Source organism: Pan paniscus, chromosome 8 (assembly GCF_029289425.2).
Source record: "Pan paniscus chromosome 8, NHGRI_mPanPan1-v2.0_pri, whole genome shotgun sequence".
Taxonomy (NCBI): Eukaryota; Metazoa; Chordata; class Mammalia; order Primates; family Hominidae; genus Pan; species Pan paniscus.
The window spans coordinates 38,913,196-39,489,911 of record NC_073257.2 but is presented as its reverse complement, the minus strand read 5'-3'; the positions used below and the strand labels follow the sequence as shown (position 1 = coordinate 39,489,911).

Below are 576,716 nucleotides of genomic sequence, written 5' to 3'. Positions count from 1 at the left end.
ACCTAACAACTCTTTACCATTGTTTCCAGGTTGTGAATATAAGAAGAGATATGTTTGTAATTTAGGGACTTGCCTATATCACCAAAAGATGGTAACTTTGGCATTTGAAGTGTTCAACTACAGGTTTAGTATCCTTTATTCAAAATGCTTGGGACCAGAAATGTTTCAGATTTTTTTTTGAATTTTGGAATGTTTGCATTATATACTTACTGGTTGAGCCTCCCTAATCTGAAAATCTGAAATCCAGAATAGTCTAATGAGCATTTTTTTTTAGTGTCATGTTGATGCTCAAGAAGTTTTGGGTTTTGGATTTCCAGATTAGGGATACTGAACCTGTATAGGAATTACAGGCTAGCTTTTCACTGAGCTCCCTGGATCCTTTTTTCTTTTCCTGCATCCTTGCCTGTCTTTTTTCTATTGTTAGTCTGTGTTGCAATTGTGCTAAGAAATTTTGAAGAAGCATTTGTAGAGATTAACAAAAAATATGTGGAAATATTCTGGGTAGATGTGATTTCTATACAAACCAGGTTTGGGGAAAAACAGTCAAAGTGATTCAGGAGATGAGGATAGACTGGAATGGTTAGAATTCTTAGAATTGCACTTTGAAGTGTGAGTAAAACAGTGACTAGCAAAGTTAGAGATGTAGGTTGGAAATGTAAATGTATTTAACAGAAGGTTAGATAATTTTATGGAAGATCCTCAGTTAATTGTTAAATTGACCCATACCATGTCATTACATGTTTATTCATGCTGTTGTGTCAAGGTGATACAGGGCTGGGTAGAGCAGGATCTGACCTAGCATATCAGTTCTTTTTTTTTCTTTTCTTTCCTTTTTTTTTTTTCTTCTTTCACACCAAGTCTGTGAACCCAGCATATCAGTTCTTATGAAAGTCCATATCACATATATCAGTTCTTGCTAATACTCTCAAGGTGAATACTTGAGAGTATTTTTTTTAGGACTATATAATATTTGCAAATTTGTATTAAAACTAATGTCTTCTCTTTTTTCTTTTGTAGCTTTAATACTAATAACAGCTTTATATGTAGTACTTCTGACTAGTCCTGGTCTGTTTAGAACCTCAATTTTAGCATGCTTCTGTCTTTTGGAGAGTTTTCTTAGAAAATTATTGAAATAATCCGTTAGGATACTTTCAAATTTTTCTTGTGTGCTTCTGCTTTCTCCAGTTGATTCTGATAGCTCAGGAATGCTAATAGTCCTTGTGGAAAGGAGATATTTAGGCAATTGGGGATCTGCTGTGTGACCATTTACACTAACCTTATTTATATTCAGTGAAATTATGTCCTAAGAATTAAGACAGTTAACAGTCAAAAATATGTTAGCCAGAAAGGAAGAGTGTTCATATTGGGACAAGAGGTTGGATCAAACTCTAGGATATTGTGCAGATATAAATCTATAAAACCCATGAAAATAGTGTTGGCATGAAAAGTAGGGTAAAGGCTGGGCGTGGTGGCTCACACCTGTAATCCCAGCACTTTGGGAGGATGAGGCGGGCGGATCATGAGGTCAGAAGATCGAGACCATCCCGGCTAACATGGTGAAGCCCCGTCTCTACTAAAAATACAAAAACAAAGTTAGCTGGGTGTGGTGGCGGGCATCTGTAGTCCCAGCTACCCGGGAGGCTGAGGTGGCTGAATGGCGTGAACCCGGAGGCGGAGCTTGCAGTGAGCTGAGACTGTGCCACTGAACTCCAGCCTGGCAGCCTGGGTGACAGAGCGAGACTCCGTCTCAAAAAAAAAAAAAAAAAGAGTAAGGTAAAATTGATAGTTAATGCTAATTTTGAAGCATTTACAAAGTTTTGATTGGGAGGTTGTATATTTTTCCTAATATCATCTTGTGTTGATTGTAATATTTATTGAAATTATGGTTTGATTGTAGAAGAAATAATAGTCAAACCCCAGAACTACAAACTTTGTAGATCTTAATATTTACTAGGACATCATGTTAGAAAAAAGGGATTTTTTTTTAAAAAAAAGGGCATCGTTGAGAAATAAGACAATAGGAAAGTAGCAGTTATTGGATTTTTTTTTTTTTTTTTGAGACGGAGTCTCGCTCTGTCGCCCAGGCCGGAGTGCAGTGGTGTGATCTCGGCTCACTGCAAGCTCCGCCTCCCGGGTTCACGCCATCGATTTTGTTTTTAAAGGAAATAGTTGACTTGGTCATTTTAACAGTAAATATCCATCCCTTAGAATGGAGACTTGAGATTTGACTACTGTGTGTCAATCCAAATAAGTACTTTTAACTTTGGATCTACTAATTTTCTCCATTTACAAAATAAAACTTTCTCAGACATAGTTGGTAGTGAACCCGTGTTTATGAAGAAAATCTGTTAATGAGGGACCACACCCAGCTAATTTTTTGTAATTTTTGTAGAGATGGGATTTCGCCGTGTTGCCCGGGTTTGTCCTGAACTCCTGGACTCAAGTGATCCTCCTGCCTTGGCCTCCCGAAGTGTTGGGATTACAGGCGTGAGCCACCATGCCCGACCAGCAAAAACACATTTTTGAAAAACTTCAATTTACCTTTAATTCACTCATTTCCTGAATGCTTTATCATTAATTTTTATTAATAATTTCTACATTCTTTGACAAAATTGTATTTGGTACATTTTATTTTTCCTTCTATGGAAAGGCAAGTGTGGCACTTTTTCAGAACCCATGGGAAATTAATGCCCTCCACTTAAACATCAGAAATGTATATATTATATCATATAGAAAAAGATGTTTCCTACTACGTCAAATATTAGCAACTTAAGAGTTGTAACAACAGATGCTTATTTTATTTTATTTTTTTCAGACAGAGTTTTGCTCTTGTTGCCCAGGCTGGAGTATAATGGCACAATCTCTGCTCACCTCAACTTCTGCCTCCTGGGTTCAATCAATTCTCCTGCCTCGGCATCCCGAGTAGCTGGGATTACAGGGATGCGCCACCACGCCTGGCTAATTTTGTATTTTTAGTAGAGACAGGGTTTCTCCATGTTGGTCAGGCTGGTCTCGAACTCCCAACCTCAGGTGATCCACCCACCTCGGCCTCCCAAAATGTTGGGATTACAGGCGTGAGCCACTGTGCTCGGCCCAGATTCTTATTTTAATAAGGCAATATAGAGAAAAGAGTACATGGGTGCCATTTTATTTTTAATTTTTATGAGGGTTGGGGTCTCCTATGTTCCCCAGCTGTCCTCGTAATTCTGGGGTCAAGCGATCCTCCCATCTCAGCCTCCTGAGTAGCTGGGTCTACAGACTTTCCCCCCTAAGCCCCTCCCACCATGCTCAGCTCATGGGTGTCATTTTAAAATTTATTATTACTCAAAAGTGCGCCCTCAACATAGTTAGGCAATCCCACTAGATAACCTCGCCAGTTTGTTCTTCCACTTACCACAAACTATTTTAATTTTTTTCTCCCTTTTTGAAATCTGACCCTTTCCTTTCTTGTCTTTTGGTTCATAGAGAAAATAGACTTCATCATATAAGACCTATAATTTCTTACCACTGCATCTCCAAACCTGCTATCCTCGCTCACCCTATTCTACTCCTTTTTATAATGGAAGAGAGACATTCTTCCTCCTAGCTAAAGTCCTAACTGTGGGTCACATCCTGTCCTGCCTTTTTGTAAACCTTATGCTCCTGATAAGTTTATACCTCCTCTCTTTACTGAATTTGTGCTTTCACAATTGAAACATTTCAGATCTCTGTCGTACTTGAAAACTCTTTTGACTTCATATACTCATCTAGTAACTGACCTATCTCTCCTTTATGGATTAACTAGTTTTATTACACTATTGTCAGCTAGCTGCAGTGGCTCAAGTCTGTAATCCCAGTTACTTGGGAGGTTGAGGTGGGAGGATTGCTTGAGCCCAGGAGTTTGAGATCAGCTTGGGTAACAAAGCAAGACCCTGTCTCAAAAAAAAAAAAAAAAAAAAAAAAAAAAAAAAATTAGCTTAGTCTGTAGTCCCAGCTACTTGGCAGACTGAGGTGGGAGGATCACTTGAGCCCAGGAGTTTGAGGCTGCAGTGAGCTCTGGTTGCGCCACTGCACTCCAGCCTGGGCAACAGTGAAACCCTGTCTTTTAAAATAAAAACAAAAAACCAAGCATCTTCCTCCATCTCCCACTTTTCATTCACTCTTTAACCTGTTCTATTTCCACTGCTCTCTGAATGCTAATAACCTCCATGTTGCAAAATTCTTTCCCATTTTAGTTCTCATCGTGCTTTTTTTCTCTGCATCATTTTGCATGGTTGGTTTTTCCTACTTTTTTTGAGAAGTTAATCCTTTGGCTTCTCTGATAGACCTTTCTTTCATGCTTTTCCTATTACTCTCTGGCCCATTATTCTCTGTTACTATTAAGTATTAAAGTGGCTTCATTTGGGCTCTTTTCTACACATCTCACCTCAAGCTGTTTTATTTATTCCCATCTAAATCTCTAGATTAGATTTTTCTTCTGTTGAGGTTTAGATTCATATATCTAATAACCTACTTGACCCCTCTGCTTGTTTGAATCACAGGTGCCTCAGACATAAGATGCTAGCAACTGAACTCAACACCTTCCTCTAAACCTATTACTACCAACCACCCACTCACTGAAAACCTGGGCATCATTCTTTTCTTTTCTTTTTTTTTTTTTTGAGACGGAGTCTCACTCTGTTGCCCAGGCTGGAGTGCAATAGCGCGGTCTTGGCTCACTGCAACCTCTGCCTCCCAGGTTCAGGCAATTCTCCTGCCTTAGCCTCTTGAGTAGTTGGGACTACAGGCATGTGCCACCACACCTGGCTAATTTTTGTATTTTTAGTAAGGACAGGGTTTCACCGTGTTGGCCAGGCTGGTCTTGAACTGCTGACCTCGTGATCTGCCTGCCTTGGCCTCCCAAAGTGCTGGGATTACAGGCGTGAGCCACCACACCTGGCCGAGAACGTTTTTTAGGCGGGTTCTATCTGTTAGCATTTACTGTACTAAAACTAAAACTGAGCAGTTTAAAACATTCATTTAAAGGGATATCTAATGTGTTTATTATTAACATAAATAATGTTTTATGAAAAATGTAACCTTAGTTTTCCAAAACAAAAATGTTTAGGGCAAGAGTAACATTATTTTACATTATTGCATCTCAGTGAAAAATAAATGGCAACAAAATTCTTATATCTGCTTCTGCAGTTAATCTGTTCATTTTGTTTTGGTTGAAGTATATGAAGGAAATCTGTCCTCACGCAGTTGTGTAGTGGAAAAAGGGGGACTGTTGTAATAGGCTGTGCACATAATTGTGGATGATTTTCTTTGATACTACAACCAAACTTGGTAGATGGTAGTTTCTTAAAGGTTAGTTACAGTGTGGACTCTGAAACTATATCAATAAATATTTTATACTCCATTACTTTAAAATACATTGCATAGGCCATTTGGAAAATATTTTTCACTGAGTTATGCAGACCTTCTGAATGTTGACACATTTCATTATACAATGTGAAAAAATTGCAATCACTAATATTAACACAGATCTCACTAGAAGAATTTTCAAGTATTGCAAAGCTTGCAAGTTCACATTGATGGATTCAAGTTTTCCAAGATCCCAGTTTTTGCTTGAAAGCTCGAATTTTATTATTGGCAACAAATATTACCAGTTATTTTCCTTGAAGTATTAGGCTTACTTTATTCATTTTTAGGAAAATGTCTGCCAAATGCTCAAGTCTAAATAATCTTAGTTTACCTATCAGTTGTTTTTGAAGTAATAATGGTGTTCCATGAACAATTGGCTTATTCAGCTTGCAAATAAACTGCACAAGTGCTTTTTCCTAACAGGAGCCATCATACTTAGTACAGTACTTCCATTTTGTCATATACAATATTAAAAGACATTTTCTCAAGGGTCAAGATTTAATAGAATTAATAAATTTTCCTGCTTCATCAAGAACATTTTAAAGTGAAACCGGCTTTTTTAAACCTTTTTCTTTTTTTTCCTGTGGATGGTTGGCAGTAAAGAACACAATGAGTACTAGTATCGTCGGTGACATTGCCTTGATTACCTCTAAGAGGCTATTGTAATTTTATTTACCTTTGTTTTTGTACCTTCAATTCAAATGTCAACTCAGGAAAGAAAGCAAATAACATTAGTAGTATTATAAAAATAATTTTGACCTCGTGGACCCCCTGTAAAGGTCTTAGGAATCCTCAGGGGTCTGCAGAACACACTAGACAACATTTGGGATAGATGATTGGTTCAGTAGACTTAATACCTTCCTTTTGTGCTAATGGGAGTCTGAATTTTAAATATCATTGTATACTACTATGTATATTGAGCATCCCTGACTAATGTAGTTGCCATTAAAATAAAAAATGTAAAGTTTCTTATGGAGAAAGTCTTGGCCGGGCGTGGTGGCTCATGCTTGTAATCCCAGCACTTTGGGAGGCCAAGGTGAGTGGGTCACCTGAGGTCAGGAGTTCGAGACCAGCCTGGCCAACATGGTGAAATCCCATCTCTACTAAAAATACAAAAATTAGCTGGGCGTGGTGGCACATACCTGTAATCCCAGCTACTTGGGAGACTGAGGCAGGAGAATCACTGGAACCTGGGAGGCAGAGGTTGCAGTGAGCTGAGATGGTACCATTGCACTCCAGCCTGGGTGATAGAGCGAGACTCCGTCTCAAAAAAAAAAAAAAAAAGCCTCTTCTTATATTGCATACTGTGCTAATTATTTTGGTTCTTAATATTTGGGTCTTACTGCTCTGTACAATTCATCTTTCACTAGTACTGATTTTGAAACTGATTTGCTGCTAAAAGTTTCATAAATCTGTTATCTTCAAATTTCATGCCAAAAATTTAGTAATTTGTTGATATGAATTTATTTGATTCATAGGCGGTTGTTAAAATTAAATGATTTTTAGGAAGTAGTGAGAAATAATAATTTTAATTTTAAAATGATACAACAATCATTCATTTCTAATTTGAGTATGTTCCAAATTAGATGTGAAGAAATCTCTTGTTATTATCCATGGCATGTATCATTTTGGTACTAATATATTTACATCTTCTTCTTCTTCTTCTTTTTTTTTTTTTTTTTTTTGAGACAGGGTCTTGCTCTGTTGCCCAGGTTCTGGAGTGCAGTGGCACGATTACTGTTCACTACAGCCTTGAAATCCTGGGCTCAGGTCATCCTCCCACCTCAGCCTCCCAAATAGCTGGAATTACAGGTGTGCCACCGTGCCCAGCTAATTTTTTGGGTATTTTTTTATAGAGACAGGGTTTTGGCATGTGGTCCAGTCTGGTCTTGAACTCCTGAGCTCAAGCAATCCTCCTGACTCGGCCTCCCAACGTAGCAATCCTCCTGACTTGGCCTCCCAACATGTGAGCCTCCCAGGTGTGAGCCACCAGGTCTGGCCCAACATCTTAAAAAATAAGAATAACCCAACTGAAGTGGGAGAAAAGGACAAAAAACAGAGGGTACACTTTTTGTTTTAGTTGTTTCTCTGGCATTTTCCCCCTTTTATTATATACATTTTATGTTTTCCATGAAAAAAGGCTTTGCATTTATCTTTTCCTCTGTTAAATAATATCTCTTTTAAAAGGTTTGAGAAGCCTATTTTTTTTCAGTTCCATCTTCCCTTAAAATTAATAATAATCAAATTTTGCTTGTTTTTTTTAAAGACAGGGTCTCTCTCTGTTGCTCAGGCTGTAGTACAGTGGTGCGATCTCAGCTCACTGCAGCCTCAACCTCCTGGGCTCAAGCAATCCTCCCACCTCACCTCCCAAGTAGCTGGGACTACAGGTGTGCACCACCACGCTTGGCTAATTTTTGTTATTTTTTTGTTAAGGACAGGGTTTCACCATGTTTTCCAGGCTGGTCTTGAACTCCTGGGGTCAAGGGATCTGCCTACCTTGACCTCCCAAAGAGTTAAGATTACCGGCGTGAGCCACCATGCCTGGTCCTCAGAGTTTGCTTTGAATAGTGGGAAGACAAACTGGTGATAACTCTTATTCTTTTAGAATAATCAGATAATACCATAAAGATCCCAAAGAAAACTGGCAAAATTGTATAGGCTCCCAAGTTGGAACCACAGGAGTTCCAAAAGGAATGCACAGTAAAATGAAATATATTTATAATTATATGTATTGTGCTTCTTAGTATGACAGAGTATATTAGCTTGTCACATACTCAGTTATTCTGCGACTTTTTACACGTATTATGTGTCAGACTGTTTTGTCAATCAGATACAGTTTCTACCCTCAAGTGATTTATAGTTGGCCTCCTCCATTAATCAAATAACTCAAACTATAATAAATTACATCTAGGGAAGGTACATGTGACATGAAAGTATACATCAGGTGCTGCCACCTAGCTTGGTGTGTCATAGAAGTAATGTTGGAGTTGAGATCTGAAGGGTGAATATATGTTAACCGAGAACATTTGGGGGAAGGGAAAACAGTGTCTCTGTGGAGGGGAGAGCAGCATGTGTACAGGCTCAAAGGTGAGAGTGAAGGCAGAGTGATTTTGAACAAGTTACACACTTGTGTACTTCAGAGTAAACAGAGTCATCTGTGAAGAGGTAGGTAGGTACCAGATAAGGATTTTGATCTTTTTTTTTGTCTGAGGCTGATGAGAAGGCATTGAAAGTTTTAAGCAAGGCTGGGCGCAGTGGCTCCTGCCTGTAATCCCAGCACTTTGGGAGGCCAAGGTGGGCCCATCGCTTGAGGTCAGGAATTTGAGACCAGTCTGGCCAACATGGTGAAACCCCGTCTCTACTAAAAATACAAACATTAGCCAGACATGGTGGTGCTTGCCTGTAGTCCCAGCCACTCAGGAGGCTGAGGCAGGAGAATCACTTGAACCTGGGAGGCGGAGGTTGCAGCAAGCTGAGAGCGCGCCACTGCACTCCAGCCTGGGCAACAGAGCGAGACTCTGCCTCAAGAAAAAAAAAAAAAGAAAAGAGAAAGAAAGTTTTCAGCAATGGGATGATATAATTTTTACTTTTTATGAAGGTTACTCTTGTTTAGAGTGGAGAACAGATTGGAAGGAGGATTGACTACAGATTGGAAGGAGTTCAGAACAGATTGGAGGGTGGCTAGTCTAGAGGTGATGGTAGCAATTGGTGATGGTTTTTCTAAAATCTTTTTTTTTTTTTTTTGAGACAGAGTCTCGCTCTGTCGCCCAGACTGGAGTGCAGTGGTGTGATCTCAGCTCACTGCAACCTCTACCTCCCAGGTTCAAGCAAGTCTCTCTGCCTCAGCTTCAGTAGCTGGGATTACAGGTGCCCACCACCGTGCCTGGCTACTTTTTGTATTTTTTTGTAGAGACAGGGTTTCACTATGTTGGCCAGGCTGGTATTGTACTCCTGACCTCAGGTGCTCTGCCTGCCTCGGCCTCCCAAAGTGCTGGGATTACAGGCATGAGCCACTGTGCTTGTCCATTTTTTCTAAAATCTTCAGTGCCTGAACTCATCATGGTAGACTGTGACTCTTTATTATTTTTCTTTTCTAAAAAGAGGAGTATTTGAGGCTATTGGGATTTGTTGAACTGAAATAGAGAAAGATTCATTCAACAAATAGTTAATTGCCTACTCTATGGAAGACTGTCTGCTAGGTATTATGATGTGGTGGTATGATGTCTATATTATTATTATTATTTTTGAGACAGAGTTTCGCTCTTGTTGTCCAGGATGGAGTACGGTGGCACGATCTTGGTTCACTGCAACCTCCACCTCCCGGGTTCAAGTGATTTTCCTGTCTCAGCCTCCCAAGTAGCTGGGATTACAGGCACATGCTACCATACCCAGCTAGTATTTGTAGCTTTAGTAGAGATGGGGTTTCATCATATTGGTCAGGCTGGTCTCGAACTCCTGACCTCAGGTGATCCGCCCGCCTCAGCCTCCCAAAGTGCTGTGATTATAGGTGTGAGCCATCATGCCCTGCTTTGTGTCTATATTATTTATAAGCTATGTAGAAATCACTGAAAAGCCTTAAATCTAAGAAAAAGAAAATTGGTCTATAGTATGTATAGTTAAATGAGGAAATGTTCTGTATGGAAGAAAAATAATTGTTATTTTTGAAAGGGTTTTGATTTTAGTTTGGGCAGTCAGAAGTTTGCTTATGGAAAGAGAATATGTCAAGCAGCTTTTTTTTTTTTTTTTTAAAGCATTTAGGTAATATGTTCCTATAAAAGGGTCAATACAGTTGTATTAAAAGTCAAACCTAAAATGTCTCTTCTTCTTCTCCCCATACTGCTATTATCCTCTCCCCTCAAACTGTATGCTTGTTTTCTGCCTTTCCAGTTTTTGTACAAAGGATGTGCTTGGGAAGATTCATCTTACATTGGTACGGGATGGATTGGAGAAGGGAGAGACTGGATGGACAGTGACCAGTTAGAGGACTGTCACATTTGTCTCGCTGTAAAGAGTATTTCATGAATTGAGATAGCTGTAGTAAGATTGAAAAGGAAGATAAGAATCAGCAAGCCTTGGTGAAGGAGATATGGGTGGCTGCAGGAAAAGGAGAACCCAAAGAAGGCTTATTTAACCGGTATCTATTTTCCCCTAGCATAAAGCTAATGCGCCTACAGAAGGTAATTTGCAGTCACAGAAGTGAATCTATAGACCCCCTCTTTTTCAGCTGTTAGTACACAGTTGGTTTCTGACACTTTCCAGCTTTTACTCCTCCACAATTGAATTGATTGGCAGAGCAGTGGGTTGGAGAATAGGAATAAAGCTTGACTGCTAGCTGGCTGCGTGGGCAGAACAGGGAAGGGAAGGGGGAAGAGGAGAGGAAAGGGATTCCAGTTTCTCTGGCTATATACTGTTGTGGCATGAGGTGCATGTCTTTTGATGTTAATTTTGATGTTCTGTCATAACCTTCTGCATTACAGATTGTTGGTATTTTTATATGTGTAGTCTTTATAAATTTCAAATACATATGATGTGGGTTGAAAATGATCTCTTTTTGAAAGGAACTTTTAGAGAGAATTCTAAGGAACAGTAGTGTTTGGGGGTTCTCAGGCAAAGTTTCTCCTAAAGAATGAGTTTAGCCGAGTCATTAATTTAAAGAGTTGAGGGGAAGGGGGATTGGGAGGCAAGGGATATATATAGGTAGTAGGAACAGAAAGATAGCAAGGCATGTTTGGGAGAGCTGTGAGTAGTGTCAAGTGCCAGGGAAGGTGGAGGAGATGAAGTCTTAGTCAAAAACATGCTTGAACTGCTGTCACTAAACTGTAGAAGATCAGATCAGTGTTTCCCAGATTTGAAAATAGAAACTGTGTTTTAAATTTAACACTGGTAAGATGAAATTGTGCTTTTGCTATGTCCTGACATATTCTGTTCATTTGTCTAGACACGTTTGGCATAATCAACAGAAACCACTGGATGAGTGGTTAAATATAAGATAAATGAGTTATAGGTCTGAATCAATCACTTTTGTATGAGCTAATTGTCATAACTTGGGGACTGCTTGTATGAGTGGCTTTATTGTTAGTGTTTATTAATGTCTTGTGGTATATAGAACTATTTTTTTTTTAACTCAATTGGGTATTTCTTCCACCCATCCTACCTCTCCTACCTTGCCCCACTACCACAAAGAAGAAGAAGAAAGGCAGCATGGTACTATCTCTATGAAAATCCTGCCACTCTCATTTTTGCTTTTTGGGTGAGGAGGTACGGTGCTGCAAGGTGGGAAGAATGTGTGATATATTAATATTTACATCACTGAGGAGAATTGCAATACATTCCTTTTATAGTCACATGGAAGTTTTAGGAAAAGCTTTGCTTCTACATATATATATATATATATATATATATTTTTTTTTTTTTTTGAGATGGAGTCTTGCTATGTCATAAAGGCTGGAGTGTGGTGGCATGATCTCAGCTCACTACAACCTCCGCCTCCAAGGTTCAAGTGATTCTCCTGCCTCAGCCTCCCAAGTATCTGGGACTACAGGTGCATGCCACCACACCCCAGCTAATTTTGTATTTTTTAGTGGAGACAGGGTTTCACTGTGTTGGCCAGGCTGGTCTTGAACTCCTGACCTCAGGTGATCTGCCCACCTCATCCTTCCAGAGTGCTGGGATTACAGGTGTAAGCCACCATGCTGGACCCCACCAAGATATTTTGACCTATGGATACTATAAATCATATAATCTTTTTTCCTTTATGTGGATTCATGCAAAAGCCAGAGCCAAACTTGTGGCTCTAATTTATTATTTATTTATTTACTTTTTAAGATGGAGTCTTGCTCTGTCGCCCAGGCTGGAGCGCAGTGGCTGGATCTTGGTTCACTGCAGCCTCCTCCTCCCGGGTTCAAGCAGTTCTCCTGCCTCAGCTTCCCGAGTAGCTGGGACTATAGGTGCACACCACCATGCCCGGCTAATTTTTATATTTTTAGTAGAGGTGAGGTTTCACCATGTTGGCCAGGATGGTTTGATCTCCTGACCTTGTGATCCACCCTCCTCGGCCTCCTAAAGTGCTGGGATTACAGGCGTGAGCCACCGCGCCTAGCCTCTTGTGGCTCTAATTTATTATGTAGTACTCTGTGGTCTGTATATTAACGTCTTGCCTTTATCTTTTATATTATATGGTAAAACCCTGATTTTTGTAGTTTGAATTTTCTTGTTTAATTGTACACATTTTTGTACTGGTATATCAATAGCTAATGGCCTCTCCCCAGACCAATGAAATTGGCATCTTTTTAGGGGGAGAGGGTTAGATTGGGTCTCAGGCTCTGGAATTTTTTAAAAAGCTCACCAGATAGTGCTGGTGTCCAGCTAGAATTTTTTTTTTGGATTCCACACTAAAAGCTTAGGCCATAAAAGCAAAAATAAATAAATGGAATGACGTCAAACTGAAAAGCTTCTTCAAAACAAAGGAAACAATCAACAAAATGTAACAACCTATGGTCTGGGAAAACATATTTGCAAACCATTTATCTGATAAGGGATTAATATCTAAAATTCATGAAGAACTCATATAATTCAATAATAGAAAAATAATCTGATTAGAAAATGGGCAAAAGACTTGAACAGATGTTTTTTCAAAGAAGACATAAGGATGGCTGACAGGTATATGAAAAGGTACTCAACAGCATTAGCCATGCGGAAATGCAGATCAAAACCACTGTGGGCGTCACCTCACACCCCTTAGGGTGGCTGTCATAAAAAGTGAAGTGATAACAAATGTTGGCGAGGGTGTGGAGAAAATGGACCCCTTGTACACTGTTGGTGGGAGTGTGGATTGGTACAGCCATGATGGAAAATAGTATGGAGGTTGCTAAAGAAATGAAAAATAGAAGTACTGTATGACCCAGCAATTCCTTATCTGGGCATATACCTAAAGGAAGTGAAATCATCTTATAAAGATATCTGCACTCCCATGTTCATTGCAGTGTTATTTACATTAGCCAAGCTGTGGAAACAACCCGAATGTCCACTGATAGATGAATGGATAAAGAACATGTGATATGCATATATAATGGAATATTATTCAGCCTTAAAATGCAGATACTGCCATTTGCCACAACATGGATAACCTGGAGGCAGTATGCTGAGTGAAATAAGCCAGACACAGGAAGAAAAATATTGCATGATCTCATATGTGGAATCTTTAAAAAAATTTAAAAAAAGAGTCAAATATACAGAGTGAATAAAAGAGTGGGTTACCAGGAGCAAGTGGGTGGGGAATGGGAAATGTAGGTGAGGGGTAAGAAAATAGCAAGTATGTAGGATGAAAGAGCCTAGAGATCTAATGTGTAACATGTAGCTAATAAGAGGACTGTAGCTAATAAAATTGTACTATATTTGGAATTCCTGCTAAATGAATAGATTTTTAGCTGTTCTTGCCACAAAAACAAACCAAAAAAAAAAAAAAGGTAACTATGTGGGTTGATATATATGTTAATTTGCTTCACTGCAGTAACCATTTTGCTTTCTATATGAATCCTATAACATCATGTTGTATGCTTTAAATATATACAATAAAATTTATTTAAAAAATGAAATAAAATATATGGTTGATATAAAAAGAATAAAAGCTCACCAGATAGTGCTGATGTCCACCTAGAGTTGAGAATCACTTTTCTAGAGCAAGAGTGGGCAGGTGTTTCCTGTAAAGGGCCAGATAGTAAATATTTTAGGCTTTGCATGCCATATGGTCTGACACAATTACTCAACTCTGCTATTGTAGTAAGAAAACCATAGATGATATGTAAGGAATGGATGTGGCTATGTTTTAGTAAAATGTTATTTGCAAAAATGGGGAGAAGTATTTGGCCTGAGCAGGGACATAGTTTCTTGATCTTTGTTATACAGCCTGAATTTTAATTACTATGCTAGAATCTAATGGTAGTGGTTGATGATGGACCAAAGCTGTATTGGTGTGGCCCATATACTGAGGTGAATGCCTTTTTAAAAATGCTTTTGTATCCTGTTAATTGGTGTTTAGATTTCTAAGTGATTAAATTACCTATTTGCCTGGGATCTGATGTGATAATTTATTAATAAATTATTATTTTTTGTCTCTTGTTTCTGTGTGAACAGAATATCCCTTTGTTCACATCTCAGATTTTTTGGAATAGCAGTAGTATAGAAAATTCAATTGATTACAGTAGAGATTAATTGATACTTACATTTTTGTAATTTTTATACTCTTCCAGAATAGATTAAGAAATTAGGATACACGTAATTTGTCAGGTAGTGTCATACTGGTCCTGATTTTTGATTTGGAAAATGTGATTAATGAATAGCTAAGACTATTCCGTGAAACTGTGTTGTAAACTGGTTTAAGTGAGTGTCTTAGTCTGTTTGTGTTGCTACAAAGGAATACTTCAGGCTGGGTAATTTATTTGACTCGTGGTTCTGCAGACCGTATAAGAAGCATGGTGCCAACATCTGCTTCTGATGAGTGCTTCAAGTTGCCTCTACTTGTAGCTGAAGGGAAGGGAGCTGACATTTGCAGAGATCACTTGGCAAGAAGCAAGGTGGGGAGGTGCTAGACCCTTTTTAACAACCAGCCCTTTGGAAGTAGTAGAGCAAGAATTTACCTGAGGACCCCAAGCCATTCATGAGGGATCCTCCCCCATAACCCAGACACCTCCCATTAGGATCCACCTCCAGCATTGGGGATCATATTTCAACATGAGGTTTGAGGGGACAAACATCTAAACTACAGCAGTGAGGAAATACAATCGATGGAAGGACAAGGTACTTTTGCTAGTATTCATAGAATCTTGAATTTGTTTTTTTTGTTTTTGTTTTTTTTGATACAGGATCTCTCTATGTCACCCCGGCTGGAGTGCAGTGGTGTGATCATAGCTCATTGTGGTCCCAGAGTCCTGGGTTCCAGCAGTTCTCTTGCCTTAGCCTTCCAAGTTGTTGGGACTACAGGCACGTGCTACCATTTTTGCCATCTTTACCATCTTTAAAGTGCAAACTTTAAAGATTTATTTATTTTTATTTTTTCTGTAGAGACATGGTTTTGCTGTGTTGCTGTGTCTGCTCTCAAACTCCTGGCCTCAGGTAATCCTCCTACCTTGACCTCCCAAAGCATTGGGATTACAGGTGTGAGCCACCAAGCCTGGCATGGTTTTTTTTTTTTTTTTTAAACAGAAGTACTTCTTTTTCTCAAGTCAGTTAAGGGTGGTGCTGATTGTGACAGTGTTAACTACCACCCTACCTAGTAGTTTGTTAAAAGATGCATTATCCTGCTTAAGTAATTTCCTAGTAAAGTTACCTTTTTTTCCCCTTATTTTTGTTTTTGAGACAGGGTCCTGCTCTGTCGCCCAGGCTGGAGTGCAGTGGCATGATCTCGGCTCACTGCAGCCTCAACCTCCTGGGCTCAAGCAGTCCTCCCACCTCAGCCTCCCCAGTAGCTAGGACTATAGGCTCATGCCACCATGCCTGGCTAATTTTTATATTTTTGTAGAGATGGGGTTTTGCCATGTTCTCCAGGCTAGTCTCGAACTCCTTAGCTCAAGCAATCCACTTTCCTCAGCTTCCCAAAGTGCTGGGATTACAGGTGTCAGCCACCATACCTGGCTAGTTAAATTTATTTGGGCATGAATTAAAGATGTGGTTTTGTCACTTCAGTGAAGGATAACCTAGAAACGTGTTAAATGTTTAATTTTTGTTTCTTCCATTTATAGAACCCTATGTGTAGAACATCAATTGTTTCATAGATCAAAAACATGCTCAGTTATCCTGAGAACATTTACTTTCTCAGTCTCCGCTCTTTACCCTCCCAGTGAATTAAAATTCATGCGGTATGCAGAGTAGTTAATGATGACTTGGAGTGGTTCATCATAGAGGCCACATTAGAATTATACTTTGTTCATTTTTAGAATTATAAATGGAGGCAGTGTGGCATAGTGGCAGACCGTGGTCTTTGGGAGACGTAGTGGTTCTATTCTTCCTAGCAGTGTTATCTTGGGCAAGTTATTTAACCACTACAAATTTCTTTTTCCTCATTGTTTGCTAGGCTAAGTGGGATATTTCACTTAAAGATGTCTTTCTTGTTTACGTGTCACAGAATACATATTGCAACAGAATCCTTGTCTCCTTTTTTGTGGCTTCTGATTTCCACAATCTAGTTTATAAAACTGCAGCTGAAGTGATGATTCTAAAGCCTGAAACTAGTCATATTTTTTCTTCCTAAAAATTCTTTAGTGTTTCCCCACTAGCCTTACAATGAAATCCACATTCCCTAAAATGCTCTCAAGGGCCTATAGTATTTCTGGAGCCTTGTGGTATATTCCCCCATTGGGTCTACTGTCGTAGGCTTACTCACCTTTAAACAGATACTGTTCATTTCATTCTGCTTGGAACCCTGTCCTCTGCTCCTTCCTCTTCCCTTTCCCTAAACTGATTCTGATGTTTAGAACATTAGGTAAAATGAAGTTCCCATACCTCAGGTGCATGTGAAAGATTAAGAGTTGGCCGGGTGCGGTGGCTCATGCCTGTAATCCCAGCACTTCGGGAGGCCGAGGTGGGTGGATCACGAGGTCAGGAGTTCCAGACGAGCCTGGCCAAGATGGTGAAACCCTGTCTCTACTAAAAATACAAAAATTAGCTGGGTGTGGTGGCGGTCACCTGTAATCCTAGCTACTCAGGAGGCTGAGGCAGGAGAATCGCTTGAACGCAGGAGATGGAGGTTGCAGTGAGCTGAGATTGTGCTACTGTACTCTAGCCTGGGTGACAGAGCAAGACTCTGTCTCAAAAAAAAAAAAAGTAATAAGATTAAGAGTTGTGTAAAGATCAGTATCGGTGAGCTTTCATTAGTGCCTTCATCTGTGAAACCAAGATACCTGCTTAGGTTACTATGTGAAAATGCTTTGAAAACTAAGCTGGGTGTGGTGGCTCATGCCTCTAATCCCAGCACTTTGGGAGGCCAAGGCAGGTGGATCACTTGAGGCCTGGAATTTGAGACCAGCCTGGGCAACATGAGGAAACCCTGTCTCTACTAAAGATACAAAAATTAGCTGGGTGTGGTGGCACACACCTGTAATCCCAGCTACTGAAGAGGCCGAGGCATGTGAATCGCTTGAAACTGGGAGGCAGAATTGCAGTAAGCTGAGATGGATTGCACCACTGCACTCTAGCCTGGGCAGCAGAGTGAGACTCTGTTTCAAAAACAAAAACACCAGAAAAAGAAAATTAAATACTAATTATATGTAACTGTTAACAGTATTGCCGTCAAGTATTTGTAAGAAGATATCATTTCCTAATGTTTGAAGTTAAAGATTATTCTAATTGTGAATAGAATTGTGTCCCCCTGCCATCCTTATGTTGAAGCCTCAAACCCGTCTCCCCCACCATGTGACTGTATTGGAGCTAGGGCCTTTAAGGAGGTGAATATGGTTAAATGAGGTCATAAGGCTGGAGCCCTGATCCCATAGAGCTAGGGTACTTATAAAAGAGGAAATGACAACAGAGATTGGTCTCTCTCTGCCATGTGAGGACACAGCGAGAAGGTAGCTGTCTGCAAGCCGGGAAGAAATCCCTTGCTAGAACCAGAACCTACTGGAACCTTGATTGTGGACTTCCTGGCCTTCAGAACTGTGAGAAAATACATTTCTCTTGTTGAAGCCATGCAGTCTGTGGTATTTTGTTAATGGCAGCCCAAGCCGACTGTATATTTAATACAGTTTAAAATATAATTGCCTTGTGGGAAAGGCAAACTAGAGTGATTTCTCAGGTAACATTTTAATGAGTAACATAACCAGCTATAAATTACTGGACTAGTTTAGAAAACAGCCTCAGTAATTTGAGAATTACTTTAGTAGATCTTTTGTCTGTGTAACTAGGGGGTATTATTATAAATTGTTACTTTCTGGTTCAGCCAAGACCCTTTTTATGAAAGTACTTTCTCCTCCCATATAAAAGTTAAATCATTTAGGATGTATTTGGCTATAAGTAATACAACTCAGTTAACTTAAACAGTAAGGAGCATTTATTATTTCATGTAACAAATTCCAAGGTAGGAATTTAGGGTTAGAGTTAGGGTTAATTCTTCAGCTCAGTATCATCAAGGATTCGCATTCTTTACATTTTCACCCTCAGTTTTGGTGGGGTGGTAGGGAGGTACTATTAGCCTTATTCTTAGTTTCCTGGTATCTGCAAGATGGTTGCAACAGAAATGTTACGTGGCTATTGTGGATCATTTGGAAAATGTCACAAGAGGGAAAGGATGAAAACATAAATCACTCATAATCCAACTATTTACATGCCTATCTTCTCATTGTCTGGCATATTAGTTTGTACAGGTACTAATTATATCAGACAAAATTAGGTCACACTGTTTACACAAATACATGTTGTCGGTTTCCACTAAGATACTATCAAGAGGCCAGGCGCAGTGGCTCACGTCTGTAATCCCAGCACTTTGGGAGGCTGAGGCAGGTGGATTGCCTGAGGTCAGGAGTTCGAGACCAGGCTGGCTAACATGGTGAAACCCTGTCTCTACTAAAAATACAAAAAATAGCCAGTTGTGGTGGCGCACGCCTGTAGTCCCAGCTACTCGGGAGGCTGAGGCAGGAGAATCGCTTGAACCTGGGAGGTGGAGGTTGCAGTGAGCTGAGATTGCGCCACTACACTGCAGCCTGGGTGACAGAGCAAGACTGTGTCTCAAAAAAACAAAAAACAAACAACAAAAAAAGATACTATCAAGAGAATTATCCATGTCATTAAAATTCTCAGTAAAAATAGGCTGGGCACAGTGGCTCATGCTTGTAATCCTAGCAGTTTAGGAGGCTGAGGCAGGAGGATTCTTTGAGTTCAGGAGTTCGAGACCAGCCTGGGCAACGTGGTGAGACCCCAACTTTACAAAAAATGCAAAAAAAGTTAGCGAGGCATGGTGGCATGCGCCTGTAGTGCCAGCTACTTGGGAGGATCCCTTGAGCCCAGGATTTCAAGGCTGCAGTGAGCCATAATCGAGCCACTGCACTCTAGCCTGGACCCAGTCTCCAAAAAAAAAAAAAAATTATTAGTAAAAATATTTTTTTCCCTTCAAGTAATGGTTGTTGAAAAAGTTGGATACAGAAAAATAGAATATTAAAAATTACCCATATCTCACAACTCAGAAATAACCACTCATGTATCAATATATTTCCTTTTAGAACATTTGTGTGTGTGTGTATTTAAAATTAGGTAAGAATAATTTTTTTTTTTCTTTTGGAGACAGGGTCTAACTCTTTCACCGAGGCTGAAATGCAGTGGTGTGATCATGGCTCACTGCAGCCTCAACCTTCTGGGCTTAAGTGATCCTTCCAACTTAGCCTCCCAAGTAGCTGGGACCACAGGTGTGCACCACCACACCCTGCTAATTTTTAAATTTTTTGTAGAGACGAGGTCTTGCTGTGCTGCTCAGGCTGGTCTTGAACTCCTGAACTCAAGTGATCCTCCCACTTGGGCCTCACAAATTGCTGGAATTACAGGTGTGTGCCATTGTGCCTGACTAATTTTAGTTTTTTGAGGAATCTTCATATTGTTCTTCATAATGACTGTACTAATTTACATTTCAACCAACAGGGTATGGGTATTCCCCTTTCTCCATGTCCTCTCTAGCATCTTTTATTGCCTGTCTTTTTGATATAAGCCATTTTAACTGGGGGTGAGATGATATTGCATTGTGGTTTTTTTTTTTTTTTTTTTTGAGGTAGAATCTTGCTCAGTTGCCCACATTGGAGTGCAGTGGCACTGCAGCCTCTGCCTCTTGGTTCAGGTGATTGTCGTGCCACAGCCTCTTGAGTAGCTGGGATTACAGGTGAGTGCCACCACACCTGACTAATTTTTGTATTTTTAGTAGAGATGGGATTTCACCATGTTGGCCAGGCTGTTCTCGAAGTCCTGACCTCAAGTGATTTGCCCGCCTCGGCCTCCCAAAGTGCTGGGATTACAGGCATGAGCTACTGTGCCCGGCTTAATTTTTGTATTTTTAGTAGAGACAGGGTTTCACTATGTTACCTAGGCTGGTCTCGAACTCCTGACCTCAGGTGATCCGCCTGCCTTGGCCTCCCAAAGTGCTGGGATTACAGGCGTGAGCCACCGTGCCTGGTCTGTTGCATTGTGGTTTTGATTTGTGTTTCTCTGATTAATGATGTTGAATATTTTTTCACATACCTGTTTGCCATTCGTATGTCTTCTTTTGTGTGTGTGTGTGTGTGTGTGTGTGTGTGTGTGTGTGTGTGTGTGTGTTGTATGTCTTGAGAAGTATCTGTCCAGATCTTTTGCCATTTTCCTTTTGGATTATTTGTTTTTTTGCCATTGCATTGTATGAGCTCCTTATATATTCTGGTTATTGGTCCTGTGTCAGATGGATAGTTTGCAAATATTTTCTCCCATCTATGGGTTGTCGTTTTACTTTGTTGATTGTTTCCTTTCTTGTGCAGAAGCTTTTTAGCTTTATGTAATTCCATTTGACTTTGCTTTGTTGCCTGTGCTTTTTGAGGTTGTCATTTTTATTGACTAGATGATATTCCAGTATATTAATTTTTTTTCTTTTTTGTATTTTTGAGATGGAATCTCGCTCTGTCGCCCAGGCTGGAGTGCAGTGGCGTGGTCTCAGCTCACTGCAACCTCCACCTTCCGGGTTCAAGCGATTCTCCTGCCTCACCCTCCTGAGTAGCTGGGATTACAGGCGTGTACCACCACGCCCGGCTAATTTTTGTTTTTTTAGCAGAGCCGGGGTTTCACCATGTTGGCCAGGCTGGTCTCAAAACTCCTGACCTCAGGTGATCCACCCACTTTGGCCTTCCAAAGTGCTGGATTACAGGCATGAGCCACTGTGCCCGGCCCCAGTATATTAATTTTTTAATAATTTGTCATTGGCTATTTAGATCTCTTCTAGTTTTTTTGGTGTTGTAAATAAAGGTGGCATGAACATCCTTGAACATACAGATTTTTTGCATTTGGCCATTTATGTCTTTTGGGTGAATTTCTTGTAATGAAGTGTGTGTGTGTGTGTGTGTGTGTGTGTGTATAAATATTGTGATATACATTATCTGATTGTATTTTTTTAGTAGTACATGAGAGTATTTGCCCAAGCTATATTGTTGATCATCATGGCTCTTGCTATATAATTCCTTTTAAGAAGAATTAAAATTATATGAGAAGATAACGTGTTAACATGGAAGGAGTTAATGGAAGGAAGCAAATGTTTTGGACTAATAGAGCTATTTTCTATTAGTAATACTTAAGTATATAACAGATTATGTGTTGAAATGTAGTTCTTTCTAGAGCTGGGGTTTTTCAGGTTTTGCATTAAGACTGTTTTTGAAATGTAAGCCTTGTAGTATGGTGTAGGTTGGTAAAAGAGTTAGTTTGGGGAAAGCGTCATTGTCTTAGGCTATAGCTGTGGTAAAACTTAAAATTTCAGAGGCTAATTATCTAGTTATTGGGAATACCCTGGGGATACAGATTGAATCGAAAAGGCTTAAAAATATTCTACATTATAGTTGAACTTGGAATTCTGTATACTGAGTAAGTATGCTAGCAGTTGATTGTTCTGTGTAGCTCTCCCGTTAAAGAAGAGAGTATGCCCCAACTGGCATTCCTGTCAGTCACAACTGTGTGACACCACAGGCAGCAGAGGCTTCCCTAGATGTTGCTGGGAATGAATGGGCTTCCAGACCTCTTAGTAGTTGCTTAAGTGGGAGGTGGTAGGGAGGGGCTGTGTTAAAGCTTATAATGAAAGGTCTCAACCTGAATTGTCATGCAAAAAATTTATTTTTTTTGCTGGATACTTGCCATAACCTGGTAGGATTTCTTTTTAGTTTTCACTTTTATTGGAATAGGCGTTCTGCTGGAGAAAATTAGATCCTTTTAGTGGTAGCTAGGCATTGCATATATGTATGCCCTAGTCCCCATGACTCTGTACTTAATAGATTATTTGTCAGTAATGAACCAGCATTTGGCCCATGTGCTCTTTTTTCCCTGATCCTCTCATCTCTCTCCACAGAGTGATTATGGATTCTTCCTGGAAGGTTTCTCAGGTCTCTAACCAACCAGCCCGTTTGTTGGCCTTCAGCAAAGTAGATGTTAGTTTTTGTGTACTTCATAGTGTATAAAATTATTCCTGCAACAGGTATTAAAACCTGAGATTTAAAATCCTTTCCATTGGTGTTAACATACATTATTTATTTATTTATTTTATTTTATTTTATTTTTTGAGATGGAGTCTCACTTTGTCACCCAGGCTGGAGTGCAGTGATGTGATCTCGGTTCACTGCAAGCTCCGCCTCCTGGGTTCACGCCATTCTTCTGCCTCAGCCTCCCAGGTAGTTGGGACTACAGGCGCCTGCCACCATTCCCAGCTAATTTTTTTGTATTTTTTAATAGAGACAGGGTTTCACTGTGTTAGCCAGGATGGTCTTGATCTCCTGACCTCGTGATCCACCCGCCTTGGCCTCCCAAAGTGCTGGGATTACAGGAGTGAGCCACTGCGCCCGGCCAACATACTTTATTTTTTAAAAGGCCGTTAAATTGAGAAGTGTTTCTTATATACTGTATTTCATGAATTCTAGTAACTGCCCCTCCCCTACTTAGTATCTCTGAAATTGGGAAACATTTTACAAGTAATCATGTCCTTAAAAAGTCATCAGCCAGTCAGCGGTCATGGCATATTTGTCATTGTTTGTGCTTATGTGAATTTGGTTGTTTTTCCTTGTGGCTTAACTGGATTATTGCACCCTTAACCTTTTGAACAACAAACCATTTAAGGACCATTTGAGGATAGGATAGAAGCCAAGTTTTTGTTGTAAAACATTTTTTTGACATCTTCTGGTAAAATCAATAAATTAGCTTCATCAGCGTTTGCAGAATTGGTGTTGGCAGCTTGGAAGAAAATGATGGGAAGAAAACTCTGGAAATAGCTGTGCAACGTTATTTTAGATGTTCCATTATTTGTAAGGGGAAGTTCACAGCATCAGCTATTAATATATAGTATTCTTGACACAATGTTCAATCTGAATCTAATCATGAGGAAACAATCAGATGAATCCAGGTTGTAGGATTTTTTTTACAAGATACCTGGATTTAAAAAATAATTTCTATGTTTTGAAAGGAGAAAAGGGTCAGGATTGGGAGTGTGTTCTGTATTTAAGGATATGAAATAGAAATATGACTGTTAACAGCTATGAACAATCTTTGATTAGATCTTAGATCATATGGAATAAAATAAAACATACGTAAAGAGGTTTTTTTTTCCTTTGAGACAGAGTCTCGCTTTGTTGCCCAGGCTGGAGTGCAGTGGCACTATCTCGGCTCACTGCAAGCTCCGCCTCCTGGGTCCAAGTGATTCTTATGCCTCAGCCTCCCGAGTAGCTGGGATTACAGGTGCCTGCGACCACTCCTGGCTAATTTTTGTATTTCTAGTAGAGATGGGGTTTCACCATGCTAGCCAGGCTGGTCTTGAACTCCTGACCTTAAGCCATCCACCTGCCTGGGCCTCCCAAACTGCTGGGATTACAGATGTGAACCACCATGCCCAGCCACATGTTTTGTTTTTTGTTTTTTTTTTTGGAAGTTGGAGAAATTTGGGTATAGGTTTGGATTAGAGATAAGTTAAAAGCTATAAAAGACAAATATGGTGTGACAGATGTGACATTTCTAGAAGGAATGGGAGGAGAGTTAAAGACATGGAAACAAAATGGTAGAAAACTTTAAAAAATGCACATGGGACCCTTGTTTTGTTATCTAAGTGGGGTTATTAGACTGTTATCAGTCCCAGCAACTCAGGAGGCTGAGGTGGGAGGATCAGTTGAACCTAGGAGATCAAGGCTGCAGTGAACTATGATCGTGCCACTGCATTCCAGCCTTGGGTACAGAGAAAGACACTGTCTTTAAAATTAAAAAAATGGGCAAAATATTTGAACATTTTATCAATGAAGAAATGGATGCTGCACAAGCACTTGAAAACATTATGATTTGATAGCAAAATGGAAATTAAAACCATAATGAGATACCACTATATACCTACTAGAATATTTAAAATTAAAAAGACTGACCATACCAAGTGTTGGCAAGGATGTGGAGCACTAGAATTTTCATAAGTTTCTAGTGAGAATGCCAAATAATGTTGTTTCTGTTTCTTTGTAAAATCGTTTGGTAGTTTTTTGTTTTTTGTTTTTTGTTTTTTTTTAAAGGAGACAGGGTCTTGTTCTGTTGCTCAGGCTTGGAGTGTAGTGGTGCAATCACAGCTCATTGCAGCCTCAACCTCCCTGGCCCAACTGATCCTCCCACCTCAAGCTCCCAAGTAGCTGGGACCACAGGCATAAGCCACCAGGCCTATCTGAGTTTTTATTTTTGTAGAGACAGGGTGTCACTATGTTGCTCAGGCTGGTCTCGAACTCCTGAGCTTAAGCAGTCCTCTCGCCATGACCTCCCAAAATGCTGAGATTACAGTCATGAGCCCCCATGCCCAACTGGTAGTTTCTTACAATGTTAAATATACACTTAACTTACCATGTGACTCAGCAGTTGTATCTTTAGGTATTACCCAAAAGAAATGAAAACATACCTCCACACAAGACCTTCTACTCAAATATTCATAGTAGCCCAGAACTGGAAACAACCCAAATGTCCATCAGCTGATAAATGGAGAAACAAATTATGATACATCCATACAATAGAATACTACTTAGCGGTAAGAAGGATGAATCTTAAGGGCATTCTGCTAAGTGGAAGAAGCCAGATACAGAAGACTGTAGCTTTCAATTCTATTTATATGAAACTCTAGAAAAGGCAAAACTGTTGTGACAGAAAGGAAGTCAGTGGTTTCCAGGGTCCGGAGGATGGGGAGGGAGTTATGAGGGAAATGTTCTTTATCATGGTGGTTATACTACTGTACCCATTTATCAAAGCACATTGAATTGTACACTGAAAATTTTAAAATTTTAATATATGCATTTCGTACTTAATATTAATGCTGACCTCCCTTCCTCATCCAAGAAAAAAATGAGGTGATCCATAGCATCCTACAAAAGTCGCTAGTGACTTTTTGGTTTGTTTTTAACTTTTTAATATTGTTAGGAAGTCTTAAATGTAAACATTTTGTGTGTTTCATTCCATTGCAGTTATGATCCTCATTGATCCTTACATTGAGTCCTTTTGACATGACCCTAGAAAATTCCTCGGTGGCTTTTTTGTTTTGTTGTTTATTTATTAAAATTGACATATAAAAATTGTGTATATTTATGGTGTACAATATTTTTTGAAATGTGCATACATTGTGGAATGTCTAAGTTAAGCTAATTAACATACATTGCCTCACAAAGTTTCTTTTTGTGGTGAGAACCTTAAAATTTACTCTCAGCAATTTTCAAGTATACAATATGTTATTATTAACTATGGTCACCAAATTGTAACCAGGTACCTTTTGATACACAGCCTGTTTTAGGTGCATCACTATACAGATTATAGGTGGTGCTCCATGGCTGCTAGACAGTCTTTATTCTTAGATCTTTTCATTGGACAGAGCTGGGATATTATGATGTGATAAATACATTTTAGGTTTAAACTGGTGCTTTTTTTTTTTTTTTGAGACAGAATCTCGCTCTGTCACCTAGGTTGGAGTGCAGTGGCGCGATCTCGGCTCACTGCAAGCTCCGTCTCCCAGGTTCACGCCATTCTCCTGCCTCAGCCTCCCGAGTAGCTGGGACTACAGGCGCCTGCCACTGCGCCCGGCTAATTTTTTGTATTTTTAGTAGAGATGGGGTTTCACCGTGTTAGCCAGGATGGTCTCGATCTCCTGAGCTCCTGATCCGCCCGCCTTGGCCTCCCAAAGTGCTGGGATTACAGGCGTGCGCCACCGCGCCCGGCTAAACTGGTGCTTTTAGTTTAAATCTAGAACTAAAGGATTCTTTCTTAACCTGGATTTTCTTATGTCAAAATCTATTTTGAACCATGCCCCAAATTTCAGTTCTCAATGACATAATTAATGATTTGCTATATCCCACCCTATGCAAATAACAGTATCGGTAATAATTTCAGTACTAACACCAGCAATAAAGAGACTAAAAACAATTTCAGTTTTTCCTTCCCCTCTTTTAATTACTTTTATTCTAATGGTAAATCCTATTAAGAATGTACAATCGAATTACTGTGCTTTGAAGCCACTTGTAGAGTGGTTTCTCTCTGGTTTAGGTCACTAATTGGATGCACAGTTAGGCTCATTTGATTAATTTACCTTTACTTTGGGGGTAATTCCTTTTTAAATTTAAATTTTATTTTATAATTGTGTGAATTATTTACAGGCATGCTTCTCTTTATTGTGCTTTGCTTTACTGCGCTTTTACAAATTGAAGGTTTCTGGCAACCTTGCATCGAGCAAGTGTTGGTGCCGTTTTTCTAAGGGCATGTGCTTACTTTGCATGTCTCTGTCATATTTTGGTAATTCTTAAAATATTTCAAACCTTTTTATTATTACTGTATCTGTTATGGTGATATTCGATGTTATTACTGTAATCGTTTTGGGGCACCACAAACTGCACTCATGTGAGATGGTGAACTTAGTAATTGTTGTATGTTCTGACTGTACCACCAACTGACCATTCCTTCTGTCTCTCCCTCTCTTTGGGCCTCCCTATTGCCTGAGATGCAACAATATTGAAATTGGGCCAATTCATAACCCTATGTTGGCCTCTAAGTGTTCAAGTGAAAGAATTGCGTGTTTCTCATTTAAAATAAAAAACTACTAATGGGAGCTTAGCAAGGAAGGCAAGTCAAAAGCTGAGATAGGCCAAATGTTAAGCCTCTTGCTGCAAACATTAGCTAAGTTGTGAATGCAAAGGAAAAGTTCTTGAAGGACATTAAAAGGGCTAGTCCACTGAACACATGAGTCATAAGAAAGAGAAAAGCTGGCCGGGTGCGGTGGCTCACGCCTGTAATCCCAGCACTTTGGGAGGCTGAGGTGGGTGGAATCACAAGGGACAGGAATTCAAGACCAGCCTGGCCAGCATGGCAAAACCCTGTCTCTACTAAAAATACAAAAAACACCTGGGCATGGTGGCTTATGCCTGTAGTCCCAGCTACTTGGGAAGCTGAGGCAGGAGAATTGCTTGAACCCAGCAGGCAGAGTTTGCAGTGAGCCGAGATCACTCCATTGCACTCCAGCCTGAGTGACAGAGCAAGACTCCATCTCAAAAAAAAAACAAAAAACAAAAAACAGAAAGTGAAAAGCCTTATTGCTGATAGGGAGAAAGTTTTAGTGGTCTGGATAGAAGGTCAAACCAGGCTGGGCGTGGTGGCTCACACCTGTAATTCCCCTGCATTTTGGAAGGCGGAGGTGGATGGATCACAAGGTCAGGAGATCGAGACCATCCTGGCTAACATGGTGAAACCCTATCTCTACTAAAAATACAAATAATTATCCAGGTGTGGTGGCAGGCACCTATAGTGCCAGCTGCTTGGGAGGCTGAGGCAGGAGAATGGCATGAACCTGGGAGAAGGAGCTTGTGGTGAGGCAAGATCACGCCACTGCACTCCAGCCTGGGCAACAGAGTGAGACTCTGTCTCAAGAGAAAAAAAAAAAAGAAGGTCAAACCAGGCCGGGCACGGTGGCTCACGCCTGTAATCCTTGCACTTTGGGAGGCCGAGGCTGGTGGATCATGAGGTCAGGAGATCAAGACCAGCCTGGACAACATGATGAAATCCTGTCTCTACTAAAAATACAAAAAATTAGGCAGGCATGGTGGCTCGTGCCTGTAGTCCCAGCTACTTGGGAGGCTGAGGCAGGAGAATCTCTTGAACCTGGGAAGTGGAAGTTGCAGTGAGCCAAGATTGTGCCACTGCACTCCAGCCTGAGCAACAGAGCGAGACTCCGTCTCAAAAAAGAAAAAAAAAAAAAATCAAACTAGCCACAATATTCCCTTAAGCCAAAGCCTAATTCAGAACAAGGCCCTAACTGTTCAGTTCTGTGAAGGCTGAGAGGGGTGAGGTGAGAAAGCTATAGAAGAAAAGTTGGAAGCCAGCGGGTTCATGAGGTTTAAGGAAAGCAGCCATCTCTATAACGTGAAAGTGCAAGGTAAAGCAGCAAGTGCTGATGTAGAAGCTGCAGCAAGTTACCCAGAAGATCTAGCTGAGATTATCGAAGGTTGCTACACTTAATATCAGATTTTCCATGTAGACGAAACAGTCTTCTATTGGGAGAAGATGCCGTCTAGGGCATTTACAGGGAGAGAGGAGAAGCCCATGCCTGGCCTTCAAAGGCTAGGCTGACTCTCTTGTTAGGGGCTAATGCAGCTGGTGACTTTAAGTTGAATCCAGTGCTCATTTGCCATGCTGAAAATCCTAAGGCCCTTTAGAATTATGCTGAATCTGCTCTGCTTGTGCTCTTTAACCAGAACAACCAAGCCTGGATGACAGCATATCTGTTTACAGCATGGTTTATGGAATCTTTTAAGCCAACTATTGAGACCTGCTCGGATAAAAAGATTCCATTCAAAATATTACTGCTCATTGACAGTGCACCTAGTCATCTAAGATGGTGATGTATAAGGAGATTAATGTTGTTTTCATGCCTGCTAACACATACTTATTTTGCAGCCCCATAGAGTAATTTTGACTTTCCAATCTTACTATTTAAGAAATACATTTTGTAAGGCTATAGCTGCCTTAGATAGTGATTCCTCTGATGAACTTGGGAAAAGTAAATTGAAAACTTTCTGGAAAGGATTCACCATTCTGGATGCCATTAGGAACATTAGTAATTCATGGGAGGAGGTCAGATTATCAACATTAACAGGATTTTGGAAGAAGTTGATTCCAGCCCTCATGGATGATGCTGAGGGGTTCAAGACTTCAGTGGAGGAAGTAACTGCAGATATGGTGGGAACAGCAAGAGAACTAACGAGAATTAGAATTGGAGCCTGAAGAAGTGGCTGCAATCTCACAAGAAAACTTGAATGGATGAGTTGTTCCTTGTAGGTGAACAAAGGAAATAGTTTCTTGAGATAGAATCTACTCCTGCTGAAGACGCTGTGAACCTTGTTGAAATGACAACAAAGGATTTGGAATATTACATAAATTTAGTTGATAAAGCATCGGTAGTGCTTGAAAGGATTGACTCATTAAAATTTTATTTTATTTACTTATTTATTTTTGAGACAGAGTTTTGCTCTTGTTGCCCAGGTTGGAGTACGGTGGCACGATCTCAGCTCACTGCCACCTCTGGCTCCTGGGCTCAAGTGATTCTCCTGCCTCAGCCTCCCAAGTAGCTGGGATTACAGGCACATACCACCATGCCAAGCTATTTTTTGTATTTTTAGTAGAGACAGGGTTTCACCATGTTGACCAGGCTGATCTCGAACTCCTGACCTCAGGTAATCCTCCCGCCTCAGCCTCCCAAAGTGCTGGGATTACAGGCGTGAGCCATGGCACCCGGCCAAAAAAAATTTTTTTTTCAGAGACAGGGTCTCACTGTGTTGCCCAGGCTGTCCTCAAACTCTTGGGCTTAAGCAATTCTCCTGCCTCAGTCTCCCAACTGGCCAGGATTGCAGGTACAAGCCGCCACCACACCCAGGCTTGATTTCAGTTTTGAAAGAAGTTCTACTGAGGGTAAAATGCTATCAAACATCGCATGCCATAGAGAAATCTTGTTAAAACAAAAGTCAATAGATGCAGCAAATTTCATTGTTGTCTTATTTTAAGAAATTGCCCCAGCTACCCCAACCTTCAAAAATCCCACCCTGATCAGTCAGCAGCCATCAATATGGAGGCAAAGCCCTCCACCAGCACACAAATATTAGGACTCTCTGAAGGCTCTGAAGATGGTTAGCATTCTGTTTTAAGCAATAAAGTATTTTTAATTAAGGCATGTACCTAGTTTTTTTAGACATAGTACTATCGCACATTTAATAGACTACAGCATAATATAAACATAACTTTTATATATACACTGTCTCTAGCCAAAACCGCAGTATCTTTGCAGTGTGCCTGTATGTAGTTCCAAAGAGAAATCTGTGAAACAAGATATGCTTAAGGGATTCTATCTACTACCCATGTTTTCTCTATCCTATTTATTACCTCTCCTCCTGTATGTGATTTTTTTTTTAATGCCAAGGTTTGTTTTTCCTTTAAAAAAACATGCATTTTCATATTTCCCTCTCTTAAGAAGTAGCATATTATACACATTTTTTCCCACATTTTTTTTTCACCTTAGCAATATTCTGGAGATCATGGAGTCATGGTAACAGAGATATTCCTTGAATTCCTTGTCCTTATTATGGCAGTATAATACTCTATTGTGTGGAGATATTATAGCTTATTCAAACAGTCTCCTATTGATAGTTATATGGGTTGTTTCCAGTCTTCTGCTATTATAGATAGTGCTGCAGTGAATAACTGTGTACATATGGTTTTGTATTTTTGCCAGTGATTTTTTGAGATACATTCCTAAAAGTGAGCTTACTGGGTCAGAAAGTAAATCTATGTGTAATATTGCTGGATATCACTTACCAGTGCATCAGAGTTTTTTCTCACAGCTTTGCTGAGTGTCTTATCAGACTTTTGTATATTTGTCATTTGGGTGAGTGAGAAATAGTATCTCATATTGGTTTGCACTTGCATTTCTTTCCTATAATGAGTGAGGTTGAACATCTTTTCAGTGGTTAAGAGTGGTTCCATTGCTTTTTTGGTGAGCTTTCTGTTAGATCTCTGTTCCATTTTTTTTTCTGTGTAGAACTGGAAGGGACGTGAGACCATTTTGTTTAGTCTCTGAGTTCATGACACTGATACCTGGAGAAATAAATGATTTTCCTGAAGTTGTAGGTAGCTAGGATAGACTTTTTTTTTTCATTTTTAGATTATATGTTAGTGATATTTACTCTTTGTGGTGTAAGTTGTTGATTCCCCTTCTTACCCACCTACAGTTTGTCACCTTTTAACCTTGCTCCTCTTTGAGGAGTTCTTGCCTTCTGAGTTATCTATAGGAGTTTGGGAAGAAGGGGTGAGTAAGGAATTGGAGCACATAAGATTCACAGTAGTTTTTGTGGGGCATGATAGGCTTGAATCATCATAGATAACAAGGAAGTTGGATTTCCGATGGTGGTTAGTGGACACAGGAATATAAGGCAGATTGGATTTAGTCCATTTCATTGTAAGTGGATTGGGAGCTTGAGGCTGACAGTAAAGTCCTTATGATGTAATGCAGTGAATTGGTGATGGAAAGGGTCTAGGCAAGGAGAACCAGTTGGTGCAGTGTGTCTCTGATACTGTGACTACAGTTAGTGGCCCCTTTAGTGGATGAGCTACTCAGGAGAGAGTGGTTCCCAGCTGGCACATAGGGATTTCTGCCATGGCTTAATTCAGTAGTATCCTGAGACTATCATATTGGTACAGTGAGTTTTTTTTTATTGAATTTCTCTAGTAAAATAATATAACTTTGCCTTTCTGTAGAATATATATTTAATGAATGTTAATCTAAATAAGTATTTGTTGTTTTTGTTCTTATTTCAGGCTACAGACAAGAGAAAAGCTTTAGAGGAGACCAAAGCCTATACAACCCAATCTCTAGCTAGTGTTGCTTATCAAATAAATGCATTGGCCAACAATGTACTCCAGTTGCTGGATATCCAAGCCTCTCAGCTTAGGAGAATGGAGTCTTCCATCAATCATATCTCACAGGTAACAGCTTATAAAATGCTTTAAATTCAATTTAAAAAAAACTACAGCATATGCCAAAGAAGTAAATAGCCTGCATGTATGGATTTCTGACTCATCTTACTGGTGATAATCATTAACACTGTTTTAGTTTGGTAAACCTGCTGTTTTTCTTTTAGTCCTTTTTTTATCATGATAAGGTAAACATAACATAAAATTGACCATTTTAACCATTTTTAAGTGTATAATTCAGTAGCATTAAGTACATTCACATTGTACAACTGTCACCACTGTCCTACTGTTAAGAGCTTTTCTGACGTAAAGTTATTTGTACATAAAGAACAGAATTTTTATAAGTTTTGACACACATGTATACCCATGTGACCATCAACACATTCAAGATAATGAACCATCCCCTTTCCCCCTGCCAAATTTCTTCATTCTCCTACGTAATCCCTCCCTCTTGTCCCTTGTCCTTAGGGTTTCTGTCCCTAGAGATTAGTTTACATTTTCTAAATTTTTATATAAATGGAATCATATAGTATTTACTATTTTTTTTTTGGTCTGGCATGTTTTACTATGCATAATTATTTTGAGATTCATTCATGTTTTTGCATGTAAAAGTAGTTCACTCTTTTATTGCTGAGTAGTTTCTATTGTTACACATTTTGTTTATGTGTTCACATGTTGATGGAAATCTGGGTTGTTTTTAGGTTTTGGCTATTACAAATCCTATGAAAACATTTGTATGCAAATCTTTGTGTGGTCATATGCTTTTATTTCTTTTGGGTAAGTACCTCTGTGCAGAATGGAGAGGTCATGTGGTAGGTGTCTGTTTCACTTTAGAAGAACCTACCAAATTGTTTTTCAAAGTGGTTATACCACTTAGTCTTAGTTTGCTGAGTGTTCTTATCAGGAATGGGTGGTGAATTTTATCAAACGCTTCTTTGCATTTGTTGAAATGATCATATATATGTGTGTGTATGTATATATATATATGTCTATTAATATGGTGAATTACATTGGTTTGTGTGTGTATTAGGAATTTTTGTTTCTGTACTCAAGTACTGTTGGGCTGTGGTTTTCTTGTAATGCCTTTGTCTGGTTTTGGTGTCAGTGTAATGCTGGTTTTATTGACTGTAATGGGCAGTATTCCATCTGGACCTGGAGTGTTCCTGGTGAAAAGGATTTTAACTACATATTTAATTTCCTTTGTGGATACAAGCCTATTCTGTTTATTTGTTTTTCCTTGAGTGAGCTTTTTATCTTTCTAGGAATTTAGCTATTTCACCTAAATTGACAGATTTATTTGCATAAAACATTTATAATAATCCTCCTGCTTTGTTTTTTTTTTTTGAGACAAGAGTCTTGCTCTGTTGCCCAGGCTGGAGTGCAATGGCGTGATCTTGGCTCTCTGCATCCTTCGCCTCCTGGGTTCAAGCAATTCTCCTGCCTCAGCCTCCCAAGTAGCTAGAATTACAGGCGCTCGCCACTATGCCTGGCTAATTTTTTGTATTTTTAGTAGAGACGGGGTTTTGCCATGTTGGCCAGGCTGGTCTTGAATTCCTGATCTCAAGTGATCCACCCACCTTGGCCTCCCAAAGTGTTGGGATTACAGGCTTGAGCGACAGCACCCTGCCTAATCTCTTATTTTAAAAATATCTGTAGAATCTATAATAATTTCACATTGCTCATTCTTCATATTGGTAATTGGTGTCATCTTTCTTTTTTAAACTAATCATTATGGCTAGCTTACCAACTTTATCGATATTAAAAACATCTTTGGCCTTATTAATTTTCTATTTTTTTGTTTTCTGTTGCATTGATTTCCATTCTGATCTTTATTATTTCTTTTTCTTTTCCTTACCTTGGGATTGATTTGCTCTTATTTTATACTTTTTTTTTTTTTTTTTTTTTTAGATGGAGTCTTGCTCTGATGCCCAGGCTGGTGTGCAGTGGCATGATCTCGGCTCACTGCAACCTCCATCTTTCAGGTTCAAGCCTTTCTTGTGCCTTACCTTTCTGAGTAGCTGGGATTACAGGTGCACCTCACCACGCCCAGTGAACTTTTTTGTATTTTTAGTAGAGGCAGGGTTTCACCATGTTGGCCAGGCTGGTCTCAAACTCCTGGGCTCAAGTGATCTGCCTGCCTTGGCCTCCCAAAGTGCTAGGATCGCAGGTGTGAGCCACCACACCCAGCCTTATTTTATACTTTATTAAGGTGAAAGCCAAGGTCATTTAATTTACTTGAGACCCTTAATCTTTTCTAACATAGGTGTTTAGGTCTGTAAATGTCCCTCTAAATAGTGTATTATTGGGAGGCCGAGGTGGGTGGATCATGAGGTCAGGAGTTCAAGACCAGCCTGACCAAGATGGTGAAACCCTGTCTCTACTAAAAATACAAAAATTAGCCGGGCGTGGTGGTGGGCACCTGTAATCCCAGCTACTCACTCAGGAGGCTGAGGCAAATTACTTCAACCTGGGAGGCGGAGGTTGCAGTGAGCCGAGATCGCGCCACTGTACTCCAGCCTGGGTGACAGAGCAAGACTCTGTCTCAAAAAAAAAAAAAAAAAAAAAGTGCATTAGCTGTATCTCATACATTTAGATATGTTATGCTTTCATTTTCATTTAGCCGAAGATAATTTCTAAGTTTGCTTTTTTATTTCTTTCTGACCCAGGGGTTATTGGAAATGTGTTGCTTAGTTTGCAAGTATTTTCGGGTTTTGCAAGGATATTTCTGTTGTTGATTTCTAATTTAATTTCTTACTGGTCAGAAAAATACACCTCATTTGATTTTTTTTTTCATTAAGTAGCTTTCCCCCGCAGCTTTATTGAGTTATAATTGACACAAAAATCATATATATTTAAGATGTACAATGTGATGTTTTGATATACATATACATTGTGAAATGATTACCACTATCAAGCTGACTAGCATATCTATCACCTCACACAGCTACTTTTTTTGTGTGTGGCGAGAGCATTTAAGATTTCCTCTTTTAGCAAATTTCAAGTCAACAACCCTATATTATTAACTATAGTCATCATGCTGTACATTAGATCTCCAGAACTTATTCATCCTGCATAGCTGAAACTTTGTACCCTTTGAGCAACAGCTCCCCATTTCCCTTACCCCCTAGTCTCTGACAACTACCATTCTACTCTCTGCTTCAGTGAGCTTTGATTTTTTTAGATTCCACATCTGAAAAAGGGAGATCATTCAGTGTTTGTCTGTCTGCGCCTAGCTTATTTCACTTACTGTAAGGTCCTACAGGTTCATCTGTTGTGTCATGTTGCAAATAACAGAATTTTCTTTTTTAAGGCTGAATAATAGGAATTGTAGTCTGTTTAAATAAATGTATATGTATATCCCCCCCCCCCATATTTTCCTATTCATCCATTGATAGACACCTAGATTGATGCTGTGTCTTGGCTATTCTGAATAATACTTTATATGCTGTGAGTCCTTTCATATTTATTAAGAATTGTTATATATCCCAGAATATGCTCTGTCTTGGTAAATGTTTTGTGTGCATTTGAGAAGAATGTGTATTTTTCTCTGGTCAGGTGGAATGTCTGTAAATCTCATTAAGTCAAGTTGGTTGATAATATTCAATTCTTCTGTATCTTTACTGATTCTATCTAATTGTTTTATCAATTATTAAGGAAGGTAAATTGAAATCTCCAACTATAATTCTGAATGTCTATTTTTCTTTGCATTTTAGTCTTTTTTCTGTTACGTATTTTGAAGTGATACTATATTAGGTACACAAATGCTTTGGCTTGTTAGGTCCACTTGATGAATGGACCCTTTATCTTTGTAAAGCCTCTTTTTATCTTGGGTAGTATTCTTCAGAAATCTGCTTTGTCTGATATGAATATAACCATTCCAGCTTTCCTTTTATCCTCTTTTTCTGCCTCCTTGTGTGTTAATGGAGTGAATTTTTTTTGGGGGGGGGGTGCTGATTTGGTGTAACACTTTGTTCTGCTTCTCTCTTTTATTATTTCATTCATGTTTGCCTTAGGGCTTCTGGTAAACATCTTTAAACTTTTTAATATCACTTGAAGGTAGACTATGCTATTACTTCAGGAGTATGTTTAAGACTTTGTAATAGTTGATTCCACTTCTCTCCTGTCTTAGGGCTGTTGGTGTCATGCACTTTCTTTTTTCTTTTATTGAGACGGAGTCTCGCTCTGTCACCCAGGCTGGAGTACAGTGGTGCGATCTCGGCTCACTGCAACCTCTGCCTCCCACGTGCAAGCAATTCTCTGTCTCAGCCTCCCGAGTGAGTAGCTGGGATTATGGGTGCCCGCCACCATGCCCGGCTAATTTTTGTATTTTTAGTAGAGACAGGGTTTCACCATCTTGGCCAGGTTGGTCTTGAACCCCTGACCTCGTGATCCACCCACCTCGGTCTCCCAGAGTACTGGGATTACAGATTACAGGTATAAGTCGCCACGCCTGGCTTGTGTCACGCATTTTCTTTTTGTGTATGTTTTAAACCCCACAATGCTTTGCTCTTTTTTTTTTTTTTTTGTGACGGGGTCTCGCTTTGTTGTCCAGGCCGGAGTGCAGTGGCGTGATCTTGCCTCACTGCAACCTTTGCCCCTGCCTTCCCCCACCCCGCCTTCCCAGTTTCAAGTGATTCTTATGTCTCAGCCTACTGAGTAGCTAGGATTACAGGTGCATGCCAGCTAATTTTTGTATTTTTAGTAGAGACGGGGTTTCACCATGTTGGCCAGGTTGGTTTCAAACTCCTGACCTCAAGTGATCTGCCTGCCTTGGCCTCCTAAAGTGCTGGGATTACAGACATGAGCCACTGTGCCTAGCCATTATTTTTGTTTTGAAAAGCAACTAGCTTTGAATGAGATTTAATATGAGGAAAGTAATTCCTTTATATTTACCCATAGTTATTATTTCTGATCAGAAAATATACATTATATGATTTGAGTCCTTTCAAATTTGTTAGGAATTTTTTTTTTTTTTTTTTTGAGATGGAGTCTTGCTCTGTCTCCCAAGCTGGAGTGCAGTGGCGCCATCTTGGCTCACTGCAACCTCTGCCTCCTGGGTTCAAGCCATTCTCCTGCCTCAGCCTCCCGGGTAGCTGGGACTTCGGGCATGCACCACCATGCTCAGCTATTTTTTTTGTAGTTTTAGTAGAGATGGGATTTCACCATGCTGGCCAGGCTGGTCTCAAACTCCTGACCTCAAGTGATCTGTCTGCCTCGGCCTCCCAAAGTGCTGGGATTACAGACATGAGCCACCGTGCCCGGCCAGGAATTGTTTTATAGCCCAGAGTTTTGGTGGTTTTTATTCCCTTGGAATACTTTAGCATGAAGTGTTGCTCTATTCTGCTGGTGGTGAGTTCTTTCAGCTTTTGTATATCTAAAAGAGATTTTTGCTTTTTATCCCTGTTTATTATTGTGGCAGAATATGCATAAGATAAAATTGATCATTCAACCATTTTTAAGTGTACAGTGGCATTAAGTACCTTGACATTGTTTTGTGATTATCACCACCATTCATCTCCAAAACTTCTTTCCTTTTTCCAAACTGAAACAATGTACCTGTTAAGCACTAACTCTCCATCCGCAAGTGATCCTCCCACCTCAGCTTTTTGAGTAGCTGGGACTACGGACATGTGCCATTGTGCCCAGCTTATTTTCATGTTTGGTGGTATCCTGTTGCCTTTTTAGATTTTAGGACAAAATTGATATAGATTGGAACTTTGCTAAAATAATTTTTTTTGTAGAACAGAATCTAGTGTAGAGTGATTCATGCTGGTTCTTGAGGACTTGCACAATGTCTGGCAAATGACTGGTTTGCAGTGTTTACTGAATTAAAATAAATCTCTTGGCCGGACATGGTGGCCTGTAATCCCAGCACTTTGGGAGGCTGAGGTGAGTGGATCATTTGAGGTCAGGAGTTTGAGACCAGCCTGGCCAACATGGTGAAACCCCCATCTCTACTAAAAATACAAAAATTAGGCGGGTGTGCTAGCAGGCACCTGTAATCCCACCTACTCAGGAGGCTAAGGCAGGAGAATCGCCTCAACTCGGGAGGCAGAAGTTGCAGTGAGCTGAGATCCCGCCAGTGTACCTCAGCCTGGGCGACAGAGTAAGACTCCGTCACACACACACACACACACACACAAAGTCTTTGCAAAATTACTTAGGAAAAATATAATAGAACCTAGTTTTTAGTTGATTCTTATACATGGATTATAACCAGAGGATCACTGTACATTTTATGTATAGGCAGTGATTATTTTGCATGGTTATTGGAGATTATAAAAAATGGTGATGCATGCTCAAGGTATACAAAACAATCTTACTAGTCAATGGGTAAAATTATGGTTGTTCTGTGATCTGTAAAATTTTTTGTCAAAACATTAAAATCTCTCTTTTTGTTATAAATGAATAGAGAAATGAAAAAAAAGTTATGCTAATGTTTAGTATACCATAATGTAAAACATTCGAGGTATTGAGAATTAAAGGGTTTTATTTCTTAAGAAAGTAGTTTGAATAGTGCTTGCTACCTTCTCACTGTGTAAGTTGTTATGAAGCACACATTTTGTTCTGTGCCTTGGCAAATTGTCATTCTCCTTTCTCTGGGTGGATCAGCTCCTCTCAACATTTTATCCTTTGGATTTTAAATGTTGTGAAATATCTTCTAGAGTTTCTTTAACATAAAGTTTTTATGGGTATCATTTTATCTGTAGTATCTTCTTCCCTTTCTTCTCAGCCACTTTGTTCATTTATGTTAATACATTTGCCTTCATGATATTCTTCTGGCTGCATATCTATAGTCTCCTGAATGGCAGCAATGTTAGCATTCCTGTATGCATTATTTCTGTTTTAATCCCATTTACATTCAATTCGAATTTCACCTCTATCTAGCATTATCACTTTTCATGTATTTGCTGCAGTTTCATCTTTGTTGGCCAGTTCTTTCTTTGATACCCAGTTTTGTAAAATGTCACAATGGCTTATCATTTAGGGGACAAGGAAGCAGCACAACTGTGTACTTTGTAGTCTGTGGATAAACTTAATATCAGATGTACAGAGACCATTCACCAATAAACTTTGAAACAAAGACACGATTGGTAACCAGTAATGATGCTCATCTGTTACTTATGTGGACTTCAGACCTAGCAGCGAAGTTTCTACTTTGTGTGATTATTTATAGTTCTTGTGGTAACTGAAATTTATTTATTTTTATGTTTTTATGAGACAGAATCCTGTTCTGTTGCTCAGGCTGGAGTGCAGTGGCACAGTCATAGTTCACTGCAGCTTTGAACTCCTGGGCTCAAATGATCCTCCCGCCTCAGCCTCCTGAGTAGCTGGGACCACAGGTGCACACCACCATACCCAGCTAATTTTTTTGGGTGGTGAGGTAGAGAATGGGATCTTGCTGTGTTGCCCAGGCTGGTCTTAAATTCCTTGCTTCAAGTGATCTTTCCACCTTGGCCTTCCAAAGTGCTGGCACTACAGGTGTGAACCACTGCACCTGAATGTAACTGAAATTTAAATTGTGTAGTTGGAGGACTGGTGTTAACTAAAATATGGTAACTGAAATTCATGCGTATCAGAACTGTGCAAGACAACTGCCTATATTTTGTTTCTTCAGTAACAAAACATTTTCAAATTATTTTTCTTCTTTATTTAATTATGAATATTCTCTGTGTTCTGCTGAGCTTACTGAATTCAATTCTCATTCTTTGGAAGATGTCTTAATTCATACAGATGTAGTTATTTCAGTAGATTTAAAAATAAAGCTGTTAATACTATCAATTGACTTACTGAATCATAAAAAAATTAAGGTGACTAGGTAAATGAAGCTTTTGTAATTCTGTAAATTACATTGAATTACTTGGAACTCTTAAATGCAGCTGAAATCTAATTGGCTAAATTTACATAAAAACAGGCTTTTGGGGGGGCATTTATTCTTAATTGGGGAATTAAAAAGAATATTTCCTTGCTCTTCCAAATTGCTATTCTTAAAACATTGTTTAAGTAAATGCATTGTAGTGAAAGAAATTTTTTTTAAATCTCTCAGAGCTTTATGAGGGATTTACATCTGTCACACCTTGGCTGTTGAGTGGTGTCTTTTTAGTTAAAATTCTGCTTTATAATCTCTTAATACAGCATAGATTATGTGCCAATTAGGACATAATCTCAAAATTTAGAATTCAGAGCTTGTTTGAGTTTTCAGTTTCAAAAAATTTTTAAACTAAAACAAACAAAAATCATCTCCAATTCTATCAGGACTTGGATAAACTAAACCTTAATTATTTCAGGAAAGAGTCCCTTTCCTTTCAGTGTGGAGCTTTTAACTTTCTGTTTGTGTGTTGACATGTTTTAGATTTATAAAGTTTTCTATTTTAACAATTTTATCCCCCATTTTTCCTGTCTTAGATTAATAGTTACCAAATATTAGTAGCTTTCCTTGGTGAAGTAATTACTGATAAGTCCTTTCTGTAACCAGTATTCACTTCTTATTTTGTAAATTTTTAAAAGATTCTTATAGTGATATTTCTTATGACACAGTAGCCATCTAAAGGTGCCAGTCACTTTTCCTGGAAAATATAGGAAGTATTACTAGGAGAAAGTATGCAACTGTTAAATTCTTTCACATCACCAACTTTTTCACAATTAAAGTATTTGCTTTGTAGAGTGCTTAGCAATGTCCATTATGATTTCTTTTTTCCATTGGCAATTTTGGGCTTCCCTCAAATCATGGAAGTTAGAACTGGAAGGGACATTAGATCATTTGGTTTATTCTCTGATGTTATAGTTCGTGACACTGATGCCCAAAAAAATAAATGATTTGCCTGAAGTCGTAGGTAGCTAGTATAACATTAGAAATCAAAAGATGGGCATCTTGCTCATAGATGATCCACTGATTTTCTCTTCTGTACTACAATGCCTCCAATTTGTAATCAGAGTCTTCAAAATTTAGGAATTGGATGAATTGCCCCATCCAGTCTATTTCTACAGTGGGCTCACAAAACCTTATATAACAAACCTTCAAAGTAACTGCACCTTTAAGGGACTGTTTAGTTTTATATAGGCAAAAACCTAGTTACTGTGGGCACTGGGGAGGTAGGGTGGGTACCTAGAATGGAAACACTAACTGAGTCAGTGCTCTGGTTTCTCAAATGTTTTGTTAGGATCCTTTTACATCTTAAATTATTGAGGATCTACGTGGGCTTTGGATTCATTGGGTAGATCTTCCACTATTTATCATATCAGATATTCAAACAAATTTAAAAAGTATTTAACTCATTTAACAATAAAAGAAATCCACTGTTAGTACAAATAACATTTTAATGAAAAAAACTGTTATCCAAAACAAATAAATTTATGAGAAGAGTGGCATTGTTTTACATTTCTGAAAATGTCTTTAAAATGTTTGGTAGACGATCACTGGGTTCTCATGTCTGCTTCTTCATTCACTCCGTTGTGATTTGTTGTTTGGGTTGAAGTATGTGAAGAAATTTTGCTTCACAAAAGTATGTAGTTAGAAAAGACAGGATCTTGGGGACTTCAGGAGTCTTTAGATCAGTCAGAGAACTATTGCTTTATGTGGTTATTACAGTTTAGTTCCTATAGATTATGTATTGCGAATATTATATGCAGGCCATCATGCTCCCATTTTAAAAGAATCACCCAATTTGATAATACATCCCCACCTGTAGTTTCTTTTGGCTCTCCGTCATACATTTTTTGTTTCATCCTTACTGACTACTTGGTGATATTTTTGGTGCCATTATCCCCATTATGAAGGGGCTTCTTCAGATTCCTAATGGACTGTTGGTATTTATCTTAGATTTCCTCAGCCAGTTTCTTAAAGGTGTTTCATGAATTTTTTTTTTTTTTTGGGGGGGGGATGGAATCTTGCTCTGTGGCCCAGGCTGGAGTGCAGTGTCGTGATCTCGATCCATTGCAACCTCCGCCTCCTGGATTCAAGTGATTCTCCTGCCTCAGCCTCCCAAGTAGCTAGGATTACAGGTGTGCACCACCACAACTAGGTCATTTTTGTATTTTTCTTAGAGACGGGGTTTCACCATGTTGACCAGGCTGGTCTTGAACTCCTGACCTCAAGTGATCCACCTGCCTTGGCCTCCCAAAGTGCTGAGATTACAGGCATGAGCCACCACGTCTGGCCATTTCATGAATTTTAACATCAAGCATGGTACTCTTCTTTGGCACTTACTGGCTGAGTTGTGTGTCCCCCCGCCAACAAATTTATATTTTGAAGTCATAACTCCCAGTCCTTCAGAGTGTGACTGTATTTGGAGATGGGGTCTTTGAAGAGGTAATTAAGTTAAAATGAGGTTACAGAGTAGGCCCTAGTCCAATATGACTGGTATTCTTGAAAGAAGAGGGTGAAGACGCAAAGAGAAGATGGCCATCTATAAGTCAAGGAGAAAGGCCCTGAGAAGAATTCAGTCCTGGTAACATGTTGATCTTGGACTTGTAGCTTCCTGAGTCGTGAGAAAGTAAATTTCCTAGCCACTTACCTGTGGTACTTTGTTATGGCAGTCCTAGCAAACTAATATAGCCCTCTTATGTTGTCATTAGCACTATCACTTTTATACTTTTTTCCAGCTATTATGGATATAAACTTTCACCAGAACCTTCAATATTGACAGAAAGATATAATGTAGATTGATAAGTGTCATTTGTCATTCAAAATCAGAAAAGCATGACATGTTCAGTCCTTGCCCAGTGGCTAAGGAGCATTCATTAGCACTCACTTGATATGGCTGATTTACTGTGAGAAAAGTATGTTAATGGTACTAGTCAGTACTCTGGTGGGTTTGTGTGCACATCTAGTATTTCTAAGATGAACCATGCTATGCTGTATTCAGTAATGCCCCCAAAAGATATCCCTAATCCCTGAGAATGTGGATGTTACCTTCTGGCAGAAGGGGCTTTTTGCAAGTATAAATTAAAGATCTTGAGATGGGAAGATTATCCTGGATTATGCAGTGGGCCATAAATGTAATCACAGATGTCCTGATAAGAGGGAGGCAGAGGAGGATTTGACATAGAAGAGCAGAAGGTGGTGTGGAAACAGGAACAGAGATTAGAATGATGTGGCGATAAGTCAAGGAATGCTGGTAGTCACCATAATCTGGAAGAGGCAAGTGAACACCCCCTCCTGAGCCTTCTCAGGGAGCCTGTCCCTGCTCACTCTTGGATTTGATCCTGTAAGATTTTGTTCAGATTTCTGGCCACCAGAACTGTTAAGAGGATAAATTTCTGCTAAAAACTTTATACAAATCTTTGCATAAATTTATACAAATTTATACAAATCTTTGCATAAATTTATACAAATTTATACAGATCTTTGCATAAATTTATACAAATTTATACAGATCTTTGCATAAATTTATACAAATTTATACAGATCTTTGCATAAATTTATACAAATTTATACAGATCTTTGCATAAATTTATACAAATTTATACAGATCTTTGCATAAATTTATACAAATTTATACAGATCTTTGCATAAATTTATACAAATTTATACAGATCTTTGCATAAATTTATACAAATTTATACAGATCTTTGCATAAATTTATACAAATTTATACAGATCTTTGCATAAATTTATACAAATTTATACAGATCTTTGCATAAATTTATACAAATTTATACAGATCTTTGCATAAATTTATACAAATTTATACAGATCTTTGCATAAATTTATACAAATTTATACAGATCTTTGCATAAATTTATACAAATTTATACAGATCTTTGCATAAATTTATACAAATTTATACAGATCTTTGCATAAATTTATACAAATTTATACAAATCTTTGTCAGAGATTGGTTCTTCATGAAATAGATTAAAATTGGAATTTTAAAAGGATGTTATAAAATTGTATAATATTCTTAACATCATAAGGAAAACACGAAAAATTTCTCGTTTCCTGCCAAAGTCCTATTATGAAATAGTATTTTTTATCTTCAGCTTTACTGTTTTAAGACTGATACCTAACCAAAACAGTTGCTAATTTTCCTGTTGTAAATATTGAGGACCAATAGTAAAATGATTTAGAGCAAATTTCCTAACTCCCCTTCTTTGGAAGGAGGACACCTTTTATTATTTCAGATTAATTAAGCATGCTTGCTTTAATTATAGTTATTAACACGGTAAATTTATAGAGGAGCAAGCTATAGTAGAGATACACTAATATAGAATATAGATTCTTCTCTGAATGTAAATACATGCTACAGAACACATACATTCTTATTTGGGGGCTAGAGTGACAAAGCCTTATCTTGGCACTAAACTTTAGCTCAGTATTATCTAAAATAAAATTTTCTTAATTATTACATTGATAAACATTTGTTTCAAAATTATTCTACAGGGATTCTTAATAGCACCTAGCAGAGAGCCTAGTACTACTATGAGCTTACTTATAACCTTACTTATAGTAAGTTACTTCATGTTAATTGCAGAAATTTATGAATTTTAATATATTTTCGATTTCTGAAATTTTTGAAATTAAATAAAAGATACTCTAAAATATACCAGTGATTTCTGATAGCATTAGGTTTTCTTCCTTTGTATTTTCTTTCCTTCTCCTTCCTCTTTTCTCCCTCTTCCCCTTTTTCTTTCTTTCCCTACCCCCTTACTTTTTTCCTTCCTTTAACATTTCCTGCCAAGGAAACACATTTTGGCTAAAATATAATTTGTATCAGTTAATTTTTTTTTTTTTTTTAAAGAACAGGTGTACTAAACTCTCCCAGACTATTAGTTGTTGGTGTGGTAACCAGACCTTCATGCCATCAGACGAGTTAATCTAGTGCAGGGGTCCGTAAACTGTGATCCATGAGCCAAATCTAGTCCTTCCCCCTCCATTTTTATAAATAAAGTTTTATTGGAACATAGCTGTGTTCCTTTGTTTACATATTGTTACGGCTGCTTTTGCTGACACATGGCAAAGTTGAGTCCTTATGACAGAAGCCATATGGCCTGCAAAGTCTTAAAGATGTACTCTCTGATTGTGTCCAGAAAAAGTTTGCCGATCCCTGATGTGTTATAAAAACATTTACTTCAAAAAATTTAAAAAGTGTTCATGGGATTTAACACCGGTTTCTCTATTTACAGTAAGTAACATTTTTTTTTTTTAAGATAATTTTTCTGGAGGTGGATTTGCTGAAATTCCTTAAGGAGCCAGAAATTTTGAAGAGTGGGGCTGGTGCAGATTGCATGATGATACAAGTTGTACATGTTTATGGCTTCATTCCTACCATATCCCCAGCATATAGGGTTAGCTTGCGTAAGATATGATGGAAGAAGTTCTGTTAGGGGTTTGGTATTCTGACACCAGTGGGGTACTGCAGTACTGTTCTGACACTGATCACACAGAGTTAGTGCAGACCACACAAGGGAAGGGCTCAGTTCCAGAAGTCTGCCTTCATTTCAGGTGCTAGTGGCAAGTAGGGTCCCCATTCTACCCATACTTATGGCCAACTAGCTACAAATCTGGGGAGTTTCCCACAACCCCTCTCAGGGTTGATAATTTACTGGAATGATTCAAAGATTTCAGGGAAACACTACCCATATGATTACGATTTTATTTAATGGATACAGATCAGGACCAGCCAAATGAAGAGACACACAGGGCAAGGTCTGGGAGTTTCCAAACATAGAGCTTCCATGCCCTCTTCTTGTGGAATCAGGGCATGCTACCCTCCTTGCTCATCAGCGTGTTCGCCATCCAGGGAGCTCCACCAGGCAAGCTCCACCAGGCTTCAGTGTCTAGAGTTTTATCAGGGCTAGTGCTGTTTTCTCACAGTTTTTGGTTTATGCAGAAAGAAAAGTAACATTAATTAGTGTCCATATGTATTATAAGTTAATGAATTGTTGTCAGGTAAGGCTTATATATTGATTCTAATATTTCCCCCCTTTTTTATGTGAAAATGAAAGTTTATAGTAATATTTTTGATTTATTTTTATTTTTTTTATTTATTTATTTGGACATAGGGTCTCGCTCTGTCACCTAGATTGGTGTGCAATGGTGTGATCATAGCTCACTGTATCATCAAACTCCCTGGCTCAAGGGATCCGCCCACCCAGCCTCCCGAGTAGCTAGGACTGCAGATGCATGCCACCATGCTTGGCTGATTTTTTCATCTTTTTGTAGAGATGGGGTCTCACTATGTTTCCCAGGGTGGTCTCGAACTCTTGGGTTCAAGTGATCCTTCTATCTTGGTGTCCCAAAGTGTAGGGATTACTGTGAGGACTAGTAATTTTTTTTTTTTTTGAGATAAGTCTCACTCTGTCGCCCAGTCTGGAGTGCAGTGGCACGATCTCGGCTCACTGCAACCTCCGCCTCCCGGGTTCAAGTGATTCTCGTGCCTCAGCCTCCCGAGTAGCTAGGATTAAAGGCGCCCACCACCATGCTTGGCTAATTTTTGTATTTTTGGTAGAGGCGAGGTTTCACCATGTTGGCCAGGCTGGTCTCAAACTCCTGACCTCAGGTGATCCGCCTGCCTCGGCCTCCCAAAGTGCTGGGATTGCAGGCGTGAGCCACCGTGCCCGGCCAGTTGTTTTTTTTAAATGTCCTTATTGGCCAATAAATTTGGCAGCAATACTTTGTACTTCTCTTTCTGTGTCTGTCTGTCTCCCCATCCTTTATTACCTTTCCCCCTTCTCCCCTACTCCTTTTCTTTGTCTGTCTGCCTCCCCTCCCTGTCCCCTCCCCCTTTCTTCTGGAATCTTTTAAAAACAATTTATTAATCTGTGAAATCCATAGTTAGAATAACCCAGACTGTTCCATCTCCCAGTTACCTTTTTTGTTGTTGTTGTTGAGACGGGGTCTCATTTTGTAACCCAGGCTGGAGTGCAGTGGCATGATCTCGGCTCACTGCAACCTCTGCCTCCTGCGTTCAAGTGATTCTCCTGCCTCAGCCTCCTGAGTAGCTGAGATTACAGGCACGTGCCACCATGCCCGGCTAATTTTTTGTATTTTTTTTGCAGAAATGGGGTCTCACCATGTTGGCCAGGCTGGTCTTGAACTCCTGACCTCAGGTGATCTACCTGCCTCCGCCTCCCAAAGTGCTGGGACCCAGTTATGTTCTTTTAACACATGCATACACACCAACCCACCATCCCACCCCTGAGTGAACAAAGAATGAAACTTGAACCATCACCCTTATGGGGTCAGAATATTATTTATTTTTAGGATAGAGAATAGGGGCAATGCTATGGATTTAGTTTCTGTTCCAGGAGTAAACCAACCAAACATTCTTCCTGTGGTAATAACAGAATAGTTCCTATCAAATGAGTCTTCTTACAGATAACTTAAACTCTGAACAAAATATAAAAAACAAAGAGTACCTGAAGAACAACTAATAGCAGACAGAAACTACAGAGAAGAGATTGTTATTATACACTTTTAAAAATGAAATAGCCCTGGTTGGTTTGCTATTTTTTTGTGTTTTTTTGAACAGAGTCTCGTGATGCCCAGGCTGGAGTGCAATGGTGCGATCTCAGCTCACTGCAACCTCTGCCTCCTGGGTTCAAGCAATTCTTCTGCCCCAGCCTCCCGAGTAGCTGGGACTACAGGCATGCACCACCACGCCCAGCTAATTTTTGTATTTTTAATAGAGGCGGGGTTTCACCATTTTGGCCAGGCTGGCCTCCAACTCCTGACCTCAAGTGATCCATCCACCTTGGCCTCCCAAAGTGCTGGGATTACAAACGTGAGCCACCATGCCCGGCTGGGTTTGCTATTTTTGTAGCTAGTTTTGCACCATGCTAGACAGCTAAAACTCAGTTAGGAAACTGCATATAGCTTGTGACCCAGAGGGCAGAGTTCATGGTGACCACAACAGCTGGAAAGTGAGTGGAAAGAGAGACCTGAAGGGAAAGAGCCCCAAATTTTGTGTTAAAACTTTGCCTGTATTACAGGCTGAGCTGTGTGTGGAGCAAACTGCATGCAACTCAGCCAAGGATAAAAGAACTGAACAAAGATTTCAGCTGCTGCCCATCTTGGAGGAGAAAGTTTGCAGTTTAAGTCAAGCTAAGTTTAGCATCAACTTTTTTTTTTGAGGCCGGGTCTCACTCTTGTCGCCCAAGCTGGAATGCAGTGGTGTGATTATGGTTCACTGCAGCCTTGTCTTCCTAGGCTCAGGTGAAGCCTCCTCCTCCCACCTCAGCCTCCCAAGTAGCTGGGACTACAGGCATGCACCACCACACCTGGCTAATTTTTCGTATTTTTTGTAGAGATGGGGTTTCACCATGTTGCCCAGACTTGTGTCGAATTCCCGGGCTCAAGCGATCCACCACCTTCTGCCTCCAAAAGTGCTGGGATTACAGGCGTGAGCCACTGTGCCTGGCCTACTGTAAACATTTTTTGTTTGTTTTTTCTTTTCTACTTCTTTATCTTTTTATTTTTTCTGCCCTTGAAAATCAAAACATTTTTTAAAGGACTATAGCAGAATCTAGAGTTTCTGTAAGGTATCATTTACCACATATAAAATGTAATCTAAAATTACCATACTTAGGAAGAACCATGAAAACATGGCCAATATTCAAGAAAAAAAGATAATCAATTGAGATAAAACTTGCAATTACATGCATGTTGGACAAATGATGATTTCTTACGTGTGACAACTTGTGGATTCAGGGACTTAAAACTTTTTATAGTCAAAGGGAATTTTAGGATACTGATTCTAGTCTAATTCATTGTTTTTCTCATGTGTCTAAGGTCTAACTGGCACTTACCAGTTTGTTAGCCTCTTGCACTGATATTACTCATTTTCTTTCCTTCTTGGTGTGCTGCTTCCCCTGTAAGGTGTTAACTTGTTTAGTGTATATGAGTCAAGGACCAGGAGATAGAAACCATTCTAACTATCTTAAATATAAATTTACTCTCCACAAATAAGTTCCAGAACTCAAAAACTGATCTGCTGGGGAAGCTATAACCACTGATGGTGCCACAGGAATTACTGAGTTTAAGAACCTTATGCAAGGGTTTCAGGCCATGGCTTAGAAAGCTGCTGCCATTGTTGCTGCCTCAACTGCCTCTTGACACCCACAAACCTGGTGACTGGGCATTGAACTTGGAGTCCAGCTGTTGTTTCCAGTGCGGTTGCCTGTAAACATCCAAACAGTTGGAGAATGGACACTGGAGCATCAATTTGGAAAAAAACCTTATTTCTTGACTTACTTTGCCAATAGGAAATGTAAAGTGGTAATAAGAGATCTCCACTTCACTTTCAGTTTCCAAATCCCATGAAAGTATTTTATTGATAGATCAGAAATTGTATCCAGAAGCCTGGTGGTGAGAACAACTGGACAATGTTGATTTTAGCTTTTTAGCTTCTGCAGTGCAAGCAGATATTCTTGGGGCAAGGATCAGGAGAGTAGAATGAAGATTGAATGAGCTGGTTTTACAGCATGGCTTGAAGGAATAACAGTTGAATTGGGTCTTAAAGGAAGCCTGTTCATTTATCATGTTGATACGGAGTATAGCTGCATTCCAGTCTGAGGTAATGGCATTAGAGAAAGACATGCATGGTTTTTTCAGGGTGATTAGAATGTAGGGTATGATTTCTGCAATGAGGAAAGTACCTGGAGATCAATTCGCAAAAACCTGAAGTTCTAAATTATAGCTTATTTTCCTTTGATTTGGTTTCATTGCTGAGGCTAATTGTGTTGTGCTAGGGGAGTAGCTGGTATCCTTTGGCTTCTTCTCTGCTTCTTGTATCTGCTAGGTGCTGGAATTACACAGCTCCTGAGTCAGAGCAATATGCTTAGCAGAAATAAGCATCAGTCTTCCTGAACCATCAGATGGCAGACTGACGTGATATGCCCTGAATCAAAGGAAAGGCAGTATCTTTTGGAAATTGGAGACTCTGTTCTTTGCTTTTAGGGTAAACAGCTGGCAATCCTGCTTCTGTTCAATATGCTTTTTGGAGAAATGAATCACCTAAGCCTGCATTCTGCCTCAAATAATCTGTATTTGTGGGGTTAAGGAAGCAAATCTTCAGTCCCTCCCTGTTGATCACAAAGTGTGGGTGAAACCATTTCTTTGTTGTGTCCTAAAATATGACAACGGAGTGTTCTCATTAACCTTAGAATAAAAACTACCTTTTTTTTTTTTTTTAAATAAAAAGTGACTTTGGAACTGTCCTTGAGCTGAGTATAAACAGCTAGTTTGGGAGTCTCCTTCCAAATTTCATGTTCTTTTGGTTGTCTGTAAGCCGTTCACTCACCAGGCTACTGCTCAGACCTCTGAAGTCTGAGTCTTCACAGTAGCCTAATCTTGCTTTAAAGTCTGGAAATGGATTTTTACTTCCTATAGTTCAGATACCATAGCATGGCCTAAAAGTCTCATTGATGTGGTCTCTTCAACTCTCGTATTTCTGCCATGCCCAGCTTCTTGAAGTGTTGCAGACACAGCTGGAAATTTGTGCATCTTTGTTTTTCCAATTATGTGTTTGTCTTACCTGGAATTCAGTTTGTCCTGTTTCTGTTCTGCCTAATAGGAACACCGTCTGAGGTCTTCACTAATCAGCTCAGGATAGAGTTACTGGCCCTCTCTTTGTTTTATACCTTCTAACTTATTCCTTCTTTCACATTGATTTTTGGGTATATGTTTGTGTTCCTTACCTTACTCTTTAAAGATAAGGACCATGTTTTATTCATCTCTGTATCTTTATTACATAGTAACTGGCACTTACATAGTTTGATAAGGATATGGAAAGAATAAGACAGTGTGGTGTATTTTGGAGTCATAAAGACCTGTGTTTGAAGCCATGTTCTGTCACTGTGTGATTTTTCCTACCTACCTTTTTGAGTTTAGTTATCTCATATGCAGAATTTGGACAATAGTGCTAACCTTGGAGATTAAATAAGGAATTGCTTATAAAGCATTTACCTTTACATAGTGTTGGCATTATTAGTCATCATATCTGTCATCCCTTTTTTCTCTTATATTCAATCTCTCTTATGTTCCCACTTCGAATAAACATTTAACATGTGTATGTCTTCCCATCTTAAGTTTTCCTAACCATGCCTTTTGATATATTGCCTTTCTCTGTTGTCAGTTTACAACCAAGTTCTTGAATCTGCTGTTTCCTGGCAGCTTCTTCCTTCAAACATATGTATGCCTCAATCCGTTGTGATTTTTTTTTTTTTTTTTTTTAAATAGAGCCTTGCTCTGTCACCCAGGCTGGAGTGCAGTGGTGCGATCTATGCTCACTGCAACCTCTGTCTCCCGGGTTCAAGAGATTCTTGTGCCTCAGCCTCCCAAGTAGCTGGGACTACAGACATGCACCACGATGACTGGCTAATTTTTGTAGTTTTAGTAAAGACAGGGTTTTGCCATGTTGGCTAAGCTGGTCTCAAAGTCCTGACCCCAGGTGATCTGCTTGCCTCAGCCTCCCAAAGTGCTGGGATTATAGGTATGAGCCACCGTGCCCGGCCGCGATGGTGTGTATTTTCTAGAAACAAATACATTTTACTGCATCACCGTATTACGCTCATCAAAGTCGGGTGATTACCACTGATACATTGCTACCATCTAATCAACAAATTCCATTCAGGTATGCCAGTTGTTCCAGTAGTTTCATAGGAAAGGATCCAGTTCAGAAACATTAAATGTCATGTCTCCTTCATCTTCCTCAGTCTGGCACAGTTCCTCAGTCTTCTCTTGACCTCATCTGACCTTGATCCTTTGTTTTTTTGAGACGGAGTTTTGCTCTTGTTGCCCAGGCTGGAGTGCAATGGCACAATCTCGGCTCACCGCAGCCTCTGCCTCCTGGGTTCAAGTGATTCTCCCGCTTCAGCCTCCCCAGTAGCTGGGATTGCAGGCGTGTGCCACCATGTCTGGCTAATTTTGTATTTTTAGTAGAGATGGGGTTTCTCCATGTTGGTCAGGCTGGTCTCGAACTCCCGACCTCCCAAAGTGCTGGGATGATAGGCGTCAGCCACTGTGCCTGGCCCCTTGATTTTTTCTTTTTGAGGCAAGGTCCTGGTCTGTCACCCAGGCAGCAGTGTAATGGTCCTTTCATGGCTCATTGCATCCTCCACCTCCTGGGCTCAAATGATCCTCCTGCCTTATTTTTTTGTTTTATTTTATAGAGATGAGTTCTCACTATGTTTCCCAGGCTGGTCTCAAACTGGAGGGTTCAACCATCCTCCCGCCTTGGCCTACCAAAGTACTGGAATTATAGGTATGAGCCACCGTGCGCGGCTGACCTTGATACTTTGGAAAATTTATAGCCAGTTTTGTAGAATGTGTCTCCATATGGGTATGTGTAATGCTTCCTTGTGATTAGATTCAGGTGTTTTGTTTTTGTTTTTGAGACAGAGTCTCACTCTTTCCCCCAGGCTGGAGTGCAGTGGCGCGATCTTGGCCCACTGCAACCTCTGCCTCCAGGGTTCAAGCGATTCTCCTGCCTCAGCCTCTTGAGTAGCTGTGACTGTAGGCACACGCCACCATGCCCGGCTAATTTTTTGTATTTTTAGTAGAGACGGGGTTTCACCATGTTGGCCAGGCTGGTCTTGAACTCCTGACCTCAGGTGATACACCTAGGTTGGCCTCCCAAAGTGTTGGGATTACAGGCGTGAGCCACTGCGCCCGGCCCGATTCAGGTGATATATTAAAGATGACTTTTTGAAGGCAGTAGTTTCCTATTTAAAAGCTGCTCCCACTGTCTTAATTTTTTTTTTTTTTACGTTTTTGTGGTTTATATTGTAAAATTTTTTTCCAAGTGTTTTTAGTTTTGTGTCTTTAGAATCTGTGATAATATGGAAATCTAGAGGAAGCCTGTAGAGAACTTGGCATGCCCATCAAGATGTGATGTCCCTAAAAATATTTTGAAAGAGAGCAGCAAAATGTACTGTCAGAGGAATTTTTTTCAATTAATTGGGAATAATTGATTTTGCTATAATTTGTCATTAAGATCATTTCTAATTGAAAAATTCTTTGGGTTTTGAATTGCAAATGGTAGTTGAACTTCTAACGCATAAATAAATATATTTAATTATGGCAGAACTTATTTCTAAAATAGCCTTCTTGGTTAAAACAAATTGTACACATTTCATCTCTCAGTTTTAGCTCTGAAATGATTTGAAAATCCAAACGAAGGCAGTCAGAATCACTGTTCTAAGCCTATTTTTAGATTTTTTCCCCTTCAGTTGGTTTCCTTTCTAGCCACCTGCAGTTTTATGTGCAGTTGCACGTGCTCATTTTTTCTAATTTCCCCCCTCCCCCGAAGCTTGGCAAGCAGCTTCTTTATTGCTTTTGGTTTGTTCTTTTTGAAGAGCACAGTGTAAATTATAAAGCCTTCATTGAGTATTTAAATGTATTTTAAAATATTTTTGAGAAAATGCAGCATAATTATGGAATACAGGACACTCTGCCTCTAAGAATCTTTTCTGATTATAGTTCTTGATATTATATTAATATACTATATATTAATATGCAGAATATATCTTTTTTATTCTTGCAGTTTTTTTCTGTTTTTAAAGATTTGTCTGGATGACAGAGCTTTGGGAGATGGAACTGGAAAAAAGCTAAAAAAATTGCCTCTTCTAAGAAATCATATAACTGGATTCACAAAAATACAGTGATACTTATTTTAATAGGAGTACTATTGAATTTACATTTAATGTAGTTAATGATATATTTGAATTCAAATGAAACAACATCATTTTGTGTTTTCTACTTGTGTCATCTGTTCTGTCTCTTTTTTCTCCTTTCTTACTTTCTTTTGGATTAACTTCCTTCGGAGATTTGTTACATGTGTACATGCTGACTCCTGCTTGTGGTGAATTTTTTTCCTTATGTGTTTCGTAAATTTGTGTTGTAAGCTTATTTTAAGATCTCATGTGTTGAGATCTCTGTGCCACCTAAGGGATATACCATTGATAAGCTAAGCTGAAGGTATATTCCCTGTTCTGCTAAGTGTTCTAGGATGCCATCAGTCCAGGACTATTTATACTTTTTGAACCTGAAAACTTCATGGAAATGTGTATACTTTCTAGAACATTCCCCAACCCCACCTCAGTATGTGCACCTTAGTTTCCTGTAGTTGCTGTAACAAATCACCGCAGATTTAGTGGCTTATAACATATCTTTATTATCTTACAGTTCTGGAGGTCAGAAGTTTGAAATGGGTTTCACTGAGCTAAAATTAATATGTGGATAGGGCTGTGTTCCTTCTAGAAGCACTAGGGGAGCATCTGTTCCCTTGCCTTTTTTCAGCTTCTAGAGGCCACCTGCATTTTTGGCGCATGACCCCTTCATCCATCTTTAAGTCACCAATGGCCAGTTAAGTCTTTTTCGTATGGCATCACTGATCAGTACTGACCCTCTGGCCTACCTCTTTGGCTTGTAAGGACCCTCGTGATTTCATTTGATTCACCCCCCCAATACTGGATAGCACCCCGTCTCAAGATTCTTAATCACATCTGCAAAGTCCCTTTTGCTATATCAGTTCTAACTTCCCACCTTCAGCAAGCCCAAAGGGTATTTTAATTTTGTCCCCATGTGGCATAAAAGTACAAGCTCCTTTGCTAGAGGCCAAAAAGCTGCTACAGAGTAGCTGCAGCCTTGTTCATGTTTTCTGCTCTGAATTTTTGTCCTCTCTTTTTCCTAGTCTCCCTGGATTTTCTTTACTCTCTTTAGTTTTGGACTGTGAATTTTAAAAAGATGCTTTCATAGCATCTTTAAATCAAGCATTTTTAGGTAGTTTCTAGTGGGAGAGATTTCAGGTTATCTAATGTGCCATATTGCTCTAGTTGGCATTGCTTATATTAGTAAGGTAATAATGACTTTAACAAGACATAAAGTCTGTTACTTTGTTTTCCTATTGTCCTTTAATTTAAAATGCTTTTAATGTCAATCAAAACCCCTCAGTGAATCTCATCTTTGAAAAGTCAGTTAATTGTGATTAAAACTCAGTTTCTTCATATGAACATTCCGTTCTACTCTGATATCGACAAGCCATGCTTTTTTTCTTTAATCTGAACAGCATGTCTTGGTTTACAGCTCTGACCCCACTATTCAGCCAGACCAGGTTTTTCCTACCATGCCTTGCCTTCCTTCTTGACTGTCTGCTGAGATTCTCCCTCATTTTTACATTTTCTGTGTTTCTGCTTATCTCATTTGAGCTAAAGGCATATAGATACTCTTCTGTACCAAGCTGTTATCTTTGGACTTCATTTTACAACTCCCTCCCTTCCTCCCTGTGATAATATGTGAATGTGATTAAAAACCAGTCACATACTACCTAAGGGATTATAATGACAAGCGGAATTCAGTGCAATCCCTTCCTATCCCTAGTCGTGCTTTCTAGAGCACTTATAGAGTGCATATTGTATACCAGGCTTTTTACATAAATGAACACCTATGAATTAATTCATTCTTATAACAACCTCATTTTACAGATGAAGAAATTGATACACAAAGAGCTTAGGCAACTTGTTCAGGATAATACATCTATTAAATGACATCATTTGAACCAGGCAGTCTGGTTTTAGAATCTACTTGTTATCACTATGCTATACTGTCCTTAGTTTTAGACTAAAAATTACTTTCCTTTAGACTTAAAAAATAAATTTTACTGTGTATATTTGAGGTTTACAACATGACGTTATGGCAGGGGTCCCCAACCCCTGAGCTACTGGCCTGTACTAGTCCATGGCTTGTCAGGAACCGGGCTGCACAGCAGGAGGTGAGCAGAGGGCCAGCGAACATTACTGCCTCCTGTCAGATTAGCTGTGGCATTAGATTCTCATAGGAGCGCAAACCCTATTGAGAACCTTATGTCCAAGGGACCTAAGTTGCACGCTCCTTATGAGAATCTAATGCCTGATGATCTGAGGTAGAACAGTTTAATCCCAAAACCATTCGCCTGTCTCCCCAGTGCGTGGAAAATTGTCTTCCACAAAACCAGTCCCTAGTGCCAAAAAGGGGACTGCTGTGTTATGGAATACATACAGATAATAAATTAGTTACTATAGTGAAGCAGATAAACACATCTGTCATTTCACATAGTTACTTTTGTTAAGTGATGAGCACCTAAAATCTACTTATTTAATGAAAATCCTTAATACAGTCATGCTTGCTTAATGACAAGGAAATGTTCTGAGAAATGTATTCCTAGGCCATTTTGTTGTGTGAACATCATAGAGTGTACTTACGCAAACCTAGATAGTACAGCCTACTGTATACCTAGGCCCTATGGTACAGCCTATTGCTCCTAGGCTACAAACCTACATGTTACTGTCCTCAGTCCTGTAGGCAATTGGAACACAGTGGTATTTGTGTATCCAAGCATGTCTAAACATAGAAAAGGTACAATAAAAATAGAGTATTATAATCTTATGGAACTATTGTTATTATATGGTGTGATATATATGTGGTCCATTGTTGACCAAAATGTTATGTGACGCATGACTGTACAATACAGTTTTATTAACTGTAGTCCTCGTGTTGTACATGGATCTCTAAACTTATTCTGAATATCTGCTATTTTGTATCTTTTGACCCACAGCTCCCCCTCCTTTCCCCCCAAAATAACCATGGTAACCACTGTTTCATTCTCTATTTCTGTGTATTTGAGCTCTTTTATTTTATTTTTTGAGACTGGGTCTCACTCCGTCACCCAGGCTGGAGTGCAGTGACACAATCATGGCTCATTGCAGCTTAGACCTACCAAGCTTTTGAGCTCTTTTATTTTATTTTTTGAGACTGGGTCTCACTCTGTCACCAGGCTGGAGTTTCTCCGTATTGCCTTGGTTATTTAGGATTTTTGTGGCTCTGTATGGATTTTAGGATTGTTTTTTCTATTTCAGTGGAGGATGCCATTAGAATTTTGATAGGGATTGGGTTAAATCTGTATATTGCTTTGGGTAGTATGGCTGTTTTAACAATATTAATTATTCCTATCTATGAACATGGGATATCTGTCCATTTATTTGTGTCTTCAGTTTCTTTCATCAGTGTATTATAGTTTTCAGTGTACAAATCTTTAACCTTCTCGGTTAAATTTACTCCTAAGTATTTTTTTTTTGGATGCTATCATAAATGGAATTGTTTTCTTAATTTCCTTTTCATCTGGGTTATTGTGTGTAGAAATGTTACTGATTTTTGTATGTTGATTTTGTATTCTTTAACTTTACTGAATTCATTAGTTTTAGCAGTGTTTTTATTTTTTCTGTGGGATCTTTGGGGTTTTCTGTATTTAGGAACATGTCATTTGCAAATAGAGATAATCTTACTACTTCCTTTCTGATTTAAATGCCTGTTTATTTCCTTTGCTTGTGTGATGGCTCTTGCTAGTACTTCTAGTACTGTGTTAAATAAAATTTTTTATTTTAGAAGTCAACATATTTTAAAGGAAATAGTTCATTTCTTCTCACTTCCAATATTGTCATTGAGATGTCTTATGTGTCACTGATTGCAGATCCTTTGTATATTCTTATCTTTTTCTCTCTGGAAACTTTTGGCATATTTAATCTCTACTGTGGTGCTTTGAAATTTCACAGTTATGTAACTTGGTATGGTGTTTTTGTTTTTTTTTTTTTGAGACAGAGTCTCGCTCTGTCGCCCAGGCTGGAGTGCAGTGGTGCGATCTTGGCTCACTGCAATCTCCGCCTCCTTGGTTCAAGCAATTCTTGTACCTCAGCCTCCTGAGTAGCTGGGATTACAGGCGTGCGCCACCATGCCTGGCTAAGTTTTGTATTTTTAGTGGAGGCAGGATTTCGCCATGTTGGCCAGGCTGGTCTCAAACTCCTGGCCTCAAGCAATCCGCCCAACTCGGCCTCCCAAAATGCTAGGATTACAGGCATGAGCCACCACTCCTGGCCCTAAGTAACAACTTCTAATGTCTAAGATTGCTAAGATGAGTTGTATTTATTACTGGCTATAAGCTTTTTCTAGTTTCATATCATCAGGTAAACTCAGTTAAAAACTTGAATAAGAACTGGGAAACAATAATAATAATAAAAAGCTAACATATATTGATTTTTCTACATGCCAGACACTGTTGAAAATCCATTCTATATATTGCTTCATTTAATCCTTACAGTAACTGTGTGAAGTTGATAACTGTTTTTTTGCTTGTTTTTACATCTCGTATGTATGGTAAGGAAACTGAGGGCATAGGATGGTTAAGTAACTTACCCATGTTCACACAGTTAGTAAATGGTACAACCACCTATTAAATCCACACAGTTTGGTTCCTGAACTCAACTCTTAGTCATTAGACTGTACTGCCTGACATATGTAGAGAATTTTATTTTACTTATTTTTTATTTATTGAGACATGGTCTTGTTGTGTCACCCAGTTTGGAATGTAGTGGCATGATCACTGTTTACTGCAGCTTCAACCTCCTTAAGCAATTCTCCTGCCTCCTGTGTAGCTGGAACTACAGGCATGAGCCACCATGTCTGTCTAATGTATTTATTTTTATTATTTTTATTTTTATTTATTTTGGAGACAGGGTTGCTCAGGCTGGAGTACAGTGGCACGATCTTGGCTCAATGCAACCTCTGCATCCTGGGTTCAAGGGATTCTCCTGCCTTAGCCTCTCGAGTAGCTGGGACTACAGGCACACATGTCACGCCCGGCTAATTTTTATATTTTTTGGTAGAGATGGCGTTTCACCACGTTGGCCAGGCTGGTCTTGAACTCCTGACCTCAAGTGATCCACCCACCTTGGCCTTCCAAAGTGGTGGGATTATAGGCGTGAACCACTGCACCCGGCCCTTGCCTGGCTAATTAAAAACAATTTATGTTTTGTAGACACAGGGTCTCACTATGTTGCCCAGGCTGGAGAATTTTAAATATATCATCTTTTTAAGAAGGGAGAGACACTCATGAAATATTAAAACAAATGTTAGTTGTTAGGTAAGAAGTAGTAGGTTGAAGAATTAAGTTCAAATTCATGACCTGGTGCTTAGAAGATCAACTGTGATCTAATGTTCTATTAAAAGCTCATATTTAGCTTAGATTCTAGTTTGGATAAAAAATGATTATCACTAAATTAGGCAAAAAAGTTTCCTTTTTGAGGTGGGTATGTAATTACCACATAGAGTATTTAGTAGTTTGTCTTATATAATTAAGCAGGCGAGGAGGAGACAGAAAAATGTCATGGGAAGTACTAAAAAATTAGACGTGGGCCAGAATGTTAGTGACAGATTCAGTTTTTCCCAGGCCAAAATATTTCAGAATAATTCTGATCCAAGTGGTTTTTGTTTTTCCACCAGAGTCTGATTTTGCAGCTCATCTTTTCTAAATAGATCTATTTTATGGTGTGTATATGGGTCATTCTGAATCAAGTTAACTTCGAAGTTGATTGGGACCTTGTTTCAAGCTTATTGAACAAAGATCTGTAACACAGAATTTTGGGCATAAGGCCATTTCCAGAGTCTGGTCCAAATAAGCAATAACAGACAAAGATTGTCTCTTTCTTGGCTGAAGGCTTCCTCTGTGCAGCTTGTCTCAGGACTCTCTTCTTCTGCCCTTTTTATACCCCTCTCCTTTCTCTATTCAGGGCAAAAATATTTTGATTTTCATTCTGTAGTTATTTTTTAGCAAACATTTATTGTGTTTTTACTTATGTACAAGGTTCTTTGCTTAAAACCTATAATGCCCTTCCTGTAGTAGCAGTGGCAGTTGTGAGGATGATAGTAGGCCTTCTGAGATGATATTGTAGAAAATCCATGGAACGTTAAGTAGTGTTGCTATGTCATACTTCTTTCCTGCCTGGCTTTCTGTCTTTTGATGATTAAGAAGGATTTTTCTGGAAGATCTTTAAAAGAAGCATATGTGTTATTTTTATTTCCTCCAGAGTGACAAGGGAGAGGAAAAAGAACAAAATGAAAACCTATTTCTATACAGCAGTTTAAAATAATCATATCTTAAAAGATAATTTTAAAATCTTATCTGCTTATGGAGTTTGTCATTTTATTTCTACATTTTAGAAAATGTTTTCCTCTCTAAATATAATTGCTTTTAGAATATTTTAATGTTTCCTTTAGAACATTTGTTTACCACACAATTAATTTTATTTATTCAATTCCCAATCTACTTATTTTTATAAAAGCCTTGCTTGACCATTTAAAAAGAAGTTTTCAAATTTGGTCTCCTAATTTCCATAATCTTTTCTTCAACTCTTTTTTTTTTTTTTTTTTTTTTTCAGATTTCCTTAGGTTTTTTTTTTCTTTCTTTTTTTTTTTTTTTATTATACTTTAAGTTTTAGGGTACATGTGCTTCAACTCTTAATTAGAGTAGCGTTCAACTTACTTTTATTCATACTATTTTAGCTTTTCTCTCATCTCGGAGAAGGTGTTGTGTTTTCATGCCTCTTTTCCCTGGCTTATGCTGTCCCCTGTGCTTGGATTTTGACCTTTTTCCCCACTCTCCTTTTTTCTCTTTCACTTGCCAGTTATGGCTGGCAAAAATGAGGTTTCTTTCATGGAGTCTTTTGATGTTGCTTCAGGAATATTAATCATTCTTTTCTGTGTGCTATTTGTATGTAATTAAAGACAAAAATTACACTTATTCAAAAGAATAAATGTAATATATGTTATGCATATATAATAAATCAGACATCTCTGAATCCATCGTTAAAACTAAAAACTAGAAAATGACCAATTCTGCTTCTTTTCTCTGTATACTTCTCACCAACCACAAAAGGGATGTTTATCATTCCCTTGCACTTAACATTTTTTTAAATCGCATGTATGTGTATCACTAAACAATTATTGTTTAATTTTGCTTGTGTTTGGGCTTATAACAATGGATTCATCCTGTATGTAGTCTAGCATGGCTTGCTTTTTTTATTCAGCATTATAATTTCTAAGATTTATCCGTATTACATATACATAGTTCATTCATTAGTAGTTTGTTCATTCTCATTATATAGTGTATAATATTTCAAGTATAAATATGCCATTTATTTGCATTTAAATGTAAAGGATCTGGAATTAGTTTTTTCCTGTGGTTTGAGGTAGGGATCCATTTTCAGTGTTTTTTTCTATATGGCAAAATAGTTGCTCTACTCAAATAAAACATTCTTCTTACTGTGCTATCACTGTAAGATACCAAGTTTCCTTATAAGCATGATTTTTTTCGAATTCTCTCTTCTGTTGTATTGGTCCATTTATTTAACCCTGTAAGAACCCTACTATCTTCTTTACTATGGCTTCATATCTCAATAGGCAAGTTACCCTCCTCCCTTCTAGTTTTTCTTTTAGACCATGTCTTGGCCATTCTTTCCCCTTTGCCCTCCCATATAAATTTAGAACCTTTAAAATCTCTGTTGGCATTTTTATTGGAATGCATTGAAGCTGTAGATCAGTTTGGAAAGACTTGGCATCAAGGTAACATGGGATAGAAGGGGGACAATCGGGTGTATGTGTGGTTGTGAGTAGATGGGGGTGTGTTGTATCTGGCTTTGAAGACCATTTAAGTTTTTTTCCAGGTTTTTCTTTCAAACTCCTATCTCACTGTTTCCTTATTTCTTATTTATAACTTGAAGTAAAATATAATTGGATAGGGGAGAGAGCCTTTAGGGTTTTATTCAGGGTGTTCTAGTAATTTTCACTTTGAATATTTCTGTTGATTATGTTATGTTCCATATTGCCTTTAGTCTCTCTCACAACTCTTGATATGATTTTTGCTTGTCATATTGAGTCTGCCAAAAGAGTTTTCCACTTGTATTATATTCGCTCTGTTTTTTTTTTTTTTTTTTGAGACGGAGTCTTACTCTTACCTGGGCTGTAGTGCAGTGGTGTGATTGTGGCTCACTGCAGCCTTGACCTCTTGGGCTCAGGTGATCCTCCCACCTCAGACTCCTGAGTAGCTGGGACTGCAAGTGTGTGCCACCATGCCCAGCAAATTTTTTTGCATTTTTTGTAGAGATGGGGTTTCACCATGTTGCCTAGGCTAGTCTCGAACTCCTGGACTCAAATGATCCATCCTCCTTGGCCTCCCAAAGGGCTGGGATTATAGGTGTGAGTCACTGAGCACAGCCAGTATTAGCTCTGTATTATGCCTCTTGCATTACCCAAATTCAGAGGCCTTGTTTGCTTTTATTGGACTAACTAGAACTATGTCATTTTTACCAGCCCATTGCAGTACAATTTCATTTTATGTGATAAAAATACAACATAAGTGGTCACTTCTGCAGCACGTACACTAAAATTGGAACAATACAGAGAGGATTAGCATGGCCCCTGTGCAAGGATGACATGCAAATTCATGAAGTGTTCCACATTTTTCTGACAAAGGTCTAATATCCAGCTTCTATAAGGAACTTAAAAGAAAAAAAAACAACCCCATTAAAAAGTGGGCAAAGGACTTGAACAGAGAACAGACACTTCTCAGAAGATATACATGCGCGGCCAACAATCATTTGAAAAAAAATTCAACATCACTGACCATTAAAGAAATGCAAATAAAAACCACAATGAGCTACCATCTCATACCAGTCAGAATGGCTATTATTAAAAATTCAGAAAAATAACAGATGCTGGCGAGGTTGTGGAGAAAAAGGAATGCTTTTACACTGCTGGTGGGAATGTAAATTAGTTCAACCATTGTGGAAGACAGTGTGGTGAATCCTCAAAGACCTAGAGACGGAAATACCGTTTGACCCAGCAATCCCATTACTGGGTGTATACCCAAAGGAATATAAATTATTCTGTTATAAAGACACATGCACATGTATGTTCACTGTAGCACTATTCACAATAGCAAAGACGGAATCAATCTAAATGTCCCATCAGTGATAGACTGGATAAAGAAAATGTGTGGTACGTATACACCATGGAATACTATGCAGCCATCAAAAAAAGAATGAGATCATGTCTTTTGCAGGGACATGGGTGGAGCTGGAGGCCATTATCCTTAGCAAAGTAATGCAGGAACGGAAAACCAAATACTGCATGTTCTCACTTATATGTAGGAGCTAAATGATGAGAACATATGGACACATAGAAGGGAACAGTGCACACTGGGGCCTACTGGAGGGTGAAAGGTGGGAAGAGGGAGAGGACCAGGAAAAACCTAATGGATACTAGGCTTAATACCTGGGGGATGAAATAATCTGTACAACAAACACCCATGACACATGTTTACTTATGCAACAAACTAACACATCTTACATATGTACCCCTGAACTTAAAAGTTAAATAAAAACATAAAATATTAATAAAATACAGAAAATCCCTTTTAAAATGTGAAGATTTCCTTCACATTAAAAATTTTGTGAACCACTGCGTAATTTCAAAACTGAAAAGGGGATTAAACAAGTTCTTTTATTGTCATTTGATGTTTAGCCAGGAAACGGAAACACCATCATTTGTTATACGTCTTGAATTTTGTGAGCTTTGAATTATATAAAACATATGTAATTCAAATGTGTGTATGTATTCATGCTTTAAAAGGTGATTCCCCCTGTACATGTTCATTTTTTTGGTTACTTCCAAATTTGTTCCATGTATATTCTATTTTGATTTTGTCTCTTCTCCTTCAGGTGCTGATGCATCAAGCATGGTCTTCATTTATTGACAACTTGTCTTTGGGTTTTTATCTTTTCTCTAGTTAGTACTTTTGATACCCCTACCTCTAAGATCCACTTTCTTTTTTCTTTTTCCTTTTCCCTGGTGTCCTGGTGCTTGAGGATAGAACTGGCAGACGGGAAGCTGCATGGCTCCAAAGACGTGCCAAGGGGGCCAGAGCTCTTCCCTTTGCCTCTGTACATAACAGGGAGTGGGACTACAAGTTCCTGCCAAGAAAATGAGGATCCACTTTTTTTTTTTTCTCAAATGAATTTTAGCATTTGTTTACGTTGGAATCAGTTGAGTTTTCAAACTGCTGGTATCTTTTTTTTTTTTTTTTGAGACGGAGTCTCGCTCTGTTGCCCAGGCTGGAGTGCAGTGGCGTGATCTTGGCTCACTGCAAGCTCTGCCTCCCAGGTTCATGCCATTCTCCTGCCTTAGCCTCCCGAGTAGCTGGGACTACAGGCGTCCGCCAACCACGCCCAGCTAATTTTTTGTATTTTTAGTAGAGACGGGGTTTCACTGTGTTAGCCAGGATAGTCTCGATCTCCTGACCTCGTGATCCGCCCACCTCGGCCTCCCAAAGTGCTGGGATTACAGGCGTGAGCCACTGCACCCGGCCTCAAACTGCTGGTATCTTAATGTTTATTAGACTGGCTTTGAGGAGTTCTTAAAAATTGTATTGCCAGTGGCAAAACTGGAGATTTGAACCTAAATCACATTCATCATATTTCAAATACATAATGTGATACATTCATGTTTTCATATTAATATTTTAGAAATGCTTTATCTTAATTGCAGAATTGTAGATTGGGTAGTTTGATAAATAAGATTCAGATTTATTATTTTTTAGTACTTTTTGTATCAAGCAATGTTAGAGTTTCTAATATGCTATTCCCATTTTATATAAGCTGTGTTAGTCCGTTTTCACATTGCTGATAAAGACATACCTGAAACTGGGAAGAAAAAGAGGTTCAGTTGGGCTTATAGTTCCACATGGCTGGGGAGGCCTAAGAATCATGCCGGGAGGCAAAATGCCCTTCTTACACGACGGCAGCAAGAGAAAATGAGAAAGATGCAAAAGTGGAAACCCCTGATTAAACCATCAGATCTCGTGAGACTTATTCACTACCACGAGAACAGTATGAGGGAAACCGACCCCGTGATTAAAATTATCTCCCACTGTGTCCCTCCCACAACACGTGAGAATTATGGGAGTACAATTCAAGATGAGATTTGGGTGGGGACACAGAGCCAAACCTTATCATAAGCAAAATGAAATTTTAGTTAATTAAAACTTGCATAAAATGTTATATCCAATAAGCAAAAGAGTTAGTATTCAAACATAATTTTCTAATTTCAAGATTGCATGCTTTTTTTTTTTTTTTTTAAACCAGTGGGTCTAAGGATTGCTATAGGGTACTCTCCTGGGCCATCTAGTTCTTCTCAACTGGGGTTACTCTGATTTTGACTCTCATATACTAAGACTAAAAGCTTATTGTTTTTTAATGTCAGACTGCTGCTTTTGCTATGTAAAGTTGAAGAAAAATGTATGAAAGTAAGGAAATTCAAGTATGAGAAAGAATTAGTCTCGCTGAAAAAGCTAACTCTCGCTTGGTGAACATATGCATGCTGTTGTTATACAAATGTTCCAAACCTGTTCCCTTCTTCCTACCCGCTTTATTTGCTCACCCTGCCATATGGAGGGTTGTGCTTTGCTGGACGTGTTGTGTTTTGGACTTTTATGATTCAGAATTGAGAGAATGGAGAGGGAGTAGACCAGAGTAGAATTTTTCAAGTAATTTGAAATCGTGTCCTGAATAATTCTGCAGTGTGTGAGTGAAGTAGGAAGGGTGAAAAAAGGATGATTTTAAGGAGGAGAGTTGTGGATTCCATGATGTTTGGGAAAAATAGGGAAAGAACAAGACATTTTGAATTAATTTTTCCCTTGAGGACTGGGGACCATGTGGGATGCTCTTTTAATAGGGTTTAAACAGGTGAGATGTACACATTTTTCATTTTGTTTTCTCAAGTTTACTTCTTTTGTAAAGATCTCCATGGTTATACCATAGAGAGCAGACTGGAAAAAGGCCAGACTGGGTACAAGTGGACCAATTAGAAGACTGTTGCAATAGCCAAGGTGAGAGATGATAGTAGATTGAGTAGGATTAAAGTGTTAGAAACAGATTTCTGGTATTTAAAGGTAGATGTGACAGGATTTAGTAAAATTAAACATGAAGTAAATGCTAGATGTCTGACTTACATAAACCAATAGAGAATTGAAGTAGGAGCATTGAAATAGGATTGAGGAGCCTGTGTGTTTGATTTTGAACACGTTCACTTTAAGGTACCATTGAAATATCTGAGAGAATGTCAGTTTTATACACGAACCTATAGCTTAGAGGAGGGTTCTTGAATAGATAAAGAAAAGTTTGTGTGTATATATGGTAATTTAAGCCTGAATGTGGATGAGTTTGCCGAGGGGTCATAAAGAGGAAAATGAACCGGGAGACACTGTCTGTAACGTGACCTTAGAAAGGAGACAGAGAATGAGTGTTCGGGAGAGTTAGAAACAAACCTAGGTAAATACTGGTCCATCTTTTCCAACTCCCATTGAAATCTCAATATTTTCCCTTCTATGGAGTTAGGGATTCCTCAACTTAATTCTGTGCTGAGCAGAACTGAGCTAAAATTTGTACTAGTGCTGGACCTATTAGAAAAGGAAGGAGTTTAAAAGATGTGTAGAGAGGCGGGGCATGGTGGCTCATGCCTGTAATCCCAGCACTTTAGGAGGCCGAGGCGGGCAAATCACTTGAAGTCAGTCAGGAGTTTGAGACCAGCCTGGCCAACATGGTGAAGCCCCGTCTCTACAAAACATACAAAAATAAGCCGGGTGTGGGGGCACATGCCTGTAGTCCCAGCTACTCGGGAGTCATGAGACATGAGAATCGCTTGAACCCGGGAGGCAGAGGGCGCAGTGAGCCGAGATCGCACCACTGAACTCCAGCCTAGGCGACAGAGCAAGACCCTGTCAAAAAAAAAAAAAAGTGTAGAGGGGCATTCTACAAAAATGAGGCTCTTTACGTTTTGTAACATCAATGAATCAATGATTGTATCAGATAATCCTCAGAATTACTTGGGGATGGGGGTGGTCAGAATATGTGAATTGTTTCACTATAAAAACAATTTTTTCAAGAATTGTGAAGAGTCAGATTTTGCCCTCCATGCAAGCTAAAATCTTTCCTAGATGCTGGTAGAAGACAGAAGACTTCTGGACCAGAGACATAGGACTTTATTACTGATGAGAATAACTGGAGGCAGAGTGTTAGCATTTGTGCCAGTTTGCCAAGCCCACTGCTCCACAGAGGAAGGTGAAAGGGGCCAAGTGATGGCATGTGGTGATGCCTCTCCTGTAATGCACTGCACTCTGTTACAGGAGAGGGACCACCAGTTTAGGGAACCCAAACTTTGATAATAGGTAGTAAGCCTTGTAAGCCTACCTGAACTTCACCCTGGAGGGAGATGACTTTTTTTTTTTTTTTTTTCCAGACAGAGTCTGTCTCTGTCGCCCAGGCTAGAGTGCAGTGGCATGATCTTGGTTCACTGCAACCTCCATCTCCTGGGTTCAAGCGATTCTCATGCCTCAGCACCCCCGCAAGTAACTGAGACTACAGGCATGTGCCACCGTGCCCAGCTAATTTTTGTATTTCTAGTAAAGACGGATTTTCACCATGTTGGCCAGGCTGGTCTCTAACTCCTGACCTCAGGTGATCTGCCCTACTCGGCCTCCCAAAGTGCTGGGATTACAGGCATGAGCCACCACACCCAGCTGGAGATGATATCTTTATTGTACTAGACAGCAAACAAACCTGCCTTTTACTCCTGAGGGAGACACTGTTTCTTGATCCCTCAAGACCATTCCTTATATAATACAAACATATGTAGCAAGTTGGTATGGAACAAAATGAGTCAGTCCCTCTACTCACAACAGGTACAGAAACATGAAAGACTCAAGTATAATTGCCTTCCAACAGTATTCACCCTTCATTTCTATACCTTCTTGGCTTCTGGTAAGATTTCTTTCCCATGATTATGCAACTTCATTTGTCACTCTGATTAATCTTACCGACAGAGGCTGAGACCAGATCCATTCAGTTTTTCTTATAACACATTTCATTACAGTTACTATCAACAGGATAGCAGGATGAGGCCAGACTGCAATATTGACTTCAATTATGCTCCCCAGGGTCCAAGACCCAGCCAACAGAACAAATGCAATAAACCTTTAGGGTCTACCTAAGAGAGCCAGGTGGCTTTCTCTTTGTTTCTGTGCTGACTTTACTCTTGGCCCAAGGCATTAATCTAGTTACTGCAGAATATAGAGCACAGATTTGGCCTTGGTCTACAAAGAGGAAGCGTAGGGCTATTCTTCTATCTGTAACAATCCTGGATAGTGATTTTAGACCGTTCTGAATGCCTCTAGGCCCAAGGTGATGTCATTGATTGCTTCAGCTAAAGTCGGGAACAAATTTCAAATAAAGTTTTCTAATTGGATGACTCCCATTATAGTGATTTTTCCCTTGGTGTGCAAGTCATCACATTTTCTGAAGGGAGGCAATGCCCGACTTCCAAACAAGAAATACTCCCAAGGACTGTGTGTGCCTATAAAGAATGTGTTGTTTATATTGTCCTACTTCTCCCCGCTCCCCCCATTCCCCCCCACCTCCCCAGTTATGTGGGACCTACTTTTAAGTCAGACGGCACAGGCTGACAGTTTCTCCAATGTGGCCTCCCTGATGGCTGGTAAGCCTTAGGGTTCCAAGTACAGTATGAATACTTCTCTAGTACTGGTTTGTGGAGAGATGGCCTGAAGGCAGTCAGTCCAATCTGTCCTGTTTATTATCTGTGCCACCAACTCAATGGCATTCATCTGTCCCTTGAAATGACTGTCCCTTGAAAAGATGCCTAAAGTTATGGACAGGTGTTTCATGTGGGAGATTTGGGAGCTTGGACCATCCTCTGCTGCTTCTGAGAGACTGTGCAGTTAAGGAGAATGATGATTGAGTAGTGATCAAAGTTGTGTGGTGGGGTAGGGGCAGACCCAGTAGTCAGTTAAATTTGAGGTTTTGCACATTTGCAGAGAAATGTCCTTTGTGAGGGATGATTCTAAAAGACGGATCACTAATGTCCCTCCTTTTTCCTTACTTTCCAGCATCTAAGGTGTTTTCCCCACAGGTGCCAGACAGGGTTGTTGTACCCCTTTGACTGCCACAAAATCAGTGTGTCCCATTCCACTAGCTAGCTTTCCCTTTTTTCCAGTCATCTCTGACTCAAACCCAGACCTTTTGTCTGGAAGGGCCAGGTGCAAGAGCGACAAAGGGCCTTTTTATTAAACTTACAGAGACCCTTTTATGTCTCCTACTTTTGTCCACATGAGCCACTCTAGGGGAAGCAGTGTACTTAACTAAGTGGTCATTATTATTTAAGACCAAAGAAATCCAGCAAGAAAATCCAGATCGTCAATTCCAGGTGGCTGAACCTGAATTAAGTTTATACCAAAGACCTCCTTTTGGCTGCGTTGCCACCCAGAGAGTAGACCAATCAAGCCAGCCTGGGATTTCCATTAGAGGAAAGAAAGAAGCATCATGCTTAGGAATGGTCAGGGTGGAATCCCAAGTGGCCAGGAGATGTTCTCTTCCTGGAGACAGCCACATTCAGTGACCAAACTGCTGTACTCCTGTGTAGACCAGGAGGAGGTGACAGAGGTATACTCAGAAATCTTTTGAGTTGATTAAAATTTTTTTAAAAATTGTGGCAAAATACATATATGATCACCATCTTAACCATTTTAAGTGTGCAGTTCAGTGGTGTTAAGTATAGTTACAATGTTGAGCAACCAATAATCTCTAGGACTCTTTTTATCTTGTAGAAATTAAACCCTATACCCATTAAACAAGTGTCCTTTGAGCTTTCCTCCCCCAGGCAACCACTATCTCCATTTTCTGTCTTTATGAATTTGACTGCTCTAGTACCTCATATAAATGGAATCATACAATATTTGTCTTTTTGTGACTGGCGTATTTCACTCAATAATGTCCTCAAGGTTCATCCATATTGTAGCATGTGTCAGAAGTTCCTTCATTGTTAAGTCTAAATACTATTCTATTGTATGTATATATCACATTTTGTGCATCCATTGATCTGTTGATGGATTGTTGAGTTACTTTTCATCTTTTGTGAACAAAGCTGCTAGGTGACCCTGCTTTCAATTCTTTTGAGTATATACCTATAATTGGAATTGCTGGTTATGTGCTAATTCTGTTTTTAATTTTGTGAGGAATCACTATACTATGTTTCAGAGTGACTGCAAGTGCACAAGGGCTCCAGTTTCTCCGCATCCTGATTTTTTTGATAGTAACCATCATTATGGATGTGAGGTTGTGTCACATTGTGGTTTTGATTTGCATTGCCCTAATGATAAGTGGTATTGAGTGTCTTTTCATGTGCTTATTGGCCATTTGCCTGTCTTTTTTTTTTTTTTTTTTTTTTGAGACAGAGTCTCACTCTGTCGCCAGGCTGGAGTACAGTGGCATAATCTCAGCTCACTGCAGCCTCTGACTCCCTGGTTCAAGCAATTCTCCTGCCTCAGCCTCCTGAGTAGCTGGGACTACAGGCACACACCACCAAGCCCAGCTAATGTTTGTATTTTTGGTAGAGACGGGGTTTCACCATGTTGGCCAGGATGGTCTCCATCTCCTGACCTTGTGATCTGCCCGCCTCGGCCTCCCAAAGTGTTGGGATTACAGGCGTGAGCCACTGTGCCCAGCCTCTATTTGCCTGTCTTCTTTGGAGAAATGTCTAGTCAAGTCTTTTGCCCATTTTTGAGTCGGGTTTTTGTTGTTGTTGTTGTTGAGGTTTTTTGAGCTGATTTTTGATAAGGCTGTTGCAGCACTAAGCGATATAAGATGCTGTGGATGGTAGACTGTCACCTACCTTGACTAACAGCTCATTGTTGAGTGACTTTTGTGATAAAAAGTGTACTTATTGTCAGATTGCATATGATGTGGAAAGTAAAAATAGGACACAGATTAGTGTCAAGGACCACGGTACTGTGGCTGGAGTCAGCTGATTGAACTGGAATAGCAGTACCAGACCCTGGAAAAGTGTCATCAGCAGTGAGACCCCACTGATAGCCTGAAGAAGGTTGTCTGATGCAACCAATCTGCCAGTAGCATGTGATGTGGTTCCTCTCACCATGAGACAAATGAGTCCTTTTCCAGGACTCATAAGTCTAGGATGAGGTGGCAGCCTCTGCATCAGGAACATAGAGTCTTTTACTTTGTATCCACTCTATGATGATAGATATGTTGCTGTGTCTGGTATGATGATGGATCCAGTAGCAGTGGTAGCAGTCTTAACTGTCCAGCTTGATCAGTGGCTTGATTATAATTGGTCTCATCAGACAATGGACCCTTACTGTAAACATCTATATTAGTGACCCAGATGGTTTGATCAGCAACTACAATTGATCTCCATGGTTTTTGGACAGTCTTAAATATGTCATTCTGTAGTTTTCCAAGTGGCTGACTAAATAGCTAGGCAGTTGGTAATAGCCTGATAGTCAGTAAAAATATAACAAGGTTTTCAAGGGGAATATTGGCCAGATCTGTGAGAATGTCCTTGAGTTTTGCCCGTGGAACAAAGCAACCACACCCATTTTCAGTTCTGTATCATGGGCACTGGAGTTTACAGCCCACTAGGCACCACAGGGTCTCAGCTTAGTTGAATCATCAGTGAAACAGGCCCAGGCATTTAGGGAACCTCTGTGAATCAAGGGCCTCACTGAGCTAGCAGATTTGGTTTAGGTGGCAGAATGTAAGATCAGACTTTCTCAAAGGGAGAAGCTGCTACTTTTTCATGTAAAGCTGAGATGCCCTAGGGGCCAGACTGGCTGCATTCTTGAATATTACCAGTTCCATGTGATGACAGAGGCTTGTTGGGCCTTTCCCACCTTATTAGTCATTGCATTTGAGTTGACTCATTCCCAAATGGGAATCTTTTCAAAAGAGGCATACCTAGTAGCTACGTCAGGGAGGCATTGAATCCAAACCCAAGAGTCACCTGAAGAGGTTGTTCCTCTTGCCAGAGGGTCTAGTCAGGAAAGTCATCTGTGCACAGACTTGTACCCAAACAGGTCATAAGGATTGTGGGGCCCCAAACCTACTAATGCCTTTCTACATGGGCTATTCGCAGTGAGCATAATCTCCCTGGAGCTTATGAGCCCTCACAGTTCAGGCACGTAAAATATCAATACCACTATACACTCAGCAGTGGAAGCCACAAACAGTAGTACATTGAATGGTCCAAAGAGCCCCACCCAAAAGGTCACAGTAGCTTCCCTTCCCTACTTTGAACCCTACCCAGACCTCAGCAGTTGGAAGCTGGTAACTTATTCTTCCACAGGATGGGTATGAAGGTGCCTTGGGCTCCTGTATCCAACAGAGCCATAAAATGTTGAGTCTGTGCTCTCCCCAAAGTTATGTAGCCTACCCAGGTGTGTGTGGTCTTTAGTCTCCTTTGGGAACTTGGAGAACTTGGCCCCACTCCTAATCATCTTTCTTCATAAAGCAGCTGAGGTTGAGGGATGAGGGAGGCTGGGAGGGAGTAGCTTTGCACCAGTGAACAAGAGACATTTACTTTCAGTTTTGAGTGGTGCTATAGCTGTGTGCTGATCAGTCCAATAAACCTGCAGTAATTTTGGTCCTACCAAAACCCTGTATTCTGTGCAAGATCGTTATTGCTTGAGCCCAGGAGTTCGAGACCAGCCTGGGCAACATCGTGAGACCTCGTCTCTACTAAATATTATATTTAAAAAATTAGCCTGGCATGGTGGGATACACCTGTTATCCCAGCTGCTCAGGAGGCTGAGGTCAGAGGATTGCTTGAGTGCAAGAATTTGAAGATTGCAGTGAGCCGTGATTGTTCCACTGCACTCCAGCCTGGGTGACAGAGCGAGACCTTGTCTTACACACACACAAAAGGTCATCATTATGGATGGTATCCATTTCTGTTTGGGAACACCTTGATCGAACAACTATAGCTTTGTTGCTTTCTGATGGGGGAAATGGGTTTTGTACCCTTTGGCTGACGGGCTTGATCTGCACAATGGCATCATTTTTTAGAAGTCTACCTTAATGTAGGCTCTTTACTGCTCCATTGTTAAGATAATGTCAAGATTATATCTCTTAAATTCTTGCTTGATTTCAATACTAGGGCTACTGGAGTTTTCTAAGGCTGCAGGACTGACAGCAAGAATTATCTAGATTCTTTGAGCTAGTTTCTGATTCTTCAGTGAATTACCTTGATCCGCATTTTAAACCCAATCTAGTACAGTAGGAGTCTGTAGACTGGTTGGTGTCCAAGGGAGTTTGTCTCAGGGAAATTTCCCTGAGAGTTTCAAAGGTTTCTTGTAGTGGATGGTTATACCACCAGAAAATGCTGAGGCCCTTTCCAGTTACCTTGAAAGGATTTAATGTTGACAAGGTAGACTGCGGTAGGAGCTGAGCACCTAAGATAGCCAGCAAAATGCCATTCTTCTTTAACAACCATTACATGCCTGAGCAATGTAACTACATGCCCCTCCTCTTCCAAGCAAACTAGCCAAAGTTCTAAAGATTTGTTTGGCTCTGCCTACAATGGTTGCACCTTTTCTTACTTTCAAACTCAGTGTAGATGTATGTCTCTGTAACTGTCGTCCAAAGGAAACAGAACCTTATGTGCCCCTGTCTCCCTCTTCTAGACAAATCTTAGTCTGGAAGATTTCATGAAGCAGACCTGCTGAGGCTGACCCTCAGCTTGATAAGGAAGTCCTCCTATCTGCAGGAGTGTTGACAATAACCAGGGCATCATTCAGGCTGTTGTCTTTGAATCTGCCTACTTCCTGGTACTTATCCTGAAACTTCCTCTTCATTTCAGCCTCATTCACAGGCACTAAAGTGGAGGATCATTCATTGCCTGGTTGACCATACAATTTGGACAACATGTTGGTTAATGATTCTCGTGGACTTTTCTCAATTTCTACTAACTGGTCTTTCCTTCCATTTCTAGAAAGTTTTGTCCCCATCAGCATTCTTTTTCATTGGCAAAACTATAGAAAATTATGACGGTCCTGAGATTTATCCTTGTTAACTAATGAGTTAGCCTACCACAATTTCATGGGTTCTGTTGGAAGACATGAGACTCCTGGGTCAGAGACAAAGGACATCATTACTCATGGCAATAGTAGTAGCCAGAGTGTCGGCATTTGTGCTAGAAAACAGCCCCGGTTTCCATAGGGTACTGCAAAGAGCCAGGTGATGCCTGCATACACAGTTGTGTACATTAGAGAAAAAGTATTCTCAACTTAGGGGACCACATCTTTTATAATGGGCAGAAAACCTTTCTCCTGGAGGTCTACATTAACTTTATTATATTGGACAGTAAGCAAATCTGCCTTTGCTTTCTAAGTAGATGCTATATTTTCTAAGGCTGTTTACTCTATAAACATCCAGAACAAAGGGAGTTAGTGCATCTTCTCACAAGATGTACAGAAATGATAGATACTCATGGAGAGGTGTCTTTATCTATCTTGGTTTGGAATTGGGATAGCATTTTTGATTAGAAGTTCTTTCTCGATTAAAAAGTTCTGATGAAATAAGATAGAATCATAATAGATTTGATTCAAGCGTAACATTGAGCTGTTCTTTTCCATGGGACTACCTTTTTTTTTTTTTTTCTTTTTCCTACTTCAGTTCATATCCTGGCCTCGTCTTACCTAGACTGCCACAATTGCCCCTTAATTGGTTTCACTCTCTGTAGTCTTGTTCTTTCTATCTTCAATACCTCTGCTAGTGGGATCTTCTTAATGCAGAGGTGATCATGTCACTCAATTTAAATTTGTCATCAGTTCCTTATTAAGCCAGATTTTAAGTTGTTGAGCAGTTGTATAATTATTTCTCATGTGCTGGTTACTATCCAGTTTTAAGTTGGCAACTAAATTAAAAATATATTTTTAAAAAGTCTTGTAGACCAGTCCTAGGTAGGCTCTACCAAACAGGTGTCTAGGCTGCTTGCTGACAGTTTATATCTGCTCTTACCATTTTTCTCTCTTAAACCTTTGTCTGCAGGATGTTATTCTCTCTGCCTTTAATATTTTTCATATCTACCTCTTGACTCCTGTTTATCCTTTGTACAGAGTAGGTACAGAGTAGGTACCTACTCTGTAAAGCCATTAAATGAACCCTTTTCAACCTAGTTAGTTGTCTTGTTCTCAGCACCTTTATAGTAATTTTGAATGAACTGTGCATATGTCATTATAGCACTTGCCTCATTGTGTTGTAATTACTTTTTTGGGGGGTGTGTGGGGAGGTTCTGCATCACACTGAATAAATAAAGTGTCAGCTACTCATACCAGGACAACTTTCCCTTTCTACACATACCAAATCTCTCTCTTTTTTTTGAGACAGGGTCTCCCTCTGTTGCCCAGGCTGGAGTGCAGTGGCATAATTACAGCTCACTGCAGCCTCGACCTCCCCGGTTGAAGCAATCCTCTCACTTCATGTCCCCAGTAGCTGGGACCACAGGCACATGCCACCATGCCTGGCTGTTTTGTACTTTTTGTAGAGACAGGGTTTTGCCATGTTGCCCAGGCTGATATTGAACTCCTGAACTCAAGCAATCCACCTGTCTTGGCCTAAAGTGCTGATATTACAGGCATGAGCCACCATGCCCGGCCCACATACCAAATTGTTAGGAAAGAAAACTGCTTTCCAGAGAATTGTTTTAGAATCAAATCCATTACATTAGTTGGTGCTTTAAACCACCACTAAATATTCTCTGCTTTTAGCCTAGTATAATTTAATAGTATTCACTGGAAAATAGACATATGGTGTACAGCCCTGTGGTCTGTCCTAAATATGGTCCAATGTATATGGATAGCAAACATATTATTATGTCAAATAATATTTTCTTGTTTTGTTCAAATTAAAATATAGACTGTGGATATTCATAAGGAGAAAGTGGCTCGAAGAGAGATTGGTATTTTGACAACAAATAAGAATACATCAAGAACTCACAAAATAATAGCACCTGCGAATATGGAGCGCCCTGTAAGGTATATTCGGAAACCTATCGATTACACAGTTCTGGATGATGTGGGCCATGGTGTCAAGGTAAGCATTTTATATTACATTAACAAGCTAATTTGCATATCCAGTAAATATTTTGGATAGGAAATATTGTGATAAAGATGATTTTAATTAATAGATTCTCTTTAGCAGCTAGCATTATAATTTTCATACAATATTTAATATGAATTTTACTAAGGTTGGGGTGCAATTTTATCAGTTGAATAGGCTGTATTAAAAAGATATTAAAATTAGAAATGGTTATTAAGCCATAAATCCTAGACAAATATTACCCATTTGTGTTGTGAATTCTATGTCTTTCTTTCACTACTGAACATTTAAAAATAAAAATCTACATGCTTTTCAAAATTACTTTAGAAAATAATTTATAAATACTTTTATCGTTTCATTTCTAAATATGTATATATATTTGTATACCTGTGTGTGTATCTATAATGCCAGCAACTTATTAAAAAATGAAAATTGTATGTAATTTTGTCTTAATGCCCCCCAATCTCCCCCACAAAAAAACCCCCAACAGATTTTCAGGAGAGATATGATGTGTTGCCTGTGTTCATTTCTAAGCATGGAAAATTAGCTGATCTTGAAGGATACCTGTAGTGTGTCAGCTTTTTGGTATTTATGGGTCATTTTGCAAGCATTTGGAATGACCTAAATTCTTTCGCTGTCTCTGCTCAGGATAAACTATTCCTTTGAAATTTGGTAGTTCCTTTCCAAGAGGACTATTTGATTTGGATTCTGGTCTTCAGAATATTTTATAAGTTTTTAAGGGGTCAGCTAGAATCTTGAAGCTTGTCCTAGCTGATTGATCTGACTGGTGCTGTTGCTAGATCTGTTACATTCTGGATTTTCTGGGGTTCCCGGTCGAGAGAGGAGTATAGCTGACAGCATTGACCTTTATTCTGCCCCACTCTGAGACTATTGGAATCTCCTCTTCACTTTTTATGTCTGGAAATTGTATGTAAAATTGGAACACATTGCAAATGCAGAGGTGACTGCTTGTTTATTTCTTGTGTTTTTATCCAGGGATGTGGCTAGGATTGTATAAGAGCTGAAATTCAGTTTTAATTCAAGGTGCTTTAAACTAGACTGATCTCTGGGGTTGGAGTTTTGAGAATCTGGGGAAAATGTCTTTTGTGTTACTATCCACCTTGGGATTTAAAGAAAAAGGATATATTCATGCATGCATGTATGTATACATACATACCTGTATATGTGCACACACACATACATGCACACACACACACTCGCACTCACTTCTCCCCATTTTGCCTCACCTTGATTATTCTTCCTACCAAAGCAATACATATTTATTAAAAATTTTTTCTGTCATTGTCTTAGTAGTGAATATCCTCCATTACCTTATCCCTCAACGAGTAATTGTGTTTAACATTTCAAAACATAGTACTTAGCTGAGTATAAGATGAATCCAAATTTTACAAGGAAGTTTTGGGTGAGAAAATTTAACTATTTCATCGTATATGTGTAAGTGGGAGGTGTAAACAGCATAATATATGCTGAAAGTATATGAATGTGAATTTTGGAAATCTGCTTTCTAGCCATAATATGGATACATTAGACACAGGGTTGGGGGGTTTGGTTGTTTTTTTAGATTTTTTTATTGTGGTGAGATACACATAACATAAAATGACTAACTCTTTTTAGGTGTATAGTTCTGTGGCATTAAGTACATTCACATTGTTGTGCAGGCTATTTTAAAATATATTTTTGGCAAGGGATGAAGGTGCATGGTCTGTGAGAAGAATATATTTAAGAAGCTGATTATTTGGCATATTTGTCTATAGTTTGTTTCTGTGACTGAAAAATACACACATACATACAATTACTTTTCCCCAGTAGTCTTAATGCTGCTTTATTTTCTTAGTTTTGTGTTCTCTTTAAAGGATCATTGTTGGCTTAAATATTTCCAGAGCATTGTAGAGATGTGTAAAGGTAGAAATTTTGGTAGTAGTTAATGAACACATGCCAGGCCAAAATTATTAGAAGGAAAAGTTTATTTTAAAATTAGTGTTTTGAGTATAGTGAGACATTGCTTACAGCTTTTGAATTATTTTTGTATCTTTTGCCCACTTTTCTATTTAGAAGTTTCTTTTCTTACTGACTTGTAAGAATCCTTTGTTTTCTGTTTGAAGAGAGTAGCCCCTCATATATTGGCAAATATTTACTCATATTGCTGTTTGGCTTTTGACTTTGATGTTTTCTGGTATTTAAGAAATAAACATACAGAATTTTTAAAATTATATCTAAATATATTAATATTTTTCTTATCGCTGCTAGGCTTCATGCTTACGATTGCCATACTCCAAGATTAATATTCCATTGCATTTTCTTATTTTGTGATGTAAATTTTAGTGTTTTGGTATTTGTATTTAAATATACCTGGGTTTTATTTAAATAGTATTTACTGTGTTAATGCATTTTATGCTATGAAATAAACGGTACATGTTAGTTTAATAGGAATTTAAAAATATGCAAAATATCCCAAAGTAAATCTGGTTTGATTTTTGGGAATAATAATAAGATATGTATAAGAGAATCCCAGCATAGACAAACTACCAGAACCTATTCATAAAGGAGAATGAAAAGAAGATGATCTTTGTAAGTGAGCACAAGGTTTGAGAGGAAGCTAGAATAGAGAAGGCTTGAATACTTAGCAAAGAAATTTACATTTATTTTGATGAACACTAGTAATAATTAACAGCCTGGATCATAATTTACAAAGGACTTTTCATATGTAGTTGGCCCTTTGTATCTCTAAGTTTGCATCTGTGGATTTAGCCAACCTTGGATAAAAAAATTCCAGAAAGAAAAAGTAAAAAATACAAGGACAATACAAGAGTAAAAAATAATACAAATAAATACAATATAACTACTATTTACACACCATTTACCTTGTATTAGGTATTATAAGTAATTGAGAGATGATGTAAAGTATACTGGAGGGTAGTGTTAGTTATATGCGTATACTACACCAGTTTATATGAGGGATTTGAGCATCCTTGGATTTTGGTATCCATGGGGGTCCTGGAACCAAGCCTCCTTGATACCAAGGGATGACTGGATTACTGTGTGTTTGTGTGCTTGTTTTTAAGCTTCAAAAGATTATGTGATTTAGGAGTTGTTAGATTTTATTATTGGTCTTAAAAGATAAGCTTAGATATGTTACTTTTTTTGGAGTTTGAGTTTACAGTGATTCATGAATCGGGCAGCTTCAGACCACAGGAGACATGAAGCAGGTAGAAGTTCAAGAAAGCAAGACAAGCAAAATATTTGATTGGTTAGAAGTTAATTGTGGTTTCTGATTAGTAAAGTTCCTAGTTAGAGGTTAGTTGGAGGTTTCTGATTAAGTTTCTTTTAATTGTGTTTTGGTTTGCCTAAGTAGGAACCCAGAATGCTGGAGCCGTCTCAGCCTAATGGCTTTCTGATTAATTTTTTTTAAACAGTGTAGAAACTAAAGCTTTATAATATTCACATAGGAAGATTTTTTTAAAATTTTTATTTTATAAAGCAGAGGAGTGAGTTAAGAATCATTTCAAAGAAAGAATTGGCCTTGGCTGGGTGCAGTGGCTCATGCCTGTAATCTTGGCACTTTGGTAGGCTCAGGTGGGAGGATCACTTGAGGCCAGGAGTTCGAGACCAGCCTGGCCAACATGGTGAAACCCCGTCTCCTAAAAATACAAAATTTAGCCAAGCATGGTGGCACACAGTTTTAATCCCAGCTACTTGGGAGGCTGAGGCAGGAGACTCGCTTGAACCCGGGAGGCAGAGGTTGCAGTGAGCCAAGATTGCGCCACTGCACTCCATCCTGGGCAACAGAGCCAGCAAAAAAAAAAAAAAAAAAAAAAAAAAGAATTAGCGTTAGACATTTAGTGCCTATGACATACAAAACTATGATGTACTTAGAAGATAGGGAGGAATCAAAGGGAATTTCAAACAGATTCCAGGCAAATGGTAAAATTACTCATCCATAAAGGTAAATGTTAAGGAAACAAAGTGAGATTTTTAAAAAAAGAGACAGAGTCTCACTGAAGTGCAATAGCTCAATCACAGCTCACAACTTTCTAGGCTCAAGTGATCCTCCCTCCTCAGCCATCCAAGTAGCTGGGACTACAGGTGTGCGCCACTATGCCTGGCTAATTTTTTTTTTTTTTTTCAAGAGAAGGGGTTTCGCCTTGTTGCCCAGGCTGGTCTCAAACTCTTGGGCTCAAGCAGTCCACCTGCCTTGGCCTCCCAAAGTGTTGGGAGTTACAGGTGTGAGCCACCGTGCCTAGCCTGAAATGAGATCTTAAGGAAATAAAAAAGTTTCATTTTGGATATGTTTTGGGGATATTTAAATAAAAAATTTTATAGATTTCTAACAAAAATATTAGTATTTTGAGGTGTAAGATGTAGAGGTTATTTCCTACTAACACTTGCCAACATTGACACATCTGCATGTCTAATAACACTTAATAGAGGAGGCTGAACTTCATAAGAGGTTAAAGCTTATACCATTGCATAGTAGCACAGAGTTCAAGTAGAATTTTCATTCCCAATCTAATTCTTCTTTTATTCTTTCCATTTGGGACCAGCTTATACTTGAATGCTAATTTTTTTGTTTCTTATCCACTTGAAATGACAAATGAAGGAAGATATGTGGACATATTTAGAATATTTTCTTGGTTATTTTAGGATAGTATTTAGTATTATGTATATACATTATAAGATATACATTGCTATGTAAGTATATACTATACATGTATAGTATATATCATAATACAGATACTGAAGTATACATTAGTATATTTTGTCTTCAAGGATCCTAATAATGTTACTCAAAATTTATTCTCTAGATGTGAAATGTCATGGTTAGGTAGGGTACCAGATGTTGTTTCCAGATAGAAGTAAGCAGTATCATTTTAAACAAATATTGAAGTGTACCAAATTTCTGGCACAGTTTCTATAAATGAGAATGTATCCAAGAGACACCAAATCTCTCCTTTGAATGATTTCCTTTGATACTGCCTTGTGGCCACCTGAAAAATGGTAGTTACTTGTTGAGAATGTCAGATGTTATTTTAAAAAAAAAAGCTTGAAGCCCCCAAATCTGTAAAAAATTAGAGTCTAAAACCTGAAGATATTTTTTTTTAGTGGCATTGTACAAGTAGTGATGCTTTAGGACTACACATTGTTTCATGTTGTGTAGGCTAGTCAGCTTTAATAGAAGTAGCCTTTAGGATCAAAACAACTTTTCTTCAACTTTGAATTTTGACTTAACTGGCTCAGATGAAAACTTAGAACTAAAGCTACTTAGAACTTCCTATTAGTGTTGGCCTGCACAGGATTGGGGTTCAGAAGCTAGGAATGAGAGAGTTTTCCAGACCCTGTTTGTTTATTTCTTAGTTAGAATCTGGCTAAGTTATCACTGTGCATGATGAATTTGTTTTTAAACATCGAGATACTAGGTCCTTTTTTCATTTTTGGAAGCAATCTGTGGTTTTGAATTTTAATGTTTGCAGTTTATCACTTTTTAAACTATACTACCATTGAAGTAATGAATACTCATACTTGGACATTCATTATCCAGTAAAGTGTTAGGTCTCATGCACCAATATGTTAAAATAGCTTCACATCTAATGTGTTATGGTGTTTGTATTTAAATGAGCGTATTTTTTAAATCATCTGTTACTCGGTTGGATTAGTTCCATAGGACAAAATACTGACTTAAAAAATCATTGAGCCTGCGTGAGATTGGAATAATTAAGTGGTGGTTTCCTTATGAATATAATTCTTTTGAAAAATACATGAAACACATGAGTATTTCCCCAGTACATATGGATCTCTTTTTCTTTACAAAGTAGTTGAAACATGGCTGGAAAAAAGCTTATTAACATGAATTGAATAACTGTAAATGTAAACCTGTCCTATCGGATATAACTTACCTAGCATTAATGTCTACTTTTTCCCCCCCTTTTTTTGCCAACGTAAAGTGGCTAAAAGCCAAGGTAAGAGCCATTACTTATCCTTTGATCCACAGTATTTCCTCTGTATTGATAGAGGCTGCAGAGCCACTAAAATTTGAAAACTCTTCTTACGTCTGTCTGCTTTTCCCTGTAGGATTTATGTAGATTATTTAATACTCAAGTTCAGTTCAAATAAGCAGCATTTAGCTTGGCTGTGTTAATATATCAATGATATATTGACATCTATGTTTATATAGGAACATTAATTTTGCTAACATTTATTGCTTTGCTCATTTTTCAATAGTTGCCTTGCTTTCATTGACTTACAATTAGGAGGTTTCCCAGACATCATATGTGACTTTGTTACTGAATTGTTAGGATGAAGATGATTTTTCAGATGGGTATCTGAGCAAATTGACAAGTAAGATCTATAGTTTATGTTCATGCACACATTTCAAAAATTTTAGGAAACCCAGTGTTTGAATGCAGATAAGTTTGATCTCAGTGAACATGTTTAACAATAAAATAAGATATTAAATCCAGTCATCTCACCTGTATTTGGCTACAATGTGATATAAATGGCATAAAATAATAGGAAGACCAAGTGCAAGTGGTTCCTTGACTTTTTAAACTGTAGTACCAAAGTCTTTATTCAAACTGTCTGGGAATCCTTAATTCACATTCTGATATTTAAAAAAAATAATACATGGTGTTAAAACACCAGGAGAACAATTTGATATAAAAATAAAAGCATTTCTTTCTACATTTTAGCATGGAAATAACCAGCCTGCAAGAACTGGCACACTGTCGAGAACAAATCCTCCCACTCAGAAACCGCCAAGTCCTCCCATGTCAGGCCGGGGAACACTGGGGTAAGAATTCAACTACATTTTGCAAAAGAATTCACATGCTAAAGGAAAAGATGTTTCTGTGACTTAAGTAAGTGTATGGGATCCATGCCACACTACCCTCTCTATGTGACGCTACCTTTTACAAATTCATTTTAATTCCTATTTTCCTGAACAGAATCCCAAATGCATCTGCCAGCTTTGTAATATTCTCTATAATCTGTACCAGGAAAGTTTTTATGTATGTATAAATGGCATGATTTATTTTTTTGTCATCTAATTTTTAAAAAATATGAATCTGACTTGTTTGTTTTAAATGGAATGATTAGAGTATTCCAAATGGTGCCTTTGCATGTGTTTACAGTATCTATATTGTAGAACTTTGACTAGTGGTCTACTTTTGTGTAGTATGGCTTAGTCCACAGCTCTTCTGTTTCCCCTATTGGTGTCTGAGACTTAGGGACTCTTTACTTTAGGAAAGTATGCACTTTACTTGTAACTATGCTTCTGCTGGTAATCTTAGGCCTCTTCACACTAGAGTAGCTCCATGGGAAGGCCAGTTGGGCAAGTAGAAAAGATAACAGTGGCTTCTTCCTTCCTAGTTCTCAGTGTACTAAATATAGCGAATACTTGTCAAAGCATTATATTTCTTTAAGGTTGTTTTTCTTAATACTGGAAATATTATATCGGATTTCTTATTTTTTGGCAGAGGGGTTGTTCAACAATCAGTCTTCTTTTAGGAAGGTCTTAGTTTTCATTTTTATTCATTAAACCCTCTGCCCCTGAAAAAAAAAATGAAGTTATTAAACAGAATAGTCGAAATCATTTATTGAGAAAGTAATGATTAGAATGTACATCTCCATTTATTGCCATATTGAGATGGGAATAAATTGCAGCTTCCTATGTAAATAAATTTAGCTTCCTGTTTAAAGAACAGTGGCTTATGGGTGACTGTACTGAGAAAAATGTACATTTTAAAGTTTGCTATTATTGAGCATTTAAAAAATTATAACCATAATTTTTAGAAATAAGGTTAGGACTTTAAATTACCCTTTCCTATGTTTTTCCTAGGAAAAGGTAACAAATTTTAGTTTTCATGTTAAAGTAACAAAATTCATATATCCCAGTGAAGAATATTTTTTAAAATTACAAACTTTGCCATATATATTTTTAAATCCTGGTATACATGGTCACAAAGGGAGACTCACATATTTTTGGGAAAAATGCAATTTTATCTTTTTTATTCATTATTCCTTTCTCCACTATGCTTCTTTAGACGGAATACTCCTTATAAAACCCTGGAACCTGTTAAACCCCCAACAGTTCCTAATGACTATATGACCAGTCCTGCTAGGCTTGGAAGTCAGCATAGTCCAGGCAGGACAGCATCTTTAAATCAGAGACCAAGGACACACAGGTAAGCCTTTAGGTTGAGTATCTCAACATCTCTAAAGTGGGTGTAACTGACTGGCGACAAACTCCTATGGAGGTGCTGAGTAAAGGGTGAGGTGCCACTCTAATGCTAATATAAAATGTAAAAGTTGGGGGAATAATATTATATATGTTCCTGTAAGTTTGTGTTATAACTTCTGTTTTGTTTTGTTTTTTTAACTTTTTAAAACATCTATTTGTACTATTAATGGATTGTTTGTATTTTCTCCTTTTGATAGAGGTACAGACTCTATCAGACTCTACGGGTTAAGACTAAAGAATTTTTTTCTTTTTTTTTTTGTGACGGAGTTTTGCTCTTGTTGCCCAGGCTGGAGTGTAGTGGTGCGATCTCGGCTCACTGCAACCTCTGCCTCCCAGGTTCAAGCGATTCTCCTGCCTCAGCCTCCCAAGTAGCTGGGATTACAGGCCTGAGCCACCACGCCTGGCTAATTTTGAGTTGAGACGGGGTTTCTGCATGTTGGTCAGGCTGGTTTCCAACTCCCGACCTCAGGTGATCCTCCTGCCTCAGCCTCCCAAAGTGCTGGGATTACAGGTGTGAGCCACTGTGCCTGGCCCTAAGAATGTTTTAAAATGCTCTTTTAAAAAAATTCAAGGCAAACCACTCAAATACTTTTGGAGAAAAGATTAAATATCATAGGAATTATACAACGTGATTTAAACTTTCAGAGATTGAAGGAAAGAAGATTAAGCTTAAATCTGAGGGAGATTTTTTTAAGAGAATCAGTATACTAGAACATGTTATTATAATAATAATATTATTATTATCTTTTTGGAGATGGAGTCTAGCTCTGTCACCCAGGCTGGAGTGCAGTGACGCGATCTCGGCTCACTGCCACTTCTACCACCTAGGCTTAAGCAATTCTCCTGCCTCAGCCTCCAGAGTAGCTGGGATTACAGGTGCATGCCACCACGCCTGGCTAATTTTTGTATTTTAGTAGAGATGAGGTTTCACCATGTTGCCCAGGCTGGTCTCTAACTCCTGACCTCAGGTGATCCACCCACCTCGGCCTCCCAAAGTGTTGGGATTACAGGCGTGATCCACCGCTCCCGGCCTTGTATTTATTATTTTTAAATGTCCTAAAAGTCAATTACCCGGTGGGTTTTTAAAAATTTAGTTACAGAGCATAACAAGCATTCAGAAAAGTATCCACTTCAGTAAGTATACAGCTTGATGAATGGACATACACTCATATAACCATCACCCAGATCAGAAAATGGAACATTACCAGCAACCCAGAAGCCCCTCATGCTCCTTCCTGGTTATCACCTCGACCTTCTTCCCCCAAAATATAGCCACTTCAATTTTTGAGTGCTTTATAAAACCAGATAAATTTATTATATAACCAAATTTGTTTTATTCTTCAGTTTTCTCTCTCACTTAATAACGTGGGCAGGGAACCTCTCTTTTGCCTTCACTCTTAGGTTGGTAAATGAGAGATAACTTATCAAAATGATTTATGGGAATTCCACTAAATAGGGTATATCAAGATGCGAGATGCTAGGTAAGCGGTATTTATTACTATTGGTGCTGTTAGTAAACAAATTGTTAAGTTGATATCTGCAGTTACTGTATCAGGTCAAGTTCTTTGAGGAACAAAATTGTTCTCTTTGTTGTTATTGAACTCTTGGATCAAAGTATAGTTTTTCTCTATAGTGGAAGCATAGTTTAATCATATTCAACAAGCAGTTATTAAGTGTTGTTTCATTAGATATTAGGCATTTGTCAATAAGGCATAGTTCTTTTTTCAAGAGCTCATTCTGTTAGAACAGGGATCAGCAAACTTTTTCTATAAAGGGCCAGATTGTCAATATTTTAGGATTCGTGGGCCATATATATGGTTTCTGATGCAATTACTCAGATCTGTCATTGTAGCACAAAAGCAGCCATTGACAATACGTAAATGAATGTGGCTGTGTTCCAGTAAAACTTTATTTATAGCACTGACATTCTAATTTCATATAATTTTAATGTGTTACAAAATATTATTCCTCTTGATTTTTTTAACTATTAAAAAATATAAAAAACATTCTTAACTCACAGGTAGTAAAAATCAGGCAATGGACCAGTTTTAGCCCACAGGCCATAATTTGCCAACCCCTTGTTGGAAAAAAGACAGTAATTGAAGAGGAGCATAATAAGAGCATAAATACTCATATGTCTATGATGCAGTGGTGGCACAAAGCTAAGTATTGATCACCTGGCTTGAGGGAGTTAGGGAGGTCTTCACATCTAAGCTATGTCTGTTTTATAAATGACTTTTTTCTTTTTCTTCCATTAACATATGATAATCTAATTATAGAATGATCATATTGCAGAAGAAAATAAAAATCTTATCCAGGCATTGCAAATCTTTGCCCTTTGAATTTCTGGGCTTATTGAGCAAATTATGTAGATTTTAAAACATAATATGGAGCCTAAGGCTGCATGTGCACAAATATATGTTTTTACACATGTACACACATTACTATAAACAACTGGATGGCACAAGATCTTATACCTTACTAGAAACAACTAGAGGGAGCCAGGTCCTAGAGCTAACAGGACAGTACATCCACAGGAAGTAGAATAGCGAGGAGTTGGTTAGAGTTTATCAGTAGCAACTATTCCAGAATGTCCACACTGAAACTTCACTATTGTCTTTCTTTGTCATTATGCTTATTTTCCAGAAAATTTCCCTATGTTATCACCTTTCTTTGAGATGAGAGGAAGTTTCATATTAATTTTAGACTAGAACGGAGTACCCTTTTAATTTACTTCCACATCATTTGTACTTTCTCTTTTGTTGTATCTATTACATTACCTTTTCATGTCAGTTTTCCCATTATGAACTTCAGATGGTGTGGTTCATGACTGCATTGTTCACTGCTCTTCATAGCAGGTTTTGAATAAACAATTGTTGACTCATACTATAAGATTTTGTTGGTGATAAATATTTCAACAGAGATGGTTTTAAGTACTGTGTTATCATTATATTGGTTCCAGATAGGTTGAGAAGTAGAGGAAACCATTTCAAATATTAGGATTAAGATTTGTGATGAATAACTTAAAAATTTCTTGTTACACACACACCCCCACCCACCTGCACCCACCAACCCTCCCATTGCCTACCACTTTCCCTCCCACTCTCCCTCCCACTCTCCCTCCCTCCCTCCCTCTCTCCTTTCCCTTCCTCCCTCCCTCCTTCCCTTCCCCTCTTCCTCAGGTTCTGCATCCCCAGAGTAAGGCAGTCTCGGGTTGAAAATACAGTATTCATGGGATGCAGAACCTGTAGATAAGGAAAACCAATGTTTCATGTCCACTGGTTCTGTAGGGCCAACTGCAGGACTTGAACATCCATGGGTTTTGGTATCCAAGGGGGCTCTTGAAACCAGTCCTCCAAGGATACTGAGGGATGACTATATGACATAAAAGGAGTATTTAGTGGCCTTGGGTGATTACAGTTTTTTTTTTAAATATGTCTCTAGAATTGGTTTTTCACAGTTTTTTTTTTTCTTTTCAGTGGAAGTAGTGGAGGAAGTGGAAGTCGAGAAAACAGTGGTAGCAGTAGTATTGGCATTCCCATTGCTGTGCCTACACCTTCGCCACCCACTATTGGACCAGGTGTGTTATTTATTAATCTATGTTTAATACATGATAATATTTATGAGCTTTATTGTGGAAGGCTGAAATAAATTAGTCATATTGAGTAAAATTATTAATTACATTTGTGATCGTTGCTAGAATGAAGGCTGATAACAAAGTTAACAGTATTTTTAGATTGCTTTTCACAAAGTCTTTAGGATTTCACCAGCTGTTTCTCCTTATATATACTGCATATTAAGTAGTTTTGTTAAATAACTTTTTGTTGGCCATTTTGCTTTAGAAATATATTCATTCCTCAGTGTCCATGGGGGATTGGTTCCAAGGTCCCCTGCGGATACCAAAATGCATGGATGCTCAAGTCCTTTCTATAAACTGGTGTAGTATTTGCATATAACCTACACACATCCTCTCATATTCTTTAAATCATCTCTAGATTACTTGTAATACCTAATACAATATTAAGTGCTACTTAAATAGTTATACTGTATTGTTTAGGGAATAGTGACAAGAAAAATAAGTCTGCACATGTTCAGGACAGATGTAGCCATCTATTTTTTTCCCTGAAATATTTTTGATCTATGGTTGATTGAATCCAGGGATGAGGAACCCATGGATATGGAGGGCTGACTGTATTTGCCTCGCATACTAGTCAAGAATGACATTTATTATTTCAAGAGCAAACCAGTATTGTACGATACTCCAGCTGGAGAATCAGTGTCTATAAAGGTGAATTATGTTTCTAAGAGTTTTAATGTTGCTTTACAGGCCAGTATCTACTCTGGTGTTTGCTTATTTTGTGACTTTACTACATTTATCTATGATATTCAATATATATTTCAGTAAAATGCAATAAATGTAAAATAAAATTAAGATAGGAAAGTTACTTTTAGAAAGCATGAAAATTTAAGAAATCCTTGGAGAGCATTGAATTAGCCCCTTGATTTTTAGTAAATGAAATGGAGACTTTTTATATTGTTAAAAATGTATATTTTTAAAGTATGATAATGAAAAATGTTAGGAAAGAAATTCTTAGCTTTTCAAGCATATTTTTGAAAAAGGAGAAAAAGCCACTTATAAACATAGGCATATTTGATAGTTAAGGCAGGTATAAACTCGGTAGCCTCTTTACGTACAAAATTCATACTCATTTGAGCATGGGGGTATCTTTTTTCTTTTTCTTCCCGATACATTGTACTTTCTTGCTGTTTCAAAATGTTGAGTTTTCTTTTCTTGTACTCTGACCTGAATTATAAACTATTTTATTAGAAAACATTTCTGTCCCTCCTCCTTCTGGAGCTCCACCAGCACCACCTCTGGCACCACTTCTCCCAGTGAGCACTGTGATAGGTGAGATTGCATAGCCATTGGAGCCATTGAACTCACTTTACATAATTCATAATAAACTCCTCTGTGCTAGTAGAGTGCTGGCTTTTATAGTTATTAGGTTGCAGGTGATAATACAAAGATTAAAGTATTAAATCTAATATCACTAACTTCTGGTGAAAGGCTTCTGCACTTATACAGTAAACAAATATAAAACAACTTTTTCTATAATATGAAATGCTTGGTTTATAACCAACTTAATGTGTTTTTAATTTGTTGTTTGTTTAGATTTTTCTAGTCTAATCCCCCCTGCCCCGCACAAGTGAAACTTAATTTGGAACTCTCTGGTATATACAACAGTCAAAGGATCAGGGTGAAGGTGGGGACAGGAGGAGAAAAATTGAAAGGCAAACAATATGTGTGGGATGGGGTACTCTGAGGCTTTCCTGTGGATCATAGTTTGAAAAACTCTGATATGGCCCAATTTTTATGACATCTCAGGATGCCATGAAATAGTTTTCTCGATAAAATGCATTTAAATTGTTCACAAGTTGGGGATGACTGAACTGAGCATATAAGGAATTTTAAATATATTTTAAATGTCAATGTAAAAACCATTGAGTCTAGAAATACACAATCACAGTAATCTGGGTAGAAATGGATAATGAGGTGTTTCAAATAATGAGAGCTGAGTTTCAGGTTAAGTGAAATAAAGCTGTCTAACAACATCTTTTCCAAACATTTGCACATACCAAGGAAAAGGGAGAAAGGAGGTAGTAAAATGAAGACCCTAAGAATAGAAATTGTTGGTAGAAAATCTGTGAGAAAAAAATAGCCTCAACCCAATTAATAACCAGAAGAATTAAAATTAAAACCACAGTGAGATACTATTTTATATCCAGCAGACAGGTAAAAAGGTAGAAGTTAGCTAGTACCAGTGTTGGTGAGGATGTGTGTTGGTGAGGAAAGCAAATTGCTGGTGGGAGTTTATTAATGTATACACTCACTTCAGAAAGTAATTTATTGTTACCTAGTCAAGTTGAACATGTACCTACCCTAGATTTATCAATTTCATTTCTACATATTTACCCTAGAGCACTAGTTCTCAAAATATGGTTAAGGGACCCCTGAGGATTACCAAGATCCTTTCATGAAGTTTTTGAGGTCAGAGCTCTATTCATTATTTGTCCTTTTCATTCTCATTCTGTTATAACTATACGGTAGAATTTTCTAGAAGCTGAATGAAGTATGATAAAGTCATTGCTTTGACTCCTAATGAAATGTGTACTTGTGTATTCATATGTTTTAAAGATATATCAGTTTCAGTATCTAATATGGTAATTATCTACAGCTGTAACCCATGTCAACAAAAGGCTTTTGGGGTTGTCTAAGAGTGGACCCTAAGACCAAAAAGTGTGAAAACTGCTGTCCTAGAACAGTGGTTTTCAGAGTGTCATCCCCAGACAATCAGTATCTGAGAATTAGTTAGAAATACAGATTCTCAGGTCCCTTCTAGACCTGCTTCAATCGGGAAACTCTTGAGGATGGGAGTTTCTGCTGTTATAATACAGCAGTCTATATTATAACAAGCTGTAAGGCTGGGCACAGTGGCTCACGCCTCTAATCCTAGCACTTTGTGAGGCTGAGGCAGGCGGATTGCTTGATCCAGGAGTTCAAGACCAGCCTGGGCAACATAGCAAGACCTCATCTCTGCAAAAAATACAAAAAATTTAGCCGGGCATGGTGATGCATGCCTGTAGCCCCAGCTACTTGGGAGGCTGAGGTGGGAGGATGGCTTGAGCCTGGGAGGTGGAGGTTGCAGAGAGCTGAGATTGTGCCACTGCGCTCTAGCCTGGGTGACAGAGTGAGACTCCATCTTAAACAAAACACAAGGCCTCAAGAAGAAATACTGATCAATGATGAAGTTTGAGAACCACTGTCCTAGAGATTCAGGAATTATATTTAGGAATGTTCGTAGCAGTAGTATTGATAGCACAAATCTCAAACCAAAATGTCTAATAGTAGTAGAATGGATAAATAAATTATGATATATTTACATACAAATAAAATAGCAAAAATGAATGACATTGATATGCATAGCCACATGGATGAATTTTTGAAAATATTATCAAGGAAAAAGAGCAATTCAACAATATGTACAGATTGATTCCATTACAAAAGTTTATAAATTTGTAAAAACTGTGTGTATTGTTTAAGGTTATATATGTATGTGTGTGTGTGTGTGTGTGTGTGTGTATATATATATATATATATGACAAAAACTATTTACAGAAGAAAGAGAATGTTTAACATACACCTTGTGGGGGTTGGAATCCAGGAGAGGAGCACACAGGAAGCCTCAGTGATCTTGTTAATATTCGATTTCTTGAGCTGTATATTATTTAAAATTTTTTATACACACATGTATGTGTATAATTCACATGTATAACATATAATTATGCATATAAGTCACACACTCTTTGGCATTATTTATTTTATGATAAAATGTTAAATTCTAAAATAGGCTCAGAATTGCTAAATGATTGGCTTTTGTTCTTGAATCACCAATAAAAATAACTCGATTTCTGTACACTTTTTTATACAAGCCAGAGAAATGTAAAATCCTTTTACAGAGATTTCTATTAAAAATGGTTGGCTGGGAGTGGTGACTCACACCTGTAATCCAGCATTTTGGGAGGCCAAGGTGGGAGGATTGCTTGAGCCCAGGACAAGACCACCCTGGGCAACATAGTGAGACTCTGTCTCTACAAAACATAAAAAATTAGATGGGTTTGGTGGCGCTCTCCTATATCCCCAGCTACTCAGGAGGCTCTGGTAGGAGGATTGCTTGAGTCCAGGAGGTTGAGGCTTCAGTGAGCTGTGATCCCACCACTGCACTCCAACCTGGGCGACAGTCAGACTCTTTACCCAAAATAAAAAAATAAATTAAAAAAAAAACAGTTAAAGGCTTACTCTTTTTTTTTTTTTTTTTTTTGAGATGGAGTCTTTCTCCGTCACTCAGGCTGGAATGCAGTGGTGCTGTCTTGGCTCATGCAACCTCCATCTCCCGGGTTCAAGTGATTCTCCTGTCTCAACCTCCCGAGTAGCTGGGATTACAGGCATGTGCCTCCATGCCCAGCTAATTGTTGTATTTTTAGTAGACACAGGTTTTCGCCATGATGGCCAGGCTGGTCTCAAACTCCTGACCTCAGGTGATCCGCCTGCCTCGGCCTCCCAAAGTGCTGGGATTACAGGCATGAGCCACTGCACCTGGCCCTTAAAGGCTTATTTCTTGGCTCTCTGGAAAAACCTAGCTGTCCAAAATTACTTATTCACGAAGGCTTTTGAATAGACAATTATTTTTAAACTGTTTCTATTTAGAAAATGAGCATGTGGATGATTCAAATAATTGGTGACTGCCTATGACTTGGGAGTTCCAAAATGTTAGATCAGCACTTCTCTTAATGAACAACCTCTGCTGTATGGTTTTATCTAATACCTTGTGTGACCTCTAAGAAGGATTAGACAACTGAATGAAGATAAACTAGGACGCTGGCTTTTTACTTACTCTGTCATTGTTTGTTGTTTAGATGGGGCAAGGAAAATAATAATAATCCCAAAGTTAACTTTGGAAAGTATAGTTAACTTTAGAGGCTTTGAACTCTATTAACATTTTAAATATGAAACTTTTGAAATGTTGGGAAAGATGACACTTAATACAATGTTAAGTATTAATATTTTCATCAGTTTCGATATTAACTGATGGAAATATATGAGCATGCTAATTTTTTTTTTTTAAAAAGCAGATTCTTTGGATGTACTATGAAAAAGAAGCCCTCCAGGCATGGAGAAAGAGAATAGATTTGCTAAACAAAACTACCTTAAAATGCCATATTTTATAGAGTCAAAAAATTTTCTGCTTCTGTCAGTTATAAAAATTTAATAGGGAAAATGTATGTTAATCTTAAAACTTTGGAGATCTACAACAAATCTGACATTACATGAAAGTGCTTTGAAACGAGAAATGGCACATTTCTTAAAAATGATTTTACTTAATATGTATTGATACTAATAACTGCTAATTCAATAAAAACTCAAAAATATTAGTAAATAAAAATTTATTGTTTAACTTGGATTTGGCTAGATAGAGACTTATCATTATAAGACTCTATCTAGCCAAATCAAAATTCTGAAAGTTTTGTCAGTGGAAAGGAAGAAATTTGTAACTCAGACATGAATCTACTTATATCTAAAGACTGATGCTTTCTACCTCACACCATCTTTTGGTACTTATTTTATTGGAAAGACAATTTACATATAAAAGCTATGTATTTGAAAATGCACAAAAAATTTATATATCATATTAACAAAGTACCATTTGGGATTATGGTTTTTAAAAGCTTGAGAATATTACTTATTTACTTTTGCAGCTTTCCATGCAGCTGTTTTTTTTCTCTCTGTTTTTGACTTTGGAGATAAAGTTACTGATTTTTATCTTTACTTTTCTCTTTATTTTGTGCCTTGGTCTTGAAAAAGTAATAAATATTTCTTACTGAGGCCCCCTCCTGCTTTGTTCTGCCATCTAAGGTGATTACAATGCTCAAGTCTCTTTGTTGGTTGCCTTTGACTAATGCTTTTCAGCAGCCCCGGGCTCAGCTCCTGGTTCCCAGTATGGCACAATGACCAGGCAGATATCTCGACACAACTCTACTACTTCTTCGACATCTTCTGGTGGATACAGACGAACTCCCTCTGTGACTGCTCAATTTTCTGCTCAGCCTCATGTTAATGGAGGTCCACTTTATTCTCAAAATTCAAGTAAGCTTGTGCTTTACAGGCATACAGCAACAGTGGAGCTCCTTTTGAAGGAAATTATTTGAAACTGTTATTCTTGCCAGTGATAGACAACAATTGAAAACCATGATGTTTCATGTTTATTTTTGTTTTAGGATATTAGTCCTTGAATCATACCATTTTAAGAGTAATTGCTTACCACTTTCTCTTCCAAAATTTAGACTTACCAAGTATACTTAACTAAATTTATCGAGACATGTCTATATTGAGTATACTAAAATTTAACTTTAATATGCGATTTTATTACATAAGTAGAACTAGAGAACAAAAACATTGCAGAAATAAACTGAATTTATTGGCATGTTTGAGACAGCGTAGTAATGGTAAAATTAAAGACACAAACACTGTCAAAGTTTTCCTTTAAATTAATATAATGAAATTGCTGGCTATCACTTTTAAGGTCATTAACGTATTCAGAAATGAGTTCAAAACCGATTAAAACTGTTTGTGATGCCTGCTTAATTACTCTGTCTTTGAATAATTCTAATGGTGGGAATTTCTTTTGATTTCTGTTACCTCAAATTGCACATCTCAACACTAATTGCAGTCAGTGTTTAAAAGCTGGTAAGAAAAGAAAATAGTTTTAGCATATAATGTTAGGAAGTTAGAATAGTGTAGGGTAGTCATTAATATCACTTTCCATATTAAGATGTTCAATGCAAAAAGGAAAAAAAACAAAATTAGAAATGAACCTGTTGTCCACTGTTTGCTTTTAGCTTAAAAAGTTGTGCCCACTGGGCATAGACTGAGACAAGCTTTCCTACATGGCTTTTGTGGCTCTTTCTAGAGCCACATGTTATTTTAGTTTATATAAAAACACTTAATACTCAGTGAATTCTCCATATTTACATAGGAGGTTGCTTTAAGTTCTTTTTATTTATAATGAATGACCTGTATATGTATTTTAAAGCAGAGCTAGGGGAAAGTTTTTTTTTTGTTTTTTTTTTGTTTTTTTTTTTTTGAGACAGAGTTTCACTCTTGTCGCCCAGGCTGGAGTGCAGTGGCGCGATCTCGGTCCACTGCAACCTCACCCTCCCAGGATCAAGCGATTCTCCTGCCTCAGCCACCTGAGTAGCTGGGATTACAGGCGCCTGCCACTACACCTAGCCAATTTTTGTATTTTTAGAAGGGACAGCATTTCACCATGTTGGCCAGGCTGGTCTCGAACTCGTGATCTCAGGTGATCCACCCACCTCAGCCTCCCAAAGTGCTGGGATTACAGGCGTGAGCCACTGCGCCCAGCTGAAAGTTCTCATTAGTTTTTTGTTTAAATTTTAAACATAAATTATGTTATAGCAAAAATTCCTAAGAATTGAAAACCACTTTATCAGAAATATCAAAATTCACAAATAATCCCAAAATTTATATAGCTTTTTTTCCAGACTAAAATATTAAAGCTACTGAGAAGTGTTAAACTTCACTAAATAGGATTTTACCTAACATTTGGTATCAAAAGGTAGCCAGTGTCTGTCTAAATATTCCAGATTATCTAATAATTCACTTCACTTGTTTCATCAACTTTATTTTTTTCATATTCTGAATTTTTAGATCCCATCTTTTTGTTTATTATTTTTCTTTTCCCCACTTAGATATTTAATTTACTCTGCAAATAGGATTTTTGGTGACTTTTTTATATAATACATAGTTTTATAGTTTTATTTTAGCAATGCTTGTGTGGATTATTTTCAAACAGTATACTTTAATTAATGACCACATTCTTTTGAATATTGGAAAGCAAATTTGGCCTCAGATTTTAAATAAATTATTATGTTTTGTCAAATTAATTATCCTTCAATCTGAGTTACTGTTGGTGTTGTAGTAGTAGTAGTAGTAGTAGTAGTACGTGAATGTTTTTAGTGTTTTGATGTGCACATTTTCCCTTCTGTCTAAATGTAGTAATGATTAGTATCTTCACAGCATAGCTTTTCTTTTTCATTACATACTAACCAGCATGGCTAGTTACTAAGAGTTGTTTCTAAACACTTTTTTAGGTTTGTGAGAGTTTTTTGTTTTTTAAGTCAAAACCTCTAACCTTTTATTTAGGAGCCTTCTATAGAGTATTAGAATGAAATAGGATTGCTTTCATAGTGAATTGAATGTTATCTTTAGCTTTACAATGAATATTAATGCACATAATTGCTTTGTTACTTCTTTGAACACTGAACTTCTTTCAAATTTTTATGCTTACCAACAGAATTTGCATGTTGGATTAATTGAAACAACCTTTTGATTAATCCTTGGTAACCAATAAATTGTTTTTCTCTATCAATTTAGTGTTACTACTTGGTGACTACCGATAGACTAAATTTTGCTATCTAGTCCTACTGACTTTTTCTAAGCAATCTTTGCCAATTACTGTCTTGTTAAAGTGAGACAAAGTCACAAACATATGAATGTTTACTTCTAGTGTATGTTATAATTTTTAATACATGAGTATTTGGTATTAATTTCCTGTCAATTATGTCATCTCCACAAATGCATGTGAATGTGTTTCAAGCTATCCAATGAGTTGTTAAAAATTACTTTAATGCAAAGAACTACATATTTTAACTTATTGGAGATCAGGTTTCCTTTTTTAGAACAGTGATAAAAAGGTCACTTTTGAGATATCCCATGAAACTCTGACTGATTAACATGATATATTCCCTTGTAAATTTAGGACTGATATTTTTAAAAATAAAATTGCCAACTTAAAAATATAACAACCTTGTTTTACAAACAAGAGTTTTTCCTGGAGAGCTGTGTGTGAATTTAGATATAAGAACTGTCTTTAAAGGAAACCTGTGATTAATATTTTTATTGATATATGAAATAAATAACTATTATATATTTGTTTTATTTATTTGGGTCCTAATTTACAACATTACCTTAAAGCTAGACAAACCTGTTATAGCTATGGCAAAGACACAATATTCTGGAAACCTATGTAGGTATTTCATTGTTACCTATTTTAGAAGTCTTTCCTTAGAATTTGAAAATTTTATTTTACTAAAGTGAATGTGATGGTAAATTTAAATTCTCCCCAAACAATATAACATTAGGATTGAATTAAGTATATTTGTTCTTTTATAAAATTAATTAATTGGCTAAGCACAACTTGGCCTTTAGGTTTGCTTGTGGGAAATGTACTCGAAGGTTCTGCAGGTTTTTGTTTTGTTTTTTGTTTTGTTTTGTTTCATTTGCAAACTGTTCTTTGCATACTTATGTTTGTGGTCCTTGTAACTGACTTCTGCTTTTTGTTTGTTTCCTTTTCTTTCCTTTATCTGTTTTACTTCCCCCATACTGTGTTGTTGCTACCAGTTTCTATTGCTCCACCCCCTCCCCCTATGCCTCAGTTGACTCCACAGATACCTCTCACAGGCTTCGTGGCCAGGGTGCAGGAAAACAGTAAGTTTGGAAAAACTGAGCTCTGGAAGAGTAGAGGCTGTCTCCTTATAGCATGCATGGCTGACGATGAGTCATCGTTTTCCTTACTTTTATTGAGAAGCTAATCTTATCTTGAAAATAGGTGCAGATATGTTACTGAAACTGAAGAGCACGGTCTTCAGTTTTTTCTCTTTGTGTGCATGGTTACTGACCCATATAAATTTCAAAGCTGCAATTTTCTTATGTCTTTACATGATCCTAAAACAGGAGATCTGATCTTTACATATTCTTAAGGAAAGAATAATCAAACACAAAAATTCAAATTATATGGAAACTTTTAGCTTCTAACAGTTACTAGAATTAGAAGACATTTTTAATTCTAATAAATTTATCAAGAGATAGGTAGATATACTGTAAGATTAAATTTAATATGAAATTGGGGCAGATTTTCCCCCCTTAATTCCAAAATTTTAGGGAAAGCTTTGTAGCCTCAGATTTTTGTACATACATGATATTGAACCTACGTAAAGGTTCATTGTTAGGATAAGATTGAATGACCAAGAATAAGTAAATTACATTCATGCTATCCATTTCAGTGTGAGTGATAAGCAATTTAGCATCCTTTTCACATTTTGGCTACATCCAGGCCCACGAAGATTGTTCCTGAATATGAAAATCAGTTAACTTTTTTAGATCTTCTCTTGAATGAAGTTCAGGGATTTTTTTTTGTGGGGGGTGGGGGGAGAAGTTATTTTGGATATATGGCTTTAATCAGGATAGACTAGTTTATATTACTGCCTGATTACTTTTGAAATTCCAGAAGATGTGTAATCCTAATTGCATGATCACAGTGAATCTTATATAAAGTGAAAAATACCACTATTACTGAATTATAATATGCTAGAAAGGCTGTTGATGGTAATGTGGTCTATTTTTAATTTACTTCATTTGGACCATCACCATGAAAATAAATCTCAGGATGGTTTGAACAAATGAATAACCCACTTGCCCAGCCTATCCTCCAAGAGAATATATTGTGGCAAATTCCATTCTTCAGCTTTTGCTGACCCTGTTGTGTTATTCTCCCCATTCCCTCCCTCCTGCCAGTCAAATATTTGTGTACCCGATGTTACGTGCCAGACTCCGGGAGGAATACCAGCAGTTTAAGACAAAAGCCCCTTCCTTCAGGAAATGTGTGATCCAATTGGCTTGTTATAAAATGTTGTTTTGTAATGTTGAAATTTCTGAGTGTAAGCCATCCTTACTGTTAATATGTGTTTGAAAACCCTAATGTGTGCAAACATTTAAAAAGATATGAATAATCAGCCTGGGCAACATGGCAAGACTGTCTGTACAAAAAAATAAAAAATTAGCCAGGTGTAGTGGCATGTGCCTGTAGTTCCAGCTACTAGTTAGGCTGAGGCTGCAGCATCATTTGAGTCCAGGACGTCAAGGCTGCAGTGAGCCATGATCACACTACTGCACTCCAGCCTAGAAGTGCAAAAATAAATAGAGTGCAAAAATAAATAAATGCATGGATGGATGGATAGATAGATGTGAATCTTATTTTTAAAAATAAATGAGTAAGGGTAAACTGCTGGTCATTAATGCTGCAGAGTTTAAAAACAAGGCCAGTGTAAACTTTTGAACTGCCATATCAGTAAGAATTATTAGGAAATAATTTAAAATAGCCATAATGAACATCAGTTTTATGGGTCCAAAGTGACTGACTAGCTATTTGGTAAATCTTTTCTTTATATAGAAATCCAGTATTAGTGTACATTATTCTAGGCACGTGTGGTCTTTGCTAAAGAGGCTGTTGGTACTATATTAGTTCTTTTTACCAAACATATGAACTTGGGTCAGTCAGTGATTCTCCTTGTGCCACAGATTCCCTAACTTTATTTGGTTTCTGTTTTCTTTGAAAGTGTGTGAGGAAGATTGGTGTTAAAATATGTATCAGTACTTTAAACGTTTTATGAAGTACAAATTTTATGTGTTCTCTTAAATACCCAGTTTCTTATGACACTCAAAGTGGGTGATAATGAATGCATGTAGCAGCCTATTAATAAGTATTTCAGTTTAAGATATGAGCCTCTAAAAAAGTCAGCAGTGTGTTTACATCTCTTTATGATTATGCAGAGAATTAGATTAACCAAGACTTCTGCCATAATTTGAAGATAAGACATGTAGATTTACAGCAGTTGGACATAAAGACAATTTCGTGAAAACATTAAACTAATGTGATAAATCAAGAGTAAATGCAAGGTACCAACATACATAATTTACACATTAAGCCAAATTAAGGATATGAACTATGGCTGTTTGATGTCAGGAGGGGTCTGTACCCATTTTCCTCTCCTCAATAATATTAAAAAGTTTTATAGAGGAAGTTATGGGCAAAGATAAAATGGATCTAGGAATGAGGCAGAAAAATTAATTGTAGACCCGTTTGATAGGTGTTAGAGTGAGCATTACCATATAGGGTTTGTTTTCTAATAGCCCTTTCATCCCTCAAGAGGATAAAATAGAAATCACAGCATTGAAGTGGTTATGGAAATAGGGTCATTATCTGCAAATATTTTAAACCTGGAGCCCTTGGTTGTATATTCAGCACATTATTCCAAGGAGGGTAGACTAAACGTTTAAACCTGTATGACAGATAGATTATGGCTGATTTCTTTGATCACATAAATAGCCCCAGAAATTGGCATTTGATTTAGTATGTTTGTATTATGAACTTCTCCCCTGCAGGAATTATGTAATTCCTGTATCAATTTGTATGAAAACATTTTCATATGTCTTTTGAACTTTTAAAGAAATTTATTGATCAGAAATTTAAGTTAAGCATTAATTGGGTTCCAGCTTTGAATTCTTTAAATTTTAGGAGCATTTTTACCTGATATTATACTAGTTCATTGAACAGAGCTCTAGCCTGACATTTTCCCATTTCCCTGTTTACACCTTTGACTGTGTAAAGCACACACATACATACTGACCACGACCATCTAGAGTTTGAGGTATGAGTCATTTTTATTGTTTTGTTTACTGTAAGTTCCTTTTTGTTTGTTTTTTTAATTACATCTTCAACACTTTATGTTTAAATCTTAATTATTGTTGTATTCTTAGAAAATTGAATCTTTAGGATCTAGGCTTTCCCTCATCCCGTGCTTATGTTTTACTAGCAATAATGCAGAATTTTAGCTTGCTTTCTACATTAAAAAACTAATTATGAATATAAACATTTTTAAAAATACTCAATTAGATCTTCTACTGGTTGGGGATTCTTTTTCCATTTTTTCAACTTATAAAATGTAAATAACAGAGTAGAAAATCTGCACACAGAAGCAGACCTAATACCACCAACTTTACTTTTCTCTTCATCAAAACAAACAATAATCAACAAAGAAACAAAAATCTGTCCACAGGAGACTGAATTTTTAGGGAACCAAAGCTGTTTCAAGCCAAAATCAGGGGCATGAATGAGCAGAGTGAAAAGTGATCAAACCATTAATGTAATGTTACTCATATCATTTACTGCAGTCCAAATGACAAAAGTGACATAGATTTATTTTAGGTTGATTGTTAACATTTGTCCCGATCTGAACCTTGGAATAAGGAAACTACTCCTATAATCCTTATAAAAAGAGACATTGTCTCCTAACACCCTGCATTCATTAATTTGTAGTACTTCCAGATACCCTTATTTTTAGCTCATTTTGTTATTTTTAAATGATTCTTGAGTAGCATAAACTTTAACACACCAAGCTTTTATTTCTAATCATTGCATGTTTTATTATAGTGCATGCTGTACTTAAGTTAGAGCTTTCTTAAATTCTATTAACTTATAAGTTTCCATCTAGACTTATTTTTGATTCAAATCAATCATATGAATCTTTTTAGTTGCTGATAGTCCAACTCCACCGCCACCACCTCCACCAGATGATATTCCCATGTTTGATGACTCTCCACCTCCCCCACCACCACCACCAGTGGATTATGAAGATGAGGAGGCTGCAGTAGTTCAGTATAATGATCCATATGCAGATGGGGATCCTGCTTGGGCCCCCAAGAATTATATTGAGAAAGGTAAGGTACAGTCATTGAGTTGATGTGAAGGAAAATAACCTAATTGTAGAAATTTAGAACTATCAAGAACATCTAATCCAATGTTTCTCAGCCTTTTAAACTGCCTTACCAACCAAGATGATTTACTTAAACCTTACTTCCTAAGTTTTGTATTATTCCCAGTGTACAGGGGGATTCTTTCTTTGTATTTTAAATTAAAATTGCAGTGTTAGATTTGCTTTCAAACTACATATGCGTTCAGCTGAAGATTAACTTGCTGGACGGCATTTTATAGATGAAACAGCTAAGGCACAAAAATGGAGTTATATGTAATTAGTAAAGATTTTAAAAGTTCTGTCAAACTCTATTGATTACCTTTCATATCTAAATATAGACGGTCCCTGATTTATGATGGTTCACTTTAGGATCTTTTCAACTTTATGATGGTACAAAAATGATATGCATTCAGTATGCTTCTCAACTTATGATGGAGCTTTGTCTGGATAAACCTGTTATAAGTAAAAAAATACAAGTTGAAAATGTACTTTCAATTTACAATATTTTCCACTAAACAGTGGGTTTATTGGGACATAACCCCATTGTATGTAAGTGGAGGAGCATCTGTCTTTAAAAATATATTAGTACTATCATGAGAAAAGCCTCAATTAAGGTTTCAATTAGGTGATTTTATAAAACACAAGACAAATTATCAGGATTGTATTTCATGAAATTATGAACTACTCTAAAGTCTAATTTACCTACAGTACCCAATATTCACTATAATTATCTATTAAGAAATATAGGTGGGGAAGAAACAAATCCTGTTTCTAGTTTTTATTTTTTCATCCAGTTCTGTGCTATTTTAAAATCTGTATTTCTTTTTGCAGAAGTAGGAATCAAAAATAAAATCTGTATTTCTATAGAGTTCTGAAAAATGCTTGTGATTTAGTTGAACACTTTTGGTTGCCTTTGAAATATATTTCCTTCTATTGACTTTACTGGGTTAACGGACTTTAAGCTAGTAGCTGTAGCTCTTGAGACCAGCAGCATTCTTTCCTGCCCAAGTTTTGGATATGTGGCAAAAGTAAATTTGTTTTCCTTTTTTTTTTTTTATTTTTTGAGATGGAGTCTTGCTCTGTCTCCCAGGCTGGAGTGCAGTGGTGTAATCTCGGCTCACTGCAACTTCCGCCTCCCGGGTTCAAGCAATTCTCCTGCCTCAGCCTCTTAAGTAGCTGGGATTACAGGTGCCCGCCACCACGCCCAGCTAACTTTTGTATTTTTAGTAGAGACGGGGTTTTGCCATGTTGGCCAGGCTGGTCTTGAACTCCTGACCTCAAGTGATCCGCCCATCTCAGCCTCCCTGTGCTGGGATTACCGGCATGAGCCGAGCGTGGCCTTATATTTTTAAACAGTAAATAATTTACATATTGTTAAGAAAGTCTTGAATATTCTACTTTAGATTCCCATATACCTTCAAATAGAGAGCTGTTGTTACTTACGAGGATGATAAACTTGAGTGACCTTGAATTGTGTTTTTACCCATATTTTCTTACTTGGTAAAGCAAATTAACTATGAAAATGGGACCATATTTATATAAGTTGACAAATTTGGAATGATATATTGGGTAATATATTTGATAGTAGAGGAGGATTAAAAAGTATATTCCCAAGAACTAGGGGTGAGCACACTTTGTTTGGTATAAAGCCAGATAGTAAATATTTTAAACTTTGCTGGCTATACAGTCTCTGTCACAACTACTCAGTCCTGCTATTGTAGCGTAAAAGCAGACATAGACAATACATGAGTAAGTAGATGTGGCCATATTGCAATAAACCTTTATTTACAAAAAATGCATGGTTTGGATTTGTCCATGGGCCATTTTATACATTTTGGATTACTTTCTCTTTCCATAGCAGTTTGCAAAGGAAGTGAATATAGGCTAAGCATCCCTATCTGAAAGTCCCAAATTCAAAATGCTCCAAAATCCAAAATGAGTTCCAACATGATGCCGCAAGTGGAAAATTCCACAGCTGACCTCACGTGATGGGTCACAATCAAAATGCAGGCACGTGACACAGTTTATTCAGTGTTCCCAAGGGAAAAATAAAATTACCTTCAGGCTATCTGTATAAGGTGTATGTGAAACAAAAATGAGTTTTGTGTTTAGACATGGGTCCCATCTCCAAGATGTCTCATTACGCATATGTAAAATTCCAAAATCTGAAAATCCCAAATCCAAAGCAGTTCTGATCCCAGGCATTTCAGGTAAGGGTTACTCAACCTGTATCTTGAACTGAAAAAATTACAGACACCACAGAATTGCAAAGTTCTCTAAATCCAAAGCAGTTCTGATCCCAGGCATTTCAGGTAAGGGTTACTCAACCTGTATCTTGAACTGAAAAAATTACAGACACCACAGAATTGCAAAGTTCTCTAAGTATTAATTAACATCCTTTAAAGTAAGTAAATATTCTTTAAAAAAAAATCTGGGGACAGTCCCTTAAATTAGCATGGGTCCTTGAATGAGTAGGATGTGATTTACCTTCCAGTAACTGTGTTTTTTCAAATTAGATAGCTTGGGTTGTTACCTGGTTTACTGAATGGCTATGCAGCTTTCTTTGCCTGATAATTATTTTGAAAAGCCGGTGCTTTGCATATGATAGGCACTTGGTATTTGAATGAATTGAAACATCTACTAAATTCTAAAATTCAGAGAGCTTTCTTAAAGTGATTGACAGAACCTATTGATCTATTCAGTCTAATCAGATTGTCATTTGGCTCTAAGATTAAGCCAATGATTTAAGTACATGGTTGGCCACTGACCTACTTATATTGATAGATACAAAAATTAAGAAATCTTCATAAAAATAGTTTTGCTGTGCTATATATTTAATTGGCTTTGTCTTAAAATTCAAGTAAATGTTGGATATAGTGCACTCATGTGATACTTCAACTGTTTTTTCCATAGTTGTTGCAATATATGATTATACAAAAGACAAGGATGATGAGCTGTCATTTATGGAGGGTGCAATCATTTATGTTATAAAGAAGAATGATGATGGCTGGTATGAAGGAGTCTGCAATCGAGTGACTGGTCTGTTCCCTGGGAACTATGTTGAATCAATCATGCACTATACTGATTAATTTTTTTTTTCTTTTGAAGTAGATTCTTATTACTCAGTCATACTGTGGGACTATTATGGTTAACAGAACTGTCTTAATATGTTTTAAAATGTGCCCATATTTTCAGAACATGCTGTTTTATTGGTAAATTGAATGTCTACCTGTAAGCATAAATCTTTGAGGCAGTTTATGTATTGCTGAATAGCAATTTATACAAGAAGCTGTCCATAACTGATTATGCTTATGTACTTACTTACACATTTTTAACTTTATGACCAGCCTAAATATTCTGGGGGAAGTGGGGTATAATATTTAACGAATCATGATTCAGATTGTACCATTACATGTTTCAGTGCAGCATGGTTACTAACGCTATGTCAGACTAATATTAAAATCAGAAAATTTAAATGCTGGTGCTGGTCACTTTTTTTGTTAGATTCTCTCATTTAAAAAAATACTGTTTGTTTAAAGCATGCATAAAAATTTATGTATTGAAATATACTTAAAAATTCAAGATGCTTCCCATTTGTGTAATATTTACCTGGAGGACTCGTACTTAGGTGTCTTAACGTGAATTGAGTCTCCAAGGTCTCCATGTGAAACAAAAGAAGCAAAAAGAGAATTATCTGTAATGTTGTAATTTGTACCTAAGTTTTTTAATGAGTGAAATTTGCATTATAGAATTTTTCCATTCATAAATACGTAAGTGAACCAAAGGTTTTTGTCCTTTCCTTCACTGGTTTGCTTTAAAAAAAATAAAAGATAATGATTTATTGCAGAATTATGATTCTATTTTCTCAATATGTTAACTTGGAAAAAAATTTTAGCCTTATCTTAATCTGTCCCAACAGCAATGTGACGGATTTTTGCAGATTCAAAATCTGCAATGGTTATTTACAAGTCAATCTACTGAATTCCTTTTTTAAAGAATCTTTTGAAACTAAGAAAATGTGTCAAATTGTGTGCATTCATTCTGTAGGTAAAATTCTTAAGGATTGCCATGTCAGTCCTTCAGTTTTACAGTGAACTGTTGTACACTGCTTCAATGAAAGGAAGTTAAAAGTACCTTTTACATATTGTAAAAGTGGAGACAGCTGATTTGTGAGTAGGCACTCTTTAATCTATTACCTGGCACTAGCAACATTAGAATTTTAAAATAAAATAATTGGGAAAGAAGGTGGGTCATGTATTAATCAGTGAACAGAGATTTACCTAACCAACAGACTTGGATTGTCTTTTGACATAATCGAAATGCAACACATGCACTTTGTGTGTCTCCTCTTAATTGAAGGGAGGGCTGAGGGATGTTTTCTCTTCTTGTCTTGTGTATAATTCTCTATTGCTTAGGATATTAAAGTAGAGCACTCAAGTGTGGGTTTCTGTGTTATTGAGGATTTGTTTGGAATTCAAATTACAGTTATGTACTGGATGCTACAGACTTATAACAGCATAGTGAATGGTAAGACTAGTGCAAAACAGTTATTTCTGAAAATTAAAGACCATTATTGCTACCAAATCAATGTGACTATTTCATATGCATTTTGCCTTTGTTAATTTTAAACAAAGTATCATTAGTGATCAGCTAGCTACCTTCTACTTTCCATTTTTCAAGTGGATTGTTCTCTTAATTTGTATATAACCTGTTGTCTAAATTTTATGTACAGTCTTTTATAATAAACCATTCTCCTATATGAAATTTTGGATACTGTTAAAATATAACTGATGTGGACTTCAATGCAGACTTCACATTTTTCTGACCTTTACTCCTATGGTAAATCAAGACAAACCATTTGAATTTTAACATTGGTTATTTATTTGTGTAATGGCCTTACATGTGGATATTAACAGTGTAAACAATACCACATATAACCATCAAGATACCTTGATTATAATTTATAGGACTAGAATGACAGATTCAGGTGGTTTATTAATTACATTTAAAAAGTTTTCTGAAAAAACTTTTGCAATAAAAAAAATAAATTGCCCATCAATAAGTTTGATATCTTTTAAAATGATTTTTGGTTATCTGCACATGAAGCAAACAAAGTGTATTCCACAAAATTCTTTAGGCACAGTCTGGTAAGATAGCTGCCAGAAAGAACAGAAAGAGTTGTCATTTATCTCTTGTGAGTACAATTTCTGAAAGCTGAATGAGGGCATCTCTTTCTGGGGATGGTCGAAGTTTACTGATCTCTCTTATTGCTTCATGGCAGTACTGCTGGGCGAGGTAGGTTGTTTGTTGCACACCATCACTCTATAAGATACAGAACAAAACAGAACAGATGCCTGTCACTGACTGAATCAGCGTTTTAACTTCCTGCTATAATAAATGAACACATAGTTTTGAGATCAGATGAGCTGAGGATTACAGTTAACAGTCAAACTACATCTCTAATGTTCTTTTCCCGACTCATAGTGCTAACTTCCTTTAGGCCTTTTTCTCATATTGAAGCAAATTTTTATTCTATTAGCATGCAAAGCAGCTAGCTCATCAATATTACATAGTCATCCATTTTCCCCTAATTTTTACTTATTAGAATTTCTCAAAAGTTCTACGTACAAAGTATCTTTATACAACATTTTTAAATGTAAAAAAAACACAAGTAAAACTTACTTAAAAAAATAAAGAATAAAGACATAACAAAATGAAAGTACAGAGGGTTTATGATGAAAATCAGCTTCCTTTCTTCCAAAGGCACTCACTTTATCCATTAGGTTTTTTCTTTTCTTTTCTTTTCTTTTTTTTTGAGACAGGGTCTCACTCTGTCACCCAAGCTAGAGTGCATGACATGATCTTGGCTCACTGCAACCTTCACCTCCCGGGTTCAAGCGATTGTCCTGCCTCAGCCTCCCAAGTAGCTGGGACTACAGGCGTGTGCCACCATGCCCGGCTAATTTTTGTATTTTTAGTAGAGATGGGGTTTTGTCATGTTGGCCAGGCTGGTCTCGAACTCCTGGCCTCAAGTGATCTGCCTGCCTTGGCCTCCCAAAGTGCTGGGATTACAGGTGTGAGCCACCATGCCCAGCCTAGTTTTTATTTCTTGATTACCAATTTTAGTTATCATCTGTTACCTTTTTGTTAAGATGAGGATTTAGCCCAGCCATATTGTGCTGCCTCATCATTACACTGCTGTCTTTAGTTGTTTTGTTGATTACTTCTGTTAGGTAGCATCAACTTCAGATTTTATCTTGTATGAGCTCCTGTCCTTTCCTTTAACTATACTGTTAGACTATAGATATTTACATTCTATTCTATAACCATGTTTTAAAATATTGGTTCTTTCTAAAAGCCAAATACTAATAAAGTATCATTTCTATGATGTAAAAATATTTATTGCAGAATCAATTCATATACTATAATTCTATTTCCTTCTCCATGGCTCATGATCCCTCTGACATTTATTTATTTTTTAAAAATTTTTTTTTGAGATGGAATCTTGCTCTGTCACCCAGGCTGGAATGCAGTGGCGTGATCTTGGCTCACTGCAACCTCTGCCTCCCAGGCTCAAGGGATTCTCGTGCCTCAGCCTCCTAAGTAGCTAGGATTATAGGCGTGCACTACCACGCCTGGCTAATGTTTGTATTTTTAGTAGAGACGGGGTTTCACCATGTTGGCCAGGCTGGTCTCAAACTCCTGACCTCAAGTGATCCACCCACCTTGGCCTCCCAAAGTGCTGCGATTACAGGTGTGAGCCACTGCACCCGGACCCCTCTGACATTTAGAAATGGAATATTCCTAACATTGTGGTTGAAATACATCTGATTTTCTACACCAGTTGCTCAAAACATGACATATTTTAGTTTGCTGTTCCTTTTTGTACAGAAGCCTGCCTTCTCTCAGTGTTTTCCACACATTTTCCTGAGTACATCTGCAAATAGCCTACCCAGAAAGTGTTCGTGGGGGCTGAGCGCGGTGGCTCATGCCTGTAATCCCAGCACTTTGGGAGGCCGAGGCGGGCGGATCACGACGTCACGATCGAGACCATAATGGCTAACATGGTGAAACCCCGTCTCTACTAAAAATACAAAAATCAGCCGGGCGTGGTGGCGGGCGCCTGTAGTCCCAGCTACTCGGGAGGCTGAGGCAGGAGAATCACTTGAACCCGGGAGGCGGAGGTTGCAGTGAGCCGAGATTGTGCCACTGCACTTGAGCCTGGCAACAGAGCAAGACTCAATCTAAGAAAAATACAATAAAATAAAATAATAAAATAAAAATAAAATAAAATAGTGTTTATGGGAAGTCAACATTTTAGTCCTGATGTGTGGTGACTTTCTTTTGCCTTCGGATTTAATGGATCCTAGGTTTCAAATGTTTCATCCCCATTTGGAAGACCTTCCTCCACTGCCTTCTAGTATCCAGTATCTTTGCTATTCATTGAGCCAGTTTTGACACCGTTTTCTAGCATAAGTGACCACTTTTTTGTTTATTTTCTTCCTGAAATACTTGTTACATGATGGTACTGGTCCTTGTAGCTCTTGTTATTTTTCACTATTTCCCCCTTTCTGTTTTACACTTGGGAGGATTTCCACAATTTCACATTGCAGCCCTTCTTTGGAGTTTGTTCTTCAGTCATTTTCAGTTTCTTAGAACTTGCTCTTACTCATTTAAAAAGTACGATCCTGTACTGTTTTGTGAATGGGGTATCTTTTTGGATCCTCCTATTTATGTTTTTCCTGAGGTTTTTTTTTCCCCCGTTATTTTGGTCCCACTCTTTTGTTCAGCAAGCTTTAGTCAATTCATTTGTAACCCTGAGTTGTCTATTCATATTTAATGAGGGAATAGGCCTAGAAGCTCTGTGGGTGAACAGGGAGCTAGAATTTTGGAGAATTTGTTCAGAGAACATTCCCGTGGATTTTTGTTTTCTCTAAATGCGTTTCTGGCTAGGATTGCTGGAACTTTGCTATTCTCCATAGGTGCTACTATTAACTTCCCTCTTTTCAGTTCCACTTCCCACTCTAGCTTCCAATAATACCATTATTTCTGAAGCCAGAGCCTCTCCCAGGGAATATTGACTTCTTTATCAGCTCCAGCTCCCTCCCATAGTTTTTAATAGTACGTTTAAACCATTCTCCAAAAAAGGCAGTAACCCATAGTGAATAATGAGGCTTAACAGTATAGTCAGTTAAGAGAGAAAATTAACCTTTTAGGGGTTGGGGGTTGCTTTTTAAATTTTTTAAGAATCTGAAAGGTAATTATTTGGAAGTCTTTCAGGTACTACACTAAGTACAGATCTCATGCCACACTTGCTTTGTAACAATTTTTTGCTCACTCCGACTCATCCAGTACATCTGTTGGCTGCAAATGACAGTGAACTTGGAAATGGCTCATTCTCACAGGAGTCAGTCACCAAAACTCAAGTCATGCAGAGAGATCTGGCTTCCACAGAAAAGTTCTGAAGATACGTGGCAATATATTTAAAGCAAGCCACTAGCCCCTGAACGGGGTTAAATGGTTCTCCCTTTAAAAGAAAAACATTTATATAAATGTATAGTTTGCCTGTGTTGGTTTAATTGTTTTCAATGATCATTTCTTTAGTCATACTTTTATAACAGGTAGGACGGACTAGGAAAGCCCAATTATGAGTAGACTATTGCAGCAGTCCAGCAGCAGCCCGGATGGGGTCATGGATGGGGACATGGATGAGGCTGGAGCCGAGGCTGGGTGACTGGGGGCCCAGTGATTCTGTTGATGGACACAGGGAAGGCTGGTTCCACACCTCTGGGTTTCAACACTAACAGTTCACCACAATCACTTAGGTACCTTTTAAAAGATATTAATGTCTGTGCCTTACCTAAGACCAGTTAAAACAAAATATTTCGTAAGTAGTCTAGAAGAGAAATGAAAATAAAAAATCAGAAAAATGAGTGTTCCCTTCTCAGTTTTTGTCACATCAAGAGTTGACCAAACAGTCTTGTATCTATAATTTAATGTTTAGTTAATGTTACATTTTTGGATTAAAGGATTTTGCCACGTTGTTCCTGCTGCTGCCTTTTTTTTAAAAAACAGTCTTACCTGTAATACATACTGTCGAGCTCTGTCTACATCTCCCGGCAAACTGAACCGTCGCATGATCATAGCATTCATTTCTGGGAACTAACAAAAAAAGAGAGAAAATCTGAGAAAATCTATTTATTTCTCTTGGGAGAAACAAGTGTTCTAACACTAGTTTGTAACAATAGGAAATAACAAGAAACAACAAAAATGAAACTAAGTGTCTAGATGATGTGGGAGAGCAGTAAACTGTGGCAACAAAAGCTGAGCTAAGAGACATCCACCGTCTATGCCTAGGCACTGTGGTGGTGTACGGGAGGAGGAGACATTAGTCCTTGTTTATTCTGATGTTTTATCCTAGTCCAACATTGAGTAAGAGAGGCAGGAGGAATAAAGTACATCTTTAAAACAACATGGTTCTGGCCAGGCGTGGTGGCACACGCCTGTAATCCCAGCACTCTGGGAGGCCGAGGTGGGCGGATCACCTGAGGTCAGGAGTTTGAGACTAGCCTGGCCAACATGGTGAAACTCCGTTTCTACTAAAAATACAAAAAATTAGCCGGGCATGATGGTGCACGCCTGTAATCCCAGCTACTCGGGAGGCTGAGGCAAGAGAATTGCTTGAACCTGGGGAGGTGGAGGTTGCAGTGAGCCGAGATTGTGCCATTACACTCTACCTTGGACAACGAGTGAAACTCCGTCTCAAATAAAAAATAAAAAACAACATGGTTGTTAAACTTTAAATCGTACCAGGATCACCTGTACTGCTTGTAGGGCCTCTCCCCCAGTTTCTGATTGAGTAGGGATGGAGCCTTGGCATGCATTTCTAACAGATGCCCAGGTGACACCAGTATCTCTGGTCTCTGCCAACATTTTGAGAGTCACTAGCCTAGGATGAGGATGGGAATTAGGCATTCTACTCTAAGTACTAAATTGATTACCAACTGAAAGCTACTGAGGTTTCTGAGCAGAGGGCATTATGTGCAGAGCTCTGCCTTAAGCAGTGTGTAGAGTGGATCTGAGCAGTGGTGCATGACATTGACTGCATACTGGGATCAGCTGGGGAGTGGTTGTTTTTTTTTTTTTTTTTCCCTCCTGTGATGGAGTCTTGCTCCATCACACAGGCTGGAGTGGTGCAGTGGCACGACCTCGGCTCACCACAACCTCTGCCTCCTGGGTTCAAGCAATTCTCTGCCTCAGCCTCCTGAGTAGCTGGGACTACAGGTGTGCGCCACCACACCCGGCTAATTTTGTACTGTTAGTAGAGACAGGGTTTTGCCATATTGGCCAGGCTGGTCTCAAACTCCTGACCTCAGGTTATCTGTCCACCTCAGCCTCCCCAAGTGCTGGGATTACAGGTGTGAGCCACCGCGCCTGGCCTGGGGAGGTATAAATACAGTTGCCTAGATCCTGTTCCCAGAGACTTTGGTTATACTGGCTTGGGGTTTAGCCTGGGCACCAAGATTTTCAACCCCCTCCCACCCACCCTGGTATTTTTAATGTGCCGCCAAGGTTGAGAACCATGGAATTAAAAGAGTCAGAGGTAGACAGAACAAACAGGTTACTAGAGTAGGTTATAAAAAAGACCTGAATTAAGATGATAGCAAGAAGAGAGAAAAAAATAGGTAAAAAAGGAACTGAAGGTAAAATCGATATTCTACAATACTTAGCAACTATTTAGAAGTGTCACCATTAACAGAATACAAAAGCCAGGACACCAAATCACTTCACTTCCTAGATCCGAGCTCTAGTCTTGGTTTGGCTACCAGCTGCCACAGCCGAGTGACTTCCTTAGCCCCTGGGGTCTTAGGCTTCTCATCTTCATGACTGGAAGCCCTTGAGCTCTAACAGTCTATGGCTCCACGGAAGAGGTAAGATGTGTTTGATTTTGGCCACGTCAGTGCTTACAGCGTTGCCAGTTTTTCCCTGGCAGTGAACCTGAAGGATGAAATAAGTTGTTGTCCTGTAACCATGACCATGGTATTAGTAATCCTAGAAGAAAAAATAGGGCATACATAGAAAAGCCACAGCCAAGTGATCATAGACGAAGAAATAATTTTTTCAGACCAAAATATGTGTCAGAACAAAGCTCTAAACATGTAGAGACTGCTAATGTGTTTACAGAATTTATAGAGCCAGCAACTGGTTAGTTCTTATGAAAACCAGTAATTTCCTTTAGTTACTGGTCTTTTAAGAAGAAAACAAGCTACTAGAAATCAGGAAAGCCCAAATCAACTTCTATGGTAAAAAAGCCAAATCAAGTAGGTTTTAGTTTTGTTATGAGACCTGTTCTGTTGCCCAGGCTGGAGTGCAGTGGTGCAATCATAGCTCACTGCCTCAAACTCCTATAGGTTCAAGTGATCCTCTGCCTCAGCCTCCGGAGTAGCTGGGACTACAGGCACGCACCTGGCTAATTTTTTAATTTTTTTTTTTTTTTGAGATGGAGTCTCGCTCTGTCACCCAGGCTGGAGTGCAGTGGCACGATCTTGGCTGACTGCAACCTCCGCCTCCCGGGTTCAAATGATTCTTCTGCCTCAGCCTCCCGAGTACTTGGGACTACAGGCGCAAGCCACCATGCCCAGCTAATTTTTTGTATTTTTAGTAGAGATGGAGTTTTACCGTAGCCAGGATGGTCTTGATCTCCTCACCTCGTGATCTGCCCACCTCGGCCTCCCAAAGTGGGATTACAGGCGTGAGCCACCGTGCCTGGCCAATTTTTAAATTTTTTATAGAGATGGGGTCTTGCCTTGTTGCCTAGGCTGGTGTCAAACTCCTGGCCTCAAGTGATCCTCTCGCCTGGGCCTCCCAGAGTGCTGGGATTATGGGCGTGAGCCACTACACACAGCCTGTTTTAGTTTTTTAATACCACATACCAATACTGGATATCTAGAAGGTTTTATCGTTAACACTGATGTGATTCTCTCGTAGGCATCTGGTGACATTACCTTGTTTATGATGTATAAGCTTTTTCTACAGTACCAGCAAGTGTGGTAAGATATGCTGATTGGGTGTTTTCGCTGATGCTTTTACTATAAAAAGCATTGAGAAAGCAAAATTTGAAAAAAATATTTGCATTGAGTGACTACATCCTTCCTTCCAAACATGTCATGTGTGCAATTTTAATATGCAAAATATCAAACTCTTCCCCGGGCACTCCCCAGTCCCCTTAATGTGTATGTGGAAAAGAAAAGAGAAACACAGCAGGAAGAACAGTTGCCTGCAGATTTAGTGACAAATAAAAATTCTGTTTGCTCAGGTGCTGTTTTTAAGAGTAGGAAAACCACCTGTGGATAAATCGGGTTGTAACTCTGTGAAACCCATCCATAAACTAAACTGCTAAGGTGATCAGTATATGAGTCCACCCAAACGAAACTGGGTAACACTAAGGCACCAACTAGTCACCACGATAGCATAAGGCCTGTGCAGCTGGTGCAGGGGCTGGTGACGGCATTTGGAAACGTGGCTACAACTGACATTTGGGTCTAGTGACTTATCAAATAAGAGAAGCAGAAGAAAGGAAAGATTTGGTTTTTTTTAAAAAGATATTTGAAAATTAATAAAGTTTCACCAGAGAAAGTAAAACACTTCCATTTTGTTTCTGAAGCTTTCAAAATCCAATTAACGTAAGGTTTTTATTCTTAAAGAGAATATGTACACATACGTACATGGGAGGACGCTGTCATCCCCTGGGACTTCTCCAGAAATCCCCAAAACTCTTTTTAAATCCTCTGAACCAACTGTTATCAGGAACCCCCTTCAGAGAGATGTTAAAAATAAAGGAATTCCAAAAGACAGGGAGTTTCTGTCAAGTGCTGGCTGGAGTAAACTCCAAGACAACCCACCACACCAAGTTAAAAAGGAAAAGGTGGTTTCCCAAGAATGCTTGTCCTGGTCCAGTGTTCACAAATGGAAAAGTTCAAAGACCATCTCATCAGCAAACAAAACTCACCTACCAAAGGGAAAGGATTACAGACGTCTTAGAACTACTCCACCAAGTAGCTATGTTGTTTACAATAGCAAAGACATGACACAGAGATGATTCTTTGAGTATCGTCAGTGCCCAGGTGGGTCAGTTACCTGCTCTGTGGGAAGGCCTGTGTGGTATCATAGCTACCAACTTCTCAGCATTACCAGTGGCGATAACACTATGTATGATGTAATAAAATGAATACTGGTCTTAGACTTGTTCAGTTCCCTGCTGTGCCATTTACCAGATGTTAAATTTTGGCGAGGTTTGGGCATCAGTTTCTTACTTGCAGAATAAACACCATAATATCTACCACAAAGAGGAGTTGTGAGATTAGAGATAATGTATGAAAGAATCCTTTGTAAACTGAAAACACATTTTCATTAAGTGGAGATACTGCATATTCTTACGTTATTTTTGGAACTTATTTTTACCTGAATTAATCTTAGTCCCATACGTCTTTTGACACATTTCTTGCTAAGAATCTCTTGTTTTACAGTGTATTCCACAAAAGAGCCTAACCTTGCTGTTTTATTAGAAGGCAACTTATAAATACATATTTGGCTAACTTCTGGCCCATGTGCCACAAGACAGAAACATCAGTCTACTTTTGAAATGAGTCCTGTCCAGAGTCACTTCCTGCTTGGACTCCATTCTGTGTTCCCTTTTCTGAGGCTGCAATGTGCCTTTTCAACTCACTGCCTTATGGGCAGATGAGAACACTGCTGTCTGGTGAGCATGAGTAGGTGCCTCATGACTGGGATTTCCCAGCAAAGCACACATAAAACCATGGCTTCGGGTACGGTAATCTTTTTTTTTCCTTTTGCTTGCTTTTTTTAACCAGCTTTCTTTTCTTTTTTTTTTTTTTTTTTTTGAGACGGAGTCTCACTCTGTCACCCAGGCTGGAGTGCAGTCTCGGCTCACTGCAACCTCTGCCTCCCAGGTTCAAGGATTCTCCTTCCTTGGCCTCCCGAGTAGCTGGGATTACAGGCATGCACCACCAGGCCCGGCTAATTTTTGTATTTTTAGTAGAGATGGGGTTTCCACCATATTGGTCAGGCTGGTCTTGAACTCCTGACCTTATAATCCAACTGCCTCAGCCTCCCAAAGTGCTGGGATTACAGGCATGAGCCACCGCCTAACCAGCATTTTTCAGTCTCTTGTAGATTACTGACAGATACTATGTAGAGGTCCATTTCCCCTTTCCCCCACTATATATGAAAGCAGAGATAGCCATTACTCCTTTGTGTGTGTAGGGGAAAGTAAGTTAGTTTCTTCTGAAATATATTCAGAGTGAAACACAGTCCGAAGAGGCCAGCCTCCTCTCACCCAGTCACCTTAAGGTTTAAGTAGGACTCAACTGGTAACTTAGTATCCTGGGGTTCATAACAAGTACTTAACAATTTGAAGATTTTTACAAATAGAGCAACCAAAACTTTCTCATAGACTTCTCCAGGGAAAGGCTTTTTCCTTTTATCCTGATAATCTGAGCCTAGGTAAAGGAATCTTTACCAAGCTAGCTGGATTTCAGCACACTCAGTCCATCTTGCTTTTCTTCACTCATGTTTACTAACAAGTATCTGAGAAGTAATGTTCGCAGTTATATAGGTAGTGGTAGCCAGTGCCTCATTTTTCTAATCCCCAGCATAACACCTACACGGCTCAAATGTTCCTCACTCTTGCCTTAATGTACAAAAGGAGGTTTTATAAATTTTTGTCAAAACTGGGCACATGTATTATACTCTTTGATTTTGGGCTGGCAAGTAAGCCTCATTGGGAGAGAGGACCTATTTACAGCATACCTTTCACTTCTTACCTCAGCCTCCAAAGTTTGAGAGGATGGAAGCCTTGTAATAATGAGGGCGGGTGTTCCTACCGAGTGCCCCAACATCTCCATTCATAGCCTTAGCAAGCTGCCAAAGTAGCCTGGCCCAGCCACCCAGAATGTCAGCCTCCCCTGGGAAGAATCACGCTGCCAATGGCTGTGCTAGATAGTGGGTGAAAGATGACCTTTCCTCTCTCCAATCAGAAACCCACCAAAAGCAAGGGCCGTGGTTTCTGTATCACAGTGGAATCACTGAATTTTATGGAGGACATGACTGACCTTTGTAAACGTGAAGACAGAATAGAGGCAAAATCTCTGAAAGACCAAAAGTTACTATAATTTTAGACCAAAGAGCTAATGTTGAATTTCATGGCACGGTGATGAACATCTTACTGCTTTGCAACATAACAAATTAAATAGTACTAAGATGAAAATCTATTAACAAGATGTTCCAACACCAGCTAATGTCTCACTTATTTCAAGTAACATTCAGTACAGCCACAAGCCATGTGGCCAGGGTCTGGAGGAGGCTGTGAGAATGTCTGCTTTGTCAGTCGAGGGAACATCTTTGAAGCTTCCTAAGCCTTTCATTCACATTAAGGGGGACTCAGTCCCTCAATCCGGAGAAAGAAGGAACTATGTGGGTCTACTGCACTCCCCTGACTTCCTGACATTTTGAGGCAATGGCCGAGGTTCTAAAGCCTCTCTCAGAGCAGCAGAGTCTCATTAAACTTCTAGAACCGGAGAATTTCTTATGCTTGGAGGCCCTTGATGCTTCCTATGCCTTTTAAGGGGCTCTGAGGACCACCAAAGTCCAGTCCTATAATCAAGACTTAGAAACCGTTCACTTTGCCAGTGGCCAAAATATATGGAAATAATCACGATGCTACCTCAAATGCCTACGGCACACCACAAGACACAAAGATCTTAAATAGGATCTTAGCTAATCCTCACAACCACCCTGGGAGAAAGGTGATCTTCTCAATTTTACAGATAAGGAAACAGTCTTAGCAAGGTGAAATGACCAGCCCCAACATCTCACTCAGCCAGGATCAAATGCAGACCTGTGATCTCTTATCTGAATGCCTTCCCATCTATTCCTTTATGCAATCTTCCCATCAGCTGTGCCGCGGGACATCAGTTCTGTGGGGCTATGCAGTGATGTGTCAAAGGGAGTTTGCAAAACCTACCTGCTGACAGGCAAACAGGACAGGACCAGTGGCTAACCCGAGCTTCAGATCAGCTGATGTTGGTTTGCCCATCTGGTCAGAACATGAGGTGAAGTCCAATACATCATCTATTAGCTGGCAAAAGGAAAAATGGGATGTAAGGAGCACCGCCATGCCAACACTGCTGCCATCGTTCTTACTATTTTGACGATTACACACTAGGGGAGAATGCTGACTGTATCACTACGCCACCACTCTTACAAATAAAAAGCATACTAACCTGAAAAGCTATTCCTACATTTTTTCCGTACTGATAGGCGATCTCATGCACCACTGGGTCGGGACATCCTAGAACAGAGACCTGAAACAGAAAGAGCATTCTGAGATAAGCTGCTTCCAGGCAGCAACAAAGCAGCTGACCCCTGGCTGAAGGAATTCCTTAAAATAGGAGGCAGCGGGGCTAGATTATACACAGTCAGGAGATGCTGACATCAGAGGGACACCAAGCATGTACAAAACCACATTTCCAATCAAGAATTTCAGTCTCAGATTGTGTTGTTAAATTCTAAGAAAATTCTCCTTCTCCAACCCCTGCTTTCAGACAGGATAAGCAGCCTTTCCCACTGCTTAGGAAAAACTGAGCTACAACTGGACTAGTTCTGCTGGTAACATGCTAAGTAAACCTTCTTGACATGCAAAAGAAACGGACCCCCATCTGTGAAATACTGACTTCTAGCACTCGGCAAGCTAGCCCGATTACTGTTGGCTTTAATCATCTCTATCAATGTATCCCTCATTTCAGGAAGAGACACTAATGTAATCACACACAATTTTCCCATCTGTAGTCCTTTCTTTTCATCATCGTTCGGAATTTCACCTGTTTCTGAATGCAGTTATTTCTTGGTGTGTCCATAAAAATCATCTCAAGCCTCCTGCTTCAGACACAGATATCGCTCTTTTATTATCGGAAGGAACTTCACTGGTCCCACTGTTTCCACATTTCTCTCAAAAGAAGTAACTGTATAAAAACCCTTTTCCTTCCTTTCAATGGGGGAGAAATAAGACTTCTGAAAGTCTTTTTAAAACTCCAAAAAGCTAGCTGGCACCGGCCAGTGAAGTGCATTTCCCAGTGCCCTGCTAAGCATGTTAAGCAGGCCCAGCCACATTTTCAGAAAACAAAGCCTGGGTAAAACCAACAAGGGGGAGGGGAGAGACGGTCTGTGTTCTACTGGAGGGGAAATGTCTCTGTTGACTCTCCATGAGAAAGCCAGCTGGAGCACTGCACAGTTGCCTTTCTGTAAGGCTCGCGGATGCTAGGAAACCCTGTCCCCTGACCTTCGGTTGTGCCTCTGTGGCTCTCCAGTCAGGGAGTGAACTTTGCTCAGGCGTCAGTGTGGTGCAGTGCTGCGGGCTCTGCTGTGAGACTGTGGGGCTGCATTTTGCCCTCTACAAGACCTCGGCATGTTACTGAATCTCTCTTGCTCATCTGTACAATGTAGAAATCACAAGCACTTACCTTGTAGGGTTGCTGTGAGAAACAGACATGATGCTGCATTTAAGCCCTCAGTATACTGCCTGGCACCTGGTTAGAACTCAATGTGCGTTTGCTATTATTATCTCTTTTTAGAAATAGGGTCTCACTCTGTTGCCCAGGCTGGGGTACAGTGGTGCGATCATAGCTCACTGTAACCTTGAACTCCTGGGCTCAAGGGTTCCTTCCGCCTCAGTCTCCTGAGTAGCTGGGACTACAGGCACGCGCAACCACACCCAGCTAATTTTTAATTTTTTCATAGAGATGGAGTCTCACCATGTTGTCTAGGCTGGCCTCAAACTCCTGGGCTCGTGATCCTCCCACCTCCACCTCCCAAAGCGTTGAGATTATCAGGTGTGAGCCACCGCACCTGGCTGTTTGCTATTATTACAAATAATCCTCCTCCGCCTCATCCACTGGAACCAGAAATAGGAGCCTTGGCAGTGTCCACGCACCTCTGCCAACTAAAGCCAGGTTGCCTAACGTCCTCAGCCTGAGAATGCTTTTTGACAACTTAATGAGGTCTGTTGACTATGTAGTGCGTGGCCATAAGTACATGGTAAAATTGCATGCACCATAAAGGGTCAGGTGGCCACTGAGTTGAGTGAACAGTAAGCTCATAACTGCTTTCAACAGCAACCACCTTCCCATGAGCAGGCACCGACCCCTGGGCTGTCAGGGAGGGCTCCTTTTTTCAACTGAAGAGTCTGGGAGACCATATGGGGGACAATTCAGAAACTTTCGAGAGAAGCTAAGATCAGCTTGGCTCAAAGGAGAGCATGGCAAGATTTGGGCAGCCTGGGATGTGCTGGGCTCAGGACAGAATGATACTGGGAATCAAGATATTTCCACGTAGAAATAACTGATAGTGAAGCAGTCTCCTGTAGTGAGATTAATGCTGTTTCCTCAACACAGAGCCACAGAGACTATAAGCTTTCTTCCTGAAAAGTGAAAGATTTTCTAAAAATCTATTTCTTTTTTTGGAGACGGAGTCTCTCTGTCACCCAGGCTAGAGTGCAGCGGCACGATCTGGGCTCACTGTAATCTCCACCTCCCAAGTTCAAGCGATTCTCCTGCCTCAACCTCTGTAAGCCACCACGCCCAGCTAATTTTTGTATTTTTAGTAGAGACGGGGTTTCAGGCTGGTCTCGAACTCCTGACCTCAGGTGATCCGCCTGCCTCAGCCTCCCAAAGTGCTGGGATTACAGGCGTGAGCCATCGTGCCCGGCCTAAAAATCTGTTAGTGAACATTTTAATGGATTAAAATGTGTGGAGCACATATGATGAACACTTTGTATGATTTGAGTTAAACCTCACAATATCCCACAAATATGGATTATGTGGTTGGTGATGATAAAAGCTAACAATTCCTGAGCGTCCACTATGTGCTAGGCACTGTTCTGAGAGTTCTCACATCTTAAGTCACTTATGAGGTTCGAGAAACTGAGACACAGACGGTACCAGGCATTACATGGCTCCAACACGCTGGAACCTGAATTTCATCCAGAGGGTCTGGCTCCAGACACTGTTCTCTTCATCACTTTCCTGTGCTGCTTCTATGCTGGGCAACAAAATAGAACCTCCAAGAGGTCAAGGAATGTGTCCAAGTAAGCATAAAGCTGCAGTCTGTCTGCACTGTCCCCTCTGTGCCCACATATGCTGAACAGAGCTTATTTAGTGGGCAGCTTCTGCCTGACACATGGCGAAGGGACATTACTGCTCAGATTTCAACTATCCCAGATTTCCCTGGGGTAGCATAAAGACCATGCCAGAGAGTCCTGCTTCCCCATCCCAGGTCAGTACTGCCTAGATCTGTAGCAGGAAAACAGAAAACAACTGCCACAAATTGGACGCAACATAGCACAACATACAAGAAGGCAAAGAGGTGCACAGACTTGCGCTCAGCATCAGAGAGATGCCTCACATCTTTCCGGAAATGGGTGGAGCATGAAGAATGATTAAGTCAAAGACAGTGGAGCTCGGCTGACTGTTTTGTTTGAAGCAGATGCTGCAGCCAGGCTTCATGAAGTGCTGGACGTATGCACTTCTTTCTGGGGAAGGTTCACACCTTGCATCACATCCTTACAAGCCGCGTCTCAACGAGACTGGGAAGGGCTGGGCGCAGTGGCTCACGCCTGTAATCCCAGCTACTTGGGAGGCTGAGGCAGGAGAATTGCTTGAACCTGGGAGGCGGAGGTTGCAGTGAGCCGAGATCGTGCCACTGCACTCCAGCCTGGGTGACAGAGTGAGACTCCGATAAATAAACAAATAAATAAATGGCCCTTAAGCATCTGAAAAATGTTCCACCTCACTCAGAAAGGAGAGATGTAAATTAAAACTCCACTGCAATACATTCTCCTCTACTGGACTGGCAAAAACTCAAGCGTGTAATGGCACATTTAGTTAGTAGGGCTGTGGGAAAACAGGTTCTGAAAAGCTGCGGTGGAAACACATACTGGTACAGACCCAACAGAGGGAAATCTGGTGGTGCCTAACAAAACCACACATGCAATTACCCCTAAATTCACCCTGCAGGCACTCCTCTCACAACACAAAAATAGGTTTATGCATGGTCAGCCCTTGTAGTAGTGTTTGTAATTGTAAAACTGGAAACCTAAATGCCCATGTATAGAAGATTGGCTGAATAAACCATGCTATGTCCACATAATGGGATCTGATACAGAGGCTTTTAAAAAATTTTTTAAATTATTTATTTATTAATTTTTTTGAGATGGAGTCTCACTTTGTCGCCCATGCTGGAGTGCAGTGACGTGATCCTGGCTCACTGCAACCTCCACCTCCCGGGTTCAAGCTATTCTTGTGCCTCAGCCTCCCAAGTAGCTGGGATTACAGGCACCCACCACCATACCTGGCTAATTTTTGTACTTTTAGTAGAGACGGGGTTCCACCATGTTGGCCGGGCTGGCCTTGAACTCCAGTCTCAAGTGATCCGCCTGCTTTGGCCTCCCAAAGTGCTGGGATTACAGGTGTGCGCCACCACGCCCAGCTAATTTTTGTATTTTTAGTGGAGAAGGGGTTTCACCATGTTGGCCAGGCTGGTCTCGAACTCCTGACCTCGTGATTCGGCCGCCTCAGCCTCCCAAAGTGCTGGGATTACAAGCCCAGCCCTGATACAGTGGTTTTAAAAATGAGGAAGATCCTACAAACCAATGTGGAATCATTTTCCTAATAAATTGTTAACTGAAGAAATGCAAAAGGAAAGCAGAGTAGTCTAGGGTACTACTTCTTGCTGTGAGAAAAAAGGGAAGATAGCATACTTGGGTCTGCCTGTTTGTGCTAAACGAAACCCAGGAAGGAGGAACCAGAAGTGAACGAGACTGCTTACCTACAAGGGGGTAGGGGAAGAAAACAGGGCAAAAGGGAGAGTTACTGTATTGTATAGTTCTGACTTTTGGAGCTACATTAATGTCTTTTATTTTTTTATTATTATTATTTTTTTAGACAGGGTCTCACTCTGTTGCCAGGCTGGAGTGCAGTGGTGTGATCACAGCTCACTGCAGCCTCAACCTCCCAGGGCTCAGGTGATCCTCCCACCTCAGCCTCCCAGGTAGCTGGGACTACAGGTGTGCACTACCACACCCAGCTAATTTTTGTATTCCTTGTAGACAGAGGTTTCGCCATGTTGCCCAGGCTGGTCTCAAACTCCTGGGCTCAAGCAATACATCTGCCTTGGCCTCCCAAAGTGCTAGGATTACAGGCATGAGACACTGTGCCCAGCCACGTTGTTTCAAACATTCAAAACAACAGTAACAATAACAAAACGCTCAAAACCAAAACACGAAATCAGCAAGAATGAGAGGGAATCCCTAAAGTGGAATAAAAATGAATCCAACTAGGCTGGGCGCGGTGGCTCACGCCTGTAATCCCAGCACTTTGGGAGGCCAAGGCGGGCGGATCACGAGGTCAGATTGAGACCATCCTGGCTAACACCATGAAACCCCATCTCTACTAAAAATACAAAAAATTAGCCGGGTGTGGTAGCGGGCACCTGTAGTCCCAGCTACTCGGGAGGCTGAGGCAGGAGAATGGCGTGAACCCGGGAGGCAGAGCTTGCAGTGAGCTGAGATTGCACCACTGCACTCCGGCCTGGGTGAAGGAGCAAGACTCCATCTCAAAAAAAAAAAAAAAAAAAAAAAATGAACCCAACTATTAACCCATTTATGCTGGAGGTTGCAAATTTGTTTTGTGAAAAATCAGACCTTGGTAATGACCTTGAGCAGTAGGATAGAAATAACTCCACAAGCTTAGCATTCCAATAATGGAACACTAGGCATAAATGGGTTAATATATTCCAAATAATAACACAACCACACTGATATGTAGAGAAAGGTAACTTTTGAACAGTGCTTTGATTCTATTATCCTCAGGCCCAAGACAAAAGGAATGATAAATACTGAATTCTAGCTACTGGGTTTGTTTTTCACAGAGATATGAGTCATGAATTTGTAAACTCCTATGGTATATTCTCGGATTGTGCAAATAAATACACCGCGGAGAAAAGGAGCCAGGTCTCTCACTGTTTGGGAAGGGGGTTACAAATATGGAAAGATGGAATCCTGGAATAAACCACAAATCCTGTGGTGTTAGATGGATTTGGAACTATCTGTTTGATACCTCATGGTTTTGAATAAGTATGGATGGGTACAGAAAGATATACACGTATCTACCTACATTACATATAATACATACATGTATTTCCTAGCTCTGTCCATTGAGTGGGTCTAGAAACGATGACACCCAGTACTCAAATTCTGGTTTCTTAACACCATTTTCCACCAAAAGGAATGTGGGCTCCTTGGAGAACAGTGAATAACAGGGCTGAATATCTCCTGCCAGAAATGGGGTGCTGAAAAAATGATGGAGGACACAGCCAGGTTAAAGGGCCTCCCCTACTGGCCATACGTTGGATAATTGAGTATTAAAATAATGACAGTGTTATAATCTACAGAATAAAATAAGATGGCTGGGCATGGTGACTCACGCCTATAATCCCAGCACTTTGGGAGGCCGAGGTGTGTGATCACTTGAGGCCAGGAGTTTGAGACCAGCCTGGGCAACATGGCAAAACCCCGTCTCTACTAAAAATACAAAAAAGTCGTCCGGGTATGGTGGCAGCCGCATGTAATCCCAGCTACTCAGGAGGCTGAGGTGGGAGGATCACCTGAGCCCGGGAGGTGGAGGTTGCAGTGAGCTGAGATTGCACCACTGCACTCCAGCGTGGGTGACAGAGTGATACCCTGGCTCAAAAAAAAAAAAGAAAAAAAAAGATACAGAATAAAATAAGAATCCAAGAGCCCATACAGTTAAGAGCTTCCTTACAATGGAATACCAACTCTTCAGCTCTTTTGAGAATGAAATAATAATAACAAAAAAAATAGAATACCAACTCTCTTGTAGAAGAGTGATATAGAAGAAATGAAAATAGAAAAACAGCCATTTGACAACCATCAGAATAATATTTACATAATCTGAAAATACTTTGCCCAAAATAGGTTAAAATAGTAATTTTAGATTGAAGAAACCTGGCAGACAGTATCTTTTTTTTTTTTTTTTTTTTTTTTTGAGATGGAGTTTCACTCTTGTTGCCCAGGCTTGAGTGCAATGGTGCAATCTTGGCTCACTGCAACCTCCGCCTCCCGGATTCAAGCAATTCTCCTGTATCATCCTCCAGAGTAGCTGGGATTATAGGCGCCTGCCACTACGCCCGGCTAATTTTTGTATTTTTAGTAGAGACAGGGTTTCACTATGTTGGCCACGCTTGTCAAACTCTTGACCTCAGGTGATCTACCCGCCTCGGCCTCCCAAAGTGCTGAGATTACAGGTGCCCGCCACCATGCCCAGCTAATTTTTTATAATTTTAGTAGAGATGGGGTTTTACCATATTGGCCAGGCTGGTCTTGAACTCTTGACCTCAGGTAATCTGCCCACCTCAGCCTTCCAAAGTGCTGGGATTACAGGCATGAGCCACTGCGCCCGGCCCGACAGTATCCTAATCAAGCGATCCAGGCATGCATCACCAGTAACGGGACAGACAAGACAGCATGCGCCTCCTGGTATGAGGAGCTGAGGACAGCACCGCTCTTGTGGTATTCCTGCCAAATATTCATAACCTGGATCGAATCTTGAGAAGTATCAGAGAAGCTCGACTGAGAGGCTCAACAACATAACTGGCCTGCACTCTTCCAAATACCAAGGTAATGAGAGGCAAAGAAAGACTGTTCTAGATGACAAGAGACTACAGAGTCATGACAGCAAAATGCAACGTGAAATCCTGGACTGGATGCTGGAACAGAAAAATATGTTTTCCCTTTTGTTATAACAGTTCACAACTGGCAAGATCTGAATGAGGCCTATAGATAGATATGAATATTGTAAAAAAAGAGGCCAGGTGTGGCATGTGGTGGTGCGCATCTGTAATCCCAGCTACTCGGGAGGCTGAGGTGGGAGAATCACTTGAACCTGGGAGGTGGAGGTTGCAGTGAGCTGAGATCATGCCACTGCGCTCCAGCCTGGGCAACAGAGCGAGACTCCATCTCAAAAAAATGAATTAAAAAAAAAAAAAAAGAGTGTTCTGCTAATGTGACCCACAATATGCAATTCTGTAGTGGTACTCTGAGGCTTTGAAAATCAAGTAATAGGAAGAGAGCCCATTAATTCCAGGCCACAAGCAGCCCCGGAGAAAACAGAAATTCAGAAGGAAAAAAAAAAAAAAAAAAGAGAGAGAAACAAGGCAGGATTACCATACCCAGCTCTGGGTTCAAGTCCCAACTCAGCTACTGTCTGGCTTAACAACAACTGGACAGGCCCCCTGACCTCTCAGGTCTCATTTCCACCAGATTTCCTGGGAAACAAGCCACTGTCTTTATTAGTAAGCTACAAAATGTATTTTGCAAGTGAGTAAGTATGTAAATAAATAAGTCATCTTTTGATAATAACATGAATTCTGTTTTTTTTTTTTTTGAGAGAGAGTCTCGCTCTGTTGCCCAGGCTGGAATGCAGTGGAGTGATCTTGGCTCACTGCAACCTCCACCTCCCGGGTTCAAGCGGTTCTCCTGCCTCAGCTTCCCAAGTAGCTGGCATTACAGGCGTGCACCACCACGCCCGGCTAATTTTTGTCTTTTTAGTACAGACGGGGTTTTGCCATGTTGGCCAGGCTGGTCTTGAAATCCTGGACTAAAGTGATCCACTCGCCTCGGCCTCCTAAAGTGTTAGGATTACAGGTGTGAGCCACCGTGCCCGGCCTAAAATGGATTCTATTTTAATATCAGTCAATCACAAAACAATCCCCCTAGACAGCCCTCTCTTAGATTTTAATATTATTTTCACTAAAAAAAGGGAGATGAAGAAATGGTATCCTTAGTAGAATGCAGCTTGTAAGTTTCCCTCCAATTCTCAATACATTTTGCAATCCCATTAGTTCTTCTTCTGTAATAATTCTGCTCTTTCAGTTCTCCTCCTCCCCTCTTTTTGGTGTGTCTAATTTGCTTTGCATGCATTTCTTTGGAGCTCGCATGGCTTTGCATTTTAAATACCAAGAGTACGTAAAAATAGCCATTTTGAATCCATAACACCTCTGGAATATTTCCACCCATAGGCACTTAAATATAGAAACTTTTATTCAAATAGCTCACACTATCATTTTGCTTTATTATTCTAAGAGCTGCGGAGTTTAGGAATAAACCACATGAAAAGGAGGTAGTGCTGGGACGATGTCAGCATGCCCCCTAGTGGGCAGCATGAAATATTTCATTTTTAATAAGGGTCCAGCCACGTTAACATGTTCACTGTTCGTTCAGCTGCTAATCTTTGAAGAATGAGGTGCATATCTTTATAAAAGAATTCCTGTGCATTATCTTTGGCTTCTTAAACAGAAAACAGTGACCACAAGGAAACCTCTCTATCATGACTCAGGTCCATTTCTTTGGACCCTTTGTAAGCTTCCATCACTGAGTGAATTTCTGTGCTAGCTCCAATTTGGTGCCGCCCCACCCCGTGCCTGCGGGATGTCTGCGTGGTGCAGAAAGTAAGTCTTGGTGTTTCCAATTCCAATAGTCTCTCTACTACTAATGCTTCTAAGACTTTATTTTTTAAATATTATTTTTAAGTAGAGATGGGGATCTTGCTATGTTGCCTAGGTTGGTCTTGAACTTCTGGTCACAAGCAAACCTTCCGCCTCAGTCTCCCTAAATGCTGGGATTACAGGTGTGAGCCACCTCGCCTGACCATGCTAATGCTTCTAAGTTTGCAGTCTCAAACTTGTGAAATTATCAATGAGCCTCACTTAACACATCCTCTTAAGGATAAATATTAGTAAGTAATATTAAGGCACCCTAATGTGTTAAGAGGATGGATCCTGACCTTCAGGGAGAGTTGGGCCATCAAGGGCATGATAATATATAAAGGATTACTGTAAAAGTGTTAGAGCACCCACTTAAAATAGGCAATTCTCTTATTTAGCATCTCGTGTCTATACTTTCTTCCATCTCACTTTAAAAAAAAAACCCACATAATTTCTTGGAAATAAAAACATAATAGCCCTTTTAATAAAAAGACAAAAGTGGTCGAGACTGTGGCTAGCATGTTCTACATAATTCACATTCCTTAAAGTTTCTATTAGGTCTTTTTAGGAAGAAAAGATTGTCCTCATTCTTTTCTGCCTTGCAATTATACATTTCTTGACACTTTTCAAAACAGAGACACTAACAGCAAGAGACTTTTTCATCTGAGAGGTCTGAGCAAAAGCTCTCTTTACCTGTTAATTATGTTAGGAGTCTATCATGACAGCAATTGACATGCGACCCTTACAGGTCTTCCTTATTTTGTGGCTGTAATTACATGGGAATGTCATTTGTCCAGGTTTTGTCTCTGAGTATCTGTCAGGCTTAGAGATGGGCAGATAAACAATTCTACGGAGAGACTGCTTTTCATTCTTGGACTAACGATGAATACCACACATTTGTCTACGGATTAAAGGTATTACTCATTAAAAAAAAAAATGTATACATGTGTATGCACAGCGGAGGGAGGGAGAAAGCAAGGGGAAAAACAGTTATGGCTTATACTCAATTTGTACTCTGAAGAAATAGGACTTGTTTATATTTCATGTAAAAATATTAGAAGGATCGGCCAGGTGCAATGTATTGGCCAGGTGCAATGGCTCATGCCTGTAATCCCAGTACTTTGCAGGGCCAAGGTGGGTGGATCACTTGAGGGCAGGAGTTTGAGACCAGCCCGGCCAACATGGCAAACCCCCATCCCTACGAAAAATACAAAAATTAGCTGGGTGTGATGGCGCACACCTGTGGTCCCAGCTACTAGGGAAGCTGAGGCAGGAGAATTGCCTGAACCTGGGAGGTGGAGGTTGTAGTGAGCCAAGATCACACCACTGCTTTGTAGCCTGGGCCACACAGCAAAAGACTCTGTCTCAAAAAAACACAAAAAACAAAAAAACAAAAAAAAGTTCATAGAATGCTAGTACAATCTAATAGATATCTTTTCCTGGGTAAATATTATATTAAAGAACAGAGCACTTCATTTCTAAAAGGTGAAGTGTCAGAAAGAGTGTGTGTGATATCAATCATTAGAGAAATTATGATAAATTGTTCAGAATGATACAGTTTGGCAATCAGATTGGGGAAGGTGCGGGAAAGCTTATTTTGATTCAATTCTTGGGAAGAAAAGATGAAAAGTCAATGCCTGCATACCAAAAGAAGATGGCAAAAATGAAAATACAGCAGAAGTCCTCTATTGTTTGGGGATGTCATTCTTTTCCTCATTAACCTCTTGGGATTTTTGGATACTATTTTAAGATTCTTCACCGAAATATTTTCTAGGAAAATTAGCTCCCAAAAAAGAGCTATGAGGCTTTAACTTGAAGAAAGACAGAACGTACATACTGCTTTACAACTGTTGGCTATCAGGCTGGCGGTCTTCTTGAACGTCTTCTCAAGGTAGTGTGCAAATCTTTCATTCTCATTTTCTTTTGACCCGAGCTGAAGAAATTCACCTATAAAGAAGGAAAGGAGTCATTTGAGAGGCGGCTTTATTGCCTGGCTAAACACCAGGGTTGAATAACAAAGAAGAAAAATCAGAATCAACGTACCACGCACCAAATCTTCAATAACTTGGGTTAAAATAGATATAACAGTTGTATTTCCAATTCGTGCCAGAGCTATAGATGCTGCAGAAAGAATTAAATCTCCAGCAAGAACAGCCTAGAAAAAGACAGGGGGAAAACAGAACGTTCAGAAAAATGCATCAGAGCAGTAGAGCCAATGATGAAACTGACTGGAAGGGAGCTTCGTGGAAGTGGGGGCTCATCTTGGATGCAGGGTTTTTTACCTTCTTCTTCCTCAATAGGAGTCCGTAACAATCAGTTACAGATTTGGAACAGTGTTTGAACTGGACTGGCTCTCAGAGATGACCATGTCACTTCCCAGTTCGTAATAATCAGTTACAGATTTGGGACAGTGTTTGAACTGGACTGGCTCTCAGAGATGACCATGTCACTCTTCCCAGTTTCTAATAATCGGTTACAGATTTGGGACAGTACTTGAACTGTATTGGCTCTCAGAGATGACCATGTCCATCTCCCCAGTTGACACCTGAAGAAATCAATGCCTGGAGAGGGAGAGCAGCTTCACTCACCAGCCCCACCAAAATGCAGCTGCCTTCAGTTTCACTACACTGGATGTTCATTCTTCCCTTGTGCCTTTCCACTTACTGTTCCTTCTGCTCAAAAAGTTCTGCCCCCTTCTTCACTGAGTGGACTTATTTGCATAATTGGTTCAGATGCCACCTCTAAGAAGTTCCCCCCGATCCCTCAGTCTGGTCAGATGCCTCCCTTTTGTGTGAGTACAACACCTGTGCATGCTGCGACCATCACACCTTGCGTACCAGTCAGTGATGCTCTAGTCTCTATGCTCCCAGGGCAGTGGGGAGGGTGGGGTGGAGTGGGAGCTCAGACTAGGAATCATCTCAGCTAGTACTGAGCACACCCCAGAGCATGGCACGATACATGTTATTTTCAATAAAAATTAAACCAAAGAATTTTGGCTCCAAGTGAAATGCTTTTTGTACTATGTGACACTGCCCCTCATTCCTAGACAAAAAAAAAAAAAAGTTTTTCCATTGAACACTAAGCAATCAACATATTTCCAGTCTTCTTTAGACTGTGATGGATGTCTACACTGTATTAGCAACTAGTTATAAACTACTGCATAAATAGTTGAATTATATGCTATAACCAAATACACCCTATATATCACATTAATTTGCATATTTAAAGATATATATTACATTCTTTTTTTTTTTTTTGAGAAAGAGTCTTGCTCTGTTGCCCAGGCTTGAGTACAGTGGCATGACCTCGGCTCACTGCAGACTCTGCCTCCCGGATTCAAGCAATCCCCCCACCTCAGCCTCATGAGTAGCTGGGACTACAGGCGTACACCACCACGCCCAGGTATTTTTGTATTTTTACTAGAGATGGGGTTTCACCATGTTGGCCAGGCTGGTCTCGAACTCCTGGCCTCAAGTGATCTCACTGCCTCGGCCTCCCAAAGTGCTAGGATTACAGGCATGAGCCACCATACCCGGCCGTAAGTGTTACATTCTGTAGTAATTAGTCATAAAGGCTAGAGTTCACAGAATTTTCAACATAACTATTTAGGTACTTATTGTCTTAGTTCTTTAGTATCTAAACAGTGATGTTCATTGTGTTTACCAATTAATCACCACTTTATATAATATACATATTATGTAAGACATCCTGATGTAAGTATATGCCTATAAAGTCATTTTACAAATTATGATATATAGTTACCCACTTACATTCCCCGACCCAGCCCCTACATCATTAGCAGCTCAAGGCTCGGGATCCTTTGGCCTTTACTTCCTTCTTCACCTGGCCGGGGAGATCCTAGAGACCAAAAGGTCCAGCATATGACATGGAAGCCACAGGACTGTGACGGCCAGGGGTGGGAGTTAAAGGAAAGAAGTGCTAGGAAGCCCAGGCCAGGCCTAACAAGGGTTCACCGAGAGGGCACTGTGTGTGGGGGGTTTTGTACCGGTAACATAGCAGTTGTGGGTCAGAGGCAGAAACAGGTAGGAACTGGCAAGTAGCCCTGTGCTAAGCAGATGGCTGTCAGAACTGAAAGAGGCAGGTGAAGGCGGCACATGTGTCCTTGGCCTGCCCTCAGAAAGAGGCCCCCAGTGGCAGAGGCAGACAAACAGGGGCTAGCCAAGGCGGAGACCATCATTTGTTCTCTTGATCCTCTTCCCCAGCCCAAGGCTCCACATAAGGCTTTAGGACTGGCTGTGCCTGAAAACAGACACAGCTGACCGCAGGGATGGGTCATAGAGTTACCCACGTCCTCTCCAAATCTAAACGCCATCTGCTTTTTGGCCAACATTCTGATGTACAGAATTTAGTCAACAGGATGTAAAACCTTTTAATCTAAAATTTGAAATAAAAGGCATATAAATGAAATTGCAAGACTCGATTTCAAAACAGTCATTTATGTTCAAATAAAACCAGCATGTGAAGATAACAATAAACATATATATATGTATGTGTGTGTGTGTGTGTATATATACATATATCTCTTCTTTTAATAAGGAGAATTAAATAGGAATGAACCAGGAATACTATAAATCTATGAGAGAAAAGGAGGTGAGGGTGGGGTAGTTGTTTGCACAAACTTTTTTTTTTTTTTTTGAAATGGAGTCTCACTCTGTTGCCCAGGCTGGAGTGCAGTAGTGTGATATTGGCTCACTGCAACCTCCCTCTCCCAGGTTCAAGTGATTCTCCCACCTAAGTCTCCTGAGTAGCTGAGATTACAGGTGTACACTGGTTAATTTTTGTTTTTTCAGTAGTGACAGGGTTTTGCCTTGTTGGCCAGGCTGGTCTCGAACTCCTGACCTCAGGTGATCCACCCACCTCAGCCTCCCAAAGTGCTGGGATTACAGGCATGAGCCACTGCGCCTGGCCTGCACAAACTTTTTGTTTGTAGAGCACGTGTGTGGTGATGGCGATGAATGCCTGTGCATTTTCATTCTCATCTGTTCAACTTTATTCTCATCCTTCAACCCAGGATCTATGCATCCTCAAACCAAGTCCCTGTTTCCCATATTCCCAATGCTAATAATATAGAAATATGCTTTAATATATACATATATGAACCAAACCCAATTACGGAACTTCTATTTCAAAAGATAGAATTTTCATGGCAGAACAGTATCTCTCTGAGGTTTCTTTTTTCTTTTATTAGTTTTATTTGTTTGCTTTGGCATTTATATGCAGCACTCAATTATACAAATGTTTAAAAAATTAAACTGAATCTGGGTAATCTAAGCCCAAAAGTAAAATGTATGATTCCTCATGAAATACATTTTTTGGATACCCATGAAAATCCCTTTCCTTATAACCAAAGGAATTCCATTAGAAATACTAAGTTTATTTTTCCATGGTATTTTTTATTATTTATTTATCAAATATCTGTATTTGGACAAGACATGAATACTTTTTTGAAATTCAGAAGACCACATTACATTTGAGCAAGCATATTTTTAATGAGACAAATCTGAGAAACAAATGCGGTCCGAAAAGCGTGTGATTCAGTAAGAGAGATTTTAAAAAAACCAAAAAACCATACCTTCTTTTCACCCCAGATCTTATTAACTGTGTGTTTTCCTCTTCGAGAACTTGCATCGTCAATAACGTCATCGTGAACCAGACTAGCAGTGTGGATCATTTCTGCAATTAAGGCTATGGTGCGCTGGCTGGCTTGCACATGTCTAATTAACAGAAAGCAATGCTTTTTAACAGACGCCGCCTAGAACCTTCTCAGCAATCAGCTTGTGAAAACTGGACATCGGATCTAGGATAAAGAATGTTATTTCTCTAAGAGAAACGGTATAAAAACTCTGGCTTCACCACACAGCCATTTCTATACATTTACAAATGTATGAGAAACCCTGCCACAACTACATTTTATGAATTCCCCATTGAAGAAGTAGAAATTGTACCATTAGCCAAAAAAACAGTAAACGATCAGAAGTCTGGCTGATCTTATTGGGCTGAAGAATCATCTTTATAACAGTGTTCTTGGTCAGGTGTTTAAGTTTATAAGTTTACAATTAAATTTTGGGGTGGATAGGGAAGATAGGTGAGAAGCATTTTTTAAAAGTATTTTAAAGACTCAACTGTCTCAATGTTCAAGGCTTTTAATACTGTCTTTTTTGTTTTTGAGACAGGGTCTCGCTCTGTCACCCAGGCTGGAGTGCAGTGGTGCAATATTGGCTCACAACCTTCGCCTCCCAGGTTCAAGTGATTCTCCCACTTCAGCCTCCATGAGTAGCTGGGACTACAGGCATACACCACCACACCCAGCTAAATTTTATATTTTTAGTAGAGATGGGGTTTCACCATGTTGGCTAGGCTGGTCTCGAACTCCTGACCTCAAGTGATCCGCCTGCCTTGGCCTCCCAAAGTGTGGATTACAGGCGTAAGCCACCACACCCCGCGTAGTAATGTCTTAAATTAAATGTTTAGTATGACAACCTCAGTAACCAACAGAAGATGTTTGTAAAACTTTCTTCCAACTCACATTTAACCTTCTCATTAGAAATTTAAACTTTTATTTCCCAAGTTTAACACAAACTATAGGATAAGTAGGCTCAAGAAGACAGGACACAGATATAAATTTTACAGTTCAGAGGGAATGTCCCCCATTTCATTTTAATCATTATTACCACCATCATCTATGGGAATTTTTAAAAACTAAATTTCAAGAAAATCAAACTGGGGAAATAACCATTTGGAACCTAAAACATATCCTCATTTAAACACACACTAACCAAATGTTGCACTTATTCCAAATGCTTATTTTCAAATACCATCAGGTTATATCTTAGAGGGGAAAAAAGGGAGAGGGATTCTGAAATATGACTTTTTCTTTAAAAATCAAATCTGAACATCTGCACAAGGTAATGCTCATTCCAATTCCTCAGACCCGGCAGAAAGCAATGAAAAATGAAGTATAACTACATAAAAGGTGCTGGAATTTAACTATCGACACTAAATCAGCATGAGAAAAGCTTTTGATCTTGCTTTACATATAATTTTAAAATATGATGTCACGCTGGCTCCTCTCACCAGCAGCCTTAGAACTAAACCCTAGACCCTTTCAACTGCTCTCAGCCTGGAAATCATGTCTACAGTGCTACTCATTCCTTTTTTTTTTTTTTTTTTTTTTTGAGACGGAATTTCACTCTTATTGCCCAGGCTGGAGTGCAATGGCGTAATCTCGGCTCACTACAACCTCTGCCTCCCGGGTTCAAGCCATTCTCCTGCCTTAGCCTCCCAAGTAGCTTGGATTACATGTGCACACCACCACATCCAGCTAATGTTTGTATTTTTAGTAGAGATGGGGTTTCACCATGTTGACCAGGCTGGTCTTGAATTCCTGACTTCAGGTGATCCACCCACCTTAGCTTCCCAAAGTGCTGGGATTACAGGTGTGAGCCACCATGCCTGGCCTCATTCTTTATTAATATTTCAGTTACAACTTCTTAATATGTTTAGATCACAACAGATTCTTCTAAGGGGGGAGTATTAAAACAAAAGCAGTGGAGGGTAGGGACAAATTAGCATATAAAAACCACTTCTGTAGTCTAGGCACAGTTACAGGTTCCTGCCTGTAATCCCAGCACTCTGGAAGGCTGAGGCGGGCGGATCACTTGAGGTCAGGAGTTCGAGACCAGCCTAGACAACAGGGCGAAACTCCAACTCTACTTAAAATACAAAGATTAGTCGGGCATGGTGGTGTGCATCTGTAATCCCAGCTACTTGAGAGGCTGATGCAGGAGAATCACTTGAGCCGGGAGGTGGAGGTTGCAGTGAGCCGAGATTATGCCACTGCCCTCCAGCCTGGGTGACAGAGACTTCACTTCAAAAAAAACACAAAAAAACCAAAAACCCCAATAAACTTCAGTAAATGAGAAAATAGAGGTTCAGGGTTCAGGTGAGTTTTAAGCCACCTGAATCCCTCAGTGAGATTCAGTTTTTATATTAGAATACTTAAATATTTTTCAGGTAAATTTACTAGGCCCTATCTTCTTTGAGTTGAATGCACAGGAAAAGATATAAACTTTTACAGTTTTTTTAAAATATAAGGCTTTTAGAATATTTTTGCAAGTGAATTTCAGTCTAATAAATTAGACACCTCCTACTAGTTAGCAGTAGATCTTACCTTAAAACAACAGGTAAGGTCTAGCCTTTCTCATGCATTCAGAAGTTGGGCACCACTTCCATTATGATAAATTACATCAGCAGACGGGGCTCCTGCTGAGAAGTTGCAATGAAATTGGCAGCACTCACCAAGATACTAGAGTTGTTTTGGTAATCTGAAGCTATTATTACAACAAAGATTTCTTAAAATATTTTGAAATTTCATAGACTATATATCCATCTAAAAATGTCATTTTGCGCCTGGCGCGGTGGCTCATGCCTGTAATCCCAGCGCTTTGGGACGCCGAGGCGGGAGGATCACCTGAGGTCAGGAGTTCGAGACCAGCCTGGCCAACATGACGAAACCACGTCTCCACTAAAAATACAAAAATTAGCCAGGCATGGTAGTGGGTGCCTGTAATCCCAGCTACTCGGGAGGCTGAGGCAGGAGAATCGCTTGAACCTGGGAGGTGGAGGTTGCAGTGAGCTGAGACTTGCACCACTGCACTCCAGCCTGGGGGGTAGAGCGAGACTCTGTCTCCGAATAAATAAATAAATAGAATAAAAAATGTCATTTTGCATGGCTAAATTGTTGACTGATGAAATTAGGATGAAACTGAAATGTTATTTGGTACTGTAACACAGCTTCTACGTAGAATATACATCGCATTTCAGATGTTCCATAGTTTTACCTGATGTATTTTTTATCCAGTTCAGCTTTAGTGTGTGTCAGCTTACATCTGGGAAATGCTGCCACTGCTTATCCATAACGTGAGGGTGGGACAGATGACCAAAATGCACAGATTACAGAAAGACCTCACACTGTCCTTAAGATGACATCTCCAAAATGCCAAACTGAATCAAGCCTTCAAAAAACTGGGCACCATTTCTATTTCCTACTGTGAAATAGTGGATCACATTTTCCCAGGATCTGGGAGAGGTGACAGGCAAGGTAGCATGGAAAACGAAGCCCTTGGTCTTGAGAGTTGGCTACGTCCTCTGTACTTCACACCTGCAAGAGTATGCTATGATTCAGCATGCCTGTCAGGACTTTTCTTTCCTCCTTCATTAGATTTAAAAAATTATCTTTTTTTTTTTTTGAGATGGAGTCTTGCTCTTTCACCCAGGCTAGAGTGCAGGGGCGCAATCTTGACTCACTGCAACCTTCGCCTCCTTGTTTTAGTGATTCTTCTGCCTGAGCCTCCCAGGTAGCTGAGACTACAGGCATGTGCCACCACGCCCAGATAATTTTTGTATTTTTAGTAGAGATGGGGTTTTGCCATGTTGGCAAGGCTGGTCTCAAACTCATGACCTCACATGATCCACCTGCCTTGGCCTCCCAGAGTGCTGAGATTACGTGAGCCACCGCACCCGGCCAAAAAATTTTTTTTAATAATGAAGAGTTTCAAACATACCTAAAAATAGATAGAATAATATAATGACCCTACCAGTGAATCCTTTACGAGGTTTACATGTGGTTTTACAAAATATATTTTCCCTGTTCATACTAATATAAAATGTGAAGTCTTAAATTGCAAGTAAACCCCCAGTGTGTAGGGAGGGATCTGTATCAAGGGCGCCTCCAATCTAAGGAATGGCAGAGTGCAGGGAGGAAGCCTGTGAGCTCCAACTTCTAGGCCATCCTCCCCAGCCACTGCTCATTCACCTTCTAAACCTAAAGAAACACATAAGGCTCAGAATAAAGTCTCTCTTCAGTGGGAATTTTTTTAACTTGATCCTAACAGTCATAGATTTGTTAGCATTTTAATGTCAAGAGAAAATAATTGGTATCTAAAAGCAGCAACCCCTGAATATTTTCAGATTTAGCTGCGGATATAATGGATGTCTGCAAAGTTGCATCATAAATGATGCAGGGTTCACACTATTGCTTATTTGCTTGCCACTGAAGAAGAAATTACAAGAGCTTCTGAATCTTGGGATATGTGGAGAGAGACCCCTATGATGATACCTGGATCTACAACTTATCCAGGTTGCTCTGTGCAGAGCTTTCTCTATAGGGTCCAGGGTACTATGGACTAACCAGCATTCAGTTCTTTCAAATTGGGGATGGGTAAGGAAAGTGTAGGAGTGCCCAGGCGCGGTGGCTCATGCCTTTAATCTCAGCACTTTGGGAGGGGGAGACAGGCGGATCACTTGAGGTCAGGAGTTTAAGACTAGCCTGGCCAACATGATGAAACCCCATCTCTACTAAAAATACAAACATTAGCTGGGAGTGATGGTGTGTGCCTGTAATCCCAGCTACTTGGGAGGCTGAGGCAGAAGAATCGCTTGAACCTGGGAGGCAGAGGTTGCAATGAGCTGAGATTGTGCCACTGCACTCCAGCCTGGGTGACAGAGCAAGACAAAAAAAAAAAAAAAGTATAGGAGTTGATTCCTTTGCAGACAGAATCAGCCTCATCCTGGCATGGAGGGTGCTGAAGAAGGTGCACACACCACGGTCACAAGCTCTGCAGCCCTCTTGCTCTCACTGAGGTTCTTATGCTTGACCTTGCACTCATGCATGAAATGATGACCATCTGCTCATCAAAATCTCCAGCTTAGTGGGTGTCCCTTACTGTAGAATGTACTTCAAAGATCCGTTTTAACAGTGACTATGGACATATCCACAGAACCATCTCCTAGGTGAAAGACAAAACCATTTCCTTTGGTAGCAACCTTCTTGCCTATCCCATAAACAGCAGCAGCAGTGGCTGGCTCAGTGACACAGAACACACAGAAACCAGGAATGGCTCTACAGTTGTTAGTGGCCTGACCTTTGGAATCACTGGAGCCAGTCAGTGCTAAATGGCTGTTTTGTTACAGTCTTTTCAGGGATAGGCTTTGGTAATTTCCTTAGTTTTTTATAGTGCTATAAAAGTTACCTCCTCTGAATACAGGATTGTTATCACACCTGGACTCTCAACCTGTTATCTACTGTGAAAACTGTGTCTAATAATTTGACCCCCTAAACATCTAGTTCAGCTTTGAAAACTGGACTAATGTAATCCAATGCCATTGGCTATTTGCAAAATTGATATCAACAGATCTCTGTACAGCACAATTTGGGTAGTCTGTTATCCTGATTGCTGGCAATGATATTCACTTCTTAGAACTAAGAGTTTCACACAGGAATGGATGGTGCCAAGATCCAGGTGCCAGTGGTAACAGTGTCTTCAATGAGGCAGCTGAGCAGGCTAGGTAGGTTTGGCTTGTCTGAGAAACATGCAGACACTATAACTGTGCTGCATTCAGTGAGTGAAGCAATTTTATAGAAATCTATCATAAAGCTCTTTTCCTTTTCTTTCTTTTTTTTTTTTTTTTTTTGAGACAGAGTCTCCCCTAGGCTGGAGTGCAGTGGCACAATCTCTGCTCACTGCAGCCTCCACCTCCTGGGTTCAAGCGATTCTCCTGCCCCAGCCTCCTGAGTAGCTGGGATTTATAGGTGTGTGTCACCACGACTGGCTAATTTTGTATTTTTTGTAGAGATGGGGTTTCACCATGTTGGCCAGGCTGGCCTCAAACTCCTGAACTCATGTGATCCACCCACCTTGGCCTCCCAAAGTGCTGGGATTACAGGCGTGAGCCACTGTGCCCAGCCCATAAAGCTCTTTTTTGATCTGGGTTCTTTAATAAAATGAGCTTGGGTTTTGCTGAGCTCTGTTGCAAGTTAGGTTCTGCAGGAGGCAGACTCTGAGATGAAGTTTAAAGGACAAGATGTTTATTCGGGATTATCCCTTGGGATTAATGACACCCGAGGGAGGGGGAGAGGATACAGGACTGGGTAGCAGGAGAAGCTGAGCCGGAATCAACAGCCTGAAACACCCTCTAGGGTGTGCAGGTAGAATGGCCCTTCATCTATCAGTCCCTGGATGTGGGTTGCCTCCCGAAGGGGCACAGCCTAAGGTGAGAGGACTCTTTGTAGCCAAGGCAATCCTTGAAGAGGCTAAGAAATGAAGGCCAACAGGTACCAACCATACCTGGTACAGCAGCTGGGGCAGAGTCGTGCACTGACGGGGGATCTGGGGGCAAGTCTCAGGATCCACCACAACTCTGTGTTCTGGACATGTCAAGTCTGAGTCTTCTGTTGTGTGGATTCCTACTTTCTCTACCCAGACACCATGGTTAGCAAGATTCAGAGAGAAAACAAACACGGGGTCCTGAGCTTTTCAGGGCCCTACTTCCCTTTGAGAATAAACTGTAAGCCATAGAAATCCTTCCCCAGAAAAATCCAAATACGCACAAAATTTTGCATACAATGTCAGGTTGTTTACAGACACCCCACAACTCCCGTGAGCCTCAAGTTAAGAACTCCCCGTAATCCAGCAGGGAACATTTAATGGACAACTGAAAAGCTTAATAAAGGAAAATATAAAAATCAGTAAGTAGTAGTTTCTCCCTCGTGCTCTGTTTCTTAAGATATACCTTCTATCGTTTATTAAAATCCCCTCCAAAGTTTTGTTTTAAAAATCCCCCATTTTTTTTGTTTTGTTTGGTTTTTTTGAGACGGAGTCTCGCTCTGTTGCCAGGATGGAATGCAATGGCGTGATCTCGGCTCACTGCAACCTCTGCCTCCCAGGTTCAAGCGATTCTCTTGTCTCAGCCTCCGGAATAGCTGGGACGACAGGTGCGTGCCACCACGCCCAGCTAATTTTTTGTATTTTTAGTAGAGACAGGGTTTCATCGTGTTAGCCAGGATGGTCTTGATCTCCTGACCTCGTGACCCGCCTGCCTCAGCTTCCCAAAGTGCTGGGATTACAGGTGTGAGCCACTGCACCCGGCAAAAATCCCCAATTTAATACATACCTCAGAAGCAAAAAAAAAAAAACAACACAGTATCTGATAAGCCTCCTAAGAGCCATTAAACTTTGATTGTCAAAGGTTTAAAACAGTATCCCTCCATTATGACATCACCAACAAGCAAGCCTGTCAGGTTCACTGTCAAGTTCACTGATCTGGGGCCACTGAGGCTGGAGGGGATCTCTTGGCACTGAACATGGATGGTGCTGCTCCTGAATCTTTAGCTGCCGTTTCCCCCTACTGTCCTAAGCCTTTCTCAGCAAAAGCAAAATCACAAATGGCCCAGCTCTCCAGAAGCCTCATCCCTTCTTCTTAAGTGGCATGGAAATAATACCTACATATTTAGTCCTTTAAGTGCCCGATCCAGAAGAGTCCGCAGAAAGCAAGTATTGTCAGGAAGTTGGGGCTTAGAGAGCAGAATTGCTAGTGTACTGTACCACCCAAACCCACGCCACAACCGTGACTTGTCCCCATGCCGGATGCTGTCTCTGCACTGTGACTTTCCTAAGCCCTGCTCCAATCACTTATAGGGAGAATAAGGCTGCAGCTCTGACATTCCCTGGAGAGGGCAGTAGTGAACTTACTATTTAAACTAGCAATGGCTTTTGTTATATTCTCCCATGTTTTCTGCAACTAACAATTTATACAGTTTCCATAAGGCAGACTGAAAAAACTTCAAATTGGCTGGGCGCGGTGGCTCACACCTGTAATCCCAGCACTTTAGGAGGCCAAGGCCAGTGAATCACCTGAGGCCAGGTGTTTGAGACCAGCCTGGCCAACATGGCGAAACCCTATCTCTACTAAAAACACAAAATTAGCTGGGCGTGGTAGCGTGCATCTGTAATCCCAGCTACTTGGGAGGCTGAGGCAGGAGAATTGCTTGAACCCAGGAGGTGGAAGTTGCAGTGAGCTGGGATTGTGCCATTGCACTCCAGCCTGGGCGACAGAGCGAGACTCCATCTCAAAAAAAAAAAAAAGAAAAAGAAAAAGAAAAACTTCCAATTATGGGGACAGTGGGTGATAGTACTTAAAGCAGTAAAAAAAAAAATTTCCTTCCCATGTTTATTTCTGAGAGCAATGAACTGTATTACATATTAAGAGAGAAATTAAAAATATAAACACATTCTCTAGACCAGTGATTCTCAACCAGGGGCGATTCTGCGCTGCGTGGGACCATGGGACACTTGGCAGTATCTGGAGGCATTTTTGATTGTTACCAACTCGGGGGCATCTAGTGGCTAGAGCCAGCGATGCTGCTAAACATCCTGTAATGCACATGGCAGCCCCCAGTGACCCCCAACAAAGAACAATGTGGCCCAAAATTTCAACAGTCCCGAGGCTGCGGAACTCTGCTCTGGACTGCAGGAGATGTTATTTCAAGTTTGGCTCAGAGGGAGCGTTTTTGCTGCTCTGCCTTCCGGTAAAGTGAAAGTGGTCCTGACGATGGTTAAAGGTCAATGCCAGAGATTTCACTGCTTGCTACAAATATACTGTGAGCTCTTTGAAAAGCCCAGCTAAAGTGGCAGCCAGACCTGGGCATGGCATGATGTGCTGGACAAGGCAGGGCCAGCAGCAGGGCAGAGAAAGCTGTGGGCAGAGGAGAGGAGCCACTAAGAAGCAATATCTGACACTCATTCTTACAGCGTCATTAAATTCAGTGCTGACAAATCTTAGGCATTCCTTAAACATCTACTGAGAAGGGGAAATATAATACAAATGTTCAACACTAGGGAGATGTATTAGTACATTATGGTCTACTGGAATTTCCATCAATAGATTATATTCTGTAATTGTGAAGACATTTCATTAATTTATTTTAAAAACTTTTTTTTTGAGACTGAGTCCATGCAACAGATAACTCAGACTTGACACGTCCAGAAAACAGAGTTGTGGTGGATTCTGAGACATGCCCCCAGATCCCCCGTCAGTGCACGACTCTGCCCCAGCTGCTGTACCAGGTATGGTTGGTACCTGTTGGCCTTCATTCCTTAGCCTCTTCAAGGATTGCCTTGGCTACAAAGAGTCCTCTCACCTTAGGCTGTGCCCCTTTGGGAGGCAACCCACATCCAGGGACTGATAGATGAAGGGCCATTCTACCTGCACACCCTAGAGGGTGTTTCAGGCTGTTGATTGCAGCTCAGCTTCTCCTGCTACCCAGTCCTGTATCCTCTCCCCGTCCCTTAGGTGTCAGTAATCCCAAGGGATAATCCCGAATAAACATCCTGTCCTTTAAACTTCATCTCAGAGTCTGCCTCCTGGAGAACCTAACTTGCAACAGAGCTCAGTAAAACCCAAGCTCATTTTATTAAAGAACCCAGATCAAAAAAGAGCTTTATGAGCTGGGCACAGTGGCTCACGCCTGTAATCCCAGCACTTTGGGAGGCCAAGGTGGGTGGATCACATGAGTTCAGGAGTTTGAGACCAGCCTGGCCAACATGGTGAAACCCCATCTCTACTAAAAATACAAAAAAAAAAAAAATTAGCCAGGCATGGTGGCTCATACCTTGAGACCACATCCTGGCTAACACGATGAAACCCCGTCTCTACTAAAAATACAAAAAATTAGCAGGGCACAGCGGCAGGCGCCTGTAGTCCCAGCTACTTGGGAGTCTGAGGCAGGAGAATGGTGTGAACCCAGGAGGCAGAGCTTCCAGTGAGCTGAGATCACACCACTGCACTCCAGCCTGGGCAACAGAGCAAGACTCCGTCTCAAAAAAAAAAAAGATGCCAGACTAGATTCCTGAGTGACTTTAGTGACTTAAAGTCAGAATCTAAACATCACAAAGTGAATTTTTAGGTACATGCTACTTTTTTTTTTTTTAAGACAAGAGTCTCGCTCTGTCGCCCAGGCTGGAGTGCAATGGCGTGATCTCAGCTCACTGCAACCTCCGCCTCCCAGATTCAAACAATTCTCCTGCCTCAGTCTCCCAAGTAGCTGGGATTACAGGCACCTGCCACCACGCCCGGCTAATTTTTTTTGTATTTTTAGTAGAGACGGGGTCTCACCATGTTGGCCAGGCTGGTCTCAAACTCCTGATCTCACGATCCACCCGCCTCAGGCTCCCAGAATGCTGGGATTATAGGCATGAGCCACCATGCCCAGCCGGTATATGCTAATTCTTAAATGGGAAATGAAACAGTAAGTAACCTTGGGAAGAAAGACTTCCCAAATATAAAAACAAGAAAGGAATGAAAAAAAGAGCTCACCGGGAGTTGTTATGATGAATATTGCATGCTCGGGCCATTAGCGCCACAATAATTGGTCGAAAGGCTTTCCCTTTCCCATCAAAGTAGTACTCAGACATTTCCTTAAGTTCTGATGTTGATATAAGCAGTTCCTGAAATAAAGTTTCTCTGTGTCACAATGGCATCAAAAAACTGCACAGAAAGCCAACAGGATTTCTTTTTTTTTTTTGAGATGGAGTTTCGCTCTTGTTGCCCAGACTGGAGTGCAATGGCACGATCTCAGCTCATTGCAACCTCTGCCTCCCGGGTTCATGCAATTCTCCTGCCTCAGCCCCCCAAGTAGCTGGGATTACAAGCACCCGCCACAATGCCTGGCTAATTTTTTGTATTTTTAGTAGAGACGGGATTTCACCATGTTGGCCAGGCTGGTCTTAAACTCCTGACATCAGGTGATCCACCTGCCTCAGCCTCCCAAAGTGTTGGGATTACAGGCGTGAGCCACCGCGCCTGGCCAGGATTTCTTCTACAAAACTTTGGTTTAATTTAAGTGTATTCATTTCAATTGAGAAATTCAACACTCCGTGGGCAAGGCTCCCACGCTGCAGGGCCATCCACCTGGCTGTCCTGCAGGCTAGAACATAAACAATGCGTGGATCAGCCCCAAGTGGCCTGAATGCTAGAACAGGTACTGCCACCTGCCCCGCTGACAGAATCAGACACCAGATGACTCCAAGAGACAGCAGGAGGGGGAAGAAAGCACTAGGTGGCTAAGGGACTCTGGGCTCATTGACAGCCGGACAGCGAAAGGAACAGGGGCTGGTTCGCAGCTTGAAAGATGGGGGCGGGAAGAGAAAGATGGGGAAGGTGGAAGCCAGAGGCCATCGGGAGCCTGTGAAGCAGGTCAGGCGGGTGGGGTGTCATGGGTAGGGTGGCAAAGTTGTTTTTTTAAATTTTTTATTTTAATTTTTTTAGAGACAAGGTCTTGCTCTGTCACCCAGGCCTCAGGGCAGTGGCACGATCATAACTCACTGCAGCCTCAAACTCCCAGGGGCAAAGCTGTTTATGAGGGGCAGGAAGATAGTAAGGCCACAGCCAAGGAGAAGAAACAGGGCTCAGTCCATCTGGCTTGGCCTTTATTTGGCAAAAGACATTTTGAGGGTTCATAGAGGTCCATGTAAGCGCATAAAGCCCATATAAGGCATGGGCTGCCGGATTACAAGGAGCCTACAACTGAACTGGGGAGAGAAACATTTTGCAAATATGAAACAATCAATGATGAATACAGTGGTAGCGTGAACAATGCTGTACATTAAATACATTGAAAGTTCAGGGAAGGAAGAGATCAGTGCAGGCTAGAAAAACCGAGTATTTCATGGAGGAGATGGGCTTTGATGTGGGACTAGAAGCCTAAACAGGGTTCTGATTCACAAAGAGGACAAGAGCCTTCCAGCTGACTGGTGTGTGTCGCTTGTATCTGCCACTCCAGGACTAAGTCAGAGTTTATCCCCTGGACGCAGTGGGAGTCAATGAACCTCAGCCCGGCACAAGTGAACACAACAAAGTGGGCCCATCGTTAATTCAGTAAATTACCGACTTAGTGCCAGGCACTGTAACAGACACAGAGGTCACAAAGGTAAGTAAGACAAGCCTTGCCAACTAGGAGCTCAGGGTCTAGATGGGGAGAAGTAAAACGATCATTGCCGTTGACACAACACAGTGTGATGGGTGTGGTGCTGTCACCCAGGTAAGCTGTCACCTCGGAAGCTGAGACAGGGAGGAGAAGAGCACGAATGAAAGGACCAGGGGCATGGAATTGCCTGGCCTGGGACAGTGGGGACTGACAAGAGGCAGACTAGAAGGACATAGAGGGGAAGGAGAGGGACAAGTCTTGGGTTCTTCCCAGGTTCCCCAAGGAACAGGAAAACAGCAGAACAAACAACTCGTGGGGGAAAAGTAGAGTCTCAGCTGAGTTAAGCCTGAGACCATCATGGCCGCCCCATGGCGTTCCCGGTGAGTAGTTAGCTACCTAGGTGTGGGAGATGTGATTCAACCTGGAGTAGTGATATTATTTGAGAGACGTAAGTATGGACACAGGTATATAAGGAAGAGAGAGAGGAGGGGGCCCACGGAACCCCAGGGAATGGCAAAATTAAAGGAAGTGAGCTGGAGGTGATGAACCGAAGAAAAGCCTCAGGATAAGGAGGGGGAACAAAGTGCAGAGTGAAGGGAACCATGTTTCAAGGAGGGGTTACAGTCAATAGTGCCCAATGGTCAGAAAACCAGGAAGTGTCCGTTACAGTAGATAGCTAGTCAGGCATGAGCAGGGCAGGAGAGGGCTCCCCCACCCACAACAGGAAGGCGACCATCACGTGATGGTCAGGCAGTTGTTAACTGTGTCGCTAAAATACTAATTGGTCACAGCTGGTGCCAAGGGACGGCAGTCTCTCAATAGATACAAAAACCTGAAACTGGTGATCAGCTTCCCAATAAGATCTCAGGAGTTGGGTGAGTCGGCTCAACCATGCACACTAAGAGGCAAAATGGCAGAGCTTAATTGGTGTATGTCCTTCTAGGAACACTGGGACTGGTATGGGAAGAATGCCTCACGTGAGCATGCGCAAAACTCCGGTAAACACACTGAGCATGCTCCCCTCCCCAACACTGGCGGGCCACTGCGCATGCAGGCAGCCCACCCCAAGGGAAGAATCCGGGGAGACGGGATGCAAGTCCCTGGAAGTATGCCAACATGTAAAACCCAAATTCCAAGGTCAAACCACACACTTTCTCTCAGGTCACCAGCTTGGCCCTCTTACAAGTGTACTTTACTTCCTTCCCTTCCTACTCTACACTTAATAATAAACTTTCTCTCCTGCTCTAAAACTTGCCTCCGTCTCTCCTTCTCCCTTAGGCCCCTCAGTCGAATTCTTTCTTCTGAGGAGGCAAGAATTGAGGTTGCTGCAGACCTGTACAAATTTGCTGCTGGTAACACATCCATTGGATTTAGCACAGGGAAGCTATCAGTGACCCAAGCAAAACCAGCTTCAGAGGAGAGGCTGGAAAGGGGGCCCCAGTGCAATAGTGGAGGGAACATGAAGGCACTGGAGGAAGGCAGAGGGCAGGGGATACTGTGAGGGAAGGGAGGGAGTGAAGCACTGGGTCAGTGGATGGGCCTTTTAAAAATGCAGGTGAAGAAACTGAACACCCAATGGATATGGAAGACCATGCCAATGAAAGTTTGCAGACAGAGGGAGAGGCCATGTCTGGGGGAGTTCCTAAGAAACTAGGGAGGTTGGCTAAGGGACTGCCCCTAGAGAGGGAAGGGACATGACTTCCACGGGTGGGAGGAGAGCAGGCAATCGCCAGAGAAGGCGCAGGCAAGCTGGCCAATTGCGACAGAGCAGGAGCTGAAGGAGTTCTTCCTCCACAGCCCCTACTGTCTGTGAAACAGGAAGTGGTGTCCTCCCAAAGTGCTAGGATTATAGGTGTGATCCACCGTGCCCAGCCAATTTTTTTCTAAAGACAGAAAAAATGTCTTGATCTCTCACTCAGGCTGGAGTGCAATGGCGGGATCATGGCTCACTGCAGCCTCAAACTCCTGGGCTTAAGCAGTCCTCTTGCTTTGGCCTCCTAAATTGGTGGGATTACAGGCACGAGCCACGGTGCCCAACCACGTGAGGTTGGGAACTACTGAAAGTTTTCAGGAAAAAGAGTTGAATGAAGAAAGCCATATTTGGGGCAGACTGGCAATGGCATTCAGAATTAGATAAGGAAGAGACAGCTGGAGTCACTGGGAGGTGGTGGGTTTTAAGAGGAAAGGTGGGATAACTCATTGGACAAGCATGAGCTACCTGGACCATTTTTTTTCTTCAGGTTCCCAACCCTGCCATAACCTCTTTCTGGACATAAATACATATTGCATTCTTCATATTGCCAGGCACTGGGTCATATGTATTCTTGCTCAAGAAACATTTGAAACTTGACCATACGTGAATCAAGATTGCAAACTGCATTGTACAGATCTGAAAACCTGCACTGTTTTTTTGTAATCCCAGCACTTTGGGAGGCCAAGGCGGGTAGGTCACCTGAGGTCAGGAGTTCAAGACCAGCCTGGCCAACGTAGCAAAACCCCGTCTTCACTAAAAATACAAAAATTACCCAGGCATGATGGCGCACGCCTATAATCTCAGCTACTCAGGAGGCTGAGGCAGGAGAATTGCATGAACCCGAGAGGCAAGGGTTGCAGTGAGCTTAGATTGCACCGTTGCACTCAAGCCTGGGCAACAGAGTGAGACTCCAGCTCAAAAAATAATAATTATTATAAGAATAAAAAATAAAATAAAATTTTAGTAAGTTTTGGTAAGCTAAAACATTACATCACAGCAGAATAAAAAACTCACCTTTCTAATGTCCTCATACAGACCTTTCAAGTCTCTCCAACCGAGTTTGAAAGGATCGGTGTATTTTTCACCACTGTGTGTTTTACTGTCTGGGGTTGTGTGATGAAACCTGGGACATGCAAAAATGCACATGACTTCATTTTCAAGTAAGTTTTATATACATATATATTTAGTAGACTCAGATACGGAAAATTCAGCCCAAATATTTGCTAGAAATTAATCATGAATCTGAAAAGGTCATTATAATTTGGAAAAACATACAGAATTCTATTCTTGCTAAATGACAGATCAATAGATCACTTTTATAAATAGGGCCTTGAGAACCCACAAAATCAAAGAAAAACTAAACTATGTTCATTGTGTTCTGGGTTGAGCTCAAACTTTATTATATTCCTGTTTTTTGAATAGGCAGAGATCTACAATTTAGAATAGAAATTTACAGGCAATATAATTAATAATTTTAGGCCGGGTGCTTATGTCTGCAATCCCAGCACTTTGGGAACCTGAGGGTGGGAGGATCGCTTGAGGCCAGCAGTTCAAGACCAGCCTGGGCAACACAGTGAGCTCCCCATCGCTACAAAAAAAAATTTTTAAACAACAATAAATTTAAAAATGGATAATTTTAGTAGTTGCAGTATGGACTGTAAACTTACCGTGATATACGACATACATTTGGACAGGCAGATGTTAAATGCTTCACAAGATTAATATAGGGTATCTATAAAATAAAAATGTCAAGAAACTTGTAAGAATGTTCCTGAAAAACTGTAACATTGGATGATAAAACCCCCATAATTATAATCTTTATCTTCTAATCACCCATTTACAGGTAGATTGCAAACTTTAGAGGAAGAATAATTTTAAAGTTTCCTTTTGTTATTACAAAATACTTGTCATTGCAGAAAACATAAATAAGAAAAAAGGAGAAAATAAAAACCATCTTCAGTCCACCCCTTCCCCCAAAGAAAGCCATTTCCATATTCATATCTATCTTTCCAGACCTGAAAATTAGTTTTAAAACAATTTCCTTCCATTTAACTAAGATTGGTCAGAGGAAAAAAGATTTCAATAGCAAAGAAGGAATTTATATTTATACAAACACTGTCTATTTTAAGTTCGTGTTCCTCAACATACTTTGGAAATGGGAGAACAGAGTTTGAAAGCACATAAACCAGGGTGTTAAAAGTAGTTATTCTGGAATGAATCGGACTGTGGGGGTGTTTTGTTTTATTCCTTCTTTTGGTAGATATTTTCTGATTCTTCTCTAATGAACATGTATTGCTCTAGCCATATTTTTTTTTTTTTTTTTTTTTTTTTTTTGTGAGACGGAGTCTCGTTCTGTCGTCCAGGCTGGAGTGCAGTGGCGCTATCTCGGCTCACTGCAGGCTCCGCCCCCCGGGGTTCACGCCATTCTCCTGTCTCAGCCTCCTGAGTAGCTGGGACTACAGGTGCCCACCACCTCGCCTGGCTAATTTTTTGTATTTTTAGTAGAGATGGGGTTTCACCGTGTTAGCCAGGATGGTCTCGATCTCCTGACCTCATGATCCGCCCACCTTGGCCTCCCAAAGTGCTGGGATTACAGGCGTGAGCCACCGCGGCCCGGTGCCATATTAAAATGACAATGAAAGTTGACTTTGCCAGACACCAGTCAAAGTAGTTGGCCTGAGTTTCATTCTTTCCCCCACAGCATTACATATTCATTAAACTAGTAAGAACTTTCATGATATCCCAGGCAATTACAGTGCAACAAGAAAACAAAGTGACAATCCTCCTTCATGCTTTATATGACAACCATTATATGACAACCTATGTCTTTCAGTCTACATGGGTAATTAATTCATATGAGTTCAGTATTTTATTATAATACTTATAAATAAGGGCATCTTAATGGAAGAGTAAAACTTCTTCAGTAAGAGACTTAATAATTATTATCAGGTCTCTAGTAATAGTTACTATTATTAGAAATCCTGAGCAAAAGTGATCCTCCTGCCACAGCCTCCCCAAGTGCTGGAATTACAGACGTGAGTCACTACGCTTGACCAAATAACTATGATTAGTTATAATAACTAACTGAACTATTCTAACTGAATAACTTTTTAGTTATTCAGTTAGAGACCCCTAATCTGGGTTGAAGGATTAAAATTGCATAGCTAATTAATACAGGGGACGCTTTTTACCACCAAGTGGCCTAACAATTATTAGTAGCATGGACTTTGGAAGACAGATCTCGGTTCAAATCTCAACATTTGTGTTACCTTGTGATGTCTTTCTGATAATACCTACTCATGGAGAGAGGTGGAGATTAATTTAGAGAGCAGATGTAAAGCTCTTAGCTCAGAGCCTGGTACACAATATACATTTAATACAGTATCTATTCAATCAAGCTACTATTTTCTGCTTTAAAAGTACTTTAGAGCAGTTTTTCAAAGGGAGGTGAGAGGTGCTCAGAAAAGCAGTGAAGAATGAAAAGAGAGGGGCAATAGTCATTTTCTAATTCCGATTTTGTTTCTTACCTTTCCCTCACACACTCTCTGAAAGTCAACCTTGCCTCTCATGAATTTACTTTTATTTTATTTTTCCAGGCTGGAGTGCAGTGGTGCAATCATAGCTCACTGCAGCCTCAATCTCCTGGGCTCAAGCTATCTTCCCACCTCAGCCTACTGAGTAGCTGGGACTACAGGAACATGCCACAATGCGTAGCTGATTTTTAGAAACGAGGTGTATTAGTACGTTTTCACATTGCTATAAAGAAATACCCAAGACTGGGTAATTTATAAAAGAAAGAGGTGTAACTGACTCACAGTTCCAAACGGCTAGGGAGGCCTCAAGAAACTTACAATCATGGCAGAAGGAAAAGGGAAAGCAAGGCACCTTCTTCACTAGGCAGCAGGAAGGAGAATGAACACAGAAGGAACTACCAATCACTTATAAAACCATCAGATCTGATAAGAATTCGCTATAACAAGAACAGCATGGGGGAATCTGCCCCCAGGATCCAATTACCTCCACATAGGCCCTCCTTTGACACATGGGGATTAAAATTTGAGATGAGATTTGGGTAGAGACACAGAACCAACCATATCGTTCTGCCCCTTGCTCCTCCCAAATCTCATATCCTCATTTTTCAAAACCAATCATTCCTTCCGAACAGTCCCCAAAAGTCTTAACTCATTCTAGCATTAACTCAAAAGTCCAAGTCCAAAGTCTTACCTGAGACAAGTCAAGTCCCTTCCGCCTATGAACCTGTAAAATCAAAAACAAGTTAGTTACATCCAAGATACAATGGGGGTACAGGCATTGGTTAAATGTTCCCATTCCAAATGGCCAAAACGAAGGGGCTTACAGGCCTCATGCAAGTCCAAACCCAGCAGGGCAGTCATTACTTAAAGCTCCAAAATGATCTTTGACTCCATGTCTCACATCTAGGTCACACTGATGCAAAGGGTGGGCTCCCAAGAACTTGGGTGGCTCTGCCTCTGTGGCTTTGCAGGGTTCAACCCCCACTGCTATTCTCATGGGCTGGCATTGAGTGCCTGCAGCTTTTCCAGGTGCACGGTGGAAGCTGTTGGTGGATCTACCTACCATTCTGGGGTCTAGAGCACGGTGGTCCTCCTTTCACAGCTCCATTAGGCAGTGCCCCAGCAGGGACTCCGTGTGGGGGCTGCAACCCCACATTTCCTTTCTGCACTGTCCTAACAGAGGTTCTCCATGAGGGTTCTCCCCGCTTCAGCAGACTTCTGCCTGGGCATTGAGGCATTTCCATACATCCTCTGAAATCTAGGCAGAAGTTCCCAAATTGTTGTCTTCTGTGCACCTTGCAGGCTCAGCAGCACATGGAAGCCACCAAGGCTTGGGGCTTATACCCTCTGAAGCAATGGCCCAAGCTGTACCTTGGCCCCTTTTAGCTATGGCTGGGAAGCAGGGCACCAAGTCCCAAGGCTGCTCTTGCACAGAGCAGCAGGGCCCTGGGCCCAGCCCATGAATCCATTTTTCCCTACTAGGCCTCCTGGCCTGTGATGGGAGGGGCTGCAGAGAAGGTCTCTGACATGCTCTGGAGACATTTTCCCCATTCTCTTGGCTATTAACATTCGGCTCCTTGTTACTTATGCAAATGTCTGCAGCCAGCTTGAATTCCTCCCCAGAAAATTCTTTTCTATCACATCTTCAGGATGCAAATTTTCCAAACGTTTATGCTCTGCTTCCCCTTTAAATTTAAGTTCCAATTTCAGATCATCTCTCTCAGGCTCAAAGTTCCACAGATCTCTAGGGTGGGGCAAAATGCCACCAGTCTCTTTGCTAAAGCATAGCAAGAGTGACCTTTGCCCAGTTCCCAGGAAGCTCCTCATCTCCATCTGAGGCCACCTCAGCCTGGACTTCATCATCCATATCACTTTCAGCATTTTGGTCAAAGCCATTCAACAAGACTCTAGGAATTTCCAAACTTTCCTACATCTTCCTTTCTTCTTCTGAGCCCTCCAAACTATTCCAACCTCTGCTTGTTACCCAGTTCCAAAGTAATTTCCACATTCTCAGGTATCTTATATCAATGCCAACTACTTTGGTACCAATTATCTGTATTGGTCCATTCTCACACTGCTATAAAGAAATTACCCATGACTGGGCAATTTATAATTATAGGAAAGAGGTTTAATTGACTCACAGTTCTGAATGGCTGGGGAGGCCTCAGAAACTTAGAATCATGGTGGAAGAAGGAGAAGGAGAAACAAGCACCTTCTTCACAAGGTGGCAGGAGACAGAATGAACACAGGAGGGACTACCAAACACTTATAAAACCAGCAGATCTTGTGAGAACTCCCTATCATGAGAACAGCATGGGGAAATCCACCCCCATGATCCAATTACCTCCACCTGGTCCCTCCCTTGACCCTCCCTGGTCCCCAAATGTAACTGGGGATTACAATTCGAGATAGATGTGGGTGGGCACACAGAGCCAAACCATATCAGGAGGTCTCACTAAGTGGCCCAGGCTGGTCTCGAACTCCTGAGCTAAAGGGATTCTCCTGCCTCGGCCTCCCAAACTGTTGGGATTACAGGCGTGAGCCACCACGCTCAGCTAAAGAGAAAGTGCTGGGTAAGAATCAAATACATGGCCGTGTGCCAATCCTCAAGCGGGGTGGGGGGGAGGGGGGATGGCTTGAGTCCAAGAGTTCAAGACCAACCTGGCCAACACAGAAAGTCCCCGTCTCTAAAAAAATTAATTAAAAAAAAATCAAAGATATACTGAGAAGTGATTTGGCACATTCACATGCACACTGGTTTTTATCGTATTACAATATTTGTTCACACTACTAGTGAAGTCAGAAGAATGTACAACCATTAGGAGGTAGTAGAGCTCTGGTGGAGAGCAAGACGTGGCTTAATTATTGCCGCTCTTTGTCCCTGTGGCTTAGTTATTGTAGTTCTGTGTCCCCAAGGACTATCAGGCCCTAAGAGACTTGAAGTAACCAAAATACACATGCCTGAGGCAGACACCAGAATGCTAACATATTAACGTATAGTGAAAGGCATCACTGACACACACATCAGAAATACATGATCTTGGCATCATGAGTCCACACAATTCCTCCTTGTCATCATGCAGACGAGGAGGCCATAAAGCATATTCTCTCCAGAAAAGCACACTTTCCCTGGCTAAGGTTGCTTGGTGGGCAAGAAACTTTTTTAAAAAGAAGCGTCAGGCCAGGCGTGGTGGCTCACACCTGTAATCCCCGCACTTTGGGAGGCCGAGGAGGGGGCGGATCACTTGAGGTCAGGAGTTCCAGACCAGCCTGGGCAACATGGTGAAACGCCGTCTCTACTAAAAATACAAAAATTAGCTGGGGGTCGTGGTGTACGCCTGTAATCCCAGCTACTTGGGAGTCTGCAGCAGGAGAATCGCTTGAACCTGGGAGGTGGAGGTTGCAGTGAGCCGAGATTCCGCCACTGCACTCCAGCCTGGGCGACAGAGTGAGACTCTGTGTCAAAAAAAAAAAAAAAAGAAGAAGAAGAAGAAGAAGAAGCATGTAGTGGCATAAGAGGGTGGATGCACCCATCTCTTCAAATACTGGCTTCATCTGTGGAACTAGAAATATCTGAAGTCTGGAGAGAACAGTCCTGAAATGGATCACAGCAAAGCCTACCTTCCTCCTCTAAGCCTCTTCTCCCACGTGCCCCTCACCCCCCATTCTGTTCTCTTTACTCTCTAGCGTTGTCTAGTTGCCCAGCTGCCACTTGGTCTCCAAACATCTTTTTTGCTTTAGATTTTTTAGAGATAGGGTCTCACACTGTTGCCCAGGCTGGAGTGCACTGGCACTATCACAATAAACAGCTCACTGTAATCTTGAACTCCTGGGATCGAACGATCCTCCTCCCTCAGGCTCCTGAGTAGGTAGAACTACAGGCATGCACCACCCCACCTGGTGAATTTTTTCTATTTTTTATAGAGACAGAGTCTCGCTATGTTGCCTAGGCTGGTCCCAAACTCCTGGCCTCAACCGATTCTCCCACCTCAGCCTCCCAAAGTGCTGGGATTACAGGTGTGAGCCACTGCACCTGGCTCAAGCCTTGTTTTGGATAATTTGTGATACGCATCTACTTTGGTACAAAGTAGATATTTATAAGTGTTATATATTTCATACTGGGAAATGATGTTTGATGAGAACATGGACACATAAAGTATACCAAATCTGAATTAAAAGAGTACTAAATTCAAATAAACTTAAGTAACAGTGAGTCCATAGATTTTGCACGGTTATGCTGATAGCATGGGCCTACCCCATGGCACACTGAGAATCATTACAAAGTGCAGAAGGGCTCACAGTGTCCATTTACAGGGGCTAAACTGACCAGAAAGGGAGAAAAAGGAGATCGGAACCCAAAGGCAGCAGAGGAGACCCTGAAAGAATGGGCTATCACTGAGATTCTGACTTTAGATGACTCCAGGGTTTCTCTCCTCCTGACGGCCTCGGGCCTTTCTCCTTCCAGTGTCATTCCAGCCCCATCCAGGTGTGCTCTCCTCCCGAAGCCACTGCTGGACAACTAAGGTCCGGTCCACCCTAGCACCAGCCCTGCATTCTCCACAAGACCTTTTCGGACTATTCCGAGGCCGATTCGATCCTCCGTTTCTCGGAGAGAGCTCTGAGCACTTTGGCTCTAAAATTTCAGGCAAGATCTGTCTTCCTCTAACTCCAAAGTAAATAGCTGCAGTCGCTCTCCAGGCTTAACCTTGTCCACACAGCAGCGGTCAATCTGATCGCTCCTGCGCTTCCCCCAGGACACGGATCCCACCTCTTTCTCCACCCCCCAAAACGCTCCCGGGGTCCCCAGGACACCGCTTTCTGCAACCCCGTGTAGGGCGCCCCTACTTCAGTCCAACGCGCAGCTCCGTCCCACCGCGGGCACCCCTCAGCTCCGGAGTCCCACCCCGGAGCTACCCCGTGCGCCCCCGCGTCGCGACGCACGTGCTCCCCGCTCCCATTCATTCCGCTCACTGCTGTCATTGGAGCCGTGACCTCTGAGCCCCGCCGGGCGCGAGCCTCCCAACCTCACCTGCGCGCGGACGTCGGCAGCGGCGCTCGGCCCCGACGGTCCCGCACGGCCGGGGGAGCCGGGCCCGGAGCTCCGCGCCGCCGGCCTCCAGGAGCAGCCGCGTCGCCACCGCCACCAGCGCGAGGCCATGGTCGGAGTCTGAAAGTCGCGGCAGGGCGGCGGCTCCGCCTCTGGCCCGCGATCCTCCTCCCGGGACCCGGAGCCGGAAACCTGGCACAGGAAGCGCTTCGGCCACGCCCGGGAGCGCGGTTCGCTCTTCCTCGCGTGCGGTCCGGCTGCCGGCGCGGACACTTCGGGTGTCTGCCCGTCTGCAGCCAACGGGGACTGCAGCCGCTCCCGGGAGGCGACGGGGCAGGGGCGTGCGGAGACCTGGTCTGGGGACCCCGAGCGTGACCTTCCCCGGGGCGAGCCTCCTATCCCCACCTCTTCCCGGAAGCTGTGCAGGGAGACTGGCCACGCCTGCAGTCATAGCAAAAATGTCCCTGTGGGGACCTTTTATTAGCAAGAAATACTACCGCGCACCACCCTTGCAGCCACGAACTCTTTTGTTCTGCGTGTTTAGGCAGAAACATAACTCAGAGAATGGGGTTCCCGCTCCTCAGCCTAAGCCGGAGGCGACGGTTTCCGCTGCTGCTTCCCTTGGCAGTGACCTGCCACGCCCTGGTCGGCTGCCTTTTGCAATCTGTTCTTGAAGGAAGTTCCAGCCCATCGCATCTTCCTAGAAACAAGTCCGACCACGATCAGGGTTGTTGTGAAATAGTAGCTAAATTAGCCGGGTCTCGTGACTTTTGGACTCTCTCCTCCAAACGCCTTATAGGTATAGTTTGGCAATCTTGCTCACACCTGGGTGTGAACCTGCGTGTACCCAGCCCGGGAGATATTGGAGTCTGTACAGGATTAGTACCGCTTTTGGGTTAGAAAGGCCTTCTTTCCTTAGCTCTAAGGCCAGATCTACCGGTGCTGAGACAGCGTGTTCCGAACAGAAATTAAGTGATATAAACATTCAGCGCATGCACTCAAACACACAGAGCCAGTGAGATAGGGGGTAAGCATTAGAGATACAGAAATGCAATTTAGTCCTCAAAAAATTCACTCTAATGAGGAAATAGACCAGCAAGTAGGTAATTGCAGTTCTCTGATTCATGTATTTTCTTGTTCTTGGGTTAAAGAATGCGGTAGCCTCATAGCTGGGTACATTAATTTCATATTTAATCGTGTGGATTTTTTGTGGAATGAAGACATCATAGACTATATAAAGACATCTATGAAAATAAGCCAGTTTAATGGTGTTTTTTCCATCTTGAAGAATAGTATGTAAAAATATGCAAAGCGCTTTACGAGTAAAGATTGTTGATATGCACCTGTAGCTTATCTTGGTTTAGATTAGGTTTATATATTAAGAAACATTCAAAAGGTAGAATTTGCCAAGTAGAGTGTAGCAATAAGCACTCGGGTTGTACTTGACAATCCTATGACTAAGACATTATCATTTGCTCCTTAAAAAAGATAAGGAAACATATAGAAGAAATACTGTATTGTCAAGTAAGTATCACACTCAAGCTCACATAGCTGGCAAGTATGGCACTACACAATTTTGTCAAACCATTTTCATTTAGAGATTGCTTGGCCACATTAAAACAGAAAACATTGCTCTTAAAAAGATGCTGTAGGCCGGGCACGGTAGCTCACCCCTGTCATCCCAGCATTTTGGGAGGCCGAGGCAGGCGGATCACCTGAGGTCAGGAGTTTGAGACCAGCCTGGCCAACATGGTGAAACCCGTCTCTACTACATATTCAAAAATTAGTTGGGCATGGTGTGTATGTTCTGTAATCCCAGCTACTTGGGAGGCTGAGGCAAGAGAATCACTTGAACCTGGGAGGCAGAGGTTGCAGTGAGCCGAGATGGTGCCACTGCACTTTGGCCTAGGTGACAAAGTGAGACTCCTTCTTTAAAAAAAAGAAAAGAAAAAAAGATGCCGTAGTATTGCAAGGCTAAGTAGAGACAGCAGTTGAAGTTCCTCAAGACTTCCAACATTACTGTATAGCTAAACTCTTGAGAAAAAACAGTAACCTACCAACTGGACATACGGAATTCACAAGTAGTTCTTTTGACCCAACTAGGCCAAGCATGAGTTGAGGAAGTTAAAAACACTATCTGAGTTATGCAGGTAAGTGCTAAAGAACAGACTTCTCTTGTGCAGTCTGAAAACAACTTTAGTCTATTTTGCTGCCCTTAGACAAATGAAAAGAGCCAGTACAGATGGATCAAAATGGCCTATGTGTAACTGAAAGCGATCAAGGTTGTCGTTTTGATGTTGGAGTGTTAGGTACCCTCCAAGACATTTTCTTGCCATATTGATGATACTGTTTAAAACATAATATCTACAATAGGAACAGGTTTTATAGCCAAAGAGATTGTAAATATAGTACCAGGCCAGACACAGTGGGTCATGCCTGTTATCACAGCACTTTGGGAGGCCAAGGTGGCAGGATTGCTTGAGGTCGGGATGTCAAGAACAGCCTAGGCGACATAAGCAAGACCCTGTCTCTACAAAAAATAAAATTAGCCAGGCGTGGTGGTGTGTGACTGTAGCCCTAGCTACTCAGGAGCCTGAGGCGGGGAAATTTGCTTGAGCCCAGAAGTTCGAGAGTTCGAGGCTGCAGTGAGTTGTGATCATGCCACTGCATTCCAGTGTGGATGAAAGAGTGGGACGCTGTCTCCAAATAAATAAATAAATAATCCTACGTATTACTGTGTCTTGATTTACAGTACTGTGTAAAACATCTCATCCTGATTTTACTAAATAAATGATCAATGAATTATCCAAATTATCTTACTCTGGTAAGCACATTTATTGAGAGAAAAGGTTCAAACATTTGCAGTGAAAGATTAGTTTCACTAACCTTTTGTTTGTTGTTAGTTTTTGTGGATTTCATAGTCTTATGCAAAACGGAATTCTAAAGAATTTAAAGTTGCCAGTACTGATTTTCCTGAGATCTTAAGAGAAGGGGTTAGTATGCTTTCGGAATTTTCTCTGGGGTTTTTAGTCTATGACTCATTAGCTTGTTAAAGCATCACATGGGTGAGGGTTTAATATGCCTGAAATAGCCTTTTTTGTTCCATGGCTGGTGATCACATCTATTGACCAGCAGCTGTCTTGCCGGGACGTGCATCAAGCGGTACAAAATGATAACTACTAATGGAATGTGATATGCTGCCCCTGCCCTACCAATGTTAGAGCATCATAAAGGAGATTGTGTTAATTATATAATCTAGTTCATTCCACTCAGAGGCTCTCCCACAAAAGCAGAAAATATACTGTTGGTTCTTCCACTTACAATCATATTGTCCGATTTTCTGGTGTGAATGCTAAAATCTGCCACTTTTTGATTGAGTACACATTTATTCCCCCAGGATGCTACCTTATAATACATCATGGACTTAAGGGAACATACAAAGGGCTAAATGTGGCCATATGGCCCATATTAGCCTGCTTTTATTACTGATTTGAATAAGATAGAAACTTGCTGTTGTAACTGATACTTAGTTCACTTAAGCCTGGATGGAATAAATTGGTGTTACTCCAGACAGTGGAGCAAATTATCCTAATGCTACCTCTCTCCAGTGATTTGAAATGTTATTTTCACTGTATAGGAAATTCTTTTATAGCTTTTGGTTGTTTCTGCACTTTTTATTGAGTTCCATTGATCTTTACATCTATTTTTAGAATAGCAATATTTTTTGTTATTGTATTCTTTTAATTTTTAATATAAGCAAACTTGTTTCTCTTAAAAAATTTATCGTTTATTTTTTCAGATTTGCACACTAAGATTGTCTATTTCTTCAAAAAAATCCTGCTAGGCTATTAATTGGATTCCTATTATGTTTATTAAATAATTTGGTGACACATTTTGACAATAAATCTGTATCCAGAAACAAGTTTTTTTGTCCCTTAGTCTTATAGTTTTATTAATACACCTACTCTCTTCTATTTTTTTTTTGTTTTAATTGCTTTGGATTGGAAAAACAGATGACGATTTTAGGTGTTGTTTATAAAATAAGAGTAAATATGTTCTGAGAATCTAAAGTGTGTTCAAAGCTTTCTTTTCCTCTACAGCTTTTAAAATATGGTAAATGTGTTTCAGTGTATGGACTTTATGAGACATAGTTTGTTTCTGCAGAGGCAATTTCTAAACTTTTAGCTTTGTGGGTGGGCAGCTATCATATGTGGGATCTACAGCAGTTTTGTGCATCTAGTAAGCCATGTATTGCCTGGTCTTAAGGTATTTATGTCTCTTCTCTACCTGTTTCCTTTAGCTAATTGTGTTTCCAAAGGGCAGAATGCATGTGATTGTGTGCCTAATGGATTTTGGTTCCATTGAATTAACTAGTACTATACTTGTAATTCTGTAATGAAGCTCACCTCCATTTAAAAATATATATTTGTTGGCTGGGCGCGGTGGCTCATGCCTGTAATCCCAGCACTTTGGGAGGCCGAGGTGAGCAGATCACCTGAGGTCAGGAGTTTGAGACCAGCCTGACCAACATGATGAAACCCCATCCTTACTAAAAATGCAAAATTAGCCGGGCATGGTGGCACATGCCTGTAATCCCAGCTACGTGGGAGGCTGAGGCAGGAGAATCACTTGAAACTGGGAGGCGGAGTTTGCAATGAGCCGTGATAACACCATTGCACTCCAGCGTGAGCAACAAGAGAGAAACTCCATCTCAAAAAGAATATATATATATATGTATATATATCTGATATGCCTTCCAAGAGTGAAGATCTTTGAAGACAGGGTATGTGTCTTCCTGTTTTAAACCTTTTCCATTTCCTAGGCTCTTGAACAGTTCCATGATATACTGACCTAAATGAATGTTGGCTAGATTGTGTTGAAATTACAAAGTAGCCTTTAAATAACAAAGCATGAAGAAAATAGTGACTTGAGTTTCTTGAAGAACCATAGATTTTCTAAGGGATATTAGTGCTGTATATGCAACAAATGAGAACATTAAGAAGGATGTTTTATTTTATCAGCTATGTTGCCTGTTGATCCTGTTAAAGAAAATTATGTTCATAAAGTGGAAAACTGTATTTTATGTATCTTTTTCTGAACTCCTTTCAAATCAAGAGTACGTCTTGTAGCAGTTTCAAAGGTTAGGCATTAGTTTTTCACAACACAAATACTTAACTTACTAAAATATTTGTTTAAAATAATTTTTTAGAGTTAATATTATTAGTCTAATTATAAATGACTGTGTTTAAAATTCAAATACTTGGAGATGTCATTCTTATAAATCACACTGATACTTACTCAGTTTCAACTTAAAGTTGTCTTACAAGAAAAATATGCTTTTGTGAAAAAGAGGAAAATGAGTTAAATTGTTATCTTACATATCCTTTATCTAATGGTGTCTAATAAATTCTAAATTTTTCTCCCATGACATAAATGAATTTGGGCTAAAAATAGGACTTTTTTTGTAGTTTCTTAAATGAATTTGTCCTAGGAAAAATATTGTTTTACCATGCATCATAAGAAAGCCATAAAAATTTTAGAACCATCTAGTAGAACTAATTTTTCCCAAATAGCATAAACATAGACAGTATGGTACATCTCTTATGAAAAAAAATTAATAATATATTTTCAGAAGAGGTTTATTCTTTGAATTTTCTTCCATTAAGTCTCATTCTTAAAAATTATTAGGCCGGGTGCCCTAGCTCCATCCTGTAATCGTAGCACTTTAGGAGGCCAAAGCGGGAGGATCACTTGAACCCAGGAGGTTAAAGCTGCAGTGAGCCATGATTGTGCCTCTGCACTCCAGCCTGGGTAACTGAGTGAGCTTGTGTCTCAAAAAAAACAAAACAAAAAAACCCCAAAAAAGTGAAAGATGACGTCGGTTTGTAAATTTGTTTTTCCTGCCTCGGGAAGTTCTAGAAAATATTTTGGACCTTGATTTATCTGTTTCAGAAACAGATGATTTTATCCACCTTGTAAGTGGCGAAAAGACAGTGTTTGGATCCATTCCACTGGCTCACCGATATGGGGGCAACCAGGTCAGAGTAGCAACATCATAACTTCCCTTATGCAAATAGAATTATTTGATGGAAATGCTGTCCTACTAAAGAAATTATTTTGCATTAAGTTTTAAATTAGTGCATTGGGAGTTCAACAAGATGTGTCTAAAGGAATATGCCATCAGAAGATGTTTATAGATTAGCTGATGTGATTTCTTGCTGTGCTAAAGCTAGAGTCTAATTCTTTGAATGGAATTGAGAATACTGGGGCAGCATAAATATAAAATTTCTGTGGATTATTGCTAGAGAACTCATTCAGTGCACTTTTGGCATTTTTGGCAAAATTAAGTAGTACAATGTGTCAATATAAAAGGACAAGCCGGGTGCAGTGGCTCACACCTATAATCCCAGCACTTTGGGAGGCCAAGGCAGGCAGATTGCTTGAGCCTAGGAGTTCAAGATCAGCCTGGGCAACATGGTGAAACCCTTCTCTACAAAAATTAGCCAGGCATGGTGACACGTGCCTGTGGTCCCAGCCAATTGGGTGGCTAAAGAGGGAGGATCGCTTGAGACTGGGAGGCAGAGGTTGCAGTGAGCCGAAGTTGTGCCACCACACTGCAGCCAGGGTGACAGAGTGAGACCCTGTCTCAAAAAATAAATTAATATAAAACAGATAAAAAGAAGGACAAATAGATTATAATTATATCAAGATAGCCATAGAACAATGTACAACTACTAGAATGGGAGTAAATCAAGATTCCTTGGGGATGTTATTTGTGCTGCAGAAATCAGGAAGGAATTAAGGAACATTCTGGAAATCAAGCAAGATGTTAAGCAAGAAATTAAGCAACAAATTCAGGGTATGGTATCTGACTAATTAAAAACAGAAACGGGAACATAGGACCAATTGTTGTGACTGTGACTTTCCTGTAAGCTAGATAAGATTAACACTCTCTGGTGGTTTGGGGGCTTTTTGGTAATGATGGTTTGCTCAGGAACAAATTTTAAGACAAATAGTAAAGTATCGTAGGGTTGGTGTAGGATTAAATTAGGAAATATATGTAAAGTGCTTAACGTGTTAACTATTACAATTATTATAGCATCAGGTTCTGGTTTGCTGGGTTAGTTATTTCCTTCCTTCTTCAAAGTCCTGTAGACTAAAAGACAAAGTAGTCAAGCCATTAGGAGGACTTTAAGGGTCACCTTTGACAAACTTGAACATCAATTTATTTTTCTTTTCATCTTTTAAGTTCAGAGGTACATGTGCAGGATGTGCAGTTTTGTTACATAGGTAAACGTGTGCCATGGTGGTTTACTGCACAGATCATCCCATCACCCAGTTATTTATTTATTTATTTATTTAATGTATTTATTTTGAGATGGAGCTTTGCTCTGTCACCCATGCTGGAGTGCAGTGGCACGATCTCGGCTTGCTGCAACCTCTGCCTCCTGGGTTCAAGCGATCCTCCTGCTTTAGCCACCCAATTGGCTGGTACCACAGGCACTTGTCACCATGCCTGGCTAACTTTTGTAGAGACAGGGTTTCGCCATGTTGCCCAGGCTTATCTTGAACTCTCAAGTAGCTGGGATTACAGGCACACGCCACAACGCCAGGCTAATTTTTTTTTTTTTGTATTTTCAGTAGAGACGGGGTTTCACCATGTTGGGCAGGCTGATTTTGAACTCCTGACCTCAAGTGATCTGCCTGCCTTGGCCTCCCAAAGTGCTAGGATAATGGGCATGAGCCACTGAGCCCAGCCCCCATCACCCAGTTATTGAGCTCAGCATCCATTAGCTATTCTTGCTGATGCTCTCCTTCCCCCCAATCCCCCTACAGGTGCCCAGTGTGTGTTGTTCCCCCTGGCATATCCATGTGTTCTCAGTCAGCTGCAACTTATAACTGAGAAGATGCAGTGTTTGGTTTTCTGTTCCTGTGTTAGTTTGCTGAAGGTAATGGCTTCCAACTCCATCCATGTCCCTGCAAAGGACATGATCTTGTTCCTTTTTATGGCTGTCATTCCTTTTTATGGCTGTCATGGGTCAGACCCTTGCCAATGTTCAGTGATTTACCAAGCATACATTTCATACTTGTTACACTTTATGCATAATATGTGTCCTACTCCGTTCGGGCTGCTATAACAAAATGCCTTGGACTGGGTAATTTATAAACAACAGAAGTTTATTGCTCCCAGTTCTGGAGTTCAGGAAGTCCAAGATCAAAGCACCCACAGATGTGGTATCTTTTGAGGGTTCTCTGCTTCATAGATGGCGCCTTCTCACTTCATCCTCACATGGCGGAAGCGAAGGCAGCTCTCTGAGGCCTCTTTTATAAGGACACGAACCCCATTCATGAGGATGGAGCCCTCATGACCTAGTTACCTCCTAAAGACCCTATTTTCTAATACCATCACTTTGGTGACTGGGTTTCAACATAGGAGTTTTAGGGGGATGAATACTCTCAGACCATAGCAGTGTGTTTTTATAAGATTTCCATTTAAAAAATTTCCCCCAAATATTCATGCTTAAAGAAATTATGGGTTATTTATTTTTACAGCATCTCTTTCTCTCTCTCTAATTTCATCTGGATGAAATGATACTATTACATGTGGGCCTATAACTGTGTAGGTCTTTTTGCTTTTGCTGATTGGATATGACTTTCCAGTCACAGACTATTGGTATGACTGGTATAAATAACACTACTAACTTTTGTGGCTGTGACATGTATATTCAGTTTATCTGAATTCCAAGCCACAATCTTAATGGCTTAAATAGTCTCCAGTATTACTTCTATTAGGACAATAGTAGAATTTTCATCTCTAGATCTTCACATATGCAGAGATATTTCCATTGTGCTTTTATCCTAACATTTGCCCAGGAGCCGCTGTGGTACAGTGAGAATAATGCTAGGTAGGAAAAAAGAATATGTGAAACCTAGAGCTGGCCCTGCAGGAACTCACTTTGTGACTTGGGCAAGTCACTTAAACAATCTGCCCCTCATTTTTGCCATCTAAAATGAGGTTAGGCTGGGCACGGTGGCTCATGCCTTTAACCTAGCACTTTGGGAGGCCAAAGTGGGAGGATTTCTTGAGCCCAGGAGTTTGAGACCAGGCTAGGCAACATAGGGAGACCCTGTCTCTACAAAAAAAAAAAAAAAAATTAGAAAAATAATTAGCTAGACGTGGTAGTGCATACCTGTAGTCCCAGCTACTTGGGAGGCTAAGGTGGGAGGATCCCTTGAGCCTGGAGATCAAGGCTGCAGTGAGCTATGATCGTGCCACTGCCCTCCAACCTGGTCGGGAGAGTAAGACTCTGTCTCAAAAAATAAAAAATAAAATAAAATAAAATGAGGTTAGACTAGAACCCCCTGTGTCTTTCAGTGTTAATATTGAGGAATGTGATTCTGTGGCTGTTCATGAAGTAAACATTTAGAATAATAGATTAAGCTTATATGCTTTTTCAAAGTGACTACATTTTATTGCTCAAAAAAAGACACATGAAAATAAATATCCAGATTAGTACTGTGGATGAGTCCTGTCTATATGCATGGTCCAGCCAACCCCAAAACTACTTATTGGCCCTTTTCTGTGCCTGCCATTGGACCACACTTTAAGGGGTCCAGGAGTAATAAGTATTTCTTTAAGTAATTAATTAATTAATGTAGAGATGAGGTCTTGCTATATTGCCCAGGCTGGCCTTGAACTCTGGGCTCAAGCAGTCTTCCCGCCTTGGTCTCCCACAGTGTTGGGATTACAGGTGTGAACCACCATGCCTAGCCTGGGAATAATAAGTATGTCATAGTCCCTGGTCCTAAGAAAATCACAGTCTTTAAAGAAAAAATACTTAAACACATGGAACAAGTAAACTATAAAAAATCAGAGGTCAGTTAAAGAGAGATGGGTCAGGTTATCTTTATGGAGGAAGAGGAAATCGATCTTGAGTAGAAGGTTAGCTAAGATTTCAGTAGGCGGAGGACAGGGAGTGGGTTGTGTGGCAGAGGGGAGAATAGCATCAACAAAGGCCCAGAGGTAGTGAGTGTGGGAGTCTATTGAAGGACAGCAGCCACAGGGCAGGGGCTATCACCCTGGTGTGGAATTCATCTTGACATCTAAACACCTGTAAGTACAGCATTCCTTATGAGAAAGAAACATGAGTTCTATTTACTGATTGTATTTATGTTAAAGACCTATGCAAAATAATTCATTCGCTTATTCAGGATCAAGTACAGGGAAAAGGTCACTATTGATGAGACAAGTGGGAAATCAAGAGTTTGGAGGCCAGCAGCTCTCTCTCAGCCTTTAGCTAGATTAGAGGCTTGCTGGCTGTAAAAGTGTGGTTCTGGACATTCTGATTCATTCTTTAAAGAATAAAGAAATACTCTTGATCCTTTATGGATGAAATTGGTTATTTTTCTGATAAATTCAGAGAATATATTATTTTTTATTAAAATAATTTTTAAGGAAAGATATTTTGCCGTATTCCTATAGCCTAATAGAGTTTTATGCTAAAATAAATTTTTTTTTTTTTGAGATGGAGTCTCACTCTTGTTGCCTAAGTTGGAGTGCAGTGGCGTGATCTCGGCTCACTGCAACCTCAGCCTTCCTGAGTTCAAGTGATTCTCCTGCCACAGCCTCCTGAGTAGCTGGGATTACAGGCGCTCACCACCACACCCAGCTAATTTTTTTTTTTTGTATTTTTGGTAGAGATGGGATTTCACCATTTTGGCCAAGCTGGTCTCAAACTCCTGAACTTGTTATATATCTGCCTTGGCCTCCCAAAGTGCTGCGATTACAGGCATGAGCCACTGCGCCTGGCCAATAAATGTTTCTTTTTTTGTTTTGTTTTATTTATTTATTTATTTATTTATTTATTTGAGATGGAGTGTAGCTCTGTTGCCCAGGCTGGAGTGCAGTGGCGTGATCTTGGCTCACTGCAAGCTCTGCCTCCAAGGTTCACGCCATTCTCCCTCCTCAGTCTCCTGAGTAGCTGGGTCCACAGGCACCCCCCACCACGCCCGGCTAATTTTTTTTTTTTTTTGTATTTTTAGTAGAGACGGGGTTTCACCATGTTAGCCAGGATGGTCTCGATCTCCTGACGTCGTGATCTGCCTGTCTCGGCCTCCCAAAGTGCTGGGATTACAGGCGTGAGCCACCACGCCCAGCCAAATGTTTCTCTTTAAGGTGCAGTAGTGCTGCATGCTGCAGGATCATGGTTCAGAACTTGGTCATTAGAAATTTTGGCTCATTATGGTGAACTAGAGATACTGAGGTTAGAAAATTACATTTTTGTTTGTTTGCTTGTTTTATTTTGTAAGTCTATGATTGATTACCAAGAATTTAAGGAAATTGCATTTTTTAAGCTATGAAAGTGACTATATTTCCCCAGCTTTACGCAGGTATAATTGACAAAAATTGTGTACATTTAAGATGTACAACGTGATGTTTTGACATATGTATACGTTTTGAAATGATTACCACAATGAAGCTAATTAACATATGCATTACCTCATATAGTTACTTTTTTATGGTGAGAATACTTAAGATCTGCTCTCTTAGCAAATTTCAAAGGTACAAGGTGTTATTATCCACTATAGTCTATCCATTTGGTCTTCAGGACTTATTCATCTTATAACTGCAACTTCGTGTCCTTTGAACAACATCTCCCCATATCCCCTAACTCATTGACCCTGATCACCACCATTCCACTCTCTATTTCTATGAGTTGGACTTTTTTAGGTTTCCCGTATAAATGAGATTATGCAGTATTTGTCTTTCTGTGTCTGGCTTATTTCACTTTAACATAATGTCCTTGAGCTTCATCCATGTTGTTGCAAATGGCAAGATTTTCTTCTTTTTTAAGTCTGAATCAGAAATTACATTTTAAAAAATGGCACAAGACAGTTGGAAAGAATGCTTATTTATGTGCTGTGAAGTTAAGTATTTTCTGTTTTCTTATAAATAAAATGCAATATTTCAAATAAATATTTGTAAAATTTCCTATTGTGCTAAGCACCATATAGGTTTTTTAGGAGATTAATAAAAGAAGTATACAACCCAATAGTCCCGTTTCTCAAAAAACTTATAATGTAGGATGCACCCCAGTTACCAATGAGGGTCTCCATACCACTCACACACTAGGGAGGTGGGGGAAGTGACTCAAATTGCTCAATTCTGCAGCTTCTGGAAATCCAAAGCTCTCTTCCCAATTCCTGGGATGCCCCAGGTGTATCCTCTGTCTTGTGTCTCCTCTCTACCTGGACTCCAGCTTTGATATGTGTGATAGTACCTATTTCACACTGGGCGACCCAGATGTGAAACTCAGCCCCATCGAAAGGATGAACACAAACAGCAAACCAAATGTACACAACGTCTTTAAGAACAGAGAGCATCTTGCTGAAGATTTCTGTGGGGAAGATGGAGGAAGGATTTTTTTTCAAAAGAGCAAAAGCAATAAATTCTTCCCCTTGGGTCATGCAGTGTGGCTTCCATCATTTTCCAAGATCTTGGTACCTGCTGGCATCTGTGCTTACAAAATCCCGTCTTCCTCAAGCCGACTTAGCAAGATGTTCCTTCAAACAAAAAGTTTTCTTTAGGAAGAGTTCTGTTTCCATTTGTTGAGTTAATACAGTTTTTAAAAGTTATTGGAAATACTTAAGAAAAAATGCCTTACACAAACTAGGATCATTTAGAATATGGATCCTATATTATAGTTTTCAGCATAGTAAATAGGGATTTGGACCAGGAAGAATATGCAAAAACATGAAGGAAATGTATAAGAGCAAAGAAGTCATCGCACTTGTCACAGCTGCTCTGTCTCCTACCTCGGCAACATTTACTGAACTTCTGGTCATCCTGGCCGGTGGAGAGTTGTCTACTTTCACGAGGCATTATTTCTAACTACCGTTTGCTTTCTGGGTCAGTTCTGCCTGGATTCACACCATGTCACTGAAATTGCTCCATCTAGTGGTCATGTTTCAGTTATAGTTCACGGATCTCTCTAGCATTTAATGCATATCATTAAGCACTTCATCCTTGACATGCCTCCACTGGCTAATATGACATACTCTCATATACAGTGTATGGTGTGTGTATATACATATGAGACATAGATAGATATTAGACAAATGCTAATCTACACTTACTATTTTAACTGGGTTTTAGTAAAATCCAAATCATATCTACAGCTGAAATTTGCTTCCAGATTTCCTCTTATTCAGTGCAGTCCATACTAGTGGTTAGGCAGGTAACTAGAATAGTTGGTTAAAATGGGAATAGAAAATATGATACATGTGCAGTTTATATATTTTATTTATTACATGTTTGCTGTATCCTGGTATAACTTTAAATATTTTAACCTCAGACATTTGCCAATTTTTTGTCACCTCATGTGTGAAGCCTTAAATGACCTACCACAAATAATCATTCTCTGCTCTGTTATCACTGTTCATTTTATATAATTCTGGTATTGCATTTATTATAATGTAACATCATGATTTTTTCATATGTTCTTCTTCCCTAGTAGAGCATGTACTCTTTGAGGTCTGGGTTCTGGGTCTTACCATTCTTTTTCCTAGCACTTGCCCAGGGCTTAGCATATAGTAGGTATAGCAGGTACTCAATGGATGTTTATTGAACTAATCAAATTTGAAACATAATAATGTAGAACCTCATATGATCTTAGAAACATATTTTGATTTTTCATTGGGATTGAAGAAATATTACTTTTTGGCTGTTTTGGTAGTAAAACATTATTCTTCAAGTTTTAACATCTTGAGCCTGATCTAATGAATTCATAGATGTTGAGGGGGTTAGGTACTTGGATATTGGATACTGTGTTCTGAGGGACACTGATGCTACGTCCTTTTTATCTCCAGGGGATTATTAGACTTCATCATACAGGAACATTATCCCTCGATGGATGTCAAAGAACCTAATAGATACGTGGTAAGTATTTATTTATTTGTTTGTTTATTTTTTTATAATCGCAACTTTTATTTTAGATTCAGGGGAAATATGCAGGTTTATTACGTGGGTATATTGCATAACCCTGAGGTTTGGGGTACGACTGATCCCCTCACCAAGGTAGTGAGTAAAGTACCAAATCGTTTTTCAACCTTTCTCCTCCCCAGAGGTCACTAGTGTCTATTAGTGCTATCTTTATGTCCAGGAGTACCTAATGTTTAGCTCACTCTTATAAGTGAGAATATGTAGTATTTGGTTTTCTGTTCCTATATTAATTTGTTTAGGATAATGGCCTACAGCTACATCTATGTTGCTGCAAAGGACATGGTTTCATTCTTTTTTATGGCTGTATAGTATTCCATGATTTATATGTACCACATTTTCTTTATCCAATCCGCAGTTGATAGGCACTAACTTGATTCCATGTCTTTGCTATTGTGAATAGTGCTGTGATGAACATATGAGGGCAGGTGTGTTTTTGATAGAATGATTTGTTTTCTTTTGGATATATACCCAGTAATGGGATTGCCGGGTTGAACAGTAGTTAGGTTTTAAGTTCTTGGAGAAATCTCCAACTTGCTTTCCACATGGTTGACCTAATTTACAATCCCACGTGGTAAGCATTTAAAGAGAAAAGACAATTCTGTTTTTTCTCGTTGGCCTGCCAACACTAGAGATTGAAGCTTAGAATTTAAAACACTAAAGCTAGCAAAGGAAGTGCAGAGCCGTTTGAACATTTTGTTACAGGAAGTTAAGATGCACCACTTCTTAAACAAGGCATAGACATGACAGTTATTTTGTTTAAAAGATGCCTAGAAAAAAAGAGCAGGTGTTCCTACATCCTGACAGTACACGTTATTTTTTGAGCAGCATTTATAACTTGGTCACATACATTCTTTCGTCACACATTAGATATGTCAATATTTCTATTGCAGCAGTTCTAAAGTAAATAAAATACGTAATAGCAAAATGTGTTTTTCTATTCTTATGGAAATTTTTTGATCTTCTTAAAGCTTTTCCATTATTTTAACAGTCACTGAGAAGGGAATTCCATTATTTTTCTTGGTGACACATTCGAAGTTTAGTAACTCACATTGCTGAAACTTAACTCCCTTGTACTGAATTCTGTTGATTTTACGTTGGTTATTTGCCATGGAGAAGCTTGATCATGATACTGTGTCTAAGCCTCTTATGTATTATTTCTGGATGAATAATTTTACTTTTCTCTATTTTTCTTATAACTACTAATTTCCACTCTTTTAGTCATCTTTTGACCCACCTTTGAAGTTTTCCTATATGCTTCTTGTGACTTATCGGAGGATCCTAAAAGAGCATACATTGCTAAAAACCTGAGAAATCTCTAAATTTCATTTTAGGATTTTTTTTCTATCGTGGTATCTGAGACAGCACAACTTATTGTCTTGTGGAAGTCTGTTAGTTTTTGCTTGTGGTAAGTTATCTACTGATATTTCATTCTTCTGACGAGAAAGTAGAATTTGTTGAAGTGGAAGGCTTCCTTTTTTGTGAATTTAAAAAATTCCTATTGATGAGCTTCTTAGCATTTGTAATACAGAAGTTTCCCCCTTATCTGCATTCTCTTTCCACAATTTCACTTCCCCGTGGTCAACCATGGTCTAAAAATATTAAATGCAAAATTCCAGAAATAAGCAATTCATAAGTTTAAAGTGCTCACTATTCTGAGTAGCATGATGAAGTCTTGCTCCGTCTCATCTGGGATGTGAATTCTCTCTCTGTCCAGTTTATCCATGCTGGAGACACTCCCTGGCCATGAGTCACTCCATCCCATGAGTCACTTGTAGCTGAGTAGTTCTATGGACCATTGCAGGACTCAGTGCTTGTGTTCGAGTCACCTTTATTTCACTTAGTAATGGTCCCAAAGTGCAAGAGTAGTGATGCTGGCATGTTTTTATAATTGTTCTATTTTATTATTAGTTATTGTTGTTAATCTGTTACTGTACCTAATTTATAAATTAAACTTTATCATAGGTATGTATGTATAGGAAAAATCATAGTATATAGAGAGTTTGGTACTATCTGTGGTTTCAGGCATTCCCCTGGGGGTGTTGGTACACATCGTCTGCAGATAAGGGGGGGCTACTGCCTACAAGTTGGTTTTTAATGACAGAGAAAGATGTTTTTCATGTTTAAAATGGTTTTGAACAGATCAGGATGATGTTACCTGTAACATTATGCATATGAGTATGTATCTCTTTAAAGCAATTTTTAAATTTTTAATAAATTACTACATGCTTATGGTAAATAATTTACAATATACAGAAGTGAGTAGAGTTTCATTCTCCAAGGTAATCACTGTTAACCATTTTATTATTAATTTTTCTGGACTTTTTTCTATGATGTACAAATGTCTCCAGCAATAAAAAGATGGCTACCCATTCTCCTACTGTCCTAAAAATGACTCGTATTTTTATTTTTTCCACTTTTCACAACCTCCTAAAATTAATCTTATTCCTCCACTAGTCTCAAGTCCATTTTAAGTAATATATATTTTTAAACAACTGCTAGGAATTGAGGAGAAATAAAAGAGGAAGTTCTATTTCTTGGCCTTTTATTACTATAGTATTTGAAACCTGGGGGAAGGGATTATGAAACAAAAGGCTAAATGTAATTTTAAAATATAGTTGGAACATTTTAAGCTATTTGATGTTAACCTGTTAAACTTTCCATTGATAACGTCATTTTGTTTCATCTCTAAAACACATGGCATTTCCATAATCTTTTCTATTCTGGATAATTTAATGAAGGTAAAAAAATATTTTATAAGCATGTTTTGGAATTTTTTTTGTTGTTTTACGTGTTTGTAATACTGATAACTTCAGTTTGTTATCCATTACAATTGACTACGGTCCGTAGTCCCGTAATTACAAGCCTGTAATCCCGGTATGTACAATTTGCATATGTATGCATACATACACACCTTATTTCACTAAAAATATCATCACAAGTTATCTCTGGTAAACTCTTATAGATAAAAAAGTGACGGGGTAGTAGAAAGAATTGGGTTCATTTATAAAATGGTCATTTTTATGTGCCTACCAGATCTTCTGGGTGCCATTAAGTGATACAAAGATGAACTCTTCATGGTTTCTGTCCTCAGAGAATACATATTATAAGGACTGGGCATGTTGGCGAGCACCTGTAATCCCAGCACTTTGGGAGGCCAAGGCAGGAGGACCTCTTTAGATTAGGAGTCCGAGGCTGCGGTGAGTTACAGTGGTGCCATTGCACTCCAGCCTGGGTGACCGAGCGAGACCCTGTCTTTTAAAAAAAAATTCAAATTAAAATCCAATACATACTAGAGAAGATGGCATGAGGTATACCAGGAAACACGTTGTCAGACAGGTGAGATTTTGAGTTCAGCATCTGACCCTTAATAGCTCTGTGCCTTTGGAAAAGTTACCTAACCTCTCACTCCACTAATATATGAAATGGAGGTAACAGAAATCCAGTATTGGCACTGGAGAGATCAGAGGTGTTGCGGAGGACATGCTACTTGAGTTGGAGATTGAAGCCGTATGTGATAGACTGGAAATTCTTAGAGGATAGAAAAAGATTTCTCCGTTAGACAAATGTTCATGTTTTAAAAGCTTTTAGTGTATTCTATTACCTTCAACTTAATGTCAGAAAGATTTTTATATAACACCTACAGATTCATATGGTCAACTATAAGCTTAAAAACAAAGAAAGAAGCTATTTATTATAATTATCCCCACTGTGGCTGGGGACAGTGGCTCACGCCTATAATTGCAGCACTTTTGGAGGCTGAGGCAGGAGGATCCCTTGAGGTCAGGAGTTCAAGACCAGCCTGGGCAACATAGGGAGACCCTTTCTCTACAGTTAATTTAAAACATTAGCTGGGCATGGTGATACATGCCTGTGGTCTCCCAGCTACTTGGGAGGCTGAAGCAGGAGGATCACTAGAGCCTGGGAGGTGGAGGTTACAGTGAGCTGGGATCATGCCACTGCATTCCAGCCTGGGTGACAAAGCAAAACTTTGTCTCAAAATAAATAAATAAATAAATAAATAAATAAAAATAATATTTTCCAACATAAAGTTATAATGTTTTATTTTAAATAGAGATTTGGTACAAAACACATCTGAGAATGAAAGAAGATATAAAATAGGAAATCAGGCCAATATTAGGATGTTTAATTTTAACAAGTTGTTACAAGCTCTAAACCCATTGCTGGACCCTAGGCAAAAAGCAGCTGTGAGTAAATCCTTAATCTACTGATAAAATCTGTGTGAAAACTTATTTGTATAATGATTATTTTTCTTGAAAACTAAGAAACTAACACCTAAAATACTCTCTTATTGTTTAGTGCTGTATATTTTTTCTAGTTCAGTTTGGGCTTTTTTGTCCATGGCTACTGGGGTATAGTTTTTTTCTTGCTTACTGCTTTTTAGAGGCTGTGAAATCTGTTTATTTCCTGTTTAATCCAAGAGTTATTTATCACTGTATTTCTTTTTTTAATCACTGTATTTCTTAATTTCTAAGTAGTTGGGATTATTTTGTCTGTATTTTTATGTAAAGAGTATGTTTGATAAAACTCTACTATTCAAAATGTGTTAAAGTGTCTTTGTGGCCCAACATAAAACATTTTTGGATGTGTTTGGTGATTATATGTAAAAACATGTATTGTGTAGTGAGAAGTTTTAATATATCAAATTGAGTGTACTGATTACATTATTCAAGTCCTTTATGAGCCTCTCAATTTTTCTCTGTTAGATAAGTTAGATTCTTTTTTTTTTTTTTTGTGGGGGGGGACAGAATCTCACTCTGTCGCCCAGGCTGGAGTGCAATGGCGCAATCTTGACTCACTGCAACCTCCGCCTCCCAGGTTGAAGCGATTCTCCTGCCTCAGCCTCCCGAGTAGTTGGGATTACAGGCGCCCACCACCATCCCTGACTAATTCTTTTGTACTTTTGGTAGAGACAAGGTTTCACCATGTTTGCCAGGTGGGTCTCGAACTCCTGACCTCAGGTGATCCACCTGTCTCAGCCTCACAAAATGCTGGGATTACACAGATAATTTAGATTCTTAAGAGATGTGTATTAAAAGCTCCTACTTTAATTATATTTGTATCCAAGTTTTTTTCTAATTGTTTGAAATTTACATATTTTGCTATGTATTATTGGTACATACAGATTTTCTACTTATATTTTCTTCAAAAAATAGCTTTTATCTTAACAATGATTCCATTTATTTTGATATATACTTAAAACTGTTGATTTCAACTCACCTGACATTAATATTGCCATTCATGCTTTCTTTTGGTTGAGTTTACCTTGAATCTCACGTTATCTTTTACCTTTATCTACCTATCTTTATTTGTTTTAAAGTGTTCTTCCTGTAAAAACAATGTATAGTCAGATTTTGATTCAATGTGATAGTTTCTGTCTTAACAGAAGTATGTAGGCTGATCACATTTATTATAACAATTGATATATGTGATTTATTCCTTCTATCTGACATTGTGCTTCATCTTTATTTTACTGTTGGCCTCCCCCAGACTTTCTTATCTTTTTCTGATTTGAAATTCATTCTTCTCCCTGACATCCCACCCCGTGTTGATTTGGAAACTTGACTGAAAAACACTTCTACAATTCCATTCAGTTATCTTCTTTTTTTGTCACTTTTATGGGAAAACCAGTTTTTAGATATTTTTCCTAAGAGTCTATCTGTCCATTGCTTTCCCCTTCATCCCAATAAGATGAGAGCTTTAGAATGTTTTTGTTTTGTATCTAGTTACGTAGCTGCTAGATTTTGCTAAGATAGTTTAAAATTTTGAATTTTAGATTATTTGGTTTTCCCTTGAAGTGTATCTGTTCTAAGTGTCTTTGTATTTGACACTCCCCCATCTCCCACTTGGAGTCATTTCTCTGCTTACTACCATCCTTTTCTCATGGTTCCATCTTCAAGTCTCTGTCTTGATTACTTTCTTAAGTTTTTTGCCCAAACAGGGTAGATAGGTGATATATTCTGATATATTGTCTGAATCTTGGCATAACTGTTAGTACAGTTTTTATTTAACTCCAACAGATGATTGATATTCACTTGCATGTAACATATCATCATGCCTCTTTACCGCCTGAGCCATACTCTCCAGGCTAGCTTTTATCAGTAGTAAGCTGATATTTTAATCTCTGTCTATCTACTGCATGGTCTCTTATTCTGAATTTGGACTGAAGAGAAAAAGGAACATGGTTGCCTTTATTATGCAGCAATAAATAATAAATAGAAAAATTTGCAATGTTTATAATTGCTCAAATTGAAATATCATAGGTATGTATATGAATAAGTGTGAATGATATTCTGAGTACATTAGTATTATATCAAATGTTAAATATTGATTGATTCCACTACTAGACATTGAGCTCCTGGAGGCCAGGGACCGCATTTTAATCATTTCTGTGTCTCTAATGTATTTGCTAGAAGACAAAATATATTTCTCTTCCTACCTTTCCTCTCCCCCAACTCCTCCAATCTAAAATAGAGCCTGTTTTCAGTACAACAGTACAACAAGATTCCGGATGGAAGTCAAGGCATAGAGTTATTTGATTAACCCTGGTAGCAAAAATATTGTTTCAGTACAGATAAAAACTTTACATTCCATCTGTGATTTTCTTAATTTAAAAATATATTGGTACTACAGTCACATAGTTCAAAATCAAAGTGATATAAAATGATATTCATTAAGCCATTTTTCTCCCACCCTTGTCTCCATCACTTTTGTAACTGCTTTTCCCTGCAGAGTTAATTCATTCAACAAATATTTATTGAGTACTTAGGTGCTCAGTGTGTGCCAGACACTGTTCTAAGTGCTAAGGGCACAGTGATGAAGAAAAAAAAAACAGGAAAAATAATTGTTTCCGCATGATGCTTACTTCTGGTAGGAGAGACAAGTTAACAAAACAAATAAGTTACTTCGAGTATTAGGAGATAAGTGCTGCAGAGGGAAAGAAAACAGGTGTGCACCACCGTGCCTGCCTAATTTTTTTTAAAATTTTTTGTAGAGATGAGGTCTTGCTATGCTGCCCAGCCTGGCCTCAAACTCCTGGGATCCAGTGATCCTCCCCGCTTTGCCTCCAAAGTACTGAGATTACAGGCATGAGCCATGTGCCCAGCCAAGATTTTTTTTTTTCTTTTGAGGCAAGGTCTGGCTGTGTTGCCCAGACTGGAGCGTAGCAGCTCACTGCAACCTCCACCTCCTAGGCTCAAGGGATCCTCCCACTTCAGCCTCCTGAGTAGCTAGGACTACTGGTGCCTGTCACCACACTTGGCTTAGTTTTGAATTTTGTTTTGTAGAAACAGGGTTTTGCCACATTACCCAGGCTGGTCTCAAACCCTGGGCTCAAGAGATCCAGCCACCTTGGCCTCCCAACGTGCTGGGATTACAGGCGAGAGCCACCACACTGGGCCAAGATGTTTTTTAATTGGTTAATAAAAAAGAAGGTTTGGTATTGCCTAAAATAACTAAACAAAGTGGTATTTTATACATTGTTTAGTCAAACAGTATTTTCTGTCTTCCTTTCAAACCAATGTGATATTTTAATGTGTTTTTCTCATTATTTGTCTTGTGAAAGAATTCCCTCCTATTTGAAGAAAAGATATAGTTTGAGGAGACAAGTAGTTAATTTTGTCTTTTGTTTTATTCAGTGTTAGTAACATGAATGACTCAGATTCTGAAGGAAGAAAAGGAATGGCAAGTAAGTAATCCTTTTGATGTTCTCAACTTTAAGGATTATCACATAAAAGCAATGGTTTTTGAAAACCAAAAGCGATGACTTATGGTTTTGAGGCTGAGTTGCTTTGTTTTTAACTAGGATTTTCCTTCCTTCCTTCCTTCTTTCCTTCCTTCCCTCCCTCCCTCCCTCCCTCCCTCCCTCCCTCCCTCCTTCCTTCCTTCCTTCCTTCCTTCCTTCCTTCCCTTCCTCCCTCCCTCCTTCCCTTCTTTCTCTCTCTCTCTCTCTTTCTTTCTTGAGACGGAGTCTTGCTCTGTCGCCCAGGCTGGAGTGCAGTGGCGTGATCTTGGCTCACTGCAAGCTCCGCTTCCCGTGTTCACGGCATTCTCCTGCTTCAGCCTCTGGAGTAGCTGTGACTACAGGCACCCGCCACTGCGCCCGGCCTTAACTAGGATTTTCTAGGTGGGTATATTTTAGTTGAGTTAAACTTTCTAATTTTAGCCAATGGCTTTAAGCTTGGAGTATGATCACTCTGCTTTCAGTAAATTTGCATAGTAATGTTAAAATACTATTAACTTAAAAGATGGTGGAGCGAGAAGGAAGGTGGTGTGGCATATGGTGGAAAGAACATGGGTTTTGGAATCTGGCAGAAAATCTCACCTCTGCCAGTTTTTAGCTGTATGATCTGAAAGATATTTAACTCTCTGAATCTTCAAGTGCTTCGCTGTAGTAAAATGGGGATGTTTTGCAAGAATCTTATTTATTTATATATTTTTTTGAGACAGAGTTTCGCTCTTGTCACCCAGCCTGGAGTGCAATGGCGGGATGTTGGCTCACTGCAAACTCTGCCTCCCGGGCTCAATCGATTCTCCTGCCTCAGCTTCCTGAGTAGCTGGAATTACAGGCGCCTGCCACCAAGCCTGTCTAATTTTTGTATTATTATTAGAGATGGGGTTTCACCATGTTGGCTAGGCTGGTCTCAAACTGCTGACCTCAGGTGATCTGCCCGCCTCGGCCTCCCAAATTGCTGGGATTACAGGCATGAGCCACTGCGCCCGGCCTTGCAAGGATCTTATAATGTGAGCAATGTATGTACAAAGCATCTTGTTATAGCCTGGGCCATAATGCTCATACAGTAAATTAGAGCTGTAGAAATCAATCACTGGGCCGTAACACTCATACAGTAAATTAAAGCTGTAAAAATCAATCACTTCTATGTATTGATTTTCTTTTCCTTTTTTTTTGTTTTTTTTTTTGTTTTTTGAGACAGAGTTTCACTGTCTTCCAGGTTGGAGTGCAGTGGTGCAATCACTGCTCACTACAGCCTCGACCTTCCAGGCCCAAGTGATCCTCTCATCTCAGCCTCTTGAGTAGCTGGGACTACAGGCATGTGCCACTTTGCCTGGCTAATTTTTTTGTACTTTTAGTAGAGATGAGGTCTCACTATGTTGCCCAGGCTGGCCTCGAATTCCTAAGCTCAAGCCATTCTTCTACTTCCATCTCCAAAATGTTGGGATTGCGAGTGTGAGCCACTATACCTAGCCTTAATTTTCAGTTTACTGTGTTGACTTCACACTTGGCTTGGAGAAGGGAAAAAACAGGGCTGGGCATGGTGGCTCATGCCTATAATCCCAGCAATTTGGAGCCTGAGGCGGGAGGATTGCTTGAGCACAGGGGTTCAAGACTAGCCTGGGCAACATAGGGGGATGCCTCTCTCTATAAAAAATTTAAAAATTAGTTGGGAGTTGTGTCACATGCCTGTAGTTCCAGCTACTAGGGAGGCTGAGGTGGGAAGATCACTTGGGCCTGGGAAGTCGAGGCTGCAGTGAGCCATGATTGTGCCAGTGCACTCCAGTGTGGGAGACAGAGTGAGACCCTGTCTCCAAACAAAGAAACAAACAAACAAAAACAACAAAAAAGGAAGGTAATTCTTTTTGCAGTTCGGGTTCTAGCAAGATCAAAGAAGTTAAGGCAGAAGGATCTGAGCCTTTGAGTGCTTCTGCCTTAGGACTTGTATAGAGAGCATGTGTGTGTATCGGGGTGGCTGGTTTCTGTCCATGAAAGAAGGATGACACTAACATTCCACATTAGGTTAGGGAATGAAATTGCTTCTTGAACTCGGGACATTATTGTAGACATAAAAGCAAGTTTAGTTCTTACAGTGAAGTGGGTGAGCTCTTTGGCGTTCATTTCCTTGCCAGCCATTTATGCCCGTTTGGGCAATCATACAGAACTTCCAGGCCAGCTCAGAATGTGTGCAGTCCCAGCAGTTGAGAGAAAGAAGTCTAAAATATTTTTAAATGCCATGTGGTGGCAGTCCTTAGTATTTGGATTTACTTGGTTAGGACAGACTGGATGAAACGGCAAAATGAAAGAAATGAAGTGGGTTCATGGCTGCAGCTTTGCTTCTGTGATTTTAGAGAAATAGTAAATGCTAAACTATGTGCTCTCAAAGAAGGGAAGAAATCAATTTCCATGAAGAACAATGGTATAATAAAAGTTTATAATGATAGTTCATTTACTTTTTAAACGTACACTTCCATATATTCTTATATATTTAATTGATCTGTAAATGGAAATATATAAAATATTGATTGCACATGTTTATGTAACAATGTATAGCCAGGATGTGGAGTTAAAGAATTATACAGACAGGAAGAAATAAACATCTAAGCAGGAGACAGCTGAGTAAAGTCTGATCCTCGTTTCCCTCATGGAATCTTTTTATTTCCATGTAGCTCCTTTCTCTGGAGCAACAGCTGTGCGTGGGTCCAGAGTTAGACCAGCTATGCTTGGGTTCTGGTTGACCGAACATTTCCTAGATGACAGTAAGCCTGTCACTTGATGCCCCACTTCTTTCTTTCTCTCTGGTGTGTGATTTTTAACAGCTTTATTGACATATAATTTACATACCATAAAGTTCATTCAAGTATAGAATTTTTTTTTTACTAAACTTAAGAAATTGTGCAATCACAGAAGTCCAATTTTAAAACGTTTTTATCCACTTAACCTGTCCTAACTTTTGTGCCCTCATTAATACTATACAGTGCATATGTGTAATGGGTTGTTGCACAGACTCAATAAGATAGTGGTTGGTTGGCTCGCGCCTGTAATCCCAGCACTTTGGGAGGCCGAGGGGAGTGGATCACCAGGTCAGGAGTTTGAGACAAGCCTGACCAAAGTGGTGAAACCCTGTCTCTACTAAAAATACAAAAATTAGCTGGGCGTGGTGGTGCGCGCCTGTAATCCCAGCTACTCAGGAGGTTGAGGCAGGAGAATCGCTTGAACCCGGGAGGTGGAGGTTGCAGTGAGCTGAGACTGTGCCACTGCACTCCAGCCTGGGCAACAGAGCGAGACTCCATCTCAAAAAAATAAAAAAATAAAAAAAGATAGTGGTTGGCACATAGTAAGTACTCCATAAATACCAGCTATTGTATTTTTATGGAGTGCATTAAATATCCTTGTCATATTGCAAACACTGGGACGGATATGTTTTTTAGAAACCAGAAGATTAAAAGATATATATATATATATTTATATACATACAACATACATATATATAGCATATTTATATTTATTTACATAAAACTATATATATATGCTTTACATAGTTCCAAAACATGTTTTAAAAACTCAGGAGTAGATTGGGGAAGATTTGCTATTAAAAATTTTTAGAAATGCTCTAGTTGCAAGCAATGGGAACATCAAAGATGAGAGTTTTACAGGTCTTAGAAATATTTTTTAAATGCTCAATATTTATTATTCTTACACGTCCAAATAACTCTAAGGAAGATCATAAACCACCAGTAGGCATTGGTCATTTCTTTTTCATGCTACACAGTGCCCATGCCAGAATAGTTAAAACTACGTTTAAGAAATGCATCATGGCCGGGCACGGTGGCTCATGCCTGTAATCCCAGCAGTTTGGGAGGCTGAGGCAGGCGGATCAGCTGAGGTCAGGAGTTTGAGACCAGCCTGGTCAACATGGTGAAACCCCGTCTCTACTAAAAATAAAAAAATTAGCTGGGCTTGGTGGCAGGCGTCTGTAATCCCGGCTACTTGGGAGGCTGAGGCAGGAGAATTGCTTGAACCCGGGAGGTGAAGGTTTCAGTGAGCTGAGATCACGTCATTGCACCCAGCCTGGGCCACAAGAGTGAAACTTCATCTCAAAAAAAAAAAAAAAAAAGAAGAAGAAGTAATGCATTTGATTTACTATGATACTCGGGACAGGCATTGTTGATTTTATATTTCAAGAAGATGATGTTTTGTATGGTGTTTAGCTCTGTAACTATAAAGATTGATAGGGAAGTAGTCATTTCTATCGTTTCCTTTTCTTTTTCTTTTTCTTTTTTTTTTTTTTTTGAGATGGAACCTCGCCGTGTTTCCCAGGTTAGAGTGCAATGGTGGGATCTTGGCTCACTGCAACCTCCACCCGGTGGGTTCAAATGATTCTCCTGCCTCAGCCTCCCAAGTAGCTGGGATTACAGGCACCCATCACCACACCCAGCTATTTTTTGTATTTTTAGTAGAGACGGGGTTTCTCCATGTTGGCCAGGCTGGTCTGGAACCCCCGATCTCGTGATCTGCCCGCCTTGGCCTCCCAAAGTGCTGGGATTACAGGCGTGAGCCACTGTGCCCGGCCTACATTTCTATAGTTTCTTTGGAAAGAATAAGATCATCAGGCTCCTATGAGAAAACAGCTGATGTCCCAAAATGAAATATTTCCATGTATTTAAGTATGTTACCCTAGGTAGCTCTAGCATTGTGTGATTGGGTTCATATTGCAAAGGAGATTTTTTTAAGCCCTGAAATATCTGTATGTGCAATAAAATTAGGTTGGCTGTAATTCTTTTCCCAGCACTAAATTGAGTTATTTAGCAAACACATACCAAGTCCCTATTATGTGTATCTTTGCATAGTCAAATTGTTAAAGCTAAAGCCACAAAGATGAATTTGATTCCCACCATTAAAAAGCCTGTGATCAGGCCAGGTGCAGTGGCTCATGCCTGTAATCCCAGCACTTTGGGAGGTCAAGGCGGGAGGACACCTGAGGTCAGGAGTTGGAGACCAGCCTTACCAACATGGCAAAACCCCGCATCTACTGAAAATACAAAAATTAGCTGAGCATGGTAGCGCGCAACTGTAGTCCCAGCTACTTAGGAGGCTGAGGCAGAAGAATCACTTGAACCCGGAAGGCGGAGGTTGCAGTGAGCCAAGATTACGCCACTGCACTCCAGCCTGGGCAAGAGAGAGAGACTCAGTCTCAAAAAAAAAAAAAAAAAAAAAAGCCTATGATCAACTGGGCAAGGTGGCTCATGCCTGTAATTTCAGCACTTTGGGAGGCCGAGGCAGGTGGGTCACATGAGGCCAGGAGTTTGAGACCAGCCTGGCCAACATGCCGAAATTCCATCTCTACTAAAAATACAAAAAAAATTAGCTGGTCATGGTGGCACACACCTGTAATCCCAGCTACTAGGGAGGCTGAGGCACGAGAATCACTTGAACCCAGGCGGTGGAGGTTGCACTGAGCCGAGGTCATGCCATTGCAATTCAGTCTGACTGAGGGAGTGAGACTCTGTCTTAAAAAAAATTTTTTTTTTAATTAATAAAGCCTATGACCTAGTGCATCAGTGATTAACATATTATGTGGAACTTTGGTTGAACTTTTGTTTGGACATAATCTTCCTTAAACACTGCTTAAAATTTTATTGCCAAAAGACATACAAACAGAAAATTTCGAACTGGATAAAAATGTACAGAATTAGATGATGCCTCAAAGAATCTTATATACAGACCTAGAATGTGCTGATTTCCAAGTAGTTTATATTTTTACAATTTGATTCAAAGTACTTAGACTTACACCTGCAATTCCTAATGTATTTCAACAGTATTTTATTGCCAAGTTTTTATATAGTGTTTGTCAAATTTGCCACAATTTTTAACTGGATGACTCTGTTCTCCTTCTCTGCCTAAGTTGAGTCCATCCACAGTTTCCTTTGCATGTCTGTCACCCATTTGTATGAAGACTCTATATTTTTGTGTGTGTATACATTTTTATTTTAAAGGTGTTTTATATGAATTTTTTTTTTTTTTTTTGAGACAGAGTCATGCACTGTTGCCCAGGCTGGAGTGCAGTGGCGCGATCTTGGCTCACTGCAACCTCTGCCTCCTGGGCTCAAGCAATTCTCCTGTCTCCTCCTGAAGAGCTGGGATTACAGACGCGTGCCACCATGCCCAGCTAATTTTTGTATTTTTAGTAGAGACAGGGTTTCTCCATGTTGGCCAGGCTGTTCTTGAACTCTCGACCTCAGGTTATCCGCCTGCCTCGGCCTCCCAAAGTGCTGGGATTACAGGCATGAGCCACTGCCCCTGGCCTGTATGAATTTTTTTAACTTGAAATATGCAAACATAGAAAGAATTTTAAAAGATCCCTCTTATTCCCATCACCCAAACACAATGACTATTCACTTTTTGATTCACTTTTGAGTAGACTTAAACCTCTATTTTCTGTGTCTATTGATTAGGGGAAAATGTAGTAGGATAATAATTATACTATGGTATACTTTTAGATTCTTCTTCTTTTCTTTTCTTCTTCCTTCCTTCCTTCCTTCCTTCCTTCCTTTCTCTCTCTCTCTCTCTCTTTCTTTCTTTCTTTTTTTTTTTTCAGAGACTCTCCGTTTCCCGGGCTGGAATGCAGTGGCATGATCATGGCTCACTGCAGCCTTGACCTCCTGGTCTCAAGCAATCCTTCGACCTTAGCCTCCCAAGTAGCTGGGACTATAGACAGGCATCACCATGCCCAGCTACTTAAAAAAATTTTTTTTGCAGAGATGGGGTCGCACTATGTTGCCCAGTCTGGTCTTGAACTCCTGGGCTCAAGCAGTCCTCCTGCCTTGGTTTCCCAAAGTGCTGAGATTACAGGCATGAGCCACCAGGCCTGGCCAGATTATTTTTTCACTAAAAATAAGCCAGGTGCTGTGGCTCACTTGAGGTCAGGAGTTTGAGACCAGCCTGGCCAACATGGTGAAACCCCATCTCTGTGAAAAATACAAAAATTAGCCCGGCGTGGTGGTGCACATCTGTAATCCTAGCTACTCAGGAGGCTAAGGGACCAGAATCGCTTGAACCTGGGAGGAGGAGGTTGTAGTCAGCCAAGATTGTGCCACTGCACTCCAGCCTGAGTCACAGAGTGAGACGCCATGTCAAAAAAGAAAAAAAAAAAGCATTTTTTGTTGCTACTTCATTCTTTTTTTTTTTTTTTTTTTTGAGACAGAGTCTCGCTCTGTTGCCCAGGCTGGAGTGCAATGGCGCAATCTCAGCTCACCGCAACCTCCGCCTCTCGGGTTCAAGTGATTCTCCTGCCTCAGCTTCCCGAGTAGCTGGGTTTACAGGGTCCTGCCACCACCCCCGGCTAATTTTTGTATTTTTGTTAGCGACAGGGTTTCACCATGCTGTCCAGGCTGGTCTCGAACTCCCGACCTCAGGAGATCCGCCCGCCTCGGCCTTCCAAAGTGCTGGGATTACAGGCCTGAGCCACCGTGCCCCCAGCCTCTTCATTCTTTATAATGTAACATTTTTAATGGCTGTATAATATTTATTTGAAAGTATACGTTTTACTTATTAAGTATCCAGTTGTTTCTAGTTTTACCTTAATTTAAATAATGCTTTTTAATGTTTACATTTGTTTCCTTAGACTATGTTCCAGGAGAAGTAGAATTACTGCATCACAGGGCACTTCATTTTTAGATTATGTATCATGGCGGCAGACCTTCAATACCAAGGTGAGATGGAATATGCAGTCCATTCAAGTAATGGGAACTTCAGATGAGAGTCACGTAACTGGGGTCCGCAGTCCTCTCAGAATTTCTGTTGTACCATTGAGGACAGCATCTCCCCTCCCTGACCAGTTGATAAATCGTCTTGCGAAAGGCTCATCTCAAATGAAGATGTAGTTCCTGGAATTTTTAAAAATATGTCGTTTTTATAAGATTTTTAATAGGAAAAAATATATGGTTATTGTCAAAAATACAAATTTATAAAGGTTTTTAATTGCACGAGACCTTTCCTGTTTGCTCTCAGGCAGCATCAGCATTAAGCAGTTCTACTGCGTCAGACCTTAATTCTGTGCCTTAAAAGCAGCAACTGTTTTGTTTTGTTTCCTCCTCTCCACTTAGGCTGCAGGGCCCAATTCAGATGAATTAACTACATTGGCTTTATAAAATGCTTACTGAACTGAAAACGATGAAAGAAAAAACAAATTAGTGATGAAAGAAAAGAAAAATAAAACATAACATTCATGAAAATGCTCACAAAAGGTTTTTTCTGCGCCAAAAGTTAATAAATGCTGTACATTGTTTATAAATAATTAAAATGGACTGATAGTGATAACGTGTTCTCTTTTGACCCTTCCAGCAAACTTCTTAAAGGTTTTCAAATACAGTGGTGATTTCATATGGCCTGTGTTGACTTCATTTATAGTTGTTTGTAATTTATTAATTTGCTGTTTCCAGGTGTGCTCTCTCCCACCTCTTGTTTAAGCTGTTAACCCTAGGTATGTGCTGAGGAACTGGATGGCAGAATCTGCAGTGCAGAAAGCAGAAAGGAATGATTTCTCAGAGCTAAGATGGTTGACTTCTCTCAGTTCATTTTTATTAATTAAAAATCTATTATATTTTGAAGACACTTGTTTGCACACATGCTAAATTATACCATTGCCAACACCAGCTTCCTAGATTTCTCCCTGCTTGGTCTCTCTTTGGTTTATCAGTTGAATTATTTTCTCATATTTTCTATTTATGCTTTATAAACATTTTTAAATATTTATTTTAAAACACACACATATACATTATTTAACCCTTCAAGGGTCTGATTCTGCTGTTTATTGTTTGTGTTTTGGAATTGTGGATTTTAGTCTCTGTTTGAAATCTAGTGAAATGGAATTTGAGGGTATATGTCTCCAGAGGGCAGTAGCATTTGCTCCTTTCAGGCATGGATCCATGGTACTACCAACCTGGGTCCACTTTAATCCTGACAGCAATGAAGACGAATAAACTAGAGCTGCATGTATTAGCATCAATGACTCTCAAAATTAAAATAAAAATTTTTAGACATGGGGTCTCACTCTGTCACCCAGAGTGGAGGGCAGTGGCATAATCATAGCTCACTGCAGCCTCCACCTCCCAGGCTCAAGCGATCCTCCCCCATCAGCCTCTCAGAGACTACAGGCGAGCACCATCATACCTGGCTAATGTTTTTATTTATTGCAGAGACAGGGTCTCACTATGTTGCCCAGGTTGGTCTAGAACTCTCAGGCTCAAGGGATCCTCCTGCCTTGGCCTCCCAAAGTGCTGGGATTACAGGCGAAGCTACTGTGCCCAGCCAAATCTCACTTATAATGTTAAGCAAAACAAGCAAATGGCAAAGGAATTCACACAATGTGTTACTACTTGAATATAGTATAAAAATAAGCAGAATCCTATCAATATCATACAATATGGCTTCAACCGTATTGAAAGTATTTTATTGCTGAAGTTGAATGGAGGATACACAGGTGTCCATAATGTTATTCTGTATATGTTTTCTGCCTCAAATATTTCATCATTAGCTGTTTAAAAATGCATTGCATGTTATGTATTTTTTACAACAGGAATGGCTCTGGCTCTCTTGCTGCCACTCTCCTGTCCCATGCCCGGAGGGTATGTTATTGATAGTCATGACCCTCTTTCTGTCTCAAACCGGTCATAGCCTCAGAACCATTCTCATCACAGCATGCCCTGACATCATCAGCCACTGATCAGAGTTGGCATGAGAGAGAAACCATTTTGCTCTTTCTAATTTGGAGCTTGTATTAGCTTTTTATCTCAGTAGTTTAATTAGCCTGACAATTCTAGGTTTTCATTTCAGAAAATATAATATTTTTAAATAGAATCTTTTTATGATATGAAGGAGAAACAAAGAGAAGGGAGATCCCTCAACATTTATCATTAGATAAATTTGTCTCCACAGGGGAAACTACACAGTGTTCAGTAAGCTGTTTTGTTGGCCTGTGTCTCCTTTCTTCCATATCTTTTATTCCCCCCCTTCTTTCCATCCCTTCTTCAAAATTATATATGAGTAATGAGGCAGCGCCCCTGGGGCAGGGTGGGAGGAGGTGTTTTCTTAGGGTCAAGTAAACATTCAGATTCAAATGACTATCACAGGCCACACACCTGGCCCCAGCCAGCTGAGAGAGACAGAGCACAGGAACAAAGCTTCCCAACAGGGCAGCACCAGGTTCTCTGTGTGCAGGGGAACTTGGAGCAGTCCACACCAGCAGTAAGGCACGGCAGCTTCACTCAGGTGCAAGGATCTGAGAGTCCCACTGTGACCGTGCAGGGCAGCCCTGTCTTAGAAGCTTCAGGCTCTGCAGAAAGCAGTGTCTCTTGTAAGAACTCCATAGGCATAATTTCCAGATCCTCACAAGAGACCTGCCTCATGGTAGGAGTCACCATGCTTAGGAAGGCCCAACGCATCCTATCAGGTATTTGCAGTTGTTCCAGTCCAGAAGTTACTTGTCCTTTGTAGGCAATGCTGTATGGTGATAGAGTTGACCTACCACCTTATCAGGATACCAGGGAAACAGAACCAGAAAGGTAACTAAATGTCAACTTCTCACGCAGGAGAAGAACAACATTTTGTCAAACCTTTCTACATGCAATCCTTTACACATGGAACTGGTATTTATCTTCTTTCCTCAAACATTTCTTGAGAATCCATTCAATGCAAGTTGCTGATTAATTAGAGGGGCTCTTAAACTAGTAGGTACGTGAGACCAATAGGTATACAGCCAACTTTAAAAAAAAAGAAGTGTATAGAAAGTACCCAGGGAGAAGTGCTAAGATTGGCTCCAAAGCCCTGTATTTATGATGATGCAATCTTCATATTTAAAATACTAGTGACACAATAATATGTTCTACTTGAACTCCCACCTTTAATTTCTTAGTATAGATAATCACCCACCTTTTCTATGATAGCTAAGCATTTCCCTCGTAATACCCAAGAAATAGCAAAAGCACTGAAAATATACATTTTGATATCAGATTGATTGTGGAAAGAGGTGTGTTCTTCAGTGCCTCAGTTTATTACCATGGGGCCAAATTCCCAGTAAGAAGCAGCATGAGCTGGAATTCATGGCCTTCATTTGGAAAGACTAAATCATTGACATCCTTTTATTTCTGTAAATATTTTAGAAAACTACAATTGCCTAAATGCTGTACAGGGATATTAAGATTAAAATATACATTTTCATTCACTTAGTTTAGTACAAAAAGTTAGAAAGTACTCTTAAGGAACTTTCTGTGGAATAATAGAAACTCCAAGTAACAACTAGAGTTGAGGTTTTCCATAAAGCATAAAATGTATAAACTTTTTTTGTTGTTGATGTTGTTGTTGTTTTCTTTGAGAAGGAGTCTAGCTCCGTCACCCAGGCTGGAGTGCAGTGGCACAATCCCGGCTCACTGAAACCACTGCCTCCCAGGTTCAAGCGTTTCTCCTGCTTCAGCTTCCCGAGTAGCTGGGAGTACAGATGTGTGCCACAACGTCTGGCAAATTTGTGTAATTTTTGTTGAGACAGGGTTTCACCATGTTGGCCAGGCTGGTCTCCAACTCCTGACCTCCAGTGATCTGCCTGCCTCGGCCTCCCAAAGTATAAACATTTTTAAACATTTTAAATTGACCTTGCCATTTAGAAATGGAGAAATTCATCAGGGTCCTGAGTAATTCTAATCTACATTTACCTGCTCGCATTGTTTACTAGGTGCATCTTCTCCAGCAAGTTCTTCAGCATCCTTTCCAGAAGCATTCGGCAGCCGAGAAAGCAGGCTACACCTTACCTACTCCTTCCTGGGCTAAAGATCTCAGACTTAGTTGCTTATCTTAATTTGGGGAAAATAAATTAAGGAGTTCTTCTATCATTGAGCACAACATAATATAATCTATTTAATAAATTCTGATCATCCACATTTTGATGGCAATCCCACATTTGAAAATAATGATTATATATGCAAATATTCTTAGCCAGTTAAATTGGAACTTATTCTTTGAAACATCATGATCATTTTTGTTCTAATCAGTAACTTTAGTGGAACAATAAGGTGTTTTTGATAAACCACATGAGTTATTTTCATTGATTATCTTATGACAGTTGTTATCAAAATGGATTATTACATATTTATCTAGTATTTGCTGTAAACTCAGCAGTTTGGAATACATCAGTAAGTATTTAGTTTTATTATGCTACTAGAGTTTTTTTCCGTATTATAGAATTTTCAAACATTTACTAAGGTAGATAAAATTTTAATAGTTTAATGAACCTGGTTTACCATTTAATCAGCTTATTAGTAATCAATACATGGCCAATTTCACTTCATTTACACCTCCACACACTTCCCTCATATTCCTTGTTATTGCCTTAATTGAGATATAATTTACATGTCCTCAATTATGTTTTGGAAAATGGAGACATTGTTTCCTCTACAAATATTTCTGTATGCCTCTCTAAATGTTAATGACTTAAAACACAAACAGACCCTGACACCATATGTCCTTAGGACAAATTAGCAATAACTTCCTAATGTATAAAATTAAATATCCAGTCAGTTTTCAAGGTTTCCCTATTGTCTTGTAAATTATTATCATCTTCTTTATTTTATAGTTATTTTAATTGGGATCCAAATAAGGACTATACATTAAAATTAGATGAAAATATGTCTTGTTTCCTTTGATATCTTTGAGTATATCACCTACATGTGTCACCTACATCTTTTCTCACTTGCACTCTTTTGGTTTATTTTGTTTTGATTGAAGAAACCAGATTATTTATCCTGTAGTATTTTGACACTCTGCATTTTTCGGATTGCATTTCTTGGTATTTATTAAACCTGTGATATAATTTGAATGTACGCTCCAAATCTCATTGATATGGTTTGGCTCTATGTCCCCACCCAAATCTCATCTTGAATTTCGACCCCCATGTGTGGATGGAGGGACTTGGTGGGAGGTGATTGGATCATGGGGGCCATTCCCCCATGCTGTTCTTGTGATAGAGAGTTCTCACAAGATCTGGTTGTTTGATAAGGGTCTGGCATTTCCCCTTTGCTCTCTGTCTCTCCACCTGCCATGTAAGATGTGCCTTGCTTCTCCTTCACCCTCTGTTATGATTCTAAGTTTCCTGAGGCCTCTCCAGCCATGCATAACTGTGAGTCAATTAAACCTTCCTTTCTAAATTACCCAGTCTCAGGTAGTTTCTTTACAGCAATGTGAAATTGGACTAACGTACTCATGTTGAGATGTAATCCCCAATGTTGGAGGTGGGGCCTGGTGGGAGGTGTTTGGGTCATGGGGACAGATTCATCATAACTTGATGCTGTCCTCCTGATAGAGTGGGTTCTTAGGAGATCTGTTGTTTGAAAGTGTGTGGCACCTCCCCTCACTTGCTCTCTTGCTCCCACCCTCTCCATGTGAGAAGCCTGCTCCTGCTATGCCTTCTGCCATGTCTGGAAGCCTCCTGAGGCCTCCTCAAAAGCTGAGCAGATGCCAGCACCACGTTCCCTGTAAAGCCTGCAGAACTCAGCCAATTAAACCTCTTTTCTTTATGAGTTACCCAGCCTCCCATATTTTTTTATAGGAACAGAAAAACAGCCTAGCACAACACGTTTCTCTGCCCTCTGTATTTCTGTAAATATAGAGCTTCAGTCCGTTTCAGAAAGGATTTATTTGGCAAAAATACTTGAAATACAGAGCAAACATCTGCCTTGGTGAATTGCCACTATTTCTTCTATAACTACATTTATGTTCTATTTGAATTTCACTGTTATCACTTTTTTTTCTGCTGCAGTTTTAGCCCTGTTGATTAATTTCCACTTTTGATTATTCCTTTTTGTAAAATGTCACGTGGGCTTCTCGCTGGGAGACAAGGAGGCAAGACAATGACATGCTTTGCTCTCTGTATGAACTCAGTAACAAATATGCAGTGACTGGCAACAACATACTTTGAAAGAAGTGATGGGTCACTGATCATGATTCATCTGTTATTTAGGCTGTGATTTGTGGACTGAAGAACTAACAAGAAGTTTATACTTTATATAATTACAGGTAAAATACCATGATAACTGAAATTAGAACCATGTTGGGGAACTCATGTCATTTAATTCAATCATGCTTATTGGAACTAGGTAGAGGGGCGATGGCCTGTACCTCTTACCTTCCTGATGTTTTCTTTTTTATCTGCAATAAACATTTACATCGTTCCTTGTATAGACTTTGAAATTGTCTATCAATTCTAGACATGTAGTCTAGAATCACTTTTTATACTACATTTTATAATTGAGCATCACTGGTATATAGTATATAGGACAGTTTTTGGTTTCTATAATTAAAGGTTGACTTTATTAAAGTATTAAGTAGATACACCATCTGAGAATTTAAAAGTCTGTCTTTTTCATTCAAATAGTTGTTCATCCTATATTTTTTGTTGTTGTATGTATTGGCTAGAGACTTCAGGATAATGTCAAATAATATTAATGATAATATTGACTTTAATGGTGTATTAGTCATGTCTCTTATTTTCTGAATTCGATGCTTTGACATCCAGGGCTTTGTTGTCCGTGGAGGGACTGCCCCTCTCAGGATAAGCTAATTCCTGGACGTAAGCAACTTGCCTGCATGTATGTCTTCATATATAAACCAACCAATCCAGAGCTCATATCCCATTCTTTATCCTTTCTTTATCACCCTCTATTCTTCTTTATCTATCTTTATCCTTCTTTATCACTCTCATGTCCCAGGCCACTATCCGCCTGCCCTAATTGCCTCAGGGCCAGGTAGCAGACAACTAGGGACAGCCTCTCCTCCCCAAGATACCATGAAATTATTCAAACTAGCCAATCCTAAGACTGGTTGCCATGCCTTGCTTGTTCCTTCCTGTGGAAAGTACAGTAAAGAGTCTTGCTCGTGCTTTCCCCCGTCCCCTCTACCTCCTGACTGACCTTGATGTTTCCCTGTTTTGCCTCTTGTGGTGTGAGGTGCCTACAGCTCCTAGGGAACCCTGAGTAGCAAAATAAAGTACTTCCCTCATGACACTCATTTCTGTGTTCATGTGTCTTATCATACTGATTAAAACAAATCCTGGGTACCATAAAAATAAATGACATCTCTATTCATGCTTTGTTATTAAATATGCCTTTTGCTGTAGGTTTCTAATAACTTTTATCAATATAGAAACATCTTCCTCAATTGCTAGTTTCTTATGAAGTTTTAAATTTTTTTTCACAAGGAGTGGTGTTGAATTTTATCAAGAGCCTTTTTGATGTTTATTGAAATAGTTGTTTTTTCTCCTATGAATTTTTCTAATAGAAACTATACTGATTGAACAATAGGTTAAAATTAAAGTTTCATCAGACTCTCGAGATATAATAGCTGTGAAAGTCTAAATCACCATATGTAGGTTTTCATAGCAAATATCTGAGAACCTGCTCCACAAGTATTAATTCTCCTCACCTGCTTTAACAATATGAAAGGATGTGGAGTGGAGAACACTGCAGGGAGCTGTCGTCTTGCACTTTCCCCTACCTTACCTTTGATAGTCTTATGTATGGGGAGGAAAATAATGCACACCCTTAACCCTGGGTCTAGAGGAGGACTCTTCAGGAGGCCACCAGGATAACTGACCAAAAAACTCCTGGAGCTAGTAAGCAGTTATAGCAAGGATGCAGTATACAGGATTAGTATAGAAAAATCCATTGCAGTTGCTCTCCTGCACACAAACAATGAGCAATTGGAATTTGAAATTAAAAATACAATGCCATTTATGTAAACATTCCCACCACCAATGAAATAATTAGGTATAAATCTAACAAAATATATAAAAGATCTATGAGGAAAACTACAAAATTTTGATTAAAGAAATCAAAGAAGGACCAAATAAATAGAGAGATATTCCATGTCCATGGATAGGGAGGCCTAGCATTAACAAAATGTCAGTTCTTCCCAACTTGCTGTCTAGATTCAATGCAATCCCCATCAAAATCCCAGAAATATATCACTTGGATATTGACAAATTGATTCCAAAGTTTCTATGGAGAGGCTAAAACAAAAACAAAAACCAAAAAAAAAAAACAAAAACAAAAACAAAAAAAACAAGAACAGACAACACAGTATTAGAAAAGAAGAAAATCAGGGGGGTAACACTACCCAATTTCAAGATTTGCAAGAAGGCTACAGCAATGAAGACAGTGTGGTAGTGGCAAAAGAATAAATGAATAGACCAATGGAACAGAATAGAAAATCCCAAAATAGACCTATACAAATACTTGACAAAGGGGCAAAGGCAATACAATGAGGAAAAGATAGTCTTTTCAACAGATGGCACTGGAACAACTTAATATCCGTAAGCAAAATCAAAAATCTAGACACAGATCTTACATCTTCCCCCAAATTTAGCTGAAAATGGATCATAGACCTAAATGTAACACACAAAATTATAAAATTTCTAGAATATAGGAGAAAAGTTAGATAACCTTGGGCATGGCAATGACTTTTTAAATACAACACCGCCAATGGCATGATCCATGAAAAAAGTAATTGATAAGCTGGACCTCATTCAAATTAAAAACTTCTGTGTAATGCACAGTCAAGAGAATTAGAAGACAAGCCACAGACTGGGGAAAAACATCTGTGAAAGACATATCTGATAAAGTACTGTTATCAAAATATACGAAGAACTCTTAAAGCAACAATAAGAAAAGGAATAACCCAGTTAAAAAATTGACAAAAGATCTGAACACACACCTCACCAAAGAAGATGTACAGATGGCTAATAAGCATATGTAAAAATTGCTCAACATCATATGTCATTAGGAAATAGCAAATTAAAACTGATACCACTACCTACCTATTCAAATGCTTAAATACAAAACACTGACAATACCAATGACAAGGATGGGGAGCAATAAGAATTCTCATTTTTTCTTGGAGGGAAAGCAAAATGAAATAGCCACTTTTTAGAAGACAGGTTGTCAGTTTCTTACACAGCTAAACACACTTTTTCCATATGATCCTGCAATTGCACTCCTATTTACCTAAGTGAGTTGAAAACTGATATTCACAGAAGTGTCTGCACACAAGTTTCCAGCAGCTTTATCCATAATTGCTAAAATTTGGTTGCAACTAAGATGTCCTGCAATAGGGGAATGAATAAATGAACTATGGTCCATCCAGACAATGGAATATTATTCAGTGATAAGAAGAAATGAAGCCAAGATCACGCCACTGCATTCCAACCTGGATGATAAGAGTGAGACCCCATCTCAAAAAAAAAAAAAAAAGTTAAATAAAGAAGAAATGAATTATCAAGCCACGAAAAGATAATGGAGTGCTGTGGTTTGACTATGGATTGGCCCTTCCAAAACTCATGTTTAGGCTTGGTCCCCAAGGTGGCAGTGGTGGGAGGTGCTTTAAGAGTCATTAAGATGGATTAATTTCTTTCAGGTGCTACGGGGTTAGTTCTCATGGGAATGCATTAGTTCCCACGAGATTGGGTTGTTATAAGCAAGGTTGCCTCTCCTGGTTTGTCCCCCTTTTGCATGCAGCCACTTCTCCTTCCGCTTATCTGCCATGATATGATGCAGTCAGTGGGCCTTCCCCAGACACTGGCACCATGCTCTTTGGACTTCCCAGGCTCCAGAAGCATGATCCAAAACATCTCTTTTTAAAATAAACTACCCAAGTATTCTGCTATAGGAACAGAAAATGAGACATGGAGGAACCATAAATGCATATTATTAAGGAAAAGAAATCAATTAGAAATGGCTACATACGGTGATTCTAACTATATATTTTGGAAATGGTGCAATTACAGTGACAGTAAAGAAGACCAGTGGTTTCCAGGGTTTAAACGGGAGGGAGAGATTAATAGGCAGAACACAGGATTTTTAGGACAGTGAAACTAATCTATATGATTCTATAATGGTGGGTACATGTCATTGTACATTTCTGAAAACCCATAGATTGTGCAACATCAAGAGTAAACCTGCAGTAAACTGTGGACTTTGGGTACTAATGATGTGTCAATGTAGGTTCCTCAATTGTTTCAGTACGATTTTGGTAGCATTTTGGTAGTGGAGGAGGCTGTGCATGTATGGGGACAGGGGACAAATGGGAACTCCCAATACTTTTTGCTCAATTTTGCTGTGAATCTAATATTGCTCTAAATCATGAAGTCTATTTCAAAAAACAGAAACCAAAAATGGATGGCTTTAACATAGATTAGATTGTGCTGAAGAAAAGAATTAGTGAATAGGAGTTAATGTCTGATTAATATAACCGGAATTGGTAAAGAAATGGAAAATATACACAATTAAGAGATACGGAGGCTAGTGCTAGAAGATCTAACATATATTTCATTAGAGTTTTAGAAGAAGCGAATAAGGAGAGGCAATGTTTGAAAACAATATAAATTACATTTTTCTGGAATAGTGAAAGACAGATATTCCAGATTCAGAAACCTCAGTAAAATATCAGGCAACTTAAGTAAAAAGAAACCCACAGTTATACCCACTGTGTGCACCAAAGACGAAGAAAAGGTCTTAAAATCATGCAGAGGGGAAACAAAGAGATGACCTAATAGAAATAATAATTTGACAGCTGACTTCTCAACAGCAACAGTGAAAGGGAGAAGACAGTGGGGACAATTTCCTCAAAAAGCTGAGAGTTTTTACTGTCAGTTGAAATTTTACATCCATTGAAACTATCTTTGAAGAATGAGGTAAAATAAAGATACTCTAGGAAAACAAAGATATGACCTAATAGAAATAATAATTTGACAGCTGACTTCTCAACAGCAACAGTGAAAGGGAGAAGACAGTGGGGACAATTTCCTCAAAAAGCTGAGAGTTTTTACTGTCAGTTGAAATTTTACATCCGTTGAAACTATCTTTGAAGAATGAGGTAAAATAAAGATACTCTAGGAAAAAAAAGAAGTCAGCTATAACTCAACTACTAGGCAATTGTGTGTGTGTGTGTGTGTGTGTGTGTGTTTGAAACCAAAGTATTCCAAAGTCCATGTATTTCCTAGGTTAAAGTTGTTTAACTTGGGACTTTATTGAATATGGATATTATCATTATAACTAGCCATTAAAAGAAATAAAGATACTTTAGGAAAAAAAGAAGTCAGCCATAACTCAACTACTAGGCAATAATGTGTGTATGTGTGTGTGTGTGTTTGAAACCAAAGTGTGCCAAACTCCGTGTGTTTCCTAGGTTAAAGTTGTTCAACTTGGGACATTATTGAGTATGGATGTTATCATTATAACTAGCCATTAAAAGAATAGACACAGTATATAACTTTTCAACAAGAAGCTTAAAAAGGGGAGTAAGAGAAAAATCCTAATCACGTGAAGCAGACAAGAAAGGAAGATAAAAACCCCAGAAAAATCCAGGGTAATAGGAAGTGCAAAATAAGATGTTAAAAACAAATACAAATATATAATCACAGTAAGAGTCATAAGAAGAGGCCATTCGTGGTGGCTCAGACCTGTAATTCCAACACTTTGGGAGGCCAGGGCAGAAGGACTGCTTGAGGCCAGGAGTTAGGAACCAGCCTAGATGACATGGTGAGACTCCTATCTCTACAAAAAAGAAGAATTAGCCAGGCAGATGGCATAAGCCTGTAGTACCAGCTACTCGGGAGCCTGAGGCAAGAGGATGGCTTGAGCCCAGAATGTTGAGGCTGCAGTGAGCTATGATCTCACCACTGCACTCCAGCCTGGGTGACAGAATGAGACACCGTCTCTAAAAACAAAAACAAAAACAAAAAGAAAGAAAGAAAGAAAGAAAATTAAAAATGTTAAAAGAATAAAATTGCAGTTAAAAGATAATTCCTGAACTAGATATAAACACAACAAAATCCGCCATATGTCATTAAAAGTGGCAAACATAGAACATAGAGAGTTTGAAAGTGCATGAATAGATTGGTCAGGCAAATACCTGAAAAAAGATGATACAGCTGCATGAGTACAAGATAAAAAGCAGAAAACATTGCATGGTGACAGATGGTTCAATTCACCAGGAAGTCACATACGTAATTTTTGTTTACACTTAATAATTAACCATGTCAGAATATATAAGGCACAATTCACCAGAACAATGAAAAGATATTGACAAATCTGCCCTCAGAAGATTTTAAAACATCCTTCTTAGTAATTGATGGATGCAACAGACCAGGTAACAGGCTGCAGGCAGATTTGTGGAACATGCTTAACAAGCTTGTTCTAAGGAACATGTATAGTACATTGTACCAAAGCACACATAAACCACCGGTAAAAATGGATCAGACATCAAGCCATAAGTCTCAAGCACACTTCAAAGCCTCAATTATCATGGACTTGGGTCATTTCAGTATCATACCAGCCAAGATTCCTATGATCAAACAAAATGTGGCTTAAATGTTCATTCTCCTGAGGACCTACTGTAAAATCTAAGTTCATATTCTATCATGTGACAGGTTAAATCATATTTTCTGTAAACTCTTCCAAACCCTGTGGTTTTTGTTGCAGTTGGCCTATTACATGGGTCTTTGCCCCAATGGCAGCATTATAAAAGAAATTATGGAGTTTTCATAAGCTGTGGTGTAGTATTACTGCCCTATATTATTAATTATACACTGTTCGTAATATATTATTATCCTTGCACTTCCTCTCTAACATCCAATTTCACCCCAGCTTTTGCGCTCCCCTCACCTCCAGTATCTCACTAAAATTTTCATAAAGGAATAAAGTTTGCTGCATTTTCAGGGTCAATCTAAATAACCCCACTCAGGTATAGCTGGTACTTGTAAAGACCTCTCAGCCAGACACCAAAGATTGTGTTCCACTTGAGTGAAAATCACAGGGTTGACGATTGTCATGAGAACCCTCTATTCATGGACTTGCCTGGTTCTATTTGTCAGTGTTTTCTTAACATGAGTGACTCCATTTTGATTCTGACAACTTTCATAGCTCTCTTCGCTGAACCTTTCCTGTATTGTCCCAGAGATCGGCATAATGACCATTATGTAGTCAGGTATCAGAAAAGCTGTGTTTTTCACATGGACACAAAGAGGGGAACAACATACACTGGGGCCTGTTGTGGGGGGTTGAGGGGAGGGAGAGCATCAGGACAAATAGCTAACACATGCTGGGCTTCGTATTTAGGTGATGGGTTGATAGGTTCAGCAAGCCACCATGGCACACGTTTACCTATGTAACAAATCTGCACATTCTGCATATGTATCCTGGAACTTAAAGTAAAACAAAATTTTTAAAATTTTTGTAAAAAGAAAAGCCATATTATTACTGTATCTGACATCAAAAGAACATGATATACTAAAACTGGAGAGTTACTGTTCCTGAGATAAAATTTAATGTAAAGCAAATTTACCTTCTATCCTATTTCAAGCATATGCTCAAAAAAATTAAGAACACATTGCCGGTTTTAATTAGTAAATATTTTGGTTTTAAAACTAAATTTGCTTCATTTTAAATTTCCATTTAGCCTGAAGGGGTGTCCAATCTTTTAGCTTCCCTGGGACATACATATGATGCACTAACACTAGCAATAGCTGATCAGCTAAAAAAAAAAAAAAAAATTGCAAAAAGATCTCATAATTTTTTAAAGAGAGAGTCTTGCCCTGTCGTCCAGGATTGAGTGCAGTAGCAAGATCTCAGCTCAGCACAGCCTCCACCTCCTGGGTTCAAAGGATTCTCCTCCTCAGCCTCTGGAGTTGCTGGGATTACAGGCATGCGTCACCGCACCTGGCTAATTTTTGTATTTTTAGTACAGATAGGGTTTTGCCATATTGGCCAAGCTGGTCTCGAACTCCTGACCTCAAGTGATCTGCCAGCCTTGGCCTCCCAATAGTGCTGGGATTACAAGTGTGAGTCACCGCGCCCTACAAAGAGCTTATAATGTTTTAATATTTGTTGGGCAGCATTCAAAGTTGTCCTGGGCCACGGGAGCCCATGGGTTGAGACAGCATGATCTACAGCTTACTTTTCCCCAAATATTAAAACATACCATTAATTACCTTCCTTAATTTTAAGAAAATAGCCTTTTAGCCCATCAGAAGCCAATTTGAAAGAGAAGAGATATAGGTAAAAAGAGCCTAGGATAAACTGGGCATTAAATGTATCCCTGAGGGAAAACATTCCAGATTGAAATATACATCAGTAAGATTGCTTTTACCTGGCCCTACATTCTTATTTACAGGGTACTTACAGCACTGTAATAATAGAGAATTCAAAAACTATCTGAATAACTATTTTTAAAATTACTGTTATTCAAGCATTAAAAAAGCAAAACCAGGCCGGGCGTGGTGGCTCATGCCTGTAATCCCAGCACTTTGGGAGGCCGAGGCGGGCGGATAACGAGCTCAGGAGATCGAGACCACATCCTGGCTAACACGGTGAAACCCCGTCTCTACTAAAAATAGAAAAAATTAGCCGGGCGCTGTGGCGGGCGCCTGTAGTCCCAGCTACTTGGGAGGCTGAAGCAGAAGAATGGCGTGAACCCAGGAGAAGGAGCTTGCAGTGAGCCGAGATCGCGCCACTGCACTCCAGCTTGGGCAACAGAGCAAGACTCCCTCTCAAAAAAAAAAAAAAAAAAAAAAAAAAAAAAAAAAAAAAAAAAGGCGAAACCAAAACAGCCTGTGTCCAGGGCTCCAAGCAATCAAGCAACAGGAATCTCAGAGAAAGAGATTGTCATGTTTTTCGTTTTCCTCTATTTTCCTGAAAATTCTGAAGGTCGCAGAGGTAGAGCTGAAAATCTAAGGTCACCAAGACTTAAGAAGGCATGGGATGGTGAAAGCTAGTTTTAATTATAGTGTTGACCTCAAGATCGACTGACCCAATAATCCTTATAGAAATGCAGTAGGAAGAACGTTTAACTTTTATTCATTTGCTGCTTGTGAACATTGATGCTTCGTGCCTGTTGGGGGGGGTGGGGCATAGGAGGCCTCTTGGCGACAGCGAGGGGAGGGAGCACGAAGTCCAGGGGGGTCTCCATGAAGTCCGGGGACGGCAGCGGGAGCTCTGGGTACTCCAGGGGCGGCATTGGTGGCTGTGGCGGCAGGAAGTAGTCGGGCGGGGCGGGGAAGACCCCGCTACCTGTGCCCTTGGCCTTGGGGGGTGTGGCGGGGCTGCCACTGGTGTCCCAGGACCTCTGCACCGGAGGGGGTGGGGCAGGCTGGACTTGGGGCCTTGGGGGGCCGGGGGTGCTCCTGGCTCCTGGTGGTTCCCGAGGGCTGGCTTCTTATCCTGCAACCAAGCGACAGCAGCATTTATTATTTTAAAGTTTTTGAAATTTTAATTTATTGTTATTAATTAATGGGGACAGGGTCTCACTCTGTCACCCAGGCTGAGTGCATGGCGCGATCTGGGCTCACCACAACCTCCACCTCCTGAGCCATCCTCCCGCCTCAGTCTCCTGAGTAGCATTCTTTATTCTTGACAAAACAGCCCCAGTGGACAAGACCATGCCATAGATATGTGAGGTCTCTGTCTGCCGCCTGGGGGCCCCCGTCCCTCAGTCACTGAGAATCCTGGTTGTTCATGAGCTCATCTTTGCTCTGGAATAGGGAAATGACTCTAATTGGCCTTTATTATTATTATTATTATTATTACTATTATTATTGAGAGAGAGTTTTGCTCTGTCGCCCAGGCTGGAGTGCAGTGGCACCATCTTGGCTCTCTGCAACCTCCACCTCCTGGGTTTAAGCGATTCTCCTGCCTCAGCCTCCCGAGTAGCTGGGACTACAGGTGCTGGCTACCACGTCCAGCTAAGTTTGTATTTTTAGTGGAGATGGGGTTTCACCATGTTGGTCAGGCTGGTCTTGAGCTCCTGACCTCATGATCTGCCTGCCTCTGCCTCCCAAAGTGCTGGGATTACAGGCATGAGCCACCGCGCCTGGTCTTTTTTTTTTTTTTTTTTTTTGTGACAGGATCTCGCTGTGTCACGCATGCTGGAGTGCAGTGGTGCAAGCTCGACTCACTGCAACCTCTGCCTCTAGGGCTCAGTGATCCTCATGCCTCAGCCTCCCAAGTGGCTGGGATGACAAGCATGTGCCACCATGCCCAGCTAATTTTTGTATTTTTTGGAGAGATGGTTTTTTGCCATGTTGCCCAGGCTGGTCTCCAACTCCTGGGCTCAAGTGATCTGCCCACCTTGGCCTCCCAAAATGCTGGAATTACAGGTGTGAGCCACCTCACCTGGACAGTTTACTTTTTCTCAACTGCATGAAAGTTGGCTGGTTCACCGGGTATAAAATGAGCCCTGTAATCCCTATTATGACCTGTGTCTCAGATCGTGATGAGATCAAATGAGATACATATATGAGTTCTGAAAAGAAAAATCACCAGCGTGCTACTGGTAGAAACCAGAATGCCAAATTTGGCTAAAGTCTATTAGAGGCATAGCCCTTCCTCTGCCAATGCTGGAATACATTATAATAATTTGTATTTAGATAATGAAAGGTCCCCAGGCAGCTGGATTGAATCCCTCTGTTCTAGTGATAATTATCATCCAATTTACATTTCATCAGGGTTCCAGTTTATTTCTTCCTCTGCTTAATAGTTTCTTACCACTGAAGATTAAATCTGCAAATTTTTTTTCTAACAAAGTGCCTTGTGATTTAGTTTCTATTTTATTTAGTTTATTTACTTAGCATGATAAGCTAATTAACTGGTGATGTACTTTTTCCTTTTTAAAAAATTTCTGAACAGGCAGCTTGGGTATTGACGTTCACATATAGTTAAGTGATTTCTATTCTGGGATTCTTTTATTTCTTTCAGCATTTTTAAATGCTTTCCTTCAATTGGCACTACAAAAATAATGAAAATAATAACAGCTGAAGGTACATTGCCTGAGAAGCGCAGGCTTGAGAAGATAATGAGAACATTAAAGAAATACAACTTTTACAGGCCTGCAGTGGTTGTCAAAATTATAAGAAGTTCAATAAATACCAAGATTTAGTTGTTTTCATGACTGACTGATGGACAACATGAAGGGGTGAAAGAAGTGAAAAACTGCTAAAGTGAAGCACCCTGCCTGTCCTAGCTGGGTGATATGCTATTGTCACAGTTATTTAAGGTTGTTTTGAATCACACATGAGAAATAGTCAACAGAATTTATACAGTCAACTGAGAGGTTCTGAACTAGATTAGTAACTAAATCATGATTATTAGCTATGATTTTAAGATAGATTTAAGTGAATCCTCATTGATCTATTCGGTTGAAAAAATGTTATGGAGGATGTCATACCTATTGGCTATTATTTTACAATGTATTTTCTCCTCCATCACCCTGGGGATGTATGCAGGACATTAATGGGGAAAATAGAAAATGCAATCCATTTTTATCTTTTTTTCTTTTTTTATGACAAGGTATTTATCTGTCACATAGGCTGGAGTGCAGTGGTGTGATCACAGCTCACTGCAGCCTTGAAATCCTGGGCTCAAGAAATTCAAACACCTCAGCCACCCAAGTAGCTAGGACCACAGGTGCAAGCCACCATACCTGGCTAATTTTTTTATTTCTAGTAGATATGAGCCCTTGTTCTGTTGCCCAGGCTGGTCTGGAACTCCGGAGCTCAAGCAATTCTCCTGGGGGACGGCTGGATGGAATGTATGTCAGCTGCTTGCTGGTTTTACCTTCCATGTTTCAGCATGTGCCTGGGCCTCTTCGAGAACAGCACTGACAGAATCTGCAGCCTGGGGCATCTGTCCATTGGGCTGGGTGGTGCCATTTATAGGTCCTGAGAGGGAGGAAGTGAGAAAAGATGAGTGAACAAAGAATTTTCAACATTCTAGAAAGTTAACCTGAAAATACAAAGCAGTTTACATCTATAAAGCAAAGAAAGATACTTCCTAGCTACTTCTTACAAAAAAATAAAAATAAAGACAAAGCAAAGAAAACAATTCACAGGCATGACGTGGTACACAAAACCTTATGAAAAAGCTGAGGTTCTGTGACAAAACTTTATATGAGATTCAGCAAAAGATTCCGGAAGGTGAGTACGGTATTTGATAAAGCCCACCGAGGAGGGTCTGGATTAACTGGGATTGTGGAGAGGAATAGTATGTTTTACTTTTGAAAATCTTTTGATAATTGAAGAATAAACATTGAAAGCCAATTTTCTTTCAAAAAAATTCCATTGTTGATTTCCCAAAAATGTATTTATCTAGTTTCATACCGTGCTGAGTACAGGAACAACTTTTGAACATTGTCCTTAACAAAGAATATATTGGGCTGGGCTTGGTGGCTCACGCCTGTAATCCCCACACACTGGGAGGCCGAGGTGGACAGATTACGAGGTCAAGAGTTTGAGACCATCCTGGCCAACATGGTGAAACCCTGTCTCTACTAAAAGTACAGAAATTAGCTGGGCATGGTGGCACATGCCTGTAGTCCCAACTACTCAGGAGGCTGAGGCAGGAATATCGCTTGAACCCGGCAGGTGGAGGTTGCAGTGAGCCAAGATCATGCCGCTGCTCTCCAACCTGGTGACGGGGCGAGACTTAGTCTCAACAACAACAACACAACAAAAAACAGATAAAAAACAACAACAACAAAGAGTACATTGGACACAGAAACAATAGACAGAGATTTGGGCAAAATGTGCGGGTCTCTGAAATAATCTGGAATTAGAGGTGGTTTTTTTTTTTTGTTTGTTTTCCCCGAAAGTCCTGGTATTATGACTTTATTTTCTTGCCTTTTAATTTGTCTTTTTGACACAAAGCTTGACTCATGGAAGGTCTGCAGTTGTTAGAGAATCAGATAGAGGAAGCTCTACGTTGATTTCTCAGCTCCTTAGAAAGGATCCCGCCAAGGATGGCTGCCTCTCCACACCGGGGCTGTTTCTCCTTCAAGTGAATTGCTGCCCAGCCCACACCAGAAGGTCTTCCGCTCCTCTCCCTGTGAATGCAGAGATGCTTTAGCCATGCTCAGCACCACTGTTCTGTTTAATATTCACAAACTGCCTGTTTATTTCTTCAACTAGTTTTCTAGTAGTTTGAGAAACCCATTAATCTACATGACAACTCAAAGAATGACTTCAGGAAATTAGAAAAAAAAAACAACAAAAAAGGGGAAAGTTTGGCTTGGTTCTGGTGGCTGATTCCTGTAATCCCTGCCTGAGGGGAGGCCAAGACAGGCAGATCACTTGAGGTCAGGAGTTCGAGAACAGACTGGCCAATTTGGTGAAAGCCAGTCACTACTAAAAATACAAAAAATTTAGTCGGGCATCGTGACCCACACCTCTAATCCCAGCTACTCGGGAGGCTGAAGCAGGAGGATCACATGAACTCAGGAAGCAAGGGTTGCAGCGAGCTGACATCGCGACGTAGCATTCCAGCCTGGGTGACAGAATAAGACTCAGTCTCAAAAAAAAAGAATGATACTCAGGGGAAAACCGTGGGAAGGGGGAGAAAGATAAGAGACTACAAATTGGATTCCATGTGTACTGCTTGGGTGATGGGTGCAACAAAATCTCACAAATCTCCACTAAAGGAGGTACTCAATAACTAAATACTACCTGTGCCAAAAATTTATGAAAAGAAAAATTAAATTTTTTTAATTGTGAAAATTGAGGGTCATACTTTCAAGTTACAAAGGCACATCTATTATGAGGCTTAATTATTCTAATGTTTAAAGAAATGAAGAGAACAACCAGAGTTTAAATAGAAAAGCTGTCAGATATTTCGTCTACAGCAATGAAACCTGTAGCATGCATTTTGTATTTTGAAACTTAGTTTTCAGCCAGCCTGGGGGAAGAAGAAGAGGAAACAGAACTGAGCATTGGGGTAGGTAGGAGGAAAGTAAGAAACCAGCTGGACACAGCAGGGAAAGAAGAAGGGGTGAGGACTCGAGGCAGAGCCAGTCCTCCTGCTTGGGGCCTGGGCATAGGAAAGCAAACTCCAGGCAGGAGGAAGGAGCCCCAGGCTGTGGATGCCTCTGGGGGAATTTTGGGTCAGCAACGGCCAGAGGAGCTCCTGAACTTAAGCAGTATCTGCCACCTCCCTACCTTTGGGTGTCTTCTGGTGTCCAATGTGCTGCTGTCAGGTCCCTCGCTGGCTCCCAAATTCGACTGGGCAGCCTCCAAAGCAGTGGAGTTGGTGCTACTGCTATCTCCACTTTGTGGATCTCAGAGCTGCAGGATGGCTTCTCCCACCACACCCTTAGCTGGCCCCATTTGTGGTTGGCATTGTGGGACAGCGTGTTCGGGGCAACTCTGCTCCTGTATATTGCGGGCTGCGTCTGCGCTGTCTGCACACTCATAGACGTCAGAGCCACAGGCTGGCTCTGCAGAACCCTTGTGCCGGCCCTGACTGGGGCTGGCTTTGGTGCACATGCGACAGTTCAGTGTGGTCCCCATGGGGCACTCCTGCTCTTCTTGGGCAGCTTGGGCCTTTGGTTGCCCCCAAGTGTGTAGAGCTCAACACCTATCGTCTCTTGCTGGCAAAAGCATTGCTAGCACAAGCAGTCCTGGGCCACGGGGCGGCACTGCGCTAGCAGCATGCACCCCATATCACCCCCATACTCTGAGCTGACTTGTCTGCTAAAAAATCCTGCCAACCTGTCCAGTTTATTTTAGAAAGGCCTGGATGCAACAAGCCTGAGAGCTGTGACTGGGGCAGGAGAGAGCACAGATTCATCCTCCTTCCACCACTGCCCAACAACTGAAGACCAACAACTGAAGACCACCAACTGAGGACCACCACCTGAAGAGAAACAACTGAGGGTACCAACTGAGGGCACTAACCGAAGGCAACCAATGAGGGCACCCACTGAAGGCCACCAAGTGAAGGCCAGTTGCCCTGCCAACCAGACCGCATCCTGGTTCAGAGGAAACAATCAGGTCCAGAATTCCCTGCATGCATCCCTACAGACTTGGAACTTGAGAGCACAGGCACATGGCTCACAAGGCCCCGCCCTTTCAGCGGCCCCGCCCCACCTTTCATTCATTGCTGGCTGCTGGGAACTTTCAGGTTTCTCACTGTGAAGAAGTTCCTAGGGATGATCACCTTACAATGAATGATGCTAAAATTACTGAAACCAAATCTGCTTCACGCAATGTCTGGGATTCATAAAACCCCCTTTCCCCCATAATCTCTGAAATATTAACAAACTAGAAATAAGAGAGATTTCTGCAGGTGCTTTCAGAAAAAAACTTTGCCATGAACGAAGCCTACTCTATAATATCAAGTAATATTTCATATATACACATATATAACAAATCCACATATGTCCCATTTACATTTTTGAAAATAACACACATGTTCAATCAAATTAAGAAGACTAATAAGAAATTTTCTAACATTTAAACACTAAGTACATCAGATTTTTCTAATGATCACTTTGATAGAGCAATTTAGAATCTGTGGTTTCATAACACCAAGACACCAAGAGGATTATGTAAGAGAAAACCACAACATAATACAAAATTTTCAATGTGATCATCATTTCTACTTTCAACTAAAAATTACCCAGTGAATGCATTGTGAACTGCTTTGTGACTCTGGTGATCTATTTATTCTTTCTGATTATTGGTTTAATTGTCTAAGATATATGAGTATCACCAATCTTATGAACTCACTCTAAAAATTAGATGAGAAAAAATAATCCTCCTTCTCCATATACTGAACACTTAAACAATTATAGGTATTGTGTCAAGATTTTTGCACACTCACCTTATAGAAGCCTCATAGAAACACTGTTTTAAGTTACAAACATTTTGCCATGGTTTTTACACACTTACCTTATGGAAGCTTCATAGCAATCACATCTTATATAGATGAGAAAACTGAGGCTCTTCTCAAGTTAAGCAGTATCCGTTGCCACCCTACCTGGGGTGTCTTCTGGTTGCCAATGTACTGCTGTCAGGTCCGTCACTGGATCCCAAATTCTACTGGGCAGGCTCCAAAGCAGTGGAGTCTGGCACTACTGCCACCTCCACCTCGTGGATCGCAGAGCTGCAGGACGGCTTCACCCACCGCACCCTGAGATAGCCCCGCTTGTGGCTGGTATTGGGGGACAGCGTGTTCAGGGCTCCTCTGCTCCTGTATATCACAGCCTGTGCCTTCTCTGTCTGCACACTGGTAGACATCAGAGCCACAGGCTGGCTCTGCAGAACCCTTCTGCCAGCCCTGACTGGGGCTGACTTTGGTGCACTTGTGACAGTTCAGTGTGGTCCCCATGGGGCACCCCTGCTCTTCTCAGGCAGCTTGGACCTTCGCTTGCCCCCAAGTCTGCAGAGCTCAACAACTATTGCCTCTTCCTTGCAAAGGCATGTCTGGCACAGGCAGCCCTGGGCCATGGGGCGGCACTGTGCTACCAACCTGCACCCTACACCCCGCATCACCCCCATATCCTGAGCTGATTTGTCTGCTAAGAAAAACCTGCCAACATCTCTGGTTTATTTTAGGAGGGCCCGGGGGCAACAAGCCTGGGAGCTGTGACTGGGGAAGGAGAGAGCACAAACGGATTCATCCTCCTTCCACCACTGCCCAACAATTGAAGACCACCAACTGAAGAGAAACAACTGAGGGTACCAACTGAGGGCACTAACCGAAGGCAACCAATGTGGGCATCCACTGAAGGCCACCAAGTGAAGGCCAGTTGCCCTGCCAACCAGACCACATCCTGGTTCAGAGGAAACAATCAGGTCCAGAATCCCCTGCATGCATCCCCACAATCCTGGAACTTGAGAGCACAGGCATGTGGCTCACAAGGCCCCGCCCTGCCAGCAGCCCCGCCCCACCTTTCATTCATGCTGGCTGCTAGGACCTTTCAGGTTTCTCACTGTGATGAAGTTCCTAGGGATCATCTCCTTACAATGAATGAAGCTAAAATTACTGAAACCAAATCTGCCTCATGCAGTGTCTGAGATTCATAGAACCGCCATTTCTCCATAATCTCTGAAACATCAACAAACTAGAAATAAGAAAGATTTCTGCAGGTGCTTTCAGAAAAAACATTGCCATGAGCTAAGCCTACTCTCTAATTCAAGTTATATTTCATATGTATACATATATATCCCATTCACATATATTTGATTTACATTTTTGAAAATGACACACATGTTCAATCAAATTAACAAGACTAACAGGAGAAATTTTCTAACATTTACACACTACATCACATTTTTCTAATGATCACTTTGACAAAGCAGCTTAGAATCTATGGTTTCAACAAAGCAAGAGGCTTACGTAACAGAAAACCACCACAAAATACAAGATTTTCAATGTGATCATCATTACTACTGTTAACTAGAAATTACCCAGTAAATGTATTGTGAACTGCTTTGTGACTATGGTGATTTATCTAGTCTTTCTGATCATTGGTTTGATTGTCTAAGAAATAGGAGTATCCCCAATTTTATAAACTTGGTCTAAAAATTTGTGGTCTAAAAAGGAGAGAAAGATAATCCACTTTATCCACATATTGAACACTTACAAAATAGTAGACATTTTGTCCATACTTTTACACACTTACCTTATAGAAGCCTCATAATAACCCTCTCTTTTAAATTACAAGCATTTTGCCATGGTTTTTACACACTTACCTTATGGAAGCCTCATAACAATCACATCTTCTATAGATGAGCAAACTGAGGCTCAGACGAGTTAAAAACACATTCACCATCACATCATAAAGAGTGATGGAAGTGGTATTCAAATCCAGTTTTCTCTAACGCCAAAAATGGTGCAATTTAAGGAGGACAAAATTATACCCAGAACATGGAGAGATGAGAACATGTGGATTCTCTTTTCTACCCCCTTGTGTGTGAATTTCAGTGGCTTGCACTGCCTCAGAACAATCCTAAACTCCCTCCCAGGTTTTCTTGCTGTGGTTCCCTTTTCCTTGGGGATGATGAGGAATCTGCATATTTAGACCACAAGCATCACCTTTTAACAGGTGTGTTGATCACGAGATGAAATTTGCTAGGCCGTATGTTACTAAATGTGAATTGTCCAGCTTCTCTGCAATACATAAAGGGGCTATTCCATGTAAAAATCATAATATCCACTGAATTTGTGCAGAAAGATTTGGAACTATGCTGCAGGAGCATCTTACTGACAGCTGTGCAGCAAGATCAGCCAAAACACACAAAGCAGGAACACCTCCTAAGGCCAGGTGTGGTGGTTCTTGCCTGTCATCCCAACAAAGTGGGAGGCCAACGTGGGTGAATCACTTGAGACCAGGGGTTTGAGACCAGCCTGGGCAACACAGTGAGACCCTGTCTCTATGAGAAATCATTTTTTATTATTAGAATCAAGAAGAGTACCTCTAACCCTCAGCCATTACTTTAGGAGAGAGAGCTCTGCTCTACAACGAAAAATATGAAATTGGGAGTCCCAATGTAGCTACTTAAGTTTAATACAAGAGCTGTCGCATATTTCCTCTACCGTAATGAAATCTGTAGCATACATTTTGTAATCTGAAATCTTAGTTTTGACCAGCCTAAGAAAAGAAGAAGAGGGCCCAGAAGTGGGCATTTGGACAGGGCAAGGGAAAGTAACCGGCTGGATGTAACAGGGAAAGAAGAAGGGGTGGGGAGTCGAGCCAGAGCAAGTCCTCCTGCTTGGGGCCTGGGCCTAGGAAAGTGAACTAGGGCAGGAGGGAGGAGCCCTAGGCTGTGGTGCCTCTGGGAGGGACCATGGGTGAGCAACTGCCAAAGGAGTTCCTAAGGCCAAGCGGTATCTGTAGTCTCCCTACCTTTTGGCGTCTTCTGGTCGTCATGACTGCTGAATCAAACTGGGCAGGCGCCAAAGCAGTGGAGTCTGGCGCTACTCCCACCACCACCTCGTGGATCTCAGAGCTGCAGGACTGCTCCAAACACCACATCCTGAGCTGGCCCCGCTTGGGGTGGCATTAAGGGACAGCTTGTTCCGGGCGCCTCTGCTCCTCTGTGCTGGGGCCTGCGCCTCTGCTGGCCGCTGACTCATAGATGTCAGAGCCTCAGGACGGCTCTGCAGAAGCCCTGTGAGGGCCCTACCTGGGGCTGGCTTTGGTGCACATGGGACAAGTCAGCGTGGTCCCCATGGGGCACCTCTGCTCTTCTCGGCCTGCTTGGTCCTTCCTTGCCCCCACGCCTGCAGAGCTGAGCACCTGCCACCTCTCCTCAGGAAAGGCAACCGAATGCCACCAACTGAAGGCACCCACTGAAGGCACTAACTGAAGGCCGGTTGCCCGGCCAACCAGATCGCGTCCTGCTTAGGAGGAACCAATCAGGCCTTGAGTTCCCTCCACGCACCGCCCTTCCGTTTATGATGTGGGAGTCCAAGCACTGGCTCACAAGGCCCCGCCCCCACAGCGGCCCCACCCCCACAGCGGCCCCGCCCCCACAGCGGCCCCGCCCCCACAGCGGCCCCGCCCCCACAGCAGCCCGCCCCACCTTTCATTTATTAGTAGCTGGTAGCAACTTTCAGATTTCCTCACTGTGAATTATGAATATGAATTATGCGGAAATTACTGTACACTAATGTGCCTCATGCAGTATCTGACATTCAAACATGCCCTTTGCCCCGTCGCGACTGATTTTTTTTTGGAAACTAGAAATAATACAAATTTCGGCAGGTGTTTTCAGAAGAAAACATTGCCATGAGCTGAGATTACTGTATGATGTCAAGTCTTATTTCATATATCAATACATATTCATATTCATAATCCAAAACGCACATATTCAATCAAATTAACAAGACTAACAGTGGACATTTTCTAAAATTTATACACTAAGTGCATCACATTTTTCTAATGAACACTTTGATAGAGCAACTTAGACTCTATGGTTTCCACAAATGAAGAGGCTCATGGAAGAGAAAACCACCACGTAATACAAGATTTTTGATGTGATCATCATTGCTACTTTTAAGTAGCAATTACCCAGTAAATATATTGTGAACTGCTTTGTGAGTATGGTGATTTATTTAAACTTGTTGGTCCTTTGATTGTCTTAAAAATATGAATAATGCCAATTGTATAAACTTGTTCTAAAAATAAAAGGAGAGAAAAATAATCCTCCACCTTCATATATTGTACAATTACAAAATTAAAGGCATTGTGTCCAGATTTTTACACACTTACCTTATTGAAGCCTCATAACAACCTGTCTTTTAAATTACAGGCATTATTCCCAGATTTTCACACACTAAACTAATACAAGCTTCATAAGAATCCCTTCTTTTATAGATGAGCAAACTGAGGCTCAGAGGATTTAAAAACTCATTCACCATCACTTTGTAGTGAGTATTGGAACTGGGATACAAATCCAATTCTCTCTGACCCCAAAGGTGGTGCACCTTCATGAAGACCCAATTATACCCTCCACATGGAGGGATCAAGACATGTGGATTCCCTTGCTCTGCCTTCTTATGGGTGAATTTCAATGGCTTTCACGGCCTCAGAACAATCCTAAACTCCCTCCCTGGTTGCCTGCAGTGGCCATCACTTCTTCTTTTTCATGATTAGGAATCTGCATCTTTGGACCACAAGCATCTATTAACAGTTGTTTTGATCAAGAAACAAAATTTTCTAGGCCTTAGGTTACTAACTGTGAATTATCTAGCTTCTCTGCAGTAAACAAAAGGGCTCTTCCATGTAAAAATATCACAGGATCCACTGAATTTGTGCAGAAAGGTTTGGAACCATACTGCAGGAGTGTCTTACTGACAGCTGTGCAGGAAGATTAGCCCAAGACACACAAAGCTAGAGCACCTCCAAAGGCCAGGTGTGGTGGTTCCTGCTTATCATGCCAGCAAAGTGGGAGGCCAAGATGGGTGGATCAGTTGAGGTCAGGAGTTTGAGACAGACCTGGGCAACACAGTGAGACCCTGTCTGTACAAAAAATCATTTATTATTATTAGAATCAAGAAGATTACCTCTGACCCTCTGACATTGCTTTAGGAGAGAGGGCTCTGGTCTAGAACTCAAGATATGAAATTATGAGTCCCAATGTGGCTACTTAAGTTTAAATACAACAGCTGTCAGACATTTCCTCTACAGTAATGAAATCTATAGCATACATTTTGTATCCTAAAAATGTGGTTTTCAGATAGCCTAGGGGAAGAAGGAGAGTGCCCAGAACTGGGCATTGGGGTAGGTAGGAGGAAAGAAACTGGCTGCACACAGCAGGGAAAAAAGAAGCAGTGGGGAGGTGAGGCAGAGCCAGTCCTCCTGCTTGAGGCCTGGGCTTAGGATAGCAAACTAGGCGCAGGAGGCAGGAGCCCCAGGTTTTGAATGCCTCTGGGGGAACTTTGGGCCAGCAGCAGCCAGAGAAGCTCCTAAACTTAAGTGGTATACGAAGCCTCCCTACCTTTGTGTGTCTTCTGGTGGCCAATGTGTTACAGTCAGGAACCTCGCTGGCTCCCAAATTCGATTGGGCAGGCTCCAAAGCAGTGGGGTCCGGTGCTACTACCACCTCTACTTCGTGGATCTCAGAGCTGCAGGACAGCTTCTCCCTCCGCACTCTTAGCTGGCTCCGCTTGTGGCTGGCATTGGGGGACAGCGTGTTCAGGGTGCCTCTGCTCCTGTATATCGCTGCCTGCACCTTCGCTGTCTGCATACTCGTAGACATCAGAATCTCAGGCTGGCTCTGCAGAACCCTTGTGCCGGCCCTGACTGGGGCTGGCTTTGGGGCACATGTGACAGTTCAGTGTGGTCCCCATGGGGCACCTCTGCTCTTCTCGGGCTGCTTGGGCCTTCGCTTGCCCCCAAGTCTGCAGAGCTCAACACCTATCACCTCTTCCCGGCAAAGGTATGGCTGGCACGGGCAGCCCTGGGCCATGGAGCGGCACTGCACTAGCAGCCCGCACCTTGCATCACCCCTGTACCCTGAGCTGACTTGTCTGCTAAAAAAACTTGCCAACCTGTCTGGTTTATTTTAGAAGGGTCTGGATGCAACAAGCCTGAGAGCTGTGTCTGGGGGAGGAGAGAGCACAAACGGATTCATCCTCCTTCCACCACTGCCCAACAACTGAAGACCACCAACTGAGGACCACCAACTGAAGAGAAACAACTGAGGGTACCAACTGAGGGCACTAACCGAAGGCAACCAATGAGGGCACCCACTGAAGGCCACCAAGTGAAGGCCAGTTGCCGTGCCAACCAGAACACATCCTGGTTCAGAGGAAACAATCAGGTCCAGAATCCCCTGCATGCATCCCCAGAACCCTGGAACTTGAGAGCACAGGCACATGGCTCACAAGGCCCCTCACTGCCAGCGGCCCTGCCCCCCTTGCATTCATTGCTGGCTGCTAGGAACTTTCAGGTTTCTCACTGTGAAGAAGTTCCTAGGGATCATCACCTTACAATGAATGATACTAAAATTACTGAAACCATATCTGCCTCACGCAGTGTCAGGGATTCATAGAATCCCCTTTCCCCCATAATCTCTGAAACATTAACAAACTAGAAATAAGAGAGATTTCTGCAGGTACTTTCACAAAAAAAACATTGCCATGAGCTAAGCCAACCCTATAATGTCAAGTCATATTTCACATATTCATATATATATTCAATGCACATACATTTGATTTACATTTTTGAAAACAACACACATGTTCTATCAAATTAACAAGACTAACAAGAAATTTTCTATAATTTACACACTAAGTATGTCACATTTTTCTAATGATCACTTTGATAGAGCAGCTTAGAATCTATCCTTTCAACAAAGCGAGAGGCTTATGTAAGAGGAAGCCACTACAAAATATGAGATTTTCAGTGTGACAATCATTGCTACTTTTAACTAGAAATTACCCAGTAAATGTATTGTGAACTGCTTTGTGACTATTGTGCTTTATTTAGTCTTTCTAATCCTTGGTTTGATTATCTCAAAAATATGAGATCTCCAATTTTATAAAATTGCCCTAAATATTAAATGAAAGATAAACCTCCTTCTTCACATATTGAACGTTTCAGGTTTCTCACTGTGAAGAAGTTCCTAGGGATCATCAACTTACAATGAATAATGCTACAATTACTGAAACCAAATCTGCCTCATGCAGTGTCTGGGATTCGTAGAACCCTCTTTCCCCCGTAATCTCTGAAACATTAACAAACGAGAAATAAGAGAGATTTCTGCAGGTGCTTTCAGAAAAAACTTTGCCATGAGCTGAGCCTACTCTATAATGTCAAGTCATATTTCACATATTCATATATATATCCAATACACATATATTAGATTTACATTTTTTAAAATAACACACATGCTCAATCAAATTAACAAGGTTAACATAAGTTTTCTAAAATATACGCACTAAGTATATCACGTTTTGCTAATAATCACTTTGATAGAGCAGCTTAGAATCTATGGTTTCAACAAATCAAGAGGCTTTCGTATGAGAAAACCACCACACAATATAAGATTTTCAATGTGATAATCATTGCTACTTTTAACTAGAAATTACCCAGTAAGTGTATGTTGAACTGCTTTGTGACTATTGTGATTTAGTCTTTCTAATCCTTGGTTTGATTATCTCAAAAATATGAGTATTGCCTATTTTATAAACTTGCCCTAAAAATTAAATGAGAGAAAGAGAATCCTCATTCTCCAGATACTGAACACTTACAAAATTGTAGACATTGTATCCAGATTTTTACACACTTGCCTTATAGAAGCCTCATAACAACCCTCGCTTTTAAATTACAAGCATTTTGCCATGGTTTTTACACACTTACCTTATGGAAGCCTCATAACAATCACATCTTTTATAGATTAGCAAACTGAGGCTCAGACAAGTTAAAAACAAATTCACCTTCACTTCATAAAGAGCGATGGAACTGGGATTCAAATCCAGTTTTCTCTGTCGCCAAAAATTGTGCGTGTTAAGGAGAACCAAGTTATACCCAGAACATGGAGGGGTCAAAACTTGTGGATTCTCTTTTCTACGCCCTCATGTGTGAATTTCAATGCCTTGCACTGCCTCAGAGCAATCCTAAACTCCCTCCCAGGTTTTCTTGCTGTGGTTCCCTTTTCCTTGAGGATGATGAGGAATCTGCATATTTAGACCACAAGCATCACCTTTTAACAGGTGTGATCAAGTAATGAAATTTGCTAGGCCATATGTTACTAAGTGTGAATTGTCCAGTTTCTCTGCAATAAATAAAGGGGCTATTCCATGTAAAACATCACCGCATCCACTGAATTTGTGTGGGAAGATTTGGAACTATACGGCAGAAGCATCTTACTGACAGCTGCGCAGGAAGACCAGCCAAAACACACAAAGCAGGAGCAGCTCCCAAGGCCAGCTGTGGTGGTTCTTGCCTGTCATCCCAACAAAATGGGAGGCCAATGTGGGTGAATCACTTGAGGTCAGGGTTTGAGACCTTCCTGGACAACACAGTGATACCCTGTCTTTACAAAACATCATTTCTTTTTATTAGAATGAGGAAGAGTACCTCTAACCCTCAGCCATTACTTTAGGGGAGAGAGCTCTGCTCTAGAACTCAAGATGTGAAATTGGGAGTCCCAGTGTGGCTACTTAAGTTTAAATACAAGAGCTGTCAGACATTTCCTCTACCATAATGAAATCGGTGTCATCCAATTTGTATTTTGAAAACTTAGTTTTTGGCCAGCCTAGGAAAAGAAGAGGGCCCAGAAGTGGGTATTTGGGCAGAGCAATGAAAAGTAACCGGCTGGATGCAACAGGGAAAGAAGGAGTGGGGAGTCGAGTCAGAGCAAGTCCTCCTGCTTGGGGCAGGGGATAGGAAAGCGAACTAGGAGCAGGAGGGAGGAGCCCTAGGCTGTGGATGCCTCTGGGGGTACCTTGGGTGAGCAAGGCCAGAGGAGCTCCTAAGACCAAGAGGTATCTGTCGCCTCCCTACCTTTTGGCGTCTTCGGGTCGCCAATGTGCTGCTAGTCAAGGCTCCTGAATCAGACTGGGCAGGCTCCAAAGCAGTGGAGTCTGGCGCTACTCCCACCGCCACCTCGTGGATCTCAGAAAGGCTCCAAACACCGCACCCTCAGCTGGCCCTGCTTGGGGCTGGCATTGGGGGACAGCGTGTTCCGGGCGCCTCTTCTCCTCTGTGCTAGGGCCTTCGCCTTTGCTGGCTGCCCACTCATAGATGTCAGAGCCGCAGGAAGGCTCCGCAGAAGCCCTGTGCGGGCCCTGCCTGGGGCTGGCTTTGGTGCACATGCGACAGGCCAGCGTGGTCCCCATGGGACACCTCTGTTCTTCTCGGGCAGCTTGGGCCTTCGCTTGCCCCCACGCCTGCAGAGCTGAGCACCTGCCACCTCTCCCCGGGAAAGGCAACCAAATGCCACCAACGGAAGGCACCCACTGAAGGCACTAACTGAAGGCCGGTTGCCCTGCCAGCCAGATCGTGTCCTGCTTAGGAGGAACCAATCAGGCCTTGAGTTCCCTCCACGCGCCGCCCTTCCATTTGTGATGTGGGAGTCCAGGCACTGGCTCACAAGGCCCCGCCCCCACAGCAGCCTGCCCCACCTTTCATTCAGTGATAGCTTCGAGAAACTTTCAGGTTTCCTCACTGTGAATTATGAATATGAACTATATTAAAATTACTGTAACCCAATGTGCTTCATGCACTATCTGGCATCCAAAGGATCCTCTTTCGCCCATGTTGGGGTTTTCGAAACTGGAAAGAAGACTGATTTCTGCAGGTGCTTCAGAAAAAATCTTTGCCATGAGTTAAGTCTACTGTGTGATGTTAACATATATATATTATATATAATATATATCATATATATATACACACATGTATTCAAAAATTATATATTCATTTTATATGTTTTTGAAAATAACACACATATTCAAACTAGCACGTGTAATAGGGAAATTTCCTAAAATTCGTACACTGAGTAAACCATATTTTTCTAATGATTTCGTTGATAGAGCAGCTTTCTAGACGCAGCCCTGTTCACATGTGACTGGTATTTACCTTCTTTCATCAAACATGTCTTTAGAATCGACTCAAGGCAAGATGCAGTAGAGAAATGTAAGAGTCAACTAGAGGAGCCATTTAACTACTAGGTGAGACTGATAGGTATAGAAGCAACTTCAATAAAATGATAGGCATGGAACGTACCTGGGGAGAAGTGCTAAGATGGGCTCCAAAAGCCCCGTATTCATGAAGATGCAATCTTTATATTTAAAATACTAGTGATACAATAAAATGTTCTACTTGATCTCTCACCTTTAATTTCATAGTATTATCATCCACCCTCTCTACTCTAACTAAGCATTTCTTTCGTAAGCCCCAAGAAATAGCAAAACCACGGAAAATAAACATTTCAATCTTTGCTTTATTGTTGAAAGAAGTGTGTCGTTGATGACTTAGTTTATTATCATAGAGCCAGATTCCCAGTGAGGAAGCAGCATGAGCTGGAATTCATGCCCTTCATTTGGAAAGCTTGCAAATCATTGACATTCTTTTTTTCGCTAAATGTTTTAGAAAATTAGAATTCTCTTTATGCTGTAAAGGGATCTTAAAATGACGGGAATATATTCGTACTCTCCATGACAGTGTACATATTCCTTCTCTTAGTTTAGTACAAAAACAGTACTTAAGGAACTTCTGTGGAATAATAGCAATTCTAAGTAACAACTAGAGTTGAGATTTTTCATAAAACAAAATGTATAAACTCTTATTGTTGTTTGCTCTATTTGAGACAATCTAGCTCTGCCGCCCAGGCTGGAGTGTAGTGTGGTGATCTCAGCTCACTGCATCCTCCACATTCAGTTTCAAGCCATTCTTCTGCATCAACCTCCCAGGTAGCTGGGAGTACAGGCAGACGCCACCATGCCCGGCTAATTTTTGTGTTTTTAGTAGAGACAAGGTTTCACAATGTTGGCCAGGCTGGTCTCCAACTCCTGACCTCCAGTGATCTGTCTGCCTCTGCTCCCCAAAGTATAAACATTTTTAAACATTTAAAGTTGACCTTGCCATTTAGAAATGTAGAAATTCATCAGGGTCCTGAGTAATTATAATCTATATTTATCTGCCCACATTTTTTACCAGGTGCATCTTCTCCAGCAAGTTCTTCAGCATCCTTTCCAGAAGCATTTGACAGCCAAGGAAGCAGGCTACGCCTCACCTACTCCTTCCTGGGCTAAAGATCTCAGACTTAGTTGCTTAATTTGGGAAAAATAAATTAAAAATAAATTAAAGAATTCTATCATTATACACAACATAGAATAATCTGTTTAAGAAATTATTTTTGATCATCCACATTTTGATGCCAATCCCACATTTGGTAATAATGATTATATATGCAAATATTTTTAGCCGATTAAATTGGAACATATTCTTTGAAACAACTTCATGATGATTTTTGTTCTAATCAGTAAGTTTAATGGAATAATAAGGTATTTTTGATAAAGCACGTGAGTTATTCTCAATGATTACAAGATCTTATGACATTGTAATCAAAATGGATCATTAGAGCCTGGCTTGGTGGCTCATGCCTGTAATCCCAGCACTTTGGGAGGACGAGGGAGGTGGACCACCTGAGGTCAAGAGTTCAAGACCAGCCTGGCCAACGTGGTGAAATCCCGTCTCTACTAAAAATACAAAAAAAAAATTAGCTCGGTGTGGTGGCGGGCACCTGTAATCCCAGCTACTTAGGAGGCTGAGGCAGGAGAATTGCTTGAACCCCGGAGGCAGAGGTTGCAGTGAGCTATGATCATGCCATTACACTCTAGCCTGGGCAACAGGATTGAAACTCTGTCTAAAAAAAAATGGATTATTAAATATTGATCTAGTATTTACTGTAAACTCAGCACTTTGGGGTATATCAGTGCTGTATTTAGTTTTATTATGCTATATTTAGTTTTATTATGCTCCTAGAGATTTTTTTGTCTCTATCATAGAATTTTCAAACATTTACTAAGGTAGAGAAAATTTTAATAGTTTAATGAACCTAATTTACCATTTAATCAGCTTACTAACAATTAATACATTGCCAATTTTGCTTCATCTACACCTCCACACACTTTCTCCATATTCCTCTTTATTGCCTTGAGGTATAATATACATATCCTCAATTTTTTGGAAATTCAGACATTGTATCATTTCCTCTACAAATATTTCCATATGCATATCTAAATGCTAATGACTTAGAACACAAACAGTCCTTGACATCATATGACCTTGAGGCAAATTAGCAATAACTCTTAATGTATCAAATGAAGTATTCAGTCAGTTTTCAACGTTTTCCTATTGTCTTGTAAATTATTATCATCAGCATTATCTTATAGTTATTTTATTTATTTATTTATTTGTTTATTTTTGTGACAGAGTCTCACTCTGTTGTCCAGGCTGGAGTGCAGTGGCGCAATTTCGGCTTACTGCAATTTCCGCCTTCTGGGTTCAAGTAATTCTCTGCTTCAGCCTCCCAAATAGCTGGGATCACAGGCGCCTGCCACCACGCCTGGCTAATTTTTGTATTTTTAGTAGAGACCGGGTTTCACCATCTTGGCCAGGCTGGTCTTGAACTCCTGACCTCGTGATCCACCTTCCGCAACCTCCCAAAGTGCTGGGATTACAGGTGTGAGCCACCGTGCCCAGCCTCTTATGGTTATTTTAATTGGGATCTGAATAAGGAGTATATATTAAAATTAGATGATAAGACGTCTTAAGCTTCCTTTGATATCTTTGAGTATATCACCTACATGTGTCCCTACATCTTTTTTCACTTGCACTCCATTGAAGAAACCAGATTATTTATCCTGTGGTATTTCAGCATTCTGCATTTTTCTGATTGCATTCTGTGGTATTATTTACTGAACCTGTGATACAGTTTGGACGTCCCCTCCAAATCTCATTGATATGGTTTGGCTCTATGTCCCCACCCAGATCTCATCTTGAATTATGACCCCTATGTGTGGACGGAGGGACTTGTGGGGAGGTGATTGGATCATGGGGGCCGTTCCCCTATGCTGTTCTTGTGATAGTGAGAGAGTTCTCATGACATATGGTAGTTTAATAATTGTCTGGCATTTCCTCTTCGCTCTCTCTCTATCTCCTGCTGCCATGTAAGATGTGCCTTGCTTCTCCTTCACCCTCTGTGATGATTGTAAGTTTCCTGAGGACCCCCAGCCATGCATAACTGTCAGTCAATTAAAACTTCCTTTATAAATTACCCAGTCTCAGGTAGTTTCTTTATAACAGTGTGAAAATGTACTAATATACTCATGTTGAGATACAATCCCCAATGTTGGAGGTGGGGCCTTGCGGGAGGTGTTTGGGTCATGGGGACAGATCCCTCATAACTTGGTGCTGTCCCACTGATGGTGAGTGAGTTCTCAGGAGATCTGTTGTTTCAAAGTGTGTGGCACCTCCCTAGCTTGCTCTCTAGTCCCAGTCTCTCCATGTGAGAAGCCTGCTTCCACTTTGCCTTCTGCCATGAATGGAAACCTCCAGAGGCCTCCCCAAAAGGTGAGCAGATGCCAGCACCATGCTTCCTGTAAAGCCTGCAGACCTGTGAGCCAATTAAACCTTTTTTCTTTATAAATGACCCAGCCTCAGGTATTTCTTTACAACAACAGAAAAACAACCTAACACAGCATGTGTCTGTGCCCCCTGTATTTCTGTAAATATAGAGCTTCAGTCAGATTCAGAATTGATTTATTTGTCAAAAATAATTGAAATACCGAGCAAACATCTGCCTCAGTGAATGGCCACTATTTCTTCTACAACTACATTTATGTTCCATTTGAATTTCACTTTGTGTTATCCCTTTTTTTTCTTTTTTTTTTTTGTTTGCAGTTTTATGTTTGTTGACCACTTCCCTCTTTTGATTGTTCATTTTTGTAAAATGTTACGTGAGCGTCTCACTGGGAGACAAAGAGGCAAGGCAACGACATGCTTTGTTCTCTTTATAAACTCAGTAACAAATATGCAGTGATTGGCAACCTCATAATTTGAAAGAGATGATGGGTCACTGATCATGACTGTATCTGTTATTTATGTTGTGATTTGTGGACTGAAGAGCTCACACAAAGTTTGTACTTTATGTAATTACTCACAGTTAAAATACCATGGCAACTGAATTTGGAACCATGTTGGGGAACTCACGTTATTTAATTAAATCGTAGTTATTGGAACTAGGTGGAGCAGTGATGACCTGCACCTCTTTTTTCCTGATGTTTTCTTTTATACCTGCAATAAACATTTACAGTTTTCCTTATAGACTTTGAAATTGTCTATCAATTCTAAAAATATTTTAGTTCTTGTTGCTCTTCTGAATCACCCTTTATACTACATTTTACAAATGAGCTTCACTGATATATAGTACACAGGACAGTTTTTAGTTTCTATACTTAATAGCTTTTAATGGATTGCTTGACTTGGTTTTTAAATTTTAAGTAGATACATCATCTGAGAATTTAAAAGTCTGTCTTTTCCATTCAGATATTTGTTACCTTGTTGGTTTTGCTGTTGTGTGCATTGGCTAGAGACTCCAGGATAATGTTGAATAATATTAATTATAATACTGACTTTAATGGTGTATTAGTCTTGTCTCTTATTTTCTGAATTTGATGCTTTGAAATCTGGGCCTTGTTGACCCTGGAGGGACTGCCCCTCTGAGGATAGGCTAATTGCTGGATGTAATAAACAACTTGCCTGCATGCATGACTTTCCTATATAATCCAACCAACCCAGAGTTTATACCCCCTTCTTTCTCATCTCTTCCTCACTCTTTATTCTTCTTTATCTCTGTTTATCTCTTTTGCAGTCTTTATTCTTCCTTATCACTCTGACATTTCTGGCCACTGTTCTGCCTCTCTAATTTCCTCAGGGCCAGATAGCAGCCTCTTCTTTCCAGAAGACAATGAAATATTTAAACTAGCCAATGCTAAGCCTGATTGCCCTGACTTGCTTGTTCTGTCCCATGGAACTGCAATAAAGATTCTTTCCCATGTTTTCCCCCATTCACGCTGCCTCCTGACTGACCTTGATGTTTCCCTGTCCTCCCCCTTGTGGTGTGCTGTGCCCACAGCTTCTAAGGAACCGTGAGTAGTAAAATAAACTACTTCCCTCATGACAGTCATTTCTGTGTTTGTGTGTCTTACCGTTACTGATTAAAACAAATTCTGGGTAGTATGAATGTAAGTGACATTTCTGTTTGTGCTTTATTGTTAAATATGTCCTTTGCTGTAGGTTTCAGACACCTTTCATCAGTATAAAAACATCTTCCTCAGATGCTAGCTTCTTATGAAGTTTTAAATTTTGTTAACAAGGAGTGGTGTTGAATTTCATCAAGAGCCTTTTTGATATTTATTGAAATAATTATTTGTTTTTTCTCCTATGAGTTTTTCCAATAAAAAATGATACTGATTGAACAATAGGTTAAAATTAAAGTTTCATCAAAGACCGCCAGAATATAATAGCTCTGAAAGTCCAAATCACCATACGTAGGTTTTCATAGCAAATATCTGAGAACCTGCTCCACAACTGTTAATTTCCCCTATTTACTTTAACAATATGAAAGGATGTAGAGTGGAGAAGACGGCAGGGAACTCTTGCCTTGCACTCTCCCCTATCTTGCCTTTGATAGTCATATGTATTGAGAGGAAAATAATGCAAAGTCTCAACCCTGGGTTTAGAGGAGGAATCCTTAGGGGTCTGCCAGGACAACTGACCAAAAAACTCCTGGAACTAACAAGCAGTTATAGCAAGGATGCAGCATACAGGGTTAATGTAGAAAAGTCAATTGCAATTGCTCTTTTAACACCAGCGATGAGCAATTGGAAGTTGAGTTAAAAATATACCATTATGTTCACATTCCTCCCTGCAAATGGAATACTTAGGTATAAATCTAACAAAATATATAAAAGATCTAGTAGGAAACCTACAAAATTTTGATTAAAGAAATCTAAGAAGAACTAAATAAATAGAGAGATAGTCCACGTTCATAGATATGAAGGCCTAGGATTTGTGAAATGTCAGTTCTCCCCAACTCGCTCTGTAGATTCCATGCAATCCCCATTGAAATCTCAACAATTTATCTCGTGGATGTTGACAAACTGAATCCAAGGTTTATATGGAGAGGCAAAAAAAAAAAAAAAAAAAAAAAAAAAAAAAGGAAACAAGAATAGCCAACACAATACTAGAAAAGAAGAAAATCAGGGGACTAACACTACCCAATTTCAAGATTTACAGGAAATCTACAGCAATCAAGACAGTGTGGTATTGGCAAAGAATAGACAAATAAATCAGTGGAACAGAATAGAAAGCCCCAAAATGGGCTTATACAAACGTTTAACAAAAGGGCAAAGGTAATAATGAAAAGATAGTCGTTTCAACAGATAGTGCTGGCACAAGTGGATATCCATATGGAAAAACAAAAACAAAGAACCTAGACACAGATCTTGCATCATTCAAAAAATTTAACTTAAAATGGATCGGAGAACTAAGTAAACTATAAAACTTCTAGTAGATAATATAGAAGAAAATCTAGATGACCTTGGGTATGGCAGTGACTTTTTAGATACAACACCACCAATGACATCATCCATGAAATAAATAATTGATAAGCTAGACTTCATTCAAATTAAAAACCCTTGTGAAGTGCAAAATCAAGAGAATGAACAGACAAGCCACAGATGGGGAAAAACATTTGCAAAAGCCATATCTGATAAAATACTGTTATCCAAAATACACAAACCATTAAAACTCAACAGTAAGAAAATGAACAGTCCAATTAACAAATTGACAAAAGGTCTGAATGACACCCCACCAAAAAAGATACAGGTGGCTAATAAGCATATGAAAAAATGCTCAACATCATATGTCATTATGGAATAGCAAGTTAAAAATGATGCCACTACATACCTATTAGAATGGCTAAAATTGAAAACACTGGCAATACCAAATGCTGACAAGGATGTGGAACAATAAGAACACTCATTTATTGTTGGAGGGAGAGCAAAATGGAGCAGCCACTTAAGAAGACAGTTTGGCAGTTTCTTGCAAAATTAAACACACTTTTGCCATATGATCCTGCAATTGCACTCCTGTTTGCCTAAGTGAGTTGAAAACTGATATTTACACAAATGTCTGCATACACATTTCTAGCTGCTTTATCCATAACAGCCATTTGATGGCAACCAAGATATTCTGCAATAGGTGAATGAATAAATGAACTGTGGTTCACTCAGACAGTGGAATATTATTCAGTGATAAGAAGAAATGGGCTGGGTACAGTGGCTCATGCCTATAATCTCAGCACTTTGGGAGGCCAGAACAGGTGGATTGCTTGCACCTGGGGTTCAGGATCAGCCTGGGCAACATGATGAAACCCCATCTCTACTAAAAACACATAAATTAGCTTGGCATGGTGGTGCACCTGTAATGCCATCTACTGGAGAGGATGAGGCCAGAGAATCACTTGAATCCAAGAGGTGAAGGTTGTCGTGAGGTGAGATTGTGCCACTGTATTCCAGGCCTGGGCAACAGATCGAGACTCTGTCTCAAAAAAAAAAAAAAAAGAAAAAAAGGAAAGAAACAAACAAGCAAAAAAGAAATGAGCTATCAAGCTGTGAAAAGATAAAGATATGGAGTACTATGCTTTGAATATGGATTGGCCCTTCCAAAATTCATGTTTAGTCTTGATTCCCAATGTGGCTGTGCTGGGAGGTGGTTTAAGAGGTGATTAGATCATTAAAATGGATTAATCTCTTTCAGGGTTAGTTCTCATGGGAATGGATTAGTTACCATGAGAGTGGGCTGTCATAATCAAGGTTGCCTCTCCTGGTTGGTCCCTCTTTTGCATGCACCCACTTCTCATTCTGCTTATCTGCCATGTTATGATGCAGTCAGTGGGCTTTCCCCAGACACTAGCACCATGCTCTTTGGACTTCCCAGCCTCCAGAACCATGATCCAAAATAATTCTCTTTTCTTTATGAATATCCAATCTCATGTATTCTGTTATAGTAATAGAAAATAGACTAAAACATGGAGGAACCATAAATGCATATTACTAAGGAAAATAAATCAATTTGAAATGGCTACATACTGTATGATTGCAACTATATGATATTTTGCAAAAGGTATAATTATGGAGACAATGAAAAAGATCAGTGGTTGCCAGGGTTTAAAGGGGAGGGAGAGATTAACAGACAGAACACAGGATTTTTAGGACAGTGAAACTAGTCTATATGATTCTATAATGGTGGATACATGTCATTGTACATTTCTGAAAACCCACAGATTGTGCAACCTCAAGAGTAAGCCCTAAGTAAACTATGGACTTTGAATGCTAATGATGTGTCAATGTAGGTTCATCAATTGTTACAGTGCTATTTTTGTAGAATTGTGGTAGTGGAGGAGACTGTGCATGTATGAGGCAAGTGGCAAATGAGAACTCCCTGTGCATTTTGCTCAGTTTTGCTGTGAATCTAATACTGGTCTAAAAAATAAAGTCTATTTCAAAAAACAAAAACCAAAAATGGATGGCTTTAACATAGATTAGATTATGCTGAAGAAAGAATTGGTGAATGGGAATTAAGATCTGATGAATATATCCAGAATAGATAAAGAAATAGAAAATACACACAATTTAGAGATAAAGAAGCTAGTGTTAGACGATTTAACACATTTCATTAGAGTTTCAGAAGAAGCAAAAAAGGAGAAGCAATGTTTGAAAACAAAATAAATTACAATTTTCTGGAATAGTGAAAGGCAGATTATTTGTAGATTCAGAAACCTCAATGAATTATCAGACAACTTAATAAAATAAATTCAGAGTTAGACCCACTATATGCACCAAAGACAAAGAAAGGGTCTTAAAATCATGCAGAGGGGAAACAAAGAGATGACCTAATGGAAATAATAATTTGACAGGTGACTTCTCAACAGCAACAGTGAAAGGGAGAAGACAGTGGGGACAATCCCCTCAAAAAACGAAGAGTTTTTACCATCAATTGAAATTTTACATCCACTGAAACCATCTTTGAAGAATGAGGGTGAAATAAAGATATTCTAGGAAAAAAATACTCAGCTATACCTCAAATACTAGACAATATGTGTGTGTGTCTGTGTGTGTGTTTGTGTGTGTGTGTGCAAAATCAAAGTGGTCCAAAGTCCATGTATTTTCTAGTTTAAAGTTGTTTAACTTGAGACTTTGAGTATGGATATTATCATTATAGGTAGCTATTAAAAGAATACATACAGTATATAAGTTTTCAACAAGAAGCCTCAAAAAGAGAATAAGAGGAAAATCCTAATCACATGAAGTAGACAAGAAAGGAAGCAAAAACCTCAGAAGAATCCAGGGTAATAGTAAGTACAAAATAAGATGTTAAAAACAAATTATATAATCACATTCAGAGTAAAAATAATAGGCTGGGCGTTTTGGCTCATGTCTGTAATTCCAGCGCTTTGGGAGGTTAAGACAAAAGAATTGCTTGAGGCCAGGAGTTAGAGACCAGCCTAGGCAACATAGTGAGACCCCCATATCTACTAAAAAAAAAAAAAAAAAATTAGCTGGGCATGGTGGTATGAGCCTGTAGTCCTAGCTACTTGGAAGGCTGAGGCAAGAGGGTGGCTTGAGCCCAGAAGGTTGAGGCTGCAGTGAGCCATGATTGCACCACTGCCCTCCAGCCTGGGTGACAGAATGAGACCCTGTCTCTAAAAATAAAAAGAAAAAAAAAGAAAATTAGAAAATTTAAAAAGAATAAACTTGCAGTTAAAAGATAATAATTACTAACTAGATATAAACACAACAAAATCTGCTTATATGTCATTTACAAGTGGCAAATGTAGAACATAAAGGCATGAAGGGTTTGAAAGTGCATGAATAGATTCGTCAGGCAAATACCTGAAAAAAGACAGTACAGCTGCATGAGTACAAGACAAAAAGCAGAAAACATTGCATGGTGATGGACGGTTCAATTCACCAGGAAGTCACATACGTAATTTTTGTTTACACTTAATAATAAACAGTGTCGGAATATATAAAGCACAATTTGCCAGAACAATGAAAAGATACTGACAAATTTGCCCTCAGAAGATTTTAAAACATTCTTCTTAGTAATTGATGGATGCGACAGACCAGATAACAGGCTGCAGGCAGAAGATTTGTGCAACATGCTTCACAAGCTTGTTCTAAAGAACATGTACATTGTACCCAAGTACACATAAACCATCTGTAAAAATGGATCACACATCAAGCCGTAAGTCTTAAACACACTTCGAAGCCTCAATTATCATGGAATTGGGTCATTTCAGTATCACACCAGCCAAGATTCCCATGATCAAACAAAATACGAGGCTTAAATGTTCATTCTCCTCCTTGAGGACCTACTGTAAAATCTTAGTTCACATTCTATCATGAACTAAAGTTAAATCATGTTTTCTGTAAACTCTACCAAATGCTGCGGTTTGTATTGCAGTTGGCCTATTGCAATGCCCCATTAGAAGCATTATACAAGAAATTACTGAGTTTTTATAAGCTGTGATACAGGATTACTGTCCTATATTATTGCTTATATATTATTATTCATAACATATATTATTATCCACGTACTCCTTCTCTAGTTCCCAATTTCACTCCGGTTTTTCCACCCCCTGCACCACATACAAATATCTCACTAAACTTTTCATAAAGAAACAAATTTTGCTGCATTTTCAGGATCTAAATAATCCTACTCAGGTATACGTAATACTTGTACAGACCTTTCAGCCAGACACCAAAGATTGCATTACACTTGAGTGAAAATCACCGAATATTATCCTCATGAAAACTCTCGTTTCATGGACTTGGCTGGCTCTATTTGTCAGCATTTTCTTAACGTAAGTGACTCCATTTTGATTCTGACAATTTTCACCTCTCTTTGCTGACATCTTTCCTGTATTGTCCCAGAGATCTGCATAATGACCATGATTTAGTTGGGTATCAGAAAAGCAGCATTTTTACCGCATCTAATGTCAAAGGAACATAATAAAATGAGAACTGGGGAGAGTTACTGTTCATGGGATTAAATTGAACGTAAAGCAAATTTACCTTCTATCCTATTTCAAGCATATGCTCCAGAAAAAATTAAGAGCACCCTGCCAGTTTTAATTACTAAATATTTTGGTTTTAAAACTATTCTTTTTTTTTTTTTTCATTTTAAAGGTTCATTTAGACTGCAGGGGTGTCCAATCTTGTGGCTTCCCTGGGCCACACTGGAAGAATTGTCTTGGGCTACATATAAAATGCACTAACATTAGCGATGATAGGTGATGAACAACAACACAAAAAAATGGAGAAAAATCTCATAATGTTTTTGAGACAGTGTCTCGCTCCATCTCCCAGGACAGAGTGCAGTAGCATGATCTCAGCTCACTGCAGTGTCTGCCTCCTGGATTCAAGGGACTCTCCCATCTCAGCCTCTGGAGTTGCTGGGATTACATGCGTGCGCCACCACACCCGGCTAATTTTTGTATTTTTAGTACAGACAAGGTTTTGCCATGTTGGCCAAGCTGACCTCAAACTCCTGACTTCAAGTCATCCATCTGAGTCCACCTCCCAAAAATGCTAGGATTATAGGTGTGAGCCACCACACCCTGCCAAGAGCTATAATATTTTAATTTGTATTGGGCAGCATTCAAAGGGGTCCTGGGCCACCTGCAGCCCATGAGTTGACACAGCATGATTTAGAGCTTACTTTTCTCCAAATATTAAAACATAGCATTAATTATCTTCCTTTATTTAAAAAAATGCATTATGATTTTCCACTCATTTTAAGATTTTGAGTTTTACAGTTTTTAAAAAAAAACCCCACAAAAATACAAAAACAAAAACAGAGCGATGTAAATAAAACTAAGAAAATGTAAAAGGCCTATCAGAAGCCAATTTGAAAGAGAAGAGATATAGGTACCAAGAACCTAGGATAAATTGGGCATTAAACTTATCTCTGAGGGAAAACATTTCAGGTTGAAGAATATATATATGATTGCCTTTTCCTGCCCCTACATTTTTATTTACAGGATACTAACAGCATTGTAATAACAGAGAATTCAAAAACTATCTAAATAACTATTTTTTTCAATTACTGTTATTCAAGCATTATAAAAGCAAAACCAAAACAGCCAGTGTCCAGGACTCCAATCAATCAAGCCACGGAATCTCAGAGAAAGGAAACAGGCTCTGCTTGTCATGTTTTCTCGTTTTCCTCTCTCGATTTTCCTGCAAATTCTAAAGGTTATAGAGATAGATACGAAAATCTATCTGAGGTCACCAAGACTTAAGAAGGCATGGGATGTTGAAAGCTATTTTTAATTATAGTGTTGATCTCAAGATAGATTGACCCAATAATCTTTCTAGAAATACCGTCTTCCGGAAAAACGTTTAACTTTTATTCATTTGATGCTTCTGAACATAATAAAATAAATGAACCTAAAACAGCACTTTAGGCAGCTTGGAAGGGAAGATACATTCCATTTAGGCTAAAATACATGGGAACGATATGTACATTTGGGCAGATATTCTGAACTCTACTGGGTTAATGGTTATGCCTGTACTTGAGCACAACAGTGAGAAGTTTCCCATCACATTTTATCTGAAATGAACAAGATGTCAGGGCAATCTGCTAGCAAAACCTGCGCTCGGGGTCAGCGATGCTTCTCCCTCTGGCACACTCATCACGCCCGTCCCTAGGACACGTTGCCTCTCTTCTTTTGCAAAGCTTTCATGAGGTCTGACATGAAATCTTGCTCCCCGCCTCCTGCCCCGCCGGGGTGCCCTGGGTTCTCTTGCCTCTTGGGGGGCACAGGAGGCCTCTTGGCCACCGCGGGGGGCGGCCTGGCGCAGTCGGGGACGGGGACGGGGGCGGGCGCGGGCGGCGGCGGCGGCGGCGGGGGCAGCTCTGAGCCCGCGGTCCCTGCGTACGACGGCGGGGGCGGAGGCACGAAGTCTGGGGGCGGCTCCATGAAGTCCGGGGGCGGCGGCGGGAGCTCAGGGTCATCGAGGGGCGGCGGCGGTGGCGGCGGCGGCAGGAAGTCGTCGGGTGGGGCGGGCAAGCCCCCGCCGCCTGTGCCCTTGGCCTTGGGGGGCGTGGCGGGACTGCCGCTGGTGTCTGAGGACCTCCGCACCGGAGGGGGCGGGGGCAGGCTGGACTTGGGGGCGTGCGGGGCCCGGGGCACTGCCGGGTCGTGGTGGTTCCCGAGGGCTGGCTTCTTATCCTGCAACCGAGTGACAGTAGCATTCATTTTTTTTTTTAATTTTTGAAATTTTAAATTTATTGTTATTAATTAATGGAGACGGGGTCTCACTCTGTCGCCCAGGCTGAGTGCAGTGGCGCGATCTGGACTTACTGCAGCCTCGACCTCCCGAGCTCAAGCAATCCTCCTGCCTCGACCTCCCGAGTAGCATTCCTTATTCTCAAGACAGCCCCAGTGGACAAAACAGCCCTAGTGGACAGGACCATGCCATAGATATGTGAGTCTCTGTCCGCCCCCTGGGGAGCCTCTGTCCCTCAGTCACTGAGACTCCTGGTTGGTCATGAGCTCATCTTTGTTCTGGAATAAGGCAATTATTCTAAATGGTCTTTAAAATTAAAAATAATCATTTTTCTAATTTTTTAATATTTTGGCTGGGCATGGTGGCTCATGCCTATAATCTCAGCACTTGGGGAGCCCAGGCAGGTGGATCACGTAAGTCCAGGAGTTCAAGACCAACCTGAGCAATATGGTGAAACCTTTTCTCCTTTAAAAATACAAAAATTAGCCTGGCATGGTGGCACACGCCCGTAGTCCCAGCTACTGGGGTGGCTAAGGCATAATAATTGTTTTAACTTGGAAGGTGGAGGATGCAATGAGCTGAGATCATGCCATTGCACTCCAGCCTGGGCAACACAACGAGACTATGTCTCTCTCTCTCTCTATATTTTTAGAGATGGAGTCTCGCTGTGTTGCCCAGGTTAGTCTCAAACTCCTAGCCTCAAGTGATCCTCCTGCCTCAGCCTCCTAAGTAGCTGGAATTACGGCCACCCCACCTGGCCCAAATGGACTTTAACAGTATTTCCTGTTGTCACGGTGGAATAGCAAAAAAAAAAAAAACGAATGTAACTTACTTCATTTTTGTTTAAAGTGGCCTTTACCCATTCCTGCACATAGGATAATTTTAGAGCACTGATATAAATATGCAAACCCAGCAATCATGTAGTTTTAAAAACTAACTCTGGGATTAAAGAAGTAAACAACTAACTATGTTTTGTTAAAGATTTATATGACCATTGTAACCTGACCAAGGACAGAGTAGTTCCCAACCTCTTTGGACCCTTGTTGGCACCCAGATGCCTGCAGTCTCTGGTCATCTTTTGATCTCAACTCTCTCCCCAACTCTCTCCTCTTCCCCATATCCCACACCCATTAAAATCCTCCAGTTAGCCTGAAAAATTTAAGATTGCACTTTAGAACACTAGTCCACCATCTTCATGGTGTTACTGGCTTTCCAAATAAACCACCTTTTCCTCCCATCATCCCTAATCTCTTGAGTCTGGCTTTTAAGTGGTGAGCAGCCAAACCTGGGTTCAGTTACCCTGTGGCACTCGTCTACCAAGTCTCCTATAAATGGAAGATCTGGCTATGTTCAATGAGGTGTTTAGATCGTATTTAGATCATATGAGTATCACTTCCTTGGAACTTGCCTTATCCAGGAGTTGCTGTGTGTCTCTAAAGGGGCTTTCGTGGTGTATCTCTTGTGGGGTTGGCTCAGTCTATAAACCACCCTCAGCTCATTCATTCCTTCAAAATGGAAGCCAAATGACTTCACTCCTTGGTTCTCAAGCCAAGCCACCAGAGTCCTCGTCATATAGGAAGGGATACATTTTTTCTTGGTCTGAGTTGAGCTGGTTGTGAAGCTCGTGTCAGGAGTAAGCATCTGTAAAATTATCTTGCTCCTATTCCACACAACACACAGTAGAAACACACAGCAACTCCTGGGGGTTGAGGACTTCCCAAAACCTTCACACAGTCTCCTGGCTTAAATGTCCTACTTTGATTAGGATGAAGGAGATGGAAGGGGAAGAGTGAATGGAAATAGTTCTCTCTTGGCTACAGGTAAGCTTTGTGCAAACGTAGGCACAAAGGATATGTTGCCTGGCAAAGACCTTTCTGCCTGATTTTGGGGACAATGTCTCCTTGTGTTGGTGAGCTGAGAACACAGGTCCATTTTGCCAGGACTGTGGGCTTCTAGGGAGGAGCCGATTACAAGCTTGGCTCCAGCTGGCCTCACAGCTTCAGGGAAGGCAGTGTGGTGGGCCAGGAATCAGGACAGGACATCTGGTCTCTAATAAGTTTACTTTTTCTTTTCTTTATTTTATTTCTATTTATTTATTTATTTAATTTCTATTTATTTATTTATTTATTTATTTATTTATTTATTTATTTTGAGACAGAGTCTCGTTCTGTCACCAAGGCTGGAGTACAGTGGCAGGATCTCCCCTCACTGCAACCTCCACCTCCCGAGCTCAAGCAATCCTCATGTCTCAGCCTCCGGATTAGCTGGAATTACAAGCATGTGCCAACACCCCCAGCTAATTTTTGTACTTTTTGTAGAGACAGGGTTTCTACATATTGGCCACTCTGGTCTCCAACTCCTGGACTCAGGTGATCCGCCTGCCTCGGCCTCCCAAAGTGTTGGAATTACAGGCGTGAGCCACGACGTCTGGACAGTTTAGCATTTCTCAACTGCATGAAACTTGGCTGGTTCACTGGATATAAAATTAGCCCCATAGTCCTCATTATGACTCGTGTCTCAGGTTGTGATGAGATCAAATGAGATAAATATGTGAGTTCTGAAAAGTAAAATCACCAGCATGTGCTATTGGTAGAAACCAGCACGCCAAATTTGGCCTAAGTCTAATAGATGCATAGCGCTTCCTCTGCCAATACTGGAATAGATAATAATAATTTATATAATGAAACGTCCCCAGGCAGCTGGATTGAATCCCTCTGTTTTAGTGATAATTATCATTTCAATTTACAGTTTATCAGGGTTCCAGTTCATTTCATTCTCTGCTTAGTGGCCTCTTACCATTGAAGATTAAATTTGGAATTTTTTTCTAATAAAGTGCCTTCTGATTTAGTTTCTATTTTATTTAGTTTATTTACTTCACATGATAAGCTCTTTAACTGGTGATGTATTTTTTCTTTTTATTTAAATTTCTGAACAGGCAGCTTGGGAATTGGTGTTCACATGTAGTTAAGTGATTTCTATTCTGAGATTCTTTTATTTCTTTCAGCATTTTTAAATGCTGTCCTTCAATTGGCATTACAGAAATAATGAAAATAATAGTAGCTGAAAGCACATCGCATGAGGAGATTGTCAGGCTTGAGAAGATAATGAGAACATTAAAGAAATACAACTTTTAAAGGTCTGCAGTGGTTGTCAAAATTATAAGAAGTTCGATAAATACCAATATTTAGTTGTTTTCACCACTGGCTGATGGACAAAATGAAGGGGTGAAAGAAGTGAAAAATTGTTGAAGTGAAGCACCCTGCCTGTCCTAGCTGGGTGATATGCTATTGTCACAGTTATTTAAGGTTGTTTTGAATCACACAAGAGAAATATTCAACAGAATATATACAGTCAGCTGAGAAGTTTTGAACTAAATTAGTAACTAAATAATAATTATTAGTTATGATTTTAAGATAGATTTAAAGGAATCTTCACTGATCTATTCGGTTGAAAAAATTTTATGGAGAATTATACCAATTTGGCTATTATTTTACAATGTATTTTCTCCTCCATCACCTGGGGATGTATGTAGGAAGGATATTAATGGGGAAAACAGAAAATACACATTTTTAGTGTAACCCTTTTTTATCTTTTTTCTTTTTTTTAAGACAGGGTCTTTATCTGTCACCCAGGCTGGAGTGCAGTGGTGCAACCAGAGCTCACTGCAGCCTTGAACTCCTGGGCTCAAGGGATCCTCCTGCCTCAGCATCCCAGGTAGTTGGGACTACAGGTGCTCACCACTGTGCCCAGCCCTATTTATAATGTAACTCTTTTAGCAGTCTTCTAATCTGATTTTGGGGGCCAGTTAGCACTTCATATAGGGCTTCAGACTACTAGTTGCCCTATTTTATTCAAAAAAGGCAAGTAAAATCCCATGGGTTTAAAACTTGGATGTGCTACTATCAGAGAGGGCTAAAATCACTTGACTAAACCAAGAAAACCACTTTGGTCAAAGTAAACATAGCTAATTAACTCCAGAGTTTAAAGGAAATGCTTACATTTTTCCTAAGCAGTGTGATGATAGCTGGTTTTAACTTTTGATTCTAGCATATGTAACTTTAAGATTACAAATATCAAGCAATCAACTAAATTAAATTGTAGTAACTTCTCAGTTGTTGGAACTGCATTTTCTATTTATTTATTTATTTATTTATTTATTTATTTATTTATTTTTTAAGACTGGATCTTACTCTGTCGCCCAGGCTGGAATGCAGTGGCGCAATCACAGATCACTGCCGCCTTAACCTCCTGGGCTCAAGCAAGTCAAACACCTCAGCCTCCCCAGTAGCTGGGACTACAGGTGCATGCCACCATGCCTGGCTAATTTTTTTTTTTCTAGTAGAGACAAGCTCTCGCTATATTGCCCAGTCTGGTCTCAAACTGAAGCTCAAATGATCCTCCTGCCTCAGCCTCCCAAAGTTCTGGGATTACAGGTGTGAGCTACTGCACTCAGCTTATTTTCTCTTTTTAAAAGAGCAGTTACTGGAATAATGTGAATGGTTTAGAACATGGCTTATAGGGGTCAGCTGCTTGCTGGTTTTACCTTCGATGTTTCAGCATGTCTCTGGGCCTCTTGGAGAACAGCACTGACAGAATGTGTAGCCTGGGGAATCTGTCCATTGGGCTGGGTGGTGCCTGTTTTAGGTCCTGAGAGGGAAGAAGTGAGAAAAGAAGAGCGAGTAAAGCATTTTCAACATTCTTGAAAGTCGATCTGAAAATACAAAGCAGTTTGCATCTCTAAAGCAAAGAAAGCTACTTGTTGGCTAGTTCTTACAAAAAAACAAAAATAAAAACAAAGCAAAGAGAGCAACTCACAGGCATGGCATGGTACACAAAACCTTAAGAAAAATCTGAGGTTCCGTGACAAAACTTTATGTGAGATTCAGCAAAAAGATCAGGAAGGTGAGTACGGTATTTGATAAAGCCCACCGAGGAGGGTCTGGACTAACTGGGATCCTGGAGAGTAACAATATGTTTTACTTTTAAAAACTTTTCAGTAATTGAAGAATAAACCTTGAAAACATATTTTTAAAAATTCTTCTTGATTTTTTAAAAATGTACTTATCCAGTTTCATACCACACTGAGTACAGGTACAGGAACAACTCTTTAACATCGTCCTCAACAAAAAGTACATTGGACACAGAAACAACAGACAGAAATTCGGGCAAAATGTGGGGGTCCTTGAAATAATCTGGAATTAGATGCGGTTTTTCCCCCCAAAAGTCCTGGTATGCTATTTTATTTTCCTGCCTTTTAATTTGTCCTTTTGACACAGAACTTTGACTCATGTTACCTTAAAATGTGCTGTCCAGGATTGGGTGCAAGACATCAAAACACCAGGGCATAATCTTATTCTTGGTGTGAACAGTTTTCTGGGCACTAATGGAGCCTTGGACTGATACAATGTTTGTACTTTGATAAGAAACATCTACCTACTAGCTCACTGTAAACAGGAGATCAGCACCTTATCCACAGAATATCACGAAAGAAGTGGTCAAAGCTTTGTTAAAAGGCGCTTAAAATAGATACAGGGCTCCAGCCTGGGTGACAGAGCAAGACCTTACCTCCAAAAAAAAAAAAAAAAGCAAAGGAGAAAAAGAAAACAGGCCAGGTGCAATGGTTCACGCCTGTAATCCCAGCACTTTCGGAGGCTGAGGCAGGTGCATCACGAGGTCAGGAGATCAAGACCACCATGGCCAACACGGTGAAACCCTGTCTCTACTAAAAATACAAAAAATTAGCCAGGCATGGTGGCGGGCGCTTGTAGTCCCAGCTACTCAGGAGGCTGAGGCAGGAGAATGGTGTGAACCCAGGAGGCGGAGCTTGCAGTGAGCTGAGATCCCGCCACTGCACTCCAGCCTGGGCAACAGTGCGAGAGAGTCTCAAAAAAAAAAAAAAAAGAAAAGAAAAAGAAAACAGATGTTATATGGGTGTGTGAGGGCTGGGCTGAGTCGGGGAGTTTGAGCCTGATCATCAGGTGAGAAACATATTCTGAATGCTGTCTACAAAGTCCTGTTTGTATAGATGTATTGGATACATTTTGAACTGAAGCACCAAGCTTTGAATATGTGTTGGAATTTCTCCTCCACTTAGTACCTGTAGATGGCTGAGCTGGTGCAGCTGCATTGACTGTCCCCAAGTTTGTCCACCGAGAGGCAAGTCCAGCCTTTGCCACAGCCCGCTGGTAGTTATCATAGAGAGTCTTCCCATACTGGGGAGAGAACACAAAGGAAGAAGGAAAGGAATCCATGTATCCCAAATTCTGCACTCAATTGCAATATACATATACAGAAGAAATAAATACTCCACGGCTACTCTGTTCACCACTTGTCTGAGTTGGTTTTTTGGATATTTCCATTAAAATTTAACAAATACACATTCAATCATTTTCCAGATTAACAGAGTCAGTTAATTTTTTCACCTACATATTAGAGAGAGCTTTGCTCAGTTCTGATTACGTGTGTCTTTATGTAACTCGATCACAGGTTCCATCTTGCGTTTTTTAATTGCACACTAAGCCTGCAATACTCGCTATGAGTAAATATCCGGTTACTGGAGAGGTTCGTGTTTCTATCGCTCCTCCCATTTAGAAAACCCACTGGGCGAATAAACCTGATAATGTCTGTGGCTGAACCCAAGGGTGGGCCAGCTGTTTCACAGTACCAGGAAGGCTGTGCCCGGGTCAGGAAGTTGGCTGGCAAGTTCAAGACAGGGTGAAGTCCGAACGCTCTCTCACCTTGGCTATCCGTATTCCCATGACCCACTGGTTAAGGGTTCTTGCGTCATCACAGCAGAGATACTTGATATACTGGGACTCCTTCTGAATTTGGGGGTGCTAGAAAGAAGCAGTTTCGAGACAATGTATTCACTTGTCATGTATTAGGAGGTCAAAGCACCTGTCAGGAAATTAAAAAAAAATCTCTAACAATATATGTGATTTATGTGGCAAAAATTACTGGTTGTAATGTTAAGATTAGGAAGATAACTTTTAAAAATGACTAAATTTTGAAAGGATTTAAGAAATTTGTTATATGTTGGGAGGCCGAGGCGAGCAGATCACTTGAGGTCAGGAGTTCGAGACCAGCCTGGCCAACGTGGTGAAACCCCGTCTCTACTGAAAATCCAAAAAGAAAAAAGAACAAAAGAAAAAGAAATTAGCTGGGCGTGGTGGCGGGTGCCTGTAGTCCCAGCTACTCGGGAGGCTGAGGGAGGAGAAATGCTTGAACCTGGGAGGTGGAGGTTGCAGTGAGCTGAGACTGTACCACTGCACTCCAGCCTGGGTGACAGACCAAGACTCTGTCTCAAAAAAAAAAAAAAAAGAAAGAAAGAAATTTGTTTTATGATTTATCATAAGCACATCTTTTTAAAAAAAGTTTTTAGAGGCAGAGTTGTCCTGGCTGGAGTGGCACAATCACAGCTCACTGCAAACCTTGAACTCCTGGGCTCAAGAGATCCTCCCTCCTCAGCTTCCTGAGTAGCTAGGACTACAGGTGCACACCACCACGTCCAGCTAATTGAAAAAAACGTTTTTTTTTTTTTTTTGGTAGAATTGGAGTCTCACTATATTACCTAAGCTGGTCTCAAACTCCTGGCCTCAAGCAATCCTCCTGCTTCAGCCAACCAAAGTGCTGGGATTACAGGCATGAGCCACCATCCCTTGTCTGTAAGCACTTCTTACTATATTATCAATAATAATTTTCATTTATGCCTTTTTAACTTTTGGAAGCTTTTCACCTCTATCTTGTCTCTATCCCCATGAGAAATCTGAGCTGCTTTTCCATTTGTCAAATAAGGGAACTTACCTGAGATAATTCTTATGTCATAGAATTAATGCCTATGAGAATTGTGGGTTTATAACTCCCAAAACCTGGTTCTAGGGTTTTTTCTGCTTCCAAAAATTCAGAGTTTTGTGATGACCTTTCCTTCTTAACTGCTATGTGCTGCCCAAGTGTGCCAGTGGCTTCCAGATGGACACCCTGGAGAAGGAATATTTCTGTCTATTACACTTAGTGCAAGTAGCACTAAGCAATGGTTCCGGTTGCTGAACAGGCCTTCCAGGAGCTCACAAAGAGAACAAGGAAATGGGCAGATGTGAAAGAGAAACTCCTTGCATTCCTCTTAGTCCTCATTGCTTTTGTTGTTTCTGGTTTAATTTTTATTATTTTTTAAGACAGGGTCTCACTCTGTTGCCCAGGTTGGAGTGCAGTTGTGCCATCACGGCTCACTGCAGCCTCTAACTCCTGGGCTCACACAATCCTTCCACCTCAGCCTCCTCTGTCGCTGGGACCACAAACATGCATCCATGCTTGGCTTTTTTTTTTTTTTTTTTTTTTTTAAAGAAACACTCTTGCTATGTTTCCCAGTCTGGTGCTGAAACCCCGGGCTCAAGTGATCCTCCCACCTTAGCCTCCCAAAGTGCTGGGATTACATGCGTGAACCACCAAGCCCAGTTAGTTTCTGTTTTATGTGTCTGTCTCTGATAGACTGTGTCTTCCATGAAGGTGGGAACTACATCTGTCTTATTCACTGCTGAAGACCCTCAGTGCTTAGCACATGGCCAGCGCATGGCAGGTATTCCAGTCCAGATGTCAGAATACTTGAAGAATCAAGAAACAAGCACAATATTTCCTGTTCAGTTAGAAATCACCGTCATCAGGCGAGGGGCCGGCAACCAAACATAGGTTTTGAGATATTAATATGGGCCATGTAAATTTTCATGGGTCATTATAAGGTTTATTATAATACATTTTATTATGTAGAAAAATAATTAACAACCACAAGCATCGTGTGTGTGTGTGTGTGTGTGTGTTTGTGTGTGTGTGTGGTGTGGTACCACCTCTTTCTTCTTCCTCCTGTCCTCAGAGGATTCATTAATCCTGCTAGGATAATCCTCATTTGCTGGTGGTGCTGAAAGTGGAATGGAAAGCCAAGAGAGCTGGAAGCATCTATCTGCTCTTCAGTTGGCAGGAAAGGAGAGAAGCTGTCCAATTCCTCTCTTAGGGTATTGCATGGACCTCTCCACTTCTCTTTCGCTTTCCATCTTAAATCACTGACCTCCAAGGAAATGGCTATTCTCAAAGTTGTTCTAAGCAAAGGATCTCGTGTCTTTAAACTTCAGTTGGAATCTGACTGGCAGCGTCTAGTCACTCTGCTAGACTTTCTAATGACTCAGCCAGGAAGAGCGTGTGGGATTGTAATCTTTGTCCAGAAAGGATAACAAGACCTTTATAGACTCCAAGAGCTTGACGAGAGTTTAGTAATTTTTGGTTTCACAAATGAGAAAGCTGAGGCTCAGAGAGGTTACTATATATTCCTCCCTGTGACGCCACTAGAACCTGGGGGTCTCCTGACTAACCACCTAGAATTTCTGTGTTTGTATTAAGCTATTAAACCCAAATCCCAGACTTGGAAGAGACTACGGAAAAATTCAGAAATTATTTTTTTAAAATTCCTCTCTTTGGTCTTTTCAGGCAACTGAGGAAACTCTACTCATATTTTTGTCTTTAAATATGTATTCTCTATGTAGGTCACTCGGCCTCAGAAATTGCATCTCCATTGCTCGAAGAACGGTCAATTCCTATTTGCTTGGGCATAGCAAACAGGAACACAAACATTCTCTCTACCGATGGTGACAACTTCACATCAGGCTCCTGAATGTTGCTGTAGTTTTCCAGTCTAGCCAGCAGATGACAGCAAACACTTTTGAACGGCTGCTGGGCATTTTACTGTTTTGGCGGTTCAATGCTTACTCCCTCATTCTGAATGTTAGATTTTATTTTTGCAAATGTTACTCCAATAATGATCCTCTTTGGAGGCCCTTAAAATTGGAAATATCTATCAACTCAGGTAATATGGCCCAATAGCAAAAGGATTTGTTGTCTTAATTAACCTGAAGGTCATATTGATGAAAAATATATTAAAGCCAGCACTTATTGGCTGGAATGTGACAGCCCACAAATGCCTCCAGCATTCCCTTCAACAATAACATGTGCAAAGCCAAACCAATGCCCTTGTCTTTCAGCACCAGAAACACGGCTCTCTGACCTACAAACAGCATTTGTGTTCTGATTGTCATGTAAGAGAGGCAAGCATTGGTCTCTTCAGCAATTGAATGTTTATAATTGTTCTTAGAAAGCAGCTATTCCACCCACCCCCTACTCAGACATTTAAAAAGCTGACATTGTTACCTTCAAGATAATCTATTATTGTTTTTGGTAGATGTCATGTGAGAGCCAAGTTTCCAGAGCAGACTAAATCTCATCGTGTTTGCAACAAAATGCACAAAGCAACTGCTTATATAGAGTTAGCCATTTAACAAGCACCCTAAACAATTTCTTAAGAATGTTATTCATTGAAATAGAGCAAAATGTAGTCACTCCCTTAAAGAAAATGACTTTTGAACATAAAACAGCCCCCTGATGATGGGGTGATAAACCTTGCTATAGGTCAGGTCTCACCAATTCCTTCCTTACACTATATGTGTGCTATGGATGTATACAGGAGGATTCTATGACCTCTAAGGTCTCTAGCAATCCTCAGATTTTATGGTTCTAAGATGAGCTACCTAATGGGAAAAAGCTCCTTTCTGGCTCCCTTGGTGATGCAGAAATCGTTCAGCCTTGCAGACATCATAGAGCAAGTCACTGGGCTTGTTCTCCACCGTGTCTTGAGACTTTGCCAAGGAGCTTATTGCCTAACCGAGCCTTTTGCTGAATAATCATTTGCAAAGAGGTTTCAGGAAAATGCTGGTGCAGTGTCACTGGCCAGGCTCTTTCGCAATTGATTTGATTGTTCCTGATCATAAAGAGAGAGAAGCTATCTTGGGACATGAGAACAGCACACAGAGGTCAGGGCGATTGTGGACTGTCACTGCTTAAAGGGCTCTTATAGACCCTCTGAGCTTACGAAATAAGAAAACAGGGTGAGAGAGGGTGAGCAATTTATCCAAGGCCAAAGGTAGTGAAAGAACAAAGGTCCTGTTTGTTCAATAAATATCTCTGGGTGCCCAGAAATACGCTAATTCCTAGGTACATTAACAGGAGTAAGAGAGGCAGGGCCCCGTGGCTCACACCTGTAATCCCAGCACTTTGAGAGGCCAAGGCAGGCAGATCACTTGAGGCTAGGAATTTGAGATCAGCCTAGGCAACACAGTGAAACCTTGTCTCTACAAAAAGTACAAAAATTAACCAGGTGTTGTTGCACACACCTGTAGTTCCAGCTACTAGAGAGGCTGAAGTGGGAGGATAGATGGAACCAGGTGTTCGAGGCTGCGGTGAGCCATGATTGTGCCACTGGGCTCCAGACTGGGCTGGAGGAGACCCTATCTCAAACAAACAAACAAAAAAAACAACAACAAAAAGAGGAATAAGAGAGCTCATGTGTTAATTGGGCAATGCTCGCTGGAGGTGTTTTAGGGAGAGATGTATGTAAACACCTGATGTAATCAAATCACATATGTAATGTGATTATGAAATAATATGTTCCATACTAAAAGTTTGAAAATGGGCCAAGAGAGGGTCTTTGGAAGAAGCGACAGAATGCTGTAATATATTTGGAGAACATGGAGAAATTCTGTATGGCTGAGGTCTGGAAACCATGGAATGAAGAAGCAGAAATTAAGCTGGTGTGGAATCTGAGTAAAGACCCTTGAGTCAAACTAGAATCTAGACATGATCCCCTGGGCAGTGGGGGGCACTGGACATTTTAAAACAGCACAGTGACACAGGAAGTCACTGGGGGCTATAAGGAAGATGGATCCGGAGTGAAGAATAAGATCAAACTGAGGGAGGGCTCAATGGGAGATCTTGATGGGAAATAAAAGAACTTGCTCATAGATTAACGAGAAATGGGGACAGGAAGAAAATCAGGCATGCTTTCTCTGTTTCTAGCTTGGTAGAGTAGGTGGATGTTATGGGTTTAATTATCTCCCTCCTCCTAAAAGCTGTGGTACTCACTCCTGGTACCTATGAATGTAACCTTATTTGGAAATAGGGTCATTGCCAGATGTAATAAAGTTAAGATGAAGTCATCCTGATGAAAGTGGGCTCTAAATCCAAAGAGACTGGTGTAAGCCGGGTGTGGTCGCTCACACCTGTAATCATAGCACTTTGGGAGGCCAAGGTGGGTGGATTGCTTGAGCCCAAGAGCTCAAGATCAGCCTGGGCAACATAGCTAAACCCCATCTCTGCAAAAAATACAAAAAATTAGCCAGGTGTGGTGGTGTGCACCTGTAGTCCCAGCTACTTGGGAGGCTGAGGCAGGAGGATCACTTAAGCCCAGGAAGTTGAGGCTGCCATGAGCTGTGATCATACCACCACACTCAGCCTGAGCAACAGAGTGAGACCCTGTCTCAAGAAAACAAAAAACACCAAAACCGACAAAAAACAAGCAAACAAAAACAACCACCAAAATGACACGTTCTTATAAGAAGAGAAGAAACAGACACAGACAAAGACAAAGAAAGAAGATAGTCACATGTTGAGGGAGGCAGAGATTGGCACACGCAGCTGCAAGCCAAGGAATGCCAGCACTGCCGGGAGCTGCCGGAAGCTAGGAGAGGCGTGGAGGCATGGAACAGATTTTGCCTCTGAGCCCTCAGAAGGAACGCAACTCTGATTTTGATTTTGGACTTCTGATTCCAATATCACCTTGATTTGGGACTTCTGGTCTCCTGAACTCTTCAAGAAATAAATTTCTGTGAAGTTATCTAGTTACCAGCAGTTTGTTACGGCAGCTCCAGAAAACGAATAGAGTAGGTGATGGTGCCATTCATCCTTGAGGGACTGTGGAAAGCAGGGGGTGGAGGAAAGGTTGAAATCAGTGTGCATGATAGAGGTACCCCTTGGACATGTGGTTACTGCACGTGTGGAGCTAGGGAAGAAGGTGAGACTGTCCACTACGGATTAGGAATTATTTGTCTCCAACACAGACAACGATTGGAGCTGTGTCTGTGAATATGATCTCAGCGAGAGCACGGGGAGTCTGGTGAGAACTGAATTTAGGACCCTGGAGAGCATTACAGTGTGTAGGGAAGGAGGAGGCACCAGCAGAAGCAGAGTAGGGGTCCAGTTTGAAGACTATAAAATGAGGATGCTGTCATCAATGCAAAAGATGCCACGAGGACTGGAGAAAGCCACTATTCTTTGGAAATCTTAATAATAGCAGTTTCCACAGAGGTTCAGGGAGAAGCCTGCTAGCATGCAAACTCCACAAAGCCAGAGGCCTTTGTTTTGTTTACTGATGTACCCCCAAGTCTGAATAAAGAAAATTCAAAAGATATATGTATATATTCGTAGAGAAAGGGTCTGCCTCTGTTGCCCAGGCTGGAGTGCAGTGGTGCAATCATGGATCCCTGCAACTTCCAATGCCTGGGCTCAAGTGATTCTCCCACCTCGGCCACCTGAGGAGCTGGGACCACAGATGTGCGCCACCATACCCAGCTAATGTTTTTAAATTTTTTGTAGAGATGAGGTTTCACAATGTTGCCCAGGTTGGTCTTGAACTTCTGCTTTCAAACAATCCCCCTGCCTCAGCCTCCCAAAGTGCTGGAATTACAGGTGTAGGCCACTGTGCCTGGCTGAAAGGAATGTTCTTGAATGAATGAATTACACTATGAGAATAAAAGTTGAGGCCGGGCGCGGTGGCTCACACCTGTAATCCCAGCACTTTGGGAGGCTGAGGCAGGTGGATCACGAGGTCAGGGGTTCGAGACCAGCCTGACTAACATGGTGAAACCCTGTCTCTACTAAAAATACAAAAATTTGCTGGGTGTGGTGGCGGGTGCCTGTAATCCCAGCTACTCAGAAGGCTGAGGCAGGAGAATTGCTTGAACCTGGGAGGCGGAGGTTGCAGTGAGCTGAGATTGCGCCACTGCACTCCAGCCTGGGCGACAGAGCAAGACTCCATCTCAAAAAAAGAAGAAACAAGTTGAGGACATGGAGGGCATCATCACTTTCTCAGGAAGTCTGAGTTAAAGAGAAGACAGAGGTCAAAGGTGCTGCTTGAAGAGGTGGGGCAGATACAACTGAGGGGAGTGAGTTAGAGCCCCCAAACCAAGGAATATTTGAAAATGTCTGTGGCCCAAGGAAAAGAGAAGAATTGTCTGGAGAGGGTTTGAAGATGCTGAAGCCAAAGGGAGTGGCTGACGACGTGGTTCCAGAGGCCACGTTGGAGATAGGAGCCTTCTTCCTCTGAGATGGAGAGTCAGGAGGTAGGAGAGTTACTGCGTGGGATAAATTTAGAAGTAAACAGGAAGTAAACTGGGACCATTCAATCCTGTTCTCTGTTTTCTTTCTTATCCTTCCTTTTTTTTTCTTTCCTTCTTTCTTTCTCTCTTTCTTTCATTCCTTTCTTTTTTAGAGGTAGGTCTTGCTCTGTTGCCCAGGCCACAGTGCAACGGTGTGACTGTGGCTTACGGCACCCTGAAACTCCTGGCCTCAAGCAATCCTTCTGCCTCAGCCTCCTGAGTAGCTGGGACTACAGGTGTGCACCACCACACCAGGCTGATTTTTAAATATTTTGTAGAGACGGGGGTCTCCCTATGTTGCCCAGGCTGGTCTCGAACTCCTGAGGTCAAGTGGTCCTCCTGCCTTGACCTCCCAAAATGCTGGGATTACACACATGGGCCACAGAGCCCAGCTAATTAAGCATTTCTTTAGAGACAGAATCTCACTCTGTTGCCCTGGCTGGAGTGCAGTAGTGTGATCATAACTCACTGCAACCTTGAATGTGGGCTCAAGGGAACCTCCTGCCTCAGCCTTCTGAGTAGTGGGAACTATAGGTGCATGCTACCACACCCTGCTGATTTTAAAAGTTTTTCTGTAGAGATGGGGTCTTGATATGTTGCTCAGGCTGGTCTCGAGCTCCTGGGCTCAAGCGATCCTTCTGCCTTGGCCTCCCAAAGTGCTGGGATTATAGGCATGAGCCACTGTGCCTGGCCTGAACCATGTTTTGAAGGACACAATGGTACAAGGGGCTTTGATCTGTATTCCATCCATCCATCCATCCATCCACCCACCCATCTGTCCATCCACCCATCCATTAATCTATCCATTCATCTGATATGTATTAAGCATTTACAATGTGTCAAATATCACTCCAAGCTCTGGAATACAATAGTGAACACAATAGAAAAAGTCCTTGCTCTCATGACATTTATATTCTACTATGGGAGAAAGCCAATAAAAATACAAAACACTAAAGTAATATAATTTTTCATTGTGAAAAATACTATAAAGAAAAATATAGCTGAGTAAGGGGTAGGAAGCAGGTGAGCGATGGGGCAGAATTCCAGCGCTCCTTGCATGATATTCCACTACTTCCTAACAGGTCTCCATAGAAACATAATTTCTCCTGGAAGATATTTACTTCTGCCCCATTGCATCTAGCCCCAGAATGGAATGAGAAAGAATGCATGAAGGAACGGCTTCTATCCACGCACGAAAGTGCCTTTATGAGGGCTAAGGAAACTGACCGTGAGTGAGACTGGGAAGCCCCGCTGGACTGCAAAAATGAGTGAAACCGCAGTTGGACGGTAAGGGGATGGTTTCCCCTGACTATGTTGCCCCTCCCCTGAGCCACTGCGGTACCCACACATGGAAAGTCCCCCCGGACTCACACTCAGGTTTCTTACCACACTGGGTCCTTCTGTGGGAGGCTTGCTTCTGCATGGGCCTATGGAGAGCACTGTGAGTACCAAGTACCAACGGGGCTGAAACACGTGAGGCCAGCAAGGGACAAAGAGAGGGAGTGGGGCTAGCAGCAGCCAGGTGGACAAATTTGGCAGTGGCTCACCATCCCTGCCAGATGTGATGATACACCAGATGGGCTGTTTATGCTGTGCTGTGGGAGGCATGGTCCACAGAACCTCTGGACCTGAGAGCCTGACCGGCTTTCCCACACCATCCAGTGGGCCCTCTGTGGGTCTCCCAGGGCCCATGCAGTTTGAACAGTGTATCCTCGGCAGAGTTAGTGTAGGATTCGGGTCTAACCTGGACTTAGGAGGCCCTCTAGTGCTGAAATGACATACAAAAGTCAATCTGCTCACAATTTCTGCATACGTCCACTAAAAAAGAACGGTCATAAACAAATCCAGACAGGGAAGACTGAAATAAATACCTAACTCAACAATGCAAAGACAGAGCCCAATGTCTACAAGGAGTAAGAATAGCCTAGAAAACATGGTCTCACTAAATGGACAAAAAGAGGTGCCAGCTATCTGGCAGACAAAGAATTCAAAAATAGCTGTTATAACAAAACTCAGCAAACTTCAAGAAAACACAGAGAAGCAATTCAGAAATTTATCAGAAACATTCATCAGATAAATAGAAATAATTAAAAAAAACAAACAAATCCTAGAGCTGAAAAGTATAACAAACAAAATGAAAAATGAAACACAGGACATCAACTGCAGAATTGATCAAGCAGAATAATCAGTCAGCTTGAAGGCAGGCTATTTGAAAATACATAGTGAAAGGAGAAAAAAGGAAAAAAATGAAAAGGAATAAAGAAAAAATTACATGACCCATGGGACATCATCAAAAGAGCAAATCTACATGTCACTAACATTAAAGAGAGAGTAAACAATGAAAAGGGATAGAAAGCTTATTCAAATAAATAATAATAGAAAAGCTTCCAAATCAGAAGAAAGATACAAATATCCAGGCACAGGAAGGTCAAAGGTCACCAATCAGATTCAACCCAAATAAGAATACTCCAATATATATCATAATCAAATTCTCAAAGGTCAAAGACAAAGCGATGCACCTGAAAGCAGCAAGAAAAAAAAAAGCAAATAACACATAAGGGAATTCTAATATGCCTGGCAGCAGACTTAGCAGAAACCTTGCAGGCCAAGAGAGAGTGGGACAATATATTCAGAGTGATGAAAGATAAAAAAAAAGATTAAAAAAAAACTCAAGAATACTGTACCCAGAAAAGCTATTCTTCAGAAATGAAGGAGATAAAGACTTTTTCAGCCAAAGAAAGCTCTCAAATAAACAATCTAATGATGCATCTCAAGGACTAGAAAAAATAAGAACAAACTAAACCCCAAATTAGTAGGAGAAGAGAAATAATAAAGATCAGAGCACAAATAAATGAAATAGAGATTAATTTCATTCATTTGAAAAAGAAATATTAAGGCTAAAAGAGGCTAAAACACAAATATTAATAAAACAGAGTAAGTTTTTTGAAAAAATAAAATTGAGAAACCTTTAGCTAGTCTAAGAAAAAAAGAAAGATGACTGAAAGAAATAAAATGAAAGATGAAAAGAAAGACATTACAACTGATACTACAGAAATACAAAAGATCATAAAAACTACTATAAATAATTACACACTAACAAAATGGGAAACCTAGGAAAACATGACTAAAATCCTAGATGTATATAACCTACCATGATTGAAACAGGAAGAAACAGAAAACCTAAAAAGACCAACAATGAGTAATGAAATTGAAGCTGTAATAAAAAGTCTCTTATCAAAGAAAAGCCCAGGACCTGATGGCTTCACTGCTGAGTTCTAGAAACATATAAAGACTAATTCTTCACAAACTATTTCAGAAAATTGAAAAGGAGGAAATTCTTCCAAACTCATTCTATGAGGCCTACATTATCCCGATTCCAAAACCAAACATGGACACAACAAAAAAGAAAACCTTCAGGCCAACATCCCTGATGAACATAGATACAAAAGTCCTCAAAAAAATACTAGCAATCCAAATTAAATAGCATATTTAAAAGACCATTCATCGTGATCAAATGGGATTCATCCCAGCAATACAAGGATAGTTTAGCATATACAAATCAATAAATGTGACACATCACATTAACAGAATAAAGATTAAAAACCAAATGCTTATTTCAACAGATGCAGAAAAAGCATTTGACAAAAATTCAGCATCTCAACAAATTAGGTATAGAAGAAACATACTTCAACGTAATAAAGTTTATGTATGTTAAACCCACAGCCAACATCACCCTGAATGGGAAAAAATTAGAAGCTTTTTCCCTAAGATCTCAAACAAGATAAGGATGCCCACTTTCACTGCTACTATTCTGCATAGTACTGGAACTCTTAGCGAGACCAACTAGGCAAGACAAAGAAAGAAAAGGCATCCAAATTGGAAAGGAGGAAGTCAAATGGTCTCTGTTTGCAGACAACATGATCTCATATGTAGAAAATCTCAAAGACTCCACCAAAAAAACTGTTAGAACTAATAAACAAATGCAGTAAAGTTTCAGGATAGAAAATCGGCATACAAAAATTAGTAGCATTTCTATGCAACAGTAGCCAACTATCTGAAAATCAAGAAAGCAATCCCATTACAATACCTACACAAAAATAAAATACCTAGAAATAAATTTAACCAAGGAGGAGAAAGAGCTCTATGATGAAAACTATAAAACAGTGATAAAAGAAGGTGAAGAGGATATAAATGGAAAGATATCCCGTGTTCATAAATTGGAAGAATTAATATTGTTATAATGTCCATGCTACCAAAAGCAATTTACAGATTCAAAGCAATCCCTTGAACAATGAGAACACATGGACACAGGAAGGGGAACATCACACACCGGGGCCTGTTGTGGGGTCGGGGGAAGGGGGAAGGGATAGCATTAGGAGACATACCTAATGTTAAATGACGAGTTAATGGGTGCAGCACACCAACATGGCACATGTATACATATGTAACTAACCTGCACGTTGTGCACATGTACCCTAAAACTTAAAGTATAATAATAAAAAAAAATTTTAATGTCATACTTCACACAGAAATAGAAAAAAGCAATCCTCAAATTTATGTGGAAACACAGACTCCAAATAGCCAAAGCAACCTTGAGCAAAAAGAACGATGCTGGAGGAGTCACAAACTGATTTCAAAATATACTACAAATCTATAGCAGTGTGGTATTGGCATAAAAACAGACACATAGACCAATGGAACAAGATAGACAGTCCAGAAATAAATCAATGCATTTAGAGCCAACTGATTTTCAACAAAGGTGTCCCCCACAAAAGAAAAAGAAGAAGAAAAACAAACCAAAAAAGTCACATTGAGGGAAAGATAGTCTCTTCAATAAACAGTGTTGGGTTAACTGGATATCTACATGCAAAGCATGTAACTTGACCCCTATTTCTCACCATAAACAAAAATCGACCCAAAATAGATTAGTTAATATATGACCCAAAACTGGCCGGGCGCAGTGGCTCATGCCTGTAATCCCAGCACTTTGAGAGGCCGAGGTAGGCGAATCACCTGAAGTCAGGGGTTCGAGACCAGCCTGGCTAACATGGTGAAACCCCATCACTACTAAAAAATACAAAAAAATTAGCTGGGAGTGGTGGCGCGTTCCTGTAATCCCAGCTACTCGGGAGGCTGAGGCAGGAGAATTGCTTGAACCCGAGAGGCGGAGGTTGCAGTGAGCTGAGATCATGCCATTGCACTCCAGCTTGGTCAACAAGAGCGAAACTGTGTCTCAAAAAAACAAAACAAAACAAAGCAAAACAAACAAACAAACCAACAAAAAGAAAGACCCAAAACTGTGAATCTGCCTAGCAAGGAAAACAATCAACAGAGTAAAGAGACAACCTACAGAATGAGAAAAAATATTTGCAAATTATACATTTGACTAAGGGTTAATAAGAAGAATATATAAGGAACTCATATAACTCACTAGCAAAAAACCCAAATAATCCAATTTTTTAAAAATGGACAAAAGACGTGAATAGATATTTCACCAAAGAAGACATACACAGGGCCAATAGGAATTTTTAAAATGCTTAACATCACTAACCATCAAGGAAATGCAAATCAAAACTACAATGAGATTTTGCATCATCCCAATTAGAATGGCTATGATAAAAGGACAAAAAATAGCAAATGCTGACAAGGATGTGGAAAAACAAGAACTCTTATGCACCATTGGCAGAAATGTAAATTAGTCTAGCCATTACGGAAAACAGTATGGAGGTGCCTCAAAAAACTGAAAATACATCTACCATATGATCCAGTATTTCCACTGTTGGGTATATATACAAAGGAAATGAAATCAATATGTCAAAGAGACACCTGCCTCTCATGTTTATTGCAGCACTGTTCACAATAGCTAAGATGTAGAATCAACCTAAATGCCCATCAGTGGATGAATAGGTAAAGAAAATACAAAAATATTTAGATTCCACTCATATGTGGAATCTAAAAGAAAATGATTTCATAGGAGTTGAGAGTAGAATAGTGGTTACCAGAGACTGGAGAGAATGGGGAGAGAGGCTTGTCAATGAGTACAGTGTTATAGTTAGGAAGAATAAGTTCTGGTACTCTACTGCAAGGTAGGGTGACTATAGCTAACAATAATGCATTGTATATTTCAAACAGCTAGAAGAGAGGATTTTATGATAAACGTTTGTGCTAATTACCATGATTTGATGATTACACAATGTTTACATATATCAAAACATCACATTGTGTGTCATAATGTACAATTACTATGGGTTAATTAAAAAATAAATGAATAAATACAAAGGCAAAAAGTAAAAGCAAATTTCTGGGCCCAATCCCAGACTTACTAAATCAAAAACCCTGGGGGCCTAGCAATATGTGTCTTAACAATCTAAATGGTTCTGATGCATACTAAAGTTTGAGAACCACTGGTTAATAAAGAGATTTATTTAATACCAGAGGGCAATAATAACTACCACTTACTAAGTGCTGATATGTTTCTAGACATTGCACTAATGATTTTGTAGGCATATCATATTTAATTCTCAAAAGAAGGGCTGGACGCTCTCATCTCTTGAAGATGTGCAGTGAGGCTTAGCATCTTATTAGTGACCCAGTTACTAGGTGACAGGGCCAGGACTCAGACGCCAATCTTTCTGACAGGACCTTTCATGAACAGCCATAGTCATCAAGCTCATATTGAAGAATAAACTTTAGCCTGGACTTATCAGGCCATGAAATCATGCAATCTTTTTTTTTTTTCTTTGAGACAAAGTCTCACTCCGTCGCCCAGGCTGGAGTGCAGTGGCGTGATCTTGGCTCACTGCAACCTCCACCTCCCGGGGTTCAAGCAATTCTCGTACCTCAGCCTCCTGAGTAGCTAGGATTACAGGTGCGTGCCACCACGCCCAGCTAATTTTTGTATTTTTAGTACAGATGGAGTTTCACCATTTTGGCCAGGCTGGTCTCAAACTTCTGACCTCAGGTGATCCATCCGCCTTGGCCTCCCAAAGTGCTGGGATTACAGGCACGAGCCACCACACCTGGCCTAAATCTGTTAACATGCCTCCCTGTATCCTTAATCCCTCTTGCAATCTACACACTCATTCTTTGCATTTTGGAAATTGGCTCACCCTAATAAAGAATAGCAAGAGTTTTTATTTTTTTAAAACAGCAGACAAAAAGGGAAATAAGTGACCACAATGTTCATAAACAAATTAGGTTCTCCAAACCTCAACAGTTATCCTTTTACTCAGCAAATTAATAAGAATTCTCAATATTTTGGGAGGGAACTGAGAAGCATGCTTAAGAACAAAATGAGCAGGGTGATTGCACATGAGGAAATTGGCTTTAGAACAGAACAGATCATCATCCTGAGAAAAAAGGAAATACACATTCTGCAAGGGTTGCTCATGGCTCTTGCTCCCAGATCCATCAGTCCTGCTGGTTTCTCCACCTCTGAGCCCCCTCTCTCCTTTGGGAAGATCCTCAACTGTCTCTTGTAGACCCAGACCTTGGATAGCAGGAAGTTTTAGAAATTCTGGTTCAGTACTCTGGGACTTAGAATTTCTATTCTTGGTGTAATCTCAGGATAACCTCATGTTCTAGGTCAGACAGTTCAAGTCTTGCCAATTGTAGGTCCTAGTCCCAAACTTATGTGTCAGTTTGAGAAACTGAGTCCCTCCCCTGTTCACTGTGTCTAAATCCCCATGCTGGGAACCTCTTGTCAGAGACCTTGTCTTTTTCTTGACAGACACCCCTGCTCTGGCTTCTGGACCCCAGCCCTGGGGTTTGGCTCCTGCTTCCTTCTGCTAGACTTTCATCCTGTCTGCCCACTCTGAAGGCCATTTCATCACCAGCTAAGCCATGAGTACTGATGGTTAGAGTGAGTTCTAACACTCAGTAGAAAACTTGACCATGCTTAGGAAAAATGAAGATTCCTAGGCTCCATCCTTAAACCCTAACCCTAACCCTAGGTTCCATCATTATTTTGATTTAGTGGGCCTAGGGCCTGGGAACCTGCATTTGTAATGAGTCTCCAGTGACTGATTCAGCCAGTTTACTGACCAGTGTTTCAGAAACTTTCTCCAAAACCTTCTCCTGATTTAAGAAGTGTGGACAAGTCTTTGGCAATGAAGTGTGTTGGAATGCTCCATTTTGGTAATTTATCAGGGTCTTAGGATTCCAAACATGGGAAGACGTGACTCAAGGGCAGGTGGCATTGTGGGAGGGACAGGGTAGCGGGCGACGCTTTGTGTCCAGATCTCTGGGGGCCTGAGAAACTGTCTGAGAGAACGGCCTCTGAGCCGCACTGCCTGAGTTCTTATTCTGACTTGGCCACTTCCTGGCTGGGGAGTCTCTCTGCACACATACCACATCTACAAAGAAAATGCCATATAAGTGCTTGCCATTATTCTTATTTTTCCTATATCAGGAACAGACAAGGAGGGGCGAGGAGCAGAAGCAGGCAGGGCATGCTCCCCATCTCTCTTTGTTCTGAACAAACAGACCTCCCTCACCTCAGGGCTTTCCAATTCCTGTTCTTATTCCTGGAGGGCTCGTACTGCAGATAATTCTTGCTCCCTCACTTCATTCACATCTTTTGTCAAATGTCACTTCCTAGAGAGCCTCTCTGTGAACACCCCATCCAAAGGAGCCCTGGCCCCAGCCCTACCTCATATTGCTCCTTGTTACTACTTGACATCACATTGCATATTTTTTTGTTCTTTGCCATTTTCCTCACATTGAATGTAAACTCCATGAGGACAGGGATTGTTGTATTTTTTTAATTGCCGCATTCCCACCACTATTCCAGGTGATAGGAATGCGGCAGTGAAAATAATAATGATAATAATAATCCTTGTCACTCAACAATAGTTGTCATTCAACACATTTTTTTCTTTTTCTTTTCTTATTTTTTTTTTTGAGACAGAGTCTCTCTCTGTCGCCCAGGCTGGAGTGCGGTGGTGCGATCTCGGCTCACTGCAACCTCCGCCTCCCGGGTTCAAGTGATTCTCCTGCCTCAAGCCCCCCGAGTAGCGGGACTAAAGGCGTGCACCACCACGCCCAGCTACTGTTTGTATTTTTAGCAGAGACAGGGTTTCACCATGTTGGCCAGTATGGTCTAGAGTCCTTGGCCTCAAGTGACCCGCCTGCCTCAGCCTCCCACAGTGTTGGGACTACAGGTGTGAGCCACCATGCCCGGCCGTCATTCAACAGATATTAAATGACTAAATGAATGAGTGAGTGAATGGATCCAGCCTTCTCCCTGCCTTCAGTGCTTTCACAGTCATTATTCTGGGGCTCTTCTGTCTAGGTCAGGTTTCTTGACAGCAGCACTGTTGACATTGGGGGCCAGAGAAGTCTTTGGTGTGGGGGTTTTCTTGTGCACTGCAAGGTATTTAGCAGCATACCTGGCCTACTAGATGTCAGTAGTCCCTGCTCCATGCCCCAAGCTATGACAATCAAAAATGTTTTTAGGGTTCGCCAAATGACCCTTGGAGGCAAAATGCCTGGTTGAGAACCACTGGGGGAGTATCAGGCTGACTGAGCTAGTATAGTGGTTTTTATTATTAATATTATCTGTAAATAATTAAAAGTGGATGCTTAGGAATTAAAAAAAAAAGGCTAGGACATCTGAATGAAAGTCACTGAATATCCTGAGTCCTTGATAAAGCCAAGAATTTCAACCAATTATTATTTGATGATTATAATAAGTGATTGTAATTGTTCAGGGAGTCAAAATTACTAAATATGATTGAATTCACCTGGTTATTGCATTTGACTAAAAAGAAACACAGACAAAAACTTACCATAGTCCTTAATCCAGAGTTCTGCAGGCATACAGAAAGACCCGTAACGCATCACATGTGTGGTTGTAATAACCCATCTCCTGATCAGACTGATCTGAGATTCTAATTTTAAAAAATGTAAATCGGCCAGGAGTGGTGGCTGATGCCTGCAACCCCAGCACTTTGGGATGCCAAGGTAGGTGGATTGCCTGAGCCCAGGAGTTTGAGACCAGCCTGGGTAATATGGTAAAGCCCTGTCTTAACTAAAAACACAAAAATTAGCTGGTGTGGTGGTGCGCACCTCTAGTCCCAGATACTTGAGAGGCTAAGGCAGGAGGATTGCTTAAGCCTGGGAGGCTGAGGCTGCAGTGGGCTATGACTGAACCATTGCACTCCACCCTGGGCGACATAGTGAGACTCTGTCTCAAAAAAATGTAAACCATATCTAACATTTGATAATACATATTTCCTTTTGACAATATACACCTGAAGTTTCATGACCCAGTAATTAAAACAACTTTTTTTTGGCTATTTTCTATAAGTTGTCTAGGAAATCTTGCAAGTTTCTAATTTCTAAAATCTTCTTATGGTGGAATGAGCCCAATAAGAACTGAAAACTTTTTTTAGTCTTATCGATAACATTATAAATTAATTTGTTTAAAATGTGGAACTTTCATTTTCAGAAGTGAAGAAATCCCCAGACAGAGTTACCTTAAAGTTTTAGGTTCAGATAGGAGGCTTTGGGGAAAATGTCCCAAATTGATAGAAATGTTTCCCTCATTCCTATTTTGGTTAAACAATTTCTTATTGTTACACATATGGCTAACTATAATTTAACATTTTCTTCCTTGAAAAAAAATTAACTCAAATTGCTTATAAATCTAAATGAATGACTTCTTATAACATACCTTTAAAACAAAGCAATAGTCAGTGGGCGCTTTATATTTCATTTTATGCTGAGTCCCATAGTAAATGTTGACATTTTCAAACTGTATAAAACACGCCAGATCTCGAGATGTCTGAAAGACAGGGAAAAAAATAAAACTTCAACTGAGATGACAGTTAACAATTTTCCAGAGTTGTCCTTCATAGCACAACTAAGGATTATATTTTAGTAAAGAAAATATTGACTTTTAGGTAATTTATATAAACATCTGCCATGTATAGGTTTTCTCAAAGGCAAGTCTGAAAGGTTGGAATGGAAACTGATATGGCCAAACTGGGGGACAATTTAGTAAGATCTATACATAAATCTTTCCCAATATGAAAGATATTGAATGTTCCCAACACAAAGAAATGATAAATGTTTGAGATGATGGATGTGCTAATTACCTTGATCTGATCACCATACATTATATGTATCAAAACATCACTATGTACGTTATGCACATGTACAATTATTGTCAATCAAAAAATAAAATTAATTTTTTAAAAAGACTGCAGCCATGAAAATCGGTGCCACTGACCCAGAAACGAAGTGAAAGATTATACTGCTGTTCTAATGCCTGTCTGGGGACTCCCAGAGTCAGGATGGACTGTCCTTGAGATGTCATTATTGATGCAGTCAAGACAAGGTGACCGCTTAGCCAGAAATTTCATTTTGACTTTTGCCATTCTAAGTCCGTGATGGATTTTGTGATTGAGCATTTAAAAAAAAAAAAGTCCCCCTCATGACGAACAATGAGAGATAAACTTATGCTCAGTAAATTAGCACACACTTCATGCACTTCCTCCTGAGAAAAAGGATTTCTTTCACAAGTTCTCTTTACTGCAGGCAGTGTTGCCATGGAAACAGAGACCTCTCCTCCACGGATAACAGGCACTGTGAAGACTGCAGCTTGTAATCTACATATTTGGTTACACTTCAATTACAAATATGTTCCATTTTTTTCTTTCGCCTTCTATATTTCTTTACTAGTTAGTGGATAAAGAATGGATGGCAGAACTATTTACACCTTAGTGCACAATTATTTCTTTACATATGCTTGTATTCTTTTCTTACAAGATATTTTCTTCTGGATGTTCAAAGTTTACATTTTTAAGTTACAAACGAATGCATATTAGTCACAATTTAAAAAAATATATAAATAATAAAATGCACATCTTCCTTCAGCACCCCTTTTTCTTATTTTGTTCTTTTCTCCAAAGGTACCATAGATAATAGTTTGGTAGTATTCTATTCTGTTCTATTTCATGACGTTGCCCAGGCTGGTCTTGAATTCCTGAGCTCGAGTGATCCGCCTTCCTTGGCCTTCCAAACTGTTGGGATTAGAGGAGTGAGCCACCGCCCCTCGCCTTCTTTTTCTTAACATTGCATCTAGGAGTCTTTCTACATCAAGACATGAATTAATATATGACATTCATTTTATGGCTGCAGAGAATTCTACTGTACAGGTGTAACGATTTATTTAACTATTCTACTACAGATGATTAGAAGTTATTTCAATATTTAGCTATTACAAAAAATACTGTGCATGTGAGCTTATATTTCTGTGAGATAGATTCGTCAAGCATGGAGTTGCCATTTGAAAGGATTTTTACTCCCTGTTACATGTACATAGATTTTGCTAAGTTGTCCCCCAGTTTGGCCGTATGAGTTTCTATTCCAAGCTCCCAGGCGTGAGTGTCCCTTTTTCTTACCCACTCCCACCAAAATTTGGATATTATCTATATTGTTTATTTTATCAATCTCATGCTTAATTTTCATTTCCCTGATTAGTAGTGAGACGGAGCAACTTTTAGTTATGCGGTGGTTACCGGTACTTCTTTTTCTGTAAATTTTCCCTTTAAAAGCTTTGCCATTTTTCTGTATGTTTATCTTTTTCTTATTGATTTCTTGAAGTCTTTATATTTTATGGATATTCATACTTGTTTATACATGTTGCAAATGTACTCTCTCACTGTAGTCAGTCTTTCACTTCTTGTTTGTTATCTTTGGCCATAAGGTATTAAAAATAACTTTATCAGGTCAAATCTGGCCATTTTTTCCGTTATAATTTTGAGTTTTTATTCTTGCTTAGGAAACCTTTCTCCAGCTCAAAATTATAAAAACATTAACCTATATTTTCTTTTTCTTCACCCTTTCTTCCTTCCTTCCTTCCCTCCCTTCCTCCCTTTCTTCCTTTCTTCCTTTCTTCCTTCCTTCTCTCTCTCTCTTTCTTTCTTTCCTTCTTTTTTTTTTTCTTCAGGATCTCATTCTGTCACTTCAGCTGGAGTGCAGTGGCACGAACATGGCTCACTGAAGTCTTGACCTCCCGGGCTCAAATGATCCTCCCCGATCAGCCTCCCAAGTAGCTGGGACTACAGGCATGTGCCACAATCCCCACTAATTTTTTTATTCCTTTTGTACAGACAGGGTCTCCCTATGTTTCTCAGGCTGGTCTTGAACTCTGGGGCTCAAGCTATCCTCCCACCTGGGCCTCCCAGAGTGCTGGAATTAGAGGCATGAGCCACCGCACCCAGCCAGCCTCTGTTTTCTTCTAGGATTTTATACTATTTTTCTCTAAAGATATTTTAATCAATCAAGAATTTAGTTTGGTACATGGAATGAGGTAGGAAATTATATTTCTAAATGGATATACAGTTATTTCAGTTCTATTTGTTGAATACCACATTCTTTCCCCACTGCTGTGATATAAATTCTAACTTTAACTTCTCTGATATTAGACGGCTGCCTGTCGACCTGTTTGTCTCTAGCTGTGCTGTTTTTATCTAATGTTTTGGCACAGCAGGAGATCTACCTTGATGTTCTTCACAATTTTGGGAAGGTCTATTTTGGAACAGTGTCTTTTTTCCATGAAATCAGTCTGTGAATTTCAAGTAAATAAAATCCTACTGATACTTTTATTAAAATTATATTAAATTTATAGAAAACTGGGAAGAATTAATAACTTTTCTTTTAGCAACATGGTACCTTTCTTTTCTTTTTCTTCTACTTTTTTTTTTTTTTTTTGAGATGGAATCTCACTTTGTCGCCCCAGGCTGGAGTGCAGTGGCATGATCTTGGCTCACTGCAACCTCCGCCTCCTGGGTTCAAGCAATTCTTCTGCCTCAGCCTCCCGAGTAGCCGGGATTACAGGCGCCCGCCACCACGCCTGGCTAATTTTTGCATTTTTAGTAGGGACGGGGTTTCACCATGTTGGACAGGCTGGTCTCAAACTCCTGACCTCGTGATTCGCCTGCCTCGGCCTCCCAAAGTGCTGGGATTACAGGCATGAGCCACCGCACCTGGCCTGCAACATGGTACCTTTCTATTGATTCAGTTCTACTTCATTTCTTTTAATAAATTGTATATTTTATGCCATATGAATCTGGAACATTTCTTGCTAAGTTTGTTGTTAGGTATTTTGCATTTTCTGTTTCTAGTCTGCATGGATTCTTTTGCATTATGGTTTGCATTATATATATTGTTTGTGTAAAGAAAAACTTTCTTAGTTAATACATTTATTTGGTTCTAACAGTTTTTCAGTTGAGTGTCTCATACTGCTGGATAGACAACACTGTGAAAAATCAGTCTTTGCCTCTTCTTTTCTATTGGTTATACTTATTATTCTTTTCTTTAATATACTAGTTAGTTCCTCAACCCCGTGTTAATGGTAACAGTGAGAGAAGGTATTCTTGTCCAACTCTACTGTAAACACTTTTTTTTTTTTTTTTTTGAGACATAGTCTTGCTCTTTCACCCAGGCTGGAGTGCAGCGGCATGATCTCACGCCACTGCAACCTCCACCTCCCAAGTTCAAGTGATTCCCGTGCCTCACCCCTCCCCCCCCCAGTAGCTGGGATTACAAGTGTGCACCACCACACGCAGCTAATTTTTGTATTTTTAGTAGAGGTAGCGTTTCACCATGTTGGCCAGGCTGGTCTAGAACTCCTGGTCTCAAGTGATTCACCTTGCCTCAGCCTCCCAAAGTGCTGGGACTACAGGCATGAACCACCACACCCAGCCAAATGTAAACACTTTTAATTCTCATCACAGAGTATATTGTTTGTTATATGTTTATTTATATGCACCGTTTATATTCAAATGCCTAAGACATAAACATTTCAAAAACAAATTATTTGTGGGTCAGTTGTGAGGTGCCCAGTGTGGGACTGGAATGAGATGGCAGAGATGGGAAAGCATCAGATCTAAGGGCAGGAAAAGAGTGGAAGAGGCTAAGGAGAACAGTAGCTGTCCTGGACCAAGAGTTAGCCATAATGCTCCTCCTGTCTTCCGATAGAGACAAGAGTCTCCTTACTGGAGGTAGCGGACCTGGATGTTCACCATAACTTCATCGGCTTGGAAGTGTGGGTTAAGTTTTATCAGAGGTAAATTCATGCATTGCAATGCATGAATATACCATTGGTGGTGCCCTGCATTTGGAAGGGAAGGCAAAATGCTTCTGCGTACCCAAGATACAGATTAGACATGTATTAATGGTGAACAAAAGACGGAAAGGTCCTAACCCTCTAAGAAAGGTCTTAGAGAGAGCTGATGGTCAGAATAAGAGTTAAAATTACATTTCAAGGAATAATTTATTACATACTTATAAATTTGAGGCAATAATCCTAAATCACCAAGTAAAAGTTAAATGTTGTCTAAAATACCCTGTTAAATTAGGAAGGGAAATTCAGAGTACACCTCAGAGAACGATTTAAAAATATTCAGAGTCTAAGGGCTAAAATCTCAAGGAAAATCTAGTCAAGAGCTGGGTGTGGTGACTCATGCCTGTAATCCCAGCACTTTGGAAGGCTGAGTGAGGTGGGCAGATTGCTTGAGCTCAGGAGTTCAAGACCAGCCTAAGCAACATGGTGAAACCCCGTCTCTACAAAAAATATGAAACATCAGCTGGGCATGGTGGCATGCACCTGTAGTCCTAGCTACTTGGCGGGGGGTGGGGGGTGGGTTGAGGTGGGAGGATGGCTTGAGCCTGGCAGGTGGAGGTTGCAGTTAGTCAAGATCATGCCACTGAACCCCAGACTGTGGATTAGAGTGAGACTATCTCAAAAGAAAAAAAAAAAAAAGAAAATCTTATCAAGACTTCCAATACCTCTATGATTCCAGATAAAAGAAATTTAACTATAATGACTATAGAAAAACAGGGGTAAAAAGTCCTTGGAAATAGACGGGTAAAGTAACAAAATAATCTCTAGAAAAGTGCTTTTGCCATCATTTTTGAAACCTGACTTTAAAATAGATAAAATACTTTTACCTTCAAGAGAGCTACGGGAAAACTCAAAAAGATTTCAGTAATACTGTCCTATTTGTATACATGTTGCAGGATTATGGAATCTGCAGCAACAGAGAATGTATTTAACTTGCCAACTAAGGATTTCTTTAGTTTCATTCTCATGAAATGCTTTATTGCTAATATTCCTAAGTGCTTTTTTTTTTTTTCTGACCTTAGTCTTTCCTTTGGGTACATAATAAATTCCAGAAGCCCGTAAAAGAAAATAGCGCCTTTTCCAGGATTTCTTTCCATCTTCTTTCAAATAAAGAGCTCCTTCCAGTTCTGGTACAATGATAGATGTTCCACAGAAACTTTCCTGAAATTGAGATTCCGACGACGTAAGACACACACGAAAGATAAAGCACTCATTTTTATTCACATTTAAACAGACTTGCAAATTAGCTTTTAAACTAAAAGTCAATTTTATATACAACTCTGATCGAATGCATATGTTTATATAATATGCTATTTGCCAGAAGAGAGGAAGAATAACACATCGATCAAGAATCCTGGCTCCTGAGTTACACCTCAAGGCCTCTTCACCACTTAACTCTGTGACCATGGGCCATTAAACCTCAGTCCACTTACTTGTTAAAATGGAATAATAATAGCCCAACTTCATAAGGTAGGTTGTGAGTACAGTCTCGGCATATTGTAAAAGTAAGCATTTAATAAAAGCAATTAATGTTATTATAAAATGGAAGACAGAATAATTATTACTTTCCTGATAAGTAAAAAAGTTACTATTTCATTGCTGGTAAATAGAACAATTATTATATATAATTCTACACATAAAATTGGGGAGGATAGTTAATGGGTACAAAAAAATAGAAAGGATGAATAAGACCTACTATTTGAAAGCAAAGCAGGGTGACTATAGTCAATAATAACTTAATCGTACATTTAAAAATAACTAAAAGAGTGTAATTGGATTGTTTGTAATACAAAAGATAAATGCTTGAGAGGATGGATACCCAATTCTGCCTGATGCGACTATGTCACATTGCATGCCCATATCAAAATATATCATGTACCCTATAAATATATACATACTATGTACCCACAAAAAGTAAAAATAAAAAGAATAAAAATAAATAAGTTAATATTTTATTATTGGGATAGTTTTCTTTTCAAAGAAGGAAGAAGGCAGTTATAAATACATCAGTATCGGAAAAGAATAATAAAGCACATCTTCTAGTTGTAGATTTTTAAATCTCAAAACTTGCATAGAATTATAGAATTCTTAATAAATTTTGTTTTAAAAATCAATAGAATAAAATTATATATTATTCTATTTTACAATTCAAATAGTCAAACTTATTTTTTGCTTTCTTTTTATAACTCTCAACATCCTCTCATTTAGTTCCATAAATGCAAAATAACTGGATTTTGCATACTCCAAGTACATTTTTATGTAGTAGAGCTGGAAAATATTTCTGTTTACACTCCCCAATTTCTCCCCAAATTTGGCTAGTATTAGTCATCCTGTTAATAATCTCTTAAATTCAGAGTTTTGACCCCAATTAGACAGCAGGATAACGATTGTTCATAGCATAGCATGCTTTGAATTTTCTTTTACATCCAGCTGTAAAACATCGCTGAATTCCTGGAACAAGGACTATCCTGTTGGGCCTCCCTGGGAAATGCTCACTGTGCTCATGCTCCCAGGAACCAGAACCTGCAACACCTGAGCTCAGCATCTGGGGGGTGGCAGCTAGTTCTGGTAGCTGCTTTATTTGGCACCGGGCTGTGAAAAGCAGGCAGGGAACAGACATGCGCAAGGCCTGGGCGGAACCTTAATGAACGAGAGAGGGCGCTCTTCAGCATGAGCTAATTGGCTCCAGCATCAGCCAATTGGCTCCAGGTGGGAACCGGATGCCGAGAGCATCACCAGGTCTTCTGATTTTTCAAGGGAGGTCCAAAATTTACTAACTCAGGAAATTTACTAACTCAGGAAATTTACTAACTCAGGAAAAGGTCCATGGATTGTCTCAGGGAAATACAACCTGGGCAGTTCTAGCATGACCATTTGTGATTTGAGATCTGGCACTCATTTCAACTGCGTTATGTGCTGCGAACAGATCCTCGATTTTTTTTTTTTTTTTTTTTGAGACTGGATCTTGCTTTGTTGCCCAGGCTGGCCTTGAGCTCCTGGACTCAAGTGATCCTCCCACCTCAGCTTCCTGAGTAGCTGGGATTACAGGTGTGTGCCCCCATGCGAGGCTCAGAGCCTTGATTTTTAACATAGATACTATGTGAAAACTCATTAGAGGTTTCCAAAAAATCAATTGTCAAATGAACTTCTGGAACACGCCCCAGTAGTGGTCATCATAGACATCTGTATGGTAATCAACACAGTGCTTTCCCCATCTCCCTGAATCTCTGTGATAATTCAATACAATTCGGAATCTGTCAGGTTCTCGGGGGGGCGGGGACTGTCCCATGAGCACATGAAGAGTGCTAGGCAGAGCCGCCTCCTGTAACGGGTCCCTGACTCCAAATCTCACGCTTCCTACCACGTCTAAAATGTTGAGAGAGCATCTTAGAGGTCCCTTTTAAAAAAGATTTGGAAATCTTTATGTCTGACTTCCGTGGAGCACTTAAGTAATGGAAACTTGGAATGCTAGAAGTTTTTAAAAGTCAAGAATTACAAATCCAGCTTCACTTATCTAAAGCCACATGTTGTAACAAATGACTCAAAAAAAGAAAAGCAGTTGAATTATCTAAATAGCTATAATTTAGAAATAATTTGATTTTAACACCCCAACTTAAAATTTCAGTGTATGTCTTTAGATTTTTCCATTGTTCTCGGAAGCAAATGACTTAAAAATAGAGCAAACATCCTTCTCGTTTCTTCCACTCTGCAAAATTAACCTTACCTCAAGTAAGGATTCCTTGTTCTTAGCATTCATTTTCTCATTAGTTTCCTTGCTTTCTTTTTTTCCTCTGTTATCCAAGTAGAAATTCTAAATAAAATGTTAAAAGATCAGATCAGTAAGTGTTCATTACCATACTAGACTCTGCAAGGAACTCACAGTCTTGCTGGAAAGAAGATGTTAAGTGTGTGAAACAAACAGGGAACCAGAGCATATGATATCAGTCAACCATCAGAGCCTTCCCAAATGCTGATACCACATTGCCAAGGCAGGAGTGAAACCTCTTCATCCTCCCATAGTGTACACAATCAATGAAAAAACAGAAGATAGAAAACAGTAGCGAAAAATACATCATTTAATTGTTGAAGTCCATGCATGGACCATGCATGTTAAATGCTGGAAGCTGGAAGTCCCCAAGGCACTGGCAAGAGCTGGAGGCTGGAGTGAAGGTCAAGCTCATGTCCTATGCTCAAGAGGGGAACTGCTCTGGCAGGCAGATGCCACATGGGAGCTCAAGGCCTTGTAGGCTGGCAGGATTCTGGCTTATCAAGAGAATCCAGAAATGTAGATGTTTGCAAATGTTAGCGGCCTCTTTTATTTTTTAAAAGAACTGCCTGGGTCAATCACAACACAAGGTTTACTATTTAGCAACTTCCAAGGACAGAAAGAAGCAGAAAGGGCATTTCTGGAAAGAAAACCAGCCTAAACAAAGACAGGGAGGACTATGATCTAAGCACTCACAGTCTGGGTGTGGCTCATGCCCATAATCCCACCACTTTGGGAGGCTGAGGCAGGAGGATTGTTTGAACCCTGGAGTCTGAGACCAGCCTGGGCAACATAGTAGGACCCTGTCTCTACTAAAAATAATAATGAAAAAATTAGCTAGGCATGGCGGCATGCATGCTTGTAGTCTCATCTACTTGAGAGGCTGAGGCTAGAGGACTGCTTGAGCCCAGGAGTTTGAGGCTGCATTAAGCTATGATCACTCCACTGCACTCCAGCCTGGGCAACAGAGTGAGACCTTGTTTCAAAAAATAAAATAAAATAAAAAAATAAAGAAATAAAAGAACTCACAAGTGGACTCATGGTCTCTAAGCATGGTTTGTATTAATTTCTGGATCATACTTTGTTAATACTGAATATCAACAGGATGGCCAAAAATAAAGTGTGTGAGTTTCCAAAAAATCACGAGCACTCAAGGACTAATTTTACACAATAAGTGCAGCTGAGGTATCCATATGCACCATGAATATAATGAGTGACCACTGTCATAGAGTGCTGAGGATTTTATGTAAAAACATGCAGTTTTACAAAATAATACGTAACAAATGTATTAAAGGCAGAAAATGTATCTCAGAAGCACTGTGACTAAATTAAGGACCCTACTGAATCTAGGCACAAGTGTTTATTTACACCATAGGAGTGTTTCTCCAAGTATAATCCTCAGACCACCTTGAAACTTGATACAATGCATGTTCCTGGGCTACACCGGAATCTCTGGGATGAGGCCTGGAAATCTGCATTCCAATATGCTTTCCAGATGATTTTTATGCACACTGAAGTTTGGGTTTTTCTTATCGTTGGCTTTTCTTTAGAGACAAGGTCTTGCTCTGTTACCCAAGCTGGAGTGCAGTCACATGATCATAGCTCACTGCAGCCTTGAACTCCTGGGCTCAAGCAATCTCCCCTGCTCAGCCTTCTAAATAGCTGGGACTATAGGCATGTGCACCATGCCTGGTCATGCTGAAGTTTGAGAATCAAGTGTACTGGACAGAAAGGAAAAAAACTGCAGACAAATAAAATGTAGAAGTTTAAAATATCTCCTTGAAATACAATGCATAAAAAAGGTGATTTGCTAACTTTTTTTTTTTTTTTGAGACGGGGTCTCGCTCTGTCACCCAGGCTGGAGTCCAGTGGCGCCATCTCGGTTCACTGCAAGCTCCGCCTCTCAGGTTCATGCCATTCTCCTGCCTCAGCCTCCCGAGTAGCTGGGACTACAGGCGCCCGCCATCGCGCCCGGCTAATTTTTTGTATTTTTAGTAGAGATGGGGTTTCACCATGTTAGCCAGGATGGTCTCGATCTCCTGACCTCGTGATCCGCCTGCCTCGGACTCCCAAAGTGCTGGGATTACAGGCATGAGCCACCGCGCCTGGCTGCTAACTTAAATAGAGGAAATAAGTCAAGCACAATTTTTTTTGTTTTTTTGAGACAGCATCTTGCTCTGTCACCCAGGCTGGAGTGCTGTGGTGCAATCTTGGCTCACTGAAACCTCTGCCTCCTGGGTTCAAGGGATTCTCCTTCCTCATCCTCCCAAGTAGCTGGGATTACAGGTGTGCACCACCATGCCCAGCTAACTTTTTGTATTTTTAGTAGAAATGGGGTTTTGCTATGTTGGCCAGGCTGGTCTCAAACTGCCCCCCTCAGCCTCCCAAAGTGCTAGGATTACAGGCATAAACCACCACGCCTGGCCAAGTACAATTCTTTTGGTAATTCTTATTGAAAAGAAGTTTCTTTTAATATGTTTTTCCAAGACTTTTAAACTTTTATTTGTTATTTGAAAGGATGTTACATTGTGAATTAGTGCAATTACAATATAGAATTCAGAAAACTATTTAAATCTTAAATGTTTTGCTTGAAGACCACGACTAGCCATATTAGGTAACATATTCTACCTGCTGGAAACCTATGCTAAGGCTTTACAGATACGATTTTATTTCATCTTCACAAGAACCCCGTAACATAGGTACCATTGCTATTGCTACTTTACAGATGAGGACACAGAGGATTAAGTGATTTTCCCAAGGCCGATTAGTGGCAGAACGTTGAGTTATTAAATAATTTTTTTTCTTTTTGAGACGGAGTCTTGCTCTGTCACCAGGGTGGAGTGCAGTGGCGCGATCTCGGCTCACCGCAACCTCCAAATCCTGGATTCAAGCAATTCTCCTGCCTCAGCCTCCCGAGTAGCTGGGATTACAGGCACGCACTACCACGCTCAGCTAATTTTTGTATTTTTAGTAGAGACGGGGTTTCACCATGTTGGCCAGGATGGTCTCGATCTCCTGACCTTGTGATCTGCCCGCCTCGGCCTCCCAAAGTGCTGCGATTACATGCGTGAGCCACCATACCTGGCCAAGTTATTAAATAATTTTTCTCAGCATTAAAATACTCTTAAGTACAGAGCCGGGCATAATGGCATGCACCTGTAGTCCCAGCTACTCCAGAGGCTGAGGCAGGAAGATCACTTGAGCCCAGGTGTTTGAGTCCAGCCTGGGTCACACAGTGGGGGCCTCGTCTCAAAAAAAAAAAAAAAAAAAGAAAAAGAAAAAAAAGCTTTAAGTACCATAGGGGAGAATCTAGCACAGCAATGTGAATATACTTAATACCACAGAAGGGTACACTTAAAAATGGTTAAGATGATAAGTCCTATGTTACATATATTTTTCCACAATAACAAAAGATGTGACCCAATATGAGTTCGCCCATTCATACAAGAGTGATTTCAGGGTGCTGCTAGAAAGCAAACCTTGGCTTAGGAAGGCCAGATATTTGAATCACGTATGATGAACTGGAAGCATGAACAGAGAGCATAATGAAGACTCCAAACCCGGGTGCGGTGGCTCACGCCTGTAATCCCAGTACTTTGGGTGGCCAAGGTGGGTGAATCACCTGAGGTCAGCAGTTCGAGACCAGCCTGGCTAACATGGCAAAACCCTGTCTCTACTAAAAATACAAAAATTAATTGGGTTTGGTGGTGGGCGCCTGTAATCCCAGCTACTACGGAGGCTGAGGCAGAAGAATCACTTGAGACTGGGAAGTGGAGGTTACAGTGAGCTGAGATCATCCCACCGCACTCCAGCTTGGGTGACAAAGCAAGACTCCATCTCAGGAAAAAGGAAAAATTAAAAGAAAAAAAAAAATACTCCAGAGCAAGTGTTTGTCATCATCCTTATCTGGGAAAGACAGAGCATCTGTCACTCTCTGCAGGGAAGAACCTGTCTAAACTGTGAAGGGCCACATTTCACCAGGGTGCCCTAAAGAGGCAGGATGTATAGCTGTACCTTTCTCTGAGAACTTTCTCTGACATACTTCTGACTTTTTCAGCTTCAGAATATCCTTCTAAGTGACCATGCTACACTGTTTTTGTTTTTTCTTTTAATGAAATAGCAAAAAACACAAAGCAAATCTGTGCTGGAGGAGGGCAGTCCTTAGAATAAGAATAATTCTTAGAATAATAAGACTGATTGCTTTCGGATCGGAACTTCCACCTGCGGTGTGGGCGCCCACTCAATGTGGGCTGTTCTGTAGAAGTAGTGAGCAGAACTCAACGTTTAGTCATTATATCCTGCAAATGGAAACTGGGTAAACCTGAGTCGAATAATAAAGGAACTTTAAAATGGGAAATGAGACTCTTGGTCATAGCTTGCTCTCTTTTCTCACAGCTTCTGGGAGTGCAACATTTGGGGACAGCTGGATAGGAAAGAAACAGCAAATACTTTTTAAACATCTTCTTGGAATAAAGAGTAAATCAAGCAAACAGTTATCAGTTCATGAAGAAATATTTGTGAGTACCCTTTATACATGTAAAACATCCCTGTTCTTTCTTTGGGGAGGGACATATCTCACTCTGTCACCTATGCTGGAGTGCAGTGGCGTGATCATGGTTCACTGCAACCTCCGCCTCCCAGGTTCAAGCAATTCTCCCACCTCAGCCTTGCAAGTAGCTGGGGCTACAGGCACATGCCACCATGGTCAGCTAATTTTTAAATTTTTTGTAGAGTTGGGGTCTTGCTATGTTGCCCAGGCTGGTTTGAAACTCCTGAGTTCAAGTGATTCACCTGCCTTGGCCTCCCAAAGTGCTGGGATTACAGGCATGAGCCACCATGCCTGGCCTCAAATCCCTATTCTTAAGAAGGTTGCTATCACACGGAGAAGATAAATACAGATCGATCATAGTGAGATGGACAGATGACTCTATATCTATCAATGGGGAAGATATAAGAGACTACAAAAATTCAAAATGAGCCACAGTCTAGAGATTTTCAGGAAGGAAGAAATTACTATGGACTGAGATGGTCAAGAAAAACTTTACAGAGGGGGTCAAAGTTTGAACGAGGCCTTGAAAGCTGTTCAATGTTCTGGTAGGGAAAAAAAGAATAAGAATAGATTTCCAGGGAGGAGAACGAGCATGCACAAAGGCACAGAGGTGTCTTTGGAGCACTAGTGAGCAGCCAGTCAGGCTAGAGCTATGGGGTTAATGCAGTTCACTGAGTGAAGATCAGACCAACGCTCCCAGTTCTCTGCTCGCTGTCAGGTGACTGGGCAGTAACTTCCCCCAGAATGGATGAAGCTTATTTCCTTGCTTCACTTACATTGGGTTTGGCCATGTGACTTGCTTTGACCAAAAGAATGTGGCAGATGGGACGATGCATGGATTCTAAGCAGAGAGCTTGAGGTGCAGAGTGTGTTTCTGTCATTTGCCTGTACTCTTCCAGTTGACCGTGGGAAGAATATGTCAGAGTTCTGTGCTATCCAGGGACAATAAGAGAGGCGTGGGGCCAGGCTCAGCGGCTCATGTTTGTAATCCCAGCATTTTGAGAGGCCAAGGCTGTTGGATCACCTGAGGTCAGGAGTTCGAGACCAGCCTGGCCAAGATGGTGAAACCCCATCTCTACTAAATATACAAAATTAGCCGGGCCTGGTGGCACATGCCTGTAATCTCAGCTACTTGGGAGGCTGAGGCAGCAGAATCGCTTGAACCCGGGAGGCAGAGGTTGCAGTGAGCCGAGATCGTGCCATTGCACTCCAGCCTGGGCCACAGGAGCAAAACTCCATCTCAAAAAAAAAAAAAAAAAAAAAAAAGACATGGACCTACCTAAATCTAAGTCTAAGTCATACTCTGGAGCTAAGGACAGGGAGCCTGCAGACCCTGGAGAGAGGAAATGTCTGTTTCTGCAAACCAGTGGGATTCTGAGATAGTATTTTTTTCTTTTTTTTTTTTTTTTTGAGACGAGGTATTGCTCTGTTGCCCAGGCTGGAGTGCAGTGGATCATAGCTCACTGCAGCCTTGAACTCCTGAGCTCAAATGATCCTCCCACCTCAGCCTCTTGAGTAGCTGGGACCACAAGTGCATGCCATCACACCCAGCTAATTGTTTGATTTTTGCAGAAACTGGGATCTCACTATGTTTTCCAGGCTGGTCTTGAATTCCAGATTTCAAGTGATCCTCCTGCTCTGCCTCCCAAAGTGTTGGGATTACAGGTGTAAGCCACCATGCCTGGCCTCTAAGGTTGCCTTTCATGCATCAATACACTGACTAATCACACACGCCCACACTGGCTGGTGAGAGGATCCAGGGCACCGAAGTCATGGGTAGACCTTCCTTTAAAACATTAGCACATGCTGGAGACCATAAAGGTGATTACTGTATAACTTTCCTTCTAACCACACCTGGTCCTGGATGGTCAGAGACTGCCCTTGGTGGGCTGAGGGAGGCTGGAAGGGAATGGAAGAATGATGCCACAAGGTATTAATACTTTTCTCCCACAATAGCTGCCAGGCTGTGGCTGAGACACTTCTACACCTGGGCAAAGAAGTTGTGTTTCTGTCTCTGCTCCTCACTCATGCAGCCACCAGTAAAGTATAATCATCATCAAATTTCAGTTAAGAAACAGAATAATCTGTGGAATAAAATTGCCTAAAATATCAATAGTGATTATTGTTAAAGAGTGAGATTATGGGTGATTTAGATTTCCTTCCTTATATTTTTCTGAATTTTCCAACTTTTCCTTTTATGATAAATTGATATTATTATTATTATTATTTTGAGACAGAGTCTCACTCTGTTGCCCAGGCTGGAGTGCAATGGTGTGATCTCGGCTCACCGCAACTTCCGCCTCCCGGGTTCAAGCGATTCTCCTGCCTCAGCCTCCCGAGTAGCTGGGACTACAGGCACACGCCGCCATGCACGACTTGTTTTCGTATTTTTAGTAGAGACAGGGTTTCACCATGTTGGCCAGGATGGTCTTGATCTCCTGACTTCGTGATCTGCCTGCCTCGGCCTCCCAAAGTGCTGGGATTACAGGCGTGAGCCACCATGCCTGGCCAGATATTATTTTTAAGTTAGCAAAAGAAAGTTATTAGAATAAATAAAAAGTAGCATAGTAAGGAACTTATTTGAGGAAATTACTTGAGGCACAATCTTACATGAACTTACTTTACCTCATGTAAGGTTGCGCCTTACGTGAACTGACTTTACCTTATGTAAGGTTGTGCCTTACATGAACTGACTTTACCAATTCCTTTTCTGAAAAAGAGATTCTTAGGGCTTCTAGCAATAAGAATGGCTTACGTTAATACCAGAATGATTTTCCATGTTCACACTCAGTCCTCAATTCTCAGATCTCTATTTTGGTTTCAGGTGACACGGTTTAGGACACGCTATCCCAAACTATGGCACCTTGTCATTTGAGAAAACAGCAGAAGCAGGAAGGTCCCTCTCACCTTTTCCTGTCCTTCTCTGAAGCAGGTCTTAAAAGAATCCTCTGACCTTTCTCTAAAGTAAGTCACAGGATCCTTGTGAGACAGGCGCCCACCCTATACCCAGAGGAAAGGAATGTCCCTGTCTCTGAAGACACAGGGACCCAGAGAAGAATTGGAACAGGCCTTGCCAAGTTTCCCTCAGTTTATTTCCATTAGATCATACAGTTTTGTCCTACAATCACACTTCTGCATGACTGTCCACAAAAATACCCACTTCTTCCTGTTTCTTCAGATCTTCATTTCTGAAAGCTCCTGTGTTACTTACATTAAATAAATTTCTGTGCTTTTTATGTTGTTGTTAATCTGTCTTTTGCAATAGCGACCTCAGCCATAAACCTAGCAATGGGTTAGAAAACAGCTCTTTCTCCCCTACACAGGAAATGTCACTGATTTTTGTACAGTAGGCTTCTAAACTAAAGCTGCCTTTATGAGGATAATACTGTTCTACTGCCCCGGCCCACTTTCCCAAAAGAGACCACATCCCCTGTGCAAGAGAGTCTCTGTAGGGGAGAAAAAGTCTTACCTTTTCCTCACCCATTGCAGAGGTCATGGCTGATACCCCTAGAACAAGAGAGAAACAAGAGAAAAGCAACACAAATTCATCTAACCAAAGTTTTACGTGACATTGGAGCCTTCAGAAATCAAGACCCAAAGAAGCAAATTATGTATTTTTATGCTAAGTAGAAGACTGAACTCTGAGCTTTCTTTTTTTCTTTTTTAGACAGATCTCACTCTGTCACCCAGGCTGGAGTGCAATGGCATGATCACGGCCCACTGCAGCCTCGACCTTCTAGGCTCAAGTGATCCTCCCACCTTAGCATCTTGAGTGGCTGGGACTACAGGGATGTGTCACCCCGCCCAGCTAATTTTTAATTTTTTTATAGAGATGAGGTCTCACATGTTGCCCAGTCTGGTCTCAAACTCCTGGGCTCAAGTGATCCTCCTACCTCCCAAAGTGCTGGGATTACAGGTGTGAGCCACTGTGCCTGACTTTTTTTTCTCTTGCCAGGATTCCTTTTTTTTTTTTTTAAAAAAAAAAAAAAGAAAGAAAGAGAAAGAAAAAGAAAGAAATGCATAGATTATATGCAATCTTGCCCAAATTCCTTCCTAAGGGCCAGGGGAGTCATACCCTATAAACCACAAAATCTTGTGAAACAGGTTTTTAATTAACCCTGTAGAGTGTAGCTTACTTTCCAACCTGATTCTGTTATAGTATCACATAAGAGACAGCAGACCTCCTTATCTTCATTTAGGCATTCCTTTCTGTTGACTTCAAGTCTTTAGACAAAGCTCAGTTCTTTCAACCAATTGCTAACTCAAGAATCCCTAAAATCCACCTATGACATGTAAGTCTCTGCTTTGAGATGCCCTGCCTTTTTGGGAACCAATGCATGCCTTCCACATATTGATTTATGATTTTATCTGCAATTCCTGTCTCCCTGAAATGTATAAAACCAAACTGCAAGCCAACTGCCAGGGGCATACTTTTTCAGGACCTCCTGAGACTGTGTAATCGGAGCTCAATCACTCATACTGGCTCAGAATAACCCTCTTTAAATATTTTGTCATAATTTGTTGTTGTTGTTTTTTTTCCATCATCAATCTGATGAAAGAAGTGGGTAATTACGGAGAAACATGATCTAATGGCAATAAACTGGGGGAGCTCAGCGAGGCCTGTTTATTTTGGTTTGTTTCTGTGTCTCTGTGTGACACTTTTTACCCCCCGGGTATGGGGCAGGACGCTTGCCACAGGAGGACCTTCCAGGGGCAAAGGGAGGAGGTCAGAGAGTGATCTTTCTAGGTTTCGTGGCTTGCTTTGGGGAGAAGAAGTTGAGTTTCTATAACCTGCTTCAGGGGATAAATGCGGGAAGGAGAAAGGAGGGTGGGAGAAGGTCACAGAGATCGTCTGGCTTCTTAGAAGGTCCTTCTAATCTCCTTCGGTTTAAAGTACTCAGCATGCCACGGTGCCATAGTTTAGGGGCACTGTGTTCTGAGCGCTGGCATCCACCTAGGGCCTATTGACTGTTGAAGATGAGAAATGATGACATAAATTATTATTTCATAATAGGCACAATGGCTTTGTAAAGCAGAGGACAGTTAACCATGGGGAAGCCTGAGCCACTCACAGTGAGCCACCATTCAAGGCCAGGGTCTTCCTTTTTTTAAGAAATTTATTTATATTTTATTTTTTTTTAAAGAGATGAGGTCTCCTGTGTTTCCAGGCTGGTGTTGAACTCCTAGCCTCAAGTGATCCTCCCACCTTGGCCTCCCAAAATGCTGAGATTACAGATGTGAGCCACTGTGGCTGGCCTTGGCCAAGGGTCTTTCAACTGTGTCCCCCCGCCCCTCCATGTCCTATAATTACATGAAGCCCCTCCAAGAGCATGCTGTGCAAATTGTCACATCCTCAGTCTTGAAGTGTACCATTTTCTAAAGCGGACCTGCCTGAGAATGGACGGCCCCTTTCACAATTGCCTTTTCGCATGTTACAAAGGAAAATCGCACCTGCACCCACACAGAATCTTACTGCCCCAGAGTAAGGCTCAAAGGCCCTAAACAAAAGGACAACTTGAAACACCAGTGCAGAGAAAGAAGAAGACTCATCACAAATCCTTTTGGAAGTCATGCGGATTCTAATTCTTTGCTTTCAACATAGTAGAAGGTACCTAATTATCTGGTCAGCTAATGGATGAAAAGAACCATCATTGATCCTCCTGTGGCTTTTGGCTAGTACCTTGGAAGGAGTTCAAAGAATTGAATGACATTCTTCTGTTCCCATCTACTTATTTATGTGAACAAGGTTTCTCAATGTAGAAAGTACTCAACATCTGTAAAAATGAAAAACTGGAATGTAATTGATACGGAAATTCATTCTTTGATCCTGGAATTAACCAGGGGGAAAACGGCTCCATCTAATCTATTTCTAACATTAAGAGATGTCCCCTCCCCATTTTTTTTTTTTCTTGGTTTTTTTTGTTTGTTTGTTTGTTTTTTTTTTTGGAGATGGAGTTTCATTTCACTCTTGTCACCCAGGCTGGAGTGCAATGGCGCGATGTTGGCTCACTGCAACCTCCACCTCCCGGGTTCAAGCGATTCTCCTGCCTCAGCCTCCCGAGTAGCTGTGATTACAGGTGTGTGCTACCATGCCCACCTAATTTTTTTTTGTATTATTAGTAGAGACAGGGTTTCGTCATGTTGGCCAGGCTAGTCTTGAACTCCTGACCTCAGGTGATCCAAAGTACTGGGATTACAGGTGTGAGCCACTGTGCCTGGCCTCCCATTTTTGCTTTTTATATTTAATTAATATAAACATTTATAATAAAAAAAGGTTTCCATGTTGTTTTGTTCAACTGTGATTTTTTAACCCTTAAGTGTCCTATGGTGACAGAAAAGAAAAGCTCACCCATCAATTTATAAACATAATTAGTTGAAGAGGAGTATGGGACAGAGAATAATAAAAGACTTTTCAGCATATCAATATATTACAATAGGATAAATCTTTGTGGAGAAAATGAAATGAGAACAGTTCAAAGGGAAAAAAAAGGAACAATATAAAATGTCCCAAATGTTGAAAAAACCTTACTGTACATCACCAAAAGTGAAGACTAATGGCAATTATGGAATTTGGGTGATAATAACGTGTCAATGTAGATTCATCAACTGTGACAAATGTGCCATGCTGGTGGGGGGTGTTGATAGTGGGGGAAGCTGTGTGTGTGTGAAGGCAGGGGATATATAGGCACTCTTTCTATTTCTGTCCAATTTGACTGTGAATCTAACTGTTCTAAAAAGAAAGTCTATAAAAAAATAAAAACTTATTCATGTGTTTCTTAAAAAGATGATGGTGGGAATCAAATTGTCATGGAACTGTATTTAGAGTCCATTGAATAGTTTTTTTAAACTGTCAACATTCAAAATATGTTGGACATGGCATTCTTCGTATCTATTTAAACTTGTAGGCCGGGTACAGTGGCTCGTGCCTGTAATATCAGCACTTTGGGAGGCTGAGGTGGGCAGATTACGTGAGGTCAGGAGTTCAAGACCAGTCTGGCCAACATGGTGAAACCCCATTTCTACTAAAAATACAAAAATTAGCTGGGCATGCTGGCGCATGCCTGTAATCCCAGCTACTCAGGAGACTGAGGCAGGAGAATCGCTTGAACCTGGGAGGCAGAGGTTGCAGTGAGTCGTAATCATGCCACTACACTCTAGCCTGGGTGACAAAGCAAGACTCCATTTCAAAAAATAATAATAATAATACTTAATAAATAAACTTGTGATGAAAAAATTTAGATGTCAACAAACAAATGTGTGAGGTGGCACACGGTTTTTCAAACTTCTTCTAGGGTTACACAAGCACAAAGTTTGAGATCCATTTATAGAGGCAGCCATCGTCTGAGGTTGGCTATAGGGGCTATGTGGGAACAGATAAGTAAGCTGAGGAAGGAAGTCCACCAAAGGGAAGAAGAATGACACAGCTGTGCACAGGGACAGAGAGTGACAGAGAGACATGGAGACCCAAGGGAGGGCTGGGACCAAGATGCTTGCCATCATGATCCCAGCAACGCTCCAACCCCTGCACCAGTCCCTGGGAGGCCTGACTGTACTTCCTATCTTTCATTCCAATGAGATGCCTCTGGGTCCTTTCAGTAATCTGAAAACATTCTAATTAGAGCAATATCTGTTCTTATACCCAAGGATCACCACTGACAGTTGATGGCAGGAGCTAACAGTGTCTGTGCACTCAGATTTCAGCAGTGGCTCTGGAGAACCAATGATGGTCTTGCACCCTCACCAAATCTCAATAGTTAGACTCATACTTGGCTCCCACCTCTTGGGAGTGAAGCTAAAACACAGACTGTTCCAAAAAGCTGATAAGTTACTTTCAAATGGAACAGTGCATAACAGCAGCCATCAGAAGAATTCATTAAGAGTTACTCTGTTTTCTCTCATTTAAAATGGGGTGATCTCCTATTGCCTCCCCAAATGTAGACAAGTTATCCTTTTGGAATTCCTTCCTAATTAAGCATCTTTCTGTTCACAAATTTGCAGAGTTTAGTTTCTCTATATTCATTTATTATAGATAATCTATTATACAGAACTTTACTGTAGATGATTGCTGAATTTCAGTTGAGATCAAACCACTTTACTTTAATGCATAACTTCACAATGTGGCAAGTGGTTTTCATGCTGTATTTGATTTTGTGAGGTAGGAAGTACAGCAGCATCAACCATTTTACAAACTGAGAAGTGAATTTAAGTGTTGTCAAAGAGCACACCAAGATCACACAGCAGGTGACATTTGAAACCCAGGTGTGTGAAGCCACTTTTCCAGTCACCAGTGGAAATGGATGCCTAGCAATTATGCCTGCACAAGCATATCACTAATGTCTCCGAATTCTTACTTATTATTGCTTCTGAAAATGGAGCTCAAAGCCTCCCTCTGCATTCACTTTCTTGCCTCTCCCAGGCACTATCCCCCAAGACAAATAATTTGTAAAAGACCTCTGTTAAGTATTGAAGACTTCAGTATTGGTACTTTAAGAATGAAATTTTAAAGAGTTTTTTACAGTTTGATAATTTTCCAGAAAAACTGATATTCTGGGCCAGGTAAGCTCTTTCTTAATTAAGCTGCAAATAAGTATTAATCTGTCTTAGTCTGTTTTCTGTTGCTATAGCAGAATACCAGACAGTGGTTAATTTATAAGGAAAATAAGTTTATTTGGTTCATGGTTCTGGAGGTTGGAAAGTCCAAGGACATGGTGGAAGCTTCTGAGGAGGGCTTTCATACTGTGTCATAACATGGTGGAAAAGCAGAAAGCAAGTAAGCAGGCATGAAAAAGGCAGCAAGAGCAAGCTGAGCTCACTTTTATAACAACCATGTTGCCCAGGCTGGTCTTGACATCTTGTGCTCAAGCAATTCCCTTGCCTTGTCCTCTCAAAGTCCTTTTGGAATTCCTTCCTAATTAAGCATCTGGAATTACAGGCACGAGCCACTGTGCCCAGCTTTAAACAATCAAAGGGTATTAGCACAGGGCTTAGACAAGAAGACTTTAGGTATTTCAAAATTACAAAGCCTCCCTTTTAGGAGCCATGACATCAATGAGAATGGTCACAGCCTGCTTCTCTCACTCTAAGGTCAGCAGGCAGAAGCCACTATGTATGCAGAGCACTGGCCAGAAGATAGATTCAAACACTGAGAAAATGGAAATACATTTACTTAAAATTGGCCACTTCAAAATTGCCTCCACTTCAATTTTGGTCTTTAAATTTGATTGTAGATTAGGAGAATGTATAAAAGTTGGCTTTTAAGAACATATTCTTGTGCAAAATAATTCATGAGGAGAATTTCTGCTTCCCGCTATGGTACAGTAGTAATGGTTTGGATTCATGGCCTGGCCCAAATTTCATCTCTAATTGTAATCCCCAGTGTTGGAAGTCGGGCCTGGTGGGAGGCAATTTCTAACAGTTTAGCACCATGTCCTTAGTGCTGTCTCATGATAGAGTTCTTAGGAGATCTGGTTGTTTAAAAGCATGTTGCATGCCCCTTCTCTCTCTTCCTCCTGCCCCAGCCATGTGAGGTGCTCACTCTCCTTCCACTTTACCCTCTGCCATGATTGAAAGTTTCCTGAGGCCTCCCCAGAAGCAGATGCCACCATGCTTCCTGTACAGCTTGCAGAACCATGAGCCCATTACACCTCTTTTCTTTTTTTCTTTTTGAGATGGAGTTTTGCTCTTGTTGCCCAGGCTGGAGTGCAGTGGCACAATCTTGGCTCACTGCAACCTCTGTCTCCTGGGTTCAAGTGATTCTCCTGCCTCAGACTCCCTAGTAGCTGAGATTACAGATGCCCCCCACCCCACCCCACCCCCACCATGTCTGGCTAATTTTTGTATTTTTAGTAGAGACAGGGTTTCATCACGTTGGCCGGGCTGGTCTCGAACTCCTGATCTTAGGTGATCCACCCGCCTCAGCCTCCCAAATAAACCTCTTTTCTTTATAAATTACCTAGTCTCAGGTATTTCTTTATAGCAGTGTGAGAATGGCCCAATACAAGTAGCTTGCTGTAGACAAAACAGCTAGAAATGCTGGATTTAATAAAAAATCTGTGTGAAGGCATTAGAGAGCTATTGAAGCAATTAGGATGCAAGAGGTCAAGATCTAAGACAGAAATGAACCATAAAGTGGTGTTCAGGTCTCCAGAAAGCCACACTTCCCCTCAGGGCATTTGTTGATGCTTAGTCTAGGGTGAGAGACTGGGAATCATGGCAAAGGATTTGAGCAGGCACTTCACAAAAGTGGGTATTCAAATGGATAATAAACATTTGACAAGATGCTACAATCACTGGCATCAGGAAAATTCAACTTAAAACCACAGAAGATGCCACTACAGACCCCTAGAATGGATAAAATTTAAAAATTAATGGTAACACCAAAGGCTATCAAGGATCTGGAACAACAGGAATTCTCATACAATGTTAATGGGAGGCTGAGTCATAGAATCTGTGTGGAAGCTGCTTGGCAGTATCTACTATAACTAAACATATTACCAGCCTGGCCAACATGGTGAAACCCCGTCTCTACTAAAAATACCAAAACTAGCCAGGTGTGGCGGTGAATGCCTGTAGTCCCAGCTACTTGGGAGGCTGAGGCACGAGAATCACTTGAGCCAGGGAGGTGGAGGTTGCAGTGAGCTGAGATTGTGTCACTGCATTCCAGCCTGGGTGACAGAAGGACTCTTTAAAAAAAAAAAAAAGGCTGGGTGCAGTGGCTCATGCCTGTAATCCCAGCACTTTGGGAGGCTGAGGCAGGCAGATCACATGAGGTGGAGCTCAAGACCAGTCTGGCCAACATGGTGAAACCCTGCCTCTACTAAAAATACAAAAATTAGCCAGGCATGGTGGTGGTTGCCTGTGATCCCAGCTGTGCAGGAGGCTGAGACAGGAGAATCGTTTGAACCCAGGAGGCAGAAGTTGCAGTGAGCCTAGATTGCACCACTGTACTCCAGCCTGGGTGACAGAGCAAGACTCAATCCCAAAAATGAAATAAAATAAAAAAATAAAACTAAGCATCTGCACAACCTGTGGTCCAGCAATTGCACCTATAGGTATATATGCAAGAGAAATGTCTACACATGTCCAACAAAAGACATGTACTGTATAAGAATGCTCCCAACAGCATTACTTGTTAAAGCCCCACGCTAGAAACAAGTCAAATATCCATCAGCAAGACAATGGATAAATAGGTTTTGGTATAGTCACACAATGGAATTCTAACAGTGAAAAAGAATAAGCTAGTGCTATGGGCAATAGCATGAATGAGAGTTGAGCCAAAGCAAAGCTAAACAAAACCAACCTGGGCAACATGGTGAGAGCCTGTCTCTCAAAAAAACAAAAACAAAACTTGGCCGGGTGTGATGGCCTGTGCCTGTGTTTCCGGCTACTCTGGTGGCTGAGGTGGGAGGCTTACTTCAGCCTGCAAGGTGGAGGTTGCAGTGAGCCATGATCGTGCCACTGCAAGATCTGGCTGGGCAACAGAGCAAGACCCTGTCTCAAAAAGAAAGAAGTACTGTGATATAATTCCATTTCATATATAAGGTTCAAAAAGAGGAAATGCTAAGGAGATAGAGGCTAGAATCATGACGACCTTTGTAATGGGTAGTAAGGACTGGGAAGGGCCAGGAGGAAGGCCGCTGCAACTCCCTGAATGCTCTGCTATCTTCATGTGGGTGGTAATTACATGGGTTGGTTCACTGTGTAAAAATTCAGAGTGTACCATTATGATATGTGCACTAGTTCATTAGTTACCATGGCAAACTGCAGATGCCCACTGAAGGACTGAAAGACATGCCATCCCCAAAAATGCTAGATTGGTGCACTGATTACTTCTAGTTGAAAACATTGGAGAAACTGCGGTTCCAGAAAGGGTGAGCCGACCTCCTCTTCCTGCAGGCAGCAAGCCATCAAGATTCCTCTGGGAGGGGAACACTCAGCATTTCGGGGCGAGAAAATAGCCCTTATCACCAGAGACTGGGAACTGGGCTGCAAAGGAGCTGAATAAATATACTCAACAAAGGAATCCTTATCTTCCACTATAGATAAAGTAACCCTTATCTCCCCCCGTATATCTTCTGGTGATGCCCTCTAGTGAAAGGAAAATAAAAACGCAGGACCCCAGTCCACGCTGCCAAAAGGAATAAAGTAAGCTGAAAGCTGAGTCATGCAAGACGCTGCCTTCCCTTTTGTTCCTAAACAGACAGCTACAAATAAAAGGTTAAATATCTCCACAGGGAGCAACTCTATGTTCATCTTATCTTCTGTGAAGTTCCAACTTACTGAGTGCGAGAGGAATACAGCCATTCACTCTTCCCCTACCTGCTCCTTTTCTCTTGCAATGTGTGCGTTACCACACCCCTCCCTCTTTCCCCTCCTTGACTTTTCCGCTTTACTTTTTTTTTTTTTTTGAGATGGAGTCTTGCTCTGTCACCCAGGTTGAAGTGCAGTGGTGCTATCTTGGCTTACTGCATCCTCTGCCTCCTGGGTCCAAGCAATTCTCCCTTCCTCAGCCTCCCAAGTAGCTGAGATTACAGGAGCCCACCACCATGCCCAGCTAAGTTTTATATTTTTAGTAGAGATGGGGTTTCTCTATGTTGGTCAAACTCCTGACCTCAAGTGATCCGCCTGCCTCAGCCTCCCAAAGTGCTGGATTACAGGCAGGAGCCACCGTGCCTGGCATCCCCTTTAAATATTGAAGCCCTCAAATTCATCTTTGGAAAAGGGCACAGACCACAGACTGTTTCTGTGATTCTGTTTGTTTGTTTGTTTGTTTTCTTCTGGGCATGTCCTTAAGCCTTGGCAAAAGAAACTTCTAAACTGATTGAGACCTGTCACAGACACTTTCTGGTTTACACTCCCCTAGAAACTTTACTGCCCCTAGCCAGGTTCCCTTTGTTCTGTCTTTTTTTTTTCAAATTTATTATTTGTTTAAAAAGTATAGAAGCATCTTGCCTCGGCCACTTCTTTAGACTTGACTCTTGTGAAGATCCCCATGTAGACGTAAAACTGATAAAAATGTGTATACTTTCCTCTGTTAATCTCCCTGGTGTCAACTTGGTTTCTAGATCCAGCCTAAAGGGATATGGAGGTAATCCCTAATCCAGCCTAAACGGGTATGGAGATAATCTCTGATCCAGCCTAATGGGATATGGAGGTAATCTCTGATCCAGCCTAAAGGGGTATGGAGGTAATCTCTGATCCAGCCTAAAGGGGTATGGAGGTAATCTCCGGCTCTCCCACCATGGCTAATCTTAGTTATACAATAGCTATTCCTTCTCTTAGTTATACAATAGCATAGCCATGTTGCATGACTCTTGGGCATTATTTTTATAGATTCAAGGGGAAAGGTGCCTCATGGAGGAGTTATGCAAAGTGGTGGCCCTGAATGTAACTCCCTAGTTTTAGCTGTGCATATGGTTGTTCAGATAGACACTACATTTCTCAGCTTTTCTTGTAGCTCAGTGTCATTATGGAACTAATTTCTGGCCAATGGGACGGAAGCATAAATCTGAATGTGCATTTCCCCGGCTCTTCCCTCACTTCATATGGACTGGAAAATGGCAAGGCGGAAAAGCTAACATGGAACCAAAGATGGAAACCACATATTGAAAATGGCAGAGCCATTCTGCTAGGTCTATCTACCTGTGGCTGGACCAGTGCATGACAGAGAAATAAGCTTGTAGCTTGTTTGAACCACTGATTTAAGAGTCTCTTTGCTACAGCAACTTAGATGGTACCCTCACTAATGCAGTTGTTAAAGCATGCCATTGGGCTGGGTGCAGTGGCTCACACCTGTAATCCCAGCACTTTGGGAGGCCAAGGCGGGCGGATCACGAGGTCAGGAGATCAAGATCATCCTGGCCAACACGGTGAAACCCCATCTCTACTAAAATACAAAAAAAAAAAAAAAAAAAAATTAGCCGGGGGTGGTATCATGCGCCTGTAGTCCCAGCTACTTGGGAGGCTGAGGCAGGGGAATCACCTGAACCCGGGAGGCAGAGGTTTCAGTGAGCCGAGATTGCACCACTGCACTCCAGCCTGGCAACAGAGCAAGACTTTGTCTAACAAAAAAAAAAAAGAAAAAAAAAAAGAAAAAAGCATGGCATTGAAGGTAGTTATGGGTGAAAAACTTTGTACTTTTAATACTATTTAATTGTTGTGTTGTCAGTCAGCCACCATACAACCTAGGGAAGACCCAGAAAATAGCATTTATAGGAGAAATTTTCCCGCAAGGAAGCTGCCCTAATTCTCCCTCTAGTGATATGACACTTTTTTTTTTTAACCTGTAAAAGGGAAAGGTGTCTGGAAAATGGAGAGGAACTTCTTCACCTTTAACATTCTTTGATTTTCAAAAAGAAAGTAATGACCCTCACACAATTATAGTTGCTTGAGGCCACAGTTGGGAAAAAGCCTGGACATGCTTGTACACATGACTTGAAGGAAGCATTTTCAAATATGAAGAACCAATATGAACAAATATGAAAAGAAGAACAAATATAAATTTATGCTTTTTACTTGCACAAATTGTTTGTAACAAAATCACAATAAATTGCACATTTTCTAGGTGGTCCTTTTAGTTTTCCTAGCAAATATAAGCACCAAATACAAACAACAAAGAAAAGAGCATCTTTCAAGCAAGAAGCAGGAAGAACCAACAGTGAGTGCATGAAGATATATTGGATTAATATAGCCACACAGAAACAGGGACAGAAGAGGATGAGACAACCACAGAGAGATAGGTTTTGGATTTGGAATGAAAAAAAGCAAAATGGATTCTTTTCTTTCTGAATCCTTCAAAGGACTGTTAGCGTACATATAGCTTAAGAGTTGAGTTTGTGTTTATTTGAAAATAATATATTTGTGATATTTTGTGAGACAATGAATGGTATGGTTAGTATACAGGTGACATTAAAAAAAATCCTTGGCTGGGCGCAGTGGCTCACGTCTGTAATCCTAGCACTGTGGGAGCCTGAGGTGGGCAGATCACGAGGTCAGGAGATCAAGACCATCCTGGCCAACATGGTAAAACCCTGTCTCTACTAAAAAATACAAAACAGTTAGCTGGGCCTGGTGGCCCATGCCTGTAGTCCCAGCTACTGGGGAGGCTGAGGCAGGAGAATTGCTTGAACCCAGGAGGCAGAGGTTGTAGTGAGCCAAGATCACGCCACTGCACTCCAGCCTTCGAGACTCCGTCTCCAGCCTTTCAGACTCCATCTCCAGCCTTTGAGACTCCGTCTCAAAAAAAAAAAAAATCCTTCGTACTTTATAGGGTTTAACAATATGCAGATCATCTTACCTGGGGGTTTTTAAATACAGCATATTTCTCCTCTTTCTCCAAAAATAGTATTTTATTTTCTGTGTCTCTTGTCCAGTCTGATAAGACTTCAACAACATTTTCATGGTCTTCAAAAAACCTCTCTGATGAAATAAGAAAAGGTATTCTTTCAGACCCAAGACATCAGGGTTTCCAAGTGAGAAACAAGCTATTATTGAGTTAATGCTTCATGACTTTCATCAGGTGCCTAGGATTCTTGTTAATAATTCTCACGTGATGCCACACTGTAACATTTCTATTATGTTTCCCTTTCATTGTCTTCAAGTTATCTTCCATTATAAACAAGATGAAAAAACCCGTAACACAGTGACAATGGTCAGCTGTCACACTTATTTCTTTTTTTCTTTCATTTTGTTTAAGAGATGGGGTCTCACTGTGTTGACCAGGCTGGAGTGCAGTGGCTATTCACAGGCTCAAGGCTCAAGCAATCCTCCTGCCTCACCCTCCCAAGTAGCTCGGCCTACAGGCATATGCCAGTGTACCCAGAGACATACTTTTTTCACATCGACATTTTTTACTTTAAATAGTCCCAGATGGTGACAAACATTCTACGTGAGGTGGACAATCAGCCAATGACTGGTAAAACACTTTGAATGAAATTGTGAGAGCCAGCGTGTACTCTAAAACATCACTCCTTAACACTCTAAAAGCAACGTGTGAATGCTTGAATTAAAACATAAAGAAAGGCTTTCATTTCTTCCCTTGACTCACAGAACTGAAGAGAAATTTAAGGGACTGCTTTAGTGTAAACCATCTTATCCAGAAAAAAAAATTGCTCCCAAAGCTTCCAGCACAGGCAATTCTCTGTCCCACCCAGCTCTCCTGAGGGACGACTGTCCCATTATTAAAAATGAGAAATATGATGATGTGTGCCTATAGTCCCAGCTACTCGGGATGCAGAGGCAGGAGGAGTGCTTGAGCCCAGGAGCTCGAGGCTGCAGTGACCCGTGATTGCGCCATTGCACTGTAGCCTCGGTGATAGAGCAAGACCCTGTCTCAACACCACCACCACCACCAAGAATAAGTAACAGTATATCTTCAGTTAACTTTTTTTCCACTTTAGAAAAATTCCATCAATGTCTACCAACTGTTCTTTGCACTGAGGCTGAAACTCTTCCACTAGACAAAGCATCAGAGACTAAGCCAGTGGGGAGGGAGGAAGGGGAAATGAGCACTTGTGGGAGGCTATGGCAGGGTTATGGTCGGTTAAGGAAGCAACCACTAAAGGGGCATTAGCCAACAGATACCCAGGCTCTCCTGCCATCTGCTCAGCTTATTAAGCATGCAGCATCTTAGTAAGTATCATCCAGCCACTCTCTTTCCCTTATGGAACCACTAGAGAAGCAGCAGTAATAGTGCTTATATCCCCCAAGGTCTGGCCACCTCCTGCTAGAATCCAAGTTCTTCACTACAATGAAATGAAGAGTCAAGCACTAAATCTCATATAAGGGAATTGAAAGCCTTGAACCAAAGTCTTCTCAAGGATGAACCAGGCCAGGCGCAGTGGCTCACACCTGTAATCCCAGCACTTTGGGAGGCCCAGGTGGGAGGATCGCTTGAGCACAGGATTTTGAGATCAGCCTGGGCAGCATAGTGAGAGCACGTGTCTATTTTTTATATAAAATTAAAGAGAAAAAAAGAATAAACCCAAGCCCATTATACAGCAAACCCACAAGGTTTTTGGAGTACAGCCCATTGCTGGGGATGGGACTTACCAATTTGTAGTTCCGGGTAGATTTCATAAAGACACCAGTCTACATTGCAGTCACAATGAGTTTTCTCGAAAAGGTTGTCCAGAACATCTCGGGCCAGCTGCCGCTCATCCACCATCAGTGACTTTGTGCTGTTATCATTCATGTGCACCTTGACGACGAGCTGAGGATAGAACCATGGGGCAGCCAGTAAATTTCAGCAACTGGAGAAGGCTACTAAGATGAGGGTTTCAAAGTTGCTATTGTTTCTGCAAATTTCTGTAAGAATGTGTTTGGTGAACTTGCTCCATCTAAACTAACTTGCATGCCAAGCACTTGTTTTAGGTGCTAGGATTACAGAGGTGGAGAAACCAATTCACAAAAATAGAAAACAGATAATAAACACAGTCCTTGTCTAGCCTTCAGAGACAGGCAGTCTGGTGGGAGAGACAGAAAATAACAGAACAAAAAAAGTGTTAACTTCTTTCTTTCCCAATAATCTTTCCCTTGTTCTCATTCCATCCTGGAGCCCAGAAACTTTTCTAGATTAAAAGCTATGTCTGTATCTTTATTATTATTATTATTTTGAGATGGATTCTTGCTCTGTCGCCCAGGCTGGAGTGCAGTGGCGTGATCTCAGCTCACTGCAACCTTTGCTTCCTGGGTTTGAGTGATTCTCTTGTCTCAGCCTTCCTAGTACTTGGGATTACAGGTGCCTGCTACCATGCCCAGCTAATTTTTTTTCTTTTTCCAGTGGAGATGGCGTTTCACCATGTTAGCCAGGCTGGTCTTGAACTCCTGACTTCGAGTGATCCACCCACCTCAGCCTCTCAAAGTGCGGGGATCACAGGTGTGAGCCACCACACCTGGCCACCTGTTTCTTTATAATAAACTCTTCTCTTTTGCTTAGCTGGAGTTGAGTCCCATTTCATGCAATCCAAGAGTCTGAAGACACCAAATAAGACCAAGTTGGTTAATCTACAATTCTCTAAAGGTCCACAGAGCGTATGTTAACATGGTATCACTGAGGGGGCCCCACTGAGAGACAGATAGTTACAGCAGGGCACATTTGAGATCACAGTTGGATTAAGTGAAATGAATGTAGACTGAGAAATAAGCTGTTTTGCAGGCACATGATAAATCTAATTTTCATTTGTGTGTGTGTGTGTGTGTGTGTGTGTGTGTGACAGGGTCTTGCTCTGTTGCCTAGGCTGGAGTGCAGTGGTGTCATCTTGGGTTACTGTAGCCTGAACCTCCTGGGCTCAACTGATCCTCCCACCTCAGCCTCCTGAGTGGTTGGGACCACAGGTGTGCACCACCACACCCAGCTAATTTTTGTTCATTTTTTTGTAGAGGCAAGGTCTCACTATGTTGCCCATGTTGGTTTCAAACTCCTGGCCTCAAGCAATTCTCCTGCCTCACCGGCCTAAAGTGCTGGGATTACAGGCATGAGCCACTGTATCCAGCCCCTAATTTACTTTTTATTCCATTTTCAAAATATTCTATTGAATTAAATTCACAATAAAATTGGTAGTAATCTCATTCCAAATCTGTAGGTTTGGAGGAAGCTGCATTTACTTATCTTCAGTAAAAACACAATATCCTTGACTTTTTCTAGGCAACTTGTCAAAGTTATTAAAACATCTGATTCAGCCGGGCATGGTGGCTCACGCCTGTTATCCCAGCACTTTGGGAGGCCGAGGTGGACAGATCATGAGGTCAGGAGTTCAAGACCAGCCTGACCAACATGATGAAACCCCGTCTCTACTAAAAATACAGAAGTTAGCCAGGCCTGGTGGCATGTGCCTGTAATCCCAGCTGCTCAGGAGGCTGAGGCAGGAGAATCGCTTGAAACTGGGAGGCAGAGGTTGCAGTGAGCCGAGATTGCAGCACTGCACTCCAGCATGGGGGGTGGAGCGAGACTCTGTCTCAAAAAAAGAAAAGAAAACAACAACAACAAAAAAGATCTTATTCGTTAGAGAGACCGTGATTTTCATGTAATGTAACAGAATTAATTCTTGAAGTTATGCAGCTAGGCTTTGGATTTTCTTTGATACCTGTGTATTTGTAGCATATGAGCTTAACGGTTGGTCCCGGTTATTCACCGATAAGAGTCATTGTTATTAAAAAAAGTGATTAGATGGACTGAAAAAGGAGAGAGAAACCATAAATTTGGTAACATTTCTTTCTCTCCACAAGTTTGGATTAGGTTCTGAGCAGCCAGGTTCTGTCCCATTCCTACCTCCCATCCAAGTACTATCCAGACCTAACCCTGTCTAGCTTCTGAGATCAAATGAGATAGAGTACAACCAGGGTTGTATGGCTGGCTGTAGCTTTATTCTTTCCTAACACTCTATAGTTAACAGGTTGAAGAGTGTAGTTCCTGTAGATGGTTCTGCAGAGTTACTGATAGCAATGGAAGGGTGTGTGTGGTGGTAACCATTTGGGTGAGTTGCAGGCAGCAACCACAGGTTGAAGCAATCATGTAATACCTTCTATTTCCAACATTCACAAACACCCCCAAGATCAAAATGTAGACATGGGGCAGTCAAAATGCTTTCTTCCTCCAGGGACCATTTAAATCAGAGCCTTATCCCAGGGTTTCCTAAAGAACACTTTTTTTTTTCCCCTTGAAAATCTCTAGCCCAGACATCTGTAGTTGGATAGTTGCTTTTTCCCTGTATTTGTATTTTGATGATAAAATGGTAGGCCCAACTATAAATGGTAGGTGTCAAAGATCCATTCATCTGACCTTAGAAATGAGTCATGGAGGGTTGCATGGAAATAGAGAAATTCTTCAAATAGCAGTCTTTACTAGGATTTATTTTCTGTGGAAGGTGTACTTGCTGCTCTCTGCTGAGAATTACTGCTGTAAAGTAGCTACATGTGCTAAGACACACTACCAATGTTAAGGCTTAGAAAATTTAATGTTCCTGATGGAAAGATTAATGATGTTTGACTACATCTCAATCCTGCTTAGGAATTCTCAAGAAAATAAAACATATGTTGCTGTTTTTTATGTTCTATAAAAACATACATACAGAGAAAAAATACTAAACCACATAATTCGGCAATGATTAAAGGTGTTTTTTTGCAGAAATTGGAAACTAGAGTTAATCCACATGTACTTATGAATGTCCACAATTATAGAATTTAGAAAACACACACACACACACACACACACACATAACCAAGAGAAGCCTTGTGATGTTTAGCAAGAAGAAATTATATTTACTATTCTTCACAGCTTCCCTCACGTTTGCAAGCTAAAGAGTAGCTCTATACCAACACATAACATTAAATCACAGTTATGTGATTTAGTAAGCTAAATCACAGTTATGTGATTTAGCAAGCTAAATACTTTCATATTTATGGGGCAAAGTGATTCAAGGGTGAAAAAACTTAAATAATCCATTAAAGATTTTATAGCTTTTATAATTTTTTATAATTTCTTCTTTTTTTGCAAGATGCTAAACACAAAATATCTGAGACCTAAATCATTTACAGTTTTGTGGGGGGTTTTTTTTGTTTTTTTTTTTTTGCTTCTATACTAAAATTTACAAATGGAATTGTTCTCTGGTGTCACAGGGCATTTTTAAAAAAACAATAAAAGTAATGCATGAGTCTGATTCTGTTTCTAGTTCCAAAATCTTTGTAGCACAAGCTGTATACATCATTTGTAATTCAAAATGATGTCAACAGCCCACAGAATACTTGAGGGCAAAGTATGACAGATAGATTTGATTTCCATCCTTTAAAAACATGTTGTAGATTATGCATGAGTACATTGCAGTTATTCTTTTAATGCATGAGCGTGTCTGTTATTTTCTTAATATTCTGCACCACAGAACAAACATATTCGGAGTGTCTGAAATCAGAGCAAATACATAACTTGTCTTCGTAATTTTCTTTCCTTCCTCACTGATCAGAGGGGCGTCTGTTTTCCAACTTCTTTGTTGAATCAAGGCAGCTAGTGCTTTGTGTGTGCCATTATAATTCATCTAAACTAAATCACGGCAACACTTTCTCACTTTCTGATATATGGCAGGAAATACCTGCCCTCTCCTCCTGTTCTCTTAGTCTCCAGCTGAAGCGAATGAATGGAATCTGCTGGTTGTTCTATCTTTTAATCTAAGAAAAAACTTACTTCTCTTTTCATTTCCCCTTCTGAAAATACATAAATAATATATTTTATACATAATCCAGGGGTTTGAAATAGTCTAATTAGGAAGTTTACTTTTACCATTTTCTTTTGTCTTTTTATCTTGAGAGGTAAAGTCAATGACTCAGCACAGCTCATCCTCAGCTGCCAACCATGTGTGATCAATTCTACACGTTTACCCATGTGTGAGATTTTGTGCTACAATCCTGCTCTCGTACCTTGCCCCTACAATCCATTTTCTACAAAGTAGCCAGTATAACCCATATTTGTTTATTTTAGAGACAAGATCTTGCTCTGCCACCCAGGCTGGAGTGCAGTGGTATGATCACAGCTCACTGCAACCTTGAACTCCCGGGCTCAAGGGATCCTCCCGCCTCAGCCTCCTGTAGCTGGGACTACATGTGTGAACTGCCATGCCCAGCTAATTAAAAACAATTTTTATTTTTGTGGAGATGGGGTCTTGCTATGTTGCCCAGGCTGGTCTTAACTCCTGACCTCAAGCAATCCTCCTGCCTCGGCCTCCCAAAGTGCTGAGATTAGAGGTGTGAGCCTCTGTGCCTGGCCCTTTATGACCTTTAAAAGCTGTGTATTTGTCTTACACTCCCCTGTTTAAAACCCTCAAATGGTTTCCCATTGCACTTATAATACAACCCAAACTTCTCCTGGGGCCTATGAGACCCTGTGTCTCCCAGCTGCCTCTCTGTCCTCAGTTCCTTCCTTTTTTCCCCACCTCCCCAAGCTCATTCTTGCTGGAGCATATTTCACTCTCTGTTCCCTCTGCCGGGAATGCCCCCTAGCACCACACCCACATGCATCCAACTGCTTCTGGCCAGAGGCCTTCCCTCCAGGGCTGCCTGCTCAGAGAAGCCTCCTCAGCACCAGTTCCATCTGGTAGGGTTGCCTGGGTACTCTCTATCACTTCTTCCTGGTTTATTTTCTTCAGAGCTAGAGTCTATCTAGACTCTAACTCTCCACAAGCAGGGACCGCACTTGACTTGTTCACCTCTGTGTGATCCTGGCACCTATTCTAAGAGATGGGGATGCATTGGTGGGGAAAAGAGACAAAGATCCCTGGGGGAGATCCTGTGGGGTGGTGGGGAGGGGATATGGGCAATACATAGGACAAATAAGTAAAGTAGGCCAGGTGAAGCAATCCTCCCACCTCAACCTCCCAAAGTGCTGGAATTACATGCCTGTTTCATCTTTCCCTTAATTTACCAAATTAACTATTTTAACTATTATTACATGCCTGTAATCCCAGAACTTTGACAGGCTGAAGTGGGAGGATTGCTTGAGGCCAGGAGTTTGAGACCAGCCTGGGCAACATAGCCAGATCCTTTTTCTACAAATAATTTTAAAAAATAGTGGGCCATGGTGGTGCATACCTGTAGTCTCAGCTACTTGGGAGGCTGGGTGGGAGGATCACTTGAGCCCAGGAATTTGAGGCTTCAGTGAGCTGTGATGGTACCACTGCACTCCAGCCTGGGTGACAGAGTAAGACCTTGCCACACACACACACACACACACACACACACGGTAGTGTTAAGCACTGAGGGGAACACTAAAGTGGGGGAAGGATTGGGAGTACTGGGGATGTGTGCATGTGGTGTTAGATAGGAAAGGCCTCTCTAGGAAGGTGACCAAAGACTTAAAGGAGATGCACAGCGAACCTACTCAGAATCCAGGGAAGGGGCAGAGGACCTGCAAAGTGCCAAGGTCCCAAGGCAAGGGCAGGCCTGGAGTGCTTAAGGGGCAGCCAGGAGACCAGGCAGCTAGAATGGGGTGAATGAAGGAGTGAACACTGGGAGATGAGGCCAGGGAGGTGACTGGTCGCTATGTCATGCAGGGACTGGAGGCCACTGGGAGGATTCATTCTGGCTTCATGTGTGAGATGGTCAGACATCGGAGACTTTTGAGCAGAGGAGGACAGAAAGAGAGACTGCAGCCCGAGAGAAGAGTCTGGCCCTCAGCAGAAACATAATGATTTATCCATTGTTAAGGAAAGAATATGGGATATATGGGTACAGATGCACACAGGTAGATAGGTAGACGTCTTGGTGGGAGCTTGCGCAACTTTTGTTTTGACTGTGTCTATTTTCCCTGCAAAACGGGCAACAAAATCATTAGCTGAGGCCAGGTGTGGTGGCTCATGCTTGTAACCCCAGCACTTTGGGAGGCCCAGGTGGGAGGATCGCTTGATGCCAGGAGTTTGAGACCAACCTGGGCAACATAGTGAGACCCTTGTCTCTTAAGTAAAATGGTTTTGTAGGTGAGAGAGTGATTGAACCAGGGTAGCTCACTGAGCACCCAGGACTGAGCAGGAGGAAAGTTGGATTTAACCAAGGTTTGAGAAAAGGGCAAGGCAGATGAGGATGTGGAGTTCCAATGATGGACTGTGGAATTAATCACTTGCAGAAAACAGGGGAGAAGAATGGGAAGGAAATTTGGGCACGTTTGGAATGAGTGGAACCAGACTAATCTGGGAAGACTCCCCTAGATGAACCTTGAAAGTCTGGCTCCAGGGGTAGCCAAGGACTACTTCCTGAATATCCATCCATCGGCAGGTATTGAACACCTTCATTCAGAGAACTGTGATAGGTGCCATGGGAATAGAAAGCGTAAAGCCCTACGTGAAAAGGACAATTCACACAACTCTTAGCAGAAAATCCTCAATGAGTCTCAGAGATGTTATTTGCTTCAGGAGTTGAAATCAGATGAAGAGCCAGGCATGGCGGCTCACACCTGTAATCCCAGCACTTTTTGAGGCTGAGATGGGTGGCGCGCTTGAGCCTAGGAGTCCGAGACCAGCCTAGGCAACATAGGGCGGCCTCAACTCTACAAAAAATAAAAATAAATCAGCCAGCATGGTGGTACATGCCTGTGGTTCCAGCTACTCAGAAGGCTGAGGGAGGAGGATTGCTTGACCCCAGGAGTTTAAGGCTGCAGTGAGCCATGATCAGCCTGGGTGATAGAACAAGACCCTGTCTCAAAACAAAACACGATGAGGACTGTTTCATCTTTGCCTTACTTAACCAAATTAACTTTTTTTTAAAAAATTTTTTGTTTTTTTGAGATGGAGTCTTGCTCTGGAGTCCAGGCTGGAATGCAGTGGTGCAATCTTGGCTCACGGCAATCTCCGCCTTCTGGGCTCAAATGATTATCCTGCCTCAGCCTCCTGAGTAGCTTGGATTACAGGTGCACACCACTGCATCCAGCTAATTTTTGTACTTTTAGTATAGACAGGGTTTCACCATGTTGGCCAGGCTGGTCTCAAACTCCTGACCTTGGGTGATCCACCCACCTCAGCCTCCCAAAGTGTTGGGATTACAGGCATGAGCCACCGCGCCCAGCCTATTATTAACACTTTATTATCATTAGGTATATTCTTCTAGTGAAGTTAAATACAGCTGTATCTGCTGTTATAATACAATACATGTGTTCTTCAAAAACCTATACTCTGAAAAAATGCATGATCAACTTACAGGCTTATTAGGAAAGTAGGGTTAAGGGCAGATTACTCAAAACCTATTTTGAAACCAGAGCACCAGCAAAAACAGCATTTGGTACCCTGGGATGTAACTTGGACATCTAGGTCAGCAGCAGGGCTGACGGCTGCCCCAGGGCATAGGAAAAGTGGACAAGAGCAGTTGAGGAAAAGCAGAGGCCAGGCCGATAGAAGCTGAGTTCTGACCCAGTTAGGCATTCCCCAAAGGTGGCACCACCTGCTATCAACCAAGAATTTTGCAAAGTCCTGGAGAGGGCAGCTCAAAGGAAGGGAGCCCTGGATGTGCAAACTTCTTTTAAAATTTCTTAAGATAGAGCTGAAAGGGCCCCTGCCTGTACAGCAGCCAAGCCAAAGGCCCTTTCCTTTCTTGTTGAAGGTATAATTCTACTCCCACCATTCCAGCTCCCAGGAAAATTCATGTATAAGCCAGCAAAAAATATCATGTACAAGCCAAGGAAACCTCTACATTTATATTAACACAAGTCCCTTATTTATCAATCACAAGTGAGCTAACTGATGTTATAGAAAGAACAACTGTGTACTCTTATCTTTGTCCTTAAAAGTTTTTGAAAATTACAACTATTTGGAAAGTATCACTCAACATTTTCTTTCTTTTTTTCTTTTTTTTTTTTTTGAGATGGAATCTCACTCTGTCTCCCAGGCTGGAGTGCAGTGGCTCGATCTCAGCTCACTGCAACCTCCACCTCCTGGGTTCAAGCAATTCTCCTTCCTCAGCCTCCCGAGTAGCTGGGACTACAGGCACCTGCCACCACGCCCAGCTAATTTTTTGCATTTTTAGTAGAGACGGGGTTTCGCCATTTTAGCCAGGATGGTCTCGATCTCCTGACCTCATGATCCACCCACCTTGGCCTCCCAAAGTGCTGGGATTACAGGTGTGAGCCACCGCGCCCGGCTTCATTTTGTTTTTTATCATTAAGCATAATCACAGGTCCTTAACTGAACTGCCCCCATGCAAAAGGGATTCATGATTCACCTTCTTAACCTTGGCCTCCTTCAGTTTTTCCAGCGCCAGCTTAATTTTATCAGCCTTGGCTTGGGCTTCTTCCTCTTCCTGGAAAAGGGCAAGATATTCTTCAATACAGTCCATTAAGTAATACCAGTGAGTAATCACTTCTGTCATTGCTAGTGTCTCAGCTACACTGTATTAACAAAAGGTACCAAATTTCACATGCTTGATTTTCAGAATTTATTAATTACTTTTTAAAGGCATACAAAGTGTAATAATTACATCTGGATAAATGGGGTATCCATCACCTGAACCGTTCAATTTTCAGAATTTAGATGACTATAACAAAATTCTTCAACTCAAAGATATAGAAGGCAGTCACTCTTTATAGCTTGGGAATGGTAACTTAAAAGATGAAATGATGACTTTAACAGTGGTTCGTATATTTAGACCACAAAAATCTGCTTGGCTCACAAACTGGGATCCGACCTAAGGAATCTATAGACTGACACATCTCCAGGGATTTGAACACTCCCTGAAATTATATGCATACTTTTGGATCAGGATGTCTTTTTGGGGATTTCCAATTTTTTATTAGATTCTTAAAGGGGTTCTTAATGCCCCCAAAGGTTAAGAGAGACTGATTTTTTTTTTTTTTTTGAGACGGAGTCTCACTCTGTTGCCCAGGCTGGAGTGCAGTAGCGTGATCTTGGCTCACTGCAAGCTCCGCCTCCTGGGGTCACGCCATTCTCATGCCTCAGTCTCCTGAGTAGCTGGGACTACAGGCGCCCGCCACCACGCCCAGCTAATTTTTTTGTATTTGTAGTAGAGATGGAGTTTCACGGTGTTAGCCTGGATTGTCTCCATCTCCTGACCTCATGACCCGTCCACCTCGGCCTCCCAAAGTACTGGGATTACAGGCGTGAGCCACCACGCCTGGCCCGAGAGACTGAAATTTAAACTTACAATTCACCAGAAAACAAAAGCACTGACAAGCTCATATGAACAGGCTGAAAAGTGAGTGAAGTATTTTATGAGCCCAAAGCTCTTTGGTTTTTGCAAGTTAAGTATCTCTTCTATTTATAATGTTGAGGAAATGAGCTGTTCTGGTTACATTCTAATTACTTGAATATAGGCATGTATCTTTTTATAGCAGTGGTTCTCAAATTGTTTTTGAGCCACAAGCCCCTTTAAGAAAGCCCATAAAGCTTCACAAGTCCATTCAACTTTGTACTTTGTTTACTTTCAGGGGGTGCATGGCCCCCTCGAAATCTTCATGGACCGTACATTAAGAGTCTCTGTTCTATATCGATCTCCATTTTCACATAAATTTTCTATAATAAGTACACAATAGAGCACTGTGTGTGATAGAGTATAATTTAATATTTGATTTATATTCAATATTTGTTCATTCAAAAGGCATTGTATGACCTTTCGGGGTCCCTAGGGTCTTATTTGTGAGTACCAAACATCATGACACAGTGTGACCACTGTAGAAGCCACAGGAAATTGAACTGGACTCTCTAAAATATTTGGCTTACTCTAAAAAGAAAATCCTTAAAAGTGCTCTTTTTACTTTTATGAGAGACGTACTATGAGTTAACATCCCAAATAATGATCATTTAAACTTTCCAGTTGTCTGTTTTTCAATATTCAGAAATTTATCAATATCAAGCACCCATCATCTGCCTGCTTTGTAACACCCTCCCCAACTATGATATTACAAGTGATACTTGGATGTACCTGTCCTACTGAACAGGGCTGCCAAGTTCAACAAAATTCAATTTCACTCTACTCAGAAAATGTATAATGAATGCCTTCTATTCTCTATGTACTGAGCTAAGAACAGGGACATGGAAATATATAATCAGTTCCACATTTCAATATGATGTTAATAAAACATTTCCCCCAAAAGATTGAGTTTTATCAAAGAGTTTTTGCATACAAATATTTTTTAAGCAAACTACAGTAAATCCTGAATATGGCCCTAATACATTCTTGATACACACCCATGTGGCTTGCTTACGGAGGGTTCTAGCTTTGCAATGAGTGTGCTCTGTATCTTTGTTTTTTAGTATCTCAGATCTTTGGATGTACCAACTTAGGAATGTAATGATCACTTCAAGGAACATCAGTGATAGGTAGCAGAGGTTGATGGTCCTGCCATCTCTGGTCCCACATACTTACCTGAGAGAGAGGTTCAGGAGGTGGTGGTGGCAGTGGAAGGTCTAACACAGGATCGGCTGGTGGAGGTGGTAAGTCATCCTCATATTGGCTGATACCAGTGGCAGCAACATTTGTTCCATAACCAAGAGAGGCTGCACCACTGAAATTTGATGCTTGTAGAGATGCTGAATGATGTTGATTCTGCGAGGACTCTTTCTGTGCCTGGATTGTCCTCTGCTCAGCCTCACTTATGTCTGCTACCAGATCTGCCATGAGAGCATCTAAATCTTGGTCTTCCAGTGCATTTAAGGACTCTAGTAGGGAAAATCACATTAATGGTATAAAAACCTATTTGCATCTAGAAAAACTGAAAGAAGATAATTTTTAAGCATAATATTTGAGTAGAAAGGAATCATTATCTTGATTGGTTATGATGTAATGAGAAGATTGAGAATATTTTAATTCAATAGCACAAGCATAGGAATTCCTAAAAGAACTGTTGCTGCATTTGTCGCATGGTTAATCCGACTGAGTTTCTAACACCAAGAAAAAATATTGGGGGAAATGTGTTCTCTACACTGGGGCACCTGACATACCAGCTATAAAGTCAAATCTAAGCACACAAATAGATGCCTAAGTAGGAAATCCTATAATGTAACATCTTAGAGTTTTAGAAAAGTAGCAGAGGGGGGAGCATTGGAAATGGATGGAAGGGGAGTTTTCCCTAAGCATTTGGAGGGCAAAGAGAGTACTGCTGCTATTTAGAAGAAATTGGATTTCAACCAATGGGGATTTAATGTGCCTGTGACTTTGGGGTGAAGATGGAGCTTCTATAGCCTCACCACCTAACTGTAGAAAACTTCATATTCAGAGAGAGAGCAATTTTTTCTTTTCTTTTTTCTTTCTTTCTTTCTTTCTTTTCTTTCTTTTTTTTTTTTTTTTTTTTTTTGAGACAGAGTCTTACTCTATTGCCCAGGCTGGAGTGCCATAGTGAGATCTTGGCTCACTGCAATCTCTGCCTCCCAGGCTCAAGCAATCCTCCCAACTCAGCCTCCCAAGCAGCTGGGACTACAGGTGCATGCCACTACGTCCAGCTAATTTTTGTATTTTGTGTAGAGACAGGGTTTTGTCATGTTGCCCAGACTGGTCTCAAACTCCTGGACTCAAGTAATCTTCCCACCTCAGCCTCCCAAAGTGCTGGGATTAGAGGCATGAGCCACTGTGCCCAGCCAAGAGCCATTAATGATAAATAGCAGAAATTAAAACACCATAGGTGGCAAGGAGTTAAAAAATTATGGGATTAAATGGTAGAAACTTAATGAAGACAGTAAGCTGGGAGTTAACTTTTAAAAGAAAGGAAAGACATAAATTTTCAGAGTGAGAGGGAGGGAGGAGAGATCTCCTTAGGATTTCTTCCAGGTGTGAGATTACTATGGTAGAGCAGATGTGTGATCCTGAATGTTGATTAGATCATATGGTGTAGTTGGGGTGGTGTTGGTGAGTAGTCTTAGTGGAGTACTTTGATGATCAGGCATACATTATATGGTGAATGTAATGAAAAAAGGATGGACAGGAAGGAAGTGATCCATGAGGAGAATTCTAGCTGCTATAGATATGATGAACCAGACTGAGGAAATGGGGGCAGCTGGAATAAAGCCTACTCAGTAACAAATAAGCTTTGTCAGACATCATCATCATAAATGTCACACAGCATATTGCAGTAATGCTAATAGTGCTAGTTTACAGTACTTGGACTAAAGTTTGGGTTTCCTAAACATGTAAAAACAGTTTATTTTACTGTAAGCCTTTTTTATATATAATTTCTTTTCTTTTTTTTTTTGAGACAGAGTTTCGCTTTGTCACCCAGGCTGGAGTGCAGCAGCATGATCTCGGCTCATTGCAACCTCTGTTGCCCAGGCTGGAGTGCAGTGGTAGGATCATAGCTCACTGTAGCCTCGACCTCATGGGTTCAAGCAATCCTCCCACCTCAGCCTCCCGAGTAGCTGGGACTACAGGCACATATGAGCATGCCTGGCTAATTTTTAAATTTTTTTGTAGAGACAGTGGTCTCATTATGTTGCCCAGACTTGTCTCAAACTCCTGTGATTAAGTGATCCTCCTGCCTTGGCCTCCCAAAGTGATGGAATTACAAGCATGATTACAGGCTCGCACCCAGCCTGGGCAAAATATTTTGAACTTGTTTTAGCAGTGTTTTAAAGGGAAGACAAAACAAATCTATTCTTAATCTAATTCCATACAAATTTAATTTTCCATACGTAGCAGTAGTTTTTAATTGTCCTGTATCCAAATTAGGCCACATGTGTATATCTTGATTCCTTAATGAGAAGAGTGTCTTATTACTGTAGTGTAATATCACTATGTTTATATCTTGCTGGGTATCATTGCTCCTATCATTGTCAGTACTGTGATACCAGGCACTGAATTAGTGCTTAGAAAGCGTTAGTTGAGATGACTACAATTAAGTTGAAATATTGACTAAATTTTAATTTTAATTGAACTGATTATAAAGCATGTGGCTGTTATGAATTGGTGAGGCTAAATTTGCTTTTTTCATATGTGCAAGTATATGTTATCTATTGCAATCATAATTTTACTAAAGTGTATAGCATTTATTTATTTATTTATTTATTTATTTATTTATTTATTTATTTGACAGAGTCTTGCTCTGTCATCCAGGCTGAAGTGCCGTGGCATGATCTTGGCTCACTGCAACCTCCGCCTTCTGGTTTCCAGCGATTTTCGTCCCTCAGCCTCCCGAGTAGCTGAGATTACAGGTGCCCGCCACCTTGCCTGGGTAAGTTTTGTATTTTTAGTAGAGATGGGGTTTCATCATGTTGGCCAGGCTGGTCTTGAAATTCTGACCTCAAGTGATCCACCAGCGTCGGCCTCCCAAAGTGCTGGGATTATAGGCAAGAGCCACCACGCCTGGCCTGCTTTTGTAAAAAAACTTCATGAATGTTACCATCTTAATGGAAATGACTGGCAGGAATAATAAATTTATGTGGCAAATAAAAAAAGTGTAGGAAAAAGAGAAAATCACAAGATGTATATTATAATTTATCAAGAAAGAGTCACTGGCACTTAATGGTTTACTACAAAACTACTAGAAATGATAGAAACAAAGAAATCCTGGTCGGGTGCCATGGCTCACACCTGTAATTCCAGCACTTTGGGAGGCTGAAACAGTTGGATCACCTGAGGTCTGGAGTTCGAGACCAGCCTAGCCAACATGGCGAAACCCCGTCTCTACTAAAAATACAAAAATTAGCCGGTCATGGTGGCGCATGCCTGTAGTCCCAGCTACTCGGGAGGCTGAGGCAGGAGAATCGCTTGAACCCAGGGGGCAGAGGTTGCAGTGAGCAGAGATCCCGCCACTGCACTCCAGCCTAGGTGACAGAGAGAGACTCTGCCTGAAAAAAAAAAAAAAAAAATCCAGAGGACAGAAATAAAACTTGGAATTCTGGATTTCTGTAATTGAACTTTTCTCCTATTTTGCTTTTCACATTTTTGGTAGGCACAGCAAGTCTTTGGGAAATCTTTTTCCAGAGTTGCAGGGAGTTCTAACTAATTTGAAAGTGATTATTTCAAGACTTTTTTTTTTTTGAGGCAGAGTCTCACTCTGCCGCCCAGGTTGGAGTGCAGTGGCACCATCTCAGCTCACTGCAAGCTCCGCCTCCTGGGTTCACACCATTCTCCTGCCTCAGCCTCCCAGGTAGCTGGGACTACAGGCACCTGCCACCACACCGGGCTAATTTTTTGTATTTTTAGTAGAGATGGGGTTTCACCGTGTTAGCCAGGATGGTCTCGATCTCCTGACCTTGTGATCTGCCCGCCTTGGCCTCCCAAAGTGTTGGAATTTCAGGCGTGAGCCACTGCGCCTGGCCTCAAAACTTATTAAAATATGAATAGCACGTGGCCTAAAGATGTCTCCATTAAAATAAACAGAGTTTTTGTTTTGTTTTGTTTTTTATTTTCTTGAGATAGAATCTCACTCTGTTGCCCAGGGTGGAGTGCAGTGGCAGAAACACAGCTCAGTGCAGCCTTGATCTTCCTGCCTCAGCCTCCCAAGTAGCTGAGACAACAGGCACATGCCACCACGCTTGGCTAATTTTTTTTTTAAATTTTTTGTAGAGATGGGGTCTTGCCATGTTGTCCAGGCTGGTTTCAAACTCCTGAGCTCAAGCAATCCTCTTGCCTTGGCCTCCTAAAGTGCTGGGATCACAGGTGTGAGCCATCATGCATGGCTGAGAGATTTTTGGTAATAAAATAAAGTGACAAGTTCAGGAAAAATGAAAAAATGTCAAGTAGACTAAATTACATATAAGTATATATTATATATAAATTAAAAAATATTTTAAATAAAATATTATGAAGTATCTATTCATATTTATTAATCATTATGAAATAGTTGATTTCTATCACTGAAGGGACATTTCCTTACTAATATTTTTGTATACTACCCCTTGTTACTCTATGGGCTTAGTAATAAGAAGAAACTCCCCTTACTTTAAAACACGAGATCATTTTGAGACTTTTCACAAATGCAGAATGGTGTTCCCTTTCATTATTTGGTGAAAATGTCTTCTTGACTCTCTCAATTCAATCCAGACACAGTAAAACCCAGTCTGAAATCCATGATTTTAACAATATTTATCATGATGTTTAGGTTCCTTTAATTTAGTTTTCAAATTATAGTTTCATACTGATTTGAATCATCATTATGATTTTGAATTACTTAAGAAAAGAAATTGTTATGCTTACCATTTAAATCTTTAAACCCCACACTGTAGTTAAATTCAGCTCTGGGTGGATTAGGGTCAGGAGGAGGGAGAGTGTCAACTCCTAAACTCTGTGAAAAAAGATCCCCCCATCAAAGTTATTCATGATACAAACATTTCTGTAGCACACTTTACTCAGCAAGTCAAAAACCATGTATTATTTACACATTTTCTCCCTTAGTGTGTTCTCTGAAAACCATATGGTAACTTGAAAATGTTTTATGTAATTTTTCCCCTATAGAAAATTACAGCTTAAAAATTATTCTAGAAGGAAGATCTTGAAACAGACCACGTCAATTGAGAGCAATGATAATGAGGTAGTTAATTTTTATAAAGAACACATAATTTCTTGTAATGGTGAACACACACACTATATATAAATATAAATATATATTATATATAAAATATATATTATATATAAAATATATATAAAATATATATTATATATAAAATATATATTATATATAATATATATAATATATAATATATATTATATATAAAATATATATTATATATAAAATATATATTATATATAATATATATAATATATAAATATATATTATATATAATATATAAATATATATATTATATATATAATATATAAATATATATATATATAATTCTGTAATGACTTAAGTCATTACATCAAAGAAAGAAATATCCAGTTACTTGGAGAAGAAAAGCTGTTTGAGGATGCAGTCTGTCGTAGTAAAATTTTTCCTTAGCCTACAATCTTGAGAACCTACCTGTTGGCAGGGCTGTTTAGCCAAGCAAACCTATGAGTACATCCACTTGGCCACAACAAAGAAATAGCAAAAACCAAAAGGGCTTTGTGTGAAGGGAGGTCCAAGAGACTAAAAGGGGCCTCTTTCCTATTCTTTTTTTTTTTTTTTTTTAACAAAAATGAGACGGGGGTCTTACTATGCTGCCAAGGCTGGTCTTGAACTCCTGGGCTCATGTGAGCCTCCTGTCTTGGCCTCCTAAAGTGCTGGGATTACAGGTGTGAGCCATCATGCCCAGCCTCTTTCCTATTCTTGCCTTACAGTAACAATACTTAAATGTGGTCCTGCAAAAATCCCAGACTCTGACCCATCAGAACACTTCCCCCACTGGCTGAAGGAATGAGGGAACGGGTACAGAGAGACCACACACGTTCACTTAAACTCTCCTCCACCATAGGAGGAGAAAACACAGTCCTCATCTTAAGAAATGTGGTTGCCATTGGCTCACACCTGTAATCCCAGCACTTTGGGAGGCTGAGGCAGGCAGATCACAACATCAGGAGATAGAGACCATGTGGGCCAACATGGTGAAACCCCGTCTCTATTAAAAATACAAAAATTAGCTGGGTGTGGTGGTGCACACCTGTAATCCCAGCTACTCGGGAGGCTGAGGCAGGAGAATCGCTTGAACCTGGGAGGCGGAGCTTGCAGTGAGCCAAGATCTTGCCACTGCACTCCAGCCTGGTGACAGAGTGAGACTCTATCTCAAAAAAAAAAAAAGAAAAAGAAAGAAAGAAAGAAAGAAATATGGTTGCCATCCTAACACCTTTTAACCAGCACCCCTTCCTCTAAGCCAACTGTCTTGTATCTTATCCCTTCTTTCATAGAATCTAAACTTTTCTGACTCTTATTGGGAATATAAAGTAGATGCTAACTAGAATTGGTTAATTTTTTATTTTTGTTTTTATTGAGATGGAGTCTCACTCTGTTGCCCAGGCTGGAGTGCAATGGCACAATCTCAGCTCACCGTAATCTCTGCCTCCTGGGTTCAAATGATTCTCCTGCCTCAGCATCCTGAGTAGCTGGGATTACAAGCACCCACCACCACGCTCGGCTAATTTTTGTATTTTTAGTAAAGATGGGGTTTCACCATATTGGCCAGCGTGGTCTCGAACTCCTGACCTGTGATCCACCCACCTCGGCCTCCCAAAGTGCTGGCATTACAGGTGTGAGCCACTGTGCCCGGTCTAGAATTGGTTTTTTTTTCCTAAAATAAATAAGTCTTTCAAAACACAGACTATTCATTTATTTTTTAGAAAGCTTTTGAAGATCCTTATCTTATTTAGGAATATTGGCTTATTCTTCTTTTGATATTTTATGCAGAAAAGTGATGAGCTGATTAACTTATTAGTCAAAGGCTCATTTATGAGCACACTCTAAGACATTCTAAAGCCCACCTGACTGTAACCTGGCTTAGTGGCCCCTGCCACTTAGGGCCCCTGGCCCTACAGCTGCCAGGCTGTAGTGGCGCTGACAGTGGGGCTCAGTGACCTCTGAGTCAATCTGATCTTGATGCCAGGGGCTTTTTCTCAGTCTATGGTTGAGTGGTTTTCACATTCCTTTGAGGGTACTGAGTTCTTACAGTTTAATCACGAGGTCACCATAACTCCCACTTAGTTCTTTAAAATGTAGCATTTCCTCAAGGGTTGGTAAAAAGTCTTTACTAAAGATGATATCCAGCCTGGGCAACATAGTGAGATCTCGTCTCTATAAAAGAAAAAAAAAATTAGCTGGGTGTGGTGGCGTGCACCTGTAGTCCCTGCTACTTGGGAGGCTGAGGCCAGAGGATCACTTGAGCCCAAGAGGTTGAGGCTGCAATGAACCGTGATTGCGCCACTGCACTCCAGCCTAAGCAACACAGTGAGACTCTGTCTCTCAAGAAAATCCCAAAATCAAACAAAGATAATATTTTCTTAGTGAGTCTTTATAGAAGTAACCACAGGGAAATGGCTCAGCGCTGGTGGTTGTAGGATAGTAAACTTGGGGGTAAATTTCTCTATTTATTGGTAAATATTTGGATAGTATGAGCTTGATGTATGTCTAATCAATGTATTAAATTAACTGAACTCAAAAGAATATAGTCAGGAACAAGCTTTTTCTTTAACCCATCATTGTCACAATTACATCAGAACTATATAATGTTGCCAATCTTCAGGGCGTTGCGGGAAGTCAGGGACCCCGAATGGAGGGACCAGCTGAAGCCATGGCAGAAGAACATAAATTGCGAAGATTTCATGGACGTTTGTTAGTTCCCCAAATTAATACTTTTATAATTTCTTACGCCTGTCTTTACTGCAATCTCTGAACATAAATTGTGAAGATTTCATGGATATTTATCATTTCCCCAATCAATACTCTTGTGATTTCCCTGCCTGTCTTTAATCTTTTAATCCTGTCATCTTCATAAGCTAAAGATGTATGTCACCTTAGGACCCTGTGATGATTGCATTAACTGCACAAATTGCTCGTAAATCATGTGTGTTTAAACAATATGAAATCTGGGCACCTTGAAAAAAGAACAGGATTACAGTGATGTTCAGGGAACAAGGGAGATAACCATTAGGTCTGACTGCCTGGGAGCCGGGCAGGACAGAGCCATATTTCTCTTATTACCGAAAATGGGTAAGAGAAATATCACTGAATTCTTTCCCCAGTAAGGAATATTAATAATTAATAGCCCTGGGAAAAGAATGCATTCCCAGGGGGCCCTCTAAAATGGCCGCTCTGGGGGTGTCTGCCTTATGCAGTTGAAGATAAGGGATGAAACATGCCCTGGCCTCCTGCAGCGCCCCCAGGCTTGCTAGGATTAGGAAATTCCAGCCTGGCGAATTCTAGTCAGACTGGCTCCCTGTTAAGATGTTTACCAATGACAATGCATGCACAGCGGGGCATGGAACTTCATTAATAATTCTAGTTTCTCCCTAACCTTGTGACCTTGTCCTGCCCATTTGCCTTGTGATATTTTGTTGCCCTTGAAGCATGTGATCTCTGTGACCCACACCCTATTCATACACTCCCTCATCTTTGAAAATTGCTAATAAAAACTTGCTGGTTTTATGGCTTGGGGGTATCATGGAACCTGCTGACATGTGATGCCTCCCCTGGACACCCAGCTTTAAAATTTCTCTCTTTTGTACTCTTCCCTTTATTTCTCAGACCCGCCGTCACTTAGGGAAAATAGAAAAGAACCTACATTGAAATATCGGGGGCTGGTTCCCCCGATATCAGGGTTTTAAAAAAGACAGCTCCCTTGTCATATTATAATGAAATTCTGCAACTCTATTTTTGTTTTCCAATTTGCCAGTTAAAAAGGGAAGTTTACCTGAGTCAGAAGATCCATCTCTCCCAGCAAAGTGCTGAACATTTGGTCTATGTCTTCACTTGACTCACCCATCTGAAAAAGGAAGAAACTGAGATATTAGCAGTCTCATAAAAGCCTGATCCTAGGATACTCTTTGCATCCCTCTCTTTCCCCCAAGAGCCCCATCCATGGGCAGCTAAGTTGGGAGAGGACTATATTGAGAGGAAGGCTCATGTTAGCCTGAAATTTCATGCCTGGCTTCTATCCAATCTGCTTGATCCAAGATTGTGCCAAACGTTGGGAAATGCCTCAGAGCCACAGTTGAATTTTTCCAGGCTAAACTAGTCTTCTTGGCGCCAAAGAAACAGGCTGGATCACGCCTGTAATCCCAGCACTAGGGGAAGCCGAGACAGGCAGATCACCTGAGGTCAGGAGTTTGAGACCAGCCTGGACAATATGGTGAAACCCCATCTCTACTAAAAATACAAAAATTACCTGGGTGTGGTGGCACGTGCCTGTAGTCCCAGCTACTCAGGAGGCTGAGGCAGGAAAATCGCTTGAACCCAGGAGGTGAAGGTTGCAGTGAGCCGAGATTGCGCCACTGCACTCCAGCCTGGGTGACAGAGTGAGACTCCGTCTCCAAAAACAAAACAAAAAAAAAACCTTACACAAAAATGATGTGAGGAGTGATTAAGCATATTTACCCAATAATTCCCTGCTTTCAAAAGATATTTCTGAAATAATCGTTTTTAGTACATTTATTTAGAAGTACTGGTGGACAAACCCTTAGAACTTAAATGGCAGCCCTGCCAAGTGAAAAGAGATAGAAAGAAAACTTTTTTTACATTTTAACCTTTCTTTGCCTAAACCAAATGAAGCAATTGCCCAAGAAGAGGAAAAGTTTGCGACAAAATAGGGTGGGACGCACTGTGAGTTGCAACTGGCTGCTCTGTTTCCTGACATTTTTGGCAAGGCTAAGTTGGGAAGTTAGGAGACATTACTAGTCCTTTGGCCACTTAACTAGCATTATGTAGTTTGGCAAAGGTAATCAATTGTTTCATCTGTAACATGAGGAATTTGCTGCAGACCATTTCTAAGGGCATTTCTCTCTTTCTTTTCTTTTCTTTCTTTTTTTTTTCTTTTTTTAGATGGAGTCTTGCTCTGTCCCCCAGGCTGGAGTGCAGTGGTGCAATCTCAGCTCACTGCAGCCTCCGTCTCTCAGGTTAAAGCAATTCTCCTTTCTCAGCCTCCAGAGTAGCTGGGATGACAGGCACCCGCCACCATGCCCAGCTAATTTTTGTATTTTTAGTAGAGACAAGGTTTCATCATGTTGGCCAGGCTGGTCTCAAACTCCTGACCTCAGGTGATCCACTCGCCTCGACTTCCCAAAGTGCTGGGATTACAAGATTGAGCCATCTTGCTCAGCCTCTAAGGACATTTCAAAATGCTCTAAAACACTGTAATATTAATGCCAATTATAGCTCATACTGAGAAGTCTGGTGGGTGTAGGGAATCAGTATGTATTATTTAAGCCAAATCACAATATTTACTTGAATTTGTACATGCATGCATTTGTATCTCATTCTTTTTATATGGAAATTAAAAATATATAAAAAAGCAGAGAGAATAATGATTTTCATGTACACATTGTCCAGCTTTAATAATTTTCAACTGGACTGATCTTTTTCCATTTATATCTTCCTACAATAGATATTTTAAAGCAAATATTATTTTTCCATAAATATTTCAGAATGCAGTGCTAAAAGATAAAGATACTCCATTTCTTTTTTTCTTTTCTTTTTTTTTTTTTTGAGATGGAGTTTTGCTCTTGTCGCCCAGGCTGGAGTGCAGTGGTGCAATCTCACATCACTGCAACTTCCACCTGCTGGGCTAAAGCAACTCTCGTGCCTCAGCCTCCTGAGTAGCTGGAATTACAGGCATGCCCCACCACACCTGGCTAATTTTTGTATTTTTAGTAGAGACGGGGTTTCGCCATGTTGGCCAGGGTGGTCTGAAACTCCTGACCTCAGGTGATCCGCCCACCTCTGCTTCCCAAAATGCTGGGATTACAGGTGTGAGCCACCACGCCTGGCCCATAAAGATACTTTGTAAATCATAAACATAATACTATTATCTCTTCATGTGTGTATTTAAAATAAATTACTGGGCTGAAATAGGCCAAGTGGAGGCAAATCTATCTTTCCTTGAATAAATTATCTTGAAAACTTATAGTTTACCCTTTAAGTGACTTTAATATTTTAGCAGTCACATATTTTTATTTTTAATAGCTATAGCTAATCAGGGTATCTTAGTCTCTTTATTAAATATGTCTATGAAATAAGCTTTGTCACACTAACTTTGCTTTCTTAAAAATGACTCCATTGATCTTCTTCTTCCTCTTCTTCTTCTTTTGAGATGGAGTCTCACTCTGTCTCCCAGGCTGGAGTGCAATGGCCTGATCTCAGCTCACTGCAAACTCTGCCTCCTGGGTTCAAGCAATTCTCCTGCCTCAGCTTCCTGAGTAGCTGGTATTATGGGCGCCCACCACTATGCCTGGCTAATTTTCGTATTTTTAGTAGAGATGGGGTTTCATGATGTTGGCCTGGCTGTTCTTGAACTCCTGACCTCAAGTGATCCACCCACCCGGGCCTCCCAAAGTGTTGGGATTACAGGCGTGAGCCATCACACCCAGCCAAATGATTTTTAAAATATCACAATTCTTAAAAGTGAAGTGATGTAAATGATGATGATGGTGATAACAATAATACTTATCTGGCACTAACTCTTTTGCAAGAGCTGTTCTATAAGCCAGAGTTGATATTAGCAACATTTAGCACCCAGGATAGCATTGACGCTGAGCAATCAGAACAGATGAGGCTGTAAAATCATTTTGCGTGAATCAGTGCATATCCTCCAAATATCCACCCTGCAAAGCTAGCACTTAATCTTCCCAAATTATCTTCAACAATTATCTTGCGTTTATCATTTAGGAAATCTGACATAATGAAATCTTCTTGCTTAATTTTTCCATCGTATATTTCCCCTTCTCCCTATTTTAAGAAGAAAAAAATTATTTTCTTCTCCTACATAACCTTATCACCCTCGCCAAACAGGACTGAGAACATTTTCCATCTGAATGTTCTGCTCCCTGCAGTGACTTTTCTTTTGCCGTCCTTCTAGTCACTCCCTCTTGAGAAACACAAAAACTACCCTGAGCTAGAGGTCACTGAGCATATTCCACCATCATTTCAAGGTTTAAGTTTTGCATGTTTTATTTTGGAGGACAGATGCTTGAATTGCTATGTGATGTATTAATTTTCTCTAGTGCCCTATCTGGCGTCCAGTGTAGGAGGTGTCTTGCAGGAGCATGGGAAGTTGTAAAACTGTGTTGGCCAGGAGGTGTTGAGAGGGTACAAGAAGGGGTCTTTAGTTAAGAGAGGTCTAGATTCCATTGAACTAGCACATTTCTTAGTGGCAGACGCATCCCAAAGAATCAGGTGTACATACACATGGGACAAGGAGGTGTGTGTTTGGATCCAAGGAAGCCACTCAGTGAATGCTGAGGGTCAGACCACACAAAGCAGGCAGGTGAGCACCCAGGTATAGAAAAGCAACAGGTGAGAAAAACACTGAAGGTCTAAGTCTATGTGTGCAGGGAAAGTCAGAGAGGAATCAAACACAGCATCAGTGACGGATGATGGAAGATCCTTGTCCTATTTTGTGTGTATTGTTGGGATTAAAAAAGTGTTTATGGCAGCTAGAAGAGAGGAAGATGGCTGCAGGTGGGCCCCGCCCCTGGTTCATGAGGGAAGTCAGCATGAGGAGTCATTTCCATGGGGTTTTATCCCCACACAGTTGCTTACAAAGTATCTGAATCATATCCTCCTTTCTTTAAATTTCCTACAAGGCTGGGCATGGTGACTCACGCCTGTTATCCCAGCACTTTGGGAGGCCGAGGGGAGAGGATTGCTTGAGGCCAGGAGTTTGAAACCAGCCTGGGCAACATAGAGAAACTTCTGTACAAAAAATTAAAAAATTATCCAGGTGTGGGGGCACGTGCATGTAGTCCCACATACTTGGGAGGCTGAGACAGGATGATGGCTTGAGCCCAGGAGGTCGAGGCTGCAGTGAACTATGATGGTGCCACCAAAGTCCAGCCTGGGTGACACAGCGAGACTCTCTCAAAAAAAAAAAAAAAATTCCTACAAAATGGCAGAAAGTATTTAAGTAGATATTATCCCCATGGTTTCACAAATTGTCTCCCAAAACAACTAATATGGTATTAAAAATCTTGTCATGGGTTTTTAAGTTATTATTTTAATAAGGGGAAATTAATGGAAAAAACAATAAAATTCCAGAACTGCTCATGTGAATTTATTTCTATCTGAGTACAATAGTGTGAGAAAATAAAGGAATCCTTCAGATGAATTATTATTAAGAGTAATTATTGGTGTTAACACATTTCAGATTTTTTTATGAGATAATCCATTTTATAAGAATAAATATAGATTTGTTTGCTGACCTCAAAACTGCCAACTAGCATTACAATAAGCTTATAGGAATCAAATATAATTTAAGTAACAAGAATCTTGCCATTGATTCATTCTCCTGAACCCTTAAATTTGGAAAAGCAGTAAAATAAAGTCTGGAAATGTGACATCGATGAGTCAAAAAAACCCACTGAACCCAAAGGCCTTCGTTTCTCAGGCTGTGCACACCACTGCTATATAACAGGTTAATGACGTGCCACAGTGAATCATCCACCTAAGATGGAAATAACTCAAAACAACAGCGCGTTCTCGCGACCTCTCCCTGCATTCATCTGGTGAAAATCTTTCCCCCTGCCCTTTCCCCTGCCCTTTCATTCCTTTCCCCCAGAGTCTGTTACTGAGTTATTAAGTGGAGCCAACATCAAAATTGTGCTGAAACGTACAGTCATAAGTAAACTTGCTTGTGAATGGATCACAGTTGCACCCACGGTGAAAATAAAAAGACATTTGACTTCAGGGCAGTTTGTTAACAAAACTTATTAATCTGTAAATTCAGTCATATTACATAATTGACCTCCCTGCAAGAAAACCTTATTTTTGAAATGGACAGACAAGAGTTATACACATGTATACAGTGTATACACACACAAGCGTAAGAAAATAGGGCTGTGCCTATATGTACGTGTGGTATTTTCCAAAGGTCAAAATAAAGATTAAAAAAGAGAGAGAGAGAGAAAAAAAAAAAACAACACCCAGCCCTGACAGCTAAAAGTCTTATTTGGGTTAGCAGCCAGAAAGAGCTGGGGTGGAGTTATCACAGTGAAGCAATGCATTGCAAACAAGCCATGCTCACATCGTGACTGGGTGGAGTTAGAATCTTTTTGTGAGTATGTCACTTCTGAGTTCATTTTATGTCTTGGGAAGAACCACAAGTTGTTGATGAAAAAGAAATGGAAATACTACAAAATCAGCTAGATTTTGTGATTATTATTGTTATTATTGGATAGATGAGGGGTGAGGTGGTTGAAGCCGCTTGTCCAGGCTAAAACTTTCCCTTAGATTCCTTGAACGACAAGGAAATTTTCCCTAATGCTTAATATTTCTAGGCTTCAGTTTTTCAATCCTTAAATTGTTTCTCTTTTCCACCTGGATACATTTCAAAAATATGTCTTTTAAACATTTATCCTAAGTACTGTGATGCATATGGTTTACAGGACATATGTTTATATCGACGGCAGAGTTAATCTCACACATTTAACTCAGTTTGCATGCAGTTTGGGATGCCGTGAAGATCAGCAATTCCAGCCATGGAATCTGGAATTTTGGACCTGGATGAGGGCGGCCTTTATTGCATCGGTCAGAGTAGCTTGCCTAAACACAGCCAGCTCAACATCCCCCAGGCATTTCCCTCTAAGTAGCTCCGACTCACTACTCCCCTTCATGCATTCTCTTCCCATGCGCCTTAACTTGGTAAAAGGCCATTAGTCACATATCAGTCTGACTTAGAACCCTTGGCATAGTCCCTTACTCCTCCCATTTTTCCATCTAGTCGGTCGAGGAATCTGTTGGCTTTTCCTGTAGAAGGCTTCTCCTTGCCTTCATTCTCTCTATCAAGCCACAGTTGACACCTCACCAGCTCACCCAGCCTCCAGCCTTCCAGACTCCCCATCAATATTCACCACCACCGCTGCTGCAAATTGCAAATACAAATGTGAATGTGTCACTCTCCTGTTTAAAAATCTTCCCTGGCTGCTTATGATGAAGTGGAGAGCGTTCAGGCACTCAGCGTGTCTTTCAAAGTCCTTCCTAATTTGTCCCATTCGGGGCCTTTTATTTTTTAATTTATTTATATTTTTTTACATTATTTTATTTTATTTTTAGCAGAGACAGGGTCTCGCTATGTTGCCCAGGCAGGTCTCAAACTCCTGGGCTCAAGTGATCCTTGCACCTCCACCTCCCAAAATGCTGGGATTATAGGCTTGAGCCACCAGGCCTGGCCTCAGGACCCTTGATGTTTTCTGAACAGGCTTTTTAGAACTCTTTTTGTCTTTGTATATGCTATTCCCTTTAAATAATATCCTCCTCTGTGCATATCTCCTTCATAAAATCCTACTGATCATTCAAAATCCAGCTGTCATGCTAACACTTCAATGGTATCTTCATTCCCAGCAGAGATTTGCTGTCTACTGCACTTGGTAAACATGTCAGTAAATCCTGGCCTTAACAACCAACTTGACATGGTATTTAATCTCCCTGGACTTCAGTTTCCTTGTCTATAAAATAAGGAAAACAATAATGCCTAATTCTTAGGCTTGTTGCGACATCTAAACAAAATAGCCAAAAATACTTGGCATGAATTTGCAATCAGCATTTGCCACACTGAATCACACTCTTTTTGTTATCGTTATAGAATCTCTTAGAAAACTGGGAGTTGTTATTAAGTAAGAATCAGATCTTGTTGATGTTTGTGTTCAGAAATGCGTCGTTGGAAACCCAGAGAGATTAAGTAACTTCCCAGACTAATGAGAAGAACTGGGCTAGAGTCCAGATCTCAAGCCTCATAGAAAGTTCTCTCTCACTTGACTGGCTACATGTTCTACATGGCTCCTGGTGTGACACACTCAGAAATGTCACATTCCAGGGCCGGGCAGTCCTTAGAGACTGCCAAATAACATGCTTCCGAGAACTATCAGAGCCGTTAAACAGTCTGTTTCTAAGCTGCTGCTATAGGTACAGGTTTGTGGAACCTCATTCACTATAACACTGTTTATTTTTCCAATGCTATTTCCAGGTGAGTAAATACTGATACTCACACAGATGTGTTCTGTTGGTAAACAAAACTTTCACTGGGGCTCACATCTATTTAGGCCTGAATCAGTTTTCAAACCAAAAATTTTAGTTGCCTTGAGAAAAATTCTGATAACTACCATGCAACTTGAGGCAACTTGAGTGACAGTATCAATGACTTTTCTTCTTTTCTAATTCAATCTAAAGTCAGTTAACATTTCAAGTAATACGTTAATCATCATTTAGTAAATAAAAACACTTTATGTTTTCTATCTTAATTATTTCTTAATTCACATCATATAACTAATTTCATGTGTACCCCTTTGTTATAACAATAATGTGTTACAATTTCATGCTAGAAACTGAATTTTGAGCAGAATGGTATTAAATTAAGGGATTATTTGATGCACTTAAAACTAAAAGATTTAGTCATAACAGTGTACTATTTTATATATTAAGTGAAATATGTAATAATACAATTGTTTATATAGGAATTTTTTAATAAAACAGAAAACAAATAAAAGGATACACTATTTTTCATGTAAGTTCAAAAAAGGCCTGGTGCAGTGGCTCACACCTGTAATACCAGCACTTTGTGAGGCCGAGGCAGGTGGATCACCTGAGGTCAGGAGTTTGAGACCAGCCTGGCCAGCATGGTGAAACCCTGTCTCTACTAAAAATACCAAAAAAGTAGCTGGGCGTGGTGGTGCGCACCTATAATCCCAGCTACTTGGGAGTCTGAGGCACAAGAATTGCTTGAACCCGGGAGGCGGAGCTTGCAGTGAGCTGAGGTCGTGCTGCACTCCAGCCTGGGCGACAGAGCAAGACTCCATCTCAAAACAAAACAAAACAAAACATACAAGTGGTCCTAACAACTTCTGCATGAAATAAAAAAGTTGTTAAGATTTTTCTCTTCTTGTGATTATCAAGTTTTGGGTTTACAGAGTTGATGTTTTCGGTGGCAGCAAGTGTCAATACAATGAAGAAACTCATATTATTTACATTTTTATAAGGAGCTTATCTGTCAAAATCCTGCTTTCTTATATTTCTTATAGCACCGTATTAAGATATTACAAACTCACGGGTTGTCTAAGCTAATTTGAATGGTTGCAAATTTCACCGTTTCAGCTGTACTTTTAGTTATGCTTAGTCTTTACTTGGATTAAGATACTAATACCAATAACAGAATGAAAATTTCAGAGCACTGAGAATGAAAAGAAAAGACAAAACAGAATATTTGTGAGCAAGACCCTGTCTCTACAAAAAATAAAAAAATTAGCCAGTCATATTGGCATGCGCCTGTAGTCCCTGCTATTCAGGAGGCCGAGGCAGGAAGATTCTTTGAGCCCAGGAGTTCAAGGCTGAAATGACTCATGATTGCACTATTGCACTCCAGCCTGAGCAAAAGAGCAAGACCCTGACTCAAAATAAATAATGATTAAAAAAATGAAACAACAGAGGAGGTATAAAAATGACTTTGCAATTATTAAAATGAGTCACAGTCAATGAAGTTCAGGAAGGTTAGAATTAGCCTTCAGTATTAACCAGAGAAGTTGCTACCTGTCTGTCTACCAAGAAGAAAACTCCTCACTCAATTGCTTCTGTGCATGGCTGGGGTTGAGAGAGAGAGAAATCTCCCCTTGCTCTCTACCTGCCTGATAATAATAAAAATAATAGCGAATAACTATTAGGTGTTCTCATTCCATGCCAGGGATTGTCCTGGTGCGTTACGTGCATTGACTGATTAAATCCATCCTCACACCCTAGGTGAAATGAAAACACTTTTATATTCATCTTAGATGAGAAAAGTGAGGCATCCAGAGATAAGTAAATCGATCGAGTTTATACAAAGTAAATCAGTCATCAAATATTTATTGATCCCAGACATGATTGGCGGCTTAAACAAATTTCTGGAAGATTTTTCTGTGTGGGTTTTCCTCAGCTGTATTTCTTCTCTTCAATGAATTTATCTGCATACTGTACATCTTTCTATGTTAAAGACAGTTAAAGAAAAATGTTTGTATCCTAGTATTGACTGCTTTTTTTTTTTTTTTTTTTTTTTTTTTTTATGAGATGGAGTTTTGCTCTTGTTGCCCAGGCTGGAGTGCAATGGTGTGATCTCGGCTCACTGCAACCTCCACCTCCCAGTTCAAGAGTTTCTCCTGCCTCAGCCTCCCAAGTAGCTGGGATTACAGGCACTGGCCACCATGACCAGCTAATTTTTTTTTTTTTTTTCACTTGAGAAAGAGTTTCACCATGTTGGCCAGGCTGGTCTCAAACACCTGACCTCAGGTGATCAGCCCGCCTCAGCCTCCCAAAGTGCTGGAGTTACAGGGACTGTTGTTTTTTTACCCTACAGTGTTTTGAGTTTATTACTAGATTGCCAAAACTAAAATAGAACTGGAACTGATGAGAAATAAGTTTCAAAAATCTGAGGCTCTCCAAGTATCAATTTACTTTGATATTTTTATTATTTTTTAATTAGAAACCATCTGGCAACATTTTTTTCTAGGAAATAAATCAGTAGACATATTACAACTACAGATACAAAAGAGGAGAAAAAAATTTTTAAAAGCTTATGAATGGGATTGCCCTTAGGATGAAATACGCACTACAGAATTCGGATGCTCGCAAATGCTGGTGGAAACTGTGAAGTCACCTGTGTACAGTGTGATTGAAAATAACTTAGAATATTGAATTTTACCTGATTCCTTCAGTGTTGTATTTTTTCAAAATGCAATGAAAGCGTTTTATCAAGAGGAAGTGGTTCACAGAATAACACAGCATATGGTTAAAGGTTCTTGCAACGTTTGGGGGAGGAGAAAGGGGAAGCCGAGGCTTCTGTGTAGCGTAAAACAGGAAACAGAAGCATCTCTAAAGTTACGGATTATATCAGATAATTCACTCAACAGAGAACTAAGGTGAAGAAACCTCTTGGGCCAACTTAACCAACTTTGCACTGTACCCCTGAGATTGGTGAAAATCTTAATAGGCTAGCAAGTAGTTACTGAATCAAAAGGACAATGACTGTGGTCATATGATCAATTCAGACTAATATGCAGTGAGTCACAAACAAAATTCATATGGACATGTGTATATACATAGGTAGGGTCACACAGAAGGGACAGCCAAGACAACAGGGTCCTTTTGTAAGCAATATTGTCATGGCAAAAGTTACCTGTAAATAACATTTTAAATAAAAAACTAATCATTAAATGAAATGATTTATTTCAGTAATTTAAAAAAATACTAAGAGAGTGCTTTGAAAAATCTTAGAATTTTGCAGTAAAGACACACACACACACACACATACACACACACACACGTAATGAGATGGGCTACCACATTTTAAAAAATATGATTTAGGCCAGGTGCGGTGGGTTACACCTGAAATTCCAGCACTTTGGGAGGCAGAGGTGGGAGGATCACTTGAGGCCAGGAGTTCAAAACCAGCCTGGGCAATATAGCAAGACCCCATCTCTATCCCCTCTGCCAAAAAAATTAGCTGGGCATAGTGGTGCGCACCTGTGGTCTCAGCTACTCAGGAGGCTGAGGTGGGAGAATCCCTTGAGCGCAAGAGCTCATGGCTACAGTGAGCTATGACAGCACTACTGCCCTCTAGCCTGAGTGACAAAGTGTGACCCTGTCTCTAAAATTAAAAAATAAAAACAAAAATAACAAAACAAAAAATAAAAGATACAATTTTTAAATGTGCTTATTTCCAAATTGCTGTGATTTTATGCAAACCATAAAGTTAGTGAAAAATTTATGTTTTGCATAAAATCAAAGCAATTTGGAAATAAGTGGGTGGGACAAGGTGGGGACACTCTGCTAAGTCAAGCTTCAGTTAGAAAAAAGTGAGAGAACTGAATAACACCCAAAAATGTTCCCCAGGACTCAAGTGCAAGAACACTTGACACAGGACAACAGAGGTCAGCACATACGAACCCAACATCCCCACTTCCATCTGTCTGTCTGGCCTCCAGCTCTGGGAGACAAGTTGTAGACTAGTTTCACTTGGATGCCCACGGGTTGGAAAGAGAGTGCCAAGTCTCTAGATTATTTTAAGTTCCCTTTTTTTTTCTACTTTGGGTGTCTATATAAGGAATGGGGAACTGCTTTTGTATTTAGGACCTACTGTGACCTAAAACCAGAGGGACAATGCAATTTAGAATTTTTTGAAGAGATACAAATAGAAAATACTCTGTTTATCATGTTGTATTAATAAATAAAAATCATGAACATTTCTTTTTAGAAACAAAAGTCCTATGAATACTTAGGTCTATTCACTGTCCCCTACTTGTCTTTATTTTCTCATGAATCTACCTCAACTGGACTTTTGTTTGCACTATGTCACCAAACTGTGTGTCAAGATTACCAACAATCTGTGGTGTATGGTGGCTCATGCCTGTAATCCCAGCACTTTGGGAGGTCGAGGTAGGCAGATCACTTGAGCCCAGGAGTTAGAGACCAGCCTGGGCAACATGGGGAAATCCCATGTTTACCAAAAAAAAAAAAAAAAAAAAGAAGCAGCTCAACCATTCCAATATTAAAGTTATTTTGAAAGAAGAGATTACCAATGATCTCTCTGTTGTGAAATCCAATGGTTAGTTCCCAGTCAGCATCTTATACAGCCTTTAATATTATTGATCACTCCCTCCTGGAAATATTTTCTTCACTTGGCTTTCCTGACAGTTTTCTTTCCTGGTTTTCCTCCTCACAGAGGCCAATGTACCTTGAAGCCAACAAAGAAGCTTACATTTCAGGGCTTCTCACTTGCAGGACCCTTCTGATGCCGCATGTCTCCTCTGGCACCCCAGCAGCAGCACACAACACAACACTGTTCTGTTGCTGGGAGGTCACCTGGGTCAGGGTTCCTAGGTCTTGGAGTGGGGTCAGGCGACTACCAGCACTATCTCCACTTTACTTGGAGTCCAGCAAAAGCCCTCCCATGATGCATTTCGTGGACATTAGATCTCATGTCCCAATCCAAGGAGAAGATCCGAAGGAAACGCTCTGCTCTGCTCCTTGCCCGGGGTCACCTTGATCCAAGCTTCCTGGCTACCTTATGTCACCCCCAGCCCCAGCTCAGGATTTGGGAGGGTGGTGGGAACTGATGGTTCTGTGGTCCTGGCCAAACAGTCCAGCTGTCGCCTGGGCCTTTGGATGCCACAGGGTGCCATGTTAGTAAGAACAAAGGCTGCACTTCTCTGAGGCCTTGTTCACTGGCAAGAAGTACCGCCAGAGCTAGAAACCACAGAGGAAGTTACAGAGGAGGCATTACCATCTAGAGCTGTCAAGCGAAAGTCAACTTCTTCTCAACTCTCAATCCTAAAAATTAATTTTGATCAGCCATGCTGGAGGAGACACTAAATCATCTATATAGAAAATTGTATTTCAAATTTATTCCCTATAGGAAGACAAGGTAAAAGAATATGCAGCCGAAAGTGTAGGAAAAATACATCAGCAAGTTATTTAATCATCATAAAGATTACAATGTTGCTTTTTAGATATATACACTTACGTGTCAATTTTTATTTTTATTGTTTTTTTTCAAATGTCTGCATATTTTAATAATGCTGTAAAATAAAGAGTTTCATTTTAGGCAGTGAAAACTATTTTTTCACAGTAAAGTATCACAGTTAAGTCCTTTTGGGTTCAGTGATCTCTAGTGATTAATAACAAATACACTTTATAAATTATTGCTGTCTCCTATCCCAGCCATGATTTTAAATATTTTTCTTTATGTTATTTAAAAAATTATTTTAGGTTCAGGGGTACATGTACATGTTTGTTATATATGTCAATTTTTAAAAATTGGTCATTCATTGTGATTTCCTTTTTGGCTCTAAATAAATATTCCCTCTTGTCCTTAATTTTTCATTGACAATTTTGTATTTTTTTAAAGGGAGACTTCATCTCCCACCCCAAGTAGAAAAAAATCCCTTCTTTTTAAAAGGAAGCCTCCCAAAATTGCGTAAGATTCAGGCCCCAGAGATTCTGGCTCCATCCCTATCTACCTTACCAGCTTCTCCTTCCAGCCTTCTCTGTGGGTTCCTCCTCATCCTTCCTGACCTCATTTCTCTTCAGCCTTGGTCTACACTCACTCCCTAGGTGCTCTTAGGGCTTTAAATACCATACATATGCTGCCAACCCCCAAAGCACATCTCCAGCCCAAGTGCCTCTTTCTTTTCCTTTTTTTGTTTTTTTGAGACGGAGTCTCGCTCTGTTGCCCAGGCTGGAGTGCAGTGGCACAATCTTGGCTCACTGCAACCTCCAGCTCCCAGGTTCAAGTGATTCTCCTGCCTCAGACTGCTGAGTAGCTGGATTACAGGCATGCGCCACTCCTGACCTCAAGTGAACCACCTGCCTTGGCCTCCCAAAGTGCTGGGATTACAGGCATGAGACACCATGCCTCCTTCTAATTCACACATTCAGCTACCTTCTCAACCGCCTCCATCCTCCCGCCCCACTCACTGGCCCCTTGGATTTTATCTCTGTTTGTGCTCTGCTCACATGAGCCTCCCAGCTGTAACTCGAACCCTGTGAGCGTGCATTCGCTCATGCTTTTCTCTCTGCCTGGAACACCTGTTCCCTACTCACCCAAACAGCGGTTCTCTCACTGCCTTTAGGTCTTTGCTTTAATGTCTCCTCATTACTGAGCCCTGACCTATTTCAAAAGCAACTCTTTCTACCACCTCTGCTTTCTCTAATTATACTCTCTTCCCGCTCATCAACTACAGTGTAAGCCCGGTGAGGGCAGGGATTTGACTGTTTTTGTTCACTGTTGGATTCTCAGTAAATAGAATAATGTAAATACATGATAGACTCTGAGTGACTATTTGTTAAATAAATGGATAAATTTTAAAAACTACCAGCCTGGATGACACAGCATGATCCCGTCTCTACAAAAAATTTTAAAAAGTTAGTTGGATGTGGTGGCATGCACCTAGCTACTTGGGAGGCTGAGGCGGGAGGATCACTTGAGCCCAGGAGTTTGAGGTTGCAGTGAACTGTGATCTAACACTGCATTCAAGCCCAGGTGACAGAGTGAGACCTTGACTCAGAAAAATTAGAAACATGGTATATTCACTCAAGCTCCACAGGGGCAGGAGTCGAGGCCGCGTTATTCGCCTTTGTGTTTTGTTGCTAAGCATAGTGCCTACCTTGGTCATGAAAAATCTTCAAAAGTATTGCAAAGTAGGTTAACAGCTTAAGAGAGAGCAGTAGAAGAGACAATGATAGAATTTTTTAAAAGACATAATTCTACAACCACCGTGGTGGGTGGCAAGAATAAACAATGAATGAATAAACCACTAGGTGAAAGATGGTTGGAGAACATGGTATTCACTTGAAGTATCATTCCACTCTGCAAAGTCAAACTCCAGGGTAGGTGAAAAAATGAGAATATGACCCCAAAATGCACAACAAGACTCAGAAGTAAAACTATATGAAAACTATTACTTAACACTTATCAAAGAAATACTTTTAATTGAGAAAATTTGGTGGACATGGCTTTAACCAAATGATCAAACTTAGAATTATCAATAATGGGACCATGCGACATCGTGTGCCCCACTGATGCAATCCCCTGAGGACACAGCCTCACCTCTGTAATACTGCTACCAAAATCAAGATGAATTGATCAGCTAAATCCAAACTGAGGAATATTCTGCAAAATGAACAAAGTAACTGGTCTGGGAAGAAAAGTAGGGCTGGGTACGGTGGTTCACACCTGTAATCCCAGAACTTTGGGAGGCCGAGGTGGGTGGATCAGCTGAGGTCAGGAGTTCGAGACCAGCCTGGCCAATATGGTGAAACCCCGCCTCTACTAAAAATACAAAAATTAGCCAGGCATGGTGGCATATGCCTGTAATCCCAGCTACTCAGGAGGCTGAGGCAGGAGAATCTCTTGAACCTGGGAGGAGGAGATTGTAGTGAGCTGAGATCATGCCATTGCACTCCAGCCTGGGTGACAGAGCAAGACTCCATCTCAAAAAGAATAAATAAATAAAAATAAAAACAGAAAAGTGGACATTATTGGGTAATTGGAAAAGTTGAATATGGACTATATATCAGAATATAGTATTAAATCACATAACATTCACTGAGCATGATCACATTTACAGTACATTTACTGTACTGTGATACATGCATTGTGTAACAAAGACAGAACATCTTTGTTCTTAAGAGATAAATGGTGAAAAAAATAAAGCAGGAATGTAGCAGAATGTAAATAATGAGTGAATCTTGGTGAAGGGTACATGCATGTCCATTACACGATTCTTACTTTTTTTAAGTTTTAAAACTTTTTAAAACTGTTTCTTTTCCTTTCTTTTCTTTTCTTTTCTTTTTTTTTTTTTTGAGACAGGGTCTTGCTCTGTCACACAGACTGGAGTGCGTGGTGCAATCAGAGCTCACTGCAGCCTTGAACTCCTGAGCTGAAGCAATCCTCCTGCTTCAGCCTCCCAAGTAGCTGGGACTACAGGTGCACACCACCATGCCCAGCTAGTTAAAAAAATTTTTAGTTTGAGACCAGCCTGGCCAACATGGTGAAATGCTGTCTCTACCAAAAATATAAAAATTAGCCAGGCGTGGTGGCGGGCATCTGTAATCCCAGCTGCTCGGGAGGCTGAGGCAGGAGAATAGCTTGAACCCGGGAGGCGGAGGTTGCCCTGAGCTGTGATTGTGGCATTGCACCCTAGCCTGGGCCACAGAGGGAGACTCTCTCAAAAAAAAAAAAAAAAGTTTTTATAAAGACAGCATCTTGCCCAAGATGGTCTTGAACTCTTGGCCTCAAGCGATCCTCTGGCCTTGGCCTCCCAAAGTGCTGGGATTATAGGCATGAACCACTGCACTGGTGTAAGGTTTGAAACTTTTCAAAATGAAAAGCTGGAGAATAAAAGAAGCAGAACCAGCCTTTGAAATTGACTCGACCTGGGTTAAAAAACAAAACAAAACAAACAAACAAAAAACAGAGAAGGGGAAGAAGGGAGAAGAGCAGAATGAAAAGCAGTAGCAGGGAAAGACTATGCAAAGGAAAAAAAATATTATCTCTCCTGTGTACTGCTGATATATTATCTGGTCTAAATCTCATAGAAACCATGTGGGGGTAGATAATATCACTCTTTTCTTAGATGAGGAGCTTGTGGTCAGGAGTTCGAATGACATGCCCAAGATCACACAGGACATCCGTGGCCGGATGGGATTTAAACCCAAGTCTGATCTCTTTCATTACACTGTTCCTGTCTGCTCCAGAAAATAAGCCATATAGACAACATATCAGGGCCTGGGATTGTGTGAAGGAAAAACACAGGTGGAACACACACTTAGACACACACAGCACATCTGACATGTACTCAAATCCACACAAAGAAAAAGCAAGGGAAGGCCAGGCACAGTGGCTCTGGCCTGTAATCTCAGCCCTGGGAGGCCCAGGTGGGCAGATCACGTGAGGTCAGGAGTTCAAGACCAGCCTGGCCAACATGGCAAAACCCCGTCTCTACTAAAGATATAAAAATCAGCTGGGTGTGGTGGCAGGGGCCTATAATCCCAGATGCTTGGGAGGCTGAAGCAGGAGAATCGCTTGAACCTGGGCGGCGCAGGTTGCAGTGAACCGAGATTGCACCACTGCACTCCAGCCTGGACAACAGAGTGAGACTCTATCTCAAAAAAAAAAAAAAAGAAAAGAAAAAACAAGGGAAGACACGGACACATCAGCGAGAGTCAAACAGAAACCTGCTTTCATAGAGCCACGTTCTCATCTCAAAGGAGGGAGGTGTCTGTTACATCACTGCTTCTAGAAACTTCTAAAACTGGGTTATGTCTTCATAGACATGATGGCGTTTCCGCCTCTAGAACAGATAATGTTAAGCCAAGGTCCAGATCTGGCCATGGCCTTGAGACCTACCTTTAGCTTGGTTAAAAAGGAGATGCAAACAGATGCCTGGATCTAGATGTCTTACTTAATAAACAGGCTGAAGTGGAACTTTTCTGGTAATCACAAGATTTTGAGCAATGATGTAGAAAAATTAATCTTTTCTCTCCTTCCAACTCCAAGCTGGAAATGGAGAAGGAGGAAGTGGGAGAACCTAAAATATTTTAGACTCAATTTTTCATTTGGCTTCAGCAAGGAAGACAATTTATTTTTTACTTTTTAAAAAACTTATTTTTTAAACCAACAGATACAGTTCTATGTATTTATCATGTGAAACAGGATGTTTTGAAGTATGTGTACATTGTTGAATGCTTAGTTCTAGCTAATCAACAAATGCTTTACCTCAGTTATTATTTTTGTGGAGAGAACATTCAACATCAACTGGAAGATGAACATTTTCTAGTGCAAGGAAGATTTTCCTGGGCAATTAGTAAAATTCTTTTACTTAGCATGAGCATATTAGTGTCAAATGGCTTTTTAACTTCCAGGAGCCCAGAGGGGATATTTGCTAAAGATTCCAAGCAATGAAGTAATGAACTTGCTTATTACTGGAGTAATGAAAACCAGGCCTGTCCACTGAGGTTTGGGCATCAGCCCTAGGCAGAGCACAAATTCCAGGCTTTGCTTAGAAGGCAGGATACAGCCACTGGAGAGCTGAAACCACCACTTCATACACTCTCTGAAAGGCTCAATCTACCACAGCCCACGCTAGAACTGGTAGTTGTTTTGTGAGTTGTTTCTAATTGCAAAATAAATCCACAAATTGCTGCAGAACATTAAAAAAATCACTGAAACCAAAAGGAGAAATACTGACAACATATTTCTTCTATTCAAGAACATACTTTTTTTTTTTTTTTTTTTTTTTTGAGACAGGGTGGCTCTGTCACCCAGGCTGGAGTGCAGTGGTGCGATCTCGGCTCACTGTAACCTTTGCCTCCGGCGTTCAAGCAATTCTCATGCCTCAGCCTCCTAAGTAGCTCGGATTACAGGCATGCATCCCCAAACCTGGGTAATTTTTGTATTTTTAGTAGAGATGGGGTTTCACCATGTTGGACAGGCTAGTCTCAAACTCTTGGCCTCAAGTGATCTGCCCACCTCGGCCTCCCAAAATGTTGGAATTACAGGCATGGGCCACTGTGCCTGGCCAAGAATGTATGTTTCTATATTTTAGTGCTTCTGAAATCATGATGTTTCACACAGTAGACTATGAAATTTGGCTACCACCAACGGGGGTCACCTATGATGTAGTTTTCCTCAACCATTTATGCGCAAACTGAGTGAAGCAGGATCCAATTGTCATTCAGTTGAGTTATTTGCATTGGTGGTAGAACACACTGCTTAACTATTAATTTAAATTTGGATCACACAACATCATTTTAAAAGCTTTCAAAAAGACTCACAATGAGACAGCGCTGAAATGCAAAGTTATTATACCATTTAGAGAAGACGGCTGTTCACAGGACAGGCCAGCCAATTAAGACAGCAGAAATTCCCAAAGCGCCCAGATTTTAATTTTCAAAGTCAAGAGAGACTGATGTGGCAGATTTATCCATCATGAAAGATTATCCATTAGGTACCAAATGCCTACCTAGCAAATGCTTCCTGTTGGAATTCAAGAGAAGTTGTTAAACTTCCAGCAATATATAATTCAATAATAAGAAATAAACCAACAAGAAATATAGAAACATTCATGACATTCTTTGATAAACCTAAAAATCATGTTGTGAGTTCTAAAAGTTCTAAGGAACAAGACTAAGGGCTTGAGTAACAAAGAGTTGAGGGTCCTAGCATGTTCCATATGCCTTAGAATCTTTGTATTGTCAATGTAAAGAAGTGAAGACACACTTCTTTTGTAATCCTAAGAAGAAATGATATGTACCTCTATGAATAACTGTATGCTGTTATCTCTTAAGATCTTTTTCTTTTTTTTTTTTGATGAAGTCTCCCTCTGTCGCTGGAGTGCAGTGGTGCAATATCAGCTCACTGCAACCTCTGCCTCCCGGGTTCAAGTGATTCTCCTGCCTCACCCTCCTGAGTAGCTGGGACTACAGACGCGTGGCACCATGCCTGGCTAATTTTTGTATTTTTAGTAGAGACGGGGTTTCACTATATTGGCCAGGCTGGTCTCGAACTCCTGACTTCAGGTGATCTGCCCGCCTTGGCCTCCCAGAGTGCTGGGATTATACGTGTGATCTTGACTGCGCCTGGCCAAGATGTTTTTCAACATTTAATGCATCATCTCTCATGTCCAAAAGAAAATGTGAATGAATGAGTGAATGAATGAAACAAACACGATGAGGATACTGAATGTTCTCAAGATGAAAATGAAAAAATGACCTTTGGCTTTAACTGCACAGATACCCTCCCTGGTTATCAGTGCAGGAGTGTTGAGGGTAGAAGCCAAACTGAACTCCTTCAGAAGTGGGTGGGAAATAGAGATAAAGACATGAGGAGAAGGTGGGTCCATACAGACCATAGCAATTGTAAAATGCTTTCCTTTCTATTATCGGGCATTATTCCAAAGCCACTTTCATGGCTCCAAGCCTCTTTCCTGTGGATGCATGCACTATAATTTAATCAGCTCTATTGTTGAAAATGTGTAGCTTGCTCTTCTTTTCAAGATATGATGATCTGAGCCAGATGTTTTCACGTGCAGAAAAATTACATGCGGTGTGGCTCAAGGATAAAACTGGAACTATCAACCAACTCTTGCTTTTCCGTGGGGTGAGGGATTTTCTGTTTTTCTTCCCCCCGCAGCCCCCACCCATCTTGGTCAACGTTCTGCACCTGTCACTGAAAACCCCAGAGGATTAGAGCTGTTAGTAAAAATCCCAGTCAAGTCTGCTAAAGTTTGCATGAATAAGCTCAAACAGGCCGGGCACAGTGGCTCACGCCTGTAATCCCAGCACTTTGGGAGGCCGAGGAGGGCGGATCATGAGGTCAGGAGATGGAGACCATCTTGGCCAACATGGTGAAACCCCATCTCTACTAAAATATAAAAAATAAGCCAGGCATGGTGGCATGTGCCTGTCATCCTAGCTATTTGGGAGGCTCAGGCCGGGGAATCGCTTGAACCCAAGAGGCGGAGGTTGCAGTGAGCCGAGATTGCGCCACTGACCTCCAGCCTGGCGACAGAGCAAGACTCTGTCTCACAAAAAAAAACAAAAAAAAGCTTAAACAGTGCAGGTCCCAAGGTGCCTTTTACCTCTCTCTGTTTGGAAGGAAGGATTTACGGTCATTTCTGTGACTGTCTGTATGTCCACAATACATTGGGTGATCCATACCATAGAAAAAACTTTATATCAGAAGAATCTGAGCTACCATATGATTTTTCAGTGACAATCCAGTTTTAATTCTTTTCCTGCATTTCTTAGTAAATATTCTCCCTTCCTCCTCAAAGATGCTACTGACAATATTTTTCACTCTTATTTGGAAGCAAGAAAGGAACTGAGTCTTTACCTCCCACATTCAGAATGATTCATTCATTAACATAAAACAAAAAGTAATAGTTAAGATTTCTCCCCAAAATTATCTTGCAGAATTAGCCCCGTGTGCAGTGTGGGGGTCTCTATTTTGTGCACATATCTCTTGTGATATGTGGGGCCATCTAGGTGGGCTTCGGTCTAGAGGACCACTGAGCCACATGATGCAGACAAAACCCTTGTCCAGAGGCAAGGACAGAGTTCAAAACCCAGCCCTGACACTTATTGGCTGTGTAATCTTGGGCAAGTTATTTAGCCTCTCAGTGCTTTAGTTTTTTTTTAATCTTTAGAAAAGGTGTGATGATAAGCTATTTCATGAGGTCAAGGTGAGAATTCGATAATGCATGTGAAGTGCTTAGAGGAGGCTCTGGCTTAGAACTGAAAGTTCAGTAAGTGTTGCTCTTACTATCATGAAGCCATTGGAACTGCAGTAATCATGGAGCTACCCCAGATGCCTGGACAGATGATGGGCAAGGACGCAGGCTGAGGTTGGTGAGAGATTATGGGCAATTACACAGGCTGAGGTTGGTGAGAGATGTTGGGCAAGGACACAGGCTGAGGTTGGTGACTCTGACCGTGGGTTTGGAGAGAAGCAGGACGTTGACTATTGCGTGGCATATTATGGATGCTCCTCAACTTACAATGGGACTAAGTCTGGAAAAACCCATCGTAAATTGAAAATATCCCTAAGTCGAAAATGAATTTAACACACCTAACCTACTGCACACTGTAGCTTAGTATAGCCTAACTTAAATGTATTCAGAACTTACACTAGCCTATAGTTGGGCAAAATCATCTAACAAACATATTTATTTATTTACTTATTTTGAGATGGAGTCTCGCTCTGTCGCCTAGGCTGGAGTGCAGTGGCACGATCTTGGCTCACTGCAACCTCTTCTTCCTGGGTTCAAGCAATTCTCCTGCCTCAGCCTCCCTAGTAGCTGGGATTACAGGCGCCTGCCTCCACATCCGGCTAATTTTTTTGTATTTTTAGTAGAGATGGGGTTTCACCATATTGGTCAGGGTGGTCTCAAACTCCTGTCCTCAGGTGATCCACTTGCCTTGGCCTCCCAAAGTGCTGGGATTACAGGCGTGAGACACTGTGCCCAGTCCGAGCCTATTTTATAATGAAGAGTTGAACATCTTATGTAATTCACTGGATACTTTATTGAAAGTGTAAAACAGAATGGTTGTATGGGTCTTTGAAATACAGTTTCTACTAAATGTGTGTTGCTTTTGCACCACCATATAGTGGAAAATCATTAAGTGGAACATTGTGAGTCAGGGACTATTAGATCCAACTGTCTCCTGACCAGGGTCCCCGCCACTTGCCCCATCCTTTCCCCACCAGAGGAGCAACCTGGCCCCTGTGTTGTAGTTGGTTGGGGTTGTTGTTGGTTGTAGTTAGTGAGGAAGGGGAGATCAGGAGTTGAAATAAAAGGGAAAAGGATTTAAAAAAAGAAAAGTCCTAAGTGGATTAATACAGGAACAGAAAATCAAATACTGCATGTTCTCACTTATAAGTACGAGCTGAACATCACGTACTCATGGATATAGAGATGGGAACAATAGACTTTGGGGACCACTAGAGTGGGGAAGGAGGGAGGAGAGGCAAGTTTGAAAACCTGACTGTTGGGTTTAATGTTCAGGACTATGCTCAGTACCCGGGTGATGGGATCATCTGTACCACAAACCTTGGCATCACACAATATACCCGGGTAACAAACTTGTACACGTATCCAATGAATCTAAAATAAAAGTTGAAAAATAAAAATAAGAAGTTAAAAAAAGAATTAAAAAATAGAAAATGCTTATATTGGCCGGGTGCGGTGGTTCACGCCTGTAATCCCAGCACTTTGGGAGGCCAGGCAGATGGATCACATGAGGTTGGGAGTTTGAGACCAGCCTAGCCAACATGGTGAAACCCAGTCTCTACTAAAAATAGCCGAGTGTGGTGGTGCACGCCTGTCATCTCAACTATTCAGGAGGTTGAGGTTGGGAGAATGGCTTGAGCTGGGAGGCAGAGGTTGCAGTGAGCTGAGATCGCTCCACTGCACTCCAGCCTGAGCAACAGAGCAAGACTCTGTCTCAAAAAAAAAAAAAAGAAAGAAAAGAAAAGAAGGAAAGAAAACACTTATATAAATAGATAAATAGAATAAGGATATAAAAATATTTTTGTACAGCTATACAATGTATGTGTTTTTCAGCTAAGTCTTATTTCAAGAGTCAAAAAGTTAAAAATTTAAAAAGTGTTAAAGTGAAAAAAAAAAAAGAAGAAGAAAAGGACTATCTTTTGAGACCCTAACGGAAGTCAAAAGCACAGGTCTCTGTCTTGTGGTTTATGTTAGAAGTGCCTAGAGTAACATCTCAGCCCGCAGCAGTTGCACAGAGATCAGAGGAAGGCAGACACCGCCACCTCAGGAGGGGTCAAATCCAGGTAACCCCAGGAGCAGTGCATAAGCCTGTGGGGACACGACTGTCCTGCCACTGGGAGCCACAGAAGGTGCAACAGGAGTGATGAAATCCTTTGCACAGGGCAGTGACATCGGAGGGTTCCTGTGAGACACATCCAGGACTCTGTGAACAGGAGCAGGAACAAGCCAGAAAGAGCCGATGAGCTGGGCTTGCAGAGACTCCACCAAGGATGGTTGGACCAGTGGCTATTACTTAGTTACTGTTATATTAGGTTGGTGCAAAACTAATTGTGGTTTTGGCCATTACTCTTAATTGTGAAAACCGCAATTACTTTTGCACCAACCTAATAATAATGTTTCCCAATTGTAACTTAGTCTGGTGTGACCTAGAGAAACAGGGAACCCATGAACATATACACATAACAATCACTTGTTCATTTTCACAGAAACTCATTCATCTACACAGTGACGGGTCAAGGTTTTCTGCCCTGATTTTTCCCTTCTGATTTCATTCACTCATTAGCTCAAGAAGCATTTATGGAATGCAAACTCTCTGTTAGGTCATTGCTAGAATTCATACCTTGAATATTTGTTAAATGAATCAATAAAGTTTAAAGTCTGAAGAGGGTGACAGACATAAAAATAACTTAGCACTATACTATGTAACAATAATTTTATAAAAGGAATAAATAAAATAATAAGGAGCCAAAGAAGAGCGACTATTATTTCTCTGGGGATGAGGAGTTGCTCTTGGCCACCTGAGAGGATGGGGAGAAGTTAGCTATTAAGAGCATGAGCAAGGATTTTGGATTCTGAAAGACATGGGTTCAGCTTTTCATTTACTGTGGATGTTGGGAAACTTAGCCATAATATGGCCTTAGTTTCTTCATCTGTAAAATGGGAATATTTCAGTGGGCTTTGTAAGGATTCCATAAAATAATGGGTGCAAAGTGCTTGCCAAATGTCTGATGTGTGTTAAACACTCAGTAAGTGGTGATAGCGGTTGTAGTTTCTATCATTGTTGCTGTTCTTCTTATAGTTAGTACATAAATCTCATAAGCGATTACCAGACACTTAAAAGCTCTTGCAGGTTTGCATAGTTGAGTAATTTGGTGAGATCAAAGCTAAGCTTTGGGTTTGGTTCTACATTTTCTCAGAAACAGTGGTTCTCAAAGTGTGAGTCTTCAGACCAGCATCACCCAGACACTTCTTACTGAAATAAAAATTCTTGGCCCCACCTCAAAAGTATTATTGCTAGAGACAGAGTCTTGCTGTGTTGTCCAGGCTGGAGTGCAGTGGCATGATCGTAGCTCACAGCAGTCTTGAGCTCCTGGGCTCAAGTGATCCACTCACCTCAGCCACCTCTATAGTAACTGGGACTATAGGTGTGCACCATCATGTTGGGATAATTTTAAAAATCTTTTGTAAAGACAAAGTCTCACTATGTTGCCCAGGCTGGTCTTGAACACAATTATGGAATCAGAACTCTCGGGGTGGGGCCCGATAATCTGTGTTTAGCAAGCTTTCCATATGATTCTATTGCATATTAAAGTTTGAGAACCACTGCTCTACAGGTAGGTAACAACTTTTTTTTTTTAATTTAAAGGCAAAGGCAAGTAAGAATGTAAAGGGATTATGAGAACTAAATACATTAGTGAAGGCAAAACTTGCTTTTGCTTCATGTCAAGCATGAGGAAAAAACGGCATCCCTCATACTTCTATTCTCAAAGTTAAAAATGCATTAGAAGGCTGGGCACAGTGGCTCACGCCTGTAATCCCAGTACTTTGGGAGGCCAAGGCAGGTGGATCGCTTGAGGCCAGGAGTTCGAGACCAGCCTGGGCAACACAACAAGAACCTGTCTCCACACACACATACAAGTAATAATAATTAGTTGGGCATGGTATCGTGTTCCTGTGGTCCCAGCTACTTAGCAGGTTGAGGTGGGAGGATCACTTGAGCCTGGGAATCTGAGGCTGCAATGGACCATGATTGTGCCACTGCACTCCAGCCTGGGTAACAGAGTGGGACCTTGTCTCAAAAAATAAAATAAAATAAATTTGTCACGAGGACTAAATGAGCACAGTCAGGCCTGGGCACAGCAACTGGTACATAGTGGTGTTTGCGTATAGGTGGGTATTAATACATTTAAAATGTACTGAAAACTAGTTCCAAATAGTGGGGGTGACTATATACTGTCTCCTAAAATTCCAATGAAATGACTTTATAACAGTCTGGAAAGCATGGAAGGATGGTACGAGTAGATCAAAATGTTGAGAAACTTCTGGAAGATGCTACAGAGAAGGGACTGTAGATACTGAGTAACTAAAGCAAAAAATGTGGAGTCCAGTATGGATCTAGAGGAGGGCTGCTGAAGACAGAGCCAAGACAGACACCCAAGCTCCAGGTCAGCAAGGATGGGAATCCAGGGACAACCAACCAGAGGAATCACTATTTAAAATGTTGTGGTCCTGTTCTCACTCATAAGTGGGAGTTGAACAATGAGAACACATAGACACAGGGAAGGGAATATCACACACCAGGGCCTGTCAGGGGTTGGGGGCAAGTGGCGGGGAACATTAGGACAAATACCTAATGCATGTGGGGCTTAAAACCTAGATGATGGGTTGATAGGTGCAGCAAACCACCATGGCACATGCATACATATGTAACAAACCTGCACATTCTGCACATGTATCCCAGACCTTAAAGTAAACATTTTTTTAAAATGCTATGGGCCGTTTGACTTCCCTGTCAACAATGGGCTGCCATAATCGCCCCCAGTCTACAATCAGCAAGAACCCTTGCCTTAAATAACGTGGAAAAAATACCTCATTGATTCCAAAGGTGGGTCTTGAGCCAAAAAACAAGTAAAGCAGTGCCCAGAAAGCTTGGGACACCATAACAGTCAGGCAGATTCCCATCCAACCAGCCAAGCATCCAATCAATCAATCAGAAGGGAGTGGGAAAAGAAATTTCCACATTCCAGTGAAGTTTTACATTTTTTTTTTTAATTTTAGACATGGGGTCCCACTCTGTCACTCAGGCTGGAGTACAGTGGCACAGTCATAGCTCACTACAGCTTCAAACTCCTGGGTTCAAGTAATTCTCTCGCCTTAGCCTCCTGAGTAGCTAGGACTACAAGTGTGTGACACTATCCCCAGCTAATTTTTTGAATTTTTTGGTAAAGATGGGATCTCACTATCTTGCCCAGGCTAGTCTTGAACTCCTAGCACCAAATGATTCTCCCACCTCTGCCTCTCAAAAGGCTGAGATTTCAGGCGTGAGCCACCATGCCTGGCCTTCCAGTGAATTTTACTAAGCACTCTTGGGTGCTCCATTTTCAGTACATATTTTTGCTGGCTTCGGCAAATAACGCTCAACGATGGCTGAAGTTTACTGTCTGATCTTCATCCAACCCAAAGGGTAGATCTGTCTATCAATGCCCATGCTCATCTACAGAATGCCACAGTCAGCCTCTCAGTCCAGAAGGAGGCTTGCTCTAGTTCCCAAGTAAATCCATACCACCTTCTATGTCATTCTAACCCTTTCATTAAAATTATGAGTCGACAATCGGGGTCATCAAACATTTGAGGAGTAACAAGAGCATGAAGCATCGAGATTAAAAACCAAGATATTGACCCCAGAGGAAACTGAGTGGATGAAAGAAATAGAAGAGAGGCTTTTAAGAAATTCCAATTGCTGTCTTCGGAGAGATTTAAGATGACAGCAACAAGAATGAGTTGCCACTAAAAAAAGCATTCCCAAAATAGGAAAACAACAAATCACTATTACTTACAAATATAGATGAAAAAATCCCAAACAAAATTTTCAAAAATTGATCCCATAAATACATTAAAAGGATAGTACATAATAACCAAGAATACAAGAACAACTCACCAGTGGGAAATGTATCAGAATAATTCACTAAGTTAAAATATTAAATGAGATACTGTATGATCATCTCAATGCATGGTGAGTAGGAAGTTCCTAAAATCCAATACCCATTCCTGATAAAAATCTCTTAGTAAGGTTGAAATGGTTAGTGTTTTCCTTAACTTGATAGAGGTTATCTACCAGAAACCAATGGCAACCATCATTCTAACTGTAAAACACCAAAAATGTTCCTATGTAAAACACAAGTCAAAGGGGTCCCGCCATTATTGCTACTATTTAGTTTTGTTTTGGTTGTCCTTAACAATAAGAGGTCCAGAAAAAGATCTTAAATTTATAAACAGTCAATGGCAGGACTTGGGAAACTTTTTTTTATAAGGGACAAGACAGCAAATATTTCAGGTTTTGCAAGTCAGATGGTCTTTGTCAGAACCACACAAGTCTGCTGTTGTAGACACTACGTAAACAAACAAGCATGGCTAGTGCCAATAAAACGTTATCTACAGAAGCAGCCACGTGGATTTGGCCTGCAGATCCTGGAGAAAAGACAAAGTTAGCAAAATATGGAGGTGACACAATTGTCTACATAAACAATTCAAGAGAATTGTAGTGTGAATAGTAGAATTAATAAGGTGGCTGATGTGAAGTAAATATATACACATCAGTAGTGTTCCTATATATACACCAATAAATATTAGAAAATGACATGGCAAAAGATCAGATTTACAACAGCAACAAAAACTATGAAAAACATAGAGATAAATAATAAGCAATTTGTCAATTCAAGATAGAAAAAATAATAAAACTATATGGATAAAAGAAGACGAAAAAATGAAGGGAACTACCATGTTACGGGAATTAATGTAGGGAGAGACATCTTTACCATATTAAAATGGTAACTCTTCCTAAAAGAATATGAAACTTTTTGCAACTTCAATTAGATCCCCAAATGGATTTATAAAAAAGAAAAGAAAGTCAGCAAGTTGACTCTCAACTTTATCTGAGAATAAAAGCTTATTCCTAAAAAAAAAAAGATTATTCCTAAGTAATAAAAATGTATTTTAAAGAAAAATAAACATATTTGGCACTTCAGGATTTACATAAATAAACCAATGGAAAAAGACAAAGATTTCAGAATTTAAATTTGATGTATGAAAAAGTTGGCAGTTAGTAATCAGTAGAAAAATAACAGAGTATTTAATGAGTCGTATTGAAATAATTGGCTATATATTTGGAAGAACTAAAGTCAGATCCCTATCCTCATTGCCATATGCAAAAGAAATTCTTGTTGAATTATGAATCTATGCATAAAAGCAAAATTATAAGTCATATAAGAACAAAAGTTTTTCCTTCCTTCCTTCCCTCCCTCCTTCCCTTCCTTCCTTCTTTCCTTCTTTCTTTCCCTCTCTTCCTTCGTTTTATAATACTTTTGTGGTAGATACTTTTGACTGGCTCTCTGAACGCCCTCCCCAAGTGCCTTTTATGATGTGTTCCTATAATATAGAAGCTGGAAATCTAGAAATGATGTTTCCCAGGCTCCCTTGCAGTTAGGATTCTACCTGTGATTAGTCAAGCAGACACATTGACATGAGACCTAGGAGGTGGAAATTAGCAACATGAAGTGAAAGCCAATGTGGAAAACCACAATCTTCTGGGGGCAGTTTTGTCCCTACCATCTTAGACTGAGGAGTGAGTGCTGGCAGCAGTGAGCTTTTACCCCAGCATCCATTAGCTATTCTTCCTGATGCTCTCCCCGCTCCCCATCCAACCCTCTGAGACAGGTGTGTGTTGTTCCCCCAATGTGTCCATGTGTTCTCATCATTCAGCTCCCACTTATAAGTGAGAACATGCAGTGTGTAGTTTTCCGTTCCTGCATTAGTTTGCTGAGGATAATGGCTTCCAGCTCCATCCATGTCCCTGCAAAGGACATGATCTCATTCCCTTTTATGGCTGCATAGTATTCCATGGTGTATATTTACCATATTTTCTTTATTCAGTCTATCATTGATGGGCATTTGGGCTGATTCCATGTCTTTGCTATTGTGAATAGTGCTATTGTGAACAATGAACATATGCATGCAAAAATATAACATCCTACTGTGAGGGCAGCTCATAAAAAAGGGGAAAGAGATTTCTCCACTCCATCCTATTGTGGCTTTATTCTCCTAAACATTGCTGGGGAGTCAATGTGAGGAGGAAAATTTGAGATGGACAAGTGCATTGCAACAAATTCTTTGTCTTTCTTGACTACATTCTAAAATTCTAAATGACTCTAAAAATTCTTAGGGAAAAGAAGATGCAAACTACAGTGTATCCTTCATGTATTGTTTCTGACTAGCAAATTTTATGATAATTATTTCTAAGAAGGGTGTTTTATTTGTTTATTTATTTGTTACTGTGCTCAGTAACTTTACAGAGAGTGTTTTTCTTGTCATCAGCTAATTATTTTCTTTATTTCTCTGGAGGCAAGAACTGTAATTAAGAATTTAGCATTATTTGTCTTGGTTCAGAACTGAGTCATCATTAAATTTTCCAAGCAAAAATACATTATTTTGCTTATACAAATTATTTTTAAGACTAAGTAAATAGAAAATAATAGTAAAAATTTGGCTTACAAAATTATGACCTTAGCAATGGTAATAAATTTAATTTCTATATTTGACTGATTAATAGGGGAAAGACATAAATATATTACAGGGGATTTGAGTAAAAATTAGGCTTAGCTTATAAATTATTTGTTGAAAACTAGTTATGTGCCAGAAAATGTAAATAAATTTCTCAAAGGAGAAATAGCCACATTCTCTGACCAAGATACAACAATAATGAAAATGAAAAATAAGGGCTAAAACAAATTTTTAAAAAAACTCCTTAAGTAGAAAACATTTTCCTTAACAGCTGAGGAAACAGAGAAGAAAATTTCAAAAGGACAATATCAAACTACCTAGAAAATAAAAAAGTCAGGAAACAACAGGTGCTGGAGAGGATGTGGAGAAATAGGAACACTTTTACACTGTTGGTGGGACTGTAAACTAGTTCAATCATTGTGGAAGATAGTGTGGTGATTCCTCAGGGATCTAGAACTAGAAATACCATTTGACCCAGCCATCCCATTACTGGGTATATACCCAAAGGACTATAAATCATGCTGCTATAAAGACACATGCACACGTATGTTTATTGCGGCACTATTCACAATAGCAAAGACTTGGAACCAACCCAAATGTCCAACAATGATAGACTGGATTAAGAAAATGTGGCACATATACACCATGGAATACTATGCAGCCATAAAAAATGATGAGTTCATGTCCTTTGTAGGGACATGGATGAAATTGGAAATCATCATTCTCAGTAAACTGTCGCAAGGACAAAAAACCAAACACCGCATGTTCTCACTCATAGGTGGGAATTGAACAATGAGAACACATGGACACAGGAAGGGGAACATCACACTCTGGGGACTGTTGTGGGGTGGGGGGAGGGGGGAGGGATAGCATTAGGAGATATACCTAATGCTAAATGACAAGTTAATGGGTGCAGCACACCAGCATGGCACATGTATACATATGTAACTAACCTGCACATTGTGCACATGTACCCTAAAACTTAAAGTATAATAATAATAAAAGAAAAGAAAAGAAAATAACCACAGTAAAGAAAATACACACTTATACACAATTTAATTAAAGTCAAATTCAGAGGAAATTTTGGAGAAAAAAGTAATGAAAGCAGACAATAATTAAAACAGAACAGTAAATAGGAATAAAGTAGATAATAATAGAATTAGTGAAAGTATATTCAAAAATATCAAAGAATTTGGTGCTTTAAAATCCTACCAGAATCTAAAACATGAAGTGAAATATGGCCTTAATTTTTTGATGACAGCATATTATAGTCTTTGTTTGGTACCTATTTTATCATTAATAACTTATTACTACTGCCTTACAATGGTCCAGTGATGCTCTGATATAAAAGGCAAATAATGTATTAAGATACAACTTAGGTTTGTTATGACGTAGACACTGAGAGAAAAAAGTGATACTGGAAAATGAGCTTTGTTAATTTTTTGGTCAGGTGTTCATGGATCTTTCCAGAAAAACTTTCAGTAATCCCCCTCTCCCTCCCTCCATCCCTCGCTCCCTTCCTTCCTTCCTTCCCTTTTCCTACCTTCCTTCCTTCTTTTCGACAGAGTCTTGCTTGGTCACCCAGGCTGGAGTGCAACGGCAAGATCTTGGCTCACTGCAACCTCCGCCTCCTAGGTTCAAGCGACTTTCCCACCTCAGCCTTCCAAGTAGCTGGGACTAAGGGTGCATGCCACCACGCTCAGCTAATTTTTATATTTTCAATAGAGACACGGTTTCACCGTGTTGGTCCAGCTAGTCTCAAACTCCTGACCTCAAGTGATCCACCGACCTTGGCCTCCCAAAGTGCGGGGATTACAGGCATGAGACACCACATCCAGACAGTTTCAGTAATACTTTCAAGAAATCATTCATTAAGTCCTTGCACTTTCGGCTCCATACAACTTCTCTGCTGTCCAAGGGCTTGACAAAGGTATTAGTCAGGCCATAAAAATATCCAGATTTCATAAATACCAATAAAGACCCAGCTTTAAGTGTTTTCTGAAGGAATGGTGGCAACAGGTTTACCCTTTCAGAGCAAATAATTTAGTCATTGTAGCTATGATCCAGATTATCTTTAGGATAAATCTTCCCTGATCTTTGTTTGGTATTATACTTATTCCTGTTATCTAATTTCTATAGATATTGCTTCAGAGGGGAGCAGAAAACTCATACTTATCTGTGTCTTCCTCTCTCTCCTCATTTTTAAGCCCTGCAATTATACTTTGCATTGCATAGAGAGCATTTCCACCAGGCAGCCCTACCGGTGGTTTAAATGCAACATGGCCCCTTTCCAGCCTCCTCTTCAGCCTGTTCCCAGGTCCCCTGGCTTACCAGTATAGGTTTTGGTATAGGGAGATCTAAGCCAGATGTTATCTTGGGAACTGGGGACAAAGTCAGCACAGAGAAGCCCTGGATGAAAATCAGATACTGAGTTAGGAGTTGAACAGTGCAGTGAAGTGAGGCTGCGACTGGATGTCTGGGTAAAGGATGCCAAAATCAAAGGTGAGGCCAGGCACAGTGGCTGATTCCTGTAATCCTGGCACTTTGGAAGGCGGAGGCAGGAGGATTGCTTGAGGCCAAGAGTTCAAGACCAGCCTGGCAGCAGAGTTAGACCCTGTCTCTTAAAAAAGAAAAATTCAAATGCGATAGTTACCAGAAATTGGGGAACTGAAAAAGAAGCGTACATTAGAATTTGAAAAAGCAGACCAGAGAAAGGGAAGACAAGGCTCGGAGAAGAAACACAGGTGGGCTGACTTGATGGCTATGAACATCTGCAATGACCAAGCACAGCCCAGCTCCTGTGCTGTGAGTGTCTAAAAGGAGCCACTTGGACACAAGGACTCCTCTTTTCAGATAGTATCCCTCTCTTGCTAAAGAAACAAACACCCAAAAAACCAGCCTACATTTATCTTGACCTATAGCCCAATAACCTTCACTAAGCCAATCTTCTCAGAAGCATCACCTATTCTGGAAGTCCCAAATATGATCAGTTTGTCTGGTCAGTTTAGCCTTTCTAATGCCCTTGAACTTGTCCCACACTTTCCCCAGCTACCATCCTAGTACAGGTCTTCCACATCTTATCAGGATTCTGCCCCCAGCTTACTTTTCATCTTCCTATCTCCAATCTCTCCTTCTTTTCTTTTGTAATTATTTTTCATATGCCTACACAGGCTCAAACAGTCTCTCCTTTTTTTTTTTTTTTTTTTTTTTTTAGACAGGGTCTTGCTCTGTCACCCAGGCTGGAGTGCGGTGGCATGATCACGGCTCATCGCAGTCTCAACCTCCTGGACACAAGCCATCCTCCCACCTCAGCCTCCTGAGTAGCTGGGACATGCTACTCAGTAGCTGAGATGCTCGCCACAGTCTCTGCTTCTTAAATCAGCTTCTATAATGCCACCAGAGTTTTCTTCTTAAAACCCAGTTCTGTCATATTCTTTCAAGTAGCAAAACTTTTCAGTGGCTCTCTACTGTCCATAGGATTTAATATAAACTCCATAAGGTGGCTTTTAAATTTTTCCACAGTCCAACCCGCATCAACCCCTCCAACCTCATCTTTCAGACATCCATCCTGTTCTCTCCTAAAACCTACTCCGCTGCTATCACTGCTATTTTCCCTATAATTCCTAGGCATACCAAAGGCTTTCACTTAATGTACTGAACCCAGAGTGCAAATTGCACCTAGTGCATCCATTTTCCCGTGGATAGAGCAGCTCCTTGCATGCAGGTGAAATGAAACAATCCACCTATTTAAAGTGTATAATTCAATGCTTTTGGCATATTCACAGGGTTGTGCAACCATCACCACAATCTAATTTTAGAACATTTTCTTCTCCTATAAAAGAAACCCCGTATCCGTTCACTCCTCCTCTCCCCATCCCTTAGCAATCATTATTCTACTTCCTCTCTATATAAAGCTGCCTATTCTGGACATTTCCTATCAATGGGATGATACATTAATGTGGTCTTTTGTGTCTGGCTTCTTTCACTTAACATAATGTGTTCAAAGTTCAATCCAAAATGTAATATGTGCTGACACTTCATTTCTTTTTATTAGTTGATGGACATTTGGGTTGTTTCCATTTTTTCAGCTAATACAAATTATGCCGGTATGAACACTTGCCTGCACATTTTTGTGTGGATGTATGTTTCGATTTCTCTTGGCACTCCTAAGAGTGCAACTGCTGGGGCATATGGTAACTCTGTAAGTATTTAACTTTTGAAGAATTGACACACTGTTTTCCAAAATTGTGGCCTTGGAACCACAAACCAAAAAAAAAAGAAATCCCCCAAAACTCTAAACAGCTGAATCAGCAGACATAGTGTAAAATTCAACTTCGGGAAGTGTATGTATTTTATATGTGTTTCACATAACAGTAACCACGTAACTTTACTAAGTTAACGTGAGCATCCCCAAAGACGTTTTTCTTCTTATTATTATTATTCTTTTTTTTTTTTGTTCTGTCACCCAGGCTGGAGTGCAGTGATGCAATCTCAACTCACTGCTACCTCTGCCTCCTAGGTTCAAGCAATTCTCCTGCCTCAGCCTCCCAAGTAGCTGGGATTACAAGCGCCCGCACCACACCTGGCTAATTTTTTTGTATTTTAGTAGAGACAGGGCTTCACCATGTTGGCCAGGCTGGTCTCAAACTCCTGACCTTGTGATCCGCCCGCCTCGGCCTCCCAAAGTGCTGGGATTACAGGCGTGAGCCACTGTGCCCAGGCCTGACTTTTTCCTTCTTAATGATACACTCACAGTACTTAACTCCATGGCCCATATTTATATTTAAATTAGCCGAGCAACATCATATACTGTTTTTCCTGGCATCCCTCTCATTTGCCTCTTGGCAAAAAATCAGAACTACCCAACTCCATTCAGCATCCTGTCTCATCCATTTCCTGAACAGCCAGAATAAAGTCCTGCAGCAGAGACAGCCTCTGAGCAGAGACAGCCATCAAAAATGAAATTGTTCCCTCGTTGCTTCATCATGTGTTGTCAAACTGTGGAGAGCCATTCAAAGCCCTCCCAATTTCTCCACATCCTCATCAATACCTGTTATTGTCTCTCTTTTGGATTATAGCCATGCTAATGGATGTGAGGTGGTATCTCACTCTGTTTTTAATTTTTAATTTTGGTGGGTACATAGGTGTATATATGTACAGGATACAGGCGTGCAACGCATAATTGCATCATGGAGAATGAGGTATCCGTCCCCTCCAGCATTTATCCTTTGTGTTACAAACAATCCAATTGTATTCTTTGAGTTATTTTAAAATGTACAATTAAATTATTATTGACTATAGTCATGCTGTTGTGCTAGCAAATACTAGGTCTTATTCATTCTTTCTGGTTGTTTTGGACCCATTAACTACCCCACATCTCCCCCACCCCAACTACCATTCCCAGCCTCTGGTAACCATCCTTCTACTCTCTATCTCCATGAGTTCAATTGTTTTTATTTTTATTTTTTATTTATTTATATTTTTTGAGACAGAGTCTCACCCTGTCGTCCGGGCTGGAGTGCAGTGGCACGATCTCAGCTCCTTGTCCCATCAGATCCCTGAGCAGCCAGAATAAAGTCCTACAATCCTGCAACCTCTGCCTCCTGGGTTCAAGCAATTCTCCTGCCTCAGCCTCCCAAGTAGCTGGGACTACAGGCATCCACCACCACGCCCGGCTAATTTTCATATTTTTAGTAGACATGGGCTTTTGTCATGTTGGCCAGGCTGGTCTTGAATTCCTGACCTCAAGTGATTCACCTGCCTCAGCCTCCCAAAGTGCTGGTATTACAGGCGTGAGCCAATGCACTGGGCCTGTTTCTATTTATAGATCCCATAAATAAGTGAGAACATGCCATGTTTGTCATTCTGTGCCTGGATTTTTTTACTTATAATGACCTCCAGTTCCATCCATGTGGCAAATGACAAGATAACATTCTTTTTCATGGCTGAATAGTACTCCATTGTGGATAGGTACCATATTTTCTTTACCCATTCACCTGTTGATGGAATTTGGGTTGTTTCCAAATCTTGTGAACAGTGCTGCAACAAACACAGAAGTGCAGATATCTTTTTGATATACTGATTTCCTTCCTTTTGGGTATACACCCAGTAGTGGGATTGCTAGATCATATGGTAGATCTATTTATAGTTTTTCAAGGAAATCTCAAATTGTTCTCCATAGTGGTTATACTCATTGTGGTATTGATTGGTATTTCCTTTATGACTAGTGATGTTGAGCATTTTTTTCCTGTGCTTATTGGCCAGTATCTGCCAGGGGCAACTGTCCCTTGAGGCCTTTTTCAGGAGGGCTAGAGTCTGTGCGATAGCCCAGAGGAACACTAGTGGTCTCCATGGCCAGGTCAGTAGGATATCTGAGAATTCTAGGTCCAGAGGGGACAAACACCAAATCTGGCAAGTCCACGTCATCAGAGAAAGGCAAGCAGGAGATGAATGAGTGGATGGAGGAGGAAGGCCAGTGCTTCTAGTCGAGGAGCAGGGACCTAGCAGGAAAGCCCTGTCCCACACTCACTGTCACTGTGTATGCAGGCTGTCCTGTCTCCCAGCTCAGAGCAAATATCTCATAGGATGGGCTCATCCACAGTCCATGCCCAGCGCACCACTCCAATTTCATCTCCATCTTCTTCTCATTCAACCTTGCCTTCCAGTGAAAGGAGTTTTTCTCCTCTAAACACACCATTGCCATTACCTCTGTGCCATTTCTCCACTCAGATAAGTCCTACCCACTACACAAAGCCAACTCAAGACCTACAGCTCCATTCTGGCAGCATCAGAATCACGACTTTGACAGTTCATGACCTGCTTTATGACTTGTTTATCTCTTTATAGACATTTTTTAATCTCTTCAGCCACATTACAGGAGCAATATTTATACTTCAACTCTCTTAGTACTGGCACAGCACCACCACTGGCACTTAAAATGAAATATATGCTAGCTAGTATTAATGCATAATAAGAATAATGTAAAATATTTAAATGAAGATAGTATATCTTAATTAAAAAGAATAGTAGGAGTTATACTCAGAAACAGAAAATCAAATACTGCATGTTCTCACTTATAAGTGGAAGCTAAACAATGAGTATACATGGCTATACAGAGTGGAAAAATAGACATTGGAGGCTACAAAATATGGAGGGTTGAAAAATTACCGATTGGGTACAATGTTCACTATTTAGGTGACCTGTTCACTAAAAGTCCAGACTGCACCAGGATGAAATATATGCATGTAAGAAATCTACACTTGTACCTCCTAAATATATAAAAATTAAAAAAAGAATAGTAGGAGCTATAAATATGGAGCAACTACTACAGGTCAGACACCTACCGTATCTCATTTAATTCTCAAAACAATTCTATGAGATAGTGACATGATTCCAATTTTATAGGTTACAAAAATCAGGCCTAGAGAAATTAGATAGTTAGATAACTACATTGTCTTCTGAAAACATGAATTGTGATTATTAAGAGGTGGAAATTGGTGGCTTCCTTGGTAATATGTTTGTGATGGTGTCTCCATGTCCACATCTAATATAATGTGCATGCCCGTCTTTCACATCACACAGTGAGTTCAGGCATGGCATCTTGTATTTTCATTCAAGTGTGTGACATGCACCATGTACTTGTAAATATACTTAGCTGCTGGATGACCTCGGGCAAGTCATTTAGACTTTCTCTCAGCTTAGTTTCCTCGTCTGTACAACGAAAATAATTCCTACCTTAGATAATCGTGCAAGACTGGAACACCTTTTTAAGGTTTTATTTGTTTTTAGGGAAGGAATAAACACACTTTTTTTTGTCTAAGAATATGTTTGATATAATCAACAAAACCTTAAAAATTGCTGATTATTTAAAAAATGTCTGTCATTGAAATGGATCATTGGTAAATTTGATGTCTCATAAGTCTTCATCTATGCCACCATATACAGCACAAAGGGCTTTTATTTATTTGTACATTTACATGTTCTAACCATCCTTAAAACCAGATAAATGCCTTGTTTTGAAAGGAAGTGTTGATAATTGATATCTAATATCCTGACTTCATTCAAAGGTTTTAAGCCAAGTGATTGTTATTTCTACTCTTATATAGGAAGTCTCCATGTCTACTGATTTTGAGGATTGACTGAAGATTGCCTTCATTCCTGGACAATCCTGTCTTCATGCACATAATCTTAAAACATTGGAACTAGGAAAGTAAGCTCAGTTTAACTTAATCCAAGCATTTCATTTTATAATTGAGAAAACTTAGAGGCAGGGAAGATAAATGACTTTCTTACAGTGTTTATTAGTTATTTATTCCACATCTCCTCAAAAAGGGTTTAAGGTAATTTACAGATACAAGATAAGAGAAGAAAAATAGAATAGGATCTCAATAGTGGCTGAACTTGGCCACAGATGTGATTCTGGACGTCCAAATGGCAAAAGCAGAACGCATCCTTTACAAAATCCAAGGTGCCTCTGAGTTACCTCAGATCTTAAGTAAAGCACAGAGTTCCTCCTGAGGACTGAGAGAAATGCTTCAATCCACTATTAATACATTCTTAATTAGGAAGCAACGCTAGGCTGGGCGCAGTGGCTCAGGCCTGTAATCTCAGTACTTCGGGAAGCTGAGGCGAGAGGATTACCCGAGCCCAGGAATTTGAGACCAGCCTGGGCAACATAGTGAGAACCCATCTCTATCAAAAACTAAAGTAAAACAAAGGCAACTCTAATGTGACTCCCAACCTGGTTTCTTTCCTTCATGCCTTCCATGTCACCTTAATTTCATATGATAAAGATTTAAATAATCTTTATTTTATTTTAAATAAATAAAACACCCCTTTCATTTCTTATAATTGCTCTTTCCTTAGAATTAATTACTGTCTCTTAACGTCCTGTGTATTTTGCCAATCTATAATAGTTAACACTTTTCACACACCTGCATCTCATTGCTTGAAACAGAATCTGAGTTCTAGGCCGGGCACGGTGGCTCACGCCTATAATCCCAACACTTTGGGAGGACGAGGCGGGTGGATCTCCTGAGGTCAGGAGTTCGAGACCAGCCTGACCAATATAGTGATACCTTGTCTCTACTAAAAATACAAAAATTAACCAGCTGTGGTGGCGCATGCCTGTAGTCCCAGCTACTTGGGAGGCTGAGGCATGAGAATCGCTTGAACCCAGGAGGCAGAGGTTGCAGTGAGCTTAGATTAAGCCATTGTACTCCAGCCTGGGAGACAAAGTGAGACTCAGTACTCAGTGTCAAAAAAAAAAAAAAAAAAGAATCTGAGTTCCAGGAGGGCAGGGGTCAGGGAACAACTTTACATTTACTAGTTTTCCACAGCCATAGTGGAGTGTTCCACAAAGAGTAATTGTCCAAAACTGCTTAACAAAGAGAAGGAGAAGAATAAAGAAAAGAATAAAAATATTAGTGTATACTCTTATCATCTACCTATGGACTATTTGACTAAAACACAGTGGCTGTGAAATCGTGTTTAATCTACAATGTTTCATGCCCTTAGAGGCATGTGGATAACAAAGGCTTATTTCAAGTGTCAAAATACAAGGAGATAATACTTGAGTTGTTTTCAAAATGTCAAAATACAAGGAGATAATACTTGAGTTGTTTTCAATGGTAACTTCTAGGGGGGATTTAATTTTGTTTTGTTCTAAATGTTTGAAACAAGATATTTGATTTTTGAGCGCATGCTACATGCCAGGCATTATTCTAAGTGCTTTGCATGTACAGACGCATTTAATGGCTGAGTATTTATAAGCCTTCCAATAAATATAATGCCAATTCCAATGCCCGTGTTTGATCCACTGCAAAACTGCCCAGCGTTTAACACAACCCCCTTTGCCCTCTTATACCCTTCTCTGAGATGCTGTAAACCATTCTCCACAATTTTACTTTCCATACTACCATTTCTGACAGGATGTTGCTGATACTCAAGCACTTTTTTTTTTAAGACAGGGTCTTGCTCTGTCACCCAGGTTGGAGTATTGTGGCACGATCATGGCTCACTGCAGCTCGACTTCCTGGGCTCAATTAATCCTCCTGCTTCAGCCTCCCAAGTAGCTGAGACCACAGGAGAATGCCACCATGTCTGGCTTTTTCATTTTTTTGTAGAGACAGGGTCTCATTGTATTGCCCAAGCTGGTCTCCAACTCATGGGATCAAGGGATCCTCCTGCCTCAGCCTCCCAAAGAGTTGCGTTTACAGGCATAAACCACAGTGCCTGGACTTCAAGCACCTTTGAGTGGGTTCTGATGAGAAAATTTGACAACTATATTGGAGAATATGGAATCACACTGGCAGTAAAGATTTGATACCTGGAACACTTTTAGTCAATCAAGATGATATCCCCTTGAAACAAATGCCAATATTTCTATTCAACTGGAATTTAGAAAGAAACTAAAGGCTCACACAGACACACACACAAAACAAAACAACAGTTCCTGCTTCATAGGGATGAGGTAGTTAGTGCTTGTAATGTACTCATTATAATGCCTGGTGCATATGAAGTGCTTAATATCAGCTATTATTTCTATCATCCTCATCATCATCATCATTTTTATTATTGTGTTTTCCCTCTAAAACCAGCAGTGGAAAAAAAAAGTGTCAGTCATTTATTCTCTCTCTCTTTCACACACACACAGATATACACACACAAACATAAACACACACCCAAGTCCACAAGGGGATGGTTACTTCTGTCTGTTGCATCTTCATGCACCTGGAGACTGAGTTAAACTGCCATTTTTCTTTGTAGGTCAGGCACGCTTTTAAAAGACTAAGCCACTGGAAGGACATCTGTAAGTATAATTTCTAGAACAGGGATCTGTAACCATTCTTAACAAGGAAAGAACTGCACTGGAATCTCCTTGAGTCTTTTTTGAGTCATATCCTACGCATCTCCAACCCATTTTCCAAATCTTAGCACTACCGCCCTCCCCTGAAAGACAGGCGTATTTTTGGAGCTGAGAACCGCCACAAAGAGAGTGGCTGTCGATGAGAATGTTATGCTTGTGAACCAGCAGGTGGAAGCAAAAAAAAGAAAACAGAAGAGTTGACCACCATGGTTGCCTAGGGCAACAGATCACATTTTGCCGGATGTGGGTTTAGGGCATCCTGCTTCGCCATTTGTTTCCAGTTCTTTTTCAGTCCTTCTTACTTTTAGGCAGAATCCATAATATATAAGGTGGTGGGGAGTTGGGGGAGAAAGAGGATAAAAAGGAAAGCAAGCAAATGACTATCTGAGGTTGTTTTGTTACTAGAGGGCAAATAATGCATTCTGGGTGTAGGTTTAAAGATGAATTAAAATCAGATTGTAGGGACAGGCCCCAGAGTAATTGCAAATGCTGTTTACTTCCTTTACCCTAAAAAATTCTGAATACTTTAGAATTCACCTAATATCCTCCTTTCAGTTGCATAGTCAACACATAGTATAGGATGCAATATTTGTGAATTTATCTCAATCTGCACTGCCCAATTCAGCCACTAGCCACATGAGGCCATTTAGCACTTTAACTGTGGCTAGTCTGAAATGAGATGCGCAGTAAGTGTGAAAACACACTGGATTTGCAAGACTTAGTATTAAAAAATGGAATAAAATAGCTCATTAATAATTTTACTATTACTGGCAGGATGCCTATAATCCCAGTGCTTTGGGAGGCTGAAGTGGGAAGATCACTTGAGGCCAGAAATTTGAGACCAGCCTGGGCAACATGGTGAGACCCTCATCTCTACAAAAATTAAAAACAATGAAATAATCTTACTATTACTTAAATGTAACATAATTTCAATTATATCAAAATTAAGTAATATATTATTTTTAAAATTTTTAGTAAAAATTTATGTCACTTGATTTTTACTGTTAAATATAATTTCAAACATTAAATTTAATATAACTTCAAACAATTCACATTTTAATAGTTTATTTTATTAAATGAAATATCCAAAAATAATCATTTGATCCAGAGTGCTATTATCATTTTTGGATATATCATTTAATAAAATAAGTGATTAAAATTAACATCACAGTTGGGCACAGTGGCTTACACCTATAATCCCGGCACTTTGGGAGGCCGAGGTGGAAGGATTGCTTGAGCCCAAGACTTCAAGACCAGCCAGGGCAACATAGTGCCTCGTTTCTCAAAAAAATAAAAAAATGGGATGGGAGTGGCTGTGATCATGCCACTGCACTCTTGCTTGGGTGACAGAGTGAGGCCCTCCCTCAAAAAAGAGAAAAGTCATGGTTCTTTTTACTGTTTCTAATGTGGCACCAGGGAAATTTAAAGTTAAACATGTAATTTGCTTTGTAATTCTACTGGACAGCTCTGCTCCAGAGTGCTACAGTTCTGTTATTGCAAGCGCCTCAGTATTTGACTCAAATATGTTGGGTTGCAGGGACCACATCACATTAATGTAATCTGAATATTACTCATTCTATGTTACATTAGATTCTCCCCATTTCCTTTCCCACTGCATTTTATGCTTCAGCACTGCTTAAGTGTTTTACACATCTGGTGCCTGGCGTATCTTTCTTCCATTTGGCCACAAGGTATAGAAAGGCATTTCTTTCTTTTTTTTTTTTTTTGAGACGGAGTCTCACTCTGTCACCCAGGCTGGAGTGCAGTGGCGCGATCTCAGCTCACTGCAAGCTCCGCTTCCTGGGTTCATGACACACTCCTGCCTCAGCCTCCCGAGTAGCTGGGACTACAGGCACCCACCACCATGCCCGGCTAATTTTTTTGTACTTTTTTAGTAGAGATGGGGTTTCACTGTATTAGCCAGGATGGTCTCGATCTCCTGACCTCGTGATCTGCCCTCCTCAGCCTCCCAAAGTGCTGGGATTACAGGCATGAGCCACCGCACCCCTCCTAGAAAGGCATTTCTATACCTTTCTCCTTCAAAGCACCTCTTGATCATCCCCCCATAATATCTGTCCTATAATCATTATCTGCACCATATTATTTCTGTATCAAACATTGCACATTCTGCACTGTAATGTATTTTTTTTACATGCCTGTCTTTCCCACTAGACTGGAAGCTTCTTGAGGGTAGGGACCATATCTATCTATTTCTATCTATCTCTCTATCTATCTATCTATCTATCTATCTATCTATCTATCTATCTATCTATCTATCTATCATCTACAGGTTTTGCTCTGTCACCCAAGCTGGAGAGCAGTGGCGTGATCATAGTTCACTGCAGCCTCAAGCAGTCCTCCTATCTCAGCCTCCCACATAGCTGGGACTATAGGTGTGACCCACCATGCTGGGCAGGGGACCATATCTTATCCTATTTTAGCTACACGTGCCCCCTACACTGGCATGGGGTTGGCCATCAATAGACGTGTGGTGAAACTGGAAAAAAAGTTCCAATTATATTACATTGAGCAGAGTCTGATTCAGCTGAAGTGTGTGTTTCAGTACTGTAGCCCAATCTGTAAACCCAGCCTTGAGGAACAGTGAGTACTGTTCATTTTAGCTTGGGCATTCTGCAGTGGTCTCACGGCCGGCCATCTTTTCACCACACTGCATAGCACTTACCGACATTCATGGCCCAAGCAGCTTCATTTCTGTGTGTTGCTTACAACAAGGGAAATACAATGCCACAGAATGAGTAAACACATGAAGAAATAGTCTTGGTTTGCTAAGCCATACCGTTTATGAAATTTAATCAGAAGGAAGCCATTATCTTAAAAGGAAAACAATACTGCATCCAAAACCTAATGAGTTCATTGCCCTAACTGTCACCTGTGAATGTTATGTGATCAGCAGAGATGCATGAATTTGTTAATGCTATAAAAAGAGTGGCCATAGGTAAATTTACTTAATCAGTAACCTAATTGTGATAATACACTATAATATGATGTGAAATCACCTGAAAAAGATTTTGTGGGATTCCCCGCTTCTGCCCCCACATAACTAATTTGTTCTTTTCTTTTTGAGGTGAAATCCTACAAACACACTTGAAAGACTGAACTTCTGCCCCGTGGAAAACACAGTTCTACTAGGTGGTAATGAATACCTTTTAGCAGCATTCTACTGAATATTACTATTTCGTTATTACGCTGGCTTGATAGCAGTTAATAACTAAGACAAATGAAATGTCAGTTATCTCGATCACTGTTAGTAATTACTTCTTAACCACTTTCAGCTCTCCAAATATCTTAACAGTGTTGTCCAGCATTCTTCAACAGCTTCTAGAGAATTTTTAGCCCTGCTCTAACACTTGAATCCTTTTGAAATCCAGTTGTGTAAGGGGCAAACATTCCTATCTTCCAAATCTGGTTTGGATTTTGAAATTCTAAACATTTTAAACCTCCGGGCACAAAAAACTTCTTTGTGGGAAAGGTCTCTGTCCTCCCTTCCACAGAATCTTGTTTTTAAACTGCACAGTCTTGGAAGCCTTGTATTGCATAAAGTCTACATCATGGGTTAAGAATTTACGTGGCCAGGCATAGTGGCCTATGCCTGTAATCCCAGCCCAGCCCTTTAGGAGGCCGAAGCGGGAGGATCACTTGAGCCCAGGAGTTTGAGACCAGCCTGGGCAACACAGCAAGACCCTATCTCTATTAAGAACAATTAAAAAAAGAATTTATGGATGGGGCTTTTAAGTATTCATTTCTTGCTTTCCACTTCTCAAAAATAATTTCCATTGTTTTGATTATTATGGAGGTAGAAAATTGCTGATTAGCTAACTATATTCTTATTTTAGCTACCTAATAAAGATTTTGGATCAACTCCTTCTCGAAGTTTTGAAAGTTTAATTAAAGGTTTTAGGATTGCAAAGACTTTGTTTTATGTCCCCTTTTCTTTTTCTTTCTTTCTTTCTTTCTTTCTTTCTTTCTTTCTTTCTCTTTCTTTCTTTCTTTCTTTCTTTTTCTTTCTTTCTTTCTTTTCCTCTTTTTTTTTTTTTGACAGAATCTCACTCTGTCACCAGGCTGGAGTGCAGTGGCATGATCTTGGCTCACTGAAATCTCCACCTCCTGGGTTCAAGCAATTCTCCTGCCTCAGCCTCCCGAATAGCTGGGACTACAGGCGTGCACCACCACGCCCAGCTAATTTTTGTATTTTTAGCAGAGACAGGGTTTCACCATGTTGGCCAGGATGGTCTTGATCTCTTGACCTCATGATCCACCCACCTCAGCCTCCCAAAGTGTTTGGGATTACAGGCGTGAGCCACCACGCAGCCTATGTCCCATTTCTTAAACTGTGTAGCCTTGGGCAAATTTCCTAAACTCCCTTACCTGTCATTTCTAATTTGCAAAATAGGAGCAATAACAGTATCTTCCCAAATGGTTACCCTGCTTTTAGCCTTATATATAATAAGCACATCAGTATTCCCAAACGATACTTCATATCTACATCCAAAATTGAACTTCTAATCATCTCCCCTCCAACTTGCCGACTTTAGTTGATGACAATTTCATCCTTCCAGTTGTTTAGGCCACAGACTTTGAAGTCATCCTTGACTCCTCTTTCTCAAACACCCCACATTCCTTCTGTCGGGAAATCTTGGCTCTCCTTCAAAATATACGCAGAATCCAACGCTTTGTCATGGGTTCCTTGCTTTCACCTCTGCTCCCCCAGGTTTATTCTCAAGCAGTCAGAGTGAGCCTTAAGTCAGATCATGTTATTCGCCTTCTCAGAATCCTGCAATGGCCCCTCCATTTTGCTCGGTGTGAAAGTCAAAGTTTTATAATGGCCTCTGGAACCCCACGTGATCTGCTATCTCCTCGCCCTTCTCATACTTCTCCAACCACATCTATTTCTCTCTCCCTTGCTCATTTACCCCTAACTACAGGGGCCTTCTTGTTGCTTCTCAAATCCACAGACATGCCCCTGCCCTACAGCCTCGACTGTTCCCTGTGCTTGGAACACTGTTCCCCCAGATAGCCACTTGGTTAACTCCATTGTCTCCTGCAAACGAAAGGGCCCAGCCTGACCACCTTATCGCATATTGCAACTTCACCTTGCTTTTCGCTTACTAATACCTATATTATTTACTTATTTATTATGCTTATTGAGTAGCATCTGTATCTGTCCACCAGAATAAACTCCACAAATGCAGGGATCTTTGTCTCTTTTGTTCACTGACATTCCTTGCGTCTATAATAGTGCTTAGCAAACATTTTTGACTGAAAATGATTGAATTGTATTTAAACTGGAGATCTGGCCGGGCACAGTGGCTCATGTCTGTGATCCCAAGACTTTGAGAGCCCGAGGTGGAAGGATCACTTGAGCCCAGGAGGTCGAGACCAGCCTGGGCAACAAAATGAGACCCTGTCTCTACAAAAATTTTTTTTTAATTAGCTGGGCATGGTGACGCACACCTGTGATCCCAGCTACATGAGAGGCTGAGGCAGGAGGATTGCTTGAGCCCAGGAGGTTGAGGCTGCAGTGAGCCTTAATCGTGCTGCTGCACTCCAGCCTGCACCCTGTCTCAAAAATGAATGAATGAATGAATAAATAAATAAATAAATAAATAAAGTGGAGATGACTTCCTAAGTTACATATTCTTTTTTTCTTTTGCCTCCTTTATTTATTTTCCTCATATAAGTAATTTTTTTTTTTTGAGATGGAGTTTCGCTCTTGAAACTTTTTTTTTTGAGATGGAGTTGCCCAAGCTGGAGTGCAATGGCATGATTTCGGCTCACTGCAACCTCCACCTCCCGGGTTCAAGCGATTCTCCTGCCTCAGCCTCCTGAGTGGCTGGGATTACAGGCATGCACCACCATGCCAGGCTAATTTTTTTGTATTTTTAGTAAAGACAGTGTTTCACCATGTTGGTCAGGCTGGTCTTGAACTCCTGACCTCAAGTGATCCTCCTGCCTCAGCCTCCCAAAGTGCTGGGGTTACCAGTGTGAGCCACCACGCCTGGCCACATATTCTTTATTCCACTTAAAACTCATAGTTCTTTACTGATGATTCTTGGTCACTTTATCAATGTCTAAGATAGCACAATTTCCGTGGTACTTACTATTAACTATTTCTAATACATGTTGTTTTTATGCTATTCAATTAAAGTAAGCTGTCTTTACTGAACAGCACAAGCTACTTGTGACCACCCAGAGTCGGTGGAGAACCTGACTCCAGTCTGCCATGCCAGTGTTCTTTAATCCCCAGTTTGACACCATCCTTTACAAATGTATGTACATGCTTCCTAAAAGCTTTTTAAAAATTAGCACATTCAGAATAATGATTACCTCTAGCTGGGAAATGGGGAAATGTTATTGGAAGGAGACCAGGAAATGCCTTGGTAAATATTCTACTTCTTAAGCTGGGTGATAGGTACCCAGATGTTGGCTTTATTATTATTTGTTATGATTTACATGTATACATCATCTTTTGTAGATATGAAACATTTCATAATAAAACATGAAGGAAGAAATGAATCTAGTCATGATTCACTTGCTCTAATATCATTTTTTGTTTCTCTCCAGTTTGATGTGATGTAGCTCTCTGGATGCAAACCCTCCAGTCAGTTTGGGGAAACACAGTTGCTGTGTGATTTAGCTTTTATCCCCCATCCCAGCCCACAACCATCTCACTGATGAGTCTGTAACATGAAACTAAATCAAAAAGATCCCCAACAGAATTAGAAAAAATATTAAACTCACTGCTTGCTTGTTGATTTAATCAACCTAGCTGGCTGTCATGTGGGATTAGAATAAAATAAACACAAAAATGAAAACACACGATTGCTAACAAAGCAGATTCTTTTTTCAAGGCACACGTAAAGATAATAACTTCAAAGTTGATTATATTAACTTGTCTTCCCATGATAACAGGATAAGTCCTTTGCTTGGTTTCCTTCTATTCATCCTTCTCCCGTGACCCTGGTTGGGGAGACCAGGGACCCTGATATGTAGTCCCACAGCACTCAACTCTGGTTCCGCATGGAATTCTACATCTCCTCTTACATCTAGTTACATCTCCTCTTCTAGACTATAAACTCATTGTGGAAAGGCCCCAGGTTTTTTCATGGGTGCCACTATCAGATGGCCCAGTTCAAACAACAGCTCTGTTTCTTACTTCCTGCGTAAGTTTCTTACCCTCTCTGTGCTTTCATCTTGATGTGATGATTAACAAGATGACACATCTAAATTAGTACAGGGCCTGGTAGTATTTATAAGTAAACATTATAATAATTATTATTTGCTATTACTATATGATGATCAAAGAGAAAACTGAGTTGACAGAGAAGAAAGAAAATAGCTCTTATGATTCTTAATTATTCAAGTTCATGGTCAATGCTCAGGAAATGTTTTAAAACTGAGTCACGGAATCAAGCTCCAGAATATGTGGAATAATGAGAACGTGTGATGCCTTGGAGTGGTATTACCTCTCTGCTTGCTCATGCCTGAGGTTTGGGAGCAGTGGAGCCAATGGGATCTCAGGGGCTTGTGATATTTCCATGGTACCACTCAGTGAGATTAATATATTCTGCACATTTAGCCAGCATCTTTGGAGTCCTCATTTTGGGATCACAAATTGGCTAGGAAATGATGATGCAGTGGTGGCAGGTCACATCCTCTAGTCCCCCAAAAGCTGTCCTCAGGGTCTGCCCTTCCAAGCTGCAGGTACAATCTAGTCTCTTTAACTGGGTATAGGTGTAATGGCATTCCTTCATGCGGCTAGTTCTCTCTTTTCAAGAGAAATCTAATGATTACTGTTCCAGATATCTAGCAGTTTTCTCTAAAAGTCATGTTTCTCACGATAATTAAAAGTGTAATATGTATTTTAAAATCCCCATGCAACCAGTGTAGAAATCTTACACTTTAAAATCTGGCATTTATTATGTACATGAATTTATAATAAATGCTTAAGCTTTAAGTGACTTGCCTCTTAGATGACAGCAGTGACATAAAACACACACATTCATTTTCATACTGAGAAAATACCTGTTGTGTTAATAAAAATTGTTCTGTTTTGAGGCAAGCATTCCTAAGATCACCGTAGTCTCCATAATATAAACTCATGGGGTCCTATAAAATTGTAAAGATTGTGGCCCAATAGGCTATGGAATGCAGACAATTTATTATAAGATTTGTGGACTCACTAAAATGTTTTAGGCATAAAAATAATTAAAATAAAATTGAAGAGAATTAGAAGAAAATGAAAATAATAATGCTTTTTGGAAGTAAGATGGCTTAAAGAAAATTCAAAGTGACATATCAAACAGACATTTATGGCAATGAACTTTATAAGTAGCTCATTCTAATAATAATATGGAACTATTTAAAACTTTGATTGATGAGTGAAAAAAGGCAAATCAATAGTGGATAACTGGTGAACATTCTTAGGATATAAAATACAAAAAATGTAATAAATACTATAAAACCTAGTAAGTATTGTGTTTAAGATTTAAAGTAATGCCATAAAGTAATTCATATTACAAAGTTGTATTTCTTGAGAAATAGCAATTTAAAGATTTCAAAATATAATATTGACCTGTTCAAGTTTGGGCTGTTTCTTATCTCAGTTTTCAAATAAGATGGAAATTTGCTTTTTTACATATAGGCCAGATATTGACTGCGCTTTTACAGGAACTTCTCAGAAACAAAAGACCTCAAAGATATTGATATTTCAGAATGTAATCTGTTATGATTATGATTATTTTCTCCATTTTTTAAAAAATTTGTGATCAGCAATTCTAATGTTGATATAATGTTGCCAGTATTCCAGTTGGGACCAATTCAAAGAATTATAGCAACTCCTCAATTGCTATTTTAAGAACAGACATAATGTAGCCCAATCATCTCACTTTACTGACGTTATCTGAAGTCCAGGGAGAAGTTATGCAAGTTAATCAATATCATCCTTATCTAGATGGGGGAGATATAAGAGCCAGAACCCAGGTCTCCCAAGTGCTGAGAAAAAACCCAAATATTAGTAATTATTAATAGTTTAAGGATTAATAGTTTAAGGACACACATTATTAATAGTTTAAGGATGAAGTTAAATTTCTTAGACCTTTCACAACACACGTTGAGCAGACAGGAAATACCACTAGAAGACTTTATAAAGTATTTCTCAGCAGATCCTTGCTAATTTCGCCAGCCAGCATCATCGTCCTGGCCCATGTGCCACCCATTATTCCAGTGAGGCCAGAGGGAAAATCGCTGCTCTAGGTTTATGAAAAAGGACAAAGTTTTCCTTTCTGAAATTTCTCTCTGGAGACCCAGATTTTAAAATGAATAGTAGCTAGTACCGGCACCTTTGTTTAAACCACGTTATGCCACCAGAAAAAAACATCTGGGGGCATAATAAACTCACGGGCCCTTTTCTTTTGTTACTTTCCTCTAGTACTCCGTCTCGTCAAGGATCACATCAAAAGTTCTTTTGAACCGCTATGCCCTGAGTGGCTCTAGGAAACACATTTCACGTTCCACAGGGGTATGAATGCTAAGAAATACCTTAGCAGGAAAGTAAGAGGTACACCGGGCTAGGTCTTTGGTGGAACACCTGCGCAGAGGTTCTTGGAGACATTAGGACACCCTAGTTAGTTTCCTCCATTCTATAAAAGGCCCTCTGGATATTCATTTCAAGCCAAATTATGAAACTTGTGCCTGGTGTCCAAATCTATCTTTATGGTATTTTAAAATGAAAATGAGAATATTCGGGGGAAAAAGTTATTTTTAAAAAGAGGAAAGAGTTGTCCAAAAGTTTTAGAGGAAGGAAACACTCTAAGATGCATCAGACTGCGAGCCACACTCAAATTCTCACACGGCTGGCATTTAATCCACATCTAATCTTGGCCCCTCAAGAATCCCTCCAGGTTCCGGGAGACTGGGGCTCCCGGACCTGCTGACCTGCTGACCTGCTGACCTGCTGGACGTGCAAGGGTTCATAGCAGTTCCCCGTTTGACCTTGCAGCAATTTCCTGGGCAGGAAATCTGTCAAATCTGTTGCAATAGCTCGGGAAAAAGCAAACCCGAACCCCAAACCCTCACACCCCCACCCTCGCGAGCCGGGTCCAGAGTGGAGATCAGCGGAGGGGACCCTGGGGACCCGCTGCGCTCGAGGGCCACGCCTGGGGGCACGCGTTCACGAGGCCAGATCTTGGAGCTGCCTCCGGCGTCGGACCCGACGGGCTTGACAAACGGGTTCCTGACAGCCCCGAGGGGCCCGTGCTGGCGCTCCCAGGGCTCCCGGGACTGGGAGCGCCACTTACCTCGACTGCTCTGCGGGGCGCTGCGGGGCGCTGCGGGGCGCGGGAAGGCGGCGAGGCTCCGGCCGGGAAAGCGACGCGCGGTGCAGACTGCCGCACCCGGGCTCCAGGTCGCTGCCCCGGGGAGGAAGTGCTGTCAGCCCTGCCCTTCCCACGCAGCGCGCAGACGTGTGGCGCTATCCGAGCTGCTTTGCTCCGAGGTGCAAGGAAGGCCCCTGGTTAGAGACAGTGGGACAGACAAACATATGCGTAAAGGACTCCGAGTTAGGGGCTGCTTTCTCCAACTCATCGAGTCTGCGCCTGATTTTCTCTCCCCCATCCCACCCCTACTACACAACCACCTTGAAGGGATTTTTATTTTATTTTATTTTATTTTAATTCTGGGAAACGTTGCGCCTTCCTCTGTTATCCCTCCCCTACCTGTGCCGCGCGCGCCCTTCTCTCAGGAGCGTCTCCTGGCGAATGGAACCATTTTGCAGCCTCGACGCAAGAGGGACTAAGGGATTGGGGCCTAGTGATGGTTCCACCAAAGACTGAGAGGCCGCTTTATGTTGCAACGGTCTCCCTAAGTGTTTACTTCAGCACTTTCTGGGCTTCCTCTTTTGGGCCGGTTGTGCAAGGCTTCCCGGCCGCCTGCAGCCCGCCCTCAGGGGACGCGGTGCAGGGCTGGACTGGCAACACGCGCGTCCCGGCCGGAGTTCAGCTGTCTCTCGGGTGGGGGTGGAGGAAGGGCGCGCTGGGCGGAGGCCCTTTCTCAACCATCAGGTTGGTAACCTCACCCTCCTCCCTCCCCACGTTTAACCACGCTCAGTTGGCCGGCCAGGGTGTAGAGGAATAGCACTGTCTTCATTGCTCATAGAAATCCAAAATGGTCTGAACCCCGTGGAAGAGAATTGAGCAATAACTATTTAACTTATGTATGGATTCGCCTTTTGACCCCGTCATCCCACTTCCAGGAGTGTGTTACGAAGATCTGCTGATGAAAATAAGTAATGCACACGGCAGAGGGCATTCATGGACTCACTATTTGCAACAGCATAGGACTGGCTGGAAATAGCGCCTGTCAGTTGGGAGTGGAGTTTCCTGAGAGAAAGTCGCTGGGGAGGTCTGAAAATACAGAAGTTAAAATCAGTTATGATTTGTAAATGCGGTTGAATAACCCTCCCCTTCTCCTCTACAGCTGTGTCTTCAAAGGCTTATATGTCAGGGAAGGTGGTGAAGACATAAAGACAGGAATTAGGTGCATGTGTTAATTAGGCAATTTCAAATAGTTCTGTCATTTATTTAATGAGAAACTATTCGTAAGCACCAACACCTAAGAACAATGAAAATAGTTAGAGGAAACAATTTCTGCTCTCATGCATGGTCATTCTAGTTGGTAGAAAGCAGACAATAAACAAATTAATATTTAACATGTCAAGGAATGTAACTATTTTTGAAGGAAGTTAAAAGGTGAGGGATAGAGAGTGATGGGCATGGGGATGGGGTTGCTGTATTAATTAGGGTAAATAAACGATAAATAAATAAATAGAAAATATATTTTCTCCTCATGATTTTCTTAATAACAGTTTCTTTTCTCTAGCTTTCTTTATTGTAAAAATACAGTATTTATCTAAATACATATAACATAATATGTGTTAATTGACTGTTTATATTATCAGTAAGGCTTCTGGTCAACAGTAGGCTATTCGTGGTTAAGTTTTGGGGGAGTCAAAAGACATACATGGATTTTCAATTGTGCAGCAGTTTGGTACTCCTGAAATCTGGCATTGTTCTGTTACAGTAGGTAGCTAGTCAGGCATGAGCAGGGCAGGAGAGGGCTCCCCCCACCCGCTACCAGGAATGTCAGGTGACCATCAGGTGATGATCAAGCAGTTGTTATCAGCCTTACTGATAACGCAGTCGATTAACTCATATTATTTTATATATATTAAATACTGTATTTTTATAATAAAGTAAGCCAGAGAAAAGAAACTGTTATTAATAAAATCATAAGGAAGAGAAAATGTATTTTTCATTTATTTATTTATTATTTATTTATCCTAATTTTTTTTAATATAGCACCAGGGAAAGGCAGTCTCCCAATAGACAGAAACACTTGAAACTGGTATTTCTGTCTGATAAGTGACACTTGAGCTAGATCTAAATGGCCTGAGAGATTAATCCACACTGGGTTTTTAGATGGGAATATTCCAGGCAAAAGGAACAGCACATTCAAAGACCCTGAGTTAGGAGAGCACTTAAGATATTGGAAAAACACCAAGGAAGTTAGTACGGCTGAGCAGAGTGAGATGGGAGGGACAGATATGAGATGGGATCAAAAGGAAATGGTGCCCAGATTGTGTGCTATTTGGGAGCTGTGGAAGAGAATTTGATGTGAGTGAGATGGAAAGCCAGTGGAAGGTTCTGAGCAGAGTTGTAAGTGCTACATAAAATGTAAAATCAAACAATGAGAGTGACTTTCTTGGGGCAGGGAAAGTGGTCAAGGATCACTCTTTACAAAGTAATGAGAAGGGGCAGCCATTCAGAAACTTGGGAAAGGATTCCAAGAGAAGGAAGAACAAGAAGAGGGGCTGAGATAGGAACATAGAAAGTTCAAAAGAAGGCAGGCCAGTGTGCCTGGAATGTTCTGAAAGAGTAGGGCAGCAATAGTGGATGGGGACAGAGAGGTAAGCAGGAACCAGAACAAGCAGGACCTTGTATCCAGCATTGAGGACTTTAGGTTTTATTCTAATTGCAATGGGGGGCTATTGGAATGTATTTAGCAACTGAGTGCATGATTTGACTTAAGCGATAAGCCATCCTGCCAGTTGGTGATTGTTCAGAAAATCAATTGATTGAAGCAAGAGAAGAGAGATTGCTCAGTAGACTATGGTCAGAGTCCAGATGAAAAATGATAGTAGCTTTATTAGTATTCTAGCAGTAGATATGGTGAGAAGAGTTTGGAATCAAGATACAGTTTTCAAAATGAAACCAAAGCTTGGCGCAGTTGCTCATACCTGTAATATCAGTGCTTTAGGAGGCCAAGGTGGTAGGATCACTTGAGGCCATGAGTTCAAAACTAGCCTGGACAACATAGCAAGACCCTATCTCTACAAAAATGGGGGAAAAAATTAGCTGGGTATGGTGGCTTATGCCTATGGTTCCAGTTGCTTAGGAGACTGAGGCAGGAGGATTGCTTGAGCCCAGGAATTCAAATCTGCAGTGAGCTATGATGATGCCACTGTACTCCAGCCTGGGCAACAGAGCAAGACTGTTTAAACAAACAAACAAACAAACAACCACCTAGCAAAGTAGAACCAATAGCATTTGCTGATGGGTGGGCTGGGAAATGGGATGGGAGTAAGGGAGTGGCAGAGGGATTAGAAACTGAATGGAAACCAGTATGATTGGAGTTATGGAAGGTCTGGTTAGAGGTAAGGTCAGTAGGGGCAAACCATGTAGGGTCATGTGGACTATGTCAAGAATTATTTTCTCATCCTAAGAGCAATGAGAATATATTAAATAATATTTTAAGCTGGCAAATGATGGGATTTATGCTTTAGGAAAATCACTCTGGCATAATTTGGGGAACTGATCAGATGAAGAAAAGAATAGATGCAGGAAGATTTCTGAGCTAAGTTGGGAAAGAAAATACAATTGGCCTTTGAACTGCCAGCAGCAGAATATATCTGAGACATGGCACCAAAATATGTTAGCTTTGGCAAAACCATATGGGTCTGTAGCGACCTAAATTCTTGCCTCCTCAGAAGAAAGAATTCAACTGAGGGGCATAAGGCAGAAGAAGAGACTGAGGCAAGCTTTAGAGCAGGAGCGAAAGTTTATTAGAAAACTTTAGGGCAGTAACAAAAGAAAGTAAATTATACTTGGAAGAGGGCCAAGCGGGTGACTTGAGAGAAGTGCGCTGTTTGACTTTTGACTTGGGGCTTTACGCATTGACATACTTCGGGGTCTTGTCTTCCTCCTCCTGATTCTTCCCATGGAGTGGGCTGTCCACATGAGCAGTGGCCTGCCAGCAGTTGGGAGGTGAGCATGTGCAGTGTGTTTACTGACGTTGTACGCGTGTTCACTTTAGGCATTCTTCCCTTACCAAATGTCCCTGGAAGGTCATTTGCCAGTTAAACTCCACTATTTTACCTCTTAGTGCACATGCTTGAGCCCACTCGCCCAACTCCTGAGATCTTATCTGGAAGCTGTTGATCACCAGTTTCAGGTGTTTCTATCTATTGGGAGACTGCCTTTCCCTGGTGCTGGCTGTGATCAATTATTATTTTAGAGACACCGTTAACAGTCCCCTGACCACCACCTGATAGTCGCCTGACATTCCTGGTAGGGGGTGAGGGGAGCCCTCTCCTGCCCTGCTCATGCCTGACTAGCTACCTACTGTAACAGAACAATGCCAGGTTTTAGGGGTACCAAAATGCTGCACAGTTGAAATCCATGTATAACTTTTGACTCCCACAAAACTTAACTACTAATTGTCTACTGTTGCCCAGAAGACTTACTGATAACACAGTCGATTAACACATATTATGTTATATGTATTAAATACTGTATTTTTACAATAAAGTAAGCTAGAGAAAGTGTTATTAACAAAATCATAAGAGAAAATATATTTTCTATGTATTTATTTTTTATTTATTTTCAGAGTCTCACTCTGTTCCTGGACTAGAGTGCAGTGGTGAGATCATAGCTCCTTGTAACCTCAAACTCCAGGGCTCAAGGGATCCTGCTGCTTCAGCCTCCTGAGCAGCTGGGACTATAGGCATGCACCATCATGTCCAGCTAATTGTATTTTAAATAATTTTTTGTAAGATGGGATCTTGCTATGTTTCCCAGGCTTGTCTCAAATTCCTGGCCTCAAGCGATCTTCCTGCCTCAGCCTCCCAAAGTGCTGGGATTACAGGCATGAACCACTGTGACTGACCTCATATTTACTATTTATTAAGTGGAAGTGGATCATCATAAAGGTCTTCATCCTCATCTTCACGTTACTCAACTTGAGTAGGAGGAGGAAGAGGAGGGGTTGATCTTGCTGTTTCAGGGGTGGCAGAAGCAGAAGGAAATCCAAGTATAAATGGACCCATGCAGTTCAAACCCATGTTGTTCAAGGGTCAACTGTATAATTGTTTTGACTAGGTCGGCAGCAGCGGAAATGCGAAGAAATGGGTGAAACTGAGAGACATTTAGAAGGTAGTTTGCCAGAGATTCAGAGGACTAGATATAGGCAGAGGGAGAAGAGCCGGGGAGGCAAGGATGACTCCAAAGAATCAGGTTTGTATGATGATGGCTGACCATCCCATCATCAAGGTGGGGAACTCTGGAAGAGGAGTATTTGGGCAGGGGAAGATAGTGAGTTTTATTGTTTGCAAGTTGAATTTGACAAATCTTTGGGACATCCAAGGGGAGACTTCAAGTAGAGAATAGTATGTAAGAATCCTTTGCCCAGAGAAGCGTGGTTCAGAGTTAGAGATATACATTTTGAGTAATCATCATATAGGTGGTGATTTATGAGATTGCGTAGAGAGACTATGGTGTGGGATGAAACAGAGGCCTCAGGCTAAGCCTTAAGGAACTCCACCATCCAAAGCAAAAGACACAGAGCCCACAAAGAACACAGAGGAAGAGCTTTAAAGGGGTGGATGGAAAACCAGGGGAAAGTTCTGTGGAAGCCACAGTGTGGGAGGATGTGGTCAGTGATATCCAGAGATGTTGCAAGGACAAGTCAGACAAGACTGCAAAGTGGCAATTGGCTTTAGCAATGTTAGTGGCCTCAGAAACCAATTGTAATAGCATGTTGGGGCTGGAGGCCAAAGTGGGTTGAGGGGTGAATAGGGTGTGAAGAAATGAAGATGGTGATCAAAGCAACACTTGTGAATAGTTTGCCTATTGTATTGATCTGTTCTCACACTGCTAATAAAGACATACCGGAGACTGGCTAATTTATAAAGAAAAGAAGTTTAATTGACTCACAGTTCAGCATGGCAGGGGAGGCCTCACAATCATGGTGGAAGAGGAATGAGGAGAAAAGTCACGTCTTACATGGCAGCAAGCAAGAGAGCATGTGCAGAGGAACTCCCATTTATAAAACCATCAGATCTCATGACACTTATGCACTATCACAAGAACAGTATGGGAGAAATGGTTGCCATTATTCAGTTATCTCCACCTGGCCCTGCCCTTGACATGTGCGGATTATTACAATTCAATGTGAGATTTGGGTGGGGACACAGCCAAACCATATCACCTATAAAGAGGAGAAAGGGGACAGGGAGGCAGTGGTTGGGAGACATGAAATTGAGGAAGATTTTATTTATTTATTTTATTTTATTTTATTTTATTTTATTTTTAGAGACAGGGTCTTGCTCTGTTGCCCAGGCTGGAGTGCAGTGGTGTGATCATAGCTCACTGCAGCCTCTAATTCCAGGGCTCAAGAGATCCTCACACCTCAGCATCCCAAAGTGCTGGGATTATAGGCCTGAGCCCCAGTGTACCCAGCCTTTTATGTATCTTTTTAAAATTATTTTCAAACAGGAAGAATTGAGATGATAGTGAGGAGTTGACATTAACAAGAGAGTAGAAATAATTGATGGTGAAAAGTTTTCAAGATGGAGGAAGTGGGTTGAGTCCAAATGAAGGTAAATGAATGGGCCCCCAGATAAGAGAAAAGAGACCTCCTCCATTTTACTGGGAAGGCAGAAGGGTGAGTTTAGAGTAGATAAGGATCTTCTTTCATACGGCTGTAAGATAAGGAAATTCTAATCTAAAGCCTCTGTTTTCCTTGTGAGAAGAAGGGTCATCTGCTGAGAGTGAACTATGAGGTAGGCCAGGCATGGATTTGGGGAGCTGGAGAAAGTTTGATAAGGTCATTGAAGAGAATGGGAGAGAGAGGTGATCAGAAACATGTAGTGGGATTTCCAGGCAGACTGAGAGTCCATTTGAAACTGGCGATCATGAATTATAGTGGAAGCCATCTGCTCGGTTGTGCCTCTCTCCTGCAGGGCTAGGTTTGGAGAAAGTGTGGCCGCCATGGGAGCGGCCAAACAAACCAGATGGAAGGATGGGTTATTGTGGTCGGAAGGTAGGCAGGGTGAACTTGCTTCTGGAGGTAGTGAAATAATGTGTGCTGACATAGACCAGGGGTGACTGTGGGCCTGAGTGGCTGAGATGACCAAGGAAATGAGAGGCTAAGGGGCTATGTGCATCATCCCAGCTAACTGTTTAAGTCACTCAGGATTGGAGTGGCCACATCATTTATTGTCTCAAGACTGGGACGCTTTTGAGAGTACCAAATTGCCAAGTGGATCGGAAGCTAAGAAACAGTTGTAGGCCACGTGCAGTGGCTCACACCTGTAATCCCAGCACTTTGGGAGTTCAAGCCAGGAGGATCGCTTGAGTCCAGGAGTTTGAGACCAGCCTGGACAACACAGCCACAAAAAAATAAGAAATTAGCTGGGTGTGGTGTGTGTGCCTGTAGTCCCAGCTACTCAGGAGGCTGAGATGGGAGGATGGCTTGAGCCTGGAAGTTTGAGTCTGCAGTGAGCTGTGATTACGCCACTGCAGTCATCCAAGGTGACAGAGCAAGACCCTGTCTAAAGAAAAAAAACTTAAAGTATAATAAAACATATAAATAAATAAGTATTTAAAAAATAAAGACAGAGACAATAATCTAAAAAAAAAAAAAAGACAGAAACAGTTATAATTCATGACTGTCCCAGGCAAACAGAATGATGACAGGACTTCAGGTCATCTTAAAGGGTGACAGGGAGTCACGTGTCAAGGTTTTGAAATGAGAAAGCAGAACTGGATTGTTTAGTCAAGTGGCATGAGCCTCAAAAGAGAAAGCTTTTTTCATTTGCTTTTAGTTTTGTTTTTAATAAAAAGATTAGTCATTTATGATTTGCAAGTAGCAGTGAGGAGCATGGAGAACCATAAACTCACCTTCTGAACTTAAGGTGGCTGGAATTTAAGAGAATAAACCACTTTCTTTTGAGAAAGCTGCAGTGGAAATGGTGTCCTCAGGGCACAGTTAAAGCCTGAGGTTAGCAGAACACTCCAGAAATAGCTTCAAGATACAGGAGTGGCAAGAAAGAGTTTGGGAGGTGGGGAAGAGAATGACCCATGGGGCCATGAACACAGAAGAACAGCCCATCATGGAGACGATGGTGTGGGGGAAAACCCCCCCAGGTGGCATTCTCTTTGGACAGTGACCAATGAAAACAGACTTCAGTCAGAAGCAGTGGCTCACGTCTGTAATCCCAGCACTATGGGAGGCCAAGACAGCCAGATCACTTGAGGTCAGGAGTTTGAGACCAGCCTTGCCAACACGGTGAAACCCTGTCTCTACTAAAAATACAAAAATTAGCCAGGCATGGTGGCGCATGCCTGTAATCCCAGCTACTAAGGAGGCTGAGGCGGGAGAATCCATTGAGCTGGGGAGGTGGAGATTGCAGTGAGCCGAGATTGTGCCACTGCACTCCAGCCTGTGTGACACAACAAGACTCTGTCTCAAGAAAATAAAAGCAGAATTCCTCAGGTATTTCGGAAGAAGATGGTTAGTGGCTAAAAGATGTGTGTTATAGAACTGTAAAGAAACTCAGTTTACACTGAGTTGGATTTTGACTGTGTCTCACTACCTCACTCTGTTGGCAAGCCCATCAAATCCAACATGTATTCTGGCCAATCTCTTCCTGGCCAAAGTACTTTCACCTTCTGTAAGGGGACCCGGGTTGACTTGAAGTCAGAATCCTGCTAGCTTTTTCTTTTTCTTTCTGTCTTTCTTTTTTTTCACAGGTAATTTTCTTTAGTTAAGCATTTTATAAAGCTTTGTCCATTTATTTTATTTGACTTGCCCTCAATTGTAGGGGATATTAGTTTCTGATTTAAATATCTAGCTTATTTTTTAAAAATCTAACTTTTATGCCATCTGTAGTAGACTGTATTTTCCAAAGCTAGCCATGGCCATATCTTCCTTCCCCATTAAGAGGTAGGATCCATTTCTCTCCTTCTCCCTTGAATGTACTTTGACACATAGAATAGAATAGAAGTGATGGTGAACATAGCACTTAAATCCTGCCTCTTCTGGCCTTGAGCAGTCGTGAAGAAGTCCTGGCTACTGTGTCGGCAATGAAGCCACATGGTGGGGCATGGAGGCATCAGATGTGAAGTGAAGACACCATTTTCACCGCCCAGACCCAGGAAAACTTCAGATGATTCCAGCGCCAGCTCTCCTCTAAATAAAACTGCATGAGAGACCAAGGGAGAACCACCGCGCTGAGCCTCACATCCCTGAAAGATGATGATAAATGGCTGTCTTAAGCCTCTAAGTCAGTGGTCTCCCAGGGACTAAGTTCATGGCACCAGAGACTGGGTTCATGGAAGACAATTTTTCCACAGATTGGTGGCGGGGATGGTTTCAGGATGATTCGAATACATTACATTGATTGTGCACTTTATTTTTTTTATTATTACATTGTAATATATAATGAAATAATTATACAACTCATCATAATGTAGAATCAGTGGGAGCCCTGGGCTTGTTTTCCTGCAACTAGATGGTCCCATCTGGGGGTGATGAGAGACAGTGACAGATCATCAGACATTAGATTCTCATTAGGAGCTCACAACCTAGATCCCTCACATGCACAGTTCACAATAGGGTTTGCGCTCGTATGAGAGTCTAATGCTGCTGCTGATCTGACAGGAGGTGGAACTCAGGCAGTAATGCAAGTGATATGGTTTGGCTGTGTCCCCATCCAAATCTCATCTTGAACTGTAGCTCCCATAATCCCCACATGTCATGGGAGGGACCTGGTAGAAGGTAATTGAATCATGCAGGTGGGTCTTTCCTGTGCTGTTCTCATGATAGTGAATAAGTCTCATGAGATCTGATGGTTTTATAAAGGGCAGTTCCCCTGCAGACGCTCTCTTGCCTGCCACCGTGTGAGACGTGCCTTTGCTCTTCCTTTCCCTTCTGCCATGATTGTGAGGCTTCCCCAGCCATGTGGAACTGCGAGTCCATTAAACCTCTTTTTCTTTATAAATTACCCGTCTCAGGTATTTCTTAATGGCAGTATGAAAATGGACTAATACAGCTAGTGATGAGGGGCAGCTGTAAATACAAATGAAGCTTCACTTGCTTATCCACTGCTCACCTCCTACTGTGTGGCCTGGTTCTTAAGAGGCCACGGACTGATACCAGTCTGTGGCCTGGGGCTTGGGGACCCCTGCTCTAAGTGTTGGTTTCTTCACAGCAGTAGACACCCAAGACACCATCTTGGGTATCTGTGCTTCTCATTTTTTCTGTCACAGTCAAGTTTCAATGCTTTAACTTTTTAAATATTATAAACTGGCAATGAAAAATAACTCTGCTCATGATTTCTATTTTAACCATAACAGGTATATATAATTAGTATATTTTTACTAATTATATGTGTTACATATAGTGAATATATTTTCTCTTGCCTGTTAACAAGATCCTCCCTCTACCTGCCTCCTTACCTGATACTGGTCCCTGGCCTTTGTTTGAAGCCAACTCCCTTCTCTCCTACACTCCAGTGGTACTCAGCAGGAGGAGAACCAGAAAGGAAAGGATGAAGACCAGCAGCAGAAGGAGAGGAGTGAAGAAGACATGAGAGAGTTCAAGAAGGCTTAGGAGAGAATCTTTGGTGGGAAGCTAAGAGCAAGGCAAGGAGAAAAGGGTTTGAGGGAAACTGCAGGATATGAGAAGGGTGGAGTTGAGAAGAAAAGGAGGAAGGGGGTTTTAAGAAATGTGGACTTGGTCTGAAATTAAATTGGCTGCTGGTTTCTTTGCACTGACACTGCACAGGGGCTATGCCCTTGGGAGGGGCCCAGTGTTAGTCAGGGTACTAAATAAGCATGAAATTCGTGAAACTCTGAGATATACATTTGATGCTTGAACAAGGCAGGGGTTAGGTGAACCGACCTCTGCGCAGTTGAAAATTCCACGTATAACTCTTGACTCCCCAAAATCTCCACTGCTAATAGCCTACTGTTGATCAGAAGCCTTACCGATAACATAGTTAATTAACACATATTTTGTATGTTATATGTATGATATACTGTATTCTTACAATAAAGTAAGCTAGGGGAAGGAAAATCTTAAGAAAATCATAAGGAAGAGAAAATATGTTTACGTGATCTACCCACTCCACCCATCCCTATATGCACAAATATTCTGACGTTTTGAAATTATATTTTTCTGAATGTTTGCCACCATTTCATTAAAGTCATAGCTGCTCTTGAAAAAATTGTTAATAAAATAATATCTGCCCTAGAAGCTGATTATCCAAACTTTATTATTTTCATTAAGTGGAAGTGGACCATCATAAAGGTCTTCATCCTCACCATCTTCACGTTGAGCAGGCTGAGGAGGAGGAGGAAGAGGTCTTGCTGTTTCAGAGGCGGCAGGGGCAGAAGAAAATTCATGTATAAGGCCAGGCACAGTGGCTCACGCCTGTAATCCCAGCACTTTGGGAGGCCGAGACGGGCGGATCACGAGGTCAAGAGATCGAGACCATTCTGGCTAACATGGTGAAACCCCCATCTCTACTAAAAATACAAAAAGTAGCCAGGTGTGGTGGCAGGCGCCTGTAGTCCCAGCTACTTGGGAGGCTGAGGCAGGAGAATGGTGTGAACCTGGGAGGCGGAGCTTGCAGTGAGCCGAGATCCTGCCACTGCACTCCAGCCTGGGTGACAGAGCGAGACTCTGTCACAAAAAAAAAAAAAAAAAGAAAGAAAAGAAAAGAAAATTCATGTGTAAATGGACCCATGCAGTTCAAAGCCATGTTGTTCAAGTGTCAACTGCATATGCATACACTGTCTCTCCCCAGAGCATGTGTCTGTAAACCAGTTATCATGACTACCTAGTAAAATTGATTAAAAGTACAAAACACATGGGGATTGTTTGATTTGCCAGGATCAAAATCCATTCAAATGGGCTGAAGCAAAAAGGGAAGTTATTGGAGAGAAGCTCTGATAGCTCATGGAACAGCAGGAAGGATAGCCAGGTCTCGAGGGATGAAACCAAGAACTCCAGGACCCCCAGGGAGTCTCTCCATCTCTCTTTCTTTGTGTGCTCACATGATTGATATCTAATATTCTCTAATATTCTCTGCCCAACCTTTTTATCCTTTTTCTGCAGATCAACTTTCTCTGGTCTACCACAGCCATTGCCCTGGATCAGGTTTCCTGGACTCCATACTTGTGGAGATGGAGATGGTGCAGAATGTTCCCTAGGAGAGCTTTCAGGAACAATATATGTAAAGTAGGGCAGGAAGAAGGATTGGATACTGGGAGAAATTAAACTATGATGCAGCAGCAACGGAGGCTCCAGCCAATTCTATACGGAGTTCTAGGCCAGACTTTGAACTGTGCGCGTTGACCAGCCATTGGATGCTGGCTGTCCCTGGTGAGAGGGACATATCTTTAGACAAAGTGAATCCCTTTGGTCAAGGGTGATTTCTGGGGAGGATCTCAGCTATGAATAGTCAGTAGTTAGCACCCTTGCAAGGGGGATGATGAGCCCTGGGCACCCATTCAGCCACCCAGTCCAGCTTGACCTCATGTCTCATCTCAAACACCAACTGGGACTGAAGCAAGTCCCTGTGTTCCACTTCCAAATTCCTAGGAGTGAGCATCTGACTGGATTAGGTATCTTTTTCCTGTTCTGATCAGCTCTGGCCCTGGAAGTCAGGTCACAAGATATATTACCCACTGGGTATTAACTAACACATTTGCTAATAATCAGTTAGCAAAAACAATTTGTCTTTGATGATAAATGCAGATTTGTCTTTTAATAATAAATGCAAGTCAGCAAAGGTTGGATAATCAGTTTTTAGGGCAGATATTACTTTATTAACATTTTTCATTCAAGAACAGCTATGACTTTGTTGAAATAGTGGCAAACATTGAAATAGTGGCAAACATTCAGAAAAATATGATTTCAAAAAGTCAGATGGGTGGGGTGGCAAGTCATGTAAAAACAAGCAAGCCCACATTTATCCGGAAGACAGGTGAATACTTATCTTTATTATTCTTATTTCTTTTATTTATTTATTTATTTACTTATTTATTTTTTGAGACAGAGTCTTGCTCTGTCACCCAGGCTGGAGTTCAGTAGCATGATCTCAGTTCACAGCAACCTCCGCCTCTCAAGTTGAAGCGATTCTCATGCCCCAACCTCCCACGTAGCTGGGATTACAGGCATGCCACCACACCTGGCTAATTTTTGTATTTTCAGTAGAGATGAGGTTTTGCCATGTTGGCCACACTGGTCTTGAACTGCTGACCTTAAGTCATCTGCCTGCCTTGGCCTCCCAAAGTGCTGGGATTACAAAGTGCTGGGATCCCAAAGTGGCATGAGTCACCGTGCCTGGCCAACATTTATCTTTTAATAGCATATTTTACCCTTTTGTTTACCACATCCTTAGTTTTGCCTTTTCCAGAATGTCATGGAATTGGAATCATACAGCATGTAACCACTTCAGACCAGTTTAATTCACTTAGCAATGTGCATTGAGGATTTATTCATGTCTTTGTGTGGCTTGATAGCTCATTCCTTTTTACTACTGACTAATATTTGATTATATAAATATATTGCAGTTTGTTTATCCATTCATCTATAGGAAGCCAGAAAAGGGGTCTTGAGCTAGACTCCAAGAGAGGGTTCTCGGATCTCGCACAAAAAGGAATTCAAGGCAAGTTGCAGAATGCAGTGAAAAAAGTTGTTTTATTGAAAGCTACTCAGATACAGAGTAGGATGTCCTCAGAAAGCAAACAGAGGAATGCACCATCTTTATCTGAGATTTTTCTTATGTAGAGGTCTTGTCTATGACAAGACTAAACTAAGCTGTGCCTGTGTGTGGGTTGGCTGACAGCAAGATAGAATTTATTATTTGACTGATTTAAAGAAAACTATCTTGACAGTTTAATGTGTAAGTACATCAAAGCATAACTATAGTTATCCCGAAAGCCTATCTTGTTATGGCTATTGGAACTTCTGGACTTCCTGTTGCTGTAGCAGTTTGTTCTTGCAGGCATTACCAAGCTACCTCCTTAGCTTTGTAAGTGACCAGTAAGCAATGTGCCTTGCTAGTTTTAAGATGAAGGAGATTTTAAAGTGGTGTCACCCTGCTAGTTTTAAGATGGAGGTGATTTAAAAATGTTGTCGGCCAGGCACTGTGGCTCACACCTGTAATCCCAGCACTTTGGGAGGCTGAGGCCGGTGGATCACGAGGTCAGGAGTTCGAGACCAGCCTGAACAACATGGTGAAACCCCATCTCTACTAAAAATACAAAAATTAGCCTGGTGTGGTGGTGTGCGCCTATAATCCCAGCTACTCAGGAGGCTGAGGCAGGAGAATCACTTGAACCCAGGAGGTGGAGGTTGCAGTAAGCCAAGATCGTGCACCATTGCACTCCAGCCTGGGTGACTCTTTCTAAAAAAAAAAAAAGAAAGAAAAGGCGTCATCCTAGGCTCCTGCTTTCCTAACAGAAATACATCTTGGTTACTCCCAGTTTTTGGTCATTATGAATAAAACTGCTATAAGCATTCACACGCAGGATTTTGTGTGGACATAAGTTTTCAAATCAGCTGGGTAAATTCCTAGGAGTGCGATTGCTGGATTGTTCTATGTAAAATGTTTATTTAAAAACGGAATGCTTGTTCCCTGGTGCTGCACTCTAACATAAATGTAATTCTCTCAGCAAGGCCAATTTTACTTTCTGCAGAAAGGGTGCTCATTGCAGATGTAACAATGGCTAGAGCACACCTGAACAAAGGAAGGAAGCAATTTTTATCCCTTACACAGTTTGTCCCTGCTACTGTGTCCGGTCGCCATTGGCTGGAGCCAGACCTCACAATCTAAACTAAAACCCAATTGGCTAACAGTTTAAAACTTTTCTAAATAGGTGAAAGTAATGGAAAGACAAAGGAAAAGAGGAAGTTGCTTATGCCAAAAAAGGAAGGGGCATAGGCTGCAAGCTGGAACATGCCCGTGAGCATGTCCAGCACAAATATCTTGGTTAAGGTACAAGGACATAGAATGTACTACATGCCTGCGAGCATGTTTAACAGCTACATAGGATAGGGCTTACTTACCAAAGAGTTATTAGCATAAAGCAAGAAGGCTTGAAGGAAGTTAGTTTTTAAAATAAACTATTATTTTTAACACTTATGATTTATTCTTTAACAAGAAGGGAAACTTTGAAGAGGAACTTTTACTTTCTACATGGATCATATAAGAATACTATGATTAGTTTTGTAAGAAACTGCCAAACTGTCTTCCCAAGTGGCTGTACCATTTTGCATCCCCACCAACAATAAACGAGAGCCTCTGTTGCTCTGCACTCTCACCAGCAATTGCTGTTGTGGCTTTTTCAGATTTAAGCCATTCTAATGGGTGTGTAGTGGTATCTCATTGTTGCTTTAATTTGCATTTTCCTATTGACAAATGATGTTCAGCATCTCTTCATATGCTTAATTACTATCTGCAGATGTTTTGCCCATTTTTACTTGGCTTTATTGTGTTATTGATGAGTTTGTAAGAGTTCTTTGGATATTTTGAGATCACTGGATTTTCACTATTTGATTCCTGCTTACTTAGAATTAATCCTAGCAAGGCCTGAAGAACTTCTTCTCCCACCCTCATTTCCTTTCACACAGTGGTGGCAAATGGCAGCTACCACCAGTCAGCTTTTGTATGAAAGACCAAATTTGGTAAAAGGTGGTTTAGGGCTGTAAAATGTGTGAAAAGGCAGGCTATAACATCTTTACTTAAAATACCTCCTCTATTAAAATGGACCATTTGTTTCATCCAGTGTGGTTCTTAACTCTGGGTGCGCAGTAGAACCACCAGGGTAACTATTAAAAATACTGATGTCTTAGCCAATATCTTTAAAAAATTATTTATAATTTTTTCTTTTTTAGAGAGAGAGTCCTGCTCTTTTACCCAGGGTAGAGTGCGGTAGCACCATCATAGCTCACTCAGCCTCCAACTCCTGGGCTCAAGCAATATTCCTGCCTTAGCCTCCTGACCACCAGGTCTGGCTTATTTTATTTTATTATTTTATTTTTTGTAGAGATGGAATTTTTCCTATATTGCCCAGGCTGGTCTCAAACTCCTGGCCTCAAGAGATCTTGCTACTTCAACCTCCCAAAGTGCTGGGATTACGGGTGCAAGCCATCTCACCCAGCCCAATATCTTAAAATAATTGTTGATATCAAGACTTCAACATCAACTAAAACCATATTAGACACTACTACATATCCACTTGATTGACTACAATAAAAAGCATTGATCAAGTCAGGTGTGGTGACGTGTACCTGTGGTCCCACCCGCTCAGGAGGCTGAGGTAGGAGGATTCCTTGAGCCCAGGAGTTTGAGACCAGCCTGGGCAACATAGCAAACACAGCAAGACCCTGTCTAATTAAAAAAAGATTGATCACACTAAGTCTTGTAAAAGGGTATGGAGGAACTGTAACTCTCATCCAGGCTGGTGGGAATGGAAATGGTGCAACTTCAGAACACAGTTTAGCAGTTTATTAAAAAGTTAAACATACACCCAGTATACAACCTGGCCATTCCACTTCTAGGTATCTATCCAAGAGAAAGAAAAAACACACGTTCATACAAAGACTTGTACACGAATGTTCATGGCAGCGTTTGTAATAGCCCTGAATTGGAATCAACCCAAGTGCACATCAATAGGTAGATGGATGAACAAAGTGTGTGATATTCATATGGTGAAATGCTACCCTGCAATAATAAGAAGTAAACTTCTGATACAACATGGATGAATCTCGAAATAATTAGGCTGCATGAAAAAAGCCAGTTAGTAAGAGGATCAAGTGCGATTTTATATAAATCACACATGTGTGACATAAATGTGTGATCACATTTATATAAAATTCTTGAAAATTTAAACTAATCTATAGTAACAGAAAGCACTGGGAAGGGGAGGGATGAAGGAAAAAGAAAGGATGACAGAGGGTCACAAGAGGGCTTAGAAGTAATGAACATGTTCGTTATCTTGTTTTCTGTGATGGTTTCCAGGGGTGTGTACATATGTCAAAACTGACCAAACTGGACAGTTTTCATATGTGCAGTTTACTAAATGTCAATTGGACCTCAATAAAACTGTGAAAAATATTTTTGTACCTTGACCTGTTATCCAATTCATGATTTCAAAAAAATCTAATGTTTTAAATCTATAAGCTAAATTTTAGTTACAATCTTATTTATCAACAATAAGGGAAAATTTAAAAATCTGCAATATCACTGCATGTTCTCACATAAAAGTGGGATAGAACATTGGGTACACAAGGTTATAAAGATGGGAATGATAGATACCGGGCATTACAAGAGTAGGAAGGGAGGGGGAAAAGGGTTGAAAAACTACCCATTAAGTGCTATGCTCACTGTCTGGGTGACAGGTTCAATTGTACTCCAAGCCTCAGCATCTTACAATATACCTTTATAGCAATTCTGCACATATATCCCTGGAATCTAAAATAAAAGGTAAAAAAAGAAAAAAACTCTTTAATATTAATATTTTTCACACATATTCATAAATAGGGAAGAATCTACGATATAGATTAATTTAATTTAATTTAATTTAATTTAATTTAATTTTTGAGACAGGGTCTTGCTCTGTTGCCCAGGCTGGAGTGCAGTAGTGCAAACATAACTCACTTAAATCCTCTACCTCCTGGGCTCAAGTGCTTCTCCTGCCTCAGCCTTGCAAGTAACTGGGATCACAGGCGTATACCACCATGCCTGGTTAATTTTTTATTTTTTTGTAGAAATGGGGACTTGTTATATTGCCCAGGCTGGTCCCAAACTCCTGGCCTCAAGCGACCTGCCCATCTCAGCCTCCCAAAGTGTTGGGATTATAGCTGTGAGCCACTGCATTGTCCTAGATTTTTTATAACTTGACATTTTGTTGTTGAAAGCCTTGATCTGAAATATATATCAAAGAAAGAGAAAAAGAGTGAAAAGTCAAAATTGTGTTGGAAGAAATGTGAAATCAAATACTATGAGTTTCCTGGAAGTTCAGTTCAACACCGTAGGCTACAAAAAGCTATAGGATACTGTGGAGTCTTACTGCCCTATATATATTGTAGGAGGGTGTTGAAGTAATCATACATGCTTTACTGCAGCAAAGAGGTTTCTGTATCAGAACTGAACACAATGAAAAAGCAGAAGATTTAAGAAACGCTAATGTTACATATTTTAAAAGTTTAAAACACAAGTTTTATTAGAGGGCTTTTTCATCCAACTTAAAGTACCTTTATTGTCTTCTTTGCTAGAACTCTATGACTTCTGGTAACAGAGGCCAAAACATACAAACTCCTCAGACTATCTGGTGAAACTCCATCAAGAATAGGAGAGTTTCTACCAGTTCCAATTTAAATAATTTTCTGTATGTGTGTATGTCAAGATTGTAATAGTTTGATTAAAGTAAGAAAGAAATGTGCATGAGAATGTATTGCAATGCTGCAATCTTAACCCTGTTTCATATTTGATTTTTATTTACTTATTTGTTTATGTTTTTATTGAGATGGGGGTCTCACTAAGCTGCCTGAGCTGTTCTTGAATGCCTGGACTCAAACAATCCTCCTGCCTCAGCCTCCTGAGTATTAGGTCTGTTCACTAATTTAGAATCACAGATTAATATTTGATAGCTTTTAATGGGCACAGAGTCATTTTTAAATGTTGGCCACAAACACTGTCCAGTTGAATATAAGGTCAATATAAACTATTTCCCTAAGGCACTTAACGTTATTGGCAGGTCTTCTTCAATAAAAGTGTTTAAACAAGAAATGGGAAAAGGATTCCCTATTTAATAAATGATTCTGGGAAACTGGCTAACCATATGTAGAAAGCTGAAACTGGATCCCTTCCTTATGCCTTACACAAAAATTAATTCAGGATGGATTAAAGACTTAAATGTTAGACCTAAAACCATAAAAACCCTGAAAGAAAACCTAGGCAATACCATTCAGGACATAGGCATGGGCAAGGACTTCATGTCTAAAACACCAAAAGCAATGGCAACAGAAGCCAAAATTGACAAATGGGATCTAATTAAACTAAAGAGCTTCTGCACAGCAAAAGAAACTACCATCAGAGTGAACAGGCAACCTACAGAATGGGAAAAAATTTTTGCAATCTACTCATCTGACAAAGGGCTAATATCCAGAATCTACAAAGAACTCAAACAAATTTACAAGAAAAAACAAACTACCTCATCAAAAAGTGGGCGAAGGATATGAACAGACACTTCTCAAAAGAAGACATTTATGCCGCCAAAAGATACATGAAAAAATGCTCATCATCACTGGTCATCAGAGAAATGCAAATCAAAACCACAATGAGATATCATCTCACGCCAGTTAGAATGGCGATCATTAAAAAGTCAGGAAACAACAGGTGCTGGAGAGGATGTGGAGAAATAGGAACAATTTTACACTGTTGGTGGGACTGTAAACTAGTTCAGCCATTGTGGAAGTCAGTGTGGCGATTCCTCAGGGATCTAGAACTAGAAACACCATTTGACCCAGCCATCCCATTACTGGGTATATATCCAAAGGATCATAAATCATGCTGCCATAAAGACACATGACACGTATGTTTATTGTGGCACTATTCACAATAGCAAAGACTTGGAACCAACCCAAATGTCCAACAATGATAGACTGGATTAAGAAAATGTGGCACATATACACCATGGAATACTATGCAGCCATAAAAAATGATGAGTTCATGTCCTTTGTAGGGACATGGATGAAGATGGAAACCATCATTCTCAGCAAACTATCACAAGGACAAAAAGCCAGACACCGCATGTTCTCACTCATAGGTGGGAATTGAACAATGAGAACACTTGGACACAGGAAGGGGAACATCACACACTGGGGCCTGTCGTGGGGGAGGGGGAAGGGAGGAGGAATAACATTAGGAGGTATACCCAATGTAAATGACGAGTTAATGGGTGCAGCACACCAACATGGCACATGTATACATATGTAACAAACCTGCATGTTGTGCACATGTACCCTAAAACTTAAAGTATAATTTAAAAAATTATGATTTTTCATTACCTTAAACTATTTTTCTTATCTTTCTTAGAAATGAAAGAAAACTAGTTTGAGAAAATTCCTGCATTTTAAAATAAATCTCTATTTCAGCCAGATGCGGTGGCTCACGCCTATAATCCCAGTACTTTGGGAGGCTGAGGTGGGTGGATCACCTAAGGTCAGGAGTTCGAGACCCACCTGGCCAACATGGCAAAACCCCATCTCTACTGAAAATACAAAAATTAGCTGGACTTAGTGGCACACGGTTGGAATCCCAGCTACTGGGGAGGCTGAGGCAGGAGAATTGCTTGAACCCAGAAGGCAGAGATTGCAGTGAGCTGAGATCGCACCACTGCACTCCAGCCTGGATAACAGAGTGAGGCTCCATCTGAAAAAATAAATAAATAAATAATAAATAAATAAATAAATAAAATGAAATAAATTTCTATTTTAATGAGAGGCTTGTAGAAGAAGATATTAGCAGATTTGTATGTAAATTTATGATATAATAGTTTGGCTCTGCAAATAACAGCAAATATTGTTGATTATTATTTATTTTCCTTCTGTGAACATTAACTTTGTGAATTATTATGTTTTTTCATTTTTACAATAAACATTTTTCTTAATAGAAAATTTTTAGTTTCTTTATTTACATACTCAGAAATGCATCTTTTTTAAGTGTACAATTTACTGAAGGTTTTTCCCCTTTGATCATGTTTTTAATTTTGATGAAGTTCAGTTTATCCATTTGTTCCTTTTATGATTGTTTTTTGTGTGTGTCCTACCTATAAAATCTTTGCTGGCTCCAGGATCACAAAGATTTTCTTTTGCTTTCTTCTAGAAGTTTTATAGTTTTAGCAATAGTTTAAATTTATGCCTAAGATCAATCCTGAATTAATTTTTATGAGTGGTGTGAGGTATGGGTTGAGATTCAATCTATTTTCATGCATTTATTCTGTTGTCCAAGCATCATTTGTTGAGAGGATTTTCCTGGTTTAGCACTGCTGTGGCTTGGGTGAGTTGGTCTAATTCTAGAGTTCAGTGATAGAAAGCCCAGCTGGCTCTCATACAAAGCTACACACCCTGCCTCTAGTCCAGCTTTTATGATTAAGAAGGTGATATTTTGGCTTCCAATAATCATTCACTTGTCTTTTGTTCAATATATTCAGAACTCAGGTGGGGAAGAGAGATGCTACTCACAACCCCTTCCATGAAGAGGTCTAGGTTCAAAGCCAGAGGCTAACTAGTTATAGGTCCAGGCTCTATGATATTTCTGATGGCTTCTTCCTCCTTGGGTTATTAAGTTACGTACAGTCCACAGCTCTAAGTAGTGTTTGGTTGAAGCACTTTTTTTCTCTTCATCTTCTTTTCATTGGAAAATGTCCTTGTTAACAGATAAATTTTTTAAATGATAAACTATAATTCTCATACAAATATAAAATCCATGATTGTCAAATATTTTATTTAATTCATTAACTAATGAGGGAACCGGTAAGATGTTACAGTTGTTTCAAAGAAGCACATGTTTATATGCATAAAGAAATGTTGAAATGAATTTACGAACAGATTTAAAAAACTGGTCTATCTCCAATACCATAATCCATTACATTTCACCAGACACAAGTCATTTGCACTTTTGTGAGCAAGAATCATTTGCACTATTACCGGTTTTTCAGAATTTACTGTCTTTGAGAGTTGCAAAGCCTCTGGAGATAACCAGGATGGTAAAGCTAGACAGGACACCCACTAATCTTTTTCATCCATTTCGAAGTCTTTTGTAATTTTTCCTGACACTTTCTATCTTCACCCAGTTTCACATGGTGAGCCTAGTCCTGTTCTCTGCTACAAGAAGTCTAGCCAGCTACAGTTACATTTACTTGGTTTTATCTAATTGCCTTCTTGACCTTTCCACCTGAGTATTTAAGAGGTATGACATGGATAAAACTGAACTTTTGATTTTTTTCTTAAGCCAATTCTACCCCTAGTTTTTCTCATCTCAGTAAAAGGCATCTCTTCAGTCCAAAACCCATGAACCATCATTGGTTATTTATTCTTCCTCATCTAATGAATTAGCATGTCTTTATTATATATCCTTTTCTTTGTCTCTATCCTCACTTACTTAGACCAAGCCCCATGAACTATTCCTTGGGCCACTTCAATAACTTCTCAGTTGGTCTTGTTCCTTACCCTCTCACTCTCAATCCATTTTCCACACAGTAGGATGCATTAGTTTTTAAAAATATAGACAAGTAACATTTACCAATGCTTTTGTAGAGACAAGGTCCCCTATGTTGCCCAGGCAGATCTCAAACTCCTGGGCTCAAGCCATCTTCCCACTTCAGCCTCCCAAAGTGCTGCGATGAGAGGATTAAGTCACCATGCTTGGCAAATAAATCATTTTAAAACAGTCCTATGCTGGGCTATTATTGCTGCTATCTTTCTTTTATAAATGAGAAACATGACATGTGGATTTTAAATAATATGCCTACACTCACCCATGTAATAAATGGTAGAAATGATATTTAAATCTAGGTCGTCTGATTCTGGAGCTTGGACTGTTAACCACTGTATGTCCTGCCTCCCTGAACAAGTCAGATTTGTCATTCCTTGCTTACATTAAATTTAAACTTGCTCTTGTACTTGGAATAAAACTTGGACTCCTTGCCAGACTTACAAGATCTGACGCCAACCCCACCTCTCCAACCTCATCTTGTAGCTGTCTCTCCCCACAGCAAACAAAATTCAAGCCGTACTGGCATTTTCTTCTCTCTTCCTGAGTATTTATTTATGTAATGACAAGTCTTGCTCTGTTACCCAGGCTGGAGTGCAGGGGTGCCATTGTAGCTCACTGCAGCCTCAAACTCCTGACCTCAAGGGATCCTCCCGCCTTGGCCTCCCAGAGTGCTTTGATTATAGGCATGAGCCCCCACACCTGGTCTTTTCCTGAATATTGAGAACCTCTTTGCTGCTTAGAATGCACACCTCCTGGCTCTTTGCTGAGTGGTGTCTCTGACCTTTGCAGTCTCAGCTTAAAGAAGTCCTCTTGCTTCTGTTGGGTGAGCTCCCTGAAGACACCGGGGCATAGCTGTAGTAGGGGTTAGTGGGTGTGTGGGAGGTAGAGAGCGGAGGGAACGTAGGGAGTCTTCATTTCTCCAAGCACATTGTTCTAAATTGGTTCTTCCTTTTCTAAGAGAGGTAGTGTGAAGTAGTCAGTTTAAACACCCAGATCAGACTGTGAAACATAAGAAGAAAGAAGTCAGAAGATCACTTTATGGTCTTATCAGCACCTGGACTGTAAATTGACACCAATCATAATGCCTTCCTGCCCTCATCACAAGGTTGGTGTGCAGATGGCAACATATTCAAGATGGCTTTGACAGCTGTAAACAGGAACAGATGTGAGTAACTTTAGGCCAATGTGATCTTCACACTCTAGTGGTGCCTTCACTTGTGAATTGTGCCCAGGACCAGGCAGTGAGGCCAACATGCTTAGAGAAGACCTCGATGAGCATGTCATTGTCCCATTCTGGGGACCTCAAAGACTCTGCACTCTATTTCTGCTCATGCAGCAATCTTCAGACACTATGCACTATTCTTCCAATGAACATAGCAAATAAATACATTTTATTTTATTATTATTATTGTTATTTTGAGACAGTCTTGCTCTGTCACCCAGGCTGGAGTGCAGTGGCCCGATTATAGCTCATTGTAACCTTGAACTCCCAGACTCAAACGATCCTCCCACCTCAGCCTCTTTAGTAGCTGGGACTACAGGTATATGCTACCATGCCTAACTAATTATTCTAATGTTTTGTTGAGCTGGGATCTCACTATGTTGCCCAGGCTGGTCTCAAACTCTTGGCCTAAAATGATCCTCCCACGTCAGCCTCCCAGAGCACTGAGATTATAGGCATGAGCCACCACACCAGGTAGAAACACATTTTATTTATTTATGTTATAGAGATGGGGTCTTGCTATGTTGCCCAGGCTGATTTTGAACTCCTGCGCTCAAGAAATCCTCCTGTTTCAGCTTCCCAAAGTCCTGGGATTACAGGCATCAGCCATTGTGCCCAGCCAGAAATACACTTTATTTATTTATTTAGAGATGGAGTCTCGTTGTGTTGCCCAGGCTGGAGTGCAATGGTGCGATCTTGGCTCACTGCAACCTCCATCTCCCGGGTTCAAGTGATTCTCCTGCCTCAGTCTCCCAGGTAGCTGGGATTACAGGTGCCTGCCACCATGCCCAGCTAATTTTGTATTTTCAGTAGAGATGGGGTTTTACCATGTTAGTCAGGCTGGTCTCTAACTCCTGACCTCAGGTGATCCACCTACCTCGTCTTCTCAAAGTGCTGGAATTACAGGTGTGAGCCACCACACCTGGCCCAGAAATACACTTTAAATGAGAAACTTTTCTCTAGTTTGTGTTAGTCTAGAATTCCCTTCTACCCTCTAACCTTTAGTCTATTTCTCTGCCTTCCTCTCCTCTCTCCCTACCTTCTCTCCTTCCTCCCACCCTCTCCGTCTTCATTCCCTCCCATCTTTGCCAAGATTAAAGAAGGAATCTGGTCAAAGTGGAAAACCCCATGTGAGTAAATGAATTTCAAGCACAGAAAAATATGTGGTAGTAGATATTTTCAATGTTAACCATGAATGATATTAGAAGGTGTTGGTGTAATTGAATGACCAAGCAGATCCTACAGAAGCTACCTCAGCTACTTCTAATTTGGTTTGCTTTATTCAGTTTTATATCCTACAACTTCAGGTAAAAGTATAAAATAATTCATTACTAAAAATTTAACTTTTTAGCTAGACCCATATAGAAATATTTCTCCACTTTTTAATTGTAATTTGTTCTCAATGAAACCATATTGTTGTTCTCTCCTGGAGCCACATTTACAATTAGTCAATGAGATTATATTTAGTAAAATCCTCGTTTCTGTCAACAGTTCTCCATCATTTCAGCTTTCTTTTTTTTAAAACCTCAACTGATTCTAAGTAATTTCTGTTATTCTTTCAAAAGGAATCTTTATCAAATTTTTTCAGACTATCTTTCATGGTGATATAATTCTCTTTCATTTGAATCTTATGAAGTTAATCCCAGCAAACCTCCTTGGTCTTAGCACCTCTAAGTGCCTTGATTTCAGCTCTCAGTGTCTTTTCTTCATTATTCTGGACACACAGGAGAAACACGTCATGCTGGGGCTTTCCACGTCATATTGGGGCTTGGGGACTGTGAATGGCATTTTCCAGCCCACTGGCTTCAGTTTGCCGTGCAACTATATTTACCAGCTGTGAGGGTGTGGGGGACACTGGCATCCTCCAAGGGCATCCAGATGAGCATCAGGGTATGAGTCTACCTGACTCAGAACTCTGATCCCTGCAGACTTGGCCAAAAGGCTGGGAAATCCATGCCAACTTCCCTTTCTGCTCCTCTTCTCTCAACGGCTCTCCTCCCATCCCAAGCTTTGATTGGAGGCTGAATGTATAGGTGGGAAAAATGAATTCTGCTCAGTTGCATATATTTCAAATCCATTGTCTTCTTCCTTAACACAGAATCTTGGATAATGTGTCCAGCTAGCAGGTCTGTATCCCAGCCTCCGTTGTAGCTACTTGCAACCATGTCAATAAATTTTGGCCCAAAGAGAGATAAGTGAAAGTATTATTTGGAACTTTCAGGAAGTGCCCTTGAAGTGTGCCTTTTTTCATATCCTCCTTCCCGCTGGTTGGAATGCAAGCCCAATTATTGCCCTCTTGGACCATGAGATGACCTTGAATTTAGAAGCTTTGGACATCAGAGCAGCAAAGTGGAAGATGCCTGGGCATTTGAAGGCTCTGTAGAATAGCCTCATTAGCCCTGGACTAGCTACTTGTAGATTGTTTGTATGTGAGGGAATCAACCCTTGTGTGATTAAATCTCTGATTTTAAGATCTCTGTTACACACAAACACAACTGCTATCTAATATACCCAGGGACCTTCATTTTTTAAGCTTAAGGGACAAGAATTTTCTAATCTTGATTATATATACTTGCAGATAACTTGTATCTGACACCTGGATCTTGACTTTTGAATCTTACAAGCTAAGATCTTGGGTCCCCAGATTTACTGGGACAGCCCTGCTGTGTTATCTTTCCCTGGATGTCCACAAGAAATCTTCAGGAAAGATCTATGTCACTTGTCAAGGTGTTTGGGTGGCAGAGTATGTTTCTTTTGAATTGTACTGGAAGCAACCACGAAGCAAGGAAAAGCAGGTCCTACACATGCAGGTTAACAGAGTCTTTGCACAGTGAAGCTGCGAGTCTCATGTACTTGGCTTGTTATTCATTGCATCTATATGTTTAGATCTGTGCTAAAGGATCTTGATTGACATCTTGAAAGTAAATGTTCTCTCTTCTTTGGCAAGTGAACTTAATGATTCTAGTTTGTAGCTAAAAAGTCATTATCTTTAAAGAGCCATTCTTGTCAAATGTGGGTAAATGATGAAATAAATGTGATATTATAGCCTCTTGGTATGTGATGCTTTTTATCTAAGCAGAACTCAACAACATGTGTTACTGTAACATTCAGTTGAAGTAATTTATCATGAAAACTGAAAGGAAAGTCACTAAATAGAATAAGGTATAACCTACCTTAGAGTGTTACATTGTTATTTGCACATTATTTTATTTTCTGAGACTAGGTCTTGCTCTGTCACCCACAGCACTGCACTGGAATGTAGTGGTGCAAATATAGCTCACTGCAGCCTCCACCTCCTGGGCTCAAGCGATCTTCCCACTTCACCCTTCCAAGTAGTTGGGACCACAGATACACACCACCATGCCCAGCCAATCTTTAAAATTTTTTATAGAGATGGAGTCTCACCTTGTTGCTCAGGCTTGTCTCAAACTCTTCGCCTCAAGTGATCCTCCTTGCTCAGTCTTCCAAAGTGCTGGGATTATAGGTGTAAGCCACCGTACCTGACTTATTTACACTTTTAGTATATGATAACTACAAAGATTAGCTGAGATAACACATCTAGATAAAACACTTAGTAGGTACCCAAATACTTGCTAAATAATGACACCCCAAAATACAGTCTAGTCTTTCCAGAGGGAAGATCCGTTTATTTACAAAACAATATTTTCTATCCTTAATTCTTTAACACTTCCTTTATGCCAGTCTTTCACTTTCTCCTGGGAATCCTGGTTGCTCTTGCTCAGTGGTCACAACAATCCAGAGATGAGAGCTAATGGGGAGCCACAAAGAGTGGAGTTTCAGCAGCTCCTTCTGCAGTGACATCCTGGTGATGACAAGCATGTATGGCCACTACAGAGTCCCCTGTGGTATAGCTTTGAGTGAGTTTACTTTCACTGACTGCTAAGAAAGAAATTCATAGTTTAAAAAATGTTTAGTAGGGTTTTAATTTAAACTTTAGTAGAGACAATACATAATTTCCATCTATTTCTTTTTCAAAAAAAAAATTTTAAACAGGCCAGGCGTGGTGGCTCATGCCTGTAATCCCAGCACTTTGGGAGGCCAAGGCAGGGGCATCAGCTGAGTTCAGGGATTTGAGACCAGCCTGGCCAACATGGTGGAACCCTGTCTCTACTAAAAATACAAAAATAGCCGGGCATGGTGGTGGGTACCTGTAATCCCAGTTAACCAGGAGGTTGAGGCAGGAGAATTATTTGAACCCAGAAGGTGGGAATCACTTGAACCCGGGAGGTGGAAGTTACAGTGAGCCCAGATTGTGCCACTGCACTCCAGCCTGGGTGACGGAGTAAGACAAATAATAATAATAATAATAATAATAATAAATTTTAAATTGACAAAAGTTGTACATGTTTATGATGTACAACATGATGTTTTGAAATATGTTTACATTATTAAATGGCTAAATTGAGCTAATTATCATACGTCTTACCTCACGTGCTTATTTTTATGTGCAGTGAGATCACTTAAAATTTACTCTGTTAGTGATTTTCAAGTATACACTACATTTTGTTTTTCTTTTTTGAGACAGGATCTTGCTCTGCCACCCAGGCTGGAGTACAGTGGCACACTCATGGCTCACTGCAGCCTCAAACTCCTGGGCTCAAGCTATCCTCCCACCCAGCCTCCCTAGTAGCCGGGATGACAGGTGCATGCCACCACACCTGGCTAATTTACATTGTTGTTAGCTGTAGACATCATGTTGTACAATAGCACTCCCGTCTGACGTTTTGTACCTTTTGACCAGCATGTCTCCAGCCTTTCACCCTCTTTATCGCTTTTACTTTGTCTTTCTAGTGATGCCTGGGCCAGGGCCAAGTGAGTCTCCCTGTCTCCTTACCCAGGGGCCACTTCAGTTATCAGTTATTCTTCACTGCCCTTGTTTGCTGTTTAGCTCATCTGTCTGCATTCTGAGGCATTCATCCTCATTACACATTTATCATTTTGTGGAGGTGATAGCAGTAGGTCCCAGTCGAGTGGTTATACAGTGGTGCTTCTTGCTTCTGTCTCCTAGGGTTACCCCTGAAATCTTTCACATACTTTTACAGCCAATTAGAGCCACTAATCTACTGTAGTTGACTTCTTTTTCAGGAAAAGCAGGTAAAACTCAATAGAGAGGAACACAAAGTTCATAGGGACCACCATGGGGATAGCCTTGGTCTTTTTATGTACCATTTTCAAAGAGGCCTCATAATTTTTACACATTCTTGACAAATACAAATTACAATTTTTTTACTTGTATTTATTTTATTGTATTTTTGGGGGGATGGAGTCTTGCTCTGTCGCCCAGGCTGGAGTGCAGTGGTATGATCTCAGCTCACTGCAACCTCTATCTCCTGGGTTCAAGCAATTCTCCTGCGTTGGCCTCTTGAGTAGCTGGGATTACAGGTGCCCACTACCACCCTTGGCTAATTTTGGTATCTTTTTTAGTACAGACGAGGTTTCACTATGTTGACTATGCTGGTCTCGAACACCTGACCTCAAGCAATCTGCCTGCCTTGGCCTCCCAAAGTGCTGGGATTACAGGTGTGAGCCACCGTGCCTAGCCACGAATTACAATTTTAATCAAAATAGATGTGCACTGACACAGACTAAGGGCTAAAATGTCAGATTGAATTAATTCTTCATATTAAATGAATTATGATTAGGATCTTCAACCAGTGAATTGTTGAGTTTTTCACTGCTAATAAATAATACCCCTTTCTTTCTCTCTTGAATTCTAAGCTGAATTAAGAATAGTAGGAATCTGACAGATGGAGATAAAAACAGCAGCTCTGTAATTAGCAAATTTGAATTGTAGAATTCAGTCTGACTTGGGGAAAAAACATCTTTCTAATGTTTCCTACGGAGTTGGACTCACCTGGTACCAGGCTGAGCAGCTGCTGGCTACACATTAGAATGATCTTGGGATCTTCAAAAAATACCAGATACTCAGAGCCCCACCTCCCGACCAGCTGAATCGTAATCTCAGGGGTGGAGAAGGAGTTTGGGGCTCTGTATTTTTGGAAAGCACCCCAAATGATTCTCAGCGAGTATTGAGAACCTCCGAGGCTGAGGACCACGGAGCTTGATCATTACAAAGGCAGACCTGTTTCCTCAGGGTGGAGAGGAAAGGGCAGAACACAGCTGACCTCAGGGCAAGCCCACCTGAGAATGGGAAAGAGGATGTTGGGTGAGCTAATGCCCCCAGTGAAAGATGAGTGAGGAAGTGAATCTGTGGTTTCATGTCTTTTGTCAATTTCAGAATGAATTCTGAGCTTTTATTATTTTTGTAAAAATTTATTTATTTATTTATTTATTTATTTAAGCTGGAGTCTCACTCTGTCACCCAGGCTGGAGGGCAGTGATGTGGTCTTGGCTCACTGCAGGCTCTACCTCCCGGGTTCAGGTGATTCTCCTGCCTCAGCCTCCCAAGTAGCTGGGATCACAGGCACACACCACCTTGCCCGGCTAATTTTTGTATTTTTAGTAAAGACAGAGTTTCACAATTTTGGCCAAGCTGGTCTCAAACTCCTGGCCTCAAGTGATCTGCCCACTTCAGCCTCTCAGAGTGCTCAGATTATAGCTGTGAGCCCCCATGCCCGGCCAAATTCTGAGCTTTTAGTTCATCAGAAATCACTCTTGTCCTGCTCCCTCACTCCTCTCTTTCTGGGATCCAGATTGCATGTATATTAAAAGTTTTTACTGTGTCAAATGTGTCTCTGGCTCTTTTCTGTAGTTTTAAATTCTTTTTTACCTTCCTATGCTTTGATCTTCTGATCTACCTCTTCATTCATCCTTTCAGCTCTGTAATCTACTGTTAAACCCAACTGATTTTGTTCATAATTCCAGTTCTATAATTCATTTAAAAACTTAGGTCCATTTTAATAGAGGGTATAGAAATTCATAACTCAAACAATTCATAAAAGCTATTACATACATACTATAAGTTGCACCAAGAGTGCAATAATATAAATCCCGTGGTCTGCAGATAAGAGATACTGCAAAAACTGTTAAGATTGACTTTTATATTTTCCCTTCCTTTCTCTTGTTTTTTTAAAGATCAGTTTCCAGTTCTCTACTGAGTTTCTTCATCATGCCATCTCATTTCTTGAACATATTAATCATAATTATTTTAAAACCTGTGTCTGATGCCCCCGATATCTGTAATTTCCTGTGGGTCTGTTTAATGCTCATAATTTTGGGGGGCATGTGGTCTTATTTATGGTATGAGAGGTAATTGATTGAATGATGGGCATTGCAAAAAAAAAAAAAAAAAACAGCTGTAGATATCATTAGAGCCTTTAGATGATGTCATAGTCCTTTGAGTTCTGATTTATTTCTAACCCACTCCCGGATGCAGTCCTTTAGGAATCTTGGGGGGGTCCCACTGAAAAAGCTGAAATATCCCTTTAAATCTCTCTTTTTTGCTGGGTTCTCACTTTAATTTGGTCTCCCAACTCAGTAAGAGTGTCAGTTCCTCAGTTTCTCACCTAATTGCAGTTTGTTAATCAGCAAATCCCTCAAGAGGAATAATTGCTTGAATATGGAGTTCTATGTGTCCCTTCTTTCTACAATCTTGCATTCTCAAGTGCTTGTTACTTTTGTACCTTTTCAGTGTCTTGTATGTCTGTAAGAGGTTTCAAAAATATTTTGTTTGCTTTTTACTAGTTGTCAAGGGAAGGGTTGCTATTGAGCCATTACTAAAAACATCAATTAGAATGTTTGACTTGCAGGGACCTTTGATGATGACTAACTGATCATGGGATCCCTTTAGACTATTCCTCCAGGCCTGGGTCCTCTGCTGTCTTCAGTCTGTCTTCTCATGCGTGACTCACTGTGGACAGGCACACAGAGGGAAGATGTAAAGGGAGCATGGAAGGCAGCTAAGCTTGGCCTCCAGGCTCCTGCCTTCCACATATTCAGCTGGCGCAATAGTCCAACATTAAGAAATTTTAAAACATCAGGAAAATGAACAAAAAGAAAGTAGGATGATGGAAAGGGATAGTTGAAATTAATAAAAATAAATATTTTTCAGAAAATGTAAATTACAACAAATACTTGTTTCTTAATTTACTTTCAGTTAATAATTTATTCTTTTTAGAGACAGAGTCTTGCTATGTTGCATAGGCTGGAATGGAGTGGCTACTCACAGATGTGATTATAACACACTACAGGCTCTAACTCCCGGGCTCAAGTGATCCTCCTGCCTCAGCCTCCCAAGTAGCTGGGACAACAGGCTTTTACTTTTTTAAAAAGCTACCAAAACCCTCAAACAAATAAAAATAAAACCTTGACAATCCTGATTAAGTAAAAAAAGAGACAAAAGAGAATAATATTTGAAATGAGATTTGGAAGAAATTAAGTAAATACGTAGGAATATAATAAATAATTCCATAAAATACTTCTGGAAATTGAAAGAAAATGGATTACCAATATACTAACTCTTAAAATTACTCCATGAGGGTGCAGAAAACATTAAAAGGTTATTTGCCATGGATGATACTGGAAATGCTGACTTCTATATTTAACAAAAAGGTTCAGACTCAGATGCTGTTATAATTGAATTAACTCAAACTTCTAAAAAATAGGCTATTCCTATGTTAATCCACCCTAATCCATAGAAATCATGGAGATGTCTCTAATGCAGTTTACCTTAGAATAATTTCAATATCAAACTCTGAAAAGATAGTATAAAAGATACAAGAACTACAAATGCATTTCTATTTTGTCTAGATATAAAATAATAAAATATTGAAAATCAAATCTAGCTGTATATTGAAAGAAGACTGTATCATGCTCAGAAGAATTCATCCCAGCAATGCATGGATGGTTTAGTGTTAGAAGACCTAGTAACATAATTCCGTATATCAATGCAGGAAAAGACAAGTACGTGTTTTTAGCTCCAAATCTCATAAATTCATTTAATAAAACACAGCTGTCATTCCTAGCATAAATTTTATAAATTTTTAGTAATGTAGGAATGGAAATACATTGCTTAAACATAATAAAATAAAATCACAAAACCCAATTGACAAATGATACTAAATTGTGAAATGCTGCAGCCATTTTAAATTTAAGAATAAGACAGATATGCCCACTCCTAGTGCAACTAGTCAATATTGTTCTTGAAGTTATAACACAGTAATCATTATAGTTAATATAATAATAAATATAAAATACACAAAAACAGTAACTCAATAGTTAGTATGAATGTGAAAGAGGCAAAATTATACATGCAAATAGTATAAGCAGTAAACTTAAGAAACATCTAGAATTAATAACATTATTTGGTGAGGCAGCTGGATGTAAGGTAACTATACAAAGCCCAGTAGTTTTTTCCTTCTGGTAATAAACAGCTACAAATAGACTTGAAAATAGAATACATTTTTTTTTCATAATTGTATCCAAAAAGTTAACAAAAAAGGCACAGGACCTTTATTTTAAAAAACTATAATACCTTCTTGATAAATAATAAGGAACAAGTGAAACAGGGGCTAGATGGGAAGACATGGTATTATAAATAGGTCAATACTTCAAAATTACTAAAATTCCAATTAGAATGTTAACTTTTTGGTAATAAACTGGATAAAAATAATTTAAAAATTAGTACTGAAGCATAGATATCCAAAATCATCTAAGAACATAATGAAAAAAGGAAGAATACTAGTAAGTAAAAACCTGGCTTATCAGTTATTAAAGCTTGCCTAAGATTTTAATTGGTGACAGAAATAAAGTGGTTAGTGGAAGAGTCTGAAGAATGCAGAAACAGATCTAAATATGTATGCTACTTTAACCCATGGCAAAAATCGTGTTATAGTTTGAATGTGTCTCCCAAAGATTCCTGTGTTGGAAACTTAATCCCCCTGCCCTCATGTATAGATTAATGCTGCTGTCACAGGAGTGGGTTCATTATTGCAGGAGTAGCTTTCGTATGAAAGCGAGCACTCTCTGACTCTCTTGCTTCTGCCCTCTTGCCATGTGATGCTCTCTGCTCTGCTATGATGCAGCAAGAAAGTCCTCACCAGGTATCTGAGACATGCTCTTAAACTTCCCAGTCTCCAGAAACATGATGAAATAAATTTTCCTGGAAAATCAGTCTATGGTCTTCTGTTACAGCAATAGAAAACAGACTAAGATAGATGGCATTTTCACTCTATCTATACATAGATAGACAGATAGATAGATAGATGATAGATAGATAGATAGATAGATAGATAGATAGATAGATAGATAATAGATAGATAATAGATAGATGAATATAGGTAGATGTATATATTTAAATATATATCAAATTAATATAACATTATATATATATATCTGGGGAGATAAATGATAAGAAACTCAAAGCTAGAGCCCTTTCTCATACTATATACAAAAATAACAAATATTTAATATCAGAAAACAACAAATGATTAGAATAAAAATTTGGAGAGCAAATTTTCAATGGTGAAATGCTCCCAAACAAACCAGCAAACTCAGTAATCAGAAAGATATATTTGTTTTGTTACATAAATACTTTTAAAAATTCATGGCAAACAAATGACCAAACAGTAAATAAAAATACTAAGAAATGGGGAATATATTTTCAACAGATATGACAGACAAAACTATTAATATTCACAATAGAAATAATTTCTCTAAATCAGTAAGAGAAAACACGTAAGAAAAAGGGCAAAAGTGATTCATAGAAGATACAATGTAAATATCCAATAAACATATAAAAAGATACTCAAACTTTCTAGAAGTCAAGTAAGTAAAATTAAACCAAGAGAATAATTTTTTTTTTTTTTTTTTTACTTTAAGTTCTGGGATACAAGTGCAGAACATGCAGGCTTGTTACATAGGTATACGTGTGCCATGGTGGTTTGCTGCACCTATCAACCCATCATCTAAGTGTTAAGCCCCACATGCTTGAGCTATTTGTCCTATTTCTCTCCCTCCCCTCGCCCCCCACCCCTTGACTGGTGCTGGTGTGTGTTGTTCCCCTCCCTGTGTCCATGTGTTCTAATTTTTCAGCTCCCACTTATGAGTGAGAACATGCAGTGTTTGGTTTTCTGTTCCTGTGTTAGTTTGCTGGGGATGATGGCTTCCACCTTCATCCATGTCCCTGCAAAGACATGGTCTCATTCCTTTTTATGGCTGCATAGTATTCCATGGTGTAAATGTGCCACATTTTCTTTATTTAGTCTATCATTGATGGGCATTTGGGTTGATTCCATGTCTCTGCTAATGTAAATAGTGCTGCAATAAACATACGTGTGCATGTGTCTTTATAGTAGAATGATTTATATTCCTTTGGGTATATACTCAGTAATGGGATTGCTGGGTCAAATGGTCTTTCTGTTTCTAGATCCTTGAGGAATCACCACACTGTCTTCCACAATGGTTGAACTAATTTACATTCCCACCAAAAATATAAAAGCATTCCTATTTCTCTAGAAAATACATTTTTCATCATCAAATTGACAGAAGAAAAAACAAAAAAGAAATGAAGTGGGGAGAGATCCCATTTTGTGCTGTCAGGACTGCGGGGAGGCAGGTGCTCTCTTACCTGGCTTCTGACAGCAGTGAATTGCTGCATCCTTGCTGAATGTAATCTGAACATCTCTATGAAATAAAAAAAAAATCTATTCTCTTTGGCACAGGAATTTTAGTTTAGAAATCTTTCCTGTGAAAATAACAGCAGTGTTATGAAAAACCATATGTTCCCGGATATTTATTACAGCTTTGCTTGTCATGGCAAGAAAACTGAAAATGATTAAGCTGTCTATCAATTAGTGAATGGCTGAATTAGAATAATGTTAATATGCCAAAGACAAATCCCTTCATAAAAAGATACTAATAGGGATCCATGTCATGTGACCTTGCTAGTGCAGCAGAGATTGTTCCGGGGTGGAAATGCCCTGACTGTAGATCTAGTTTTTATTTATTTATTTATTTATTTTATTTTTTATCTTTTTACTTTTATTTTACTTTAAAGTTCTGGGATACATGTGCAGAACGTGCACTTTGTTACATAGCACCTTGTGCCATGGTGGTTTGCTGCACCTATGAACCTGTCATCTAGGTTTTAAGCCCCGCATGCATTAGGTATTTGTCCTAATGCTTTCCCTCCCCTTGCCCCCCACCACTCCCTACAGGCCCAGGTGTGTGGGTGTGTGATGTTCCCCTCCCAATGTCCATGTGTTCTCATTTTTCAACTCTCACTTATGAGTGAGAACATGCAGTGTTTGGTTTTCTGTTCCTGTGTTAGTTTGTTGAGAATGATGGCTTCCAGCTTTATCCATGTCCCTGCAAAGGACATGAATTCATTCTTTTTTATGGCTGCATCGTATTTCATGGTGTATATGTGCCACATTTTCTTTATCCAGTCTATCATTTGTGGGCATTTGGGTTGGCTCCAAGTCTTTGCTATTGTAAATAGTGCTGCAATAAACATATGTGTTCATGTGCTTTATAGCAGAATGATTTATAATCCTTTGGAAATACACCCTGTAATGGGATTGCTGGGTCAAAAGGTATTTCTGGTTCTAGATCCTACAAAGTCTAGTTCTTTACTTTGAGTTCTCTAGACATGATTGTATTTAAATGTTTGAGTTAATCATGATCTGTTCTGCCTTGCTTAGGTATGCAGTTTGGAAATTCTTTGTGATAGAGGGAGCCTTGAGTAGCTATGCAGTTAAATTATCCTGGAGTTTTGCACAGGCTAAACAGAGGTGGTTTATCTCTATAATACATTTGTATGTATTAAGATATAATTGATACATTGACATGCATCTATATATCACAATATATTTGATATAGACATGATATAGACATCATATATATACATATATATGATACATATTGGCAAAGGTGGGGAATGTCCATTGTTATGGTTAACTATGAAAAGCAAACTGCTGAGAAATATCTATAACATGATCCCACTGTTGTCAGAACAGATACATGCCCCATATACATGTCTCCATATATTTGCATTTGTTCATATGAGTTTGAAGGAATTTGCCAAGAAACTCCCACCTGCTTCTTAACATTGATTTCCTCAGAGCAATGGGCCTATAGCTGGATAATATCAGAGATATTATGACTTCTTTTCTTTATATATCTCGGATGTTCCCCTGTTATAATGTGCATGTATTATTTTAACTCATTTTTTCATAAGATTCATTAAAAGGCTAGTTTATTTGCTCATTGAGGGAGGACAGGAGGAAGGAATTTGAGATTTTGAGAAGCACGTTGGGAGACTGCAAAGAGCCAGGGAGCAATTTGACTAGGAAACGTGAGGAATTTTGAGGACACATTGAGGGACCATTTGAGGATGGGGATCATGAATTAATGGAGACTACCAAGAAACCTTGGCATGGGACTCTCTCTAGCAAGGCTTTCCTGAGCCGTGGAGAAAGCAGCACCTTACAAACCCTAAATGGGACTACAAAAAGACACTGGGACAAGAGAGTTAAAGCTTTTTTTTTTTTGAACATCTTACTGAAATGAAAGACCATTAGCTCTAAACTGATTTAGTATAAAAAGGAAGGAAAAAGGCCAACAATTTGGAGAAACCAGAGCAGTCAATGGATTGGTTTCGGTGAGACTGAAGAATAGTGGAAAAAGTTGAACATATATGTTTTAGGTTATGTTCATGGGTAGGGGTAATATTAAAAATATTTAATGACTGTAAAAAAAAAGGTGCTGACCAATCAGAATGATGTCTGGATCATCGGAAGTTGGAATGATGCCTGGTCTATTGGTGCAGAACACTCAGTTTGCCACACAGGGGGGTGCAGCCTGAATTGCACACCTCATACGGGATGGGCAGGAGAGGAGGAGTCGAGATAATGATCATTAGAGGTAAGGAGATCAAGGAACTGAGGGATCAGGATTCTGTCTGGATTGTCCTTGTGGACACTGAGGTCATATCACATGACAGCAGGAAATGAGATGTAAAGCAACTGTGAGCCAGTCGTCCAAACCTTCAATGAGTGAGTGGGATGGGCTGGAGGCTGGCTGGTGGATGACAGTGGCAAGGAGGGGAAAAGATGGCAGAGCCTTGTGCAGAGTTGTGTGAGGTAGGAGAGAATGGGTAGCCATGGTTGGGCGTGCTGCAAGACCAGCCAGGTTGTAGGTAAGGCTAAGAGGTGAATGCTTCCAAGGAATTTATACTCTAGTAAGGGAGACAGATGAGAAGGCGATAATAATATGGTATGTTAAGTGTAGGAGTGTAGGATGCTATGAGAGCATACAAGAGTAACTTATAGGCAGGGTGCAGTGGCTCATGCCTGTAATCCCAGCACTTTTGGAGGCCAAGGCGGGCAGATCACGAGGTCAGGAGATCGAGACCATGCTGACTAACACGGTGAAACCCCATATCTACTAAAAATACAAAAAATTAGCTGGGCATGGTGGCATGCGCCTGTAGTCCCAGCTACTCGGGAGGCTGAGGCAGGAGAATGGCTTGAACACGGGAGGCAGAGGTAGCAGTGAGCCGAGATCATGCCACTGCAGTCCAGCGTGGGTGACAGAGCGAGACTCCGTCTCAAAAAAAAAAAAAAAAAAAGAGTAACTTATAACCAAATCTTAGGTGCTTCTGAATGAATGAGGTGTGAAAAATGAAACTAATAAAATATCATAATAAAATATACCTATAAAGTAATAATAATCACAATGATAGCTTAACACTTATTGAGGGCTTAGCATGTGCCCCACCAGGTACTGTGCTGTTTTTTTTTTCCTTAATTCTTATCCCTATTAGATAATACAATTATTCCTCCCCAATTCACAGACAAGGAAACAGAGAAATCAAGTGCCTTCCTCAATAGTACAGTGGTGTAGTGCTCGCTAAGATGCCCAGGTCCCCAGCAGGTTGGAGGGCTGCCAGCGAATAGCCAGCAACCAGAAGCTCTTTCTGGAAATTGCCCTCATCTGTAGAGAGCTGTCTGGCCTATGATCACCACCCACTTCAGAGCACTGGCTACATCCAATAACTGGTCCACATGTGAGCAGAAAGTTCTGGCCCCTTTGCTGCAACCTGGGACAACTCTGAAGGGCCATCCCAGTTGCTCCCTGTGGAGTTGGCTGAGGCCTTTTTTTGAGACTGTGTAGTAAACCAGCTTCTCCCCTTGTCCAATCCTGCTTCATCGCTTCTCTTCCAAGGCATTTACCTAGAAACCATTCTCTGATAAACTTCTGAACTCTAATCTTCATCCCAGTCTCTGCTTCCAGGTAACCCAACCTACAACCATTGGTGACAGGAAAGGTGAAGAAAGTAGAGGCTAAAATGAGATTGTAGAGCGGGCTCACCTGCCAGGTGTGTTGAAATGAGAACTCCATCGCTGGTGGTAGTGGAGAACAGGTAGTTCCTGACACAAGGTAGCAAAGCAATAGTCATGTTTGGTGTACTGGGATCATATAGAGCTGGAAGAAAATGCACTTGTGGAAGCGTGTCTCAGGTACTTGAGAAATATGGGGAAATTCTATCCCCATACCCAGTCATCAGAATTGGGTGTCTGTTGCTAAATGCAATTGATGCTTTGGAAGGACCTTATGAGTGACAAGGACGCTATCCTTGATAGTACCTTTCATTGAGAGAGACTGAAGATTTGATGTGGAGCCAGACGAAGAGGGTGCTGTTTACTCTGAGATATTCAAGATGATGGGCTTGCAGGTTAACAGGAATCCTAGCACTGGAGATACAGATTTGGGAGTTGTCAGTGCATATACAGTAATTGAAAGCATAGCCAGGGATGAAATTTATAAGGGAGTGCATAGCGGGAGGTGAGCTTAGGGACCATCATAGACAGTTGTGTGAGCCTGCAGTACAGTGCTAGGGACCAAGCACGGGACTTGGAAACACCAGACACTAACAGATGGGCAGAGGAAGGTGAGTTCATGAAGGATGTTTTCCTCTAACCTGAGAAGTCAGAGAAAAATGCCATTCAAGCTTTGGAAAGAAAACGAATAGAGTGAGGAATGGTATCAAATGCTCCAGTAGGATCAAGAAAGAGGAGGGCTTAAAAGTATCTGTTAGTTTTAGAAACAGGAAAATCGTGAATGACTTGGGCAAGAGAAGTTTCAATGGAGTGATGGGGTAGAATGCAGGGACTTTAGCTAGAAGTGGGTAGACAGTTAAGGAAGAGCCCTTTTTTGGTTGTTGTTATTTACTATGAGAGAGAACAGAGGGCCCAGTGCGGTGGCTCACGCCTGTAATCCCAGCACTTTGGAAGGCTGAAGCAAGGGTTCACTTGAGGCCGGGGGTTCAAGATCAGCCTAGGCAACATAGGGAGACCTCGTCCTTACAAAAACATGTTAAAATCAGTGAAGTGTGGTAATGCACACCTGTGGTCACAGCTAATCAAGAGGCTGAGGCAGGAGGATCGCTTGAGTTAAGAGTTCGGAGCTGCAGCAAGTTATGATTGTGCCTATGCATTCCAGCCTGGGTGACAGGGTCAGACCCTTTCGAGCGGGGGTGGTGGGTGGGCAGAGAATAGAGAATGCATGTTTATAAAAGGAGGTACTTAAAAGGGATAGGGAGATGGTGCATACGGGCAGAAAAGGATGGATTCTGGAGCTCTGGGGAAAAGAGTGAGGCCAAACCTTGCTAATGAGGACAAAGGCAGGAATGAACATAGGTACAGATGCCTTTGCAATGGCTGAATGCTGAGGGAGTTGGGACCTGATGAATGAGGAGGATGCTGAGAGGTAAGAGGTTTCAAAAAGCTGCTGTGAAGAACCACATAGAAAACTGGGAGTGGGGACTTAGAAGGGCCCAGTGGTTGTGATAGTTTGCTGAGAATGATGGTTTCCAGCTTCATCCATGTCCCTACAAATGACATGAGCGCATCCTTTTTTATGGCTGCATAGTATTCCATTAACTATCGCAAGGACAAGAAACCAAACACCATATGTTCCCACTCATAGGTGGGAATTGAACAGTGAGAACACTTGGACACAGGAAGGGGAACATCACACACCGGGGCCTGTCATGGGGTTGGGGGAGTGGGGAGGGATAGCATTAGGAGGTATACCTAACGTAAATGACGAGTTAATGGGTGCAGCACACCAACATGGCATATGTATACATATGTAACAAACCTACACGTTGTGCACATGTACCCTAGAACTTAAAGTATAAAAAAAAAAAAAAAAAAGAAGGGCCCAGTGGGTGTGGAAACTGAATGATGACTGGCACCTGTGTGAGTGGCTGTGTGCTCTGCAGCCCCGGGGGTGCATTTGCTTAGGGGCTCATGGAGAGGACGGAGGGCTGAGGGATTTGAGAATTTCAGAAGGAGTGATGCAGACATGATGGCTGATGGGGTTTGCAGGATGAAGTAAAGAGAAGAGGGAGCTGACAGGTTGAGAGACGGCACAGACACTTGGTGCGTCCCAAGGGAATATCATCACCTCTAATCAGCATGGCTTTTACTGTCAGCCTCCTACACTGTAAAGTCCTGGAGGCCAAGGATTCTTATTTTGAAAGGATTCTTATTTTGTGAGAACTAATAGTTTATAAGATGAATAATACTTACCTTAAATGGTTATCATAAGGTAGGGATAAGAATGCACACAAGAATATTTGGCATGGGGTCTCAGAGGTGTTAAATGAATGTTATTTGAATCAGAATCTGAAAGAGGGTGGGGCACGGTGGCTCATGCCTGTAATCCCAACACTTTGGGAGGCCGAGTCAGGCAGATCAACTGAGGTCAGGAGTTCAAGACCAGCCTGGCCAACATGGTAAAACCCCGTCTCTACTAAAAATACACAAATTAGCAGGGTGTGGTGGCAGGCACCTGTAATCCCAGCTACTCGGGAGGCTGAGACAGGAGGATCATTTGAATCTGGGAGGCAAAGGTTGCAGTGAGCCAAGATCATTCCACTGCACTCCAGCCTGGGCAATGGAGCCAGACTCTGCCACAGAAAAAAAAAAGAAAGAAAGAAAGAAAAAAGAAAAAGAAAAAAAGAATCTGAAAGAGTAGCTTTCAGGATAATTCAGAGCTTGGTGATTTTTCAGTACAGGAAAAAAACCCAGTATAAATAAGAGGAAATGATAAGAAGTGATATCAGTAAGCAGGGAATTAGAATAAGAAGACCCAAGTGTTTTGTTTTTTTTTAATATACTTTAAGTTCTAGGGTACATGTGCACAACATGCAGGTTTGTTACATAGGTATACATGTGCCATGTTGGTTGGCTGTACCGATTAACTCATCATTTACGTTAGGTATATCTCCTAATGTTATCCCTCCCCCCTCCCCCTACCCCACGACAGGCCCCAGTGTGTGATGTTCCCCACCCCGTGTCCAAGTGTTCTCATTTTTCGATTCCCACATACGAGTGAGAACATGCAGTGTTTGGTTTTTTGTCCTTGCGATAGTTTGCTCAGCATGATGGTTTCCATCTTCATCCATGTCCCTACAAAGGACATGAACTCATCCTTTTTTATGGCTGCATAGTATTCCATGGCGTATATGTGCCACATTTTCTTAATCCATTCTATCACTGATGGACATTTGGGTTGTTTCCAAGTCTTTGCTATTGTGAATAGTGCCGCTATAAACATACGTGTGCATGTGTCTTCATAGCAGCATGATGTATAATCCTTTGGGTATATACTCAGTAATGGGATGGCTGGGTCAAATGGTATTTCTAGTTGTAGATCCTTGAGGAATCGCCACACTGTCTTCCACAATGGTTGAACTAGTTTACAGTCCAACCAACAGTGTAAAAGTGTTCCTATTTCTCCACATCCTCTCCAGCACCTGTTGTTTCCTGACTATTTAATGATCACCATTCTAACTGGTGAAGAAGACCCAGGTTTTGGTGCCTGAAGTCCTGTTTGGAATCAGCTCTGCCAACTGTAAACTGGCTCAAGTTATGAGATCTTGTTGAGGTTCTTAGTAGCCCTGAATGGGTAATTCACACTTATATTACAAAGTTGTGTGACAAACTAAATTACGGTGTAATTTGTAAACTGGGCAGTACAATAACAGATTAAATGAAAACACAGAATAGTTAAGAGAGAATCTGCATTGAACATCAATCTACATTTACTCTGCTCCCAACTTACAGAAGGACATAGTTTGCCTCCACTACATTTCCTCATTCTGGCCTCAGGGGACAGAGCACGGTGTTTAGCAAGTAGCAGCTTTTTAAAAATTTTTCCTCAAAGGATAAAGCAAATGTAGTGTAAGCTGGATATTTATTTATAACCCTCTTAAGCAACTAAAAATTAGGCAACATTGAGAGAAAGGATGATATTCTAGAAAAAATTCAGACTTTAGATCTTGATAGAACTGAGTTCAGATTCAGACAGATCAGGGTTTGAATTCCAGAACTTCCACATAATAGGTGTTTGGACAAATTATTAATTGAAAGTTCATTTTCTTTACAAAGTAGAGATAATAATAGCTGTCTGCTAAAGCTATTATTCTGAAAAAGTCAGAGAGTATACTATATATAAATTAGCACAGTGCCCTGCACATAGGAAGCATAATACACAATAAATGGCCGGGTGCAGTGGCTCACGCCTATAATCCCAGCAGTTTGGGAGGCAGGTGGATCACAAGGTCAGGATCGAGACCATCCTGGTTAACACGGTGAAACCCCATCTCTACTAAAAATATTTTTAAAAATTAGCCAGGTGTGGTGGTGGGCGCCTGTAGTCCCAGCTACTTGGGAAGCTGAGGCAGCAGAATGGCGTGAACCCAGGAGGCAGAGCTTGCAGTGAGCCAAGACCGAGCCACTGCACTCCAGCCTGGGTGACAGAGTGAGACTCCATCTCGAAAGAAAACACACACACACACACACAGACACACAACAAACGATAGCATCATAAGGCTACAGTCTGACTTGAAGGAAAGTTATGTAAAATAGTTGGTACATAATTGCCGTTTAATAAATGGTGGTTATTATATAATTATAATCCAAAAAAGGAGAAAATATTGACTCTTTTTCTTGTTCCTAATTGTCTTTGTTTGGCTGTATAACAAAATACCGTAGACTGGGTAATTTATAAACAACAGAAATTTCTATTGCTTATAACTCTGGAGGATGGGAAGTCCAAGATCAAGGTGAAGCAGTGTTGTTGTCTGGGGTATACACCTGAGGTTTGTCATCTCATGCCAAGGAAATAGAGTATTTGAACACATGAAAAGTGGGTTTAGAAATAGAGGTTTAATAGGCAAAAAAAGAGAAAGGAAAACAACTCTCTCTCCTGTGGGAGAGAGGGGTGCCCAAATGGGACTTCCAGCCCACAGTGGAGTGCACAGGGTTTTGTAGACAGGTTTGAGGAGGTGGTGTTTGATTTACATAGGGCCCAAAGATTGGTTGGACCAGGTGTGACATTTACCAGCTCGTGGGGAAGCTGGCCACCCCACCCTAATCTTATATGCAAATGAGGTCTTTGCCTGGGGGCAATGTTCTCTGCTCTTGACTGCACAGGTGGTTGTCAAGGGAAAGGAAGATGGAGCCCCCATTTTGAACTAGCCCCCAGGTAGCCCCTTCCCTATTGGCACAGTGACCTGCATTTACCTGTGCAAGCTTCTAGCTTGCCTTTCTATGTCTCAAGCTTGATTTTACGGGTTGCTCTTTGTTAGAAAAGAAAATGCTTTGGGGGTTGCTTTTCATTAAAATGAAAACCTTACCAAAGATTTCCTACCCTCTCTGCTTAAACAATTTCTTCTTAACTCATATATCTCGTATATCAAAGGCACCAGCAAATTCAGCATCTGGTGAGTACCTATTCCTCAGAAATGGCACCTTCTATGTGTCTTCACATGGTGGAAAGGACTAATGAGCTCCCTCCAGTCTCTTTTATAAGGACACTTATCCCATTGATGAGAGCAAAGCCCTTATGTCCTAATGACCTCCTGATATGCTTTGGTTGTGTCCACATCCAAAATCTCATCTTGAATTGCAATCCCCATAATCTCCACTTGTTAAGAAAGAGACTAAGTGGAAGTAATTGAATCATGGGGGCAGTTTCCCCCATGCTGTTCTTGTGACAGTGAGTGAGTTCTCAGGAGATCTGATGGTTTTACAAGTGTTTGGTAGTTCCTCCTCCATTCATTCTCCTTCCTGCCACCTTGTGAAGAAGGTGTCTTGCTTCTCCTTTGCTTTCTGCCATGATTGTAAGTTTCCTGAGGCCTCCCCAGCCATGCTGAACTGTGAATCAATTAAACCTCCTTCCTTTATAAATTACCCGGTCTCGGGCAGTTCATTATAGCAGTGTAAAAACCGACTAATACACCTCCCAAAGTCCCCAACTCTTCATACTATTGCATTCTAGATTATGTTTCAATCTATGAATTTGGAGGCAGGGGAAACAGAAACATTAACACCATAGCACTAATGTTTAGTTTTAAGTAAGACATCAAAGATGCTTTCAGCTTGGGTGCTATTAATTGCATAATAAAGGTGGCTAGAGAAAAAAGTGCTTAATGAGATTCATTTTGTGTGTGTGTGTGTGTGTGTGTGTGTGTGTTAGACAGAGAAGAGAGAGAGCGTGTGCTTAGCTGTGATTACAAAAGTTTAAGCTTTTAACTGGCAAAAATCCTTTAAAAAGCACTTGGATTGTTACTGCCTGAAATGTAGCAAAAACATCCTTTCTATAAGTTGTTCTAATTTCATGAAATGCAAGGTATAAGATGTTCTGGTTTAGGTGACCTACACAATTAGAGTCAGGTATTTGCCAGTCAGAAAGCATATGTTTAGTTTTTTGTTTTTGTTTTTTTTTTGACGTAAGTATTTCCCAGGGAGCAGTTACAACATAACTTTTTTTTAGCACAGCTTGATTGATTTTTAGCATAACTTGATTGATTTTACCATAACAGAATTGAGAAAAGAAAAATACTTAGTGAAATCCCATCTCGACTAAAAATACAAAATTAGCCGGGCCTGGTGGTGGGCACCTATAATCTCAGCTGGTTGGGAGGCTGAGGCAGGAGAATTGCTTGAACCCAGGAGGCAGAGGTTGCAGTGAGCCAAGATCATGTCACTGCACTCCAGCCTGGATGACGGAGCGAGACTCTGTCACAAAAAAAAAAAAAAAAAAGATAATGTGTGTGGTGGGCAAAGCAGTGGGCATCATTTATGGATCTATATAGCTTGGCCTCAAAATTAGAACTGACTGGAATTTGAGGTGGTGTCAGTGCAGCCCCGTTTTCCTGTTCATCATGATGTCATTGTGCTTCTTTGGTCTTCTTGCAAATCTTCTAAGGCTTGAAGAGAGGTGCTTTGGAAATCTGATACTAAAGAAGTCTTAAAGGGCCAGGCGGGGGTGGTTTATCACCCCTGTTATCTTAGCACTTTGAGAGCCCCAGGTGGGAGGACTGCTTCAGGCCAGGAGTTCAAGACCAGCCTGGGAAACATAGTGACACTCTTTCTCTACAAAAAGATTTAAAAATTAGCTGGACATGATGGTTCATGTCTGTAGTCGTAGCTACTGGGGAGGCTGAGGCTCGAGGATTGCTTGAGCTCAGGAGTTACAGACCAGCCTGGGCAGCACAGCCAGACCCCATCTCTAAAAAAAGAATGAAAGAAAAAAAGGAAGTCTCAGGAATGTTACACAAGTCAGACATTCTTCCAGAAGCTTTCAGAGGAGGTTGCTCACACGGCCGTGGCTGCCTTGCATGCAAATTCGGATTTCTACCCCTCAGTAAGCACCTCTAGGCTGAGTAGTCAGGGCTGCAGAGGAGGAACTCGTACCCCTGCAGACACCACTACCTTCCCTGGAGAGCCTCAGCTGGGCTGGCGGGACACTAGAGGAACTAGAGAAGTTCTCATACTGTGGGTGAACAGACAGGAAGGAGACATGGGGAGGGTGGCGTCCCCAGACGGCGCCCCTGAGAGGGGTGTGTCAGCCTAGAGAAACATCTCCAGGCTCCAAGAACTCAGTTTCCCCGGCAGAGCCTGCAGAAAGTGACCCACGAGGCGCTGCTTCCGAGCCACCCGGCTTGGTAGCTTTCTTGGCTGAACCAAGAGCTAAAGGGATTCGCGCGTGGGCGTTTGGAGACAGGAACATCCCTGGTTTCCGGGCACCTGGTGGTCTGCGCTGCCCAGGGCTCACTGCGACTCCTCCTTCATGTGGCCGCGATGCTGGACTCAAGGCCCACATGAGCTGACGCGGCCAGGCGGTGGCTTTGCCTACCTGGGCCTCTGCTTCCTGGGGCTCGGAGACTGCAGCGCGCCCGCGGGCCCGCGCGACGCGGAATTTGCCTGCAGGGGACTTCAGGCAAAAAGCCGGAGCTGGGGGGAGCCGTTGCCCGGGTACAGTCTGCCCGGCGAGCAGGTGGAGGCCAGCTGGCCTCGCCCTCCACCCCAGGCCAGATCCCGGCCTTCCGGGGTCCCCAGGGCCCGAAAGTGTCGTGCGCTCCAGGGACGCATGGCACCGCCCGGGGACTCCAGTGCCGCGGAGCTCGGGGGGCGGGAAGGGGCTGGTGGCCGAGCAGCCGCGCTCCGCAGAGGTAGCCGCGGCGTCTTGAGGCGCCTGGGCCTGCCCAGGACCGGGAGCGGGCCCTGCTGCGAGCTTTCCAGCAGGTATCCTAGACCCTGGGGGAGGCGCCTGCCGAACTGGTCCCCGCTGGGCCTGCCCAGCTGGAAGGCGCGGGCCTGGGCCATCAGCTCCCTTATGTCCGGGTGGATTGGGATAGAAGTTCACGGGTGGTTTCCAAACCTCGGTGTGCGGCACATTCAACTGAAAAACGAGTTTAAAAATGTCTGTCCGGTGTTTAAACTCATCAAATTGTATACACTAAATATATGCAGGGTTTTTTTGTTTGTTTTTGTTTTTGTTTCTCCTGTATGTCAATTACACTGCCATAAAGCTGTTAAAAAACAAAAACTACCCGGTTTTCAGCTGGGCCTGATGGAGTCTGCATTTTCCCATGAGTTCTAGGTCATTAGAGACCTCTCCGGAGTCAACTGCCCTTGGATGGGGATTTTAGTTATTTTTCTCTATGCAAAGGAGAATTTTGTGTCTTTGCCTCCAATAAACATAAGAATAAAGAAAATGTTATGAGTATGACCTCTGCGCTGTTCAAGGCAAGCTGGCTTGTGTTAAATTATCCAAAGGGGATGCCCAGGATAGACCACTTGTAAGAAGCTGAAAGTTGTCTAAGGGATTATTTTGTGTGGACAGTTGACTTATTTAAAAAAAAATGTTTTTTTGAAAAAGGGTTCCACTCTGTTGCTCAGGCTGGAGTGCCCTGGTGCAATCATAGCTCACCGTAGCCTCGACCTCCTTGGCTCAAGTGATCCTCCTGCTTCAGCCTCCCAAGTAGCTGGGCTACTGGCATGTGCCACCATGCCTGGCTATTTTTTTATTTTTATTTTTATTTTTGTAGAGATGGGGGTCTCAGTGTGGTGCCCAGGCTGGTCTCGAACTCCTGGCCTCAAGTGATCCTCCCACCTCAGCCTCCCAAAGTGCTGTGATTACAGACATGAGCCATCTTGCCAGGCCTAGTTTTAAAATTGATATGTAATATTTGCAGGTATGTATGGGGTACATGTGACATTTTCTTACACGCATAGAATGTGTAATGATCAGGTCAGGGTATCTGGGGTATCCATCACCTCAAGTATTTATCATTCCTATGTGTTGGGAACATTTTGAATCCTCTTTTCTAGCTATTTTAAAATATATGATACATTGTTGTTAACTATAGTCACCCTTCTCTGCTATTGAACATTAAGATTTATTCCATCTATCTGTAGGTCTGTAGTTATTCCTTTTAACTGTATGTTTGTACCCATTAACCAACCTCTCTTCATCCCCTCCGTCAGCCTACACAGCCTTCCTAGCCTCTGGTATCTATCATTCTACTCTCTACCTCCAGGAGATCAACTTTTTTGCTCCCATATGAGTGAGAACATGTGATATTTGTCTTGGCTTATTTCATTAGCATAATGATCAAATTCCACCCATAATTCCATAGTAACATAGTCCCATCCATATTGCTGCATATGACAGGATTTCTTTTTTTTTTTTTTTTTTTTTTTTTTTTGAGATGGAGTCTCACTGTGTCACCCAGGTGGAGTGCAGTGGTGCGATCTTGGCTCACTGCAACCTCCGCCTCCCGGGTTCAAGCGATTCTCCTACTTCAGCCTCCCACATAGCTGGGACTACAAGCACCCGCCACCATGCCCAGCTAATTTTCGTATTTTTAGTATAGACAGGGTTTCATCATATTGGCCAGATTGGTCTCGATCTCATGACCTTGTGATCTGCCTGCCTTGGCCTCCCAACGTGCTGGGATTACAGGCATGAGCCACCGTGCCTGGCCAATTTCATTCTTTTTTATGGCTGAATAAGTATTCCATTATGTATAAATACTGCATTTTCTTTATCCATCTGTCTGTTGATGGACACTTAGGCTGATTCTCTATCTTTGCCATTGTGAGTAGTGCTGCAATAAGCATGAAAGTGCAGGTATATACTGATTTCCTTTCCTTTGGATACATATGCAATAGTGGAATTGCTGGATCATATGGTAGTTTGAGAACTCTCTGCACTGTTTGCCATAGTGGCTGCACTAATATATCTTCCCACCAACAGTGTATGAGACTTCCCTTTTTACCGCATCCTCGCCAGCACCTGTTATCTTTCATCTTTTTAATAACAGTCATTCTAACTGGGGTAAGATGATCTCTCACTGTGGTTTTGAGTTGCATTTCCCTGAGGATTAGTGATGTTGACTACATTTTCATATACCCGTTGGCCATTTGTATAGGGACAGTTGACTTATTGACAATTTTTTGTTTAAGCATTTTTAGATATATTCTAAATGTAAATAGTTGTTATTCTGTATTGTGTAGGAAATAATAACCAGAAACAAAGTCTGTATGTGTTTAGTACAGATATAACCATCCATTTTTTATTCTATATTTTCTGAGGTTGGTTGAATCCACAGATGTGGAGAGCCGACTGTACTGTGTGCAAAAAAGTCATTGAGTTTTAGCAAAATATAACCATCTCCTTAGTGTGAAAAGAAAACCTTTAAAGAAATGTTCATCAGAGAAACTTCAAAGTATTCCCGATAGGAACTCTGGCATTTTTTATTGTCTTCTACTATTTAAGTGTGTGCTTTCTATGCCATCAAATGGCAGCTTTGAGGATAGAGATTTGTTACCCCAGATGTTATTACATAATTTATTGAGAGTCTCAGGGCTGGATAAGTGGTTTCATAAAATGTTTTATAGAAAACTTATGTACAGAACTCCTCAGGTAGGCTTTTCATTTAAAATAAATCTGTGGGTGAGATAATGAGACTTTTATTAGGATACATAGTAAGTTCTCATATTGCCGTTTCTCCTTCCCGTAAAAGGCCTATTAAATCTCTGTACATTAGTTCTGTTGTTAGGCTCAGTTAGTTGTTTCCTGATATTTCTGTAGAATTGGTTCATAAGCATAGTTACTGGTTACTTTACATCTGTAAGTATTAGGCACAATCTCTCTCTTTTCTGAAATAGAGTGATGTATTTTGGCCATAATGGTCTGAAACATTAGCAGTCAAATGGCCAGCCATACAGTTGCACAAATAAATGTTGTGGGTAGAAAAAAGAGAGAATGGTAGTATGCTATGGTTATTACATTAAATTCATCTTTTTAGTTTAACTTCCTAACTCCTTTCTAGGTTGTTTTTAGCATCCACTAGCTGTGTGCTTTAAAAAAATTCCAGAAACAAGCCATTTATTTATGAATAACAAATGAACAGAGGATGTCTTATCAGATGGGTCACTCTCTGGAGGAGTGCTTCAGTGAAACACACACACACACACACACACACAACCACTCATGGGCACACAAATAAACACATACAAAAGCTATGATCCTACTGTCTTTCTCCCCTAAAGGCTGTGGTTAACTACAAAGTTGACATTTTCTGCAAAATAATTCAATTCTGTGCATAGCTTTGGGGACTCAAGGCTAAATGGCATTGTGCTTTGACTATGGTTTTGTGTGGAATTAAAAAAAAAAAAAACACAACCAGACAGTTTTTGTATCAAAAAGTCTATTACCTTTGATTTTAAGAAGCATCTATTAAATTTTGATGTTCTAAAGCCATAAGTAGTCTAAGATTATTGTACATGAAATTAAGCATTCTAAACTTTCATGTTGGTGCACAGGTGAAATGCTTAAGTTTTTTTATTATTTAATTTTTATTTTTATTTATTTATTTTTTGAGACGGAGTCTCGCTCTGTCGCCCAGGCTTGAGTGCAGTGGCATGATCTCGGCTCACTGCAAGCTCCGCCTCCCAGGTTCACGCCATTCTCCTGCCTCAGCCTCCGGAGTAGCTGAGACTACAGGCGCCCACCGCCACGCCTGGCTAATTTTTTTGTGTTTTTAGTAGAGACGGGGTTTCACCATGTTAGCCAGGATGGTCTCCATCTCCTGACCTCGTGATCCACCCGCCTCGGCCTCCCAAAGTGCTGGGATTACAGGTGTGAGCCACCGCGCCCGGCCTTAAGATTTCTGTAAGCTTAAAGTTTCTGAAATAGGAAGTTATGTTATTAACATGGTCATTTTAAATTTAACATATAGCGTTTTACAGTGCTGAAGCTGGAATGGAAGATGAAGAATTGTTATACTGGAAACATCTTTTTTTTTTTTTTTTTTTTGGTTTGTTTGTTTTTGGAGACAGGGTCTCTCTCTGCCCTTCAGGCTGGAGTGCAGTGGCGCGAACAGGGCTCACTGCCTCGACCTCCTGGTCTCAAGCAATCCTCCCACCTCAGCCTCCTGAGTATCTGGACTACATGGCACATGCCACCACGCCGGGCTACTTTTTGTATTTTTTGTAGAAGTGAGGTTTACCATGTTTCCCAGGCTGGTCTCAAACTCCTGGGCTCAAGGGATCTGCCTGCCTCAGCCTCCTAAAGTGTTGGGATTACAGATGTGAGCCACCCTACCTGGCCCAGAGACATCTCTGTTGTTCCTATGATGTTATAGGAGAAGATGAAGACCCATCTGGGGTGCACTAGTCCTATATCTGGAACTTGCAAAGGCATAAAAAAACTGGTTGAGATACAAAAGAGTCAGCACATAGTTATTGCTGATTTACAGCAAAAACTCACAGAAATATAGCAAATATTGATTAGCTAGCAACAAGCTATTCTAGACCAGCAAAAGAAAATATATGAGCAAATGAATTGAAAGAAAATCCAGTATAGTATGCTCTTTGATACTGTGAAGCAGGATATGTCTTTCTGTAGCTTGCAGGAGGACATTCAATGTGATTTTGAAACTCCTCTTTATGGACCACAAAACCAGATCGGAAAGTCATCTGTAGAAGTCATACTCTGTGCAGAAAGCTGAAGGTGATGTGAAAGTGGTTCATGATGGAGCAAGCTGCCTAGACTGTGGCCTTTGTGAAACCGATGAATTTTGCAATTTCCAAAAGAGAATATCACAGGGTGAAAAATGTACTTTATGCCCTGCAGGGCTCCCCCCGCCAACTCCGCCCCATCACATGTCTGAATGTTCCACAAATGCAGATTGGATTTGTCTGGTCAAATATTATAACTTTTATCTATTATAGTTAGTGATTTTAAAATACCTCCATAAGGCGGTGGGCTGCACTGTGAAGTAATTATGACTCTTAAGTTCAATTTTATATGCGATTTTTAAAAAGCGATCATAAAATCTATTGCATTAATGTTTAAGTGGTATATAATGAGCAATTTTAAAATTTTTATTTGCCAAAAATGTAGTGGTTGAACTAGTGTAACCTAAATAACCTCTTATGTTCATATTTGCAAACAGAATATTTCTAAACTCCACTGGTATTTCCAATTCTAAGTTTATCTTTCCATAATTTGAAAAGAAAGGTACACAATTTCCTCCAAACAAACTGACCAAATCAACATTATAGTGTCTTTATATAATTTCTGTTTTCGTGACTCACAATGTGATTATACTTTTCAGGATAGAGATAAATGCATGAAATCTCCAAATACATGTGGTAAAAAGATAAAATATCTGAATAGCCTATGTAATATATTTAAGAAGTGTCTTTTTTTTAAATAAAAACATGAGAAAGGATAATAGGCCTGGATTTGATCACTCAAGGTCTTTTCAAACATATATACTCACATGAACTCAAACATATAAGCAGTTAACCCTTGCTTATCTGTGTACTGGTTAGTAAATGTCTAGACTTTCTGGGAAAAATTGTTGTTGCAAATTACCTTCCTTTAACCTCTGAGGGCTGATTTCGGAGGCCGAGGGGGGTGGATCACATGAGGCCAGGAATTTGAGATCAGCCTGATCAACATGGTGAAAACCTGTCCCTACTAAAAATATAAAAAAATTAGCCAGGCATGGTGGCACATGCCTGTAATCCCATCTACTAGGGAGGTTGAGGCACAAGAATTGCTTGAACCCAGGAGGCAGAGGTTGCAGTCAGCTGAGATCATGCCATTGCACTCCAGCCTGGGCTACAAAGCAAACCTAGGTGTCAAAAAAAATTAGCCGGATGTGGCAGTGGGCAACTGTAATCCCAGCTACTCGGGAGGCTAAGGCAGGAGAATCACTTGAACCCAGGAGGCAGAGGCTGCAGTGAGCCGAGATCAGTGAGCCAAGATCGCATCACTGCACTCCAGCTTGGGTGATGGAGTGAGACTGTCTCAAAAACACAACAAAACAAAACAAACACACAAAAAAACCCAGACACCTCTGAGAATTCCTTTAGGAGTTCCCCTATCATCTGCCTGTGACTTCTCAGGAAACCCAAAGATGTTTTAAGAGTTATCAAGTCAGAATGCAACTCAGAAAGTAAATTGGAGTCAAAGGAATTTAATAGTGCATGTAAGGACTTAGGGGTTTTTTTTATTTTTTAATTTTTATTTTATTATTATTCCTGGAGGTTTCTTTTAATAAATGTAGGTGACTGACCCAGCTCAAAAAGGTTAGGACTAGTTGTTTTTTTTTTTTTTTTTTTTTTTTTTTGAGACACAGTCTCTGTCGCCCAGGGTGGAGTGCAGTAGCTCAATCTCGACTCACTGCAACCTCCACCTCCCAGGTTCAAGTGATTCTCCTGCCTCCTGACTAGCTGGGATCACAGGCATGCCACCACGCCCAGCTAATTTTTGTATTTTTAGTAGAGATGAAGTTTCTTGGCCTGGCTGGTCTTGAACTCCTGAGCTCAAGTGATCCACCCACCTTGGCCTCCCAAAGTGCTGGGATTACAGGGATGAGCCACAGCACCTGGCCAGGTTAGGACTAGTTCTGTGATTAAGTGGGAACTTCCTCTTGGTAGATAGCAAGAATTCATTAACAGGGTTAAATGTCTGTACTATTAGTATTTTCTCCCTGGGGCAGAGTCCAGTTCTCAGCAACAGAAAAGGTGAGTGAATGAGTATTGTCCTGGTTTCCCTCCCTTTGCAGAATGAGCTCATTGAGCTGATGGAAGAGACAGTAGGATTCTGCTTCCCCGTTTTACTTCATGGACTAGTGCAAAAACCTCTGCCCATGGTTAGTTGCTAGGAAGCAAGGTAGAAAACCACAAATGTGAGAGAGGAGTGCATTTCCATTAGAGAGAAAGCTGACTAGGGCTTGCAGTGAATGTAGACTGATTAATGCCTTGAGCTTCCTGTGATTCTTTTCCCATTTATCAACAAAAGACCTGTGAATTACCTGACCTTACAAGCCCACTTTGGGAGTGGACAGCTGTGACTGTTTAAGCCTATTGCCTGATTAGATGAAGTTGTCCAGTGGGCTGTGTCTGCCACTTTTGGAGTCTTGTCTGAATTTGGAAGCATATTTAGTTGGAATCAGGATACATTTAGAAGAGTTCACTAGAATTTACAATATGGTTAGCTCACAGATTTTTTTTTGCATAAAAGAGATTGGTGTTTTATGCTTCAGAAATTTTGTTGTTTTTGATTTTACTTCTGTTGTTTGTTTTCTTTCCCTCTCTTTGGGCTCGTCTTTCAGACTAGTTAGTAGCTTTAGAATCTTTTGGTTAAAAAAACTCAAAAAAGGAGAGAAAGGCTAGATCTTGGTAATTCAACTATTGCACTTTTTACAAATATTTAATAAGTAATAGAGGCTAAGGAGTAAAGGAATTGATATGTTCTGAAGGGATGCTGTTTATTATTTAGTTGGAGACGAGTAAGATCAGTTCCCTCATTCATCTGCCAAGCCCAGGCCTACCTCCCATTGATGGTGAAAGGAACCACGAAGAAGAGACTAGAAGTAATGAATAAAATACAAATGTGGGCATCTAGTGTACTCAATTATTAGGGGGGGTCAGGGTAAGGTTAAGAAACATCTTTCCTGACAAGCTTTGCTTCCAAATGTTGTTTTATCCTTTTTAATGAAATAGGAATATTAAATTCTTTATAGTGTTCAGCCCTTGTGGCTACAGTCACATCCAATACTTTTAAATTTAAAGTACGACCCTTAACCTTTGACTTATGATGAAAGAATGTTAAACATATGAGTCTCTATGGATATGATTTGCCCAAAAAGATAATGACTGTATTATGTAGCCCTTCCATAAAACTTTGTTGGGCCGGGCACAGTAGCTTACGCCTGTAATCCCAGCACTTTGGGAGGCCAAGACGGGCAGATCACAAGGTCAGGAGATCGAGACGAGCCTGACCAATATGGTGAAACCCCATCTCTACTAAAAATACAAAAATTAGCCAGGTGTGGTAGCACGTGCCTATAATCCCAGCTACTCAGGAGGCTGAGGCAGGAGAATCACCTGAACCTGGGAGGCAGAGGTTGCAGTGAGCCGAGATCATGCCACTGCACTCCAGCCTGGGCAAAAGAGCGAGACTCCATCTCAAAAAAAAAAAAAAATGAAAAAAACTATGTTGAACTTGTGAAGGCTAATAATTAACCACCTCAGGATAATACATTTTTCTCAGATTTGTTTACTTTTCCCTAAATTTAATTGTAGTGGGTTAGATAATGCTTTAGCTTTCTTTATGCAGATTTAGATAATTTTATGTTAACTCAGAGAATTTTAATTAGTATATAATGTCTCTATTTTATAGTATTGGAAATCATTGGTTCAGCCTGTTTTCTACTCTTTCCCTTGCATACACATATAAAACATGTATGAGCATAAAATACATAAAGCACATATGTACACTTATATATGAAGGTGCATATGTGGCTTTCAATGTTTGACAGTAGAATAGTATCTTAAATTTAGAAATGTCGAGATCATTTTTTTTCTGAATTTCTACTCTATCCAAAAATTCTTCCAAAACATTTTTAAATTATTAGGGTCAAGAGAGTCATTATCTTTCAAGATAACTGTGAAAATTTGGGGGATGGTACACTGGAGAATTAAGCTTGAAACTTAGTGTCTTAGTCTATTTGGGCTGCTGTAACAAAATACCATAGACTGGTGTATCCATCTGTTCTCACACTGCTGTAAAGAACTACCTGAGACTGGGTAATTTACGAAGAAAAGAGGTTTAAGGGACTCATAGTTTCACAGGCTTAACAGGAAGCATAACTGAGAGGCCTCAGGAAACTTACAATTATGATGGAAGGTGAAGGGGAAGCAAGCAGCTTCTTCACATGGCAGCAGGTGAGAGAGTGAGGGGGTGTGATGGTTAATATTGAGTGTCAACGTGATTGGATTGAAGGATGCAAAGTGTTGCTCCTAGGTGTGTCTGTGAAGGTGTCGCCAAAGGAGATTAATATTTGAGTCAGTGGACTGGGAGATGCAGACCCACCCTCAATCTGGGTGGGCACAAACTAATCAGCTGCCAGCATGGCTAGGATACAAGCAGGCAGAAGAACGTGCAAAGACTAGACTGGCTTAGTCTTCTGGCCTCCATCTTTCTGCTGTCCTGGATGCTTCCTGCCCTCGAACATCAGACTCCAAGTTCTACAGCTTTAAGACTCTTGGACATTTGACCACAGACTAAAGGCTGCACTGTTGTCTTCCCTACTTTTGAGGTTTTAGGACTCAGACTGGCTTCCTTGCTCCTCAGCTTGCAGATGGACTATTGTGGGACCTCACCTTGTGATCGTGTGAGTCAATCCTCTTTAATAAACTTCCCTTTATAAATACATCTATCTCATTATTTCTGTCCTTCTAGAGAACTTTGACTAATACATGGGGGAAGTGCCACACATTTTTAAACCATCAGATCTTGTGAGAACTCCCTGACTATTAAGAGAAGAGCAAGGGGAAACCACCACTATCATCCAATTACCTCCCACCAGGTCCCTTCCCCCAACACTGGGGATTACCATTCAAGATGAGATTTGGGTGGGCACACAGAGCCAAACCCTATCAACTGGATAATTTGTAGATAACAGAAATTTCTTGCTTACAGTTCTGGAGGCTGGAGAGTCCAAGAAAAAGGCAGTAGCAGATTTGGTGTCTGGTGAGGGCTCCCTCTCTGCTTCAAAGATGGCACCTTCTGAGCTGTGTGCTAGCAAGGCAGAAGGAAGGGGCAAACAAGTTCCTTTAAGACTTTTTGATAAGGGCACTAATCCCATTCACAAGGGTGGAACTCTTATGATCTAATCACCTCCCCAAAGTCCCACTTCTTAATATTATTGCACTGGGGATTAGGTATCAACATGAAAATGTTGGGGTAACACAAACATTAAGACCATAGCACCTAGTTTGAGCTATATTCTGGATATCAAAAGAATACTATTATTTCTTGGATGACTGTCCTTATTGGTAAGAAATACCTGGAGAATTGTGCTAAGAAGGATCCTTAGGTAGTATGTGGACTCAGAGGAGAAGGGCCTTGGTGGATTAGTAGTAATAACGGCATTTGGGCTCAATGTCTGTCTGTCATGAGCTATCTGGTGGCAACAATGAAAATGGCTTGGTTACAATTAGTCAAGTTGTGTTTAATATAAGATAACTTGATTGAGAAAATTAAGTATGTTCTCATGTTATTTACTTTCTGCTTTCCCTCCCACTAGAATGAAAGCTCAATGAAGGCAGGTTTTTATCTATTTTAATCACTGTGGAGTCCAGTACCCAGACAGCATCTGGCACGTGGGAGGTACCTGATAAATATCTGTAGAATATGAATGAACTGTTTCTGTCTGGCAGGGCTTCAAATCTACATTTATTGTCTTCTGATGTTAGACTACAACTTTAACGTCATTCTAGTGATCTGACCTAGAGGGATGTCTAGGCATCGGGGCCAGCCAGGTCCCTCAGGAACTTATATCATCCCTGGGAAGAAAAGACAGAGAAAGAGGAGGAGGAGGGAGGGAGATTGTTTTGAAGTGACTGAGTATTTACCCCAAGTTTCAAACTGGAAGTGACCATTTTTACCTTGAATTGGCAAGAGCATTTTCAGTGACTAAGGTAAAAAGGCTTTGTATTATCTCACTTATACATGCTGCGTAGCTAAGAGGAAGCTTTCAGATAGGCCTAGGGATGTTACCCCCACCCCTTCCCACAGGATGCAGAGTAATGATTCCCTGGAAATTCTCTGAGAAAGCAGAGCAGAAGCCAGCACAACATTGTGACTTGGCACCATCAGTTTTCTCAAGCACTTTTTTCTTATCAACAACAGAAAAAAGCGCAGTATTCAAGTCCTGGTAGGTTTTTCTTAACTTTTCTCTGTCTGGATTTGCTTGCAGAAATATAATCTCCAACTCTTCCAAACCCTACGACTTCTTTACGCCTTCTATCTAAATTCTTTTTTTCTAATATATTTTAATACTTTCTGCAAGCAAGGTTGTTTATAGACCACTTGTTCTTTTAAATATTTTATTTCCTCTCACATAAATGGTAGTAAATCTTTCAATCTAACTATGAACTATTTTCTCAAAAGTTATTTAAAAGTATAGATGCTATGCATATTATTTCCTTTCTAAATAGGTGGCTTCCAGTGCCTGGGTGTTGCTGAGAAAGATGCTATACTGGGATTGGGTGGTGGTGGCTATTTCTTCAATAAAGAAGTACAAGAATGCCAGGGTTGTCAGGCATGGCTTGTTCAGAACCTGGTGGAAATCAGCTTGCCAAGACCTGGGCTGCAGATGTTGAGTGACCCTCAGCCAGGTCTTCTTCTGCTTAAACCTATACTGGGCTAAAACTCAAAGTAAAAGGAGAGGAAGCTGGTTCTGTAGCATCCAGTGAGGATGGCATTCAGGCAATGCTGTTTACTATGGGCTGACCTCAATTATGCTGTAAAACACAACTGCAGAAACTCTCTCTAGTTCTCCTTAAATTCAAATTACAGTGAGGAAGTATCTGAGCTCAGAGGAGCTGGGATTGAGCCCCCTAGGGGGATGTACTCTTGGAGCACTGGTGTCAGCAGCTTGCCCAAGTGAGGCCTGGCCATGTCCTCAAAGTAAGCCTCAGAAGTCCTCATCAGCTTTGCAGCCAAAGCAAAGACTACCATTGGTATGATCTTCACATACCTATTCAGCTTGTTTTGGATGTCTCATGACATAGAGCAGTGGCCACGAATGCACAGATTTCAACAGCAATGCAGTGTCAGTAACTGTCATCCTAGTTTAAAATGAACCATATCTTACCCACACATGGCCAGCCTATTCCATGTTGGGAGGGCCATGTGGTTCATGGAAGCTTGCCAATAATAAGTTTGTTTTTACCAGATTTTCTATTCCATGGGTGCCTCTGGTGGCCATGAAGGGTTTCCCTTGATCTCTTATATCAGCAGGAATGGTACAAATGTAAAACTGATGAACTTATGCAATCAGGTATCAATTGCTGAGCCACAGTACTCTCTACTTTTGGACCAGCTTGGGGTCCAGGCCAGAGAGCTGATGGACGTTGAGATTCTCTCCCCTGCCGAGTGTCTTGTGTGCTGTGTTGGAGACAGCTCTTATGTGAGCACGTTTAATCTCCTCTGGATCCCATCAGCAATTTCTATGACTCTTTCAGCCACTGTTTCCAGGACAGAATTACCTACTGGACTATGTCCTGACAAATTATTATGTTTCAATCTACTTATCTACTTAAATCTCAAGAGAAACAGACACATCTGGTCTGTTCTGGTTGATTTGCTTAGAAGTATGTTAGGTTTGCTGCAAAGGGTGTTGTTAACATAGCTGATCCACAAGCGTAATATAGTTAACATTGCCTTAAGTCAGTTGGCTCATGATGATATCCAGCCAGTTGCAATTGCTCAGCAAATGTGGTCAGATGCCCAAGGGAAGCCTGGAAGATGATGTAATTCTTCTTTCTTCTTTTGAGACTCACAGCTGCACCATGATCACTGGTTTTCCTGGTTGTGTTCTTGCAAGAACCTATCAGTTTGCTCAAGACATGGGACTAGCATGTCTATTATATGGATTGCTACCCAATGTCCTTGGAAACTAGTAAAACCCTACTGAAATATTTTGAATTCTCCCGAAAGAGCACTACCCAGTGTTTACATATTGTGAAATCAACACTTAATAGGACTGGGCTTTTGAAATATATTTGAGTCATTGTCAGTGGGATCAACTCCATAAAAAGAAGACCAGTCTTTTTTAAAAAACCTATACAAAATATAGTCTTATTTCCTGAGCATTACAGCTAAAGAGATTTGGATTAAACATAAGCTCTAACTTCAACTAGTACAGTAAATTCAGGACTTTCTTACATTTACTGAACAAAAACAATGTTACTAAATAAATGCCACAGAAATTATGTACACCTAACTTTGAGTCAAGCCAACATCTACTTGTATTTGTTTAAGCAAAGCTCATAAGAACACTTTAGCTGTAAGACATGTGGATACTTCTCACTTGTTCAGTTAACTATGATATTAATAACAATGATAAGGCTTTTTATAAACTAAAGTTGTATTTACCAATGAAGTTCAACATGTAAATGCTGAAACGATTGATATTTGTTATGCTGACTTTTATTTACTTTTTATCACATTTATTTATACTCTTAATCTTTCTCTACTTTTTAAGAGTATTTTGGGCTTTCTTTCAAATATTTGGTTATACTTTTATTATTTGCTTATTCATAGAACCCTCAAGGACTCTTGCCTTTTGCCGCTTACCTTTATCATTTTCTTTGCATTTTTTCCTCCCTGTAAGTCAGTCTTCAGAAGTTAGTGTTTAGTATACAGGTGGTTATAATAATTGCCATGTTTTTTTCTTTCTATTGAATCTGCCCTATAGAATTCCATTGTTTCTTTAAAATTCATAAAACTTGCAAATTTGTCGTAAGGCTGGCACTATGGAGAAAATGTAGTATCCAGCTTAGTTGTGCATAGATCAGATTATTTGAAAGATGGTGGTTACTTATTACTAATGTTTTCACAGTAATGTGTGAGCATTCCTGTTTGCATCTACAAACTCTGACTTGTTTATTGTTATATAACACTTAGGGAATCAGCAAATTGCCTTTTTTCCCCTAGCCTTTAAGTCAGATAATGAGCAAAAAAGGCAGACTTCGTATCCGTAGAATAATCAAAGGAGCTTTATATGCCAAACTGAAATGTTTGGTACCAAAGCCTAGTTAAAAAATTATTCCTGGTTTCACCCATGAATGTGGGGAAAAGAAAGAGAGATCAGACTGTTACTGTGTCTATGTAGAAAGAAGTAGACATAAGAGACTCCATTTTGTTCTGTATAAGAAAAATTCTTCTGCCTTGAGATGCGTTAATCTGTAACCCTACCCCCAACCCTATGCTCACAGAGACATGTGCTGTGTTGACTCAAGATTTAATGGATTTAGGGCTACTCAGGATGTGCTTTGTTAAACAAGTGCTTGAAGCCAGTATGCTTGTTAAAAGTCATCACCACTCTCTAATCTCAAGTACCCAATACACTGTGGAAGGCCACAGGGACCTCTGCCTAGGAAAGCCAGGTATTGTCCAAGGTTTCTCCCCATGTGATAGCCTGAGATATGGCCTCGTGGGAAGGGAAAGACCTGACCATCCCCCAGCCCGACACCCGTAAAGGGTCTGTGCTGAGGAGGATTAGTAAAAGAGGAAGGCCTCTTTGCAGTTGAGATAAGAGGAAGGCATCTGTCTCCTGCTCGTCCCTGGGCAATGGGATGTCTTGGTGTAAAACCCAATTGTATGTTTCATCTACTGAGATAGGAGAAAACTGCCTTAAGGCTGGAGGTGAGACATGCTGGCAGCAATACTGCTCTTTAATGCACCGAGATGTTTATGTATGTGCACATCAAAGCACAGCACCTTTTTCTTAACCTTGTTTATGACACAGAGACATTTGTTCACATGTTTTCCTGCTGACCCTCTACCTGCTATTACCCTATCGTCCTGCCACATCCCCCTCTCTGAGATGGTAGAGATAATGATCAATAAATACTGAGGGAAATCAGAGACTGGTGCCAGCGCAGGTCCTCCGTATGCTGAGCGCTGGTCCCCTGGGCCCACTTTTCTTTCTCTGTACTTTGTCTCTGTGTCTCTTTCTTTTCTCAGTCTCTCATCCCACCTGACAAGAAACACCCACAAGTGTGGAGGGGCAGGCCACCCCTTCAATGAATAAGCAAAATCTCAACACTGTGCAGTAACTCTGGACTGAACACTACAGACATATAAGAGAGGGCTTGCATCCTGGATGTGGCTGTGAAATAAAGGCTTGAGATGGAGCTGGAGGGTTGATAAGAAGTCAGTCTCCGATCTGTGATGCTGTGATTCTTAAGCCTGCTGCAGATGATGCTGTTGGCTCTGCGTGTGGCTTATTTTCAGCCACATTCAATGTCAATGTGCCTGCCAGTCATGTTTGACATCAACTAGCACACTCAAGCCATGAATACTGAAGTCACTGAAAAACTACACATGTTTTGAAACATCAAAGATAGGAATATAGGATGTACCTGAAGTAGTCTAGGGTATTTTCATTCAAAAGACATAATTATTGTCTTGAAACTGGCTATTTAAATTCTTACATTTAAATATTTCTTAGTGGTTTTAATGCAATGCCTCCTATTCATGTATTTAATCTTATAAAAGCCAGTTTGCCATCAAGCGGTTTCTGATTAAATATATTTCAATATTTCTAGCCTTTTAGTAATGAGAGGCATTTATTAGGGTTATAAACAGTAAATTATCTGTTGAAACATCAGGAATGCTAAGTTGTACATGTTATGCATGTAAGTGAGCTCAACCCCTATATGTAAGAATTAAAGATACTCGAGGAATATATAATTTTTTTCTGAGACTTGTCATTCTTTCAAGCATGCTTTAGGAATTGACTGGTATCTCAATCAGCTTGGGCTGAATTTCTTGCAGTTCTGGAGGCTAGAAAGTTCAAGATCAAGGTTTTGGCTGATTTGGTTTATGGTGAGAGCTCTCTTCCTGGCTTGCTGGTGGCTGCCTTCTTACTATGTCCCCACAGGGACTTTTCTCAGATGCATGAATCCTTGGAAGGGGAGGAAAGAGAGGAAGCTTTCAGGTATCTCTTCTTCTAAGGACACTAATTCTATCAGATCAGAGCCCCACCCTTTTGACCTCATTTTACTTTAATTACCTCCTTAAAGTCCCTGTCTCCAAATATAGTCATACTAGGGGTTAGGGATTCAACATATACATTTTGGTGGACAAGAGGTGATAGATATTTAGTTAATAACACTTGGTAATCCTCAGTTTTGCCTACAGAAGGCAAATTACCCTATAGACTGCTGTATGGAACTTTCACGTATGGTTGGGAACACTGACTTATGAGATAGTGTCATACTTGATGTTTGAATGATGACAGAGACATACCACAAATTTATATGAAGTTGCTTTTGTTTCTTAGCCATTTACACCAAATGCGATAATATCAATGCCATTCTTTCACTGTGCGTGAGCTAATCAACTTTAAAGACAGTGCTATATCATTTCCTCTCATCACACTCCTAATAACCATTTGTTCAACAGTTAGCATGTGCCAGGAATTGCCTACAATTTTTATCTTCCTTATTTTAATCTGTGTGATAACTGTGTTTGGTAGGTAGTGTTTTGCCCTCTTTATGGTGGCCTAGAGAAGTCAATGATTTGGCAAACTCATGGTGCTTTTTCTGATAGAGGCCTGATTTGAACCCTGTTTGGCCATCTCAAAGTCTATGCCCTTTTCTTAGTCTCATAGGGAAGTATTATGTGTCTGGGGATGTAATGGAACAAAAGGAGGTACTGCATTGAGATACTCCTACTTTGGGATTCTGGGCTGTATAGCCTTGTTCCTATTAACTGGTCAGGAGAGCCATAAGACTGCTCTATTTAACAGATGCCCAACACTGTTATTCTAGAGAAATTTTAAAAATAAATTTAAAAAATTTTTCAAGGAGTCATCTTGAGAATTGTAGCCTGTGTACAACTTCAATGATAGCATCATGGTAATGAAGGTCAGGCTGTGTTTCTGCAGAGCAATCTGGAGCTTAGTTTGAATGCCTTCATAGCCATGTTCACATTGACCTGAGAGTAAAATTTTGGTGCTTTATTTTTCACTTGAGTAGCCCAGGTTAATGGCTCCTTAATAATTATAGTCAGTTTTTTTTTGGTATCTGGTGGTACCTCAGGGCTACAATGCTGTAGCATGGACATTCACATCAGGATTTACCAACAATTATATGTTGAGTAGAAAGTGTCAAATGAACAACACAAAAGCAAAAGGTCAGCAGGTGCCAGAACAAATGCTGGGTATTGAGCATGGATGTGGACTTCTGACATGATTTAAGGCAGCTTTAAGGAAGTAGCAAGATAAAAATAAATTAGAGAAGGATGAATAGAGTTCCATCCAGTTTGGGGCCGTGCCTACGCCAGACTGGTTCGCTATAAACTTGGCAGTTCTAACTGATGACAATGCAGAACCACTTCCTTAGTTTCCATTATAATTTGATCTTAATGGCTAGAGAAAGCTCTCCTTAGTCCATTTTCTTCTGTATCATAAGCAAGTGCTCTCATTTCACCTGTAATTTGAAGACAGATCGTAACCTTTAGACTGAATGTGATAGAAAGTAGCTGCTAAAGGGACACATATATTGCAAATACATGAAGCAGCTGATTCCAACTTTTGTTTTTGTGTTGGACACATGTTTGCATTTGTTTCAAATGATAGCTGATTAAAATTTGAAAGTAAAGTATCATATAAAACTACAGTTTGTTCATTGAAATGATAACAATTCAGCAGTTTTAGAATTTCCCTTTATAATTTTCTTTTTACAATTGTTTACTAGATATTTTTACATTATGATCCTGTGGAAAATTTGTAAAAGTCGTTTAGACCACATTACAATGGTAGTTTAATGCACCTAAGTTTCTAAAAAATAATTGAACTCTGTTTTAGAGTAGTGCTGATATGATTAATTTTAAAAAATGTTGCATTAAAAGATGGTGAATCTTATATCTGTCAGGGTCCAGACAGGTAATAGAGATCACATCAGTAATAGAGATCACATCAGTAATATATACAAAGGACTATTTAAGAGAAAGATGATTAACTAGGGCCGAATGAGGTGGCTTGTGCCTGTAGTCTCATCTACTCGGGAGGCTGAGATGGGAGGATTGCTTGAACCCAGGAGTTTGAGGTTGTAGTGTGCTATGATTGTGCCACTGCACTTTAGCCTGGGCAATAGAGTGAGACCCCATCTCTTAAAAACAAATATTATTAACTAGGAATTACAATTAGTAAAAGGGAAAAAGGAAAATTCCAAACAACACAGCAATAGCAAAGATAGAGGACAGTTACTCCCTTTAGGGCTAAGGGAAAGAGAATCCATGAAGGACAAACTTGGAAGAGGGATCCCCACCAGCTGCGGACCAGCTGTGGCCTAAGGCACTGGTAGCCTATGCCGATGAAGTTCCTGAGCTGTCTCTGACCCAAGCTGGTCTGCAGTAGGTGGGGAACCCTCTTCCAAGTTTGTAGAGTTTGGGGCTGGTGAGAAGGAAGTTGCCTGCCTAGGAGCCAGCCAAACTTGGAGGAAGGTGAACATCAGTAGGTCTCTTGCATGCCACTAGCAGCCTTGCTTTAGGAAAGAGAAGAAAAGCATACCAAAATCAGAAGAATCTCCTCCCTCTTGTGGCATCCCTTCCACAGCCTATACAGAAAAGTTTCACTTCGTGGCAGCAAAGAAAAAAAAATGCTGTGTCTCACAGGGCACTGCAAAGAAGGGTGGATGCTACAATAAGATACCACTTCACATGTACTAAGATGGTTGTTACTGTCCAAAAGGTGTCAAAAAGACAGGTAACAAGTGTAGGTGAGAGTGTGGAGCAGTTGGTGCCCATACGCTGCTTACGGGAAGGGAAAGTGGTGCAGCTGCTTTGGAAAATAATCTGGGAGGTCCTCAAATGGTTAAACATATAGTTAGCATATGATGCAACAGTTTCATTCCCAGGGATAAAAATAAAAACAAAAAAGAGAAATGAAAACACACATCCACATAAACACCTGTACAGAAATGTTCCCAGCAGCATTATTCGTAACAGCTACAAAGTAGAAACAACACAAATGTCCATCAACTGGTAGAATAAATATAATGGGGCATATCCATACAATGGAATGTTATTTGGCAATAAAAGAAATGAAGTACTGATATATGCTACAACATGGGTGAAAGTTGAAACCATGATGCCAAGTGCAAGAAGCCAGTTGCAAAAGACTAAATATTTTATGGTTCCATTTAGATGAAAGGTCCAGGATGAGCAAAACTATAGAGACAGAAAGTAGATTAGCAGTTGCTGAGGGCTGATGGGGAGAGGATGAAGAATTGAGAAGTGATTACTGAAAGGTATGGGGTTTCTTTCTGGGTTGATAAAAATGTTCTAAAGTTGATTGTGGTGATAATTGTCAACTCTGTGAGTATTAAAAACTATGAAATTGAAAATTTTAAGAGGGTGAATTGTACAGTACATGAATTACATCTCAATGCAGTGTTACAAAAATTTTTTAAATTAAAAAAGGGTGGATTTGGAATTGAGAGGTAATAAATTGATAACTGGCAAAAATCTCAAAAAATGGACAATAATGTAGCAATTTTACTTTGTTAAATTTAAATGCATTTTTTTTCTACGGAAGCTGATAAAAATATCTGAAGCCTAGACATGTTAGGTGAGTTGCTCAACATGTGGTTTTCCTGACTCCTAGTCTGTTATTTGTTGTACAGGACAATACAATTTCAAAGGAGTCTCTAAGGAAAGCATTCTAACAACCTCTGTTCTTCCCAGAGAGACATTCCCTGAGAATGGTGTGGCAGAACTTACTTTTTCTGATTTAGAAGTGTTAAAAGGGCAAAGTATCGAGCAAGGTGAAAAATACAGGTCTGGATGTGAACATGACCTCAGGCCCAGTTATGAAAAACAGTTGGTTGGAAAATATCTTACCAGTCTGAAGATGAAGGGACAGCTGATGGGTTGTAGGAAGCATTTTGAATTAAATTACCAGGAAGTTTTTGAGTTCCGATAAATATAGACTTCTTTCTTAATACAAAAGAAACTCCATTGCTTACACGTACAACTCTTGCAATGCCTTACATTTTAAACTCCCAAGACATAAACCAGTACAGAAGTGATTCTGGATTAGACCTTGAATAGCTTTTCTGTCTTTGATAATTCACACCCCATATTGTTTAGTTATAAATTTTATGTTTATCTGTAGATGATTTGTAATGGTCTTTCTCATTTTCATTTCTCTTCCAGCATTGTTTCTTCTGCTTCTATTTTGACAAAGCAGGACATGGAAGCCACATGTCACAATCTTTAGTAATATTAAACAGGTTGCTTCTAGTTGTATTTAAGAGAGGATTTTCTTCCGTGAACAATAGAAATACCTTAACTAACAAAGATTGTTGGTTATATTTTGGAGATTAACCTTTCTGAAAAGATCAGGAATATGGAAAATATTATTTTTCATTTTAAAGGAAGAAAATATAAATTTTGTACTAACTAAAGTAGAGATATACTTTAAAATAATTTTTATCTTTTTCAACATGGTGTCAAATAAACTGAAATTTTCAGTGTATCACCTAATGTTATTTTTAAAACCAATTATAATTTTTAGAGTTTGATCACCCTCCTGCAAGAAAACAACTTCATACCATATTAGTTAGGGATTCAAAAATATTAATAAGCCCTAAATGCCTTCATCAAAAAGTTAAAAAATATCAAATTAACAATCTAACTTTTCACTTAATAGAACAATAAGAAAGAACAAACCAATCCCAAAGCTATCAGAAGAAAATAAATTACTAAAATTAGAGAACTAAATAAAATTCAGATGCAAAAATCCATGAAGAGCAATGAAACCAAGAGTTGGCTCTTTAAAACAACAAACAAGATTGATAGGCTGCTAGCTAAATTAACACAGAAAAAAGAAAATATCCAAACCAATACAATCAGAAATGACAAAGATGACATTACAACTGATACCACAGAGATACAAAAGATCCTCAGAGAATACTATGAACCACTCTATTTATACAAACTAGAAAGCCTAGAGGAAATAGATAAATTACTGGAAGCACACAATCTCCCAAGATTGAATCAGGAAGAGATTGAAACCCTGAATAGACCAATATCAAGCAATAAAATTGAATCATTAAAAAAAAAACTACCAACCAAATAAAACTCTGGACCATATGGATTCACTGCTGAATTCTACCAGATGTATAAAGAACTGTCACCAATCCTATTGAGACTATTCCAAAAAAATGAGGAGGAGGGACTGCTTCCCAACTCATTCTATGAAGCCAGTATCAGCCTACTACAAAAATCTGGCATAGATTCAATGAAAGAAAACTTTAGGCCAATATCCCTGATTAACACAGACCCAAAAGTCTTCAACAAAATACTAGTAAACTGAATCCAACAGCACATCAAAACATTAATTCACCATAACGAAGTGGGCTTTATTCCTGGAGTGCAAGGTTGGTTCACCATAGGCAAGTCTATAAATGTAATTAACCACATAAACAATTAAAAGTGAAAACCATTTCACTTTTACTTAAAATTTTTTCACTTTTTACATTAAATGTAATTAACCCATAAAAAATCAAAAGTGAAAACCATATGATTATCTCAATAGATGCAGAAAAAGCTTTTGATTAAATCCAACATCCCTTCATGATAAAACCTTCAACAGACTTGGCATCAAAGGAACATACCTCAAAATAATAAGAGCCATCTATGACAAACCCACAGCTAGCATCTTACAGAACAGGCAAAAGCCAGAACCATTCCCCTTGAGAACTGGAACAAGACAAGGATGTCCACTCTCATCACTCCTATACTATATCATTCAATATACTACTGAAAGTCCTGGCCAGAGCAATCAGGCAAGAGAAAGAAATAAAATGCATCCAACTAGGAAAAGAAGTCAAACTCTCTCTCTTCACTGACAACATGATTCTACAATGGAAAGCCCGAAAGACTCTGCCAAAGGGCTAACAGAACTGATAAATGATTTTAGCAAGGTTTCAGGAGAAAAAAGTTAATGTAGACAAATCAATAGTATTTCTATACACTAATAGTGCCCAGGCTGAGAGTCAAATCAAGAACACAATTCCATTTACAATAACCACAAAGAAAATGAAATACTAAAAATATACCTAACAAAGGAGGTGAAAGATCTCTACAAAAACTACAAAACTCTGCTGAAATAAATCAGAGATAATACAAATAAATGGAAAGCCATTCCATGTCTATGGATTGGAGGAATCAATATCATTAAAATGGCCATACTGCCCAAAGCAATTTACAAATTCAATGCTATTTCTGCCAAATACCAATGTTGTTCTTTGTAGAATTAGAGAAAAAATATTCTAAAATTTATATGAGACCAAAAAAGACACAAAACAGTCAAAGCAATCCTAAGCAAAAAGAACAAAGATGGAGGTATCATACTACCTGGCTTCAAACTATACTATAAGGCCACAGTAACCCAAACAGCATGTTACTGGTACAAAAACAGACATATAGACCAATGGAACAGAGTAGGAAACTGAGAAATAAGGCTTCACACCTATAATCATCAGATCTTTGACAAAGCTGACAGAAACAAGCAAAGGGGAAAGAACTCCCTATTCAATAAATGGTGCTGGGATATCTGGCTAGTCATATGCAGAAGAATGAAATTAGACCCTTACTTTTCAGCATATATAAAAATTAACCAAGATATATTAAAGATTTAAATGTAAGACCTTAAACTATACAAATCCTAGAAGACAACCTAGGAAATAGCCTTTTTGACATCAGCCTTGGCAAATGATTTTTGGCTGAGTCCCAAAAGCAATTGCAATGAAAACAAAAATTGACAAGTGGAACCTAATTAAACTAAAGAGCTTCTGCACAGCAAGAGAAACTATTAACAAAGTAAACAGACAACCCACAGAATGAAAGAAAATACTCACAAACTATGAATCTGACAAAGGTCTAATATCCAGAATCTGTAAGAAACTTAATCAAAGAATAACTTTACCTGTACTATTACATCATGAGTGGGAGACCAGCAGGTATCAGAATAAAGATGCAGCTCCTGCTGATTTTCATTTTACCCAGCTGAAAAGATTGGGTCCTGTTGCTCATATGAACCAGGGCAGCTGGAGCTTTCTTTCCCTTCCACATGCTTAATTCCTCCTCTAGGGATATAGCAGAACTTATAACTAACTGTAGAAGAAATATTTCATGCCCTTGGAAATCACCTGTGCAAGCTGTCCCCCTACTTCTTTCACATATGTCAAGTCCACACCATCAGAATTCTCTTACTTTCTGTATTTCTGGTATTTCTGGGGAAGCACCTTTGAGTTTGATTTCACTTTTTTTTCTTTTTTTTTGAGTCAGGGTTTTTGCTTTGTTGCCCAGGCTGGAGTGCAGTGATTTGATCATAGCTCACTGTAGCTCTGAACTCCTGGGCTCAAGCAATCCTCCTGCCTCCGCTTCCCTTACCATTATGCCTGGTTAAGTTTTAAAATATTCTGTAGAGACAGGGTCTTCCTATGTCCCCCACGTTGGAGTTTGCATTTTCAATAATCTCTTCAGATCATTCTGATGCAAAGCCAGGGTGAGAATTGATGTCTGAAGGAGTAATAACAAATATATTATTTTTGCTTCCTTGCATACTTGTTTTATTTGTGTCTCTTTGGATTTTAGTCTCTTTTCTGAAATATATTTGTTAATTTATTAAGTGATTGATTCATTTATTAATTAATCTAAAAGTTATTTAGCCTACTATGCCCCAGGAATTGTACCAAGTGAGGGTAAGGAGGAGGAACGATAAGGGAGATAAATAAGAAACAAATTTCAGCATAAAGTGAAAATGATAATACAGTTAGTCTCAGCAATGAGGAAGGGCACTTAATCTAAGACATAATCACACACCATGACTAAAATACACATGAGGTGGAGAAGGCAGGAAAGTAAGCGGGCCCATGTGCCCCTGTCCTTGGTGCTGAACCATCCCTTCACCTTCTGTGGTAAGGAAGTCTTTCCCAATACCTGGCTGCTGGTGATTTCTGTATTACCACCACTAATTCTGAACCAGATGAGGAAAGGGCCAGAGGAAATGGAGGAATGTAGATGTAAGCAGAATAAACAGACTGTTGGAGAAAAATCTGTTGAATTATTGACTCAGTGATGCTAGGAATTTGAGAGAGTAGTGAATGGGGATTTTGACTAATTAATGTGGAAGAAAGTTTTCTCGTTTGGAAAAGTAAGTTCTCCAGTACTTTCTATAATGCTATACTTATGACATTAGAGACTTTCAGGAAGTGCTAAAAATCTGAATTGACCCCTGAAATATACCTATTATTGGGGGAACAAGCCCCCAATATTTCAATGTAGGTTATTTCTATTTTCCATAAGTGTCCGCCAGCTGAGAAATAGAGACAGTACAAAGAGAGGAATTTTACAGCTGGGCCACCAGGGGTGACATCACATATCAGTAAGACCATGATGCCCACCTGAGTCTCAGACCAGCAAGTTTTTATTAAGGGTTTCAAAAGGGGAGGGGGTGTAAGAACAGGGAGTAGGTACAAAGATCACATGCTTCAAAGGGCAAAAAGCAGAACAAAGATCACATGCTTCTGAGGGAACAGGACAAAGGGCAAAAGCAGAACTACTGATAAGGGTACAACAAAATCACAAGGCAAAGGGCAAAAGCAGAACTATTGATAAGGGTCTGTGTTCAGCGGTGCACATATTGTCTTGATAAACATCTTAAACAACAGAAAACAGAGTTCAAGAGCAAAGAACCAGTCTGACCACAAATATTCCAGGGCGGAGTTTTCCCCACCCTAGTAAGCCTGAGGGTACTGCAGGAGACCAGGGCATATCTCAGTCCTTATCTCAACCGCATAAGACAGACACTCCCAGAGCGGCTGTTTATAGACCTCCTGCCAGGAATGCATTCCTTTCCCAGGGTATTAATATTAATATTCCTTGCTAGGAAAAGAATTTAGTGATATCTCTCCTACTTGCACATCCATTTATAGGCTCTCTGCAAGAAGAAAAATATGGTTCTTTTTGCCCGACCCCGCAGGCAGTCAGACCTTATGGTTGTCTTCCCTTGTTCCCTAAAAATCGCTGTTATTCTGTTCTTTTTCAAGGTGCACTGATTTCATAGTGTTCAAACACACGTTTTACAATCAGTTTGTACAGTTAACACCTCAGTGGTCCTGAGGTGACGTACATCCTCAGCTTAGAAACATAACAGGATTAAGAGATGAAAGTAAAGACAAGCATAAGAAATTATAAAAGTATTATTTGGGAACTGATAAATGTCCATGAAATCTTCACAATTTATGTTCCTCTGCTGCAGCTCCAGCCAGTCCCTTCATTCGGGGTCCCTGACTTCCCGCAACAACCTATAAATGAAGGGGTCCTGAGAGACATTCCAAGGAGAGAAAATCTTATTAATAATAAAGTACTTGTTCAAGGATCTATACGTAGTTCAATATGGCAAGAACATAGAGTATCATAGCAAGATAAAATGGTGAAAATGTAGCTAAGGAGTTAGATCACCACAAAGTATCTTGTATGTAGAATTTATAAGAAGGTGCTGGCTGGCAAGGTCATTCTGATAAGAGTCTGAAACTAAATGGAGTCTAAAATTTTGGCTGTTCAGCAGTAAATGTGGGTAGAGGAGGAGAACGAGTTTCTGTTATGCACGTTGATTTCTGCCTAAAAGTATCTGCACATATATGCACATATATATGAGATACATACGAATACACAGATATAGACAGATTTAAGAGCCAAATGGTTGCTAGCCACAGCTACTCCCAGTCACACATAGAAGGTGAGCTAGCATTGTGAGTGAGAAACCATGTTGCTTAGTCCTCACTTTAATAATATTGGGTTTGATTATGTTATGAGTGTTTCTTCTCACAGAGTTAATGTTTAGCAAACCCAAACGTCTTCTAGGGATCCCCTAGGTGTTGAAATATCAAACTAATTCTGTACTGATTCATTAAGAGCTGTTACACAGAGCTTCCAAGTGACTCCTGCTGGCATTTTAGCACTTCCTTGCCCAACCCAGGGCTTCTTCCTGGTCAGTGAATAAATGGGTCCTGCCCAGCCAATGAGGAACCTCCAGAACCAGGTCTGGCACATGTCCTTCTAGTTGGTTGATTATTGAGCCATTGCTGATGTGTTTGAACATCACCCCTGCCTACTCATGCTGTGACTTATTGATTCCAGAGGGCACTGTGAGATGTTCTCTTGGAAGGTCATCCACACTATTCTTATATGAAAAAAATGGTTTTCTGATTTTTGGCACATCAATGGGTAAGCACATTACTAATGAAGTATCAATTAAATTTCTTCATTGTAACTTTGCATTTCTGCATTTCACTTCTTTTATAAATTGTCCTTGATCATTTAAATATTTTTATTTTTGTGTGTTTATAAGTTTTACCAATTGTACTTAAAATACTAGCAAGCTGTCAGGGCTCATGCCTATAATGCCAGGGCTTCAGGAGGCAGAGGTTGGAGGATTGATGGAGGCCAGGAGTTCTAGACTAGCCTGGGCAACATAGCAAGAACCCCATCTCTAAAATATAAAATAATTAACCAGGTGTGGTGGTGCATGACTGTAGTCTCAGCTACTCTGGAAGCTGAGGTGCAAGAATTGCTTGAACCCAGGAGTTTGAGGTTACAGTGAGCTATAATTGTGGCACCGTACTCCAGCCTGGGTGACAGAGGGAGGCCAGGTCTCAAAACAAACAAACAAACAATTAAGCTGTTTACTATCAGTATTCCTGTCCAGAACACATTGTTTTCATTTTAAATCTTATCTGATGGTGGTACTTTTTAGATTAATGTGTATTTTTAATAGCCACACTGTTTTTCTAGATAGAGTTTCCTGAATTTTGGCCTTGTTTGGAAAATGATTTAGATAACGTCGTATTATTTTATCCATAAGTATTTCAGTGAGTATTTCTACAAAGCAGTATGACTAAAATACTCTTGTCACATCTGAAAGAAATAACAGTAATCTCTCTCTCTCTCTTTTTAGAGACAGAATCTTGCTCTGTCACCCATGCTGGAGTGCAGTGGTGTGATCTTGGCTCACTGCAACCTCTGCCTCCTGAGTTCAAGCGTTTCTCCTGCCTCAGCCTCCCGAGTAGCTGGGATTACAGGCACACACTACCACGCCCAGCTAATTTTTGTATTTTTAGTAGAGAGGGGGTTTCAACACGTTGGCCAGGCTGGTCTCGAACTCCTGACCTCAGGTGATCCACCTGCCTCGGCCTCCCAAAGTGCTGGGATTACAGGGGTAAGCCACCACGCCCAGCCAATAATTTCTTAATACCATCAACTATTCAGTCAACATTTGGCTTTCCCTAATTGTCTCTTGGATGTTTTGCTAAATTCACATGTTGGTTTAGATCAGTTATTTTAGTATCATTATGAATAAATGGGTTTTAAATATTGTTTATGTATTATTATTATTATCATTGAGATGGAGTCTCACTCTGTCACCCAGGCTGGAGTGCAGTGGCGCGATCTCAGCTTATTGCAAACTCCACCTCCTGGGTTCACGCCATTCTCCTGCCTCAGCCTTCCAAGTAGCTGGGACTACAGGCGCCCACCACCACCACGCCAGGCTAATTTTTTGTATTTTTAGTAGAGACGGGGCTTCACTGCACTCCAGCCTGGGCGACAGAGCGAGACTCCATCTCAAAAAAAAAGAAAGAAAGAAAGAAAGAAAGAAAGAAAGAAAGAAAGAAAGAAAGAAAGAAAGAAAGAAAGAAAGAAAGAAAGAAACTATAAGCAAATAAACAATAAACACAAATTTTAAAATGATATATTACCAGTGGGAGTGAAATGGATGAGCACGAAGGGCAAAGAGATTAGGAAGGAGCCCACAGAGAGCTTCAAAAAGGTAATGTTCACGTCTTAAGCTAAGCATGGGATGCATAAGTTATTTTTATTTTGACTTATGAGTCCTTTTGACTTGTAACTCATTCACATATTATAAACATTTTGCATTTATTCAATATTTACTATATTCTCTGAAGAATGATGCATCAAGTGGTAATGTTTAGACATCAAGAATATGCATCAATGGGCTAGGTGTGTTGTCTTATGCCTGGAATCCCAGCATTTTGGGAGGCCTAGGTGGGTGGATTGCTGAGCGCAGGAGTTTGACAGCAGCCTGGGAAACATGGTAAGACCCCAACTCTACAAAAAATACAAAAATTACCTGGGCGTGGTGATGTGTATCTGTGGTCCCAACTGCTCAAAGGCTGAGGTGGGAGAATTGCTTAAGCCTGGGAAGTTGAGGCTGCAGTGAGCTGTGATCATGCCACTGCACTCCAGCCTGGATGACAGAGTGAGATCCTGTCTCAAAACAACAACAACAACAAAAAGCCTCTGTAAGATGAATGAAGTAACTAACTGACAATATTCTGTGAATGCTTATTTGTGGCTTAGAATAAAGATTGCAGAGCCAGAATCATACATATAAAATGTAGACACTGTGCTCAGTGATTCCAAAGTGATGGTGACAACAGTGATGTCAAAGGTACATGTGGATAATTTAAATACAATTTTTTTTTTGAGATGGAGTCTCCCTCTGTCACCCAGGCTAGAGCGCAGTGGTGCAATCTCAGCTCACTGCAGCCTCTGCCTCCTGGGTTCAGGCGATTCTCCTGCCTCAGCCTCCTGAGCGGCTGGGATTACAGGTGCCTGCCACCAAGCCCAGCTAATTTTTTTTTTTTTTGGTATTTTTAGTTGAGATGGGGTTTCACTGTGTTGGCCAGGCAGGTCTCAAACTCCTGACTTCAGTTGATCCGCCTGTCTTGGCCTCCCAAAGTGCTGGGATTACAGGCATGAGCCACCACCCCCGGCCTGAATACAATTTTTTAATGGAACATGAGAGTGGAAAAAAATCGACATTGTTAAATTAAAAGATGTTTTAATCATATGTGACTTACGTATATATGTGACTAGGTTAAAAAATGAAATATGATTGGCAGGTAGACATTTGTCTACTGCATACACATCCTTCAACATTTATGTATCCAATTTGACAGAACATCTTTGTTAGAAAACCTCCTCTGCTGTAAGTATAGCATGGCACTGTGGTTACAAGAGGCTCATTCCTCCTCTCTTCCCTTTCTCCCTCCTCTTCCCACAGGGCAAAACTTTCTTTCTTGGTAGCTGCAGTTATTTCTAAATGCTGTCTCTTGTCACTTTATTATTCATGATCTAATGCTAACAAAGGATCACAGACTTCCAGTACTAACTAAATCCCAGGGCTAGAGTGTGGGTGTGAGTGGTGGAGAAAGGGCTTCAAGATCCGTACATTTGTTGAGCCTACCTAAGGGTCCTGGAGGCCTTGCTCAGTTGGCTTTTTAAAAGACTCCTTTTGGCCAGGCGCGGCGGCTCATGTCTGTAATCTCAGCACTTTGGGAGGCCGAGGTGGGCTGATCATGAGGTCAGGATTTCTAGACCAACCTGGCCAACATGGTGAAACCCCGTCTCTACTAAAAATAGAAAAATTAGCTGGGCGTGGTGGTGCGCATCTGTAATCCCAGCTACTGGGGAGGCTGAGGCAGGAGAATGGCTTGAACTCAGGAGGCGGAGGTTGCAGTGAGCCAAGATCATGCCACTGCACCCCTGCCTGGGTGACAGAGCAAGACTCTGTCTCAAAAAATTAAAAAATAAATAAAAATAAAAACAAAAAAGACTCCTTTTGTCCTGAGTGACAAGAGAAGACAAGGAAAAGTTTTCTGAGCATAGCTTTCTATCATGTAAGTCACTGTAGTTCTTAGCTTCATGTGCCCAAACTTGGCTACTTCCCAACCTAGTGCTATTCATTTTCACAAGGCCTATTTTTAGAATACCTCGTTTTCCCAGCTCCCTTTTTACTTCCTCTTCTATTTTGGCATTTCTATGTTGACTTTCTTTTCTTTGTCTCCTATCCGCTGGTATGGTACACTTTATACAGTCATCAGTTTCCTCTTCCTTATTATCATTTTCTGTGAGCACTCAACTGATTTTTTTTGTATAGTCAGATATTGCTGTGGAGCCTCTAAATTACCCAGCCAGGTCCTCAGGGTGGTCACAGATTTTCAGTAAATTCTGGATAAGCATTTGTTGACAAGAAAAGATACAATACAAACAGCACTATTTTAACTACCCATTATGCCTGTGCTATTCAGGCACCGTGTCCAGCACCTTCAACTTAGGAGGAAACTACATGATGATATAATGTACAACTCAGTTTTACCTTAAGAAATGAGGCTTTCCAAATTTCCACTTACCCAAACCATCTCTTTCTTTCAAATGAGCAAAAGACATACTGAAAATGCATGCAATACAAAATATTGATACCCTTAGTCTCTTGGATTCACTGTTCCGTAGATTTCCAAAACCAGAGCTGATACTGACAGGTATGTACTATGGCATCTGGTCTGATTGGTTAGGCTACCATTCTGAGCAGCCCGTATCCCCACCCTACCAGACACTAAATATTTTGATTATCACATCTGCCTATGATGCTATAAATTCTTTCCACACTGGATTTTACCTAGAAATGGAAATAATGTGGAACAGTCTAAGCATATTTGCAGTGGCAGGTAGATATGAGGCTGAAACATTCCTCCCTCTGAAAAGCTGGTACCACCTTAGTGGAAGGGAGGGTCACAGCTACTCTCTGCTTCTTGAATTTCTTTATAAGGTCATTTCTCTTGACTGGCAAAATTTGGTGCAAAAACTACAGAATCATTTCCCTGTACATCTAAGAATGCTCATGCATACATTAGATACCTTAGAATAGCCTTGCCACAATGCCACTATAACTTTCATACTAAAACAAATTGCCATGAATCTTTTTCTCAAGGATTTTCAGAACTGAATTGTATACCTTAAAATGTTTCCATTTTAGAATGCTATTTTTTAGCATGGAATTTCCATTTAAAAATTTCTGCAAGCTTTGGAAAAATAGATATAGCATTAGATGTATCAAGAGTAGCTCAGTCCCAAAAAGTAAATATATAAAAGGAAAATAGTTTGCATAGCTGAGGAAGTAGATGTTACTAATGTGAATTCGGCGGTATGAAGTCAGGCTCCCTACCTCTCTGCATGGATGTTTCCAGTATCGAGGGTCAGTGAGGTTTTCACGGAGAATCAGAACAGAGATGTGTAGAGGCCCAGAGAATAACCTAGGATGCTGGTGCAAGGTCACTTCATAGTAGGTTGCAGCAAACCTCACTTAATTCGAAACCATTGTGAATGTCTGGTATGTTCTCAATCGGTTTCCCAGAGAGAAGGCTCAAACATGGGGTCTATCTGATTCGAAGCCACAAACTTGGCAACGCTCATTGCCTGGCGAGTATTTAGGTTAAAGCTTTGGTTGTAACAGAAAAGCTGGCAAAGGGAAAAGAGGAAAAAAGCTGGGAAAAAAATAGAAGAGCGTAAAATGCAAAGAAGAAACAGAAAAAATGAAATACAAACAAACAAACAAACAAGCTAAAAAGCAGAACAAGAGAAGGAGGACCAGAAGACTGGAGGCCTCTTATATACTCCTCTGGAGTCAGGAACTAAACCAAGGGCTGGGTCTGCATGTGAAAGTAGCTTACAGGGTGGAAAATATGGGATCCAAAATCAGAGCATATTTAGACAGTCTTCCATGGAGTATTACTTCTCCTGGAAGTTGGGTATTGATCCTCGTTGAAATGAATCCATTAGAAACTTTTTGTCACTAAGAAGAGATTTAAAAATAGTTGTCTCTGACCATGTGAGTGTAGCAGTCATTAAGAGTAAACTGCTTTATTGACTTAATTGTATATTTTAAAATTCATATTTTAAGAGATTTAGGACCAAGGTAGTAAATGTAGTATGAATATTTACAGTTGTGTGAAATTCTATGTAGAATTCATACTCCACTGGGTTCATGTCTTAAAGAAAAGTGGGTTATATTTAGAATTCAGGCTGCAATGAAGTGGGTAACATTTATAATTCGGGCTGCGATGAGACTGAAGGTACAAGCTGAAATGAGTAAGTTTTAAATCAGACCAATAGCCATATGTCAGGAAAGGCTGTGCTTGTGTAATTAGAAGTTTTAAAGGAAGCAGAAACTGATGACTATCTTCAAAGACCTTGAATTCAAATTGAACCAGCGGTTTAAGTCTCCTGAAACCCCCACATAAATGTTTACAAGTGTTTCAAATAGCAAGATAAAGAGAAACCATAGAGGATTTTTTATGACCTTTCATCTCATAAATTCTCCGAGGAATATTTCTCCTGGATAGGTCTGTCTCACAGAGAGCTCATAAAAATGCAGAATGGTAAGAAATGTTTATTATTTCTCCAATTTTCAACATTGGTTATGGTGAGATTGGCCATTTTTTTTTGTCCATATGTAGAGGTATTTTCTGCTTCATCATACCAAATAGTTTTATCTTCTATATATTAGAGACTTGTTATTAGCTAAGGTCTTCCAGAAAGAGAGGATTGATGCTCATTGCTTTCAAGCTCATGCACTCCCACCTAAAGACAGGTGGATGTCTGGGAGAGGGATTCTGTGAATCAGAAAAGTAGAGATAGAAAGACAGGAGAAATTCCTCATCACAAGACCTTCCCCTAAAACCACCTTGCTGAAGGGCACAAGACACTTTCTCAAAGCTCTCAACTCAGATGTGTTCACCAACTACTTGAAAATCTCTCTCATGTTTCCATTTTCCATCATCCTAAAGATAGGTCTTATATCCCCAGAAGATCTTCCAGCCCCCATCCTTTTAAAAGAAACTTTTACACATAACAGAGCTCTTGGTTTAGGACACCTATTTTCCCTCCAAAAACCAGAACAATACATCCAAGAGCAAAGAATAACAATGTGCTTTTTTTTTTCGTCTGAGAGAAAGGGCCCTTTTCTTTACCAATTAGACAATTGTTTCATCTCTGGGACTTCTTGGACTCATCTGTAGGATTCTAACACTCATTTCTCACCCCAAAAATATTCCCTTGGGCACACTCTGCTTCTTCGCAAATATAAGTTCTTGTTAAAGCTTAGAGAAGTCATGACTATAGGATCACTCCATGTAAGAATACTCCAAATAGATTTTTGTCTGAGGATCATCGGATCATAAATCAACCAAATATTCTTTCATCAGATGAGAAGAATACAAAGGTGTATCCATATAAAATATATACCCTTAAGCTAGATTTAACTATCCACTTCAGCCATTGATCTATTGCAATCTGTTGCCTTGATGGAAGCATATGAAGAAAATCTGTCCACACATAGATACGCAGTTGGCAATGGAAGAAGTATTTCTGTAGCCTTTTCAGATGGTGAATCTTATGTCAGTGAAGTTTTACCTCTGCTACATTAAATTCCATTGGTCTATTTTATACTTTGAATGAATCATTTGGCTGTGTATAATTTTGTAACAACCTGTTTTGGTCATCTAGAAAATATTGATTTAATGAATTACACAGATATTCTAAATAGGAACATATGATTATGTATTATAAAAACTTAATTTGTTAAAATCACCAGTGATATCATTTTAAAGGTCTTGAAAAGTTGTCAGGTTCAGGATGGTGGATACAAGTTTTCTAAAATTCTAATTTTTGCTTGAAAGCCTGAATCTTACATTTGGCAAAAATATACTGCCAGTTGTTTTCCTTGAATTGACAGATTCCTTTTATTCAGGAGGAAGAAAAGCTGCTTCATATCTAAGTGTGAATAACCATAGTTTTTTTAGTTTTGTAAGACCCATCTGAGCACATCTAGACTCCTGACCCAGTGAAATGGTGAGGTAATAAACGTATGCTGTTTCAAATCACTTAAGTGTGGGGCAATTCGTTTCTCAGCAATAGATGATTGATACATAGATGTTACCTAATTTTTATCCTTAGTGGCTCTACTGATTTATACTTCCAAAAGCAGTAAATTAGAGTTGATATTTTCAGACCTTTTAGATTTTGCCAATGTAATGGCTGTAAAATGGCATTATACTGTGCTTCTAATTTGCAGTTTTCAGATTACTAATGTATTTGACCATCTTTTTGTGTCTTTACCATTTTAGTTTCCACTTCTGTGAATTATTTGCTTATATCCTTTGTCCAATTTTTATTGATCTTTGGGGGCTCTTTATTCTTCTATTTTGTCAGATATATGCATACGTGTGTGTTGAAAATACTTTCTGTGGTGTGTGGCTTGTATAATCACATTTAAACATATTGATACATTTTATTTTTTAGAGCAGTTTTAGGTTTGCAGAAAATTGAGCAGAAAGTACAAAGAGTTCCCACATATCCCCTTTCACTCTTCATCTCCCTTAAAGTTCCCCCATTATTAATATCTTGCATTACTGTAGTACGTGTTACAATTAATGAACCAATATTGATACATTAGTATTATCTAAAGTCTATAGTTTACATCAGGATTCACTCTTTGCGTTGTGCATTGCTGTGGGTTCTGACAAATGTGTAATGTTAATATTCACCATTATAGTATCATAAAAAGTAGTTTCACTGCCCTAAAAATCCCCTGTGGTTCATCTATTCATCCCTCTCTTCTTCACCCTGAGCCCCTGGCAACCACTGATTTTTTTTACTGTCTTTACAGTTTTACCTGTTCCAGAATGTCATATGCTTGAATCATACAGAATGTAGCCTTTTCAGACTAGCTTCTTTCACTTAGCAATATGCATGTAATGTTTCTCATGTCTTTTCATGGCTTGGTGACTCATTTCTTTTTACTGCTGAGTAATATGCTATTGCTCTGTTGTGCCACACTTTGTTCATTCATTCACCTACTGAAGGACATCTTGATTGCTTCTAAGTTTTGGCAATTATGAATAAAGCTTCTATAAACATCCATATGCAGGTTTTTGTGTAGATATAAGTTCCCATTTATTTGGGTAAATACCTAGGGGTGTGACTGCTGGATCCTATGGTAAGACTACATTTAGCTTTGCAAGAAACTGCCAGTCTCCCAAAGTGGCTGCACCATTTTGCAATCCCACCAACAATGAGAGTAATATAGCTTTTCATATCCTTTTTGGTCAGTGTGTAATCAGTCTTGAAATCCAAACCAAATTTTGAGGGGGAGTCCATAGTACGTATTTACATATAATTAATCCTTGGGAACTATTATACCAGAAGACATAATGGAATAGTCACATGCTTGTACTTAGATATAGAATTGCCATCAATGGCAGCTATAGACTGATGGAGATAGACTACATATGAGCAAAGTTGCCATTGGTTATGTAGTTTCCTGAAATAGTGAACATTTTGGATAAATTTTCAAACACAAGAGCATAATTTATACTGTTCCAAGTATTCCTGGAAAGTTCAATGCATATTAAAAGCCTGCAAAAATTACTTATGTCTCTATGTATAATAGAGTTAGCCTTTAATTTCAGGTAATTATATCCAGGTATTTTGCCTACATAAATGTCTAGAAGAACATTTAAAAATTGTGCTGTATTCTGTCATGCAGGAGGGTGCCATGCATTCTGGAATGTCTAGAATGTGACTGCTCCCTTTCAAAACCATGGCTAAACCTTAACTTGATGTAGTATGAGACTAGGGAATCCACCTTTCCCTGTAAAACTGCTAAGGAGGGCTTCTCTCTAGCACCAGGGCGAGGGCTGCAGAAGTTGGCCATTTGCCACCACTATCTTCTGGACTGTCCACAGGACAGCTGGGATGCACAAAGCACCTCTCCTTGAAGTTTATGTTGGCTTCCTTGAGACCCCACCACAGCCACCATTCCCAGTGTGCACTGTGATATGTGAGTGGTGCCATGTGCCCAGGAGCTGAAAACTCTGCATTCAAGACAATCTGGCATTTTCTTTTCTTTTTTTCCTTTTTTCACTATGTACTAGACTTGTAATAATGTTGCATTTTCTATCACACTATCTCCAAATTCTCCCAGCCTCTGCCCATTGCCAAATTTCAAAGCCACTTCTACATTTTTAGGCATTTGTTATATCAGTCTTGGTACCAAAATATTAGTTTTTGCTATGGTTTGAAAGTCCCTTCCAAAATTCAGGTGTTGCCAATGTAATAGTATTAAGACATGGGACCTTTAAGAGGTGATTAGGTCATGAGGACTCCTTTCGGATGAAGGGAATTAGGTGTCCTAATGAAAGGGTTTGATGGAGGGAGTTGATGCTTTTTGTCCCTCTAACTTCTGCCATGCCAAGACATAAGTTCCTCCCCTCCACAGAATGCAGCATTCAGGGCACCATCCTGGAAGCTGAGACCACACTGTCCCCAGACAATAAGCCTGCTGGTGCTATGATCTTGGCCTCCCCAGCCTCCAACACTGTAAGGAATAAATTTCTCTCTTCATGAACTACCCAGGCTCCAGTATTCTATTATCACAGCACAAACTGTTGTACAAATTGCTGTTGTAACAAGTTACCACAAACTTAGTGGCTTAAAACAACACAAATTAGTTCTGGAGATCAGAAGTTCAAAATTGGTCCCACTGAGCTAGAGTCAAGGTGTGGGAAGAGCTGGCTCCTTCTGGAGGTTCTACGGGAGAATGTTTCCTTGCTTTTTCCAGCTCCTAGTGGCTGTTGCGTTCCTTGACTCATGACTCCTTCTTTTATCTTCAAATCTCCGTCTGATTCTGATCTTTCTTCTGCCTTATTTAAGAACCCTTGTGACGACATCGGGCTCATTCAGATAATCCAGGATAATCTCCCGAATTTACAGTCAGCTGATTAGCAACCTTAATTCTTCTTTGCCATGAAACCTAACATATTCACAGGTCCCCAGTAGCAGGATGTAGTCATCCTTGGGGACCATTATTCTGCTTGCCACATTCTACCTCTTCATATTTATGAGATGACAGGAAATGTATAAGTTTTAACCCTAAATTTTCATGACCATTTTCATGGAGTGACTTCCCTGGGCACATCCTCAAGAGAGGTGTGGGGAGAAGGGAAGCTCAAAGATAAGCTGTCGTCAAGGAGACTACTGCCCCAGCACTGCCATCATCATGAAGACTTGGGGCCAACCAGATCCTCCAGTTCACATATGACTCCTGCAGACCAGCCTCGTATACACTGCCAAGGCATCTCTGCTGCTGTTGATCCACTGAGTTAAGACTGAGTCTGAGTCAGCCTCAGCTCCCTGAGCTCCTTCCCTAAGATTCTTACGAATCAAAAGGGGACTCTTGGTCCTTTAATGAGGAGGGGTCAGCATCCCTGGAGGAAAACCAGAATGGATTTCTAGATCTCTGTCACTAATGGCAGTTGGGGGTGATGGTGGTATACTTTACATTTTTCTAAATTCCCAGGGCCAAGCAGTTCCCAAATCTGATGGACACAGTTTCTCTCCAGATGTTATTGCATTCAATACATTCAGTCATGTTATAATCAAATTGTTGGCATATGAACCAGGCCAATTTTTATAAATGATGCTTTGGTGTGTATTTATTCTGATCCACTGTGTATTGATTTTATGTTTTATGTCTTCAGAGGACAATCCCATTTGACTGCTTCTTATGCTGTTGATATACTGATGATTGGAGTGGCTAACTTCTTGATCTTCTCAGTGGTATGCAGGGCATTCTTCTGAAATGCATCTTGACCTTTAATTAAAACAAGGTAGCCTCTGTTGGAAGCCTTCTTGGAAATCCTCTCCGACATGGTACAGTTACAGATTAGGGTGTGTCTGCAGAACCATCCCAAGAACCATATTAATTGCAACTCTGTCGAGCAACAGAATTCCATTTAGGTTGACTGAAAGCAAAAGTAAACAGGTAGCAGAAGGGAATTTACTATGTGGACACAAGGGGTCTCCTATACCCCAGGATTAGAAGTGAAGTCAGACTTAGTAAGGAACTGGAGCTAGGAACTGTCAAGCTGTCTAGACTCTCTCTGTATAACCACTGCGTCCTCCTTTCTCTCTCAGTAGTCTGACTTTTTCTCTTGCTTCTTGAGTTCAAAAGGCAGAACAGGCCACCCTATCTTCTCCAATTACATCTCCCAATCCCAGCCATGTGGGATCCCTATCCTTCTCTTTCTGGCTCTCTAATCACAAATTCTGGGGAGAAAAGAGAATCTGATAAAGCCAGTTTCATTCTGATGCCAAGTGCTTATTCAAATAGCACTGCCAGGTACTGCGCTAAGTGTCTATACATTTTACAAATTGGCTCTGTGTCAGTTTGGAAAATGAGAATGGGATTGTGATTGAGTTGCAAATTACAGGCTATTTGTGTTCTTCATGTAGTTGTGTACTGAAGGTCATGGAAATGACTTCATTTAATGTGGCTTCATTTAATGTAGCCTTTGGATACAACATAATTCAAATCACAGAGGCTATCTGATTGGGGTAGTTTTGTGATTTAAATAAGTCTAACAAAGCAGGAGCCAAGCTTGCAACAGTTTTGCTAGTTGTTAGAGGTATTTCACTGAGGGAAACATCAGCGTAATCACTGAACTCATGCTGGGCTGACGAACAGCATTTCTCTCTCTCTCTCTCTCTTTCATTTTCGGCCTCTTCTTCTCCCTCTTGTTACTCCACACTCTACACAGCTATTTGATAAATCCTTACAGGTGCAGATGCCAGTGATGTTCTATATGACCTCTCTCAGAAAAAATGACACTTTCAAAGAGGTCCCCTGCGAAGCACAATGCTTAATCCGAAAGGGTAGCCCTCTAATGGTAAATTTACCTGCACCTTGGAAGGACACAGCAGAGGATGAAATATTTTGGAGTGTGATGGGCAGAAAATTCCATCCTAAAGCAGACTATGTAGGTGGGTGTCCAATGGACAAGATAGAAGAGAATTTGAATATGTAACTGGAGATTTCAAAGCTGTTCTTTCAAAGATGATGCTTAAGTTTGGCAAGCATCGAGTTCAAAACTCTAGAGTTCCTCCTTGTAAAACATACAGCTATATACTGTTAGCATTCAGTCTGATGAACCATTAAATGTCCATGCACACCTCCATCTTACTCTCCTTTATTTATTTAAATTTCTAGCTCTGTGTAGTGAGAATGATCCAGCTGCCACAGGTAGAAGGAGATGCTTTATCTTTCCAACAGTTAATAAAATCCCTATCTGCACTAAAGGAACCCCTGAACAAGGGATCTGTTCTGAATCTTCTGGAATGGTGAGTGCAGAACTTCTTCATCACCATGACTTGCAATGAAAGTTTGATAGTCAAATTGTCATGTGCGTCCATGTGAAGAGACCACCAAACAGGCTTTGTATAAGCAATAAAGCTTTTTAATCACCTGGGTGCAGGCAGGCTGAGTCCAAAAAGAGAGTCAGCAAGGAAGATAGGGGTGGGGCAATTTTATAGGATTTGGGTGGGTAGTGGAAAATTACAGTCAAAGGGGGTTTTTCTCTTGTGGGCAGGGGTGGGGGTCACCAGGTGCTCAGTTGGGGAGCTTCTGAGCCAGAAGAAGGAATTTCACAAGGTTAATCAATCAGTTAAGGTGGCGCAGGAACAAATCACAATGGTGGAATGTCATTAGTTAAGGCAGGAATCAGCCATTTTCACTTCTTTTGTGATTCTTCAGTTGCTTCAGGCCATCTGGATGTATACGTGCAGGTCACAGGGAATATGATGGCTTAGCTTGGGCTCAGAGGCCTGACACAAATCTCTGAATATTACTGGAAGCAGAATGCTGATTTTATCAAAATGAACAGAAATAGCACCTCATTCAAATGCAAATATACAACTTAATTTCAAATGAGTTTTTCTAAGTTGGGATATTTTCTGATCCTTTCTAAAAATGCTTCTCCTTAAAAAAGGCCACATCATTTCCCCCCAAAAAGGACAATACATTTTATTTCTTATTTCTGAATTGTTTTAAGGGAGTCATAAAATTTTCAAAGCTAAAAATCTATGCACATTTACTTTCATATTTTACCCCTGAGAAATTAAAACAATATGTCACTCCTGAATAACAATTAGTACTACCATCTGTTACTAAAGACAGATGTAGTCAATAACCTTGTGCTTTTTGGCTTCCTGATTTATAAAAATGTTTTTATTCTAAACCTAATTTTTTTTTTTTGGAAGAGCGCTGAGCCTTCTGTGACTACTGTAGAAAGCCACATTTCTGTTTAAATTATAGTATTTCTACAAGTAATCTGATAAAAGAAAAGAACATGCCTATCAGATGATACTGAATTAGCTGAAATTTTAAAACTACCTTAGTTATAACAGTCAGCCCTCCGAATCCACAGATTTCATGAAATACACATAGAAAATATTTGGTAAAGAAACCTAATAAGAATAACAATACAATAATTAAAAAAATAAAACAATACAATATAACAACTATTTATGCATCATTTACATTGTATTAAGTATTCTAAGGAATCTAGAGATTATTTAAAATATAAGAGAGGACCAGGCTTTGGTGGCTCATGTCTGTAATCACAGTGCTTTGGGAGGCCAAGGTGGGAGGATTGCCAGGAGTTTGAGACCAACCTAAGACACATAGCAAGAACCCTGTCTCTACAAAAAAATATATATATAATATATGGATGTGTGTAGGGGTTATATGCAAATACTATGCCATTTTACATAAGGGACTCAACATCTTCGGATTTTGGTATCTGAGAGGTCCTGGAACCAATTCCCTGCAGATATAGAGGGTGGACTGCACTGATTCTTTGTGATATTAGAACAAAATCTAAATACGAATTGAAAAATTAGAAATATGGTCACATAACAAAAAGGAGAGAATTTGGGATAGAAGAGCTAATCACTGATTTGATGTCCACACCTGCATCTCTGAGAGCCTGCTTGTCCCCCTCCCCCTGAGGAGGCTCTCCTCCTTTCTATGTGACATTGACCCTTGTCCAAGCTGATCGGAATGAAGGTGGTCACCTGACCCTCAAAATGAGTCAACCAGAGTCTCTCTGATGGGAATCTGGAACTGCAGCATAAAGACTAAGGGAGGTTTGCTTTATGCTGTTAAAAAATATTACCGAGGCTGGGTGCAGTGGCTCACCACTGTAATCCCAGCACTTTGGGAGGGGAAGGCAGGTGGATCACGAGGTCAGGAGTTCAAGACCAGCATGGCCAACATGGTGAAACCCCATCTCTACTAAAAATACAAAAATTAGCCAAGTGTGGTGGCACACACCTATAATCCCAGCTACTTGGGAGGCTGAGGCAGGAGAATCGCTTGAACCCAGGAGGTGGAGGTTGCAGTGAGCCAAGGTCGCACCGCTGCGCTCCAGCCTGGGTGACACAGCGAGACTCCATCTCAAAAAATAAACAAACTGGCCGGTGCAGTGGCTCATGCCTCTAATCCCAGCACTTTGGGAGGCCAAGGTGGGTGGATCACAAGGTAAGGAGATCGAGACCATCTGGCTAACATGGTGAAACCCCATCTCTACTAAAAATACAAAAAATTATCCAGGCGTGGTGGCAGGTGCCCATAGTCCCAGCTACTCGGGAGGCTGAGGTGGGAGAATGGCATGAACCCGAGAGGCGGAGCTTGCAATGAGTCGAGATTGGGCCACTGCACTCCAGCCTGGGTAACAGAGCAAGACTCCATCTCAAAAACAAAACAAAACAAAAAAAACTATATACATGTATGTGTATGTGTGCGTATATATTACTGAGACGTGATGTCAGGAATAAAGGTGAGTTCCATGATAAGACAGAGCCACATGCAAGAAAGTTAAAGAAGAGCAGGAATTTAGAGGCTCACGGAAGTGAGTCTGATACACAGAAAGAAAAAGATGAGAGATCATCTCTCGAGCCATTTCATTCCTTCACTCTGCCTTCAATCTTCCACCACTCATCAGTTGCAAGGGACAGGGTTATGAGAGATGAGGCAGAGAGTTACACTAGACTTGACTATAAAAGTGGACAAAAGCTAAATTTAGGATTTTGAATTTTATCCTTAGGGTCCTGGAAGATATGAATCCGAAGTGGCCTGAATAGATTTGTTCTTGAAAGTTCTCTCTGGGTGCAGAGTGGCAAATCTGTTGCAGTGAGTAGAGAGTGGATGCCTGTGGCTCTCAAAGCCCATGAGGGTTGAGAGGTGGGTAAAAGAGAGAGTAAATTCCCGCTAGCTTTTACTTCTGGTGTGCCTCAGCTTCCAGTGTCCTTTAAAAGAACCTCCCCTTTCCTTGAGATTTTTCTGTTCCTTTTTGTTCAGCAAAGAAATAATCCAAATTTCTAAGCAGAACTCCTAGGTAAACATTTCCACATGGTGTCCACAGTCACCTTAAAGTCACCACAATGGAACTCCAAGCCGCCTAGTTCCTCATCCTGTTCTTACTTCAATGAGTTTCATAAAACTGGGATGTACTCTTGGCTCCCGTGTCTCTTCAGCCCCCTACATCTAACTGGTCTCTAGGTTCTACTGATTTTTCCTCCTAGTACATTTTAAGTCCGGGCTTCCTCTCCTTCCTCTATCCCTACTGCCTGCTGTTCTCACCCCAGCCTTTTCCATCCCTCTCCTGAACTGTTTGTTATTTCTGGTCTCCCCACCTCTAGTCTCTTCCATCCCTCATATACATTTCCTATAGATGCCAGTATTGGGGGAACCTGCCCCCAATATTTCGACGTAGGTTCTTTGTATTTTCCATAAGTGTCAGCCAGCTGAGAAATAAAGAGAAAGAGTACAAACAGAGAAATTTTACAGCTGGGCCACCAGGGGTGACATCACATATCGGTAGGACCATGATGCCCACTTGAGCCTCAAACCAGCAAGTTTTTTATTAAGAGTTTCAAAAGGGGAAGGGGTGTAAGAACAGAGAGTAGGTACAAAGATCACTTGCTTCAAAGGGCGAAAAACAGAACAAAGATCACATGCTTCTGAGGGAACAGGACAAAGGGCAAAAGCAGAGCTACTGATAACGGTACAACAAAGATCACAAGGCAAAGGGCAAAAGCAGAACTGATAAGGGTCTATGTTCAGCGGTGTACATATTGTCTTGATAAACATCTTAAACAACAGAAAACAGAGTTCGAGAGCAGAGAACCGGTCTGACCACAAATTTTCCAGGGCGGAGTTTTCCCCACCCTAGTAAGCCTGAGGGTACTGTAGGAGACCAGGGCGTATCTCAGACCTTATCTCAACCGCATAAGACGGACATTCCCAGAGCGGCCATTTATAGACCTCCTGCCAAGAATGCATTCCTTTCCCAGGGTATTAATATTAATATTCCTTGCTAGGAAAAGAATTTAGTGATATCTCTCCTACTTGCATGTCCATTTATAGGCTCTCTTCAAGAATAAAAATATGGCTCTTTTTGCCCGACCCTGCAGGCAGTCAGACCTTAAGGTTGTCTTCCCTTGTTTCCTAAAAATCGCTATTATTCTGTTCTTTTTCAAGGTGCACTGATTTCACAGTGTTCAAACACACATGTTTTACAATCAATTTGTACATTTAACACAATTATCGCAGTGGTCCTGAGGTGACGTACATCCTCAGCTTACGAAGATAACAAGATTAAGAGATTAAAGACGGGCTTAAGAAATTATAAAAGTATTATTTGGGAACTGATAAATGTCCATATTAAAATGCAATCTTCACAATTTATGTTCCTCTGCCGCAGCTCCAGTGGTCCCTCCATTCGAGGTCCCTGACTTCCCACAACATGCCAGAAGGGGCTTTTCAAAATGTAAATCCATTCATGTCACTCCCTGATGAAAAGAAAGCATGAAATAAAGCAAGCCTGGTTTCAAAGCTCTGCACCTTCTGGCCCTAATTTATTACTCAGACTTACATCCTGTCATTCTCCAAACCAAACCTTGCAAATCCATTAACTTTTCATTAGACTTGCTTTCTGTTTTCTTGTCTCCCTTCCTTAGTTCATTCTGTATCCTTTACCATGAAGTATATTTCCTACCACACATCAACATCTAGTCTCCTTCAAGTTCAGGAAGAAGAAAACTTTATTAGATCATAGAGCATAGGGCAAGTGTGGGTATAGATGTCATCTGAGAATGTTCTTATTACTGCTAAAGTGCATCATTGTTGAGGATTTTATGTGAGATTTGGAAAAGTGGACAAAAGTCTAAAGGATATTAGAAAATTATTTTTAAGTTATCAGGTCCGCTATGGAGCTTTTGCAATTATATGAGACCTGGAACCAGCTTCAAGAAGATCATGATCTGGCAAGTATGCAATGATTACTTTGTTCACTATAGTGTATTTTCCAATATAGTGAATTTTGTTGGAAACGACTCTCTTTATCTTTGACAGGTAGATGTACACACACCCCAGACTGTTCTACAGGTTGCTGGCTTGAGACCCAGAGGCTTCTAGAAAACCAATCTTTATTCTGGTTCTCAGCACAGAGTCAGAAGTGAACTTGAAGCACGCTGGGAGAGCCTGGGGAGGAGGAAGATAGTGCGTTGGTCCTTGAGGTTGTATTGTTGCCTGTATAACTATGATGAATGAGGTGCCCCAGCACAGGTGAGGTGATCTCTAACACACTCCAGATGAGGACTGCCTGGGAGGAGGGAGTTAGGCTTCTAGGGCCATCTGCAGTTGTACATCCGCTGGTCAGGATTTTTGGAGTCCAGAAGAGAAGCTTGCACCTCCAGCTGTTCTGGATGATATTGCCGATCTCTGCCATATGTCATGACTTTACTCTGTGTCCTTTCTATGAATAACCTTTTTCACTTACCTAGGTCAATCTCTTCCCAAACTGTGGAGATCTGAGCCAACACAGACATGTGTCAACATGGTATCAGCTTTCTTTATTTATGTATTTGATCCCTTCAGGTTTTCTGAAAGCTATGCCTTTAAGAAGTGCTGAGCTCTGATGTTTTCCTGAGTGAATTCTTTCAAATGTTCAAGAAATTAAGATAATTATGATGCTTTTATAACTGTACCAGAGCACAGAGCATGAAAAGACTTTTATAAAACCAGCATATACATTTTGACAAAAATAGCACAAAAAGAAAATTATAGACTTCTCTCACATGTGAATATCTATGCAAAAATCCTAAATGACAAGGCAAATAGAATCCAACAATAAACTAAAAGAGTACACAAAGCCAAAAGGGTTTATTCTGAGACTTTAAGAAAGGTTTAATATTAGGATATTTATTAATGTAACTCACCGTATATATAGGTCAAAAGATAAAAATATATAATCACATTGACAGGTATAGAAGAGGCATTTGATAAAAGTCAATGTTTATTCCTGACTTTAAAGAAATCATAGTAAAATACGAATAGGTGAATACTCCCTTAATATGATAAAAGTACATCTTTCCAACCGAAGTGTAGGATTATACTTATGGCAAAATACTGGAAGCAGTCATATTAAAGTCACAAATAAGGCTAAGATGCCACTATTACTACTACTATTTGACATTAATTTACAAAAGTTAATCTTTTCTTATATCAGCAGTAATTAGTGAGGAAATAAAATGAACAGATCAAGTCTTCTCACCACAAAGATGTTTGCAAATATCCCTACAGAGGGATTTAAAAGAAGACAAATAGTGAGGTATTCTCTACTCAGGGATAGGAAGACTTATTGGACATACCAATTCTTCCTAAATCAATATGTGCATTCATTCATTCTTCTTCTTCTTCTTTTTTCAGATGGAGTCTCGTTCTGTCCCTCAGATTGTAGTGGCACAATCTCGGCTCACTGCAACCTCTGCTTCCTGGGTTCAAGCAATTCTCCTGCCTCAGCCTCCTGAGTAGCTGGGATTATGGGTGCCCACCATTACTCTCGGCTAATTTTTGTATTTTTAGTAGAGACGAGGTTTCACAATGTTGGCCAGGCTGGTCTCAAATTCCTGACCGCAAGTCATCCACCCGCCTCAGCCTCCCAAAGTACTGGGTTATAGCCACCACATCCAGCCCAATGTATACATTCTTTAGGATCCCCATGTAAAATTAGATTTGGGGTGGAATTTATCAAAAATAATTCCAAAGTTCATCTATAAAAATAAGTATAAAATAATATTAAGGAAAATTCAGAAAGAGAAGAGTCACGAGAGTAGAACAGTCTTATAATATTAGGCTGTGTTATGAGGCAGTTTTGTTTGTTTGTTTGTTTGTTTGTTTGTTTGTTTTGAGATGGAGTCTTTCTCTGTCGCCCAGGCTGGAGTACAGTGGCGCGATCTTGGCTCACTGCAAGCTCCGCCTCCCAGGTTCACGCCATTCTCCTGATGAGGCAGTTTAATGTAATGGCTAAGGGAGAGTCACTAGGGCCAGACAATCTAGGTTCAGATCTTTACTATTCCACTTAATATGTGTGTGCACTTAGGTAAATTACTGAAATTCTCCATGCCTATGTTCTACTTGTAAAACATGTAAAATAGTGCCTGTATATAATAAGCATTCAACAAACCTTAACCATTGCCATTATGGAGTGACCTTAATTAATAACATAGGATATTTGCATTGTAATAGATGGTGTAATCAATGGAAAGGAATAGAGAATTCAGAAAAAAATGCAAGAACTAATAGGATTACAGTATATAAATAAAAGTAGCATTTCAAATCAGTAGGAAAGGTGAATTACTAATAATGTTGGACCAAGTGGTTAGCCATTAAACATGGATTCTTATATTACTTACATTGCACTTTATTAACACACTTACATTATATTATAGCTCAGAACAATTTTTGGTTACAGTGAAGACTTAAATGTAAGAAATACAATCACAGAAGTACTAATAGAAAACATGAGTAAAAATCGTTTTTATAATCTTGGGATATGGAAGGTCTTTACAAGTAGGCATAAAACCAGAATCCATAAAGAAAATGCTAATAAATATGCTTGTGTGAAAATTTAAGCTTTTTTATGGTGAAAAGAAAACCAACAATCAAAATAAAAATAAAAGCAGCCGGGTGCGGTGGCTCATGCCTGTAATCCTAGCACTTTGGGAGACCAAGGCGGGCAGATCACGAGGTCGAGAGATTGAGACCATCCTGGCCAACATGGTGAAACCCCATCTCTACTAAAATATAAAAATTAGCTGGGTGTGGTGCACCTGCAGTCCCAGCTGCTCGGGAGGCTGAAGCAGGAGAATCGCTTGAACCCGGGAGGCGGAGGTTACAGTGAGCCGAGATTGCGCCACTGCACTCCAGCCTGGGCAACAGAGCGAGACTCCGTCTCAAAATACATACATACATACATACATAAGTAATAAAAGCAAAAACAAAAAGTCCTCTGTAGCTATAAAAAAAGAGGACATTGACAAAACTTAAGATTGACTAAGTTTCTGGGCCTGAAAAAAGAAAAAAATAATTGTTTTTGTGCTAGGAAGGAAGATGAAGAAAAGACAAATGTGGACAAAGAGGGAGGACAGGGCTGACCCTGGGCCATGTCACTGTCTCTACTCCTCACGTAGCCCTAGCCAGGAGGCCTCCCTTTCCCCCAACCCTTTTCTGTTCTCCTGTCTCTTCTCTTCCCATCCTCCTTGTGGCAGAAGCAAGTTTTCCTCTTTTACTCCTGGGCATCAGTTTGGTCATTTTAGAATAGGACCTGACATATAGTAGGTACTCAATAAACATTAGCCATAACAGCAATAATAATAATTTAAAAATTATCTGGTGTGTTACTTCATCTCCTGCAAATACCCATGTCCTCAGTGTCTCATCTCCCATTCCAAAAGGCCCTGCAAAAGGATTTTCTTTTTTAGTGTTCATTTTTTATCGATGTATCATAGTTGTACATATTTTTGGGGTACATGTGATATTTTGGTACATGTATACAATGTGTAATGATAAAATCAGGGAAACTGAGATACTCATCATCTCAATCTTTTTTCTTTATATTGAGAACATTACAATTCTCTTCTAGCTAGTTTGAAATATACAAAAAGAGTTTTCTTAAACAAATGCAATTACCATCCTGAGAGGAATTATGGTGCCAGAGTTAACAGACAAATGCGTGTATGTCTATGTGACTCTCACATTCACACAAACACAATACTTAGAAATATAGCCTCACACATTTGTATATTTCTCAGATTTTGCCCTGTGTTTGCCTCCATGTTCAATCACATATGTAAATACAGAAACATACACATATACCTCAAATATGTTCATATAAGTAAAATTTTTCGATGCCTCTATAAACCTGTATCTTTCTACATCTATATGTTTGTGAATGTATAGAAAGACTCCAGTGTGATAGAACCAAACCTCTTCACGGAGGTTATCTCTATGGAGTGGGGTTGTAAAAGGGCTTCCAGCTTGATTTTCATCTTTCTGCATTGGCTGGATTCTCCACATGTTTTATTATTTTGGCAAAAAAAAATAGACTTAAAAATAAAACACAGTGTTGAAAGAAAGGACTATAAATGGTAAAATGAGGACTGAACATATTCCCAGGTTTTAAATTTTCAGCAAAATACACGAAATGATGTTATCGCTATCGTATGAATGCAGGATGGTTTCTGGAATCTTGGACTCTTTACTTAAAAACAAACCAACAAATAAAAGTTGCTGGTGACCCTCCCTCCTTAGCACAAGGGCACGGAATGAGTGGGCATCACGTGGAGAAACACGCAGCCAGTGCCTCCATCTCTCAGGAGCCCATGATGCAATTGTGGATTATCCAGTCTCCTGACTTTCTTCTCCTTGCTCTTTTTAACATGTTTACTGTTTCTTCTTATATTTAGGGGAAGGGGAATGAAAAGATAATAAATGTAGAACTTAAAATTCTAAATGTCTCTCTCCCTCGTCCCTCCCTCTATCCTCCCTGTGTGTGTGTGTGTGTGTGTGTGTATTTTTCCTAATTTATGTTGTTAGGTGTTTTTAGTGGAATCTCACAGAACCTGTGAATACTGGCAAGTAATATAACACCCTGCTTGTAGCATGTAGAGACAGACTGTAGAGCATTTTATGTTTTGAAAGTTCTGTTAATTACGCCTTGCCCATCTCGGTGATAGCATTCATCAGAATGCTGGCAGTGTGGCTCAGAATCCCCTGTCTCTTGATTTAAACATGCTCAGGTCCAAGCTCTGCTTGTGAAAGGAAGTTGAGGGGTCTAATTACACATGAAGAATCAATAAATTGCAAAAGAAAAGATTTGCCCCCCAAGAGCCACAATAGATAACTAGAAATGAAAGATGAGAAAATGGCAAGAATACCAAATAATAATATTTGGCATGTCCTCAGAAATTGAGGTGAAAGTCTTTATGAGCCAGAAATTTACCAATGATGAGAGCACTCACAGAAGCCACTTGTTACTGAGGGAAGATGACCAGCTCTTCAAATAAAAATGTCATTGTGTTCCATGTTTCTGGCAGTGTAAAAGGAGCAGAAGAAAATAAAAATGAAAACTCAGAAAACATAGTTTTCCTTAGACCAGATGATTCCTAAAACAGCTAAGAGAATCCATTCTTTTTAAGTGAACATTGGAGGGAAAGAATGAAAATGTAAATGCTGTCCGAATTAAAAGACGCATGAAAAATTGGGGGAAATCATGATTTCCTTGAAGAAAATACTGCGACTGCCTAGCACTGCCATGTTGACAGGTTGAAACTATACTGATGACAGTAGGCGTCTAGATGCCAGAACAGGTTCCCTGAGATAATAGTATTGGTGCTGGCTTTCAGGCATTAACTAGGTGCCAGATGTGAGCCCTAAAGATGCTGATGAAAAGGACAACTTCAGGTGGCTTCATCTTTCATTGAACGGTGAATCTGTACGGCACTACTGGGACTATTGCATGTGGATGTTGAAGTTTTAGAAACTGATTATGGGGTGAAAGAATTGGGAAAGAAACCCAAATATTCAGGTGTTCAGTTCAATGTTGAGTTCATGTCTCCCTCAAATTCCTTTCTTCCTTCCTTCCTTCACTCCTTCCTTCCTCCCTCCCTCTCTCCCTCGCTTCCTCCTTTCCTTTCTCCTTTCCCTCATCCCTTCCCTCCTTCCTTGCTTCCTTCCTCTCTTCCTTCCTCCCTCCCTCTACTCCTTCCCTTCTTCCTTTCCTTTCCTTTCTTCCTTCCTTCCTCTCTCTCTTTCTCTCTTCCTTCCTCCCTCCACTCCTCCCCTCCCTTCCTTCCTTCACTTCCTTCCCTGTCTTCCTTCCTTACCTCCTTCCTTCCTTCCTTCCATTCTCCTGTCCTCTCTACTTTCCCCTTTTCTTTCCTTTCCTTTTCCTTTCCTGTCCTTTCCTCTCTTTCTCTTTCTCTTTTTCTTTCTCTTTCTCTTTCTCTTTCTCTCTTTCTCTTTCTTTCTCAGTCTTGCTCTGTCACCCAGGCTGGAGTGCAGTAGTGTGTTCATAGTTCACTGTAGACTTGAACTCCTGTACTCAAGAGATCCTGCCACCTCAGCTTCCTAAAGTGAATGAATTATAAGTATGAGCCATTGTACCAGACCTCTCCCTCAAATTTCTGTTTGCTTTATGTGCCATCAGGTATTTGATGTTTCCCACTTTTTGTTATACTATTTACTAAGGTAAAGTAGTTCACAGCACTAATATATGAAGTATTGGTAGCCATGTTGGAAGACTCGAGGGAATAAATTGTAGTTGAAAATTTAAAAGCTCTGGTGAGAAGCTTTCTATGAGAAAAAAGATGGTGTTTTTCTCAAGTACCATGGCAAAAAGCTAATGAGGCTGTCTGAAATTTTCTTGTAGGATTTTTAAAACATGTCATGGAATATTCTGCATGGGAGGAAAGATGGAAATACAATTTTAGATGATGCAAGTCTCAAGTTACTAATGACAATTCTTAGAATGTTTTGGGAACGTCTGGAATAGTTGAGTTTTGCTTCACATGGAGTCATCCTGTCCTCCCAATGTGAGTCTCTCCGTGTCACTATTGGATACACAATCTTGGGCAAGGTCAGGAGGCAGTTCTTGTTTCAGTCAATATGTGCCATAGTTTCTCCATGGTTCTGAATCCAGCTAGTGTCTAACAGGCCAGATTTGTCAAAAATGGGAGTCACAACAGGGTGGAGGTGGCGGGGGATGAAAGAGGCGACAGAAGAGAGTTGGAAGAAACATGTATCACCATTACTGACTGTGAGTTGCCTTGCACATTGGTGGAGGTATGAGGCCTGTTCACTGTTGTAAACTGAGGGACATTTGTGGGGATGTAGATTCCTGACTGAGATTTCCCTTGAAATCTCAGAAAGAATTCTCTGTAAGCGGCACTGGAGAATTTGTGAGGGAATTCCACTGAGCAAGCAAAAGCTTGGAGCAGGGATCCTGGGTTTTCTTTTCTTTTACTTGAAAGATTTTTCTTATTTTTTTATTAGATGATCCAACTGTATTAGACCGTTCTCATGTTGCTATAAAGAAATACCTGGCCGGGTGTAGTGGCTCACGCCTGTAATCCCAGCATTTTGGGAGGCCGAGGCGGGTGGCTCACCTGAGTCAGGAGTTTGAGACCAGCTCATATGTTGCTATGGGCAACATAGCAAAACCTCATCTCTACAAAAGTACAAAAATTAGCCAGGCATGGTGGCACACACCTGTAATCCCAGCTCCTTGGGAGGCTGAGGTGGACAGATGGCTTGAGCACAGGAGGCAGAGGTTGCAGTGAACTGAGATTGCACCACTGCACTCCAGCCTGGGTGACAGAGACAGACCCTGTCTCAAAAAAAAAAAAAAAATCCTGAAAAGAAATACCTGAGGCTAGGTAATTTACAAAGAAAAGAGGTTTAATCAGCCCACTGTTCTATAGGCTGTATAGGAAGCAAGGTGCTGGACATCTGCTCAGCTTCTGGTGAGACCTCAGGAAGCTTCCAGTCATGGTGGAAGGCAAAGGGGGAGCTGATGTATCATCATGCAAGAGTGAGAGCAGGAGAGGGAGTTGGGGAAGGAGATGTCACACACTTTTAAACAACCAGCCCTCATGAGAATTTAACTCTGTCACCAACCCTTGAGCTGTACATCTTGTATTCCTTTTTCTCTTTGTGCCTGTTTGGAATTTGATGAAATATGATGCAGCAGTAAAGCAGCTGATAACTGTTGGCCACCGTTGGGAATATGCATTAATCAGGTAAGACAGTAATTAAGAGAAAAAAGTCCTGTGAATATTATTTCAGAACCCATTAAAATTCAGAATGACTCATACTTGCTTAAGTAAACAATAGGAACTATTTGGGGCCAAATAATATGTTTTAAGAATTTTAAAATATACTTTCAAAGAAGGAGATTGTAAACTTGAGAGAAAGCTTGCTGAGCTATGCCAAATACATTGTTCCAGGAAACCTGGGCCACCAGGCCTCTGAGGCAGTAAGTGTGTGAGGAAAGAAAATTTAGGAGGCCGAGGCGGGCGGATCACGAGGTCAGGAGATCGAGACCATCCTGGCTAACACGGTGAAACCCCGTCTCTACTAAAAATATAAAAAATTAGCCGGGCGTGGTAGCGGGCGCCTGTAGTCCCAGCTACTCGGGAGGCTGAGGCAGGAGAATGGCGTGAACCCGGGAGGCGGAGCTTGCAGTGAGCCGAGATGGCACCACTGCACTCCAGCCTGGGCGACAGAGCGAGACTCCGTCTCAAAAAAATAATAATAATAAAATAAAATAAATAAAAATAAAAAATAAAAAATAAAAAAAGAAAATTTAGGGAGATGGCTAAGATATTAAGTATTCTCCACATTTCTCAGGTGGAGAGTAGCAGACACAGGGCTATGTCCTCCATTAAGGGAGTTTCTGTCTGACATTTCTCCTGCAGGAATACTTTTGCCCAAGTTTCTTCTCTAAGTGTTTATTTTTTAAACTTTTATTTTAGGTTCAGGGGTCCATGTGCAAGTTTATTATATAGGTAAATTTGTGTTATGGGGGTTTGTTGTACAGATTATTTCATCAGCCAGATACTAAGCCTAGTACCCAATAGTTATTTTTTCTGATTCTCTCCATCCTCCCACCCTCCACGCTCAAGTAGGCCTCAGTGTCTGTTGTTCCCCTCTTTGTGTCCCTGTGTTTGCATCATTTAGCTCCCACTTGTACGTGAGAACATGCAGTATTTGTTTTTCTTTTCCTACATTAGTTTGCTGAGGATAATCCTCTCTAGCTCCATTCATGTTCCTGCAAATGACATGATCTCGTTCATTTTTATGGCTGCATAGTATTCCATGGTGTTTGTGTACCACATTTTCTTTATCCAGTCTGCCATTGATGGGCATTTAGGTTGATTCCATGTCTTTGCTGTTGTGAATCGTGTTGCAATCAACTTACATGTGCATGTGTCTTTTGGTACAATGATTTATATTCCTTTGGGTATATACCCAGTAATGGGATTGATGGGTCAAATGGTATTTCCATGTTTAGCATTGTGAGGGATTGTCATACTGCTTTCCACAATAGTTGAACTGATTTACACTCCCACCAACAGTGTATAAGCATTCCCTTTTCTCTGCAACCTCACTAGCATCTGTTATTTTTTGATTCTTTAGTAATAGTCATTCTGACTGCTGTGATATGATGTCTCATTGTCATTTTGATTTGCATTTCTCTAATAATCAGTGATATTGAGCTTTTTTTCACATGCTTGTTGGCCACATGTATGTATTCTTTGGGAAAGTGTCTGTTTATATCCTTTGCCCACTTTTTAATGGGGTTGTTTGCTTTTTCTTGTATATTTGTTTAAGTTTCTAATAGATGCTGAATATTAGACTTTTGTCAGATGTTTTCCAAGTGTTTGATCCTAAGCTAGGAGTAAGTGCTGTGTTTACTTTCATCCTCTGTTATAACAAGTTCTAAAATATATTTTGTAAAGGTAATAGTTACCTATATGTGAGATAAAATGTATGTATTTTAACTCAGGTTTTCAGTTTGTGATCAAAGCCTCCTTTAATCTAGAGTGATTTTGAAATAGCATAATCGGTATAATATTAATATAGAAATTAAAAAGAAATTATTCAGGCAGATAGTGAGGGTAAGGAAGTCCTCGGTAAGGTTTTCCTTTTAATGAAAAGCAGCCCCCAAATCATTTCTTTTCTAACAAAGAGCAGCCTTAAAAATCGAGCTGCAGACATAGGCAAGCAAACTGGAAGCTTGCACGGGTGAACGACAGCAGCTTGGCCAACAGGAAAAGGCTACGTGGGGCCAAGTATGTTCAACATGGAGGCTCCATCTTCCCTTTTCTTTGTCAACCATGTGTGCAGTAAAGAAGCCGACATGGTGCTGGCCAGGTAAAGAGCCCATTTGCATAATAAAATATTAGAGTGAGGCAGCCAGCTTCTTTGCATGCTATGTAAACGGCACACCTGGCCCAACCAATCTCTTGAGTCCTATGTAAATAAGACACCACCTCCTCAAGCTTGGCTATAAAACCCCATGCATTTCACCTCAGAACCAGAAGACCCACTCTGGCACCCCTCTGTCTGCAGGAGAGAGAACTATTCTATTTTTTTCTTTCTTTTGCCTATTAAATCTCCACTCTTATACTCACTTCTTATGTATTTGTGTCCTCAATTCCCCTGGTGTGAGATGATGAACCTTGGGTATTTACCCCAGACAATGATTCTGCTTCAAGAGTTTCCATAAAGGCAATACTTTTATAAGTATTGACACATTTTATTAAATGCAATATAATGCATCTACCAGTAATGTTTTATTTTGCTCAATATGTGGCTTAAAGACAGTTTTCCATTTTTTAGATCATTCATCAACATTTGAGGATCCAACTGTGTTAATGGTCACCTTTACTAACAGTAATGTACAGCATCAAATAAAATTCCTGTCCCTTATGAGTTTCTGAGTATTGTCTTCTGTGTAAACATTGGTTATTCTTATTTATTTCAATTATTTCAACTTTTATATTCATAAAATATTTATCAGCACCTACCATGTGTCAGGCACAGTGTGGGTACATGAATATAATAGAGCATAATCCCAGGCCTCAAAAAACCCACAGCCTGAGGAGGGAAACAGCCAAATACACAAATAAATTGCTCACATGCTTAGGTGTTTGCAACCATTCAGGCCTAGGCACAGAACAGGCCACACCCTGTACTAGTACACTCTGTGTAGTGCGTTGGGGAGTCCAACATAGTTGGAGAGGCTGGAAGAGGAAGTGGTGGGTGACTTGGGGCTTGGAAAGGAGAAATTGTCAAGAGCTTAGGTTGGAGAGATAAGAAAGAACTGGATCATAAAGGGTTTGTATGTCATGCTCGGGAATTTGGACTTAGTATTGCAGATGTAAAAAGTTTTAAGGAGGGCAGTTATAGGACACTTTGGTAAGAGAGTGGGAGATGGTGTGAAAGGTGGAATGTTGGACCAGGAGATTAGCTCTTTGAAAGTATCATTATTCAACCAGGTGCAGTGGCTCACACCTGTAATCCCAGCATTTTGGGAGGCCGAGGCGGGTTCATCACCTGAGGTCAGGAGTTCGAGACTGGCCTGGCCAACATGGTGAAACTCCATCTCTACTAAAAATACAAATAAAGAGATAAAAAAAAACTAGCAGGGTGTGGTTGCGTGCACCTATAATCCCAGCTACTCGGTGGAATCGCTAGAACCAGGGAGGCGGAGATTGTGATGAGCTGAGATGGCACCACTACACTCCAGCCTGGGCTCTGTCTTAAAAAAAAATAAAAATAAAATAAAGAATCATTATTCTTTTTTTTTTACATCTAACTTTATTGCACAGGCTGGTCTTGAACTCCTGGCCTCAAGTGATTCTCCCGCCTCAGTCTCCCAAAGTGCTGGGCTTACAGACCACTGTGAGCCAGACCAGTATCACTATTCTTGATGGTTAGAGAAGTGGGAACCAGTAAGAAACCTATTTTGATATGCATAAAAACACATACTCCATTGATATATTTATGAAAATTATATAGAGTTTTGGAAAAGGGTATTTTAAAGGCTGCAGTGAAACTCTTAGGAGAAACTAGAAGTGAAACCTTTTAAAAGCACATTTTGAGTTCTTTCATAGTAAAATGTATTACTCAGATTAATTATGTGAAAATTTGAATTTTTAATATTCATGGATTTCAATTTTCCCAAAGCAGGGTTTGGATGAGTAAAAGCAAAGTTGGAGCAATTCAGGCCTAGAAACTCCAAAGCAACTACCATTACATTCAATCCCATTCAAACAAGGCACATGTTTAGAGGGTTTAAATGTGCTTGTTAAGAAACAAAAACAAAACTCTGGATTTAATATAATTTTTAAAAGATATGATTTTACAACTCCTTTTTTGGGGGAGGCATTTAAAAAATCTATTTTGAAAATATATAGGACAAAAAATGGAAGAATTTAAGCTTTCCACACTGATGTGAAAAAGTATACGGGTTAAGGTGATGTCACCAAAATGGCAGAGTAGAAGTAATCTGACTTCACTCTCCCATACAGAAAATGAAACAGAACTAGCCAGTGTAAAGATCATCACCACCAATATCCAAGAACTCAAAACCGAGGCTGTGACAATCCCTGGAGACACAAAGACGTGAAAAACTGCAAGCAGAACATACAATAAATTGATTTCTCTATCCATAATGGCCTTCCTTCAAACTGCGAGGCACTTCCTGGAAATGTCACCCAGCACTCACGCTTTCAGCACCGGAAAAAGGGAGGTCAAGGTGGACAGCCATCTTCCCCAATATCTTGAATTCCTATGCAGGAAAGCTGTTCCTGTCTCAGCCCATGGGAAGCATCATGAGTGTCTGCAGCCAGAAGGACCCTGAGGGCATCTGGGAGCTAGACAGAAGAGGTGGGGCAAGCAGCCCCAGTGCATACAACTTGGGAGCTGCTCTCTATCCCGGGGAAAGAGATGCCAAATCAGAGAGGCAGTTTGGCAGCACCATGCTGTAGGAGGTGCACTGCCTGGATCCTTGAGGGCACAAACCCCTAGCCAGCTTTCCCACCCAGCCAGGGAATCCCCTCTGGGACACCTTCTTTCCAAGATGGGCAGTGCTTTGAAAGGCTGCAAAAGCTGCAGCAAACCTGGTCTTAGGGCACCATCTAGTGCCAAAAAGGAGGTAGTGATCTAGTGCTAAGGGAATTAACAGGCAAATTTCACGGGTAACCTCTAAACGCACATATGCTAGTAAGAGCAAAGTAACACAGACAGCAAAGACTGGAAAAAATAACGAATCCTTCAATGCGAAGACATAGTTGTATGTTTATAAGAAACAACAGCAAATAGGGAACCATGACCTCCTTAAATGGACAGAGCAAGATTCCAGTACTGACCCTAATGAAATAGTGATATGTAAGTTCTCAGATGAAGAATCCAAACTAGCAGTTTTGAGGAAACTGCAAACTCCAAGATAACATATAGAAGCAATTCAGAAATGTATCAGAGAAATTTAACAAGCAGATTGAAATAATTTTTTAAAAAATTAAACAAATTTTAGAACTGGGAAATACATTGGCTGAACTGAAAAATGCATCAGAAGGTCTCAACAGCAGAACTAATAAGGCAGAAGAAAGAAGTAGTGAGCTCAAAGACAGACTATTTGAAAATACATAGCCAGTGGAGAAAAAAAGAATAAAAGAATAAAAGGAATAAAGAATTCCCATGAAATCTAGAAAATAACCCCAGAAGAGCAAATCTAAGTCATTTGCCTTCAAGAGGGAGTTGAGAAAGAGCAAGCAGCAGAAAGTTTTTTCAAGGAAATTAGAACTAAAAAAGAATGTTTTCCTACAATGTATTTTATTGGAGAATACCCAAATAATGAAATATCCGTTGTTTAATTTAATATAACTTTAGATTCGAAATTATGGCAAGTTTGTTTATGAGTATTCCATTACATTTATCTACTTATTTTAATCATTTACCTAGATTATTTATCAAAACTGCAATAGTCATCATTTAAAGTTATGAAACCGCCATTGCAAAATTATAACTGAGACAGTGAAAACGACCTGACGTAACTGACTTGTTTCTAGCCTCCAAGCTATTCTTGTTCATTAACTTAGCTTATAGTTTAGCTTTGAAACAAAGATAACAGTCCTTTCCCAGAACAAACTTCCTTCATGTCTGTGGACTAGACTGCCTAAGGCCACAAGATTATAAGTTAGGATATTTTTACTAAATAATTCAAGATTTAGCTATCTCCATTAAACCAATATTAATATTTCATTTATTAAAAATTACACAAGCAAAGATCATTCTGTTTTGGGACAAATTATAGTTTTGTAGCTTCTATGCCAAATTTTGACACCTTATAGTATTTGGTAGAGATAAGTATGAAATTGTGTGATCAATAAATGCAAACAAAAATGTATGTCGGCAACTCTTAAGACATCTCTAATATTACTTTACCAATAATTTTTAAAGCTAGCTTGTTTATTAAAGATTTTCTTTTAGTCACATAACTTGAAAAAGCATTTGACTAGTCTTTTCTATTTTTCTGTTAAAATATTTAAGCACTTTTATTTTTCTTTGAGCCAATTAATCAGAACTCTTTTATATATTTTCAATAGTGAAACATGGTGTATACAAGACATAAATACATAGACATATTAGGCATGCCAATAGAAAACCATTTTATAGATTTGTAAGACCGCCTTTCTCCTATCTTTTAACTGTATCTTTGAGTTCCGGGCAGAGCCCACACTGAATCCTGGGTTTTCAAAAAGGTAGAAGTATTATGAGGTTAGACCATGTGATGCTTTTACAGTGCACTTAAAAAATTTTTTTTCCAAACAAAGACATTTCTAAGTGTCTAAATTACACTTTCTCTTAAAAGCCCCAGAGTAGCTTCTGTTGAAATAGCTATTAATGAAGAAAACAGAATTCAGTTAACTGAGAAGAAAAAACTTTTGCTCAAAAAGACAAGGTCCTAGGAGAGAAATAAACAAAAACAAAAACAAAAACATGAAGGCCTTTTAAATACAAACACGCCCACATACATATACACATCTTGGATGTTAGCTTTCAGTTAAGCTGACTCTCAACCACTGAGCTTCTAAAAAATATTTTTCCTTCCCAGAGGCCTCCCAGCAGGAATGGACCCAATACCTTCCATTTTCAAGTTTACATGATATCAAAGGAAATAAGACCAATACACAAATAAGTGGAGGCAAAGTTTGGACAACATAAGGGGGAGCGCACTGGGCAAAACAGACTCAAAACCAACTCAAAACCTGATCTTAACCAAAATGCAAAGTGGGTGTACGAGCGAGCCCTATTTCTCCCCACGGTCGTACCGGACAAATGGCTTATCAATCCCAGATAGTAAAACAATAGGCTCCTGTCATACAATCCGGTTAACTCACCTTTTGAGCATGTCTGCTCTTGATCTCCGTTCTTCCCCAGTAGTGAAAGAGATGTGCAGTTTTTACCCACAGGGCCCTTCAAAAGGGTTCCCGGGAAAATCTCACTGGCAGCTGCTGGGATCCTCCTGAACACTGTCTGGTCACAAGCCTCTGGCTGCTGGACACAGCACCGTCCTGGTCTCTCCTGGCTGGCATGCCACATTCTGTTTCCAGGCCAAACTGAGGGTTAGGCTGCTATTTCTTGCGGCCCAATAACGAGATGCAGATGAACTGGGAAGGAAGAGAGTTTTTATTTCTGTAACCAGTTACAGGGAGAAGGCCTGGAAATTATCACCAGACAAACTCAAAATTAGAAAGTTTTCTAGAGCTTATATGTCTACGTGTAAGTGTGCATTCATCTAAAGACATAAGTGATTAACTTTTTTTAATCTATAACTAAGGTCTAGTCCTGAAGACCTTCGTCTGGAGCCTCAGTAAATTTACTTAATCTAAATGGTTCCAGGTGGTGGGGTGATTACTCTTGTCTCCTGCTAAATCACGGAGGTCTGGGGATTTACTTCAGACCCGCAGTAAACTTGTTTGTGGAAGCCTGGAGAGTTTCTTCAGACCCACAATAAAACTTGTTTAATCATGCTTTAAGGCCCAGAAAAAAGCCTAGGCAAAGCTCTTGGTGGGCTTTTGTTACATTCCAGCCTTTATATAAGCGCACTGGCTTTTTTAGCTTTCAATATTTAACTTAACCACTCAGTCAGTACTGAAACTGTTGTTACGGAGGCTTGCATTAGTGACACCTGGCCTGCCACAATACTGCTGCCTTCAGGGAGCTTACAGCCTAACACATTTGGTTTGCAGTGGGAGAGAACCCCTGCCCTAGTTTTCAGGCACTTGGCATTCAGTAGAGGTCTAAGTGCAGTGGTGGAAATATTCTCAGTGCATGAAGCAGTTTTTATGTTCCCAAAATTTCACTGCTATTTTTCTTGAAGCACATATTTTCCTCATACCTTTAAGACCCCAGGGCGTACAGCAGTGATGGAAGCAGGTGAGGAAGAAAACATTGCTAGATAGAGATGGGCATTAGTAGCATTGTTGAAGGGAGGTATCAGGGAACCTGACTGCTTGGAATAAGAAAGAGAGATGATCACAATTTTGACAACCAGGTTCTATATTCAGCTAGGAATAGAAAAACGTCCTAGGAAAGAATAAAATGGTCGAAACATCAAAATGCTTACAGAATTTCTGGCAAAACTTTGGTAACATTTTTTTCTCTTCTACATTCTTCCAGAAAATTCCATTGTAACTCACTGAGGTCACGGCATTCTGATAGCTGCCAAGCAGAGTCATGGTTCTTTTGTAATTGCTAATAAATCATTCACTTTGAAAATTTCCTTAGAGAAATGATTTAATTCTGTAGAACCAGTTTTTGAGCAGGGGCAATGAGCAATGATTGGGGTCAGTTTTCCAGTTATTGAATTACTGATTGGAGGCTCTGTCAAGGTCTGGTTTACCCAGAGCTATAATAGTTTAACTATCATTGACCATGAACATATTCAGGGGTTGAACTCTCCTGACTTGTGGTAGACAGCCCTAAATCAGATTTCAGACAGATGTTTTTTCATTGCACAAATGTTTTCATCACACAGATGTTTTTCATTGTAGGTGTGTGTGTTTTGGACTATTACAAAAGTCCAGAGTTAAATAGTCCCTGAAAAGAAGAGCATCTGCTGCTATAATGAATTTGCCAACACATTACAGGTTGGCCAGGGTGAGAGAGAGAGAGAGAGAGAGAGAGAGGTGTGTTTTGAGGTGTTAAGGTTGTGGCAGGGCAGAGAACAGGGGAATCCATGCCTTGAATATAGTGATGTATAGAATTTGTTACATAGAGTTATCGGACCTCAAAATACAAACCTCTGAGCCTCCCAGTAGGTATTTTAAGTACAATTGAGAACAAGCATAGGGCCCTACAAATAGCTGTGTAGGAGTGCACGGCACAACTTCAGAGGTCACGTTCACATAAACTGGGATGTGGATGGTGCCCCCTGGAATTATGCAAAACAGGAGCTCTGGTGTCTTTAAATTCTCGGTGCCTGAAGACCTGAGGTACACAGTAAGTCTTTGTTGAATCAGTTTTGTGTGGGCCTTTAAATTTCTCAACAATGTTGTCCACTCCTTTTTCTCCCAAACATTTGGCCCCTCGGAGGAGTTTCTGATACAGTCCACTGAGGCATTTTAATATATCTCTCTCAAAAATTGACATGCAAAGTAGAAAATATATGGATATTTAGCATTCATTCCGTAAACATCTATTAGATGCCTACCATGTTCCAGAAACTGTTTTTCATGCTGAGGATTATAGCAGGGAAAAAATAAACAAAAATCTCTGCCATCGTGGAGTTCTATTTCAGTTAACATACAGGATTCCAGTAGCAAATTTTACAATTAGATTATTTCTACATGTGTATATATAAATCATACATATATAAAACTTAGAAATTTTGGATATATATAAAAAATGAGAATTTTATACGTACATATATGTGTACATATACTTATATATGTGTGTATACATGCCTACATATGCACACACATAGAAATTTACATCCAAATAAGTGATATTGAATATTTACAAAAATTAATCATATATTGGCCAGACAGTAGATGTTGCTAAGTTGCATTATACAGGCCATATATATATATAGGTGATGTAACTTGTTTTATTTTGTTTTTCAATTTTTATCTTAAGTTCTGCGGTACATGTGCAGGATGTGCAGGTTTGTTACATGGGTAAACGTGTGCCATGGTGGTTTGCTGCACAGATCAACCCATCACCTAGCTATTAAGCCCAGCAAGCATCCATTAACTATTCTTCCTCATGCTCTCCCTCCCCTGGCCTCCCCCAACAATAGGCCCCAGTGTGTGTTTCTCCCCTCCCTGTATCCACGTGTTCTCATAGTTCAGCTCCCACCTGTAAGTGAGGACATGTGGTGCTTGGTTTTCTGTTCCTGTGTTAGTTTGCTGAGGTTAGTTTTGGTTTCCTGTTCCTATGTTAGTTTGCTGAGGATAACGTCTTCCATTTCATGTCCCTGCAAAAGACATGATCTTGTTTCTTTTTATGGCTGCATGGTATTCCGTGGTGTATGTACCACATTTTGTTTATCCAGTCTGTCACTGATGGGCATTTGGATTGATTCCATGTCTTTACTATTGTGAATAGTGCTGCAATGAACATACACATGCATGTATCTTTATAATAAGATGATTTATATTCCTTTATATTCCTTATACACCCAGTAGTGGGATTGCTTGGTCAAATGGTATTTCTGCTTCTAGATTTTTGAAAATTGCCACGCTGTCTTCCACAATGGTTGAACTAATTTGTATTCCCACCAACAGTGTAAAAGCATTCCTTTTTTCCCCACAACCTCACCAGCATCTGTTGTTTCTTAACTCTTTAATGATTGTAATTCTGACTGTCATAAGATGGTATCTCATTGTGGTTTTGATTTACATTTCTCTACCAGTGATGACGAGCTTTTTTTCATATGTTTGTTGGCTGCATGAATGTCATCTTTTGAGAAGTGTCTGCTCGTGTCCTTTGCCCACTTTTTATTAGGATTTTTTGTGTTTTTTTTTCTCGTAAATTTGTTTAAGTTCCTTGTAGACTCTGAATATTATACCTTTGCAAGATGGATAGATTGCAAAAATTTTCTCCCATTCTGCAGGTTGTCTGTTCACTCTGATAATAGTTTCTTTTGCTATGCAGAAGCTCTTTAGTTTAATTAGATCACATTTCTCAATTTTTGCTTTTGTTGTAATGGCTTTTGGCATTTTCGTCATGAAATCTTTGCCCATGCCTATGTCCCGAATGGTATTGTACAGGCTATATTTTTAACTATGCTTCACTACAACTAGAAAATAAAAACAAGAAAATTAAAAAAAAAAACTCATCTCATGAAAATTAAAAATACTGTTCTATATGCTTTATGTGTTAAAAAGAAAATCAAAACCTAAATTATAGACAAGAAGTAAATAATGACAATTAAGAAATAAATGACAATGAACGTACTTAATACCTATGGCAAGAGGGAGAAGCAGTACTCAGAGGAACCTCTATCGACTTAAATGCATGTTCTAGGAAAAGAGAAAGGTTCAGAACTGGAGCAGAGAGACCCATGAGAAGGCGATTGTTGCCTGAGCTTTTCAGGTGAGTGTGTTAAGTGTTTGGATACGGGCTATTTCGTAGGTAAAGCTGATAAAATTGCTGACATACTGGGTGAGTTGGTGAGGAAGAGAGAGCAAATTAGCCATTGCTTGATAACATTTCAGTGAAATGTATACCAGCCAATATGACAATTAAATCAAACATTTACATTTTAAGCTCTTGCCGATCCCCATTGGAAAAGAAAGTTTCTATTTCTAATGGAAGGAATTTCAGGAATCAGCAAGAAAAGGAGTAAAACTTTGGGGTTGGGTTGGGGAGGAGCAGAAACTCCCTGAGATAATTCCACACACTTACAAGACCTATTGGGGAATCAACTGGACTGACTTCTTTTGGGATGGTCTTGGTGGCTGTGGAGGGAGGGAACAGGGGTAGGTGATGTGTGGGTATGGGTAGAGGAGGAAGGAGGCAAGTATCAGAAGGGCTGGTGCACAGGCAGCCCTTCTGTATCCTCTACCACTGAATTAGGCATGTATCCAGCCAAGGCTATGTGAGACCTGGTGGCCGTGAGCAGTTTCCTGCATGGGGTCTTCCATGGGTTCGCCCTGGACAAGGAGCCCTTCTGGCCAAGGCCTTGCTGAAGGCTCCCTCCCTCCAGTTGCTTCCCTGCCTCTTGCTTCCTTGCCTGAATACACACTGGCCATCTGCCCTTCCAGGCCTCTCTCCTGTCCTTCCAAGCTTCACAGATTGTATCATCTGTTTTCTTGCAAGTCTGCATAATTTAGTCAGTATTTAAAAATGTTCTATACTATAACCTCACTGACAACTGCAAGAAATGGCCTGGGAGGTTGTGGCACGGGATGCTAGTTTAGATGCCGCCACTCACTGGCTTGGCGACATTGTTTGTCTCCCTGTGCCTCAGTTTCTGCATATATCAATAATGGAGTTGAATGAGATGATGTCCTCTAGCTCCTTTGTTTGGAATCCCTAACAATATGTCAACTTGGAACACATATCTCAGAAATAAGTGGTTTGTTAGAAAGCTTCCTATTTGTGAGTACTGTGTGATGTTACTATAACTCCTTTTAGTAAATTTGACTTATTTTGATAACTATTTTCCTTAGTCTTAGTCTCCATTGACCATGGTTCATGATTTTCCAATTTAAAAGCCTAAGTGTAAAAATGGGAGAAAAATCACAGAAGAGGTTTGGAAAAAAGGGTTTTGAAAGTAAGTTTATTTAAAGGAAGAATAAACACTTGGATTTTCATTGTTTAAGGGAGAACAATTCTGAAAATAACTATTCTTGTGCCATTTCTTTTTGTGTGTGTGTCAGCCAACAGGAGGTAAATATCATGTGCTATTTCTTAACTGTTTAGCACATAGATCGAATAAACCAGAGATCAATTAAACCTATAGACAGTATTTTTAAAAAAAACTCTTGTCTGGAAAGTCTGGTAAATCAAGTTTATCCTAAAACTGCCTCCATATATATTTTAAGTTCAGCCTAAAGGTTTCTCCGTACATCGTGAACTATGATCTAAATGGAGTTATAAACAGACTGTAATCTATTCTGTGCTAATCCCCAAGTTTTGGCCAATCAAAAGTGGCTAACTGTTCAAACTTTGTTCAAATAAGACAAACGCTGAGCTGTAACCAATCCGGCTGTGTCTGTAACTCACTTCCATTTTCTGTACATCACTTCCCTTTTTCTGTCCATAAATCTTCTTCCACCATATGTCTCTGCTGGAGTCTCTGAGCCTTCTCTGGCTCAGGAGGCTGCCTGATTTGCAAATTGTTCTTTACTGAATTAAACTGCTTTAAATTTAATTCAGCTAAAGTTTTTCTTTTAGCAAGTCCTTTTTATTTTTTAAGAAAAAACCCAGCATATTTATATTCATCAAATAGATGCCACCAAATGAGAAACAATTTGTACAATGTTTTTTATTTAGCCAACAAGACATCTTTTCTCTTGTTTTATCTTTAGGATGATGTTTATCCCAATCTTCAAATTGTATCCTATCTCTTTATAAATTACTCTGTTCAGAACATGTTAAAAATGCACTTGATTTCATGACAGCCCATTAAAGAAGAAGCCTGCAATCTGGGTTTTCTTACTTAAGAGGTAAACAGTATACTTTTGAAAATTATATTGAACAAAATATATTTTGGAATTTCTTGTCACCATCTGGAACACTTTTATAAGGCAACTCAGTAAAACACAGAAATGAATATATATACAGATATATTTATATATTGAATATTTATATACATATTTGAATATATATATATACACACATATATGAATATATATAGTGGTTTCCACTTTCCCAAACGAAATAGTAACTGGGAGCATGCTTTTGCTGAGTTCCTATTCTAGACTTGACACATCATCATGAGTAAGTGACATTGTTGTCCACTCTCAGGTGCCTTCCACTCAGTTTTGATGTCTGTCATCCATGTCTCTTAACTTTTCTTTCATTCTTTTATCTTTTATCCTTCAAGGCCACTGGTTGGTTCTTCATATACACTTTGCTCTTTAATTTATTCTGGCGAATGCATTCCTGCAACTATGATATTTTTCATGCTCTGTGTCACCAGTTGATCTCCCTTCTGTAACTTTTTCTTCTTGCCTCATGTTTTCAATACAATGTTAACATAACTTTTGATGTGGAAAATTAAAAAAATCTCTCAACAAATTGCTATGTTTGATCAGATTCGTTTACATTTTTGCTAATTGTATTCTTGTCATATTTTTTCTGTCTGTCTGGATTTGTCACTCAGTTTTTAAAAAACGCTTACTTTCTCCCTTTCTTTCAAATGTGAGATGATCGGCAGATTTTATATCCATAGTTGTATGATCTGGACACCCTAGGGTTGAGGTGAATTCTGAGCCTAAGATTTATTTACATCTTTTCCGGTTTTCCACCTGCACTATATCCAAGCAAACCTTTCAGTTTCCCATATTTAACATACCTAGTGATTAAGACATTTTCAAATAAGTTGGTATAAATACCCCTTTTGTTCCAACAACTCAAAAGGCACTCATTTTTGCCAGCAATCAATATTTCTAATCCGATGGGTCCATATGTGCATTCAGAGTTCTCTTAGGTGTTCTTTTTCTTTTTCTTTTTCTTTTTTTTTTTTTTTTTTTTTTTTGAGATGGAGTCTTGCTCTGTCACCCAGGCTGGAGTGCAGTGCTATGATCTCTGTTCATGGCAACCTCTGCCTCCTGGGTTCAAAGGATTCTCCTGCCTTGGCATCCCAAGTAGCTGGGATTACAGGCATGTGCACCACACCCAGCTGATTTTTGTACTTTTAGTAGAGATGGAGTTTCACCATGTTGGCCAGGCTGCTTTTGAACTCCTGACCTCAAGTGATCTGCCCAGCTGGGCCTCCCAAAGTGCTGAGATTACAGGTATGAGCCACCATGTCCAGTCTCCCTTAGGTATTCTTGAAATACAACATAGCCAAGCTGTGTTTACTCAAACCTCTTTATTTTTCTTGTTGCTTCCTTTCCATTTAACATTTCTCCACAGAATCAAAGGGCAGTAGCTAGAGAGGCATGGATGAAGCAATGTAAGTACTTGAAGATCTGCTGAGTCATGAAAAGACTAAAAGATCACATTGTACCTCCCTTGTCTGGAATTCATTCCAAGCTTGTGCATTATAGGAACACATCTTTTCCAGTCATTGCTCTCCCACCTGTGGAGATCTTACCGTCTACCTGACATATATATTTTAGTTTATCTTTGAGAATGCATCTCATTTCTTCAAAATCAGATTTACATTTTACTTAAAGAGGCTAAGGAAGAATTCAATTTAATTCAGAATAGTAAAATAATAATTGAAACATGTTTGATGGGATCACTTCAGGAATGCGGCTGGATACTTGTAGGACTATATTCCCAGGCTTAAGTTGGAATCTCCAATTAACTTACAGTTAGTTCTTGCAGTCATTATATGAAAAAGATACTTGCACACACATGTTTCTAGCAGCACAATTCACAATTGCAAAAATGTAGAACCAGCCCAAATGCCCATCAGTCAACTAGTGGTAAAGAAACTGTGATATATATATATATATATATATATACACACACACACACACACACACACACACACAATGGAATGCTACTCAGCCATAAAAAGGAATGAATTAATGGCATTCACAGCAACCTGGATGGAATTAGAGACTATCATTCTAAGTGAAGTAACTCAGGAATGGAAAACCAATCGTCATATATTCTCACTCATAAGCAGGGGCTAAGCTATGAGGATGCAAAGGCATAAGAATGATACAATGGGCTTTGGGAACTCAGGAAGAAATGGTGGGAAGCGGGTAAGGGATAAAAGTCTACAAATCGGGTTCAGTGTACACTGCTCGGGTGATGGGTGCACCAAAATCTCACAAATCACCACTAAAGGACTTAATCATGTAACCAAATACCACCTGTTCCCCAAAAACCTATGGAAAAAAAAATAAAAAACAAAATACCTTACAGTTAGTTATTGGAAGTAATCTAGTTACTGAAAGGCAGGATATTATCCCTGTTAATTGCCTTGAAATAATGATGACTGTGATCTTATAGAGTTTTATAGGTGAGAAGACAATTATTTTCCAATTTTTAATGTCTCTATACGTCTGATGGTGGGTGGAGAGAATGGAAGAATTTGTGGGGAGTAAATGTCTTGTCAATAGAGTGACTAAACCCTTTCACTGCTTGTTTAGTAGATGCCTATTAACAAGACATTGGCTTCTTCCTTAGGGACTAATTACTCTCATTCTCTTCATCTCCTTTTGTGTCCTCATCACAAGAAGCCCCAGACTCCCAGACCACCCCTCACCACACAGACTCTTACTCCCATAAGGCTTTGTGCACGCTCCAGCCCCATCCATCTTCTACTCCTGAAGCCTTTCCACTGGGCAGTCTTCACCTAAATTCCCCACATCCCCAGTCTCTTTTCTGAAAATGCACTTCTTCTTGCGTTAATTGAAACCTGGCTTTTCCTCGGCACTCTGCTTCTCTGAAATCTATGCAGCTGGTTGTTGGCTAGTTTTCACTCTCACAGACCTGGAACCAGCAGGTTTGAAAGTAGGGTTACTCTCCTGGGCCCCTTCTGTTTCTAATTCCATCCTCCTCCTCTCCAATTCCCTGCAGACCCCTGTCTTTGAATCTCATGCCATTGGACCATGCAACCCACTGCCCTTCCTTTCTTCAGGCATCTATAGGCACTTTCAGATACTTACTCACTTTTTGTTGATTGTAACGTCTGATTCATTGTCATCCCAACGCGACTCCTCTTTTATTCTTGGTGATTTCAATAGCCACACGACTGGTTCTTCAGAAACCTACACTGAGGTTGTAGCTATGTGAGGTATCAGCCTTATGGGGGAAGAGTCTCTGTTCAGCAGGCATGGAGCTTGGTCTCCTTTCTCCCAGGAAGCCATGAAACCAAAGCTCAGATTCACAAAGTTTGGCAAATAAACTCAAGGTGAAAACTGGCTTAGTGCTAGGCTTATTTCTCTGGATTTCTGCCTTCATGAAACTCCTAACCTGGAGTATTTTTTATTTATTGCCAGATCATTGATGTTTTTAAGAATATGTTTAAATATATTATCTAACAATTTTAGCTGGTTTCAACCAGAAGGAAGGTAAGGGAATCTAGTCCACAATATTACTAAAAAGGTTTCATCATATCTGTGATGATTTTTTTAAAACTGGCAAAATGTTTTATCATTTCATAACATGGGTTTACATTGATGATACAAACATTTTTCAAAAGACTTTTTTTTTTTTTTTTTTTTTTTTTTTTTTGAGACAGAGTTTCGCTCTTGTTGCCCAGGCTGGAGTGCAATGGCACGATCTTGGCTCACCGCAACCTCTGCATCCTGGGTTCAAGCGATTCTCCTACCTCAGCCTCCTGAGTAGCTGAGATTACAGGCATGTGCCACCATGCCCGGCTAATTTTTTGTATTTTTAGTTGAGACAGGGCTTCTCCATGTTGGTCAGGATGGTCTCGAACTCCTGACCTCAGATGATCCACCTGCCTTGGCCTCCCAGAGTGCTGGGATTATAGGCGTGAGCCACTGCCCCCGGCCCAAAGGCCTTTTTTGGCAGGAGGGCTTGCTATGTTGCCCATGCTGGCCTTGAACTCCTGGGCTCAAGCAGTCTCCTGTCTCAGCCTCCTGAGTCGTTGGGACTACAGTCATGTGTCACTCAAAGATCTTTTTTTTTTTTTAATTACAGATTAAAAAAAATTTTCAATAGCTTTTGGGGTACAAGTAGTTTTGGGTTACATAGATGAATTATAAAGTGGTGAGATTTTAGTGCACACATCACCAGGGTAGTATATATTGTACCCTGTATGTAGTTTTTTATCCCATACCCCCATCCCATTCTCTGTGATGATTTTTTTTTAACCTCCTGTTTTTTTCTGTTGTATTTTCTTGGACCTCTTGGCTTGATTGTATAATTTTCTCTAATTTTCTCTTGCATTTTCCATCTTATTGTCTATTTTTTCCTACTTTTAGAGATTTCCTCAACTTTTTATTGTTATCTATTGCTTTATTTTTTAATTTCAGCAACCATAATTATTTCCATATTAGTTTGTGTATCTTATAAATGAAATATAGTCTTGACACTCTCTAGTACAATTTCTTAAATCGCCTTAATGACACTCATTAGAGTTTTGTGTGTTCTTTTCTCACTCCTGAATTATCTGCTTCTTCTGGGATCTGTTCTGTTAGTTCATCACACACAATCCCTGCACTTTTGGTGTTTCTTGGTTGAGTTGGTGCTCCTTTTTATTTGTCAGTTTTGTTCACACAGCCATACAAAAGCTTAGGTCAATCTAGTAGCAGTTATGGGTTTCACTTGCAGTTGGGATAAATGTTATCTCTGAAGACCTCTCCCATAAATGGGAGGCTGAGTGACGGTTCTGCGGGTGGGATGTGTCGACTGCACATCTACCATGACCAAATGACCACAGCTCTATACAGGGTGGTCATAGGTTGTTTAATTTCTTTAAAGGCTATACTGTCCATTTTTGCTTGGGCCTGGGCTGCTTTAGAGAGTCACTGGGCAGGTGTTTGAGGGGCAGTGAGGGGCAAGGGCCACCTGCACAGCTGCACAGGTGTTTGGGTGACATGCACTCAATTAATTACCCAGATTGCTGATCCCTCCTCACTTCTGGTCCCCATAACCTGCCAGGTCAGAGTTTAGATCTTGCTGAACTTCTGCTAGGAAGACAGTCTCCTTCCTCTGCTCCACCTTCTCCCAGGCCAGTTCACACCGCCATTTTCTCTACGCGGTTTCAGTGTCTCTGTTTTTCTTCTTTCAGAAACACGTACATTCTGGTTCATTGACAATACCCTTCCCTTGTTCTTAAGACTGTTGTGGGTTAATTCCTCAACTTTTCTCTACTTTCAATGGAATCTGGCTGAGAGGGAGCAGAAAAAACTTGTTTTCTGTCCACTTTCTCCTACTAGAACTTGAACAAGAAAGTTTTTTTGCCAGTTTAGAAAAGGAATACTATGATTTTCTCTGTCTTCTTCGTGTCTTCCCTGTTTGGTGTAGGGTGTGGTGTTGCTGGTTAAATGCATACCCATAGGCTGAGGAATAAGGGGAGGAGTGCATGATGGAATGGAGGCGGCAAGGTCATTCTCTGGAGAGCAAAGACTCCTAGAACACTGTACCCGTGGCACGTCCATGTCTGCCATTGCCACCCTGGTCCAAGATGCTGTCATGTTCCTCTGGACCATGGTCATAGCCTCCCAGAGGGCACTGCTTCTACTCTGAACCCTCTCCAATCACTTCTCCACACTTTCATTATTTCTTTGATGGTTTTTTAAAAAATTGACAACATGTTTTATCATTTTATAACATGGGTTTACATTTATGATACAAATTACATTGATGATATCCTTTCAGTATGCAAATCCACACTCTATTCTCATTTCTTTTAAGACAAAGACACAACCCCTTAGAAAGCTCTCCAAAGCCCTGCAGGTCCTGTGCTCGCCCTGTCTCCATCTCCACCTTGGCACAAATTCCCCCTTGCTGTCTACTCCTTTATGAGGCCTGATGGCCAGGGGCCAAGCCCTGCTGTGGCAGCCAGGAGATAGCAATGAACACGATAGGCAAGACTATTGGTTCATTAATGATTAGACACCTACAAAACTCAAACATTGTAAATCACTTTTGCTAGAGCGGCTTCTATCGCCCACAGGTGTTTACATACACAGGTCCCGTTCCGGGAACACGTTTTCCCCATTATACCTGAGTTACTCTTATCCTTCTCTCATAAGTTATCAGGAAAGTAACGTCTTTATCATCGGCTCTTGTAATGTCACATGGCAAGCACTCTTTTCCTTCCTTCCTTCCTTCCTTCCTTCCTTCCTTCCTTCCTTCCTTCCTCCTTGCCTCCCTTTCTCCCTCTTTCTCTCCTTCCTCCCTCCTTCCCTCCCTCACCCCCTTCCTTCCTTCCTCCCCTTCCTTCCTTCCTTTATTTTATTTTTAATTGACACATAATAATTTTGCAAGCTTATGGAATGCAGTATGATGTTTTAATACACGAATACATTGTGTGATGATCTAACCTAGGTAATTGGCATTTCCATCACCTCAAACATTTATCCGTTCTTTGTGGTGAGAACATTCAAATTCCTCTCTTTCAGCTTTGTTGAAAATATACGACATATTAAAATTGCAATTTTACATTTGTTTGTTTTATTGTCTTCTCTCCACTTAGGAATATCCCCATGACAACTGGAACTGAGCCTCTTTTTACTTCCCATTATGTCTCAAGGGCCAGACATTATGGGTACTGGGTAAATATGTGTTGGCTAGATGAATGCTTGAGGGAGTGAATCACCTGTGGAGAGAGAAAGCGTGTGTGTGTTTGCACACATTAGGGAACTAGTGGCACCTATTGAGTTGCCAGCCATGCCATGAACCATTGCCTTTTCCTGACGTTTGTCCCTGATCTATGGGCGTGGGGACTGGGAACCTTATTTATACTACATGATACCAGCATCTTGGAGATGGCCATCTTGACCAGGGGAGACACTTGTTCCCAAGCTCACCCAATCACATTCTTCCTTAAGAGTAAGAACAAGAGGCCAGGCACGGTGGCTCATGCCTGTAATCCCAGCAATTTGGAAGGCTGAGGTGGATGGATCACCTGAGGTTGGGAGTTCGAGACCAGCCTGACCAACATGGAGAAACACCGTCTCTACTAAAAATATAAAATTAGCCGGGCGTGGTGGCACATGCCTGTAATCCCAGCTACTCGGGAGGCTGAGGCAGGAGAATTGCTTGAACTCAGGAGGTGGAGGTTGTGGTGAGCTGAGATCTTGCCATTGCACTCCAGCCTGGGCAACAAGAGCGAAACTCCGTCTCAAAAAAAAAAAAAAAAAAAAAAAAAATCAAGAGACAGAGACTGGGAATTGGGAGCTGTGTCAAGTGATGGATGGTAGGTCTCCGGAGGGAACAAACATAAACTCTCGTGGCTAACGTCATCAAATCACCCTGATCCCTGCCCTTCTCAAGTTCTGAATGTTCCTGGGGTTGGATTCTATGCGCTATTCCAGTATTCTACCCAGTCTTCTTTCTTTAAGATAGTTCAAGTTGATTTTCATTACTTGCAACCAAAGAACCTTAACTAACTTAGTATCACTATTGCAACATTCCACGTCGAAATTAGGGCCATGACTAAGGTGAGTGGCAATAGTAATAGAGACAAAGCGATGGATTTACAGAAGAACTGATACTGGTAGAAGCTGGTGACAAGCAGGGCAGGATTTCATGTAGTTATGTCTGAAATGGAAACAGATGATTTTTAATGTGCTCTGTGGGAAACTCATGAATTAGTTTATGTGACTGAACATTTATTGACTCTAAATGAAATAGATCTAAGTGCATAAAATGATTTCTGTAGATTTTTACTTTCTTGCAGCATAATAAATTGAGCAAGGTTTTATCCCCCTTTGTTAAATGTATCTGAACATTTCTTACAGCTTGTAACACTTGAGGGTTCCTGAACCTATGGCTGCCCCTAAAACTGCACTTGTTCTAATCTTACCTGTTTGTAAGAAATCATAGTTTTTAGTTAAGTAAAATTTTCCATCGCAGACTTCTCTTATGTGTGGTATTCTTTGTACAGAACCAGGGTTCCAGCCTTCAACGGCCAAGGGTCAAGCCTTCCAGTGTGAAGAAGAGGTGCTGGGGAAGTTCACTCTGGCCCCAGGGGCCTCACCTAAGCAACCCACACCCCAAATAAATGTGTACTTTTTGCCTAACCTCAGACAGTCCCCCGCCTTTTCTCATAGATGCTTCCAGGACAGTAACTATTTAGGTTTGATGTTTATTGACCCAGGAATGCTGGCTCATGCCTGTCATCTGAGCACTTTAGGAGGCTGAGGCGGGAGAATCACTTGAGCCCAGGACTTTGAGACCAGCCTGGGCAACATACTGAGATCTTGTCTCTATAAAAAATTAATTTAAAAAAATTAGCCACGCATGGTGTTGCATACCTATGTTCCAGGTACTCAGGAGGCTGAAGTGGGAGGATCACTTGAGCCTGGGAGATGGAGGCTGCAGTGAGCTGCAGTGGCACCACTACACTCCGGGCTAGGTGACAGTGAGACCCTCAAAAAAAAATTATTTATTTTTCCACACCCATCCCTCACTAGGTTTGAGTTTTTTTTTTTAAAGTCTGTTAGTCAACAAAATGCATTTAGCCCCTTATGACCACAGCATCCTGTCTGGCGAGGGGAGAAGTGGCCCCAGATGACCCACTGGACTGTGAGCCACACTGTCTCCTGGAGCGCTGCTCCTCGGGATGGACTCCCACACCTTCTACTTGTGCTGCGGGAGACCTGGGAAACCTTTCTTTCTCTCGACCTTTTGGAAAACATCCTTCAAGACCCAGGCTTCTCTGTGCTCCCAAGGAGGCATCCTCACAGGACTAGAGGGATGATTGCAACACTCTGTGTGAATTTACCTCCTCTATCCTGCCGCACTGAGAGCTCCTTGAAGCCCAAGACTACGTAATCTCATCTTTGTCTCCCAGCAACAAATGCATTGCATGCATTCAGTGTTTATCCTGACTTACTCTTGCCTCTTTTTTGTTTGTTTGTTTTGTTTTGTTTTTTGGAGACAGAGTCTCACTCTGTCCCCCAGGCAGGAGTGCAGTGGCCCGTTATCAGCTCACTGCAACCTCCGCCTTCCGGGTTCAAGTGATTCTCCTGCCTCAGCCTCCCGAGTAGCTGGGATTACAGGCGCCCACCACCATGCCGGGCTAATTTTTGTATTTTTAGTAGAGACGGGGTTTCACTATGTTGGCCAGGCTTGTCTCCAACTCCTGACCTTGGGTGATCCGCTCAAGCTCGGCCTCCAAAAGAGCTGGGATTACAGGTGTGAGCCACCGGGCCCGGCCTTCTTGCCCTACTCTTTCAGGAGCTAGGTTGTTATTCTTAGAATGCAGAGGGAGTTTATGAAGTCTATTATCTATTTTATGTACCTATTCTTTAACATGGGAAGTTCATGTATATGTTCTTAGGCAGCATGTGTCTCCCTGCACTTCTGAAGCAAATTGTGTTATTTACACTCAGAAAGAAATAATAACTGAGGCTTTTGTCGGTTTATTCTCTTCCCCGTTCTGTTTTTCCCTTGGTCGAGCACAGAGAGGACAAGATAATTACGGTTTCTGTGCCAGACAGAAATTGAAGGAACATGGTCCCTCCTCGGGGGGGGGTCTTGGCTGCCAGGATCCTTGTGTGTTTCCCCTTAAAAGAGATCCAGGGAGAGCTGGGTGCGGTGGTTCATGCCGGTAACCCCAGCACTTTGGGAGGCGGCAGATCTCTTGAGCCCAAGAATCAAGACCAGCCTGGCCAACATGGTGAAACCCTGTCTCTACTAAAATTAAAAAAAAAAAAAAAATAGCTGGACATGGTGGCACACGCCTGTAGTCCCAACTACTCAGGAGGCTAAGGCACAAGAATTGCTTGAGCCCGGAAGGTGGAGGTTGCAGTGAGCTGAGATCACACCACTGCACTCCAGCCTGGGCAACAGAGTGAGAAAAAGAAAAAAAAAAAGGAGAGCCAGGGAAAGCAGCCTCCTCTGGTCTGTGAGGAGATGAATGAAGGTTGAATGCACTTCCTCCTGAGCACTGGCTGCAGGGTGCCGGGCGTGGGAGACACAGCCTGGCTGATTCTATTCCACGCATGCCAAGGCCTTCCATGACCCAACTGAGTCATCTGTTTGCACAGAGGCAGCTACAGTGGCATTTGTCGCTCTGTCAACCTAGGGTCCTCTGTCTCAGGTGGCCGCTGCTCTCCAGCTAATGGGTGATTATCTGGTTTGCCCCTTGTGGAGCCCTGTCTAAATGGAATCCAGTAAAGTCCTTGTAAATGAGTTTACTAGCATAAAACCTGCTCCTGATGTGCTCAAACCCACGACTCTTTCTGCAGAAGCACATTGACTCAGTTGATATTTTATTTAAACAAAGCCAAACAAAACCCTTAGTTTCTAGTAGGAGCTACCCAGGGCAGTGAACAATCACATTCACAGTGAATCTGTAGATCCGGCTGACTCACCAGCAACAACTCCATTAGAGGAGGCGATTCTAAGACCTTAGGGAGGAAGAGTGATTGCAGGACAGAGGAGGGGAAGGAAGGGCAGTTTGCCAGGGCCAAGGCCCTTCCAGATATTTTCCATTAAATTCCTACAACCCTCTCCCATAAGTATCACTAAGCCAATTTTACAGGTGAGGAAAAGGCACTCAGAATTCATAAAGTGAAGGGACAATATATTATTGGGAAGTAGGGAATTTTGCCATTGGTCTAGGAAGTATTGAGGGGGTTTCTGGAATTTTGGAGTAGCTGCCTTAGATTCAGGGTGAAGGTAAGACAGAAAAATCAGTCCATGACTCTGCCATCCTTCAATGCCGTTATGGAATATTGCTGTAAAGATGAGATTAATGGTGCCAATGGGTGGGGGTCCTTCATGCACTGAGTTTACTCATAGACTAAGTAATCTCATCATAATTTATGATAGGTCATTATGAACGAAACAGATAATCACTCAATGTGAGAATTTAATTCCCTACCCATGTGTAACTAACTATGGTTCATTCTCAATATATATTTTACCTAGAATTCCATCATTCTTTTAAAAATGTAAAGTGAGAGGATGCTTTGTCTTTGCAGCTTTAACAAGCCCCCCCCCCCCCACACACACACAAATTGAAACACCTCTTTCTTTACATCTTGGCTGCTAAGTAATAATTGGAACATCTGCTCATTCCTGAAAATAAACTAGCCCGGCCCAGCCAGCCGTGGAGACGCACAATGAGAAATGTTTTTTCCCACTAGACTATGTCTCCCTGGTACAGAGGGGTTGTGAACAATTTAAATGAAAGTGAATAGTAAAGAAAATCCCTATCCTTTACTATCGTAGTCTCTGCAATCTTAAAAGAGACAAACTGTACAGGAAATAAAGAGAAGGCAAAAGACACGGCGGCAAGATTTCCTTTTGACTCAAGTCTGAATTGAGACTCTGATTCTCTCTTATTTTTTTCACGTTTGTATAATTGAATTTTCTTGGAATTTACAAAGTTACTGTGTTTAAATAAATTGAAATCCCTTTTGAAAGTGATTTTCTTGCCAACTGTAATATGCTTTTAATTACTTTTCCACAGCCTAGAAACCTCTCTTCTGACACTTTGACAGGGAACACAAACTTTTTTTCCAAAAGCAGAGACAGGATTGCAGGTAAAGAAGTGGCTGTTCAGCCCCCAGGAGTTCATAGTTTATTCGTGTTTATCCTGCACAAGCTACAAAGCAGGGGCTAACTCGGAAGCAGGGCTGACCTCAACTCAGAACTTTTTATGCTCCTTTGCTACTTGCGTGTGTGTGTGTGTGTGTGTGTGTGTGTGTTATTGAAAAGTCCTGAATGGCTTTGGGGAGAATAAATCACTTTTCCTTCTTACAGTGTGTCCTCAGTTGTTTTATTCAGCTACGGCTGGTTTAATAAAACAACATAGACTGGAGGGCTTATAAAAGACAGGAATTTCTTTCTTTAAAAAAAATTTTTTTTTTTAGATAGAGTCTCCTTCTGTTGCTCAGGCTGGAGTGCAGTGGCACACAAGCATAGTTTACTTCAACCTCAAACTCCAGGCCTAAAGTGGTCCTCTCGCCTCAGCCTCCTGAGTATCTGGGACTACAGATGTGCCCTCCCATACCTGGCTAATTTTTTCTAGAGATAGGATCTTGCTATGCTGCCCAGGCTTGTCCTGAACTCTGGATCTCAAGCGATCCTCCCACCTTGGCCTGCCAAAGTACTGGGATTACAGGCATGAGACACTGAGCCTAGTCCAGAAATTTATTTCTTACGGTTCTGGAGGCTGGAGGTATGAGATCAGGGTGGCAGCACCGTTGTATTCTAGTTAATGCCCACTTTCAGGATGGAGACTTCTCGTGGCATCCTTATATAGCAGAAGGGTGAGGGAGCTCTCTGGGCCTCTTTCATAAGGGCACTAATCCCCTTCATGGGGCTCCACCCACAAGACCTAATCACCTCCCAAAGGCTCCAGCTCCGAATACCATCCCACTGGGGATAGGTTTCCACATATGAAATCTGGGGGGACACAAACAGTGGTGAGTTGGCACCAATGACTACTTCTCATTGTGTAAATAGAAGCCAGTAACCATTAGGCAAATGACCATGTTAGCAATTCTTATGAAGCCAGAACTTCTGTTCCATACCATTTTGCTCTAACTCTTTGATGTGTGCCTGTCTGAGGCAAGAATGCACCTGGGGAATGAGTAGCAGGTTATCATTCCAACTAAAATAACTGATTTCCTCTTGCTCTTCCTTCTTTCCCCAACTCTCCTGCCCAGCCCTCTGGGTCTCTGTCCAGTCACTAATAAAGCTAGGACTAAGGATGTGATGGGGGCTGCCTCTGTCACCTGCCTGCTGTCCTCAGGGATGCCTCATAAGTGGCTTTCTACAGGGTGACACTGCTGTTCATGATCCTTTATGTGGGAATTCATGATCTTCTCTGGGTGAGTTTAGGTAGCATGAAGGGCCTGCCTCTAAGCCCAGTCCTTTCAGGTGACACCACCAAATAAAGATAAGATTAACACATGTTGCAGTCACTCTGTTCCAGGCATCGGACTTTTTTCTCATTTGAATCTTCACCATCACCCTATGAAGTAAGTGTTATTTTTGTCCCTGTTTTACAGATGACAGAACTGAGGTTCAGAGAGGTTAACTGCTTTGCCCAGGGCCACAAAGCTAATAAATGGCAAAGCCAGCATCTGAGGCCAGGCAGTCTGACACTAGCTACTGCTCCAGCAGTCTCCGCGTGAGAGGAATGAAAACGTGAGAGCGCAGACCTGACCTCTCCTGGCAGGAATCTAGGTTTCCAAGATGCTGCAAACCCAGGCCGTTGGGATACCTCCTCCCGTGAAATCACAGCACTCCTTTTTTTTTCTTTTTTTTTTTTTGAGACAGGGTCTCACTCTGTTCCCCAGGCTGGAGTACAGTGGTACAGTCTCAGCTTACTGCAACCTCCATCTCCCAGGGTTAAGCAATCTTCCCATCTCTCCTGAGTAGCTGGGACTACACGGGTGTGTCACCAAGCCTTGCTAATTTTTGTATACTTTTGGTAGAGACGGGGTTTCGCCATGTTTCCTAGGCTGGTCTCAAATTCCTGGGCTCAAGCGATCCTCTCGCCTTGGCCTCCCAAAGTGCTGGGATTACAGGCATGAGCCACCGCACCCGGCCACTCCTAATATTTACCAAGTCAGATTTGTATTTGCTTTGCTGTGGACATCTCTGGGAAGGAAGTTAATAGAACTCAATGCTTAGCGGGCATTAGAACAAAAAAAAAATTTTCTTCCTAAGAACGCTTGTCTTTCAGAATTAACACCTGCAATTTGTTGTTTTATCATAAACACTGGGCAGGCCATTCAAATGCTGTTTGGGTTACCATGGTAATTGGAATCCCTCTACTATTATTACACATGAAAAAAGTATCAGGCAAGGATGATGGGAGTAGGGACATCTCTAAAAATCCCATATACATTGAATATTAATATTGTTTCTACAATGAAAACAAATCCCTTTCATTATTTAGTCTTAAAATACTCACATATGCATCTGATGTAGACATTTGGTAACTGCAGTTCATCAAAGGCCACAAGAAAATAAACTCTAATATCCTTTTGGGATGAAGAAGATAAAACTGCAATAACAGCTTTGTTGCCCTCTCTTCACACTCATCTCCCTCCCCATCCTCTACTGCTGACTTCCCCTGGGAGTTAACTGGGACAGCCAATATTTAAAAAGCACTGAGTTTAGAAAGTCATTTCAAATCAGAGCTTTCTTTGCATAAACAAGGCAGATGTTAAACCAGGTGCTTTCCCTAAATGGACGTTTTGATCTGTGTTGCAGAGAGTTGTTGGTTTCCATGCAGCGGCAGATGTTGTCAAATGTGTGAATTTGTTTGAATCATGGACCAGGAAACAAACGTGAAGTAGAAGAATTGCCACTCCCCTCATTGAAGCAGGGAACCATCTACATCATGATGTAGCCCCAGAACTCACTCTGATCTGAACCAAACAGAGTGAGGCAAATATATTTTGGTAGTTTTACAGTCACAGCGTCTAATCCATCTATCGAAGACTGATTTTGAAGTTTTTTGTTTCTTTGAAATATCATGAAAGATCCTAGGTTCTGATATCATTAAATGGCTACCTGGGGAGGAAAAAGATGAAAATCTCATGATTTTGCATTGCCAGAATGAAGCCAAAGATAGCACCTGCCTGGGTAGATTGCAGTAAAATGCACACAAACAGGTAGGATTCCAACACTGAGAGGTGTTGGGATGTGTGTGAATTTGAAATGAAAACACATTTTCATTTGGCAGATCCTTAGCTTCTAGTAGCACGGAGATTACACCACAATCCACGGTCTTCCAAAGCTTTCAATTTGACTTGTAAATATTCAAGTCAATTTGAATAACATTTATTAAGGGCTAATTACTCTGAAATGCGGTGGGGAGAATCTGCAAGATTTGATGAAATTGGTGGTTCTCAGATTTACAGTTTATATACCACATAATTTTTAAGATGCAGGGGTTTAAAATGAAGTTTCTGACTCTTTTGTCAACTAAGATGTCATCACTATATTATCTTTTAAATGAAAGGATACCTTATGAACAATAACAATTTAAAAATATAATGAGGACATAATCTGAGATGAGACTGTCCTTGAAACTGAATAGCTTTAGCTTCCCAAAAACACTTCTTGGTTGTCCTGGGCTTCTCATTTGGCCACAGATTGGACCCATCTTCACTCTGCCTGGGTCCAAAGCCCAGGGTCTGGGAAACTCTACCTTAGATGACCTTTCAGGGTGTAAATGAAAAATAAAATTCTAAGCCCCCAACCATCTGAATGGTATGTGTAGGCATGGGGTGGACGCGGTGCCCACCTGGGCTGTGTGGGGAGCACCACTGTCTCTCGGGATGTGCGAATTTTTTTTTTTTTTTTTTTAATTAACAGGGCATTAGAAGATGATTTTGCCAAAATTGTCATGACTCTGAATTCTTGCTGTGGGGACTTCCTGAGTTTTCTCAGTTTTTACATCTAAGATTAGTCTTGGCTGAGGAGAAATGAGACGTGATTATACTACTTTTTCAATTGCAGGTTTAAGGAGTTCAGGCCCCAAACCCTGCCTCTCAGCAAAGAGCATTCCAAACTTAACCTGAAAAACTAGTCTGGGCCATGATGGGAAGGGAGGGTCGGACATGCCTCATTAAGCCCTCTTCCCATTTGGAATTACTGATAGATCAGACTGTTTAAGTCTGATAAGAAACATTTACAATCTAGTTTCTCTCTGAAGTCTGCTACCTGGAGGCTTCACCTACATGATAAAACCTTGGTCTCCACAACCCCTTGTCTTAACCCAGACATTCCTAAGTCTTTAGTCAATAACTTAACTCATTCAACCAACTCCCAATCAGAAAATCTCTGAATCTAACTATGGCTGCCTGCTTCCAGTTGTCCCACCTTTCTGAACTGAACCACTGTGCATCTTACATGTATTGATTGATATCTTATGTTTCCCTAAAATGTATGAAACCAAGTTGTGGCCTGACCACCTTGGACACATGTTCTCAGAATCTCCTCAGGGTTGTATCTCGGGCCATTGGTCACTTGTATTTGGCCCAGAATAAATCTCTTCAAATATTTTACAGAGTTTGACTCTTTTAGTCGACAAGGGTATTTCCAGCTGTCTAAGTCTGTGACTGGAAGGCATGTCTCTGCCCTCAAAGAAAAATGGAAAGACCAGATTTACAGATGGCAAACTGCTGGAGAACAATTCTAGGCAATACAGATGCCAGGAGTGACAGGATTACACAGACTTAATGTTTCAAGCACAGTATGTTTCGTTAAGGGTAAGTGAGGAAGGCTTTATGGGAAAGGTAAAATGCAGTCAGGTTTCAACTAGGTATTTTCTTCTTGGGAGAGATGTGGCAAATGTGAGCATCCCCTTTAGACTGGGCTACTGGGAGGGGTCTCAGGGAGCCCAGGGCTGGAAGAAGGCCAGCAGCATCCCTTAGTGGAGGAGAATGCCAGGTCCAGGTGAATATTTTCATTTAGTTCGTCTTTAGCTTATATCTATCCACCCTGTCTCTCTTCTCCTCTTGTCAAAAATTTTATACTGTCTTTCACACGCAACCATCTGCTCTCCCCATGGCAAAAACTGTCCATCTGTGGAGCCGTCCAATGGGTTCTTCCTGCTCACTACACAGAAAAAAAAAAAAATTCACTGAGACCACAGCATTGCAATAAAGAGTTTAATGGACACAAGCCCGGCCACACCACGTGGGAGACAGAGTTAATCCTCAAATCCATATCCCTGAAAATTCAGAGGCTAGGGTTTTTCAAGGATAGTTTGGAGGGCCAGGGAGTCTGCTTCTAGGTGGGGCCGCAGGATGGCTCAGCAGGGTCAGGGTCCATGGGTTCCGATGGAGCCATGGGTTGTCAGAAACGCAAAAACCTGAAAAGACATCTCAAAAGGCCAGTCTCAGGTTCTACAATAGTAATGTTATCCGCAGTAGTAACTGGAGGAGTTGCAAATCTTAGGACCTCTGGAATAATGGCTGGTAATCCTTTATGTCTACACCTTAGCAGAATTCAGGGTCCTTTCATTCTCCTAACCTGGTGGCCTTTCATTAGCTTTACAAAGGCGGTTTAGTTTTGGGGAGGGCTATTATCATTTAAAGTATAAACTAAATTTCTCCCAAAGTTTGTTGGTCCAAGCCCAGGAATGATGAAGGGCAGTTTGGAGATTACAGGCAAGATGAGGGTTGGTCAGATCAAATCTCTTTCGCTGTCATAATTTTCTCACTGTTACAATGTTTGCAAAGGCAATTTCATTTGTAGTTCCTTTACCATTTAAAAGCAATTTTTATTTTACGTTTTCCTTAGAGATCACCGGTGAAACAACAGCTCAGGGGCTGGAAGAACAGGGAGCTGGATGAAGGGAGAGTGGGCAGGATGGGGAAGGGATATGGGGCTAGTCCCCAGAGCCTGCTCCCTTCCTCAGCTGCTCTGCTCCAGGCCTTTCCTCTCTCCCAAGCCTCTCCATTTCATAGACATAGATTGTTATGCCAGTGAACCACCCACATCCTCACAGTGTGTTTTTATAGCATCACTGTTTAATTTTGGGGAAATGGACCGCTCTGGTTCTCTCTAAACGTGAGCTCTGAGCTATTGATCTTTTGGTGTTTGCTCCTGTTTTGTGTCAATAATTGAAATAAATTATAATGTTATTATTGGACCACCAAGTCCATTAAATTATAGTGGGTGTGTCCATGTGCACTTTTAACTATATAGCTATATATGTGCATATATATAACATATATGTATATACATATACTCATGTATGTGTGTTTTGATAAGCAAGTAAATTAAAAGAGTAAGACGGTTCTGATTGGCCCTGTTAATGGAAAACACCTATGAAGCTTCAGACAGAGTTGTCTGAGATGGCAAACACCGAGTTGAACTGAACATTGCCTTGGGTTTAAATTTAGAGAGGGTGTGTTCACCTAATTGGAGTAGGCAGCAGTTCTTTTAGCCAGCAAATCTGAGTGATGTTAGCTGACTCTGTTGGTAGTCTACATTGGACAAGCAGAAGATGATGCCAAAGATGACATTTCCAGCCTGGACTTGTTAGGTGGGTGCCCAGTGACCACTACTGATGGAGAGTTAGTAGTTGGGGAATTCAGAGGAGGGTAAATATTTAAGGAGGTCACGTGAGTTGACTTACAGAACTCATCATCAGTACAAGCACAAGGTTTGTTGAGCACTTACTGGGTGTCAAGCACCATGCTAAGTGCTGTGCATCCATGTTATTGAATCCACACAAAAACATCATGAAGAAGGCTGTGTTACAGGAAAGGGTCCTGATCCAGACCCCAAGAGAAGGTTCTTGGATCTCACGCAAGAAAGAATTCAGAGTGAGTCCATAAAGTGAAAGCAAGTTTATTAAGAAAGTAGAGGAATAAAAGAATGGCTACTTCATAGACAGTAGCCCATTTTTATGGTTATTTCTTGATGATATGATAAACAAGGGGTGGATTATTCATGCCTCCCCTTTTTAGATCATATAGAGTAACTTCCTGACATTGCCGTGGCATTTGTAAACTGTCACGGTGCTGGTGGGAGTGTAGCAGTGAGGACGACCAGAGGTCACTCTCATCACCATCTTGGTTTTGGTGGATTTTGGCCGGCCTCTTTACTGCAAACTGTTTTATCAGCAAGGTCTTTATGACCTGTGTCTTGTCTTGACCTCCTCTCTCATCCTGTGACTTAGAATGGCTTAAGCATCTGGGAAAGCAGCCCAGTAGGTCTCAGCCTCATTTTCCCCTGCTCCTATTCAAGATGGAGTTGCTCTGGTTCAAACACCTCTGACAATTGCTGTTGCGAAACTGGGAAACAGTCAGGGAAGTCAGGTGATGTGCTCAGGTCTCACAGCTGGTTAGTGTGGGACTGTGATTAGATCCCCAGTGATCCTACTCCAGAGCCTGCACTCTTAGCACCTACAAGAGATGCTCCCCAAACCGTGAAGAAGTGGAAAATTCCTCCTAGGCCAAGGGAATAATGTGAACAAAGGCAGGAATGTGCAGTGTCCTCTTTATCTGGCTATCTTCTACTGGTTCTCCTATAATCAATATCGAAATTAGCTAGAAATTCAGCCTCCTCTCCTTTTTGTCCGCCTGTATCCCATCTCTGTTTAAAATTGTATCTCTTTACTCCATCCAGAATTTTACCATTAGGGGCAACTCAAGCCTGTCGGGCAACCGGCACCCGACAAGGCACATCAGGCATATCTATTCCATCTGTTAAATTCCTACGGTTTTCTAGCTTTTAACCTGAGCACACCTCTTAGCCTCTGCTCCTGAGAGCCAGGGAGCAAAGCCCCTGAACACGAGACCAGAACTTGCAACTCACAGAAGTCCAGAAATAGACTCAGCACACTGGAAAATACACACAGCATATGCACAGTGGGGCATATATGGCGTTGTACTGTGTGCCTGAATTGTAGATGTCTCCGCTGTCCTGAAACACGTAGCCTCACCGGATTTTCTGAGCCACAGGCCATGGGCTTTGCTATGAAATTAAGAATTGGCAAAATGTGAACAGTAGTTGGATATTTGACATTGTTATGGTAATATTACTATACTTTTAGCTGTGATAATGGTATTGAGGACTTTTTTTTTTTAGAGTCCAGGCTAGGCACGGTGGCTCACATGTGTAATCCTAGCAGTTTGGGAGGCCGAGGCGGGTGGATCACCTGAGGTCAGGAGTTCGAGAACAGCCTGGCCAACATGGTGAGACCCCGTCTCTACTAAAAATACAAAAAAACTAGCCGGGCATGGTGGCGGATGCCTGTAGTCCCAGCTACTCAGGAGACTGAGGCAGGAGAATGGCGTGAACCCAGGAGGCGGAGCTTGCAGTGAGTGGAGATTGTACCACTGCACTCCAGCCTGGGTGACAGAGCAAGAGTCTGTCTCAAAAAAAAAAAAAAAAAGCAAAAATTAGCTGGGCGTGGTTGTGCACACCTGTAATCCCAGCTCCTTGAGAGGCTGAGGCAGGAGTATCACTTGAACCTGGGAGGCAGAGGTTGCAGTGAGCCGAGATTACACCACTGCACTCCCATCTGGGTGACAGAGTGACACTCTGGCTCAAAAACAAAAACAAAAACAAAAAAGATTCCTAATCTCTTAGAGGTTCAAATAAAAATAATTTAGTGTTGGGGATGGAGAGGGGTGGGGGAATGGATGAAACAAGATTCAGGTTCAGAATCAGTAGATGTTGAATCTGGGTGAAGGCTACACAGGAGTTTATACTATCTTCTCTATCTACTTATGTATGTGAAATTTTCCATAATAAAATATTTTTTTAAAAAATATCAGATCTGATTGAAGGAGAATTCAGAGTGGGACAAAGATATCCTTCAGAAGCTACAGTGTGGGCAGCTGCAGAAGAGTTTTTTTTCCCTACAAAAGACCCAAAGACACTTTAAGCTCCTTGACAAGTGAAGGGCCTTTGATTCTAGCAATTTGTTGAAAATCATCTCCACCATAAGACAAAGTCAAAACAATTATCCACAGGCTGAGATGTGTCCACATTTACACATTTATTTGGGTTTAGAGAGACAACACAGATAAAATACTTGGATCATACACAAGTTTATATTTGGTAGGAAGAACAGGTTGCCACATGTTTGTATATTTTATGTTTTTATTTTTTTCTGTCTTTAGTAATGGAGTAATGTTGGGGGAATGTTGATGTCATTCAGAAACACCAATTTTGGAACGGTAGTTTGGCACACCTAACTAATAAATACACAGTGTTTGCATTTAGCATTTGAGAACAGAAGAGCACGTGCAAAATGATACCCAGTTTGAGGTTCCTCATCCTGCTACTATATTTACACCTGTGCCTTCTTTGTCCATATTCTGAAGAGTAGCAACTACTCCAGTGACCAGCAGAGCCAACACCTACGATTTTGGCAGCTGGTGACACTCCATAATTGGTAACGTCTGTTCTCAGAGACAAAGTGGTGTTCACCTTGCATTTTGTGAAGTCGCACAATTCTCAAAGGAAGTTTCTCAGTAGGGGGCTTAGCTGAGGGCATGTTCTCTATTAGAGCCGATGTGGAGGGCATATAGTTAGGAAAGAGAGAGAGAGAGAGAACAGGAACAGATGCAAATGTAGTTTTCATAATATCAAAGTTCAATACAGCTACCACACAGAAAAAGACATATCAATAATATATTGTACAAGCTTTTACAGAAACACATGTTGATTTGCAACACTGTACAGTTCAGATCTAAAGTGCACAACCCCAATCTGAGGTGACAAGACAGTATTATCCAGATAATAAAGGCAACACAGTCAGAATTGATTTCCTTTTCTTTCCTCACATCCTGTGGCAGTATATGAAGTCCATACCATGTATAGGTCTCAGATAAAAACATATCACACTTGTTTGTTCAAGTATTTTAAATGATAAACACAATATTGCTGTATAAATGAAAATGGCCATGTCAGTTCTGATTAAAGCTAAAACCAAACTTTTCTAAGATTTGTAAAGAATGGGCACACATAAAGACCATGGCACTGGGAATTTGGGCTAATATTAAAAATAATCTCCCTTCTTTCCTCCCTCCCTCCCTCCCTCCCTCCCTTCATTTCCTTCCTTCCTTCCTCCCTCCCTCCTTCCCTTCCTCCCTCCCTCCCTTCCTCCCTTACTCTCTTCTGACCTGATTCCACATCTCCTTTCAAGATGATTTATTAAACTACTGGGACCTACTAGGCTTTTATTTGCTTCCTTCTTTGGGCTACAGTTGGTAAGGATTTCCCTGCACAGGCCTGAGCAAGGCTCTCAGCCAATTTGAAGGAGTACTGGGAAGGGGTAGGGGAGTGGGGAAGAAGAGCTATTGTTGTTGCTAGAATTGTTTTGCTGGAATTTCATATATAGGCACAAATTGTCCTTTAAAATTTTACCATCTCATTAACCTAAAAAGCAGCAGTTTATAATCTAGGATCTGTAACTCAAAAGATAAAGCATCCTGGAGTACAGCAGGGTTGGTTCACCAGGGCACTGGGCCCCACTGTCTTCTCCAAGAAGGACAGCAGGTTGGATCAATTAGCATCTCTGTCTCTGAAGCGGAACCTTTGGACCTGAGGCTCCGGATAGTCGGGCAGCTATGTGCTTATTCTCAGCAGGCAGTTTTGAGAAAGGAACTGCTTTCTAATGCTTTGTCTAATGCTTGGCCATTAGACAAAGCCTAGAACGGAAGGTTACTCCTTCATGAAATTCTGCGGGACAGATGAAAGAGTTTATTTCTGATTGTCATAGTGAACCCATTTGTTTTTCTAGACAGAAAGGGCCCAAAGCCATGTTCATATCAAGTTATCACTGTTTTTGCATATAGCCTAGGAGAAATAATGTAGGGGGAAGCTTATGAAAATTTCAGATGGCTGGATCCTGTGGTTATATTATAGGGCATTTCTATATGTTATATTGTAGGGCATTTCTACCCGTTGAAGGGCAGGGCCTTCTCTCTTCCCTTGTATACCTGCAGTCTGAGTACTGAACTACCTGGTCCATTCAGAAATGGAGAATGTTCCTAAATTTGCATTTGCAGTCTGCATATCAATCTATTGTTCTCCTATCAGCATTTGGAATCTGATGATGTGTGACCCCATAAATATCTATGGAAGCTTTTGTTAGCTCATGTTTTTCTATCAGGTTCACAGAGAAAGAAGGATGTTTTAAAAATACTATTTTGAATTCTAAGGATCTTATTATTTCTGCATATTCTGGTCACTTTGGATCTCGATGGGAGATGGATAAAGGAACATCTTAAGATAATGCCTCAAAATCTAGGGTGAGAGGCTCATTTCATGGAAGAAAAACAACCATCCATGGAATATAAAGTAACTATTTTGGGTCCCAGTGGTAGGGAGTCTAGTGGGAGAGACTTTGTGGGGAGGAATGGGGAGGGGATGGAAATGCGCAACTGGCCTGGAGGTAAATTTCTCTTTCCTGGACAGTGGCAATATGGCGCCAGGATGATGTCATTATTGTCCCACAGAGATCTCTTCTCCCAAGGCCAACTTTAATTTTCTGGGCTCACCACATTCTGGGAGTGTGCTTCATTCCTCTTTGCTCAGGCTGATAAGGTTTTATTTTTATTTTCTCTAATTAATTCAAATGACCTAATAAAAGAATACTATTTGGAAGATGCCTCAAGAACTAGCATCAACCTTCTGTTCAAAACAGGCTGAATTGGAAAGCAGAATAGAGACAATTACCCTAATTTAATCTGAGATGAAGCCTGGTTTGTCACGCTTGCAGAGTGAGTCCACTAAGAGTAAAATGGCTGGAAAACTTAAAGGGGAAGAGAATCTTACTGCCAATGGGATCAATTATTTTAAAGAACTCACAGTATTCTTTTGTGTTTGTCTTGAAATACTAACTTTAGAGATGTGATAAGCCATAACATGTATAGAAAGAAGCAATAATACCTTTTAAGAATTTCGTGGGTCAATGTTTCAAAATAACTTTGCTAAGTGTTTTATTGTGCCTCCATTAAGAGAAAGGAAAAAAAAATCTGGCTTAGATTTTATATCTGCCCCTGCAGTTTGTATAACCTATATAAAATAAAAATCTATATGTTACAAAATAGGATATCTTTTTTAATATATATATTTTCCTTTTGTAAAATTATATGTATTTAAATACATTTGAAATGTTGCTATAGGTAAATTAGAAATTTTTTTCTAATACTATGAAAAAGGCAAGAGTTTTTATTGTCAACATATATTTTATATTTACTTTGTCCTTTTCACTGCACCCCAAAGAACCTTTTATGATTCAGGGGCAATTTGGCACTATTCAGTCCTACTAGTCTGAAGTGAAAATAAAGTTTGCTTTGCACACTATATTAAAAGTAAGGGAAGTATTTATAACAATTTTAAGCTTTTCCTTATTGATTAGAACATAGCCTTTTGTCACGAATTCTTAGAGAGGTATTCTAAACTTAAGAAAGGACTTTTAAAAGGAGCAATGTCTTTTTTGTTTAATTTTTAAACTCTACTCTACTTTGACACCACAATATAGAAATAGATTTACTTTGGAACAAACTACAAATACATTCACACAGTTTGTGACAACTTAATTGTCTACCTAGAGAAGTGGAACAGCTTGGTGAGCAAGGTTATTATAAATCTTGTCCAAGGCGTTCTATTTCTTCAATCAGGAAGTCAATGTCTTGGTGAGTTGCCGCTGGGTTTGAGATGACCATGCGGAAGAAATTGACCTTGTCTCCCAAGGGTTGGTAGCTGACCATTGTGGTTCCATACTCCATCATTCTGGCTTTAATCACTGGAGCCACCTGTGGGACAGACCATATCAGCATGGTGACTTTCTCCTGGGACTCTCCCCTGAGTCAAAGAACCCAACAGCAAGCAGCGTCTTTAGTTTTTAGCTCAACAGTCAGAACCTTATTGTTTTCTCTCGAAAGAGTTACCTCCAAGTTTTCTTGGGATCAGAGAATTAGAACAGTCTAACACATTCAAGATCCTGCAAGTGATAAGAGGAATAATAAGTGATAGACTATCAGGTGCCTGCCACCTTGTCCTTGACTTTCCAGTTAGTGTTTTGGGAGGATGGGATGAATCTAGTATTGGTCCCAGGCTAAATGGGTTAGCAAGACATTTGGGGGTGTTTTCCCCCCACAGTAAATGTAAAAACATTGGAAATAAACAGTTCAGAGGATTCTTACCAAAATGTAAGTTTGAGTGTCAGGTGATATATGAAGATAAGCAGACTTTTGGCAACTTTCTTGAAACCCCAGAGCTTTCTAGTTTCTTTTCGTTCTCTCTTTGCAGTGCCTCACTTTATAAGATATTTTGAAAGATAATCCTTAATAATGATGATAATTAGCTGGGACAAAAAGCTGAACCCACAAGGACTTAACATATGTTTCATATCACAGACAGGATAGCATACCACAGACAAGATTATACTCTATTTATGCCAGATTGTTGATTATAGCCTCAGTAGCTCTCTATTGTATATGAAATTAAGTTTAAACTCTAGTTCAGTGCAAAGACCTTTCATCATCCATTTATGAGGCCTCATCTTCCACTGCTTGCCAAAATGAATCTTCAACTCTGACAAGACTCCTTTATTAAATAGCTCTTGAATTTACCATACGTATTTTTATCCCTTCACACTTGTCATCAGTGTTACTATGTCATACTTGTTCTCTGTGCTTAGAATCCATCCCTTTTCTCTTCTGGTTCATATCCTACACACACTTCAAGATTCCACCACAGTCCTACAACTGCTATGAAGCCTTTCCTGACTTCTAGTGTCCATCAGTAGCTCTCTTCCTTTAAGCTGTAAACATATCATCCATGATCCTTCCCCATAGATTCTGACTATATGCTAATTTCCTACTATCCTCTTACTTTCGAGCAAATACATTTTCTTTCTCTACCTCAACTGTCAGGTCCTGGAGGGCAGACACAGTGTCTTCTACTGTTTTTGTTGTTGTTGTTTACCAGCACAGTGCTTGGTTCATTTTGGGGGATTCCTAAATTCTTATTGCTATAAAGAGTAGCATAATAGAAACAGCTATCTAGGAAGAAGCAAAAACTTAAATCATGTCTAACTGTACATACAGTCTATCCACATATATTTACCACTGGAGTTTGTAAATATATAATATCTGATCTTCATTGCTGCAAATGGTAGATAGACATCAGAGAAACTTTTAGACTTCCTTGAGTTTCATATGGTCAGAAACCCGGTTCAAAATGGAGACCATGCCTTCTATCACAGCTGGATTTATCTTAAATAGACAGTTCAATTCAAATGGAATGCTGTTATGAACATGTGACTTATAAATATCAACTCTTAAATAATCATTGGTTTATAATGAAGTTTTCATCTTCAAAGTATCCAATGCATAAAATCAGCAACGTTCCCATTGGGTCCAATCATTTGTTAGTTACCAAAGACAAGGTCAACAGGTAGACTTCACCTTCACTTCTCATTCTGAACCTAATTTCCTTATCTAAAAATGAATGTGGATAATTCCAGCATTGAGATCTTCTGACTCTACGTTGAGTTCTTATATCCCTTCCCACCCCTTGTTCCATGGGGAGGAATGTTTCTCTTGGCCTGATCCTTCTTTCACCTAAAGCATTAAGAATGTATGCAGAGCACTGGACTCATCCCAGGGAATAAATAAGAGGAAGAATTAAAATATCTCAAGTCTGAGATTAACTTCTGAAAGTAGATCTACTAGCATATTCCAGCCAAAGGGGCATGAAATTTATCCTTTGTGTTGTGAGGCGTGTCAAGTCAACATGGTTCCTGCGAAGATAAATCTCAGATTAGAGAAGGAATTCCAAATCCACTTGGCTGCAGGAATTTAAGGACAAGTCACATAACTATTCCTTAGTTTTATTTGTATAATAAGTCACGCTTGCCCTTTAGAACTGATAAAATAATGACAGAGCTTTACTCAGTAAATTAAAGTCTCATTTAGTTTTCATGGGCAATCCAAGCAAAAATACAGAAGAATGGCACTAATTATTAAGGACAATCATCTCTAGCTTCTCAGATGAATGCAAATCAAAGGTTAAAAGATTAATGCTAACAGCCACAAGCAAACAGATTTGGGCATAAAGTAAGATTGAATCCCCTCAGTTCCTGAAGCAAGCTGAATTGGCAGAAATCACAGCTGTCTAAATACATATGACTTTTGGTTGCTTCCAGAAAATGCTGATGAACTAAAATTAGCCGGAACATGAACATCTACTTCGTTGTATATTCACTCATTGCAAATTAAGAAAGAAAATAAGATTCGGACTATTCTGATGAATATATGTGATCTGTGGGGCCAAAATAGACACTCCTATATCAACTAAGATGGGTCCAGGGTTCAAGGCCTGGCTGGAGGGCAAATTACTAAATTCCTAATGATTGAAATTCCCTAACAATAGGCGCTATGAGACCCCCTCCTTACCCTGATTTACTAACCAGACCACTATAACTCTGACTAGACAGAAGACTGACCTTACACACATTCTTTCCTGGTAAGCAATTGCAGACCTTAAGCCAGTTTTAGCAGCTTATAGATGCGGTGCACAAACTGTGTTTATGTCCTACAGTTCACCTTTTGACACGAAGAGCCAAATTTCACCTCATTCTAACACTAAAACCCTGCCCCGAAGTAAACATGGGATGTATGTTACATATATGTTTACTCATTCTGCATGTGCTCAGCTCCCTTCATAAATATGGATAGCTTTCCCCCAAAACCTACTGAATATGTATGACTCTACTGTGTGATACAGGCCCTGTGAGGCATAAAACCCAACCTGCCCTTCCTCTCTTGGAAGAGAGGGCACCTTCCACACATGCTGGAAGCTGTCTCTTCCCGGTTTGCAAACTGATATCATCAGTAAAGCTCCCCTTTCTACTATTTAGCCATCCCAGTGGTCTTTTGGATGAAATACATAGAGATTTCACTTATTTCTAGGCTTTTGTACTTTTTGGTTGGATTCTTAGTTTTCCTAAATAAAGAACGCGAGTTGAGAAAGAGTGGTTGCATGTTGAAGAATTCGCTAAAGGTATAGTCAACAAGAGCTCTTTGGGGCCTGCCTTAAGAATTTTAGGGTATTGTCTTCTCTCTTGTGCCATTAGCTTTTTCAGTCCTTTAGAAAGCAATAATCAGGGGACTTTTCCATAATTGGAATCCACATTTGTCCCTTTCAAAGAGGGTGCATAGTAAAGCATTATGAAATAAATTAAAAGATATCACAGAAATGTATTTTTCACTATGTCTTAGAAAACCTCTTTGTTTTTACATTTTGGAAGACTGCGAGAAATTTTTGAAAAATGTAAAAGCAGAATAATTAAATGAGAAATTCTAAACTGTTGGCTAGGCTTGGTGGCTCATGCCTGTAATCCCAGCACTTTGGGAGGCTGAGGTGAGCCAATCACTTAAGGTCAGGTGTTCGAGACCAGCCTGGCCAACATGGTGAAACCCTGTCCCAATCCTGTCCTGACCAAAAAATATAAAAATTAGCTGGGTGTGGTGGTGTGTGCCTGTAATCCCAGCTATTCGGCAGGCTGAGGTGGGAGAATCACTTGAACCTGAGAGGTGGAGGTTGCAGTGAGCCGAGATGGCACCACTGTACTCCAGCCTGGGCAACAGAGTGAGACCCTGTCTTAAAAAAAAAATTCTAATATGTGAAAATTTCACCAATTAAATCCTCTATTGCACTTAATAACACAGACTTTCAAAGAGTCTGTATTAAATATAAGGCCAGGCTACTTCCTTACAAATTTAGTATTAAATCCACTGCTAACCTTTGAAAAGTCCTCCAATCAGTGTAGGACTATAAAAGCTGACAGAACCAGATAATGATCAAGAATAAAAAAAATTAAAATAATAAGATAAAGAACCAGAAACACAAGAGGTGATCAATAGACCAGCCCTTTTGATTCTTGTTTGGTAAACATTGGCACAGCCCACTTGCTGCCCCTCCCTGTGTCCAAGGCATGTGTGTGGCGTCACATCCTCATAGTGCCCCAAGCATTCATCATCTGCACTGCCTCAGGGACAAAGCGCCATCTGCAAGATTATAGTCCTGACAGAGCAGCAGGAAGCACACTGACTGGATTCTCGTGTTTACCACCCTCATGAAGATATGACTGTATTTGCTTTATTAATAACTTCTGTTATCCAGATATTTGTCCCCAAACTAGTGCACTCTGGAAAAAGGCTTATGAGCCACTATTAGGTTTCCTAAATGTTGTTTCCCTTCCTTATTCTGGAATATGCCTAAGGTATTTGCTATAGACTGAATTTTTCTGTCCTCCCAAAATTTATATGTTGAAATCTTAACCCCTCAATGTGATGATATTAGGAGATAGGGCCTTTGGTAGGTGATTAGTTCAGGAAGGCACAGTCTTAGGGACCCCAGAGAGCTCCCTTGACCTCTTTCTGCCATGTGAGGATACAGGGAGAAAAAGGCCATTGACGAACCAGGAAGTAGGGGTTCCACCAGACACGGAATCTACTGGCACCTTGATCTTGGACTTTCCCGCCTTTACAACAGTGAGAAATAAATTTCTGTGCTTATAAGCTACCCAGTCTATATTAGTCTGTTTTTGCAGCCCAACCACGCTAAGATACAATTTTAGCTCAACAAACGATTTTTGAGTTCCTATTGTGCACTACAGCTATGAATCAGGCAAGATGGTACAGAGTAATTCTCTGCCTTGTCTTGTCCAGAATTTAACTTTGTTCTTTTGGTTCACATAAACTGCACAGGAAACTCTGCATTTCCCCCCATTTTGAGTCTATATCGGCCTGGACCAACAGAACTCTGTGCAGTGATGAAGATGTTCTATATCTGCACTGTCCCATAAAACAGCCATTGGGCACAAGTTGAGTGACTGAAATGTGGCTAGTGTGATTGAAGAACCAAATTTTTGGTTGAATTTAATTTTAATTGATTTAAATTTAAATATGAATAGCCACATGTGGCTATTACTACCATACTGGACAGCACAGATTATTTCACCTCAGTTCTTTTCCCTCTGGTACTGTGTGTGTGTGTGTGTGTGTGTGTGTGTGTGTGTGTGTGTGTGTGTGTGTGTGTGTGTGCATATGAATATTTTACTGGTTCCTGGACATGATACTTTAAGAGCGTCACACTTAATAAAGAACTTTCCAATAAGTCTGAAAAAATCATCGGCATACATGAACAAAAGTTAAACTTGGTATTCATGTGGTTCTATTTTCATTTCCAAATCTGAATTGCTGAATTCTCTTGATTACAGTAATAAAAATGGAGAAAAATCAGGAGAATTCATTTTGCAAACCCCGGAGATTTTCATATTTGAATTGTCAACAGTATAAAAACAGTTTACTAATATTCTAATTGCCATCTTCAGGAAATAATCTCCATCCCCATTCTTCATTACAGCTCACATGAGGTGCTGAAACCTAGGAGGCATTTGAAGAGTGATATTTAAATGGGGGAGCCTCCAAGTTGACTTTTGTTCAGAAAATGATGAAAAAAAATGTTTTTATTCTGTATTCCCATCTTGCTCCATCCCTCAGCCCAATGATAATGGACTGATTCAACAAATGAAATCAGCCAAACTAGTCCATGGATTCTCTTTCTGGCCAGTCAGTTCAATAAGGAAGTGAAAGGCAAAAAGAATGGAGGCATCTAATTTCTAACTGGTTAAATAAGTCATTGTTAAGAAATTTTACATTATGAAGGTATACCATAAAAATTCCAGGAAAAATAAGAATTTTTTCCTCTCAAATGACAGCAGACACCCGCACCCCCTATTCTCGTTGTTACTGCCTGCACCGATCATCTTATCCAATGTGACCTCTACTCATCCCCTCCCACCCTGTGGGCTTGATTTCCTGGAATGAACCAACTTCACAAAATCATCAAACACAACCACAGCCCCTTCCATCTCAGACACATGCACCACGGATCCTGGTTCTAGAAGCTCTCTTCCATTTTTTCCTCTAGATCAGGGGGGTTCTCTAGCTGAGGTGCATATTGGAATCATCTAGATAACTTTCAGAATCATTCCCAGACCCATCCAAGCACAATCTGATTACATTTTCAGGGTGAGACCTGGTCACTAGTGTCTTTTATGAAGTTTCTGGATGATTCTAATGTATGGCCAGGATTGCGAATCACTACTCTAATCAGGAGGCTTGGTTTAAAGACCTCAGCCATATGGAAGTTTTCTCCCGATGAGGAGTTTGATCTTGGGTTGCTTAAGGGCAGATGTTAACACATAAAAGCTTTAGTGAAGGTTTTATATCTACACAAAATCCTCTTCTTCATTTTACATAGAAGGAACTAAAGTGTTCCCAAAGGTCAGTGAGACAGCCCAAGCTCCTGAGCAGTGAGGGGACAGCCTGCGGGGCTCTTGGCAGTGACTGGAGGAGGTTCCCTCTTTTATGATAAATGAAAAGAACCCCCAAACCAACCAAATCAACTCTGAGATCCAAGTCTACATGACCATCCCTAGTTTCGCATGGGGGACAGGTCCTGCATATACCCCGCTTCAATGTGCACTGTAAACCCCATTTCACCCATGCATAAGTGCTGGGAGCAGGAGAGGATGAAAGATTAATGGTGTCTTACTGACCACAGTACAATTTAAAGCTCAAGCCCTTAGGCTCTGGATGCAGGCTTTCTGCGAGATTTTGGGAGTTATATTTTCTCCCTGTGGGTCAGTTTCTCCATCAGCAAGATGGGTGGACAATCCTTCCCATGTCAGGTTGCTCTGAGGCTTTAAGTGACCTGACGCCTGATATTGAGCTGGGACACAATACACACTCAAAACAGTGGCTGTTATTATTGCTCTTTGCCCTCCTACCTTCTAGGGGTCACCACAGCTCTAAGGACACACCCAGGGTAGCCTTGACCTTGGCAGCTCAAGAGGGTCAGCAGCAGCGTTGTTTGCTAACCATTTCTGGTACCTAAAGTCTCTTTTGTGCTTGTAACTGAGCACCAGCTTCACTTGGAACATCAATGAACTTCAGCAATGTCCTTGTTGCTTTGTGAATGCCAGCAAAGGTTATCGCCTGACTACTTCTTTTAAGACATCATAAACTCACTCTCAGAAAACAAGCAAATAGAGTTGTTAAAAGTCTGCATAGGCCGGGCACAGTGGCTCATGCCTGTAATCTCAGCACTTTGGGAGGCCAAGGTGGGCAGATCACCTGAGGTCAGGAGTTCGAGACCAGCCTGGCCAACATATTGAAACCCCATCTCTACTAAAAATACAAAAATTGTCTGGGCGTGGTGGTGAGTGCCTGTATTCCCAGCTACTCAGGAGGCTGAGGCAGGAGAATCGCTTGAACCCGGCAGGTGGAGGATGCAGTGAGCTGAGATCACGCCACTGCACTGCAACCTGGAAGACACAGTGAGACTCCATCTCAAAAAAAAAAAAAAAAAAAAAGAAGAAGAAGAAAAATGTCTGCATATATCAGGCTCTATATGTCCTGGCTCTGTAGGAGTCCACAGACGGGAACGGGCCCATGTACCCAGGTAGGCTGTCTCCTAAGGCCACAGGCATATGTCATAAAGAAGATGTGCACATGAAAGGCTCAATACACACATGTATCAGAGGAGCTTGGAGCACTGACCTTCGAGAGGCGACTCATTCTCTCTTCATTGTCTTCCAGAGTACGCAAGCTTGGAGGAATGTACCAGAAGCAGACATTTGTGTGCTGAGGCTACAAAGAGGAAAGGAAGATTCACATTTGGCCCAGGCTGGCAATTTTGAAAATTCCAAGAACATTTCAAATCGATGTATTCAGCATGTTCAGAACACAATTCCCACTTTTCAATCAGGAATTGCCATTGGAGGGCATGATTTTGACAACGTTATATGGACCACTTTGAGAGTTTCGTTTTTATTCCAGCTTGGAATAGCTACCCCGTCATCCACTGCTCCCCTCTGTAATCGTCCCACTTACCCGGACAGCACATCATTTACATCATATCAGTGATGAGGGTTGGAATTGACTAAACTTTCTGAGATTGTAGAAATCCAAATACATACCTTCCCATCAAACACCATCTCATATCCTTCTCGGTTTTTTATGATGTTATATAAATACTCTGCCAACTCCAAACATTTATCAACATGCGCTTCAAACCCGGTAGTCCCCTAGATAAGAGAAGGACACAGCTCATTAAGCAGGCTAAGAGTGAGGAGGAAGCGATTTCCCTGGAGACTGACGGTCATCCTGCCGTCTCTGTCTTAGCCCCGTCTGGCACTTTCTCAACACAAGGCTGTTTCCAAAGGGTTTTTCAGCGCTATTTTCTCTTCAATGCTCTCCCCGTCAGGTGTTTTTGTTCCCTTTCATTACTGCTTTCTACACGGAACTCCTTTTCTTCCAGAGCCTCCATTCCCCAGGCAATTAGTTTGACTACTCAAGAGGAAAATGTGCCTCTGCTATTCATAGGAGTAATCATGGAAGTCATTAATAACAGGAGGGCTGAGCTACTCTCTTCCTGCAGATAAAAAGCATCACCAGAGACCCCTCAGAATGCCTGCTTAGTTCCCCTCCAACGTGCACATTTTCCATTCCCAGAGCCCATCTTTGTCTGCCAGTGTACCTGATACAGAAAAGATTGGGTAGGTGCTCACTGACTTCATTGAACAAATGGATGCAGGAATTTTAGGGAGCACCCAGATGCTTTGTTAGCCTGTCGAGCTCTGTACAGTTCTCCTTTGGGGGCAGATAAATGACTCACGTGTCTGTAATGGGTGAACATTATCACTGATTTCTTTTAGTTTCTGGCTCTGGAAGCTCTGAATCCAGACTTGGGAAAACCAACACAACAGTCTTGGACTGGAGCTGTTTAACTGACATCGGGACACACAAGAGAGTTACTTTTCAAAATGGCTTTCCTCTTATCTCCTTGGGTGTTTACTGGGTGCTGATGGAGAAAGCTTAAGAGTAAAAGCCAGTGCTCATCTCAGAAGCACTTTGAACCTGCCTACCAGTAACTTCTCCAGCAGAGAACCTAGAGAAAGCAATTGTAATGGAGATGAGATGGGCCCACTTGCCTGTTTCATACAAGATCACATCATCTCAGCTAAGGGGGCCCAACATAGCCCAGTGACTTGTGACATCTGAAGCAGGTTTAAGAACAAGCTGCCCTGGAGATATCAAATGGGTTCAGAAATTCACTTCTTTGGAGACTGCTCCCCCAGGTAATCGGCTCAAGGAGGCTGATGGGTTCCTGACGCCTCCCCAGGAAGAGCTTGGGCTGATGCCTGATGCTTGGCCAGCACCCATACCAGGAGCTCTCTGCATCTATGGGTGCTAAGGAGATTATAATTGGTTTGGAATAACCTGACAGTTTGGGTTCACTTGGGATGGACTGTAGGTAGAAGTGAGGGAAGCTAATTGCTCTTCTCCAACCTGGATCCTTTGGAACAGTCTGGAGTTGGGTTTAAACTTTTGCATATCTGATCTAGGATATGGCATGACCAGCTTGCCTCTGACCCTGTCCAGCTGAATGGCTTTGGCCAACTCTCTGATCAGATGGGAATGATGATGCCTCTCTGATTTCCCATGAAGAAGAGTTTGCACTGCAACAGCAATGGGATTACTAAAGACCTCTGGTTCCCCTGGTCTGGGACCTTGCTATGGGGATGATCATGGGCCATGTGACTGCCCCTTTAGTTGGGGGCTAAAGATATACATGGGGAATGACACAGAAAACTCTAGTGTGCCCTGGGTGCCTCCCGTTCATATTGAATATTTATGGGATTAAGATCCACATTTTATTTTCAAGGTTTTGAAGGCTTTTAGGAGATTCTTCAAAATTCTTTCATTCATTAAATACTTCAGCAATCTCACCATCCAAGTGTTCAGCTGCTGCCTCTATGTGGTCTTGGGGTTTGACATCTTGAGAGCTGGTCATGATCATTCTCCGCTTCTTGAAATGCTTTTATAAACATTCACAGGCCCCAGAGACAGTGCTTTTGAAATAACTACCGAATCCCTTGCTGTTATCTCAATTTTTGCTGCTATCACCCTAGTTCAGGCTCTGTTACTTTTCACCTGGAACGTAGCTCCCAAGTCACCCTTCAGTCAATTAGACTTTCCCTCACTCTCATAATATGCACTGAACTCCTGCTCAACCACTCCGTGGAATGGCCTTCTCACAGCACTGCTGGGTGAAATCCTACTTCTTCTACCTATCCTGTTCAAGTCCTATCTCAAAGGTCATCTCTTTGTGAATCATCTTGATTCTTAAACCAGGAATGAGCTCTCCATCCTTTAAATTCCCCAGATGTGTCTGGATTTCTTTTGTGATCAGTCCTAATCTGTCTTTTATGATGGATTTCTGTGCATTTATCTTATTGTGTCTGGAAAATGAGAGCCTTCTTATCCCATTCAGTACTAGACACGATAATAGATGCTGAATATCTACTTGTTAAAATAAATTCATATTTTAGAGAGAAAGTAAACATTCATTTTCAGCAAAGGATGCCAGATGTCCATTTCCCTTTAATATTTTTTTCCTGGTATTTTTTTTCACAGCCATTTGCCAGTCCCTCTGTTATCCACATTTTTAATTAGAAAAGCTAATCATAAAAAAACCACAAGGAAAACTGACTATTTGTATGACTACATACAAACACAGAGATTTGCTATGAAACCTTGGTTGTTATAAATGAAGTCATTCCTGCAGGCCTAAAAAGGGAATGTAGGAGAATCGCTTGAACCTGGGAGATGGAGGCTGCAGTGAGCTGAGATCACGCCACTGCACTCCAGCCTGGGCAACAGAGCAAGACTCCATTTCAAAAAAAAAAAAAAAAAAAGGTGGGGGGGAGATGTAATTTTAAGTTTATTTACTTATTTTTGTTAGCTACTGAGTTTTAGCCACCGTAGAAATCTGTCAACATTGGGAAATAATCATTAGGTCCTAGGATTATTTAATAAAATGCAGACAAAATGAAAGGCCAACTCAGTAAGAGGAGAGTCAACGGTAGGCACTGGGCCTTTGCTGATGATAATAAAAATCCATATCTTAACCAGCTAGTATGCCGCTTAGCAACCTAAATCAGGGGTCTTATTTTTTGCATAAATTGGTTCTAATCAAGTTAATTTGGACTTAATATGATGGCTGTCATCAGTGCATTTAGCTCCATTAGTCATTAGCAGATTAGTTCAAAGAATAATTTATACTTAGGCTATTTCTCATGGGGTTTATCTTAGGAGAAAATGTGGAAAACACCGAATTCTCCAGGCATGTCTGACAACAGAGGGTTTAGTGAATTAATGCTATGTTCTTCCTCCTTCTCCTCCTTAATCTTTTCCAGATTGTTTCCTCATTCCTGTGGGGAGGCAAGATTCAACATCACAGCCAACTCTTTCATGGCTCTTCTTGCGGGAAGAGGATGACTTCTTCCTTGGCCAGTGTGGCTAGAGAGAGAGCTTTGCTGTGAGAGTACAATTTTCCTCACCTTTGATCTAGATTGTAGGACTTAGCTTATTACTTTAATAATGATTATCATTTCGTTTTTCAAAAAAAAAACTCACAAAGGTTTAGATTGAAAAACAAAATGGAAGTTTTTGAGGCTAGATGTCTAGATACTTGAGGTGTTTCCACAAGTAAGTAAAAGAATAAGTAACACAGTGGCTGTGATTTGCTCTTTTCATCCCCTTCCCTGGTGCCTTCATGGGGCTCTTGCTTTTATTTTGGGCTTCATCTGGTCCCGCTGTTCGATTCACACCTGATGCCCTCCATATTATTTCTCTAAGAAACTGCGCTGCCCCTGCTGGAGAGGAGGCTTCAGATGGAAAGGGAGCAGCAGAAACTGATGAACCATGAGAGAAACGTTTTCCTATAAATATCACTGATGATCATTACCGTAATAAAAACACCACAGGGGAAAAAAGCCACAAAGAATGATACTTGAAGTAAGAGAGAACTTGGCACAATATTCAGAGATCAAGGTTTCCTCAGCTTGCTACCTGATATTTACATTCATCATTTTGTAATTCCCACCAATCAATGAAATGAAAACCCTGCTCATTTTAAAGCTGCTTGGAGGTACATCAATACTTTACATTCTTGACTGCTTTGTGTTTTTCTTCCAAATGAAAGTGTCATTGCTAGCAGAATGAGTCTCCCACTAGGTGGTGGGGACCAGATCACCTGTCCTTGTTGGGCTGTCAATTTTCAAAAGAGGAAGGGGGCCCGTCACCCCACCATTACCAGGCAACACAGTGGAGCTTCACTTCATGTAAAGCTCCTGATATTTAGCTTCTTGTAGCTGCCTAATATTTAGCAACATGTAAAAAGTTCAGCTGGAGTAAACAGTATTAAGGAGGCTTCCCTGAAGGATGTACAGTCCAGCCATCCTTGGAAACCACTAAAGAGTTATTTCTTCTTTAAGCAAGACCATCTTTCTGTTTAAACTGCATCTTTTTGCCAGAATGGACTTAAAGGAGATTCCATAAAATATTTGTGGGTCACATTGCTTCACTCGAAAACTCCCTCTTTTTCTTGTTAAGAACCCCATCATCTAAGCTGCTTTAAGTAATTTAGGTTACTTTAAAAAAATTATAAACAAAAGCATAAGGAATGCATTGCCGTGGACATGGTTCCTACCTTTTTACACAGACTTGTGGAAGAACCCATTCACTGGTCTTATCCTGGTATACTTCCCTCCTGCTGACCAAGTTATTTGCTTTTTCTTATGGGACTGAGCATGTTACCTCTTTAAGTAGGCTATTTACACACCTTAGAGCCAAATGTATATCCACTCCACCAAGCATAAAGGACCTCATGGTATCCCAGATTTCCCTTGTGAATGTTGTTAGAATCAAAATGGAGTCACTAATGCTAAGAAAATCCTGATAGATAGAGCCAGGGAAAACCATGAAGAGAGGGTTCTCATGCCTTGTATACCAGATAACAAAAACTGTCACAGAAGACTGCAAAAATGACAACCTTGCTCAAAGGCCACCACAACCTTACATATAAAAAAATACTTCTGCAAGGACATCTGCCTAGCAATTGCCTATCCAGCCTCGGACTGGCATCACCCTTGTTATTGATCTTTGTAGCCAAGGATATTTATCTCAAAACAATTATGTAATCTTCCTCATTTCTTCCTTTAAAAACTTTTGCCTTCCTTTACCTCCTTTGAATGTGCATAGAGTTTACTATGGCACATGTATTCCTATTGCAATGCTTTATTTCCAAATCAACATCTTTTCTCTTAGAGAGACTCTCTCTGTTATTAAGGTTGACACCTTTAATCGCCCCCTTTCTCACTTTCTTATGTCAGGTTTCCTCGAACTCTCTTTTTGCATTGGAGTTTCTATAGTATATACAGCTGGCTCTGTCTATTTATCTCCTACAGGAGACAAATGAAGCCGGATGGGCAGGCACTAATTTGTGACCTTTAAGTTAAGAATCTGGTCAAAATTAAAAATAAAATCTTTGACCTATCCAGCCTGCTTACATTTAAACATAAATGTAGGCTCCTGGAAAGCTACAATTAAGTCCAAGCAAGTCCTGCACACTGTTAGTTAGTGAGTTTTCCTTGCTGAAAAAAGGAGGGATCACCTACAGCTAAATTCAGAGGGAAACACAGAATCTACATAAAAGGAGGTGATTAGGTATTTTGGGAGATTAGGGGGAAAAAAAAAGCTTTGTAACTAGAGGTTATCCCTTGAAATGTCAAAAAATAAGCTATCATGGTGGGCTTTTTACTTTTTCTTTTTTGTTCTCCAGACCTATACTTTCAGATTGCATTCACCTACCCAGGTGATCAATCACTGGGTAAAAACCAAGTTAGCAGACAAAAACCAACAACAATAACAATAAACACCTGTTAAAATTCAAGGTGTTCTGCTATATAAAGCAAAATGGATTTGTTTTCCAGATGAGTGAGCATTTGAATCAATTTGGCTAGAAAAGAAACAAACAATGGATTTGACTATATTTTTCCTCATGTCAAATGAAGGTATTTAGATGCAAGTTTAAAGAAAGCAAATCTTGGGTAAGGAAATTTCAATTTGGAAATCACTTTTTTGACATTTCATAATGGGGTCACCAGATAAAGGTTCTGTTTTTAGTTGACATTTAGCTGGTCCATACATACTCACCTTTGCCCTCCACATCAGCCATAGTTTAAAAACATCAACGTGGCGTCCGCACTGTAAGGCCTTGTCTCCAGTGTCATAGGACAGGTCATAATGTTTATCTTGCTGAAAGAGGTAGGAGGCATGCATTTGGTTGCAATTCTGCATCAATCCCTACAAGAGAGAAGAGAAAATTTAGGAAATTCTACTGACTACTTATTAGATTTATATTGGTAAAAATTAATAAGAAAAAAGAAGTAAGAGACATTGCATATCTTAGAGAAACAAAACAGTAAGAATCAATTTTAAAAAAAAGAATGGGGCCAATTCTGGACAGGAGTGTCTAGGTTGTTGTAATGGTCAACTCTGTGGGATCAATGGCTCAGGGTCAAATGTCACGGAGGTTAGCAAGGACACATTTATACTTTTACTCTCCCTTTTAAGAGAAGGCATTTATAAAAATCAACTGATAAATAAAAATCACAACCAGAGCATATATTTATATTTAAATGTTCCCCTTCTTCAGGAGAACATCCTACTATTCTGGTTTTGTCGTGATTAAAATATTTTGGAAACTCTTTGGTTTTGTGAAATATTATTAGTGTGGTTCTTCCAGTATTTCCATCCATATCTAGTTCAAGTACTTTATCATTTAGCTGTTAGGGAGTTTGAGCTCCCTTTGGAAATCATAGCTTTTAAGACAGTTCATTGCTATCATTTTTATATGCTAAAATCAAAAAAAAAAAAAAACCCACACATTGCAATTTTGAGGTGAATTTAAATAACCAATCTTTCAAATGTCATATTCCTCTCTCAAGAGTGGTCAGAGCTTCAGTTCTGCATTCGCATACTCAGTTCCTTGAGATAGTTAAGTGGAAAGTTTCATCGTCAATGGCCATTCATTTGCCCTGGCACTGTAACCTTACTATGGAAACGGGTGGCAAAGTGATTGAATTATTCCAGAGAATAGTGACTGAATCATGTTTTCCGACTAAAATAGTATCGACAGTCTCTTCACTAAAAACCCCGTGTTTCAATTTGTCATGAAACACTGGAAGCCTTTGACTATTTTGTTCTCTTCTGTCTAATTGTGATTTTACAAAAGCTTTGGCATTTGGTTTTGTTTCTTTTGTGACTCACGACAAAAGAAGACAAGACTAAAGTGTCATCACTTAGTTGAAGTTAAAAGTGAGAACACTTCTGAAAACTGTCCACACTAAAACACAATGCAATGCAACTACAATTTTAATTTGGTTTTGAAAGACGGAGTGCTGAAATGGTAGACAACAGAACTGGACTCTACCTTGTAGTTTAGGCTTCACATATATTGGAATCCTTTCATTATTTTTCAGAATAAGAAAAATTAAATACGATGTATTTGTATTAGATCAGTAGAAATATACTGAACTCAAAAAAGAAAATTCACTTGAAGACCAATAAGGTGAAAATTTGCAACACTCACTTTTATTTGGTTTCATGGTCACAGAAACTTTGTACCATTATTCCTCAGGCCATGCAAGCTCACACCTTCGTGCCATCAATACTAAGGAAGACCACCTCAGAGAGTGTGGAATGCTGAATGGATCAGACCTATTCCTACTGTGATAAAGAAAACAACTCAAAAACACATGAGCCCTAAAAAACCTGGATGGCCGGGTGCGGTGGCTCATGCCTGTAATCCCAGCACTTTGGGAGGCCGAGGCGGGCGGATCACAAGGTCAGGAGATTGAAACCATCCTGGCTAACACGGTGAAACCCCATCTCTACTAAAAATACAAAAAATTAGCTGGGCGGTGGTGGGTGCCTGTAGTTCCAGCTACTGGGGTGGCTGAGGCAGGAGAATCGCTTGAACCCAGGAGGTGGAGGTTGCAGTGAGCCAAGATCACATCACTGCCCTTCAGCCTAGGCGACAGAGAAAGAGACCCTGTCTCAAAAAAAAAAAAAAAAAAAAAAAAAAGCTGAACAGCTGCAGTCTCATTACTGTACAACATGACAAGCAAAAGTGATGCTGTTTTCCCTACAGAGGCCTTAGTGAGATGATATCCTTGTTCTGAGCCATGAAAAAGTTATAGACCATCCTGTCCCAAACTATTTAAAACACATCAATAGTTGCTGTACATAAAGAGATTCCCGTGCTCAAATAAATTTAGGAAACTCGATATCATCTAGTCTTTCTTCTTAGATACTGCAATAATTATCAGCATATTAAGGGCCCCAGTAAGCCCTGAAATAACATAAGTTGTTTTTAACTCTAAACCAATATATCCCAGCCTTTTTAAAACTGAGAACTCTCTTATTGGGGAATGCTTATTACCATCTTATGGAACAGCATTATTCCTTGGATGCCAATAAACAAATGCTGTCAGAGCATCATAAAGTCTTGGATTTGTAAGGGAATTTAGAGCTCGTTTACTCTATTCCTCCTCAATAAAGGAATCATTTCTACACCCTTACTAATAAGTGGCTGTCCAATCTCTCTATTTAATCTCCTCCCCTTATTAACTTATTCCTATTGTTGGACAGCTTAATTTTTAGAAGTATTCCTTTTATTGAACCCAAGTCAGACGTTCTGATTTTGCTGTCAAATCTCTACCACCCGGTGTTACTAAACCAGCTCCCCACAGCCTCAACAGTAACATCAAATTGCCAGTCGGTAGGTCCTTCTGATGCAGTCATCTAATCATTTCCAAATCTCTTCCATTTGAGAGTCCTTTAAATGGTGAAGGCTGCCATCCTCCCTTCAGCCCTTTTCTGTTCTTTTCCTCTCTAGGCTAAACATCTTTAGCTATTTCAATCATCCCTCTTCCACGTTTACCAAATGGTCCCCACAGTTTGGGCTCTAGCTTGATGGAACCCCATGGACAATTTGGTACCAAGCTAAGCAGAGCATGGCAGGTGTGGTTTAACTAGAGGAGGGTGGGAGACCACCACCTTCTCATGCTGAAATTCCACTTGCTGTAACTCATTAATGTATTTTGTGTGGCATTTTTCTCTTGACTCATTGTTGACCCTGTAGAGCTGACATCCTTTGCCTTTTTCACAAGTCCAACAATTTAGCTGTAGAAACAAGCCTTCCTTGTCCAATCAAAATACAGCCACGGTATACATGGACCTAAGAGCACAGCCTTACAATGATCTCCAATAACAGTGTCCCTTTTTGGATGTGGCTTACTGCTCCAGTCTGTAAAAATCATCTTGTATTCTGATTCCATTCCTACACACATTTACTCTACCTCCCAGTCTCCTCTCATCTGAAACATTAATAAGCTTCTATGTTTTACTCAAACAGTCCGTGAATATTTCGAATGCTACAGGTTAGGTACCAAGCCATAGGCTCTATCCTGGGTAACATCAAATTGCCAGTCAGTAGATCCTTCCGAAGCAGTCATCTAATCAGTTCCAAATCTTTCTATTTTCCTCCGGCTCGCATTTCCCTTTTGGTCTGTAAGGACATGATGGGAGCCACTGTCAAAACATCTGGCTGAATTCTAAATAACAAAAATTTATTTTCTCCTTTGAAGTAATTATAGTTGAGGGATCATGCCCTGCATGAGCTGGGGCAGATGATAATAAATTGGACTGGATTTTTAACTGATGAAAAACCAGTCCAAAAGGATGTTTTCCAATGCATTCATCTCATTTTGAGGGGAAGTTGCTGTCTTCAATCCTGTGTCCATATTTTTATTACTGATGGAGACACAGAAGGCGTGCTGTGTAAATGTGCAGTTGACAACAGGAGGTATTAAGAACCACAGAAGTAATAACACTCTTTGACCCAGCAATCCCACAGTGAGGAGTCTACTTTGAGAAAATAATCAGGAATGTGATCAAAGGTATATGTTTAAGGATTCTATCAAGTGACTCTGTAAAACATGGGTTAACATTTTAACCATAGAGATATTGTTCATTGAATTATGTGATAGAATAATATGAGGCCATTAAAATCAGGTTTTGGAAGATAATGCTCACAATATAATGTAAAATATAAAGAAGAATCAACATGTATATATGAGGTATAGGAGGTAGATGATAGCAACTTTATTATAAATATGTATTTATTTATACTTTTTAAATATATTTATTTCTAGAAAAAATTGTGGGAGAAAATATTAAAAATGGTAATAATGGTTATCCCTAAGTTACACAAATTTGAGGTGACTCTAAATTTATTTATATTTTCTGTTCTGCCTCAACTTTCTAAAATAATGTATTAACTGTATAACTAGGAAAACAGCAAAATATTTTTAAGTAAATGAAGATAGATATTTGGCTGGGCATGGTAGCTCATGCCTGTGATCCCAGCACTTTGAAAGGCTGAGGTGGGCGGATCACTTGAGGCCAGGAGCTCTTGACCAGCCTGGCCAACATGTGAAACCCTGTCTCTACTAAAACCACAAAAATTAGCCAGGTGTGGTGGCGGGTGCCTGTAGTCCCAGCTACTTGGGAGGCTGAGATATGAGAATCGCTTGAACTCAGGAGGCAGAGATCGCAGTGTGCCAAGATCGCACCATTGCACTCCAGCCTGGGTGACAGAATGAGACTCTGTCTCAAAAAGAAAAAAAAAGTAAATGAAGATCAACACTTAAAAATTCTTTTAATCTGGGGTTGCTTTATTAATGCTAAGAAGATAAAATTGAATGGGGATCATCTGAAGCTCCTTATTTGGGATTCATCAACAAAATAAATGTGGGAGTGAGGAACTATGATTCCGGCCTGGCGTCACGGAAGGCAGATGTAGTGGCCTTGACCAACAGTGCTCACCTACTGAGAATGGTCCTAGGCCTGGTGAACAGAACCATCTTTCAAGATGGTTTCGAGATGGTTTCATTCATGAAAGTGCTCATTGATGCTGCTTCTCTTTTCTGGTTAATAAGGATGCAGCTTCCTTACACTTTGAACATGGCTTTAAATATTAAATAGACTGTAATCATCTGTAATCAGAGATTACAGATTAATCATCTGACTGTAATCAGAACATGCACACATACATATACATGTTATGTATCTGGATCCTAACACTACCCTTAATCCTATATCATGTATATTTGTTATATAGGAAAAATGATCTCCTCTCAGATTCCAGAAAAAAAACCTGGAAATTTAATTTTTTGGGAGAGTGACATAGAGGGTCTCTGGATTGGAGGAATGCAGGAACAGTTGAGGAAAGGGGTATCATACTGAAAACATGGAGATTAGGTCAAAGTTTATGTCTGAAAGTTGAGGTCCTCTTATCCTTTCTTCCCTGTTAGGCACCAGACCTTCACCCTGCAGACAGGAATCTAGAAAGGGCTCTCTGGGGAATGTGAGTAGGACCATAGAGAAGACCCGGTGATCTTGACATTTCCAGAGAAAGTCAACCGCATAAAGACAGTCAAAGCCCACGCACGGACTGGGACACAGAGTCAAGAGAGACATACCTCTTCTCTAACCAGGAGAGCAGAGCACTGCAAAGGGACTCCCATCATCTTGTGTGGATTCCACGTCACAGAGTTGGCCCTAAAATAAAGAAATCACGTAAGCGGGTGGCACTCCACCCTGACAGGCTCAGGGCATGTGCAACCGAGCTTCAGTTTCTTGGTACTGTTTCTCAGACTCCAGATTGACACTAAATGTATTTATTTATTTTAATTTTAAAAATTAAATAGATTGAGGGGGTACAAGTGTAGATTTATTACACGCATATAGTGCATAGTGGTGAAGTCTGGCCTTTTGGTGTACCCAGCACCCAAATAGTGACCACTGTACTCAATAGGTAATTTTTCAACCCTCATCCCCATCCCATGCTCCCACGATACTGTATTTAGTAAACACAAAGTAGACTCTTAAACATGTGTGAAGGGAAAATATCTCGGACCCCCAAAATCACTAAGCTAAAGGGAAAAGTCAAGCTGGGAACGGCTTACGGGAAACCTGCCTCCCATCCTATTCAGTTACCCCTCTGCTCACTGAGATAAATGCATAACTGATTGCCTCCTTTGGAAAGCCTAATCAGAAACTCAAAAGAATGCAACCATTTGTCTCTTATCTATCTACGACCTGGAAGGCCCCTCCCCACTTCGAGTTGTCCTACCTTTCCAGACCAAACCAGTGTTCATCTTACATATGTTGATCAATGTCTTACATCTCTCTAAAATGCATAGAACCAAACTGTGCTCTGACCACCTTGGGTACATGTTGTCAGGACCACCTGAGGCTGTGTCACGGGCGTGCGTCCTCAACCATGGCCAAATAAACTTTCAAAATTAACTGAGACCTGTCTCAGTTTTTTGGAGTTCACACTGCAACTTTTCTTTGTCCACAGAAATAGCAGGTGAGGGCGTGGGTCTCCATGTGGTGTGCCCCAGCTCCAGTGGCAGCATGCACCCTGCCTCCACGGTGATCTCAGAGCACAGCTTAGAGTGATTGGGATCATCCAGTCCAGGGTCCCTCCTTTGGCCAGTGATGGCCAGAGCACCTGGCCAGTGAGGGCAGCTGCCTCCTGTGCCTCTATGGTTCTTGCTATTGCAGTGGCCTGGAGCTCAAAGAGAGGGCTCATTCCACTGCTTAACTAGATTTTTCCTTTCTAGTCAATTGATGTCCAAATTTCTCAGATGCGTCCTTTTGTAGTAGCTTCTGGCGAGGCCCCTGCTTCCATCTGTTTCCTAATCCAGAGTTATTTTCTTTCCAGACTGCAGGTGAGATGTGTGTGGTTCCCACAGCAGGGGAGAGTTCCATCTCTTTTTGCCTCACACCTTGGGGAAATTTGATGCTCTCTCATCAGTAACAGTGGATCACACAACAGCGATTCCCTGCTCAGGGATTTACATTATTTCAAAAGTCTGAACTGTAGTCCTGGTTCAGATTCCTTTAATAATAATTATTATTTTAATCTGGATTCAGCAATTGTGTCATAATTGACTCGGTCTCCATTTCATCCTTCACTTGGCACCAGAATTATTTTCTATCTCTGTTTATGGCCCTCTCCTTCTCCGAAATCACTGACAGTTTTCTTTTGCCTCCAACCCAAATTCCAAATACAGGGTACAGCTCCTGCAGCCCCTGGGGTGAGCCCCAGCTACGCCTTAGGTCTTGCGTCTCTTCGCTTTTCTTTATCCATTTCATCAGGCCAGATTATCTTTTGTTCTCAGAGAATTCTATTCTCATACTCCTGGGTCTCATCATGCTGTTTCCTCTTCCTGGAACACCATCTCCCTTTGCTTCACTTTGTTAAATCTTGCTTATTTTTTAAGGCCCCAGATTCTTTCAGTATGATCTCTGTGGCTTTGTTTAACTTCTGCGGCTTCTCGCCCTCACTTCCACTGTGCTCCTGTTTGGATTCTGGGAAAAGCAACTGCTCCCACTGTGAATGTCATGGCTCACTTCACACATTTACTGGGTAAGGTGAGCCTCTACGCTTGTCTCCGGAGAGACTGACGGGTCCTGGCAGTGGAGTTTCATGAGTGGCATAAAGGAGGAAGGAAAGTATTACAGTAGAATAACCCGTGGCAGCTGCCTCCAGAGAGCCATGGATTGCTGCCCCGTCTGGCCGTACAATGGACGTGGGCTCATCCAGTTCCCACCTCTCGGGTGTGACGGCCTTGGGAAAAAATGAGAAGCTGGGAAAGACCTGATTCATTCATTTGATGAAGGGCAGGTGTCAGCCAGACAGTCAGAGAGTGCTGACTGGCCTGGGGATCTCATCTGGGCCAACGAATAGTCTAGCTCAGCTTCTGGTCTTTCTCTGGCTCTGACACTGGTTGTCAGATACATTTACGACTGGAATTGAGGAACTAGAAGCAAAGGCAGTTCATGGTCAGATAACTACCCCTGGAGAGAAGACTAAAGGACTTAATGAGTAATAACAGCATTGAGGTATTGGAAAGTTCCCTCCAAAAAAATACCTCCTTGCTTTGTAGAATGACCCTGGAGTCAGGACCCTGGGCTATAAAGCAGACATAATAGTTAAGGGGGAAGCCCTCAGGAGCCAGATAGTATGGGTTTGCGTTCAGGTTTCATCACTTCCTAGCTGTGTGACTTTGAGCAAGTTACTTAACCTCTCTGTGCCTAGATTTCCTCAACTAGAAAAGGAGAATAATAATACGTATTTAGGTGAAGTGCTTAGAACTGTGCTTAATATGCAGTAAGCATTAAATAAGGTTGGCTTTTGCTATGGATTTCATCTCTGTCATTTGTGAGCTTGGTGACACCGTGCATGTACGTACACATGGCCATTCTATACATTCCATCATGTTCTATGGCTAGATGTCTAACTCTGATAAACTCAGCTTTGTCAGTAAGAATGCCTGATGGGAGAGGAAAACAGCTGTCTTCCATGTCTGACTGTGGTGTTTATCTCTACGCGGGGGCCTATTTGTCTTTTTAGAAGAGAAGCTGCCAAGGCCCCCAACTACCTGTCACTGAATTCTCTGTCCCACCTCCCTCTCAGAGGCATAAAGATGGCAAAAAGCCCTGCAGATTGATTCGATGACATGGACTTGATTTCAGAAATGTTGGCAATTTATTTTTAAAAAAAAAACAGCCTCAGGTTAATTTCAAAATGTTTTGCTGTGGGATTCGGTCATGCGGCTTCTGCAGTTTGTGTAAGTTGGAGAGAACTGAATCCCGCAGGGCTATTGTAAGACATCTCCCTGTGCTCTTATTTCTGCCTCAAATCCATAGGCCCCAATCGCCACTGCTCATCCTTCTAGATTGATTCTTTCTCCTCTATATTCTGTGTTCCTGGCACCATTTTCCTTCCAGGCCTCCAGCCTCCAAACCTCACTGTTGTCCTTAGTTTCACTCTTTTCTTCCCCGTCTTGATACCGCCCCTTACAATTCTCTCTCCCCCTCTCCTAGGTCCATCCACTTACTTCCTTCTCTGCTACTACAGCTTAGGTCACACTCAGCTTCTCTCCTGTCCTGCACCTGGACGTTCCTAAGAGCTTAATAGCTTCTAGTCTGTCCCTGGCTCCCGTCTCCTCTCTAATGCAGAGTTAATGCCAGAACACAGGTGAGATCACATTGCACCTCTGCTCAAAGCCCACTACGGCTCCTGCAGCAAAGGTTTTCCATGGGTTTTGTCGCCCCAAGGAATCTAATGTTCTCCACGCATAATGGCAGCCACACAGCAGTGACTCCCAGCTCAGGGATCTATGTTTCGTGAAAAGAACCCCCGCAGATTCTGACCTGGCTCTGCAGGCGGGCCCTGGGCTGGCCAAGACTTCTGCACTTTCCACCCATGACCTGGCCATAGCTGTTAAACCATGGCATCCTCCAACCAAACGGGTTTGAACTTTCTCCAACACACTGTGCACTTTCACACTTGTGTGTCTCTTCAGCCTGAATGCCCTTTTCCATTTCTGCCCGATGAAGTACCCTGTATGCTATGATGCTGAGCTACAATGTTGCCCTGCTTGGTGAAAGCTCCCTGTAATCACAGAAGGAAACATTCCTTTCTCTGTGCTCTCCAATCAGCTCCCATGTCTGTCTCTCCAGCCTTTACTTCCTTGCCTTGAATTTTAATCCACTGTTCATTGACAATCTTCCCCACTAGATTCTGAACTCCTTGAAGATAGGCTTTATATCATACTCGTCTTTGCACCCATGCAGTGCGTTGTGCTGTGGCTTGCCTATGACAGAGGTTCAGCAATGATCGAATTAAATCCTGAACACCTGGCTCTCAGGGCAGGAGTGAGAGCAACTGGTGATGCAGCAGAAACTGTACCAGCACCTTCAGCTGCGACTTAAAGCCTTGAGAGTGGAACACATCAGAGGATGATTACGGTAAGCAGCAGCCTGTGGGCAGGAGAGACTAAAGACGAGTCAGTCTGATGCACAGAAGCCGGCGCGGTGCACTAGCCTGTAATACTAGCATTTTGGGAGGCCGAGGCGAGCACATCACTTGAGGTCAGGAGTTCAAGACCAGCCTGGCCAAAATGGTGAAACCCCATCTCTACTAAAAATACAAACAAACAAATTGGCCAGGCATGGTGGCGCATACCTGTAACCCCAGCTACTCAGGAGGTTGAGGCAGGAGAATTGCTTGAACCCGGGAGGCAGAGGTTGCAGTGAGGCAAGATTGCGCTGCCACACTCCAGCCTGGGTGACAGAGTGAGACTCCATCTCAAAAATAAATAAATAAAAATAAAAATAAATAAAAATACAATGCACAGAGTCATGCTCTGGAGTCTCAGGGTTTGCGGTGTGCCCTCTCAGCGGCACCATCTCTCGGCATTCTGACAGTGCTAGCAAGGAAGAGAGCTGTTTTCTGAGAATTTGGTTGGTTCTTGAAGGGGATGCCAGAAAGGGCTCCAGGTGTTTGTGCCATTTTATTTATTTGTTTATTTTTATTTTTATTTTTTTAGAGATGGGGTCTCTGTTGCCCAGGCTGGAGTGCAGTGGTGCCATCATAGCTCACTGTAGCCTTGAATTCCTGGACTCCAGTGATCCTCCTGCCTCACTCAGTCTCCTGAGTAGCTAGGACCACAGCCATGAGTGCCACCATGCCTGGCTAATTTAAAAAAAAAAAATTCTTTTTGTAGAGATGGAGTCTCACTCTGTTACCCAGAAGGGTCTTGAACTGGCCTCAATGATCCTTCCACCTCTGCCTCCCAAAGTCCTGGGATTACAAGCACCGTGCCCGGCCCCCTTGTGCCATTTTGTATGAGAATGGCATTCAGGATCCTCTGTGACTACTAAGGATCCTCTGGATTTGGGGACAAGAATTGACTACGGATTTCTTCTACTTTTAGGGTGAGTTCTAAACTTTGGTTTGCGGAGCTTGGAAAAATGTCATTCCCTAAGTGAGACACATTTCTTTCCTAAACTTGTGGCCATACACATTATGTGGTTTCCACTGGTCTTCCAACTGTATTAACTTAGAAAGTATGCCTTTTGCTAATAAGTCAGTGAGAGAGGGGTATCCTCGGTTAAATGGGTGGCTAAAGGGGATTCTGCTCAGAGTGGAACACCAGCAGCCCCCTCATTTTTAGGACTTCATATATGGTTATTCCATTTGAAAAGTTTAGTTACAGTACAGTTTCAAGAATTGTGGCAATAAGAGGAAACTCTGTGTTCCCTGATGAACGTTCTAAGCTTTGTTCTCAAATAATAGTCTTTGGTACAGAATCGTGTGGGTGTTTATTTTTCTAAGGCTCAGGGTAGGTAATTTAGTGAGTTTTTAAGTGGAGGATGTGCCAGGACTTTCAGCACTTACAGTTGCAAGTGGCATCAAAGGTAAAGTAACAGACTTTTTGTGCCAGTCAGAAACTCACAGAAGAAAAAGTACTGTATATAGGCCACCTCTCTTGAAAGCACATGAATTTAATTATTGTTCTGATCGTGTGAGCAGGCACCTTCCAAGTTGTTCTCTCTCTCTCTTTTATTGTCTCTCCTGTTTACTTCATTGCCTCTTCCTTAAGCTTCTGCTTTCTTGCAGATCTTCAAGATGGAAAGGGATTAGGCCTGAGAGAAGCCCCAAGGGTCCAAGAGCAGAGGCCTGGCACTGGCTGACCCTGGGAGGGAGACACACCTGCCCTCATCCACTGGCATCTAAATGGGGCCCTGCAATCAGAGCTTGGGTGGCTCCAGGTGCCTTAACACCGCTGTGCTCAGGCCAGGCTCTGACCCCAGCCATCAGACTCAGGGACAGTGACCCTTCTGACATGGGCCTTAGCTGGTGTATCCCAACTCTTTTTTGCCTTCTTTCCATTAATTTGGTGGGATGCTCTTGACTCTAGCCCAGTAACCATACCCCTCTCTTTCCACACTCACGGGTTCTCTGTGTATTTTGGGCCTGGGTGTCAGATCGCACCCTCTGCACAGCCACTCTGGCCTGGGTCTCCCACATGCCCAGGGCTCACAAGTGCCTCTGTGTTCCATCAGCATCTCTCCTTGTCCTGGAACAGAAACTGTGCCAAGATATCTAGTGGCAGAGCCAGTGTGATGCTTTTGCTGGGCAGCATCTGGCGACTTGGCAGGGGATGGTGGGCATTTGGCAGCCTCTGATGAATTCAGGCTTTCTTGGTCGCTTGGAGTGCCAGAGCTCACCACTGTGTCTGACCTGCCATGTTGTGATGAGAGAACTGGGCTCCCCTTGCATGTGGTTCAGAACCAGAGCCTGTATTTTGCATTCTGTTTTTCTCTTTTCTTTGGACCTGAATGTGCTTTATGCTAATCAGATGTCACTGCCTTTGTGTTTTTCAGCTTTTCTCAACAGTCTTCTGCGTAGGCTCTAAATAAAAGGTGCTTTGCAGCATCAGTCGGAGCTGTGTCAGAGAAAGGTTATTACGGGAATGAAACCATGAGATGAGGCTATTGCTAGTAAGTTTCACTTTAAGTGAACTGGCCATCTTAGACCCCAAACCCAAACTTTCAACATTGATAAGTTACAAGGTGCTTATTTGCTTTGCAAAATTATTTGGTTTTTTTTTTAAGCAGTGGATATTATCCTTTTATGAAACATGAAAGCTATAAATCTTCTCCCTAGAAAAACGTGGGCTGCCTGTAGGTTTTGAACAATTTTTGTGGTTGGTTCAGAGATCCCAGGAATAGACCCTAGATAGGAATCTCTATGTCTGAAAGACATTCTACCTGGGTCGCTTGATGTGTATTCTGATTTTTCTGTTGTTTACACATAATATTTACATATTTGATTTTTCTGTTGTTTACCCACATTCATGAGTGTAATACCACATAAGGCAAGGAACACAAGCACTGAATAGAGTGAGTTCACTCAGTATTCCAAAAGTTCCTGGAAATTGACTGTAATTTGTGTTTCACAGTTAGCTTTTAACACTTTATGTTGTTAATAAGAAAAATGCAACATACCTCTCCACGCCACTCAGTTTCCACTTGTGTTTTCGGGACATCAGTAATCCCCCACCCCAAGCTGCCTGAAAAAAGATCATATGAGGAAAATGGTAGCAGTTTGTCATTGCCTAGATTTCTATAGTCTGGTGTCTTTCTAGGTGAAAATGATCTTGACCCCAGGCCACTTAGGAAGTTGACCACCTCCTTCTGGCACTAACCTTCAGAGTTTACACCGAAGGGCCCTTCTAAGGTCTCAGATTCCATCCCACATTTATATGGGTGTAAGGAGCCACCTTGGAGGCATAGCTCCTGGTCCGCAGAAGAGAGAGAAAGACCCTCTCCCAAACCTATCACCAGCACCATTAGTCCTCATGAAGTCATGTTCTCAGAATGAGAAACCCTGTGGTCCCCACAGTATAAGGCAGAGAAGATGGGCAGGAGGGCCATTAAACAGCTTCCAAGTTGCAGGGAAAACTCTTTTGACAAGTCTAAATGATTCCAGAAATAAGAAGTGGCTTCATAACTCTTTCACTGATTTATGATTTTGGATAATTTCTGTGTCCAAAATTCACAAGCAGGGAAGATTCATACCAGTTAATTAGCTGAGCAGTTAGAACACGTCTTAACAATTTGTACTTGATCAAGGTTGAAGATTTGAATTGGTGTAGTAATCTCCTTTAAAAATAGAACGCCAAGATGGAGATTCATTTGGAAATATTAACTTTCTTTCCTCTGTGTGTACAAATAATTCTAGGATAATTTTAAACGGATTATAAAATTCTTTTATGATATAATCGCTTCCCCCCACCTTTTGTTGTAAGTTCAGCCCTCTTTTTGTTTTGTTTTGTTTTTGAGACAGAGTTTTGCTCTTGTTGCCCAGGCTGGAGTGCAATGGTGAGATCTTGGCTCACTGCAACCTCTGCCTCCTGGGTTCAAGCAATTCTCCTGCCTCAGCCTCCCAAGTAGCTGGGATTACAGGCACCCACGACCATGCCTGGCTAATTTTTGTATTTTTAGTAGAGACGAGGTTTCACCATGCTGGCCAGGCTGGTCTCGAACTTCTGACTTCAGGTAATCCACCTGCCTCAGCCTCCCAAAGTGCTGGGATTACAGGCGTGAGACACTGCACCTGGCCCAGTTCTTTTGCACTTTGAAAAATTATCTGATTTTCCAAACGTGTACTATTTTAAGATTCTTTCTACTTTATAGAATGTATGAATGTTAAAGCTAACAAGAGTAAGTGGTAAACTTGGTATGTTTCAAAGAAAAGCTAATAAAACTGGTTAAAAGATTCCCTAGTTCTAATTTAAGTAGGAGGCCCAGAGAACAACCCATAGCTTCTGCTGGCTCAGGACACACAGACATTCTCGTTTTTGAAGTTGCCAGGTAATCCTCTTCCTGAATCAGCCAGCAAGGTCTACCAGGGTTTCCAGTCCTGAGGCCCAGGTCACTAATGATATCGGATGGCTCAGTCTTTTCTCAGTGTCCTCATGTGTAAAATGAAAGGGGCTCTGGTAGCCTAATGAACAACTCACACTGTGAATCAGGGAGGATAAAGAACATTGGGTTGCTCTGCAGGAATACTCTGGAATAATGGAAATGCACCCAGCTAAGCCTGTGGAAATTTTCTGCTCCTAAAGAAAAGAGCATTAATGAGGCCAGGTGTGGTGGCTCCTGCCTGTAATCCCAGCATTTTGGGAGGCCAAGGCAGGTGGATCACCTGAGGTCAGGAGTTCGAGAGCAGCCTGGCCAATATGGAGAAATCCCGTCTCTACTAAAATTGCAAAAATTAGCTGGGCATGGGTGCGCACGTCTGTAATCCCAGCTACTCAGGAAGCTGAGGCAGGAGAATTGCTTGAACCCTGGAGGCGGAGGTTGCAGTGAGCTAAGATCACGCCACTGCACTCCAGCCTGGGCAACAGAGCAAGGCTCTGTCTCAAAAAGAAAAAAAAAAGAGCATTAATTTGGTCTGAATAATTATTATAAAGCCAGAATGATCTAAGCTAGGGCTAGATCATTGTTAGACGCAGTGCTGGCCCACGACAACATAAGGATCTTGCACTCGAATGAACATCAACTTATGCGTTCCTTCACTGAGAAAGTCTTGCAATGAAAAAATTATCAGCTGAACCAAGCATTGCGCTTAGTTTGTGATGGTTTGTGATTAGCGATGGTTTGTGATTGATGATGGTTTGGCACAAACTCTTTATCTCATATGGATCACTAACAGTTTGCAGGTGGTAGCTAATCTTCAAACCACACTTTGAGTAATACTAATCTAAACTTAAATCCCTTCGGTCCTTCTAAAACTTAGCACATTTTTTTCCATTGGAAAATGTTCTGGAGGGAACACCTTCATTATTTTTTAGTGTGACAAGGCCTGAAGTCAAAACGTTTCAAATATAATCTATCTTCTTAGCTGACCAAGCCACGAAATTAGAACTTTGGTGGTCCTTATTTCCCAGGAAGTTGTCAAGCCTATTTTCCTCTCTAAATACAGGAATATCTAACTCGAGCTTCAGTTTTTTGTTTTTGTTTGTTTTTAATTCTCTGGGTTTCCTACATAAATGCAACTCCTTTTTACTCTTCTGACCATTCTGGTAAGTGAGGAAGAGCAGGACTGTGTGCGTAGGTTGTATTCCTCCATGGATGCAATGGCTCAATGAATTGAGAACAAAGTGGTCAGCTTGGGTACTGATCATAGAAATACAAATATTACCATGTTGGGGACATTAAGGTATAATCAGCCTTGGGATGCTTCTGGTGCATGGTGTGTACTGTGTGAGTTGTGTGCTAATTTGCTTCATCCAGCTTTAAAAGCTTTAATATCACCACTCTGAAAATAAGCTGACCAAGTTAAAGAAAGAGAAAACAAATTTCCTTTGTGTGTCCCAAATGAAAAACGTGCAAGGACGTTTTAGTGGCCAGTCCCTAAGGGATACTTACATCCACATGCATCCAGATCTTATACTTTTTGCAAATGTCAGCAACAGCTAAGAGGGGGTCAAATGCTCCATACACGGTGGTTCCAGCTGTGGCACTCACGAGGAAAGGAACAAACCCCTGTGCGAATGAGAAAGCCCCAAATCATGGAAAACAGAGTCAAGGGTTCTTTTAAAAAGCTGATTCAAAGCAATGGAAATTCTCTCCCTAACAGACACATCTGAATTTGAGGAAGCAGCAGCAGAGTTATTGACACCCCGGGGTCTGGGACAAATTGATGTTCACTCTCTGGAATCTGAGTTCTCTAGGCTATGCTGTTGGACCTGACTGTGTCTTAAAAGAACAGACATTCTGATTCTCAGAAGAGGCTGTAGTGAACCCAGAGGCTGTCAGGGACGTCCCCGAGACATGTATATATTCCCGGTAGACTTTCTGGCCCTTTTAACCCCCTTTGCTCACTTTCAAGTGTTCCTTATTCACAACGAGGCCTCTGAACTTCATAAATCCCCTAGAGTGAGTAGGCAGGAGAATGAAGAGAAGTAGCTCTGACCAGCCCATTATTCCTATTTGGAAAATGCCCAGATAATTTATTTCACGTTTCAGCACGGAGCGGCTAAAATAATACGCCATGACTTTTATCCGTCTAACTAGTCCTCAGTCTCTCCGGCCATGGCTAAATGAAAACTGATTGAAGTAACGGGCTGGAAGAAGGCAGGAGAATGCCACAAACAGGATCGCCATAGTCCCTCATTCCATAAGGACTCTGTCCTGTCTATAGAACGTGATGTTATGGTGTCAGTCTTTAGGTGGCAGCAAAGGTTTAATCTTCTAGTTGATGTTACTAGAAGTAGTTCTAGTACTTGCACAAGGAGAGAAACCTTCTCCTGCTGCCTGCCACTTAGTAAAACAAAACCAAACGAAAAAGAGCATATGAACGTAAATCATTATTTCTGAGTTCCTAATGATAAAATGCATGTGTATGTTATTAAATCAGAAACTGTAGGTTATATCTACCAAATGGTAAACAAAGAATTCTAGAAACAAATTCTCTGATTTGTGAGCCATCCCAGGTTGTAAATGACTTTCTAGAGCTTTGGGAATCTTGGGCAGGCATTCAGAACTTGTTACTTCTGAAAAGAGTTCTAAATTGCTTCCTGCAAAATAAGACGTCTGGAGAGCCAATGCTAACAGCATGCACCTACACGGGAAAAACTGGCCCCTTCTGAAGAACCGCACCAGGGTCTCTCACATACTGCATTAGCATTCTGCTATTTCCCCGCCTCTGAAAACATTCTTTCAAATGTGTGGGTGTTTCATGCCAACCCTCAGTACCTAGGAAGACAAATGCTTTGGAAACGCTCACTGTATCTCTGTATATAATATTTATTCAGCAATTTAAACTTTTCTAAAGCACAGCCTATAACCCAGAGAAATAAATAGTGACTGGATGCAGAATTCTATGTTCTCATTAAACCTGGGAGATTGAGGCTTGGATCCTCTTTTTAAAATAAAACCAAAACACACTTTGTTCTCCGGTGGATGGAAATAGAAACATGGGCTGGATAAAGCTCCCGGCAGAAACTTACTTTCTGTTTGGCTTCAAGAATCCTTCTTTCAAGATCAGATGGAATCATTTTCCCTCTGGAAGGAAAAAGAAATATAGATTTGCTTTGAATAATTTGCTTCATCGTCTTTACAACGTAAGTGGCCGCAGGAGGGTAAAGTCCAACCCCAAACTGTTGATAACAATACTCGGAGAAAACAACTCCTTGACTGCTTCCAGGAAGGATGCATTTACTTGCCTGGATGAGGCATGACTATCATTTCTGGCACATTTTGCAGACTTGTGACCGTATTGTGTTGTTCCCTATAGAACGATTACCATGACCCTCTGCTGTGCACAGAAGCTTCTTATTAAGTCATCCTCTTAATTCAGTTAAAACAAGCCTGATTTGGAGCAAAACGTTTGGCAATGAAAGGATAGTTCAGAGAAACCTTTTTATTCCAAACCTTTGAATAAACCGACCTGCAATTTCACATACCAATGAAACAGCAGGAAGAGAAAATCCATTCCGAAACATCTGGATGAAGATACTAAGTTAAACAGCTACCTAATGACATTCCAAGTGCTAAAAGCGTAAAGAAGGCCAAAAATTCATGGGCTCAAGTTTCAAACATCCTTTCAACCCTAAAAATGCTTCTTTCCTAAAATAAAAACACAGATACTGCTTTGCTTAATATTATAATAATCATGGTACGAGAGACAGAGAAACTTTTTTTTTTTTTTTTTGAGACAGAGTCTGGCTCTGTCGCCCAGGCTGGAGTGCAGTGGCACAATCTCGGCTCACTGCAAGCTCCGCCTCCCGGGTTCACGCCATTCTCCTGCCTCAGCCTCCCAAGTAGCTGGGACTACAGGCGCCCGCCACCATGCCTGGCTAATTTTTTGTATTTTTAGTAGAGACGGGGTTTCGCTGTGTTAGCGAGGATGGTCTCGATCTCCTGACCTTGTGATCTGCCTGCCTCGGCCTCCCAAAGTGCTGGGATTACAGGCGTAAGCCACCGTGCCTGGCCCAGAGAAACATTCTTTAAGTCAAAATAGCTCTCTGGAGGTTGCTAACATAGCCAACTTTGCATCAGGGTCATTGATCTAGGTTTTTAAAAGGCTTTTTGGAAAAATAACCGATGGTAGAGGTGATTATCACAATCAATGGTTGTGGGATGCTATTGGCATATAGTGAGCAGTGAGTGGGGTTTTTGGTATTTGTCATTGACTCCATAGTACTTTTGTGACTCTCCCTGTGAGTCTAGACATACAGCAAGCATTGGACTTCATTACAGCTTCTAGTGCTGTCTTGCTTAGGTTTTACATATTGAAATAAGTTAATTTATTACAAATTACTTCTATCACATTTCTTCATTTAAAAAAATAATTTGGGCATTATATAGTGAGAAGGGTAAGTTATATTTTTGACCCTTTTTTTCAGGCCAATAAAGGAGGCGTGACAAAATAATTGGAATATAAAGCAGACATGAAACCTCAAAGCATTGGGAATCACTGATTTAGGTGAAGCTGTTTCCCAAAGAAAGACAATTACCTGGGCAATGGTAATGGACAAGTTACCAGTGATTAGTTTGTCAGGCTGGAATGGAAAAAAGGGCATTACAGTTACATTTGATGCAAAGACTATGGACTTAGATTAGGGCAGCCTACCTTTGGGGAACTTCTGTGAGACTGAGGGGAGGGAAGGGAGGGTCATGTGGTTGAGGAAAGGACACAGAGAGCTTCTCACTCCTTATAAATCTTCCTACACTTCATAACTTTGCCTGGGGGCATCCCTTAAAGCGTGATTTTCAACCTGATCAGATCAGGCTGTGCTAAAGCACCTTGCTCCAGCCCTGATATAAATAAAAAGTTTAAATTTCTGAGAAAGTGTGGGTATTATCTTTATCTTTTACATAAAGTTTAAAGCACATTAAAATTGCCATAGTATTTTTGCAGGTAAACAAGAAAACTGACGGTGAGAACTCTTAGAAATTTTTTTTTGCAAATCTTGAATTTTACCCAACTTTACCACAAGCTAAACACCTTTGCCTGGGAGAATTTTGGGTAGACTAGCTTGACAATCATTATTTGCTCATCAAATCATATCATACTTAACTTTTTTAAAGTATAAGGCAGTAAGATGGCACTGAGGAGTCAGAGATGAGAGTGCATTCACATTGGAAGGGGCTCCAAGACATGCCTGATTCTAGTCGAACCTTCTCATTTTTCAAATAAGGCAACAGCCTGAAAGGAGAAGTGACTGCCCAAGATCAAATACTGGTAAAAGTCCAGGGAGTAACTAAAAATATAATCTAAGCTTCCAGAACAAACTCAAAGGTGCCAAACATATAGGAAACCTGTTTGGAAAGGTTTGATTATTTTAAGATAAGATAAATCTTTTAAGCTCACATCTGACTTTCATGAACCAGAGGTGTCATCCAAACCTGCCGGGAAAACAGTAATGAACATATAGACTGTTTCTTTCCTGTATCAGCGAACTTTGGGCAGAAGGAGGGAGTAGGCTTGTCAAACCATCAACTCCAAGTGTTCACCTCTGGCAGATTGGAAAGAAATGGGGGTGGCTCTAGTTTTTCCTGGGCACTCTGCCTTCCAAAACTATATTTGTTTTCTCTACTTAGGACCCAGAGCCTGACATATGGCAGGTGGTAGATAAACATTTGTTGGAGGAATATGGCTAGAAGGGAAAGTTTAACCCAAGGCTATTAATATGTTTAACTTAATGTCTGACCAGATAGTGAATATGGAGGCCTTGGGGGAGGAAACTTACCATCTTTTTCTCTATCTTAGAATTGGCCGGATTACCTTAGAACGCTGGTTCTTAAAATTTAGTGAGCATAATAATCATCGAAGTCCCGGTTTAAAATACATGGCCCCATTCTTAGGGATTTTGATTCAGTAGGTCAGCATAGGGCCCAGGAATTAATTCATCCCACAAATATTTATTGAGCACTTGCTATGTGCCAAGCAGTGTTGCAGGAACTGGGGTAGCAGGGTAAACAAGACAGCTTCTACTCTCCAGGGTTTCCATGCTATCAAGGGAGACAAATAATAAACTGATAAAAAGACAAATATACACAAGAATTTGCATGTTCATCAGTCACCCAGGTGATTCTGATGCACGTAGACCTGGGTCCATATGTTAAGAAAAGCTGCTTGGGATATTTTAGCCTGGGAGGTATTTAAATAACTGTGGAGCACACTAAGTACTTCTCATATGTGCCATGGTTTGGAGCCTTCAGGGCTGCAGGGCAGTGAGCAGAAGGAGCTCCAGATGTAGCCTTGTCCATCCTCTGACTGCCCATATGTTGTGGGGACAGAGACAATTGGGTGACAACCAGCAGATTGTCCACTGCAGATGAGAAGCTGTTGGATCAGTCCTGGCCTTTCTGCACAAGCATCGCCTGGTGCCTGGGAGGCTTTGGATGGTGACTGTTCCATACTCTTTGTGTGGTCTAAAAGTATGTCTGTAACGTAAGCATATATCTTTAATAATTACACATCCAGCCTTTAAGCTTACAGTTAAGTAGCCACTGATGCTTTATAACACTGCTCTCAGTTAGTTGTTAGTGTTTGGGAAGGGACCGCTACTAAAGTCAGGGCCATTGAAACAGACTGCTGCTTTGGACAAGGTGTTTTGCATTGAGATGCTTGGTTAGCAGTAGCCTTTAAGAAGTCGTATGATGCTGGCCATACTCGGTGGCTCGCACCTGTAATCCCAGTAATTTGGGAGGCTGAGGCGGGCGGATGACAAGGTCAAGATATTGAGACCATCCTGGCCAACATGGTGAAACCTCGTCTCTACTAAAGATACAGAAATTAGCTGGGCATGGTGGTGCACACCTATAGTCCCAGCTACTTCGGGTGGCTGAGGCAGGAGAATTGCTTGAACCCGGGAGGCGGAGGTTGCAGTGAGCTGAGATTGTGCCACTGCACTCCAGCCTGGCGACAGAGTGAGACTCCGTCTAAAAAAAAAAAAGTCGTATGATGCTATAGGATCAGATAACTCCCTTAAGTTGACTGGAAAAATCCCAGGAAGAACGACAGGTAGAATCACTAGCAGGAAAGATTTTCTCTTTGTGGGAAGAAGCAAAAAGACACAGAATGTACCTTGGACCATGGTCCCAGTTTCATGCCTAATTCCCCATAGCTCCAAAGGGAAGAACTGATTATCTTACCAAAGAAAGCAGGTTACTGGAGAGTCTGTATTTCTAGGCAGGCTTGCAGATGGTCACATATAGGGTGCTTGAGTCACTAGTTGACCCCGTTCATTGGCCCTGCTGAAACTAGAGATACAATCAGCCTTTCCTAAGTTGAGTAGGGCTTAGCTCTATTCCTAAAAACATGAGTGCAAAGAAGAAAGTATGCGTACATCCTTCCTGTTAGAAATTGACTAAGGTTACATAATAGCCGCACTATCAGCAGCAACGATAAATGACCAGTTTTAGAAGCAGTAACTGTGCGATCCCTGCTCCTCCTCCCAACCCTACAAGAGAGTTATTTTGCACTTACGGTGCAGATTAGGAAACCGAGGTTCAGAGAGGCAGTTGACTATGGTTAAAAGCTTGGTAATCTGGGCTGGGCGCGGTGGCTCCACGCCTGTAATCCCAGCACTTTGGGAGGCCGAGGACAGAGGATCACCAGGTCAGGAGATCGAGACCAACCCGGCTAACACAGTGAAAACCCGTCTCTACTAAAAAAATACAAAAAATCAGCCAGGCGTGGTGGTGGGCACCTGTAGTCCCAGCTACTCTGGAGGCTGAGGCAGGAGAATGGTGTGAACACGAAGGCGGAGCTTGCAGTGAGTAGAGATTGTGCCACTGTCCAGCCTGGGCGACAGAGCGAGACTCTGTCTCAAAAAAAAAAAAAAAAAAAAAAAAGCTTGAAATCTGGAGATGGAATAGTGGGCTCCTGCCACAGATCATATATGCTAACTGTGTGTACTTGAAGTTTAAGTTCTTCTTTTTACTCATTTATAAGATAATAGTATTTGTCTCAGAGGATTTGTATGAGGGTTAAATAAGATAGTAAATATAAACAATATTAAGCAAACTCTGCCTAACATTTGGTAACCACTCAGTGTGTGTTTGACAGTCTAACGTTGTTACTTTGTTATTAGCAGTAGTATTGTTATTGTTGTTATTAGCATTATGTGACTTGCAGAATGTCACACAGCTAGCAGGAGGCAGATTTCAAATCTAGAGCTGTCTGATAACAAAACCTAGATTCTTGGCACTGTACAACTACCCCGACTTAACAAAAAAACTTTTCAGGTTGACTTCTAGGATTGTAATGACATATGCAAAATGTCCATGTGGTTTTCTGGAAGCCCCCTGGATTGAGTGGTCCAGTGACCCCAATTACTGCTATCAGCACTGGCTAGTAAATAATAAAAGCATGTAACCTCATCCTAAAACATATCTGAGGATGTTGTTCTACCTAGTGTAGCATTCAAACCCAATAGCAGTAACAAAAACCTGCTAGTTGTTTGTTTATATTTGCTTTTTAACTAGTCAGTGCTAGGCAAAACTATCCTATCAAGATAGCAAGGAGAGTTAATGGATGCAGGTGAATTTTCAAATTGCACAGACTGCGTAGTGACTAGAGAAACTGCATAGACTGACTTGGGGAAAAAATTGTTGAAGATGAATTGCACAGGAGCAGTAAAAATTACCAGAGATTTCTCCTGGGGAAAAGAGCTCCCCGTGTCTTTACATAGCTGATACCAACATGGGTAGCCTGTCTTAGGAAACGCCCCTAAGATAAATAAACTAACAAAAGTCAAAACTGACCATTTAAGAAGTACTTGTATTACAAAACCAAGCCCTTTGCAAAGAATTTTACCATAATTATAAACAGTGAACTTCCTATTCGCTATAAATAGTGAATCCAAATGCATAGTTGGATTTGGAAAAAGAACTTTAACTATAATGATTAATGATATTTTTCTCTTTTAGGATTTGTTTTCCAATGTGCACAATTGAATCACTTAGCATTATTGTCAGGTTATAGGAGAAGGATATTTTGGGTGATTTTTTGTGTATAATTCTAGTAATATTTATTCTTCCCATTGACTTTCTCCAAAAGCATTTACTTAGCACACATACTATGACTATACAACAATGCAAGTGATGTGCAACTGAGACTCCAATCATGATATGGTAAGGAGATATTTTCTTTTGTATATGAAACCTCCTTACTGCTGCCCTTGAAGGGTAGTATTAGAGCTGACAGGGAGGTATATGTATGGGCAAGAAGGTGTGCTGACCACCTCACATTACTCCTCCTTCTCCCCAAACTACCGTCCCTCTTCCCTAAATGTATCTGTAGAGAGGAAAAAAAAAAAGGATTATGATAAAAGGTTCAAGTTATCATGTAAGAAAACATGCTTGGCTACTCTAAATAAATAACTTTGGAGTCCAAGAGGAAATCAAGATGGCAGTTACAGAACATTAAAAATTGACATGAGAATAAAAAAAAACATGAGAAGCATCCTAAATCATTCTCAGAGGAAAATGTATAGCTCTGAGTGCTTCTGAAATTAAATAACAGAGAATAAAAAGAACTAAATTAATTAATCCAAAAAAGCTAGGGAAACAACAGTGTAAGCAGAAACAAGGAATTTTTTTTTTAGTGAATTAGAAAACTAAATAAAACGTAAACTTAATAAATTCAAAAGATGGGACATTGAAAATATCAACAGATACACAAATATCTGATTAGTCCAATAAATAAAAGAGAGAAAACGTAACATTTGAAATGAAAGAGATGTTATGAATAAAGATATTTTAATATTTTAAAGCATTCTATGTAAAGCTTTATAATAATCTTAAAGTTTTTGAGAAAATAAATAATTTTTCCCTGGGAAAGGTAAATTACAAGAATTGATTCAATAACATATAGAAAAACTGAAAAAAAAAAAAAAACTAATAACCAAGAAATAAGTGGGAGAAAAGTTACCAAAAATCTGCCCCCACCTCAAAATGCCAGGCCCAGATAGTAAATTTTAGCAAGTTTACTAATAACATATAATGCTCTTTAAACTCTTATAGAGAAGACAATGGAAAGCTGCAGAATGAATTTTCTGAAGCTAGATAATTCTGAAAGCAAAACGTGTCAGAGATAGCCCAGAGAAACCTATAGATACATTTTACAAATGTAGCTATAATAATCCTAAATATAATATTAGAAATTATAATCCTGAAGGAAATTCAAGATTAGCATTGCATCAAGTAGGATTTGTTGCAAGAATGCAAAGGTGTGTACTACTAGGAAATCCTTTTAGCACAACTCATCTTATCAATAGATCAAGGTTAGAAAATTATCTCAGTGTCAATCTCAATTGATGTCTAAAAGTCATTTTATGAAAGTCAACATCCATTCCAGAAGAGAAGGAAGTGGATGAGGAGAAGGAGGAAGAGAAGAGGGTGGGAAGAGAAGAGAAGAAACAAAAGAATTCTTGGTAAATGAAGAAGACACTTTCTTAACACGATAAAAACATCTACTTCAAACCAAGAGTCAACATCGTATCTAAATGCAAAAGCCTAAATACATTTCCATTAAACTTGGGACAAGAACATTCTTCTTAAAGAGATAGAAAATTCTAACTGACCAATAATGAATAAGGGAATTGAATCAGAAAACAAAAATCTCCCATCAAAGAAAAGCCCAGGACCTAATAGCTTCACCTGGATAGTTCTATCACACATTTAACGAAGGATTAATAATAATCCTTCTCAACTTCTTCCATGTAGTTGAAAATGAAGAAATACTTCCAAACTCATTTTACAAAGGCATTTTACAAGGAAAGAAGGAGGGAAGGAAGAAGAAAATATTACATACTTCCCAAACACCATAGACCAAAATACATTTCAGTTAAGTCAACTACTTAAATAATAACACAAAATTTCTAGGGGAAAACAAATGAATATTAACATGTTCTAAGAATGGAAAACATTTTCTAAAGACACTAAAGGTAAAAAATAAGTAATTGATGATCACTCTGACTACCAAAAATTGAAATGTTTTAAAAGATACAACAGATGAAATAAAAAAGCAGGTGATACATTTTAGAAAACATTTGCAACATACATGACAAAAGAGAGTTTTGTTTTCTTTTTCTTTTTGAACTATAAATAACTGATAAGTATAAAATACTCAACTTTGCAAGGATAAATGCTTGAGGGGATGGATACCCTATTCTCCATGATGTGCTTACTTCACGCTGCATGCCTGTGTCTGTCAAAACATCTCATGTACCCCATAAATATATACACCAACTATGACCTACAAAAATAAAATAAATACTCAGCTTTGCTAATTATCAAACTGTAAATGAAAACATGAATAATAAAAAAGCTCCATCCATCAGATTGACACACATCACTTAAGGTTTTAATTCCTAGCCTGAGTGAGGACATAGTGGGTAGGCACCCCTTTATAGTACTAGGGAAGTGTAAACTGGCTGAGTCTTTTCTGAAGGCAACACGACAGCAAGTATCATAACTCAGCATAGACACAGTCCTGGGCTCAGAAATTCTACGTCTGGAAAGTTTTTTTGTTTTCTTGAGATGGAATCTTGCTCTGGCGCCCACGCTGGAGTGCAGTGGCTCAATCTTGGCTCACTGCAACCTTTGCCTCTGGGGTTCAAGTGATTCTCCTGCCTCAGCCTCCCGAGTAGCTGGGAATACAGCCACGCACCATCACACCCAGCTAATTTTTTATTTTTAGTAGAGATGGGGTTTCACCATGTTGGTCAGGCTGGTCTCGAACTCCTGACCTCAGGTGATCTGCCCACCTCAGCCCTCCAAAGTGCTGGGATTACAGGGGTGAGCCATGTACCCAGCCGGAAGTTATTTTAAGAAAATAATACAAGGATATGTGCAAATATTTACCCGCAATAATGTTTATAATAGCATTTTTTTAATAGTAAAAGTTTAAAGCAACTTAATGTTTAACAACAGATTTGTTAAGTAATATAAATTCTAAACAGTGGATTATTAAATAGTGAATGAGAATTGTATTGAAGAATTTCTAAGGCATGCAAGTCGTCCATAATATTTGCTATGTAAAAAACAAATTTCTAATCAGCAAATACTTATAGTGTCTTTTATGTTAAGTAAATACTTATATGTCTTTTATGTTAAAATATATGTAAATATATTTTAAACCACATGCCATCAAATATTATGACAGATTATATCTAGGTTCTTTTATTTGCTTATTTTTCTACAATGAATATGTGTGGCTTCCGGAATAGGAGAATTATGTTGTCATTCTTATTTTTAAAAAGCAGCCATCTCTTATACAACAAAATACAAATTAACTCAAAATACATCAGAGATCTAAATGTAAGAACTAAAACTATAAAACTCTTAGAAGAAAACATAGGACAAAACATTCATAACATTGGATTTGGCAATGATTTCTTGGACATCATATCAAAGGTTCAGGCAACAAAAGAAAAAAATAGAAAAATTTGACTTCATGAGCATTAAAAACTTGTACAACAAAAGATACTATCAACAGAGTAAGAAGGAAACTCACAGAATGGGAGAAAATATTTGCAAATTATATATCTGATAAAGGATTAATATCTAGAATAAAGAAGTCCTAAAACTCAACAACAACAATAACAAAACCAATCCAAAAGACCTGAGTAAGCATTTCTCCATAAAAAGTATACAAATGTCCACTAAGCACATGAAAAAAAAATCCTCAACACCACTAATCATCAGGGAAATGCAAATGAAAACTACAATGAAATACCACTGCATACCCATAAGGAGGCTGCTATGAAAAACAAGCAAACGAACCAAAAACCCAAAAAATAACAAGTGGTGGTGAGGATGTGGAGAAATTGGAACCCTGTGCACTGCTGGCAGGAATGTAAAATGATAAACAGTTGAGGAAAAAGTATGATGGTTCCTCAAAAAATTAAAGATAGAATTACCATGTGATCCAGCAATTCAACTGTTAGGTATCTACTCCAAAATAATTGAAAGCAGAGTCTTGAAGATGTAATTTTTCAGCCCATATTCATTGCAGCGTTATTCCTATTAGTCAATGGTGGAAGTAAGGCTGGGCACAGTGGCTCACGCCTGTAATCCCAGCACTTTGGGAGGCTGAGGTGGGTGGATCACCTGAGGTCAGGGGTTTGAGACCAGCCTGACCAATATGGTGAAACCCTGTCTCTACTAAAAATACAAAAATTAGCTAGGCATGGTGGCGTGCACCTGTAGTCCCAGCTAAGTACTTGGGAGGCTGAGGCAGGAAATTCGCTTGAACCTGGAAGGCAGAAGTTGCAGTAAGCCAAGATTGTGCCATTGCACTCCAGCCTTGGTGACAGAGTGAGACTCTGTCTCAGAGAAAAAAAAAATTGGTGGAAGCAACCCAAGTAAGTACGCATAAATGGATGAACGGATAAACAAAATGTGATCTACACATACGATGGAATATTATTCAGCCTTAAAAAGGAAGGAAATTCTAACACATGCTACAACATGGATGAACCTTGAGGACATTGTGAAATAGACAAGTTACAAAAAGTCGAATCCTGTATGATTCCATTCATGTGAGTGAGGTACCCGTAGTAGTAAAATTCGTAGAGACAGTGGAGTGGGCGTTTCCTGGGGATAGTGGGGAGGGGGTGGTAGGGAGTTAGTGTTAAATGAACACGGAATTTCAATTTTGCAACGTGAGAAGAGTTCTGGAGATGAATATTGATGATGGTTGCACAACAATATGTGTATTTCACACCACTGAAATGCACACTTAAAAATGGCTCAGATCGGAAATTTTATGTTATGTGTATTTTATCACAATAAAAAAAGGAGCTCTGTTTAAACTAGTGAACACTAAGGGTTCTCTTCTGAGTCCACACCCTGACTCTTCACTTACAAGCCATGTGATGTTAGACATATCCCCTGTGAGGGGCTATAATAGAAAAGTTGTCATACTGTTTAAAACTGTTGTTTGTAAATTATGTTAGCACCAGATAAATGTGAAAGAATATACTATTTTGTCTCTAATTAAATGAATTAATTAGGTCAATTTTGTAAAGTGGCTAGAGCTGTGCCTGGCACGTCATAAACTCTCAATCAGTGTCAGCTGTTATTATAGTCCTTCCTGAGATAGGGCAGAATGAAGTACACACAGGACTAGCATCCCTGAGTTCTCTGCATCTACACCCACAGGAAATATGCCACTCAGAGGGCTTCCCACAGCCCTGCTCAGGAATAATTGATTCGGTGTCTCTGTGAAGTCTATCCCACTACAATGCGCTGAACAGCTTCCCAAGGACCCGAAAGAGTTAATTAGCATCCCTAACGACCCCTCAGGCACTGGTTACAATTCAGCTAATTTAACAAAAGAATATAATGACCCCAGGTTATTTATACTTTCAATTGTTTAAATCAATTCTATGATAAAGTGTGGTACTAAAAAGCACAGGGAAGTGTAGTCTAACTGTAATTTATAAAGCTGGAGTGATACGTTTAAAAGAAAGGCTAAAATGTATATAAATGTACTAGTAGCTAATACCTACTAGTAGTAGGTATAAAAGTATTAATCAAAATGGCTAACAGATTTCTTGTGTTACATGGGAGCTAGGAAAGCCAATGACTCTTGTAGTCCTATGCCACTAGGTATCATGCGTCTTGGTCAGATTTATTTTCTGTAAGGTTTTACAACAAATTATGAGTAATTTAGATAATGGCAGGGGTACCCTGAGGGGAGGAGAAAGAGGTGAATGGAAGAGAGCAGGGAGAATGAGTGGAAGAAGGTGCTAGAGCATATTAATTTGTTTTTTCTTGAGACGGAATCTGGCTCTGTCTCCCAGGCTGGAGTGCAGTGGTGCAGTCTCGGCTCACTGCAACCTCTGCCTCCCGGGTTCAAGTGATTTTCCTGCCTCAGCCTCCCAAGTAGCTGGGATTACAGGTGCCCACCACCATGCCCGGCTAATTTTTGTATTTTTGGTAGAGATGGGGTTTCACCACGTTGGTTAGGCTGGTCTTGAACTCCTGACCTCAGGTGATATGCCTGCCTCAGCCTCCCAAACTGCTGCATTACAGACATGAGCCACCGCACCCAGCCGAGCATATTAATTTCTAAAAATACTTTTGAGTCCATACTGATAATAAATGAGAGAGAGCAAGAGAGAGAACAAAAAGACAAAATCTCTTCCCTACAGTGGAATGAAAGGACTAATAAATACAGAAGGAATGACGGAGTTAGAAAATTACTGTTCTGCAACCATCACAACAATAATTCAGGGAAAAATCATCAGTAGATGCTAAACTAGTGGGTGAACATTTCAGAAGCAACGGGGTATTTATGCTGACACAAAGCATCCCCTGCAAGATACTTATTAACTGCAAAGGAGAAAATAGTCATTTCATAGCGGAGTGACCTGGCAGACACTGCCTTCACCAAAAAATCAAAGTTGATATTACTGATAATGAGACCAACCTCCAGATGAGATGCACTCAAGAAAGCCAAACTTCACCTCCTGAAAGTCCTGAGCCAAATGCATCACTTGAATCTAATCATGGGAAAACACCAGATGAATCCAAATCACCTGCAAACTAAATGGTCTCTACTCATAAAAAACATCAATGTCATGAGAGACAAAGGAAGGCAGAGGAAACATTGCAGATTAAAGGGGACCAAAGAGACATGACAACTAAATGCCACGTGTGATCCCAGACTGGGAAAAATAGCTATAATGGATACTATTGGGACAACTGAAGAAATGAATAAGGTATGTACATTTAATAATAGTATTCTATCTATGTCACATTTCCTGATTTTCATAATTGGCCTGTGATTGTGTAAGTGAATATCCTTGTTTTTAGGAAACATACATTGAGATATTAAGGGGTAAAACAGCGTGATGTCTGCAAGGAGCTTGCAAATGGTTCTCTCTCTATATATATATATAATATGCATATATACATACATATATAATATAATTAATATATACAATATTACACTCAATATGTAATATTGGATTTTATATACAGCATATATTGAGAGAAAGAGAAAGCAAATGTGTCAGACTGTTTATAACTGGTGAATCTGAGTGTAAGGTATATGAGCATTCTTTTTACTATTCCTGCAATTTTCCTTTAAATTTGAAATTATTTTAATAATACAATGTAAAAAAAAGTTGGATGAGCTAAGGTCTGAGCACCTTTCCAACTCTAAGGGTGTCTGATTTGAAAGTCATTAGCAGCTTGTCAACATAGGCTAAGCCCAGGCTGGCCCCTCCCCTCCTTCCTCCCCATCCCTCCCCAGTCCTCCTTGCACCTGCCATCACACATCACTCTCCCGTTGCTTTCTCCTCTCTGTTTCCTTCCAATTTTAGGATTTGAAATAATTTCAGAGTTTGTGTGAGCTTCTCAGGGAAAGATCCTACACAATTTTAGTCAAAAGACTAGGAAACTCAACAACGAAAATTAAACCTTCGCGATTTTTTATTTCCTTCCTTCCTTCCTTTCTTCATTCCTTCCTTCCTTGCTTCCTTCTTTCCTTCCCCTTCCCCCTCCCCTCCCCTTTTCCTTCCTTCCTCCCTCCCTTCCTTTCTTCCTTCCTTCTTTCTTTCTTTCCTTCCATAATTCACATTTCCTCTCTAGTGGGTCCTCCGCCTCATAGCGAAATGGTCAGTAAGCCCCTCTCCTTTAAACAACAAAGCCAAAAGCCACCCTGGATTCAAAGCTCCCCTCCAGCTTCAGCCCTGCCTCCTCCCCTTCACGGCTCCACCTCCTGGACCTTGCCTGTATTAGTTCTCCCTTTTCTCATCTACCACTCACCTCACACCAACCCACTGCAAATTGCCTTCTGCCCTCACCCCTCCACTGAAACTGCCCTTGCCAAACTCATCAGCCGCCTCCTTAGAAGTCATGCTGATGGGCAGTTGTTGGCCCTCATTTCACCTGTTGTAGCATTTGATTCAGCTGACCACTCCTTTCTCTGGAAACACTCTCATGGCCCTCGTGGCCCCGGTTTCTGATTCTCTGACAACTCTGGCTGCTCCTCCTCAATCTCCTTTGTAGGCTGCTCTTACTCTGCCTGTCCCTGAAGTGTGGATGCTCCTGAGAGTTCTTTCCCAGGCCGCCTTCTGCACGGCCTCCCTAGTGTACCTCCTGAGCTCCAGGCCCATACTTCCACCTGCCTACCAGACACTCTCACTTGGGTGTCTCATAACCTCGTCAAACTCAGTATCTCCAAATCTGAATGGTTCACCTCAGACAGGGTCCTTTATCTCAGAGAATAGCAACGCCTGGACTTAGCTGGCAAGCCAGAAGCCTGGCATTCATCCTTGCCTCCTGTCTCAACCTGCACACCAATCAGCCAACACTTCCTGTTCATTCCAGAACTCCCTGTCCCTTGCTCTGCATCTGGTCGGCCCGCTATTCATCATCTCCCATTCATATGACTACAACATCCACCAACTTCCAGTCTCTCATCCCGCCCACTCTGCATTTAAAATAATCTTTCTAACACAAAAATATGCTGTTGTTCCCCTGCTCAAAACCCTTCAGTGATGTCCCATGTCTTTTAATCAGAAGTCCAAACGGCTTAACATGGCTCATAAGGCCCACATGACAAGGACATTCTGACCAAGTCCTCTCTTCTTTTCAGTTCCTTGAACAAGCCAGGTTCTCTCTCACATCCATGGTTTACAACAGGGGTCCCCATTCCCCGGGCCACGGACCAGTACTAATGGTGACCTGTTAGGAACCGGTCACACAGCAGGAGGTGAGCCCTGAGCCAGCATTCCCGCCTGAGCCCCGCCTCCTGTCAGATCAGCAGTGGCACTAGATTCTCATAGGAGCAGGAACCCTGCTGTGAACTGTGGATGTGAGGGATCTAGGTTGTGTGCTTCTTGTGATAATCTAACTAATGTTTTGGGAGGTCGAGGCGGGCAGATCACCTGAGGTCAGGAGTTCAAGACCAGCCTGGCCAACATGGTGACATGATGAGATCCTGTCTCTACTAAAAATACAAAAATTAGCTGGGCATGGTGGCACACACCTGTAATTCCAGCTACTTGGGAGGCTGAGGTAGGAGACTCTCTTGAACCTGGGAGGCAGAGGTTGCAGTGAGCTGAGATTGTGCCACTGCATTCCAGCCTGGGTGACAGAGTGAGACCTTGTCTCAAAAAAAAAAAAAAAAGAAAAAAAAATGTACCTCGCAGGATCTTCCTCCACATGCAGCATTGGGCTTATTGTTAGAAAGACACAGACTATTCTCTTTCACTGGGACATTTCTTCTCAGTTGTGAACCTTCAACTGTCTGCAGAACGTAATAAAACCTATCACCCAGCCACTGATAGACTAATGTGTGGGAGGAACGGGTAACTACAAGAAATGAAAGCCATAGAGGGCAGGTCCAGGCTTGTGTTTTGGGAAGGCTGAATGAACTTTACAAAGTGCATTACGGGAAACAAGCACGAAGACTCTCACCTTGTCAGCCTTACATGGTGTTCTGAACTGTACATCTGATTTTTACAAGGACGTGCTAATAAAATGGCTGCCAAGAGTGTTTTAATTGATTCTGACCCCAATGGTGGCTACAAATGATTGTCCACACCTTTCTCCTTGGCTTCTGAACCCAAACACTTCAATGTCACTTAAACCATTAGGGCCAGGCTCTCAGTCTTAAACTCATGTCATACAGATGATGTGAATTATCAATATAGAGTCAAAGACGCCATGTAGCTAATAGCACAGTTAAAATTTTTTTCCAACATACTCTCATACAATGCTGCTAGGAGAACAAATTGATGAAATCTTTTGCAAGGTTAATCTGATGCATCCATTTCCTTAAAAACATTCATATCATTTCAATTAGTAAGAATAGAAAGAAATTGTCCTAAATGGAGAAGCTATGGATGCATAAGGACGTTCACTGAAGGATACAAAGGTTATTCGTAACAGTTAACACAAGAAATAGAAAAATGTATAGCAGGGGACTCATATTTTGGACTTATCCCATTGTCGGATTGTTTTCAGCATTTTACATTTGTCAACACATTGAATCTTCATAACAATCCTATGAAGCAGGCACCATTACTTTTTTGTTTTTTCAGATAAAGAAACTGAGGCATTTGCCCAGGCTAGTGCTGGAGCTGAGATTGGAATTTAAATAATTCAGCTCCAAAGCCAGCTCTCTAAATGTACCGTAATGCTTTCTGACATATTCACATCTAAAATGTTATACAGTTAAGTGTGTTTGTGTTTGTAATCATGTGGAAAAATACTCATGTTATCATGTCTAATTAGAAAAAGAAAGATGAGGCTGGGCATGGTGGTGCACACCTGTAATCCTAGCACTTTGGGAGGCCGAGGTGGGTGGATCACGAGATCAGGAGATCAAGACCATCCTGGCTAACAGTGAAACCCCATCTCTACTAAAAAATACAAAAAAAAAAAAAAAAAAGCAAAAAAAAATGCCGGGCATGGTGGCGGACGCCTGTAGTCCCAGCTACTTGGGAGGCTGAGGCAGGAGAATGGCGTGAATCCAGGAAGCGGAGCTTGCAGTGAGCTGAGACCGCGCCACTGTACTCCAGCCTGGGCGACAGAGCAAGACTCTGTGTCAAAAAAAAAAAAAAAAGTAAAAAAAAACCAACGAATTTCTGTGCTTAGAAAAAGAGCTTCAAAGGTTTAGACACCAATGTGGTATTAGCGATGATCTTTGTACAGTGGAACTATGATTTTTCTCTGTTATTTTCTTTTTTTTAAAAAAAGTAAGCATATATTGCTTTTTAAATGGTAAATATGGTCATTTATCCCTTCTAAAGCTCTCACTGTGTTTCTGGCTTCCACTCACATTGCCCTCACCATCTCTCCTCCTTGCTTTACTTTGTATTTTCCGTCACAAACTTTTTTCTCCTAGGCCTTATTTTTTCCCACCTTTTATTTCTTACCCTGTTTGCTCTTTCCCACTTCCTTCTTTCTTACTCCTGCCTCTCCTGACCCCTCCTTCTTCCCTCATCCCACAAAGCTTATGAGCAGAAAGGGAGAAAGCCCCGAGCCCTAGCTGCCCAGTGGCCCATTTCCCTCTGTCTCTCCCAAGGGGTGTATGTGAGTAGACAGGGGTACTAGAGAGTGAGCCATTTTCTGAAAAAAGCATACTTTTTAGTATTGTATTTCAGTTGTTCTAATGACTTCTAAAATTGTTGAAATAAGCTGGGTGTGATGACTCATCCCAGCTACTTGGGAGAGTGAGATGAGAGGATTGTTTGAGGCTAGGAGTTCAAGACCATCTTGGTCAACGTAGTGAGACTCCATCTCTAAACAAAAATGAGCTGGGTGTCATAGTGTGGGCCTGTAGTCCCATCTACTAAGGAGGCTGAGAGGGGAGAATTGCTTGAGCCTAGGAATTCCAGGCTGGAATGAGCTACTGCACTCCAGCCTGGGTAAAGAGCAAGACCTCATGTCTTAAAAAAAAAAAAAAAAATTGTTGAAATAAATATCTTTGACTTTCACATTTGAGGCCCCCTGGCCAGTCACTGATCGTAGGTCCCGCCGGCTCTCCAGCATCCCCCTCCTGCCTCCTTCTCCGCCCTCCTGGTGGTGCATGGCAAACCCCTCCTGCCTCTGTCCTGGCAGCCCTGTCCATGGTCCCTTTCCCCACCACTCCTCTGTTTTCCCTTCTTGATCTTCCTTCTTCTAGGTCTGAACTTCTCTTGTGAGCAGAGTGTTGCCTTTAGATGGGCAGATGTCCTCAGGCAGGCCCCTTGTTCCCATGATGACCCGCCTAGCTGGCCTGGTGGACTCATCCAAGACCACTTCTGCGGTCACACCTGGTTTTCACAGGAGTAGAAGCAGTGATGCCGATGCTTTGAAGAGTAGAGTCAAGAGCCCCTACTGCTCTGCCAGTCACCTCTCAGCCCCCTGGGGTTCACTGGAGAACGCCAGCTACCAAGGCTAGCAAGGAAGACTGCCTAGGCCAGCGGGCCACGGCCCTCTAGGTGATTCTTCCCTCAACTCCAGGCTCCTCACCCATAACAGATCAACTACAGATTAAGAAAGTTTTAAAGTCATCTAAACATTTATTCTTCACATTTTTAAACGCCAGTTTTCTCTTCAAATCTCAGTTCTTAAGTACCGGCTAGTGAGGAACACTGGTAGCCTTAAAAATATGAGGCAGCTCCCAGCACTTTGAGAGGCCGAGGCGGGCGGATCATCTCAGGTCAGGAGTTCAAGACCAGCCTGACCAATATGATGAAACCCCGTCTCTACTAAAAATACAAAAACTAGCCAGGCGTGTTGCGTGTGCCTGTAGTCCCAGCTACTAGGGAGGCTGAGGCGCAAGAATCGCTTGAACCCGGAAGGCAGAGGTTGCAGTGAGCCGAGACAGCACCACTGCACTCCAGCCTGGGCAACAGAGCGAGACTCCATCCCCTCCCCCGCCAATAAAAGAGGCAATTTCTTTTCCAAAATGTGTTTGCCTCACGCCCATCCTTTTATCCTTAATGCCTGTCTAATTGCTAGGGCCTCCTACTGGCCTTCCTGACTGGAGATCCTCTCGCCTATCTTGCCTCCTGAAGGGTGGCTTCACTCATGTTCTTTAATGAAAATTATTTCCAGTTACCTTGTTTCCAGACCTATCCAGCTTAAATTCTAACTTTAGCTCTCCTTGCCCCAAAAGAAAAAATAACACCATTTTTTTTTCTGATTGCAAAGCTATGTTCTCTGCCAGCAATCAAACAAAATCAGGCAATATAAAAAGGTGTAAACAAGAAAGTGGTAAGCTTCTTTAACCTCATCACCCAGAGCTGAGTGGGGCAGGGAGCCCTTTTAGTGGTCTTCAGGCAATACTTCTAAGTGTGAAAATAAAGGGAAATGAGTTCCTTCAAGGAAAATTCCAGGCACTAGCAAGACCTGAGAAGTAAACGATCAGCTTCTGAGGAAGTTAGAACCACAGGATATTTGATTCCCTGTAGAAACTAAAGGTAACATCTTAACATACATCCTTGGGCTGTTTTTCACAAACCAGGACTCCAGGACTCCCACCAAATGGATTGGCTGGTACGTAAACCTCAGATGAGGGGAAACTGAGGTCTGAACTCTGACCACCTTTCTTTGCTCTAAATTTCTTCCTGAAGGGCCTGGAGGGAGGCACACCCCAGGGCCAGAGCTAGCATTCTTTTCTGCTGACCTCAAAATTTTAAGCAAAGCTGCTCTTCCTTAACCCACTGCAAATCAGAAAACCTTTGAATTCGCCTATGTCCTATAAGTTCTGCTTCAAGATATCCCACCCTTTCGGGCCAAACTGATGTGTAACCACCATGTATTGATTTGCAATTTGCCTGTAACTTCTGCTTTCCTGAAATTATCCCTGCCTTTAAAAACCCCTACCTGCAAGCCATTGGGGAGGCTGAGTCTTAAGCATGAGCTGCTCAATTCACCTTGCTTGGTGCCCTGCAAATAAATGTCCTCCTTTCTCCTGCTGCAAACCTCTGTGTGGATGTTTGGCCTCACTGCTGCTGGCGAGTGAACCTCAGTTTGGTTCGCTAACAGAGGTAAACATGGCTTATTTTTAGAGCTTTTTTTTTTTTTCTTTTCCTTTTTTTTTTTTTTTTTGAGATGGAGTCTTGCTTTGTTGCCCAGGCTGGAGTGCAGTGGCATGATCTCGGCTCACTGCAACCTCTGCCTACTGGGTTCAAGCGATTCTCCTGTGTCAGCCTCCTGAGTAGCTGGGACCACAGGCGCACATCACCACCCCCGGCTAATTTTTGTATTTTTAGTAGAGACAGGGTTTCACCATGTTGGCCAGGCTGGTCTTGAACTCCTGACCTCAGGTTATCCACCCGCCTCGGCCTCCCAAAGTGCTGGGATTACAGACGTGAGCCACTGCCCCCAGCCGGATTTTTAGAGCTTTCTGAATTCCACGTGAGCCACCGTATTTGCCATGGCTGCCCCTCCCCCATGCCTCTGCTAAGGCTTGGCTTCTGGACCCCGTGAGGTGCTCATTCCTCCTTCTGTGGCTTTGTCAGAGGCATGTGAATATGAGTAACTCCATCTTGAATAGGAACTGGGGAAAATGAGGCTGAGACCTATTGGACTGCATTCCCAGATGGTTAAAGCATTCTAAGTCACAAGATGAGATAGGAGGTCAGCACAAGATACAGGTCATAAAGACCTTGCCAAAACCCACCAAAACCAAGATGGCCACGAGAGTGACTTCTGGTCATCCTCCTCACTGCTACACTCTCACCAGCACCATGACAGTTACAAATGCCATGGTAATGTCAGGAAGTTACTCTATATGGTCTAAAAAGGGGAGGCATGAATAATCCACCCCTTGTTAAGCATATAATCAAGAAATAACTATAAAAATGGGCAACCAGCAGCCTCCAGGCTGCTCTGTCTATGAAGTAGCCATTCTTTTATTCCTTCAGTTTCCTAATAAACTTGCTTTCATTTCACTCCATGGACTCACCCTGAATTCCTTCTTGCGCGAGATCTAAGAATCCTCTCTTGGGATGTGGATCAGGACCCCTTTCCTGTAACAGCTTTGCTGCTGGTATTCAATCTTCTGTAACTGCCCTTGCCTTTCCCTCCAGTTGTCCAACTCACTCCTAATTTTAAAAATCCAGCTCAATTCCTGCCTGTTGCATGAAGCTTTCTAGGTCTTCTCAAAGTTCAAATGTGTACTTCAGGCCATGCAGTTCCACCCTGTAACTATCTCCTTCTGACGACACTGCCTCTTCCCACCTAGCTCACATCCTGGCAGGGAACCGGGATCAACGTATGGTGCTTTTCTAGAGCCTAGTGACATGGTGGGCAATCAGTACACATCTGACTAATAAATACAAATAAATAAATAAATGGCCAATTGAGTGGCTTCCTTTAAATTTAATGAAAATTCTTAATGAAACTTCAGAGACTGAATCTAATTTTTAGTAGGCTTCAGGCCTACAGGCCAGTGATACTTTACGTGGACATTCTAAAATCTCTCCCACAAAGCACCGCACTGAATCCCAGAGTCCCTGTGAAGTTCAGGTGTCAATTAAGACAGGGATTTCCCCTGAGTCCTCTGGTTCCAGTTGTTGAGTTGCTGGTGCTTTATTTACTTCCTGCTCCCTATACTACGTCCCCTCCTATAATCACCCCATCAAGCTTACACTATCTGTGGTGCCCAAAGTGATGACACCTCCATAAATCAGTGCTTAAAGTGCCTGCTGTTGCTAACGTGCCCAGGTGATGAAAGTCTTTCTGCACTTTCTTGGTGTAGAATATTTTGATGGATTTAACAAAGGTTTTGATTCAGGCAAGGGCTGTGGAAGGCTCCATGGCATCAAGGAACCACATCTGAGCAACAGAAGCAGGAGCCCATGTTAAAAAGAAACGAAGGCTGCAGAGGCTGGGAGGGAGGTGGACTTGCTGCCCCATGGTCCTCTCCTATTTTCAGACCAAAAGGCACTACTTGTGTGGAATTTGCAAATTGCTAACCAACAAGAGTTGCCGATGCGTGCTCACCTCTCATCACATTTAATCAGAATCACACTGTCTGTTCCAATCCCTAAGGCTGCAGCTCCCTTCTTGAGAGAAAAATGACTCTGTAAAAAAAAAAATATATTTGCAATTAGTTCCATATAAAGACAAGATCCATTCCACTGGCTGTTTGTTTTCTGTTTTCCTTTTTTCCTTTCATTTCTAGTCTGTTCCTCCAAAGCCTGGGCTGCTGAGAGAAGATGGCATCCTTTACTTGTGCTTTTTTAAAAACTGTGGTGAAACAGCTGGGCGTGGTGGCTCATGCCTGTAATCCCAGCACTTTGGGAGGCCGAAGCAGGCAGATCACAAGGTCAGGAGTTTGAGACCAGCCTGGCCAACATAGTGAAACCCAGTCTCTATTGAAAATACAAAAAAAAAAAAATTAGCCGGATGTGGTGGCGGGCGCCTATAATTCCAGCTACTCAGGAGGTTGAGGCAGGAGAATCGCTTGAACTCAGGAGGCGGAGGTTGTAGTGAACCAAGATTGCGCCATTGCACTCCAACTTGGGAGACAAGAGTGAAACTCCGTCTCAAAAAAAAAAAAAAAATTGTGGTAAAACAACATAACTTAAATGCCATCTTAACCGTTTTTATTTATTTTTATTTTTATTTTTATTTTAAGTTCCAGGGTACATGCGGGATGTGCAGGTTTGTTACACAGGTAAACGTGTGCCATGGTGGTTTGCTGCACCTATCAACCCATCACCTAGGTATTAAGCCCAGCATGCATTAGCTATTTTTCCTAATGCTCTCCCTCCCCCCACACCCCCAACCCCAGCCCCAACAGGCACCACTGTGCATTATTAACTTTTTTCTTTCTTTTTTTTTTTTTTTGAGACAGAGTTTTGCTCTTGTTGCCCAGGCTGGCATGCAATGGCGCAATCTCAGCTCACTGCAACCCCTGCCTCCTGGGTTCCAGTGATTCTCCTGCCTCAGCCTCCCAAGTAGCTGGGATTACAGGTGCCCACCACCATGCCTAGCTAGTTTTTGGTATTTTTAGTAGAGACAGGGTTTCACCATGTTGGCCAGGCTGGTCTCAAACTCCTGACCTCAGGTGATCCACCTGCCGCAACCTCCCAAAGTGCTGGGATTACAGGCATGAGCCACTGCGCCCAGCCTTATTAACCATTTTTAAGTGTACATTTCAGTGGCTTCAAATATATTCACAGTGTTGTGCAAACCATCACCTCCATCCATCTTCAGAACTCTTTGCATCTTGAAAACTAAAATTCCGTGCCCATTAAACAACTCCTCATTCTCCCCACCCCCAACCCCTGAAAACCACCATTCCATTTTCTGTCTTTGAATTTAACTACTCTAAGTACCTCACATAAGTGGAACATACAGTATTTGACTTTTTGTGACTGGTTTAACTTAGTATAATGTCCTCAAGGTTCATCCATGTTGTAGCATGTGTGAGAATTTCCTTCCTTTTTAAGGCTGAATGACATTCTATTACATGTACATACCATATTTTGTTTAGCTATTCATCCATTTATACAAACAGGTTGCTTCTACCTTTTGGCTATTGCGAATAATGCTACTGTGACATATGGGGGTACAACTGCCTCTTCAAGACTCTGCTTTCAATTGCTTTGAGTAGATACCTAGAAGTGGAATTACTAGATCATACAGCACTTCTATTTTTAACTTTTGGAGGAACATCCATACAGTGCTCCACCATGGCGGTACCATTTTACATTCCCACTCTCAGTGGACGAGGTTTCCAATTTCTCCACATCCCCACCAACAACCATAATTTTCTGTTTTCGATAATAGTCATCCTAATGAATGAGAGATGGCAACTCATTATGCTTCGGATTTGCATTTCCCTAACGATCAGTGATGTTGAACATCTTGTGCTTAGTGGCCATTTGTGCATCTTCTCTGGAGAAATGTCTATTCAAGTTCTTTGCCCATTTTGAATAGAGTCGTTTATTTAGTTTTTGTTCTTGTTGGGATTTTTGAGGGAAGCTGGAAAGATGCTGGAAATTGTAAATGGATCCAATAACCCGACACACAGGAACTCAAAGCCAATTTTACATACAAGGCTTAACAATACATCAACCAGCTCCAGCAGCTATGTATTGTATGGCTCCCAGGCTTATATGTTACCAAGAAGTTACACTCAGTTTCTCCCAGGTTCAGTGAAACTCAGTAAACTCAGGTAAGAGGACAAGTGACCCTAAATCTAGCACTCTTTATTCCAGTTGCTGGAGGGGCTATTTGTTGCACAGGCAACTGCCAAGCCTGAGTCAGGCTTTAAAAAAGAGGCATCAATTACTGGCTGGGGCAGAATGACTTGTCTGCGTGTACAGAACAGGCCACGCTGCCAAGCCACCGCCAAAGTCTTTGTGCCTTTGGTTATTGATTCCGGGTAGGATTGTGTGTCTCAATGGTTGTAATCACCGTGCCATTTGGAGAGCTGAGAAAGGCTAACCTAAGCCCAGCTGTACTGCATCTGCCCATCAGCCTCTTACTATTAACTACACATCATTAAGCTGTCCAAAAGAAGAGCTGCTTCCTCAATTTACATCTCCAAAGGGCTGCTGACTGGAATTTTAAGTTAGGGATCCTAAGAGGGTCCTCTCTCTTTGAATGCCCACTTTTGTACTCTTCTGAATTCTCAAACACACAGCACAGGAACTCTTAACACATATATTTTTAGGGGGTATGTCTAATCACTAAGAAGAAATCACATTTAACAGCAGCAAATAATGATGACCAATCAAGGAGACCTGGAGCTGTGGAGTTTGACAAGCTCAGTGCAGCTAGAAGCAATGAGAAAGGGCCATTAGCCTCATTTTACAACCTAAGAATGACAAAGTGGACAGTCATTACCGTGATACCTGGGAACTAGAGGAGAAAGCTTAATTAGATCAAGGTTTGTAAAGGTGCATGACCTCCCCCACCAAAAAAAAGGGGGGGGTTCTTTTTTGTGCATTTGGCAGAGCCCTGGGCGACCCCGAAGAGAAGGAGCTCAGAGGCAAGCTAAGTCTCTTACAGCCAGGAGGGAAGAGAACAGCCAGCTGCCCCAACTAAGTAAATGCAAGCCACTCAAATTACGCCCCTCTGTGAATGAGCTCTTAAGCACTAAACTGCAAAAAGGCGAACTGGGGATAAGTAAGAGATCTGGTGCACCTGGTCAATCGGAGGAGGTATTCTTGTCTAGTCTTTAATGAGAAAGAATAGGGGTTCTTAAATGAGGAGCAATTACCCAGGATAATTGATCACGGTACCAAATGCTACAGATTTAAAGAAAAACACATGCCCAAATAGAAAGCTTAAAGACAGGGAACAAAGGTGAGATGAGGCATGAAAAAGAAAATTAGGTAGCAAACATCGAGTCTGTGTATATTTTGAGGAAAGGGAGCAGAGAAATAGCTTAACGTTATTCACAAATAGAAAGGAATCCATGGAGAGGAAGAAAACTTGAGAGGAAAAAGCATCTACCTAATGAGGGAGAAACAGTGAAGATAGCTTAAATGGCATGTCTCTCTGGGCCGGCGAGACCACATGTGGACAGTCATTTTTATTCCTTAGCACCACTTTGAATGGAACTACTTGTTGATGAACCAGAGGAAAACAGTGCCTGAAGAACAACCACCTGGATGCTGAGAAGGCTGGAAAGCAGGTGTTTAGAGAGAACCTAGAGGGTTCTCTGGAAACAAATATAAAAATTGAACCAGTGGCCGGGCGCGGTGGCTCACGCCTGTAATCCCAGCACTTTGGGAGGCTGAGGCAGGCGGATCACGAGGTCAGGAGATCGAGACCATCCTGGCTAACACGGTGAAACCCTGTCTCTACTAAAAATACAAAAAAAATAGCCAGGCATGGTGGCGGGTGCCTGTAGTCCCAGCTACTCCGGAGGCTGAGGCAGGAGAATGGCATGAACCTGGGAGGCGGAGCTTGGCTTGCAGTGAGCCAAGATCACACCACTGCACTCCAGCCTGGGCAACAGAGTGAGACTCTGTCTCAAAAAAAAAAAAAAAAATGGAACCAGTGATTCAACAGTATCTGCAAGGCCAACAAGAATTGAGGGGAGATGTTTTAGCAAAGAATGCTGAGTTGGGCAACTACATCTGTCAGCAGCACATACTAGCAGACCACCCAGAGGAGTGAGGACGCAAACTACACCTCAGAAGATAACAACCTATTATCATCAAAGGGCCAAAAGGCCCTCTTCCCCTCAATGCAAGGAAGCTATTTATAGAGTTTTCCAAAATACCTCAATACACTTCAATTTTTTGTACTTCCACCTAAAAATACATGTGTGTGCACACTCATGCACGTGCATACACGTACAGAGGAAACTTGGAGAAAAAGGTAACGTGTTGGGGAAAGTTTTGTTAGAAAACTCAGAGCCGTTTTTGAAATAAAAGACACCTCAGTTCTAAAAAAAAAAAAAAAAAAGAAATGAGCAGAGGGCATTAAGGATATGTGACATGGGTGGCCTTCAGGTGAAGGGCTGTGCCAAGCCTGGGATCGGGGGATAGGCTGCTCTGGAGCACATCAGGCTGGAGAGGACAGCATCCCACTCCACCTGGCCCTAGACTGGAGGGTGTGGCATGAGTTCCTTCACTCTTCAATGGCTTCAGAAGACAAAATTCTGAACAAAAATTGGAAGCTACAAGAATTCAAATTTGTCGCAAAATAATCAAGACTCTTGTAATGATCAGTTGTTCATTAATAAAATGGCTGGGGAATGAGCTAATGAGAATACCCTCGTCCCCTCCCTGGATTTGGGAAAAATTACAGTAGAGCCTTGATAATAGAATCTAGTGCTTATTTAGGATTAAATCATATTTCTATTTGAGGACAATAGATATTAAAGCCCAAATAATTTTTATTTTCTACTAAATGAAAAAGTAAAGATTGATGGAAGAATAATTTCTCTCTCTCTCTCTTTTTTTTTTTTTTCTTTTTTGAGATGGAGTCTCACTCTGTCGCCCAGGCTGGAGTGCAGTGGCACGATCTCGGCTCACTGCAAGCTCCACCTCTCGGATTCACGCCATTCTCCTGCCTCAGCCTCCGGAGTAGCTGGGACTAGAGGCGCCTGCCACCACGCCTAATTTTTTGTTTTTGTATTTTTAGTAGAGATGGGGTTTCACCGTGTTAGCCAGGATGGTCTCGATCTCCTGACCTCATGATCCGCCCACCCCGCCTCGGCCTCCCAAAGTGCTGGGATTACAGGTGTGAGCCACTGCACCCATCCACATTTTTTTTTTTTTTTGTGATGGAGTCTCACTCTGTTGCCCAGGCTGGAGTGCAGTGGCTCGATCTTAGCTCACTGCAACCTCCGCCTCTTGGGTTTAAGTGATTCCCCTGGCTCAGCCTCCCGAGTAGCTGGGATTACAGGCACCTGCCACCATGCCTGGCTAATTTTCATATTTTTAATACAGATGGGTTTTTGCTGTGTTGGCCAGGCTGGTCTCGAACTCCTGACCTCAAGTGATTTGCCCACCTCAGCCTCCCAAGGAAGAGTAATTTCTCTATTAAAAAAACATATGTAGGTAAACCAGACACAGGTTACATGATTCAGCTTATCCTTAAAACATGCACAAATAAATAAAGGATTTTATAATTATAAAATATTTGTAATTAAAAAAATAAGCAGGCTTTCTAGGTTTGAGTGGGATGAGAACATTCAGCTAAGAGTGAGCGAGAAGGAGCGTATCAGGCTGGAGAGGGCAGCGCCCATCCCTCCTAGCCCTAGACTGGAGGGTGCAGCATGAGCTCCTTCACTCTTTAATGGGGACAGTAAATCTAATCTCTTTAGAGATGGTGGGAGAGTAAGGTGAGTGGTAGAAAGCTCTGAGACAAACTAGTTTAGAATCTTGGCATGCCGGTTTCTCCTCCTCTATTAGAATTGGGACAAGACATCTGGAAAGCCGTATCAATTATTTCAAGCCATTGCTGATTTCATCCAAATATTTAACTGAGACTGAGATTTGACTGCCTAACAGATCACAGGGTTTCAGGGACAAGCCTCTGCTGGGCTTGGAGGACACAGATTATTAAGACAGTCCTCAGTGGCTGGCGACCTCCCCTACCTCATCTTCTGTCTTTGTTCCCCTCACTCTGTCTACCTGGTATGTTAGCTTTCCTGGTCTTCTGTGAGCTTGCTAAACTTGTTCTCGCTTCTGAGTCTTTGCACTTGCAGTTCATTTTCCTGGAAAACCTTCCTTCAAATACTTACATGGTTCCCTCCCTCATTCAATGTAGGTCTCTGCTCACATATCACCTCCACACAGAGATATTTTTATGACCATCCTGTAAAGTAGCTGACTACAACCCTAATCTCATCACCACATGACACTATTTCTAATACTAGTTCACTGTGTGTCCACTACGAGAACACAGCAGGCTGTATGAGGGCAAAGACTTTGTCATAGCGTATAATTGAAAAAATATTTGTTGAATTTGTTGACCACATACTCAGATAACAAGTCCAGGGAAATGTCGCTATTTATTGCCATAACTATCTGGCCACAAATCCCAATGTTGGTGTGGCTCTGGTGGACTCCGTGGACCCCAATGCCTCGAATCTAAAGCCTATTCTAAAAGCAAGACCAGGGGTCTTCTTGGCACCTGCCCCAGAAGGCCTAAGGTGGGGGTCCTGCCCAAGCTGGAGGCAGCTGTGTGTTCTCCTAACCAGGCCAGCTGCTAGAGGGAAGAAAGAAGCAACACAGAGACCTCAAATAAAGAGAAAGGACACACTGGCTGGGAAATCTTAGCTCTTAACTCTTCTGACATCCTATCAAGCATTCTACCTTCCAGCTCTGAGATCCATCAATTGACCAATTGTCCTCAGGCTTGATTCTTTTGTTCCAACACCCTTTGTGGGTGGAATTAGTGGGTGTGTGGGGAATGGGGATCATTATATATTGTCCTCAACAAGTAGATCTTGAAGCCCAGCCTATCAATGAGCTGGAATCTGCCTGTTTGACCCTTCCTCATGCTTCCTGACCACCCCCCCACCATCCCCCGGGCCAATCCCTCAGCAGTTGCAGTTCTCACCGTATCCTCCTCCTTCACACCCTTCTGACACCTCCATTCGCTTGCTCCTATACAGTACACCCTAAGATGTGAGGAAAATGATAGCTACAGCTTCCTTAGAAATACTGGTCGCCTCTGTCCTTACTTCTGCTCGCCAGCTGGCCCGAAAGAACATTCTCTTGCTAAAGCATTGGATTTACAAAGAAGCTTGTGCTCTGGGAGACCATCTCATTGGTTTCTAATTATGATGATCTGGAGGGGAGGGGACCTCCCAGACACATTTTTAGAGACTGTGTGATTCGCAGGTGATGTGGATCTGTACACAGGCACGTCTGTGAAGCTGCTATCTTATTAGTCACACTCAGTTCTGACTAGTAGATCAAGGTGGCCCCATTGTGAGCTTATACCCTAAATAAGTGTCAAATAAAAGGAATGATGTGTACCAGGTTAAGTTTAACATGAAAAGAGATCCAAGAATGATCTTCAGTGACAAATGTGAACATCAGTACTGAGTATGTCTTCAGTCATTTTGATCACTCTGTGGACAACAATTATTTCTATGATTGTGGATCACGAAGAGTGAATGAAAGTGTGTAATGGAAAGAGGTGATGTGAGGCACAATGATGAGGGTTTGACACCTGCTTCTATTTAGGCAAATTACTTTCTCATGCTGAGCCATGATTTGCTCAGGTGCAATGATGAAGTCCTCTCTTGGCTGAATTGATGTGAGAAGTGTAGCTGTGGCATGTGAGGTGCCTTACATATCATTTTTTGGGCTATCCCCAAAAAGGGTAGCCCTTCCTATCCTCCCATCCTCCTACCTAATGTGATACTGTCCTCAGGTCTCCCTCCTTACCTCAAGTGGCATTGTGAAATCTTCTAACAAAATTCATGTCAATCCCTTTCTTTTCTTTTGTGTGTGTGTGTGTGTGTGTGAGAGAGATGGAGTCTCGCCCTGTCACCCTGAAGTGCAGTGGTGCGATCTCAGCTCACTGCAACCTTTACTTCCCGGGTTCAAGTGATTCTCCTGCCTCAGCCTCCCAAGTAGCTGGGATTACAGGTGCCGCCATTACACCCTGCTAATTTTTGTATTTTTAGTAGAGGTGGGGTCTCACCATGTTGGCCAGGCTGGTCCCAAACTCCTGACCTCAGGTGATCCACCTGCTTCGGCATCCCAAAGTGCTGGGATTACAGGCATGAACCACTGCGGCCGGCTAATTCACTTTACTTCTTACAATAAATATGTGTATGTAGGGAAATCTCAAAATTATACAAGTAGCAATCTAGGATCTAGACTCTCCCAAGGCTGTGGATCCTTGAGTGTTGCTCTGGCACTTTGGGAGGAAGGGCACATCCCTCTTAAGGAAATCACTGGCCCTGACTCTGCTCTCCCTGCTCCCTCTGTCTCGTCTCCTGGCTGGGCTCAGCTCCTTCTAACGACAGTGTCATCTGTGAGGGGCTCACCGAGAGCCATGCGCAGTGCACTACCCTTCCCATGTATCATCTTGCTTCATCCTCCCCACAGCTACGGAAGCTGGGTATCATCATCCCCATTTTACAGATGAGGAGGAGACGAAGGGTCATGCCTTGGGAGGTGGCAGAGCAGGGCCTGTCACCATTTCATCAATTCCAAAGCTCACAGGATTTATCACTAACCTGGAGAACAATAAGTCTGTTCAGCCACTTTTGACCTGGCACTGGGAACAAGGGAGCATCCGTCACCTGGTGTGGATGGGATCTCAGGAGCCCCTTCCCATCCCTTTCTTCCCCAGAACAAAGGACACTCGCTGAGAGCGGGCACTGGGTGTGTTCTGCCCACTGCTCTCTCCCCCGTGCCAGAAGCAACGCCTGGCGCCTGCAGCACTAAAGGAAGGAAGGAATAAAGGAAGCATCTCTCTGCACAGTGGCTGAGTTGTGTCTCAGCACCTCACACCTTTGCCTCTCTGAGTGCGATGGGAATATCCCCAGGAGAGGCAATGGGGAGGTCTTACCTATCGCTTACATCTCAGCATGGCTTTCAGGTTCTTTCCTGAGAGGAGGTTTGGATGGACTGGGTAGAGGAGAAAATAACATGGGAGCGATGAGGGCCCTGAGGTGAGAAGGAGGTAGGAATGCAGCACCGGAGCAGGGGTGCTGAAGGTAAATAGATTTAGCCCACAATTTCACTCACTGTCAGTTCCAACTAAGGGGGGAGCAATACATTTTGTGGAAGTCATCTGTTTCCAAATTGCCCAAACAGCCCTGTTTCCAAACAGGTCACTGTTTAAAATAATTTTTTAAAGGAGATCTATTTTTGAAACTAAAAACCTCTCCAATAATGATACGTGAAAGTCATCTTTCTGGCCAGGTGCGGTGGCTCACGCCTGTAATTCCAGCACTTTGAAAGGCCAAGGCAGGCAGGTCACCTGAGGTCAGAAGTTCCAGCCCAGCCTGGCCAACATGGTGAAACCCCGTCTCTACTAAAAATACAAAACTTAGCCGGGTGTGGTGGTTGGCGCCTGTAATTCCAGCTACTTGGGAGACTGAGGCAGGACCATTGCTTGATCCCAGGAGGCGGAGGTTGCAGTGAGCTGAGATTGCGTCATTGTACTCCAGCCTGGACGACAAGAGTGAGACTCCATCTCAAAAAAAAAAGAAAAAAGAAAAGAAAGTCATCTTTCTGAAGATGTGGTGGCTCAAGCCTGTAGGCCCAGCTACTTAGGAGGCGAGGCAGGAGGAATGTTTGAGCCCAGGAGTTTGAAGCTTCAGCGAGCCATGATCGTACCACCGTACTCCAGCCTGGGTAACAGGGTGAAATCCTGTCTCTAAAATAAAATAATAAACTAAAATAGAGCAATTTTGAGAATTACCTCCCCACAGAAGTGGGTCGAAGTCACAAGGGGCCTCAGCAGAACATTGGCAACTGGTTCCGGGGGATGTGGGTGTGGGCCAGGCTTGTCATGTGAAGAGTGGAGTGAATTAGTTATGGTGATTTGCCTAAAGATCCACTGTTTGTTATGATTATGAAGAATATGTTTCCTAGATGAGGTTATGCTGTTTCGTGGAAGATATTTCTGGAAGAGCTTGTGCCACAAAGAAATAAGAGGAATTTGGAATTGAGCTCATGGTTTAGGCTTTCAAAGGATTCAGAGCTTGAGATGTGAATTATTGAGCTGGGATCTTAGCTTCCCTCTAAACCTACTTTAAAGAGAGAACCTAAAACTCATCAAGTTAATTTTTGCCAAGCCTTTGTATGACTGAAGATTTGGGGAACGGGATGAGATTCCAGCAAAGGATGTGTTGAACCAAAGGATTCTTAAGATCACTTTCAATTCTGAGATTTTGTGATTCTATATTTTAGAGAAAAGTAATCTTGGAACTCTTAAACACTTGCCACAGAAAGACTAGTTGTTTAATTTAGTCTTATTCAAGTTTTACAAGAAAACAGTTGATTCAAACAACCAGAAAAATTTAATAGGTTGCCCTCCTCATCAGATAAGTAAAGCTCTAGTCTGTGTTGGTGGCCAGAAAAGAAGTGGGTAGCTTTGGTGGGGTGCCACAGAGACAGAGTGAAGCGTCATTTAGAAAACAAAATGACTCTTCCCTTCATGAATATGTGAACGTTTCTGGTTGGATGCAGAAGGCCACAGAGTCTCGCAATGTCGTTCCCATCCCTATGGCTCTAAACATGCCAAGTTACAAACTCAGTGCTCAGATTGGAAGAAGGGATAGTAATGTGACCCGGTTCAGTAGATCAGGAAATTAGCACGAGAATAACCAACATAGGGCCGGGCGCAGTGGCTCACGCCTGTAATCCCAGAACTTTGGAAGGCCAAGGCAGGTGGATCACCTGAGGTCAGGAGTTCGAGACCAGCCTGGCCAACATAGTGAAACCTTGTCTCTACTAAAAATACAAAAAATTAGCCGGGTGTGGTGGCATGCACCTGTAGTCCCAGCTACTCAGGAGGCTGAGGCAGAAGAATCGCTTGAACCAGGGAGGCAGAGATTGCAGTGAGCTGAGATGGCGCCACTGCACTCTAGCCTGGGTAACAGAGAGAGATTCCATCTCAAAAAAAAAAAAGAAAAAAAAAAGAATAACCAACATGGGGAAAATGGGATTTAAGAAAGGATGCTACAAGTGAATTTAGAGCAGCTAGCCAGAGAGAAGCGTTTAGGACATCCAACCCAGTAGTTGAAAGAGCAGTCTTGGGCTGGCCACTATGCTAATCTCTTCAGTGATGGTGTCTAATTGAACCCTCCCAACAGTCTTATGAGAGGAGCATTAATATGACTTCCCTTTCCCAGATCAGAAAACTGAGGCATAGCGAGATTAAGTAACTTGTCCAGTGTCACACAACTAGTACATGATAAAACCAAATATTTCAACCTGTGTTTGTCTGATTCCAGAGCCTATCCTTAGATGACACATCAAAGGAATGATTTTTCAATTCAATAAAATACACTGAATGCAAAAAAAGTTTATAAAGAGAAGTGTTGGTATTATTGAGAAATTACTGAGGCTTCGAATCTGGCTCTGCCATTGACTGGCTGTGACACCATGGGCAAAGTATCCCCCACCTCTGGGGCTTGGTGTCTTCATCTGTAAAACAAGGTGGGATTTTTTTTTTTTTTTTTTTGTCTTTTTTTTTTTGACGGAGTCTCACTCACTCTGTTGCCCAGGCTGGAGTGCAGTGGTGTGATCTTGGCTTACTGCAACCTCTGCCTCCCGGGTTCCAGTGATTCTCCTGCCTCAGCCTCCCGAGTAGCTGGGATTACAGGCGCCAACCAACATACCTGGCTAATTTTTGTATTTTCAGTAGAGACGGGGTTTCACCATGTTGGCCAGGCTGGTCTCAAACTCTTGACCTCAAGTAATCCTCCTGCCTCAGCCTCCCAAAGTGCTGGGATTACAGGCATGAGCCACCGCACCCGGCTGAGGTTGTTGTTTTTTAAAGTTGGTTGATATTTATGCAGAGCTCTCTGTGTCCCAGGCACTGAGGCACAAGTTCTATAAGGCTCTCATTTGATTTTCTAGGAGTCTTGGGCCTTGGAAACCTCTCAAAATGTGTGAAGAGAGAACACCCGAAGCAGCGTCTGTCTTGACCCATGGCCTCCCTCTCCTCACTGAGTCAACACAGCAGCCCCTCCATTATCCTTTCTCCTTGCCAGCCAAGCAATTGAGGAAAGAAGCCTCCATGCCAAGATTGATGTCGTCTAGCCGGAGAAAAGGCATTTGAGAAATGACTTGGTGATTTTCTTTTTTCTGCCTCTGGAGATCTATTTCTGGGGCTGGTGGAGACAGTGTGATTGTAAAATCTGAAAAGACCAAGAAAATATGTGGCCTGGCCTGAAGCCAGAAGGAAGCTACACTAAATGATGAATTGAAAATAATGTCTGAGGTCTAGAGCCCAGAAGGAACTAGCGATGGGGATCGTATTACCTCTTAACCTGCAGCTTCAAAGGCAGGACTCACTTTTAAGAGCTCACCTGTCCAGGATGGTTAGGGTCAAGGATTCAAGAAGATGCAGGACGGCTTTAAATGAGCTCCGAAAACCCCCTCCAGCCCAACCCTACGAGATGATGAGAATGTTTTTTGGTAGAAAGAGAGAGTCACAAATTAGCATCAGTTTCACATTAAGAAAACAGCTCCTGGTGGAAACTTGATCAGGGAAGGTATAAGATGTTAAGTCAATTGATAAGCTGCTGTATACAAAGCTCTGTTGCTGAATCTTTTAATCTGGCTTCTACAGTGGTAGTCGGTGCATGGAGCTCACTGGTCTTGGACCCAGTAAACCCAGTCTGATCTTGGCTCTACCTACCTAGCTGATTTCAGCCTCCTCATTTGTAAAATGCAGATAACAATCTTTGTTCTACTTGTCCCATAAGGTTGCTGTGAGAATCAAAGTTCCATATCTTCAAAGTGTTTTGGAAACTGTCAAATAGTAGTCAGATATAAGGTGTTATATATTAGAAAAACTATTTGTCAAAAATGATAAGGCAATGATAACCCAAATGATAGGCCAAAGTTAGAGCCTATTGGTATTTTAGGAGATCTTCATAATTCAAATGATCCTTCACAACTGTATGCATAGATAGAGACACAAGAAGGGGAAGGGAGAGTCAAATGGTTGTTATACGGCCGAATTGTGTTTCTTTCTCAGAAATGAAGAAGTAGTCTGGGCGTGGCGGCTCACTCCTGTAATCCCAGCACTTTGGGAGGTGAAGGCGGATGGATCACCTGAGGTCAGAAGTTTAAGACCAGCGTGGCCAACATGGTGAAACCCTGTCTCTACTAAAAATACAAAAATTAGCCAGGTGTAGCGGCACGTGCCTGTAGTCCCCGCTACTCTACTCCAGAGGCTGAGGCAGGAGGAATCTCTTGAACCCCAGAGATGGAGGTTGCAGTGAGCCGAGACTGCACCACTGCACTCCAGAGATCACGCCACGGCACTCCAGCCTGGGCGACAGGGCTAGACTCTGACTCAAAAAAAAAAAAAAAAAAAAAAGTAGACAGAGTTTACAGTATCAGGAAAAGAAGGTAGAGCAAAATTGTTATTTTTAGATCCTCAGACCACATGGCCTGATCAAGTCTCAGTCAATTTACATAAAGCATGAGGCTGAGAAGCTCATGCCCAAACCAGAGATGCCTGGCAGAGAGCACAGAGTGGCTTGCTGCTGGACCAAACTCATTTTAACTTGTGGACGCAGCTTGGAAGCCAAAAGAAAAAGATGCCCAATAAAAGATCATCTGGACTTTTTGAGGCTGAGAATGTAATAACATGTAACTATTTAGGGGTCCAAACCCATTTCAGGAAAATAGTAATTGAGGAGAAAAATAGATCACGTTTTTCTATCCTTGGAGAAGCTGAGAAAAGAAAGTTATCTCCTGGTGGGGTACTAGGTAGAGTGGGCTGAATAACAGATACTCCCTGCCACAAAAATCACATCCTCATCTTCAACACCATGAATATGTTACTTTATATGGTAAAAGGGACTTTGCAGATGTGATTAGGTTAAGGTTGAGACGGGGGATTGCCCTGGATTATCTGAGTAGATCCAAAAGAGAGAGGCAGGAGAGCCACAGGTGGAAAGAGATGTGGTGGTAGAAGTAGAGGTGAGAGAGAGAGAAAGAGATCCAAAGATGCTATGCTGCTGGTTCTGAAGATGAACCAAAAAATGTAGGTGGCCTCTAGAAACTGGAAACAGCAAGGAAACGGAATCTTCCAGAGAGCCTCCAGGAAGAATGCAGCCCTGCTTTTCCCATTTTAGATTTTTGACCCCCAGAACTATAAGATAATACATTCATATTGTTGTAAGCCACAAAGTTTGTGATCATTTGTTCCAGCAGCAACAGAAAGGTAAAATACTAAGTAATTTTAGGCTGTGTGGTTTTTGCCCAATGTGACCCCTATACGTTGAAGAAGGACATTTCACAAAATAAAACCCCAAAAGATGACTGAAAACAAGATGCTTTGATAATTTGTTAACATGGAATTGCTAGTTTCCTTTAATTCCACAGCTACTGCTATGGTAATGAACTGTATCCACTGATTTCCAATCTATTTCCTTGTCATGGACACCTACAGACACACACAGAGACAGACACACACACATAGATACACATACCTCACTTAAAATAGGAAATAGAAAAAGTTCATGGCGGATCTGGATCTGAGACCCACCACGGTTCCCTGCGTCTCCTGAGTGACATTTCCTTACAGGAGCCCTGAGTCTCCCTCTAGGCCCTTCCTCCCTCCCTGTCTCCTAGTTCCCTGGCTATCAGAGGGCTTCCTGATTGTCTCTGAGGCAGCTGTATTCCAAAGCCCAGGCTACTGTGAGGCAGAGATCATGAAGGAACAGTCTTATGTTTTTGTTTTTTTTGAGAATGTAGTGTGGCTCTGTTGCCCAGGCTGGAGTGCAGTGATGCGATCTCTTCTCACTGCAACCTCCGCCTCCTCGGTTCAAGTGATTCTCCTGCCTCAGCCTCCTGAGTAGCTGGGATTACAGGTGCCTACCACCTTGTCTGGCTAATTTTTTTGTATTTTTAGTAGAGATGAGGTTTCACCATGTTGGTCAGGCTGGTCTTGAACTCCTGACCTCAAATGATCTACCTGCCTCAGCCTCCCAAAGTGCTGGGATTACAGGCATGAGCCACCGTGCCTGGTACAGTGCTATTTCTTTATGGTAACAAAACCTCTGGTCAAGTCAGCCAAAGATGAATGTTAAATGGTTCAGGCTGGGTATGATGGTGGCTCACGCCTGTAATCTCAGCACTTTGGGAGGCCGAGGTGGAATGATCACTTGAGGCCAGGAGTTTGAGACCAGCCTAGCCAACACTGCAAGACCCTGTCTCTATAAAAAATAGAAAAATTAGTCAGCCATGGTGATACATATCTGGAGTCCCTGCTATCCAGGAGGCTGATGTGGGAGGACTGCTTGAACCTAGGAAGTTGAGGCTGAGGCTGCAGTGAGCTGTGATTGCACCACTGCACTACAGTCTGGGTGACATAGTGAGACTGTCTCAAATAAACAAACAAACAAAAAGGCTCAAGGCACCACGAGGGCAGAATATCAGATCAGTGGGCTGAGTTTTCAAACAGAAAAACTGTATCAAAGGCTCCTCTGGAGTTTTGCTTACATGGGCGTAGCATCAATGGTCCAAATGAGCTCACAGTCCCTCTGCCTTCCCTCCTCTTCCCCTTCCCTCCTCTTCCCCTTCCCTTAATATGCAACTTGATTGCGCAGAAGCGAAGGGTAGGAACTAGAGCTAAAAATATTTTCCTTTATCTTTTTTTTTTTTAGACAGGGTCTTGCTCTTTCATCCAGGCTGGAGTGCGGTGGTGCAATCACGGCTCACTGCAGTCTCGACCTCCTGAACTCAAGTAATTCTGCTACCTCAGCGTCCTGGGATCATAGGTTTGTGCTACCACATCTGGCTAATTTTTTTTAAATTTTCTGTGAAGATGGGGTTTCACTATATTGCCCAGGCTGCTCCTTTATCTTTGAGGGTTTTCCTGAATTTCAAAGAGTCAAGGAGGACACCCCATAGTACCACTCAGCTTTCTCCCCCATTCCCTCCCAAGGTGTCTTCCAGAAAGAGGGCCTCTGGGGATAATGCATTTCCAGCCATCACTCCTTAAACTCGGGCTTTATGGAACATAACCTTAAACTTGGAAGGAACAGAAACACATACATGCTCAGACGTGAAGGCAATGAGCCTGGGAACAGCAGCCATTCCTTTCTCCTTGACTTCCGGGAACATCTTAAAGCGTGCGATCATCATGGCATACATGTTAGATATGGCGCCACCTAAAGTGCACAGCAACACACAGTTACTTTATTTATTATCAACCTCATTTCACATGCAAGCAACATTCCTTATTTCCACTGACCTGAGTCCTCCTTGGACTCAGAAGAAAACCCTATTGACTATCTTTAAACTGAATCCTCAGACTCAAAAGCGCTACCCCAGAGGGCACATTGGGACAGGACAGGTGCCACCGCCACACCCCATCTCAGTCACTAAGGGGAACTGCAGTGGATTCTACTCTTGCTGGAAGCCCTTTGAAGAGGTTTTTAATTCAAAAGCAAAAGGTTTGCCTCCATCCCAGCTTGTGAGCGTGGTCATTCTGCAGTAGGTGTGTAAAATTCTGGTTATATCTGGATGGAGAAACCTTTCTTTTTTTTTGTTTTCATCTCAACTCATTCAGTGCCTTGCACTTGGATTAAGATAAATCAGCTGTTTCTGGTGTAAGCTGTTAATCAACTTTTTTTTTTTCTTGAGACAGGGTCTCACTCTGTTGCCCAGGCTGGAGTGCAGTGGCACGATCTCCGCTCACTGCCACCTCCATCTCCCGGGTTCAAGCGATTCCCCTGCCCCAGCCTCCCAAGAAGCTGGGACCACAGGCATGCGCCACCACACCCGGCTAATTTTTTTGTGTATTTTTAGTAGAGATGGGGCTTCACCACGTTGGCCAGGCTGGTCTCAAACTCCTGACCTCAAATGATCCACCCGCCTCGGCCTCCCAAAGTGCTAGGATTACAGGTGTGAGCCACCACGCCTGGCCTAATCAACAATTTTTACTGAGCAGCAGTCCCCAACCTTTTTGGCAGCAGTGATGCGTTTCGTGGAAGACAATTTTTCCACATATGGAAGGTCAGGGGCTGGTGGGGGTGGGGTGGAGAATGCTTTTGGGATGAAACTGTTCCACCTCACATCATTAGGCATTAATTGGATTCTCGTAAGGAGCATGCAACCTAGATCCCTCGCATGCGCAGTTCACAATAGGGTTCACGCTCCTATGAGAATCTCATGTGGCTGCTGATGTGACAGAAGGCAGAGCTAAGGCGGTAATGCTCGCTTGCCCCTTGCTCACCTCCTGCTCTGTGGCCCCGTTCCTAATAGACCGCAGACCTGTACCGATCCACCACCAGGGGGTTGGGGACCCCTGTTATAAAGGATAAACCTCCAAGTCCATCTCATACTCATCTGTTCATTCCCTCTAAACTAGTTCTTCCCTCTCAAAGACATCATTGAAATAGAATTGTATTAGCTAACAAAACTTATTTCATAAGTATAGAAAAACGTACAAGTAAGAGAATTTTCAGTCCATATTGTGTTACTTTTTCTGTGTCATCCAAAAGTTGTCAGGGATTCCACGCCATAAGATTTGTGTCTTGTAAGTAGAGTCTCACTTGACAAGCAAAGAAAACCCAGGGCTGTTGGGAAGTTTAGGATGTTTGCAATTCAGGAAAGACAGATTGTCATGAATGCAAATTAATATGCTGGGATGGAAGACATGAGGCCATGGGGCAGAGTGAAGGTACTGCCTCTACCTCCTGACCAAGGGGAACACCCCAAGTCCTGCCGTCACGTGAGTGTTGTGAGTTACTCTCCTTCCTGGTGGCAGAGGAGCAGGAGGGCTCCATGTCAAGCTGAATGGCCCAGGCAGGGGTATGACCTTTGTCTCTTGAGCCCTGGGCTCTGATTCAAGCAGGCTGCCCAGCACAGAGCACTCATCACCCAGACACATGCCTCTGTCCTCAATCAAAATCAGGGCGATTCCTTCCTTTCTGGACTCTAGAGACACAGGACAGGTAGAATCAGGTAGAATCCAGGTCACGCCTGCTCTGAGCAGACACCCGGTATGAAAGGCTGGCTGTAGGATGCTGGAAGCAGGGTCTGCTTCAAAAGGAAATTCCATCCTAGCTCATGGTTTTGGCACTTACTGACATTTTGGGCAACATAACTGGTGAGGGCTGACCTGGGCATTGTAAAGTGTTGAGCAGCATCCCTGGTTTCTACCCACCAGATGCCCATAGCACCCTCTCCCCCAGACAATCAAAAGTATCTACAGATATTGCCAAATGTCCCTTGTGGAGAGCAAAATGATCTTGCTTGAGAATTTAGTTGTTCTTAAAGAGGCTGGAGAAGGAAGGAGGGAAGAAGAGAAAGGGGAAGACGTATCCTAAGAAAGTGCTCTTCACGTGCATTTCTTCTGAAGCTTCCAGCCCTGCCCTCCCACACCCCACTCTGCAACTCAGCTGTCCTCTGGCTAAAGGCTCAGCAGCTCTGAGTGAGAGAAAGAGGCTTCTGGGCCTCCAGGCAGAGAAGACTGTTTTGTGTAACAGAGGCATGAGGACAAATGCGTGAGCCCTACCTGCTCTTATTTCCTACGAATCCTCTAAGAAAGGATGTAAAAGCAAGTGCTACTTTGGGAGACTGAGGTGGGCAGATCACCTGAGGTCAGGAATTCAAGACCAGCCTGGCCAACATGGTGAAACCCCATCTCTACTAAACATACAAAAATTGGCTGGGCATGGTGGTGCATGCCTGTAATCCCAGCTACTCTAGAGGCTAAGGCATAAGAATTGCTTGAACCCAGGAGATGGAGGTTGCAGAGAGCTGAGATCGTGCCACTGCACTCCAGCCTTGGCGACAGAATGAGACTCTGTCTCAAAAAAATAAAAAATAAAATACATGAATAAAAGCAAGTGCTGAAGCATTATGAAAACCCTGTTAGCTAGGAAAAGGTCAGTGACTAAGCCAAGCTTTCTTTCCTAGCCCCTCTTTAGTCTTTGTGTTTTGTGACCTGCTGAGCAGTAAGGAATGCTCTGTATTTCTCTGGTTCCCAGTGTAGGTGACATCACAAAAGCAGATTTCTTCTAGGAGTCCTAAAGGACTTTCCATGAAGCATGAAGGCTTTGGATATTATCGATGGAGGTATGACACAGTATGTTTTAAGTCACAGACCTAACTCTTCACATTGAGTCCCAGGGAATGAGACTTTTAGATCCCAGATGCATAAGATGTGTGGCTTTCTCTATCCCCACCCCTTAAATTGTAAGACCCTTTACTGCAGGAGCAAGGCTGGTTGTTCCCGGGAATAGCATCCATAGCCAGTAAGGATGTGATGAGCCATTTCTCCTCTGTGATGTCTTGTAGAAAGTAGAGCAGAAACAGGTTGCAATGACCTTTTCTGCTGTCTCTTCCCAACTTTGCAATGTCTGCACTGCACTGTAGTGTGACATCTATGGCTTGCATCTTGGCGTAAGAGCAAATGGGTCTTTAGGGTCCAAGGAAGCCTATAATTCCCATGCTCAAGCTGAAGTCTTCTCCATGTGAAAATCCCCCATCATCAATGAGGGTGGAGGGTAAGCTCTAAGCCTAGCAGAACTGCCAAAGAGAATTCTTTCTCTGGGTGTATGTTTTCTGGGGCATGTAGGTTTTTCAGACCAGCCAGGTAAATTAGGCCTAGCTGTTAGTCAAATTAGTCAAATTTTCAGGATCAACAGGTACATCTGTCCTCTCCCTACTCCCGGGGACCATTAAAACTTATGCACGGGAATAAATTCAGCATAAAATAAATGCAAATAAAAGAAAAAAAATAGAGCCCAGCATGTTCTTGATTCATCTCAGGGACAGATCAATCCTATAACCAACCACACAAGGGTGGGAAGAAGAAAGGTAGAAATGATGTGGATCTCTGTACCCCACCTCATTCCTCATGAAAAATGTTTTCAAAGCATCAGGCAATGATGACAAAGCTCCCTCAATAGGGATGGTTTTCCAAAGGAAAACTAAGTACTAAGTGCCAAAGAAAGTAAAGGCTAGCTTAAAATTCATCACAGCTGGTGTTCAATGACTTTTTAAAAGGCTAATTTTCCCTTCCATTTAACTAACACCTTTTCCTTCAGCACCTGAAAAATTGTGCTATATATTTAAACACATAAAATAGCTGACCAGAGCTTGCAGGCAAACATGCTTAACTTAAGCCCTGGCCTTGGGGTCACTCTTGCTTACTTATCATTTCTTCTTTTCACTTTTTCTTTTCTCCCCTATCCCCGCCTCATCATTTGCTTGTCTTTGTAGATTTGCTGAAGAGAGAGCACAACCACTTGGCCTTTGCTCTGTCTGACACAACGACAGGTGTTGCTCTGGCCTCTCAGGTGGGTCCTGTCTCAGTGGACTAATGACACCCACTCCTGCCACTGATTAGCTGATGGTCTGCACATCGGGTTTCTTTTCCATGGGTCAGTGACTCTCTTTCCATTGCCTTCCTAACTTCTATTTCTTTTCTGCATCAAACCAACGTCACACACAGAACCGTAAACCAAGGGCACAGCTTTTTGTTTCAGGTTGATTCTCTTGGCTGGAAGAGGTCTAAGTAATGGAGCTTAGAATGCAATGGCTGGTGATGAAAAGGCAGGATGGAAAAGACTGAATGGCATGATAAAGAAGAGAAGGGATGAGAAAGCTCTTGAAGAAATCATCACCCTCTTTTTTTGCTCTAAGAAATTCTCTCCCAAAGTGTTCTCTGTCCTCCTTGAAATTAGTGTAAATCCACTTTGGTGCTTGTTATTTCAAAGACTGAGTGGTCCATATGCTCTACTAAGTAGATATACCTTGCTATGCACCCTTGAACAGCAAATGCTTTATTAAATGAGGCTACCCATTTCCTTTCACTAATTCTAGGAAGAGCATCAGAGAGTGAATTTCCTGATTAGGAATCTTGATTCCTTTGTTCCACATTATCCGTACATCCTGTTTGTAGGGTCACAGTAGAAGCACTGGGTAAGTACCATCTCTGATTACGCTCAGTTTGCACACAAATAACTGCTGTTCAAGCATAGGTTACTTAGCTTGGAGGCATGTTCAATGGTCATGTGCACTTAATCACAGTCATTCTTTTGATCAACACACAGTCTATTTAACCTAAGCAGAGGCATGGGCTAGATTTTTAATCTTCCCTAGGTTTACAACAAGGCATTGCATATTAGAAGAAAAAACACAAAGAAAGTTGAAATATCATGTACCGGGAGAAAATATCCCATCGCCAGAGCCCCCTGGCCAGCCAATGATTTCTCTCATTTTCTTTAGTGTGACATATTCCAAAAGCACAAATACTGGAGCAATTTCATAGGTGAACCTGAAATGTAGTAATGGCCACATTTTACCTCTGTAACTCAGATAAATAATTTACAATCATTACAATAGCTACAGAACTATTTCCTTTTTCAAAACATACATTTACAAGTGTTATGATTATAACATTAAGCAGAGAGAAAATTATTTCAAAAAGGCCTTCCAAAATGTTTATTTTTTCTATATCCCTACAGTCAAGAGCTCCAACTACTGACATAATGCACGAGGGGAATTTATTGTACTGAATAAATAAAAAATATTGCAGAGTAACATGATTTAAAATATAATATCTGGTCCCATTTGTCTTTGACATTATGCACAATAATAAATCAAACATGTGAGAAAAAAGTCTCTTTTGTATTTTAAAAATTTTGTAGAGTTTGATTACATGGAAGATGTATCAGGACTACTTTCTGTTACATTAAAGTGAACACTCACACTTCAGAAGTTTGTATCACTATTTTAGTGGCTACTTAATAGAAACAGATTTTCACATAAGATGTAAAGACTATGGAATGTCACTAATAATTATCCTAAATTACATAAAAACACATTTGGCTACTTACATGTTAGTATTTGCTGTTGATGTCAGCCAGTCTGCTGCTAATCCAACCATATCCAATCCAGTGGAAAGTTGATTGAAGTATCTAGGATGCCCTGAATAAAATGGAATACCAGAATCAGGATTGCCTCCAGTGAAAATAAATGCCTCTCAAACACATGATTTCTCTAGCTAAAGGACCTTGAAAGATCTGTCAGTAACAGGAAATCCATAAGTAGAAATCCAACATGTACAGACGTGTGTATGCACACGAACACACACACACACACACACACATGCACATACACACACACACACCATAAAAGCGTTTCCTCTAACCACAAAGACTACTTTAGGTTTTGATATTTCTTAAAGCATACCCTACAAATCTTCCTTTAATCGTATCCTATAAATATAACAAATATGGTTTGCAATCTGCACGAGTCTCTTTTCTATTTTCAATATTTTCACAAGCTAAAATGCTACTGCAACCCACAGCCATTCAGACAGGTTACTTCTCCTTTATACTCATGCTGCTAGAAGTCCTTTTTTGTTGTAGTCGTTCTGAGAATCGGTCATACCATGACATCCGCCAGGCATGCCAACATTCATAATAATATCAGTGACAAATGGCTGATGATTACAAAAGACAGGGCAAAAATGAGAAAATAGGACACTCTGCTGAATGATTTGCCCTGGATTTAAAAGGTGATGATTGTCTAAAGATGGCATGGACAAAGCTAATTCTTGTCAATTCTTCTTTGTTAATTATAAACAACAGCGCTCCTCCATAGTTGTGATTTAAAATAAGGCCACATACAGTCAACATCACTGTTTTATCAACAAGATACAGAAAGATATATTCAATCGACTGATTAGTCCATCGCAAGGCTTATCTAATTAACTTCTAGATTCCTCTAAAACTCTCTAAATGGATTGACATCCACACTCTCCTGAGGCTATTATTTAAAATGTGATTATAAATATGTCATTAGCATTCAGTTTTCTCCTCTTGCTCCACAAAAGCCTGTCATCGATAGGTCCGTGATTTGCACAGCAGCAAAAATTTTAGAAGATGGGCCATTATGGAAATAGCATCTGATAAAAAGGTATCTTCCACATCCTGGACATCTGTCTGAAGCCTGGGATGTGATCGTCTCTCATCTCCAGCACAGACAAAACAAGATAAAGGAAGGCAATGGGGAAGAGCAGGGACAAAAGTCAATGGCCAGCTTATCTCCTGCACTGGAGTGCTCTCTTATCAGCCTCAGGCATGTGGCCAGACAGACACTGGGTAAAGATATAAGCTGGGAGGGAGCCCATTTTAGCGGGATCAGGACTTGTGTTATCTATTGTACATTCTCCAGCATTGTTTTATGTCCTTGTGGCCTCGTGTGGTACCCCTCTATCTCTGACGCTGACCCCCTCAGTTTACCCATCCACGAAGGGTGAGAAGGCTTTTTTGCTGCTGTGGCCACTGAGGTCTGGAGCAACCCTTCACTCCTCTCTGCCTCATGGACTCCCCATTTCATTATGCTTGCAGCTGAAATCACAGCCATTTCCTCCCTCCCGATGCTCCTTCATTTCTCTTTCCCTAACCCTTTTTTTTTCAAGTGAGGAAATTAATAAGGATTATAATTCATATTCATTTTCTGGATGAATGTGGTGTCTATGATTAGACAGTATTTAACTCTAGGGAAACTTGGGAATGAAAACCTGTGCATAAGATGGAGAGAGATTGCGAGGGGTGTGTTGTGCCTCTGGATATCAGAAGGCCAATTCACCCTGATGATAACTTTCCGTAAACAGTGAAAACAGGTTTGACGCTTTCATTGCTAGGTTTCCCTTCCTCCCTATATATATTTTGACCTTGCTCTGCCATTTCACCTGAATCTCTTCCGCCTCAAAAATTTCATTCCCTGATGATGATGTGAAAATAGGGAGGGAGATAGTTTGACAGGTCAGATCAACAGGCTCTCTCGATTTCTGGCAGAAATATTCCCCTAGTGACATTTGCTCCCGTCCTGTGGCCCCTACAGGCTGCTTCCTAGGGCTGCCCAGCAAATCAAGACAGGGCTCTCTCCAAGGAATTGTGAGACCTGCCCCCATCGGTCAGGTGTCCCTGCAGCCCTTGGCCTCCTGCTGCTGTCGCCACCCTGCCAGGCCCTGTGATGGGAGCAGAGCGCACTGCGTCAGCCATCGGGTGGCCACACAGCCTGTGCAGCCAGGAAGGTGGCGAGCTTGAGATGTGAGAACTGGCTGCTCAGACTCAGGGATGCTCCCTGCAGACTAGCAAATGAGCCCGGAAGGATGCGCAGACTCTGCGAACAACCAGCCTCAGGCAACTCTGACCCTGGTGCTCATGATCAGTTGGGAAGAGGCCAAAAGTCGGTCCAAACTGCTCTTTATGTCCTGGCAACACTCATACTAGGGCTGCCTCATCTACTGATGCTTAATTCCCTTTGTCTGATGGTTTGGTAAAAGATTCAGGACCACATTTAAGTCCTACTCTTCCCCAGCCAGCACCACCACCACCAGCACCAAATCTGATGATCTCTGCAAATGCAAATTATTCTGGAATTCTATCATTCTCTGCTCAGTTTTCCGTGTTCCAACATTTCTTTTTACAGAGGTAATTTTAACAATCCATGAAGACTTCATTTTCCCACTGCCCTTCACTCCTCTCTAAGCTTGGAGCCCAAGTGGAAATCAGGTTAAGGTCTCTCAGTAGAAACAAGATGATAATATGCATTTTATAAAATAATCTCTTGAGGAGTATTAAAATGTCTGCTAGTAGCAAGGATGGTAACTAATTTGACATACCCTAAATAGCACTAGATGACAAGTATGACAGTTATAGCACAGAAATCTATAAAGTTGCCAGCTGAATAGAGAAAATGACTGCTGTTGATTTTTTGAAATGCTATTTGAAGGAAAAGGCCAGCAGACTAAATATGTTATGAAAACTATTGAGAGATTGAATTGATATGCCTTGCTTAGAAATCCAACTTAATCCATCACATTTTTATCTGAACTTTAAATAAAATGCATTACAGTGACACCTAACAGTTCCACAAGCATTATGGCAAAATGTAAGTATTGAATTAGCCCATCTTTTCCTGGCACTAAATGCAACGTTGATAGACAGAACTATTACTTTCATTGACTTGCAGTTCCCGTTATCTTAACTCTGTAGACTGCATTTCAGGCACCACTAGCTTTCAAGGATGAAGACGCAAAACATTTCCATAGGTTCTTTTTGGTTTGGTAGCAATACAAACAATAGGTAGCAATTTACTATTAACGTATCTAAATATAAGGTATGGGGAATGGGTCAAAAAATGAATTAAAAGCATCACTGAGGATTGCACTATGAATGCAGGAAAAGCTGAGGAGGGGTAGGAAAATTTTTAATGCCTGGTATAAACATCACGTGGGTTCTTCATGAACGCTGAGGATGATGTCTAATACACCTTCAAAACTCCTATTCCATAGCCTGACTTTGATAGAAATCTATGTCCCAAGGCTTTTTGTATGCCTTTCTTCTCTGTTGGTACAAATAATGTGAACAAAACGAAAAAAAGAACTAAACTTCTCACAGCAAACATTTTAAGAATGTTTGTTATTGATTAGCGTAATACTGCTAATTCATCAGCAAAATGTTTGCAATCTAAAAAGATGACGTTTCTATGGTGATGAATGTTCATGTCGTATTTCACATTTTTTATTTGCTAGCAAATCTTTTAAAGGCTACACATAAATTTAGATCCACAAAGTCCTCCCCACCCCTGGAAATTCATTCATACTTATTTTTACTGCCGTAATGAAGTGTCAGCCATTGTGTATCAGGATGATTAGAGACAATGTAAAAAGCGAGGGTAATCAAGACCTGGGCAGATGAATGGCTGACTTTGTGTAGATAACATGAAAGCTCGGAATGCACCCAAATAAATGTTATAAATGAAGCTGTAACATGGATGGAATATAAAGACTCCTGTGAAAAGCCAAGAGACCACAGAAGTACATTTAAAAAAATTTCCCCCTAAGGATATCTGATTTGCCCCTTCCCCCACTTTTTCTTTATCTCACATATACAGTGGCTGGGAGGAACACACATCCTTATATAACATGGCTGAATTGCTAAGCTAGTCTGTATCATGTCTGCTTGTATGTTGTGCACATTTCCTTAAAAATAAGTGAAAATCTGAATTCAAATCTGAAAGGTTGGCCATTTGACACAATGTGAAAACATCCCTCCCACTCAGTGATTAATAGGGTGGTGAGTCCTGTTTCTGATCAGTTTTATGCCAAAGAAAATACCAGCACAGCACTGGTATTCGGGCTTTTGTTTGGATCACGCATTTTTCGAGCTTTTATTTCCATATTCTCTTTCTCCACTTTGAGTTCTTTCTGCTGGTCTCTGCTGATGAATATTTGCTTCTACACCAGTGGTTTAACCTCCGTGTCCAAATACATGCAACGTAAAATCTGATGATTTACACTTAAATCATGTTTCTGACATTATCAACTTCAGAAGCATGAACAACAGCAGTGGAAGGTGCTTTGGATTAGAATCATTCTAATAATGACTATTTTTTACATGATGAAAATAACTTTGCAATTTTGAAAATATCAGTAACTCCATCAAACAAAGCATTTTATAGAAAAAAATAAAATAAAAATTGTAAACGAAAAAAGAGCTTTATTATTTTCGATGAGACAATACCTGTTTTAATTGCATATTTTAGAGTTGTTTGGCAATGCATCAAAATTTCCTCCAAATTTTGTGGTTGGTCTGCCAATTCCCAATTATATTCTTGGAGAAGCTCATTAGGGTAATGGAAATCAATCACTTTGGTTGATCTATCGAAACTTTTCACCACATACTGAAGTAAAATGTTCATAACATCTTGCAGAAACGCCAAAGTGGGCCTTTCTCCATCACACGCCGGCAGCAGGTCTAAAGAATGGAATTAAAATGCCACATTTTAATTTTACTTTGAAAATATTCAAAGGCAAGATCTTGATGAGGCAATAACATTTCTTTGAATTGAGAGATTTCATGTTAAATAAAGCTTTTGGAAACGCAGAACATTTTTCTTTAAAAGGGAGACATATTTCAAAGGTGAAGGGAATGAATGAGATAAATTACTTTTTCTCCTCTTCCCCAAATTAATTACTGCATTTCAATTCATAACTTATATTGTTTGCCTTTTTTTGAAGAGCATGCACCTCCGTTTATCTAGTTCACAGGAGTTCGTCTTAAACGTGTTTCTCAGTAAACCATCTTACATGTTTACAGAAATATTTCACGTCAGAAGTGTTTGTCTCGAATGCCTTTGGGCAAACCAAAGTGGAACAGGTGCATTAGGATCTCTGGTCTGATAGGAAGGCCCGCTGTTTCTAAAGTCAGTGTGTGTGTGTGTGTGTGTGTGTGTGTGTGTGCGTATGCATGTGTGTCTGCATGTGTGTGCGCGCGCGTACCTTTGGGAGATGGTGTGTAAGTGCACGGGGGTAAAACTCGGCGCGCGGGTTTTATGTGAATGAAATCGTTCTCTTGTGCGATTGCAGCTACAAATCACTTTCGTGATCTAAAGACCTAAAAAAAATGCAATTCTGAATTCTCGGGCACGGTATTTGGAAACTGAGTCCCACCCGAGGCCCCAGCGGCCTAGGGAAGCCAGCCGTCATCGATTCAGTGAGCGCACGAGCGCCTGGATCATCGGCCACCCGCCATCCCAAGGGCCGCGCTGGGGGAAGAGCGCCGCGGCCTCAGAGCCCTCTTGGAGCTCCGAGGCCAGGTTCGGGGGCTTGGACCCAGCGGGCAGGTCCCGCATTTCTCGCTTTTATCTGAAGATTCTGGCAGGTCCCGCCTCCGCCGCCACCTCGACGCCCCTGTCCGGCTCTCAGCGCCGGACCCGCACGGGCCGCGGTGGGCGGGGCAGAGAGAGGGGCAGGGGCGCCCCGGGGCTCCCCGCTGAGTCTTTACCTGTTGCATGGAGAAACGCGTAGTTGACATCCACTTTGGAGCAGCTGCAGGGCTTCTGGTCGCAGGTGCAGGCGGCCTTCCGGGCGGCGGCCCGCGGGGGTTGGCTCCCGCCGCTCTCCGCCGGCTTCTCGGCATCTCCGTAGAGCAGGGCTGGGTAAGGACACCGAACGCGGGCCTCGTCAATCCTCCGCCGGGCCCGGCTCCCTCGCTCCCGCCTACCCGCAGCCAGGAAACCCAGACTCCGCTGACTGGGATGCGGAGGTGAGAAGACGGCTTGGACCCCGCGGGCCGACCTTGGCCGCCCCGGTCCCTGGGCACTCACCGCACAGTTTGTTTCCGATGCCGCCCGTGAACTTCTGAGCCACTTGGCACCAGGCTCGCGCTGCAAGGAAGAATAGGCAGGCAGACAGCGAGGCAGAAAGAGAACAACAGACGGACGTGTGAAATTTCGTTCTATGTGAAAATCAATCAGTCTGGGGTCCTAGGAGGGGCCGCCTTCCTCCTGCGGGCCGCTCAGGACTCGGTGAGGCCGGCAGGTGCGGAAGGCAAGCGGGAGGCTGGCGGCCCGGGCCAGCCCTCATTTCCTTTATCTGTTTCCCAAGGAGAAGCCCACACCGCTGCCTTTCCAGGTGCCAATCGGCTCAGGCAAATTCCTCTCCCTGCCTACCTTGGACGAGTTTTCCTAAACACTGAAGCTATCCATTTTTTCGCAGGCTGTCTTTCTAGACCAAGAAATCTCTCACCTTTCCCATTTTTTTTTCTATCTTCACGGTCACTCCGTCCCTCCCCAGGGTCCAGACACCCGGATCTTAGCAGCGCCCCAGGACCACGGAATTCCATGTCCCCGAGACACCGCGGTCTTTGGGGGGCTCTTCCAACCTTCTGTGGAAGGGGCCTGAGACTATTTGGGCGTCTTCCCAGGGTACAAGAGGCTGTAGAGGTCTTGAGCTCTTGGGCCGTCAAGGACTTAGCCCAAAAACAGGGAGAAGCGCCCGAAGAAGTTTCCTGTTGCAGGTGGAAAAACCTCCTTCGTCTTCTCCGTAGCTCCGCAAACCCCAGACCACCGCAAAACTCGCCCGCCGCAGGCCCCCGTTCTCCTTCCTACCTGTGCCGGGATTCTCGGAATCCCCAGAGCCATCTTCCGACCCGAAAGACCAAAAGCCAGAGCCCGGAGATGCCATCGGCTTTGGAGACTGGAGCAGGTCGCCTGCGAGTGCGAGCTGCCGGCGAGCTGCCTCGGGCTTGGCCCTGCGCGCGCGTGCGTGCCCGTGTGGCGGGAGGAGGGCACCGCGCGGGGACCGGCGGGGCCTAGCGGCGAGGGCGGGTGTCACGCAGGAACAGAAAACGTGCGTGTCTGACTGTGCGTGTGTGTATGCGAGCTGGAGACAGGGTTTAGGGACGTGGCAACCCTTTGGAAGCCGGGGAGCCTTAAAAGAGACCAGGACTACCTAAGGGTCCTCGGAGCCCGGACTCAGGAAAGCGCGGAGAGCCCCAGAGCATTTGAGGGAAAGGGAGCCCAGTGGGGATGAATGAGGGGGCGGCGGAGGAAAAAAACACGAGAGAGGGAGGGAACTGAGTCGTGAGGATGCGAGGCAGACCGTGCACGCCAGCTGGAGTCAGAGTGAGGGGGTGGGAGGCGTGCCAGCGCGTCCTCGGGCGAGCCAGAGGCGGGAAGTGCGGGCGGCCGCTGTCCCGCAGCCGCTGCGCGCCAGCGTCAGCGAGGGGCAGACTGGGGAGACCTCGGCGAGGCGGGAAGCGTGGCCCAGAGGAGTTTTCTGTGTGCATCGATTGGGGTGTTGTTTGAGGTCTGGCTCCAGCTGAGGGGAAGGAAGCGGGGTTCCCGCGCCGTTTTCCTCCAAGCAGGTGCTGAGGTCACTGCGACCTCGAGAGCTCGCGCCCCGGGCAGGCATCAGGCGCCGTTCACGAGCCTGGGGAGGGGACGGCGGGGGAAGGGCTCCTACCCGCTGATGGGCTCATTTCAGCGCCTTAGTAGAACCTGACGCCTGCCTGCTGAACCGCGCCGTACCCGGAGGCGCACCGTTCCTGCGTAGCCAAGGGCTAGATCGCGGGACCCACCGTCCAGGCTCTGAGTGACAGCTGAGGAGAATGACTGCTGATTGAGGCAATTAAAATCCACGCTGGAGTCTACCGAGGACCTCGGGCTGGGGAAAAAAAATAAAACGAATGGAAAGTTCTTGGAAGAGAATGAGGCAGAGCGGCCAGAGTCGGCAGGATTGATGGCGGGTGGGGGACGGAATCAGGGCATTTGGTGACCTTGGCCCGCGGAGGCGTGGAAGCACCCGCTGCTTGCGTGTAAGGGGGATCTGTGTGCGCCTGGGAGGGGAGAACAGGGTTTCCAACTAAGCAATCTCGGCTTTACAAATCCGAGTAGGAAAGAAGGCATCGCCTGCAGGGCCCTCGTTTTAAGGGGCTTCAAACCAATGCCCCCCCTCGCCCTCAGAGAATCTTCGCGGTAGCGGGTGACCCGGAAGCGCGAGATTGGTTCTCTCTGAGGCGTATTAGGAGGGGGTTTCTCTTTTTCTAATAAAGAAAGGAGGAGAAAGTCAGAATCTTTCTGATTATTTCCTTTCTACAAAAAGCTATTGCAGACAGGGAGGACGCCCTGAGGATTGGGAGCCCTTTGACAGTTTGCGCTGCGTTCTCCTGGCAGTGGAGAACTTCAAGTGCACCTCGCAGCTCCGGGGCTCTGGGGGAGACGGAGGGAGGGAGAGAAGGGAAAGGGCTGAGGTCGGCTTCCCGAGGCGGCTGCCTTCCCCGCGCCTGGCCAGAGCGCCTGTCATTTCCATTGTGTTCACAAGTCGTTTTATTTCTCTGACCTCCTCAACCAGCCACCAAAGCTGCTAACAAAGCAGAGACCCGGGGATCCCGTCTGGGCGAGCACCCCTCGACCCTCGCTTAGAAGGGACATCCTGGGGCCCATGCTGGACGCATACAGGCCCAAGTCCTGTGTGCTCGAGCATAACTGTCCCTGGTCAATTCTCTCCACAAAGCGCTGTCTTCTTCTCGCGTGCCTGAGTCCAGGGGTTCCCTGAGGAGTCATGGGATCCACACTATGGCAGCTGGGCCCAGGCGCCAGGATGAGAGCAGGAAACCAGTCGGGCGTTGATAGCGTCCTGCCGAAGGCTGGCACTGGGCGTGCTAGGTGAAGTCTGTACCAGGCTGTGGGAGCCCGGGTGGTCGAAAACTCAGGGCTCAGTTTGGCTCCTCTTTCTTGCTCTCCTGGCTCTGACACTCCAGGTCACCACGATAACAACTCCGGAAACCTAAAGACTTGTGGTTCAGCCATCTGCACTTCAGGCATGGCAGCTCCGCAGCTCTCTCCAGCCTCGCAGAGGCTGGTTCTTTGTTGAAATCCATATCAAATCCTGCAAAGGTTTTCCTTCAAGCCAGCAGTCTAGGGTTGCAGAACTTTTCTACTATGGATGAGTGGTTGAAAACATAAAGGTTCTTAAAAGCAAGCGTTTAAATCACACAAAACCCCCAAAGAAAAAACGGATTAAAACACCTGAATTTAACTGATTTTTTTTTCTTTTTGGTAAAGCAATGGTTTCAAGTGCTACCGTTTAAACTCCATTAAACCCAAAGCTCTGGAGTACTTTGGATCTAATGGTGATATTTACATTTTTTATTTAAACACACCCTACTTCAGATGCAGATGGAGATCTGATTTGTCTTTCCTGAAGGCTGTCCCTCCCTAGACGGTAATTTGCTTTGTAATGACTTTCATTTCACTAAAGAGCCCATTCCCCCTCTCCGGGGCTTGGGGTTGGAGATAACAAAAGAGCTCTGGGAGGTAATAATTACAGTCATTAGTTCACAAAGGAGGCAGCCAGTGAATGGGAAG

The 576,716-nt window shown here is 40.9% G+C and overlaps 5 protein-coding genes, 3 long non-coding RNA genes and 2 other non-coding genes across 32 annotated transcripts in view; 4 read left to right on the top strand and 6 right to left on the bottom strand.

Moving 5' to 3' along the window:
* ABI1 (abl interactor 1) overlaps positions 1–106,090 on the top strand; it is a 111,953-nt gene extending 5,863 nt beyond the window's left edge. The window contains exons 2-12 of one of the 18 annotated variants that reach the window (XM_003821412.5): positions 31,924–32,091; positions 75,661–75,837; positions 81,804–81,818; positions 82,548–82,648; positions 83,901–84,041; positions 87,577–87,677; positions 88,926–89,006; positions 93,624–93,800; positions 97,137–97,223; positions 101,106–101,291; positions 104,240–106,090. In XM_003821412.5, coding sequence (XP_003821460.1) covers positions 31,924–32,091; positions 75,661–75,837; positions 81,804–81,818; positions 82,548–82,648; positions 83,901–84,041; positions 87,577–87,677; positions 88,926–89,006; positions 93,624–93,800; positions 97,137–97,223; positions 101,106–101,291; positions 104,240–104,415 — 1,410 coding nt within the window. In that variant the 3' untranslated portion in view covers positions 104,416–106,090. The remainder of the gene's footprint in view (positions 1–31,923; positions 32,092–75,660; positions 75,838–81,803; positions 81,819–82,547; positions 82,649–83,900; positions 84,042–87,576; positions 87,678–88,925; positions 89,007–93,623; positions 93,801–97,136; positions 97,224–101,105; positions 101,292–104,239) is intronic. The other 17 variants (XM_034930148.3, XM_008974875.4, XM_003821410.5 and 14 more) reach the window with 17 other exon arrangements.
* LOC112441133 (U6 spliceosomal RNA) lies at positions 62,241–62,347 on the top strand. The gene has a single exon (XR_003029094.1). It is a non-coding gene; the product is annotated as a U6 spliceosomal RNA (small nuclear RNA).
* Positions 63,732–63,872, bottom strand: LOC112441074 (small nucleolar RNA SNORA57). The gene has a single exon (XR_003029052.1). It is a non-coding gene; the product is annotated as a small nucleolar RNA SNORA57 (small nucleolar RNA).
* A 93-nt stretch (positions 106,091–106,183) lies between the features above and the next one.
* PDSS1 (decaprenyl diphosphate synthase subunit 1) lies at positions 106,184–157,760 on the bottom strand. 4 transcript variants are annotated; one of them, XM_003821409.4, is made up of 12 exons: positions 155,056–157,760; positions 150,718–150,750; positions 148,161–148,225; positions 147,508–147,616; positions 143,132–143,262; positions 132,552–132,693; positions 129,002–129,113; positions 128,796–128,905; positions 117,628–117,708; positions 117,369–117,482; positions 110,408–110,488; positions 106,184–106,648 (listed from the first exon to the last, which is right to left on the bottom strand). In XM_003821409.4, the coding sequence occupies exons 1-12, from the start codon at positions 155,182–155,184 to the stop codon at positions 106,508–106,510; spliced, it is 1,248 nt and encodes a 415-aa protein (XP_003821457.3). In that variant the 5' UTR covers positions 155,185–157,760; the 3' UTR covers positions 106,184–106,507. The 4 variants fall into 4 exon arrangements, with proteins under 4 accessions (XP_003821457.3, XP_063463706.1, XP_034786038.1 ...); XM_063607636.1 differs by lacking the exon at positions 155,056–157,760 and adding an exon at positions 154,872–154,988; XM_034930147.3 differs by lacking the exon at positions 155,056–157,760 and adding an exon at positions 151,090–154,784.
* Positions 157,761–175,843: 18,083 nt separating this feature from the next.
* On the top strand, positions 175,844–195,001 carry LOC117974529 (uncharacterized). Of its 2 annotated transcripts, XR_004664557.2 has the most exons (4): positions 175,844–176,780; positions 177,057–177,218; positions 184,450–184,537; positions 188,551–195,001. It is a non-coding gene; the product is annotated as an uncharacterized LOC117974529 (long non-coding RNA). The 2 variants fall into 2 exon arrangements; XR_010113166.1 differs by lacking the exon at positions 188,551–195,001 and having other exon boundaries at positions 184,450–185,625.
* A 4,688-nt stretch (positions 195,002–199,689) lies between these two features.
* Positions 199,690–205,737, bottom strand: LOC103786587 (amyloid beta A4 precursor protein-binding family B member 1-interacting protein-like). Its single transcript, XM_055092507.1, has 3 exons — positions 203,533–205,737; positions 202,472–202,575; positions 199,690–200,080 (listed from the first exon to the last, which is right to left on the bottom strand). The coding sequence occupies exons 1-3, from the start codon at positions 203,567–203,569 to the stop codon at positions 199,718–199,720; spliced, it is 504 nt and encodes a 167-aa protein (XP_054948482.1). The 5' UTR covers positions 203,570–205,737; the 3' UTR covers positions 199,690–199,717.
* A 10,533-nt stretch (positions 205,738–216,270) lies between these two features.
* Positions 216,271–217,965, top strand: LOC130540548 (uncharacterized). Its single transcript, XR_008954539.2, has 3 exons — positions 216,271–216,441; positions 216,674–216,811; positions 217,800–217,965. It is a non-coding gene; the product is annotated as an uncharacterized LOC130540548 (long non-coding RNA).
* Positions 217,966–229,103: 11,138 nt separating this feature from the next.
* Positions 229,104–461,383, bottom strand: APBB1IP (amyloid beta precursor protein binding family B member 1 interacting protein). 2 transcript variants are annotated; one of them, XM_063607304.1, is made up of 16 exons: positions 461,179–461,383; positions 356,240–356,322; positions 355,219–355,430; positions 304,431–304,502; positions 300,310–300,397; positions 295,549–295,841; positions 293,389–293,466; positions 284,752–284,911; positions 282,998–283,119; positions 263,112–263,198; positions 260,405–260,548; positions 254,930–255,040; positions 236,746–236,844; positions 236,106–236,220; positions 234,552–234,655; positions 229,104–229,950 (listed from the first exon to the last, which is right to left on the bottom strand). In XM_063607304.1, exons 1-16 carry the CDS (start codon positions 461,187–461,189, stop codon positions 229,423–229,425), a joined length of 2,307 nt encoding a protein of 768 aa, XP_063463374.1. In that variant the 5' UTR covers positions 461,190–461,383; the 3' UTR covers positions 229,104–229,422. The 2 variants fall into 2 exon arrangements, with proteins under 2 accessions (XP_063463374.1, XP_054948481.1); XM_055092506.2 differs by lacking the exon at positions 461,179–461,383 and adding an exon at positions 412,061–412,140.
* On the bottom strand, positions 426,358–433,786 carry LOC134731093 (uncharacterized). The gene is made up of 3 exons (XR_010113165.1): positions 433,196–433,786; positions 430,319–430,455; positions 426,358–427,492 (listed from the first exon to the last, which is right to left on the bottom strand). It is a non-coding gene; the product is annotated as an uncharacterized LOC134731093 (long non-coding RNA).
* Positions 461,384–488,027: 26,644 nt separating the features above from the next.
* Positions 488,028–575,345, bottom strand: GAD2 (glutamate decarboxylase 2). The gene is made up of 16 exons (XM_014346394.5): positions 573,957–575,345; positions 573,174–573,233; positions 572,852–573,001; positions 571,589–571,822; positions 566,888–566,978; positions 566,213–566,325; positions 561,090–561,205; positions 544,903–544,982; positions 523,437–523,491; positions 521,854–521,970; positions 518,926–518,990; positions 511,536–511,614; positions 506,143–506,292; positions 500,061–500,168; positions 499,642–499,731; positions 488,028–491,820 (listed from the first exon to the last, which is right to left on the bottom strand). The coding sequence occupies exons 1-16, from the start codon at positions 574,030–574,032 to the stop codon at positions 491,647–491,649; spliced, it is 1,758 nt and encodes a 585-aa protein (XP_014201880.2). The 5' UTR covers positions 574,033–575,345; the 3' UTR covers positions 488,028–491,646.
* Positions 575,346–576,716: the final 1,371 nt, after the last annotated feature.

What these genes read in the sequence shown, in the direction of transcription:
- PDSS1 (XM_003821409.4), bottom strand. Translation starts at nt 155,184, where the DNA reads ATGGCCTCGCGCTGGTGGCGGTGGCGACGCGGCTGCTCCTGGAGGCCG. An exon ending in TGTATGAGGACATTAGAAAG is followed by an intron (nt 143,263 to 147,507) that starts GTGAGTTTTTTA and finishes ACTTTATTTCAG; the next exon opens with GAACTGCTTATATCAACATC. An exon ending in AGATCTGGGGTGAAAAGAAG is followed by an intron (nt 129,114 to 132,551) that starts GTATGGTTTTTT and finishes GTCTTTTTCTAG; the next exon opens with GCTGTTCTTGCTGGAGATTT.
- LOC103786587 (XM_055092507.1), bottom strand. Translation starts at nt 203,569, where the DNA reads ATGAGTCAAGCTTTGTGTCAAAAAGACAAATTAAAAG. An exon ending in TCAAAAAGACAAATTAAAAG is followed by an intron (nt 202,576 to 203,532) that starts GCAAGAAAATAA and finishes CCTCCCTCTCAG; the next exon opens with GACCTATAAATGGCACCACC. An exon ending in CACATGCTGAAACATGGAAG is followed by an intron (nt 200,081 to 202,471) that starts GTAAAACCAGCA and finishes GCTTGGTTGCAG; the next exon opens with GATAAGAAGCCAGCCCTCGG.
- APBB1IP (XM_063607304.1), bottom strand. An exon ending in CGCCCCGCAGAGCAGTCGAG is followed by an intron (nt 304,503 to 355,218) that starts GTAAGTGGCGCT and finishes TTCCTTTTTCAG; the next exon opens with ATGGGTGAGTCAAGTGAAGA. An exon ending in ACAAGGAATCCTTACTTGAG is followed by an intron (nt 260,549 to 263,111) that starts GTAAGGTTAATT and finishes TCTCAATTTCAG; the next exon opens with GAAAGTTTCTGTGGAACATC.
- GAD2 (XM_014346394.5), bottom strand. Translation starts at nt 574,032, where the DNA reads ATGGCATCTCCGGGCTCTGGCTTTTGGTCTTTCGGGTCGGAAGATGGC. An exon ending in AAAATATGCAATTAAAACAG is followed by an intron (nt 566,979 to 571,588) that starts GTATTGTCTCAT and finishes CATTTTATTCAG; the next exon opens with GGCATCCTAGATACTTCAAT. An exon ending in GGCTGATGTGGAGGGCAAAG is followed by an intron (nt 500,169 to 506,142) that starts GTGAGTATGTAT and finishes TCTCTTATCTAG; the next exon opens with GGGACTACCGGGTTTGAAGC.